The sequence below is a fragment of the Moschus berezovskii genome, chromosome 14 (genome assembly GCF_049115385.1).
Source record: "Moschus berezovskii isolate FMDL1 chromosome 14, NW_MosBer_1.0, whole genome shotgun sequence".
Classification (NCBI taxonomy): Eukaryota; Metazoa; Chordata; class Mammalia; order Artiodactyla; family Moschidae; genus Moschus; species Moschus berezovskii.
This window is the reverse complement of record NC_142473.1, coordinates 55,800,222-56,297,768: the sequence shown is the minus strand read 5'-3', so window position 1 is coordinate 56,297,768 and position 497,547 is coordinate 55,800,222. Positions and strand designations below refer to the sequence as shown.

At 44.1% G+C, this 497,547-nt stretch overlaps 4 protein-coding genes across 19 annotated transcripts; 3 read left to right on the top strand and 1 right to left on the bottom strand.

Moving 5' to 3' along the window:
* Positions 1-97,334: 97,334 nt before the first annotated feature.
* On the top strand, positions 97,335-346,995 carry FCHSD2 (FCH and double SH3 domains 2). Its single transcript, XM_055423620.2, has 20 exons — positions 97,335-97,723; positions 99,442-99,539; positions 136,854-136,899; positions 191,632-191,708; positions 206,006-206,150; positions 215,452-215,585; positions 219,366-219,420; positions 220,362-220,490; positions 274,088-274,210; positions 286,677-286,772; positions 299,743-299,859; positions 302,396-302,500; positions 317,812-317,973; positions 333,838-333,972; positions 339,108-339,191; positions 339,312-339,489; positions 339,785-340,005; positions 341,718-341,847; positions 341,990-342,072; positions 344,869-346,995. Exons 1-20 carry the CDS (start codon positions 97,703-97,705, stop codon positions 344,950-344,952), a joined length of 2,223 nt encoding a protein of 740 aa, XP_055279595.2. The 5' UTR covers positions 97,335-97,702; the 3' UTR covers positions 344,953-346,995.
* A 6,680-nt stretch (positions 346,996-353,675) lies between these two features.
* Positions 353,676-369,531, bottom strand: ATG16L2 (autophagy related 16 like 2). Of its 5 annotated transcripts, none has more exons than XM_088843171.1 (18): positions 369,332-369,525; positions 367,329-367,428; positions 366,679-366,769; positions 361,088-361,278; positions 360,571-360,822; positions 360,393-360,458; positions 359,935-360,048; positions 359,010-359,136; positions 358,849-358,911; positions 358,211-358,319; positions 356,927-356,997; positions 356,600-356,671; positions 356,371-356,491; positions 355,937-356,042; positions 354,801-354,950; positions 354,546-354,593; positions 354,333-354,434; positions 353,676-354,027 (listed from the first exon to the last, which is right to left on the bottom strand). In XM_088843171.1, the coding sequence occupies exons 1-18, from the start codon at positions 369,456-369,458 to the stop codon at positions 353,940-353,942; spliced, it is 1,998 nt and encodes a 665-aa protein (XP_088699297.1). In that variant the 5' UTR covers positions 369,459-369,525; the 3' UTR covers positions 353,676-353,939. The 5 variants fall into 5 exon arrangements, 4 of the variants coding, with proteins under 4 accessions (XP_088699297.1, XP_088699298.1, XP_055279591.2 ...); XM_088843172.1 differs by lacking the exon at positions 359,010-359,136 and adding an exon at positions 357,724-357,829 and having other exon boundaries at positions 369,332-369,523; XM_055423616.2 differs by having other exon boundaries at positions 361,088-361,161; positions 369,332-369,523.
* A 278-nt stretch (positions 369,532-369,809) lies between these two features.
* On the top strand, positions 369,810-418,961 carry STARD10 (StAR related lipid transfer domain containing 10). 6 transcript variants are annotated; one of them, XM_055423613.2, is made up of 8 exons: positions 369,810-370,558; positions 388,907-388,992; positions 396,105-396,415; positions 414,827-414,974; positions 415,592-415,695; positions 416,339-416,456; positions 418,241-418,293; positions 418,541-418,961. In XM_055423613.2, the coding sequence occupies exons 1-8, from the start codon at positions 370,512-370,514 to the stop codon at positions 418,784-418,786; spliced, it is 1,113 nt and encodes a 370-aa protein (XP_055279588.2). In that variant the 5' UTR covers positions 369,810-370,511; the 3' UTR covers positions 418,787-418,961. The 6 variants fall into 6 exon arrangements, with proteins under 6 accessions (XP_055279588.2, XP_055279590.1, XP_088699302.1 ...); XM_088843176.1 differs by lacking the exon at positions 369,810-370,558 and adding an exon at positions 386,241-386,354 and having other exon boundaries at positions 388,904-388,951; positions 396,103-396,415; XM_055423615.2 differs by lacking the exon at positions 388,907-388,992.
* A 1,723-nt stretch (positions 418,962-420,684) lies between these two features.
* ARAP1 (ArfGAP with RhoGAP domain, ankyrin repeat and PH domain 1) lies at positions 420,685-483,754 on the top strand. Of its 7 annotated transcripts, none has more exons than XM_055423603.2 (35): positions 420,685-420,819; positions 437,671-437,752; positions 442,148-442,699; positions 455,955-456,124; positions 456,705-456,772; positions 457,333-457,463; positions 457,605-457,760; positions 458,970-459,039; positions 459,336-459,456; positions 459,884-460,086; positions 460,538-460,647; positions 463,213-463,412; positions 463,952-464,037; positions 465,517-465,699; positions 466,763-466,937; positions 468,120-468,254; positions 469,853-469,988; positions 470,248-470,350; positions 471,163-471,358; positions 471,633-471,684; positions 471,793-471,956; positions 472,151-472,363; positions 472,720-472,825; positions 473,241-473,388; positions 473,479-473,565; positions 473,653-473,721; positions 474,036-474,153; positions 475,510-475,623; positions 475,871-476,016; positions 476,546-476,578; positions 479,995-480,077; positions 480,816-480,866; positions 481,041-481,104; positions 482,746-482,895; positions 483,149-483,754. In XM_055423603.2, the coding sequence occupies exons 3-35, from the start codon at positions 442,191-442,193 to the stop codon at positions 483,164-483,166; spliced, it is 4,368 nt and encodes a 1,455-aa protein (XP_055279578.2). In that variant the 5' UTR covers positions 420,685-420,819; positions 437,671-437,752; positions 442,148-442,190; the 3' UTR covers positions 483,167-483,754. The 7 variants fall into 7 exon arrangements, with proteins under 7 accessions (XP_055279578.2, XP_055279580.2, XP_055279582.2 ...); XM_055423607.2 differs by lacking the exon at positions 420,685-420,819 and adding an exon at positions 421,011-421,031; XM_055423604.2 differs by lacking the exon at positions 420,685-420,819 and adding an exon at positions 433,257-433,325.
* The last annotated feature ends 13,793 nt before the right edge of the window (positions 483,755-497,547 follow it).

Sequence of the window (497,547 nt, the reverse complement as noted above, 5' to 3'; positions counted from 1 at the left end):
TGTCTGCCTTCTTTCTCCTGGTCCCAGAGGCCCCAGGAGTTGCTCAATACTTGTTGGAATGCTTGAATGAATGAATGAAAATGACCACCACCCCCTTCTCATTCTGTCTAGGCTTCGAGAGTGCAGGTTCTGACTCAGCTTAGGCACTGTCTCTGGGAGACCTTGATCCAATTCCAGCCCTTTTGGGGCCTCCTTTTCTGCGAAATAGAGGCAATCACTGTCAGTATTGTTCTGTGTGGGGCTCTGGACAGTCAGTGTCTGGACCAGTTCACAGAAGGTCTGTTTCTGCGGCCAAGGAGCTTGCCCAGGGCCCTGGGACCTTGGGTCCTGCTAGGCCCCACATCAGCTGACTGGGCCTGGCTGCAGTCTTGCCAGGAGCAGGACTACAGTAGACACACAGCTGTGTGTGGCTGGGCCGCCTCGGCAGTGCCCCAGGGACCTTCACCCAGGAGACACAAAGGCTCCTTGTCCAGCCTCCTCCATCTATTGTCCTAGTGGATCCATGTAGCTTCTAAGGGGCTAGGAGTCCCTGGGGCCCCTACTTGAGGAGTCCAGGCCTTGGGGTCTCATTATGGGGAAAGCCCCCTGGACACTGGACCTCAGCCAACCCTCTTCTCACCTCTCCCATCAGATGCCTACTGCAAATGCTATTTTGGCCCAGAAAAAAATTCCTTTTGTATCAGTATGAGGACCCAGGGGCTCTGCCTCAGGTTCCACCTTACTGGAGGGTGGCCAGCCCGGGGCTCTGCTCCTGCTCTGCTTCAGCTTGCTCACTTTACAGCAGGAAAACATGGATCCCTGAGACCCATGGCGTCTGAGCTACCACAACAAGTAAATTGGGCCTGAGACACAGACGAAAGGGATTTGCCCTCGAACCCCACAACCTGGAACTCAGGTCCCCTTCTTGCCTCACCTCCTTTGAAGCTTCTCTGAGCCTCAGTTTCCTCTTCTGCAAAGTGGCAGTAATGATTCCTTTGTCAGTGGCCCTTCTGAGGTTCTTGTTTCAGGGTTTTACCTATCATCCCCAGTCACCTAGGTTTGAAGGGCTAGGATGCCCTTCTGTTGAGGGGTTGGAAATCAAGGGTCTCCTGATATCTTCCCCGACCCTCTCCTCACTGGGCTTTGGAGATCATCAAGTCCACCAGGTTCCAAATCCCCCAGCTAAATCTCCTCTACTTAGGGTGGCCTAAGGAGCTGCCATCCCTCTTCAACCTGAGCTCCTTTGCTTTTATCTTTGTTTTTACTTACATTTCCTTGTAAGAGTTTGATGAACCATTGATCCAGCCAGGAACTGAGGCCCCATGAGTTCCATAGCATGCCCCACCCAAGTCCCCATTATGAATGGGTAAAGAAAGAACATGGAGGGAGCCTTCCTGTAACCACGCAGCCAAGGCAGGCTAATGGAGAAGGCCCAGACATGTCATGGTCCCCATGAGGAGAGGGGACCAGGAGGGGAGGTGGAGAGCAGGGTTCCATTAGCAGCAGCAGGTCAGGATGGGGAGGGCAAACCCAGCAGCACTTCTCCCCAGCCATTAGGAGGCTTCCTGCATCTCCAGCTCTGAGGAGGCATTTGACTCTCTCAAGCCTTCTCATCTTCCCTCTCTGACTGCTTTCATCTCCCTTGAGGAAGTCCGCTCTGAGAATCTGTGCTGGGGCTGGAGCCTCTGCCCTGGCTCAGGCCTTGTCGCTCAGCTGGGACATGACACCTCTGAGCCCTCCTTCACAGGCTAGGGTGGTGACTCTGTTACCCCTCCTAGCCTTGCCTGCCTTACACCCTCCGGTGTCCCCACCACCCTCATGATAAAGCCTGGCTCTGCAGCCTGCCAGGCCAGGGCCTTCCTCCCCCTACCTCACCTCCTGCCTCTGCTCCAGCCATGCTGCTGCACTGGGCCATCTCTCGCCTCCTGCCTGGCACTTGCTGCTTCCTCTGCCTGCAATGCCCCTTGATGATTCTCCACCCTTGGCCCTTTCTCCTAACTCCCCACCATCACTCCTCTAAGTCCCAGCCCAGGCGCCCCACCAGGTCCCTCTGTCACACCACTTATCACAATCTGATTACTGTCGATATCTATCTCCCCTTCTTATGGGGATCATTTGAGGACAGGGCTAGAGTCCATCTTGTTCAAAGTTAAATGTCCCGCACCTAGCACTGTCCCTGTCACCCGAACAACCTCCACGAATATTTGTTATGTGAGTGAATAAGAACTCTACTGATCACATTCTTGTGCTAATCATTGTCTGAAAATATCTCATTTAATCTTCACCAGCACCATAAGAGGTAGATCATTATCACTTTACATGTAGAGAAATTGCAGTTCAGAAATCAGAAGTGAACGTCTAAATCATATAGTGAGTCTGCAGTAGGTCCCCTGGCCCTGAAACTGCAAGGCAGGGAGAAAGGCTGTGTGGCATTCCCAGAGTGATGGCTGAGCCATGGCACTGGCATCCGCACTGCGACTCCGGTTACGAGGGCTGGACTCGCTCCAGAAGCCTTGTCTTGCTTGCTTTCTGGACTGCTGCATCGGCCCGGACCATCCCCTGCCTCCCTCACCGACCGGGAACTGTGCTCCTCAGATTTCCCCAGCAGGGGCCAGGCCTCCGATGTCAAATGCAGCCTGGAAGCTCTGGCTGTTGACGTGCCAGGATGCAAGCACCCAGGGGAGGCAGCCCAGGAGGCAGGAAGCCTGGTCCAGGCCAAAGCAAGCCTCTGTTCTACCTCACTGCCAGCAGGACAGGCTACATAATTTGAGTGATCCATGGCAAAATGAAAATGCAGGCTCCTTGTTCAAAAACTAGTGAGATTCTCAAGATGGTTAAATCTTGAGATTTAGCAGAGCGTTAAATCAAGCATGGGGACCTTCGAAGCATGGGTCACACACCTATGAAGCCAGCCCTATCCTCGGGCCTTGGTTTCTTCATCTGTCAAACAGGCAAATCATGGCCACCTGGTCAGGCAGTGGTGAGGATGAGGTGGGAGATATAAGTAGGAGCTTCAGTGAACAGCATGAGGTTGGGTAGGGGTCTGTGTGGACACCGTGTGTTGTTCACCTCTCAGCACTAGGTAGCAGACTAATTCTCATCAGGAATTTGATTCCTCACACAGCTCCTTTACATGAACCAAAAACTAAGACTCAGGCAAAATGACTTGGTTCACACACAGACTCAGTACAGGAAGCCAAGATTAGAGTCCTGGCCAGTCTCTCTGCAAAACGGGTGCTTTCTGTAACACGGGAGATGGGTGGATGGGAAACAGGAGGGAGGGTGCCGCTCAGGACAAAGAGGGCCACTGTGCAGACACAGAGACCTGACCACAGAGGCCCCTGCGGGGGCTGGGCCCAATGAGTGGATAGAAAAGCCCCATGGTGACTGGGGAGCTGCCGGGAGCTGCCTCCCAGCCTCCCCCTGGCTCTGCGTTGATAGGGACGGGAAGGTAGCATGCAGAAACGAAGAAACAGGTCAAGGAGGAGAAAACAGACTCACAGCCAGACCCTTTACCCAGCCCCAGGCCCAGGCCCCCAGAGCTACCCACCCTGGCTCTTCCCAGCTTCTCCTGGGCAGCCTGCCAACTTCAGGAATTCCCCACCACCCACCCCGCATACTACCCACCACCAGTGAGAGTAGAGCTCTAACATTTCCAAGCTCGCAATCCTGCTCAGAAACTTTTGGCTACTGTCTATCACCCGCAGAGGAAGGAAGCGTAAGCCCTCTCATGTCATTCAAGGCGTTTGTGACCTGTCCCGTTTACCGATCCACACTCCCCCATCCCCATGCTCCCTTAGCCTTCCTCAGTCGAGTCACATGGGACGGGCTGCAGTTCTCCAGGCCACTCAGTCCTTCCACACACCCCTGCGTTTGCTCGTGCTCTTCCTTCTTCCTGCAGAGCTCATTCTCCATGCTCATTGTTGGCTGAAATCCTTTCTTCTTCACTGGCCAGTTCAAGGCCCCCTCTACCAGGCAGCTTTCCTCAACCCCCCACAGCTGGATTTAACCTCCAGTCTGCCTCCAAGGTTGGATTCACCCATTCTCTTACAGAGCTTATCCCAGTCTGGCTTGAGCTATACTTTGGATCTTCAGAGCCTGTCTGGAGGAGAAGACATTTGAGATGGGCCTTAAAGGGGAGGTGGACTTGACTGGTGGACAGCAATGGTAAGCAATGGACAAGAGCTCTCAGAACCAGTGCTCTGTCAAACATTTTATGTAAATCAACCCATTTGGTTCGGATAGCAAGGGGTCCACAGTTCAGAATGTGCTTAGTTGCTCAGTTGTGTCCGACTCTTTGCGACCCCATAGATTTTAGCCCGCCAGGCTCCTCTGTCCATGGGGATTCTCTAGGCAAGAACACTGGAGTGGGTTGCCATTTCCTTCTCCAGTAGTTCAGAATGGCAAGAGATGAATGTGGGGTCCCATATCAAAGGGTAAGATAAATTGCAAGCATCAAGTCATGATGAGTTTTATACGACATACTACCGACAGTTTGCTCGTTTAAAATGCACCTGAATGTATTTCTCAGTACTATGGTTTACAAACTAATTCTGCCTTTATCTTTATTGTTTTCTTCCCTTTAACTACCTTGGGATAGCTTTTCTGTTCGTTTTCTACAAGCTTATTCAAGTGAATGCCTGTTTTGTTTATTGTCATTCTTTTTAAATAACATAAACATATAAAGCTGTTTTTCCACTGAATTGGGCAAATGCAGCTTTTGCTGTACATTGTACATTTTGATATGTAAAGTTGTCTTTATCATTGTTTTAAAATAGTTGGTAATTGAATTTTTTATTTCTCTTTGACCCAATAAGAGTCTTTTTAGGAGAATATTTAGACTTAGGAATTGTTTCTTTTATTTATTTATTTTTGGCTGTTCTGGGTCTTCGTTACTACAGGGACTTTTCTCTAGTTTCAGTGAGCGAGGGCTACTCTTTAGGTGCTGTGCTTGGGCTTCTCATTGCAGTGACTTCTATTGTTGGGGAGCAGTGGTTCTAGGGCTCTTGGGCTTCAATAGTTGAGGCACTTGGGCTCAATAGTTGTGGTTCCTGGGCCCTAGAGCACAGGCTCAGTAGTTGTGGCACACGGGCTAGTTGCTCCATGGTATGTGGGATCTTTCTAGGTTGGGGATCGAACCCGTGTCTCCTGCTTTGGCAGACGGATTCTTTACCACTGAGCCACCAGGGAAGTCCATGTCACTTTTTATAGAACCCATGTTTTGAGAAGTCATTAGTCTAGTTGTATTATACATACACATACACACAGATTTTAAAATAATGTATATCTGTATTTATTTTTAGCCTATGTAATGTTTGTAACAGGTTTCCCAGGTGGCTCAAATGGTAAAGAATCAACCACAGGAGCCTAGTGGGTTATAGCCTATAGGGTTGCAAAGAATCGGACAGTTGCTTGCTCAGAAGCAACTAAGCAAGCATGAACTTAAGTATGAAACCATCTTTTCCTAACAAAAGAGACATTTAAGATCTATTTGCATTTCGTTTTCTATTACAGACTACTAATGATATATCCCAATACTTTATTTATATTAACCTTTTATTTCGGGCAAAGTGAGGACTGCGGTCCTGGGAATAGCACTTCAGACAGCTCTGAGAAACTGCTCCAAAATGTGAGGGGGGAATGTCTGTACATCTATGATTTTGGTGAAGGGGGAATACATGCAATCAAGCACATATTTTTCCAGAAGCTTTATGCTAGTCTCGTGAAGCTTTATGCTAGTCACAAGGAACAGGTGTCACCATGAAGGATTTAAGTGCTTATCTAGATATGAAAGTGAAAGTGAAATCACTCAGTCGTGTCCGACTCTTTGTGACCCCATGGACGGTAGCCTACCAGGCTCCTCTGTCCATGGGAATTTCCAGGCAAGAGTATTAAGGTGGTGCTATTGGTTAAGAACCTGTCTGCCGATGCAGGAGACACAGGTGACGCAGGTTCTATTCCTGGGGCATGCAACCCACTCCAGTAATCTTGCCTGGAGAATCCCGTGGACAGAGGAGCCTGGCAGGCTACAGTCCATAGGGTCGCAGAGTCGGACATGACTGAAGTGACTTAGCACGCACACACAGATATGAAGAGCTATGAGAATTGGGCTCATAAAATCGGCTCCTGAAAATATCTAACTATCTGAAGACCTGTCCTGCCAGTTTTTCGCAGAGCACAGAATGCCTCATTTCTGCTCACCACCCTGAATGCCTTTCAGGGGGTGTTGAAAATCAGTAGCTGCAACAGCCCGTGATTTAATCCTTGTAGAGTTAAATGGCAAGTGCCCAAGGCAAGTGAAAATTGGTAGTTGACAAAAGTATACCCCTTTTAGCCCATGTAATGCTTTTAGCCTCACTTTTAGCCTCAGTTTTTACATCACTATTACTATTCCCTACTACTTTGCATTTACCTAACATAGCTTTGTCTGTGGTTTTTAATGTAAATTTTCTTTGTCGTTTAACTTTCTACTTCAAATTTTGAATGAGTAATGTATTTACACATTTAGACAATTAAAAATACAAGAAAAAAAAAAGATATTCAGAGAAAAATCTGCCTTCATTCTCTATTATTTATCTATCCAGGTCCCACTCCTCCCTTCACCCCTAAGCCAGAAAGTGGTTTTATTATTTTTTTGTGTATCCTTGAGTTTCCTGGCAAATACAAATATTTCTGCTTATTATCCTTTTTTAAAAAAACACAAACAAAACATATATACACCTAATCTTGCATGTCATCACTCAGTTGTAGCTTGGGGATTTTTGTTAATTAACACATTGCCAGTTTCCTCATTCTTTCTAGGGGTTACAGAATAGCCCATTATATCAAGGTACCAGAAAGTACTTATCAATCCTCTGTTGGTAGACATTTGGATTGTTTCCAATTTTTGCTGGTGCAAGCAATGCTGCAATGAATAACTGTGTACATATTTTTTGTCCACGTAGGAACATTTCACAGAAATACTATTACTAAATCAACAGGACTGTGTGTTTGTAAATTTGAAAACTACTGCCAAATTGCATGCTATTGGGATTGTCCCGATTTACCCTCCTATCAGCACTGTATGAGAGACGTTATTCCTTCATAGTCTCACCAACACTGTGATAGCAGACTTTGAGTTTTGCCAATCTGATAGATGAAAAATCGTGTCTCAAGGAACTTGAATTTGCATTTCTATTATTTTGAGCATGTCTTTTCATAACAAAAGAGCCATTTAAGATCTATTTGCATTTCTTTTTCTATTGCATCCTTTAGCCATTTTTCTCTTAAGATTGTTGGGCTTATTGACTCTGTCACAACATGAAAGTAGAGAGTTTTTTTTATTTGATGGGAATGTTGAGGACTCTGAGCCCAGGAAACAGCATCTCAGTAGTTCTGAGAAAACTGCTCCAAGGAAGCAGAAGAGGGAGTCAGGCAACAAAGGGAGCAGGTAGTCAGAACATATCAGATATCAAGTTAAGGAATTCAGCGTTCTGTGAGTGGGAAGATGCGAGCCTCTGGGCTCACTGAATTAACTTCTTTCATATGCACCTGTTCTGCTGTTGTTGTTCGGTCACTCAGTCATGTCTCACTCTTTGCGACCCCATGGACTGCAGCACACCAGGCTTCCCTGTCCTTCACTATCTCTCGGAGTTGGCTCAAACTCATGTCCATTCAGTCGATGATGCCATCCAACTATCTCATCCTTAGTTGCTCCCTTCTCTTCCTGCCCTCAATCTTTCCCAGCATCAGGGTCTTTTCTAATGAGTCAGGCCTTTGCATAAGGTGGCCAAAGTACTGGAGGTTTAGCTTCAGTATCAGTCCTTCCAATGAATATTCAGGGTTGATTTCCTTTAGGATGGACTGGTTTGATCTCCTTGCAGTCTGAGGGACTCTCAAGAGTCTTCTCCAGCACCACAATTCAAAAAGCATCAGTTCTTCGACACTTTTTATGGCCCTACTCTCATATCCATACATGACTATTAGGCTCTCTGGGGCCAAATCCTGTTTCCTCGTTCACCTTAAGTAGTGCCAGATGGCTGCTTCTTGCATTTCCCCAGCTCCTTAGCAATCACCATGAGGGGTGGCAGCATCTGCTGGATCACAGTTTTGGAAGCCTTTATTTACATTTGGAGGCCAGAAATTGCTGATGGCTGTGACTCTTCTTGTTTATGGATATGGCAGGAGATATTTTCATTTCACAATTCCTATTAGCTTTTTGTACTTTAGGAAGATTGTCTATCTCTGTGCTGCTGCTGCTGCTGCTAAGTCACTTCAGTCGTGTCCGACTCTGTGTGACCCCATAGATGGAAGTCTACCAGGCTCCGCCATCCCTGGGATTCTCCAGGCAAGAACACTGGAGTGGGTTGCCATTTCCTTCTCCAATGTGTGAAAGTGAAAAGTGAAAGTGAAGTTGTGTCCGACCCTTAGCGACCCCACGGACTGCAGCCTACCAGGCTCCTCCATCCATGGGATTTTCTAGGCAAGAGTACTGGAGTGGCTTGCCATTGCCTTCTCCGATCTCTGTGCTATCTGAATTAAAAATAATTTTTTCCAATTTATCATTTGTCTTTTGAATTTACTTAGGTTTTTCTGTTTTTATTTTTCCATGGTTGAATTGATCGATTTTTTTCTCCTATGGCTTTTGAGCCTTAATTAGAAAACACTTTCCTGTCATGGTCTGGGCACAGGTTGGAAAAGAATTTCCAGACATGAGACAGAATGAGAGGGAAATAAAGGTTATTAGAACGGGAGACACTGTTAGAACAGCGGGCCAGCTCAAGGGTGAACCGACCTTTGAACAGGGGTCCTTAGTCCACTTTTTTACTCATGGTACAAGGAGTGGGATAGGAGTCTTGGGGGTCCTTTGCTGATTGGATGAGGCATGTATACTGGGTGGGGGAAGAGTAAGGCAAGTACCTTCTCCCTGTGGGGTAGGAGGGGAGACAGGTTATACAGCTTAGGAGCACCTGAAATCTGTTAATAGTTACAACATGGGGAGAGAAGGATGATATGGGTCTGGTTTTTCCGTTCCTGCATTCCAAGACCCTCCTTGGTTTTATCTGCTCTTTAGTCCTTGGGTCACCACATTTCCTACTCCAAGATCATTTAACCATGTTTTCTTTTGATACTCATATCTTATTTTTCACATGTACATCTTAACTACACCTGGACATCCTGTGTATTTGAAGAATTTCTTATAAGCAGAATATAGTCTAGCTGAATTTTAATTTTGAACTTGAGGCTGTGACAATCTTTGCTGAGCATGGCGTAATTTATTTATATCTATTTCATAACTGATGTAGTCTCACTTTACTTCTTTATATTTATGTTTCCTTACTGCTTTGTTTTTTGTTCTTTGCTGTACATTCTGGGTTTTTCTTGTTTTCATGTATATGCAGAGTACATCATGAGGAACGCTGGGCTGGAAGAAGCACAAGCTGGAATCAAGATTCCCGGGAGAAATATCAATAACCTCAGATATGCAGATGACACCACCCTTATGGCAGAAAGTGAAGAGGAACTCAGAAGCCTCTTGATGAAAGTGAAATAGGAGAGTGAAAAGGTTGGCTTGAAGCTCAGCATTCAAAAAATAAAGATCATGGCATCTGGTTCCATCACTTCATGGCAAATAGATGGGGAAACAGTGGAAACAGTGTCAGACTTTATTTTTTTGGGCTCCAAAATCACTGAGGATGCTGATTGCAGCCATGAAATTAAAAGACGCTTACTCCTTGGTAGGAAAGTTATGACCAACCTAGACAGCATATTAAAAAGCAGAGACATTACTTTGCCAACAAAGGTCCGTCTAGTCAAGGCTATGGTTTTTCCCATGGTCATGTATGGATGTGAGAGTTGGACTGTGAAGAAAGCTGAGCGCCGAAGAATTGATTCTTTTGAACTGTGGTGCTGGAGAAGACTCTTGAGAGTCCCTTGGACTGCATGGAGATCCAACCAGTCCATTCTAAAGGAGATCAATCCTGGGTGTTCATTGGAAGGGCTGATGCTAAAGCTGAAACTGCAATACTTTGGCCACCTCATGCGACGAGTTGATTCACTGGAAAAGACTGATGCTGGGAGTGATTGGGGGCGGGAGGAGACAGGGACAACAGAAAAAGAGATGGCTGGATGGCATCACCGACTTGATGGACATGAGTTTGAGTGAACTCTGGGAGTTAGTGATGGACAGGGAGGCCTGGCGTGCTGTGATTGATGGGGTCGCAAAGAGTTGGACACGACTGAGCAACTGAACTGAACTGAACTGAATGATTTAGAAAATGGAGCTCCAGTTTATAATTTTATAAGCTTTTGGATTGTCGAGCACATATGTTTAAACTCATGTGTATCCAGCTGCTGCTGCTGCTGCTAAGTCACTTCAGTCATGTCCGACTCTGTGTGACCCCATACACGGCAGCCCACCAGGCTCCCTCATCCCTGGGATTCTCCAGGCAAGAACACTGGAGTGGGTTGCCATTTCCTTCTCCAATGCATGAAAGTGAAAAGTGAAAGTGAAATCACTCAGTCGTGTCCAACTCTTAGCAACCCCATGGAGTGCAGCCTACCAGGCTCCTCCGTCCATGGGATTTTCCAGGCTACTAAAGTCAATTTTGAGTTCGATCCCTGAGTTGGGAAGAGAGCACTTGTTGATTATGTGCTGGACCCTGTGCTGACTGATTTCCAAGGGTCTCTACTTTTTTGCCCACACTGCAAAATGTGGGATCTTGGTTCCCTGACCAGAGATCAAACCTGTGTCCTCTGCATTGCAAATCTGGAGTCCGAACCACTGGACTACTAGGGAAGTCCCAATGGGTCTCTACTATTCTCTGCCTTTTACAGACAAGGAAACAAAAGCTAAGAATGCTCAAGCAGCCTGCCCAATTTTTTTTTTTAAAGGTTGAGTGCCTGTCACATATCCAGTACTGCTGCTGCTGCTGCTGCTGCTGCTGCTAAGTCACTTCAGTCATGTCCGACTCTGTGTGACCCCATAGACGGCAGCCCACCAGGCTCCCCCGTCCCTGGGATTCTCCAGGCAAGAACACTGGAGTGGGCTGCCATTTCCTTCTCCAGTGTGTGAAAGTGAAAAGTGAAAGGGAAGTCGCTCAGTCATGTCTGACTTGTAGCGACCCCATGGACTGCAGCCAACCAGGCTCCTCCGTCCATGGGATTTTCTAGGCAAGAGTACTGGAGTGGCTTGCCTTTGCCTTCTCCGTATCCAGTACTACTAGAGGATAAAATGTGTAACAGGGTCTTCTTACAAAGCTTGCATTCTGCTTAAAGAGATAAAATTAACCTGCTTAACACAATGGGAAGATACTCTAGGACTAAAAAGTAAGGAATGAAAAGTTTAGTAAGAGTTAAAAGTCTTTGTTATGACCTGGAGTTTGGTGTTAGCCTGCCCAATTTTTGATGATCTCCTCTTGATGATGCAAAATTTAGTAGGCTGCAGGCCATCAGGGCCACCCCTGGAGCTAGAGTAGAAGATATCTCACTTAAAATGACATGGCTGAAAAGGATTGAGGAGTGAATTCTTCAAATCCCCCAGAGATTTAAAATTCCCACAAGGGCCTCAGGATCCTGTGATATCAAACTCTTGGATTTATGCCAGTCTCCTAAGTCTAAGTCACTTGCTTCAGTCGTGTCTGACCCTTAGCGACCCCATGGGCTGCAGCCTACCAGGCGCCTCCGTGCATGGGATTTTCCAGGCAAGAGTACTGGAGTGGGTTGCCATTGCCTTCTCTGATGCCAGTCAGATAAGTGAAAAAAATCATGTTTCCTGTAGTTTCTGTTTGCATTTCTCTTATGAGAGAAATAAGCATCCTTTGATGTTTTCAAGGCCTTTGCATTTTCATTTCTATAAACTGTTCACATTCGTTGCCCACTTGGGAGGCACCCAGCAAATAACTACTGTATCAGAGCTTCCTGGGGTGTGTTTGTTTTGAGAATACCAAGCAGATGACTTTCAGAGGTTTATTCTGTTTCTTACAGAAAATCATTTCAGGGGTCATAAGTTCTTTATCTGAATCTTCAGAACAATTTTCTTCCTCCCGTGTAGGACCTTTTCACAGGCCTTGTGTCAACTGTTTTTGTTCACTCTTGCTCCACTAGGCAGAGAAAATGCCAGGCCAGGCACCCCTCTCAGCTTGATGTTGCGTTGCTCAGTAATAATGTTAGCGGTCTCAGTCCCACTATGAAACAGACACTGTGGACACAAAAATAGAGAAACTGATGGAGTTTATTAGGGAATTATCACCACTGTCATCAACAATAGCTGGAACTTAAATATCACTATATTTATATCTATATCTAAATATATATTATATATTACATATACCATAGTGAGTGCAAGTAGCTCAGTCATGTCCAACTCTTTGTGACCCCACGGACTATACAGTCCATGGAGTTCTCCAGGGCAGAATACTGGAGTGAGTAGCTGTTTCCTTCTCCAGGGGATCTTCCCAGCCCAGGGATTGAACCCACGTCTCCCTCACTGCAGGTGGATTCTTTACCAGCTGATCCACCAGGGAAACCCATACCACATATAGTACAATTATAGTACAATATATATTTATGTGTATACATATATGCTAAAAATATATATATATACACTAAATTTACAGACACACACTGATAAATTTAGTTCTCACAACAACCAAGATTGACATTGTTACTATTCCCATTTTACAGATGACAAAGGTGGGCACAGAGCGGTTGGGTTACTTGCCCAAGCTCACACAGCTAGTAATACGGAGCCAGTACTCTACCATGACTTTCTGGCCCTGGAATCCATGCCATCAATCACCCTGACTGGCTTAGAAGATAATCCTGTGTGGTTGGGGGTTATGGCCAAAGGTCCATCTAGTCAGTGCTGCCCCTGGGTCCCTGAGAGAAGAGTTGGTAGTGGGAATTAGTCTGTTTATTTACTTAGAAAAAAGAACTATTGGGTCTTCGTTCATTAATTCATTAAAATCCTATCATTCATTCATTCAACAAGTATATATTAAATGTCTCTTACATGCCAAGTCTTGTGCTAAGTGCCAGAGACACCAAGATAAGTTCTAGACATGGTTCTTGTCCTTAAGGAGCTTTCAGCAACGGGAAGGGGGAAGCACATGGTCAGTTAATGGCACAGTATGACACATGCTATTCTGTTTTAGAGGGAGAAGCCAGTGATGTGTCATCCAAGAATGTGTTTCTCAATATGTTCCTGTCTACCATCTAGTTAGTGCAATTCCTCCCTCACACTTTGCATGTGATCTTCTCTTTATATAGTATCACAGCAAGTTTTTGTGTTTTTGCTTATCTTCCTGATCACCTCGGAGGGAGTAGATAGTGGAATGATCAGTCATATCTACGCTAATTTTTTTTTTCATCCAAGAAACGTAGCCTTGTTCCTGTGAGTGATGGGGGGCCAGGAAGGGTTCTGAGGAGGAAGACGGGCACTTTAGAATGAGAACTCTGGCTGTAGTGTGGGAAATGAATTGAATGGGGGAGTTGAAGCAGGCAGTGCAATGAGAAGACTTTCCAATAGTTCAGATGGAAAATGAGATCGGAACAAAAGCTGTGGCTGGGGAAAGGGAGAAGGGTATGGATTCAAGGAATATTAAAGGAATGAAATTAAAGGGATTTACTAATGCAGTCAATAGGGTTTCATGAGCAACTACTAAGTGCAGGCACTTTGCCAGGTGCCAGGAATACACCAGCAAACAAGTCCCTGCCTTCATTCAGTCTAGAAGGAAGAGATAGATAATTGGAGTTTTTACAATGAAAGATAATATATGATGTGACAGGGGAAGTACAGGACACTTCAGAAAAACAGAAGAGGGGGACATGAAGGGAATGAGGGAGGAGTTGAAACTGATGCCTGGATTTCTGCCTTGGGTGCAGGAGTAGATGGTGGCATCATTAGCCAAGCCAGGGAACCCAGGAAGGCAGAACCCTGTGGATGTTTCTCTGAGTCCCCCAAGCCCAGAACAGGCAAGAATAGGGGAGGTGGTAATCAAATGACCAGTGAATGAATAAATAAATAAATGTGGGTTTGTGGATACTTCCCAGCCCCCAGCCTGACCCTGGAAGAGGAAGATGGGGAGTAATACAGAAAGTAACTTGAAGTTTCAAGAAGCCCAGTGGTTACTCAATGCCCACAAACCACTAACTCTTTTCAGTTTCCCAACAGGCCATATGTGGCAGCTGTGACTCCCCTGATGTCTATCAATCAGAGCCAGACTGCCTTGACTCAGTGTACTTGGGGCCTGGGCAGCAGGCAGACTCCGCATACCCCTTAGTTATTTTGAGGCCACCAGCCTGGGCCCCACAGGCTGTTAGAGGAAATGAGGGAGGAGAGAACTAGCCTTGCAAAGTCCTTGGGCACGTGTCAGCAGAGTTAGAGGCCCTTCCTCTGACTCCCACATCCCCTGTGTGCCCTCTGTCTCAGCATCAAGCTCCCAACTCTGGGTCTGTCTGCCTCCATTGAAGGGCAGGGATTGGCCGATCACTCTCTATCCCCAGCACCCAGCCCAGAAACCCTGTTCTCCCTAGCAGGTGATAGAACATGTGTCATGAGTTAGTTCAGAGGGTTATTCCTTGATATCTAGGGGTTAGTCTCCTTGATCCTCAGGAGAAGTCCCCCCAGCAGCCACACAAACACCAGTCCCATTCTTGGCGTGTGACAAGGTTATGTCCCTGAGTGGGTAGGGTGAGGCTCTGAAAGCATCTGACCAGGTAGGAGAAGGTACCATCTACTGCCCCATCACTCCATCCCTGATCCTGTCAATATCTGAGAGTGTTAGAATTGTGGAATCTTAGAATCTGAAGGACAGAAAGGCCCTCTGTGGTCATGACCTCCAACTACTCTTTTGTGAAATCCCAACTGTCCTGTCCAGGCTCTGATCACAGTGCCCTAGGCAATAGGAACTCACCCCAACCTAGGACCTGAAATCTGCCTTTTGTGATCTCTTTGAGGGTCTCTTCTCTGTCTTTAAGGCCACACAGATCCCACCTGCCTGCAGGACCCAGAACAACACAACAGAGTCAGGGCTGGGGATGGGAGTGGGGTCTCTGCAACATTTATCTCCAGCTCTCTGCCAACCATGAGAGATGAGCAAGTGAGCAGGAGTTCCCTTCTCCAAGGCCACAGTTAAAGTGTCGTTACATGTAATAACCAAATCATCAATGGGGCTGCATCAAAGGCCAAGAAGGACAAGAGACAGGCCACTCTACCAAGCAGAAAGCTGAAGTGTTGAAGGCTATTTTGAGGTTGTGTGCAATAGTGGTTAAAAACACCTCTGTTATGTACAAGCTGTATAACCTGGTGCTTCATCTTTCTGACTTTAGTTTTCCTGTAGATAAAATGGAACACTGACCTGGTGGGCTTGCTGTGTGGATTAAACGAATGTACGCAAAGAATTAGCCCAGTCCAGCACTAAGGAGGCACTCAGTGACTCCAGGCTCTCACATGGTGATGTCTGGGGACCATGTGAGTTGCACACACTGCCTCACACACACACCGGCCCTGGCTCCCAAGGACTCAGAGTCTGTCCAGGCTGATAGCTGACTGCAGTGCCACTGGGGAAAGAGAGGCCTGCTCCATCCTGGCCATTGCCAGTGCTGTTGGCTGTGCCAGTATTGGGGTCTCCCTGCCCCTCAGGTCTTTTCTACCTGAGCATGGGCTAAGGCTCTCCTTCCTGTTCTTGAGTCACTTATTTCTATGGCTCTTCAAACAAAACATCATGTGTTTATTGAAGTTCTCCAAGTGCCTGGATGGTCCTGTATGCCGGCCTAGGAACTGTGCCCTGTTTGGGGAGGTCCACACATAACTGACTTTAAGATTTTGGTGTGTTTTGTATCAGAGTTTTCTATGCCTTGCAACCTAGTCATAACATATATATAACTGTATTCTTTGCTTTTTTAAAAAATTCACCATAATGGCATAAAACATTTTCCTGCATAAAATATATTTTCCTGGAATTTTACCACCTAGTCATTTTGATGTTTTGCTTTGTTCCTGCACTACATGGTTTGTGGGATCTTAGTTCCCCATCCAGGGATCAAACCCATGCCCTTAGCGGTGAGAGTACACAGTCCTGAACACTGGACTGCCAGGGAACTCCCTACAACCTCCCTACATCTCCCTGCAGCCAGCAAAGGTCTACCCTGTTGATTTCAGCTCACCATTCTAACAAAAATCCTTAACTTGTGTTGAGATTTAGCTGCCTCTTCCCAGGATAGAATGTGTTGGTTGTCAGCCTGGAGGAAAAGAGAGAAAGATAAGGAGGAGAGGAAGGGATCAGAAGTAGAGGTGAGGAGATGAAATCAGCCCCTCTGGAGGTTCATTCTTCTTGCCCCTCTCTCCCCCTCAGGCTATATCTGTTTCTGAGTATTTAAACCACACCCTTCCCTGCCCAGCCCCCGAGTCATTTGGGCATACCTGATGTTCTTCTGAATCTTTCCCCTGTTCATTCTGTATATCCTTCCCTGAAAGGAAGGAAACTCACTTTCTGGTGGTGAAAAGCCTCCTTTTTCTGGGCCCCAGTCCTGCAGACCCTGGGCAAAAAAGACCCTGCTCCAGCCTCCCTGCCCTCTTGTCACGTGACCTGGTTTCCAGACCTCTGTAGTCCAGTCAACTTCTCCTGACCCAGAGCACACGCCAGCATGTGCGAGAGGCCCCAGAGCTCCAGGTGGGTCTGGCTGGTGTGCAGCAGAGTGGGGCAGTTCTCTTTCTCTGAATGCTCTCTCTCTCTCTCTTTTTGTCTGTTTTTTGGCTTTGCCATGTGGCATGTGGGATCTTAGTTCCCTGACCAGGGCTGGACCCACACGCCCTGCACTGAAGTGTGGCGTCTTGACCACTGGACGGCCAGGGATTCTCACTGTGTTAATGCTGTCTTCATTTGCTCATTTGGTAGCTGTTGCCTTGGCTCATGTAGGGTTGCGGTCAGCTCAGACTCTGAGCTCATTTTTGCATTATTGTTGATAAACCAGTTCACCCACATCCTATTCCTGGATAATCATTTGAAGAAACTGAAAAAAGACTTGATACTTTGCTCTCTTAAGATACTTGAATTGTGATTTTTTAACTCTTCCTCTTGGCTTCCTATAAGTGAATTTGATACGTGTGTGCTATCTTTATCAAAACCTATTGATCAGATGATAACCTGACCTAGGCCCAAGACAGAAACCCCTTTTCCCACAGGCCCTGGTCCATAACCAGAGCTGCTACATAAGTTTGACCAGCTTCCAGAAAACTTGTGAAGATGTATCACCTTCTTCAAAAGTCCAATCATGCATAGCTATACACAAAAGAACTGAAAACAGGTACAAAAACAAATACATGAGTGTTCATATTAGCACTATTCACAACAACCAAAAGGTGGAAACAACCCAGATGTCCAGCAATGGATGAATGGATCAACAAAATGTGGTATATACATATGATGGAATATTCTTCAGCCATAAAAGGAGTGAAGTTCTGACACATTCTGTAGTACAAATGAACCTTGAAAACATTATTCTTTGTGGAAGAACTCAAACTCAAAAGGTCACATATTATATGATTCCATTTGTATGAAATATCCAGCATCGATGTGGGGGCTGAGGAGAGAGGGAAACAGGAAGTGACTGTTTAGTGGCTCTGGGGTTTTCTTTTGGGTTGATGAAAACATTTTGGAACTAGAGGGAGGGTGTTGTACAACACTGTGAATATATAAATGCCACTGAATTATGCAATTTAAAGGGGTTAATTTTATGTTAAGTGAATTTCACCACAACCTAAAAAATGCATCTGCAAACAAAGCATCTGCAAAAGAAACAAATCCAATGCATTCAACAGACAGCCTTGTGCCAAGTATTGGGGCAACTGAGATGGATGAGATCTGTTCTCTGCTAAAGCTGGTAACCGAGCTTTTTGGCCTTTGACGCCAGCAGGTTGCTACCCCGCTGAGATTCACCTCCCTCCCTGTGGGTTCTCTCATTGATTACTACTATCACTGCCAGGCAGACTTCCAGGGGTGCTGCCCCCCACCCCGTCTTAGTGAGCTGGGTTGGTACAACACAAAATGCATCCTCTTAGTGACTTTGAAGTGGGAAACCTGACAAAACCTTGGCCATGTGATAAAGGTTAATAACCACAGTAATGAGTCATGTTGATCAAATGTACCCATGATCTGATGTGATCAGAACAGCACTTTATCTATGAGGGCTTACTCCAAAGAACTCTGAACTCCAGTTTAATCATGAGAAGAACATCAGGAAAACTCAGAATGAGAGACAGTCTACAAAATTCTTGACCAGTGCACCTCAAAACTGTCAAGGTCATCAAAAAAAATGACGTCTAAGCAACTGTCCAGACCAGAAAGAGTGTAGGGAGGCATGATAACCAAATGTGAGGAAGTATCCTGAGACAGAAAAAGGGTGTTAGGTAAAAGCTGCTGCTACTGCTGCTGCTAAGTTGCTTCAGTCGTGTCTGACTCTGTGCGACCCCATTGACGGCAGCCCACCAGGCTCTCCCGTCCCTGGGATTCTCCAGGCAAGAACACTGGAGTGGGTTGCCATAAGGAAGTTCAAATAAAGTAGGGACTCTGGTTAGTCAATAATGTACCAGTATTTGTTCATTAGTTGTGACAAATATAAGATGGTCCAATAGAGGAAATCAGGTAGGGATATATGAGAATGCTCTGAACAATCTTTGCAACTTTTCTGTAAATATAAAACTATTCTTGGGACTTCCTTGGTGGTCCAGTGGTTAAGACTCCATGCTTCCACTTCAGGGGCACAGGTTTGATCTCTGGTTGGGGAACAAAGATCCTACATGCCATGCCGCACAGGAAAAAAAACTATTCTTTTAAAAACATGATTTTAAAAAACTGTCTTAAAAATGTATGCTTTAAAAATCCTTACAAGGGCTATAGCAAGGCTGTTCAGATAGAAATGGCGATGAAGAAATGAACAGAGTGGAGTGTGACCTACTATTTTTCTGTAACACATATTCTCAAGTGCGAACTGACCCCAGGAAGAAAAACAGGGGCTTACCCTACTTTCCAAGTCCCTCACCAGCCTCTTCCTGACTTGGAAGTCCCCTTGTAGACACCAGTACCTTTTAATATCTAGACTAACAAACATCTCTTGGTAAATGTCACACTGCACTTGAAAATATGTGGGTTATTTTAAAATATCTTTTGATATTGATTTCTAACATAATTTTACAGTGATAAGAGAACAGACTCTGTATGATTTCAATACCTTTAGACCATAAAGTTTTTGTACCTTGTTTTATGTCCCTTAATATGTTCTAGTGTCTCCTAGTTTATACAGTCTATAGGAACTTGAATAGAATTTGTACCTGCTGTTGTGTGAAAACTGTATAATTCTTAATTATGTTGAACTGGTTCATAGGGCTTTTCAGATCTATTGTATCCTTCTACTTTTCTGAATATTCTATTAAATTTTTAGAGTTTGATATTGAAACTCCAACTAAAAATCTTAATTTATCCACTTAAATAATTGTAATATATAGTGGAATATATGAAACTTTGTTCTGTTCCAAGTCTCCTATAAATGTATTATCATACTTTCATAATTTAAAAAATAAAAAAGAAAGAGAAAAAAAAATCCAGACTGAGTCAGAGTTTCTCTTCCATATCAAAGACCTCATAGCAGTACTGCTTTCCAGGCCTTGGTCCACTCATCTTCCCCAGCGGGACTTAAACCAGGAAGAACTTTAGATGAGATGCCTCACCGCCTTTTCACAGGTGTAATCTCAAGGCCTGACGGTTATGTTCTAAATCAACAGTAAAATGATATCTCAGTCCTACACAATATCCATAGATACTCCCACCCATTAATCAGGGATTATTTCCTCCTCTACTGAGCAAACATTCCTCCATTTGGTACATGATGATACCATGGATGCCTTTGAACAAGGCCTTTCTCAAATATAAATGCAGGGCGGGGCACTGTAGAGGTTAAAAGGAATGGTTTAGAATGCACAACCCTGAATTCAAACCCTGATTCCATCACTTATTAATTTATTTAAACCCTATGATCCTCGGTTTCCACAACTGTAAAATAAAGATTAATAATGTCTGTCTTATAGGATTGTTGGAGAAAGAGAGAATTCATGTAATGTGCTTAGCACAGAGCCTGATATAAGGTCTCAGGTTCCTGTCAAGGTTCTTGGATAGAGCTGAGAAGTCCACAGGCTCCAGGAAAGTGGCACCTGCCGCCAAGACCACTAATCCATGAATGATACAGAAGCCAGAAGAGAGAGAGAGGACTGGCTGGATACTGGAGCCAGAGGGAGAAAAGGAATGGGTAGCAAAGGATCTATCCACAGATAAACTTGACTCCAAGGGTTACTAGTGAGGAGACTGGCAAAGAACGTCTCTCGAGGTCTCGGGCATGTCCATGTCCAACAGTACTTTACATTTTCCAAGGCCATCATCAGGTGACTCATTGTGAAAACCACCCCACACCCCACCTGTGAGGACTTTCCCTGTACCAGGCACATCCCTGGAGAGGACTGCAAAGTCCAGGAGGTCCAAGACGTGAGTAGATGTGACTTGAGCTCCTAGAATACCCCTGGTGAGCCAGACACTAGCCCTTTAATTGAAGGACTGTGAAGAGGCCTGTGTGGTACACCCAGGGTGGCAGAACAGTCAGAAGTCTCTGGGCATTTCTGCTTCAATCACACCCTGGTGCCTAACACTGCTTGGCACACAGTAGGTGCTTACTGAGCACATAGATAAGAGAATGGAATGTCCCTCTCCTCAAGTCCTTCACAGTCTGGCGGGGGAGATGTGGTTTACCACAAATCCATGAGGTATCTTGCCCAGAATTAATCCCGAATCATGGCCACTGAATACCTTGAGGGAGCAAAGCATTTGCAGGCCAATGCATAGTAGGACGGTATCAGCCTGGGCCATGGAGGACGAAGGCTATGTCTGTGCAAGGGGCCCAGCTGTCCCAAGTTTGCTGGGGAGCGCATGACTCAGGGTAGGCAGGGCTGTGGGCTGGAAGGAGGGTGGGGTACCCTGGGAAAACACCAATGAACCCCAGGAGGAGCTGGCCTTACCTCTACCTTCCTGATTCCTTTTCTCCCTTATTGTTTCCGGGCAAAGGCCGCTGCAGAGCTCACAATCAATAGCTTTGCCAGCATCTGCAGCATAAACAGCAAAGATCAGAAAGGGATAAAGCTGGAGTGAGCTTCTCAGTGCAGAGAATAGGCAGCCTCTCAGAGCATGCTTTAAAAATAAGGGCGCCTCAGTGAAATAAAAGCTGGACCCTCAGCACTGGATAAAATTGTGTTAAAATTCTGGTTTAGCCTAAACTCCTAGCACCCGAACTTCCTGCTTCTTTAATTTGGGCTTTGGAGATGATATCTGTAGGGGACCTGGTTCATTGAGTTGGAGCTCAGTGCCAGGTAGGTAAGACTTCCCCAGTGGCTCAGTGGTAAAGAATCCACCTGCAATACAGGAGACACAAGAGATGCAGGTTTGATCCCTGGGTTGGGAAGATCCCTTGGAGTAGGGCATGGCAACCCACTCCAGTATTCTTGTGGGAAAATGCCATGGACGAGAAGCCTGGCAGGCTGTAGTCCATGGGGTCCCAGGCATGCCTAGTAAGACATTGCCCGTCACTGTCACCGCACTGTTCCACACCATGGTGTGAAGCAGCCTGGATAAACAGATGCTGAAAGCAACAGGGGCCTCTGTGCAGGGCAGAAAGCCACTCACCTTATCTAATATTGCTGAGCAACTGTCTTCACCTACTAAAATTGGCCCCGCAACACCTGATGCCCTGAGTGTGACTGGTCCTCCGAGCCAGCTGGGAGCAGCCGTCCCCTTCCTCAGTTCTCTATCAAACCATCTTCTGTTTGGGGTTCTCAGCCCAGTTCTAGAGAGCATGAGAGAAGAGAAAGACCCAGCCCCCACCCTCTGGAAATGCACTCTCACAGGACAGGCCCCCCCTCCAAGCAATGACACGTCATGATGCCATGTGGTCCCCAGGTCACAGAATCACAGCACTGGAGCTCTTGGCAGGCTGTCAGCCTCATCCGTGCCGACTCTCCACATCAATCACCTTCTCTCCCCCTTAGTTCATTGCACACACCTGACCTTCACCTGGAAGGCCCCTTTTCCAACTATGAGGGGGAAGGTCTCCTGGAAGGCCTTCCCTCTGCTCTTCTCCCTCAGCACTTTTATTTTTTCCACTAATACAGATTGAAACCTGTTCTGTGGTAGGGCCCAAATAAAATGGAACAGGTAGGGCCCCACAGGCACGAAGCCCTCAGTCACGTGGATTCATCTGTCCTGTGAAAGGGCGATTAGTCCCCTGCTTGGTGATTGTCACGTGTCTGTCTCCCCACTAGATGGTAAGCTCCATGGAGGCAGGAGCTGCGTCTGTCCTGATCACTGCTGTGGGTTTGGCTCCACAGAGGGCACCTGGTTGACTGACTGGCTCTGTGACCGTGAGTCTGACAACACTCAGAGGAAAAGGTCCTGATGGTAAAGAACAGCTGAGGGAGGTTCCTGCAGTGGGTGGAGTTTGTATATGAGGGCAGCGGGCAGGAATACAACAGGGATGTGGAGGTGGGAATGAGTCTGGGCTGTCCCAGAGACGATGGCGGGACCAGTCTGCCTTATTGGGAGGAGGGGTGGTGACATTGGCTGGATATGGGGCAGGAGGAAGCCAGGTGCCGCCTCCTGGGGCCTCTCTGCCTCTATACACAGCTCTTGGTCTTCCCCAGCTTCTGGTTCTCCCTCCCTCATCCCCTACCTTCTTCTTTGAAAAAGTTATTTATTTGGCTGTGCTAGGTCTTCCTTGCAGTGTGAGGGCCCTAGGAGTGGCAGCTTCAGTAGTTGCGGCTCGTGGGCTCTAGAGTACTGAATAGTTATGGCGTATGGGCTTAGTCGCTCCTCAGCATATGGGATCTTCTTGGACCAGGAATCAATACTGTGTCTCCTGTATTGTATTCCCTGAGCCTCCAGGGAAACCCCCCTGCCCCTACCTTCTAACAGGGCATCAGGAAGTCCATGGATAAAGAACTCAAAGAATAGCAAGGTAGGTGATCAGACCTCTGGTCATCTGAGAGTCTAGGACCTTCCTTTGTTGAAGTCCCAGCTCCAGTCACCTTCCCCATGTGAACCTGCCAGATAAAATACCAGACACCCAATAAATCTGAGTTTCAAACATACAGTGAATAATTACTTAGAATAAATAACACTGGAGACATGCCTATACTAAAAAGTTCTTCCTTGCTTCTTTAAAACTTCAATTTTTATTAGCTAAATATGGTAACCCTTTCCTCACCCCCATTTCAGAACCCGCCACTTGTCCCTGCTTGAACCTCCAGGGAGCCATCAGAGAAGTCTTGGGCGTCCAACAGCATCAACAAAGCCTCAATTTAGATGGAAGCAATACTGAAGACTATTTAATCTCATGTATGTGTGCATGCTAAGTCACTTCAGTAGTGTGTGACTCTTTGAGACCCCATTGACTGTAGCCCACCAGACTCCTCTGTCTATGGAATTCTCCATGCAAGAATACTGGAGTGGGTCGCTATTTCCTTCTCCGGGGTATTTTACCAACCCAGGGATTGAACCTGTGTCTCTTATGTCTCCTGCATTGGCAGGCAGGTTGGTTTTTTTTTTTTTTAAACACTAGTGCCACCTGGGAAGCCCATTTAGTCTCATACCACCCCCCCATACATGGACTAGAAGACTGAGGCCTAGAGGCGACAGGCATTGGCAAGCCCTCGCGCCCCTGCAACTCCTTGCCTGTAACTTGGGCCTCCTGGAGAGCAGAAGGACCTTGGAAAAGGGGGTTTAGGAAAGGCCAGGGCCCTCCTGGGTAAGACAGGGCAGGAAGGCTCCAGGTTAGCCTACCCCCAGGCAGTTTCCTGGATCCTGACAACCCCAGGTGAGTCACCACCTACCAGACTACATCTAGAGCATTTCCGAGTCCCTGGGCTTCTCAGCTCCTGCTGGGCTTGCTGCCCAGAGGAACTGGGGGTGGGGTGGCTGGAAGGGGGTGTCTCTTGGGCAGGAGCAAGTGGGTGGGGCTGGACTTCATGTGGACTGGCCAGCCACTCAGGCACTTCTGAGATGACTCAGTTTAACTCCAGAGGAGGAAACCGAGGTGAGGGGAGCTGGGAAGGGACTCAGTTGTTCAGTCACTCAGTCGTGTCCGACTCTTTGCGACCCCACGGACTGAAGCACGACAAGATTCCCTGTCCTTCACCATCTCCCGACCCCACGGACTGAAGCACGACAAGATTCCCTGTCCTTCACCATCTCCCGGAGCTTGCTCAAACTCACGTCCACTGAGTCAGTGACACCATCCAACCATCTCTCCCTCTGTTGTCCTCTTTTCCTCCTGCCTTTAATCTTTCCCACCATCAGGGTCTTTTCCAATGGGTCAGCTCTTCGCATCAGGTCGCCAAAGAATTGGAGCTTCAGCTTCAGCATCAGTTCTTCCAATGAATATTTAGGATTGATTTTCCTTGGGACCGACTGGTTTGATCTCCTTGGTGTCCAAGGGACTCTCAAGGGTCTTCTCCAACATCGCAGTTCAAAAGTATCAATTCTTCGACACTCATTGAGGCAGGGACTTAACCAAAATCACCCAGCCAGTCAGACCCACAGGCTAGGGTTTTTCTATCAAATTGTCATTGCACGCTTCCTGCTGAAATTGCCCACCCCGCTCCCTGCTCTGAATTTCTTTATCTCACTTTTCCCTCCTTGATGCTTCATTATGTGTTTATTATCAGTCTCCAGTTAAAACACAAACCCTGTGCACTCTCTGGAGATCCCAGAACAGTGCCTCGCACTGAGCAGGTACTGAACAGAAGGAAACTGCACCTATTACATCTCACCTTATGTGGCACACACAGCATGATGTGGCAGTCCCCAGCCGCAGGTGTGCAGTACAACCTCTGCTAGGGGTGTGGCTCTCTGCGGGTCTGGGGGCCCCTGAGGCCCAGGGCTCCCTCCTCTGGTCACAGCCCCCCTGGGTCTGGGAACTGAGAGAGAAACAGCACAGGGATGAGATGGACTGACTGTGAGCTTAGGGGCTGGGCTCTCACCTGTCTGTCCCAGAGCACTCTCTGGACCAGACAACACCCGAGTATGGCCAGGGGACTCAATTCCAGAGTTCCGCTGTTTGATCCCTGGGTCAGGAAGATCCCCTGGAGAAGGAACTGGAACCCACTGCAGTACTCTTGCCTGGGAAATCCCATGGACAGAGGAGCCTGTCGGGCAACAGTCCACGAGGTCGCAAAGAGTGGGACATGACTGAAGAGACTTGGCTTGCACGCAGTTGCTGAGTAGTTTCAGACTCTTTTGTGACCTCATGGACTGTAGCCCTACAGGCTCTTCTGTCTAACCAACTGCTACCAACAGGAAGAATTTAAGAAAGGTCAAAAGGAGAGAGGAGACTCCAGTCCATATGTCCTACCAATCTCCCAGAATTATTCTTGCTGAAATCCATCTTGGCTGAGTGATGTGCATGTCACCAGGAAAGACCCTGGGTCAGAGTGATTGGCCAGAGACAACCTGGAAACTAACCATAAAACCACAAAACCTGAGACTGTGAGCCTCATGGCAGAGCAGTTCTCCTGGGTTCCCTTACCCTGCTGCTCTCCACTCAGGTGCCCCTTCCCAATAAAGTCTCTTGCTTTGTCAGTGAGCGTGTTTCCTCGGACATTCATTTCCAAGTGTTAGGCAAGAGCCCACTCTCGGGCCCTAGAAGGGCAACACCTAGTCTCAGCTAATAGCTGTGTTCTCATGGCAGGGTTGTACCAAAGACCCCTTGTAACATAAGGATAAATAGTAAGCTCTCAATACAATCATGGAGCCCTCTCACGGCAGGAACGGTGCGTGTGCTGATGGGAATGTGCTCGCCACAATGAGTAATGCGCTCTGTTCCCCTCTCTTTGGTTGGTGCTTTGACATTTGTCACAAACACACCCTCTGTTCCTCTAGTGATGTCTAAGGCCTATTTCACTGTCAGCAGCAAAGCTCCCCTGGGTAATCTCAAAACCCTGAAGAAACAAAACCTTGGTGTCACGTTCTTCTCCAGGCTTATTCTGTAGGCACCTTTGCCAACAATCACCTCTGGTTATGTATTATACTGTGGGGGTGTACACTGTGCCAGCCACTACCCTAGGGGTGTCCCTTACCTTTAGGCCCCAGACTCCCCTCTATCCTTGACAGACCCTTCACGGACCCTATTCCCTGTCCTTCTCTGAGGCTCACATCCAGGTCTTATCTGTCTTGGAGACTATGGGTGGTTGGGGCCTCAAGGACTGTCCTGGGGACACTTGGAACACTTCATAGTCATCCAGAGAATGTCACTCCGAGAGGTCTGTCCAGATTTGTCTGGCCCCAGGCCTCTGCCCAGTCTGGATACCTCCACCTCTAGTCATATGATCTCCCTGGTTTGTCCGAAGGTGAGCTCTGCATCTCTTGCCAAGCCTGTTCCTGTCTCAGCCTCAGTGAGGGCAGCTCCAGCCAGCTGGCCATGTGGGCAGAACCTGAGAATCATGGAGCCTCCTCTCGCCCACTCCCTGCCCTCCTCCAGCATTTTGCTCAGTCCTGGCCATCCGTCTGTGATATCCTGGGGAGAGTCCACGTCTCACCTTCCTCGCCTCACCTTTATTTTTACTTCATCTCTCACCTGAACCTGAAGCAGTGAGCTCCTTCGATCTCTGCCCTCAGTCCCGTACTCCCTGCAGCAGGAGGGAAGGATCCTACTGGCAGCACATCCAACCTCATCGTTCTCCTGCTCAAAACCTCTCCACAGCTCCCCATTGCCCTCAGGATAAAATCGGCTCCTTGGCCTGATAGTTGAGGTTCTTCATGATCTGGACCCTGCCAGCCTCACCAGCTCACCTCACACTGCTGTTTCACGGACTGCTAAGCATTCTGCAGCTCCCAGCCTTGCTTCAAGGTGATCCCTCCACCTGGAATGCTCCTTCCTTCCTAACAGGTAGATTCCCTCATCTTCAATCATCAGGAGAGTCCACTGCGGGAATCAACTTGTTTTCCAGGGAGGGTGGGTAAACAAGGCTTTTCTCAGGGTGTATGTGTGTGTGTTTAGAGTCAGTCGATGTTTGTCTGTTTATTCATGTACACACAGGCTTGTTTCTAAAAGGATCTGAGGTGGGCCATTACATATTTACTGAGTGGCAGCCATACGCCGCATGGGCATCCACACTCCCTCTGGCAGGCTGGAAACCGGAGAACTTCTAGGGCAGGGGCTTGGGGCTCAAGGGTGAGGGAACTCAGAGGGACCAGGAAGGGGAGCTGGGAAGGAGGGAACAGTGAGAAGGGCTTGACAGGAGATGGGAACAGAGGGAACAGAAGGAGCAAAGGTTGCGAGTGGGGGATGGGGGAGAACCACAGCTTCCTTCTGTGACCCCTGCTTGTGTTTCCTTTCCCTTTGACCCAGGTCGTCTTCAAGATCTGTTCCCCTTTCTTCTTGCAACATTGCCCCATGGGGGACAGGGTGGGGATTGTGAGAGCCCCCCGGGGTCCAGATTACCCACGGGAGGGAGCCTGTCCTCAGTCAGTGAGCCACCCTGTGGTCGCAGCATGCTGAAGCTGCCAGCACACTAGCCATCCTCCCTTCATCCTCCCAACCAGTCTGTGACTCTGTATCACCACATCCATTTCATCAGAGAGGAAACCAAAGACCAGAATGTGGGTGACAGAGCAAGGACTCCATCCGTCTACCTTCAGAGGCTAAAATCTTTCTTCTTTCAACCATCCCAGGGGCCATCTGCTCCTGAATCCTCTGGGCACAGCATAAGGAGCTTAAGAAATATGAGTTGGGTTAGCATCAGAGAATGGATTCCTGAGAAGGGTCCCCTCTCTGGAGCCTCTAGGCCAATACCTAGGCTTAACTTTCATGGGCTTCCCTGATAGCTCAGTTGGTAAAGAATCTGCCTGCAATGCAGGAGACCCCGGTTCTATTCCTGGGTCAGCAAGATCTGCTGAAGAAGGGATATGCTACTCACTCCAATATTCTTGGGCTTCCCTTGTGGCTCAGCTGGTAAAAAATTTGCCTGCAATGCAGGAGACCTGGGTTAGAACCCTGGGTTGGGAAGATCCCCTGGAGAAGGGAAAGGCTTCCCAATCCAGTATTCTGGCCTGGAGAATTCCATGGACTGTATAGTCCACAGGGTCGCAAAGAGTCGGATACGACTGAGCAACTTGCACTTTCAACCTTCATTGGGTACTCTAGTTGCTCAGCCCCTCTGTGTTTCTATCCAGCCCTGGTGCTCAGGGCACAGGACCTGGTCAGGCACCAGGAAGCTCAGGCTGCAGCACCAGCACTGCCAGCCCTGGCTTTGTGACTCTGGCCGAGACCTCAGCCCTCTGCCCTTTGCCTTCTGCAGTCAAGATGCTGAGCTAGAGGGTGTTCGAGGTCCTGACTTCTCTGACCTCCATGACTCCCAGATTTCCCTGGGTTTGGTTTATCTGTCTGCAAAATGTGTGCCAGGCTGAGAACAGGATCAGTTCCCATCCGGCCCTGCTGGTCAGTCCTGAGGGGGCTCTCCAGGCAGTGGGAATGGTTGCCAGGGTTGGGGGTTACAGATTCTAGTTTTATCTGTTGCAGCCAAAGCTGGGGCAGGCCTGGCCCACTCCCCAGCTGACCCCTACTGACCCCAAAACTGAGCGGCTGGGAATTGACCCAGGTTGAGCTGAGGCAGCTGTCAAGGCAGCCCTAAAATTAGCCTCAACAGGGATAGGGAGAGAGCCCTGGCCCAGGCTTCAGGCTCCAATGTCCCCGAGGGACTGAGCCCACACTCCACTGAAGGCTGGAGAGGTCAGTCAGAGTTCTGGCAGTGGCCCTACCATGATGTTGGCTGGAGAGTCACAGATGAGCATGGACACATTTCAGGAGGGGATTTGAAGGGCAGGCACCCTCTGCCAATTGCTTGGGCCCTGATGTAGCTCCTGTCTACCAGTCCATCAGAACCTGGGAGGGTCCAGGGAAGGACCTTGCTATTTATATTCTTCTAGAACAGGTTGAGGCAGCCTGTTTGTCTTCCCAAGGCTGAATTGGATGGCCTCACACCTTAACATCAACTCCCAACCACAGAGGAGGAGCCAGAAGGTCTACCAGCCTTCTGTGGGGGTAGGTTGCAGATCCCCAGTACTCGGTCTAAAGTCAGCTCCTCCCACTTAGGAACAGCAGCTGGATCTACTTCCCTCCTCTCTGCTTTGTGTTCTAAGGATCTTGAAGATTCTAATTCCAAAGGTTTGGGGTGGCACGTGAAATTATTCAAGATTCTAACAAGGTCCCAAGTTGGCCTGCAGACTATTCTGATCTCGGATCTTACTTTCCCAGCCAGCCTGGGTGGACCCCAAGGCCAGACTTCCATTCTTTGGTTTCATAGGTATTCCTCAAACAACCCCAGTAGGGCCTGGCTCAGGTACATGGGCACATGATACAATAGGTAGCTGACTGTTTTATTTTGTGTTCCTATGTGGGTATGTAGATGTGCATGGCAGTCCTGGTGCCCCTGTGTATCCCCTTGTGACTTTTTACACGTAGAGTGTACAAAGATGCAGGTGTACAATAATAGCACAAATTGCTAACATTTTTAAAGATAGTCAACTTTTAGTCAGGTACTAACAAGATTACATATAATGTCTTAAGTCTCATAGCAACTCTTATGAGTTATGGTCCTAGTCTCAGATGAGAAAATTGAGGCTCACAGAGGTTAGGTGACTTGTTCAAGATCACGTGACTGTTACGAGGCAGTCAGGGTTGCTGTCAGGGATGAGCTACACCCTGGTGCAGGTGAGCTTGGGAGCATATGTGCAGCTGGGTAGGCCTGGGTGAGTGCAGGAGCGAGGTAGCGCCAAGAGTCAGGGAGGTTGGAGTCAGTGCAGACCAATCAGAGCAGGTGCAGCAGGCAGGTGGGAATGAGGAAGGAGACCTAGGCCCAAATCAGCCCAGCCTGGGCTTGAGTCTTCACACTGCCCGGCTGAGTTTCATCTTTCTCCTCTGTGAAGTCAATATATAAGAGTTGTCTCGTGAGGCTGCCACTTTGAGAAAGAAATGTGATAACATGTACAAAGAGGCTCTCCCAGGACCAGCCCAACACAGAGTGGGTCCTCAGGATGTGTGAGCTGGCCCTTCCTCCCCCACTGCCCTGCCCTTTGTGGGTGAATTGCTTGGCAATCTGGGGAGTGGCTTCTGACCTGATGGTTGCTGCCAACTCATTGGATTAAAAGAGGCATCCTGGGAAGGGCCAGGGACAAGCCGGGGCAAGGCCAATAGAGAGGTTCTGGGATCACAGCTGGGAGAGCCCCCCCAGAGGGAGACAGACATCCCTACAAAGCTTAGAGCCTGACTTGCATTGGCTGAGACAGGAGAACTGCAAGGCTGGAGACCCCTTCAACTCAGGATAAGCCCTCTTAGGAAAGGAAACACCCTCTCCTTTGACTCAGCCCTTAGCTATGTCAGACATCAGTCTTCATGGTCCTCTAGAGACCGTGCCCACTGGGAGCCAAATCTCCCCTGGGCTGGGCGGGACATCTGTTAGGTCAGGTTTTTGTAAGTCTCTGATGACTCATTTTCTCTTCTTCCTCCCACACCCTAACCTCACTGCCGGTGCTGGGTGTCCCTGGTGATGCCTGCATCTGGGTGGCTCCCAGCATGAATTGTGTGGGGCATCAGTGGATAGACCCCTTACTTACCAGCCATGCATTGACAGCAAGTTTGCTGCCCGAGTCACTCCTAGAGGAGCAAACTGCTTCTTGTAGGCCTCTGCAAAAAGTGGGAAGTCGCCTTGGTAAGCATTAATCTCTCCTGGGATCCAGAGCGGAGGGGAACTCAGTTGGATGCCCTGGACCACCGGAAGCAGATGCTGGGAAAGAGTCCAGGATACACTGCTGATGAGAGCTCGTTAAAGGTGGGAGACTAAAACATAGCACTGGTGATGCCACATGGCTCACTTCCTAAATTTCCCACGTGAGGATGCTAAGGCCAAAAGAGGGCCATCACCCGGCCAGGTCACCATGAAAAGATGCACAGAGCCCACCCCAGCCACCTTCCCGGATAAGGCTGTGAAAGACTCTGGTTTTTGGCGCCCCCATGTGGCTGAGTATAAGAAAGACAGGGCTGAGCTAAGATTTAGAAAATGGGTTCCTGGGGCTGAGTGACCCTAGCGCGTGAGGGGCGCCCTTCCTGGGTACAGGGTGAGGACTGTCCCCAGTTACACAGCCTCGGCCCCAGCTAGTCCCCCCAGTTCAATATCTATCTCCCCCACCAGACTGGGAGCACCCCAGGAGCACAGTGGGTCTGATCTATCACATCCCTTGGATACCCTGGGAAGGCACTGTGAAGCTTTGAGGAAGTGGTTTGAACCGAATTGAATTCAGTATAAATGGAAGAAAACAGTGTGGACTGTGGATAAACATTATACACAAGACTGTTCACCAAATCCATATCTGTAAAAGCAAAAATTGCATTGATGTATTGTTGAAGTGGGTGATAGGTACAGGGGTCTGTTATAGTATTCATTTTAGTGTGTGTTTGAAATGTTTTGAAACAAAAGAATTAATGGAAAACATAAAGGTCTTAACAGAAATCTAAATAAATTATGATGCAGTTGTGCAAAGGAATAGTATCTAAAGACATTAAAAATGCTGCCATGGAGTTTTTTTGTTTTTAATCATAACAGCTTTATTGATCTATAATTCATATAACATACAAGTTATGGACTTAAAGTATACAGTGGTTTTTAGCATATTCACGAAGTTTTACAACCATAACTGTAATCGATTTTGAAGCATTTTTGACACCCCCAACAAAACTCTATACCTGTTAGCAGTCACTTCTCATATGCCCCCAAGTCTCTCATATCCCTCAATGCAGCCGACAAATCTACTTTCTGTCTCTGTTCAGTTCAGTTCAGTCTCTCAGTCGTGTCCGACTCTTTGTGACCCCATGAATCACAGCACGCCAGGCCTCCCTGTCCATCACCAACTCCCGGTGTAGATTTGCTTATTCTGTACATTTAATGAAAATGAAATCACGTAATTTGTGGTCCTCTGTATTTGACTCTCTCTTTTTTTTTTAACACAGCGTAATGTTTTCAAGGTTCTTTGAAGTTGTGGCATGTATTGGTATTTCATTGTGAATACACCAAAATTTATCCATTCATTAGTTGGTGGATATTTAGGTTGTTTCTGTTTTGGGCCTATAATGAATAATGCGGCTAATAGCATTTATGTACAAGTGTGTGGATATATATTTTCATTTCTCTTGAATAGGAGTAAAATTGCTGGATCATATATTAACTCTATGGAGGATTTCCCTGGAGGTTCAGTGATTAAGACTCTGTGCTCCCAATGCAAAGGGCACTGCTTCAATCCCTGGTCAGAGAACTTAGATCCCATATGCCACACGATGCAGCCAAAAGATCATAAAATTTAATTTTAAAAATATATAAACTCTATGCTTAATTAACTGAGGAACTGCCAGACTATTTTCCAAAAGTTCTATCATCCTACATTCTCACCAGCATTATACGAGTGTTCAGATCGATTTCCCCATATCCTTGCCACACTCATTATTATCTGTCCTTTTAGTCTAGCCGTCCTAGTGGGTGTGACCCATGTAATTTCAAATGACATGGAAAATGTCTTTAGTGTAATGTTAGATCTTTTTAGAAGTAGACTTTAGAACTGCATATACAGTATAATCTCAACTCTATATATGTTAATAGAAATCAGGCTAAAAAATCTACTAAAATGTTGATTTGGTTATCTGTGGATAACTTTGCATGGTTTTTATTTTTTCCTAATTTCTTTGACAGTTTAACATGCTTTGATGGGGAAAAAGCCAATATTATAAAAGAAGTTTAAAAATCAGTAAATATTAGAAAGAGATAATGCAGATAAATTAAAATATTAAAAATGTATTGAATGAAGCTGATTAAGTGCCAGTATGTAGGACCTTAGGCTCTTGCAGATGAGGTCTGAGTGGAGATGGAAAAAGCAGACAAGTCGGGCCACTGATTTTAGGGTGCAGGGGTGTACAGAAAAGGAGCATCACTTTCAGGAGGAATCAGGGAAAGCTTCATGGAGGAGGCAACCCTGCAGCTATATGGACTGTGAGCAAGAGGCCAATTTAGACTAAAGGAGATGAAGTGAGGGGACAGATTACAGATTGCAGGTATTTCAGACATAGGCCTGACCTCTGTGTGCACAGACTTCTGGGGTTGCAGACAAGAGTTCAAGTGTCTCTGTAGGAGAGATGGTGACCTGAGCCAACCTCGCTCTGCCCTAATTTGGGGTAACTGACCTTGCCCAGTATGCTGAGGATGAGTTTCCTAATCTCTGAAATGGCTGTAATAAACTTCCTTGAGTGTTGTCATAGCGCTGAACGAGATAGGAATGTGAAGCAGTCTCTGGCATAAGCCTGACCCACAGCAAGTAAGGGATTTACTTCAAGGAAAGAGGGAGGTACAAAGTTGACTTAAAGGGTGGAATGATGTAGGGGGAGATCTAAGGTGAGGGACACTTAACTCAACCTTGAAGAATGAAGGATTGGTGGAGGAGGGGACTGACATTCCAGACAAAAGCAGCCAGGATCCAGAGTCCCCAGCAAGAGGAAAAAGGTTAAAGGACAGGCCAACTGGGAGTAAGCTATTAGAGGGCGGGGCATCTCGCTTTCTGACAATAGAGAAGTTACTACAGCAAAGATACAAGAGACTTGCCTAATGGACCTGTGGCTAAGACTCTGTGCTGCCAATTCAGGGGGCCTGGGATTTTCAGGTGGCTCAGTGGTAAAGAATCTGCCTGCAGTGCATGAGACATGGGTTCGATCCCTGGGTCAGGAAGATCCCCTGGAGAAGGAAATGGTAACCCACTCCAGCATTCTTGCTTGGGAAATTCCTTGCACAGAGGAGCCAGGCAGGCTGAACTCCATGGGGTTGCAAAGAGTTGGATGTGACTGGGCATGCTTGGACTCAGTCCCTGGTAAGGGAACTAGGTCCCACCTGCCCCAACTGAGAGTTCACATGTTGCAACTATAGATCCCACATGCCAACTAAGACCCAACATAGCCCAATAAATAAATAGCTTTTTAAAGTGAAATTGCTTTATTTAAAAAAAGAGAGAGTGAGAGAAGTACAAATAGTCTCCCGGGAGGGAAGCCAAGCAATCACCTTATCTACTTTTACCAGCTAGCCCAGAGAGGCTGAAGGTCACACAGGGAGGCTGGAGTGTCCCAGGTGCAGGCTTTTCTGCAGGAAGTGGCCCCAGGACTGCAGATTGCAGTGGGAATCAGGGACTTGCTTCTGAGCCCTGTGTGTGCTTCTCATCCACTTCTCAGACAAGTGGCTCTCCTGGGATTATGGAGTTGAAATAAAGGGAAGAGGCAGTTTTATTTTCTTCTTTACTCCTGTGTTCTTTAAGCGCTTCACACTGGGCTTCGGCTTTGTCCCTTAGTAAATGACACAAGTGGCTGTAGCTGGATATTTTCAGGACCACTTGCTTAGACTTTGCAAAAAGTCAGTGTTACAGAATCTTGCAACTTATTGTCAAAAGTTTCTGGGAGAAGAAACACATCCAGGGAGGTAGAGTAAATGTAGCAAAATGTTAACAATGAATGTACTACAGATGAAGGGCACAATCAGTTGAGTTCAGTTCAGTCGCTCAGTCCAACTCTCCACGACCACATGAATCAAACTTTCCCCTAGACTAAAAAAAAAAAGTTTTAAGTTTTTTTGGGAAAAAAATGCAACATATACAACCATACATACAATGTGAACCAAAAATTAGAAAGAAGGAAGACCAAAGAAATAATCTTTCTGACCTCCAGTTAGGCAAAGTACTCATAGATACAATACCAGAAACATGATCTGCAAATGAAAAATACTGATAAGTAGGACTTTATCAATATCTGTATCTTTGAAAGACACAATTAGGAAAATGGAAAGACAAGCCACTGTTAGGCAGAAGCTATCAAAGTCACTAAGGAGTTCTATCCAGAAAAACTATAAAAGGCCAAAACAAAATTACTGTGAAAACTCAGTAATAAGAAAACAAACCATCCAATAAAAAATGGACAATAGATATGAACAGATACTCTACCAAGAAGGCATATGATGGAAATAAGCACATAGAAAGATGATCAAAAGAAAAAAAAATTAGTAGAAGAATAGAGAGAAATAAATGAATCTGCTATTGTAGTTGGAGACTTCAGCAGCCCTGTTAGAAGTGAATCTAGCATTGGGGGAGAATGGATACATGTGTATGTATGGTTGAGTCCCTTGGCTGTTCACCTGAAATGATCACAACATTGTTTATCGGCTATCAGTTCAGTTCAGTTCAGTTCAGTCGCTCAGTCATGTCCGACTCTCCGCGACCCCATGAATCACAGCACGCCAGGCCTCCCTGTCCATCACCAACTCCCGGAGTACACTCAAACTCATGTCCACAGAGTCGGTGATGGCATCCAGCCATCTCATTCTCCGTCGTCCCCTTCTCCTCCCGCCCCCAACCTTTCCCAGCATCAGAGTCTTTTCCAGTGAGTCAACTCGTCGCATGAGGTGGCCAAAGTATTGCAGTTTCAGCTTTAGCATCAGTCCCTCCAATGAACACCCAGGATTGATCTCCTTTAGAATGGACTGGTTGCAGTATAAGGGACTCTCAAGAGTCTTCTGCAACACCACAGTTCAAAAGCATCGATTCTTCGGCGATCAGCTTTCTTCACAGTCCAACTCTCACATCCATACATGACCACGGGAAAAACCATTGCCTTGACTAGACGGACCTTGGTTGGCAAAGTAATGTCTCTGCTTTTTAATATACTATCAAGGTTGGTCATAACTTTCCTTCCAAGGAGCAAGCGTCTTTTAATTTCATGGCTGCAATCAGCATCTGCGGTGATTTTGGAGCCCAAAAAAATAAAGTCTGACACTGTTTCCACTGTTTTTCCATCTATTTCCCATGAAGTGATGGGACCAGATGCCATGATCTTTGTTTTCTGAATGTTGAGCTTCAAGCCAACCTTTTCACTCTCCTCTTTCACTTTCATCAAGAGGCTTTTGAGTTCCTCTTCACTTTCTGCCATAAGGGTGGTGTCATCTGCATATCTGAGGTTATTGATATTTCTCCCAGCAATCTTGATCCCAGCTTGTGCTTCTTCCAGCCCAGCGTTCCTCATGATGTACTCTGCATATAAGTTAAATAAGCAAGGTGACAATATACAACCTTGACGTACACCTTTTCCTACTTGGAACCAGTCTGTTGTTCCATGTCCAGTTCTAACTGTTGCTTCCTGACCTGCATACAGGTTTCTCAAGAGGCAGGTCAGGTGGTCTGGGATTCCCATCTCTTTCAGAATGTTCCACAGTTTATTGTGATCCACACAGTCAAAGGCTTTGGCATAGTGAATGAAGCAGAAATAGATGTTTTTCTGGCTATACTCCAACATAAAATTAAAGAAAAAAAATTTTAAAGAAACGGATCTAGCATCCAGAAAATCAGTAAGGACATAGTTCCATCAATCAACTGGGTATGACTAATATCTATAGACTTCATCTAACAACAGCAAAATATACATTCATTTAAAGCTCATATGGAACATTCAGCAAGATAGACCACACTGTGGGTAATGGAACACCTAACCAAATTTAAAAGAAGAGAAATCATGTAATTTTGGCTCTCAGACCACAAAAAAATTAAATTAGAAATCAATAACAGAAAGATAATTGGAAAATCCCCAGACATATGGAAATTAAATAAGTCACTTCCAAATAACATATGGGTCAAAGAAGAAATCTCAGGAGAAATTTGTAACATTTTAATCTAAATAAAAATTAAATATCAAAATTTGTAGGAAGCAGTGAAAGAATTGCTTAGAGGGACATTTATAGCATTGAATGCATGCAATATTAATAGAAAAGAAAAAAACATCTAAAATCAATAATCTGTTTCATTTTTGGAAACTAGAAAAAGAGCAAATTAAATCCAAAGGGAGATGAATAAAAGAAATAATAAGATTTAGAGATGAAATTGAAAACAAAATCAACAGAGATAAAGCAATGACACCAAAGCTGGTTCTTTGAAAAGACTGATAAAATTGATATACCTCTAGAAGGCTAACTGCTTTAAAAAAAGAGAGGATACAAATTACTGATTGGTTATACCCCAATGCAAAATAAAGAGTTTAATAACAAAAAATGCAAGGGAACAATCAGTACAAATCCTATGGACACTAAAATGATAATAAAGGAATATCATAAAGAACTATACCCACAAATTTGATAACCTAGATGAAACGGACCAATTCCTTGAAAAAAACAATCTGCAAAGACTCATACAAGAAGAAATAAACAATCTGAATAGGCTTTTATCTATTAAAGAAATTGAATCAATAATTTAATAAACTTTCAAAACAGAAAGCAGCAGACCCAGATGGGTTCACTTGTGAATTCCACCAAATATGTAAAAAGAAATTATACCCATTCTCTACAATGTCTTTCAGAGGCTAGAAGCAGAAGGAATACTTCCTAACTTACTCTGTGAGGCCAATACTACCCTGATACCAAAACCAAAGACATTACAAAAAAAGAAAACTTATAGATCATTACCTCTCATTAACATAGCTGCAAGATGCTCAAACATATTATTAGTCATTAGGGAAATGCAAATTAAAACACAATGAGATGCCACTACACACCTATTAAGTGAAGTCATTAAGTGATAGTACTTAGCTTTGTCTGACTCTTTGTGACGCATGGACTATACTCCCCTAGGCTCCTCTGTCCATGGAATTCTCTAGGCAAGAATACTGGAGTGGGTTGCCATTCCCTTGTCCACGGGATCTTCCTGACGCAGGGATCCAACCTGGGCCTCCTGCATTGCAGGCAGATTCTTTACCGTCTGAGCTACCATGGAAGCCTGTATTAGAATGGCTAAAATTAAAAACACTGACCATATTGAGTGTTGATGAGGATATGATCAACAGCTAGAACTCTCATACACTGTCGGTGCGGATGTAATATGGTACCACCACTTTGGAACACAGTTTAGTAATTTCTTAAAATTTTAAACATGAGCCTCCTATATAATCCAGTCATTCCATTTCTAGGTGGAATGAAATGAAGAGAGAATGAACTCAAGAGAAATGAAAGCATATGTCAAAACAAAATCTTGTACACAATTAATCAAAGCATCTTTGTTTGTAATAGCCTCAAACTGGAGACGACCCAAATGTCCATCAATGGATAAATGAATAAAAAAAATTGTGGCCCATATATACAATGGAATCCTACTCAGCAGTAAAAAGTAACGAGCTGATGGACAGCTTGTGGAATGGTGGTGTGAGGAGCCCTGCAGACCCTCTTCTCAGTGGGACAACGGTAACTGTACATATTACAAAATCAAATATATATTGTGTGTGTCATTCTCTGGAAATTGCCGTCACAGCACATAGCAAATGAGGGGATGTTTATTCAAGAAAATCTAGGGACTTCCCTGGTGATGCAGTGGCTAAGACTTGCACTCCCAATGCAGGGGGCCTGGGTTCAATCCCTGATCAGGAAACTAGATCTCATATGCCGCAACTAAGACTGGACAGTCAAATAAATAAAAATAAATATTTTAAAAAATCTATTAAATCTTGGCAAGGACAGTAACAGTCTGGAGCGTTTGGGCTATGACTCATTCTTTCCCTGCCCCTACCAGCTCAGTGTGTGGAAGCCCCACTCTAGACAGGTGAAGCTAAGAACACAGAGCTCCTGCTTCTCCCAGGTTTCAGACCAGGGCTATCGTCCAGGGCTGTGGTATCTTCCTGGGAGGAACAGGCTGCCAGCATTTCTCATTCTCTCAGCTCTGTGTTGCTCGGACAATTGGGACCACATGCAAAAGAATGCAGTCAGCTGCTTCCTTCACACTGTATACAAAAATTAATTTTAAATGATCAAATTCAGAAACTTAAGAGCTTAAAGCATAAAATGCTTAAAAGAAAACAGTAAATCTTCAGGACCTTGAGTTTGGCAGTGGTTTTTTAGATATGATAACAAAAGCACAACTAACAAAATGAAAAAAAAATTTTTACAAATTGAAATTTGTCAAAATTAAAAATATTTTTGCTTTATAGGATGCCATCCAAAAAGTGAAAAGACAATCTATAGAATGGAGAGAAATATTTATAAATCATATATCAGATAAATATAGAATCTAGACTATATAAAAACTATTAGTTAAATAATAAAAAACAAATCAAATTTAAAATGGGCAGAGATCTAACTAGGCATTTTTCTAAAAAAGATAGCTAAACAAATAGAAAAGCGGACCATAAACACAAGAATAGATTTCTGACATTATTAGTGATCAGTTCAGTTCCGTCCAGTCACTCAGTCATGTCCGACTCTTTGCGATCCCATGAATCACAGCATGCCAGGCCTTCCTGTCCATCACCAACTCCCGGAGTTCACACAAACTCATGTCCATAGAGTCGGTGATGCCATCCAGCCATCTCATCCTCTGTTGTCCCCTTCTCCTCCTGCCCCCAATCCCTCCCAACATCAAGGTCTTTTCCAATGAGTCAACTCTTCACATCAAGTGGCCAAAGTATTGGAGTTTCAGCTTCAGCATCAGTCCTTCCAATGAACACCCAGGACTGATCTTTAGGATGGACTGGTTGGACCGCCTTGCAGTCCAAGGGACTCTCAAGAGTCTTCTCCAGCACCACAGTTCAAAAGCATCAATTCTTCGGCAATCAACTTTCTTCACAGTCCAACTCTCACATCCATACATGACTACTGGAAAAACAATAGCCTTGACTAGATGGACCTTTGTTGGCAAAGTAATGTCTCTGCTTTTTAATATACTATCTAGGTTGGTCATAACTTTTCTTCCAAGGAGTAAGTGTCTTTTAATTTCATGGCTGCAATCACCATCTGCAGTGATTTTGGAGCCCCCCAAAATAAAGTCTGACACTGTTTCCACTGTTTTTCCATCTATTTCCCATGAAGTGATGGGACCAGATGCCATGATCTTAGTTTTCTGAATGTTCAGCTTCAAGCCAACTTTTTCACTCTCCTCTTTCCCTTTCATCAAGAGGCTTTTTAGTCCCTCTTCACTTTCTGCCATAAGGGTGGTGTCATCTGCATATCTGAGGTTATTGATATTTCTCCCGGCAATCTTGATTCTAGCTTGTGCTTCAACCAGCCCAGCGTTCCTCATGATGTACTCTGCATAGAAGTTAAATAAGCAGGATGACAGTATACAGCCTTGATGTACTCCTTTTCCTATTTGGAACCAGTCTGTTGTTCCATGTCCAGTTCCAACTGTTGCTTCCTGACCTGCATACAGGTTTCTCAAGAGGCAGGTCAAGTGGTCTGGTATTCCCATCTCTTTCAGAATTTTCCACAGTTTATTGTGATCCACACAGTCAAAGCCTTTGTCACAGTCAATAAAGCAGAAATAGGTGTTTTTCTGGAACTCTCTTGCTTTTTCAATGATCCAGCAGATGTTGGCAATATGATCTCTGGTTCTTCTGCCTTTTCTAAAACCAGCTTGAACATCCGGATGTTCATGGTTCACATATTGCTGAAGCCTGGCTTGGAGAATTTTGAGCATTACTTTACCAGCGTGTGAGATGAGTACAACTGTGCGGTAGTTTGATCATTCTTTGGCATTGGAATGAAAACAGATATTAGTGATCAAGGAAATGCAAATCAAAACCTCTATGGGATATGACATCATACCCACAAGGATGACCATAATTTAAAAAATCATAGAATAATAAATGTTGGTTAGGATGTGTAGAAGTCGGAATCCTCATAGAATGCTGGTTGGAATGTGAAATGGTGCTTACTTTGAAAAAATAATTTTAAAATATATTTGGGGGAAATTGGGAGAAATGTGAATATGAACTTGATATTAGGTGATAGTATGGAATTATTCATCCTTTCCTCAGGATTGTGATTAAGAAAATGTTCTTAATCTTAGAAGCTTTATGCTCAGGTATCGATGTCATCTAGTGACATGGTATCATCAACTCACTTTCAAATGATTCAGATTTTTTAAAAGAGAAAGCAATGAGGCAAACAAGGCAAATCATTAATTGTTGAATCTAGGGGAGCATATGGATGCTCATTGTACCCTTTTTCCCCCTTTGCTTTTGAGTATTTTCTTTAAAGAAATAAAAACAAAACATACAGAGGAGCACAAAAACAAATTGTCCTGCTGGGTATACAATACAGACTCTCTGAGTTCGGGGGGCAGAAAGAGACCCAAGGCAGCCCAGGAACCAAGATTTGAAGCCCTTCAGCTTCCCTTTCTGGAATGAATGTGCCCAGAGGGATGGGCAATGGGGGAAATCCTCTGACATCAACCCATGCCAGCAAGGTGCTAATGAGTGACTTTATAGGCATTGTCGCATTTAATCCTCACCACATCCCCATGATATGGGCACTATGATTATGCCCAATTTACAATTGAGGAAACTGAGGCCAGAATTCAACAACTGCTTGAAGATTCTTCTCCTGATCCAAGGACTGTGCTGGGCTCCCTGGAGGCCAGAGAGATCACAAGACTGTCCCCTATAATCAGCCTGTGAGAAGCCTGACCTAGCTCCTGGCCTTTGGGAAGAGGACAGGCTCCAGGAATCAGGACCTTTGATTCTGGTAACCTCACCCACACAACAAACTGTGGAAAATTCTGAAAGAGATGGGAATACCAGACCACCTTACCTGCCTCCTAAGAAATCTGTACACAGATCAAGAAGCAACAGTTAGAACCAGACATGGAGCAACAGACTGGTTCCAAATTGGGAAAGGAGTACATCAAAGCTGTCTATTGTCATCCTGCTTATTTAACTTCTATGCAGAGTACATCATGTGAAATGCTGGGCTGGTTGAAGCACAAGCTGGAATCAAGATTGCCGGGAGAAATATCAATAACCTCAGATATGCAGATGACACCACCCTTATGGCAGAAAGCGAAGAACTAAAGAGCCTCTTGATGAAAGTGAAAGAGGAGAGTGAAAAAGTTGGCTTAAAACTCAGCATTCAAAAAATGAAGAGCCCGGCGGCTCCCGGGCGGCGCAGACGCGAGAGACGCCCGGCTCCCGGGCGGCGCAGACGCGAGAGACGCCCGGCTCCCGGGCGCGCGCGGCGCAACCGACCACGTGCAGAATCGTGGCTGAGAAGAGCTGCCCTGCGCCCAGGGTTAGGGCGGTGGACGAGAGGAGCTGTACCACGTCCAGGAGACGGTGGCTGCTTGGGCACCGGAGGGCCGGGAGGAGCTGATCCACATTCAAGGCAGGAGGGGCGGCCTTGGGGAGATACCCCTCGTCCAAGGTAAGGTGCAGCGGCTGTGCCTTGCTGGAGCAGCTGGGAAGAGATACTCCACGACCAAGTGGAATATAAGAATCCAGTGTTCTGGGGAGGAAGGAACAAGACGGCGAGACCACTTTCTTCCCCACAAATTCATCAGAAGAACATTTGAACGTGGAGTAAAGTCCACAAAACAACTTCTGAATACTGGCAGAGGACATCAGGCTCCCAGAAAAGTAGCCCATTGTCTTCTAAAGGAAAGAGAAGAAATCCAGCTCCACCCACCAGAACACTGACACATGCTTCCCTAACCAGGGAACCTGGACAAGTCACCTGTCCAACCCCACACACAGCGAAGAAACTACATAATAAAGAGAACTCCACAAACTGCAAGAAGAGGGAAAGGACACCCCAAGCAAAGCAATATAAGCAAGATGAAGAGGCAGAGAAATACCCAGCAAGTAAAGGAACAAGATAATTGCTCACCAACAGAAACAAAAGAAGAAGATATAGGGAATCTACCTGATAAAGAATTTCGAATTTTGATGGTGAAAATGATTCAAAATCTTGAAAGTAAAATGGAGTTACAGATAAATAACTTGGAGAAAAGGATTGAGAAGATGGAAGAAAGATTTAATAAGGACTTAGAAGAAATAAAAAAGAGTCAATATACAATGAATAATGCAATAGATGAGATCAGAAACACTCTGGAGGGAACAAACAGTAGAATAACAGAGGCAGAAGACAGGATAAGCGAACTAGAAGATAGAATTGTAGAAAAAAATGAAATAGAGAGGAAAAAAGAAAAACGAATTAAAAGAAGTGAGGACAATATTAGAGACCTCTGGGACAATGTTAAACGCTGCAACATTCGAATCATAGGAGTCCCAGAAGAAGAAGACAAAAAGAAAGACCATGAGAGAATACTTGAGGAGATAATAGTTGAAAACTTCCCTAAAATGGGGAAAGAAATAATCACCCAAGTCCAAGAAATCCAGAGAGTCCCCAACAGGATAAACCCAAGGCGAAATACTCCAAGACACATATTAATCAAATTAACAAAGATCAAACACAAAGAACAAATATTAAAAGCAGCAAGGGAAAAGCAGCAAATAACACTCAAGGGGATTCCCATAAGGATAACAGCTGATCTTTCAACAGAAACTCTTCAGGCCAGAAGGGAGTGGCAAGATATACTTAAAGTGATGAAAGAAAATAACCTACAGCCCAGATTACTATACCCAGCAAGGATCTCATTCAAATATGAAGGAGAAATCAAAAGCTTTACAGACAAGCAAAAGCTGAGGGAATTCAGCATCACCAAACCAGCTCTCCAACAAATGCTAAAGGATCTTCTATAGACAGGAATTACAGAAAGAGTGTATAAACTTGAACCCAAAGCAATAAAGAAAATGGCTACGGGATCGTACTTTTCAATAATTACCTTAAACGTAAATGGGTTGAATGCCCCAACCAAAAGACAAAGGCTGGCTGAATGGATACAAAAACAAAACCCCCATATATGTTGTCTACAAGAGACCCACCTCAAAACGAGGGACGCATACAGACTGAAAGTGAAGGGCTGGAAAAAGATAGTCCATGCAAATAGAGACCAAAAGAAAGCAGGAGTAGCAATACTCATATCAGATAAAATAGACTTTAAAACAAAGGCTGTGAAACGAGACAAAGAAGGAAACTACATAATGATCAAAGGATCAATCCAAGAAGAAGATATAATAATTATAAATATTTATGCACCTAACATAGGAGCACCGCAATATGTAAGACAATTACTAACAAGTATGAAAGGGGAAATTAACAATAACACAATAATAGTGGGAGATTTTAACACCCCACTTACATCTATGGATAGATCAACTAAACAGAAAATTAACAAGGAAACACAATCTTTAAATGATATAATAGAAGAGTTAGACCTAATAGATATCTATAGGACATTTCACCCCAAAACAATGAATTTCACCTTTTTCTCAAGCGCACACGGAACCTTTTCCAGGATAGATCACATCCTGGGACATAAATCTAGCCTTGGTAAATTCAAAAAAATTGAAATCATTCCAAGCATCTTTTCTGACCACAATGCAGTAAGATTAGATCTCAATTATGGGAGAATAACTGTTAAAAGTGCCAACATATGGAGACTGAACAACACGCTGCTGAATAATGAACAAATCGTAGAAGAAATCAAAAGAGACATCAAAATATGCATAGAAATGAATGAAAATGAAAACACAACAACCCAAAACCTTTGGGACACTGTAAAAGCAGTGCTAAGGGGGAAGTTCATAGCAATACAGGCACACCTCAAGAAACAAGAAAAAAGTCAACTAAATAACCTAACTCTACATCTAAAGCAACTAGAAAAGGAAGAAATGAAGAACCCCAGGGTCAGTAGAAGGAAAGAAATCATAAAAATTAGGGCAGAGATAAATGCAAAAGAAACAAAAGAGACCATAGCAAAAATCAACAAAGCCAAAAGCTGGTTCTTTGAGAAGGTGAATAAAATTGACAAACCACTAGCCAGACTCATCAAGAAACAAAGGGAGAAGAACCAAATCAATAAAATTAGAAATGAAAATGGAGAGATCACAACTGACAACACAGAAATACAAAGGATTATTAGAGAATACTATCAGCAATTATATGGCAATAAAATGAATAACCTGGAAGAAATGGACAAATTCCTAGAAAAGTACAACTTTCCAAAACTGAACCAGGAAGAAATAGAAAATCTGAACAAACCCATCACAAGCACGGAAATTGAAACTGTAATCAAAAATCTCCCAGCAAACAAAAGCCCAGGTCCAGACGGCTTCACAGCTGAATTCTACCAAAAATTTAGAGAAGAGCTAACACCTATTCTACTCAAACTCTTCCAGAAAATAGCTGAGGAAGGGAAACTTCCAAACTCATTCTATGAGGCCACCATCACCCTAATCCCAAAACCTGGTAAAGACCCCACAAAAAAAGAAAACTATAGGCCAATATCACTGATGAACATAGATGCAAAAATCCTTAACAAAATTCTAGCAATCAGAATCCAACAACACATTAAGAAGATCATACATCATGACCAAGTGGGCTTTATCCCAGGAATGCAAGGATTCTTCAATATCCGCAAATCAATCAACGTAATACACCACATTAACAAACTGAAAAATAAAAATCATATGATTATCTCAATAGATGCAGAGAAAGCCTTCGACAAAATTCAACATCCATTTTTGATAAAAACCCTCCAGAAAGTGGGAATTGAAGGGACATACCTCAACATAATAAAAGCTATATATGACAAACCCACAGCAAACATTATCCTCAATGGTGAAAAACTGAAAGCATTTCCCCTAAAGTCAGGAACAAGACAAGGGTGCCCACTCTCACCACTACTATTCAACATAGTTCTGGAAGTTTTGGCCACAGCAATCAGAGCAGAAAAAGACATAAAAGGAATACAAATTGGAAAAGAAGAAGTAAAGCTTTCACTGTTCGCTGATGACATGATCCTCTACACAGAAAACCCTAAAGACTCTACCAGAAAACTACTAGAGCTAATCAATGATTACAGCAAAGTTGCAGGATATAAAATCAACACACAGAAATCCCTTGCATTCCTATACACTAATAATGAGAAAATAGAAAGAGAAATTAAGGAAACTATTCCATTCACTGTTGCAATGAAAACAATTAAATACTTAGGAATATATCTACCTAAGGAAACAAAAGACTTGTACATAGAAAACTATAAAACACTAGTGAAAGTAATCAAAGAGGACACGAATAGATGGAGAAATATACCGTGTTCGTGGATTGGAAGAATAAATATTGTAAAAATGAGTATACTACCCAAAGTAATTTATACATTCAATGCAATCCCTATCAAGCTACCAACAATATTTTTCACAGAACTAGAACAAATAATCTCACAATTTGTATGGAAATACAAAAAACCTCGAATAGCCAAAGCAATCTTGAGGAAGAAGAATGGAACTGGGGGAATTAACCTGCCGGACTTCAGGCTCTATTACAAAGCCACAGTCATCAAGACAGTATGGTACTGGCATAAAGACAGAAATATAGATCAATGGAACAAAATAGAAAGCCCAGAGATAAACCCACGCTCCTATGGACACCTTATCTTCGACAAAGGAGGCAAGAATATAAAATGGAGAAAAGACAGTCTCTTTAACAAGTGGTGCTGGGAAAACTGGTCAGCCACTTGTAAAAGAATGAAACTAGAACACTTCCTAACACCATACACAAAAATAAACTCAAAATGGATTAAAGATCTAAATGTAAGACCAGAAACTATAAAACTCCTAGAGGAGAACGTAGGCAAAACACTCTCCGACATAAATCACAGCAGGATCCTCCAAGACCCACCTCCCAGAATATTGGAAATAAAAGCAAAAATAAACAAATGGGACCTAATTAAAATCAAAAGCTTCTGCACAGCAAAGGAAACTCTAAGCAAGGTGAGAAGACAGCCTTCAGAATGGGAGAAAATAATAGCAAATGAAGCAACTGATAAAGGATTAATCTCCAAATTATACAAGCAGCTCCTGCAGCTTAATTCCAGAAAACTAAGTGACCCAATCAAAAAATGGGCCAAAGAACTAAACAGACATTTCTCCAAAGAAGACATAAAGATGGCTAATAAACACATGAAAAAATGCTCAACATCCCTCATCATCAGAGAAATGCAAATCAAAACCACAATGAGATACCATTTCACACCAGTCAGAATGGCTGCTATCCAAAAGTCTACATGCAATAAGTGCTGGAGAGGGTGTGGAGAGAAGGGAACCCTCTTACACTGTTGGTGGGAATGCAAACTAGTACAGCCACTATGGAGAACAGTGTGGAGATTCCTCAGAAAACTGGAAATAGAACTGCCATATGATCCAGCGATCGCACTCCTGGGCATACATACCGAGGAAACCAGAATTGAAAGAGACACATGTACTCCAATGTTCATTGCAGCACTGTTTATAATAGCCAGGACATGGAAGCACCCTATATCTGCAGATGAATGGATAAGAAAGCTTTGGTACATATACACAATGGAGTATTTCTCAGCCATCAAAAAGAATGCATTTGAATCAGTTTTAGTGAGGTGGATGAAATTGGAGCCAATTATACAGAGTGAAGTAAGCCAGAAAGAAGAACATCAATACTGTATATTAACGCATATATATGGAATTTAGAAAAATGGTAACCTGAACCCTGTATAAGAGACTGCAAAAGAGACATAGGCATTTAGAACAGTCTTTGGGACTCTGTGGGAGAGGGTGAAGGTGGAATGATTGGGGAGAATGGAATTGTAGCATGTATATTATCATAAGTGACCAGTCCAGGTTCGACGCATACATTTTCCTCTGTTCATTTCTTTGCATTTGTGCTTTTTTAATAAAATTCTTTTTTAGAAATAAATAAATAAATAAATGAAGAGCATGGAATCTGGTCCCATCACTTCATGGCAAATAGATGGGAAACAATGGAAACAGTGACAGACTTTCTTTTTTGGGGCTCCAAAATCATTGCAGATGGTGACTGCAGTCATGAAATTAAAAGACACTTGTTCCTTGGAAGAAGAGCTATGACCAACATATGACAGCATATTAAAAAGCAGAGACATTATTTTACTGACAAAGGTCCATCTAGTCAAAGCTATGGTTTTTCCAGTAGTCATGTATGGATGTGAAAGCTGGACCATAAAAGCTGAGCTGAGCACCACAAGACTGATGTTTTTGAACTGTGGTGTTGGAGAAGACTCTTGAGAGTCTCTTGGACTGCAAGGAGATCCAACCGGTCAATCATAAAGGAAATCAGTCCTGAATATTCATTGGAAGGACTGATGCTGAAGCTGAAACTCCAATACTTTGGCTACCTGATGTGAAGAACCGACTCATTGGAAAAGACCCTGATGCTGGGAAAGATTGAAGACAGGAGGAGAAAGGGATGACAGAGGAGGAGATGGTTGGATGGCATCACCGACTCAATGGACATGAGTTTGAGTAAGCTCCAGGAGTTAGTGATGAACAGGGAAGCCTGATGTGCTGCAGTCCATGGGGTTGCAAAGAGTTGGACATCACTCAGTGACTGAACTGAACTGAACCTAACCAGGGCTTCTGGTGGCTCAGTGGTAAAGAATCCACCTGCTAATGACAGAGACTTGGGTTTGATCCCTCAGTTGGGAAGATCACCTAAAGAAAGAAATGGCAACCCATTCCAGTATTCTTGCCTGGGAAATCCCATGGACAGAGGAGCCTGGCAGGCTGCAGTCCATGGGATCACAAAAGAGTTGGACACGACTTAGGAATGATACAACAACAACAACCTGACTCAGAGGGGATGGGGTTGGAGTTCAAGGCAGGGACTGTGTACCTGCCAGCATCAAGGGTCAAACCAGGAGGTGAGTGGGGGAGGCAGGGAACTGCAAGGAAGCTGTGATGGCCCTGGTACCCAGGGCTGTGACCTTTCTGACCTCATATCCTGGCACTTCCTCTTCTCCCTTATCCTGTCACTCTCAAGCTTACACACATAGACTCACCCCTCCATGCCTTTGCACAGGTTCCTTGAGCCTGGAATGCCCTTTGAGTGCATGCTAAGTTGTTTCAGTTGTGTTCACAGGCAAATTACTGTTGTTCTCTAAGACTCAGCTCCAAGTGTCTGGCTCTGGTGTCCCACCTCTAGCTCATCCCTCTCCATGAGATCATAATTAACTCCTTGAGAGTCCCCAGGACCTGGCCTAGAAGAGTGTTGGGGGGCAGGGGGTGGGATGGGTAATTCCTCTTTGCCACTCCTGGACTGCGTCTTGTTCCAGCCCCTCATCCCCAGTGGTCACTCTCAGGGGACCTCCTCCCCCAGGTCTGGGACCAGAATTCCTTCATTACTCTAGTACCTACCACAGGGAGGCACAGAGATCCTTCAATGAGCAAAGGCTGGTGGTGGCAGCCCCGGTTGGACTCAGGTCCCGCCGATTGGGCCCCAGGTGGCGCTATCAGCCAAGGCAAGAGCTGGGAACCCTCAAGCCCTGGAGCCTCTGGCCCTGGTGCAGCCTGGCACACGGAGATGGTGCAAGGCTGTCAAACCCTTAAATTCCAGAGCTGCTTTTCATCCTATTCAGTGTGTCCATATCTAATTTAAAAGCTCAGGATGTCAGGCCTAGATTGACAGTGGTGATCCTCCCAGCGCCCAGATACACAGGAACAGTGATCCTTGCAAGGCCACACAACTGAACCAGGAGTGCCCACATGTTCTGAGAGGTCTAGGATGGGCAAACACCTGGGCACAGTCATTTCACCCAGACTCTGCCACTATCAGCTATATGACGGGATAGCCAACTCCCTCTTTGAGTCCAAATCCTACTGCCTCCTGTGGGCAGTGAGAACTGAACAAATGGCTAGGGTGCTGGATTCTGGTCCAGGGGTACTGTTCTGGCCAGTGCCCAATCCCTTAGCCTCAGGGACACTGGCTGTGAAATGGGAGCCAGATCCAAGGGTTCTGAGCTGCTGGCGTCAGGATACCTCTGGGCAAGGGAGGCCTGGGTGTGGGGCCAGTGCCTTGGCCAAGGACAGGCCACTCCTGGAGCTGCCAGATGGGAAGCATTTTCCGGGAGCCGGAAGGGCTGGTGGAGCCCAGGGCCAGGCTGAGCAGCCACAATGGACCCTTGTGTGGAGGTTTAGCTTGGACCCACCCGCGGGCCTGGCCCCTGGGCTGGGGTGGGTCCAGTTTTCTGATCTGCCGCCAGACCCAGCTCCCAAGCAACTCATCCCATGCCCAGAGACTGGGATCCCAGTCCAGCTCCAGACTGATGCCCACAGGCTCACTGCCTGTGCCTGAATTTCCACCATCTGCCTTCCTGGAATCTGCTTGCCTGAATGACCTCACACAAAATGAAAAAGTCTGTCTCCCCAAGAGGAGCCCCAAGAGGGCAGGGGTGGGCCTTCTCCTCCGGCCAAAGGGAGCTCAGGATAGACTCCAGAGCCCACCTGGTTCAGGTCTGACAAAGATTCCTGGTTAGGGGGCCCATCTGGGAGATCTCAGCTCTAGCCTTGGCTGAGCCTTCATTTTCTCCTCTGCTAATGAGAAGGAAGGAGGGGTGATAATCCTCATTTGAGGGGACCCAAATGCTGATGGGGGGACTTTCAATGCATCTGGCTCCCCCTCTGCCTCAGGAAGGACTCCACCTAAACCAGGCAGTCTCCACTCATCCTCCCCTGCTGCGGGCTCCCAATCAGACTCGCCTTAGAACCCTGCCGGAGGCTCTGAGCTGCCTTTGAGGCAGCCCTCAGGAACCCTTCTGGACCCTCATATAGGCTACACAGTCTTCATTTTTTGGGCTCCCATGGTCTTATATCCATCACTACTTGGAGCAGAGGATCCTGTCCATCTAATGCTCATGGTCATCTCAGGCTCCCCAGGGAACACTTCACATCAGCCATCTCTGTGAGGTCCAGTAAACTGCACTAAGCATGAAAGGAGATGATGCAGAAGCTGTACATAAACTGGATATACCTCTAAGAATTGCTAATATTTACAAGATGGAAATTTTAAAAAGACCTTGTACTTAGATCAAATTTATAAAGCCTTGGGGCTTAAGATGAGAGGAACACTGTGGAACATGACCAGCACAAAGGTGGATTTGATATTTGGATACATTAGCAGAGGCATAAAGCCTAGAATGTGGGAGCTTTTCTAGGTAGTTTTGTGCCCATGTCTCAGGAATCGCTTTGGCACTGGCCCCTGCCCAGGTGGTTTTAGACCAGGAGCAGAGAAGATGCAGAGTCACTGTCCTCCCAGCTTGATAGGGCCACTTAGGGCCATAGGGCAGCTGACTTTGGGCCCCAAAGGAGACTTGGGGAGATCCTAGGAGGCTGGTCTCAGCTCAGTGAGAACGGCAGTACCACAGCAGAAGGAGCTGCTTCTAGAGATAAGCAGTGAGGGTGTGAGAGTGGGGTTTAGATGAACCCAGCTAGGGAGTCTGTGAAGTGGAGCCCTCTTCTGGTGGGGTGGACGGAAAGCCAAGTAGACCCTCTCCATGGTAGAGCTTTGAGAGAGTCTGAAGGTCCATCTAGTGAAGGCTATGGTTTTTCCAGTGGTCATGTACGGATGTGAGAGTTGGACTGTGAAGAAAGCTGATCGCCGAAAAATTGATGCTTCTGAACTGTGGTGCTGGAGAAGACTCTTGAGAGTCCCTTGGACTGCAAGGAGATCCAACCAGTCCATTCTAAAAGAGATCAATCCTGGGTGTTCATTGGAAGGACTGATGCTAAAGCTGAAACTGCAATACTTTGGCCACCTCATGCAACAAGTTGACTCACTGGAAAAGACTCTGATGCTGGGAGGGATTGGGGGTGGGAGGAGAAGGGGACGACAGAGAATGAGATGGCTGGATGGCATCACCGACTCAATGGACATGAGTTTGAGTGGACTCCGGGAGTTGGTGATGGACAGGGAGGCCTGGCGTGTTGTGATTCATGGGGTCGCAAAGAGTCGGACAAGACTGAGCGACTGAACTGAACTGACTGAACTGAAGCTCCTGAATCGCACTGAGAATCTGAGCTTCTGAAGCCAATGGTGCCTTGGCCTGAAGCCACTGGTAGTGGGTATCTCAGCAACACCAGAAGCCATGCCATCACCTCTGTTTGCTTTGTTGCAGGGTGTGGACCAATATACCTTAAAAAAAAATGCCAGCAGGAGGCAAGATCCTGCTGTCCCAAGGTCGTTTCTGTTGATCTTTGTCGCTGTTACAACCGGGTAGCTGGGAGCCTCGGCAGTGTTTGGAGTTGGCCCTTGGCTTCCTCCTCCCCCTACTTCCTTGCATTGTCAGCCCTGGATCCCAAACCTAGCCTAGCCTGGGTAAGGACAAGAGCACAAAGTTTGGAAGTAAACAAACTCAGGCTTGAGTTTCTGTACTGCCATCTACCAGCTGTGTGGTCTTAGGCAAGTGGCTTTGCCTCTCTGAACCTCTGTTCTTTCCATGACTTGTTAAACATGGTCAAGAGTGTCTGCTTTGAAATTTGTGGGGATTAGAAAGAATATGTGTAAAGGATCTGGCACACACAGAAGCTCAGTAAGTGTGGGCTCCTTTCTCCTTGCCCTTTCTTCTCCTTGGGAGACTTTGGTGGAGTAAGAAAATCTAGACTGGGAGTCAGGATGTTCTGAGTCTGGTCTGTGGGTTTTGTTGTTCACTGGCTGCCTGGCCTCAGGCAAGTCTCTGGCCTTCTCTGACACTGCTTCATCATCTGAGAAATAATTCAGGGGCACCAGATCATCTCTCTAGGGGTCCTTCCCTTTCCCCAGATGCAGAAAGAACATTGACTTTCCTAAGCATGGCTGGGAAATGCTCTGGCTGGAAGGCAGGCCTCTGGTATGAGGCTAGACCCTGCCCTGACCCACAGGTGACCTAGGACATACTCTTTTCTCCTCTGGACCTTGGTCTTTCCTGTAGTGTAATGGAATGGATGTCATGGTCTCTGTAGCCCCTTTGGCTCTGATGATCCAGGATCCAGCGACCCCCATAGGTAGGCAGGTCCCCTGTCCATGGACACTCCCATCCGCCTCCCCACCTATAGCAATAATCTCAAGTCTCGCATTCTCTGTGGCAGAATCCACCCTGTATCCAGCCTCATGGTCTTTCCTTCACCATCTTCCCTAAGACCCTGAGAGCTACTGGAACTCCTGCCCCACCTTTCCCTTCTCAGTGTTCAGTATCCCATGAGCCACTGGCTCTCTCTAGGTCCTTCTTCCCTGAAATCATAGGATTTTCCCCAGTAGGGAATCATCTTGACCCCCTTCCACTCATCTCACAAGAACAGAAGGAATGCTTGCTTGTGGAAAAGCCCCCACATAATGATGGCTGCATTTCCAAGCATACTGTCTACATCCCCACCATCACAGAGGCATCCTTTTTCCTGACGCTCTGCAGAAACACATGCCTCAGGTTGGGCTACAGGCCCAGAGGACTTTACACTTTGCACGTCCTTGAGAGGTATCCAGAGCACTTGAGAGAGCCCTGCGCTTTGGTGTCACGAGCCCTGGCATGTGAGGTGAGAGGCGGTGGCTGTGTTCATCTGGTTCCAGACAGCTGGCAAACGGCAAGTTCACAGCCTCACCCCCACTGTGAGGGCTCTAAAGGGCATTTAGAATGGTGAGAGGCCATCACGGCTGCTGGGAGCCCCGCCTCTGCTCAGTGTCACCACGGGGGCCCCGCCCAGGTACTGCCCCACCTGCAGGAAGAGGGCTGCGCAGGTGCAGAGGCCAGGTCCACCCTGCCAGCTCCACCACAATCTTCATCTGATTGCCTCATGGAGAGGTTACCAGAGATAGAACTTTAGGTCCTTCTTCCCAGTGGGATGACTGACCCTACTGGTTACCCTGCTACCAAGTTGGTGAGGTCTAGCCAGTATTTCCAAACACACCTGTTCCCCTCCCTCACCCTCTGAGTCTGGGGGCCTCCACAGTCCTGGGCCCTGTTTCCCATGGACTAGCTGACCACATTGTGCATGGCAGTCAGCATACTCCCCAGTTCAAGTGCTCTGGGGAAAAGGGATTGAGTCATCTTGATCCCCATGGCCCATGTTAGGGCTTAGCTAAAAATAGATACTAAGTCGTTTCTGCCATCTATGCCCTGTTTTGAGTCCTCCCAGCACTGACCCATAAAGGCCCTAGCAGGGACCTTCTTCCAACAGAAACAAAGAGCCATTGGAGTGGGCAGTCCTAAGCTACAAATGATGGAATGTGAACATTAGGCTCTAAGCAGATCCTGAAGGGAAAACAGGGCTTGTGAGTGGGATATAAAGGGCGCTGTGGGGTCCCACCAGTCCCTCTGCTTTGGTCTCAGCCTGCTCTCTGCTTACATCCTGACTCCAGCCCAGCCAGACGTGCTGCCTGTGAACTGCTGCATATCTAGGTGTTCCATCTCAGTGCTGGGCCTCTCACTATTTCCTCCTCTTGAATGCTTTCTTCATCCCCTTTTCCCTGGAAATCCTCCTGGCTCCAGAGTCTGCTGACTGTGGCACACGGAAGTGACCTTTCCTCTCCACATTCTCTCAGTTTTTTCTGCTTATCAACTCACCTGGCCCTGGAGCTACTGGTGTTGTTTTATCTGTCTCAGGAGGATGCTCTGAGAGAAAGCAAATAGCAGCCTCTGCAGCCTCAGTTCCCCATCTGTAAAATGGGGACAGTGATCCCTGCCCTTCCAGGCTGATATAAGGATTAAATGAAATTAGTCAGGTCAGAACACAGCCCAGAATCATGGCACTTGTCTTCGCACATGGCAGGAGGTAAGGCATAGCCAACCTGCACCAAAGATTCAAGGGTCTCTGGGCTGGGGTTCTCAGCACAGTGGAAAAGCTCTGTTAAATCACTGAACACCTCACCTCCACAGGGAGGAGTGGTCCGGGGACATGGGAGTTCAAGGGGAGAGGGCAGGCACATTTTAACGTCTAAGAAATTAACATTGTTAGTGACTATGACATGACTGAGCGACTTCACTTTCACTTTTCACTTTCACACATTGGAGAAGGAAATGGCAACCCACTTCAGTGTTCTTGCCTGGAGAATCCCGGGGACGGGGGAGCCTGGTGGGCTTCTGTCTATGGGGTCACACAGTCGGACACGACTGAAGTGACTTAGCAGCAGCAGCAGTGACTATGAACTACACTCCAGACTTTAATTGGATCTCACCAGTTTTTCCAGCAATGTCCTCTTTTCTTCCAGGATCCAATCCAGGATACCACATCGCTTTTAGTTGCTGAGCCTCCCACTCTGGTCTGCAGTAGAAGAGACTGATTTTTTTTTTTTTAAACTGGAGTATAATTGCTTTACAATGTTGTGTTAGTTTCTGCTGTACAACAATGTGACTCAGCTATACATATACATAAATCCCCTCTCTCTCTTTGGCCTCTCCCCATTCCCACCCCACCCCTCTAGGCCATCAGAGTAACACGCGGAGCTCCCTAGAGACTGACTTTTTAACCGATGATTTCACATGGAAAACAAGAGCGCTTTTATCATGGCTTGCTTCACTTTCACTTTCACAATTTCACTTTAGAAAATCCCCATGGGCCGTGACTTTTCTCACAGGAGCAGTCCACTTCTTCACCGTGATGCCCCTTCCAGCCTTCAGGCCCCTGGATGCCCCGAAGAGCTCATGCCCATCTCATTCTCCCTTTCCCTCCTTTTTCTTACTGCAGGGATATTTCATTCTGCCCCGCGGCTGCAACCCACCATGCCACACCGTCTTTAAGAATGCCAATGGCCTTTATAATGGGAATTGTAAAACGGCTGAAATTTTAGTTCTACTTCAACTCTCTTCCTGGGGCAGAAACGTTTTGCTCTCAGAGGAATGAATGGGGAGAATCACCAACACAAAATTCCCCCCCAGTTCATCCTCCATTCTTCTTTTCTGCAGTTCACACATCCCTTTAGGGAGCCCTGTGGTCCCAGGGAAGCCAGTTCGAGGGGTGGAAATAAGACCTAAGCTAGACCAGTCAATACATTTCATCTCCTGGCCACAGTTCAGGAGAGGCTTGTCACCAGAGGTGACCAGCCAGAGTGAAACTTGGGACTTTTGCAGGCACCCTGTTTCACAAGTTCTCTGTTTTGCTCAGGGTGGGGTGGGGGTGGAGGGTTGGTATGCATCCTTTGGAGGTGAGAGGCCAGTGGCCATTTCATTATCGCAAGTGATTGTCAAGGAGTTTCATTCAACCTGTTGAGGTAGACAACATGAAGCAATTCTGAGTCTATTTTTCTTCCTAATTACTCCCTTTACTCTTTTTTTTTTTTTTTAACATCATGGATAGAGTTTTTATAACTTTCTGGTCTCATTCAGTTATTTAAACTCGGACCAGCAAAGTTTAAAACTTCAGTCTGCTATTCAGTTCATAGCGATTCTTTTACGCTATCCAGCCTAGAATTGTGACTAGAGGGGCTTGGCATGGGAATGGACCATGACGTGCCAGTGACACACTCGCTCTTTGCTGGCCACTAACTCCTGGGGGTGGGGAGGAAGCTTGACGAGATCTCCTGCCAGCCCGACTTCAACCTGCAGTAGAGAGGGGTCCCTGGTCTTGCTCTGGTTCCTTCTGGCCTTGGTGGCCTCTGTGATACGGTGGTCTCCACAGAGGGGATGTGTGTGGTTTCTTGGGTGCTGTTTAGCTCTACATTGGCCCTCTCTTTGCCAAGGGTCCCCACAGATAGGGGTCACCTGGCCTCCCTTTGTCCCTACCATTGGTCAGTCCCCAGCCCGTCCCTCGGATCAGGGGTCCTACTGCTTGGCCTTGTGCCTGCTGATTGGCCGTCTGGTTCCTGTACCTCCTCTGACCCTCACACTCTTTCATAAGGAGCCATGGGAAGTATGAGGAACTGGGAGGGGTGGCCCTGTTTTCCTCCACCATATCCTGGTTTTGACAAGCTTGCTGACACAGGCCCTTCCATGAGCTTCTTATCTCCAGAATGCTCTAATCCACTCTCTGTGTTCACAAACAACCCCTGTCTCGTGGGAACACAGCCCAGGTCCTCCCTGCCCAGAGCCCGGCTTTCTCCCTACACTTTATTCAGGCAGCAGCACCAGCATGAGCCTGCAGGGTTCTAGCTCAGAGAGAGTATCGAGAGGGAGAACCCCCTCTCCCCCTGTGCAGGCTCCCCAGTCTCTTCAAGGAAGCTCTTGGATGTCTCTATTCTCCCTCCTCTGCCTTCCATATACACTTGCTTAGCTTTGATGGGGAAGAGAAATCTGGGAGATTTAGACCCTCTATTGGTTGAAATGTGGAAGAATTAGCATTTAAAGGGGACTGGAAAGCCGCAGTGGAATTTTCAGCCAGGATCTTCTCTCTCACGTCAGAGATGAGCCCTATGCCCACACCTTTGATCCCTGCCTTTCTCTAACACTGAGTAGGCCCCTGCCTGCCTTGGCTCTGAGCTCTCCATCTCCTATAAAGGGGAAAAATGACGTATTTAGCTGAACTAGCTCAGAGGTACATCTACCACAAGGTGGCTTTCCTGATCACAGTGAAAATAAGTCCTGGAGTGTTTCAAATTCATAAGTCCTTGGCATTCATTAGTTTGCCCTTCAATCTGATTACCAAATAGGGGCCAGCAAGTGCCAATCCTCCTGGGTACCAGACTCTCCTCTGAGGAAGAAAGGATGCCCAGGACTTTAGCCTGAGCTCCAGACTGGCTCTGCAAAACTGTCTATTAGTTGCTAGCCTCCTGCCTGCATCAGCCTATGTCTTCTGCCAGGAAAGCAGACTCAGGAGGCTGGGTATATCAACATCCCTTCTGCCTCCCCAGTTGGCACTGGCTCCTCCAGCCAGAACTCTGCTGCTCCTTCTTACTCTCTGAGGACTGCCCAACTCACCTCTCCCACTTCTTCCTCCCACTCAGTTAAGAGGGAGAATTTCAGAGACGGCATCATTTAGGGGCCCAGCAAGGCCCAGATGGTCCACTCAATGGAAAATGGAGGCGGTTTCTTTTAAAAAAAAATTTTTTTTCTTTTTGGCTGCACCGTGCAACGTGTGAAACTTCCCCAACCGGGAACCAGGGATGGAACCCATGCCTCTGCAGTGGAAGCAAGGAGTCTTAACCACTGGACCACCAGGGAAGTCTGAGTACAGGGGAACCTGAAGTGCAATAACCTGGAGCTAGTAGTGACTGAATGGCCTGAATAGCCGAGGTGGGTGAGGAGCAGTTACTGGAACCTGGAATGAGAGAGTCACATAGAGTCAGCCTCTTTGAGAGGAGCAGTGACCTTTAGTTGAGGGACAGAGCCAACACAAGTCACTGCCACAAGAAGGGAGCCAAAGGAGTAAATTACCCTGCCCTCACTCTCCTCCCTTCCTGGGATCTCCATTGGCCAAGCCCAGACTGAAGCCAGAAGCAGGGACTTCTATTAACTAAGTCCACCCAGGTCAGCCTCCTGGGGCAGAGAGCAGAGTGGGGAAGGCTAGGGAATGGAAAATATCCAGCATAGGCAATCCAGCATCTGGGGAGTTTGTGCCTTTCTCAGTAAGGCCTCCCTATTGCTTACACCCATGGTTATCTGTTCTAGCAGGGCCAGATTCTCCAAGTACATCTTGTCCTACAGCTCATGGCTCATAGAACAACTCTTTTCAGTCTTAACGCAACGTGGGGAGCACTTGTCTCCTTTCTGTTGTCTTTAAGATAAACAAATCCTGGCACCTCCCCTTATCACTGCATACCACTTTAAATGGCACTGGTCATTCTTGCATAGAGTTGAAGGCACTGAATTGCAGCTTTGGATCCATGTTTGTTTGGTTCCTACTGCCAGAGCCTCTGCCTTCCTGCCTGCTAAGTCACTTCAGTTGTGTCTGACTCTTTGTGATCCTACGGACCGCAGTCCACCAGGCTCCACTGTCCATGGGATTCTCCAGGCAAGAATACTGAAGTGGGTTGCCATGCACTTTTCCAGTCAGAGCCTAAAACCTCTTAATTTTTGCCAATTCTCTCCTCCTGTCCCACCACCATCCTGTAACATTTCGTTGGGAAGCTCTAACCACAACTCAGCATCCTCCTCTATTGTCCCAGGGGCTAGGCTCCCTGTGAATATCTCTCCTTTCTGGTAGCATGTAGCCTTGACCAGAGGTTTTCAGTGCTTGTCTAGCAGTCAGCTCCAAAGAAGTAGCTCCAGCTCCAGGAAATCCTGTCTCTGAAGCTAAGGCTGAGATGGGAGGGAATAGGGGGCCAAATCAGCCAGGGGTATCTCCCCCAGTCCACCTCGCCCCTTCCTGGAGATACTCTGGCTTCTTAATAAGTCATGTGTCCTTCAAGGTTGGATTAAACAGTCTGGGTTCACACAAGGAAGTTTGGGGGAGGGGGTTTCATAAGGGTACACATCTCCATTTTTCATAGACTGCTATTTTTCCTATTCCCACTTCTGGTATCAGCACGTTGATTTCCTTTGGGAGATTTTCCTGCCTGTGCTCTCAATTCAAGGATTTCTTGTGTGGCTCACCCCATCCTCCTAGCTCCAGGGTTGGAGAAGTAACTCAGAAAGGCCCATGAGACTCAACCCTGGTACTTTCCACAGAATTCAGGATAGTAAGCTTTTTCTAGTAGTGTTGATGATACCCTGATTGTACTTCAGGGCATCATCTTGCCACCTCATGGGGGGACATAAACTGAGAGAGAAGCCAACATAAAAGAAGGCAGAGTGGTGAGACGGAGACAAATTCTTGGAGCCTGGATCTAGCCATTCCTGAAGCTAGCCCTATTCCTGGCTTTCACATTTTTGTGAGCCAATAATTCTACCCTCTCCTTTTATGTTTTTTTCTTTACTTGATTTGATTAACACATTAGAGTTGAACTTCTGTAATTATCAACCCAAAGGATCATGATTAATATACCTTCTGAACAATCCACTTTTTAAAATTGAATTATAGTTAATTTATAAGGTTGTATTAGTTTCAAATGTGTAAAGTGATTCAAAAGAATATATATATTCTTCAGATTCTTTTTCATTATAGGTTATTACAACATATTCGGAGAAGGCAATGGCACCCAACTCCAGTACTCTTGACTGGAGAATCCCATGGACGGAGGAGCCTGGTGGGCTACAGTCCATGGGGTCGCTATGAGTCGGACACGACTGAGCGACTTCACTTTCACTTTTCACTTTGATGCATTGGAGAAGGAAATGGCAACCCATTCCAGTGTTCTTGCCTGGAGAATCCCAGGGACAGGGGAGCCTGGTGTGCTGCCGTCTATGGGGTCGCACAGAGTCGGATACGACTGAAGCGACTTAGCAGCAGCAGCATTACAACATATTGAGTATAGTTCCTTGTGCTATACAGTAATTCCTTCTTGTTTACTGTTTTTAATGTATATATATGTGTATTATATGCATGTATTATATTAATACATGTATTATATTAATTAATATATGCATGTATATGTTAATCCCAAACTCCTAATTTATTTCCTCCCATCCTTTGAGAATCATTTGGACTGCAAGAAAATCAAACCAGTCTATACTAGGAAATCAACTCTAAATATTCACTGTAAGGACTGTTGCTGAAGCTGAAGCCTCAATAATTTGGCTACCTGACATAAAGAGCTGACTTATTGGAAAAGAGCCTGATGATTGCAAAGATTGAAGGCCAAAGGAGAAAGAGGCAACAGAGGATAAGATGATTAGATAGCATCACTTACTCAGTGGACATGAATCTGAGCAAACTCTGGGAGTTAATGGAGGACAGCGCAGCCTGGCATGCTACAGTCCATGAGTCAGACATGACTTAGCAGCTGAACGACAACAACAACACTTGCTGTCCCCTTTGGTAACCATAAGCTTGTTTGCTATGTCTATGAGTCTATTTCTTTCTTGTAAATGAGTTCATCGGTATCATTTTCTTTTTACATTCCACATATAAGCAATATCATATGATATTTGTTGTTCTCTGCCTGACTTATTTCACTTAAGGTGATAGTGTTGGGACTTCCCTGGTGGCTCAGTGGCTAACACCCTGTGCTTCCAACGCAGGGGGCCCAGGTTCAATCCTTGTTCAGGGAACTAGATCCCACATGCCACAAGGAAGATCCTGGCCACCTTAACTAAGGCCCAGTATAGCCAAAAATGAGATAATCTCTAAGTCCATTCACAACGCTGCATTATTTTATTCGTTTTTATGGCTGAGTAGAGATGGGAATACCAGACCACCTGACCTGCCTCTTGAGAAACCTGTATGCAGGTCAGGAAGCAACAGTTGGAACTGGACATGGAACAACAGACTGGTTCCAAATAGGAAAAGGAGTACGTCAAGGTTGTATATTGTCAACCTGCTTATTTAACTTATATGCAGAGTACATCATGAGGAACGCTGGGCTGGAAGAAGCACAAGCTGGAATCAAGATTGCTGGGAGAAATATCAATAACCTCAGATATGCAGATGACACCACCCTTATGGCAGAAAGTGAAGAGGAACTCAAAGGCCTCTTGATGAAAGTGAAAGAGGAGAGTGAAAAGGTTGGCTTGAAGCTCAACATTCAGAAAACGAAGATCATGGCATCTGGTCCCATCACTTCATGGGAAATAGATGGAAAAACAGTGGAAACAGTGTCAGACTTTATTTTTTTGGACTCAAAAGTCACTGAAGATGCTGATTGCAGCCATGAAATTGAAAGACGCTTACTCCTTGGAAGGAAAGTTATGACCAACCTAGATAGCATATTAAAAAGCAGAGACATTACTTTGCCAACCAAGGTCTGTCTAGTCAAGGCTATGGTTTTTCCCGTGGTCATGTATGGATGTGAGAGTTGGACTGTGAAGAAAGCTGATCGCCGAAGAATTGATGCTTTTGAACTGTGGTGCTGGAGAAGACTCTTGAGAGTCGCTTGGAGATCTAAGTTGCAAGGAGATCCAACCAGTCCATTCTAAAGGAGATCAATCCTGGGTGTTCATTGGAAGGACTGATGCTGAAGCTGAAACTCCAATACTTTGGCCAACTCATGCGACGAGTTGACTCACTGGAAAAGACTCTGATGCTGGGAGGGATTGGGGGTGGGAGGAGACGGGGACGACAGAGAATGAGATGGCTGGATGGCATCACCGACTTGATGGACATGAGTTTGAGTGAGCTCTGTGAGTTGGTGATGGACAGGGAGGCCTGGCGTGCTGTGATTCATGGGGTCACAAAGAGTCGGACACGACTGAGCGACTGAACTGAACTGAATGTTCCATTGCATATATATACTACAACTTTTTTATCCATTCACCTGTCGATAGACATTTAGGTTGCTTCCATGTCTTGGCTATTGTGAATAGTGCTGCTGTGAACATTGGGGTGTATGTATCTTTTTGAATTATAGTTTTCTCCAGATATGTGCCCAGGAGTGGGATTGCTGTATCATATAACAACTCTATTTTTAGTTTTTCCAGGAAAGTCCATACTGTTCTCAATAATGGCTGCACTAAGTCACATTCCCACCAACAGTGTAGGAGGGTTCCTTTATCTCCACACCTTTTTGTAAACTCCATTCTTGATCAGGCCAGAATGCTGATCCCATAGCCACAACTTCCCTCTGGCATTGAGGTAATAGTCTAGGGTCATCTCTACTTGGGCTGAATCAGCACACACTGGCACATTTGCACCAGTGGGGAGGGAGTAGCATGTTGACTTTTTAATTTTTATACTGCTAAGAACATTCAACATGAGATTTACCCTCTCCTAAGTCCACAATCGGAGAAGGCAATGGCAAGCCACTCCGGTACTCTTGCCTAGAAAATCCCATGGATGGAGGAGCCTGGTAGGCTGCAGTCCATGGGGTCGCTAAGGGTCGGATACGACTGAGCGACTTCACTTTCACTTTTCACTTTCACACATTGGAGAAGGAAATGGCAACCCACTCCAGTGTTCTTGCCTGGAGAATCCCGGGGACGGGGGACCCTGGTGGGCTTCTGTCTATGGGGTCACACAGAGTCGGACACGACTGAAGTGACGTAGCAGCAGCAAGTCCACAATAGAGTAATGTTAACTGTAGGTACAATGTTGTATGTTTGGCTCTTAGGGTAATGATTGAAACCCATATTAAGTTGAGAATTTAACTTCCTATCAAAAGCCCCAGGCAGGCAGCTACTGAGACCACGTGCCACAACTACTGAAGCCTGCCTGCCCTAAAACCCATGCTCTGAAATAAGAGAAGCCACATCAACGAGAAGCCTACACTCCACATCTGAGGAGTAACCCTGGCAGCAATGAAGACCCAGCACAGCCAAAAGTAAATAAATAAAGTAATAAAAATTTTTTTAAAAAAGCCCCGGGTAGGGTCCCAAATTGCACTTCACGTGTGTCTGCCCTCCCACCACAGCCTCTACTCGTGGCCCTCACCAAGGAGGAAGCAAGACTCACTACTCTCAATTCTCCTAAAGTAGATCTTCACTGGGCTTCCCAGGTGGCTCAACAGTAAAGAATCTGCCTTCCAGTGTAGGACATGGGTTCGATCCCTGGGTGGGAAAGATCCACTGGAGAAGGAAATGGCTACCCACACCGGTATTCTTGCCTAGAGAACCATGGACAGAGAAGCCTGGTGGGCTACAGTCCATGGGGTTGCAAAGAGTCAGACATGACTTAGTGACTGAGCACAAGCATGAACTCTTCATCACGAGGCCTTAGTGAGAAATGGACGTTGTATTGAACATTTCTGTTTAGAGATGGAGTAGGGTTTATATCAAATGACTCTCTTCCCTCAAGTGATCCCAAGCCTTTCTCTTTTCCAGGGTCTCCCGTACCCTCTTTTCTTGCCTCCTTTTTTTGCAGCACAGTTTGCTCTGGGCTTTTCTTCCTTACCCATGATGTAAGGCTGTGATCTAGTGTAGAAAAGGCCATCACCCTGACTAAGATGTTGTTCTCAGCAAACCAGAAACCCTCGAGGTACCTGGTTATAGCTTCCTGAGAAGACATGGAAGGAAGAGAGGATTTAAATTGTCTGAAACAAATATATATATATATATATTCCTGCCATGTGTTTCAATTCTTTAGAATCAAAGATATACCTCACTACTAAATCACCCTCTAACTGAAGTATCTGCAAGTTACCTGGAGTCTTTTTAAGAAATTATTCTTCTGCTTAAATTGGTCAGTTTGTTTCTGTCACCGGTTCCCACAGCCCAGCGGGTGCAGTGGCTCTCTTCTTTTCCTCAGCCTCTGCTTCCTCCTGTTCTGACTCAAGCCCTTCTCTCTGTCTTCCTGCCTCGTCTCCTGCTGCTAATGGCTTGGCTCCTTCCTCAGAAGGAGGATGAGGAATGCTGGGCCCACCTAATCCTTGTTGCCCCCAGTTGGGAAGAGCTCTGGGCCTGGCCATCTCTGCAACATCCAGCAAGTCTGTAAACCAGCTGCCGTTGGAATGCTCAGCCTTAGCTAAGGGAGGTGGGGCGGGGGAGCATGTAGAACAGGAGGAGGGGAGACTCCTTCACAAAACGGCAGGCAGGGCAAACACTCTGGGCTTGGTCTGTTCAGAACTGGAGGTGACTGTCCCCTTACCTCAGAGCTGGTCACATCACACCTGGATTGTGGCCTCTGAATCCAATTCCCAATCCAGGAGAGAACCCTGGACTGAGTGAGGCCTGGGTGACCAGAAGAGACAGACAAAGAGGGAACCAAGAGGGAACATCACCTACAAGGGCTTGGTGAGGGAAGGAGGGAGCCCAGAGGACATGGTCTCCATCCGTACCTACTGACAGCTCTCCTAGCACAGAAGCAGAGTTGTCCTAGGTGGCCTGGAAGGAGCACCAGAAGCAGATGTGAACATTACAAGGGGGCTGAGAAATATGTTCTTACAGCCAGAGCTGTCCCACAACAGTCCAGGCGACCTCTGACAACAGTGATCGCTCTATTGTTAGGAGAACTCGGTAAAGACCAGGTGACTATCTGGCAAAGCTCCAATGGAGAGGATTCCTACAAGATTAAATTGGCTGAACCAGGTACTCTGTGAGGGCTCTTCCAGTCCTGAGCTTTGATATTTTGTATATTGTCTTGGAATAAATAAAGACTGAATGACTACTTAGTACTTTGTTTGCTAAATGCAGGTTGATTTGTGAAATCAGAAAGAAAGTGAAAGATTTAAATTAACTGGTTGTTCCAATAAATGCAAGATGCTTGAATAAAGACTGGTTCATTCATTGATTAGCTGAATGAAGACTGATTGCTTCATTGCAAGAATGAATTAGCAAATACAGGGCATAGATAATCAGGCTGGTTAAATGAAGGTTCCTTGGTTCCTGCTGTAGTCACTTACCATGTCCTTTATTCTGCTTGTCTTTCCTTTTCTTCCTAGAGTAGCCTTGAAGAAATGTTTTTATTTTTGTGCTGGGTATGGGAAACATCGCAGGCTAAAGATTCCTCTTCCATAATCAGGATTTCATTGTAGGCAAATTTGGTTGCCCAGGCACGTGCCTATGGTGACTGATCTAACCTGCTTCATGACTGATGAGAGATCTGAATTTAGCATCTTGGCCAGGGGAACTGAAGGTCAGAGCTGGGGCTGGGCCTCATCTGGGCTGGCTCATGTGTGGGCAGAAAAATGCTATCTTTGTGGGTGAGCAGAGGGTGTCTATTTGACAAGAAAATATCTTCCCAGGCTTTCCCTGGTGGTACAGAGGATAAAAATCCACATGCCAATGCAAGGGATGTAGGTTCCTTCCTTCCTCTGGGAAGACCCCACTTGCCGCGAGACGACTGAGCCTGTGTACGGGAACTGCTGGACCAGGGCTCCGGAGCTCCATGCGCCACAGCTACTGGAATCTGCATGCCGAGCTCGCGCTCTATGACGAGAGCAGCCACCACAATGAGAAGCCCGCGCACCACACGACTCGAGAAAGCCCGCGTGCAGCAACAAAGAACCAGTGCAAACAAACAAGCTTTGATTTATATATATAACAAGAAAACATCTTCCAAACATTTGTTTCAAGATTCCTAAAATTCCAGCAGTACAGAATCACACCTTCTTTGCACAACAGAGCTGAAAGACTGTCGAGGTGGTACATTCCGACAACCTATTGCTCAGATGATTGCCTTTTGAAGTAAGATCCCTGGTAAAATGTGAATGGAATCAGGGAAGGGATGTATGTGAAACTCCAGTGGGTAGATTAACCTACTAGCGTCACCAGCTCCTTAAGTTGCTTTGGTCTGTCATCTGCACTCAGTGTTCCCAGTGTGGTTCAGAGGGATCTGGACATAGGCTGGATAAATTTGATAGAGGGAGATAACCTGAACACCTGAGCACAATCCTGGGTTGTAGACCTGGGTGAGGGGGCATGGTAGAATCTTGATGATGAAGAGCAGCTGGGAGCTCTTGAAGGGTAGCTGAGAAGGACCTGCAGGAAGTGAAGTGCAGAAAGAGGCCCAGAATTAGCTTTCCCTCCCATTTCCCGGGGTTGTCTTGAGCTGACTTGGGTGCAGAGGGATAATACACTTGTCTGGTCCTCCTCACCCTGCCTCAGGAAGTTGAGAACTGCGTGGAACTGGTATGATTACTCCATCAGCTTAGGATACAAATTATAATCACATTCCCCCACCCCACCCCAATAATCGCTTGGACTCCCACAAGATCTTATTAATAGCAGGTTTTATTTGTAAGGCTGTCCCTCTGGAGGCTGTTTCTTCCACCTCATCAGACTTCTCTGAGGTGTGTACCTCAGGGATTAACTGATTTAAAACAAGGTTAGTGCTGAGCTCCAGGCTTGTTCCACACGCAGCTCAGAAGCCCAGCAGCTAGGAACATACAAACACCAGCACAACTCCCCTCTCCCATACCACTGAATTCCCCTGGGAGACCCAGGGGTCCTTACCCCACTGAGCAGTGGAGCTTATTAGGGATAGCTGTCTTGGGAGAGAGTTGAATACTTTTGAACCTCACAATGGAAGGGGCTGGGCCTTCGTCCACCAGCACTCTGGAAGCTCCTACAGTTCAGTTCAGCCGCTCAGTCATAACAACTCTTTGAGACCCCAATGGACTACAGCACACCAGGCCTCCCTGCCCATCACCAATTCCCAGAGCTTACTCAAACTCATGTCCATTGAGCCGGTGATGCCATCCAACCATTTAATCCTCTGTCATCCCCTTCTCCTCCTGCCTTCAATCTTTCCCTGCATCAGAGTCTTTTCAAATGAGTCAGTTCTTCACATCAGGTGGCCAAAGTACTGGAGTTTCAGCTTTATCATCAGTCCTTCCAGTGAACACCCAGGACTGATCTCCTCTAGGATGGACTGGTTGGATCTCCTTGCAGTCCAAGGGACTCTCAAGAGTCTTCTCCAACACCACAGTTCAAAAGCATCAATTATTCAGCGCTCAGCTTTCTTTATAGTCCAACTCTCACATCCATACATAACTACTAGAAAAACCATGGCCTTGACTAGATGGACCTTTGTTGGCAAAGTAATGTGTTTGCTTTTTAATATACCGTCTAGGTTGGTCATAACTTTTCTTCCAAGGAGTAAGCGTCTTCTAATTTCATGGCTGCAGTCACCTTCTGCAGTGATTTTGGAGCCCCCAAAAATGAAGTCTTTCACTGTTTCCCCATCTATCTGCCATGAAGTTATGGGACTGGATGCCACAATCTTAGTTTTCTGAGTGTTGAGTTTTAAGCCAACTTTTTTACTCTCCTCTTTCACTTTCATTAAGAGGCTCTTTAGTTCTTCTTCACTTTCTGCCATAAGGGTGGTGTCATCTGCATATCTGAGGTTATTGATATTTCTCCTGGCAATCTTGATTCCAGCTTGTGCCTCATCTAGCCCAGCGTTCCTCATGATGTACTCTGCATATAAGTGAAATAAGCAGGGTGACAATATACAGCCTTGACGTACTCCTTTCACTATCTGTAACCAGTCTGTTTTTCCATGTCCAGTTCTAACTGTTGCTTCCTGACCTGCATACAGATTTCTCAAGAGACAGGTCAGGTGGTCTGGTATTCCCATCTCTTTCAGAATTTTCCACAGTTTGTTGTGATCCACACAGTCAAAGGCTTTGGCATAGTCAACAAAGCAGAAATAGATGTTTTTCTGGAACTCTTTTACTTTTTCAATGATCCAACAGATGTTTCGCAATTTGGTTGTTCTGCCTTTTCTAAATCCAGCTTGAACATCTGGAAGTTCATGATTCACATACTGTTGAAGCCTGACTTGGAGAATTTTGAGCTTTACTTTACTACTGTGTGAGATGAGAGCAAGTGTGTGGTAGTTTGAGCATTCTTTGGCATTGTCTTTCTTTGGGATTGGAATGAAAACTGACCTTTTCCAGTCCTGTGGCCACTGCTGAGTTTTCCAAATTTGCTGGCATAGTGAGTGCAGCACTTTCACAGCATCATCTTTGAGGATTTGAAATAGCTCAACTGAAATTCCATCACCTCCACTGGCTTTGTTCATAGTGATGCTTCCTAAGGCCCACTTTGACTTCGCATTCCAGGATGTCTGGCTCTAGGTGAGTGATCACACCATTGTGATTATCCGGGTCATAAAGATCTCTTTTGGTATAGTTCTTCTGTGTATTCTTGCCACCTCTTCCTAATATCTTCTGCTCTGTTAGGTCCATACCATTTCTGTCCTTTATTGAGCCCATCTTTGCGTGAAATGTTCCCTTGGTATCTCTAATTTTCTTGAAGAGCTCTCTAGTCTATCCGATTCTATTGTTTTCCTCTATTTCTTTGCGCTGATCACTGAGGAAGGTTTTCTTTTCTCTCCTTCCTATTCTTTGGAACTCTGCATTCAAATGAGTATATCTTTCCTTTCCTCCTTTGCTTTTCACTTTTCTTCCTTCCTCAGCTATTTGTAAGGCCTCCTCAGATAGCCATTTTGTTTTTTTGCATTTTTCTTGGGGATGATCTTGCTCCCTGTCTCCTGTACAATGTCACGAACCTCTGTCCATAGTTCATCAGAGTTCATCAGGCACTCTGTTTATCAGATCTAACCCCTTGAATCTATTTCTCACTTCTACTGTATAATCATAAGGGATTTGATTTAGGTCATACCTAAATGGTCTAGTGGTTTTCCCTACTTTCTTCAATTTAAGTCTGAATTTGACAATAAGGAGTTCATGATCTGAGCCACAGTCAGCTCCCATCTTGTTTTTGCTAACTGTATAGAGTTTCTCCATCTTTGGCTGCAAAGAATATAATCAATCTGATTTCACTGTTGACCATCTGGTGATGTCCATGTGTAGTGTCTTCTCTTATGTTGTTGGAAGAGGGTGTTTGCTATGACCAGTTTGCCAGTTTTGCTATGGCAAAACTCTACTAACCTTTGCTCTGCTTTGGAAGCTCCTTTGTCCCCTGCAAATGTGTTGCCTTCCTCCCCAACACTGCATCCCGTTGGATCTTGTGAGAGATAGCCATTGTCAGGCCACAAACCATTCTGTTTTGAACTGCCAGGGGCTGTTTACATCTGATAACCTCAAGTGGCTGCTAAAACAGAGAGAGCCTCCTCCAAGTTAGCTGGCTAAGTCCTTCCTCAAGGACAAAGAAGAAGAAGCTTCCTCCTGTTACACCCAGCCTCCTCCACTTAAGCACTCTAGAAGAGAAGTGGCCAAGAGTCAGGGACATTTTGAAACCATGGAATCCAGTTGGGACTGGAACCCACAGTCTTTTAACTGAGATCACACACCTGGCTTCGGGACTTAATGAAGCTCTGGTTCTTGATGTCTCATTGCAGAAAGAATTCAGTGGGAGACAAAATGATAGGTAAGAAGTGGATTTATTTAGAGAAAAACACACTCCACAGACAAAGTGTAGTCCACCTCAGAAGGCAAGACAGGTACCAGGGTATGGGGTTGTCAGTTTTCATGTTGTTATCGTTCAGCTGCTAAGTCGTGTCCAACTCTTTATGACCCCACGGACTGCAGAATGCCAGGCTTCCCTGTTCTTCAGTATCTCCCGGAGTTTGCTCAGATTCATGTTCATTGAGTCAGTGATGCTGTCTAACCATCTCATCCTCTGTCACCCCCTTCTCCCACCTCCACTCTTTCCCAGGATCAGGGTCTTTTCCAATGAGTTGGCTCTTCGCATCGGATGGCCAAAGTATGGAGCTTCAGCTTCAGCATCAGTTCTTCTAATGAATATTCAGGGTTGATTTCTTTGGGAATTGACTGGTTTGATCTTGGACCTATTTGATTCTAATTAGTTTATGTTACATCCTCAGGTTATGTCATTCTTTTAAGGGTTATGCCTTTCCCACTTCCCTCCTGTTACAATTTTACACTGTGCCACCAAGTTCCAAGAATGACTTCAGGGATCTCTAGGTGGGGCCGGACAGGTTAGGAGAAACCAAAAGAAAGTATCCTCACAAGTGAGCACCCCACCCCAACACCTCACCAGCCCCTCTTGTCTCCAGTCAGCCACTGCCAGCTCCTCACCTAGACTTCATGAAGCCACCCAGAGAGGAGGCATGCCCTGCCCAAAATGACACACTTTCATGACTCACTGCCCAGTGCTCTCTCCTGGACTGGGATGCTGTGAACAGACCACATTGGGGATGGCAGTGTTTCTCTGGGAGGTGATAAATCTGTGGCTTCCTGGCTCTAGAAGCCTCTTCATCTGGGCCATGGTGGGGCCCAAGTCACTAGGAATCAAAACTAGGATGGTCCCCAGGGAACTCTGCTCAACCAGAAAAACATCTATTTCTGCTTTATTGACTATGCTAAAGCCTTTGACTGTGTGGATCATAACAAACTGTGGAAAATTCTGAAAGAGATGGGAATACCAGATCACCTGACCTGCCTCTTGAGAAACCTATATGTAGGTCAGGAAGCAACAGTTAGAACTGGACATGGAACAACAGACTGGTTCCAAATAGGAAAAGGAGTACGTCAAGGCTGTATATTGTCACCCTGCTTATTTAACTTACACACAGAGTACATCATGAGAAACACTGGGCTGGAAGAAGCACAAGTTGGAATCAAGATTGCCTGGAGAAATATTAATAACCTCAGATATGCAGATGACACCACCCTTATGGAAGAAAGTGAAGAGGAACTAAAGAGCCTCTTGATGAAAGTGAAAGAGGAGAGTGAAAAACTTGGCTTAAAGCTCAACATTCAGAAAACTAAGATCATGGCATCCAGTCCCATCACTTCATGGCAAATAGATGGGAAACAGTGGAAACAGTGGCTGACTTTATTTTTGGGGGCTCCAAAATCACTGTAGATGGTGATTGCAGCCATGAAATTAAAAGATGCTTTCTCCTTGGAAGGAAAGTTATGACCAAACTAGATAACATATTGAAAAGCAGAGACATTACTTTGCCAACCAAGGTCCGTCTAGTCAAGGCTATGGTTTTTCCAGTGGTCATGTATGGATGTGAGAGTTGGACTGTGAAGAAAGCTGAGTGCAGAAGAATTGATGCTTTTGAACTGTGGTGCTGGAGGAGACTCTTGAGAGTCCCTTGGACTGCAAGGAGATCCAACCAGTCCATCCTAGAGGAGATCAGTCCTGGGTGTTCATTGGAAGGACTGATGCTAAAGCTGAAACTCCAATACTTGGCCACCTGATGTGAACAGTTGATTCATTGGAAAAGACTCTGATGCTGGGAGGGATTGGGGGCAGGAGGAGAAGGGGATGACAGAGGATGAGATGGCTGGATGGCATCACTGACTTGATGCATATGAGTTTGGGTGAACTCCGGGAGTTGGTGATGGACAGGGAGGCTCCTGGCGTGCTTCATGGGGTTGCAGAGTTGGACACGACTGAGCGACTGAACTGAACTGAACTGGACAGGAAGGGAGTTTGGGGGAGAATGGATACATGTATATGTATGGCTGAGTCCCTTTGCTGTCCACCCAAATCTATCACATTGTTAATCTGCTCTATTTCGATGCAAAATAAAAGTGAAATTTAAAAAAAAAAAACAAAAAAAAACCAAAAGCAAACTAGGATGGTCCCACATCTAGGTGCAGAGGCAGCCACTTCCTTCTAGGTGTGGTAGGGATGCCCCTACCCCCAAGCACTTCCCTGTCCATATACTTCCTCCTCCAGCCATGCCCCCTCCATCATGACTTCTCCTCCCAACTCACAATGTCCCTAATCACTTTTCCAGCCTGTGTCCTCAGGAGACCCCTTCAGGCACAGGATGACAAGGCAAGACAAACTGATAGCCCAGACAGTAGGATGCCCAGAAGAGTTTACCCAGTCAGCCAACTGTCGTCAAGAGGCAAAGCCTGCCTGAGGTGCTGGGGAACTTTGATTTGGAGAGTAGGGTGTCTGGGGTCAAGGTCAGGGGCTTAGAGGATAGACATCTCCTCCTATTCTAGCTGCTCTTGCAGGCCTAAAATTCTCTGGCCTTAATTTCCCAGCAAAGTGAGAAAGTTTTAATAGAACCCCATTCTCAGCCCCAGAGGGCAAACAGCAAGGCCCTGACCTTGTCTGGAGTGGGGAAATCTTGGAGGGCTTCTTGACGTAAGGGACCCCCAATTTGAAATCCAAGCAATCTATGAAAGTTGGGCAAGCTCAAGGGGTAGGAGTTAGAGGGAGGTGGTCTAGTTATAAGCGGGTAGCTCTGACACTGCCTGGGGGTCTCTGTGTCCTGAAGAAAGACCCAGTGTGAGCTGGGATGGGGGGAGGGTATAGGAAAGGATGGTTCTGGGTCCCTGGATGGAGGGATGGGGAGCGACGGTGGGGGATGGACTCTTTAGGAACCTTCAGTTCAGTTTAGTTCAGTCACTTAGTCGTGTCTGACTCTGCAGCATGCAGAGGTGGAAGTGGAAACAGAGACAGAGAAGCGGAGCCTGGGGTAGGAACAGAAGGCTTCCCTGTCTATCACCAACTCCTGAACCTTGTTCAAACTCGTCCATTGAGTCAGTGATGCCATCCAACCATCTCATCCTCTGTCGTTCCCTTCTCTTCCTGCCTTCAATCTTTCCCAGAATCAGGGTCTTTTTCAAAGAGTCAGTTCTCTGAATCAGGTGGTCAAAGTATTGGAGCTTCAGTTTCAGCATTGGTCCTTCCAATGAATATTCAGGACTGATTTCCTTTAGGACGGACTAGTTTGATCTCCTTGTAGTCCAAGGGACTCTCAAGAGTCTTTTCCAACACCACAGTTCAAAAGCATCAGTTCTTTGGCACTCAGCTTTCTTTATGGTCCAATTCTCACGTCCATACATGACTACTGGAAAAACCATAGCTTTGACTAGATGGACCTTTTTTGGCAAAGTAATATCTCTGCTTTTTAATATGCTGTCTAAGTTGATCATAGCTCTTCTTCCAAGGAGCAAGTGTCTTTTAATTTCATGGCTGCAGTCACCATCTTCAGTGATTTTGGAGCCCAAGAAAATAAAGTATGTCACTGTTTCCATTGTTTCCCCATCTATTTACCATGAAGTGATGGGACTGGATGCCATGATCTTAGTTTTTTGAATGTTGAATTTTAAGCCAGTTTTTTAGATGGTAGTCTTACACAGGTGAGGGCAAGGTGCCCAGACCTCTCAGGAGCCCAGGATGTGGAATCCCACCACCCTAGGAGGAGCCTCCAGGCTTTCCAGGGTGGGTCTTAGCTGACAGCCTGGCTGGTTCTGAGAGCTCTACTTGGCCTGGTGGCTTTCTTCCTGATGATTTCCAAACTCCCTCAGGATGTTTCCTTTATCTCCACCTGATATCCCACTCCCCCTACCCCAGGCTCCGCTTCTCTGTTTCTGTTTCCACCTACCAGCCTGGTGCAGCACTGGCGTCAGAGATGGGGTTGGGATGACCTGTGTGGGGTCGGGGGTCAAGGGTGGGTGGGGATAAGGTTGTAGTTCATCATGATTTGGAACCCTATCATGTCAGCCAGAAGGGGACATGGGAATTATCTAACACAAATTAACTATTTTGATTAACGTAGAAGCTTAGACCCAGATACAGACGTGGGGAGGGAGTTGTCCAGAGTTATTCAGTGAGCTAGGAACGGAAACAAGATTAGAACCTGGGTCTTCTGACCCCTACTGAGCACCTTCTTTCTCTGCCCAGAATCCTGCAGGAAGGAAATAAGCCTTTTAGCTAATGCAGTGATTCTCAACCTTATGTCAGCTTGAGACACTGTACTGAAGTTCAGTGTGGCCTTGTGGGATTCTTTGGAGCTAGTTTGCTGATAAACCCAGACATGGGCACTGATGCCTGATTTTTTGGTTTGTTTCTTTATTTTGTTTTTGCTGCTTATTTTATTATTATTTTTTACACTTTTTATTTTGTGTTAAGGTACAGTTGATTAGGGCTTCCCTGTGGTTCAGACAGTAAAGAACCTGCTTGCAATGCAGGAGCTGTGGGTCTGTGGGTTTGATTCCTGGGTCAGGAAGATCTCCTGGAGAAGAGAATGGTTATCCATTCCAGTATTCTTGCCTGGAAAATTCCATGGGCAGAGGAACCTGGTGGGCTGTAGTCCATGGATCGCAGAGTTAGACGTGACTGAGCTACTAACACTTTCACTTTCATAGTTGATCAACAAAGAATGTTGTGAATAGTTTCAGGTGAATAGCAAAGGGACTCAGCCATACATATACATGTGTCCACTCTCCCCCAAATGGCTCTCTTATCCAGGCTGCCATATAACATTGAGCAGAGTTCCATGTGGTATACAGTAGGTCTTTATTGGTTATCCATTTTAACTATAGCAGTGTACAGGCAACTATAGTTTATTCTGGAAGTCTTTGAGTCTGTTTCTGCTTTGTAAATAAGTTCATTTGTACCATTTCTTTTTAGATTCCACATGTAAAGGATGTCATGTCTGACTTAGGATACTTCTCTGTCTGACTTACTTCACTCAGTATAACACTCTCTAGGTTCATTCATATTGCTGCAAATGGCATTATCTCATTCTTTTTAACGGCTGAGTGACAGTCCATTGTATACATGTACCACATCTTCTTTATCCACTCCTCTTTTGATGGACATTTAGGTTACTTCCACGTCTTGGCTGTTGTTAACAGTGCTGCAATGAACATTGGGGTGCATGTACCTTTTCGGGTCATGCTTTTTTCTGGATATATGCTCAGGAGTGGGACTGCAGGGTATATGGTAGCTCTATTTTTAGTTTTTTTAAGGAACCTCCATACTGTTCTCCATAGTAGCTGTACCAATTTACATTCCCACTAACAATATTGGAGTGTTCCCTTCTCTTCATATCCTCTCCAGCATTTATTGTTTGTGGATTTTTTGATGACAGCCATTCTGGCTGGTGTGAGGTGCTATCTCATTGTAGTTTTGATTTGTATCCTTCTAATAATTAGCGATGTTGAACATCTTTTAATGTGCCTATTGGCCATTTGTATGTCTTCTTTGGCGAGATGTCTATTTAGGTCTTCTGCCCATTTTTTGAGTGAGTTGTTTTGATGCTGTTAAGCATCATGAGCTGTTTATAAATTTTGGAGATTCATCCCATATTGATCACATCATTTGCAAATATTTTCTCCCATTCTGTGTGTCTTTTCATTTTGTTGTTTCCTTTACTGTGCAAAAACTTTTGAGCTTAAGTAAGTCCCATTTGTTTGTTTTTGTTTTTATTTCCACTATTCTGAGAGATGGATAGAAAAGATATTGCTGCAATTTATGTCAGAGTGTTCTGCTTGTGTTTTCTTCTAGGAGTTTCATAGTGTCCGGTCTCACATTTAGATCTTTAATCCATTTTGAGTTTATTTTTGTGACTGTAGTTAAGGAATGATCTAATTTCATTTTTTTTTTTTACATGTAGCTGTCCAGTTTTCCCAGCACCATTATTGAAGAGACTGTCTTTCCAATTGTGTGATCTTGCCTCTTTTGTCATAGATTCATTGACTATAGGTGCATGGACTTATTTCTAGGTTTTCGATCCTGTTCCATTGATCTGTATGTCTATTTTTGCACCAGTACCATACTGTTTGCTAGAGGAGGGCATGGCAACCCACTCCAGTATTCTTGCTTGGAGAATCCCCATGGACAGAGGCAGAAGAGCCTGGCGAGCTATATTATAGTCCATAGCGTCACAAAGAGTCAGACATGACTGAGTGCCTGACACACACACCATACTGTTTTGATGACTAGCTTTGTAGTATAGTCTGAAGTCAGGGAACCTGATTCCTCCACTCAGTTTTTCTTTCTCAGTGCAGGAGACTGATGCCTATTTTATAAGATGTTCTGCATTCCAGCCAAGCCAGGATATTCTCCTGTCAATTTGTTTGTTTTTGTTGTTTAGTTGCTAAGCCATATCCAACCCTTTCACAACCCCATGGACTGTAGCCTGCCAGGCTCCTCTATCCATGGGATTTCCCAGGAAAGAATACTGGAGCGAGTTGCCATTTCCTTCTCCAGGGGATCTTCCTGACCCCAGGGTTGAACACAGGTCTCCTGCATTGCAGGTAGATTCTTTACCACTGAGCCATCTGGGAAACCCATCAATTTGTTTAGATTATTATTATTTTAAAAAATATTTATTTATTTGGCTGCATCTTAGTTGTGGGCTTCCCAAGTGGTGCTAGTGGTAGTAAAGAACCCACCTCCCAATGCAGGAGACGTAAGAGATACATGTCTGATTCCTGGGTTGGGAAGATCCCGTGGAGGAGGGCATGGCAACCCACTCCAATATTCTTGCTTGGAGAATCCCATGGACAGAGAAGCCTGGTGGTCTATGGGCCATAGGGTTGCAAAGAATCTAACACAACTGAAGCAACTTAGCACACATGGCATGCATTTTATTTGTGACACAGGATCTCTGTTGTGTCATTCAGGATCTTTCATTGTGGTGCATGGACTCTCTAGCTGTGGCCTGCAGACTTAGTAGTTGCTGTGCTCAGGCTCAGTTGCCCCATGGCATGTGGGATCTTAGTTCCCCAACCAGGGATTGAACTCAAGTCCCGTGCACTGCATGGTGAATTTTTACCCACTGAACCACCAGGGAAGTCCTTGTTTAGTCCATTAATTAAAGTGAATGTATAACATTTTGAAATTCAGGTAAAGATTTTGCAGACACTCATGACTGAGGCTAGAAACTCGGTTTGAGAAATGAGCTGGAAGGACAGACAATCCTGGAGAGGTGAGCAGACAGATCTACACTGCAGAGTCCATTGTAATAAGGCACAGTGTGGAGCTGGACTCCTGCCCTCTGCCTCATGCCCCAGTCCTTCAGCCTTCTCCCTGTGACAGGCAGTCCTGGGAGTGTCCTTTCTGTGGTTTGACCATGTGGGAATCTGCAGGTTCCTGACAGAAGTCAGAGTCCTTCCTTAATGAGTGATCCTGGGCTGGACATGCCCTTTTCTGGGCTTCTATCTCCACCTGTAATTCAATGAAGTGAAGGGATTGGTGGGGAAAGGGTAGGGGGAAGGAGGCAGGAGCATCTGTTTGTTAGAGCTGCTGCTGAAAACTGGGCAGCTTTTCTGGTAGTTGACATAGGTCCAGAGCTAAAAAGATCATCTTATGCTTTGCTCCAATTCTGAGATGTTGTCTTTCAGAAACAATGCAAGAGGGAAAGGCATGGCTCTAGACAAAACTGATAATAATCCTTTAGTTATAATCTGGAGTTTGCCTCTCAGCTGGAGCTTCCTTGTGTCAGTCCTGGGAAATCAACAGACCTCTCCAAGGACCCCCAAAGTGATCTCAAAGTGTTATAGCAGGACTTCCCTGGTAGTTCAGTGGTTAGGACTCCATGCCTCCAATGCAGTAGGTGGGAGAAGGAAGTGGATCAGTGTGAAGTCATGGAACCCAGAGCTCGAGCACAATAGGCCTGGTCCTGGAGAAACGGAAGGCCAGCTGACCTCAGTGAAGTTAAGAGCCAGGACTAGGGCCACCTCTTTTTTTTTCACCCTCTGTGGGCCTCCCAGCTTCTTTGGCTCAGGAACGCCCAGGATTCCGGGCATGTCTGCCTGTAGCCTTCTAAAAATACCCCGGCTGCCCAACGCCTCCCAGATGTCTGAGCGCTGACTCTGTGATTTCCCTGTTGGTAATAGGTCAGCCCTGACATGGGCAGTTGGGCTGGCTCAAGCCACTTCCTCTGCCTCCCACCACCCAGTCTACCAGAAGCTTAGCCCAGCCCCTCCTCCCAACCCTTGAAAGGCAGGCAAGAGTAGAGGCCTGATGGCTTGAAATGAGAGAGCTCAGAGATTGTTGACTCCAGTCCCTTCTGAGAACAGACAGGAGAACTGGGGTCTGAGGACTTTCCCAGGGCTCTTTAGAATACTAAGGTCCTCCCCAATCCACTCCCCAGTTCCTCCAAAATCTTGGCTGTCGGGGTGCTGATACTATATTCTGGCTAACTTTAGGATGCTGCAGAGGGTCCCTGAAACAACTCAAAGAGAAATATTAAAATAATTAGGTTCATTTGGTAGGTTAAATTATGTGGGAAGTATTATCAAATGAGTAATGAATCTTCTTAGCTTATATTATATGGTAAATATCACTAATATAAATATTCTACAAATTATATGGAGTTCCTAAAATTCTGACATGTCCTGCTAAAATGTTATCAGTCATGATTCTAGTCACTGTCTTAGAGTAATGTGTGTCACAACACCAGCACCCTGTTCATGCCTACTGCCCACTTCCCACTTGCTGCCTGGGGTCCAGGTATGAAAGCTGGATCTGACTTCCCCAATCCAGCTGTAAGCCCCTGACAGCAGCGATGGGGAGGATCCCTGTGATCCCCATGGTCCCTGGAAGAGTGTCCAATCTGGCGCACATGTCAGTAAATGTGGATCGGATTAAATGTCATAGTGGCAGCTAGGGCTGTGCACAGAGACCTGGACCAGGGACTAGAGCCTGGGTTCTAATCCAGGGTCAGCCCCTGTGATGCTGTTCGGTTCAGTTCAGTTGCTCAGTCATGTCCGACTCTTTGCGACCCCAAGGACTGCAATACGCTAGGCTTCCCTGTCCATCACCAACTCCCAGCATTTACTCAGACTCATTTCCATTGAGTCGGTGATGCCATCCAACCATCTCATCCTCTGTTGACTCCTTCTCCTCTTGCCTTCAATCTTTCCCAGCATCAGGGGCTTTTCAAATGAGTCAGTTCTTCACATCAGGTGGCCAAAGTATTGGAGTTTCAGCTTCAACATCAGTCCTTCCAATAAATATTCAGGACTGATTTCATTTAGGATGGACTGGTTGGATCTCTTTGCAGTCCAAGGCACTCTCAAGTGTCTTCTCCAGCACCACAGTCCGACTCTCACATCCACACATGACTACTGGAAAAACCATAGCTTTGACTACATGGACCTTTGTTGGCAAAGTAATGTCTCTGCTTTTTAATATGCTGTCTAGGTTGGTCATAACTTTTCTTCAAGGAGTAAACGTCTTTTAATTTCATGGCTGCAGTCACCATCTGCAGTGATTTTGGAGCCCCAAAAATAAAGTCTGTCACTGTTTCCACTGTTTCTCCATCTATTTGCCATGAAGTGATGGGACTGGATGTCATCATCTTAGTTTTGTGAATGTTGAGTTTTAAGCCAACTTTTTCACTCTCCTCTTTCACTTTCATCAAGAGGCTTTTTAGTTCTTCTTAAATTTATGCCATAAGGGCATTTGTCATCTGCATATCTGAGGTTATTGATATTTCTCCTGGCAACCTCCTGGATTCCAGCTTGTGCTTCCTCCAGCCCAGTGTGTCTCATTATGTACTCTGCATATAAGTTAAATAAGCAGGGTGACAATATACAGCCTTGATGTACTCCTTTCCCTATCTGGAACCAGTCTGTTTTTCCATGTCCAGTTCTAACTATTGCTTCTTGACCTGCATACAGATTTCTCAGGAGGCAGGTCAGGTGGTCTGGTATTCCCATCTCTTTCAGAATTTTCCACAGTTTGTTGTGATCCTCACAGTCGAAGGCTTTGGCCTAGTCAATAAAGCAGAAATAGATGTTTTTCTGGAACTCTCTTGCTTTTTCTCTGATCCAATGGATGTTGGCAATTTGATCTCTGGTTCCTCTGCCTTTTCTAAATCCAGCTTGAACATCTGGAAGTTCACAGTTCATGTATTGCTGAAGCCTGGCTTGGAGAATTTTGAACATGACTTTACTAGCATGTGAGATGAGTGCAATTGTGCAGTAGTTTGACCATTCTTTGGTATTGGAATGAAAACTGACCTTTTCCAGTCCTGTGGCCACTGCTGACTTTTCCAAATTTGCTGGCATAGTGAGTGCAGCACTTTCACAGCATCATCTTTTATGAGTTGAAATACCTCAATTGGAATTCCATCACCTCCACTGGCTTTGTTCATAGTGATGCTTCCTAAGGCCCACTTGACTTCGTATTCTAGGATGTCTGGCTCTAGGGGAGTGATCACACCATCATGATTAGTGAAAGGTCGTGAAGATCTTTTTTGTATAGTTCTTCTGTGTATTCTTGCCATCTCTTCTTAATATCTTCTGCTTCTGTTAGGTCCATACCATTTCTGTCCTTTATTGAGCCCATGTTTGCATGAAATATTCCCTTGGTGTCTCTAATTTTCTTGAAGAGATCTCTAGTCTTTCCCATTCTATTGTGATGCTGTATGTCCTCATTAATTGCTCTGAATGAGCCTCTGATTAATGGGCTTTGGAGGAGATGGTGTCCAGGGTCTGAGCCAGTTCTGCTGTCCCAAAGCCATGAACTGATGGCCCACTAGGTATTCCTGTCTTCTCCTTTGCTCTACTGTGTGTGGGGAGAGATGGCGAATCTGGCTGGTTCCATCCAGCTCTAGGTTCTCAGCTTCTACTCCTCCCTGGGTATCTCTGAACATCCTACCTCTGGCCCCACCAACAACCCCAGACCCCACTCTTCCAGAGATGCCACTCTCTGACTCTGCAGTTGGGTACCCAGGAGTGAACACGCCTGCCCCATCCCTCCACCAACTAACCGCATGAACTGAGGTAGAGCATTGAGCTTTTCTGGGCCTCTGTTTTATCACCTGTACAATGGAGATAGGTTAGAGGAATGTTATGAGAATCAAAGGAGGTCCCACCTGCAGAATGTCTTCCCTGGCCTGTCAGAATGACTCAGGAGCCTTTGCTGGCTCCCCAGTTTTGCCTCCCTCCCTCAGACCATGTCCACACTGTGTGGTCATTGTCTCTCCAGGCACCCATCCCCCCCCAGACGGGGCTCCTTAAGGCCATAAGTCCCCAGGGCCTAATACAGAGTCTTCACAGATGAAGGTCATGGGAAGCTTGTTGACCAACAATGTGTGAATAAAGCCTGGGGGAAAGGCAAAGGGTTGTGTAGAAGTCTGGGAGTCTGATTTTGGAAGGGACTTGAGAGCAGGCAAGAATGGTAGGTAGGAATACAGAAAACTGATTGCAACCTTGCTCTCACTTCTCTGATTGGTGAGTTTATTTGTGAAGATCCCTGAGAAGCAATTTCTTCCCTGAGAAAGCTGGTCATCTGGGCATATGATGCACTCCACTGTATAACTCTTCACATGTTTATCTCTCTCCTCATGAAGACAAGACCTTGTTGGATCTCATTATGAAAGTGAAGTGAAAGTTGTGTCTGACTCTTTGCAACCCCATGGACTATACAGTCTGTGGAATTCTCCAGGCCAGAAGGATGGAGTGGGTAGCCTTCCCCTTCTCCAGGGAATCTTCCCAACCCAGGGATTGAACCGAGGTCTCCCACATTGCAGGCAGATTCTTTACCAGTTGAGCCACAAACACTAGATTCAGTATGAATACAGAAAAGGTTGTGGAGAGAAAAAAATAGATGGAGGCAATGATTTCTGAATCTGACATGGGGTTGAATCGCCTCATCTTTAGTGACTCTCCCAGCCTCAGCTCGGTTGGTAAAGAATCTGCCTGCAGTTCAGAGCACCCAGGTTCAATTCCTGGGTCAGGAAGATCCCCTGGAGACAGAAATGACCACCCACTCCAGTATTCTTGCCTGGGAAATCCCATGGACAGAGGAGCCTGGCAGGCTATAGTCCATGGGGTCACAAGAGTTGGACACAACTTAGTGACTAAACCACCACCACCTACCTTGGGGATGAAACTAAGTTACCAAGTGGTTGTCTTCCTTCGAGAGGCACAGGAGGGTTAATTTAAGTATGACCAGTGAGGACTGGTAAAGAGTTGTGAGAATATATTCCCAAACCCCATTTTTGAGCTTGGACTTTTCTCTGCTGAGGGAAGGCTATAGAAGCCAGACTCTTAAGTATAAAAGGTCCCTGAATAAACCAAAGATGTCTCTCAAGTCCTTGATCTGAGCCTGTTTACTTGTATCTTATACATTAATTTTACACCCTTGGTGATCTGATTGTAGACAGTTTAAAGGTTAATTGGCAGCCAGCTTGGGGGTGAGAAGTTGCTGTTGCGGTCAAGTGGGTGGGCACTCACCAAGGCAGCAGAGAAGCAACACCGTCTGATGGGGGCAGTGAAAGGCAGACAGAAGAACAAAACATTAGACAGGCAAAAACACTTATAAGTAACACAGATTGGGACTGTTTAGTTCAGGTTCGGCTAAGTCACTCAGTCAAGTATGACTGTTTGCAACTCCATGGACTGTAGCCTGCCAGGCTCCTCTGTCCATAGGAATCTCCAAACGAAGGAACACTGGAGTGGGTTGTCCTTCCCAACCCAGGGATCAAACTCATGTCCCTTAAGTCTCCTGCATTGGCAAGTGGGTTCTTTACCACTAGCACCACCTAGGAAGCCCTTTTAGTTCAGGTCAGGCCTCCCTAAAATCAATGCCCTGGGTACATCACTGCTTCTGCTCTGGTGAAATCCCTTTTTGAACATTTGTCTCGTGGAGCTTCCCTGGTGGCGCTAGTGGTAAAGAACCTGCCTGCAATGCAGGAGACGTAAGAGTCACAGGTTTGATCCCTGGGTCAGGAAGATCCCCTAGAGGGGATGGATACCACTTCAGTATTCTAGCCTGGAGAGGCTGCAAAGAGTCGGACATGACTGGAGCAACTTAGAATGCATGTATGCTCCCCACCTGTAAAACAGACAGGCTCCATCAAGGGCTCTGAGTGTTATAATTCTGCAGGAGTTTCATCAAGTGAGATTGTTCACTTTACAACTATACAGGTCAAATGAGGTCAAGTCTCCAATCTCTGGGATTTTGGGTAATCAGGCTTTCCTGCCACAAATCCCCAAGTATGGAGAATGTCCTTAGCGGGAGTCCACCACCAAACCTGTCTGGGCTGGGCCCCCAGAAAAAAGAAAACTCCCAGGAGCTGGCATAGAGCCTGCAGCCCATGGTCGGCTTGTTGCCTAGGGAAGGGGTGAAAAGGAAGCCTGACTCTTGAGTGAAACGGAAGTGCCTGAGGTATGACAGTTGCTCTCAGCGTTCTGCAGCCAGGAGGGAAGTAAAACTGTCTGGGCACCTGGCAGCTTCCACCCTGAAAGCCCATGGGACAGCAACAGGTGAGAGCATAAGTGTGTTCAGAGCTGGGGCCCACGCTGGCAGGGGGTGGGTGGGAGACAGAGGTCCCTGGAGAACAGGGAGATATTCACAGCCTAGTGGGAGATAGTTGTAGAATCACGGATTGACTGTGATTATCAGTGTACATATGGGTACTGAAAACCTGTCAACAGAGAGCACCTAATCCAGTCTGGGGCTCAGGGAGAGCTCCAGAGCAGGTTAAGTGACAGAGGTCACTTAACCTGCCCAAGGTCACAGAGCTAAAAAGCAGTCCCACTGCACCAGAGACTTGAAAGGAAGAGGAGTTCAGAAAAAGACACAACTAAATAGAAATCTAGTCAGCTTGTGCTTAGTTGCTTAGTGCTGGCATCAAGATCTTAACATGGCCATAGAGACCTAGAGGCAGGAAGAGTAATTCTGGTCTGGGAGAAGGAGGAAGGTTTTCCAGGAGCAGGGACTTTGAGTAGAAGTTTGGAGGATGAATATGAGTTTATCAGGCAGAGAAGAGGAGGGAAAGAGTGAAGGTGGAGGGAACAGCAGGTTCAGAAGTTTCTAAAAGAACCTGATGAGGTCTGGAGAGGTGCGTATAAATGTTGTGTTTGGAATACAAGGCACCTAAAATGGTAAGACTGAGAGGTGAGGCCCGGTAGGTCAGCAGGGGTCACGTGGTGAAAGGCCTAGAAAATCACATTAAGAGGCCTGGGCTTCATCTGGAGGATAGGAGGAGCCTCAGAAGAGTCTTGAGCCACAGGAGGGCAGAGGACAGGAGACAGCTGGGTTGGGGGAGAGGCAGGAATGTTGGCAAGGAGGCAGTGACAGAAGATTGAGAGTATTAGGTCACTGTTAGACCCAACCCCTGTTGAGAAATTGAAACTTTTTAGGAGACAACAGAGGTATGGAGGAAATGAGAACTGAAACCTGGGCCCTGTTACGGCTGCGGTCTGGGCAGGTGTGCTTAGCAAGCAAGGGAAGTGAAAGGGTTTGGCTGACTGGCAGCCCAAACCTGAGGAAGGTGGGCGAGCTTGTGAGGGAATGTGGGAGACTTGTCCTGCAGTGGGAGCCCTGTTCCAGGCTAGGGCAGCATCAGGTGCCATGTCCAAGGGGCAGAGAGGCACCTGCCACTGACACTGTGCAGCCCTCTAGGTCCCTGCCCCTCAGAGATCTCACTTCCTTCTGCCACGCCGTTGCTCAGATGTCTCTTGAGATAAGCTTTTTGTCCCTCTCCTCTCCGCCTTTCCAGCATCCTGTGATTCCCCATCAGGCTCTGCCCGGCCCTCCAGGGAGCCTCCTCTGGTCAGAGCAGGTTTCTGACTTCTCACCCTGCCTGAGTGGTGGCCTGGCCATGCCCTGCCTTGAGGCGTGTCTTGTTCTGTGGTCTTGGTTCACTACTCCAGTCACTGTTACCTTGCAGCAAGTGCCCCTCTCTCATCTGACTCTTCCCACAAGAGTGCATTTAGAGAGTGACAGTCATAATCAGACCCTGGGCCCTCAAAGAAGCCACATTGCACTTGTTTGTCCTAGAGCAGGTGTATGGGAGGGCTGTTCATAGGCCATGCTGGTTGGGTCTTTGTTCTGGAGGAAGTCTTGACCTGACTGAGTCAAATAGGCATGTCTAGGTGGAGGGTCCCGTATTCTTTTTTGTAGTTTCTCTCTTTTTTTTTTAAGTTGGTATACAATATGATGTAAGTTACAGTTATACCATACAGTGATCCACAATTTTAAAGGTTATACTCCATTTATAGTTATTATAAAATATCGGCTATACTCCAACTTTGTAGCTTATTTTATACATAATAGCTTGTATTATGCCTATCCATCCATATATTGCCCCTCCCCTTCCCCTTCCCCACTGGTTTGCTCTCTCCATCTGTGAGTCTGTTCCTTTTCTGTTACTTTTACTAGTTTGTTATATTTTCTAGATTCTAGTTTCCACATATAAGTGATATCATTTGGTATTTGTCTGATTTATTACACTTAGTATAATAGTCAGGAGGCTAGCAGGAAGCAATTCACCTCTAAGGGTTCAATAGAAGGGACTTAATGAAGGGACTGCTATATTGAGATGTGAGCTGGTGAATGGAACAAATGAAAAGTGGTGAGGCACCCACTCAGAGACGAGGGCTGAAAGGAGGGACAGGAGTCCCATCACTGGAGCCCGTGAGAGATGGGCCTGCCAAGAAGAAATGGGATCAAGGAGGTCGGAGGGGAGGCAGCAAAGCAGGGAGGGAGCAAAGGGAGAAAGCCCAACCTCTCTCTTCTCTCATCCTCTGGTCTCCTGTCATTTCTCATCATCAAAACCCAAGTAGAAGCCAGTTAGTAAGGGTGCCCTGTGATGCAGCCCACAGGGATCAACCTCTTGCAGGGCTGAGGGTCTGGGTTGGGGTGCAAATAGAAGATAACCATCTCCAGATATGCCTGAAAATTTCTCACCCAGATGGAATATCTGGATGATGCCAATGGCTTTGACTCAGTCATTTCTCTGTGATCAGTGCTGCGTTGGAGAAGGCTTTCCTTACTGCCCTGGAAAGAAAGGACGAAACTTCACATTTACCTTCCTATTGCTATCATCTAGAAAGCACTGTCTGGGGACTTGGAGAATAACAGAGCCACAAGGGTCTCAAGGGTAACCATGTATTTTGCTGAAAGTTTTAACTTTCGTTTCAGGTTCAAAGGATTTGTTAACAAAAGAAACCACTTGTTATAGACAAGTAAACAATTCCAATATTTAATAGAGAATTATCTATCCTACTTTCAGTATACAATATCCTACTTTCAGTATAAAAGGAAAGAGAAATAGAACACTAAAGAAGAGTAATAGTACATACATCACCAAACTGGGTTTTGACCGACATCCATATTCAAACAGTGCTGAGAAGTCCTGTGTAACAGCAATCTGGAGTCCCAGTTTGGGAAAAGTCCTGGGCAGCACGTCTCCTCCATGAGTGAGACTTCAAAATTGTAGTTTGGGGGAATCCCCCTTATAATCCCAGGCTGCAAACTGATATCATCAGAGCAAACTGCAGCTCTGGTTTACATCAATTTTTTTATAGTGCTATTTGTTTTGTTTTGCAAATCTTGGAATGTTGTTAAGCCCGGCATGGATGGCCAGACCCCCTCTAGGGGCTCAACAATTCCAAATCTGTCCTCTATCTAATCTGTGGTGCCAGGTGGCTTGTATCACAGCAGGCAGGTAGTCAGAACAGTGTCCAGGCAGGTCAGAAGCAAGATCAGAGGCCTGCTCTGCTTCCTCAGTCTCTGAAGCCTGAACAAGACTTTTGTTGTTCAGTCACTCAGTTGTGTCTGACTCTTTGCAACCCCATGGACTACGGCATGCCAAGCTTCCCTGTCCATCACTATCTCCCAGAATTTGTGCAAACTCATGTCCACTGAGTCGGCAATGCCATCCAACCATCTCATCTTCTGTTGTCTCTTCTCTTCCTGCCTTTGATCTTTCCTAGCATCAGGGTCTTCTCCAATGAGTCGGTTCTTTGCATCAGGTAGCCAAAATATTGGAGCTTCAGGTTCAGCCTCAGTCCTTCCAATGAACATTCAGTGTTGATTTCCTTTGGGACTGATTGATTTGATCTCCTTGCAGTCCAAGGGACTCTCAAGAGTCTTCTCTAGCACCACAGTTCGAAGGCATGGATTCTTTGGCGCTCAGCCTTTTTTTGTCTAGCTCTCATATCCATACATGACTACTGGAAAAACTATAGCTTTGACTGTGTAGACATTTGTAGGTAAAATAATGTCTCTGCTTTTTAACATGCTATTTAGGTTTGTCATTGCTTTTCTTCCAGGGAGCAAGCGTCTTTTAATTTCATGGCTGCAGTCACCATCCACAGTGATTCCCTAATACCACGCCAACATACACAGTGCCTGAGAGACAAAGAGAGCTGACCCTGGGTCACAGGGCCAATGTGAGATAAATAGTATCCAGATTATACAGTGAAGACCACATAGCTAGAAAGCAGTAGAGCCACAGTTCAAACCAGTTATCCTGACTTGTTTGAATTTTGGACAGAGGAGCCTGGTGGGCCACAGTCCATGGGGTCGCAAAGTGTTGGACATAAATGAGTGACTAAGCACAGCACAGTCTGACTTAGAACTTAACCCAAGCTCTTAGCCACGACCCCAAGCTGAATGCCCAATGTACAGGGAGGAAAGACAACGGAGTTAGTGTGACCCAGCACAAGGTGCCTTGTCCTTCAGACCTACCCACTGTTTCCTTTGTGGTCCATGCACTCACAAGCCTCCCCCTGTGGGAAGGAGCAGTGAAGTGATTTCCCAGTGTACCTTGTAAGGACAGAGGGCTCAACAAAAACAGACGACAGGCCTGAATAGGCCCTCAGGCAACACCCTCCCTTAGGGAGCTGTACTGGGCCTTCTATTCTATTATCTGGTTGCCCACACTTAACACTCCTCTGCTGGTAGGCCTCACGTTCTTCAGGCTTTCAAATCCATCCATCCATCCATCCAGATTCCTTGTCCTAAGTGCTGGGAACACAGTGACAAATAAAACCTCTTCCCAGAGATCCAAGGGGATGAGATAGGGAATGCACATGCTTATACAGAGTGTGAGAAACACCCTAAAGGGGTATCACTTTTCCAAAAAAATCATTTTAAATTTTATTTATTTTTGGCTGGGCTGGGTCTTTGTTGCCATATGTGGTCTTCTCATTGCAGTGGCTTCTCTAGTTGCAGAGTATGGACTCTAGGTGTGCGGGCTTCACTAGTTACAGCATGCAGGCTCAGTAGTTGTGGCTTGTGGGCACTAGAGGGTGGCTTAGTTGCCTCACGGCACGGATCTTCCTGGACGGGATTGAACTCGTGTCCCCTGCATTGGCAGGCAGATTCCTAACCACTGGACTACCAGGGAAGCCCAACAATTTTCAAAATTCAGAGCAAACATCGAAGTGGGACACCGATGGAAGACCACAGTTCACCTCTGCAGGATGATTTCCCAGGGTTCACTCTGCTGCTGCTGCTGCTAAGTCACTTCAGTCGTGTCCGACTCTGTGTGACCCCATAGACGGAAGCCCACCAGGCTCCCCTGTCCCTGGGATTCTTCAGGCAAGAACACTGGAGTGGGTTGCCTTTTCCTTCTCCAATGTGTGAAAGTGAAAAATGAAAGTGAGGTCGCTCAGTCGCGTCCGACCCTTAGCGACCCCACGGACTGCAGCCTACCAGGCTCCTCCATCCATGGGATTTTCTAGGCAAGAGTACTGGAGTGGCTTGCCATTGCCTTCTCCGCTCAGGCTGTTCCTAAACATGGCTCAGGCCCATCCACCCTGCGGTTTTTGCTCTCACTGTTCCTCTCCTGGGAATGTCCATCTCCCATGCATCAAAGCCCACTTCCGGTTCAGCCTACCGAGTCCCCTCTTTTAGACAGAGGCAGCTTCCCCACTTGGAGCTAGCACAGCTAGCTTTGGAATTTCTTACTCATGCTCGAACAATAGTGAAGCAATTTTAGATCTTGTTTCTCCATCTGTAGCTCCTGTTAATTCAACTTTTCATTTTCTCCTCCCTGAATACTACATTCTGCTTCATTGACTATGCCAAAGCCTTTGACTGTGATGACAATAAACTGTGGAACATTCTGAAAGAGACGGGAATCCCAGACCACCTGACCTGCCTCTTGAGAAACCTGTATGCAGGTCAGGAAGCAACAGTTAGAACTGGACATGGAACAACAGACTGGTTCCAAATAGGAAAAGGTGTACGTCAAGGTTGTATATTGTCACCTTGCTTATTTAACTTATATGCAGAATACATCATGAGAAATGCTGGGCTGGAAGAAGCACAAGCTGGAATCAAGATTGCTGGGAGAAATATCAATAACCTCAGATATGCAGATGACACTACCCTTATGGCAGAAAGTGAAGAGGAACTCAAAAGCCTCTTGATGAAAGTGAAAGAGGAGAGTGAAAAGGTTGGCTTGAAGCTCAACATTCAGAAAACAAAGATCATGGCATCTGGTCCCATCACTTCATGGGAAATAGATGGAAAAACAGTGGAAACAGTGTCAGACTTTGTTTTTTTGGGCTCCAAAATCACTGCAGATGCTGATTGCAGCCATGAAATTAAAAGACGCTTGCTCCTTGGAAGGAAAGTTATGACCAACCTTGATAGTATATTAAAAAGCAGAGACATTACTTTGCCAACCAAGGTCTGTCTAGTCAAGGCAATGGTTTTTCCCGTGGTCATGTATGGATGTGAGAGTTGGACTGTGAAGAAGGCTGATCGCCGAAGAATCGATGCTTTTGAACTGTGGTGTTGGAGAAGACTCTTGAGAGTCCCTTATACTGCAAGGAGATCCAACCAGTCCATTCTAAAGAGATCAATCCTGGGTGTTCATTGGAGGGACTGATGCTAAAGCTGAAACTGCAATACTTTGGCCACCTCATGCGACGAGTTGACTCACTGGAAAAGACTCTGATGCTGGGAAAGGTTGGGGGCGGGAGGAGAAGGGGACGACGGAGAATGAGATGGCTGGATGGCATCACCGACTCTGTGGACATGAGTTTGAGTGTACTCCGGGAGTTGGTGATGGACAGGGAGGCCTGGCGTGCTGTGATTCATGGGGTCGCGGAGAGTCGGACACGACTGAGCGACTGAACTGAACTGAACTGAACTGAACTGAATACTACATTTGCTCTAAAAGTTTGGTAGCCCAGTTTTCGAGAGAAGAGGTTGGGTGAGGCCAGAAACGAGGATAGAGTCGTTAATCATCTGGATACCGGAGTTGCAATCCTGCTTCTAACTGTGTGATCATGGGGAAGTTACTTAACCTCTCTGAACTTCTGTTTTCCCACCTTTAGTGAAGTGAAAGTTACTCAGTTGTGTTCGACTCTTTGCGACCCCATTGACTATACAGTCCATGGAATTCTCCAGGCCAGAATACTGGAGTGGGTAGCCTTTCCCTTCTCTAGGGGATCTTCCCAACCCAGGGTTCGAACCCAGGTCTCCCACATTGCAGGCAGACTCTTTACCAACTGAGCTATCAGGGAAGCCCTTCCCATCCTTAAAGTCAGGATAATTGGTGTTGTGAGAATCAATGAGTTAATATAGTCAAAGCCCTCAGGGCTGTGCCTGGTACTCCATCAGCGTGTAAGAAATATTAGCTATTATTATTACAGCTATCATGAGGGGCCAGGCCAATGTGCTTGTAAACAACTCCTCACACCCAAGCAAAGCTTGTGCAGATACACAGAGTGGCTCAACACACAGCCACACTTTGAGATGAGGCTGGGTGGGTAACTGTAACCTCATTTTAGAGACGGGAATAGGCTCAGACAAGGCAGGGGCATTCATTCATCTAACAAATATTTATGGGCAATTTCCACATGTCAGGCACTGCTTCTCTTCCCACACAAAGATTTCTGAATCCTCAGGGAGGGGATGAAGGTACTGTGCTTTAAACAAGCACTCTTAGGTGATTCTCAGCTGAGGCAAGTCTGTGAAAAACACTTAGATTCCAGGATACTAGGGCAAGCATCTTGCCAGATTCCAAATTTGGAACTGGGTTTCATAGGAAATACCATCTTCTGCTGGCAGATTTGCATATCAGTTAAGAGCACAGACCCTGGAGTCTTGATTAATTGGGTACAAATCTTAGTTTGCATTACCCTTAGCGAATGCAGGATAAAATGTGGCCAATAATATTATCTACTTCAAAGTTGTTGTGAGAATTAAATTAATTATTTATGTGACGTGCTGACATATAGTAGCTATTATAAAGTATGAGCTATTATTACTGTGCCCAGTGTAGATAAGCATCAGAGAAGGCAGGGGTGGTGGATTTGATGCTTCTTACCCCAGGATTGGCTCTGCCTACAGTGTTGGCGGTGTCTGTCTCTTCAGGGAGACTCACCACCTGCTCCCTTCCGCTGGAAGAGCTTTCCTGAGCCAGGGAATTCCCTCTCATAGCAACTGACAGCAGCTCTCAGCATTCTGATGCCACGTGCACTGCCCGCAGCAACATGGCAAGAATTAGATCCCATCGTGGGGCCAAGGCTGGACTGGGAAGACAGATGGGTTTAGGGATTGGAGCTGTCCATTTAGGAGGGCTGAAAACCAGAGAGGGAGTACAGGTCCTGGGGAAGCTTCTCTCCATACACTGGGCCAACTTTGGTTGAGAGTGGTGCTCAGCTCACCCATGCCACAGTACGCTGGTGTGTGGATGGATGTGTTGCAGACAGGCAAAGGTTGGGTGCCCAGAGAGAAGGCAGGATGCCAGGGCCTCTGCCAGCCCTCCAGGACACTCATTTTGGCTTACAGCCCACCCCTTACCCCAGCAGGGAGCAGGCAAGCATGTTCTGTTTTGGTATTAACTAGGCAAGCTGTGGGAAAGTAAGGAGCAGGCTTCCTAAGCTGAATAGGGTCTGCTCCCTCCACAGGTCAGTGCACAGTGGTTACAGAGCTGTCCCTCCCCCATAACAACTCTCTCCCCTGGTCCCTGCCTGACCCCCCAACCCCCAGCTCAGCCTGGAGGGTCTTCTCCATGAAAGAGGCTCCCAGATGGGTAGCATCCCATGCCTTCCAGGCTGGGAAGCCCCAGTGTCACAGAAGAGGAAATGAAGGCTGAGGGAGGGCAGGGACTTCCCAGGTCCTCACAGTGAGTCAGGGCAAAACCAAGACTGTAGCTGGGCTCAACCTCCTCCCATGGGAATTCCTCTTTTTGTGTTTTATTATTATTTTTTTAAACTTGCAAACAAAACCAGAATGAAAATGCAAGGAAGCTGAAGGAAAACACATGCACGCACAGAGGAAACTCATATTTGTAGGCCAGTATGTTGTAGGCATTTTATATAAACATCCCCATTTAATTCCCATCACAACCCTGCAACAAATCATTATTCTCCTTTTATGGACAAGGGAACTCGGTTTAAAAGGGGTTTGAGGACTTGGTCAAGAACCCAAAGCTAGGGAGAGGAGGAGCTGGACATCTGACCCAGGTTTGCTGACCCCAAGTCCCTGTGCTGTCCACCCAAACCTGTTTTACCCATTGGTCCAGCTGTACCCATTGGTCCAGCTTCAGAGTTGTAATCACAGTGCAGCTCCCAGGGGGAAGCCCTGATCAGCATCCCACATGGCAGTCATTCAGCCTTCCTTAATGTATCCCAGGTTGGGTAGTCACTTGCTTACATAGCTCCCCAGCCCTTTACAGATCATGTACCTGTTATTTCATTGGATCTGCACCCACCCACCTAGGAGGAACACAGGACAGAATCTGCAATGTGTTAAAGGTCACACTCAGCAAGTGCCTGGTAGAGATAGGACTAGATCTGTGGCTTCCTGCCTCTTGATGTCAAAATCATGTGATGGTTAGCTCCTATTATAGCCTTGGGACTGTCCCCTCACCTCCACCCCGAGCTGTAATACTCCTTGACAGGGGCACCGACAGAGCATGTAATTCCCTACCCCAGTGCCTGCCTCTCAGGGACTCACCTCTGGCCTTACATCCCTGTTACCTGACTCTCCTGGGCTGACCTGCATGTCCTGACCTTACTGCTATACCTTTGGTTCATGTGTTGAGATTGCAGGCTGCTGGAGTACAGGGCCTGGAGTCTACCCCAGATAGATGCTTACAACTGAGCCCAGAATAAGGGGCTTGTTGACGCTGGATAGAATCTAAGATCTATTTCTGCCACAGACTCACTTTGTGCCCTAGGAAGAGCCTCTGCCCTCTTCTTGTGGCTACTGATTTTGAAGCCTCACTCCAGTGGGCTGTGATTCTCTGTCTGAGAGCTGTGGAGGAGACAGGCTCATTTCCACATCAAGCTTAACAGAGGCCTGTGTGAGAGATACCTCAGGCAGGAGCAAAAAACAGTGTGTGAGCTGGAGATAGAGGGGGAAAGGTGATTAGGGTAGAAAGGAGGTGAATGGGGGTGGGGTTCACAGACTGCATTGTCTGCAACAGCATCCCCAAGTCGGCTTGCAGGGGCGGGGTGCGGGGCTCTGGCAGGAGATAGCTGGCATCTGGATGGGCAGATAGGTAGTCCTGAGCAGTCTGCAACAATGTGAGTGGGGGATAATGACAAAGCAGGGAAGGGAGTAGAGGAGGCTTTGAATCCCCACTACAGCAAGGGGTGCCTTGGTGCAGAATGGGCAGATGGGATGCTGGCCACCTTCTCTGGAGAAAGCCTTGAATGGAGTACCAATCTGTCATGGGTGTCCATTCTGGGGTGCTGGGATGGGTGAGGTGGGGTGCTGTTAGATGCTAGCCATGCTCAAGTGCTGCTGCATACTTTACCTGAGGTTTCTCCTGGGAGTCCTGTGGAATACTAGAATAGCTCATCTTTCAATGCCTACTCTTATATCTGTACCAGGCCAACTTTCAGTCCTGGCTCTGACTTAAACTTAGAATCACATTCCTTCCAGGAGACTATATAGCTGCAGGCATGCTGAAGGGAAACCACAGCTTTAGAGCCAGAGGTAGTCAGGGGCCAGGCCTGGCTCTCCTGTCCTGTGTGACCCCGGGTATGTCATTTTACTTCTGGGCCTCAGTTTGTGAAATCTGTGAAATGGGTCATATGTACTGCTAGGGGTTGTTGTGAGGGTTAGAACCAATGAAAATAATATGCTTAGTTCAGAGCTTGAAACATGGAAGAGGCAAAATAAATGGTAGCTATTATTAATTCCTTCCCAGGGTAAGCATCCCATCTGTGGCCTCCTCGATGGAAGGGAGCCAGCACCTGGTTGCACTGTCACAGGGACGGAGGAGCTCACTCCCTCCAGGGGCCACTCTGCCTGGAAAACCTCCTTCTTTAGATGCAGCTGAGACCTGTACCAGTTCTGTCTCCAGGGCCATGGGAAAGTTCTGTGGCATTTCCCTCAAAGAATCTCAAGAGATCTGACTGTAACAGAGTGCTTGCCTGCATCGCAGGAGCAAGGCTCTGGAAGTCCCCAGCCTGGTTCAAAGGGGACATTTTAGCCAGGCTTACATGTTATAGAAATCTCTTTCTCTATCCCTGTGGAGTCTGGAACATATGGATTGTACCCTCCCTAGTCTGCTTTTTTCCCTGGGTGAACTCTCCCAATTCCTTTGAACACTTCTCATAGAGGCAACCTCAGGTGGTGCAGTGGTAAAGAATCCACCTGCCAAAGCACGAGATGGGAGTTTGATGCCTGGGTTCAGAAGATCCTCTGGAGAAGGAAATAGCTACCCACTCCAGCATTCCTGCCTGGGAAATCCCAAGGACAGAGGAGCCTGGCAGGCTACAGTCCATAGGGTCATAGAGTCGGACACGACTGAGTGGCTGAGCACACATAGAGGCAAACAGGAGAACTGAGTTCTGGTCCCAAACCCATCACTTCAGGGCAAGTCACTTATCTTCACCGAGCCTCTGGTTCCTCGTTTGTAAAATGAAGAAAACACCACTCTCTCATAGGATGATAGTGAAGATTAGCTTGGAAAAGTAATATAAAAGTTTGGGGTTGGGAAAAGGCACTTGGTAAATATTAAATACATTTTAAAAGAAACCACATTTTTGAGAAAGCAGTTAGCAAGTAAGCCCATCTGGTGTTGCCTCTTAGCTTCTTACAACATCTGTAAAGGAAATCATTCCAGAAAGTCAGTGCCATTCCTGGCTTCAGAAAAGGGCAAATCAGGTGGAGAGTACCCTCCTCAATCCATAAAGTCAAGTCCCAGGGTTTGACTTGAGCTGTGAAGAGCTTACTAGGTTCCAGGCTCATTCACTTACCTTACTCTGAAATTGTGGATCAAGGCCTAGAGAAGGCTTAGCAGATCAGTGATAGAGGCTGGATCCCAAATTTCCCAACATCCAGCACCTTTATATGCCTAGTGCTCACTTCCAATAAAGAGAGGTGAAAGGAGGATAATTTCTGGACCAGGCTGCTGCTGCTGCTGCGTCGCTTCAGTTGTGTCCGACTCTGTGCGACCCCATAGACGGCAGCCCACCAGGCTCCGCTGTCCCTGGGATTCTCCAGGCAAGAACACTGGAGTGGGTTGCCATTTCCTTCTCCTGTAACCTTTTGTGTGCAGGACACTGCATCTGGGCAAGCAGTTGCTCCTCCCTCCCCACTAGCCCAGCATCATTCATGGAATGGTTAGTTTGGAACTCAGCCACAGTGAAGGCCCAGGCTGATTCTTCCTGGTTCACCCTTCTGTCCCCAGTGTCTCTTCCAAGGCTTGGCACAAAGCAGGACCTTAGCAAATACTTTTTGGATAAATGATGAATCAGCCAGCATGTATTAAGCACTATACGAGAGGCTCTGTGGTAAGAGAAATTTTGTTTAATATAATGAGCCTGTGAGGCTGGTTTTAGATGTCCATTCTACAAGTGAGGAAATACAGGTTGAAAGAGATGAAATGACTAGGTCAAGGCCTCACAATGAACTGCTGGTGGAACTGAGACTAAAGCCCAGCCTGGCTACCTCCACCCTAGGCACTAGCGGCTAGCCCCACAGAGGTCAGGGAGCTGGGCTTCCACCCACTTGTTCCCTTGTCCCAGGCCTTCCCAGATACTAATTAAGGACTCTGATAAAAGGTTCACTTTTTAGCAAGCCTAGTCTTCCAATTCCTATGCAGGTTAATCTGACTAAAGCATAGCTTTGATTCTATCAACTTCCTATTCAAGAATCTAGGCTAACGATGTAAACAATCTAGGTTGTTCCATCTCCCTAATAGCTGGCCAAGAGGCTTTGGTCAAGTTATTTGGGTCTCTCCAGGCTTCACTCACTTTCCTTTTTTGCCTGACCCCTTCTGAGAACAGGTGTTTGAGACCCCAATTTCTGATAAACTGGGGCATTCTAATTCACCCTCCACACATCCCTATGGTTCTGGAAGAGGTGTTTTTCATTTCTCTAAGGACTTCAAGGGAGGCTGATACCCCTACACCAGATGGTCTGGATAGAGGAGGAAGACGGAGTCCAGGGAGCAGACCAGAGCATCCTCGTTAGGAGATGAGGAAGCCTCAGTTCAGTTCAGTCGCTCAGTCGTGTCCGACTCTTTGCGACCCCATGAATTACAGCACTCCAGGCCTCCCTGTCTATCACCAACTCCCGGAGTTCACTCAAACTCATGTCCATCGAGTCGGTGATGCCATCCAGCTATCTCATTCTCTGTCGTCCCCGTCTCCTCCCACCCCCAATCCCTCCTAGCATCAGACTCTTTTCCAGTGAGGAAGCCTAAGCTCACCCAAACAGCTAGGCACAGGCAGAGTGGACTGGCACCCAGAGTGGGCTGGCACCTGAGGTCCTGACTCTCATTCAAGAGCTTCCTCCACTGCCCCTGGAGCCTCCTTTACTTTTCCTCTTGATTATCACCTGCACCTATCTCTCTGTACCCTAGAGAACACTTAGTTACCCAGAGATTCTAGTCCTGCTGTGTAACCTTCATAAAGTCTCCATTCCTCTGGCCTTTCATCTGTGAAATGGGGGATGGGGTGGGTCCTGGCCTTAACGACCTCACGCTCTTTGATTTGGACGCCCTGTAGCAGACGACCGATTTTTCCTTTTCAGGGCAACTAGTCGCCCTCGCCCTCACCCAAGCCAGGCACCCGGGCCCGCTGCGAAAGGACTTGTCCACGCTTGCTCCTAGGTGCCTTGGCCCGCCAGGCTCCTCTGCATAAGAGGGTAGAGGTGTTGGAGGACCATGAAGCAAAAAAGGCACTCTGCTGCTCCCGCAAAAAAATAGGCATGCTGCCTGCCCCCGCTACCGCAACATTGTAACTAATACACACTAACACACACCACACGACCGAGTGGGCGTCAGAAGACGGCGGCCTGCGCGCGTGCGTCGGCGCAGAGCCCTCTCCCGCCCACGTGCGCGCCCCCGCCGGAGGCGCGCACCGCGGCAGGCAGGCGGGAAAGCGCGCGGGAAGCCCCCGGCCGGCTCCCACTGTGGGGGAGGGAGGACAGGAGGCGTTTGGAACGTGCCATTCTCGGAGAGAACGGGGGGGATTTCCGGGCTGCGACAGCGTTGTTACCCCGCTCATTCGCCGACCGATCCGTTAGCTCCCTCCGTTCCCCGCCGCGATACGGAGCCCCGAGCCGCGGCCGCGCTCCCTCCCAGAAGCCTGGCCCGGCCCCTCGAGCCCGGCTGTGGCCTAAGCTGTCCTCGCCGCCGCCGGAGTGGGGCGCTGCGCCGCGCGCTGGGGCCGGAAATTCCCGCGGCCTGAGTGGAGGAACCGAAGCACAGAGCGCGGCGCCGCCTACCACCTCCGGGGGCCGGGCCGAGAGGGTCGGGCTGCTTGGGTGGGGGTGGGAGGGCCGCGTGTGAGGAACCGCGGAGCCGGCGGCGGGTGGGGGGGCGCGGAGGGCAGGGGACGGGACGACAGGGCTGCTGCTCCAGAGGCTCTGGGAGACCCTGCGCCCCCGCAGCCGGGCCCCCGCCCCCTCGCGGTCTCCGCCTCCTTGCCTCACACGCCCCCCGGGCCGCCCGAGCCCAGGCCTTCCCGGGGCTCCTCCTCCTTCTCTTCACACTCACCCTCCGACCCGGGTTCTCCTGCCACCCGCCGGCCTTGCAGCTTCCCGGGCGAGTCCTCGTTCTCAGGCTCTCCTTATACACACACACACACACACACATACAAGCACACGCCCGCTCCTGGGGCGGCCCTGTTCTCTCGACCCTCCTTTTCCTCGCCTCACTTACGCCGCCGTGGGAGGAGGATTGATGTCCCTTCAGCATCATGCAGCCGCCGCCGAGGAAGGTGAGGATGCAGCTGGGGGTCTTTGAGGTTTTGGGCGGGGATGCGTACAAGGAACACGGCTGGGGCGCCCGCGGCGCCCCCTCCCCCTTTGCGCAGGGGGCCGTGACCGTCGTCGTCTCGGGCTTGTCACTCACTTGCCGCCGGTTCCTGGAGGGGGACGCGCGTGTTTGGTGCCTTCGCGGCTGAGGGGCGACCGTGGCTCGTCCCCTCCACCGCACAGGAGACCACCCCCCAACCCTAGACATTTCACAAGAGTTTCGAGTGTGTGTGTGTGAGCGCGCATGGCAGTGCTGCTCTCTGCAAAGTGCTTTCTCCGGGACTGCACCGAGGGGAGGTGGGGGAGCCCCTGCAGCTTTGCAGAGCCTTATGTTTGTTTGATTGTTTAGTCTGCACCAGGTTTGAGCCCCTCTCGCTTGTTGCCACCCTCGCGCATTTGCCAATTTACAGGACATTTGTTACCAGCCTCGCCTTAAGATTTGGCCCGCTTTCCCCACCGGGCGACCGAAAAGAAGTCGCAATAGCCACCCCACCCCAGGGGAAAACAAGAAATTAAGCATTGAACGGTCCTGCCTTTCTCTTCCCTGTTCCTGCCCCGCCCCTCTGACAAGGGGGAGAGGAAGGTGGTGATTCTGTTCCCAGGAGAGAGAGAGAACCGGGCGGTGCGTGGCGTGTTCGCCGCGATCTCGGCTTGGGGTGGGAGTGACGAGTGCTCCGGGCTTGTCAGCAGCTTCAACCCTTCCAGAACTGTTTCAGTGTCCTCTTCCCCAGTTTTTTCCCCAGGAACCGAGGCTGTGTCCTTGTCGTTTCAGTCTTGCAGATGGTTACTGAGTGTCTACTCAGGGTGCTGGGCGGAGGAGGCTGTTCTGTCCTCCCCTTGTGGGCAAACATTTGGTGAATGCCTAACTCACTCGTGTCTGCTCCCTCTTTTTTTCTGTTTCTCACCTGGGTTCTCCAAGTGAGTCTTTTTCTTTTCACACATAGCCCTCCGGTAGCCCTGCTCCGGTGGCGGCGAGGGTTCCAGGCCCACTGTAACCTGAATCCCGGCCTGGCGGGCGAGGCACTGGCCGATTTGCATTTACTGTTCTGTTTGAAGTGGAAACGCCACGGGAACCAGCTTGCTGGGGTGGCTTAAAAGCACTGCATATGCTGGAAGGTCACTTTTGCTTTCTTCTTTGTGAACAAGAGATTGTGATTTGATGTGCTGTCAGCAAGGGCGTCATCCTGAGAGTGTGCTTCTCTTAGCCATTATAGAATAATTTATGTAGTTGATGGATGCATATAATTTCATGATTCTGTAAATTTCAGTCATTAGATATTAGGCATTCTTATGTTCCCTTCTCCCATCTATGCTCTGCTCACCTCTCCTGATGGTTATTACCTTTGAATTCTATTTGGAAGAAATAGAAGACTCTTAAAGCTCTAAGAAGACCTAGATAGGTATTGTACATGAAATGAAACGACTGGCAGTTTATTTTGCACCTCTTTAATCTGTAATTTTTATACTCATGTACTTTCATTTAGCTTCTGCTTCAGGTTATTTTGGCTAGTTGTTAAAATTAAGTATCTGCAGTAAACAAAATTAGGTGGCTAATAACAGGATTGTGGTCCTCAGGGGAGAGGCAAGTAGCAGTTATATATTCTGACAAGTGTTACATATTTTCCTTAAATAATTTTTTTAAAGTTGCGGTAAGCCCTTATAAATATATGGTATATTTCAGGTGAAAGTTACACAGGAACTGAAAAACATTCAAGTTGAACAGATGACAAAACTTCAAGCCAAACATCAAGCAGAATGTGATTTGCTTGAAGATATGAGGTAAGGTTATAGTAAATAGTTGGAGAACTTCTGTATCTCTGTTTCAAAGAACCTTTGAGTTACCAAGCCCCAGGAACTGATGATGGAATTTCCTTTTGGATTTCCTGCTTTAAGGCTGTTAGAGCTTTAACTCAGCTAGAAATTGTAACTGGAACTAACACAATACAAACTTTTTTTCCTTCAGTGGAGAAACCTATAAGGTTCACATACTTTTATGAAAAAAAAAAATTCTTACAAATTTATCAAATTATATAAACAGTGAAATGGAAATTCTTATTTAATCCTTCTAGTAAATTGACCTTTCTGCGTTTATTGACCTTAACGATTTCACATGGAATTTTAAACTGACACCTGGTTAATGATTAATATCTGGGGGTGAGCCAGTCAACCTCAGATGATTATTAGAACATGATAAATATAAGTTTGAACATTAAATTTAGTGGGACATGTGTTTATCGGATTTTATTGTTAAACTTAACCTGTGGCCACAATCAGCTAACTTTGAATTGAAAAGATAAGACATCTTGCTAGCATTGTGAAAGTCAGTAACTTTCTTTATAGAGGTAATCATGACTCATTTTATTGAAAGAAACACCAGTGTTTTAGCAGTTCTGTAATACAAACTGACAGTTCAGCAAACATATTTTTGTAAAGGTTGATTTGCATGTTGAAACAGTAGCTGCCATTCTTATTTCCCTCTATTAATGTATTTATTAAGTTGAAATTGGGTCTGTAAGCCTCATCAGATTTTTTTCCTGTTGATTTCATGAAAAATACCAACTACATGTTGTCATAATTTTGTGTTCAGGTAGCTGAATTGTTCGTAGACAAAGATTTTTATTTGATAGTTCCTTTTTTTCCCCTCCCATATTTAATTTAGGTAGTGTTTATGAATATTTCTACTATTTACGTATCTTTTCAGGGTTTCTAACTAAGCCATATTAATTTAGACTCATCCAAACTTGGATATACCAAGATCATTGTTTTATGACTGGAAACTACGTTTTTTTTTTTAACATTTATTTTTGCATTGGCGTATAGGTGAGTAACAATGTTGTGTTAGTTTCAGGTGAAAACTACTCTATTTCAGTTCTGTATTTGTTTCTTTGCTTTTCTTATGGCCACAGGGATATTTTTAGACTTAAATAATTCCTGTGCAAGATACCTGAAATTTTTCATATGGTTAAAATTAAGTTTGTAACAACTATTAAGTGAACTAAGTCATTTTATATTTTAGCAGTTTAGGAAGGCGGACTTAGTTTGTAAGTAAAGTTCCTCTGTGGGGTATGAATAGTCAGTAGTCATTGTCCTTTTGGTTGTATTCTAAAGACTTCTTGTTTGCATTCTTTTCTCTATTTCCCCTATTGCCTCTTCCTTGACTTATGGTCAACTAGATGGACACATAGTGCTGCTAAGTTGGCATAGATTGTTGCTCCCGCTGCTACTGTTTAGTTGTTTGTATTATTCCTGACTTCGTTACATTTCACTTGCATTGTTGCGGTAATATCCTAATTATTACTTTCAGTTCAGTTCAGTTCAGTCGCTCAGTCGTGTCCGACTCTCCGCGACCCCATGAATCACAGCACGCCAGGCCTCCCTGTCCATCACCGACTCCCGGAGTTCACTCAAACTCATGTCCACAGAATCGGTGATGCCATCCAGCCATCTCATTCTCCGTCGTCCCCTTCTCCTCCCGCCCCCAACCTTTCCCAGCATCAGAGTCTTTTCCAGTGAGTCAACTCGTCTCATGAGGTGGCCAAAGTATTGGAGTTTCAGCTTTAGCATCAGTCCCTCCAATGAACATCCAGGATTGATCTCCTTTAGAATGGACTGGTTGGATCTCCTTGCAGTATAAGGGACTCTCTTTAGAATGGACTGGTTGGATCTCCTTGCAGTATAAGGGACTCTCAAGAGTCTTCTCCAACACCACAGTTCAAAAGCATCGATTCTTCGGCGATCAGCTTTCTTCACAGTCCAACTCTCACATCCATACATGACCACAGGAAAAACCATTGCCTTGACTAGACGGACCTTGGTCGGCAAAGTAATGTCTCTGCTTTTTAATATACTATCAAGGTTGTATTCTCATATCTTCTAATCTTCTCCCAATCTCAGTTTAAATCTGTTTTCCACATTGTCATCAGTTAACTTTCTAATAACAATTATATTTGAGGTTCTCTGTGGTCTTCTGAATAAAGACCAAACACTTTGTTATAGCATATGTAGCCCTTTGCAACCCAGCTGTAAGCTACAAGCTCCGTTTTCCTGACTTAGTTACTACCATTTCATGCCCATTTATCCTTCCTTCTTAATCCTCTGGCTTGGCCACTCAGGACTTCTTGTTATCTAATTGTGTTCTCTACATTCATGCCTTTGTTTGCACCCTCCTGGTTTTCATCTGGCAAATTCTGGTTACCATTTAAGTTTGTGAGTTTGCTCTTCTCTGTGATCTAAAATGATTTTGATTTGCACATGCTTCTGTCTTCCCCCATCATGTGAATACCTTGAAGTCATAGGCTAAGTCTTACTCGGGTTTGTAAATTTGTACTTTTTGTTTAAGCTGGCAGAATTGTTAAGTGGATGTAACTGGTTATATTTAAGTGCAGTTTATTAGTTTTTAGGTGATATATTTTATAAGCTCTATTTATAGGGAGCTATAGGTGGTGTTGGGTCTTCCTGGGTGGTTCAGTGGTAAATAATCTGCTTGTCAATACAGGAGATGCGCATTCACTTCCTGGGTCCGGAAGATCCCCTGGAGAAGGGAATGACAACCCACTCCAGTATTCTTGCCTTGGAAATCCCATGCACAGAGGAGCCTGATTGTCTACAGTCCATGGGGTCGCAAAGGAGTTGGATGCAACTTAGTAACAACAATAGGTGGTGTCATTGAGCTTGTTTTTTAATTTGACTCATGTAGGCATTTTAAATTGTACTGTGGGTATTTGATGTTGAGTATATCTGTGTGTGTGCACGTTCTTTGTGACCCCGTGGACTGTAACCCACCAGGTTCCTCTGTCCATGGGATTTTCTAGGTAAGAATACTGGAGTGGGTTGCCATGTCCTCCAGGGAATCTTCCTGACCCAGGGATTGAACCAGAGTCTCCTGCATTGGCAGGAGAATTCTTTACTACTGAGCCACCTAGGAAGCCAGAGTATATATGTGTTTATATATAATATGCAAATACAGCGATTGTTGGTGCACCAAGGATTAATGGGATTCTTTATATTTTAAAGGAGTGTGTTCTCCTTTGTATTAAATAAATGAGATGAATCCCTTCATTCTTATATAGTTGTGAGAATATTATATTGCCTTCTAAAACATAACTTTAGATTTCTGATTTGCTTTTTTCTCCCTAATGGTAATGCTGAATTGGAAGTTTAAAATTGTCTATTCTCAATAGTCATAACTTTTATTGCTTGAGGAGAAGGTGGTCTGGCTTTTCTGGTCTGTCTTAGCAAGTAGAATAACCTTTTAAAAATTCATTAGAAATCTCTGAGCTTGGATTTTTATATGTATTTTGTTGTAAAGGATCTTGCCTGCTTTTCCTTTTTTGAGGCTCTCACCACCACCTTCTTCCCTAAAATCCCACAAATATCTCTCCTCCTCACTGATGCATCCCCCACCAGTGTTATACTCAGTTTAAATTACTATGAATTTACTCTCCCCAAATTCAGATAGCTCTGATTTTTAACATAAAGGAGTAGACAGAAGAAAAATTTTTGTGACTTTAAAAAGATTTAAGAAAAAAGTCCACAACACATTAAACTGTAAATAGGAAAATTTTATCCTGGGTTGTAGCTTCCCTGGTGCCTCAGCAGTGAAAGGTTGTAGCTTCCCTGGTGCCTTAGCAGTGAAAGAATCTGCCTGTAGTGCAGGATACATGGGTCTGCATGTTTGATCCCTGGGTGCGGAAGATCCCCTGGAGAAGGAAATGACAACCCACTCCAGTATTCTTGCCTGGGGAAATCCCATGGATAGAGGAGCCTGGTGGACTACAATCCATGGGGTCATAGAGAGTCAGACACAACTTAGTGACTAAACCACTATTACCACCAACCATGGCTAGTTGCCCACGCCTCTCACCTTGTAGAATTTTGAAAGGAGGCCGATTATTGTATCGTGTTTTTTTCCCATTGCTCTCCTCCCCTTCTTCAGTTTATTTGCTCCAGGGGTGCGTGTGGAAGCTGGTGTATTGGGAGTGAAGTATGAGAAGGAAAGATAACTCATTTGTTGTTAATCAGGGACATTCCATGCTTTGGGGAGATTTTATGCTGAAGTGTTTCCTGTTGACTTTTGCTGTCAGCAGTAGACAAGCACACTTTACTTTCTTTTTAGCTTATTATTTATTCTCTATTTGCTTTCTAAGGCCATGTATAAGTAAGTTTCTGAATCCTACAGCCTATGTGTTGTTTATTAATATAATGTATTTCTTGTTTATACTAATGATGTGCTAACTCCAGTCAGTAAAGAAAGTTCTTTGAAGAGACCCAGAATATAAAGAACTGCCTTCTTAGCAGACATTTTTAGGTTGTTATATAATATTTTAAAAATCTTAGAATTTTAGAGTCAGGTGGATACTATGGTATTTGTTGATTTTATAGATGAAAATGGAAACCAAAGCACAGTTGATAGGAACTAAATCATATTGAGATGGACTCTACCCACTTCAGTATTCTTGCCTGGAGAATCCCATGGGTAGAGGAGCCTGGCAGGCTGCAGTCCATAGGGTCGTACAGAGTTGGATACGGCTGAATCGACTTAGCACGCAGAAGTAATCTGGTCTTGTCTGTTGTTCACGGGCTCATTTGTTTCCGATTCTTTGGGACTCCATGGACTGCAGCATGCCAGGCTTCTCTGTGCCACACTGTCTTCTGGAGCTTGCTCAAAACTCATGTCCATCGAGTAGATGATGCCTTCCAACCATCTTGTCCTCTGTTGCCCCCTTTTCCTCCTGCCTTCAATCTTTCCCAGCATCAGGATCTTTTCTAATGAGTTAGCTCTTTATATCACGTGGCCAAAGTATTAGAGCTTCAACATCAGTCCTTCCAGTAAATATTCGGGATTGATTTCATTTAGGATTGATTGGTTTGATCTCCTTGAAGTCCAAGGGACTCTCAAGAGTCTTCTCCAACACCACAGTTCAAAAGCATCAATTCTTTGACACTCAGCCTTCTTTATGATCCAAGTCTCACATCGGTACATGACTACTGGAAAAACCATAGCTTTGACTAGATGGACCTTTGTCAGTAAAGTAATGTCTTTGTTTTTTAATACACCATCTAGGTTTGTTATAGCTTTCCTTCCAAGGAGGGAACATCTTTTAATTTCATGGTTGCAGTCACTGTCCACAGTGATTTTGGAGCCCAAGAAGATAAAGTCTGTCATTTTCTATTTTTTCCCCCATCTATTTGCCATGAAGTGATGGGACCAGATACCATGATCTTAATTTTTTGAATGTTGAGTTTTAAGCCAGCTTTTTCACTCTCCTCTTTCACCTTCATCAAGAGACTCTTTAGTTCCTGTTCGCTTTCTGCCATAAGGGTGGTGTCATCTGCATATCTGAGGTTATTGATATTTCTCCCGGCAATCTTGATTCCAGCTTGTGTTTCATCCAGCCTGGCATTTCACATGATGTACTCTGCATATAAGTTAAGTAAGAAGGGTAGGAGTTTTAAAATTTTATTTATTTAAGAATTGTTTTTGAAGTTTATTGTCTTCTGGCACCTAGTATTATTTATGATAATTCTTCTGACAGTTGTTTAGTTTTTAATTTTTAGCCACACCCTGAAGCATTTTAAGTTTTAGCCACACCCTTAGTTCCCCAAACAGGGACCAAACCTGTGCCCCCTGCACTGGAAAGCAGAGTCTTAACCTTTGGACCTCTAGGGAAATCCCTAGAGGGTTTTTATTGAGATGTAATTCACTTGCTGTACAATTAACCCATTCAGAGTGGGTTTTTTTTTTTTTTTTTTGGTATATTCATAGGGTTATACACCCACTCCAATGTTCTTGCCTGGAGAATCCCAGGGACGGGGGAGCCTGGTGGGTTGCCGTCTGTGAGGTCGGACAGAGTCGGACACGACTGAAGCGACTTAGCAGCAGCAGCAGCAGGGTTATACAACCACCATTATATTTCAGAACGTTTTTGGTCTCCTTTGAAGAAACTACTTATTAGCAGTCACTTCCCATCACCTTCCCTTGTGGCTCAGCTGGTAAAAAAAGCTGCCCGCAATGCAGGAGACCTGGGTTCGATTCCTGGGTTGGGAAGATCCCCTGGAGAAGGGAAAGTCTACCCACTCCAGTATCCTAGCCTGGAGAATCCCACGGACTGTATAGTCCCTGGGGTCACAAAGAGTCGGACACGACTGAGTGAATTTCAGTTTCCCATCACCTTATCCAGCCTTAAGCAATTACGTTCTCTCTCTGTTGAAGTAAAATCTGTATAAATGGAATCATACAATATGTGGTCTTCAGCTTTTACTTAGCATAATATTTTCAAGGTTTATCCATGTTATGGCATCAGTACTTCATTCCTTTATCATGGCAGGATAATATTCCATTGTGTGGGTCTACTACATTCTTTTAATCTGTTCATCAGTTGATGGACTTTTTTGCTATTATGAGCAAATTTTTCTGTGGACTTATGTTTTCATTTCTCTTGGGTATATACCTAGTAGTGGAATTGCTGAGTCATGAGGTAACTCTATATTTAACTTTTTGAGGAACTGTGAAATTGTTTTCCAAAGTGACTATACCATTTTATATTCCTGCTAGCTATAATGTATGAAGGGTCCAGTTTCTATACATTTTACCAATGTTTATTATTGTCTGTCTTTTGATTATAGTCATTCTAGTAGGTGCGATTGCTGTTGCTTAGTTCCTAAGTCATGTCTGACTCTTTGTGGCCCCATGTACTGTAGCCCGCCAGGCTCCTCTGTCCTTGGAAATTTTCAGGCAAGAATACTGGAGTGGTTTGGCCTTTCCTTCTCCGGGGATCGATCCAACCCAAGTCTCCTGCCTGGCAGACCGATTCTTTACCACAGAACCACCAGGGAAGCCGTTATTAGGTGTGAAGTGGTATCATATTGTGGCTTTGATTTGCATTTCCCTAATAGGTTATGATGTTGAGCGCTTTTGTGTGTGTTTATTGGCTATTGTGTTGGAGAAGACTCTTGAGAGTCCCTTATACTGCAAGGAGATCTAACCAGTCCATTCTAGAGGAGATCAATCCTGGATGTTCATTGGAGTGACTGATGCTAAAGCTGAAGCTGCAATACTTTGGCCACCTCATGCGACGAGTTGACTCACTGGAAAAGACTCTGATGCTGGGAAAGGTTGGGGGCGGGAGGAGAAGGGGACGACGGAGAATGAGATGGCTGGATGGCATCACCGACTCCGTGGACATGAGTTTGAGTGAACTCCGGGAGTTGGTGATGGACAGGGAGGCCTGGCGTGCTGTGATTCATGGGGTCACGGAGAGTCGGACACGACTGAGCGACTGAACTGAACTGAACTGAACTGATTGGCTATTTGCAAGTCTTCTTTGGAGAAATGGCTGTTCAAATCCTTTGCCCATTTTTAAATTGGATTGTCTTTTTCCTGTTGAGTTGTGAGAGTTCTTTTTTTGGCTCTGCTGCGTCTTAATTGTCATGTGTGCGTCTCTAGTTGTGGCACGTGGGCTCTTTAGTAATGGCGTGAAGGCTTAGTTGCCCCATGGCATGTGGGATCTTAGTTCCTCAACCAGGTATCGAACTCATGTTCCCTGCATTGGAAAGCAGATTCTTAACCACTGGGCCGCCAGGGAAGTCCCGTAAAAGTTCTTTATACATTTATCTTATCAGCTATATGATTTGCAAATATATGCAGTATTTTTCCCACTCTGAGGTGATTCTTATGTGCTCTAAATTTTGAGAACCACTGAAGTGGTATAAAAGAGTAAGAAGTTTGACGATAGACCAGATTGAAACCCAGCTCTGCCACTTATTAGCTGGATCATCTAGGACAAATTACTAAGTTCTCTGAGCCTCATATTTCATGTATGTAAAATAAGGTTAATGCCTAACTTTTTGCTGCTCGACACGACTGAGCGACTGAACTGAACTGAACTGAAAGAGTTAAACAAGATAGGTAAAACACCAAGCCTGGTAGATGTTCACCATTGGTAGCTTCAGGATGTTGTCTTATGCAAGATAACAAAGTAAGTTATTGTGGTTTTTTTAAAATTTAGTTTTAATTTATTTTTAATTGAAGGATAGTCTCTTTTCAGTGTTGTGTTGATTTCTGCCATACATCAGTATGAATCAGCCATAGGTATACATGTGTCCCTTCCCTCTTGCATGTCCTTTCCACCCCATCCCATTTCTCTCGGTTGTAATAGAACACCAGTTTGAGCTCCCTGAGTCATACAGCAGGTTCCCACTGGGTATCTGTATTTACTGTGTTTTATTAATTCTCATAAGCATATATTTTTACATTATTACATTTCTAAAATCTGGATCTATCTTATAGTTGCTTTTGTTTGTGATGTGGTTGTTGTCTCTTCATGCACAGAACTTGCAGAGTAGTTTTCAGCAGGCTTGGAAGAAAATCCCAGAGATATGGTTTGAATACAAATGTTGGATCACCCAGGCTTTTCATGGCACAGAAGATGATATTGTGTGGAAAAACAGTAATGACTGATTTAAAAAAGTGATTCAGAAGAATTTGAGCCTGAGTGTGACAATTTATTCCTTTTACCTTTTAAAAATTATGCACAGGAGCAATGTATGCTAAAAGTCTAATAAAGTTTAAAAGAGCTCTTTTAATAAGTAAAGTTGTGATACAGCACTGTATCAATTTAAATGGGGGCATTTTTTCCTAGTGTAACACAGTGTGACTTGTAATCAGTGGAGTTATAGATAATGAAAATTGGAAGTCTCAAGTCAGGTTCTGGACCCTGGTCTCTTTTGTTCATTCAGCAAATATTATTGTTTCTCAATCTAATTCTTTCAAATTAGAATTTAAAGATGAAGTAAATCTAATTCTTTCAAATTCGAATTTGAAGATGAAGTAAATCATGAGAGGGAAAATTTTTTTTAAATAGACTTAGATGGAATTAAACTAAGGAGTAATAATGAAAGTTACCCACCACTTGCGTTAAGAACAGAAGTGCTGAAGAATCTCTATGTGTGATTTTCCTTGATTTGGTCTTTTTAGCCAAAGTTATATGACTATGGAGATCGTAAAGGTGGTCTGAGTGGTAGGGTAGCTGATTACAGCTACTGGAATGAGCCCTGGCTTAGAGATATATACAACATGTTTATGAATCCTAGTTGTTAATCTTTATTAATTATGTTACTTTGGGCACAAGTCACTTAAACTTCTCTGAGCCTCATGTTTCTTATCAGCAATGATAATTTTAATACCTTATGGGGTTATTTTGATAATTAAAGTAGCTCACATAAAAGCTTCCTTGCCTAGTGCATGGAACATAGTAGATGCTCAACAATGCAAGTGGAATGTAATTTTGTTAAGTAATTAAGAACATCAGTTCAGAAATCATGGTCTTTGACTTACTCATCCTGTAAAAAGTTAACCTGTGAATTAAAAAATGTAATGAACCTCAAGGATAAACTGTTAAGTAATGCTCAAGAATTTCCTCCACCAAGTTCAGCAGTCCTAGGTACCTTCTGTCTTTCTGTGTGTTGATAATGATTCCCCTTGTGATTGCAGATGACATATGCAATTCTAAGCATGCTAATCTGAAGCAGCATTAGGTAGAAAAAGAGGAAGTGCAATTTTTCCTTTTGCAAAATTTCTCTCCTTACCTTCCCTCCTTTCCTTCTATGAGGGAAGCCAGTTTCTACCAGAAATTTTCCCAAAAGACTTTCCCTTTTATCTTGTTGCTTGAGTTTGCTTCATATGCCCTTGCAGCCTAGCTGCAGAGGAGGTTGGGAATGTGATTACCTTCTTGGAGAAGTGGTCCTTGCCAGTAAGAAATAGATATTGGTGGCACTAACACAGCTTTTCCACATTACTTATTGCCCTGTTTGCCACAGGGACCCATTTCTAGTTTACCCCTAGTAGTTCCCATAAAAGTGTAAAAGATATGTTGATTTAGATTATGAAAGATACAGCTAGAATTCCAGTTGTTCCAAGAAGATTAGGAATAAGAGATTCTTTAGAAACCATTTGTATCTCCTCCTTTCAATTCCTTTGAAGTTCACTGACTTAGGTCAGGAGCAGGTTTTTGCATTTACTGTAAGTAATGGGCCAGTAGGCCAGTGGCCTCTTAGGATTCTCCTCTTAAAAACACAGGAGTGGTTAATTAGCTTGCCACTTTTGGCCTTCTGATAATTTGGGGAAGTCATGGTGTAAGGACCCTCCAGGTAGTATCATTTTTGCTGAAGTCCTTTTACTTCTCAGGTGAAAGCATTAATAAGTAGTAAAGTGGCTAAACTGAAAGCTGGGAAGGACAAATATGAGCTTGAATTACTCCTAGCTGAGTAATTAACCTGTTAATAATTGAGGATTGGCAATTCAGTCTTGAATGTATAAAGTATGAAGGCTTTTACCTGAGGAGGCCTGTGGTGCTAAGTTGATGTTTGTCTGTAAATTCTTCGAATGCCCATTTGAATCTCACAGATGTTGTTTGTTGGTATCAGTCTTCAGGAATGATCTGATGCATAAGCAGGAGTTAGTTTGTAAGTCTGGTTTGTGCTGTTGACTCTTGAGTGACTAATTTGGGAAGTAGGCACAGAAACTTGCAACCACCTCCTTTGTTCCATTGCTGCAGATTTCCCGTCATGTGTTGGTCAGTTCAGTTCAGTTCAGTCGCTCAGTTGTGTCCGACTCTTTGCGACCCCATGAATCACAGCATGCCAGGCCTCCCTGTCCATCACCAACTCCCGGAATTCACTCAAACTCATGTCCATCAAGTCAGTGATGCCATCCAGCCATCTCATTCTGTTGTCCCCTTCTCCTCCTGCCCGCAATCCCTCCCAGCATCAGAGTCTTTTCCAGTGAGTCCACTCTTCGCATGAGGTGGCCAAAGTATTGGAGTTTCAGCTTCAGCATCAGTCCTTCCAATGAACACCCAGGATTGATCTCTTTTAGAATGGACTGGTTGCATCTCCTTGCAGCCCAAGGGACTCTCAAGAATCTTCTCCAGCACCACAGTTCAAAAGCATCAATTCTTCGGCAATCAGCTTTCTTCACAGCCCAACTCTCACATCCATACATGACCACGGAAAAAACCATAGCCTTGACTATGTGTGGTCAGGACTAACTTAATAGAATATTAGCTGATATTTTATTTTATTGTTTCTTCATAATATTCTTGGTTATACTTTAACATTCCATTTGATCTCATTTTTGGCATTCATGTGCGAGTATCTTGTCATCTGGATGTTTTCTGTTTTGTGAGTAATCCCAATTCAAAAAGAAAATGTTATTTCTGGTGTTAAAGAAAAGTGTTACCACATCTGTAGTCCCACAGGAAACAACTGGGAATGTATACCCCTTGATTATATTTTAGTGTTGATTACCCCACAGGGGTCGCAGGGAGTCGGACATGACTGAGCGACTGAACTGAACTGAACTGAACCCCCCACTAGTGGCTGGAGAAGGAGATGAGAGGCAGAGACTTCTAAAAATAAATTTTTTTTGGCTATACCCCACAGCATGTGGGACCTTAGTTCTCCAATGGGATTGAACCAGTGCCCCCTGCATTGTGAGGGGACGATTGGGGAAGTCCCTTAGACTTTTTATTGTATACCTTTCTGTGTAAGTTTGAACTTGGAACTATGTGAATATTATATACTCTTAAAACTATAACTAAATGATTCAGTATTGGTAAAAAAAAATAAATGTTTTTTTTTTTAAGCTCTATCAGTAAGTGTCAATGTAGCATTTATTTATTTAATTTTTTGGTTGCGCTGTGTCTTCGTTGCTGGTCATGAGCTTTCTCTAGTTGTGACGAGTTGGGACTACTCTTCATTGAAGGGCACGGGCTTGTCATTGTGGTGGTTTCTCTTGTTGCAGAGCACAGGCTGTAGGTGCATGGGCTTCAGTATTTGCAGCATTCAGGCTCAGTAGTTGTGGCACGTGGGCCTAGTTCCTCAGCATGTGGAATCTTCCCAGGCCGGGGATTGAACCTGTGTCCCTTGTCTTGGCTGACGGATTTCTTTCTACTGTACCACCAGGGAAGTCCAGTATTGGTAAATATTTTATTGCATGTCTGTTAGAGATACTATACTGTAAGAATTTATATTAGTTGATGATAAAATGTCATTTTTGGCCTCCTTTTTATTTTATTTTTTCATTTTTGGCCTTTAATTAGTATTTAGTGAAGTTATTTTCATCATTAATAGACTTTACAGTTTATTTCTAATATATACCAAATACTAAGAACACTTGATTCACAAACTTCTGTTTGTGAAATGACTGATGTGAAGCAGGTTATAATTCACAGTTGGAGAAACAGGCTTTGTGTGCTACTGTGTTCCTTTCTTTCTGTGTTTTTTAATTGTTTTGTCTTCAAACAAGCAAACATTGGGTAATTAGTTTCATGCCCAGGCTCAAATTTTATTTTAGTTAACTTTATTCAGAGGTTTTATATCATAGTCATCATTTAACATATTGTTTCTATGGTAAAATGTATTTTGCATTATTAGCCAAATTTCTCATTGGGGAATTCTTTTCGTCTGTTATACTGTAGAGGTATTTCATATAGTAGTTTTCTCAGCTCTGTTGACCTAACTGAATATTTTAGGTATTCCATTTTCTTCTCTAGCAATTTTAGCTATAACCTGTCTGTTTCTCAGGTGGTGGTTTTAGATGTTACACCGTGCATTTTTAATCTATCATTGTTTATCTTGAGTTAATATTACTAGATTGGTGAAAAGTAATTGTGGTTTCGGACAATGAGTTTTAAATCATTATAACTAGATGCAGACATATCTTTATTAATCAAAATAGGAATATAACTCGACGCAGACATATATTTATTAATCAAAATAAGAACCATTACAATCAACACATTTTTGCCAATGAGAAATAAGTCTATTTATGTCTGTAGTTTAAAAATACATGCCTTGGGATTTGATGAACTCTTGGATAGCATTTTCTGCCTCCTGCTGGTTGTGGAAGCATTTTGCCTGCAAAAAGTTGTTGGGATGCTTGAAGAAGTGGTAGTCAGTTGGAGAGAGGTCAGGTGAATATGGCAGATGGGCTTTGTAGCCCAGTTTGTTCAACTTTTGAAGTGTTGGTTGTGCAACGTGCAGTTGGGCATTGTGGAGAATGGGTCCCTTTCTGTTGACCAATGCTGGCTGCAGGCGTTGCAGTTTTCGGTGCATCTCATCAATTTGCTGAGCATACTTTTCCGATGTAATGGTTTCACCAGGATTCAGAGAGCTGTAGTAGATCAGACTGGCAGCAGACCTCCAGTGACCATGACCTTTTTTTTTGGTGCACGTTTGGCATTGGGAAGTTCTTTGGAGCCTATTTTCGGTCCATTCACTGAGCTGGTTGTCACATAAAAATCCACTCTTTGTCGCAAATAACCACCGATTGAGAAATGGTTCTTTGTTGTTGCATAGAATAAGAGAAGATGACACTTCAAAACAATGATTTTAATTTGCGATCAGCTCATGAGGTACCTACTTATCTAGCTTTTTCATCTTTCCAGTTTGCTTCCAATGCTGAATGACCATGGAATGGTAGATATTGAGTTCATGGGCAAATTCTTGTGTAGCTATAAGAGGATCAGCTTCAGTGATCAACAGTCTGCTGATTGTTGTCAGCTTTTGGTGGTCAGCCACTATGCTCCTCAGCTTCAAGGCTCTCATCTCCTTTGCAAAACTTCTTGAACCACCACTGCACTGTATGTTAATTAGCAGTTCCTGGGCCAAATGTATTAATATTGTGCGTTGTCTCCGTTGTTTTATGACCCATTTTGAACTTGAATAAGAAAATCACTCAAATTTGCTTTTTGTTTAACATCATTTCCATAGTCTAAAATGCATATAAAGTAAATAGCAAGTAATAATTCACTAGCAAAAAACATAAAGCAAGAAATGCACATTAAAATTATATATAACATAACCACATTTGTTTAAGAATGTATTCCAATACTAAATGACAAAGTTCAGCAGTGTAAAACTGCAATTAGTTTTGCACCAGACTAATAAAAAGTGTAACGTGATAGCTCATTGTGGTTTAAATTGCATTTCCATTTAGCGTATCTTGAAGTTCAGGTCTGCTGGTGACAATTTAGTTTCGTTTTATGTGAAAATTTCATCGTATAGTCATTTGGAGGGTATAGTTCCTGGGTAATGATTGGTGGCTTGCTGCTGCTGCTGCTGCTAAGTCACTTCAGTGGTGTCCAACTCTGTGTGACCCCATAGACGGAAGCCCACCAGGCTCCCCCGTCTCCAGGCAAGAACACTGGAGTGGGTTGCCATTTCCTTCTCCAATGTGTGAAAGTGAAAAGTGAAAGTGAAGTCGCTCAGTCGTGTCCGACCCTTAGCGATCCCACGGACTGCAGCCTACCAGGTTCCTCCATCCATGGGATTTTCTAGGCAATAGTACTGGAGTGGCTTGCTATTGCCTTCTCCGTGCTGGCTTGACAGTTTATTAAAATTGAAGTGTAGTTGGTTTACAATGTTGTACTGTATAGCAAAGTGATTCAGTTATATATATATATACATATGCATATATATGTGTGTGTGTGTAGTCTTTTCAGATTATTTTCCATCACAGGATGTTGAATATAGTTCCCTTTGCTATATAGTAGGACCTTTTTGTTTATCTGCTTTATTTTTTATAATTTTATTTATTTACTTGGCTGCATCAAGTTTTAGTGGCTACACATGGGGTCTTTGTTGCGCCATGTGTGATCTTTCGTTATGGCACATGGACTGTCTAGTTGTGACTCGAGGGCTCAGTAGTTGCAGGACACAGGCTCTTTAGTTGTGTTGAGCAGGCTCTAGAGCTTTTGGGCTCAGTAGTTGTGGATGGGGTTGTGCATGGGGTTAGTTGCTCTGCTGCATTTGGGATCATAGTTCCCTGACCAGGAATTGAACCCGGGTCTCCTTCATTACAGGGTGGATTCTTAACCACTGGACCACGGGAAGTCCCGTTTATCTATTTTGTATATAGTAGTGAGTACCTGTTAACACTCCTAATTTTTCGCTCTCAGCCCTTTTTCCCCTTTGGTAACTCTGTTTTCTGTGTCCTCTGTTTATGTTTTGTAAATAAGTTCATTTGTATCATTTTTTAGTTTTCTTATATAAGTGATATCATACGATATTTGCCTTTCTCTGTCAGATTTTACTTACAATAATCTTCAAGTCCATCCATGTTGCTGAAATGGCATTTTTCATTCTTTTTTATAACTGAAAGATTCCATTTTATTTATATGCCATATCTGCTTTATCCATTCATTTGTTGATGGGCATTTAGTGCTGTTGTGATCATTTAGGTGCATGTATCTTTTCAAATTAAGAGTTTTCTTTGGATGTTTGCCTGCAAGTGGGATTGCTAGGTCGTATGGTAGCTCTGCTTTTAGTTTTTTGTGGAACTGCCATACTGTTTTCCATAGCAGCTGTATCAATTTACATTTCCACCAACAGTTTGAAGTGTTGTGAAGTGTTCCCTTTTCTCCACATCCTCTCCAGCATTATTATTTGTAGGCTTTTGATGATAGCCATTCTGACCAGTGTGAAGTGATACCTCATTGTAGTTTTGATTTGTATTTCTCTAATAGTCAACATTGTTGAGCATCTTTCCATATGCTTGTTGGCCATCTATATGTCTTCTTTGGAGAAATGTCTGTTTAGGTCTTCTGTCCAGTTTTTGATTTTTTTGTTTTTTTGATATTGAGCTGTTTGAGCTATTTGTATATTTTGGGAATTACACCCTTTTTCATCACAGCATTTGCAAATATTTTCTCTCTGGGAAATATTTCTCACCATTCTGTAGGTGGTCTTTCATTTTGTATACATTTCCTTTGCTGTGCAAAAGCTTGTAAGTTTGTTTATATCCCCTTTGTTTATTTTTGCTTTTATTTCTAGGATATACCACATTTCATTTATCCATTCATCAGTTGATGGACATTTGGGTTGTTTCACTTTTGGCTATTATGAATAAGCCTTCTGGGAACATTAATGTACATGTTTTTCCCATATACATGTGTCTTTACTTTTTTTTTCTTAATAGCAAGGCACTTTGAATAGATTGATTTTTTAATTTATTTATATTTGGCTGTGCCAAGTCTTCATTGCTGCTGGCAGGCTTTCTCTAGTTGTGGTGAGTTATGGCTACTCTTTGCTGTGGTATGTGGGCTTTTCATTGTGAGCCTCTCTTATTGTAAAGCACAGGCTCTAGGTGCATGGACTTCAGTACTTGAGAATTGCGGGCTCAGTAGTTGTGGAACATAGGCTTAGTTGCCACGCTACATGTGAAATCTTCCCGGACCAGGAGTTGAACCTGTGTCCCCTGAATTGGCAGGCAGATTCTTAATCACTGGACTATGAGGGAAGTCCTATTTTCATTTCTTTTGGACATATACCTACTTGTGGAATTGCTTGGTGATATTTTTTTACGCTGTCTCTATTTTTATTTATTTAATTGGCTGCATGGCATGCAGGATTTTAGTTCTCTGACCAGGGATCGAACTTGTTCCCCCTGCAGTGGAAGCACAGGGTCTTAACCACTGGACAGTCAGGGAAGTCCCTTTTTTCTCTGTCTTTAAATGTTCAAAGAACTGCCAGACTGTTTACCAAAGGGAATACACCATTTTATATTCCTACAATGATATATTTTTCTATTTTCTCCATGTTCTTGTCAACACTAGTTGTCAGTTCAGTTCAGTCACTCCATTGTGTCCGACTCTTCACGATGCCATGGACCACAGCCCACCAGGCCTCCCTGTCCATCACCAACTCCCCGAGTCTACTCAAACTCATCTCCATTGAGTTGGTGATGCCACCCAACCATCTTATCCTCTGTTGTCCCCTTCTCCTCCTGCCTTCAATCTTTCCCAGCATCAGAGTCTTCTCAAATGAGTCAGCTCTTTGCATCAGGTGGCCAAAATATAGGAGTTTCAGCTTCAGCATCAGTCCTTCCAATGAATATTCAAGACTAATTCCCTTTAGGATTGACTAGCTGGATCTCCTTGCAGTCCAAGGGACTCTCAAGAGTCTTCTCCAACACCACAGTTCAAAAGCATCAATTCTTCTGCCCTCAGCTTTCTTTATAGTCTAACTCTCACATCCATACATGACTACTGGGAAAACTGTAACCTTGATGAGACGGACCTTTGTTGGCAAAGTAATGTCTCTGCTTTTTAATATGCTGTCTAGGTTGGTCATAACTTTCCTTCCAAGGAGTAAGCGTCTTTTACCATCTGCAATCATTTTGGGGGCCCCCAAAATAAAGTCAGCCACTGTTTCCCATCTATTTGTCATGAAGTGATGGGACTGGATGCCATGATCTTAGTTTTTGAATGTTGAGCTTAAGCCAACCTTTTCACTCTTCTCTTTCACTTTCATCAAGAGGCTCTTTAGTTCTTCTTCACTTTCTACCATAGGAGTGGTGTCATCTGCGTATCTGCGTATTTCTCATGATGTACTCTGCATAGAAGTTAAGCAAGCAGGGTGACAATATACAACCTTGACGTACTCCTTTCTCAGTTTGGAACCAGTTTGTTGTTCCATGTCCAGTTCTAACTGTTGCTTCCTGACCTGCATACGGCTTTCTCAAGAGGCAGGTCAGGTGGTCTGGTATTGCCATCTCTTTCAGAATTTTCCCCAGTTTGTGGTGATCCACACAGTCGAAGGCTTTGGCATAGTCAATAAAGAAGAAATAGATGTTTTTCTGGAACTCTCTTGCTTTTTTTTGATGATCCAGCGGATGTTGGCAATTTGATCTCTGGTTCCTCTGCCTTTTCTAAAACCAGCTTGATCATTTGGAAGTTCATGGTTCACATATTGCTGAAGCCTGGCTTGGAGAATTTTGAACGTTACTTTACTAGTGTGTGAGATTGTACATTAGTTATATGTCAGAGCCTCCCAGCAACAATACATTCTGTCATCATTGTTGTCATCATCATCACCCCCAGTTTATAGAGAAGGAGACTGAGTGTCAGATTGTTTAAGTGATTTGCCCAAGATCAGAGTACTGAGTGGTGAAACATCTGGGTTTGAACCTGTGTGTATGCCTGATTTTTAAATTTAAGTTCTTTGTCTCATTGAAAATTACTGGTATATATTGTTTGAAATCAAGTGAAATTTCATAGTGTTTCCAAGCAGTGAGAGCACCTGTGTAGATAGATATTTTCACAGTCTTTATTAGATGTTGGCAGAAATCCACTGAATATAGGAACATCGTTTCCCTAGTTTTGATAGTTGTACTCAGTTTTCTTAAAAGTAGAAGGCAGATGTCTTTCAGGATTATTTTAAATAAATGGGCACAGCATTTTTAGTGCCTGCATGTCTAGATATTTGGGAGGGAGTGTCTTCTTTCAAGAGTTACTACTTAGAATAGATACCAAAGAAAAAGTGTAAGATTCAGTGCCTTGCAAATCTTTCTGTCTGGCTAATTAGTACAGGATGGAAGAAGGTCCACTGGGTGGAATTTCATGGTTTTTCTGATCCAGGATTGTAGAAGTACTATGTGAAAAAATGGAGTTTTAAAGATCTCTTTGCTTTTCCAATAATTATATCTAGGTTAGGTTATATTTTGAAATACTTCCATAGTCAAAAATGCCTTTTTTTTTTTTTTTGGTTGTTTTATAACCAGGATGTTTTGTGGTCACAGGATGAAGGATACCATTTCTGAATAGAGCTAAAGTGTTGCTGTATACCAAGATTTTTTCTGGCCACCTAATGATGTTTATTTTTAACCTTTTGGCAATGTACCTAAAATAAAATATATTCCACAAATAGCTTAGAATCAGCTCATACTGGGTGGTAGAAATATATATATTCTCATGATACTTTATATTAGTAAATTCACTTTAATAAAAGATTACTATTTAAATGTTTGAAGCTAATGTTGTGAAAGTATTGAAATGCTTTTTATTTAGGAAATAGATGCTTATTAGCCAATTACATTGTTTAATTTTATATAGCTATATGCATAAGGACAAATACTTTCCTGAGGAAAGAATGGTTGTATATTTACTTTTAGGAAAATAATCATATTTTCAAAGTTTCATTAGTTTATAAAAAATATAGAAGAATAATAGTAGCAAATTGTAAAACTTTGTTAAGGCTTAAAAAATGGCTTTGACGATGGCCTATTTTGTTAATATAGCATCTTTTGACATTTGGTCTAGTCTTGATATATTAGCACACGTACTAAAATTAAGTCTTCACACCTCCTGTATGTTATATATCAGTGTTGTTTTAAGGAAGGAGAAAGCAAGGAAAAAGACCTCACTGTTTAATTTTATGAGTAACTGGCAGAAAGCTGTGAAAAATTTATGATGTACTATCTTTTAAATGTACAGTGTAATTCAAATGTGAGGAATAAGATATATCTTGCACTAATGATATTTAAAGACAAATTGTAGGAGATTATGTTTGCTTTAATTTGCATCCTTTAGAAATACAAATTTTCATTTAATTAAATTGTTTGAATTTTCATTTAATTAAATTGTTTGATATTTGTTCTTTGCCATGATCTCAAAAGAATGTATGTTCCATTTCAATAAGAGATTATCTGACTAATGAATGTTTCCCACTCTTTTCCTGGCAAAGAAGACTTGGTATCTTAAATTGGGTCTTAAACATGATATATCATAAATGGAAACAGAGTCATGGTATTCAAAGGTGAAGTTGATTATGGATCTCCTGACAAAATGATTTGGCAACTTGGTTAATATTGATTAATCTTAATGAAAGGTAACTTTTTTTTTTTAACTTAAAAATGCAGTTTTAGGTGGGATTTTTTAATACTTTCATTCAGGTCTTTTGTTTGTGTGTGTACATGTGCCATGAGATCAACATTTTGAAAAATGAGAGGACATAGTAATCTTCTGTTATCATGCAACTTTTACTGAACTAAACTGATACTCTTTAAAGGATGCTATGATAAAATGCATTGGAAGAATTCTTGTGACTGTCTTTATCTTAGGGCCTATTTAAAAAAAAAAAATAATTTATTAGGCTTCACTGGATCTTAGTTGCAGCATATGGGCTCTAGTTCCCTAACCAGGAATCAAACCCCAGACCCTTACATTGGGAGCTTGGAGTTTTAGCCATTGGACCACCAGGGAAGTCCTTTTTTTTCCCCTTAGGGCCAAGCTTGGTTTCAATTTCTTTGTGATAAAATTAGCTTTTCAGGTAACTCATTTTGACATTATTTCTCTTTATTTATACATAAAGAGACAAAGTACATCAAGAGCTTAAAGGCAAAGAAATTTAAAGATGCCCAATTAATATGTCTTTTGATCAACACATGTAACTAGAGAAAAAGCAGCTCTATTTTAGGCTGCATTTAATCAATCTGAGAAGTTATGTTCCCCAGCTCTTGTGTTTGGAAGTAGGGAGCAGGGAAAGAAGGAAAGATAGTTATGTGATGAGGAAGATCATAGAGTTTTTCCAGATTTTTGAATATTGCCATCACAATTTGATGACATTGCCTTCTTTGAAATAGTTTTGCATTCCCAGAATTAGACATAAGTTATTCAGATATAGGTGCTAACAATGCACTGTATAAGGAAGAATCAACTGTGTATGTTACAAATGATTGGCCCTACTCTTCAGATGGAGTAGCAAATGGCAACCCACTCCAGTTTTCTTGCCTGGAGAGTCCCATCGATGGAAGGGCCTGGCAACCCACAGTGCATGGGATTGCAGAGAGTCAGACACAACTGAGCAACTAACACACACACTCTTAACAATCACAGTTGGTTGATTTAGGGGAGAGAACTGGGCATATACATTTTTAAAGGCATCACAGATGATTCATATTTGTAAATAAAGATGAGAACTGGTGTTATAGGAGTTGATTAATACACATTTCAGATCTTCTTCCTGACCTTAGGCATTCCAGGAAATATTCCCTTCGCTAAGAGATGCTATAGGGGAGGTGGATTTCAAAGATGTTTAGAATTATCAATTGGACAGTCAGTCCTGAATAGATTACTTGTAGGTTGAAAATGTCAACAAAGGACTTCCCTGGCAGTCCAGTGGTTAAGACTCTATGCTTTTACTGCAAAGGATGCAGATTCAGTCCCTGGTCGGGGAATTGAGATCTCACACGCTACATGGTGCAGGCGAAAAAAGAAAGAAAATGTCAGCGAAATAATGTATGACTTTTCAAGTTTATTTTACTTTTAACAAAAACTTGTGGGATTAGTAAGAAGATGCTGGTCTCGTTTGTTATTGTTTTTCTCCCTTCTTTCATGTATAGATGATTTTTAAAACTGTATCTATAATGATTTAATTATTTTGTTTTTTGGTGAAACAAGGAAGGATGAGTAGTTGTATAATTTTAATTCTCTGATTCTCAAAGTGTGTTTCCTAGATTAGTAGTACTGTACCAACTAGGAACTTGTTAGAAGTGCAGTTTCTCTGACTTTATCTCTGTTGACCGAGAAAAAATACACAACATGAGAGTTGTGAGTTAAGTTTTATTTGGGGCAAAATGAGTATTATAGTTCGGAAGATAGCCTCTCAGATAGCCCCAAGCAACCGCTCTGAGGAGGTAAGAGGAAAAGTCAGCTACATGTGATTTTGGTGAAGGAGGATATGTTCAATCAAGCACACATTTTGGTAGAAGGTTACTGCTAGTCACAAGAAGCAGATGTCTCTGTTAATGATTTTAGTGCTTTTCTAGATGGGAGAAGATGTAAGAAATTGGGCTCATAAAATCTTCTCCTGAAGATATCTAACTAACAGGACTTTAGAAGTCCTGTTCTGCCAGTTTTTTCCGGAGAACAGAGTGCCTGATTCCTTATCTCCACCCTGAACTCCTTTCAGGAGTTCACATTCCTTTCAGGCTGTTTGAAGTTTAGCAGCTGCATTGACAGTGACCTAATCCTTGTAGAGGCAGATGGTAAGGGACAATTTTTGGTCAGCTCAGTCCCCTCATTGTCATAAATTCTACTGTGGTTTGGGAGGCACTTCATGACCATTTCTGTTTTGTCCCATGGTGCTAGGAATGCTCATTCCTAGGTCAGGCAGGGATTTTGTTGATAGCCACATAATGTGCTCTTACTGGACTGGGCCCTGTTAATAGTAGCCGAAATCTCTGGACCACCTGTCACACCATCTGGTATGGTCCAGGAAACGATTCCCTCTGTGTGTTAGTTGCTTCTTCCCATATCTAAACTGTTCCAATCATTGACCTGATATAGAACTATTTAGTCAGCTACTTCAAGTCACCTAGTAGTCATTTTATCTGAGGTTCGTGCACACATTTGGTAATGCAAGAAAGAATAATTTTGTAAAACAGGCAAAATACAAATAATATAGCTAGTAGTGTTGGTAAGGTCATAAGTAAGAATTCAAGTCAAGAACTTCTGCTAGGTGTTGCCTAGTGTATTCTCAGATCGTTTTACTTAGTCTGTTCTGTACCAATCCTTATCTTTGGGGAGATTATATTTTGGTATTATTCATAGGCACCCAGCCCAATTTCCTAGTATTATTAATATGGCCTCTTGGTTCCTGACATAAGGGGAGACTTAAATCTAAATGACTGCAGCCTGGTGTTAACCACATAAATCCATTCCACACTTGAGGGAGGTTATATTCTTTGGCTGAAATTTTGCTTGTTGTTCTGATTGAGTTTGAGTGACACTGAAAACAAATTTGTGTTTATAGCCAGCGTCATACATAGCAGGTATTATTAATTGGCCAGGTGAGGGTATCCCACCTAATAACATCAGCTAGTTGCCTGAACAGAATTATATCTTTTTTCTAGAGTAAATTTCCTAAGGGCTATTCAGTTAGAGCCTTGGAGTGGAGAAATCCACCAGGGTAGCCCAAAAGTACTGGATACAGGTAATTGACCGTAAAGCAAACAATTAGATTAACTTTAACTGTGCATAAGGTTGTGAAATGCATTTAGTTAGCACACAAAGATGTGAGCAGTTATCACAGTAATTGGTATACAGGCCTGGTCTTGCATCTTGGGTCACCTGTCTACTTCAGATGTTGTCAACTTCTCATCCTGGCTTGGTAGTGTCTTCTCTGTTTGGGCATTGTTTTAAGGTCAACCACCCTCTCTATAGGGCAATCCATGCAGGGGCTTGTTCTAAGTGTAAATATTAATTCAAGAGTCTATTCCCTTCAGTTTTGCTGTGTAGGAGGCAGTTAAGAGTATTTGATGTGTCCTCCATCTAGGTGAGAGAGTGCCCCTTAAATTATGTCTCTTCTAGTATACACAATACCCTGGTTTCAGGTCATGGGCATCTGATTTTCATCCAAAGATTATTTAGATAAGCTTTAGAAAAAGACTTAGAGTGTTCTTTTAATAATTCAATTAAACTTTTAATTGAATTATTTCTTAATTGAATTTATTTTTTACAATAACAAAACATAACAGCAAGGAGCTGTCTGAGAAGTAAGTCTTAGGCAGTAAATACAGACCTCAATTAACAAAACTAGAATTTAAAATCCACTTAAACATAACACTTTTCTCTCTAAAATTACCCTCATTTCTACTGAATATAGCCAAATTAAGACTAATTTGTTTGCAGAATAAATCTGGTTTCAATAAACTTGGCTTGATGATTTATATAATTGATCACATGGACTTTTTAAAAATTGGCTTTGCTGGAACTTTTTATAAGGAATTTCAGATTAAACTTTTTAAAAGTAAAAGGGGCCAGCTTTCCTGGCCTCTTAGATTCAGAAAAGCCATGCCAAAGGCTTGTCACAGATTTCACCTTCAGATCTAGGTGAATTCCTCCCTTTTTGAAGTCCCCCAAATACCTTGAGATTCCTGCTTCTGTTAGGAGATGGCCTTCCTAATTTATCTGATAAAACTGCTGGTAACTTGAGAGTTTTCAGTCTCTGGAAGGATCAGGTAGAGAAAAAAGATAAATGTTTCAATTCTGCTTCAGTTCAGTTCAGTTCAGTCGCTCAGTCTTGTCCGACTCTTTGCGACCCCATGAATCATAGCATGCCAGGCCTCCCTGTCCATCACCAACTCCCGGAGTTCACTCAAACTCATGTCCATCGAGTCGGTGATGCCATCCAGCCATCTCACTCTCTGTCGTCCCCATTTCCTCCCACCCCCAATCCCTCCCAGCATCAGAGTCTTTTCCAGTGAGTCAACTCGTCGCATGAGGTGGTCAAAGTATTGGAGTTTCAGCTTTAGCATCAGTCCTTCCAATGAACACCCAGGATTGATCTCCCTTAGAATGGACTGGTTGGATCTCCTTGCAGTCCAAGGGACTCTCAAGAGTCTTCTCCAGCACCACAGTTCAAAAGCATCAATTCTGCTTACAAAGGTATAATTTGCCAAATTTCTGTAAGTCATAATTAGCTTGAGGGGAGGGGTTTCTTTATATATGGAAAACATAGATTTAAAACTAATAATGTTTCAAACAGAAATCAGTGTGCTACATGTGAGCTTAACACCTCTAGGTAGAGTCATTTCAGCCCTCTTATGTGGCTCAGTTTCTCCTTTGTTAGTCTGAGACCACTGTGGATATTCAGATCACTGAAGGGCCAGTTCTTTCACATGACCCTCCCACCCCCCACCCCAGGTTGAGAGCAAGTCTTAATGAGTGGGTTTCACTATGGGACCACGGCATGGTATGAGGACTATGCCTAAATCACTCCTGTAAATAATTCAGTTTCCCGAGGAAGCTGTAACCGATGGGGAGGAATCTTGTCCCTCTTCTTAGGAGCAAGGCTCACATGTAATATCTTTACTTTTATCTCAACAAATTCTGTCAATACATTTTTCTATATTTGGCTATAGTTGTTTCACAATCTTATGTTAGTTTCTGCTGTACCATGAAGTGAACCGGCTCTTGTGTATCCATATATCCCCCTTGTCACTGTTAGATCACTTGTCATGTGGTATGTTAATCCTTTGTCTTTCTATTTTTTGTTTTTTGGTATGGTTTTTTTCCCCCTCCATCCTGTGGGCTTTTGAGAGCAAGACTGGTATGTAGATGCTGAAGAAGTATTTGTTACTGAATGAGGCATCGTTGGCCAAATAAATATTTAATAATTTTTAAAATGTGGCTTTTAAAATTGTTGTTAAAAGTTTTCTTTTCCTTTGTTTACATAAGACTGTGTACTGCAATATAGTACCTAATTTGCAGTGTAGCATGGTCGTTGATATCCATATTCACATCCTGTATATTTATGTAACTATCTTTTTAGGATAAATTTGTAGAAGCAGAATCAATGGGTCAAACATTATATACTCTTTAAATGATCATTTATACTTGTTGCCGTATTACCTTTCCTTACTCCCCACCCCCACAGTCGATAGATATTTCCAGATGTGGGAATAGCAATATATTATCATTATCCTGATGTTCTAATATTGGTCATCTTATAGGCAGAATAGTCTTATTGTTTGAATTTCTTTGGTTATTAGAAAGATCAGGGGTTTTTTCTTCATATTGGACTATTTTACATTATTTTATGTTTTTTGTTAATCGTCTGTGCTGTCTTCCTCCATTGGGGCTGCTCTGACAAAATATCACAGATTGGGTAGCTATAAACAACAAAAATTTATTGCTTACAGTTTTGGATGCTGGTAAGGTCAAGATCAAGGCACCAACACAGTTGTGTTCTCTTGTGAGGGCCCTTTTTCTGGTTTATAGCTGGCATCTTCTTGCTGTGTCCTTGCAAGGCTGAAGAGCTGGGGATCTCTTTGGAGCCTCTTTTATACAGGCACTGACTCCTTTCATGAGGATTCCATCCTCACCTTCCTAAGGCCCATTAATCATTTTGGTATTGGTACTAAGATTCCAGCATAGGAATTTTGGTAGGATATAAACGTTCAAACCACTTCAGTATACTTGCCTTGAGAACCCCATGAACAGTATGAAAAGGCAAAATGATAGGATACTGAATGAGGAACTCCCCAGGTTGGTAGGTGCCCAGTATGCTACTGGAGATCAGTGGAGAAATAACTCCAGAAAGAATGAAGGGATGGAGCCAAAGCAAAAACAATACCCAGTTGTGGACGTGACTGGTGATAGAAGCAAAGAGCAATACTGCATAGGAACCTGGAATGTTAGGTCCATGAATCAAGGCAATTTGGAAGTGGTTAAATAGGAGATGGCAATAGTGAATGTAGACATTCTAGGAATCAGTGAACTAAAATGGACTGGAATGGGTGAATTTAACTCAGATGACCATTATATCTACTACTGTGGGCAGGAATCCCTTAGAAGAAATGGAGTAGCCATCATGGTCAACAAAAGAGTCTGAAATGCAGTACTTGGATGCAGTCTCAAAAACGACAGAATGATTTCTGTTCGTTTCCAAGGCAAACCATTCAATATTACAGTAATCCAAGTCTATGCCCCAACCAATAATGCTGAAGAAGCCGAAGTTGAACAGTTCTATGAAGACCTACAAGACCTTTTAGAACTAACACCCAAAAAAGATGTCCTTTTCATTATAGGGGACTGGAATGCAAAAGTAGGAAGTCAAGAAACACCTGGAGTAACAGGCAAATTTGGTCTTGGAGCATGGAATGAAGCAGGGCAAAGGCTAATAGAGTTTTGCCAAGAGAACGCACTGGTCATAGCAAACACCCTCTTTCAACAACACAAGAGAAGACTCTACACATGGACATTACCAGATGGTCAACACTGAAATCAGATTGATTATATTCTTTGCAGCCAAAGATGGAGAAGCTCTATACAGTTAGCAAAAACAAGACCAGGACCTGACTGTGGCTCAGATCATGAACTCCTTATTGCCAAATTCAGACTTAAATTGAAGAAAGTAGGGAAAACCACTAGACCATTCTGATATGACCTAAATCAAATCCCCTATAATTATACATTAGAGGTGAGAAAAAGATTTAAGGGACTAGATCTGATAGATAGAGTGCCTGATGAACTATGGACGGAGGTTCGTGACATAGTACAGGAGACGGATCAAGACCATCCCCATGGAAAAGAAATGCAAAAAAGCAAAATGGCTGTCTGAAGAGGACTTACAAATAGCTGTGAAAAGAAGAGAAGCGAAAAGCAAAGGAGAAAAGGAAAGATATAAGCATCTGAATGCAGAGTTCCAAAGAATAGCAAGGAGAGATAAGAAAGCCTTCCTCAGCAATCAATGCATAGAAATAGAGGAAAACAACAGAATAGGAAAGACTAGAGATCTCTTCCGGAGAAGGAAATGGCAACCCACTCCAGTACTCTTGCCTGGAAAATCCCATGGGTGGAGAAGCCTGGTAGGCTATGGGGTCCATGGGCTCATGAAGAGTCGGACACGACTGAGCGACTTCACTTTCACTTTCATGCGTTGGAGAAGGAAATGGCAACACACTCCAGTATTCTTGCCTGTGGAGAATCCCAGGGACAGGGGAGCCTGGTGGGCTGCTGTCTGTGGGGTCGCACAGAGTCAGACACGACTGAAGCGACTTAGCAGCAGCAGCAGCAGCAGAGATCTCTTCAAGAAAATTAGAGATACCAAGGGAACATTTCATGCAAAGATGGGCTTGATAAAGGACAAAAATGGTATGGACCTAACAGAAGCAGAGGTGGCAAGAATACACAGAAGAACTATACAAAAAAGATCTTCACGACCCAGATAATCACGATGGTGTTATCACTCACCTAGAGCCAGACATCTTGGAATGTGAAGTCAAGTGGACTTTAGAAAGCATCACGACGAACAAAGCTAGTGGAGGTGATGGAATTCCAGTTGAGCTATTTCAAATCCTGAAAGATGATGCTGTGAAAGTGCTGCACTCACTATGCCAGCAAATTTGGAAAAGTCAGCAGTGGCCACAGGACTGGAAAAGGTCAGTTTTCATTCCAATCCCAAAGAAAAGCAATGCCAAAGAATGCTCAAACTACCACACAATTACAGTCATCTCACACGCTAGTAAAGTCATACTAAAAATTCTCCAAGCCAGGCTTCAGCAATTCATGAACCGTGAACTTCCAGATGTTCAAGCAGGTTTTAGAAAAGGCAGAGGAACCAGAGATCAAATTGCCAACATCCGCTGGATCATGGAAAAGCAAGAGAGTTCCGGAAAAACATCTATTTCTACTTTATTGACTATGCCAAAGCCTTTGACTGTGTGGATCACAATAAACTGTGGAAAATTCTGAAAGAGATGGGAATCCCAGACCACCTGACCTGCCTCTTGAGAAACCTATATGCAGGTCAGGAAGCAACAGTTAGAATGGACATGGAACAGCAGACTGGTTCCAAATAGGAAAAGGATACGTCAAGACTATATATTATCACCCTGCTTATTTAACTCCTATGCAGAGTACATCATGAGGAACGCTAGGCTGGAAGAAGCACAAGCTGGAATCAAGATTGCTGGGAGAAATATCAATAACCTCACATATGCAGATGACACCACCCTTATGGCAGAAAGTGAAGAGGGACTAGAAAGCCTCTTGATGAAAGTGAAATAGGAGAGTGAAAAAGTTGGCTTAAAGCTCAACATTCAGAAAACTAAGATCATGGCATCTGGTCCCATCACTTCATGGGAAATAGATGGGGAAACAATGGAAACAGTGTCAGACTTTATTTTTTTGGGCTCCAAAATCACTGTGGATGCTGATTGCAGCTGTGAAATTAAAAAATGCTTACTCCTCGGAAGGAACGTTATGATCAACCTAGATAGCATATTAAAAAGCAGAGACATTACTTTGCCAACAAAGGTCCGTCTAGTCAAGGCTATGGTTTTTCCCGTGGTCATGTATGGATGTGAGAGTTGGACTGTGAAGAAAGTTGATTGCTGAAGAATTGATGCTTTTAAACTGTGGTGTTGGAGAAGACTCCTGAGAGTCCCTTGGACTGCAAGGAGATCCAACCAGTCCATTCTAAAGGAGATCAATCCTGGGTGTTCATTGGAAGGACTGAGGCTAAAGCTGCAACTCCAATACTTTGGCCACCTCATGTGAAGAGTTGACTCACTGGAAAACACTCTGATGCTGGGAGGGATTGGGGGCAGGAGGAGAAGGGGACGACAGAGAATGAGATGGCTGGATGGAATCACCAACTCTATGGACATGAGTTTGGGTGAACTCCGGGAGTTGTTGGACAGGGAGGCCTGGCGTGCTGCGATTCATGGGGTCTCAAAGACTTGGTCACAACTGAGCGACTGAACTGAACTGATAAACTTTCAAACCATGCCATGTCCTTAATCTAATGTTCTGATTGAATGTTAGGAGTTTTGTGGTTTTTGATATTTTAGGTTGCTTGATTAATGCAAATGCTTTCCTCCAATTTGTTGTTTAACTTTGTCTTTTTTCATCTAAAAATTAAAAATCACCATTGGTACATACTCATGGGACATATGTAAAAAACCCAATGATACCAAAAATTGAATATAAAACTATAAAAATATTCTAGAAAGTACTTTAAAGAGACATGATATTCCATTAGTAGATAAAATAGAGTTGAAGTCTAATCATTAATAGGAATAAAAATACTTAAATTTAAGTGGGTTCACCTGAAAGAATTAATAAGCATGAAGATTTATTCACTTAATAACAGAAGAAGGCACAGATTGCAAAATTGTAAGGAGAAACTGACAAATCTCTATTCACATGGGAGATTTTGACATCAAACAAACTTTAAAAAGTATGTAGAGTATTTAAATTCTATAATTAATAAGCTTAGTTACATATATATTGATAGATTCTGTGTCTAATATGCAGAATATATTCATTTCAAACACAGAAGTTGATTATATCATTATTAGTTCATAAAAGAAGTATCAACAAATTCCATGGAAATTATACATCCTTTTTATGTAGTACATGGTTAAGAGAGGGCTCAGGGATTAAATTCCAGTTCTTTGCTAGCTGTGAGACCTGGATGAGTTACCTAACATCTGTGCTTTAGTGTTCTCATATATAAAATTGAGGTGATAATAGTGTGCCGCTCAGAGCTGTGAGGATTACTGTTCAGAGCAGGGACTTGCACATGGTTGAGGCTCAGGAAATGTTTAATGTCGTCATTATAATTATCATCATATTCTCTGATCCCAGTGCAGTAAAAATAGAATTAATAATAAAGAGAAGCCCTCTCTCTCACCCGTAAAAGAAAACTCCACATATCCTACTCAGTAGTAAACAGGAGTGAGTTATGGATATATACAGCAGTGTGAATAAAGGACACACCGGTGAGTGAAAGAAACCAGAGAGTGCCTGCTGTATGATTCTGTTTATATGAAGTCTAGAACAGACGAAACCAATTGTGTTGGAAAAGAAACTAGTGAGTGGTTTCCTCTGCAGGTTAAGTGGGGGAATTGAGTAGGAAGGAATATGAATGAAAGGAGTATGAAAGTATAGCTATCATTCTGTATGTACCTTGGTGGGCATTTGGATTACTCAGGTATATGTATTTGTCAAAACTCACACATTTTATGTATATATATATATGTGTGTGTATATATATAATTTGTGATTTTAGTTTATGTAAGTTTTACATGAAAAGACTCAACAGGAGAATGAATAGATATACAAATTAGAAGGGGGAAAGTGGAAGCAGTGGCAGATTTTCTTTTCTTGGGCTCCAAAATTACTGTAGACGGTGACTGCAGCCATGAAATTAAAAGATGCTCCTTGGAAGAAAAGCTGTGGCAAACCTAGGTAGCATATTAAAAACAGAGACATCACTTTGCCAACAAAAGTCCTCACAGTCTAGACTATGGTTTTTCTAGTAGTCATGTTCTGATGTGAGTGAGAGGACTAAAATTCACGCTTGAATTTTACCTTATGGTTGAAGAACTGGTTAGAGAACATCAGTCCTTTTCAGAATCTTCATAAAAACAGAAAATGAGGGAACACGCCTAACTCTATGATGTCCTTATTACCTTGATAACCAGTCAGACAAAGATACCACAAGAAGCTACAGATCAGTATCCCATATGAACATTGATGTAAAAATCCTGAACAAATACTAGCAAACTGAGTCCAACAACACATTAGAAGGACTATACACTATGACAAAGAAAAATCGATTCCAGGAATGCAAAAGTTCAACGTAAAAAAAATCAAGGAATGAAATATACCATATTAATAGAATGAAGGGGAAAAAAACCCACATTATTTCAGTAGAGGCAGAAAAATCATTGACAAAATTCAATACTCTTTCATGATAAAAACACTCAGTAAACTAGGAATTGAAGGAAACTTCCTTAATATAATAAAGGGCACATATGAAAAACCCACAAGTAACATTACACTCAATGGTGAAAGGCTAAAAAGCTTTCCTCCTAAAGGGACAAGACTGGCTGCCCACTTTCACCACTGCTACTCTCTTGTGACTTTGACATTTTATAAGCATATCTGGAAGCAGTATTTGCCTCACTGGGGTTTTTTGTTTGTTTTTTAAGTTTTAAAAATTCATCTGCTCTATGGCAGCATTTTTCTCATGAATGTTTCTCAGCTACTCTGTTTTTCCTGTGCCTTTTTTTCTTCTTCTTAAAATTTTGTATTTGCAGGCAATGGAACCCACTCCAGTACTCTTGCCTGGAAAATCCCGTGGGTGGAGGAGCCTGGTAGGCTGTAGTCCATGGGGTTGCAAAGAGTCGGACATGACTGAGCGACTTCACTTTCACTTTTCACTTTCATGCATTGGAGAAGGAAATGGCAGCCCACTCCAGTGTTCTTGCCTGGAGAATCCCAGAGACGGTGGAGCCTGGTGGGCTACCATCTATGGGGTTGCACAGAGTCGGACACGACTGAAGTGACTTAGCAGCAGCATTCTTGCTCCCTTTGGGGTTATTTTTGAATGAAGAGAGTTTTTCCTGTACAACTTTTTAGGATACCAGACTTTTTAGAATACCAACTTTTTAGGGTAGTTACAGTCTTTCACATTTACAGTAGTTTTCGTTGTACCAGGATTGAGTGTATGAATTGTTTTATTTCTCCTCAGCCAGAGAAGATTGACTACTGCAGGACCATAGATAGTACAGGCTATCTCACTATTTTTTTTCCTACTACACCAGCAATCTAATTTCTGCCAGTGTAAATTGTTTGTGTGATTTCTAATTTAATACTTTCTCCTCTATTTCTTCAAACTAAACAGCAAAGCTTCCTCCACCAGCCTATGTCTCTTGTTCTTGTTGGAAATGTGGTTTAAATTTTATACCTCAGTAAGTACAGTTGAAGAAATGTACTCCCCGCATCTTTTTGAGTTTTGGAACCTCATGCCTTATATTTTACCCTCTTTCTCCAATTTAATTGTCTCTCCTCAGGGCTGTCTTCCACTTACATTTCATGTTTCCTACTTTTACTGGAGATCATGTTTGCATTTTGTTTTTTATTCTATTTATTGCTTTTGGGTAATTTCTGAGAGGAGAAGGGAGATTCTGACTTTGTTATTTAAGACCAGAAGTACTTTAAATATATTTTTTGGCAGTGCTTTGCATATTAATATTTTAACTGGATTAAATTTCATAATTATAAACTGTGGGCATGATATTTTCACTTAGTAAATACTTTTCTAGTGTTTGCTGTATACCAAGTCTAAGTGCTTTACCAATAGGTACTTATTTAATCCTCATAATAATCCTATATGAGGTAGATGTTCTTTTTATTCCTGTTTCATGATAGGAAACTGAAACATGGTCAGGAAAATTAACTTGCCCAAGGTTACCTAATTAATAAGAAATAAAAACACTTTCTACTTTTCACTCTATGCATGTAGTATTTGTGGATCTTGGCATCATTTGTTTATCTTATACTAATAAATACTTTGAGAGCAGAGTCCATGTCTCATTCGTTTTTACATACCCAGTGCATATTTAGTAGAATACTTGAAATTCAGAAGATGCCCAATGAATGTTGTTGGTGAATTAATATTTTTTATTAGGAGCAAAATAATTTTCTCTCTGTCAGATTTGTATAGCTTCAGTTGTTCATTCTACTTGCCTTGTTCAAAATAAACTTTTTTTTGTATTCTCATGTCATCATTTTAATGCTATTGCCATATTTTTGGTAATAATGTCTCTAAAAACAGCTGTTATATTCTAGGACAAAATTGTAAAGTTTTCTTTATGAGAGTCACCAGTGTCCTGATAAATAAGTAGTGGTTCCCTTAGCCTGGTTTGCTTTCTGTGCTAATGAATAATTTTTTTATATTCTGATGTTATTGTTCAACTTTGTTATTTGTAAAATAAGAGGTCAACTAACCCAGAGTAGTAGAAATGTGGTAATCATCTTATAGTTCATTTGTTTTTCTTGCTCAGTTTTATTCCACTGTAAGAATGTATCACTGTTTGTTGGCCTATTATCCCACTGGTATAATTTCCTGTTTTGGGCTATTTATGAATAAAAGTGCTATAAATATTTTTGTCAAGTGTTTTTGTGGACATTTGTTATCATTTCTCTTGGTAAATTTCTAGCATTAGAAATATGTCAAGATGGATGTTTAGTTACATAAGAATATGTTTTTTTCTTTTCCCTCAAAATGGTTGTACCATTTTATATTCCCAGAAACAACATGTAGAGTTTCATTGTGTTTTATCCTTACTGATACTTATCAGTCTTTTTCACTTTAGCCATTCTGGTGGGTGTGTTTATTTTTAATATTCATCATTATGGTTTTGATGTCCCATGTTTACTACACAATTAATAAATTGAATGTTCTTAGGTGTTCTGCTTATCCTGGTGATGAATTACAGATTTAGGGAGTCCCCAGAGTCCCCAGACAACTCTCACTCCTGATACCAATTGCAAATCTGGAGGCCTCCTAAGTCCTCCTCACTTCACAGACTATTTTCTAAAACAGGTGTACCATGTTACATTGCTATAAGCACTGTGTGAGAGTTTTCAGTTCTCTAGGTCCTTGCTGGCACTTGTTTTTGTTCTTTTTTTTTTAAAATTTTTATTTAATAAATGATACAAAGCACAATGCCAAAAACATTAACAGTTAAAATTTCACCAAATGAAAAAAATGCTATAGAATACACAGTTGTAAAAAGCTACATTAAGTTATTTTACAACTGCCTCAAGCCGCAAAAAGAAAAAAAAAACCCAATAAAGTTATCCCTCTCTTAAAATAGAGGGATAACTTTGTTCATCTTTTAATAACAGCAGCCATTAATATTTTAAAAGAGATTTTATGGGAAACTGATGTTGACTTTTAACAAATGCCTTTATGTCTTATATGAAGATTATCAGAACATTTTTTGCTCTATTCTCTTGCTGTCAGTTCAGTTCAGTTCAATCATTCAGTCATGTCCGACTCTTTGCAACCCCATGAACTGCAGCATGCCAGGCCTCCCTATCCATCACCAACTCCCGGAGTCCACCCAAACTCATTTCCATTGAGTTGGTGATGCCATCCAACCATCTCATCCTCTGTTATCCCTTCTCCTGCCCTCAATCTTTCCCAGCATCAGGGTCTTTTCCAGTGAGTCAGCTCTTTGCATCAGGTGGCCAAAGTATTGGAGCTTCAGCTTCAATGCAGCAGTCCTTCCAATGAACACCCAGGACTGATCTCCTTTAGGATGGACTGGCTGGATCTCCTTGCAGTCCAGGGGACTCTCAAGAGTCTTCTCCAGCACCATAGTTCAAAAGCATCAATTCTTCAGTGCTCAGCTTTCTTTATAGTCCAACTCTCACATCCATACATGACCATGGGAAAACCATAGGCTTGACTAGACGGACCTTTGTTGGCAAAGTAATGTCTCTGCTTTTTAATATGCTGTCTAGGTTGGTCATAACTTTCCTTCCAAGGAGTAAGCATTTTTTAAATTTCAAGGCTGCAATCACCATCTGCAGTGATTTTGGAGCCCCCCAAAAATAAAGTCAGCCACTGTTTCCACTGTTCCCCCTATGGTAAAATCCATATAAAATTTGCTATCTTAACCGTTTATAAGTGTATAGTTTAGTGCTGTTAAGTGCATTCATTTTGTTCCACTGCCACAACCATCCATCTTCAGAACTCTTTGCATATTGCAAAACTGAAACTCTGTGCTTATTAAATAATAACTACTTTATTCTGTCTTCTTACCTCCTGGAAACTACCATTCTACTTTGTGTCCATGTGATTTTTACTGCTCTGAGTCAAATCTGATATAAATGATAACATACAGTATTTGTCTTGTGACTGATTTATTTCACTCAGCATAGTGATCTCAGAGATCTCACAGTTCATTCATGTTGTTGCGTGTCAGAATTTCCTTCCTTTTTAAATTTAAATAATAGTTATTCATCCAAAACAAATTTAGCAAAATCTTAAATACTTTTATTTTTTATGTAAGAGATGAATAGTTATGTTGGTACATTTAAATAATTATTAAAATGAGTTTTATTTTATTGGCTTTTTTCTATTCCAGCTCTTTTCTTTATATTTTTCACTTTTTACTTTGATATCTCTGCCTTATTGAAGTGTTTTAAGAACACAGATACCTGACACCTCACAGAAAAGCCTTTAAATCCAGTATGCATGCATTTGTGCTAAGTTGCTTCAGTCGTGTCCAACTCTTTGTGACCCTGTGCACTGTAGTCCACCAGGGTCTTCTGTCTGTGAGATTCTCCAGGGAAGAATACTGGAGTGGGTTGCCATGTCCTCCTCCAGTTAAACTCAGTATATTCAAGGTAAATGGTTAATGTTTTGTTTCATTGACTCTACCTTGCCTGTGGTTTGTAAAAAGTGGAAGTGAAAAGTTGCTCAGTTGAGTCCGACTCTTTACTACCCCACTAGGGGTCCTCTCTGTCCATGGAATTCTCCAGGCAAGAACACTGGAATGGGTAGCCATTCCCTTCTCCAGGGGATCTTCCTGACCTAGGGATTGAACTTTGGTCTCCTGCATTGCAGGCAGATTCTTTACCACTAGTGGTGGTTTGTAAGGTACACTGTTATTTCAGGTACTGTTAAGATAGAAGAAAATACTGCTAATTATTTAAAAAATGGATAATATCATAAAATGGGACTTCCCTGGTGGTGCTAGTACTCCTGCCAATATAGCAGATGCAAGAGATGTGGTTTCAATTCCTGGGTCGGGAAGATCCCTTGGAGAAGGGGGTGGCAACCCACTCCAGTATTCATGCCTGGAGAATCCCATGGACAGAGGAACTTGTCAAAATTGTTTACTGTATTAATCTGGGAAATATAATACATGTGTGAAAAAGGCTCTCATCATACTATAACATGTAGTGCCCTTGTACTTTGTTGACTCTTATAAAAGACTAGAATGAAGAAAATGATTTGACTATTTCATGTTGAGAAGCTGATCAAAATTTGATTTTTATCTTGTTTTCTGTGGTTCCCTCTATGTTATTATATTCAGTAGACATTTTTATACCTACTGTGTACTAGCCATACTGATGACAGTAGCTAACATGCACACACACACATACCCACACCTGTCTTTTACTATGTGCTAGACACTATTTTGAGCACTTTATATATTGTCATTTACTAAATTTTACATTATCCCTATGAGGTATATACTATTACTATCCCCATTTTACCAAATAGAAACCTAAGGCACAGAGAAGTCAAGTGACTTGACCAAGGTCATACAGCTAATAAGTGGTGGAGCTAGGATTTGAATGTCCTAAGTCAAGGCAATGGTTTTTCCCGTGGTCATGTATGGATGTGAGAGTTGGACTGTGAAGAAAGCTGATCGCCGAAGAATCGATGCTTTTGAACTGTGGTGTTGGAGAAGACTCTTGAGAGTCCCTTATACTGCAAGGAGATCCAACCAGTCCATTCTAAAGGAGATCAATCCTGGATGTTCATTGGAGGGACTGATGCTAAAGCTGAAACTCCAATACTTTGGCCACCTCATGAGACGAGTTGACTCACTGGAAAAGACTCTGATGCTGGGAAAGGTTGGGGGCGGGAGGAGAAGGGGACGACGGAGAATGAGATGGCTGGATGGCATCACCGACTCTGTGGACATGAGTTTGAGTGTACTCCGGGAGTTGGTGATGGACAGGGAGGCCTGGCGTGCTGTGATTCATGGGGTCGCGGAGAGTCGGACACGACTGAGCGACTGAACTGAACTGAACTGAAGATTGTCTTAACTCCAATCTATGGTGTCAGCAGTATTCTTAGATACGTAAATCATTGACATATTGTGCCTTCCCTCAACACAGCTTATGAAACATTGTTTGAGGGTATGTTGATAACTTTGCATAAAATGATTGTTATATTTTCGGTAATGAATTTTTATTTTTGTGTTTTTAGGACATTCAGTCAGAAGAAGGCTGCTATTGAAAGAGAGTATGCACAGGTAAGCTTGCAAGTGAAGGTCCCCATCCTCTCATACTTCTTTGGCTTAAAGGCAGATATGGTTGTTGGAGAGAAGCATTGGTATCCCTGCATTCTCCTTTTCTTTGGCTCTCTCACTTTTTTCCTCCTTTTACTCCCATTTGAATCTTCAAATGAGGAGCTGAGTTGCTTCTTACTACAAAGAAGTTTATGAACATTCTGGGAGAAAATAATATTCACAATATTTTGAAGTATTTACAAGTATAAATAATAGTGAATAGATTTTGCAAGTATATATATTCTCAACTGTACATTTCATCCCTATGACTTGTTTATTTTGTAACTGAAAGTTTGCTCCATTTGATTTCTCTCACCTGTTCTACTTATCTGGTCACTTGTCTCATAAAAAGCTTTTTTGAATAATCCAGGTTTTTTTCTTCATGATTAGATTTAGGTTAAATTTTTAACAGAAATACTGCACAGGTGATGTTGAGCCTAATGAGGTCTTATGGTTTGTTGTGGTGACAGATAAACTAGAGCACATCATTGATATTGCCAATTTTCTAGCCTGATTGAATCTTTAACAATGATAGAGTATTTTATCATTTATCAGTTTTCAAGATTATCTCATGCCTTTTCTGTTTTTTCTTTTGTTTTTTCGCGCTAAAAAAATGAATATTTGTTATGTTAAAAAACATTTGCAAGGCATAATTAAATAAAAATTAAACATCTGAGAATGTTTTAATTTTAACTTACACATTTCAATTTAAATTATTAAATTTTTAAAAATGTCAAAGCTGGCGTATTCTTAGCTTTCATTTATACACATTTAAAAATCCACTGAAAATCAAAACATTTATCTTTGCTGTGGAAATTTCCTTTAGAGAGTCTGCTAGTTGTTAAATTGAAAGTATGTGGAACATTTATGCTGCCAACTATCTGATGGATAATATTTGATAATGACACTTCCTTTCTGGGACATTCCATAGTTTTGGCTATTATTTGTTGTTGGTACATCATCTGAACAGTCAAGACTATTTAAATATATTTAAAAGAAATGAAGTCATAATTTATGTGAACAACTTCTTTGAATTTTTAGTTTTCTTTATCAATTTTACCAATTTTAAATCAATCTTTTAAAATATGGTAGTTGTATTTTCGTTTCTTTTTTATAGTTAATATTCTTTTTTTCCATGTGCTATACAATAGGTCTTTGTTGGTTATCCATTTATAGCAGTGTATTTAATATTCTTTTAAGTATTTTAATATTTTGGTTCATCTCTGTCAGGAGCTTAGTCTTATGAATATTGATAATTTCCTTAGTTGAACTGTAGGTGAATGGGGAATCTATGCTCTATAAGGAATTACTCTAATTTTCTTAAATAAGTATTATTTTAAAATTAGTTTATTTTAAGATATACCACTTTTCATGTGTTGAGAAAATATTTTGAGTGCTCTTCCAGCTTCTGTGGATATGAGTGCCCAAAAAAGAAGAAAAAAAAATCCTAGCACTTACAGAACTTCTGTGGTCGTATATTAACTTCCAATTAAATGTAGTAAATTCTTTCTCTTCAGGGAGTTCCCTGGTGGTCCAGTGGTTAGGACTCTGCACTCTGTCAAGGGTTTGATTCCTGTTTGGAGAACTAAAATCCCATAGGCTGTGCAGTGCAGCCAAAAAGAATAATAATAAAATTTTAAAATAAAAAATAAAAAAATTCTCTTCAAAACAACTGATGTGGCATTATATTCAGTTGAAAAGAATGAAGTTATTACTTCATAGAAGTTATTACTTGTGGTATATGTTGTCATCGTTTACACAAAGAATTAATGCACCAAAAGTTTGAGTATTATTTGTGAGATTTAGAGATCATACAGATGAATTGTCCCAATAGAAAAATACGAAGGAAAAGAATTTAAGTGGGATTGATCAGATGACAGCAACTTGAAAAATAGTACCTCAAGTACATGCAGACTAAACTTGTAATACATTTTTAGGGGAATGTTAGAAAGAAAATAGTACTGTATATTCTTATTTACACTTGAAGGAATTTGAGCCCTGAATTTTTTCAGGTTTCTTGCTACTTTCAATTTCTTATAAGAATATTAATGTTTTATTTTTAAACATGGTTTGTGAAATTCATTTTGTAATTCTCCAGAAATAATAGATGTATGGCATATCTATTTATACAAATATTGCAAATGAATCTTTAAAAACACAGAAGCAATGTGAGTCATTAAACAGCATTAAGTATTAGGGTAAAATTTAGTCTGGCTTTTGACTACAGTTAGCTAACCACTGAGGTATTGGTAAAATTATTTGGAATACTCAAACTGAAGTTGCTAAAGGCGAGTTCTGTGTATTAATATACTTCCTGTAGTCTTTGGCAGAATGCTGCTAGTGAAGGAAGGATACAAAAGGTTACTGTGGCTGGAGAGAAAGAGCAGGAAAAGTTTGTGGGCTTTAAGGGCGGCTCCTCGTCTGAGGACAAACACAGAGCAAATACGGACACCCTGTCAAAAAGCCTGTGGTATCACAAAGTCGCACCTCAAGTGCAACTTTTGCTATTTTTATTCTTTTAAGAAAGAAATTTATGAAGAGTTGGGCATATTACCCACTATCCTGTGTGTGTGGCAGGGTTCTTTTTTGGTGAATTTCCTCACAGTAAAAGTTTCAAATGTAACTTAATTTAGCTGTGTACAGTTAGCTTTCTGACCATTGCTCTTAAAGAAGCATTGGTAAAGTTATTTAAAGCAGTGGACTATATACTTGGGAGTTTTCTATTTTGCTAACCTTGCCCTGTAGAGCAATAAAGATAACTATCTTGAGAAAAAGTTGAGAATTATTTTCTGTGTTCATGTTGATACTTATGTTTTAAAATTATTTTACTTTTGAACTCCTTAACTTATGCAACAATAATTAGAAATAAATTTTGGGAGAAAAGCATTCCTCAAAATACTTGATATACGTAGTTTGATTTTTAAAGTTTTAAGAACTATTAGGAGAAACAGTGGTAGATATGAGTAAATGTTAGTATTCTTAGGCTTGTAGATTTGCTATTATAGTTTTGTCTTTTTTTTAGAAACTTTGTTATATTTAGTTTTATTATCTTATTTGTTTTAATTTTAAGAACTTATTTAGCTCTGATCACACATATAATTGAGGATTTATATGCAGAATATACTTTTAAATTTTATTTTTAATTTTTTTGTTGAAGTATAATCAATTTTCAATATTTTATTAGTTTACCAGTGTACATACAGTATAGTGATTCAGTTTCTTGCATATTATATTCCATTATATGTTATTATAAGAAATTAGGTATAATTCCCTGTGCTGTACAGTAAATCCTTATTGCTTATCTACTTACGTAGTCTGTTAATTTTATACCCCTAATTTGTTGCTTCCTCCTTTCCTCTTCCCTTTTGTAACCACAGGTTTGTTTTCTATATCTTTGAGTCTCTTTTTGTTTTGCCTATACCTTGATTTATATTTTTAGATTCCACATATAGGTGATACCATATAGTATTTGTCTTTCTCTGTGTGATTCATTTCACAAAGCATTATATTCTCTAGGTGTGTCTACAGTGCTGCAAATGGAGGTATTTCATTCTTTTTTATGGTTGAGTTCATATTCCAGTGCATGTGCCACATGTGTGTATCTCATATCTTCTTAACCCAGTTGTTCCTTGATGGGCACTTGGGTTGCTTCCATGCTATCATGGCTGTTGTAAATGGTGCTGCTGTGAACATTGGGATGCATATATCTTTTCAAATTAGTGTTTTTATTTTTTCCTCATACAGATCCAGGAGTGGAATTGTTGGATCATATGGTAGTTCTATCTATAGTTTCTTGAGGAACCTCCATACTGTTTGTCATAGTGGCTATACCAATTTACATTCCCACCAACCATGACCATGTAGAAGGGTTCTCTTTTCTTTAATGGCTGGCTCCTTAAAGGGAAAAAGTGAAAAATGACAAGAGGGAAAACTGTCAAGTCTGAGAATGAGAAAGAAAAAGAATTGAAGAAAAGAAAATAGAACCTAAGGAAACTGTGTGATACTATCAAACAGACTGATTATACATTGTAGGAGTCCCAGAAGGAGAAGAGAAAAGGTTAGAACTAGGCTTTGAGTGGTGTTATATCATGTTTTGAACAGGGCATATTCCACTTAGTTTTTTTAGAAAAACCTTTTAGTAAGGATAGTGGATATAGCAGGACAATACACGATTTGCATTGTTAAAATAGGAATATTTTTGATATCATAAAATATAAATATTTTATAAAAATATCAAATATTTTTTTATTTCATAAATATAAAATATTTTTTATATCATTGTTTTCTTAGTTTTCTTTTTGTATAGGTTGTTGATATAAAGAAGCACAAGTGATTTTAGTACATCGATTTTTGTTTTCTTCAACTTTAATAAATTCATTTATTCTGATAGTTTTTTCTTTTAAATAGAGTCTTTAGCATTTTCTGCATATGGGATTAGGTATTTGTAAACAGATAATTTTGCTTTTTCCTTTCTGATTTGGATGCCTTTTCTTTAATTTTTCTTGCCTGATTGCTCTTACTAGTACTTCTAGCATTATGTAGAATAGAAGTGGCAAGAGTGGGCACCTTATGTAAGTTGTGTATATAACTTTTTAATCATGTTTTGGACTAGTAAGTTTTAAAGTCAAGAATCTAGTCAGTTTGATTTATAGGTGATTGATGGGCAAATTGTGATGATATCCAGTTATAACAATGTTACACTAATATGTTACATCTGAGATTATCTATTTAAAATTGAATATTGGTATATGTAGTATATATTATGTAATGCCTGATTTTCAGGGTCGTTTGTGCAGTAATATCCTCATTTCTTAATGCCAAGTTGCTATAGCATAAGCCTGACTGGTTTCATGACTTTAGAAAAAGTGTTGCAGAACTTTTAAAGAATGCAGAATTAGCAGTCCTGGCATCTCAGTGCCTCATGCCTCTCTTAGTTCACTGAAAGGCTGAGGTATTCTCATTCCTGGTATTACTGTGGGGGTGCAATACATTACGTGGGAAGCTCTGATTTAGAGCTAGTAGATATGAAGCATACTCTCCTTTAGAGCCTCAAAAAGAAACCAAGGCTGCTGACGCCTTTATTTCAGACTTCTAGTCAGCAGAATTCTGGGAGAATACATTTCTTAAAAAAAAAAGATTATTTTTTTATTTATTTGACTGTGCTGGGTCTTCATTGTTTGGGCTTTCTCTGGTTGTGGCAAGTAGGGACTACTCTCTAGTTGTGATGCGTGCGCTTCTCGCTTCAGTGGCTTCTCTTGTTGCGGAGCATGGGCTCGAGAGCATTCAGGCTTCAATAGTTGCAGGTCCTGGGCTTTAGATTAGAGGCTCAGTAGTTATGGTGCATGAGCTTAGTTGTTTTGTGTTGTGTGGGATCTTTCTGGACCAGGGATCAAATTGGTCCATGTCTTTGGTATTGGCGGGCGGTTTCTTTACCACTGAGCCACCAGGGAAGCTCTATTTCTCTTTTAAGCCACCTAGTTTATGATACTTTGTTACAGCAGCTCTTGGAAATGAATATAGTAACCAACAATAATTTTCTTATTCTGGTATTAATTTGAGTAGCTACATGATATACATGTTTTGATGTAGCTACATGTATAAATATGATTGAAAAGAGGATCTTTTCCGTCCTAACTTATGATAACCATAGTTTTTGGAATACTAAGTATATGCTAGTACTCTGGCCTGGAAAGTCCCATGGACGGGGGAGCCTGGTAGGCTGCAGTCCATGGGATCACTAAGAGTCAGACACGACTGAGCGACTTCCCTTTCACTTTTCACTTTCATGCACTGGAGAAGGAAATGGCAACCCACTCCAGTGTTCTTGCCTGGAGAATCCCAGGGAAGGGAGAGCCTGGGGGGCTGCCGTCTATGGGGTCGCACAGAGTTGGACACGACTGAAGTGATTTAGCAGCAGCAGCAGCAGCAGCAGATATCATTATTTTATTTAAATTCTTAAACACTGTAAGATATTTGTTTCTTGTACTTTAAAAGTAAGTCACCAAGACTCAGAAAGGGGAACCCTCACGCAATGTGAATGTTGGTGTCTGACCAAAAGCCTATGTTTTCTTTCCTCTCTCACTGTTTCTTTATGTACTAACAGAGGTCAGTTTCTGTTGGTAGCAGTAGCTAGTATTTATAGATTTTCTTCTTTAACTCACAGTTTATGTTTGTATAATTTACACAGATAAAGAATGATGGTCTCTTAAATGTGCCTTTTCCTAAAGTTCTGAGTTCTATATAATTTTTGTATTTGTTTGCATTTTTTATTTTCAGCCAAAGGCCAGAATATAGAAATAAATTATATCATTCTGTTCATCTGGGATCACTGAATAACTAAAACCATTAAGTACCAAAAATTTCTCATGGAAGTTCCGAAAACTTTAGAGTTACCTCTAGAGAATCAGAATGATTACAATATCCATTCTTGTTTATTAGCTGCTGCTGCTGCTGCTAAGTCACTGCAGTCGTGTCCGACTCTGTGTGACCCCATAGAGGGAAGCCCACCAGGCTCCTCCGTCCCTGGGATTCTCCAGGCAAGAACACTGTAAATCATTCAGAACAAATGGCTAGTGATCGATTTTATTTAAGAGAGCCCCCCAAATGGAGTGACTGCTAATAAAGATGAATGTAATTGATAGAGTATCATCTATCCCATTTATGATAACTGGTTATAGAGAAAATCAGACCTTTAAAGTATCTTCAGTGGAAGAAGACGACATGGTCTTGAACATGATGGTTTTGTGTTCATGTTTGATGATAGATGTTTTTGGAGGGGGACTTGTGACACTGCTGAATAAATATTGAAACACTGCAGGGATCCAATGCATATTTGTGCAGCGTCTTCATTCAGTCCCTTTGCAAATAGTATTTATTAACAGTGTAGTTTGGCTAACATTGAAGACCTACCATGTGGCGGCTGTTCTTAGGTGGTAAGAATGTCCTTAATAACATTAGAATATTTCCTTTTCGAAGTGAAGTGAAAATTTGTATGGGTAATGGAAAATAACATTTTAATTGACCTCGTTGTTCTTCAGTTGCTAAGTCGTGCCTGATTCTTTGTGACCTATTGACTGTCCTTCACTGGAACTTTGCAAATATACAAGTAGAGTTTTTAAAAATGGTATATATAAGTAGTTAATTTGATATTATATATAGTTTAAACTTTGGTAATAAAGGAGGAGCATGTATTCTAGGATATTAAAAATCTTAGAGAAGAGACGCAGTCTCTGTAAAATAAAATATTTTTATTAATTTGTAGTTATTAGCAGGAATAGGAGAAGGCAATGGCAAGCCACTCCAGTACTCTTGCCTAGAAAATCCCATGGATGGAGGAGCCTGGTAGGCTGCAGTCCGTGGGCTCGCTAACGGTCAGACACGACTGAGCGACTTCACTTTCACTTTTCACTTTCACACATTGGAGAAGGAAATGGCAACCCACTCCAGTGTTCTTGCCTGGAGAATCCCAGGGATGGGGGACCCTGGTGGGCTTCTGTCTATGGGGTCACACAGAGTCGGACACGACTGAAGTGACGCAGCAGCAGCAGGAATAACATAGCACTGTTTCTTTGTGATGGAATTGAATTGTTACATTCTTCATAAAAGTAAAAAGGACGTGGTTACTGTCTTTGAGTTAAGTCTTAATCTAATGGAGAAATAGATCCATAAACAAATGAAACTAGCTCATCTAGTTTTGTGTAAGAGAATCATTATCCATTGTTAAATAAATGCATGTCTAGGAAGCATCACTACGAACAAAGCTAGCGGAAGTGATGGAATTCCAGTTGAGCTATTTCAAATCCTAAAAGATGATGCTGTGAAAGTGCTGCACTCAATATGCCAGCAAATTTGGGAAACTCAGCAGAGTGGCCACAGGACTGGAAAAGGTCAGTTTTCATTCCCATCCCACAGAAAGGCAATGCCAAAGAATGCTCAAACTACGCACAGTTGCACTCATCTCACATGGTAGTAAAGTGATGTTTAAAATTCTCCAGTCCAGGCTTCAGCAATACGTGAACCATGAACTTCCAGATGTTCAAGCTGGCTTTAGAAAAGGCAGAGGAACCAGAGATCAAATTGCCAACATCTGCTGGATCATGGAGAAAGCAAGAGAGTTCCAGAAAAACATCTATTTCTGCTTTATTGACTATGCCAAAGCCTTTGACTGTGCGGATCACAATAAACTGTGGAAAATTCTGAAAGAGATGGGAATGCCAAACCACCTGATCTGCCTCTTGAGAAACCTGTATGCAGGTCAGGAAGCAACAGTTAGAACTGGACATGTAACAACAGACTGGTTCCAAATAGGAAAAGGAGTGCGTCAAGGCTGTATATTGCCACCCTGCTTATGTCACTTATATGCAGAGTACATCATGAGAAACACTGGGTTTGATGAAGCACAAGCTGGAATCAAGATTTCTGGGAGAAATATCAATAACCCCAGATATGCAGATGACATCATTCTTATGGCAGAAAGTGAAGAAGAATAAAGAGCCTCTTGATGAAAGTGAAAGAGGAGAGTGAAAAAGTTGCCTTAAAGCTCAACATTCAGAAAATTAAGATCATGGCATCCAGTCCCATCACTTCATGGAAAATATATGGGGAAACAGTGACTGACTTTATTTTTCTGTGCTCCAGAATCATGCAGATGGTGACTGCAGCCATGAAGTTAAAAGACGCTTACTCCTTGGAAGGAAAGTTATGACCGACCTAGACAGCATATTAAAAATCTGAGACATTACTTTGCCAACCAAAGTCCGTCTAGTCAAGGCTATGGTTTATCCAGTGGTCATGTATGGATGTGAGAGTTGGACTGTAAAGAAAGCTGAGCGCAGAAGAATTGATGCTTTTGAATTGTGGTGTTGGAGAAGACTCTTGAGAGTCCCTTGGACTGCAAGGAGATCCAGCCAGTCCATCCTAAAGGAGATCAGTCCTGGGTATTCATTGGAAGGACTGATGTTGAAGCTGAAACTGCAATACTTTGGCCACCTGATGCGAAGAGCTGACTCACTGGAAAAGACCCTGATGCTGGGAAAGATTGAGGGCAGGAAGAGAAGGGGACGACAGAGGATAAGATGGTTGGATGGCATCACTGAGTCAGTGGACATGGGTTTGGGTGAACTCTGGGAGTTGGTGATGGATAGGGAGGCTTGGCGTGCTGTGGTTCATGGAGTCGCAAAGAGTTGGACACAACTGAGCAACTGAACTGAACTGAGTGCTCCTCAGGAGAGCACTGCTTCATAGTATTGCCCACGTGAGAGATGTTTTTGCACTTTAAATCACCTGTTCAGTTGAGTTTGAATTTGAAATTCATATCTGAAATCACTTTTTATCTTTTCTCTTAATGTGCTTGTTATGTCTTTTATGATCAGCAGTCACATAGGTCTCTTGTTTGTTGTATCTCAACATCAGTTGTTTTGTAGTAAGTAGGATTGTCTGTCTCTTTGATGAATTCTCTACAACCTGTAGAGTGGCTTCTGGATAAGCAGCATAGGCTTATTTTAAATCTGCTGGTCCCAAAGAATGTAAAAATTTGGTGAAACTCCATCCAATCTTTTAATGTAATGTATGAGTAAAAATAATGAACAGGAATTTGATTTTAATTTAAGTTTAAATTTAAACTGCTGTTACTCTAACATAAATTGTTGCTCTTTCTAATTCTCTAAGTTGGTTTGCTTTATGGATTTTCTGAGAAAGCAGGAAGTGACCTAATGCTTTTGCTTTAAAAGAAGAAACCATAACACTGTCCAGGAAATACTCACACCTCACTTCCTTACCTAGAGAGTCCTTGAATACAGGATTATATTTCCCTTGTGATTTATGTCTAGTACTTAGTACAATATTTGGCACATCATAACATTTGATAATATTTGATGGATGAAATGAAGAATGCTTTTTTCATGTGTGCTATGAAAATTCCAATTCTGAATAGGAATGAATAAAATGTTAATCTTAAGCCAAAAAGGTGATATTGCTAGAAGGAGATAAAAGCATATCTTGTGACCATTAATTGATAGCCACAAGTGGCTTGTGTAATGTAAATTTCTCCTTTATATTCTCAGAAATCAATCATTTAATGAAGTTTATATTTAAATAGTTTGCAGAAACTTTATTTCTCATAGTTGGATTAAACTCTTACATCCACTTAATGACATTTGCATTCAATTTTTAAAATATTGTATGTATATAATTTAGCAGAATTATACTCTTAGTCTTCACAAACTAATAAATGTAAACTAAACATTGATTCAAGGGGTATTCACTTGTATTGAATTGCTATTAATGTTGTTAACTAACTTTAAAGAGCGTATATTAAAATAATTTTATTTATTTATTTATGACTGCAGTGGGTCTTAGTTTCAGCATGTGGGATCTTTAATTGTGGCGCGGGCTTTTTGTTGTGGTGCTTGAACTCCAGAGTGTGCAGACTTAGTAGTTGTGGTGCATAGTATTTGCAGTGCACAGGCTCAGTTTCCACTAACCAGGGATTGAACCTGTGTTCCCTGCATTAGACGGCATATTCTTTACCTCTGGACCACCAGGGAAGTCTCCAAATAATAATTTTTAGTGACTTAAACCTTAGGACTCGATGAATTGTTAAATATAAGCAAGTGGTTTCTTAAATCATTTTTTTCAGGGTATCTACAAAGATAAATAAAACTTGATTCTTTATCCTCAGAGGATTTAGTCATGTAGGATAAAGCAGATATGAGAATGAATACATAGTATAAAGCATAGAGAATAAATAGTAGAAGGCAAAATCAAGTAGTTTCTAAATCACAGTTGTATTTAGCAAGATTATAAAGAGAAGCAATACATATAATAGTGAATGATAAGAGACGACTGTGGCTAAGGCATTGACTATCAATTACTTTTTGAATAAGACATGCCAGTTCTTAAACTGAGGCCCTCTTTGTCCAGTTTGGCTCAGTTCTTAAGCACTGGGGTCCATTTTCAATGCTTGAATCTTGACTATTTGCTCAATATGTTTCTCTGGAGAATAAGAATTTTCTAAATGAAGAGTATAACTTGATGGTTAAGAATATGATGTGAATCCTAAGTCTGTCACTTACTTAGCTGTATAACTGTGGTTGGTTTACTTAACCACTCTGTTCTTCAGATTACCAATCTATAAAAATAGTATGATGATGATAATAATAATACCATATAGAGTAGTCATTTGTCTTTATTTCGTATTAGAGTATGCATTTTCATGGATAGACACTTCATAGCAGAATAAATGACCGGAGAGTCTAAGATAAACAAGATGACAGCGCATGTGAATCTATGTTTGTGCGTGCACACACTCACATAGATTAAGAATCCAATTGTAGTGAAGTGAGATTAGAACTATACTTAAAGTAAGGGCAGGGAAACTGAGCATTTTTGTTATTGCTGTTGTTCAGTTGCTTGGTCATGTCCGGCTCTTTGCAACCCTATGGACTGCAGCGCACCAGGCTTCACTGTTCTTTACTATCTCCCAGAGTTTGCTCAAACTCACATCCATTGAGTCGGTAATGCGATCCAACCATCTTGTCCTCTGTTGTCCCCGTCTCCTCATGCCCTCAGTCTTTTCCAGTGTTAGGGTCTTTTCCAATGAGTCAGTTCTTCACGTCAGATGGCCAAAGTATTGGAGCTTCAGCTTTTCAGTCCTTCCAGTGAATATTCAGGTTGATTTCCTTTATGATTGACTGGTTTGATCTCCTTGCTGTCCATGAAACTCTTAGGAGTCTTCTCCATCACCACAATTTGAAAGCATCAATTCTTTGGCACTCAGCCTTCTTTATGGTCTAGCTCTCACATTTGTACATGACTTTTGGAAAAACCATAGCTTTGACGAGCATTTTAGAACAATATAGGATTTTTAATATATCCCAGGTTTCAGGGAGAGAGTATCCGCTTTTTGCTTTTTTAAGAGAACATTGATGTTTAGGTCAGAAACAGTGCTGGAATTCTGAGCGATCTAAAGCCTGGATGCTAGTTACCTAAGTACCTTCTCTGATTTTTTAAAATATTTTCTCTGACTCCTTAAAAATGATTAGTGCAAACTGAATGAGACCCCCCTTTTCTTCTATTTAATTTTCCATTGTGTGCTGTTAACTAGTTCTCTATTTCTGTTTTTAATTCAAATAATTTAATTTGTACTTGTGAAGCAAGTACAAATTTAATTTGTACTTGTGCTTCCTTCCAAATTCTTTCTTTGCAACCACGTATATTGTAGTCACTAAATTTTTCAACTGTTGTCATATTGAAAGGATGTTAAAATGTTAATATGCTTAATTTTGTTCCCTTTTATTATTAATACATCTAAACATGCAGCAAAGTTGAAGAATATAACAGTTAACACCCATATACCCACCTACCATTTAGTATACTTGCTATATATAGCAAGTATATATACACCCTACCATTTAGGATACGTGCTTTATCACATATCTATCCATATTTTGGTCTTTCTTTCATTTAGTATTCCATTTTATTTTTGATGTGTTTCAAAGTAAATGCGGACATCAGGATTCTTCCCTCTAAATTCCTCAACTAAACTTTGTTTTTAAAAGATCTGTTTTTCCCCTTTTTTATTTCATTCAGCACTGATGTTTTAATACTTTTCATTTTCTATTTATTTGCTTTCTTCTGTTTTATTTTTATATTTTGGCTATGACTGCACTGGATCTTCACTGCTGTGCATGGTCTTTCTCTGGTTGCCGCTGGCAGGGGCTACTCTGTTGTGGTGCATGGGCTTCTCCTTGCAGTGGCTTCTCTTTCTGCAGAGCACAGGATCTAGCTGTGTGTGGGTTTCAGTAGTTGCATCACTCAGGCTCAGTTGTTTCAGCATGTGGGCTCAGTACTTGTGGTGCATGGACTTAGTTGCTCTACAAAATGTGGTATCTTCCCAGACCAGGGATGGAATCCATGTCCCCAACGTTGGCAGGCGATTCTTATCCTCTGTACACCAAGGAAGAAGTCCCATTCTCCATTTTTAATATAGAGAACAGGTTGGCAAGCTACAGTCATCTGCCTTGACACCTGCTTTTGTAAATAAAGTTTTATTGGACCATAGTCAGTGCCCATTTGTTAACGTTATCTGTGGCTGCTTTCTTGCTGCACTGGCAGAGTTGACACAGGGATCATATGGCCTGCAAAGCCAAGAATGTTTACTCTCTGCCCTTTACAGAAAAAATCTGCAACCACTCATACAGAGGCCATGAAACTTCTTTCTAAATTCATTGATAGTAATTTTGTCAATCAAGGCATTCATCTTCTAGTTAGAAAGTTCCTATTTATGTTGAGCAAAAATCTTTTCCAGGTAATCTTCTTGGATGCATGACAGTCTTTTGGGAATTTGAAGACTGTTTGTATGCTTGCTGTCATCTCTTTCTGCAAGTCTGTGCACCACTCCTAGTCTTCCCAGTCGTAAAATATAGTACTTCATTCAGTTCACACTTGAATGACCTCATTTTAAACCTTTCATGTATCTTGTTTCCTGTCATTATTCCTCAGACATTGATACTCAGATCAGAATCCAGTTTATTAATCCTATGGGTGTTATTGGCTCAGAGCAGTCTGTTTCTTCTATATTTTTATTAAGTTTTACTATTCATTTCTTATGTACTGTTCACCCAGTGATGTTATTACTGTTAATATGGGCTAAGATGCATTATCCTTAGAGCTAGCTATATTATATTAATGACTTTTATTGAACTTAAATTCAAAACCACTAAGTCTTTTACATATCTTACTGTTATAGCAGATCTTCTCCATTCTTTTCTGAACCCACAGCAGAACTTTTACCTTTGTGAGAGTCCACTGTATCGACATAGCTGACTTTGCCAGTTTTATTGAGAAGTTTTTGCATCTTGAGTCTGTCATTCTTATGTTTTCTATTTTTCTTAGCTGTCCTGTGAGAATTTAAAAGTAGTTCATCATCACCTTGCTGTATTTGCACAATTGTTATTGAACACAAGTGAAATTTTTGTGGGAGTTTCTGTTAGAACTTATGGTAAATTGAATAATTTCTCAGCAAATAATCCTCTCCCGTCCTTTTCCTTGGGCTGATATATTCATCTCTGATTCACTGACTTTGAACTTGATCATATGGCTTCCTTGAGCTAATAGAATGGAGATGGAAGCGGCAGCAGGCAATTTTTAAGATGAGGCTTTAGGAGCCCTGCAAAGTTTCTTTTAGCTCTCTTGCACTTCACCCATTTCCAACAAGAAAAAAAAAAATTGCCTCAGCTAATTACTGCCCCTTTGGATTGGGTTCCAAAATAAAAGATAAGTGAAGAAGAACTGAACTTGATTCACAAACCTAAAGCAGAGATGCTCCAGCCAAATCTGAGTTCATAAGAAATTTGTGTTTAATACCTGTAAGCCATTGGCATATTTGGAGTTGTTTGTTATGCCGCATTAATTTACCAATAGCTGATCCTTATATGGTTAAGCAAGCCATTCTGTTTGTAGGGAATCAACTCTGAAATGCCTATGACTTGTAAATAGCAAAGTGATACTAGACCATCTTGAACCCTGGGTGAAAGGAGATCAGAGGTAAATTTTGTGCTAAGATGCATGTCCATGGCAGGAGATAAGAGATCCTCTGAGGAAAGGGACTATAATTACTAAATTATACAGGATACACAGATATATGCCACTGCTCTGGCTTGTGTCTCAAATGCTTTGGGTCATTTCCTTACGTCTTTGCAGTTTGATTTGCTACCATTGTTTGGTTTTTCTACTTTTTTCTATTCTGTTTTCCTATTCTTCCTCTTGTTCTGTGACGTTTTATCACTTTTGGAAATAGTTTGTGTTTTCACAGACTAAAGTAGTATGTAAAGAAATAACAGAATAAGACCATTGGAGTTCTAGTTCTGGCTCTACCATTTGTTAACACAATCACTCCAAATAAGTTACTTAAACCATTTCCTCCTCTTCATAGTGGGGTTAATAAATAACTCACAGTTGCTGCTAAGCTGAAATGAAATGACAGAGTCATTGGCTCAGCATCATTTGTATATAGTCATTTGGGAAATACTTATTGAGTGAACTCTGAGGAATACAGTGCTTTGCACATTATAAAAAAAATCAATACATTTTATGGCATTTTGATAATCGTAGTCCTAGAAAGTACTTGTTAGTATCATATTGATGCCAAGTGAAAAGAAAAAAGAATTCAACTTCTATCTGTGGAAAAAAGAAGATAAATATTTGCTGCTAGAAATCATGGATCAGTTTTATAGATGTGTTTTATGTTACATCATGGCTTAATACTTTATTTCAGGACTTTTTACAGTATCCTTGAAAGTGAATAGGTATTGTCAATAGCTGTTGTCTTGTTTTTGTTTTATTTATTTATTTTTTTAATTTTGGCTGTGCTGTGTCTTCATTGCTGTGTGCAGGCTTTCTCTAGTTGAGGCGAGCGGGGACTACTCTTTGTTGCAATGCTCGGACTTCTCACTGTAGTGACTTCTCTTGAAGTACAGAGGCTCTAGGCATGGGTTTTAGTGGTTGTGGTGCATGGGCTTAGTTGCTCCACAGCATGTGGAATCTTCCCAATCAGGGATCAAACCCATGTCCCCTGTGTTGTCAGGCAGATTTTTATCCACTATACCACTAGGTGGTATTTTTTGTTCTATCTGAAGAACAGATATAAAGAAATAAAACTGCCTTTATTCATATAGTTCTGTCTTTATTCATATAGTTACTCTTTATTCATATAGTTCTATCTATATGAATCCAAGGCAGAATATGAGATTGTTTATGCTCTGTTCCCTCTTCTAGTTTACATTTATTCAGAATATAAATTCAAGTATATATCATGCCACTGAGTATTATAAATGATCATATTCTTTTCGTATAACCTTGGATAAGGTCAGTAAAAACAATGAGGCGGACAGCTTTTCTCTCCTATTATTTGGGCGTCTGTCAGACATTTTGACTGGTTCATAGGAATCTTTCTTTTTTAATTTAAAAATTACTTGTGATTTTAACAATTTACATATTACAGAGGTACATACACTAAAATCAATTATTTTCTTTAGTTTCTTTTCAAATTCACCTCCTTTTGTTTGGCGTGAGTCTTTTCTTGCACAGGGGAGGTATTGATGGGCCAGACCTGAATGTGGCTTGCATTATTTCTTTCCACTTTCCATTTGCCAAAACTTAGTCAGAAGGTCATATCTAATTTAAGAGGGGTCTGGAAAAATCTCATCTGTGTGTATGCCTTGAAGGAGGGGAAAACATGGATACCAGTAAAACTAGCAGTCTCTGACATGTTTGATTTTAAAATTCAGAAATAGACAAAATAATATTTTCAGAATAAAAAATACTATCTATACTGTGTACTGTTGAGTCAGTGTTTTAAGAGAACAATAATAATTGTATGTAATTTAACTGATTAATTCCTTTAGTTACACAAATGGTCAATGGGTATGGTAACCCAATAAGAAGGAACAATGAAAGAAATAGAAATTTTAAGTGATATATTTTAAAATATTGGCAGGTTGCCCAGAAAAGTAGATGGAGAGTGATAAGTATTTGCTTATGAAAGCTAATAATATTTGCATTCACTACTAACTAGAGGCTTTTAATGATTTAATCTATGATGCAAAGAGTTTTGTCCTATACCTAATAGAAATCTTGTGTATGTTTCATTAGATTTATAACTGAGTATTTCATTTTTTAAATGATTATGTAAACGGTATTATGATTTTAAGTTCCACTTTTCATTGCTGGTTTGTAAGAAAGTAAATGACTCTTGTGTATTAACTTTGTATCCTGTAACCTTACTGTGATTATGTCATTAGTTCTGGATGGTTTTTTGTTGTTGATACTTTACGATTTTCTGCTTAGATGATCATGTCATCTGCAAACAAAAGGCAGTTTTATTTCTTCCTTTCTAATTTGTATACCTTTTATTTATTTTCCTTGTCTTATTACATTAGCTAGTATTTCTAGTATGATGTCAAAAGGAGTAGTGAGAGGGGACACCCTTGCCTTGTTATCTTAGCAGGAAAGCTTCAAATTACCCACCAGAAAACTAAGATCATGGCATCTGGTCCCATCACTTCATGGGAAATAGATGGGGAAGCAGTGGAAACAGTGTCGGACTTTATTTTTTTGGGCTCCAAAATCACTGCAGATACTGATTGCAGCCATGAAATTAAAAGACGCTTACTCCTTGGAAGGAAAGTTATGACCAACCTAGACAGCATATTGAAAAGCAGAGACATTACTTTGCCAACCAGGGTCCGTCTAGTCAAGGCTATGGTTTTTCCCGTGGTCATGTATGGATGTGAGAGTTGGACTGTGAAGAAAGCTGATTGCCGAAGAATTGATGCTTTTGAACTGTGGTGTTGGAGAAGACCCTTGAAAATCCCTTGGACTGCAAGGAGATCCAACCAATCCATTCTAAAGGAGATCAGTCCTGGGTATTCATTGGAAGGACTGATGCTAAAGCTGAAACTCCAATACTTTGGCCACCTCATGCAAAGTGGCCTCCACATGGAAAAGACTCTGATGCTGGGAGGGATTGGGGGCAGGAGGAGAAGGGGATGACAGAGAATGAGATGGCTGGATGGCATCACTGACTCGATGGACATGAGTTTGAGTGAACTCCAGGAGTTGGTGATGGACAGGGAGGCCTGGCATGCTATGATTTATGGGGTCACAAAGAGTCGGACATGACTGAGCGACTGAACTGAACTGATATAATTTCTTCCTTAAGTGTTTGGTGGAATTCACCAGTGAACCCATCTGGACCTGATGCTTTCTTTTTTGGAAAGTTATTATTGATTCAGCATCTTTAATCACTTGAACATCAATGATTTAACTGTACCAATTAAAAGACTGGATCAACAAATAAAACCCAACAATATGTTGTTGACAACAAATGTATTTTATATATATGTTTGTATATATGTGTGTGTGTGTGTGTGTGTGTATTCAGGGGAGGCCTATTCGTATTATTTCTTTCTTCTTGTGTGAGTTTTGGGCCAAATTGTGTCATTCAAGGAATTAGTCCGTTTCTTCTAGGTTATTGAATTTATGGGCATAGAGTTACTCCTAGTATTCCTTTATTATCCTTTTTATGTCCATAGGATCTGTAGTGATACTCCCATCTTTTGTGACTTATATAAGTAGTTTATATCCTGTCTCTTTTTTTCTTAACCTGGCTAGAAGCTTATCAGTTTAATTGATTTTTTTTCAAAGAGCCAGCTTTTAGTTTTATTGATATACTCTGTTGGCTTCCTGTTTTCAATCTCACTGATTTCTTTTCTAAGTCTTATTATTATTTCTTTTGTTGTACTTCCTTTGAATTTAATTTACTATTTTTCCCCCTAGTTTTTTGAGGTAAAACGTAGATTATTGATTTTAGATATTCTTTTTATTTATTTTATTGAAATAAAATAATTGATTTATTTGACTTAAATGTTGTGTTAATTTCTGCTGTACTGCAGAGTGATTCAGTTATACATATATATACATTCTTTTTCATATTTTTCCATTGTGGTTTATCACAGGATATTGAATATAGTTCCCTGTGCTGTATATAGTAGGACCTTGTTGTTTGTTCATACTATATATAATAGTTTGCATCTGCTAATCCAAAATTCACAATTCATCCCTTCAACCCCCACCCCCACCCCGGGAACCAGAAGTCTGTTCTCTGTGTCTGTGAATCTGTTTGTGTTTCGTAGATAAATTCATATTATCGTATTTTAGATTCCACATATAAATGATGTCATATGATATTTTTTCATTTTCTGACTTAACTCACTTAGTATGGTATTCCATCCTAAAACATGTGGAAATTAAATAACACACTTCTAGGTAATACATGGGTCAAAGAAGAACCTCAGGAGAAATCTCAAGAGAAATGTTAAAATATGTTAAACTAAATGAAAATGTAAACAACTGATCGAAATTTGTGGGATACAATGATAACAGAGTTTAAAGGGTGTATTTATAGTATTAAATGCATAACATATCACTGGGGTCTGAAGGCAGTCAGTCATTGTGTGATTTCTGGTCTTTAAAATATTATACGTTATGTTTTATGGTCTATCGTGTGATCTGTCTTGGTGAATCTTCCATGTGAACATGAGAAGAATGTGTATTCTACTATTCTTGTATGAAATAGTTTGTAGATGTCAGTTATTCGATTGATGGTGTTATTGAGTTCCACTGTGTCCTTCTTGATATTCTGCCTGCTGGATTCCATTTCCAACAGAGGGGTGCTGGGGTCTCCAAATATGATCGTGGATGTATCAAAAAACAAACTTGCAGTTCTTTTTTTTTTTTTTAATTTATTTATTTTAACGGAGGCTAAAAAGCAGAGACATTACTTTGCCAACAAAGGTCCGTCCAGTCAAGGCTATGGATTTTCCAGTAGTCATGTATGGATGTGAGAGTTGGACTATAAAGAAAGCTGAGCGCAAATGAATTGATGCTTTTGAACTGTGGTATTGGAGAAGACTCTTGAGAGTCCCTTGGACTGCAAGGAGATCCAACCAGTCCATCCTAAAGGAGATCAGTCCTGGGTGTTCATTGGAAGGACTGATGTTGAAGCTGAAACTCCAGTACTTTGGCCACTTGATGCAAAGAGCTGACTCATTGGAAAAGACCCTGATGCTGGGAAAGATTGAGGGCAGGAGGAGAAGGGGATGACAGAGGATGAGATGGTTGGATGGCATCACCAACTCAATGGACATGAGTTTGGGTAAACTTTGGGAGTTCGTGATGGATGGGGAGGCCTGGCGTGCTGCGGTCCATGGGGTGGCAAAGAGTCGGACACGACTGAGTGATTGAACTGAATTACTTTACAGTATTGTGGTGGGTTTTGCCATACATCGACATGCATCAGCCATGGGTCTACTTGTGTCCCACCGTCCTGAACCTCTTCTTGCAGTTCTACTAGTTTTTGTCTCACATGGTTTAGTGCTCTGTTGTTAGTCATATGCATATTAAACATTGTTATGTCTTTATGAAGAACTGACCCTCTTATCATTAATGCCCTTACTTATACCTGATAACTTTCCTTGCTTTGAAGTCTGCTCTGTGTGAAATTCATATAGCTATTCTTGCTTCCTTTTGATTAGTGTTAGTGAAATGTATTTTTCTCCATCCACTTTCTTTTAATCTATAAGTGTCTTTATATCAAAAGTGGGTTTCTTGTATACAACATATCATTGCATCTTATTTATTGATCTACTCTGACAGTGTCTGTCTTTTACTTGATGCGTTTAAACCACTGGTGTTCAGAGTAATTATTGATATTGTCAAATTTATATCTACCATATTGGTTACTATTTTCTATTTGTTGCTGTTGTTCTTTGGTCCTTTTTTAGTTTTCCACTTTTTTCCCTGAATTTTGTGGTTTTGACTGGGCCTTTTATATTATTCCATTTTTGTCCTTTCTTAGCATATTAATTATATCTCTTTTAAAAATTTTGTATTGTTTGCCCTAGAGTTTGTACTGTACTGCTGCTGCTGCTAAGTCGCTTCAGTAGTGTCTGACTCTGTGACCCCATAGACGGCAGCCCACAGGCTGCCCTGTCCCTGGGATTCTCCAGGCAAGAGCACTGGAGTGGGTTGCCGTTTCTTTCTCTAATGCATGAAAATGAAAAGTGAAAGTGAAGTTGCTCAGTCGTGTCTGACTCTTAGTGACCCCATGGACCGCAGCCTACCAGGCTCCTCCATCCATGGGATTTTCCAGACAAGAGTACTGGAGTGGGTTGCCATTGCCTTCTCCATTGTACTGTACATTTATATCCAAATCTAAGCTCTAAGCCTACTTCTAAAAACCATTATACTACTTAGTGGATAGTGTGAGTACCTTATAACAACAAAATAATCATAATTCCTCTTCCCATCACTTGTACTATTCCTGTCATTAACTTATATATAAGCATACTTAAACATAAGTATACACAGTAGAATTAGTTCAGTTGTCTGTCAGTCATGTCCAGCTCTTTGTGATCCCATGCACTGCAGCATGCCAGGCTTCCCTGTTCATCACCAACTCCTGGAGCTTGCTCAAACTCATGTCCATCAAGTCGGTGATGCCATCCAACCATCTCGTCCTCTGTTATCCTCTTCCCCTTACGACCTTCAATCTTTCCCAGCATCAGGGTCTTTTCAAATGAGTCAATTCTTCACATCAGGTGGCCAAAGTTTGGAGTTTCAGCTTCAGCATCAGTCCTTCCAATGAATATTCAGTACTGATTTACTTTAGGACTGACTGATTTTATCTCCTTGCTGTGCATTGGACTCTCAAGAGTCTTTTCAACACCACAGTTCAAAAGCATCACTTCTTTGGTGCTCAGCTTTATTTATGGTCCAAATGTCACATTCATACGTGGCTACTGGAAAAACCATAGCTTTGACTAGACGGACCTTTGTTGGCAAAGTAATGTCTCTGCTTTTTAATATGCTGTCTAGGTTGGTCATAACTTTTCTTCCAAGGAGTCAGCATCTTTTAATTTCATGGCTGCAGTGACCATCTGCAGTGATTTTGGAGTCCAAGAAAATAAAGTCTGTCACTGTTTTCATTGTTTCCCCATCTATTTGCCATGAAGTGATGGGACCAGATTCCATGATCTTAGTCTTTTGAATGTTGAGTTTTAAGCCAGCCTTTTCACTCTCCTCTTTCACTTTTATCAAGAGTCTTTTTAATTATTCTTTGCTTTCTGCCATAAGGGTGGTGTAATCTGCATATCTGAGGTTATTGATATTTCTCCTGGCAGTCTTGATTCCAGCTTGTGCTTCATCCAGCTTGGCATTTCTCATGATGTACTCTGCATATAAGTTAAATAAGCAGGGTGACAATATACAGCCTTGACGTACTCCTTTCCCAATTTGGAACCAGTGTGTCTTTCCATGTCCAGTTCTAGCTATTGCGTCTTGACTTGCATAGAGACTTTTCAGGAGGCAGGTAATGTGGTCTGGTATTCCTATCTCTTTAAGAATTCTCCACAGTTTGTTGTGATCCACATAGTCAAAGGCTTTGGCATTAGTCAATAAAGCAGAAGTAGAGTTTTTCTGGAATGCTCTTGCTTTTTCTATGATTCAACGGAAGTTGGCAGTTTGATCTCTGGTTCCTCTGCCTTTTCTAAATCCAACTTGAACATCTGGAAGTTCTTGTACTGTTGAAACCTTATTTGGAGAATTTTGAGCATTACTTTGCTAGTGTGTGAAATGAGTGCAATTGTGTGGTAGTTTGAACATCCTTTGGCATTGCCTTTCTTTGGGATTAGAATGAAAAATGACCTTTCCAGTCCTGTGGCCACTGCTGAGTTTTCCAGATTTGCTAGCATATTGAGTGCAACACTTTCACAGCATCATCTTTTAAGATTTGAAATAGCTCAACTGGAATTCCATCACCTCCACTAGCTTTGTTGGTAATGATGCTTCCTAAGGCCCACTTGACTCTGCATTCCAGGATGTTTGGCTCTAGGTGAGTGATCACACCATTGTGATTATCTGGGTCATGAAAATTTTTTTGTACAGTTCTGTGTATTCTTGCCACCTCTTCTTCTTTTTTTTTTCATTTATTTTTTATTTTTTTTTTGGTAATTAATTTATTTTTTATTGGAGGCAAATTATTTTACAATATTATATTGGTTGGTTTTGCCATACATTGACATGAATTCGCCCCAGGTTTACATAAGTTCCCCGTCCTGAACCCCCCTCCCACCTCCCTCCTCCCTTTATCCTCCCTCACCACCTCTTCTTAATATCTTCTGCTTCTGTCCTTTATTGTGCCCATCTTTGCATGCTATGTTCCCTTGGTATCTCTCATTTCTTGATGAGACCTCTAATCTTTCCCATTCTATTGTTTTCTTCTATTTCTTTCCATGATTACTGAGAAAGGCTTGCTTTTTTTTTTTTTCCATGTTTATTTTATTTATTTATTTTTTTACATCAGTTAAAAGTATTTTTATTGAAAAAGCACAAATGCAAAGAAATGAACAGAGGAAAATTTATGCGTCGAACCTGGACTGGTCACTTATGATAATATAGATGCTACAATTCCATTCTCCCCAATCATTCCACCTTCACCCTCTCCCACAGAGTCCCAAAGACTGTTCTAAATGCCTATGTCTCTTTTGCAGTCTCTTATACAGGGTTCAGGTTACCATCTTTCTAAATTCCATATATATGCGTTAATATACAGTATTGATGTTCTTCTTTGAGAAAGGCTTTCTTATCTCTCCTTGCTATTCTTTGGAATCTGCATTCAAATGGGTATATCTTTTTTTTTTCTCCTTTTCCTTCAGCTTCTTTTCTTTTCTCAGCTATTTGTAAGGCCTCCTCAGACAACCATTTTGTCTTTTTTCATTTCTTTTTCTTGGGGATGGTCTTGATCACTGCCTCCTGTACAATGTTGTGAACCTCTGTCCACAGTTCGCCAGGTAGTCTGTTTAAGCATATGGAATAAGTATAGTACTTATTTCCACTTTGCCAGACAACATTTATCTTATGCCTATAGATGCGGTGGTCAAAAGTTAATCCATTTCTGTATGTTTCTTATTGATAATGAAGGTATAACCTAAAGAGGTGACTTGGTATTGATAAGAAAGCAGAGCAGAATTATGCAGCAAGGAGAACTTAAGGAAGAGGGTAGAATAAGCTGTGTACGCCATCTAAGAAATAGACATCAAACACAAGCACACATACACAACCCTCCTGATTGCCACCCGTGCCCCCGAGTACATACAGTATATAGCCTTTTCACATTGGTGTCTTTCACTTGGTAATATGCACTCAAGACTCTTCCATGTCTTTTCATGACATGTGTTTGTGTATATGTGTTTTTAGATCTCACACATATTGTGGTGGTAGCCTTAATGAAAGCACTTTGCCTACACCAAAAAAAACACAAAACCTGCTTGTTTTTCCACATGACTGAAGAACAATTATAGCTTCTACTAGGAGCCCTTCTCCTGTTCCTGGGAAAATAGCTGGGTTGGCTGGCATTTGCATAATCGTCTTTAGGGCTATTGTGGGTGGGTTTGGACTGCTGACACAGAGCTGCAGACTGGCCACCTGTCCAGAACTTGGCCTTTGTGCAACATGATTATCTGTTTCTTTATAGTGTTATTTCTGAGTGATGAATAATTTGATTAAAATATTATGAAACCATTAGGAAATGTTTATGTTGAACTTAATTCTTCCGTTTTGGGGAGAGAGAAATTTCCTGTCTCTTCCACTGGCACAACTATATATTTCCATGCCCACTCTGGCATAGTTTTGTAACTGCCTTTGTGAAATTATCCTCATGAATATTAATTAGGGATGTGAGAATTTAAAAGGAAACTTCAAAATGATTTGTATTCATTCTTCTATAAATTATAAATTAAGTATTGTCTAATGTTTTGTGCGAGTCCATTTCACTTATGTGGAATAGTTAATTAAACATTTGAAGTCTGCAAAAGAAGAAGAAATATCTAAGGTCTTGAAATGCTAACCAGTCTTACTTCATTCAGTTTCCTTGATAATGAATCCCATAACTCATTTAGGAAGTCTCTGTCCTAATAATGCACACGTTGCTGTTTTAACTAATTTTATTAGTCATCTATATTCAGTCTATAATGGGAAATTTTTTTTTAAAACTTACATGTGACATAATGTTGATATTTCTTGTACATAATAACCAACTGAATGAAATTTTTATGTTAAAATTAACCTGTAATTGATTTACCCTATAATCATAGTATGTAAGGGGAGTCTAAAAATCAAAGAAGTGATCAGTGACTTAGTAAGCATTTTTTAAAAAAAATTACATGCCAGAGTTATTTGAGGACAAAATTTATGTGGTTGTGACAGTCACTTCTCTTTATTTCAGTTAAGTCGCTCAGTCATGTCCGACTCTTTGCGACCCCATGAATCACAGCACGCCAGGCCTCCGTGTCCATCACCAACTCCCGGAGTTCACTCAAACTCATGTCCATCGAGTCGGTGATGCCATCCAGCCATCTCATTCTCTGTCGTCCCCTTCTCCTTCCCAGCATCAGAGTCTTTTCCAGTGAGTCAACTTGTCGCATGAGGTGGCCAAAGTATTGGAGTTTCAGCTTTAGCATCAGTCCTTCCAATGAACACCCAGGATTGATCTCCTCCAGAATGGACTGGTTGGATCTCCTGTCACTTCTCTTAGTTCTCATTAAATGTTTATTGAATGAATTAAAGATTGAATACTGCTAAGAGACATTATTAAATACCTGTAGTATACACATCAGGTACTTTTTTAGTGTGCTATTTCTTTTGATTAATACAACAATATTTTTTGAGGTAGATGGTATTCTTATTTTTTAATAGACTTTAATTTTAGGAGTTTTAGGTTTCCAGTAATTTTGAGCAGTAAGTTTAGAATTCCCACATACCCTCTGCCCCGCACATGCACGGGGCATGTGGGCATGTGACTTCCCCTGACTATTAACATTCTATACCGGAATGGTACATTTGTTAACAGCTAGTGAACCTTCATTAGCGTTATCGTCACCGAAAGTCCATAGTTGACATTAGAGTTAACTCTTCATTTTGTACAGTCTGTGAATTTTGATAAATGTTTGGTGACATGTATCCAGCATCATACTATCACACAAAATAATTTCAATGAGTTAAAAATCATCTGTGCTCCCCCTATTTCCCTTTTATCCCTCCTAACCCATGGAAACCTCTGATCTTTTTACTGTTCCATCAGTTCAGTTCAGTTCAGTTGCTCAGTCGTGTCCAACTCTTTGCGACCCCATGAATCACAGCACGCCAGGCCTCCCTGTCCATCACCAACTCCCGGAGTCCACTCAAACTCATGTCCATCGAGTCGGTGATACCATCCAGCCGTCTCATTCTCTGTCGTCCCCTTCTCCTCCCACCCCCAATCCCTCCCAGCATCAGAGTCTTTTCCAGTGAGTCAACTTGTTGCATGAGGTGGCCAAAGTATTGGAGTTTCAGCTTTAGCATCAGTCCTTCCAATGAACACCCAGGATTGATCTCCTTTAGAATGGACTGGTTGAATCTCCTCGTAGTCCAAGGGACTCTCAAGAGTCTTCTCCAACACCACAGTTCAAAAGCATCAATTCTTCGGCAATCAACTTTCTTCACAGTCCAACTCTCACATCCATACATGATCACGGGAAAAAACATAGCCTTGACTAGACGGACCTTTGTTGGCAAAGTAATGTCTCTGCTTTTTAATATGCTATCTAGGTTGGTCATAACTTTCCTTGCAAGGAGTAAGCGTCTTTTAATTTCCTGGCTTTTAATTTCACATGATGTACTCTGTATATAAGTTAAATAAGCAGGGTGACGATAGATAGCCTTGATATACTCCTTTCCCAATTTGGAACCAATCTGTTGTTCCATGTCCAGTTCTAAGTGTTGCTTCTTGAACTGTATTCAAGTTTCTCAGGAGGCAGGTAAGGTGGTCTGGTATTTCCATCTCTTTCAGAATTTGCCAGTTTGTTGTGATCCACACAGTCAAAGGATTTATTGTAGTCAGTGAAGCAGAAGTAAATGTTTTTCTGGAATTCTCTTGTTTTTTCTATGGTTCAGTGAATGTTGGCAGTTTGATCTTTGGTTCCTCTGCCTTTTCTAAATCCAACTTGTACTTCTGGAAGTTCTCGATTCACGTACTGTTTAAGCCTTGCTTGAAGGTTTTTGAGCATTACCTTGCTAGCATGTGAAATGAGCCCAATTGTATGGTAGTTTGAACATTCTTTGGCATTGCCCTTCTTTGAGGTTGGAATGAAAACTGACCTTTTCCAGTCCTGTGGCCACTACTGAGTTTTCCAAATTTGCTGGCATATTGAGTGTAGCACTTCAACAGCATCATCTTTTAGAAGTTGAATAGCTCAGCTGGAATTCCATCACCTCCACTAGCTTTGTTCATAGTAATGCTTCCTAAGGCCCACTTGACTTCATACTTCAGGATGTCTGCCTCTAGGTGAGTGACCACACCATTGTGGTTATCTGTGTTATTAAGACCTTTTTGTATAATTCTGTGTATTCTTGCCACCTGTTCTTAATCTCTTCTGCTTCTTTTTGGTCCTTGCCATTTCTGTCCTTATTGTGTCCATCTTTGCAGGATATATTCCCTTGGATGGCTTCCTTGGTGGCTCAGACAGTAAAGAATCTGCCTGCAGCGCAGGAGACCTGAGTTTGATATCTGGGTTGGTAAGATCCCCTGGAAAAGGGAATGGCAACCCACTCTAGTATTCTTGCCTGGAGAATTCTATGGAGAGAGAAACCTGGTGGGCTACAGTCCATGAGGTTGGAAAGAGTTGGACATGACTGAGCAACTAACGCTTTGACTTTCATACATGAAGAGGAATTTTAAAAGCATCTTGATGAGGGTGAGAGAGAAGAGTGAAAAAGCTGGCTTAAAATTCAGCATTCAAAAAACTAAGATCATGGCATCTCGTACCATCACACCATGGCAGATAGAAGGGGAAAAAGTGGAAAACGGACAGATTTTATCTTCTTGGGCTCCAAAATCACTACAGATGGTGACTGCAACCATGATATTAAAAGATGCTTGCTCTTTGGAAGGAAAGCTATGAGAAACCTAGACAGCATATTAAAAAGCAGAGATATCACTTTGCCACCAAAAGTCCATATAGTCAAAGCTATGGTTTTTCCATTTGTCATGTTCAGATGTGAGATTTAGACCATAAAGAAGTCTGAGCACCGAAGAATTGATGCTTTTGAATTGTGGTACTGGAGAAGACTCTTGAGAGTCCTTTGGACAGCAAGGAGATCAAACCAATCAATCCTTAAGGAAATCAGTCCTAAATATTCATTGGAAGGGCTGAAGCTTAAGCTATAATATTTTGGCCACCTGACACGAAGAGCCGACCCCTTGGAAAAGACCCTCATGCTAGGAAAGATTGAGGGCAGGAGGAGAAGGGGGCTGCAAAGGATGAGTTGGTTGGATAGCATCACTGATTCAATGAACATGAGTTTGAGCAACTCTGGGAGACAATGAAGGACAGGGAAGCCTGGGGGTGCTGCAGTCAACAGGGTAGCAAGAAGTCAAATACAACTTAGTTACTGAATAACAATAGTACATGAAATTGTATCAGAGACTGACCTCATGCTTTATGGAAAGAAAAGCTCAGATTATCTCCTTAGTTTGTGTGTGTGTTTTTTTTTTTTTATTTCAAACATTTTACAGTTATTTTTCACTGTTAAAATACACATAGAATTTATCATCTTAACATTTTAAGTATGCAGTTTAGTAGTGTTAAGTATGGCTTCCCTGGTGGCTCAGAGGTTAAAGCATCTGCCTCCAATGCAGGAGACCCGGGTTCGATCCCTGGGTTGGGAAGATCCCTGGAGAAGGAAATGGCAACCCACTCCAGTACTCTTGCCTGGAGAATCCCACAAACGGAATGTTAAGTATACATTGGTGTACAATCTCCAGAATTTTTTCATCCTGTCAAACTAAAGCTTTATATCCATTAAATAATAAGTGTCCATTCTCCCCTCCCTTCAGCCCCTGAAAACCACTGTTTTATTTTTTGTCTGGTGAATCTACCTCATTTACATGGAAACTGTATAATATTTTTCTTTCTTTGTCTGCCTTCTTTCATTTAGCATGATGTCCTCAAGGCTTATTTGTATGGTAGGTGTGCATCAGAATTTCTTTCCTTTTTACAACTGCATAATATGAAGTTGTTTGTATATACCACAGTTTGTTTATCCATTGGTGGATGCTTGGGTTGCTTACATCTTTTGGTTATTATGAATAATGCTGCTATGAATATGTGTGTGTGCCCAATCATATCCAAGTCTTTTTGACCCGTAGACTGTAGCATGTCAGGCTCCTCTGTCCATTGAATTTTTTAGGGGAGAATACTGGAGTGGGTTGCCATTTCCACCTCTAGGGAATCTTCCCGATCTCGGGATTGAACTCAGATGTCCTGTGTCTCCCGCATTGGCAGGCAGATTCTTTACCACTGTACCACCTGGGAAGGCTATGAATATGGGTGTATAAATATCTATTTGAGTCCATCCTTTAATTCTTTTGAATATATACCCAGAAATGGAATTGCTGGACTGTCAGGGGAGTGTGTAATTTCCTTGGTTCCGTCTCACTGCAGCAAAGATTTGAAATGGGGCAGGGGTTGGGGGGAAACGGTGTTATAGCTCGGTTACAGCTCAATTTTATTTGGCTAGCAAAGGAAAATACATCCTTGAAGCCTGAGGGTGGGCTGACCCAAAAGAAGAGAGGGGCTCAATTTTGGCTCCTCTTTTTATATAGGTTTTCTCCTCCCGCTAAGCCTGCTCTATTGGGCTAGCCAGGAGGGCTGTTTGTTTCACCTGATGTTCTCACTCTGGTCCTCGGATTTTCTTTTCTTCCATTTTCACAGGCTTTTCCTTTCTTTGTCTTCTAGCCACCACCATTTTGGACTCCTTTTTCCTATTCTAACTACCCAACAGGACCATATGATAATTCTATACTTAGTTTCTTTTTCTTTTTTATTCCCTTTTTAAAAAAAATTTTATTTGAGTATAGTTGATTTAAATGTGCTAGTTTCAGCTGTACAGCAGAGTGATTCCATTACACATATATGTGTCTTCTTTCTTTTTCCATATAGGTTTTTACAGAATACTGAATAGAGTTCCCTGTGCTCTGCAGTAGGTCCTTGTTGGTTCTGTTTTATCTATAGTTGTGTTTATGTTCCTCTTCACTTTCTGCCATAAGGGTAGTGTCATCTGCTTATCTGAGGTTATTGATATTTCTCCCGGCAATCTTGATTCCAGCTTGTGCTTCTTCCGACCCAGCGTTCCTCATGATATACTCTGCATATAAGTTAAATAAGCAAGCTGACAATATACAGCCTTGACGTATTCCTTTTCCTATTTGGAACCAGTCTGTTGTTCCATGTACAGTTCTGACTGTTGCTTCCTGACCTGCATACAGGTTTCTCAAGAGACAGGTCAGGTGGTCTGGTATTCCCATCTCTTTCAGAATGTTTCACAGTTTATTGTGATCCACACAGTCAAAGGCTTTGGCATAGTCAATGAAGCAGAAATAGATGATTTTCTGGAACTCTCTTGCTTTCTCCATGATCCAGCGGATGTTGGCAATTTGATCTCTGGTGCCTCTGCCTTTTCTAAAACCTGCTTGAACATCTGGGAGTTCACGGTTCACATATTGCTGAAGCCTGGCTTGGAGAATTTTGAGCATGACTGGCAGAAAGTGAAGAGGAACCCAAAAGCCTCTTGATGAAAGTGAAAGAGGAGAGTGAAAAGGTTGGCTTGAAGCTCAACATTCAGAAAACAAAGATCATGGCATCTGGTCCCATCACTTCATTGGAATAGATGGAAAAACAGTAGAAACAGTGTCAGACTTTATGTTTTTGGGCTCCAAAATCACTGCAGATGCTGATTGCAGCCATGAAATTAAAAGACGCTTACTCCTTGGAAGGAAAGTTATGACCAACCTTGATAGTATTTTAAAAAGCAGAGACATTACTTTGCCAACAAAGGTCCATCTAGTCAAGGCTATGGTTTTTCCCGTGGTCATGTATAGATGTGAGAGTTGGACCGTGAAGAAAGCTGATCGCCGAAGAATTGATGCTTTTGAACTGTGGTGTTGGAGAAGTCTCTTGAGAGTCCCTTGTACTGCAAGGAGATCCAACCAGTCCATTCTAAGGGAGATCGATCCTGGGTGTTCATTGGAAGGACTGATGCTAAAGCTGAAACTGCAATACTTTGGCCACCTCATGCGACGAGTTGACTTCACTGGAAAAGACTCTGATGCTGGGAGGGATTGGGGGCGGGAGGAGAAGGGGACGACAGAGAATGAGATGGCTGGATGGCATCACCGACTCTGTGGACATGAGTTTGAGTGAACTCCGGGAGTTGGTGATGGACAGGGAGGCCTGGCGTGCTGTGATTCATGGGGTCGCGGAGAGTCGGACACGACTGAGCGACTGAACTGAACTGAACTGAACTGTGTTTATGTTAATCCAAAACTCCGAATTAACCCTTCCTCCCCATACTTAATTTCTTAAGGAACCTCCATACTGTTTTTCCTAGTGGCTGTACCATTTTACATTCCCACCAACAGTTCTAGTTTCCTGCATCCTCATCAACACTTGTTGTTTTCTGTTTTTTTTTTTAATAGTAGCCACCCTAATGGGTAGTGTAGCTTTTAGACTTTTAAATTTATGGTCAATATTAAGATGTTTTTAATGGTAATTAGTCTTGATTTTGTCTGGGAAGTGTGTAATTTCCTTGATTCCATCTTATCACAACAAAGATTTGAAGCGACAGACGGACCAGTGTTATAGCCCTTGGATGAACTAGTGTTACAGCCACGTGTAATTTCCTCATATGGACCAGTGTTACAGCTTCATGTTACAGCTCAGTTTTATTTAGAAAGCAAAAGAGAATATATCCTTGAGGCTTGAGGGTGTGCCAACCCAGAAGACACAAAGAGAAGCCGCTGACCCAATTTTGGCTCCTCTTTTTATGTTTTTCTCCTCCCCCGGGCCTGCCCTGTGTAAATTGGGCTAGCCAGGAGTGCAGTTTGTTTTATCTGAGGTCCTCACTCAGGTTCTTGGACCTTCCTTTGTTCTATTTTCATGGGCTTTTCCCTTCTTTGTCTTTTAGCCACCAGCATTCTGGACTCCTTTTTCTTATTCTAACTACCTAATGTTACCCCTTTAAGAGATGGGAGGCCCTGTTCTTTGGGAATAGGGGTGTCGAGGTCTCTCTGGCTACTTCCTGCTGAACTGGGATGGCGAGGGGCATTGGGCCTCCCCTCTTGCTAGTCTCAGGTCTCAGAGTCCTTATAGCAGTGTCCATCAAAGGGTGAGTGATATTTTCTCTGGTTGGCTGTAGTTTTATATGTTCTTGTTGAACTGGCACTGCATATTGTAACTTGTTGACCTGGGCAGAGACCAAAAAGATTAGACAAGGGACTAGAAGGGGCATTAACCAATTCCAGATTTCCCATCACCAGGAGGATCCCCCAAAGAGAGATTTTAGCCACCCTGAGAACTCTCCAGCTCATTCTTTGAGATCCTGTAGGGTCTGAATGTTTTTCTTGAGGACTGTGAGACTTTAACTTGGCTGGAGGTATTTACCCAGAAACAACAAGTCTCATTCAAGATGGCTCAAGTCCTGCCTTGTTCAGGAATCAGGAGATCTATCTCCTGTCTATTTTGGAGTACAACCCCTGTCAAGCAGTGTTGTCTCTTTAGAACTATCCTGAGAAATCTTATGCCCCAAAACTTAGTTTTGAGGACGTTCATTAGAATGACACTCATTTGTAGTCCTAAATAGGTATCTGAGATCTTCCAGGAGCTCACAGGTGTGTTGAGTGTCCTCTTCTGTTTTCTTCCATGGCTTGACTAGTGAGTAGTGAATCCAGGAGTCATGTCCTGATAACTTGACTGCTGTGGGGGTAGAAAGTATTACAGGGTAGGGGCCCTTCCATGTGGGCTGGAGTTGAGCCTTTGGAGACCCATCTTTCCAGACTTTAATTAGGACTTGAGTCCCTGGAGCATATAGTGGTGGCGCTTTAGAATCTTTTGGGTCCTGGCTGATACCCCCAAGCATATATTCTGTTGGGATTGCCCAAAAGCCATGGTATAAGACCGGAGGGTCTGAACCTCTGGATCTAGGAAAAGGTAGATATAAACAAAAAGGTTTGTTGATATAAACAAAAGGTCTCCCATATAGCATCTCTTAAGGACTAAGACCAGCCTGTTCCTTAGGGATAATACAGGTGTGGAGGAGAACTATTGGTAAAGCCTCTTTCCATCCCAGGGAGATCTCCTGGGTTATCTTTTTTTTATCGCTGATTTTTAGAATTTATTGGCTCTTTCTACTTTTCCTGAAGACTGAGGCCTCCAGGCACAATGGAGATAATAAGTAATGCCCAATGCTTTAGAGATCCCTTGGGTGACCTTAGAAATAAATGATGTCCCATTGTCACTTTGTAATGACCTGGGCAGACCAAATCTCAGAATGATTTCATGGAGCAGTTGTTTTTTTTTTTTACCACCTCCTCAACCTTCTCAGTCTGGGTGGGAAAGCTTTCAATCCATCCTATGAATGTATCTATCATGACTAATAGGTATTTATACCCTTGAGAAACTGGCATATGGGGGAACTCCATCTGCCAGTCCTCTCCTGGTTAGGTCCCACATCGTTGAATGGGCTGGGCCAGCTGAGGTCTTCGAGCTCCTTGGGAGTTGTTTAATTGGCAAGTGGGACAAGAGGAGACCACTTGCCTTACGGTTGTCTGGAGGCCTGTTCCTCTGAAGGACCTTTCTAGTAATCTTTGTAGGGCTTTTTCCCTTAAATGAGTGGTGGCATGTAAGGAGTTAACCAACTTCCATTGGAGGTTCCCAGGCAGGAAAAAGCGTCCCTCCTTTTGGAACCACCCCATATGATCTTCTTGAAAGCCCTCACTCTTAGCCTTAAGAGTCTTACCTTCAGTATATGAGGGAGTTTCTGGCAAATTAGTCTGTGGAACTAAGGTGGCAACCCCTATTATGTCATTGTTCTGTAATGCTGCTCTCTTAGCTGCCTGATTGCTGCTTGGTTCACTCGTGCCGCTTCTGTGCTCCCTTTTTGGTGTCCTTTACAGTGGGAACTGAAACCTCGGTGGGCAGATGTACTACCTCTAAGAGCCTAAGGATTTTGTCACCATATTTGACTGGGGACCCTTGGGTGGTCAAGTGGCCTCTTTCTTTCCAAATAGCAGCATGTTCATGTAGCACCAGAAAGGCATATTTGGAGTCAGAGTAAATGGCTCCTCTTTTTCCTTTTCCCAGCTCTAAAGCTTGAGTCATTGGGCTGAAGTACCCGGTGGCAAAGGTTTAGGCTTTATGGTCTCAAAATTGGAGACTACTGCATATCCAACTTTTCTTTTTCCATCTAAGACAAAGCTACTTCCATCAGTGTACTAGATTTCCTCAGGATTGATCAGAGGATCTTCTTACAGTCCCTCTTGGGGCTTTATCCAGTGGTCCAAAATTTCTAGGCAAGAGTGAAAGGGGAGAGAGCCCTTGGGGGTAGGCAGAAGGGTAGCTGGGTTAAGAACCTGACAAGAGGATATAGTCAGGCCTAGATTTTCCATCAACAGTACTTGGTATCTGAAGATCCTTTGATCAGAGATCCATAAATGGCCTTTCGCATTCAGGAGTTGTTTCACTTGGTGGCTGGTAAAAATAGTTTGCCCCCAAGAGAGAGTTTTAAAGCATCTTCTATCAGGACTGCAATAGCTGCCAGATTTCAAAGGCAGGGAAAGCTCTCTTCCCAATAAGGGAGTAGGACACTCAGGGACCACCAGAAACTGGTAGAAAAATATTTGTCCATCCCAGCAACAAAGAAGTGCTCAGGTGAATATTTTTGTAATTGTTTTTCCTGTAGCACCCAAAATGGTACAGGTTTGCGGGGAGAAGGCTCTGGAGCAGGAGGTCAGGACAGAGTAGGTAACCCCTGTGTCAACCAAGAAATTCTCGGACCTACTTGCCACATCCAGTTGCACCCTTGGCTCCAGTCCTGTGATGGTTGTCTGTGACAGGCAGGCTGGCTGGAGTGGGCTGCTTTAGTCCTGTTGAACCATCATGAGGGAAGGCTTGGCACTTGATCTTGAGGCTCTTGGGTCCCGAGGTCAGAGTGTCACCCAGTGTCTCAATTGATGGCATTTGTAGCAAGCTGTTTTAGGAGACTTGCCATGGTTTGGACACTCTTTGGTCCAGTGTCCCGCCTGTCTACAGATTAGGCATTTGCCTTGTGCCTAAGACTCGGGGTTTGCCATAGGGTCTCCCTGGAGGGCGGTCAGCATCTAGGCATGCCTTGTCTCTTTTCTTTTCTCCCTTTCCTGGGCCTTGGCCTCCCTCTCCTGTTCTCTGTTATAAAAGGTTTTGGTGGCTCTCCGGACCATCTCATCTTAAGAGGCGGCAGTTTCCTGCTAATGTAGCTGTTGTATCTTTATTGTGATGTCTGATGCACATTGGGACAGGAATTTGTCCTTTAAAATCACCTGTCCCTCATAAGAGTCTTAAGTCCAGGTTCATAAACTTTTGGAGGGCCTCTTTTAACCTTTCCAGAAAGGCAGTGGGGTTCTTGTTGGGCTCCTGAGTTATTGCTGAGACTGGGCATAGTCCCACAGCTAATAGGCTTCCTTCTGTTTCCACGGGTGGACTTCCTTAGGGCTGAGTCTTTCTGAAGCTTATCCTACCCAGTACTGTTGCAACCTGAGGGGCGGGCATCCCTGGGTCAGGGTGCAGATCCCCAGGCAGGCTGAGGCATGGCAGCCTCCTGGAGATCAACAGATCGAGGCATGCTGGCCTTCTGAGAATTGGTCCCTGGGCAGGTTGAGACATGTCGACCTCCTGGGACCCCTGGACTGGCGGATCCCTGAGCAGGTTGAGGTGTGACAACCTTCTGAGGACCAGATCCCTAGGCAGGTCAAGGCAGGTCTACCTCCTGGGACTCCCAGACTGGAGTTGGGTATCCCCCAGGTCTCCAGCGTGACCAGTGCTGGGGCGGGAGGAGAAAGGGATGACAGAGAATGAGATGGCTGGATGGCATCACCGACTCTATGGACATGAGTTTGGGTGAACTCCAGGAGTTGGTGATGGACAGGGAGGCCTGGCGTGCTGTGATTCATGGGGTCGCAGAGAGTCGGACACGACTGAGCAACTGAACTGAACTGAATCTTAACTCATTGCTAGTTTGTCCATCGTGGATGAGAATAGATACCATGATGTAAAGTAATTCAAGCCTATGTCCTGAGGCTGCAAACCTGGTGAAACAGTCATAAGCCTTATCCTCTTATTGCTCTAAGGGAATGTAAGTCACTGATTTCCTCCCCTAGTCCTCCATAAGAGCAGTTTAGAGTGTTTCCAGTGGTAAACCTTTCATTGTCATAGACCCACTTTAGGTAGTAGCAGATGTAATGACAAAGTAGTGGGTTATCTGGTCCTGTTAGGGGCATTAATAATAAGTGGGGTGGAGCAATGTGGCCTACAAGGGAGCAGGGTCCTGACTGTAGAGTTAGTAAGTGGCTTAAGAACAAATTGGTAAGAGGTAACAGACCAGATATTCCATAAAATAGGAGTGGAGATTTGGTCCAGGGGTATGTTTGTAACTTTAGGAGAAGTATGGCAAGGGTTTGGGCCCAAACGGCCTGCAGGGCTAACTCCCAAAGTGGCAAACATTATCCCTGGAAGCCCAATTGCCCTTGAAGGGATGCCACCAACAGATGGACTTCTAGCAGGCATTGTGTGTCTGTCACCCACCCTGGCGGGTCCACTGAGAGATGCTGTTGTTGCACATGTTGTAGGAAACATGGAAGATGAAGGCCTGACTATCTAGAGGGCTTGGATATTATACCGTATTTCTCTCCCAAGGGCCAGCTGTTTTCTGGTTGTCCCTCCAGAAGATTGTAGAGGCAACATTGCGGGCTAAGATGGGGCTCAGGAAAAGAGCATGAAACAAGAGGGAAGGGGTCAGGGCACAACTTTGGAAAGAATGACATAGCTCAGGGGCATAACATAAACCAATTAAAATCAAATGGGTCCAAGATGACAAGTCAAATTCAACTAAACCTTGAGCCCCAGTCTGCAAGCTAAATGATACACCCAGAGGTGCCAGGACAGTTCCAGCTCAGCTCAGTTCAGTTCAGTTCAGTTGCTCAGTCATGTCCGACTCTCTGCGACCCCATGAATCACAGCACGCCAGGCCTCCCTGTCCATCACCAACTCCCGGAGTTCACTCAAATTCACGTCCATTCCAAAGCACTGTCAAAAGACTGAGGAGTGGGTGGTTCCCCAATTGTTGGAGTGATCTTCCCACTCATTACCATATGAAATCACCTAGCTCATAAAAACTAACCACACCAGATTCCGTGGCCAGCACCCTTGCCCTCTGTGATGGCCCATACCCTGAGGAGTGTGCTTTTCTCTGAATCCTAACAAATCCACCTCTTACTTATCCCTGTGTGTCTCACTGAATTTTTGCAATGAGACATCAGAGCCTGAACTTCATTAGGTCCTAAAACCAGGCACCAGAGGTTTTGGCCAGGCTCAAGTCCCAGCTGGATATGACTGAGTAAGCATATAGCACAGAGTCCCTGCCACATGGGGTTGAGTCCCAATCTTAGGTAAACGGTTTCAAACACAGCTTTCAGAAATGGAAAGATGATGACTTGCCCAATACTTTGTAAGCAGTGGCATAGATGGAAAGAGGAGCTGAGGGACAGGAGGAAAAAGCAGTGGGAAAAACATATTAGGAATACCCTTCATAACCGGCTGGAAAATCTGCTAGAGACCTGACCTGTGCTCACAGTTTGCATTGGCCTGATCTTTGGCACAAAGAAGATTAAGGACAGAAGAATGCCCACCTACTTGGGCAACAGCTACTGGGGCCCAAGCAAATAATGGAGCTTTTGGGACACACTGAGGAGTAGCCCCTGCCAGAGTCCCTCAATTGCACCCACTGCCGCTCACCTGTTCACCGAGGGTTTGAGGAAACAAGAAACGATTGTAAAGGAATCGTTTACAATCAAGAGAGATTGTAAAGGAATTAAGATTTTGTTAGCCATATGTCCTTCCAGCCATAGGAGCAAGAATCTCCTACCTTAGCTGGAGGTCTTCTGGAATCTGAGATTGAGCTAACTGAGCTGTCTTTTACGTTTGTTTTTGCTATCCAGTTTCCCTCACACTGGGCTTCTTGTCACTTCCCCTGCGCTGGGTTTTCTTTGTGTTCTGCTTCCACTGTGGGAGTTTTCCCCGATCTTCTGCTGTGCTTGGCCTCCACCTTGCAGGGGCCGAGCCGAGGTTGTTTCAGGTGGGTTAAATCTGAGTCACGGCACCATTGATGTCTGGAGAGCGTGTAATTTCCTCAGTTCTGTCTCATCACAACAAAGATTTGAAGTGGCGGATGGACCAGTGTTACAGCCCTCGGATGGACCAGTGTTACAGCTGCATGTAATTTCTTTGGTTGGACGAGTGTTACAGCCTAGTTTTATTTAGAAAGCAAAGGAAAATATATCCTCGAGGCATGAGGGTGGGCTGATCCAAAAGACATGAAGAGAAGAGAAGCCCCTGGCCCAATTTTGCCTCCTCTTTTAATGTTTTTCTCTCCTTCCCCTGAGCCTGCCGTACTTAGGTTGCGCTAGCCAAGAGGGCTGTTTGTTTTACCTGAGGTCCTCACTCCAGTCCTCAGACCTTCCTTTGTTCCATTTTCACGGGCTTTTCCCTTCTTTGTCTTTTAGCCACCACCATTCTGGACTCCTTTTTCCTATTCTAACTATGTAACAATTTCAGTTGATTTCAGTCTTTTTCCCCTACAACATGTGTTAGTTCCCAGGCTGCAGTTTTGCTTTGGAGCATCTCTTTTCTTTTCTCCTTGCACTGCTTAGACTTCCTGATTGAATCACCCACCTTTCTCTTTATAATGAAGCTTTCACATCAGCATCATTGATCATCATTTAGAAATAAAGATCTAATGATTACTCCCTCCTTTAAATTTCAGTGGGATATTTAAGACTTACTGAATGCTTATTAAAATAGCTTTGCTTAAACTTTACACATCCTGTTAAGTCATGAATTTACCTCCATTTTGCAGATAAGAAAGGAGATATGACTCGTTTAGCATTGTACTACTAGAGAGTAATGGACCAAGATTTAAACCCAGTGTTATCTGACTCCCCAATTCCTTCCCATTATTATGCTTGACACATTTGTTTATGCACATCGTTTCCCCTCTCCTTGGTCGCTGGGAAGTCCTTTATACTTCTTCCTTTAAGGCCCAACTCAAATATCACTTTTTCTGTGAAACTTTCCCTGGCTCTGCTTTTCCCATCTCTCAAATCTGTCTAGTGGCTTTTACTTTCTGTTACTTCATAACATTTGTACATAGCTGTATAATAAAATTTTCTCTTGATAAAGGATCATTCAAAAACAGCAGAAGATAACATGTTGCTTTCTAACAAAGATTTCTGAATTTGTGAAAATTATTCTCTTACCAGTATTGTTAGAAGCATTAGGAATGAGAAGTTATTTTTGTAGAAATGAGATCTATGGATTACCTGTGTTTTAAGAAAAAATGATGGTGACTGAAACTTTCAAAACAGCCAAATTATGAAACGATTTGCATAAAACTTTCTCATCTTATGTAGAGTTTAGTTCGGTTCATAGTTCTATGTTTGTTATTCACAAAAGTTAGGTTATATGTAATCATAATCATATCACTACTTTAGAGTGAAATACCACCAGTACATATTTTCATACTTAGTCCGTTGTCAGAACTAACCTTGGAGCCTTAGTTTTTTCCTTTTTCACTAATCTGTTTCCCGAAGTCTACAGATTCCTTTACCTTAGTTAATAAAATTCAATGTTGAAAATACACGTGTTAAAATAAAAATGTCTTCTCCGAGAAAGAAACTGTTAAGAAAATGAAAAGACAAGACTGGAAGAACGTATCTGCAAAACGTGCATCTGATAAAGGACTTAAATCAAAATTATACAAATACATCTTAAAATTCATTAATAAATAGATGACCCAATTAAAAAGTAGGTCAAATGCCTGAACTGATACTTCAACAGAAAAGATATACAGATGGTAGATAAGCATATGAAAGATGCTTAACATCATAGTCAGGAAGGAATTGCCAGTAAGATACCACTACACACCTGTTCGGCTAAAATCCAAAATACTGACAATACGAAATGCTGTCTAGGATGAGGAGCAATGGTTTCCAATTGCTAGTGGGAATGGAAAATGGTGCATCCACTTTTGAAAGCTGAGCACAGACTTATCACAAAATCAGTTAATTGCACATTTTGATGTTTGCTTAGATATGTTCAGAACTTAAGTTCACACAAAAAAACTATACTGTATGAGTATTTATAGTAGCTTTATAGTAGCTTTGTTTATTACCAAAATTTAGTAGCAGATCAGATGTCCTTTAATAGGTGAATATGTAAACAACTTGGGGTACATCTTGACAATGGACTAGTAGTTAGTAATAAAAGGAACTGAGCTATCTATCCACTAAGAGACACAGCAGACACTTAAATGCATCTTGTGAAGTGGAAGAAACTGATCTGAAATGGCTACAATGCTATGTTATTCCAATTATATGACATTCTGGAAAAGGCAAAACTAGAGATGGTAAAAAGATCAGTGTTTGCCAGGGATTGGGAGTAATAATTGAGTGCTCAGAAAGTGTTTTAAACTTTGAAAGGAGACCTGATTTTGAATCCAGGCTTAACTAGCTAGATAATCTTATTCAGATTACTTAACCTTTAAAAACTTATGTTGCATCTACTGCGTAAGGTGGTGACCTTAAATATTTGTTTTGTTTGCTTGTTTCTGTAGTCACTGAGTCGTGTCTGGCTCTTTTTGTGACCCCATGGACTGTAGAAAAGTCAGAGGGACCAAATATCAAATTGCCAACATCTGTTGGATCATAGAAAAAGCAAGAGAGTTCAGAAAAACATCTACTTTTGCTTTATTGACTATGCCAAAGCCTTTGACTGTGTGGATCACAATAAACTGTGGAAAATTCTTAAAGAAATGGGAATACCAGACCACCTTGCCTGCCTCCTGAGAAATCTCTATGCAGGTCAAGAAGCAACAATTAGAACTGGACATGGAACAACAGAGTGGTTCCAAATTGGGAAAGGAGTACATCAAGGCTGTATTTGTCATTCTGCTTATTTAACTTATATGCAGAGTACATCATGAGAAATACCAAGCTGGATGAAGCACAAGCTGGAATCAAGACTGCTGGGAGAAATATCAATAACCTCAGATATGCAGGTGACACCACCCTTATGGCAGAAAGTGAAGAAGAACTAAAGAGCCTCTTGATGAAAGTGAAAGAGGAGAGTGAACAAGTTGGCTTAAAGCTCAACATTCAGAAAACGAAGATCATGGCATCTGGTCTCATAACCTCATGGCAAATAAATGGGAAACAGTGGAAACAGTGTCAGACTTTATTTTTTAGGCTCCAAAATGACTGCAGATGGTGACTGCAGCCATGAAATTAAAAGATGCTTACTCCTTGGAAGAAAAGTTATGACCAACCTAGACACAATATTGAAAAGCAGAGACATTACTTTGCCAACAAAGGTCTGTCTAGTCAGTGCTATGGTTTTTCCAGTAGTCATGTATAGATGTGAGAGTTGAACTATAAAGAAGGTTGATCGCTGAAGAATTGATGCTTTTGAACTGTGGTGTGGAAAGATTCTTGAGAGTCCCTTGGGCTGCTTGGAGATCCAGGCAGTCCATCCTAAAGGAAATCAGTCCTAAATATTCATTGGAAGGACTGATGCTGAAACTGGAACTCCAATACTTTGGCCACCTGATGCAGAGAACGGACTCATTTGAAAAGACCCTGGTGCTGGGAAAGATGGAAGGCAGGTGGAGAAGTGGATGACAGAGGATGAGATGGTTGGATGGCATCACCAACCTGATGGACATGAGCTTGAGCAAGCTCTGGGAGTTGGTGATGGACAGGAAAGCCTGACATGCTGTAGTCCACAGATCACAAAGAGTCGGACATGACTGAGTGACTGAACTGAACTGAACTGGACTGTAGCCCACCAGGCTTCTCTGTCCATGGGATTCTCCAGACAAGAATACTAGAGTGGGTTGCCATTTCCTTCTCCAGGAAAGGGTCAAAACTGCATCTCCTGTAATGGCAGGTAGATCCTTTATCATTGAGCCACCAAGGAAGCCTGACTTTAAGTATTAGTTGAGTGTGAATATTAAGTACTCAGCTGTTAACTTTAATGGTTAATTATGTTTTCCATTCAACAGGAGAAACAAGGAAGAATGTCTTTCATTGGCCTTAAATATTCAGTCACATTTTGTCTGTCTCTTCTGGATTGCCTCCCTCTATTTTAAGATAACTAAGGATGCTTTTCATACTGCTCATGGAGTTCTTACAACAAGAATACTGGAGTGGTTTGCTATTCCCTTCTTCAGTTGGAAGGAAAACTGTAACCAACCTAGACAGCATATTAAAAAGCAAAGACATCACTTTGCTGACCAAAGTCCATATAGTCAAAGCTATGGTTTTTTGAGTATCATGTACAGATATGAGAGTTGAACCATAAAGAAGGCTGAGCAGCAAAGAATTGATGCTTTTGAATTGTGGTGTTGAAGAAGACTCTTGAGAGTCCCTTGGACTGCAGGGGAGATGAAAGCAGTCAATCCTGAAGAATTGAATATTCATTGGAAGGACTGGTGCTGAAACTGAAACTCCAATACTTTTGCCACCTGATGCGAAGAGCCAGCTCATTGGAAAAGACCGTGATGCTGGGAAAGATTGAAGGCAAAAGGATAAGGGGGTGGCAGAGGATGAGATAGCTAGACAGTATCACTGACTCAGTGGATGTCAATATGAGCAAACTCTGGGAGCTAGTGAAGGATAGCGGAGCCTGGCAACCTGCAGTCCATGGGGTCCAAAGAGTCAGTCATGAGTTAATGACTGAACAACAAAAAGCAAAGGGTCCAGCTCATGAAATTATTTGCTTGTTGATTTGAAACATTCCAGTTCTGCTTGAAGAAGGAACTGCTTTTATAGCTGTCTTTGAGATCAAGTGGCTAGTTCAGTTATGTTGACTAATATAACACTTTTGTTATTACTTAAAAACAACAGCACCTCCCTTGTTTTTCCCCCTCATTAAGACCCTTCAGTCAGAAGATTACAAATAGATATCAGCTAATCCAAGCCTTGAAGTCTAACTTTAATTTTAAAAATTGAAAAAAACATAATTTTGATGATGTCTGGTGTCTCTTTAACATTCTGAATAAGGCAAAGTTAGTATATTTTGCTCTTAAAATGTGTCATCATCATTTATGTCTTACAATCGGTAATGTTTTAAATATTATAAAATAAATCCCTTAAATTTATTTTTTGACAGCAAATAATATAAATCTCTGTTGTAAGATGACTAGAACAGTGAAAACTATTGTTTTTCTTACTAATGGCTTCTAGCAGTGTGAAAAGAAAATTTCCCAAAATGTGGGGGGAAGAAAAAAAATTCATAAAAGTATAACCATCATTTTGTGGTTAAACAGTCTACTGAAAAATGGAAAAATGCAGTAAAAACTATTGAAGTAAGAGAGAGAAGCTAAGTCAGTGCTTTTTAGTCAGTAGGATTTTTTCTTGATTAAAGCTTGTATATAAATTGTTTGGGATAAATGGAAGAACTCTATAGGAGTCAACAAAACTGTCTGGAGTGGGATGGTTGATGTGAACTTGAAAATGATCAGATAACTGACATTTAGTATTTAATATCAGGTAGATTTGGCCTTTTTCCTTCTAAAAGGAAGATAACCTTTTACTGGACAAAATTCCAAGTTATATTGGCAATAGCATTGTATAAACTGGACATTTAACATGTCTTCTCCGTTTAAGTCCAACAGGATTTATGCACATACTTTCTCTTATTACATTGTTGTAATAGCAACATTCATTGGAGAACTAAGCATAATTCAAGCAGATAATTTTTTACCTCTTATTTATATTAAAGGAAACACTGAGTTTTATAAGCACAGTAAATTAACTTAAAATGATATATCCTAGTTATTATTAAGACCACAACTCTTTAAGAAAACATCTTTTTAAATGTGTTTTTATGATTGCATTTTAAGCACAGTGGTAGTAGTAGTGCTTTTACCCTGAATTATGTAAAAGAAAGACATTGGAGGGTCTTTCTTAAAGTACAGGAATAACTTCATGGAAAACTTCTTTGAGAGTAGTTACCACCTAAATACTAAAGAAGAGTTCATTATATAAAGTGTAAATGTAAGCTTCAAAGAACAAGTTCGTTGCTTTGAAGTAAAAATTTATGCCACCAACGTTTCTATGCATTTTCCCTATTATTTTTTATACCACAGTATTTTTTTCACGACTTCACTTTCACTTTTCACTTTCACACGTTGGAGAAGGAAATGGCAACCCACTCCAGTGTTCTTGCCTGGAGAATCCCAGGGACGGGGGAGCCTGGTGGGCTTCCATCTATGGGGTCGCATAGAGTCGGACACGACTGAAGTGACTTAGCAGCAGCAGCAGCAAGTTTTGCCAAAACCTGAAACACCCCCTTCTTTTCTCAAGTGGTCAAATTCGTATTTGCCCTTTTTGGATCCAGTTCCAGAGTACTTAAGTTCACATAGGTTTTCCTGACATCTCTCACTTTAGGAGAGATAGTGATTTCTCTTATCTTATACTTCTGCGAAACCTAGGATCATTTATATTATAATCCAGCAGCCCTTTCTGCAGTTAAGTTGCCTGCCTGTGTATTCATCCCTGGGGAAGATACCACCATCTGTCCATTTGTATAAAGCCAAAACACAGAGAGTCATCTTTGTTGTCTCCTTCCTTCTTATCTCTTCCTCTTGTGTTCATTTGCTCAGTTCAGTTCAGTCGGTCAGTCGTGTCCGACTCTTGGTGACCCCGTGAACCGCAGCACGCCAGGCCTCCCTGTCCATTACCAATTCCCGGAGTCTACCGAAACTCATGTCCTTTGAGTTGGTGATGCCACCCAATCATCTTATCCTCTGTCATCGCCTTCTCCTCCTGCCTTCAATCTTTCCCAGCATCAGGGTCTTTTCCAGTGAGTCAGCTCTTCACATCAGGTGGCCAAAGTATTGGAGTTTCAGCTTCAACGTCAGTCCTTCCAGTGAACACCCAGGACTGATCTCCTTTAGGATGGACTGGTTGGATCTCCTTGCAGTCCAAGGGACTCTCAAGAGTCTTCTCCAACACCACAGTTCAAAAGCATCAATTCTTCAGCGCTCAGCTTTCTTTATAGTTCAACTCTCACATCCATACATGACTACTGGAAAATCCATAGCCTTGACTGGACGGACCTTTGTTGGCAAAGTAATGTCTCTGCTTTTTAATATGCTGTCTAGGTTGGTCATAATTTTCCTTCCAAGGGGTAAGCGTCTTTTCTTTTCATGGCTGCAGTCACCATTGCATTGATTTTGGAGTCCCCCAAAATAAAGTCAGCCACTGTTTCCACCGTTTCCCCATCTATTTCCCATGAAGTGATGGGACCGGATGCCATGATCTTAGTTTTCTGAATGTTGAGCTTAAGACAACTTTTTCACTCTCCTCTTTCACTTTCATCAAGAGGCTCTTTAGTTCTTCTTCACTTTCTGCCATAAGAGTGGTGTTATCTGCATATCTGAGGTTATTGATATTTCTCCCGGCAATCTTGATTCCAGCTTGTGCTTCCTGCAGCCCAGTGTTTCTTATGATATACTCTGCGTATAAGTGAAATAAGCAGGGTGACAATATATAGCCTTGATGTACTCCTTTTCCTATTTGGAACCAGTCTGTTTTTCCATGTCCAGTTCTAACTGTTGCTTCCTGACCTGCATACAGGTTTCTCAAGGGGCAGGTCAGGTGGTCTGGTATTCCCATCTCTTTCAGAATTTTCCACAGTTTATTGTGATCCACACAGTCATATAAAGCAGAAATAGATGTTTTTCTGGAACTCTCTTACTTTTTCAATGACCCAGCAAATGTTGGCAATTTGATCTCTGGTTCCTCTCCCTTTTCTAAATCCATCTTGAACACCTGGAAGTTCATGGTTCATGTATTGCTGAAGCCTGGCTTGGAGAATTTTGAGCATTACTTTACTAGCATGTGAGATGAGTGCAATTGTGCGGTAGTTTGAGCATTCTTTGGCATTGCCTTTCTTTGGGATTGGATGAAAACTGACCTTTTCCAGTCCTGTGGCCACTGCTGAGTTTCCCAAATATGCTGGCATATTGAGTGCAGCACTTTCACAGCATCATCTTTTAAGATTTGAAATAGCTCAACTGGAATTCCATCACCTCCACTAGCTTTGTTCATCGTGATGTTTCCTATGGCCCACTTAACTTCACATTCCAGGATGTCTGGCTCTAGGTGAGTGATCACACCATCGTGATTATCTGGGTCATGAAGATCTTTTTTGTACAGTTCTTCTGTGTATTCTTGCCACCTCTTCTTAATATCTTCTGCTTCTGTTAGGTCCATACCATTTCTGTCATTTATTGAGCCCATCTTTGCATGAAATGTTCTCTTGGTATCTCTAATTTTCTTGAAGACATCTCTAGTCTTTCCCATTGTGTTGTTTTCCTCTATTTCTTTGCACTGATCACCAAGGAAGGCTTTCTTATCTCTCCTTGCTATTCTGTGGAACTCTGCATTCAAATGGGTTTATCTTTCCTTTTCTCCTTTGCTTTTGCTTCTCTTCTTTTCACAGCTATTTGTAAGGCCTCCTCAGACAGCCATTTTGCTTTTTTGCATTTCTTTCTCATTCACTCAATCATGTCCAATTCTTTGCAACCCTATATGAAATGTAGCCTGCCAGGCTCCTCTGTCCATGGAATTTTCCCAAAATAATCCTGGAGGTTGTTGCCATTTCTTCCTCCAGGGTTCCCACCCCAGGGATCAAACTCATGTTGGCAGACCGATTCTTTACTCCTGAACCGCCAGGGAAGCAGATCATTACCAACCATTGTCATGTCAATTTTCCCTGAAAAATATCTTTATCAGTCTGATTCGATCTCCAGTGTCTCTACCACATTTTGAATTGTCATCATCTCTGCCAGAGTTGCATAGGGCAAGTGTATGTGAGAAGGGGTGTAGGGCTTCCTTGCCTTCTCTGGATATGACATTCTCCCACCATCTATGCATTTTCACCAACCTGAAAACTCTCAATCCTATACTATTGGGATGTTTATGGAGGCTTCATCATGAGAGTATGATCAATTATTAACTCCATTCTGGCCACTTTCTCCTCTCTAGAGATTAAGAAATGGGACTGGAAATTCCAGAAATGAGCCTTGGTCTTTCTGGTGACAAGCCCTCATCCAGGAGCCCACCATGAGTCACCCAGTAGAACAAAAGACATCGCTATCACCCAGGAAAATCAGTGTGACTTAGGAACTCAGTGTCATGAACCGGGGCTCAAAGACTAAATGTTAGAACAAAATTCTCCTAGCTCCTCTATCTGCAAGAGTTTTACGAGCTTTGTGCCAGGAACTGGGGACAAAGACCAGCATATATTTTCTTTTATTTCACAAGGTATATATATATAGCTTTTTTGTTTTTTTCCACTTGGCAAAATGCATTTAAGATTTATCCAGGACTTCCCTGGCAGTCTAGTGGTCAAGACTGTACACTTCCACTGTGGTGGATACAGGTTCAATTCCTGGCTGGAGAACTAAGATCCTGCTTGCTATGCAGCATGGCCAAAAATTTTCTAGAAGAAAAGACTTCAACATGAATGTTGAGGTTAGACAGAAAACAACAAAACTCTGTAAAGCAATTATCCTTCAATAAAAAATAAATTAATTTTAACAAGAAAAAAAGACTTATTCAAGTTGTACAAATATTTTTTATTAGTTTTTAATCAGTTTTTATTACTGCATGGTACTCTGTTGTAATGATGTACCATAGTTTGTTCGTCTATTGAGGGACGTCTTGGCTGCTTCCACTTTCATGAATAAAGCCGCTTGAAACATTCATGTGCAGGGTTTTGTGTGAACATAAATTTTCTCATCAGTGGGTGAACTACCTAGGAGTGCTATTGCTGAGTCGTATGTGAAGTGTTTAATTTTATAGGAAGTTTCCAAATTGTTTTCCAGAGTGGTAGTACCATTTTACATTTCTGCCAGTAGAGGCATGTCCTATGGCTCTGCATTCTCATTAACATTTAACATTGTAGTATTTTTTTTAGATTTGAACTATTCTAATAGGTATGTAGTGCTACCTCATTGTTTTAATCTGCATTTTCATAGTCACAAGTGATGTTCAATATTTTTCATATGCTTATTTACTATCATTACATCATCTTAATGAAGTGTGTTTTTAGATCTTTTGCTCTCCTGAAAAACTGGGCTGGTTTTTTTCCTTACTGTTGAGTTTTAACGGCTCTGTATATATTTTGGATGCAGTCCCTTATCAGATATGTGGTTTGCATGTATTTTTCCTAGTGTCTTTCCCAAAGGAAAGTTTAATTGTGATAAAAAGTCCAATTTTTAATCTTTTCCTTCATGTGTTACTTTTGATGTTACATGCAAAAACTCTTTGCCAGAGGTAAAAGAGATTTGTGTTCTCCTATATGTTTTGTACATGTGCTTTACATTTAGGTTTATGAACTATTTTGAGTTAATTTTTGTTTAAGTTATGAGATATGTGTTTATGTTCATTTTTTGGCATTTGATTATCCAGTTGTTCCAACCATTTATTCATATAGACTGTCCTTTCTTCATCTGATTGCCTTTGTGCTTTGTGAAAAATCAGTTTACTATATTTGTATGGATCTATTTCTGGGCTCTTTTCTATTCCATTGATTTATGTGTCCTTTCTTTGCCAGTACCACACTGTAACATTATAGTATAGTGTTGTAATTAGCTTTGAACTCATAATGTGAATCCTCTGACTTTGTTCACATTTTTCAGAATTGTTTGGCTATTTCTGGTACCTTTACCTTTCCATGTACATTTTAAAATCAGTCTTTTGCTATTCAGCTTTCTGGAATTTTTATTTGGATTGCCGTGAATGAATAAATGAAATTCAGAAAAATTGACATCTTAATAATGTGAACTCTTCTAATCCATTAACATGGGATTTTCTGATTTTTTTTCATCAGCATTTTGGACTTTTCCCTCTATAGTTCTTACATGTATTTTATTAGTTTTATTCCTGTGTGTCATTTTGCCCACACTTCTTTTTTTTTTTTAAGTTTCAAATACTAATTGTTCATTACAGGTGCACAGGAGTACAGTTGAGTTTAATTTGTTGTCCTTGTATCTTGCCACCTTGCTAAACTTAATTATTAGTTCCAGGAGGTTTTTTGTAGATTATTTGAGGTTTTCTACACAGATAATCATGTCATCTTTGAATAAAGGTAGTTGTATTTTTTCCTGTCCGTCTGTATCTCTTTTAACTTCCTTTTTTTGCCTTTTTGTACTAGGTGGGACTACACATGAAAGTGAAAGTGTTAGTCACTCAGTCGTGTCTGACTCTTTGTGACCTCATGGACTGTAGCCCGCCAGGCTCCTCTGTCCATGGGATTCTTTAGGCAAGAATACTGGAGTGGGTTGCCATTCCCTTCTCCAGGAGATCTTCCCAACCCAGAGATTGAACTTGGGTCTCCTGCATTGCAGGCAGTTTCTTTACTGGTTGAGCCATTAGGGACTACACATGCAGTGTTGTAAAGGACTGGTGAGAGAGCACATCTTTACCTTATTCTCAGTCTTACAGGGAAAGCATTCATTTTCTACTAGAAGTATGTTAACAGTAGGCTTTTTGTATATACCTTCCATTAAGTTTGCTAGTTTTTGAGAGTTTTTTTTCCATGGGTGAGTGTTAAATTCTTTCTCTTTTTTATTCTGTTCGGTTCTAAGATCAAATAGGTCATTTAATATGTCATTGTTGTTCAGTTGCTGAGTCGTGTCTGACTCTTTGCAACTCCATGGCCTGCAGCACGGCAGGCTTTCCTGTCCCTCAGTATCTACTGGAGTTTGCTCAGATTCATGTCCATTGAGTTGGTGATGCTATCTAACCATCTCATCCTCTGCTGCCCCCTAATATGTCATTAGAACTTGTGTAATTACATTTTTTCTTATATAATTACACTTAAGCACAATCTTTATTTTTGATAAAAGGAAGAGTCTTAAAATATGTAAATACATGTTTAGTATGTAACATGAGATTAATACCTCATTTTTTCATGGAATGAATAGAAAAGTATGTAAAGGCAATTTATTATGTAATTTAAAATAAATGGTTTTTTTTACCTTTAATTTTATGCTGTACAAAACAATGAAAAATATTTCTAAACTTCCCTTAAGGAGAGGGTGTTAAGTTCTCAATTACTATTAAAATAATCTTAAAGTAGTAAAGGCATTGTATAATATACATCAGTTTGAGAATTATCCAATTTATTCAGTGGACTTTAATTTTTAACGATCATTTACACAATATTGGGAATTTCATGACAAAATTGGATACAGAATAACCTGTGTGAGAGCCACAGAGCACACTTCTGCTCAGTTTTTTGTGTTAAATGGACAAAAGGTTAAGCCATCAGTTCATTTCCCAGTGTTTATTGAACAGTGACTTTCTTTGTGTTGCTTCACTTGTTAGAGCAATATAACAAGTGTTATTGAGAGGTGAAACAAAGCAAGTCTTACATCAGACACTGATAGCTTTTTAAAAGTTGAAATGGGATGTTATTGGGTGTTCCAAAGAGTATATTGATAGTACATTTTTGTGGAAACCACTGCTCCAGAGTAAACTGTATTAGAAATCAAATCAGCATTATATTTTAATGATACTAACGTAAATATAAATAAATATTGTATGTCTAATGCACCAGTTTTAGGTAGTAATATTGTGGGTTAGGGATGAGATTAAAAAAAAAAAACAGTTTTAAAAAAATTGCCAGCCATAGGTTTATTTTCCTTAGCCATTTACTCATGGTAGATTTTATTTTCTGTACAAAGAAACCTTTTATACATAAGATGTAGCCTTAAGCATGATGTAAAAGGTAGACCAGTTAAGTATATAATGCTTTCGGAAGTATGCAGTGTTATTTATGACCTTTCCTATGAGGGCCATGGAGTATTTCTTGAGCGTACATGCAGATTAGATCTTGAACAGCTGCATGGAACACACAGGAGTCACGATTCCTGTTTCTGTGAACTAACTTGAATAAAGTCTTTCATCTAAAGCTCTCGCTGTTTGTCTATTTCATGAATCCCTCATCTCATCTCTGAAGGGCTCCATTCAGTTTAATACAGTTCAACATTGTAGTTTAGAGCTCTAGAAATTGCTTTTGTAACTCATAATGCACAAAAAAGATAACAAGTTGAAATAATTTCAAAAAAATTTTAAAGAATTATATAAAATCTACTTCAAAATGATTTTGAGGTTGAAGATTTAGAATGATAACTAGGGATTCTAATTCAAACTTAACTAGTTTGGAGACTTCAAGTAGAATTTGTGTATTCTAAGTGTCCAAAAATTTTTCTGTATTGTAACAGGGCCTAATGGAATTACGAGAAATAAGTGTGTTGAGATGTTTGTTAATGAGTTCATTTGTTTTATATATCTTTATAGTGCTGCCATTCTGCCCTCTTAGTCATCATAATCTGAGGCTACTGTCATATCCTATGTTCTGTATGAAGTGTTCTGCAGCCACTTTAACAGTGATTAAACTGAAAAAGTCACTATAATATTATTTAAATTAATTTGTTAGGAAAATATCAGATAATTTTTTCCTCCTGGGTACTTGTATCACTTACTGCCACTTTTAAGGTAGTAACCCATTTGTTGCTTCCCATTTTATGTTGAATGCTTCTTACTCTGTCTACATATTATGATTTCTTTGAATTCAGGGATCTTAATTTACTTGAATCTTCATAAAATATGTTCTTTTTTCATTGCTTGGGTGTCTACATGTGTGTTCCCTTTTGATAATGAGGATGGTCAAATTTGACTGTAATTTTATTAATGAGCTTATTTATCATATTAAAACCATCTGGTCATAATGTTAGAAATCTGGTATATTTTTTTTTCCCTTTGAGTGTATGAAAATTAAGGACGCAGAGAAATTTTGGTCTAAATGTTTCTAACTCCAAATGGCAAAAACACAAAAGGAGTTTGAGTATTATACATTCAGTTCAGTTCAGTTCATTCTCAGTTGTGTCCGACTCTTTGCGACCCCATGAATCACAGCACGCCAGGCCTCCCTGTCCATCACCAACTCCCGGAGTTCACTCAAACTCATGTCCATAGAGTCGGTGATGCCATCCAGCCATCTCATTCTCCGTCGACCCCATCTCCTCCCATCCCCAATCCCTCCTAGCATCAGACTCTTTTCCAATGAGTCAACTCGTCGCATGAGGTGGCCAAAGCACTGGAGTTTCAGCTTTAGCATCAGTCCTTCCAATGAACACCCAGGATTGATCTCCTTTAAAATGGACTGGTTGGATCTCCTCGTAGTCCAAGGGACTCTCAAGAGTCTTCTCCAACACCACAGTTCAAAAGCATCAATTCTTCACCAGTCAGCTTTCTTCACAGTCCAACTCTCACATCCATATATGACCACGGGAAAAACCATAGCCTTCACTAGACGGACCTTTGTTGGCAAAGTAATGTTTCTGCTTTTCAATGTGCTATCTAGTTTGGTCATAGGTTAGGAATGAAATTATGTAGGTGGCATTTATTTATGCAGTCAGGGAACATTATTGGTATCAACTGAATACTGGGCTCTGCGATATATAGCCTGGAGACAGAGTGATTTAAAAAAATGACAAGATTGGTACCTGAAAGAGCTTATAGTCAGCAAATAGACCAAACATATTGAAACAGGACAGTAACCATCAGCAAAGTATAAGGATTATGAATACTGTAGGGTAGTGTGAGAGCAGCTGAGTGAAGGGTGAGCTACTTTGTAAACAGTGTTTTTAGAAAAGCCCTCTTAGAGGAAGATAAAAAGTATGACCAAAAGGATAAAGAAGTACCTAGAATTGTGGTCTCTGAATATGGTTTCTCTCTGAAAGGAATCAGAATTCCTTGGAAAACTAGCTTACTGAAGATCTGGAATAGGAACTGTAAAAGAAAACAAAATTATTTAAATCTGTTGGGGTCATAATGTGGGCGCCGACTTGGAGGAACTCCCACTGACCACTGATGTAGCATTTGGAGCACTGAGAGAATAATGACTGCAATAGATTGAAACACATCCATTATTCAAAACATGTGAGTGCATAATGTTACTTTAAAAATTCATTCTTCACTTTTGGACCTAAACTAGGCAGTCAAATATTTTATCTTGCCTTTCCTGTAAGAATTATACCTTAGCATACCCAAATAGTCTATGAGGGGATAGTTCTTTAAAAAAGAATTCAAGCTAACAAATGCAGAAAGAGTGATAAACTGTTCTCTTTTAATGAAATGAAACCAAACAGGCAATGAAACTTTCTACATTTTTCTTTATATACATTTTAATATTTTGTGTTAGGAAATTTAAAGATCAGTTTAAAGGAGGAGCAGCAAGAATTCAGCCAGTAGGAATGAGAGTGATGGGAAGATATTTCATACAAATAACGCTTTGAAAAAGGCACAGAATTGAAAAAAAATTCTGTCCAGATTCAGAGAAGTTTTAATAATTGTATTCCCTAAAGTACAAGGCATGTAAGTAAGAGTGTTGTAGATATGCAGTTGTTTGTTAGTTTTCAGATTACATAGGACCTGAAAACAGTGAAACCAAACTATTGCCAAGTTCAAAAGGAATTGAAATTCAAAGGAACTTCTCTATTATTCTTGTTTGGCTCATTAAAAAAAATAGTAAACAGAAGCATTCAACAGTGGATTTAATTAAGCCAAATTGATTTGGCATCAGACTTTACTAGAAAGGTATCATGTATAGAGTGCACCATTGATTTTACTTGGGCAGTTTGTGCTGAAAGTAGGCAGCCAATTAATGTGATTGTTCTTCATCTCAGCACTTTATTGTTCTTTTAAAGTTGCAGGTATGGAGATGAATACCCCAAACTTAACGATTTCTGATTCATTACATTGGGCCCTGTTACAATATTAGGGGACCACATATATTTCCTTCTAAAAGTAGTATGTTCTATACTCAGAGTGAGTAATTTAACCTCTCTTGCCAATGAAATAATCTTCTCTATTCAAATTCTGATACCCACTGTACCTGTTATGAATAAAGACTGTTTTGTCTAGGTTCATGTTTGTATGGATAACAATAATTGGGTCTTTCTTTGTGAAACTAATTTTTCCCATTTAAGTGATTTGTGCCATGGTATTATTTAAAAAGAAGAAGAAGGAAAAAAAAAACACCTTGACGTCTTATCTTGAAAATTACTAGTATGGAATAGCACCAGAGTTTGTGTATTAATTTTTCAAGCCAGTATTTATCTGTCTGCTCTAAATTGAATGTGTTGTACTATTTTCTGGTAAATGAGTTTGGCTTCTTGGATTCAGAAATGCAGTAAATTCTGCAGCAGAGGAATGACGGGGAATTGAGATGTCAAACTGAGTCATCAGAGCTCTAGAGGTGGACAGTGTGTTCCCTGTAATACACCAGGGGTAGTTTGTTTCTTGGAGAAGGCAATGGCAACCCACTCCAGTACACTTGCCTAGAAAATCTCATGGATGGAGGAGCCTGGTAGGCTGCAGTCCATGGGGTCGCTAAGAGTCGGACACGACTGAGCGACTTCACTTTCACTTTTCACTTTCATGCATTGGAGAAGGCAATGGCAACCCACTCCAGTGTTCTTGCCTGGAGAATCCCAGGGACGGGGGAGCCTGGTGGGCTGCCGTCTGTGGGGTCGCATAGAGTTGGACACGACTGAAGTGACTTAGCAGCAGCAGCAGCAGCAGCAGTTTGTTTCTATGGCTGGTCACATAGTTTGATGAAATGAAAAGCATTTCAATTAAGTTTCAGTTTTCTCTTTATACTTACCTTTTTCCTAAAAATGAGAACAAAAGAAGACTTTGAAAATAATGAAACCAGTTATAGTGTTCTGCCATTTATCATTGATTCTTAACTTCTGAATTAAATTTACATATAGAAAGATGAGATTTGCTAAGTAGTGTATTTTAAGGAAAAGAGATTCCTTTATAGCACAATATTTATTTTATAATTTAATTTATATTACATTTGTATTTTTTAACAGGGTATCCAGAAGTTGACTAGTCAGTATCTGAAGAGAGATTGGCCTGGAATCAAAGCTGATGATCGGAATGATTACAGGTAACTTAATCAGTATTCTTGCCCATTTTCTTTAAAACTTGTTTCACACAGAGCCATGTCACATATATGTAATACAAAGACTCCAGTTTTTTAAAAAATTTCTTCCTTTCCTCTGCTGTGTCAAAATTATTAAACAGTGTTAATGTTCTGCAACATATATAATCTATATGCAGTAGATCATTTTCATATGTCAAGTCTAGATTGCATTCTGTTTAATTGATGGATACTCTCGTAAAGAACTTAAAGTAGATAGATGACAATGAAACACAACTTGTTTCCTCAGTGACCTATAGATGAAACACATTATTATAGCAATAATGAAACAGGATAATAATGTTCTATCATGATCTTGATTCTTTACTTCTGAAACAAATTCTACATTTGAGTAGATAGAATTCTGTGAGCCTAGGGAAAAAGAGTTTATATGTGTGGTGTATATATATATATATATATATATATATATATATACACACACACACTTTCTACACTCCCAGGGTATCCAGAAATTGACTAGTCAACATCCACATACAAATTTTAAAGAAGGTAGGTGACAATGGAATATAAATTGTGTCATCATACAGACGTCTTATAGCTGATTAACAATTTTGTGACAGTTTCAGGTGAACAGTGAAGGAACTCAGCCTACATATACACGTATCCATTCTCTCCCAATCCCGCCTCTCATCCACGTTGCCACATAGCATTGAGTAGAGTTTCGTGGGCTATACAGTGGGTCCTTGTTGGTTACCCATTATAAATATAGCAGTGTGTACATGTTCATCCCACACTCCCTAACTATCCCTTCCCCCGAGAAACTGATTTGTTCTCTAAGTCTGTGAGTCTGTTTTTAAGTAAGTTCATTTACATCATTTCTTTTTTGATTCCACATATAACAGATACCGTATATTTTTTCTTCTCTGTCTGACTTACTTCACTCAGTATGACAGTCTTTAGGTTCACTTGTGTTGCTGCAAATGGCATTATTTCATTCTTTTTAATGACTGAATCATATTCCATTGTAAAAATGTACCACGTCTTCTTTATCCATTCCTCTGTTGATAGATTTTCAGGTTGCTTCCATGTCTTGACTAATGTAAAGAGAGCTGCAATGAACATTGGGCTGCATGTATCCATCATTCTGACTGATATGAGGTGATACCTCATTGTAGTTTTGATTTGCATTTCTCTAATAATTAGCAGTATTGAACATCTTTTCATGTGCCTCTTGGCCATCTGTATGTTTCCTTTGGAGAAATGTCTACGTAGATCTTCTGCCCATTTGTTGATTGGATTGTTTGCTTTAATGCTGTTAAGCCTCATGAGCTCTTTGTAAATTTTGGAGACTAATCCCTTGTCAGTCACATCATTTGCAAATAATTTTCTCCCAATCGATACAGATATCTTTAAAGTATTTATACTTTTGTTTAGACTTGGATGTCTTTTTTTGCAGTTAATTTGGAAGTATTTACTAGCTTTTGTACTCAAGACGGTCCTTAGTGTTGAGGGAAACTATGTCAAAGACAGGGTTTCAGAGTTTGCAGTCTGGTTGAGGTTAAGACTAATTATTACTCATGAAGCAATAGCAGAGAATCCAGGGTAATTAAGAACTCAGTATTGAAATGTGTGGTTTGGAATCTGAATATTTATCAGATTACTGGGTCATAAGATAATTTCTTAACAGAGCTAGAAAACTGAAGGATATACAAGAAACCTTAACAGTATTGCTGATGTAAGTAAAGCCTGACCTAGGAAGAGGTTGCTTGCTGAACAGTAGAGAAGGACTACAACTTATAGATAGGTTATATTTCAAGTTTGTTTGAAATTCAGGATGTGAGCTACCAAAGAAATAAGGATAAGGTTATGCCCCCAGGCTAGCTTATACAACCTAACTTTTAAAAGTATGGTAAGCCACTGGAAAAGGGAATGGCAAACCACTTCAGTATCCTTGCCTTGAGAACCTTATGAATACTATGAAAAGGCAAAAAGATAGGACACTGAAAGATGAACTCCCCAGGTCGGTAGGTGCCCAATATGCTACTGGAGATCAGTGGAGAAATAACTTCAGAAAGACTGAAGAGACAGAGCCAAAGCAAAAACAACACCCATTTGTGGTTATGACTGGTAATGGAAGTAAAGTCTGATGCTGAAAGAGCAGTGTTTGCATAGGAACCTAGAATGTTAGGTCCATGAATCAAGACAAATTAGAAGTGGTCAAACAGGAGATGGCAAGAGTGAATGTCGACATTTTAGGAATCAGTGGACTAAAATGAACTGGAATGGGGGAATTTAACTCAGATGACCACTATATCTACTACTGTGGGCAAGAATCCCTTAGAAGAAATAGAGTAGCCATCATAGTCAACGAAAGAGTCCAGAATGTAGTACTTGGATTCAATCTCAAAAATGACAGAATGATCCCGGTTCGTTTCCAGGGCAAACCACTCAATATCATAGTAATCCAAGTCTATGCCCCAACCAGTAATGCTGAAGAAGCTGAAGTTGAATGGTTCTATGAAGACATACAAGCTCTTCTAGAACTAACACCAAAAAAGATGTCCTTTTCATTAAAGGGGACTGGAATACAAAAGTAGGAAGTCAAGAAACACCTGGAGTAACAGGCAAATTTAACCTTGGAGTACAGAATGAAGCAGGGCAAAAGTAATAGAGTTTTGCCAAGAGAGCACACTGGTCATAGCAAACACCGTCTTCCAAAAACATAAGAGAAGACTCTACATGTGGACATCACCAGATGGTCAATACCGAAATCAGACTGATTATATTCTTTGCAACCAAAGATGGAGAAGCTCTACACAGTCAGCAAAAACAAGATTCCCTGGAGAAGGGAATGGCTACCCATTCCAGTATTCTGGCCTGGAGAATTCCATGGACAGAGGAGTCTGGAAGGCTACAGTCCATAGGGTTGCAAAGAGTTGGACACGACTGAGAGACTTTCAGTTTAACTTTCACTATACTGGGAGAAGGGATTTGGGAGCTGTGTGGGGTCTCTTTTATAGCGTACTATTCTGCCTTCACCTCTGCAAAGCCTCACCTCCTAATACCATTATCACCTTTGAGGAATAGGATTTCCAGATATGAATTCTGGGGGAACACAGACATTCAGACCATAGCAGGTCTTTTCTATGTAAATATTCCTTGGAGTTCCCTCAGCTGTCTAGTGACTATTTTAAGTAATCTTATCTATTTTCCTGTCTTTAAATTTTGCCTATAAACTAGTAATGATCTGTGTTTTTATGAACTCTGCAGCTTGGGAACAGACTTCATTTTCTCTTAGGAATGTTAAGTAGCTGCTTCTCTGCTTTCACAGTTTCATTTGCCACAGTACCACAAACCATATATATGTCTTTGTAAAACAGTCCTACTCTCACCCCTTACTTGAAAATCTTCTATTGTTTCTCCCTTCTAATAGTGTGACATTTTTAAAAATTATGATATCCAAAGCCACAAGGAGTCTTGACCCCAAATTACCCTTCTTTCTGGCCATTTCTCTTTCTTTCATGCTTGGTTCCCCAGCTCGTGGGAGCTTTAAGCTGCAGCTGTATTGCAGTTCTTATCACACCTCAACTGGACTAAATATCAGTCATTCCCTGCCTTTACTTCTGTTATCTAGGATGAGGGTAGTCTCCCTATCTACTACCAAGACCAACAATACGTGGACACTTACTTATTAAGCACCATACTTTCTCCTTGTATCAGTCACTATATAAGTTAATCTTAGATTATGAATTTAACTTGCCAGCATTTTCTAGAGTCTTCTTGATGTGTGATGTTGTTTTCCAAGTCAAGAAATTATCTGTGATTTTGTTTGTTAAACTTTCTTTTTTACTTAAAAAAAGTAATAATGGTTTCATGTGCAGTTTTAAGAAATAAGAGAAAGAGCGCTCTTACAATCTTCACTCAGTTTTCCCAGTGGTATTATCTTGCACAACTGTAATACAGCATCACAATTAAGAAATCAGTATTGATACAATCTACCAATCTAATTCAGGATTCACCAGTTTTACGTGCACTCGTTTGTGTATGTAGGTGTATGCATATTAAGTTCTGTGGTGTTTTATCACATATGTAGATTTATGTGACCACTGCAATTTGTTGGTTTGTTTCTTAATAAAAATTTTTCCTGATAAGGTTTGATCTGTTTTCCAGTGTATTAGTTATATGAGAAATAGTTTACAGCATGATTTTAGGTGGCATATGGATCAGTTTTTTTTTTTTTTTTGCCACATCATTCAGTATGTGAAATCTTAGTTCCCCACAGGAATCAAAGCCGTGCCTCCTGCTTTGTGAGCATGGGATCTTTTTTTCCCCCATTAATTTTTTATTTTAATTGGAGGATAATTGCTTTACAATATTATGATGGTTTTTTGCCATACATCAACATGAATTGGCCACAGGTATACATGTGTCCCCCCATCCTGAATCCCCCTCCCACCTCCGTCCCCACCCTATCCCTCTGGGTTGTCCCAGAGCACTGACTTTGGGTGCCCTGCTTCATGCACTGAACTTTCACTGGTCATCTGTTTTACATATGGTAGTGTACATGTTTCAGTGCTATTCTCTCAAATCATCCCATCTTTGCCTTCTCCCAGAGTCCAAAATTCTGTTCTTTACCTCTTTGTCTCCTTTGCTGCCCTGCCTGTAGGATCATCGGTCCTGTCTTTCTAAATTCCATATATATGCATTAATATACAGTATTTATCTCTTTCTGACTTACTTCACTCTGTAATAGGGGAAGTATGGAGTCTTAACCACTGGACCAGTGAGGAATCCTAGATCGATATTTTTGAATTCTACTAATTATAACTTAATTATTATGGCAAGTTTTATTTTTCAATTAGAGTAGAATATGAATTGTAAGATACATATATCTTAATTTAAAAGGTAAGTCATTTTAACAAAAAAGATAACAATGGTATAGGAGATATGAGGCACAAACTATGTAAGATATACACGAAAAACTTAGGATACCCTTTTATTAGAGTGAAGACACTTTTTTCTTTTTACTTTTTATTTTATTTTTGGTTGCACTGGACCTTCACTGATTCGCATGGGCTTTCTCTCATTGCAGCTTGCAGGACCTACTCTTCATTGTGGTGCTCAGGTTTCTCACTGCAGTGGCTTCTCTTGTTGTGCAGCACAGGCTTTAGGTGCATGGCCTTCAGTAGTTGTGTCTTGCAGGCTTAGTTTCTGTGCAGCATGTGGAATCTTTCCGGACCAGGGATTGAACCCATATCCCCTGCATTGGCAGTGGGATTCCTATCCATTGCCCCACCAGGGAAGTCCAAGACTCTTTTAAAAAATTCTTTAATAGTATTGCTGGGACCAGGAGCAATCATGTCAACAGAAGAGCAGAGGTTTGGAAGCCAGACAGATCCTGGATTTGAATATGGTCTCCATCATTTCCTCCTCTCCTTCCTCCCATAAATATATATTGAGTGAGTGTCTGCTGTGCCAGACCCTGTTCTATGTGCTGAGGATACTAGAGTGAATAATACAAAGCTTCTGCTTTGTAAAAGTAAAAAAAAAATCAGAGTGTCTTCACTCCAATAAAGGGGTATCCTAAGTTCTTCATGTATAAATTACACAGTTTGTGCCTTATATCTCCTGTACCATTGTTGTCTTTTTTTTGTTAAAATGACTCACTTTTTAATTAAAAATATATATCTTACAATTCATATTCTATTCTAATTGAAAAATAAAAGCCTTCATTCTAGTGAAAGACAAGACAATAAGCATATGAGTATATGAGTAATTAAACATTATGTCACTCTGTGATAAGGATGGTAAGCATAGTAAGAAGAACACAGTACTAAGAAGTGCTGGGCACTGCAGTGGCTATACTCTGTAGAGCATAGACTTTAGGAAGCAAGAGCAGAATCAGAGAGAGGTCATTTATGCTATCATAGTAATCCAGGTATGGGATAATGGTGGCTGAAACCAGGGTAGTGGCAGTGGATAGACAGAGATAGACAGTAATCAGTTTCCTTTATATTTTAAAAATCTAGTGAACAGTATTTCTTGGTGGATCAGATGCAGAACATGAGGGGAAAAAAAGAAGAATCAATGATGACTCTAGTGGTTTTGGCTTGAACACCTAGAAGGTTTGAGTAGCTGTCAATGAGGTGAAATAGAATAATAGAACATTTTAGGGAAATCAAGAATTTGGTTTCAGACATTAAGTTTTAACATACTTACTAAATATCCAAGTCAGATATGTTAAACAGGCAACTGAATGGTTGGTTACAGAAGATGTCTGAATTAAAAATTCAGGAATAGTCAGCATATTGACAGTATTGAGTGTACTCCGGGAGTTGGTGATAGACAGGGAGGCCTGGCGTGCTGTGATTCATGGGGTCACGGAGAGTCGGACACGACTGAGCAACTGAACTGAACTGAACTGAAAGCCATGAGACTGCATGAGCTTATCTAAGAGACTGTGTGGTTATGGGAGAGAAGAAATTGTGGGAGAGAAGAAGCTGACTGTGGGGACACTCCATCATTTACAGGGCAAAGAGATCAAAAGAAACCAGCAAAGGAGACTAATCTGTGGCTAGTGAGATAAAGGTAGACCAAGAGAGAAGAGAGTAATAATCTGGAAGCCAAGTGAAGAAAACATTTTAAGAAGGATAAACTAGGTCAGTACTGCTGATAGGCTGAATAGGCTGATAGGCTTAAACTTGAATTGACTATTTGGATTAGCCCACAGGGAGATCTTTGATAACTTTGACAAGTACTTTCAGAATGGTGAATGTTAAAGCCTTATTTGAATTGAATCACGAGTGACCAGGAAGAGAAACAGAAGCAGTGATATCAGACATTTCTATTGAGGAGTTTTGCTGTTAAAGGGAACAGACATTGGGATGATAGCTAGAGAGAAATGGAAGGGTTGATGGAAGATTTATTTATTTATTTATTTATTTTTAAGATGGGAGATATTATATGAGTATGACCCAGTAGAAAGGAAAGAGTTGATATTGTAGGAGAAAACACAATTGCTGGATTACTATTCTTGAGTTCAGTTCAGTCACTCAGTTGTCTCCGACTCTTTTCAATGCCATGAACCATAGCACACCAGGTCTCCCTGTCCATCAGTAACTCCCAGAGTACACTCAAACTCGTGTCCATTGAGTTGGTGATGCCATCCAGTCATCTCATCTTCTGTCATCCCCTTCTCCTCCCACCTTCAATATTTCCCAGCATCAGGGTCTTTTCAAATGAGTCAGTTTTTCGCATCAGGTGACCAAAGTATTGGAATTCCAGCTTCAGCATCAGTCTTTCCAATGAATATTCAGTACTGATTTCTTTAAGGATGGACTGATTGGATCTCTTTGCAGTCCAAGGGACTCTCAAGAGTCTTCTCAAGCACCACAGTTCAAAAGCATCAATTCTCTGATGCTCAGCTTTCTTTATAGTCCAACTCTCACATCCATACATGACTACTGGAAAAACCATTGCTTTGACTAGATGGACATTAGTTGTCAAAGTAATGTCTCTACTTTTTAATATGCTGTCTAGGTTGATCATAACTTTCCTTCCAAGGAGTAAGTGTCTTTTAATTTCATGGCTGCAATCAACCTCTGCGGTGATTTTTTAGCCCCCCAAAATAAAGTCTGTCAGTGTTTCCATTGCTTCCCCATCTATTTGCCATGAAGTGATGGGACCAGGTGCCATGATCTTGGTTTTCTGAATGTTGAGCTTAAGCCAGCTTTTTCACTCTCCTCTCACTTTCATCAAGAGGCTGTTTAGTTCTTCACTTCCTGCCATAAGGGTGGTGTCATCTGCATATCTGAGGTTATTGATATTTCTCGTGGCAATCTTGATTCCAGGTTGTGCTTCATCCAGGCCACCGTTTCTCATGATGTACTTTGCATGTAAGTTAAATAAGCAGGATGACAATATACCGTCTTGACGTACTCCTTTTCCTACTTGAAACCAGTCTGTTTTTTCATGTCCAGTTCTAACTGTTACTTCCTGACCTGCATACAGATTTCTCAGGAGGCAGGTCAGGTGGTGTGGTATTCCTATCTCTTTCACAATTTTTCACAGTTTATTGTGATCCACAGTCAATAGCTTTGGCATAGTCAATAAAGCAGAAATAGATGTTTTTCTGGAACTCTCTTGCTTTTTCGGTGATCCAGCTGATGTTGGCAATCTGATCGCAGGTTTCTCTGCCTTTTCTAAAACCAGCTTGAACATCTGGAAGTTCACGGTTCACGTATTGCTGAAGCCTGGCTTGGGGAATTTTGAGTATTACTTTACAAGTGTGTGAGATGATTGCAGTTGTGCGGTAGTTTGAGCATTCTTGGATTCCCTGGTGGCTCACACCGTAAAGCATCTGCCCGCAATGTGGGAGACCCGGGTTCGATACCTGGGTTTTGAAGATCTCCTGGAGAAGGAAATGGCAACCCACTCCAGTACTCTTGCCTAGAAAATTCCATGGTTGGAGAAGCCTGGTGGGCTACAGTCCGTGGGATCACAAAGAGTCAGACACGACTGAGCGACTTCACTTTCACTTTGAGCATTCTTTGGCATTGCCTTTCTTTGGGATTGGATGAAAACTGACCTTTTCTAGTCCTGTGGCCATTGCTGACTTTTCCAAATTTACTAGCATATTAAGTGCAGCACTTTCACAGCATCATCTTTTAAGATTTGAAATAGTTCAACTGGAATTCCATCACCCCCACTAGCTTTGTTTGTAGTGATGCTTCCTAAGGCCCCCTTGACTTTGCATCCCAGGATGTCTGGCTCCAAAGTGAGTGATCACACCATCATGATATCTGGGTTGTGAAGATCTTTTTTGTACAGTTCTTCTGTGTATTCTTGCCACCTCTTAGTATCTTCTGCTTCTGTTAGGTCCATACCGTTTCTGTCCTTTATTGAGCCCATCTTTGCATGAAATGTTCCCTTGGTATCTCTAATTTTCTTGAAGAGATCTCTAGTCTTTCCCATTCTATAGTCTTCCTCTATTTCTTTGCACTGATCGCCGAGGAAGGCTTTCTTATCTCTCCTTACTATTCTGTGGAACTCTGCATTCAAATGGGTTTATCTTTCCTTTTCTCCTTTGCTTTTTGCTTCTCTTCTTTTCACAGCCATTTGTAAGGACTCCTTAGACAGGAAGTCTTGAGTTAGAGGTTATATAATGTACAGATGTGAAAAATTGGCCTTCAGAGCATAAGTAATTTTTGGAGTAAAAAGAAGGATAACACAGTATATGGATGCAAAAGCAGGGAGGGAGGTAGATGTGGAGGGAGCCATGTGGACATTGTCTTCATGCTTCATTATCAGCTGAAAAGTGTAGTCATATTAGGGGTTTGAGATGAGAGGAAAATGTGGGAAATAATTATCTATAAGAGTAAGCAAATAAGTAAATTAGGGGAATATAGTAGGATTGCTGGGTAACACGGGCTTCTCTGATAGCTCAGTTGGTAATGAATCCGCCTGCAGTGTGGGAGACCCCAGTTTGATTCCTGGGTTGGGAAGATCCCTTGGAGAAGAGTAACACTAAGGTTTATTTGACATCAATTTAAAGTGAGAATAGGTAGCATGATTATTTTCTCTAGCAGTGTTCTGTTGCACAGACATTGGTATGGTGTAAACAAAATTTTGGATTTAACCAAGTTTGGAAGTTATAAATTATAATGATGGAAATAGAGTGAGGCAGAGGTAATAGGGTATTCATTAGAGAGTGATAATATTGGAAATCTAAGCTGGATAAAGGGAGCCATAAATGGAGATTATGCTGCTGCTGCTGCTAAGTCACTTCAGTCGTGTCCGACTCTGTGTGACCCCATAGACGGCAGCCCACCGGGCTCCCCCGTCCCTGGGATTCTCCAGGCAAGAACACTGGAGTGGGTTGCCATTTCCTTCTCCAATGTGTGAAAGTGAAAAGTGAAAGTGAAGTCGCTCAGTCATGTCTGACTCGTAGCGACCCCATGGACTGCAGCCCACCAGGCTTCTCCATCCATGGGATTTTCCAGGCAAGAGTACTGGAGTGGCTTGCCATTGCCTTCTCCGAAGGGAGATTATGAGAAGGGAATAAAAGACAGTGGAAAGGAGGCAGGATGAAATGGTTTGTTGACTCTGATTGGGTTGAGTAATTGTTGAAGTGAGAATCCTAAAGGGAGTGAGGAGAAGCAAGAGGCGTTGGTCAGAGATTAGATGATTAAATTGGTATTGGAGTAGAGGGGTTCAGTTCAGTTCAGTCGCTCAGTTGTGTCCGACTCTCTGCGACCCCATGAATCACAGCACGCCAGGCCTCCCTGTCCATCACCAACTCCCGGAGTTCACTCAAACTCATGTCCATCAAATCGGTGATGCCATCCAGCCATCTCATTCTCTGTCGTCCCCTTCTCCTCCCGCCCCCAACCTTTCCCAGCATCAGAGTCTTTTCCAGTGAGTCAACTCCTCGCATGAGGTGGCCAAAGTATTGCAGTTTCAGCTTCAACATCAGTCCTTCCAATGAACACCCAGGATTGATCTCCTTTAGAATGGACTGGTTGGATCTCCTTGCAGTCCAAGGGACTCTCAAGAGTCTTCTCCAGCACCACAGTTCAAAAGCATCAATTCTTCGGCGATCAGCTTTCTTCACGGTCCAACTCTCACATCCATACATGACCACAGGAAAAACCATAGCCTTGACTAGACGGACCTTGGTTGGCAAAGTAATGTCTGCTTTTTATTATACTATCTAGGTCGGTCATAACTTTCCTTCCAAGGAGTAAGCGTCTTTTAATTTCATGGCTGCAATCAGCACCTGCAGTGATTTTGGAGCCCATAAAAATAAAGTCTGACACTGTTTCCACTGTTTTCCCATGAAGTGATGAGACCAGATGCCATGATCTTTGTTTTCTGAATGTTGAGCTTCAAGCCAAACTTTTCACTCTCCTCTTTCACTTTCATCAAGAGGCTTTTGAGTTCCTCTTTACTTTCTGCCATAAGGGTGGTGTCATCTGCATATCTGAGGTTATTGATATTTGTCCCAGCAATCTTGATTCCAGCTTGTGCTTCTTCCAACCCAGCGTTCCTCATGATGTGCTCTGCATATAAGTTAAATAAGCAAGGTGACAATATACAGCCTTGATGTACTCCTTTTCCTATTTGGAACCAGGAAGGAAGCAACAGTCAGTCAGAACTGTACATGGAACAACAGACTGGTTCCAAATAGGAAAAGGAGTACGTCAAGGCTGTATATTGTCACCTTGCTTATTTAACTTACATGCAGAGCACATCATGAGTAGAGGGGTAGTTATTGATAATGGCAAAGTCTAGGTTATGACCTAGAGAGTACTAGTTCCTGGTGAATAGCCATCGAAAAATTTCTCAGCTTCTCCAAGCCTTACTTTTTCTCCTCTGCAAAATGGGGATAATGCCTATCTTACAAAGTTGTCCTAAGGATTAAATGATGTAGTACCTGTAAAATTCATGACATTGTGCCTAGCGTGTGATAGGTTCTTAAGAGAATTTTCTTGCTTTCTTTTATAATTTTGAGTCTTATTTCCTCAACTGAGCAGAATAGTAAAATACTGTAAATGCTTGATACCTTTCTTTATGTTTCAAAATTTTATATATGAAGCCTAATGAAATGAAATTTTTAGGAACTCACTCTACAACCCATTATTATTTTTTCAATTGAAATGAAAAACACCACTGTAATTGGAACTACCGCTATTATGTACTTCTGTAGTATTTCTTCTACAATTCTGTGACTGTTACTATTTATTCAGTTAAAAGAATCTGTATGGCAAGAATTTTCACGTCATTTGCATTTAATTGTTATAATAGCCTTGTGAGGTGCATGGTGCTGGTATTTTTATTATTTTTCCATTTGCCAGTAGAGGAAATGAAAGTGTAGTGAGATGTGCTACAGAAGATTGTATTGGTTAAACTAGAACTGGAACCCAGATCTTCTCACTAACTGGTAACCAAATTTCAGGCAATTCATGGTGTTCCATTTTGAAAATATTTGTCTGCTAATCTCTAAACATCTCTTTTTAAACTCTATAATGAAAGGATTTTTCCTTTTATTTTACAGTCCTTATGATTTATGCATTGATTCATCCATTCATTGTTTTCATTCAATACATACTTATTATAACCTTTCTAATTTTTAGGCGATGTGCTAGGCCATAGAAATACAATTGTGAGAAAGACATATACCCTTGCCTTCAGGAAATTTTTTCTATAGTGAGACGGACAAACATTAACAATTACATAAAGATACTTATAATTGAAGGAAAAGTGCTAGAAACATGTGAACAGATCCTGTGAACCATGTGAACAGGGAGGGATTTGATTGAGTCTATGTATTGGCTTGGTGTTGATCATGAGACTTCCTTGTAAGTATCAGTCACTCAGTCGTGTCCGACTCTTTGCGACCCCATGGCCTGAAGCCCACCAGGCTGTCCATGGAATTTTCCAGCAAGAATACTGGAGTGGGTTGCCATTCCCTTCTCCAGGGAAACTTCCCTGAGGAAGTTCCATTTAAGCTGAGATTTGAAGGATGAGCAGCAGTCAGTTAGATGGAGGGGTAAAAGGAAGAAGGGGCGAGCGTGGATGAAGGAATTCTTTCTTCCCTATTCCCCTCCTTTGTCCTTTCTTTCCATTTTTCCTTCCTTCCTTCAGATTATAATTATAATGGTTCTTTCTCATTTTCATTATGATTTTAAAATGTATTTTAAGTACAAATTAATAATTACAAAGCAGAGTACTGAATTTTTCTCTCAGTGCATTCTCAAGCATATCAATTTTGGACTGCTTATGAAGTTCTGTGGTGAGTTTACATTCTAGATTCCATCAGTGGTCATGCAGTGAGACCATGGAGGACATTAATTTTGCTGTTTTTTTCCAGTTTTATTGAAAAATAATTGATAAACCTCACTGTATAAGTTCGAGGTATACAGTGTGATGTTTTGACTTATGCATATTGTGAAATGATTACCATAGTAGGTTTAATTAACATTTATTATCCCATATTCATTTTGCTCTTTAACATCATCATTGGTTTTATGCTGACAGTTTTTGCTGGCATAACACACTGACTATTTTTTCCAGAGGTAAATTAATATACTTCTGTTTAAAGAAGTGAATATTTCCATCTAAACTGATGCATTCAGTGTATTATATAAACTACCAATCCATTGCACAGACTGTTTATTATTCCTGTAGTTGAAAAATACAGTTTCAAGGTTTTTTGTTTTTTTTTCAGTTGCAAGTAGAATGGGGACCCAGGCAACTATTCTTTTTCCTGTTTTCACACTGTCATCTGTTGACCCACAGCTAGCATTTTATGTATCAAAAGCACATGGTCATATATATTGTTGTAGTAGGAAATCCATTAGATGCAAGAAGAGAAATCTTAGGAGATGAATACTATATCAGTGCCATATCTCTTTTTAGCAAAGTACCACTCATTGTTATAAGTTATAAAATATGTTTATAACTAGTATAGGATCATGTTGGGACTAAGGCATTTGGGAAAGCAGATGAGAAGGTTTGAAAAGGAAATTGACTACAGGAAGCAAAGGATGAATAATTCTTTGACTTTATCAAAACTTTGCTGAGAGCACATTTATCAAGCAAAGGTGATGGAACTTGCTTGGAATGACTCCAAGCTGCAATGAGATGCTGGCTAAGTGTCATTACAACAGAGAAACAGATGTAGAGCAGTAATACCATAGACTTCTTTTGTCTAACAAGTAGACTTCTCAAGAACATAAGCAATTGTTCATGATTTTTTTTCCAGTCACATCCATTTAAGTAAGGGAGCAATATGATATAGTTGAAAGAAAATGTGCTTTAGAGTTATTTGTCTATATCTCCGTACTTCCACATTCTTGTGTAAGCTAGGGTGATCTTCTAAATCTGAGCCTCAGTTACGTCATCTCTAAAATCAGAAAAATACCTTAATGGAATAATGAAATTTGGTATTCATAATGACAGTCCTGAAACAGTGAAAGGCCTGGAAAGTCTGAATTATTCACTAATTTTTATAGTGTTAGCTTTGTCTAGAATTGTAATCCTTGTATCACTTTACTCCAGTATCAAGAATAACTAACAAATCAAAACAGCCCATTGTCAGGGTATAGAGAAATAGAGCGTATTCCATGTTTCTACTTGTTATATATGCTAAAAAATTACTACCTATGAACCAATATAAATACACTTTAAACTATAAAGAAAGTATTAATTCTGTTTGTTGGTGCTAGCCAGAGAGCAAAAGGTTAGGCAACTTATTCTTCCTTTTCTCTGTCTAATACTTTTCTGTCCCTCTTTGAATTTAGGAGCATGTATCCTGTTTGGAAATCTTTTCTCGAGGGAACAATGCAGGTAGCCCAGTCTCGGATCAATATATGTGAAAACTATAAAAACTTCATTTCTGAGCCTGCAAGGACAGTCAGAAGCCTAAAAGAACAGCAACTAAAAAGGGTATCGTTTCTATTTGTTCTTTTCTTTTAATATCTCATTACTACATTTATAATCTGCAAGATTATGTTCAATTGCATTTTACACTTTGAATTTTTCTCTATGGTCCACATGTTTCTGATTTTAACATTGATTTTCTGATTTCAACATGTTCCCTCTGGCTACTGTATTTTATTAATTGACAGAGGTGAGTGTGATTTGAATCTGAAAGCTCAGTAAACGTTTCTTACAAATACCACTTTTCAATTTAACTCAAGGAAGTAGACCTACTTAGATTGGTGTATATTAAAACAATTACAATGTTATTAATCCCATTAAGTACTGAGAAAATCTTAGTTTCAGTTTGATCCATTTTGCATAATAATTTAAAGAAAATTGACACATCTTAATCATATATAGTGAACTTATTACCAAAATTGGGTTACTTTAAGGTTTAATTATATAAACTACATAAAAGTTTTAAAATGATTATACAGAATTTTATTTTATTTATTTATTTTTAATCTGGAATTTATTTATTTTTTTATAATTTATTAAAATTCATAGAAAGAATAATGTGATTTTTATGAAAAGCTTGTGATTGAAAGTAGGTAATTGAATTATATCCTTTTAGGAAATAGTTACAAAATTAGACATTATCATGATGCCTATAAAGTATTTAAATGTCTTTTATGGAAGTATTAATACTTTAAAAATTTCACAAGCCATTGTTTTGATTCTAATTGTCCTTTGGGTTTTCACTAATTTTTACAAACAAAACCTAGATAAACTAATCTTCTGTGTTTGCCAAAGATGATTTTAGTATCACGAAATCAATGTTATTAATAAATATATCTCTTTCAAGAGCTCACGTAGTATCAGTGGGTTTTAACATATTTCTGTAAGAATGCCTATGCTCAAAATTCTCTTTCAAAATTTTCTTTCAAAACAATACATGACCACTGACCGAACAAGGCTTTGGATTGGAAGAAAATATGTTTTGTGTGTGTGTGTGTATCCATCAGCGCACTCAGAGAGAGAATGGGAGACAGAGGTAGAGAATTGATACAACTCCTTCCTAACTGGAAGGAAATATGATGTTTCAAATAGCCAGTGCATTCACCAAATCTAATTGAATTATTGGAAGTTCTACATTTCTCAGTATCAGAATATTTTGAAAGAGTTAACCGATTTGTGGTCTTCTGTGATCTGAATTTCAGTTAAACATACCTGGGCAAAGAATGTTTGGTGAGGTTTGACAAGTCTACTTATCTGTGAATTAACTTATAGCCAGTAATACTGGTGTTTATGTTTTATCTAAGCAGTTGTTGAACACTAAATATATTTTGAACATTCAAGGAGGGAATGGCAACCCACTCCAGTATTCTTGCCTGGAGAATACCATGGAGAGAGGAGCCTGGCAGGCTACAGTTCATAGGTCACAAAGAGTTGAACACAACTGAAGCGAGTTACACACACACCATATATTGAGCATACCTATCAGGACTCTGAAATTGCAGATGACAGAAACTTACTTCAGACTGACTTAAACCAAGAAGAGAATGTATAACTAAAAATTTCAGCGTGGATGGAATCCAGGCAGGAGTGGATCCAGGAGCTCAAATGATGGCATTAGAATTCGTGTTTCTTCCTATCCATTAACTCTGCTTTCCCAAGTGGCTTCATTTTTCAGCAACTCTCCATGGCATAGCAACTCTCCCCACATTGTGCTGCCCCTAACATGCCAGATTTACAAATATCAGAGGTAGCAATTCCACATTTTCCACTTTCCCGAAAGTTCTAACAAAACTACCAGAATTGAAGTTCATTGACTTATCTTGAGTTACAGAAGTTACAGTCCTCGTGCAAACTACATGGACTGAAAACGGGAAAAGATGATACTCCAAAGGAAAATTGAGATGGATTCCCAGTGGAGCAAGAAAAGCAACACATGGCCACAAATATTGACATCTCCAATTGTACTTCCCAAACTTTACAACAAATTGACTCTACATAGGATCAAAAATCTATTTTTCGTTCTGTACTCCAATCCTTTCTCCGTACTTTCTTTTTTCTTTTAGCCTCCTTTTGGATTAATCTGGTATTTTTCTTTTTTTCTTTTAGTGTAATGAGAACACTTAACATGAGATCCACCCTCTTAACAGATATTTAAAGTGTACAATACAGTAGCACTATTCACAAAAGTCAAAATACGGAAATAACCAAAATGTGGATAAATGCATGAATGTATTAAAAAATATGGTATATACATACAGTAGAATATTATTCAGCCTTAAAAAAGAAGGATATCCCGTGAATATTCATTTTGTATAACTGAAATTTTTTATGTTTAATTATTTTATGTATTTCATGTAAGTGGAATCATGCAGTATTTGTTCTTCTGTGACTGGCTTATTTCACTTGGCATAATGTCTTCTAGTTTCAACCATATTGTTGCATGGATGCATGCATGGGATATCCTTCTTTTTTAAGGCTGAATAATATTCTACTGTATGTATATACCATATTTTTTAATACATTCATTCATTTATCCACATTTTGATTATTTCCAAATAACCAAATTTGTGGTTATATCCACATTTGGTTATTTTGTGAATAGTGCTGCAGTAAACATGGGAATACTAATATTTCTTTAAGATCCTGATTTCACTTCTTTTGGATAAATACCTAGAAGTAGGATTGCTGGATAATGTATGATGGTTGTAGTGTTAATTTTTTGAGGAATTGCCATACTGTTTTCCATAAAGAGCTGCACCACTGTGCTTTCTCACCAATAGCGCACAAGGGTTCCAGTTTCCCCCAACCTTGCCAATATTGTTGTCATTTGTTTTTTTGGTAATAACCATCCTAAGAGGTATGAGGTGATATCTCATTGTGGTTTTGATTTGTAGTTTCTCTGGTGATTGATGAAATTGAGCAATCTTACACTTTTTATTATCAAAATTTCCTTCACTATTAGCTTTTTAATTTTATAATCTTGTTATTCTTTCAGTAATTACTTTAGAGATTCCAATATGCTTTTTTGACATACTGTAATTTACCATGAATTGATACTTTTGCTGCTCTTCAAACTTTAACTCTATTGTGAATTAGTATTTTGCCACCTCTTAAACAATGTAAAAATGTTTTAATAACATAATTCCATTTACCTCCCTGTTAGGACTTCTTTGCTATTAGACCTTTCGTCTCTGTCCATGTCTTTTGTACTTTTTCTGCACTTTCTTTATTAATGTGCTTTTTCCTGCACTTCAGTCTGAATATTTTCCACTGTTATCTTCCAGTTGATTAACACTCTGTTCTGCTATTTATCTTTTTCTTTCTGTGTGTTTTTATGGATTGATTGAAGTAGAGTTGATTTACATACTGTGTTATTTTCAGATGTACAGTAAAGTGATTCAGTTTTATGTATTTTTTAGATCATTTTTCAGTATGTTATTTCAAGATATTAAATATAGGTCCCTATCCTGTACAGTAAATCCTTGTTACTTACCTGTTTTATTCATAGTAGTTTGTTTCTCTTAATCCCATACTAATTTATCCCTCCTCTCCTGCTTTTTCTCTTTGATAAGTTTGTTTTATATGTCTGTGAGTCTGTTTCTGTTTGTATTTTTTGGATTCCACATATAAGTGATATCATAGAATGTTTGTTTTTGTCTTACTTTCTTCATTTAGTATGATATTCTGTAGGTCCATCCATGTTGGTGCAGATGGCAAAATTTTGTTCTTTTTATGCCTAAATAATAGTCCAGTGTGTGTGTGTGTATTGTGTATGCCACATCTTTAGGATTTTTTTGACTATCGTTGATTTATAATGTTGTCTTAGTTTCTGCTCACTCTTTTTTAGATTCTGTTTCCGTATAGGTCGTTACAGAGTGTTGACTACAGTTCCCTGTGTATGCTACATCTTCTTTATACAATTATCTCTCAATGGGCAATTGGGTTGTTGTCATTTCTTGACTATTGTGTATAGTGCTCCTGTGCTGTTCTGCTATTTCTAGTCTGCTTTTAAAACTTATCTTTTGGAATCTCAGTGTATTTTTCAGTTCTAGAATTTTTTATTTTTTAAAAAATGGAGTCCATGTTTCTGATTCAATTCTTCATGTTTTTTCTTTCTCCTGTTTAATGTGTTAATCCTAATCTCTGTTTCATAGTTCCACTATCTGAACACTATAGGTCTCTTTTTATCATTAACTGTTTGTTTGTTTGCTTGTTTTTGTTATTTGGGTCCACTGCTTTTGTAAGTCTCATGGTGCTGGATGTTGTGGATAAAAATTGTAGAGGCTCTGGAAGATGTTTTCTGTTTCCAAAGAGAGTTAAGTTTTTTAGCAGGCAGATAGAATACTATTTAATTACTTTGATTCTGTTAGGATCTAGCATTAGACTTTTTAGGCTTGTCTGTTTCACTTTTGTCCTTACTTCTGGGATCTTACCTGAAAATATAGAATATTTACCAAAGCCTTTCTTTTTTGACAAGACTTGAACTCCAGCCTTTGTCTTCTCAACATCATGTAGCTACTCTGCTCCCTCTGTTCATTGCTCAGCTTGTTAGCCTTTTAGCTACTGTTCTTTCCTGAATTTCTTGGAGCTTCATTCCACACATGCCATTTAGAAGTCAACTGATGACTTGGGGAAATTGCATACAGATTTTATGGCTTGTTTCTCTGTAGTACCCTTCTTCCCAGATTGAGTCTCTCAAGTTCCTACTCTTTTGGCACCCTCAAACTCCAACCTTTGTTTCCACAGTCTAGTTAAAAAAAAAAAACACAAAAAAATCCCGCTTTCTGTTTATATTCTACTTCTCTGTACCATGATTCAAAAATTGCCATAAGGAAAAAAGTCAAGGTGAATGCAGAGCTTACCTAGCTGTGTTTCTCCTCTTCCAGATATTAAGTCCCTTAAGTCGATTGTATATTGCTGTTCTTTAATTCTGGCTATTTTTAAAAATCTCTGCTAACTTTTACAGTTAATAGACTAGAAGAGGATAGTCTAAAACAAATTGTTCATGATAAAAACCAATTTGACTTAAAATTCTCCATCTGTAATATTTTTTTAATTGAAGTATAGTTGATTTGTAGTATTAAATTAGTTTGAATTGAATAATATAATGGTTTAAAATATTTATAGATTATACTTCATCTATAGTTACTATGTAGTACTGGCTGTATTCTTCGTGCTGCATGATATATTCATGTATCTTATCTCTTGCCCCTCTCCCCTGCCCTCACACCACTGGTAACCACTGGTCTGTTCTTTATATATATGAGTCCACTTCTTTGTTGTATTCACTACTTTATTTTTAAGATTCCACATATAAGTATTAATGTAAACTGTTTGGCTTTCTTTGACTTATTTCACTAAACATCATACCCTCTAAATCCATCCATGTTGTTGCAAATGGCAAATTTTCATTCTTTTTTATGACTGAGTAGTATATATACCATATATACTATATATATATAGTATATATATATATACTGAGCTATATATATATACCATATCTTCTTTACCCATTCATCTGTTGATGGACACTTAGATTACTTCCAAATCTTGGCAATTGTAAATAATGCTGCTATGAACACAGAGGTGCATGTATCTTTTTAAATTAGTGTTTTCATTTTCTATAGATATATTGCCAGGAGTAGATTATTGGATCATATGGTAGTTCTAAGTTTTTTTAAGTAACTTTCATACTATTTGCCACAGTGGCTGCCCCAGTTTATATTCCCACCAACAGAGTACCAAGGTTCCCTTTTTTCCACATCCTTGCCAGCGTTTGTTATTTGTGGTCTTTTTGATGATAGTCATTCTGATAGGTATGAAGTCATACCTCACTGTAGTTTTGATTTGCATTTTTCTGATGACTAATGATGTTGAGCATCTTTTCATGTGCCTGTTGACCATCTGAATATCTTCTTTGGAAAATTGTCTATTCAGGTCTTCTGCCCATTTTTTAATCAGGTTTTTTTTTAATATCAAATTGTTTGAGCTGTTTATATATTTGAATGTTAACCTCTCTGTAACATTTTAATGTTCATTTTTTTTTAAATTTTCTCTTTTTCAATTTTATTTATTGTTTAAATAGTTTTACAGAAAAATAGCTTCTTCACCTCAGTAGACTATTTATGTTTCCTACTCCTTTACCTTCTTAGTTTTTATAGTAGTTGTAATTAATACATGGATGAGTATTTTTCATGGATAATTATTAATACATGGATTATTCTGTTTTTTTGCATTTATTTCCTAATTTATTGTTAATGTTTCTATACAAGCTTTACGTTTATTATTTTTTACTTCTGAATTCATCTTTCATTTATTCTGCTTTATTTAATCACTCCTCTGTTTTATTACCACTAAGGTAATAAAAGTTAAAATTTTTTTTAAGTTATTTTCTTAGGATGAATTCCCAGGCCATGACCACTGGGTCAGAGAACCTTCAAGTTGTTAGCAGGTCTGTCTATCCTAGTATCTGTGTCATACTCAGGAATCATACTTTTAATTTCTTCAGTAGAATCCTGAATTATAATATGCACATTTTTCATTTTGTATTATCCCTTAGTTCTAATGTAAACTTACATTCATGTCTCTGCTCAGTACTAATACCTCTTAGGAAAAAGTTGGACATATATCACATCAAGGCTTTTCTTAACATAGGTACTATTAAGCTTCTTTTTAAGTATATAACTTAATCTTCCTCAGAAAATTGATTTTCTACAGAAAAAAAATTTTTATTTTAGAAGTTGGAAAGGAAATCCTATTCCTTTGCAAATTAAGTTTGATGACTTTTATTTAATAAATATTTTTGATATTTTGCTGTGTGCAGGCATTTTCCTTTGAAGAAGAACCCAAATTACTCTCACTTGAAAGAGTTCACTTGGGTGGTGGAAAACACTTGGTTGTTATTTTAATGAATGCTAAGAAGAAAGGGTCATAAGAGATCTCTTCATTGTGCACATAGGTTTTCTCTAATACTGTTTGTACATAAGTTTGTACATAAGTTTAGAAACTTATGTAAAGAGAAAAAGCAAGTAGGATAGACCCAACTAGAGTTTCATGAAGAGATTTTTGAGAAGTCCTTTTAAAAATATGAATAACACAAAATTCATCTAATATTGTGGCACATATAGAATGTAATTTAATTAATAACCTTTTATAGATGGAAATTAAGTAATATCTATGAGATATTTGGTTACCTGAGAGTAAGGAGAGCTGTCTTTTCCTTCAAAGGGTAGGAATATAAGGAGTGAGTAGCTGTGTGTGTGTGTGTGTGTGCATGTGCTTGTGTGTATGTGCTCATGTACATGTACCCATGGTGTTCACTCTGTGAATATTCCAAGATTCTATCCACATGGCTTGCAATCTTCAGGAAAACCTTTGACCTTTTCTGTCCTGCCCCAGTCAAAAAGCAGACTCTGTGTCCCTCCTCACTGGGTGCTTCAGCCCACCCGGAGTCCCCCTGCCACCCTCCTGAGACGTCACTGGGACCTCCATTGAGCAAAGATCCTGAGATTGGGCGAGAGGTCACCTTCCCTCCTGACCCCAAGTGATGACTAGGTCCAGGATCCAACAAGGAAGGACTCAGATCACAGCAACGTCCTGGAGTGGACTAGAGCCACCATCCTCAGAGCTGTGACTTGGGCATCTTATTTTTAAGTGCAGTACTACAGAGTTTAGAGGGCCTTTCAATTCTTGATTAACATGATTTCCCAGGTGGTTGCATCCGGGATGTAGCAGTGGCCTTACCCTTCCTTTAACTTTTTGTTTGTTTATGCTCCCAACCCCAGAGACCTGGGCAACATGGGGAGGGTTTGGCCACCCCCTGCCCAGCCCTAAGCCAGACACAATTGTAAGGAGACTCTTACTTGAAATTCAACTAGTTTCTCCAAAAAAAAAAAAAGTTCAAATTAGCAGACCTTTTCAGTGCTTGTGTATCACCATGGGACTCTTGGGCTTCCCTTCATTGTTTAGTTTTTCTGAGGCCAAGTTTCATTGTTTTGGATATACATTTTGGATATAGATACCTTACACCTGACTCTTCTTTTAAATAATCCGTCCCTTTTGCCCGTTAAACACAGCTGTATTTTTTCAGGCTATGCTTCACTTCTTGACTAATATCTAATTGTAGCCATGGAGCATGCTCTTGGCTCTTCACACATGTAAGCATGGCATTATTGGAATGTTTAGCATTATCCTATGGGAGTGTCAGGTTGTCATGGAGGAGGAAAGAGGTGGTTTTGTTTTGTTCTACCCTTTATTCATAGCCTGACACTTATTACGTGCTCAATAAATGTATCCATAGGGAACCTTTCAGATCTCTCTCTTCCTGTAGAGTAGTCTTAGCACCTAAGTTACTGAGAAACTCTAGCCTGTGTGTCAGACGTTTAAGTTTAAATTTATTTGTGCTTTACCGTTGCTCTTCTGATGTTCTTGTTCTACTCTACACGTTCATCCTGGCACAGTAGTCTCTTAACAAGTGTCTCTTCCTGCTTTGCTGAGTTTCTTGAGTCTCCACCATATATTGACAGTGTTATTCCAGGCTCAGAAGTTTTTCATTGGAGGCTGCCCTGAATTGACCTCAAACTGGTGAAACTGGGGAAACTGGCCTCAAACTGTTTCCAACTGGGGAAAAATATTCCACTTTGGACATCCAGAAGGGTCCCAAAGCAATGTTACTTGGGCCCCATTGTGTTATAAGAGTTATTCATTAAATATTTCTTTGAGTTATTATGTCTGTCCCTTCTCCTAGAATCTGTATGTGCATCCAAAGAGTTGAATTTGGGATAGTTTTGAGTAATAATTGCTATGTGGTACCCAGGTTTCTTGGTTCTCTCCTTCATCTTGGACTTACCATGTTAAACTTCTCAGATTTCACTCTTCCTTCACTCACTTCTGGGATGAATCCTGCAGTATCCTTTGTGCCATCAGTTCCCCAGACATATAGATAGGAGACTATTAATATTATGAAGATTGCAGAATTACTTTAATCTTTTGCCTTTATTGCTGTGCTCCAAGACTGAGAACATTTTCTTTGTTGCTCTTCTTATGCCCTAGTCAGTTATCAGCAGCACTCAGAGGTTATTTCTCAAAGCAGAGTTACTAGGCAAAATGTGACACTATTCCATACATTACTTGAAATGGGAGTACCAGCTGTTCACTGGATTTTAATTTGCAATTTGAAGGGTTCTAAAAGTGCTGATTCTTCTCCTGGGTTTCCATCCTGAGGGCATAGTGCGTAGTTCTTAGGACAGACTCATTTTCTGTAAGCCTAAAGACTAAAATCATAATAACTGTACTTTGTATTTTACAGTGTGTGGACCAGTTGACAAAGATCCAAACTGAATTGCAAGAGACAGTAAAAGATTTAGCTAAAGGCAAGAAGAAGTACTTTGAGACTGAACAGATGGCTCATGCAGTACGAGAGAAAGCTGACATCGAGGCAAAGTATGTGTTTTAGCATTTCTGAAAAAGTAATATGCAAATAAATGTTATTTTTGCCAGTACTTTGTTTTCTGTTAGTACAGGGCATTTCATCAGACCTGTAAATGTTACATACTTTAGGTCAAATTTTTCTCTTATATTGGTTGATTTTATTTACATTAATATTCACAAAATGAGAATGTTTGATCAGTTTTCACATTAAATTGAATTTTGAAAAAGAAAGAAGACAAATGAACATTGTATTGGAAGCCTAGCAAAAGTCTGCTTAAGTTGCTTAAATGTCTGAATATCAGGGTTTTAGAGCCTCATTTTTCTCATGCCAGACTAAATTGTAGTTGAAAAATCCCTGATCCTCAGTGTGCCATTGAAGGATGATGGACACATCAAATGAACAAGAGCACTGACCTCAGTGTAGAAATCCTGCCCTAGAATTTTCTCTTATATGAAGTTCTAACATACACTTTTTAATGTATGTTTTAGGAACTGTGTGTGGATTTTACTTTCAGTATATGTGAATTACAAGTCCTTTGTTTGAAAATAATTAGGAAAAGAAGAAAGTGGCAGTTTATAACACAAAGAAATGTAAAGCTAACAGAGATTATTATAGTGAGAGCTTGAGGAAAGATTAAAATTTTTTAAGAATAAAGGAACCTGTGTTATAGAATGGTATTCTGAAGGTGTCTGTAAGGAAGGGTAAGACTCCCATTCAGTCAGCTTACCAATGGAAAATGTAGGAGTTTGAACTCCTAGTTATGGAATCAGAAAGTCTGTACAATTTAACACTTGTGCAGACTAGGAAGGAGTCAGGGGTGTCTTTCTAATATATTTTTCTGTCTGCAGGAAATTAAGCAATCTCATAGGCAAATGTGAAAATTTAGGGGCTCCTGGAAAGTGTATTTTGTACCACGGGATGGTAAATGAATACTCATAACATGCTTAATGTTCAATGAATACTCATAACATGCTTAATGTTACTGGAAAACATATTTAATATTTCCCTTAGTTTATTATCTTAATTATTTTATTTTTATAAGCATACAGGTATTTCCTATACTTTCTTAAGAGTCAGTGAACCCATCTTCCCAGTAAGATCTGAAGTTTTTAGATTAGATTCTCTCCATTAAGGATATCCTGTCATGGTGCTTTTTAAGAACTTGTTTTTTTAAACTCTCAGGGATTTGAAAACAGAGAATTGACAGATTTTGTAGAGCATATAAAAATACCTACTTGAGCTAAGGTCCACGGGTGAAAATGAGGACAGTTATGGGGCTTTTCTTGAGAGGTATGGATTTGACACAGGGACTTTCCTGTAGCTCAAATGGTAAAGAATCTGCTGTTATGCGGGAGACCAGGGTTCGATTCCTGGGTTGAGAAATTCTTCTGGAGAAGGGAATGGCAATCCACTCTAGTATTCTTGCCTGGAGAATTCCATGGACAGAGAAGCCTGACAGGCTACAGTCTGCGGGGTCACAAAGAGTTGGGCACAACTGAGCGAGTAACACACACACAAATGGATTTGGCACAGATGCTGATCACAAGAAACTGCCTCCTAATATGGTTCAGATTCAAAGAGGATACAGCAGATCAGACATTTAGTTCCACATATAACTTTTCTGGAAAATTAATTCTACAACAGGGAAAGAAATACCTCTTTATTGACTCACTAAGTTTTTTTTTGAATGATTACTCTATATTGGGTACCGTGGATCCAGAAATCAGAAAGATAAGCTTTGCCCTCAAAAAGTTTAAAGCCTAGAATTAAAAACAAATGTGTATTAAAGTAAATTTATGGTTTGTTTATTCACAGTAAACTTAAAGAAAGTAAATGCCTAATGTCACCTAGTAATTAATTTATTTTAGTAGTTATGTGAAAACACTGTTAGTCTAGAAGATAGATTAATTTTGCCTAATGAGAAAGGAAACCTTTAGAAGAAGTGGTATTTGGACACAGTTCTGAAAAATGGTTTTTCTAAGTAGAGATGAGAAGAAAGAACAGGAAGGGGAAGTGAAAACTGGGCTATATATAGTTTTGACAGATGATTTGACAGGTAGTGAGATGTGTACATTAGGAGAGAGCATAGAAGGAAGTATACAGTTTGATGGATGAGTTCCACTTTAAATATATAGGTTCTGAAAAACCTGTGGGACCGTGGAGTTAATATATTTGGTAGAGGGTTATGTATCTGACTCTCACAGGAGAATTTGGGCCTGAAGATCTTGCTTTGGGGGTTAGTTGCATATCAGATGATAGTTAAAAGGATGGCATCATATATAAAATGAGATGAGAAGTTGAGTTTGGAAACCTAAGGAACATTAACATTAGAAGGTGGGTGAGGAAGGGGAGTATGCAGCATAGTTCATTGTTTATCAATATATATTTTATTTGTTCTAGATGATAATCTTTGAAGCTAGAAATTTTGTTGTTTTACTTGTTACTAGTATTTTCTTTATTGTCACAAACAGATTGTATGAGGATTAGCAAATGAAGCAGAAACCGTAAACTTAAATCCTTATATTAGAAAATCCAGATGCAACTCAGACTATTTAGATAACGGCTACCAAAAAAGTAGAAATGAGTATACCCCAAACACAGTCTTTCTTAACCCTGAACAGGCACTCCAATTTTAAAGTCTGTAGCCTTTGCTTTTCTAGATCAAAACAAATGGGAATCTGATTACTAAAACCCCCATCAAGTATGAATATAATAACAAAGTAGAAAAATAACAGGGTATCTTAGATCCAACTATTTTTTTAAACAGTGGAGCAGTTGGAATGCATATTTGTGCATCTAACAAGAGAATGTTTTTCTCTTTTTAGAAAGCTGAGAGACAGCTTTTGCTATCCTCTTCACATTTGCTCAGCAGAGACTTTCTTGCTCTTCCAATACCAAATGGCCTGCAACTTTACTTCATATTATGGCATAGCTTCCAGCACATTCATTGACTTTTCCTATGGCTATCACTATGACACTGTAGTCAAGACAAGCATTGCAGCTTCAAAAATCACTGGTCGTCGGAATGTTGGTTGTTCCTTAGCATTTGTCTGTTGACTTTCTCCTTACTTTTATCTCTAGTTGTTTGGGTAAAGCTAGCATATTTTTATTACTGATTTTAATTGTGGTTCCCCTCACAAGCTGAAAGGGATTGAGAGAAATAAGGACCCCAGAAAAGGGAAGGTTAAACAGAGTAAAATCATACAGGGTAGAAAGTTGAAGGGCTTTATCACTGTGTTCTGATTACTGTGTTAAGAGTGGAGGGAGCACTCCAACAAGAACTGTTCGTGGGAGACATGATGGAATTAAGGCCTTTGTAGAGCCTGTCAATATCATACCATAGGTTGCATTCCTGGCATTGTTACAGCCTATTGCACGTGGCCTGGAAAGCCTGCTAATCTTTGCCTCCATAGATTGTTTGTCCATGGGCCTCTTTGAGCTTCCTTGCAGGTACTAAAGTATATACAACTATATGATACTGGGAATAACCTATAGTTTGATGGCTTCTGTTTGTTAGGCAATACCAACATTCTGAATCTGTCATTGTATTTTTGTCATTCAGGATATTGTTATTAATTCCACTATTTTTCACCATAATATTAAATTCTTCCTGTAGTAAAATAAAGGAAAATAATCATTGCTTTTGGTTTTCTATTTATCTAGTTTTCTTTTAGAATAGTGTTATAGGAAAAGGTCATTTTTTAAAAATTTTATTAATTATAATATTTAATCATTTTATTATGATGTAATTTGATAAAGTTATTAAATATACTTTTCTATTTTCATTATAGATCTAAACTTAGTCTTTTTCAATCAAGAATCAGTTTACAGAAGGCAAGCGTAAAGGTGAGTTTTTGAAAACTTTATTTCACAATTAAGAAACCTTAGCTTAAAAAGAAAGAACTGGGCCTTTTGAAGGTGCAGTTCAGTTACTTCCATCTAGTTTCCATATAGAGAAGCATTTTAAAGTCATTAGGAAAGAACTTTTTCCCCAGTTCATGGGATTTTTTTCAGCGAGGTGTCAGCCCTTTGGATACTCCCTGCTTCTCAAGATTGCTTTAGAGGTAAATTTCTGTACCTAACCTTAGGACTGTTGCCTTCAGCACTTAGTCCAAGAGACTTTAACTGGTCTATGGGCTTTAGAAAGCTTTACAAAATCCATTTCACTTAGGTTTATACCTCTGAGCACAATATTCTAGGCCAGATGCAAGTGAATTTTTCCTGTGGTATCCTCAAGCTGTAGAATACCTGATAAATAAGCTTAGTGACCTGCCTTTGTCTGCTAAGCTCCCCTCTAGCATGCATTTCTTTTGGCGCATTAGAGGGTGTTGATTTTTAAAAAATGATTTTCTAACTCCAGCAGATTTACTGATGTCTTTGAAGATAAGAGACTTACGTGATTTGAGAACCATTATTGTCCCATCAGAATAAAATGAGCATAAAATTTTGAAATTCTCTCAAAAGCTTTGAAAATACATAAAGTATAAATAATGAATATTTGAAAACCCTCTTACTATGTGAGGCCTGGCGTGCTGCAGTTCATGGGATCGCAAAAAGTTGGACATGACTCAGTGACTGAACTGAACTTTTACTATGTGACACAGTTCTAGTCACTGTTTATTGAATTCTTCAATAGTGTTGAAGAATTCTTATATGCATATAAATTTTTCTTCACCTGGTCATCTTTACTCTTCTTGGGGAACCAATTAAGAGTGGTGGTACACTTGTATGTTTTTCAGTACTGTATCGGTTTGCACTAACTGTTTTTTCCTCTTACAATGTTTTAGTTAAAAGCCCGGCGATCTGAATGTAATTCCAAAGCTACCCACGCAAGGAATGATTATCTTCTTACATTAGCGGCAGCAAATGCACACCAAGATCGCTACTATCAAACAGATTTAGTTAATATTATGAAGGTAATATGGCCTTAATATCTGCAGTAATTTTGTATGAGTTGACTGTTGGGTGTATGGGATTGAGTCTGTAGAATAGCAGGCAATACCTTGCATTTTGCTGGAATATGAAATATACTTTGTATTGTTTATATAACCTCTGTTTCATATAATTCTGAATTAATTTTAGTGTAAGAAAATGTTTAAAGCCAAATCATAGTAAAAGGTTGTATTATTCCCTAGCAGCAGCATTTATATACTGTATAGTGGTTATTAATATATGGTTATTTTTTAAAAGCTTCAGTTCAGTTGCTCAGTTGTGTCCGACTCTTTGAGACCCCATGAACTGCAGCACACCAGGCCTCCCTGTTCATCACCAACTCCCAGAGTCCACCCAAACTCATGTCCATTGAGTTGATGATGCCATCCAACCATCTCATCCTCTGTCGTCCCCTTCTCCTCCTGCCCTCAATCTTTCCCAGAATCAGGGTCTTTTCCAATGAGTCAGCTCTTCACATCAGGTGGCCAAATGGACTGGTTGGACCGTCTTGCAGTCCAAGGGACTCTCAAGAGTCTTCTCCAGCACCACAGTTCAAAAGCATCAATTCTTTGGCGCTCAGCCTTCTTCACAGTCCAGCTCTCACATCCATACATGACCATGGGAAACACCATAGCCTTGACTAGACGGACCTTTGTTGGCAAAGTAATGTCTCTACTTTTTAATATGCTGTCTAGGTTGGTCATAACTTTCCTTCCAAGGAGTAAGCGTCTTTTAATTTCCTTGATGCAGTCACCATCTGCAGTGATTTTGGAGTCCAGAAAAATAAAGTCAGCCACTGTTTCCACTGTTTCTCCATCTATCGGCCATGAAGTGATGGGACCGGATGCCGTGATCTTAGTTTTCTGAATGTTGAGCTTTAAGCCAACTTGTTCACTCTCCTCTTTCACTTTCATCAAGAGGCTTTCTAGTCCCTCTTCACTTTCTGCCATAAGGGTGGTGTCATCTGCATATCTGAGGTTGTTGATATTTCTCCCAACATCTTGATTCCAGCTTGTGCTTCCTCCAGTCCAGAGTTTCTCATAATGTACTCTGCATATAAGTGAAATAAGCAGGGTGACAATATACAGCCTTGACGTACTCCTTTCCCTATTTGGAACCAGTCTGTTCCATGTCCAGTTCTAACTGTTGCTTCCTGACCTGCATACAGGTTTCTCAAGAGGCAAGTCAGGTGGTCTGGTATTCCCATCTCTTGAAGAATTTTCCACAGTTTATTGTGATCCACACAGTCAAAGGCTTAGATTTTAAAAATTTAATCATTTTATGCTTAATTGATAGATAGACTTGTGCATTAATGTTTTATGATTTTTGAGGTGCCTGGGCGTAAAACAAGAGAAAATATAACTAGTAGTTATATGAGAATGTTAGACTGGGTTGCAATTACTTGTATGCCAAAATTCGATCTTGGTCTTCCTCTGTTTATACATCTATATGTATCTTTAACTCAAGAAAAAGCCAAAGGGTGGAGTAGAAACTTTTTTAACCTGCTGCCAGGTTTGCCCTCATGGCTGGTAGACAAGTTCTGCTTTGAAATTGTATCTCTTTCTCTCCTGTCCTCTCAAGGACCCAAACTTTTGATTATTTTGTCTTTATTTTCAACCCATCCTTCTCAAATACATTTTTCTTAATGACTGTCCAAACACATTGCTTTGATTGAATTGTTTGCTCTACAAATCAGAGACGTTGAGAAGGGAATGCAGCAAGTTATTGTTTTTTTCTTTTTTTTGATATTGTGGCTCTGAGAAAGGGATAAAAACTGTCAAGAAACTACAAGTTCTTTCCTTGAAAGTAGAGACAGGACATATACTGGAACCTTTAAGGAAAAATGGAGGGATGGAGAGAGTAATACTGAACTAAGAAGTATCCTATTGCAGTTTTTTATTTCCTTTTGATTTATTGTGTGAAACCCCTTTTCCTGATTTCTATGCTATTCTGACTTCTGCTGGTTAGAATATAAGAGACGAGAGAGATCTGAAATGTTTTGACATCTCAGACTCTTCATACGTTTTCCCATAAAATAGTTGACCTAGAGGTTTAGACATTTTATTAAGTGTTGCATAGTGCTTCAGACTTACAAGCACCAACTGGAGACTTGGCAAATATATACTCTCCCCTTTGAATATTTTTAAATGAACATTGTATTAATTTAAACAGTAGCAAAAATAAAACATTCATGTTTTTTTTTTAAATTGAATCCACAGTCAAAGAAGATTTCTTACCTAAAACCCTATGACCTTTTATATACCAGGAAAGGTACAGTATTGTTTGGGGGATCTGCTCCCTGCCAGAAACAAAGAGGAGGTTAATGGGCCTAGCTGGGCCTCAGATTATGTATCTTTGAACACACTTTGAAGTCCTTGTACACCTATGTATTTGATCGTCGTTGGGTAGATGTGCTTCAGATTACTCATTTCATGAAACATTATAGGGTATTGAATGATAAAAAATCGAGGCAGGAATCCCTCCTGTCCTTTAGAAACAGGAAATTGTATTCTCAAGTTTCACATTGTGTGTGCTAATTGATTTCCTTCCTTATGCGGATTCTGTAGTCTGAAATATTGAATAATATTCATTAATTATACTGTTAGCTACTTAGTAAGTTTCTATCATTGAATTGATAGTGGCCCTATAGTGACTGCCTATTTTCTGGATTTTTGTTAATGTTACAATAGCTTAACTGGAATCTTTTAAACAAAATTTTTATGAGGGTATAGATGATCTTACGTGCGAAGCAGAAGTAGAGACACAGATGTAGAGAACAAATGTATGGATATCAAGGAGGTAGTGGGTGCGTGGGAGGAATTGAGCAATTGGGATTGATATATATACACTATTGATACTATGTACAAAATAGATAACCAGTGAGAACCTGCTGTACAGCCCAGGGAGCTCTGTTATATGCTCTGTGGTGACCTAAATGGGAAGGAAATCCAAAAAAGCAGGGATATATGTATACGTATAACTGATTCACTTTCCTGTACAGTAGAAACTAACACAACATTGTAAAGTAACTATACTCCAATAAAAATTAATTTTAAAAATTCTATATGAATAGGTTGAAAGCAGGAAATTTGAGTCATTGATTTTATCATACATTGATACACATTTAATAGTTACTTACGGTAGCTACTGTGCTAGGTTTTGGAAGAAGCAAAAATAAACAAAACACTCTTCTTATTCTTAAAGAGCTCAGACTAGTTGAAGAGAGATAATTTAGAAATGATGAATCAGAATAATGAATTCACATAAAAGGACCATGGATAATAGTAATCACAACTGTCTTTTTTTTTTTTTTTGATTACTTGATATTCAGTCAGTTCAGTTCAGTTCAGTCGCTCAGTCATGTCCAACTCTCTGTGACCCCATGAATCACAGCACGCCAGGCCTCCCTGTCCATCACCAACTCCCGGAGTTCACTCAAACTCATGTCCACAGAGTCGGTGATGCCATCCAGCCATCTCATTCTCTGTCGTCCCCTTCTGCTCCCGCCCCCAACCTTTCCCAGCATCAGAGTCTTTTCCAGTGAGTCAACTTGTCACATGAGGTGGCCAAAGTATTGCAGTTTCAGCTTCAGCATCAGTCCTTCCAATGACCTTGATTCATGGACTTAACATTCCAGGTTCCTATGCAATATTGCTCTTTACAGCACCGGACCTTGCTTCTATCACCAGTCACATCCACAACTGGGTATTGGTTTTGCTTGATATTACCCTAGCATTATTCTAATCACTTTATGCACAGGGAGGCCGGGCGTGCTGTGATTCATGGGGTCGCAAAGAGTCGGACACGACTGAGCGACTGAACTGAACTGAACTGAACTATGCATATTATCCTTTCTCATTTTCTTCTTTGACCTGGTTAGTGTGTCTAGTTCATTTTTTAAAGAACACACTAGCCTATAAATGAATGAAATACCAACTCTGGATGAACCACTGTTTACCAGCATCTAAATAATCAAGTCCTATTGAAGAAAATCTTTCAATAAAGCAGATTCATGATCATAAATTAATGTGGCTGTGCTGTGCTTAGTTTCTCAATCGTGTCCATGGACTGTAGCCCACCAGGCTCCTCTGTCCATGGGGATTCTCCAGGCAAGAATACTGGAGTGGGTTGCCAGGTGCTCCTCCAGGGGATCTTCCTAACCCAGGGATGGAACTGAGGTCTCCTGCATTGCAGGTGGATTCTTTACCATCTGAGCCACCAGGGAAGCCCAAATTAATGTGGAACCAGTTTCAAATGGATCCTCAACAGTGTTCAGATTCCCTCCTATATTTCCCTGGTTAACTTTCTCTACTATTTTCAACAATTTCATCAACTTTTTCCCTTCTCTTAAAATCTCAGACTTACCCCAGCTCTTTCACACTTGGGAGGTGGTCTTTCTTACTAATTTTTAGAGGAAATAGGAACCATTAAAAGGGAATTCCATTACTGTCCTATTACAGGCTTCATCTGTATTGAAGACTCTTCCAAGAAGTCTAATAACAAGAGTTGTTTCTCCTTTCTAAAGATGATCGTTTCACTTCAGCTTTGGATGGTATCTCATTCCCTCCCACCTTCTCAGGGGTTTAAAACAATTGACTATTCTGTTTTTTCCCTTTTATTTCTGGGATGTTCTATTCTTAGATTAACAGTTGATAGCATCTTAGATGACAGCCCTCCTTATGTTTATCTTTTGTGTTACATTCCTCTAGTGTGGTTTAATTGCCCTCAGTGTGCCCTGTAATGGGGTAAATATTCTGGGACCTCTCTTTGCCTGTCTCCTGTGTATTTTCCTCAACTGTTTGTATCGCATCTTTGTTCTTAGAATACTTTGTTCCTTGGTGGAATACATCCTCTAGTACTTTCTTGAGAGAGTGGGCATGAGAGGTAAGTTTTTTAAGATACTGTGTTATGAAGGTGTTATTTTTCTGTGCTCATATTTAGGTATAGAATTAAAGGTTAAAAATCTTTTTTATGCAAATGTTGAAGACAGTTGTTGTCTTGTTTCCTGTGGTCTTGTACAGTCCATGGGGTCACAAAGATATTGAGAACTCGGAACCATCTGATTCTTCATTCTTCGTATCTGCTCTAGTGTTTTTTCTTTTCAGCTTATGAAATATTTCTAGAATGTCCTTTGATTCTTGAATTAGTTCTTCCATTTTGTTTTCTCTTTCTGGAACTCCTGTTATTAAGATCTTAGATCTCCAGGTCTAGTCCTGCAAATTTCTTTTTTCTTCTTTTATTGTCCTTTGTCATTATGCTCTACTGTCTGAGATACCTCTTTATAGTTTTTTGTTAAGTTTTTAATTATTTTCAACTTGGTTTTAATATCCTTTTGTTCCTGAATATCCTGAATTTTGTTCCTTTAATATTCTGAATGTTCCTTTTTATATATATAACAGGTTTCTGTGCTTTATCTTCTCTTTTTAATTCTGATGGTCTCAATGATAGAATTTATTTTGAAGTTTTCTTTTCCATACGTGGTCTCTCTTTTAGCCTGTGGGTCGGACTTATGAATTTTGAGCTTCCCTATATGGTGTTCTGGTGGGCCATTTGTAGGGGAAACTGTAATATCAGTATCTTTATATCTTTCCTCTTGAGCTGGTCAAAACTACTACTTTGCTCATTTTATCATTTCTTCAGATCTCTTTTCTTGTGTTGTTTGCTGAGGAAGGAGTCCATGATCTCCCTAACCCAGTTACATTCCCACCCAATCTGATGGTCTCATAAAATGATTTATCTCATCTTTGAAGCCCTTTGAAACATGGTTGTAGTTTTACCTGTGTTTGTGTGATTTATGTGATAACTGCCTTATCTTCCACTTAATTATACATTCCATGAGGACAGTAATTATTGTCTGTATCACTTGAAGCTCCATCCTTGCTATCTAGTACAGTGTATGATTCCTAATATGTGCTAATGTTTATAAATTAATACTTATTGAAGAGTGAATAACAATTGCTCTCATTTTTATCCATGCTGAATGAATCATTCTCATTTTACAAATGAGGAAACTATGACAAAGCCTGGATTCAACTCTGGCAGGTTTCTCTGCCTACTTATACGCATTCATTAGACTTATTTCCTCTTTTCCTTGTTAAATGTGGAATAATCCTGCCCTATCTTATCTCTTTTGACTTCTGTCAGGAGCAAATAAGACAATGAAGAGTGTTTTGTTAATTTTGAAAATTGGTATACATGTCATTATCATCCTATCAAATAACATAAATTCCGTTATTCTGTTTTAAATAAATCTTACATTTTTAGGATGAGGAGATGGAGAGCGTAGAAGAGACCTTGAATGCTTAGGAGTGAGAATAGAGCAACTGTTTGGATGTCTAACATTGCTAGGTATATTGTCTTCTCTAGGTAATTTAAAATACATTATTTCATTTAGCTTTTCATAATTTCATTATTTCTTAATATCTTTCAAAGTAAATAATATTTTTCCCTGTTTTACAAATCAGATGGTGGAGGCGCAGTGCGAGTCAGTTGATATATAATAGTTAGGACTTAAATTAAGGTTTCTGTAACTTCATACCCATATCTTTCCTAGATTTCATGCTGTGTTCTTTTCAACATACCATTACAGTATTATTGATAGTAAAATTTAGTATAATAAGCAGTAGCATACCATGAATGTCACAAATTCTAAGAGAACTATAGAATAAAATTAACAATTGAAAATCGCAAATTCTGCCCCATCCTGATTATTCTAAAGAGTAAGATTATGTCATTTTCTAAATAAAAGTATTTAGACAGGTTTCCCAAGGAATACTTTGTATACGTTATGATTAGAGTGGACATTAAATATATTACTAGTGTCTACGTATTGTCAGGTAGTTTTTTTTGAACACCAAAATAAAACAACAGTAGCAACAACAAAAAAAGAACTGTTGCTTGGCCATGGAAACCAGATAACTGATTTTATCAAATCTTTGGGAAAACAGTTCAGTTGACTGCTAGGATGTCTTGTAGTTTGTTCCTCAAATGCTCCCTTTTTTGTAGAGTGTTCTTGTGCAATATATAAGCTTATATTTTTACTTTTAGAAGCTTGTGGGATATTTTCTTAGTGGTTTGGATGAGGAGGGATGAAGTATAATGTATCCTAGTAGAAAAGAGAACAAAATGTCAATCTAATGAAAGACTTTTTGTAAAGCTTTACTAGGACCCTATTTCTAGACAGATATTTAGTGGATGCCAACATATCTGACTAGTTGATAATTAGGCAAAGTAATAAAAAGTGAACATCTTTATAAGTGACCAAAATATAGAAAATACAATAATATGGCATATCTTTTACAGACATTTGTCTTGGTTAAATGAAGAAAGAGAAAGTCATTATCGGTATCCAGGTCTCTTATTTTTAAGACTTTCCTTACTAAAACCCTAATTATTCCAAAAGTCTTCTTCATTCTCATGTAGGATTTGTAACTCTCCTTGATTTTAAATCATAACTCTTCTGATTTCCCTGCCATTACTCTAGCTGTTATACCTCTGATTCACCTAGTAATGTTTATTCACTTAATAAATTAACATGGAAGACCTCAAAGAGGTTGACTTCAACAGAAGAGAATAGACTGGCTCTCTGCTTCTCTTTACAAACTTTTTCTTGAAGAGATTAATTATTTGGCCTGTTTTATTTTTTTTAGTATTGTATGATTCTCAAATCTATTTGTACCTTTGCCCGTAATAATTATCCATACTTTTGCCTTTCCATCAGTGGCTCAAACTTTCTAAACTAGAGGCAACTCTTTGTTTCTGATTGTTCCCTTGAAGAACCCCCTCCTAGATTTCAGGTGACAACTGAAGCAACAGCTGTACTATCAAATATGGTAGTCTTTAGGTTCACGTGACTATTTAAAGTAAACATGAGTTAAAATTTTAATTCTGTTCTCTAGTAACAAGAGTCACATTTTAGGTACTCAAAAGTGACTTGGGTAGTGGCTATCATATTGAACAGTACAGATATAGAATATTACCATCATCACAGAAAGTTCTATTGGACAGCAGAGGACTAAAGCTTATTTAGTTTTTGTTTTCCTCCCATCCTCCTTTATCTGACTGTCAGTAACTCTGGTCATCATTTTCCCTAATAACCATAGCCATAATTGTATTCATATTATTTCCGGATTAATTGCTTCTTCATTTGCATTCTATATCTTGAAATTGAACAGAAAGAGGTCAGCAGCATTTTCTGTAAAGGGCCTAATAGTAAATATTTTAGGTTGCTCTGTTACAAGCACTCAACTCTGATGCTGTAGGATAGTCATTGACAGTATGTAAGCAAATGAATGGCTGTGTTCCAGTATAACTTTATTATAAAAATAAGCATCAGGCTGGATTTGACCCACAGGCCATAGTTTCTGACCCTTAGTATAGGACTTTAAAAGCTATGTATGAAATTTTCTAAATGTACAAATTACATTCAGAGAAAAATTAAATGACTACCCATTAGCTTAACCCAGCTTCAGAAATGAAATAGTACTAGCAAAATAGAAGCTCCCTGTGTGACTGCATCTCATTTTCTTAACTGAAATTTTAGTTGTTTTTGTTTTACTCTTATAAACAGTGCTGCTATCAACATTCTTGTGTGTGTGTTTTGGTGTGTTTATGCAAGAATTTCTTAGGGAAATATACATTACAGTGGTATGTATTAACAGCTTTACCGAAGAGACAATATTGTATTACAGCACTTTTTCTTATATCTTTTAACATTGTTTGTGTGTCATCTTAAACTCAACAAGTATCTAAGTGTATATTTGGTGGCAGGCATGGTGATAAATTGGACATGATCTGTATAAGTAGTGAGACAGAAACAAGAAGGTTATAATTCTCTAGAACAGCCCCTAAAGGGTACATGGAATATGAGGTTATAGATCCTTTCTGCTGTTTTATTGTTTATATTATGACTGGCTCCCTGTGACACAAAAAGAGAAAATTAGGAGGCTTCTTGCCCATTTTTACCAAACTTCTAAAGCAGTGATTTTAAAATATTTTTAACAGTTGAATAATTGTTACAAACTCCTACATAACAGTTGAATAACTGCTACAAACTCCTACGTGGAGTCCTTATATAGAAAGCAGATAAAAGGGAAGCTGTTTGGTTAAAGCTGTGAGCCTTTTTCCCTTTCGTGTGGGCCCCATTACCCATACATGCATATGTCGTCCTCTACTTCTTTGCCTTAGTTCCTGAGGCATTATGCTGAATACTAGAGTTCCTTGAAATATGATTTGGAAACAACTGTTCCAAGACAGGGTTTTGTTTTGTTTTTTTAATAGAATTTTAAGCTTTAGCTGGCTAATCCTCATGCTACTTTTCTTTTTTCCAAAGTAATCTCTTAAAAATGTGAATCAGATCATGATAATGTACTGTTCATATTCTCCAGTGGACAGGTCCAACAGGAAATTGAGTTTCTCACTTGAGAGCTTAATTGAGTGTCTTGGGCTGGAGAATCAACAATAATTGATGGACAAAAGCAATCTTGAGAAAAAAGAACAAAGCTGGAGTATCATGCCCCCTCACTTTGTAAATCTTTGTTTCACAAAGCTCAGTAATTAATAAAATGCATGATACTGATACAAAAACAGACGCATAGATCAGTGGAATAGAACAGAGAGTACAGAAATAAACTCACACACTTAGAGTCATTTAATCTACAGCAATAAAGGTAAAAATGTACAATGGAGAAAAGGTAATCCTCCTGTAAGTGGTGTTGGGAAAACTAGGCAGCTACATTAAAAGAATGAAATTAGAACATTTTCTCACACTATTAAAAAAAAAACTCAAATGAATTAAAAACCTAATATAAGACCTGAATCCATAAAATTCCTAGAAGAGAACATAGGCAGAATACTCTTTCACATAAATCCTAGTGATACTTTTTTTGGATCTGTTTATACTAAGGGAAAAGAAACAAAAGCAAAAATAAACAACTACAATCTAATTAAACATAACAGGTTTGTATAGCAAAGGAAACTGTGGACAAACAGACAGCCTACTAAATGGGAGAAAATATTTGCAAATGGAATGACCAATAGAGGATAAATATCCAAAATATGTACACAACTCATATGACTTAATGTAAAAAAAAAAAAAATAAGAAAAGCAACCTGATGTAAAGATGGGTAGAAAAATCTGAATAGACATTTTTCCAAAGAAGATTTACGGATGGTCAACAGACCATGAAGAAATGCCCAACATAGTTGATCATCGGAGAAATATAAATCAAATCCACAATGAGATATCACCTCACACCTGTCAAAACGGCTATCATCAAAAAGTCTACAAGTAAGCAGAGCTTCGGAGAAGGCAATGGCAAGCCACTCCAGTACTATTGCCTAGAAAATCCCATGGATGGAGGAGCCTGGTAGGCTGCAGTCCGTGGGGTCGCTAAGGGTCGGACACAACTGAGTGACTTCACTTTCACTTTTCACTTTCACACATTGGAGAGGGAAATGGCAACCCACTCCTGTGTTCTTGCCTGGAGAATCCCAGGGATGGGGGAGCCTGGTGGGCTTCCGTCTATGGGGTCACACAGAGTTGGACACGACTGAAGTGATTTAGCAGCAGCAGCACAGCAGCAACAAGCAGAGCTTCCTCGCCTACCCACTTGCATCTTTTACAGGCATCCTATATTAATAATTCTATGTCTTGCCTATCACTTTGCCTCTCCCTGAATTCCTTCTGTGCTGACACAAAGAACCTGAGCCTCAGTAAGTCCAGATACCAGATGCTAAAACCCCACCAAATGGAAGAAATTAACTCCATGATGATCATGAGCATGTAGCCCCAAGACCTATGGGCATTGAGGAATGTAATGTTAACCCCTGTGACACTTCCCTGTTACCTCACCGTCAGCCAATCAAAAAGAATTGTGCGTTAGCTGGTCACATACCCTGGTGTGCCTTTCACCTTGCCTTTAAAAATGCTTTGCTGAAACTCTTCAGGAGTTCAGAGGTTTTGAGCCTGAACCACCCTTTCTCCTTGTATTGGTGCCTTGTGATAGACACTGCACTTTCTTTCACCACAGTCAGATGTCACTCGGTTGGCTTTACTGGGCACAGGTAGACGTGTTACCAAATCCAAGCTTGTTCTGCTCCCTGCACAGCAGGCCAGTAAATGCGAGACAAAGTCTTGAGGCAAGGAGTACAACTTTATTTGGAAAGCCAGCTGACCAAGAAGATAGCAGACTAATGTCTCAAAATAACCATCTTCCGTGGGTCTGAATGCCAGGTTGTTTTAGAAAACAGAGATGGGGGAAGGTGAAGAAATATTAATAAAATTAAAAAGGCAGAATGGAGAGGGAGAGGTGGTGAGGAAATAAAGTAAAACGGGGCCATCCGTCCTGCAAAATGTCTCTGGAAATGGCCAGCCTTCTGAAAGGAAGTCTTCTATGAGGGAGGGAGACTAATCAGGCACAGGAAATATTGCCTTTTATGAAATAGTCTCAGAGGTCATAGAGTGTTCTGCATTCCATTCACTGAAAAAGTTACAAAGTTGTATCCATCATCAAAAGGGATTGATAGCATAGATTCTACCTCTTAATGGGGTGGGAGTGCAGGGGGTACAGAGTTTATGGAAGAACATGTGCACCAGAAATATTGCTGTGGCTTTTTTTTTCTTTTTGCATATGCAGTTTTGCCACATGACCTTGTATCCTACAGTCTTCCTAAATTCACGTATTAGTTCTGGTATCTTTTTTGTGGATTTTTTATGATTTTCAGTGATCATAATCATGTCAAATTGAATAAAGATAGTTTACGCCTGTCTTTCTAGTCTATAAGTCTTTTTATTTCTTGCCATATATCATTGGCTAAGATCTTTAGTACAGTTGAATAGAAGTGGTGAAAGTGGACATGCTTGCCTTGTTCTAAGATCTTTTGGGGAAAGAAAAGTGAGAAAACTAACTTTTTAATTATTCTGGTAAAATATAAATAACATAAAATTTACCGTTTTAATCATTTTTAGATGTGTAGTTTGGTGATGTTAGGTACGTGTACCATGTTGTACAGCCATCGCCACTATTCCACCTCCACTATTCCTCCTTCTTCATCTTCTCAAACTGAAACTCTGTACCCATTGAATACTAACTCCCCATTCCTTTTTCTAGCACCCTGGAAACCACTATTCAACTTTCTATCTCTATTAATATGACTACTGTAGTTTTCTCATATAAGTGAAATCATACAATATTTGTTCCTCTGTGTTTGTTTTATTTCACTTAGCATAATGTCTTCAAGGTTCACTCATGTTATAAGTGGACTTCCCAGGTGGCTGAGTGGGTAAAGAATCTGCCAGCAATGCAGGGGACACAGGAGACTCAGGTTCGATCCCTGGGTTGGGAAGATGCCCTGGAGCAGAGCATGGCAACCCACTCCAATATTCTTGCCTAGAGAATCTCATGAACAGAGGAACCTAGTGGGCTATAGTCCATAGGGTTGCAAACAGTCGGACACCCTGAAGCAACTGAGCACTCATGCACAGATGTTATTAGTGCATGTCAGAATTTCATTCATTTTTAAGACTGCACTTTTATTTTTTTCATTCTGTATAGCATGTAACTGTGAGTGCCTCTTTACCGAAGAAGTGAGATGCTTGCAGTGTGAATCCTTGCTACTGGGGCCTTTAAAGTTAGAAGTGGAATGAAGAACTTCATAGAAATAACTACATTCTAAGAACATGTAATAGTAATAGCTATTATTTATTGGGCTTTTATTCTGTTTAGCCCTTACATTCATATTATCTCATGTAATCTTCAAGGCAACCCTATAGGTACTTGAATACTTCTTTCCAATTATGCATTTCTATGAATACAAATGGTACAGATAGCCATCAGATCTCATTGAAATGTAAGATTCCTGAGAGTAGGTTCTCTTATTTTGTTCTCTGTTTCATACCTGGCACCTAAAATTGACATTGAATGAATGAGGGAGTGGTTCCAGTTGGTCTTTCTTTGTGGAGGGCCTTTCTTCATAGTTAGCATCTTAGCCAGGCCTTATATGGGGTGTAGGATGTATGGTGGCAGAATACGTGATTTCACAGGAATGTACTCTAGTGAGCAGGGGGCTGAAAGTGATATATTGCAGAAATCACTGCTTCCATCTGTCTTGGGGAGAGGTATGAGTGAGGAGAGAGCTTTGGGAGAGCTGAGAGTGCTTGCAATAGGGATTTTTAATGAAACTGAAAAAATTTTGACCTTGAGGAAAAAATTGTAAAATGCCTTTAAAGTAGCTTAAAAAAAAAATTAACTGAGCAAATTAGGATGTGAATATTAGACTATTTATTATCCTAACTTTTTATGCAGTTTTCAATGAAGTTTAATCTTTTTCTTTTAAATTTGATTATTTTTTGTGTTAGGCCTCTTTTATATATTAGAAATATTAGATTATTTTTGCTCACTGGAAATATAGATTTAGGTTTTCATTGGTCTTCCTAGATTCTGTAATGTATTTATTATTGGTTAAAAAACTTGAAGTAGCGGAGACTGATGATGTTAGCTTTGGGGCTAAGAAAGGAAGTGCCATTTGAACAAAGTATTCAGCATTCTTAGCCATTTCTGGCTTTAGAAAGTTTTCTTTGTTTGTCAGTCATTTATCAAGACCTTTCGCTTGTTTTTCTTTTTCAAGCTATTTTGAAAAGGCACATAGTATTCATTTTTCTGATATTCTGGTGGCTTTTGCTTCTGAGTCTCAGGCTGATGTAATGATGTCACAGAATAAAGTACAGATTATATTCTGTCATTGAGATAGTTAGTCACAGTTAAAAATAGTCTTTGCCTTCGGACAGGTGTTTTTCTGAACAGAGTGTCCTATTCCTGTGATTGAGGATCAGGCCTCACTTGCGTGCATTTGGTGATGTTTTACCTAGTGTGGACAATGTATAGGTTTGAAGTTTCATTCAGGAAAGCATTTACACTTAAATTTTGTATTTCTTTATCACAAATAACATGCGTAAACTTTGCTCTATGCTCAAACTCATAGAGTTTGCTGAATTCCAGTTTCAGACATGATTTTATAATATCTAACTTAAACACATGTCAGGTCATTTTGTTTTTTTATTAAATCAGTTAGTTGACATATACCATATTTCCTTGATTCTAAGATTCAGGGTTTTTAAAAATCTTTTAATGTTTTTAAATCAGTGGTGCGTCTTATATTTTGTGATTTCTTAAAGAAAAAGGAAGATAATTTTTCCTAAATTTCTACTTTGTACAAAGCACAGGAAGAAGTAAAAAAAAAAAGTGATTAAACACTCTCCTCTCAAAAAATAAAGGCAAAGACTGGTCTTTGTCTCTTTCTTTTTGTCTCTGTCTCTCAGGTGTACTTTTACAAGTTAACTGACCAAAAAAAATAAAGTTAACTGACCATGCAAGGTGGTACAGCCTAAATTCTTAGTAACCTTTTCTGCATAATTCATTAATCTGATTTTTATTCTTGAGAAAAATAGCTCAAAGCCAAATGAAATGAAATGATTATAATATGATCCAAGAAGGAGTAAGTCTGTAGATGAAGAAACACTGGGTTGGAGTTTATTCTCTCAAGATTTTGAAGGGAATAAGTAGACAATTACCATTGAATTTAACATTCTGCAGCAGAGTTTATGTATTTACTTGTTAACAAGTGAGACTGAGGCTAAGTGATGTTCCAGGTGTACTGTTGAAATTGATCTTAAAGAAAAGCTGATAAAAGGTAACGTATATACAAACACAAATCCATACATGCACATGTGTGTGTAAGTAAAATCGTTTTTCATACAAGGTATGAATCCTTGTATGGGGCCTCAAAGTCATTACCCATCAATTTTTGAAGGGAAAACTAGCTGGTCTTGGTTTTTGATTTGTTTTGCCAGTTTGTAGCAGTCCGTGGGGTCGCTAAGGGTCGGACACGACTGAGCGACTTCACTTTCACTTTTCACTTTCACACATTGGAGAAGGAAATGGCAACCCACTCCAGTGTTCTTGCCTGGAGAATCCCAGGGACAGGGGAGCCTGGTGGGCTTCCGTCTATGGGGTCACACAGAGTTGGACACGACTGAAGTGACTTAGCAGCAGCAGCAGCAACATCTTTTAATATTACTATTATAAAACCATCAAACCACCAAGGAGAAGTGTTGGTCAGAAAATGAATCTCAGATACATAGAAGCACAGCTGGATCCCTGGAGTGAAGGTGACTGATCAGAAGCATCTTTATTTCTCTGAGCAGGCCTTAATGTTTATAAAGTAGTTCATGGCCCTTAATGCCATCAAGAATAGTAGTGAGTTTTAGGACTTTCTGGAATTCCATCTCAGTACTATCATTTTGGAAATCAGAATAATAATGAAAATTCATCCTCCATCAGTATAGTTGGAGATAAAGATTATTTGACAAGAAGGGTTATAAAAGTTTAAATCAGAAGACAGAGAGACTTCTGCGTGTTATAAAGAGCATTGGGTTGTATATCAAGAAATCTATTTATTTGTTCAGAAAGCAATTTTGGAAGTGCTACTCCACACACTACGTAGAAACCTCATGGCTTCTTTTTCCTCCAAAGGAAACCGAAAGGAAGTCAAGATAATTTAAAAGACACTGCGTGATCTGTTCTTTTGCCAACTTTATTTCTTGATATATAGATGTAATTTGCATACCATAAAATTCACCATTTTAAAGTGTCGTGGGTTTTAGTATATTCACAAGGTTTTACAACTCACACCCCACTATCTATCTTAGTCTAGAATATGTTCATCTTCCCAAGAAGAAACTTTAGACCTCATTAACAATCACTGTTTGTTTTCCCTACCCACTAACTCCTGCCAGACTGAACTGCTTTCTATCTCCATGGATTTGCTTTGTTCTTAATATTTCATAGAAATGGAATCATGCAATATACGGCCATTTGTGTCTGACTTCTTTCACTTAGTATAATGTTTTCAAGATTCCTGCATGTTGTATGTAGCATGAATCAACATTTTACTCTTTTTGTGATGAAATTCTACTCCATTGCATGGCTATACCATATCTTGTTTATACACTCATCAGTTGATGGACATTTGGGTTATTTCACTTTTTTACTGTTTGTCTGTCTCTCATTTCATGAATTCTCATTTCGTGAATTTCCCTACTTCACTCTGCACTTCAGTAAATGATTCTCTTTTAGTTCCTTAGTAGTACCAAGCTTTCTCATCAAGGTATTTGCATATATTCTTCTCTCAGCCTAAAACCATTCTTCTCACTTTCCCCATTCACTTTTTAAACTCTTAATCATGGTTCATTTCCCAGTTCAAATTTGTTTCTTAAGGGAAACTTCCTCCAAACTATATCAGATTCCTCATTATATTTTCTCATAACAGCAGATTTCTTTCCTTCATCATATTCCTCTTACTTTGTAACTGCATACTTGATTATATTGCCTTCTTGCTTTCCTGCCTGTCCCCCAGTATACTTTCTACCTCATGAAAGCAAAGTTGTGTCTGTTTTATACTCAAAATTGTATCCCTGGAGCTTGGCACAGTACCTAGCATATAATTATTTGTTGGATATATTAATGTGTGAATCTGTTGACAAGTATTAAGAATATAAAAATGAGAAACAGCCTGCCCACATGAAGTGTACAGTTTAGAGCCAAGCAGGCAAGTCAGCAGTTATTTTGCAATAAATAATGCTATAATGGCATTATGTACAAATATAATGAGACCAGAGGAAAGAGGAGGAAAGTCAGGAAAGGCTTCACAGAGGTGTTTTTTATTTTTATTTATTTATTTATTTTTTGTGGTCATTGATAAATGTTTATTTAACTCATTAAAATTTCATACAGGCTTTTCTCAAGGTTTTACAAATTTAACTGCCTACAGTCCTTCCTGAATCCCCATCTTCCAGAGTACACACATAGTTTTCAGTCACTGTGCAAAGGCTTTACCTGTATTAATATTATACCATTTAATTCTCAAAGTGCCATATTAAGTGAGGTACTATGATTTTTCTAATACAGTTCTATCAGTTTTATAATTATAGGTTTATTTGCATATTTTCAGTTTTTTTAATATAAATGTATTTATTTTAATTGGAGGCTAATTAATTTACAATATTGTATTGGTTTTGCATACATTAACATGAATCTGCCACGGGTTACACGTGTTCCCCATCCTGAACCCCCGTCCCACCTCCCTCTCCATACCATCCCTCTGGGTCATACCAGTGCACCAGCCCTGAACGTCCTGTATCATGCATCGAATCTGGACTGGCAATTCGTTTCACGTATGATAATATACATGTTTCAGTGCCATTCTCCCAAATCATTACACCCTCGCCCTCTCCCATAGAGTCCAAAAGACTGTTCTATACATATGTGTCTCTTTTGCTGTCTCGCATACAGGGTTATCATTACCATCTTTCTAAATTCCATATATATGGGTTAGTATACTGTTTTCTTTCTGGCTTACTTCACTCTGTGTAATAGGCTCCAGTTTCATCCACCCACAGAGGTGTTTTTTAATGCAAGTTATTCTATCTCACTTGATAGAATGTGAGGCCTTAAAAGGAGGAACTGTGTATTATTTACTGTTGTGTTTTATTCCATAGAAGAGTGCTCAGTAAATATTTATAGAATTGAATCAAATCCAGTTTTCCTAGAAAACAGGCAAATTGAGAACATTATAAATATGGAGACAACTATGATTCCAGACTACAGAGGTACATAGTTCGGTATCTGTTCAGTAGAGTGTGCAGTAGGAGCACATAGCAAGAGATAGGACTGGGCTGTAGGAAGAGCATATGACTGGACTTATATGCCCTACTGAAAAGATTCTGTGGACAGTGGGGAGCCATTGAAGACTTTTGAATCAAGAAGTGAAATGATCAGATTTACATATTAGGAAGATGACTATGACAGCAGTGTGAAAGATGGATACTACAAGCAAGAAGACAAATAAGGCCATTACCACCTGACCTGGGGGCCGTTAGTTTAAAAGGATGAGAGGATAGATTCAGAAGTTACTAGGAGGATTCTGCTGATCATGATGATAAAAGTTAACATTTATAGAGTCCTTACTATATGTCAGGAACTGTGCTGGCCTCCAGATGAGAAGATAATGAATGACACAGCACTTCTCCTTGAGGGATGAGAAGGACAAATGTGTACCTTTAGAACATGGACACAGTGTGGTAGAGCACAGAGTAGAAAGAATGACCAACCTAGTCTCAGGGAGTAAGGAAGACTTCTCAGAGAGAGTGACATTTGTGTTGGACCTTGAAGGATAGACGGTGGGATTTTCCTGTTCAAAGAAGAGGTATAAGAGGCATCTTCAGCAGAGAGAAGAACCAGTGCAAAGGCCAGTAGAGTGCTTTTTCTCATCAGTGTGGTTGGAACATCAGTGTGGTTAGAGCCTTCAACCAGTCATCCTTTATCCTGTACGTACTCCACTGATTTTTTTGCATTTGTTCCTTTAAAATTAATCCTCCTGATTTCTGTTCCATTATTCCAGTCTTTGGAGATTCATTTAAATCTTGATTCTTTCATTCATGATATTTCATCTTTGTACATTTGATAAGCTTTCCTTCTATTTACTCCCCTAGGATTAGATAAAATCATTGAAATGGATAGAACCCTGTGGTTACTAGGTTAGTAAAGATCTACTTCCAAGTTTACCTATCTTAATTAGCCACTGTTAATTCAACAGCAGTGAAACCTGTTAGCTATTAACACTCAATTTTTTCATCTAAGTTTTTTCAGTTTTATTCATAATTAAGTATAACGTAATGGTTAAAGGAGAGAAGTTTTGGAGCAAAATCTGATTTGATTCTTGGCTCCATCACTTCATAGTTTTGTGACCTTGAGCAAATTATTTCCATTTTGTCAGTTAATTCATCTGTAAAATGAGGCCTGCTAAGTGTCCATATTGCTTTGAGGAATATTTTGTGAGGTAAATGTTTATTAAGTGCTTTCTTCTTTTGCCCAGAGTATAGCGGGCACAAAATATGGTGGAAAAGTGCATGCTTGAATGCTCAATAGCTTCAGTCGTGTTCGACTCTTGGCAACCCCATGAACTTAACCCACCAGGTTTCTCTGTCCATGGGATTTTCCAAGCAAGAATTCTAGAGTGGGTTGCCATGCCCTCCTCAGGGGATCTTCCCAAGTCAGGGATCAAACCCACATTTCTAAACTACACATATTTAAAGCAGCACTAAATACAGAGGAACACAATTCAAAATGGCCTGGAAGCACCACAATTTGATGCACTTGTAGTTCAGTTCAGTGGCTCAGTCGTGACCAACTCTTTGCGTCCCCATGAACTGCAGCACACCAGGCCTCCCTGTCCATCACCAACTCCCGGAGTCCACCCAAACCCAACATTGGGTCAGTGATGCCATCCAACCATCTCATCTTCTGTCATGCCCTTCTCCTCCTCCCTCGATCTTTCCCAGCATCAGGGTCTTTTCAAACGAGTCAGCTCTTCACATCAGGTGGCCACAGTATTGGAGTTTCAGCTTCAACATCAGTCCTTCCAATGAATACCCAGGACTGATCTCCTTTAGGATGGACTGGTTGGACCACCTTGCAGTCCAAGGGACTCTCAAGAGTCTTTTCCAACACCACAGTTCAAAAGCATCAATTCTTCTGCACTCAGCCTTCTTTACAGTCCAACTCTCACATCCATATATGACCACTGGAAAAACCATAGCCTTGACTAGAGGACCTTTGTGGACAAAGTAATGTCTCTGCTTTTTAATATGTGGTCTAGGTTGGTCATAACTTTCCTTCCAAGCAGTAAGTGTACTTGTAGAGCAGCTAACAATTAGGGCAGGCAGAGAACATAGTTTTTTTTAAACTGAGTACTAAAAAAGAAAAGCAAGGCTAAAAGTTGCAATATTAAAATTGGAAGGCATTTGATGTAAGCACTGCTGAGGATCCTCATCACATGTACAATACCTTCCTATCCCTAGGTCATCATAGATAACCCCACTTTGCAACCAACCAGTACTTTTCACTTTCATGCATTGGAGAAGGAAAACACCCACTCCAGTGTTCTTGCCTGGAGAATCCCAGGGACCGGGGAGCCTGGTGGGCTACCGTCTATGGGGTCACACAGAGTCGGACACGACTGAAGTGATTTAGCAGCAGCAGTAGTATTTCAGATCGAAAGTAAGAAAGCATGGTGAATAAGTGTGCCTGTCTCCCCAAGAACAATTTACTCTCTGTAGCTTCAACCCTAAATTTCTGGCTCAGTTTTCTTAACATCTGGGAATTCTTTTTGACACAGCCTTTCTTTACTTGCATCCTTTAAGCCATAAGATTATTGCTGTCTCCCTGTCCTATACCTTGCCTTCACCCCCAACATTATCAAAGCAGAGACAACTTTTTGGTGGCTTACAGAAGAGATGCTATTTGCTAAAAATCTTGGCAAGTCTAAAAGAAATGGGAAAGGCAAGTGAGTTTCGGTTTATGTGCCAATTGTAATCAATTAGTGGCTGTTTGGAATGCTGGGCCAAGAAGTATTCTGAGACTGCTGGGCTCAAAGGCCATGATCCATTAGCAGTTTCTGTTGTGAGTGTGAGAGGAGCAAATGCTAGCACATGGGCCCCATATTCAATGTCCCCAACCTAGTAAATCTCTGCTTTGGATTCATTTAGATCTATAGGAACAGCAGATTAAAACATACATATGCCAAATTAATATGTATTTGAAGTATGTAGATTTTTTTCTATATATCTGTCCTTTTTAAAATATCTTCCTCGGTCAGACTTAGGTCAGTGCATTAAATATCTGAGGTATCTTAGTGACAGCAAAAGCAAAACAAAACAAAGAACACCCCTAGAAACTTAGAATCAGAGGAACTTGAATTGTAGTTCTACCTCTACCAATCAGTATGTATCTTACTTATAACTGACCCAGTGTCTGACATGCAATAGTAAATACTTTTATTGCTCCTTTCAAAAAACACAGAAAGCTATTGGGAGCAGAGCTGAGAAATGGCTATCTTTGTGGTTTATTGAAATCAGGCCCACCCTGTGTGGGGGCTTGTCATTTAGTGTGACACTTGACCAACTATAGGAGCAGATCTTAAATTGACAGTCCAGATTGTTAATCTCAGAACAGAACAAGCCTTTCTGTTGAACAAAACTGTGGAATATATGAAGTAGAAGAGATAGATGACCGTTAAACCAGGATTAAAGTTTCTGTAATTGGGAAAGAGTACTGATAGAAACTTAGAAACATCCAGGCTTGCAAATCATTTCAACTAGTGCCCCACCAGCTCACCCTCCAGATTCTAATATTTAGAGGATGGCATATGCACACCCAAAGTATTTCTGGTGAACATGTGTCATAGTCTTTAGGTGTGTCAAGGGAAGAAAGTAATTGAGAAACTGATCTAGTCCAGTGCTATTTCCAAAGATGGAAACAGGTCAGGTATTTTGGTAGACTAGAAAGTTCTATTCTGAAACAAGATTCTGGAGTTTTGTTTTCAGCTTTAAAAAATTACTTCTTAGGAGTATTTGGTTAAGGTAGAGTCTTTTTCCTAAATCTGATAAGTTTTAAGTGATTACAGATAAGATTTAGGGAGATGAGACCTTTCTCTGAATGTGGTTTTTAATAAAAGGAGAATATAGAATTGGTGACCTTGGGGTGGAAACTGATTGATCAGTGTGAGAAAATACTTTTCTATAAAGAAAATCCAGTTAGTAGATTACTTGAAATCCAATGACTGTGTTAGAACATTTCATTCTGTTTTTGTATTCTGCTCCTTAGCTCCAAAGGTTCACCTGCGATTTGACTTAAAGCAAGCCATTTTTCTCTTTGTAAAATACTGCTAAAATTTGCAGGTGAAATAAAGTCAAAATCTTAAAGATTAAAGCAGAGTAAAGTAGTTAAGTGGTAAAAACATGATAATGTGTTTATGTGTGAGAGTGTTTTCACATATATATGTATGTATATAGTTATTGGGCTTCCCAGGTGGCCCTAGTGGTAAAGAACCCACCTGCCAATGTGGGAGACATAAGAGGCATGCATTCAATCCCTTGGTCGGGAAGATTACCTGGAGGAGGGCATGGCAACCCACTCCAGTATTCTTTTTCTTTTTAAATAATATTATTTATTTATTTTGGCTTTGCTGGGTCTTCATTGCTACACGGGCTTTTCTCAAGTTGCAGTGAGTGGGGACCGCTCTCTAGTTACGGCGTGCAAGCTTCTCATTGCAGTGGCTTCTCTTGTTGGGGAGCATGGGCTCTAGGACACACCGGTTTCAGTAGTTGTGGCCCATGGGCTCAGTAGTTGCGGTCCCCAGACTCTAGAGCACAGGCTTAATAGTGGTAGCATATGGACTTAGCTGCTTCACCGCCTGTGCAATCATCCCAGATGAGGGATCGAACTCTGGTCTCTTACATTGGCAGGCGGTTCTTTTACCATTAGCACCACCTTGGAAGCCCACTACTCCAGTATTCTTGCCTGGAGTATCCCCATGGAGGAAGAGCCTAGTGGGCTACAGTCCATAGGATTGCAAAGAGTTGAACATTACTGAAGCAACTTAGTATTCATGTTCACATGCATACAGTTATCACTCAACTTTTAAAAGGTTAATTTTTATGTTAATTGTTATTTTAAATAATTTATATTTGTATCATTCCCACCGTATAGAAAAATTGTGAGAACAGTAAAAAGTAAGAAATCCCATTTACCTGAATTCCTCCATTGACGTTCTACTCATTTTCTTCTTCTCCATTTAACATGTAATATATATGTATGTGTGTGTTTGTATGTGTATCCATTGTCATTATTATTTTTCCAATCCATTTGAGAGCAAATTGCAGACATCATGCCCTGTCACTTCTAAATGCTCTTGAATGTTTTTTACCCCAAATAAAGCTACTCTCCTACCTAACTATCCAAACCTTAAACCATCCATATCAGGAAATCAACATTAATACAGCACTACCATCCAGTCCATAGACACAATACAAAATTTTACCAGTGTTCCAACAATATCTTTTCTTTAATTTCTAATGTGAAATATAATCCAGTACCATTGTACTTGTTCCATTTAGTTATCATGTCTCTTTAGTCTTCTTCATTCTGCAAGAGTTCCTCTGTTTTTTCCTGCATTTCATCATCTTCACAGTTTAAAGAGTATAGGCCTTTGATTCTGTAGGTTGTCCCTCAATAAGCTGGTTTTGTCCAACACTGCTACATGTCCAATGTCAGGTCATACATTCTTGACAAAAATACCTCAGAAATGATGCTGTGCTCTTCTTAGTCATCATATCAAAAGACATGTGATGTTAACCTCTTCTGCAACTGGTGATGTTAATCTTAATCAGTTGGTTTGTTATCTGCTAGGTTGTTTTGCACTATAAAGTCACTATTCTTTCCTATACAGTGGTAAGTATTTTGGGGGAAAACTGTGCCAACATTCTGTTGTTCATTAAACCACTATCCACAGTCTTAGCATACTTTGATGAAACCTTCCTGAGTCAACCACTTCTCTGATGGTTGCCAAATGATGAAATATCTTCCATCATTTCTTCTGCATTTGTTAGTTATCACTCTACCATAAGGAAGAAGTTTCTGTTCTCATCTATCTACCTATGTATTCATATCATAGTCATGGATTTCTGTTTTATTCAGTGGATTGCAGTTTGTTGCTCTTTTTATTTATTATTATGCTTAAAATGCTGCATACTTGATCAATAGGAATCTCGTCAAGTTGGCTCCTGTCCTTCACACACGTGCCTATCATTCTCTTAGTATTTTCTTTCTGGTGAAAGATACATCAGGCTTATCATTTCCTATCTTTGTCCCGATTCTGGAATAAACTGTTTCCTCAATAACTCCTATTTTATTTTAGTAGAAGATAATATTTAGAAGCTAAATTCTTGGTAATCGGTATGCTCACTGCTTCTGGGAATTATTGCTTCTAGTCCCTTTCAGTGACCAGGGCTAGGATGTATAGACATATACACAGTATACCTGTTTCTGTATCTGTCCATGAGAGTGTAAACCTAAATTCACCTTGAGATGTCCACTTTCAATCTTATTACCTCAGAATTCCATCTAAGTTTCCCCTTATCTGTATTTGTATGCAAATGCTTTCTTTGACAGAAGTTAGGCTCCTGTTATCCTCAATATATTTACTGAAGCTCAGTCTCTTTGTATTTTACTCATCTCATGACCACTCTGGTCACCTGCTAAACTTTGATTTTCCCCTCCCAAACTTGCCACTCTTGAATTTTCCTAATCTCAGTAATTGCAGCTGTGTCCTTGCAATCGCTCAGGCCAGTGTTGTCCTTGTTGCCCCTCTCCAAATGCTGTTATCTGTCCCATCAGTGGATTCCTTCAGCTGTCCCTATAAATAGGATCATTTCCCCATCCCCACTGCTATTACTGTTCTACACTGAGCCTCTGTTCGTATCTCCTGCGTGCACCTTAGCAAGTCTGTCTGACTCTGCTTCTGTCCCTCCCTTCAGTGACTGTTCTTCAGGCAATGGCCAAAGCGATCCTTTTAAAACCCAAGTCAAGACTTCACTGGCAGTTCAGTGGTTAAGACTCTGTGCTTCCAGTGCCAGCAGCACGGTTTCAATTCCTGGCTGGGGAACCCGCATGCCTCACAGAGCCCTACCCCAGAACATAAAAAAACCTGTCAGAAGTCATTCCTTTGCTCAAAACCTTCTGGTAGCTTCTCTTCTTACATTTTAAAAGTCAAAACTCTTAAATCCTATGTCATCTACCACTTTTCCATCACTGTAATTCAACCATCTTGGCCTTCTCACTATCAACAATCATTCTCTCACCTCAGGACCTTTGCCCTTGCTATTTCCTTAGCAAGTATCCCCCAGATATCCATATAACTTACTGTTTCTTCACTTTAGGTCTTGGTTTGAATGTGACTTTACTAGTGAGGCTTTTCTGATTACTCAATGTAAGATAGCATCCTTTTCTTCACTGTCTAATTCTTTACTTTGTTTTTGTTTATTATACTTGTTATAACCAGTCATAATAATTAAGATCAGGGTTTTGGTCTGGTTTTTCTTTCCACACAGTATCCCCACCACCTTAGAGTAATGTATGACAAATAGTAGACTCTCGATAAATATTTGTTGAATGACTTTTTGCGTATTCATTTAATAAATTTTGGGGGGTAAAAATGGTTTGGGTGACATATTAGTGATGTCTGTTTATATAGCTGTAAATTAGATAGATATTTTACTTTTTTTATGAGGAGAATTAGTGTAAAATAAGCTAATAAGTATCAAGTAACCAAATGGCAACCCACTCCAGTGTTCTTGCCTGGAGAATCCCAGGGACTGGGGAGCCTGGTGGGCTTCCATCTATGGGGTCGCACAGAGTCAGACACGACTGAAGCGACTTAGCAGCAGCAGCAGCAGCAACCTGGATTTTAGTGTCAGTTAACTTTCAAACTGTAAATCAGAAAATAGAATTAGAGGTTAGGGATATTTTGACAAAGAACCTATTAACGGAATAGGCATCACCAGTTATAAGTTTCTAAGACCTGGATTTTACTTTTCTGCCTTAATTTCTGATGCTTGGCGAACCCTCTTAAGACCATTTCTCAGAATATTCTTCCTGAAGTTTAATCTTTCTTTCTGATCCAAGACTGTTAGGCATCTCATTTTTTTCTGGCATATTTTCTTTTGCTTAATATTTAATACCATATTTATTTTATTCTCTATTACACATTTATTTTATTCTTTCCACTTCCAGTAATAAAAGTTTTTGAAATTTGAAGTATTTAGAGTCAGTAGAGAAATAGCTCTTTTTGCTTCAGGGTAGCCTGAGGTTCTGGAGAAGGTGAACTGTTTTTTTTTCACTTGAGGGGAGTTGTTATTGAAGTATAATTGCTATACATCATTGCGGTTAAATGACTGACATTAAGAATAAGATAATTTTATCATGAAAGTCTTCCTCCAAGATTAGGCTTTCATTGCCTTATATCTCTTGACCTGTGCAATCCTGTTTCTTCATCATTCAAAAAAGGGCTAACAGTATCCTTTTCATGAGTTGTAAACGTATGTAGGGACTTCCCTGGTGGCTCAGATGGTAAAGTGTCTGCCTACAATGCAGGAGACCCAGGTTCGATCGCTGGGTCAGGAAGATCCTCTGGAGAAGGAAATGGCAACCCACTCCAGTACTCTTGCCTAGAAAATTCCATGGATGGAGGAGCCTGGTGGGCTACAGTCCATGGGGTCGCAAAGAATCAGACACGACTGAGCGCCTTCACTTTCAAACGTATGTAAGTGATTGGCACGTAGTAAGCGTTCTTTGAGTATTCAGTTTCTCTTTCCACCTTCTGTGATCATCTACTAATCAACATAACAGCATTTTCAGTTCAGTTCAGTTCAGTTGCTCAGTCATGTCTGACTCTTTGCAACCCCATGGACTGCAGCACTCCAGGCCTCCCTGTCCATCACCAACTCCTGGAGTTTACTCAAACTCATGTCCTTTGAGTTGGTAATACCATCAGCATTTTAGCTATAGTAATAAACTCCTTTGTATCTAACCAAATTTTCTTACCAGAATAGCTAAAGTTGGTGAACACAAGTAAACAGAAAAGTAAGTATGGAACTGGTTTTGTTTCTTTTTTTTTTTTTCTAAAAATACTGAACGCTAATAGTAGATTAGTGTTTTCCCTTACAGGCCTTATATATCCTTCTGGCATTAAAATAGAGAAGAGAGAGTGACTTCACCTGAGTAACCAAGCAAAACCTGTATAAATGAAAGTATGTAGGGAGTTTCCAAGCATTAGATTCATGGCACTCTTCCTTCTTAACTTTATCTTCCTTTGGTAAAACATGTGCAGGCATAATATAACGATGTAGAGATTTTTTTTGGTTCTTACCAAAAATAAAATGCTCTAAAATGTGCCTATTGAGAGTGCTAACAGCATGTGAATTCAGAAAGTTATCTTTTAAGTGAAAGAATGTGTTTTTTATAGTATTCTTGTCAGTTAGAATATTCTCTCAGCATTATGAATAGCACCTTTATCTGCTTCACTCAACTGTAGCCTCATTTCCTCAGCAAGCGTGATTGATCTCAGTTAGATATTAAGAACTTATAAACATACTTTGAAAAGGTAGATTTCAAATGAGTGGAAAAGTTTATTATAAAGGTAATGATGGTGAGGCTGTCTAGAGAAAGGAAAATTTTGATCCCTATACATACCAGATTTTAGATTTGTTAAACATAACAGAGAAAAACATAGGTGAAAATTTAGCTGATTTTAGTGTGAGGAGGAGATTTTTAAGTATTCTGGCAAAGGTAGACACTATATGGGAATATGGTGATAAATTTGACAATCCCAGAATTTTAAAATGTGTAATGCAACAACGATAATAACAACAATAAGTAACATTTATTGAGCTAAGTGCCAAGGCTTGTAGTAAGTACTTTACCTGTAAACCACAGTGCCAAGATTGAGAAACTCTGTTTTAGAACTAAACAATCTATAACTCCGGTCTACTGGCCATGTTATACAGGCAGCAGTATAACAAGTATTTCCAACTTTCCAATCTGCAGCATCTGTTTTCTCTACTGTGCTGCTTAGCAGATGTCACCTATACTAGCTTTTTGGTAGTTGTTGTTATAAGAGCATTCCACTACAAGATACTAATTCTATATTAATTAGGATACAGGCTAACCTATAGAAATAGAGAGACTCAAAATGTAATGGCTCAAACAAGATAGATATTAATTATTTCTCATCCCATAGTTCAGGGTAGACAGGTTCTGCCTCAGGAAATTATTCAAGTACCCAGGTAGCAAGATGACTCTACCACTTTCTCAAATCACCTGTTTGGCCAAACCTGGATCTTGACTTATTTGCCTTCTAGCTAAAGAGTACAGGAAAGAGAACTTTTCTCTGAAGAGCAAAGATATACTAGATCTTAAGATGTAGTGCTGAAAGTGGCATATATTACTCCTGTTCGCATTTGTGTAGGCTCCCAAGGCCCACACCTAACAGCAGGGGAAGCCAGGAAGTATAATCCCACCATGTGCCCAGGAAAAAAGGGATATTGGTGGACAGCAGATAGTTTCTACCACAACCACTATCTGTGCTGTTTCTAAATATCTTTTAAGGTAGATGACAATGTAGAGGAGTTAAAGGGTTCTTATAAATCAATAAGAAAAATTTAAACATCCTAAAAGAAATAAGAAAAAGTTACAAACTGAGTTTTTAAAAAAGGAGATAGTACTTTCATATATAAGTTTAACTAATATTTGACAAAAGAGCCAAAAATATTAAAAGGGAAAAGGATAGCCACTTCAGTAACTGGTTTTGGGGAAACTGGATTTAACTGTATACAGAAGAAATTGGACCCCCTACTTCATACCATATACAAAAATTAACTCAAAATGGATTAAAGACTTAAGCATAAGACCTGATATCATAAAACTCCTAGAAGAAAACATAGGGGAAAAGCTGTTTTACATTGGTCTTGGCAGATTTTTTAGATTGACACCGAAAAAACAAGCAACAAAAGCAAAGACATTTAAATAAGTAGGACTGCATCAAACAAAAGCTTCTGAACAGCTAAAGAAACTATCCACAAAATGAGAAGGCAACCTATGGAATGGGAGAAAATATTTGCAAATCAAAGATAAGGGGTTCACATCCACAACATATAAAGAAATCATGCAGTTCAATAGCAAAAATAAAAAACCAAGCCCATAAAACCCTCAGGTAAAAAATGGACAGAGAAAATAAATAGACATGCATGAGATTACAATGAGATGAAAAATTAAAAGGAACTAAAATGTTTAAAAATAAAATATTTAATAATTTGAAGCAATATAATATACTTTATAATTATTTAATAACAAATAGAATGTTATATATAACATTAATTTGTACAATATAAATATGTAACACAAAACATAAGCAATGATTAATATATATCTAGATGTTATATGCTATAATTCATATTTAACTTATGTTGTAGAAGATTATTTATTGACATGGAAAATAACACTATACTAACTTTAAATGGATCATAAATAATATATAATATATAGTCTTAAATTTATTTTTAAAGTCTATAGTATAAATACATGTCCAGATAGATAGGATAGTCATAAAAATATTTAGAAGTGATTATTTCTAGTTAGTGAGATTATATATGATTTTTGTACAAAATGATTTCCCATATATTCCTCCGACCCCATAAAATTCTGTTCCCTCTGTTCTAGCTGCTCTTTGTATATAGTGTACAGTTTTCAAATTCCATGTTAGTTTCTGATGCTGTCTCTTGAATAGACTGACATTTGTGTTTTATATACTACTCTACCACACAGGAGTGACTAAGCTATAATGTTTCCCTTAGAAACATATTTTAGATGACACTGTAGTTACTTCTGCCCATTTGATTTGAATTTAACTGTATATATTATGTATGTTTTTTATTTTATTATGTACATTGTTTTTATATTATATACTTTAGTATAATTTATAGTTTTCAGCTATATAATGCTAAGTAATAAGTGAAATACTATTCCATAGCATATCTATTTTCCATTCACATACACAGTAAAGTGAGAGTGTCATTAGTGTATATGTTAAGTCATGGGGTAAAGCTGACCAGAAGATCGCTGTCCAAATTATAAATCAAAATCAATTGTCAGTGTAAATGAAAGGTGAATTAATGTATTTCTGTTGTTCATCTATAAACCTCATCAATAATTCTCTTCAGTTTTCTCCCCTTTAATTACAGCTATTAATAACTAACAAAGGTGTGTGAATTTTACCTCTACTGCCTTTCTGTAATCAAAGGTAGAGACCTTAATGAGTACTGAAATTAGAGAAAATGAAGAAGCAGAAGAGATTTTTTTCAAAAACCCCTAAATTAGCTGTAGATTTGTTTTCTACACAATTTTAAGTCCCAACCAAGACTTGAGTCTTCCCGAACATCTGTGTTCTACCATACCAGTGTATACCGTGCCATTCTGTGCTGACTTTGTCCTGATACAGTCTCTCACTAATACTTTCTCTCTCAAACCTTTCTGTCAGTCTTCTTGGACTTTTGTTCAGTAGTAAACAAATTTCCTATTTCAGCATTAACAAATTATAAAATATTTCAAACATATAGAAAAATTAAAAAATAATATTACAAATGTTCATGTGTCCATTACTAAAGTTAGCAAATTAGATTTAGGTAAAACTTTTTTAAGGAAATTAGATACAGTTATATTTTAAATTCTTTTGTGACTCATCTCTTCCATTTCTTTTCTCGTTTCCTTGTTTCTACCCTAGGGACAGCCACTATTCTGAGGTTACCATCTTTTATTCTAACCATGTTTTCAATACTTTTTACAAATTCACAAAGCATATATTCATAAGCAATTTACAGTGTTGCTGTGTGCCTTTAAAGAAACTGTGTACAGTGGCATTGTACTTATTCTGCAACTTGATATTTTTAATTAACACATTATGGTTTTGAAATTTATCTAAATATATGTAATTCATTCATTTTAGCTTCTGTATTAAATGCCTTTTTATAAACTGCATTTGATTTATATATGCTATTGAAAGTATTTGAGTGATTTCTAATAGTTTACTGTTAAAATTATGCTCCTGTGAATATTCTTGTACATATTTTCATATACACATACATCTGCACCTGAAATTACTGAATCACAGAGTGTATACATAGTCTAGTACTACCCAAAGAACTGCCACTGCATACTGTCTCCAGTACTGTATAGGTTACCCATTTTCCCACATCCTCCTCAGGGCATAATATTGCAGATATTTTAGTTTTTACCAGTTGTTGGGTTTTAAATGGTATTTTCTATTTTCATTTCCCTTATCACTAGTGAAGTTGAGCATTGTTCATCATTCCTATTTTTTCTGCTATGAATTGCTTACTCATATCCTTCATCATATTTCTATTTTTTTAATGTTTTTAAAAATTTGTTTTATTTATTTTTGGCTATGCTGAGTTTTCATTGCTGCACATGGGTATTTCTCTAGTTGGGGCGAGCAGGAGCTGCTCTCTAGTTGCTGTGTGCGAGTTTCTCATTCCAGTGGCTTCTGTTGTTGTGGAGCACTTGCTCTAGGGTGTGCAGGCTTCAGTAATTGTGGCATGTGGGCTTAGTTGCTCCACAGCATGTGGAATCTTCCCAGATGAGGAATCAAACCCATGTCTCCTGGATTGGCAGGCAGATTCTTAACCACTGGACCATGAGGGATGTCCTGTTATGTTTTTCTTATTGATTTGTAGGAATTCTTTTATGTTATGGATACTAATTGTTTGTTATATATTAAAGGTAACAAAGTCCAGGAAATTCCCCCATGGTTCAGTGATGCTGCCACTGAAAAGATCTTAGTGGGTTCCATTCCTGGTTGGAGAACTTAAGATCCTCCATGCTGTGCAGCACAGGCCACCCCCTGCCCCCGCCACAAAAGTAACAAAGCCTAATGCTTTTAAATTTATATCTATGAACAGAAGATTTGAATTTTTATGTAATCATAAATTATCATTATTTTCCATTATTGTATTTTTTATGCTTCTTCCTAGAAATCATATGGGTATTAATCTATATTTTCTTCTCAGTTCAGTTCAGTCGTTTAGTCGTGTCCGACTCTGCGACCCCATGAACCACAGCACGCCAGGCCTCCCTGTCCATCACCAACTCCCGGAGTTCACTCAAACTCATGTCCATCGAGTTGGTGATGCCATCCAGCCATCTCATTCTCTGTCGTCCCCGTCTCCTCCTACCCCCAATCCCTCCCAGCATCAGACTCTTTTCCAGTGAGTCAACTCGTCGCATGAGGTGGCCAAAGTATTGCAGTTTCAGCTTCAACATCAGTCCTTCCAATGAACACCCAGGATTGATCTCCTTTAGAATGGACTGGTTGGATCTCCTTGCAGTCCAAGGGACTCTCAAGAGTCTTCTCCAGCACCACAATTCAAAAGCATCAATTCTTCGGCAATCAGCTTTCTTCACAGTCCAACTCTCACATCCATACATGACCACGGGAAAAACCATAGCCTTGACTAGACGGACCTTGGTTGGCAAAGTAATGTCTCTGCTTTTAATATGCTATCTAGGCTGGTCATAATTTTCCTTCCAAGGAGTTCAGTTCAGTTCAGTCACTCAGTCGTGACCGACTCTCCGCGACCCCATGAATCACAGCACGCCAGGCGTCCCTGTCCATCACCAACTCCCGGAGTTCACTCAAACTCATGTCCACAGAGTCGGTGATGCCATCCAGCCATCTCATTCTCTGTCGTCCCCTTCTCCTCCCGCCCCCAACCTTTCCCAGCATCAGAGTCTTTTCCAGTGAGTCAACTCGTCGCATGAGGTGGCCAAAGTATTGCAGTTTCACCTTTAGCATCAGTCCTTCCAATGAACACCCAGGATTGATCTCCTTTAGAATGGACTGGTTGGATCTCCTTGCAGTCCAGTAAGCGTCTTTTAATTTCATGGCTGCAATCAGCATCTGCAGTGATTTTGGAGCCCCCCCACAAAAATAAAGTCTGACACTGTTTCCACTGTTTCCCCATCTATTTCCCATGAAGTGATGGGACCAGATGCCATGATCTTAGTTTTCTGAATGTTGAGCTTCAAGCCAACCTTTTCACTGTCCTCTTTCACTTTCATCAAGAGGCCTTTGAGTTCCTCTTCACTTTCTGCCATAAGGGTGGTGTCATCTGCATATCTGAGGTATTTTCTTCTAGATGTTCTAAATTTTTTTTTGTAGAGTGTCTTTAATCATTTTGTAATTTACCTGTATGTGTGATTTAAGATAGGAATTCTATATTTACTCTTTCTAAATAAGCACTTGTCCCAATACCATTTGTTGAACAGTCAAATTTGGACTCATCTCTATTATAAATCTGTTGAACAATCTGATTTGGACTGACCTCTCTTATGAATCGGTTCCCTTATACATACACATTTATTTCTTGGTTTTGGGATTGTTTCATTGGTCTTTTTGTCTGTTCCTGTCCAATATCACACTGTCTGTTCTTCAGAATTATATTTATTTGTAATGGTCCTTCTCTGTTACCTTTAGAATCAGTTTATTGTCCTATGTGTATTTTAGTTGGGATTACATTTAATTTATAGATTACGTGGATGATGTATTTTAAACTTGAGTCTTCTCATCTCAGTACAGGTTTCCTCTGTCAGCTGAAAGCAGAGTGTTTCTATGAAACCTTTTATAGGCTAAAGTGGCATAAAACAAAGGAGCAGTTACCTTAGGACACATCTTGCTAACAAATGCACAGAGTAAATAAAACACAGCTGTCTAACAGGCACAGTTCAAAGCTCCGGTGGCTTGGTGCTGAAAGGCTGAGTGTAGTTTCTGGGGAAGGACTTGGCAATGCCAGTCTCACAGCTTGGGATGTGCACTGCCTCTATAACAACTCACTCCAAAACAAATGCTGAATGCTATTTTTGCTTTCTCTCTTTTTTTTTAAAGTGAAAATCCTCTTTAGATTTCTTTCAGTTAGCAAAAAATACATTCTAATGTAAGCCTTTCATAAAAGTGAAATGGCATCAAGCAAGTTTTCAGAAAGTGTTAGATACCTATATTTTTAGGATTTTTTTCTTACATCATTCAGTTAATGTTTATAATTTTCTTCCTGCTGATGTGGAACATCTTTTTTTTCTATTATATAGTGTCTGTTGCTTTTTTGGATATATGTTCCTTATATTCTGTACATATTTTTTCATAATGCATGTGAATGTAACTTTATTAATATATTGACAGTTTTTTAAAACAGCTTTATTAAGATAATTTTCATACCATACAATTCACCCATGATAAATATACAATTCAGTCAAGAAAATTTATAAAATTTACAATTTCATTTTAGAAAACTTGTCATCCCTAAAAGTTCCTTTATACCTGTTTGCAGCTAATGCCGGCTCCCACTGTCAGCCCCAGACAACCACCAATCTGTTTTATGTGTCTGTGGATTGCTTTTTCTGTAGATTTTATATAAATGGAATCATACAATTTGTGGCTTTTTGTGTTTGGCTTCTTTTACTTAGCATTATATTTTTTTGAGATTTCATCAACTTTTACCATGTACCAGCAGTTCATTCTTCTTCATTTTTGATTAATACTATATTATATGGAAAGTCACATTTTTGTTTATCAATTCACTAGTTGATAGGCATTTGGATTTTTTCTGGGTTTTGGCTGTTTTTAGTAGCTGCTGTTGATATTCATGTGCAAGTCTTTGTGTCATCTATTGCTTTTATTTCTCAATGCATGGATATCCAGCTATGGTGATTCCTTATTCATTAAGTGGTTATTATATTTTCCTTTTAATTCTTTGAGCGAAATTTCCTTTGAACAATTTTTTTTCTAATTATTTATTTATTTGGCTGCAGTAGATCTTACTTGCAGTATGTGGGATCTAGTTCCCTGGCCAGGGATCAAACCCAGGCTGCCTGCATTGAGAACATAGAGTGTTAACCACTGAGCCACCAGGGAAGTCCTACCTTTGAACATTTTATAAAACTAGCTTTAAGGTCTGCTTCTACTAAATCAAATATATTGGCCTACTCAGGCAATATTTATTGCCTCCTTTTTTTCTCTGAGTATGGGAGACATTTTAACATTTCTTTGCATGTCTCATAATTTTTTGTTGAAAATTGGGCTTTTGAAATTACAATTCTGAAAGATCTGGGTTCTTTACCCAACCCTACCCTCCAAGGGTTGTTTTTGTTGAGTTGAGTAGTTAGTTGTGTCATTGTTTGCCCAGACTAATTCTGTAGAATCTGTCTACTCTGCTATATGCTGCTACTGGTATCTTTGCTCAGTTTCTTTTTTTATTCTTATCTTTAAGCCTGGATCTCGGTGATTCATCCCTGAGTCTGCATAGTTTGGTTGTCAGTCTGTGATTGGTCAGAAATTGTACTCAAATACCTCAAACCAGTAAGGCTTTTACCCTTTGGGTGGATGTATTGTTTGCTGGGAAATGTATTCAAAGTCTAGACCTTCTTACCTAGCTTTTTTTCCTCCTGTGCCTTCTAAGATCTCATCTGGATGTACAATTCTCAGCCTGCAAAGGCTTGGAGTGGGACTTGGATTCCCAGCCAGAGATTGAGACCATGTTGTGGCAGTAAAAGCACCAGATCCTAGCCACTAGACCAGTGATCAGTGACAAGGACCCTGGTCCTACAGCTTTGCAGAAAAGAATTTTCAGAAAGACAGAAAGTAGTGAAGCAAGTAAAGTATTTATTAAGAGGAAAAAAGAGTACAGTATGTGTGGATAGACACACGGGCAGACTCAGGGGGAGAGTCTCTCAGTCACGCCCTCTTGGCAGTTTAAATCATTTATATGGGCATTTCTTCTGGTTTTCCTTTGGGCGGTCATTTTGATTTGCCTTATTCACAGTCCATATTTGGTATTCTTAGGGTCCTTCATGTGGTGTACACATTTCTTAGCCAAGATGGATCCTACCGAAAAGGCATACGGGTAGCTCATCCCTTGACATTGCTCCCCTCTTTGGCCTGCAAGTAGCTTTTCTGTGCATATGTGGTCAGGGAGATTTTGGGACTTCAGGAATAAGAGATATGTGGTCTGGGCAGGGCCCAGCCTCCTCGCTTAACTGTCCTGTTATTCTTGTCTTGGAGTCTGGGTCAATAGAGAATGAATCTCCAGTTGCTTTATGGTGGGAGGTGGGGGTCATGGGTTGGCATCTACCTCATGCTTCACTATCAGTTAGGGATACATGGAAAGTTTCTGCTCTTTCATTTCCAGGATCTTTATGTTAAATTTCTGGCTAATCTGCTGCTGAGATGATCACCTCAGCTAGGACCACAGTCTCAGACTAGCAGAGCTACTGGTTTTCCTGATGCACTTCCTACCAAGATCACTACTTTTGTTAAATATCTCTAGACAGGGTACTCACCCTCTGTGATGGCCCACACTTTGTGGAGTGTGTTTCTCTCTGAATAAATCCACTTCTTGCCTATCTCAAAAAAAAAAAAAAAACAATCCTCTGGACATGAGTTTTTAACCCTTTGCTCCAAATCAAGTTAGTCTCTCTGGCAGTGAACCTGCTGGTTTTCTTTGCCACCGTTATCCTAATAGAATTATTACCTAACTGAATGGAGATGGGACCAACCCTAGGCTAAAATGCGTCACATTGCCACTATTCTTACCCAGAGGTCAACAGTTTTTCAGTTTATTGTTTGCTTTTGGTTGATTTCCAGAGCCTGTAATAGGTTTAAGTGAAAGCCGCTCAGTCATGTCTAACTCTTTGCAAGCCCATGGACTGTACAGTCCATGGAATTCTCAAGGCCAGAATACTGGAGTGGGTAGCCTCTCCTTTCTCCAGGGGTTCTTCCCAACCCAGGGTTCGAACCCAGGTCTCCCGCATTGCAGATGGTTACTTTACCAGCTGAGCCACAAGAGAAGCCCAAGAATACTGGAGTGGGTAGCCTATCCCTTCTCCAGGGTATCTTCCCAACCCAGGAATCAAACCGGGGTCTCCTGCATTGTAGGCGGATTCTTTACCAACTGAGCTATCAGGGAAGCGTAATAGGTATAAACACATACGTTAAAAAAGAAGAAAGATCTCAAATCACTAACCTAACCTTCCATCTTAGGAACTAGAAAAATGAGAGGAAACTAAACCAAAGCAAGGAGAAGGAAGGAAATAATAAACATTAGAGCAGAGATAAATGAGGTAGGAAATAGAAAAACAATAGAATCAGCAGAACTCGAAGCTGGTTCTTTGAAAAGGTCAACAAAATTGACAGACTTTAGATAGATTGACTATATTTCTCTCCTATGGCTGCCGTAACAAATTATCACAAATATGGTGGCTTAGAACAACAAAACTTTATTTCTCTCACAACTCTGGAAGCCAGAAGTCTAAAATCAAGCTGTCAGCAGGATTAGTTCTTTGTGGAGGTTCTGAGGGAAGAGAATCTATTCCATACCTCCGCAAGTTTCTTGTGGTTGTTGGAAATCCCTAGCAGTCCCTTGGCATGTAGACTGGAATCACTCTGCTTCTGTTTTCATCTTACTTTTTCCCATGTCTCTTTTTCTACTGTCTCTTAGAAAAGAATGGCTGAGAGTCTTAATTACACATGTTTAGCCCCTTTTTCCAAATAAGATCAGTTTCATAGGTTTGAGGAGTTAAGACATGGATATATCTTTTCTTTTTTTTTTTTTTCTGACTGCACAAGGCTTACAGGATTTTAGTTGCCCAACCAGGGATTGAACCATCACCCTTGACAGTGAAAAGACAGATTCCTACCCACTGAAGCTCCAGGGAAGTCACAAGACATGTATATGTCTTTTATGGGGCACCATTCAATCCACTACACTGATACCTCCCCTCATCCCACCCCCCCAAAAAAAAGATTTAAATCACTAAAATCAGGAATGAAAGTGTGATTACTTTCCAATATTACAGAATTACTACCAATATTACAGAAATCAGGATTATAAGAGAATACTATAAACAGATACCAATAAATAACCTAGACAAAATGAACAAATTCCTAAAAACACAAACTGAAAACTAACTGAAGAAGAAATCAGTTCAGTTCAGTTCAGTCACTCAGTCGTGACCGACTCTTTGCGACCCCATGAATCACAGCACGCCAGGCCTCCCTGTCTATCACCAACTCCTGGAGTTCACTCAAACTCACGTCCATCGAGTCGGTGATGCCATCCAGCCATCTCATTCTCTGTTGTCCCCTTCTCCTCCTGCCCCCAGTCTTTCCCAGCATCAGAGTCTTTTCCAGTGAGTCAACTCTTCGCATGAGGTGGCCAAAGTATTGGAGTTTCAGCTTTAGCATCAGAGAAATAGAAAAATATAAATAACTTTATAGTAAGTAAAATGATTGAATCGTAGTAAAAAAAATTCCACTATAGAAAAATGTAGTACCAGATGGCTTCATAGGTGAATTCTCCCACATATTTAAAGAATTAACAAATTTTTCCAAAAAAATGGAGAACTTCTTAACTCGTTCTATGAGGGGAGCATTATCCTGATGCCTTCTAATTTTTTCTAGTATATATTGTATATACATGCTTCAAAATTGGTATCATTTTGTTTTCACAAGTACTTTTTTCATATAAAATACATTTTGAAATATTCTTGCCTTTAAATATTCCTTGAAAATGTGATTTTAATGACCTCATAGTATTTTATTATATTAACATGCCATAAATTTTCATGTCCCTTTTTGTATGTTTATATAAATCTGTAGTGAAGATTTTTTTAATACTTATTTTAGTATACCTCTTTGATAACTTCCTTAAGACAGCTTTAAGAAATGTGTTTCCTGGTCAAAAACAAAGATTTGTTAATATTTTCTGTATAGACTCATTACCTTCCACAAAGATTATATCAATTTATTCTCTGAAAAACAGTGCACGAAAGTATCTATTCCTGATGTTATCAAAGCTGTGTTTTAAAATTAAATAAATATTAATTAAATAAGAGCAACAGTTTGGATGAATATAATACTCTTAATTTAATATTATTTTAATTTTTTGCTACTGGTAAATTGCACGTTTTTATTTTGTGCTATTTAAACAACTCTTCAGAACAGTCAAAAGTTGAAGAAAAGAATGGATCATTAAACGGATAAGATAGTTAATGCTAAAGATAGTGATGATACATTAACAGAGTTGAAGTTCATATTTTATACCAAACAAACTGACATCCAGGATATATTTATTAAGTACTTATAGTCTCTTACATACTACTTTAGATATGGAAGCTTTATAGTACGGTTAGCTCACATTTTCATTGCAGGGCATTCATTCATTGATCATTTAACAGATATTTACTCAGTGCCTTCTATGTGCCTTTTATTGGAGATACAACATTTAACAAGATCCAGATAGCCTCTGGCCCCTTAAAGGAGAATGAAAATATCAAAATAATCTTATTCATTGACTACTTATTATTTTCCATACATTATACTGATACTAACCTCATTACATACATTATTTTCTTTGATATTAAATTAATATTTGGAAACTGCATTTTGGAGACTTGCATGTGTCTGATCAAACCCATTCATATCAAATAAAATACTAACTTGCTTTTTAAAAGACCTTTCAGTATTAAAAGTGTGGTGCTTTTGTTAGATAAGCCTAGAATGAGCACACACACACGTACACACAGTCTCATTCTATTTAAATGTTGTAACACTTTCAGTTTTCAGGCTATTAGTAGTTATGAGAAAGGCTAAGGATGCTGATTCCCCCTTAGAGCTAAAATTTATTTGTCCTGCTTCTGTGAAATTAAAGCTAAGAATAATCATAAATGCCTTTTTAGTTTGATTTTTATTGCACCTTCTACATAGAGGCCATTAGCACTGTTGCATAAAACTCTAATGGCTCTTGCCAGAGGAGACTGAATAAGCAGTCAGATGTTGAAGAAGCTCCCTGAACTTTATTTCTTGATTACAGGAAGATTCACTCACCATCTTCATAGATTTCTGTAAACCAGATAGTTTTCTCTAAGAGATCAAAATCTAACAGAAACTGGAATGTTTTTACCAAATAGGCAGCATTTAAAATCAGAATAAACCTCTATATCTCTCTTAAGAAATCTGTTATAATTATAGGTACCATGGAACTTTGGAATAAAAAAATAGAAAATTTTTGTCTAATAATTTTAAATCCATTACTTAAAAAGATATTTAAGGCACAGTCTGTTACACCTGCAATCTTACTTAGTGGGTACAAAAATGCTTAGTTGTAACTTTTAGAAGCGAAATCGTTGTTATTGCTGAAAAATGGATCCTGTCTTTCTTGACCTTCCTTCCTTCTTTTTTGAATGTCCTGAGCTAATGCTTTTTCTGTGTTCTATTACTGCTGAGCACAGCAGAGCTTGTTGCTGGAACTGACTTAAGTATGGACATGTGAATGTTTATAATAAGAAAAGCCAAATTATTTTCCATGGACTCTATACTTGAAAGCTTTGATACACTGAGTAAGGATATGCCCCCTACCCTCCCTCCCCTGTATACTTGACTACTCTATTAAAATATGAAAACATTTTGCTTTATGTGTTTAGCTCAGAGCCTGCTTTTATTAAATGTAAAGACCAAAATGTGTATGGTTCTTATCTTTACTGTATTTTTTAGAAAACATTTGTAATCTTAAATCAGCTTTAGAGTACAACTTAAAAACCATTTTAAAACCTACTGAACTGATTTATTAGGAAAACAAAAATAATCAAAATGATGTTAGTCTTAGGTAAGCATTGATAAATACTGATTTCAGTTGCTAAGAACTGAGCCACTTTTTAAAATTTTAAATGTGACCAATGTAATTCTTGAGGTTTTCACATGTGCTCAGGCATCATTTCCTCCAGAAAATCTTCCTTAAACCTCCACATTTGTTCCAGTGCCTCTCTACTAGAACCCTGTATAATTAAATCATACTATTTAATATACTATCTCCAATACTTGGCCAAATTCTTCATGGTTATGTACTCAAATACACACATATAAACACAGACTCAACCCTTAGCATCATTCTTGGCACAGCGTAGGACCTCAAGAAATACTTTTTTGAACTGAACTGTTGAATAATTATTTTTTAACTTTTTTTTATTGGAGTATAGTTGAATAACCATATTGTGTTAGTTTCAGGTATGTGGCAGAGTGATTCAGTTATACATATACATATATCTATTCTTTTAAAAATTCTTTCCCCATTTAGATTATTAACATAATATTGAGCAGAGTTCCCCTTTGCTATAGAATTAAGTCCTCGTATCATAGTACAAATTACATAGAAAATTCAGGTGCAAAGAAATGTAGCTATCATATGTTAATGTACCATATATCTAAGATTGTTCCTGTCAGAGGCTATCTTTGAGCTATAAAAGATCAGACCCCATTCAGTACAACCACTTGTTGTAGTTCAGAAGAGCACTAAACTATTTCCTTTCCATTAATGGTTCTGTATATCCAAGAAATGTATATTAACTCTTCCCTGAAATTTCAATGTGAGAAACTTTCAGATTGCCTATATCTGGAATAATGCTGTATTAAAACTAAGGCTTTATATTTTTCATGCTAAATACTGGCGTTTCAATACTTCAGTCTCAAAAGTGCACTCAAAAGATGATATTTAAATAACACAATCAAAAGGTGAATGTCGGGAAATTCTAGATTCCATTCTAAATTGGAATGCCAAAAATTCTTCTATTTTCAACAGTCCTGTTTACTGACATATATGTTATTCTGGTTTGCGTACCTAAAGATTTGAATTTCAGTCATGTTAATAGTTTCTCCCAGAAGCCTTTCTGTGTCCTCCTTCAGTCTTTTGTCCCTTCACGTCTTCTTGCTTCCACTTATGAAACTATGCCCATATCATCACTTCCTGTTGGTCATCGGGTCCACAGCCAAGGAAGAGCCCCATTTTACTGTGGGAGTGGTACAGTTGGTAAACAAAAATCTGCTATTTAACTAAGCAGGAGGCATGCCCTGTGGTGGAGTAAAAACTGAAAGAGTGATGAAACTTTTTACCTTTGAATAATTTAGGACCCTGTTTTTCATGGGCAAAAATTTCTGTAGGCAGGCTCTTAGATTATTTTGATTATGTTGTTATATAAATCTGTATAAAAAAGCCTAGGTTAAAAAATGTATGCTTTTGGCTTTTATACAAGCATAAAACCAAAACAGTTATTTAATCACAAGCAAATCTATAAAATCAGTAAAATTCAAATTGATAAAATGAATTAAATATAATAGCTGATAATGATTCATTGACCCTAAATTGCTCCTTGAAATGTAAATTATGATGTTCTCTTAAGGGTTGAGTTCTCAGTGCCTATACTACCTCATGCCTATAATGACTCTGTTCTCTCACCACCCTTTTTGCTTTGTTAGTATAGCACCCACTGATGTCATTTTATCTTCACTGTGTTTCAACTGTGTCATTTACATTTTCAATTTACCCTCATTTTAAGTTCAGAATCTATTCTCATTAACCTAGGACCACTGGAGTAAAACTGCTAGGCCCACTGTAAACATAAGCATTGATATAGAAATCACATGGCAGTACTCCAATAAAAGATAATCATATGTATAACCCTAAATTATATTCTTTAAAATGATTTATTAGAATGAAAGCAAAAAATGTAAATTCTCACAGATAATTTGTGGACGGCAAAAATTATGTGATTATATCCCCAGCTTCCATTATAAGGAAAGCTACTGTAGTTATTTTTGCCTCTAAGTATATATGTGAGTGACAAAATGGATTTGAGACTGGGATGGGGCAAAAGAGATTTCCTAAAGTGTATACTCAGGCCAGTATAGTCTTGGTGTGAGTCCCTTGAAGTGTGCTGCTTTAATTTACTCACCTTTGTCACATAATTTTGCTTGATTTCTAATTCTGCTGTGTTGATTAAAAATGAAGATCATTTAGCAGAAGGACAAGATGGAAAATAATGAATGTCTGAGGGACTAAAATTCATGGATATTTAGAAGATCGTCAAAGTGATATATATTAAAGCTTTTAAATCAAGTATTTGTGGAATGCATGAAGTTCCTTGCAAAGTTCTGAGATTCCCCAGAGCACAGAGATAAAACATGGTCACTAAATAAACAAATAGCAGCAGCAACAACAAATCCTAGGGAGAGGGGAATCTGATTTCTGGGCTCCCAGGTGGCACTAGTGGTAAAGAACCTGCCTGCCAGTGCAGGAGACATAAGAGACACAGGTTCAATCCCTGGGTCAGGGAGATCCCCTGGAGAAGGGCATGGCAACCCACTCAAGTATCCTTCCCTGGAGAATCCCATGGACAGAGGAACCTGGCAGACTACAGCCCATAGGGTCACGAAGAGTTGGACACGACTGAAGCAGCTTGGTGCAGGACAGAGTTGCCACATTATGTTTTAAATGTCCTATTCTTAACCAAAAACTAAACTTATATAAACAAGACGATATAACCCATTCACAGAAACAAAAAGAGTCTATAGAAACTGACCTCAAGGAAGACCATACATTGAACTTACTAGACAAAGATTCTATTAAATCACCTCTTTATGAGCGAAGATCATAAATATGATTAAAGAGCTAAATAAAACCATGTCCAAAGAAATGAAAGTATGAGAACAATGTTTTACCAAAGAGAGAATATCAACAAAGAGACAGAAATTATAAAAGGGAACCAAGTAGAAATCCTGAAGTTGAAAAGTGTGGTAACTAAAAATAAAATACACAGAAGGATTTGGCAGCAAAGCTGAACCAACAAAAGAAAAAAATCCATGAACTTAAAGATCAGACAATTGAGATGATCCTGTCTGCAAAAGGAGTAGATAATTAAGTCTGATTTAAAATACAGTGCATAATGTAATCATTATAAAGTATTGATGGGCTTATACTGTATGAAGATATATCTCTGTGATAATAATAGCACAGAAGAGGGAGAGTAGAGCTATAAAGGGGCCTAGTTTTTGTATTCTGTTGAAATTAAGTTTGCATTAATCCAAACCAGTTTGCTTAATGGAAGGTGTTAACTGTAATCCTCAGGCAACCGCTACAAAAATCTTAAAAAGAACTAGTAAAAGAAATAAGGGACTTAAAACAGTATACTATTTTACAGACCTCATGAGATCCTATTCTTATCTCTCTATAGATGAGGAAACTGAGGCTTAGAGACGTTATACAGCTTAAGTACATAATAGAATCAAGACTCAAAACCAAATCTTTCATCAAAATCCTTTATTATAGGTCCTCTGTGGGAAATAGGTGAAGTTATTGGGTAGAATATAGAAATATTTAAGCTTTATTATTTTAATAGCCATCTTTTATAAGTACCATAATACTCTGTAGTCTCTATCAGATCAGGAATTTAATGCTCCCTCAGGGTCAGTGTTTCCCCAAAGTGCCATTGCTAGTTAAGTGGTAGATCTGAGATTTGAATGCAAGTGTATGTGGGTCAAGGCTTTCTATTGGACCATGCTGCTTTTTGCAACCCAAATATTGAGATGGTTTTAGCACATTCACAACCAGATGACACACACTTGTAAGTAACTCAAGAGGACAATACAGACTTTACAGAAAAGCAGTATTAAATTTTCCTTTCCTGGGTTTATAATTCACAGATAGCTTTGTTTTCCTCCTTCATAGAACCTGAAGTAACTCAGTGCTTTTAAATAAAATAACCAAGTAAAAATTTAGGTGACATGTTTCTAATTTTACTTTATATCAACTGTCAGAGTCAACCGTATATTAAAGATATTCACAGTGATGCAAAGAGTTGCTTTGATCTCTTTAAATTTGTAAAAATCTACTTTCTCTTTGCATCCTAGTTAAGTGCAGCTTAAAGTCTTCTCAGAAAGATATCCAAATGCAGTCAGGCAATCGTTGTTTTGCATCAGTAAAGGAGAACTGTAGAATTTCATGATTTAATTTTAAGACAGCTCTTATTTATCATCATCTTGATATTTATATTCTTGACTTTTACCAAAGACTATTTAGAATGCCCATTGCTCCCAGAAAAAGAAGAGTTTGCTTTTTCTAGGCTGCATTAAGGAAACTCAAGAGATTTCAGCATAGCTCTGTTACTGCAAATTCTCTGCCCTTCCTGGATCTGTATAAGGAGGCCACTGTTTAAAGTTCTTACTTTAGGGGAAATTGCATCAAATGCTTAGAAAAATGACTACATTTTCTTTCTCCTAACTCCTAATTAATTTCCCTCTTCAAGCAAGTTCCAGGAATTTATACTTTCCTATAAAATAAATGTTTAGTGGAACACCCTAGAATTCTAAGCTTCTGAATTTGTCTTTGTGTGTGTGTGTGTGTTAGTTGCTCAGTTTTGTCCGACTCTCAGCAACCCCATAGAAGGTAGCCCACCAAGGCTTCTCTGCCCATGGAATTCTCCAGGCAAGAATACTGGAGTGGGTTGCCATTTCCTTCTCCAGGGGATTGAACCTGGGTATCCTGCATTGCAGACAGATGCTTTACCATCTGCAGTCTGTTAATGAAAGAAAGGAATGTCTTAAGGCTCAGAATGGCACCAGGCCCCTCACCCATAGATGCATTTGTCTTTAGGATATCCCAATTTTCCTTTACTAGTTTGAGTATTTACTACTGTGAGTTTGGGTTCCACACTCAACTGATTTTAGAGATCAAGTTGATCAAATGAATAAAGAGAGCAGAAGTAATATATAAAAGAGTACTGTAATATGTAAGGAACATATATATATATATAAAATATATAATATAAATAATATATAAGGAATCTGAAAAGAATATAGATATTGAAAGGCATTCAGAAGCCTTTCAGCTTTTTCAAACTATTAAAATGACCTAAACAAAAGCCCCATGGTTTCTTCATTTAGATATTACAGACTTCTTCCCATAGCAATTGGTACCAAGTAATCAGAAACAAAATTTGTGTTTAAAAGTTACATTTGAGTGAGTTCCCTACCAAATTTTTGCATGGTGGAGACCACTGAGAATCTCATACTGCCAGATTAACTCATATTTGTATAAACCTTAAAAGAATACTTATCCTGCCATTTCTGAGCATATATATGAATTCTAATGTATCATTGATTATGAAATTTATGGCTATGCATGCAGATCTCTATAAGAATAGAAGTTTGTGCACATCTACTGGTTTGAAATTGAACAAACAAGTGTACTTAGAGAACATTCTTGTGCCTTGCTCATGTAAATGCTAGACAGGGCTCAGATGCATCTTTATCATGCATGTCCTTATCAAACTATTATATTTGTGACACTTTTATAATTTATTGTAAGCTTTAAAAGTTTTTACCTTACTTTAAATTTATAAGAAATACATGTAGCTTTTAGGTTGTTTCTGATTTGGCTTTGAAATAAAAATTGTCTATTTCAAGCTTTTAGATCTGTTTAATTGAAAAGAAGCAGGAATAGTAAGGCAAGCTGTTGAATTATTATCACTTGCAACTAGTGATCTGTATGAATCAAGGGTGACAAGAGTGGAAGCTGCAAAATTAGGCCCCAATTATAAGAGAGGGAAGGCACTGAAGAGTTATTTTGAGAGTGAAGTAGATATAATCAGGCATTTACTTTATCTTAATTGGGTCAGCTTTACTCTGACAAAAAAATAACATGTAGCATGTAATTTACAGACTTAAATTTTAACCAGACACAATTTCCCTTGTCTGAGCTTCACACCTGTATATCATACTGTCCCTTAAGCTAAACCATTCTCTTCTCCAGCTGCGCTTCTTCTTGTGTTCTTGGCACAGTGTATAATACCCACTTACCTGCCTAGATCAGACACTTGGAAGGAAAGGTTTACTTTCCCCTCTGCCTTTCTTTCAACATCTAGTTAATCACTAAATCTTGTTAATTTCATTTCTTATTTACTACCTTCCAGACATCCTGTTTCATCTGAGTTATTGCAGCAATCTCCTATTGCCCTGTATCTTGCCAACTCATTTCTACAGTGCAGATAGGAGAATGCTTCCAAACCATGTATTTTACTTGACTGCTAGACTATGTTCATTAACGACTCATGGCATTTAAACTAAAGTACAAGCAAAACAAAACAAAAAATCTTTTGACTGCATGATCTGGACAGGGCTTACCTCTTGGTTCTTCACTTATTCTCCTCATTTCTCTTCCCTGTTATCCCAACAATGTACATCTTTTAGTTCTTCCAATATTCCTCTTTTGCCTCTAGGTTTTCACAAAGGCTTTTCCTCTTTCTTGACTTCTATCTTTCCCTCTCCCCCTTGGTTTTGCTAACTCTTGCTTATTAAGATTTTCACCTAATCATTATCTACTCTGGACAACCCTCTTGTCTTTTTATTTCTTAACTTCTAATGATAGCATAAAATCTTAGCATAAAATAGGCACTTATAATGCCTATTTGTCTGTCTTTCCTTTTGGTTAAGTTCCCTGAAGGGAAGGATCTTGTCTGTTTACCACTGTGTCTTCTGTGCTGAGTTCAGAGTTTGACATGTACTTAATATGTATCTGTTAAACAAATAATATGCCAGTCAGAATTCACATGCTAAAAAAAAATAAAATGAGCCCACACTCAAGTCCCATAACAGAAAAGGAAGCCTAATGATGTTATGTAACACTGGTAAAAATTTGTGTAAGCTGGCAAAGAAATTAATTTCACAAAACTTTGTCTAATGCAGTAGTTCCAAACCTTTTTAGTAGTGGCATTTTTTATGTGGAATCCCAAGACATAAAACATATATGACTCTGCATGCCTTCTCTCCCTCAAATCCTACTCTCTTGACCACAGGGGTAAACTTACAGGCCAAGCTGGTGTGCAAGAGAGAGCATCACACCCCTGCCCATTGCTCAGGGTTATTGGACAGATTTTGGCACTTGACCTAAATTAGGTCATCCCTAGGATGGAAGCTGAAAGATAAGTTGAAAATAGCCTATTCTTCCCACCAGGAGACTCAGACCAATTCACAGGGAAAAGCAGTGATGAAAAACTTGGCAGAGTAAAGCTGGGAGTGAGGAGCAAAGGAGAGGGGCAGAAATTGTCCTTGAATTGGGTAGTTCCTGAACAAGCATCACCTTGTCCTTGTTATTTGTTTACCTGAGCCAACAAACTCCCATTTTGTGCAAGTTACTTTGAGTTGAGTCTTTGTTATCTGCAGTTAAGAGACTCCTTACTAAAGGGTAATGGATGGTAATTGTAGCTTATATCAGCCCTTCCAATAGGCAATTTAGAAGCATCTCCTATCTGCAGTGTGGAAATGAGTTGGTGAGAGGGACAACTGTATGCTGAGCAATAGGAGATTGCAGCAATAATCCAAATGATATAGTTACTAAGTACTGTGATAGATAGCGATAAAGTCCTCTGTGTGATAAGGATAAGTACTGTGATGGAAGAGTTTATATAAAGCATTTTCAAGCTCTCTCCTTTGTTTCCTAGTATTGCATTCTGTTTTAGGGAACTAATTCTTTTTAATTATTGGATTTTTATCAAAGTCCATATATGCAATCTACCTACTAAACACAAACCAGGTTGAGACAGTACTACCGAGAATTGCTTTGAACTTCACCTCTCAGCACCATCACTTGTTCAACAATTGCAGTTAACTTGAGGCAGGGGTAGAGCCAGTCATAGGGTAATCATCCACTTGTTTTGCTTTGAATTCTAACCATTTCTTAATTTTTGTACCTCCTGCCTTAACTTTACGAACACAAGCAATAATACACCTAGGCCAGAAGGCCTCCAGCTATCTTATTCTTATCAACCAAAAAAAATGGTACGTGGGTGTGTTAATGAATTCTGTAACCCTATAAAATTTGGGGAGTTCTGGTGGGGTTCCCAGAATTCTGAATATTCTCATCATATTCTGGGGATCATGATGATATGATGAAAGAAATATTTAAGATTAATCTCTGTGTGCTAGAAGAGACTTCCAATCACTTGACCCACCTCCAACCTAATGTAAATTTGTTAAGCCTTGTTTGAATTGCTGAAGCCAAGAGATGCCTTTAGTGTGTTTGGTACGTGATTAACGGTACGTTTTTCTCTTAACTGGAATACAGTGAGGATAGCTTGCCTATGGGGCTTCCGAGGTAGCACAGTGGTAAAGAATTCGCCTACCAATGCAGGAGATGCAAGAGACTCAGATTCAATCCCTGGCTTGGAAAGATCCCCTGGAGTAGGAAATGGCAAACCACTCTAGTATTCTTGCCGAAAAATTCCACGGACAGAGGAGCCTGGCAGGCTATAGTCCATAGGGTCGCAAAGAGTTGAACACAAGTGAGCAACTATGTGTGTGTGCACATGGCTGCATGTGCGTGTGCACGCGTGCACACACACACAGAGCTTGCCTATAAGCTCTCTAATTCAGGATATTTTTGTTGCTATATTAAACTCTAGAGTAAAGCATTCTTTCATTTATTCTATAAATATCTTTGAGCATCTGCTATCGGCCAGGCTCTGTGCCTGAAAAAGACTTAATCCATGACTTGTAGTAATACCCATGCAATATACAAATTATGGAAACACTAATATGGAACTGGTTAAATCAGTTTTGTAAAGCATTTGCAACATTCAGTTCAGTTCAGTCACTCAGTCGTGTCCGACTCTTTGCGACCCCATCCACTGTCCATCACCAACTCCCAGAGTTCCCCCAACTCATATGCATCGAGTCAGATCTTAGATACCAGCTAAAGAATTTTAACTTTTCAAAATGTATAGTGGGAACTTAAAAATTTTTGGGGGGTAGCACCACTTTTTCTTTCTAGTCTGATATTCAGATTTTCTTTTTTTATGGAAAATTTCCCATATTCACCAAAGTAAAAATAGTAATATAATGACCCCCATGTATTCAGTATGATTATCAATATATACCAGTCCATTGAAGATTTTTAAGCAAAGCAAAAATGGAGACTCACTGTGCCATTCCTTTACATTAGTTGATCTTTACAGTGTCCCATGGAGTATGTGGTATTCCCACCTTCCCTATTTATAGAAGAGAGAAAATGATGCAGTAAAAGTTCTGAGATTCTACCCAATTCCAGCTTATTTTCAGAACTCAAGTTCTTTCCCATGCTACCTTTATAACTCTGAAGTAGAGCATGGTTCTTGGTTGCTCATCTGCCTGGTTGATATATTGGTGCTATTGATCCCATTCATGGTGGACTTCTACCTTCAGTCACTGTGCTGGAGTCACAGGGTCACCAGGATCTAAGTCAATGTAAATATTCAACCTAATCAGCTAAAATGACTCTTCATTTAGTCCAGTGGTCGTCAAAGTATGGTCCCCAGACCACCAGCATCAAGTTGTTAGAAACTACAAATTCTCAGGCCCTACCCCCAACCTACTCAGAAACTCTGGGGGTGGCAGCGCATGATGCCTGTATTCCCATTTGCTATGTTAAATAAAATGCTTCAGTGGTTTCCTGCAAACACAGCTTATGACCATCTACCAAGAGCATTTCTAAAGCAAAAACCTCGTATCGGTTGTATGTTCATTTTTTAACAAGTTCATGAAAAGTAGTCGTAAGATAAGAATTATTATTCAGACTTAACACCAGCAGTCTCTCTGGGGATGTTACATAACCTCATGGAAAGAAATCTTAAGGAATTTGCACTGTCTATATTTACAGTGCTTGCTGGTGCCATCTAGTGGTGTAATTACAATGGACCGTGCAGTTTTATTACTGCTTTGAGGACACAATTTGTGGTTTTAAGTCAGTTTTATAGTAAATGTTTAATTAAATAACCAAAGTAAGAAAAAATATTTTTCCTTACTATAAAACCTCCATTGAGAATTCTTAGATATAGGACCAAAACACAAGCAAAAAAAAATAGTTAAATTAGGGCACAACAAAATTTAAAACTTTGGCACATCAAAGGACACTATTGATAGAGGGAAAGGGTGGCCCACAAAGTGGGAGAATATATTTGAAAATCATGTATCTAGTAAGATGTACTTAGTCGCTCAGTTGTGTCTGACTCTTTGCAACTCTTCGGACTGTAGCCCTCTAGGCTTACTCCTCTGTCCATGTAATTTGTCAGGCAAGAATACTGGAGTGGGTTGCCATTTCCTTCTCCAGGAAATCTTCCTGATCCGGGGATCAAACCTGCGCCTCCTATGTCTCCTGCATTGCAGATGGATTCTTTACCCTGTGAGCCATCGGGGAAGTCCATCTAGTAATATATATGTATCCAAAATATAAATATGTGCTAAGTCATTTCAGTCATGTTCAACTCTTTGCAACCCAACTCTTTGTAGCCCACCAGGCTACTCTGTCCATGGGATTTTCCAGGCAAGAATACTGGAGTGGGTTGCCATGACTTCCTCCAGGAGATCTTCCCCACCCAGGAATCGAACCCATGTCTCTTACTTGTCCTGCATTGACAGGCAGGTTCTTTACCGCTAGTGCCACCTGGGAAGCCCAAATATATAAATAGCACCCAAATATATAAAGAACTCTTACAGCTCAACAACAAAATGACAAACAACACCAATTTAAAAAATGAGTGGAAACTGTTATATTTAAAATGGATAACCAATAAGATCCTATCCTATAGCACAGGGCACTCTGCAATGTTATGTGGCAGCCTGGATGGGAGAGGAGTCTAGGGGAGAATGGATACATATATGTGTATGGTGAGTCACTTTGCTGTCCGCCTGGAACCATCACAACATTGTTAATTGGCTATATAAGAAGAAAAGTTTTGAAAAAGTGTGTATAGGACTTGAGTAGACATTTCTTCAGAGAATATATACACCTGGCCAATAAGCACTTGAAAAGACACTCAGTACCAGTAGTCATTAGAGAAATGCAAAATCAAAACCACAATGAGATACCACTAGGGCAGCTTTAATAATTAAAAAACAAAACAGAAAATAGCAGATGTTGTTGAGATTGTGGAGAAACTGGAACCTTTATATATTGCTGATGGGGATGTAAAACAGTGCAGCCACTATGGAAAACAGATGGTCTGTTCCTTAAATAGTTAGACATAGAATTTCTACCCGGAGACCCAGCAATTCCACTACTAATTATATACCCAAGAGAATTGGAAACAGGTGTTCAAACAAAAACTTGTACACAGATGTCCACAGAGCATTATTCATAATAGCTAAAAAGTGAAAACAACCCAAAGATTCACCAACTAATGAATAAATAAAGAAAATATGGCATATCCATAAAATGTAATATTTTTCAGCTGTAAAGTGAAAGTCACTCAGTTGTATCCAACTCTTTGCAACCCCATGGACCATACAGTCCATGGAATTCTCCAGGCCAGAATACTGGAGTGGGTAACCTTTATCTTCTCCGGGGGATCTTCCCAACCCAGGGATCGAACCCAGGTCTCCCTCATTGCAGGCGGAGTCTTTACCAGCTGAGCCACAAGGGAAGCCCGAGAATACTGGAGAGGGTAGCCTATCCCTTCTCCAGGGGATCTTCCCAACCCCAGGAATCCGGGATCTCCTGCATTGCAGGTGGATTCTTTACCAACTGAGCTATCAGGGAAGCCATACAATGATGTACTAATTAATTCATGAACCTTGAAAATATTTTAAATGACAGAGGCTGGCACAAAAAACCACATATCATGTGATTCCATTTATATGAAATGTCCAGAAGAGGCAAATTCATTGAGTTAGAAAGTGGATTAGTCGAAGATACAGAGAACATACTTGTGAACATAGTGGGGGAAGGAGAGAGTGGGATGAATGGAGAAAGTAGTATAGTTTTATATACACTACCATGTATAAAATAGATAGTTGGTGAGAAGTTGCTATGTAACACAGGGAGCCCAGCAAGGTACTCTGTGGTGTTCTAGAGGGGTGGGGTAGGGGGAGGGGAGGGAGACCAAGAGACAGGTGATATATATATATATATAGATATCTATATATGTGTGTGTATATATATGATGTATATATGTATATGTATACAATTGTGGCTGGTTTGAGTTGTTGTGATGCTGTGATTCATGGGGTTGCAAAGAGTCGGACACGACTGAGCGACTGAACTGAACTGAACTGAGCTGAACTGAACTGAGCTGTAGGACAGAAACCAATACAACATTTATACTGTTGTAGCAATTTTCCTCCACTTAAAAAAAAAGAAGAAGAAAGTGGATTAGTGGTTGCCAGAGATGGAGAGAAAGGTAGGAATGGATGTGACCACTTAATGGGTATGAAATTTCTTTTGGAAGCAATGCAGATGCCCTGGAATTAGATAGTAGTGATGGTTGTACAACATTGTGAGTGTACTGAAAGTCAATGAATTGCACACTTTAAAATAGTTCAATGGTGACTTAAATGTGTGAATTTTCCCTGGTTTTAAGAAGATCTCTGTTGATTTGCAAGACTCCAGAACCCTTATTTTTATTATTATTGATGTATTGATATATTTTCCCATCATTGTTGCTAGTATGTATGTATTCTATTTGTTCTGCTTTTTTAACCTAAAATTGTTCAATACATTGTTTACCATCTACACAGTTTCCATATTTTTGTTTTGGTGGCTGTGCATATTTTAGTCACTGTGTATATCATAACTCAATCATTTCTCAAATGTTTAGTGGTTTTCTCTTTTTTTCAATTTTTAAGGATACTTAAATAAATAAGAATGTTTAATTTTCTTTGTAGATATTGCATTGATGTTCCTTCCCCAAAACAGAATTTCTGACTTTTTTTTAATTTTACTATTTCTATTGTGGTTTTTCTCTGATTGCTGTATAGTAAGAATATATGAATTTAGAATCCTACCAATAATGGATGAGGGAAAATGGAGGAAATTAATGTTTATAGAATGTTCCATTCTGTTCCAGGCACTGCATATGGATCCTTTACATCTATTATTTCATTAAGCTCCCACCCCTAATCTTATAAATGGACTAGAGATGTTGACATAGCTAGTAAGCAGATGAGCAAATATCAGAAACCAAGCATTTTCTCTCTCAGGTTTTATACTGTTCCCACATCTTCATCAGTTCTACCTTTTTTGAGTTCCTGCTTATTAGAAAAATTCAGTGTTTTCCCAAGTGATAGTTTAAGATTTATATTTATTCTTTACTTAGCAACCTACCAATGTCTTTTATTTTATATTAATAGATTTAAAACTGAATTTAGCATTTAAACAGCAAGCATTGTATGTAAGAACTTTTTCATAATTATTTTGCTTTTGTTTACTCTTTTATAGGCTCTTGATGGAAATGTGTATGACCACCTTAAGGATTATTTAATCGCCTTCAGCCGGACTGAGCTAGAGACATGCCAAGCTGTGCAGAACACATTCCAATTTTTATTAGAAACCTCCAGCAAGGCAAGTTACCTTCAGTGCAGTATGCTATATATCCATTTAGAATCTAAAATGTCTTTAGATACAAACAAAATTAATGTATCAATGACGTTAGAATGCTTTAAAGGACAAATTTTTTGAAAACGGTATTCCTTCTAACAGAGTTGAAAGGTGTTTCGTTCTTCCTGATGAAGGTCAAAAAGAGTGGTGATGATATAGGCTGTCTCAGAACATCAGTCATTATTAGCATGTCTGTTGCTTTTGAAAAGAATGGTTTTAAGAACTTTTATTTTCCACTCAAATTATTTTTGAATGCACTCAGTTCATAAAACAACAGGGTCAGGTGTCGGTGGGAAGAATAATAAAGGGACACAAAAACGAAAATTAAAATTTTATGATTGATAAGCAAATTAATGTTATAATATCTTGCTTTAAACAATTAACCTTGCCTTCTATATGCTGTCATTCTTTGATAGTTATCTTCTCCTTCAAGTTTGCTTAGCATGTCACCAGAGAAGGTGATGGCAGCCCGCTCCAGTACTCTTGCCTGGAAAATCCCGTGGACGGAAGAGCCTGGTAGGCTGCAGTCCATGGGGTCATGAAGAGTCAGACACAGCTGAGCGACTTCACTTTCACTTTTCACTTTCATGCATTGGAGAAGGAAATGGCAACCCACTCCAGTATTCTTGCCTGGAGAATCCCAGGGACGGGGGAGCCTGGTGGGCTGCCGTCTGTGGGGTCACACAGAGTCAGACACGACTGAAACAGCTTAGCAGCAGCATGTCACACTGTTTACACAGAAAAGAAATCAAATTGTTTTCTTTAGGATCTGACAGATTAAAATTTTTTGCAGTAGAGAAAGTATCCTTTGGAAGATAAATTATTCCTGTGGTTAATTAATCTTATTTTCTTTCTGATAAATTAAATGCACAGTAAATGTTTCCTGACTGAATGTACATTCATTTTATGACTACTATTTTAAAAGATCCAGTTCAATTCTCTTTTTTGGCCAGAGGAGTGGGAACTGGCTAATACCTTAGAAAGTTGTTTGGAAAGGAATCAGGGTATCCATATTACAAGACAGAGGCCAAAGACAAGAAAGAAAAGGGCACAGTCTGTGTCCCTTTTCTTTTCCTGAATTGTCTCCATGTGTATTTATTATTTTCAGTGTACCATAGCTCCAATTCTATTTTTAGAAAAACAATTAAAATGCTAAGTTCAGGAGGAAATACAAATATCACTAGTCTGGTGCTTTGAAATCCTTTCATATTTTTGTATTCTTATATTTTTACCCCTAGGATTCAATAAAAGATGTAAAAGAATGAATATATAGAGAGGATAAATGGATGGGTAGATGGATAGTTATGTGAAAGAAAATGTAGAAAAATGTTGATTGAAGAGTCTAGGTAGTCGTATACAGGTGTTTCTGTACAGTTCTTTTTATTTTAATGTGTATACATTTGACATTGGGGGTAGAAGTCTATAAAAATGTTTCGGTTTGTTCTTTTATGAAGAAGTTGATTTTTAACTAGTACTCAGATGTTTATATGTACTGGTCCATTTGGGTTTTCTGTATCTTTTTTAGTGTGTTTCGGTAACTTCACTTTCCTAAACAAATTGGCTTTTTCATTTATCAAATTTAAAGGCATAAATTTGCATATAAACTTGTTTGCCTCTGTAATTGTCTCCCTTTTTCTTTCTAATATATTTTGTGCTTTCTCTCTTATTTTGATCAGACTTTGCTATCTATTTTATTAATCTTTTCCAAAAGCCAACTCTTGTTCTACTTCTCAGTGTTATTGTTCCCTATCTCCTTAATTACTACCTTTATATTCATTACTTCTTTCTAGTTTATTACAGTTAATGTTTTTAGGCTTCTTTTTCTATTAGGTTCTCTATTTTCAGCGTTTTCAAATAAATCCACTTGAGCCTAAAAAATTTCTCTTTCTATTGTAATTGCATTCTGTGATAGGTACGTAGGGCTTTTTAAAATTGCTTCTGCATTCCCCCCCTCATTAACCCATGAATTATTTAGAAGTTTTTCCAGTTTCCATTTAATGGAGGGAGTACATAGTGTGTGACATTTTTCATTTCTAATTTTATCAGAGAGATTGTCCCCAGACAAAATTTTTTTGGAAATATTTTTCCAAGAATGTTTGAGCACACTGCCTTTAGTTTATAAAACAGGTAAGCATTTAGTCTTTAAAATGTGCTAATATTTTATATAGCAGTTCACAGTTTTCTAGTTTTTAATACATCCTCTGAGATTGGTATTATCTTGCTCATTCTGTAGAAAGAAAAACAGACCCTGGAAGTTTATGTGATTTGCCTGAGGTCACAAACACACACATAGTGTTTTCCATGCTCTACTAATATCTATATTATCTTTTTATTTTATATTGTTTTCATAGAAAATGAATTAAAAATGTATAAACTGATTTGGACACATAAAGAGATAAGCTTTTATTTTCCTCTACATTCACTCATATGGGTATCTTATTCCCCAGGGATGAGGAAGAAATAAGATGCTCTTATGTTTAGATTGAAAGTGGTAGTAATAAAAATTTAATAAGAATAATGTAACTAGGAGATGTGCCCTTTTATTCCTAGTACCAGAAGAGCTCACACCTAGTTTTATGCCGTGTGCTTTTCTGTTAACAAAGAGCTTGTTCTGCTACTTTTGTTATCCTGCTAAAAGCACCCTAGTGATCTGATAATCCAGAAAGAAGTTAAAAATTTTTTTTATTTTTATTCTATACCATTACTAGCTTGTCTTTGGGGGAAGTTCATTTTTTTCCACATATCTAAATTGTAACTGTACATGTATTTTGGGGGTAGTCCATAGTCACATTGTAAATTTTATAATGCCCTCTATACCTTTCATTCCCTAAAGGGAAGCAGCTGGCCCTAGGAACTTCTGTTTAATTTTAATTATTTATGAAAGCTTGCTTTTCTTCTTAATATTTTATGAAATGCTTTGTGCTTGTAACTGAAGCAGATATTGTCAGAGAGATTTTCTTTAGTATAGTAATTCTAAAGTTGGTTCTACTGGCCTTACAATTTGTTTATGTAAGGAAATTCCTACCAATTAATAATGTAGCTCTTTTTTAGCAATTCAAAATTAGCAGGATTATTCTATATTTCTTCAGAAATTAAATTATCTAGTATTGTCACTCTTAATACCTTAAAGATGTACCAAAAAAGTAAACTTAATAAAGGGGAAAATCACATGATCATCTCAAAAACACAGGAAAAGTATATAACAAACTTCAGTACTCTCTTATGATAAAAATGCTCAGCAAATTAGGAATAGAAGGTAACTTCCTGAACGTGGTAAAAGGCATTTTTTATAAACCTACATCATATATCATACTCAGTGTTGAAAGACTGAAAGCTTTCCCTAAGATAGGATCAGACAAGGATGCCCACTTTCACAGCTATTATTCACCATTGTGGTGAATGGGCCTCCCTTGTGGCTCAGCTGGTGAAAAATCCGCCTGCAATATGGGAGACCTGGATTCAACCCCTGGGTTGGGAAGATCCCCTGGAGAAGGGAGAGGCTACCCGCTCCAGTATTCTGGCCTGGAGAATTCCATGGACTGTATTCATGGGTTGCAAAGATTCAGACAGGACTAAGTGACTTTCACTCTTTCACCGTTGTACTGAACGTCCTGATGTGAGCAGTTAGGCAGGAAACAGAAATAGGAGGCACCAAAATGGAAAGAAAGAAGTAAAAGTATATATTTGCACATGACATGATTGTATATAAAAAACCCTATAGAATCCACAAAAGTCCTAGGGCTAGTAAATGAACTCAGCAAAAGTTGCAAATACAAAATAAAAACACAAAAATCTGTTATGTTTCTATATTTCATCAGTGAATGAACTGAAAGAAAATTATGAAAATAATTCCAGTTATAATAGTATTTGAAGAATAAATACCTAGAAATAAATTTAACCAAAACACAAAAGACTTGTACATTGAAAAACTGTAAAAATTGCTGAAATTAAAGAAGATCTAAATAAATGGAAATAATAAATGTATATAGATTAGAAGATTTAATATCTCTAATATTTCAGTATTCCCCAAAGTAATTTATTGATTCAGTGCTGCTGCTGCTACGTCACTTCGGTTGTGTCCAACTCTTCGCAACCCCATGGACTGCAGCCTACCAGGCTCCTCCATCTGTAGGATTTTCCAGGCAAGAGTACTGGAGTGGGTTGCCATTGCCTTCTCCAAGATTCAGTGCAATTCCTATCAAAATTCCAATGACCTTTTTTGCAGAAATGGAACAACCAATCCTCAAATTCATGTGGAACTACAAGGGATCCTGAAACATTGAAAAGGAAAAACAAAATTGGAGGACTCACACATCCCAGTTTTAAAACTTACTACAAAGTTATGGTAATTAAGAGTGTGGTACTAGCATAAGGCTAGACATGGAAGAATTGAGAGTCCAGAAATAAGCTCAAACATCTGTGGCCAATTGATTTCAACAAGGTTGTCAAGGCCATTTGATAGAGAAAGAATAGTCTCTTCAACAAGAAGTGATAAAACAATAGGATCAGTCAGGTCAGTTCAGTTCAGTCGCTCAGTCGTGTCCGACTCTTTGCGACCCCATGAATCACAGCACGCCAGGCCTCCCTATCCATCACCAACTCCCGGAGTTTACTCAAACTCATGTCCATCGAGTCGGTGATGCCATCCCTCCATCTCATTCTCTGTCGTCCCCTTCTCCCGCCCCCAATCTTTCCCAGCATCAGGGTCTTTTCCAGTTCCACATGCAAAAGAATAAAATTAAACCCCTTCCTCACTCCATATATAAAAATTAACTCAAAATGGGCCAACAACCTAAAACTGTAAAATTATAGAAGAAAATACAGAAGTAAATCTTTGTGACATTGGGTTTGCCAGTTTATTCTTAGAGTTAACATGAAAGCACAGCAGCAAAAGATGATAGATAACTGAACTGGTGGGCTGCAGTCCATGGGTCACTAAGAGTCGGACATGACTGAGTGATTTCACTGTCATGCATTGGAGAAGGAAATGGCAACCTGCTCCAATGTTCTTGCCTGGAGAATCCCAGGGATGGGGGAGCCTGGTGGGCTGCCGTGGATGAGGTCACATAGAGTTGGACACAACTGAATCGACTTAGCAGCAGCAGCAGCAAATTACAAGTTTTTGTGCATCAAATAACATTGTGAAAGATGTGAAAAAGCCCATAGAATGGGAGAAATATTTATAAATCATGTGCCTGATAGGAATTTAATATTCAAAATATATAAATAACTTTTACAACTCAGCACATAAAAGACAAATGACCCAATTTAAAAATGGGCAAAGGACTTGAATAGACATTTTTCCAAGGAAAATGTACACATGAAAAGATCCTAAGCACCATTAGTTATTGGAGAAATGTAAATGAAAACCACAATGAAATACCACTTTAATAATTAAAACAACACACATATAATAGCAAGTGTTGGCAGGGATGTGGTAAAATTAGAACTCTTGTACATTGTAGGATTGTAAAATGGTGTCGCCACTGTGGAAAACAGTTCAGTAATTCCTCAAAAAATGAGACAGAGTTACCATATGACACTTCCACTTTTTTTGAAAACAAGTGTTTAAACAAAAATATTGTACAGAAATGTTCACAGCAGTGTTATTCATAGTGAAGTCGCTCAGTCATGTCCTACTCTTTGCAACCCCATGGACTGTAGCCTACCAGGCTCCTCCATCCATGGGATTTTCCAGGCAAGAATACTGGAGTGGGTTGCCATTTCTTTCTCCAGGAGATAATAGCCAGTAATTGTAAACACCCTAAATGTCAATCAGCTGGTGATTAGATAAATAAAATACAGTTTATCCACACTATGGAATATTATTTGTTCATAAAAAGGAATGAACTACTGATATATCATACAACACATGTCCCACAGAATAAAAAAAATACAAATAGCTATTACCATATAAAAAAGATACTTTTATGGGCTACGTTGTATCCCCTAAAATTCATATGTGGAAGTCCTAACCTCTGGTACCTCAGAATGTGACTGTTCTTGGATATCAGGCCTTTAAAGAGGTTAAGGTAAAAAAGAGGTCATACGGATGAGCTCTAATCCAATATGACTGGTGTTCATAGAAGGTTAGAGTGCGAATAGGCACAAAGGGAAGTCCAGAAAAGACACCAGGAAAAGGCGATCATCTGCAAGCCAAGGAAAGAAGCCCTCAGAAGAAACCAGCCCTGCCAACACCTTGATCTTGGGCTTCTAGCCTCCAGACCTGTGAGGAAACAGAATTACCTTGGTTAAGCCACCTCCTCTATGGTCCTTTGTCATGGAACCCCTAGGAAACTAGTACAGATGCTTAAACTTACTATTAATCAAAGAACTGGAAATTAAAATCACTATGAGATTCTATTTTACACTTATGAGATTGACAAAAATTGACAGGAATGATTGTTGATGAGAATATGGATTAACAGAAGCTTATATACTGCCCTGAGGGGTACAGATTGATGTATGCAATTTCAACACATTTGGCATTATCTAGTCAATTTAAAGATGCACTTAACTTATGACTCAGTTGTTCTACTTCTTAGAATATAACATAGAGAAACTCTGGCCCCAGAGTGGGTACCAGAAGACTTTGAGATATTGTTCATAGCAACTTCCTTTGTCAGATTAGAAAAAGCTAGAAATAACCTAACTGTCCACCACCAGTAAGATGAATAATGGAATACCAAATAGCAATAAAAATGAAAGATCTGTAGGCACATGCATTAATATGGATGAGATTCACAAATGTGATGTTGAGCAAAAAGCAAGTTGCAAAACAAGGACTTACTGTATAGCACAGGGAACTGTACTCAGTATGGTAACCTGTGATGGAAAAGAATCTGAAAAAGAATGTGTATGTGTATGTATAGCTAAATCACTTTGCTTTAACACTTGGAACTAACACAACATTGTAAATTAACGATACTTCAATTTTTAGAAAAGCAACTTGCAAAGAATACACACACATTTATACAGCATTCAGAAATATCCAAGAAAAGAGTATCATTTTGAGATACGTCATATGTAATAACACTGTTAAAAGGAAAGAAAAAAGAGGAGCACAGTTAAATTTAGTAAAGTGGTTATATCTAGAGGAGCATGCATTCACAGAGGGGCAGATAGTCCCACAAAGGAGTAAAACGTGCTTCTGGATGTTGAGGAATTGTTTGCCAAAAGAATCTTATATGTTACAATGGACCACAGTTCATAAATATGTAACATATACTTGTGATATTAAAATGTAATCAAAGAGGGCAACTAGGGGGAAAGTGTCTTAAAGGGTCCTTGGATTGGGGAATGGGAGAGATTCCCCAACTTAAAAAAAATTAAAAAAAAAAAAAAAGGTTGAACACGCCTTAGGAAGTAAGGTGGGAATGTAATAAGGAGAGGATGTATAGATTTCTACAGTAATGGTAATGTTTTATTTAATCTCAATAGTGGATACAGATGTGTTCTTTAACAGCTGTCTATTGGATACTACTTTAGACAGAAGTCATTGTGCTAGTTGCTGAAGGTTACATCAGTAACGAGATTGAAGGCCTGATCTCCGTTGTCACAGGGAGTGACTGAAGGAAGCAGAAAGGGAAAGATTACAAGGGAATGAGGAAACTTTTGAAAATGAGGGATATGTTCATTATCTTGATTGTGGTGATTTTTACAGATATTTAGGAGAGTTAAAATTTATCGAAGTATACACTTTACGTACAGGTTATTGTATACATGTCAGTTATACTTCAGTAATACCTTTACAGAGAGAAAAATAGGGCATATATCCTAGAAAAAATGAAAATTTAGTTTCACACAGAAGCTTACACACAAATGTTCAGAGTAGTTTTTAGTCATAATAGTTGAAAACTGGAAACTCCTTAAATGACCTTCAATGAGTGAAGGACCAAAATAAATGGTGGTGTTTCCATACTATGAAGTACTGCTCAGCTATAAAAAGGAGTGAACTGTTGATACATGCAACAGATTGGATGAACTTCAAGGAAATAATGCTGAATGAAAATAGGCTTCCCTAGTGGTCCAGTGGTTAAGACTCCACACTTGCACTGCAAGGGGCATGGGTTTGATCCCTGATTGAAGAACTAAGATCCCTCATGTTACACCATGCAGCCAAAAACATATACCAAAAGGTATATGGTGCATGATTCCATTCTGTAACATTTGTGAAATAGTGTATTTATAGAAATAGAGAACAGATAAGCAGTTGCCAGGAATTAGGGATGAGGAGAGTTCAGGGAAGGGACTTCCTAGGTAGTTCAGTGGTAAAAAATCTGCTTGCCAGTTCAGGAGATGCGTTCAATCCCTGAATTAGGAAGATCCCCTGGAGAAGGAAATGACAACCCACTCCAGTATTTTTGCCTGGGAAATCCCGTAGACAGAGGAGGCTGGGAGGCTACAGTCCATGAGGTGGCAAAAAAGTCAGATGCGACTTAATCATTAAACAAACAAAGTAGAGGGAAGTATTATGGAACAGCACAAGGGAGTCATGTGGCGGTGGTTCAGTTAAATATCCTGATTGGGATAGTGGTTGCATGAAGTTATACATGTGATAAAATTGTATAAACCTTTACACACACATATCCCAAAATGAGTGCATATGTTAATAAAACTGGTGACATCTAAATAAGCTTTATGGTTTGTACCAGTGTCAGTTTCCTGATTTTCACATTTACGGTATTTATGCAAGGTGCTGACATTGGGAGGTGCACAGGATCTCTTCGCAACTTCCTTTCAAAATGAATTGTTTCAGAGAGAAGACCAGTTACTAACCCAGTGCCTCTATTGTACAGGTCTTGTTTTCCATGTACTTCTCCTACTCATTTTAAAAAACAAAACAGTGCTTTTTGGGAAAATAGTACTGATTCTAGATCTGGGACATAAAATATTTAAGGTAAATATTAAATAATTAGTCATAATGGAAAGCAGGAAGACTATCAAAAACTACTAGGTCATCTCCAGGGACTCAAGATGTGATCTTGCTAGCCAAAGATGGGATTATTTTAGCTTTGATAATGATAGCAGTAGATTGAAATAATCAAATATTTTTAAATCCATGACTTTATAATAATTTATTAAAGTATAATTGATCATTCTTTTGAGGTTACTAGGGAAACAGACCAATTTGAAAACTAGATAATAAAGAGAAGAGGCAAGTGTTTATCCTGCCTTATACAAAATCAGCCTCAAGGTAATAAATAATTGAGTTTGAAAGTTTCTCTTATACAAGTATTCTAGCTAATAAATGAAAAAGGAATGATGGAATTCTTTGATAAAGTGATAGAAAAATATAGAAAACTCTAGTTCTTGCAGCCCCTAATATGTCTAGGCATTTATCATCATAGATCTGTTCTTAGTTTCCTAGGGTTACTATACAAATTACCATAAATGGGATGACTTAAAATGACTGACATTTATTCTCTCTCAATTCTGGAAGCCAGAAGTCAGAAATGAAAGCGTCAGCAAGGCTACACTCCCACCCAAGGCTTTAGAGGATAATCGGTTTCTTACCTTTTTCAACTTCTGATAGCTTCAGACTTTTGTTTGTCTGTGGTCACATCACTCCAATCTCTCCCTCTTGTCTCACTGGCTCCTCTTTTTTCTGTGTTTACTTCTGTTTGTCTTTTACAATAACATCACTTAGCATTACTTTCAGAGCCCAACCACAGAATGCAGAATATTTCCTAGTCTCAAAATCCTTAATAATTATATCTGCAATGGGCCTTTTTTCAAACGAGGTAGCATTCACAAGTTCAGTGCTAAGGACAGGGATCTCTCTTTTGGAGAGCCACCGTTCGTTCAGCCCACTACAGCTGTTAATAGCAAAAAGAGGCAAGTCAGAGGCAAGCCTTCTCACAGAGGTAAACACCACCTTGCCAAAAAATAAAACAATAAATGTGAATGCAGTGAAACATCAACTTACAGGACACACAAGAAATAGAACACTACAAGGATGGAGTGAACAAAATTCAGACTATGGGAAACTACAGAACAAAAACTCAGTTTCTTCAGCAGGTAAATTGCAAGTGAGGTGGGTGAAGGAGACAGAGGAAGAAACTTACATGTGATTTTTGCGGGGGAGGGCACACCACGTGCCATGTGAGATATCCGTTCCCTGATCACGGATCAAACCTGCAGCCTCTGCACTGGAAGCTTGGATTCTTAACCACTGTACTGCCAGGAAGGTCCCAAGAAATCTATATATGAAAAGAAACCTAAGCAACATCATCCATATGCTCTGTAGGAACTTTATTGTGATCCTAATGTGAAAAACTTTAAAAAATATGAACAAAAAATCAAACAGTTATTGTTTTATAATGTTCATTGTACATTTTAATATATGTTTCCTAAAGTCTGTCTTCTAGACATTACACTGAAATATTTATAGTTGACATAATATATCTGCAAGGAGATCTAACCAGTCCATTCTAAAGGAGATCAGTCCTGGATGTTCATTGGAAGGACTGATGCTAAAGCTGAAACTCCAATACTTTGGCCACCTCATGCGAAGAGTTGACTCACTGGAAAAGACTCTGATGCTGGGAGGGATTGAGGGCAGGAGGAGAAGGGGACGACAGAGAATGAGATGGCTGGATGGCATCACCGACTCGATGGACATGAGTTTGAGTGAACTCTGGGAATTGGTGATGGACAGGGAGGCCTGGCGTGCTGTGATTCATGGGGTCGCAAAGAGTCGGACACGACTGAGCGACTGAACTGAACTGGATATGTCTAGGACTTCCTTCAGTTTAATAGAAGGTGGAAGGGGTAGGTGGGTTTTAGATGAAATTGGTGTGTTTTGGAAGTTGGTTGATAGTACGTGGGGACACATTATACTGTTTTCTCTTTAAAATATTCTAGAGCAAAAAATTAAAATTTTTAAAAAGATTAATACCTCCCTCTTGAAAGAAAGAAGGGAAGGAAGTTGGGTTTGTTTTGCTTCAGGGTTTAGGTTTAGCAACCAGAAGGATGATCCTCTTAGCTTTTTCTGCAGGATGACTAGTGAGGCTGTGTCTCAGGACTGTATCAGGAGCTTTCTCAGTTATTCTAGCTTAAAACTGGAATCCAGGAAAAGAAAAAACATATTTCCCTTTAAGAATATGTTTATTCGGCCAGCCTTCCCTGACCACATATTTTCAATCACTCCTCCCTCCACCCCAGCCCTGCAGTCTGAATTAAATAGCACTTGAGCTCTCCTAGTGCCTTCTACACACTTTGTTAGTGTATTTTAATTGTGTAATCTGTTTAATTGTCCAAGTTTCTAGATAATAAATTCCTTGAAGATACTAACTTTGTTTATTCATATTTATTCCTCTGTGTATAACCCTTTCCCTGCTGCATTTAATATTAGCCTGGTAAACTCTGTCAGTAAATGGTTATTGAAGGCAGGGGAGGTAAACAATAGAGAATTGGTAAGTAAAATGCAAAATATACCTCCTCCTTTCTCCATCTCCTGAATGAATTCTTTTCCCAGGTCTACTAAAGTATAGCCAAAAACTGCTGTAAACTTTATTTCCTTCTTCCGCCCATCTTCTGGCAGAGGTCTAATGAGCTTTAGCAGATGAAAGACAAGTCAAGGGTAAGCAGTGTAGCAAACTGGAACCTGGATTTCTGTACAATCAAGTGCTGCTGGTTTCCACTCTTTCCCAGGGAATATAACAGTGAATTCTTTTTAGACGGCTCTCTTTCAGTGCTATTTGTTTTGCTAGTTTCTGTGTATCAAAATTTTTCTTCTCTATAAAGCCCTTTCTAGTCTGTTCTTTTTGGTATGCTTTAAGATGGTAATTAGAATATAACTTTCTCAGAAATGTGGCGAGAAGTACTAGAAAAATACTATTTTTTGCTGTGTACAAGGTTATCTGGCAGTTTCCTAGTAGATGGCAGTCTCCATAAAGCAAACTTTAAGAGGCCTACAAAACTTTAGAACTGGTTTAGAAAAAACTGATGTGCTTCCCTGTTTGCATCTACCTATCCCCATTCAAAAGAATAACATCTTGTGTAATAGCCATCTTTCTGCAGTCTTAAAATAGTACATATTGTCTAGTCCCCAAATCTGGGCTAGTTTCTAACCTAGTACTTTCCATGTTTAGATTCTTGAGAAAATGGGGCACAAGGATAACAACTGTTATCCAAAATGAAGGGCTTGCCTGGTGACTGGGGCTCCACACTTCCATTTCAGGAGGCCCAGTTTCAATCCCTGGATCCCACATGATCAACTAAGACCTGATGCAGCCAAATAAATAAATAAAAATTTTAAAAATAAATGAAATGAAAAAAATTGTAATTATCATTTCTTTTTGACCACGTAGTACTGGACGATTTCTCATTTTTTGAAAACTACAGAAAAAACCCTAAACTTTTAAAATGCAATTATTGCACATTTTAACCTTGTTAAAGACTTAAAGATATTTTATTTTCTCTTTAGGTGGTACGAGACTATAATCTTCAGCTGTTTTTACAAGAGAATGCTGTGTTTCACAAACCCCAGCCCTTCCAGTTCCAGCCTTGTGACAGTGATACTGTAAGGGAATTCCAGATTTTCATTTTATTTGTTTTTAAGCTATGTTTGTGTTTCAGTGACTATTCTCTTTGGAATAGACAAAAAAGACTGAGTATATCTCAATTTTATAATAAAATTGTAAGGATGCCGAGAAACGGTGACATTCCTTTCTAAAGTATGACTAACACACCCAACATCTTTATGCTAACAACTTTCTACTTAGTAGGGTTAAATTATAAAGCAAGTTACGGGAAATCTGAAAACTGAACTGAGGGAAGAAAAGAAAAATATTCAATAAATTTTTTTCAATTCAGATGTAAACTTATACTTTCTATTTATGAAATTCTTCACATGTATACCCTTCCGAAGAAACCAGTGGTTTTTAACCAGAATAGAATTAATAAATAGAATAATGAATATGTGTATATGAATATTTTACTGGGTTTATTAAAAATTATAGGACCTTTTTAATTCCTTTCAGATTTCCTAGACTGTGGAAGTATTAACACAAATGCCAAACTGGCAATGTATAAAAAGCAAACATTAATCATATACTTTTATCCTTGAGTTTGCTCTATGAAAAATGATAGCCATTTTTGAATTTTAAAATAAAGAACCAGAATACTAATTTAATAACATTTTTAAAAGGTATTTTGCTTCTATAAGGTAAGAAAACACATATCTAGCACATTCTTTCAATGCAGGTAAGCCAAGAGGGAAGTCAAGTTATATTGGTAAAGTCTGTGGTAAACTTAGAATCAAGACCAGGGGAGTTTATGGTACCAGAGTTTAATGGTATCAGTAATAGAAACCTTTGCTGGAGGTATCTTCATTACTTTTCCTACTAAATTTTAAGTAGCCCTGTTAGTGGCTATATAAAGAAATGTAGGAAATTGGGATTTCCCTCTAGATTATTAACCCTTGCCGTTAGAAGTGCCTTTTTTTAATCTATCAGCTTTTGCTTAACGACTCGGAGACATTGTCCTGAGGATACAGGGTATGGACAAGTTTGCCAAGCTTGACTTAAAATTGTGACCCATTTGAGATTATTTTGTCTTTGCCCAGTTTCCTCAGTAAAATGAGGCTGATAGGGACTCGCATCTCATTCATTTGAAGCCCCATGACAACCCTAAATCCTTCTTTGTTTCTAAACTCTGTGCTAAATGTTCTTAGCTCTGTGTCCCTGTTTGCCGTACAATTCTAACTCTATGCTGTTTTCTGTCCTTGTGCAATCTGTACTGGGCAGAGTTTAAAAGCTGCCCAGCTGGTGGATATTGAGTTCTCCCCTGTCAGTGCTCTGAGAATGACCATAGCTGAGGTATTTGGGGGTATGGGTCAGGGGTGGGAGGGATGGGGTATGTGGGTTTGCATGTTAAAAGAAGGGTGGGACCTGGTATTGGGATGAAAGTTATAAATATATGTGTAAGGGGCTACTGAATGCATAAGCTGGGGCTTTCCCTTTTCCCTTATAAATTAGGGATTTCTTTTCCTATTTATAGTGAAAAGATTGAGCTTCTCATTTGTCATCTTGTCTGAAGCATCTTAGTTTTGCTCAATAGGAGTGCTGGAAAGAACCTTAGAACTAATCTTGCCTTTATTAAAGAGGAAACTGAAGCCTAAAAAGAAAAGAGAGTTGTCCAGAGTCATACAGTGAATTAATGACACATTGACATCCTAATTGCAGTTTAATGTTCTTTCTAAATGCTACTGTGTTTTCAGGGAAGAAATGTTCAGCACTTGGGGAGCAATTAATCTTTCCATAATGGAAAATGATAAATGCTCACACATTTATAAAAATCATCCCAGATTGTCAACTGTTGAAAGTTTTAGAATAATCTTTTTGAAAATGTTTTTACCTGTAAAATTTGGAGTATATACTTTTTGTTTTGTTTTAGATTAAGTATTCATATTGCCCACAAAAAATAAGATCCCAAGTAATTGTTTTTACCCAGTATGGACTAGTACTGTTCTTTTATGTGAGAACGGAACCGTTGTTTCCTTGCTTTTCTGGTTTCCTCTTGGAGTTGGTATCACTAAGCCTGTCACAGAGTGGAAAGCACCGGTCAGTGCCCCACTGACTTACTTCTCCTGCTGGGTAAATGTAGGGCATTAGGAAGGGCTAATTGCCACTATCTTCTGTTGTATTTCTGAAATTGCTGTTGTTCCTATCCTCTTCTGGAGCACATTTCAATGCAACAGACACTGAGTTCCTACTGTATCTGTCTGAGTGCCAGTCATTCAGACAGATGCTGAGGATATCTACTACATGTGAAGAGCCCAGACTCAAGAAGCTCACTGACATGTACACAAACAAGTAAAATATAATCAGGCAAGTGCCGTACCTGACACAATGTTCTTGGTGTCCGTTGATGAGTACAATTAATGCATCCTGATCCCTGGGTCGGGAAGATCCCCTGGAGAAGGAAACGGTAACCCACTCCAGTATTCTTGCCTGGAGAATCCCATGGACGGAGAAGCCTGGTAGGCTACAATCCACGGGGTCGCAAAGAGTCGGACACGACTGAGCGACAGAACGGAACGGATGTGGTATAATTTTTTTTTACAATTTATAGAGACATTTACATATCATATAATTCACCCATTTCAAGTGTATTATTCACTGGTTTTTAGTAAATTTACCAAATTGTACAACCATCTTCACAAATAAGTTTTAGAACATTTTCATGACCCGGGTAAGATCCCTCATGTCCATTTACTGTTAATCCATATTCCTATCCCCTGTGCAGGCAACTTCTAATCTGTTTTCTTTCTTGATAGGTTTACCTTCTCTAGACATTTCATATAAATTGAACCATACAATACCTGGTCTCTTATGTCTTGCTTCTTTCACTTAGCAAGTTTTTGAGGTTCATCTTTGTCTTAGAATGTATCAATAGTTTGTACCTTTTTATTGCTGAATAGTATTCCACTCTATGAATATACTGCATTTTGTTTATCTGTTAATCAGTGATAGAAATTTAGGTTGTTACCCACTTTTGGCTATCATCAGTAATGCTAATGTTAACATTTGTGTACAGGTTAATGTATGAATATGTTTTCATTACTCTTGAGTTGCTGAATCAATAGTATAGTAACTTATGTTTAACTTTTTCAGAAATTGCCCAACTTTTCCAAAGTGGCTACCATTTTGTGTTTCTTTCTACCATTATATGTGTGTTTTGTTTCTCCATATCTTCACTGCCATTTGCTATAGTCTGTCTCTTTGCTTATAGTCATCCTGCTGCTGCTGCATCACTTCAGTCGTGTCCAACTCTGTGCGACCCCATAGCCGGCTCATTGCAGTTTTGATATACATTAACCTAATGACTAATGCTGGGAAAGGTTGGGGGCGGGAGGAGAAGGGGACGACAGAGAATGGGATGGCTGGATGGCATCACCGACTCTGTGTACATGAGTTTGAATGTACTCCGGGAGTTGGTGATGGGCAGGGAGGCCTGGCGTGCTGTGATTCATGGGGTCGCAGAGAGTCGGACACGACTGAGCGACTGAACAACAACAACAACAAATGACTAATGATATTGAATATCTTCTTATGCCTTATTAGTGATTCATATATTTACTTTGATAAAATGTCTGTTCAGATCTTTAGTTTTTTTTAATCAGATTGTGTGTCTTCTTAATATGGATTAGATCTTGAAGGCGAATTGAAATTTATTCTGCAGGATTGAAAAAAACATGCTGGGGAGTGAAAATAACCATTGAAAATAATAAAAATAATAAGTGACATTCACTGAAGGTTTATTTCATGTTAGACATTTTTCTAATTGAATTCCTTGTATTAACTCATTTAATCCTCTCGACAATCCTATATTTTAGGTACTGTTTTTAATCTTCATAGTTTAGGAAACTATGTTTAAGAAATTTGCTCAAGATCACTCAGCTAATAAGTATCAGAGCCAGAAAAGCTTGAAAATGCATTACGGTATTTGAAATAGCAAATAGGTTTAGTATGGTGAAGGAGTTGAACACTGTAAATGTAGGCTGCAACCAGATTTTGTGTTTGAGTTTTACATATGGTAGCATATGTAGAACTATGGAATCTTTTCAAGTATGACAGCCATGTGGTAATTGCAAACAAGTTCACTCTGCAGGACAGTATTGTTCCTTTATTTTACTTTGGATTATATGATTTATAAAAGGAACTTTGAATTCCTTATGGATTTAACACATTCAGTTTTATTTACCCAGTAGATATTTATTGCATATGATTTGTATATTTCCTTGCCTTATATAGAGAAGAGTAGTCAATAAATATTTGATCTAGATTTAGATAAGATAAATTTAGGAGAGCTGTAGGACTTTTAAAGTCATCATCATGATTAAATGTAACTTACTTTCTTCTGAAAAGTTTTTAATATAAACCATTTCCAATTCCAACATTTTCCCTACAAAAGTAAAAAATGTACAGCTGAAAACAGTCACAGTATTAACCACTGGGATTTAGTTAAGGGTTGAAAGTGTTGCACTTCTTGGTTTTTGTTGTTTTTTTTGGCTTAATCTTTTTTAATCTGCTAGTACATCAAAATTCCTTTTCATTCTATTTTAATATATGATTATTTTAAGTCATGTTTTACAGTGATATACCAAAGGGAACTGGCCAAAATTATTTTCTGAAGTCACAATGATCTAGTCTATACAGTAATAGAATTAAATTAGGAATCTTAGTTTAACCTTAAGATTAAGGATAGTGACAGTGATCAGTGGCAAGTTCCATCTGATGTAGTAATTTAGTAGCTGGCTCATGGTTAATACTGAAAGATTTATATGTCTCTGTTTCCATATAGAATTGCTGATTTCCAAGGTATCCCTTCTTTGTATCTCCTGGTATCAAATGATACCTGAAAGGCAAAAATCTTTCTGGAAATAATAAAGTTCATCTTTCTTCACGGAAATGAAAGTTTTTAGTATAAGATTGTTCTAAGAAGGATATGGAATGTACCCTAAAATCCCCCCCCCAAAAGAAGGATAAATGTAAATTCTGTGAGAGAGATTTTACAAGTACATTTATCAGAATCTCTATGTTTAAAGTCATTCAGCTGTCACATGGGTAATAACTTTGTGTTAGAGATTCATGCAGGTGTTGTACAATGAGAAATCATGGGCTTTGGAGTCAACTAGCTGTGCTATGTGCTGGCTGTATTTATTTTTATTTACATATTTATATATATTTAACCAACTCCCGGAGTTCACTCAAACTCATGTCCATCGAGTTGGTGATGCCATCCAGCCATCTCATTCTCTGTCGTCCCCTTCTCCTCCCACCCCCAATCCTTCCCAGCATGAGTCTTTTCCAGTGAGTCAACTCATCACATGAGGTGGCCAAAGTATTGGAGTTTCAGCTGGGAGTTGGTGATGGACAGGGAGGCCTGGCATGCTGTGATTCACGGGGTCGCAAAGAGTCGGACACGACTGAGCGACTGAACTGAACTGAACCTCTTTGATTCAGCTTCCTTATATGAAATGACTGTACTTTATTGAGTTTGAAAATTAAACTTGACTCAATGCCTGGCACATAGTAGTTAGAAAATAAATGTTGACAGCCTTTTTTCTCCTATCCTCAAGACAACCATGTTTCTTTTTTTTTTTTTAAGGTTGTGCCACAAATTACTATGGGAAATACTTAAATATCAAATATAATAAAAGACATTACCAAGATTATGAAATATGATAACACTTTGTAGTCACGGCCTCCAGTTTTCAACTCCCTTACTGAGTTGATCACTGGAAATTTCTCGGCATTTTCTCTCCTGTTTTATTCTACAAAGGATAACTCACCAAGTTTTAAGGCTAAAAGGCAATATGTCTGGAATAAAAAGTAGCTAATAGCTACTGTCCATTCTTATTCCTCTTAAAAGTACATGACTTGCTCTGCTCAGCACCTCTCTGCCCTACATACATCTCAGTGTGTCTCCCTTCCATTATCAGAACTAGTGTTGTGTGCACTTAGGGAGCATTTCTTCACATTGTGTGACAAAGAACAAAGTTAACCTGGGAAAGAATACAAGAAACATGCATGTCCACAAAACTTAGATAAGTATGATCTATACAAGCAGCCAGTGGTTCAGCGGTAAAAAATCCGCCTGCAATGCAGGAGATATGGGTTCAATGCCTGGGTCGGGAAGAGCCCCCGGAGTAGGAAATGGCAAATCACTCCAGTATTCTTGCCTGATAAATCCCATGGACAAAGGAGCCTCTCAGGCCACAGTCCATGGGGTCACAAAGAGTCAGACATGGCTGAAGCAACTGCACACACGGCACACATACAAGCAGGAAAACCTTAAGGGAACATTTCCCTCAAACTTCCTGGTGGGGTTGAGAGGACCCTTTCCTGTTTACCTTCTCTGAACTGCAAATAATAAAATCTTCACGGAAATGATGAAAAAAAGAAAAGAGCTGACAATTAATTTCCAATATATGATCCTTTCCTATTATTTAAAATGCTACTTCTGACATTTAATTCTGCCTTCTATAGATTAACAGTTATATTAAACAAGACAACCACTTGCTGTAATTAGAATTTTGCATATTAAAGTTTCGCTTAAGTGGGGCAATTTTTGCATCTATTTAAAAATAAGTATTTAGCAAAAATGTCTTTGTCAGGACTTCCCTGGTGGTCCATTGGCTAAGACTTAGTGCTCCCACTGCAAGGGACCTGGGTTCGATCCCTAGTCAGGGAACTAGATCCACCATGCTGCAACTAAAATATCCCATGTGCCTCAACTAAGACCCTACACAGCCAAATAAATATATTTTAAATGCCCTTGTCTATAAAAACATCTATATGTGATCAATATATCATGCAGAGCATTTACCTGAAAATTCTCACTGTTACAAGTGGCTGTTTCTGTTGATGGGAATCTTATATTACATTTAGCATTGACTCATCAGCATGAACGCGTTGTGGTAGAGAATTTATGGAAAATACTCCTGATGGATAGATAGATACCATCCTCCTGTACATATACTGGCAATAATATCCAAATTGAAAGATTCTAATTATAGACATGAGTGTCCCTTTCTAGAATCAGCAGTGTCTACTGTCAGGTGTTCAGAGAGGACTGTCCTAAGTTCTTGAGCCTTAGGACAGAAAGGGAATTCAGAAAGGGAATTCCCTGGCAGACCAGTGATTAAGATTCCTGCTTTTACTGCTGAGGGCCTACATTCAGTCCCTGGTCAGGGAAATAAGATCCCGCAAGCCACAGGAGCAGCCACCCCCCCAAAAAAAATATTTTTGTAGTGTAGTTCTTTAAAGTTATTTAATAACTATAAATTTTGAAAAGGTTTTATTTTAATATTACTTTCTAAAAAGATGGGTGATTTTTTTTTTTATTGGTGATTTTTAAAAGCAACATTGCTAGGCTCTGAAAGCCTTCCTAAACTCTTTAAATGGTTTGACTTTTGTTTTTCTAAAAACAACATTAAATCAAAAAATATCTTCTTTTTTTGTGTGGCTACACTGTGCCGCTTATAGGATCTTAGTTTCCATCCAGAGATGGAACTTGTGTTCCTGCAGTGGAAGTGCGAAGTCCTAGCCACTGGACCACCAGGGAAGTCCCACACTTTCCAATATTCTTGACATATTTTTTTTTTTTTTAAAGTCGCTCAGTCGTGTCCGACTCTTTGCGACCCCGTGGACGGTAGCCTACCAGGCTTCTCCGTCCATGGGATTCTCCAGGCAAGAATACTGGAGTGGGTTACCATTTCCTTCTCCAGGGGATCTTCCCGACCCAGGGATCGAACCCAGGTCTCCCACATTGGAGGCAGACGCTTTAACCTCTGAGCCACCAGGGAAGCCCCTTGACATATTAGTTTAAGCCAAAAGATGTCTTAGCATTCAGTAAAAGCTTAGCCAGAATTTCATTGAAAAGAAATTTGTATTTTAGCAATGTCTTTTTCAGTATTACTCTCTCTGTGTTATCAGTGTTAGATAAATAAAACAATTAATAAACAGTATGGTCATATAAGTATGGGCTTCCCTTGTGGCTCAGCTGGCAAAGAATCTGCCTGCAATGAGGGAGACCTGGGTCAGATTCCTGGGTTGGGAATATCCTCTGGAAAAGGGAAAGACCCACTCCACTATTCTGGCCTGGAGAATTCCATGGACTGTATAGTCCATGGGGTTGCAAAGAATCTGACACAACTGAGTGACTTTCTCTCTCTCTACGGTCATATAAAGATAGGAGGAATCTCAAGAGGTCTCAACACAAGCTCTGGATCTAGCTCTTACTGGCTAAAAGGCTTTAGAGAGACATATATCTTTTTTGAGCCTAGATTTCCACACTTATAAATTGAGAATAGTCTCTATTAATATTGTTTTGAGATCTAAATGTATGTAAAACACACATTTAAGCACAGAGCTTAAATATTAAGTAAATGATACCCTTTTAAGAAATAAAATAGCTGTATAGTTTTATAATTATAAAAAAGCATTAAAAATTTTTTCACCTAAACCCTCACTATTCAGAGGTAACCACGGGTAACATTTTGGCCAATATCCTTCTGAACATTTCTCTGCAGATATATACTTACCTAGATAATGGACACACAACTTTATATAAGTAGATTTTTTTAATAAGTAGATTATTAATAGACTTGAATTTAAGCTATTTTTTTCTCTTTCAGTAGTGCATCATGGATCTTTAATATCTGCATTATCTATACTCCCTAACCATCTTAGAAATTTGACATCCTGCACCTTCCATGGTTTGTCTTTATGGTTTTCATCTCCAGTACGTCCTAAAATTATGTCATGAATTAAAAATTCCAAGTAAATTAATAGGTTTTTATAATATTTTGATAATCTTTACAGAGGCCCTTCTGCTCTTGAGACTATCCTCTCAGATAATGCTAAGAAGAAATTTGGAGCAGAGAGCAGTAGCAATGTATAGCATAATTTCTGGGTCTCTTATGCAGAGAAACACACTGTTCCCTCTGATTACAGCCAATGCATGAGCCTGTTTGTTCTCTTAATTGTAGCACTGGTAAGGATCTGGGATTTCTTCTCATCTAGAGATGTCTTGATTTTCAGTTGAGAAAGCTGCGGCCCAGAGAGGAAGTTAAGTGTATGAGCCAGAATGACATACCCAGGCCTCTTTGAGGAGTGAATGCACTTCATATTCAATGGCTACTTTTTAAAGAACAAATAAATTTCATAAAATAAAATATATAAAGATTCTTTAAGTTGGGGATCAAAAAAGAAAAATTCCTTCCTTAGCCATCCATTTTAATGTATTTTGTAGTGAGAATTTAAACATAAAAAAAGAGATCTTTTATTTTACAAGAGCAGAGGGATCTCAGTCCTCAAATGAGCTTTGAGAATCTAGATTAAAATGCACGGCACTAATTTACTATTAGTCCTCTTTCTCCTCTGTTCATCCTGTTCTTCTCCACACAAAATACTTTCCTTTATCCATTAGAAACTGATTCCAATTCATTATGTTATTCTCCTCACTTCTGAAGGCACCATACTAGTAATCTGGTGGCCTGGCCCTCACTTTAGGTTGTATTTGTTAACCAGCCTTTACTGAGGGTATTCTGTGTACTATTAGGCAAGGTGCTACATGCCAGGAATGCATCCTTTAGGGCCTCATATTGCCTGAAGACAAACAGGAAGAAACATACGTGCAGCAGTCTCAGTGTAATGTTATGTTAGCCTGACAGCAGCCACATAGTAGATGTCTTGCTGCTGCTGCTGCTGCTGCTGCTGAGTCACTTCAGTCGTGTCCGACTCTGTGTGACCCCACAGACAGCAGTGCACCAGGCCCCCCCGTCCCTGGGATTCTCCAGGCAAGAACAGTGGAGTGGGTTGCCATTTCCTTCTCCAATGTGTGAAAGTGAAAGTGAAGTCGCTCAGTCATGTCTGACTTGTAGCGACTTCATGGACTGCAGCCCACCAGGCTCCTCCGTCCATGGGATTTTCTAGGAAAGAGTACTGGAGTGGCTTGCCATTGCCTTCTCCGAGTAGATGTCTTACAAATGAATAAATTAATATGATGGAGATATGTCTAAACTGAAGGAATCCCTGAGTCTGTCTGGGAATATCAGGGAAGATTTCGCAGAGAACGTGGACTTGAACTGAGATTTGAAAAATAACTGAGAATTTGTCTGTGGACCAAAAAAGATAGGGTAGTTATTCCAACCAGAAAGAAGAGTACTCAAAAGCGTAGGCTTGTGTTTGGATTGACATTTATTTTCCAGGAAAAGATCTGTCTGCTTCTGAAATGTTTTATTAAAGCTTGTATGATTTCTGAAATCTGATGTTTCCAAAAATTTCAAGAATCTTGGGAGTTGACCTGAATTATCAAATAACCCAAACTGACAGACTAATAAACTACCTAACCTACATTTAAAAGTCGATAGGAAATTCCTTTTATAGCATTTCTCTTCAGTTTGTAATTTGAACTGTTTTTCTGCTATTATGCAGAGAATTGTTATGTTATAATATATGCCTCTTTAAAAATAATCAAGTTAAATAAGTGAACTTTTCCAGAGCTAATCTACTGTGTTGTTTGGTATTTAATTTTCAGTCTCATATTCTGCTTTAGGAAAATAATGTTTTTTAAATTATTTCTGAATAGCCTATGTATGTTACTGTTCTTTTATATATTTTAACACATTTCTAAGAAATAGAGGAAAAGTATTAAAAGTATGAACTAAAGATTAAATTAGCCACCATTTTAAAAAGAAGCAGTCACTAACAGTTCCTTTCACAGTATCCCACTACTGATACCACTGTCTTAAAAAGGTAGTGATCTTTACTAGATTCTAATTTATATTGACCTTTATTTGTGGGAGTGGCATTAGAACATTTCTGTATGTATTGTTTAGTACCCTGGCCTGTGTTTTCCTTATAAGGAATTCTCATTTGTCTAGAACTGTATTATAGGTAGCCATGCTTTTCCATGGCTTGATTTCAGAATTCATGAAAGCAATCAATCTACTTGAATTTTCATTACATGGCATTCCTTGCCCAGAAGATCCCAAAATCACATCTCCCAGTCAGTGGTATTTGTGATCTGTACTGATCATTGGCAATGGCAACCCACTCCAGTATTCTTGCCTGGAGAATCCCATGGACAGAGGAGCCTGGTGGGCTATAGTCCATGGAGCCGCAAAGAGTCGGACACGACTGAGCGACTATACTACACTACACACTGATCATTGGCACTCCATTCTGAGTAATAGTAAACCCATAGGGAATGAAAAAAAAAAGCACAGCTTTCAAGCACAGATAATACTCAGTAAAAAGATACAAATTCTGTGTGGGCAAGTTGGCTATGCAGCCAAAACACATTTTAGACCTGTTTACCAGTTCCTACAATGTGCCTCAGTAATGAAAATTAAAGTTCTCTGTTAGTTGCCTCCTTTCTTATCTACTCTGTGCTCTACAAGTTCATTCTTTTTGGATCTCAATCTTTCATTATATCTTCAACCTTGTTTTTGACTCATTATTTGGTCTGTCAAGAACCTGGGAATTATTTGGACTTTTTATTAACAATAATGCTAATTTTTTTGTTTCAAGTAATTTTCTTTTGGGTCTTTAGCAGTTACCATCTATTGGATACTTACACATATACTATAAGAAAATGTTTAAAATATGACCTCATTTTATCCTAAATAACCCCTTTGAGACAGATGGCATTTTCACCAATTTCAGCTGTAACTAAAACACAGATTAATTAACAACCCAAAAGATCATAAAGCTAGTAAATGGCATAGAGAAGATTAAAACTGGATCTATCTGGCTCAAAAATCTGTACCTGAGCTCTTCAGAGTATACCTTTCTACCATACATCCTATAGATTACATTTCCATTCTGCATTCAGGGTTTAACATTTTAAACCTTGGCTTCTGAGTACAGAGATTAATTTAAATGCCTAGATCCTTTTGCAAACCAAATATAATTCCCTAATAACCCAAAGAATGAATCAGTATAAAATGTAAATGTAAAGTTGGTTTAAAAAAATAAATAAAGTTGGTTAGACTTGGATATGTTTCAATTCATTTATCATTATATAATCTAGCTTTAGCTGAAATGTCTGCATAGAGAAAAAGTTTTTCAACCTTGTCTGCAGTCCCCCCAAAAAATATTAAATTTTTAATCCAATTTTAATAAAGATTGTTTTTTATGAATTCTTCATTGTTTAGAAGAAGTTAAAACAGTTTAGTGGTTAAGAGCTCTAATTCTGGAATCAGAAGTTGTAACATTTACTATCTGGTAGACACTGGAAATTTTATTTAACATCTCTGAGCCTCAGTTTCCTTTTCTATAAAATGACCATGTGACCCATCTCATAAAATTGTCATAAAAGTTACATGAAGCACTTGCCACAGTACCTTGCATAATAGGGGTTAACTATTAACTCTTGTTTAGTTAGATTTTGCAGTTTGTTCTTTGTGATCATTTGCTCTAGCATCCCTATCTTTGAGATGACAAGTAAAGCCCAGAAGAAGGACAAAAGCTAGCTTGAGGTTTGGTGGTAAGTTGGTGATGGACCTGTAACTAAATCCCAGTATTTTTGAGGCTGGTTAGGTTGTGCTGCTGTTACTGTATTCTTTTTTTTTTTTTTTTTCTTTCACTTCTGTCCAATGATTCTTTCTTTAATCCCATTGAAATTATTAAATTGTTTCCATTTTGTTTAGTGTCATAGTAAGTTGGCATGAATACTTTTTCTTTTTTGCTTTAGCTTGGTTTTCTTCATACCCAAAATGGATCAAGCTACAGTATTAGAGATGAAGCTTTAATGTTCAGCAATGAAAAACAAAAATCTGTGGTCGTTTATGGTTCTTACACCTTCCTCTTTGTCTTCTGCTAATCTCCTATGACATGAGACATTGCTTTCCACAGTGGTGGAACATGCCTCATATTTTGAGTGCTGATTAAATGAAGGCCCTCTGGTCTACCTACAGAATGGTAGTAATTTCAACAAGGGTAACAGTACTTTCCCCTCTGTTGTCTCTTGTGTTGTAGAGCCGACAATTAGAATCAGAAACAGGGACCACAGAAGAGCACAGTTTAAACAAAGAGGCTCGGAAATGGGCCACACGTGTGGCACGGGAGCACAAAACTATTGTTCACCAACAACGGGTAAGTGTAATAGAGGATCGTAGGTTACATCTAACTTAAGTCAAACATCAAACCAGTTTAAGGAGTTGAATTTTATTGTGTGAAAAATACCTGATAGATGTTTTTCCTATAACTCAACACTCAATAATGTCTTCCGCTATCTACTAAACACCTGTACAGTATATCCCTATAGCTTATTAATTTTATGCGTGTTTATACCTCTTAATCCCCTACCCCTATTTTGCCCCTACCTCATTCTCTCTTTCCACTGGTAACCACTAGTTTGTTCTCTATATCTGTGAATCTGTTTCTTTTTTGTTATTTCTACTAATTTGTTTTATATTTTAGATTCCACATATAAGTGATAACATAGAGTATTTATCTTTCTCTGACTTAAAAAAATTTTTTTATTAAATTTATTTGTAATTTCAGTGAAATCTCAGTAAAACTTTAAAAATATTTTCAAAGGAACTTCAAAATCTGATCCTAAAATGTGTCTGATATCTGCCTTCCCAGAAGGAGAAATAGATTCGATTCCTGACTTGGGAAGATACCCTGGTGGAGGACATGGGAACCCACTCCAGTATTCTTACCTAGGAAATCCCATGGACAGAGGAGCCTAGCGGTCTATAGCCATGAGGTCACAAAAGAATCTGACACAACTTAATGACTAAACAGCAAAACAGCAATAGCCAGTAACAGTAATAATGAGACATTTGTAGTTTAGCACATACTGAAAGATGCAATAATGACTATAGTAATTAAAGCTGTAGCATCATACAGGAGTTAACAAATGTATTAAAGAAAAATGATCTGTGTATGTATGTATCTTTAGATATTGATTCAAAAAAAACACTATAAAAAGTCATTTTTAGACAAGCAGGGAATTTTAATGATGAACAACATATTAAGGCTACCAAGGGATTATTGTGAAGTCTGATAATGGTACTGTGGTTATATTTTTTTAAAGGTTTTGGAGACTTTTACTAAAGCATGTAGGAATGAAATGACAAGATGTCTAGAATTTGCTTTAAAATGCTTTTCTATTAACATAGAAAAATAAAGAATAGGTAAAACAAATGTGGAGAAGTTTCTTTAACTAGTGAATCTTGGAGATCGATATTTAAGAATTCATCATACTAGTCTATTTTTGTATTTTAGTGTATTTAAAATACACTAGTCTGTTGAGTGTATTTAAATATTTCATAATAAAAACTTGTTAATGGCATTTCAGATCTTTGAGGAAAGGGTTTACTCAGGAAATGGCATTATAGCAATTATTTGTGTATTTGGAAAAATATATAAAGTTAGATTTCTCCTTTCTGCCATATACCAGGTAAATTTCAAAAGAATTAAAGACTTTAGAAAATTCATTAGAAAAATGAATAGAGGATATGAAATAATGCTCTATTACAGAGAAACAAAAATTGAAACAATGAGACAATCTTTTTAAAATTTCAAAGATTGATCCAGTGTTGGTGAAATGTAGAGAAATGTTCTTTTACACACTACTAGAAAAATAGGTACAGTCTCTTGTGAGCAATTTGGCAATGTCTATAAAAATGTACAGTTTCTACTTTTATGTTTTTGCCTTAGATAAATATTCTCATGTCTTCAAAGAGTCACTGACTAGGTTGATGTTCTGGTTGTTTAGTTGCAAAGTCTTGTCTGACTCTTTTGTGACCTCATGCAGGGTAGCCTGCCAGTCTCCTTTGTCCATGAGATTTTTCGGGCAAGAATATTGGAGTAGGTTGCCGTTTCCTTCTCCAGGGAATCTTCCTGACCCAGGGATCAAACCCGTATCTCCTGCGTTATAGGCAGATTCTTTACCACTAAGCCACCTGGGAAGCCCAGGTAGTTCGTACAGTACTATTTATAATATTGAGAAATTTGAAAACTCAAATGGCAGTAAAGTAAGAGTAAATAAAGTATGATACAGTTGAATTATTGAATCAGTGGATTAGAGAATGATGTCAGTCTATTTGTACAAATACACAAAGGTTTCTTAGACACATTTGATAGATCTCATTATTTTTTAAAACTGGACAAAGTATATAGGAAATATATAATAAATGGTTTGATGAAATGCAAGTAAATTGATGGGACAGTGGTTATCTTGAAGTAGGGAACACTTGGTAGGGTACGAAGCTACAATAGACTTTTTGCCATTTTGTATTAGTTGTTGTTTGGGAACTGTGCTTTCTATTCATGTAATTTTTAAATTAAAGGTGTGCATATCAAAAAATGCAATTCAAATAAGATTTTTAGATTGTGCCAATGTCAGTTGCCTGGATTTTATCTTATACAGTAGTTAGGTTTTACCGTTGGGGAATCTGGGTGAAGAGACTCCCTGTCCTATTTTTGCAACTTCTTGTAAGTCTGTAATTATTTCAGAGCTTTTTAAAAATTTTTCAAATAAATAAATGAAAACAAAGGTTAAAAAGCGAATCATGGAAACTTGTCACTGAAGTCTTTAAAATTATCTAGACATTCTAGTCATTTAATAAAAAAAGAGAAAAATAGAAAGCAATGATCATTTTCCTATTTTCTTTAATAGGTTCTAGATGATCTGGAATGCCATGGAGTTTCAGTATCAGAACAAAACCGAACAGAGCTGGAACAGAAAATAGATGAAGCTAAAGAAAATATTCGTAAAGCAGAGGTGAGGTGGGAGCTCGTTGTGGCGTTTTGCCCAGCTCCAACAGTCACAGCCGCGATGTGGACCTTTAGAATCCAGTCTCTATACACTGACTAATTTGAAGGGTGATTCACCATCTGTGTCCAGAGTATTATCTTTAGGTGTCTGTTTCATACAAGATAGTACACATAACAAAAAGACACTAAGCCAACTGTGAAGAGTTTACAATCATGAAACACTGAATAACAAAGCAGGCCACAATAAAGATTAATAGTACAGAAACTGATACACATAAATTCAGTGCCAGGAGTTGATTAAGCAGACAAGGCAAAAAAAAAAAAATGTTAAAACACTGAATTTTAATCTTTTGGGGAGTCGTAGAATCCTTTGAGGATTATATGACAATATAAAATCCTCTCTACCACAGAAAAATACACATTTTATGTGTAGTATTCAGCAGTTCAAGTACCATACACTAATATTCTGTGACCTAGAGAGGGAGAAGTTGAGATGAAAAGAAAAGTTATTTGCAAAGGAGGAAGATACAGGATATAGTTGACAGTTGGATTTGATTAGGATAGAAGACTTTTGTAAGAAAATGTGACACAAAGTAAGGAAAGTCATCATGGTTAAGACCAATTAATGGAGGACCCCTGCTCATTTGTATTTAGTTGCATATCCAATGCATCATAGTAAAGGGATATGGAAGTAGACATTTAAAAAAAAGACTGAGAGTGTCCAGCCCTCAGTGAGAATACATTCTTATTAGAAAGGCTGAAAGAATGCCCAAGATAGTTAAGACTCTAAAGCATAAGTGCCAAGGAGTGGTCTACACATAAGGAAACCAAAGGGCACAGGGGTCGCTGTGGGAGAAGTTATTAGGGCAGGTAATACAAAGAGGTAAAGCTTAAGGTGGACATTGACAGATGAAAAAGGGATAGCACAGTTTTGGGCCCTGCAGCCTCAAAAGGCAGAGCCAGAACTAAGAGAAGAAGGTAGGAAGAAGGCAGATTTGAGCTTGCTACTGCGAACAGTCAGATATGCCCAGTGGCAGAATAAGTGGCCCAGGGATCTAGTGCAGCACTGTAAATGTATAAGAAGATTCTGTACAAGCACTTCTTGCATTGGATTGAGCATTAATCTAAACTAGTGGCATCACCAACTCTGTGGACATGAGTTTGAGTGAACTCCGGGAGTTGGTGATGGACAGGGAGGCCTGGCGTGCTGTGATTCATGGGGTCACAGAGAGTCGGACACGACTGAGCGACTGAACTGAACTGAACTGAGTGATTTTCAAACACCCTCTCAGATCTCTAGAAGATTTGAGGAAGTGTTTCAGTGATTGAGGTGGGGCAAGGAGTGGGGGTTGGTAGTGAGCAGAAAGGCAGCATCAACAAAGACAGGGAATATGAGTGTGTTTGTGACACCGCCCATGGAAGTGATCTGAACCAGACAAGGCTTGCTGTCTACCTGGCCTGGAGAAGCCCTAGTAACCCCAGCTTGCCTTTATTTGTAGCACGTGACCCACAGCCTCCATAGTAAAGAGAGCAAAGTGAACAATAAATAGCCCTTTTCCTCACTGAATTCAAGGTCATGGCTAAACAGCTGCCCTAGGGTGCTGGCCAAGTACATTGGCAGGCTCTTGCCTAGTCTGATGAGAAACATGGGCTTGTGTAGAAGAGCTTTTCTTGTTTGATGTTTCTCCAAACTCTGAGTGAGGTCAATTTCAGAGTCTTGACAGGACAAGTCTCAGAAGTTTTCTGAAGGGTGTGTTCTCTCTTGTATTTTCCATTTCCAGACTTTATCCATAGTGTCACCATCTGGTACCCTACCTCCACCATTCCCTCCAGTAATAGCAGTAGTAGGAATCAGTCACACAAAGTCTGCATTTAGGCTGAATGACCTGTTATTTCCATGAATAAACTGCCCTGTGTTTGTAAAGCTTAAAATATGAAGTGAGATTCACACAACAGAATGACTCATCTCTCCTAATACTAGAATGTAAGTCTGCATTCTCAAAGATAATTTTTTTAACCAGAAATATGGAATATGCTAAAAACTACAATGCCAGAATCATTGTCTGTTTTTAATATCTATGAAATGCAGTTAATCCTACTGCCTTTATAAAACGATCTCTCACTTGATTTCCACTTATCAGTTACAAAAAATAACCCAGCTAAAACTAGATGGCAAACATGAGGATCATATTAGTGGATTATTTGCTGTATTATCATAAGATTTTTGTATAGGCTAGACCATGAGAGCCTTCAGAGGAATTGACAGTAATAGTTTCAGTAGATTTCCTTTTTCTTTCTTCTGCCTATATATCATTTGCATTGGATTTTCTCTTTCCATTCAACATTTACTTACTTTATTATAAATACTGAAACAGAAGGGAGAAGAAACTAGTTAAAAATCCATTATGTCCTTTATGTTTGGTGTTAACTCCTACTGCATGAATCCTAGCCTCCCTTGTTGGTTAATCTGCTTTATCTAATCTTTTCTATATTGTGTTTCCATTTAGTGTTGCTAATTAGAATAGAAACCTTTATGGTACTCAGTAATAGATTTAAAAATTTTTTTCCAGTCATAAGAAATTGAAAATGTAAATGGCCTGTGCCTTTCTAAAGAATAAGATTACTATTTCCAAAGAACAGTATAATAGAGGTTGTGTAATGATTAGTTAATTATTGGCTGGGTAATTTCGGGATGGACTCTTTGATTAGTTTAACAAACACATAATGAGTGTCTGCTGTGTGCCAGATTCTGATGAATATACTAGACGTAAACTGATGAACAAAATTATTGTTACATTGTTATGATCTCTATGACTGCTAGCTGTGCTACTCTTTGCAGCCCCTAGTTTAAGAATTGAAATGAGGCAATAGCTGTTCAAATTAAAATTTAAAGTTTTCTTAATCTGGTATTTAGGTATTTGAATTTTTTGAAATATCTTTTGTCATACAGATACACATTTCTTGATCTGACATGCTAGTGCTCAGTCACATCAGTCATGTCTGACTCTTTGCAACCCTATGGACCATCGCCTACCAGGCTCCTCTGTCCTTGGGATTTTTCTGGCAGGAATACTGGAGTGGGTTGCCACGCCCTCCAAGGGATCTTCCTGACCCAGGAATCAAACCTGTGTCTCTTGTGTGTTCTGCATTGCAGGCAAATTCTTTACTGCTGAGCCACCCATATCACACCCATTTTTAAGATAACTTTTCAAGAAACCAGGAGTTTTAAATGCCCTTTCTGGAAGCTGTACATTACTTGTGTTTCAGGACACAATTCTCTTGTACTTCAGTAATTCAAAATTCCAGTGTCACTTTTGTACTCGAAGACTAGGAAATGGTAAGACCTTTGCCATAATGCTATAAGAGAAGTATAAAAACTTCAGTTGCATAAAATGTGACGCCTCATTGTTGTTTAGTCACTAAGTCGTGTCTGACTCTTTTGTGACCCCCATGGGCTGTAGCCGACCAGGTTCCTCTGTCCATGGGATTTCCCAGGCAAGAATATTGGGATGGGTTGCCATTTCCTTCTCCCAGGGATCATCCCGACCCAGGGATCAAACCCGTGTCTCCTGTATTGCAGGTGGATTCTTTACCACTGAGCCATTTGGGAAGCCCCTGAATTCTCATTACTACAAGGTTAATGAAATGCTAAGGGTGACCCTGCTAGAAAGACAAAATTTCCAATCATATATATCCAAATTTATATTACCTTCAGACTTGTTTATTGTGAGGTGACGCTGTACTCTTATAATGTGGTATGTTGGTAGACCTCTTAACGAATCTCTTTCTTCAGTTTTTAATGTGAAAATTGTTCAAATGTACAGAAAAGATGAGTATTTATTTTTCAACATGCTGAATCAACTATTAATATTTTACAGTATAAAATTTATGGGTGTATTTCTGTGCTATAAATTGGAAGTTTAAAGGCCTGATCATAGTCTTATTTTAGGCAAGAATACTTTATAGATGATCCTGTTTTTCATCATAGTATGTTTTTATCAAGTTTTCTCACAATTGATGCTAAGAATAGTCACTTTCAATTTAGGTGGTACTACCAAATCTTTCCACTGTTCAAGTTCTTTTTTCTTTTTCCATTGCAATTAACAAGTATTAGTCACCTCCAGTGGCAGCAAGTGAGTCTTTCTCTCCCTTTCTTAAGTATCATTACAATGTCATGGAATTTTAAAACAATTTTATTAAGGTATAATATACCCAAAATCACTGCAGATGCTGATTGCAGCCAGGAAATTAAAAGACGCTTACTCCTTGGAAGGAAAGTTATGACCAACCTAGATAGCATATTAAGAAGCAGAGACATTACTTTGCCAACCAAGGTCCATCTAGTCAAGGCTATGGTTTTTCCCGTGGTCATGTATGGATGCGAGAGTTGGACTGTGAAGAAAGCTGATCACCGAAGAATTGATGCTTTTGAACTGTGGTGCTGGAGAAGACTCTTGAGAGTCCCTTGGACTGCAAGGAGATCCAACCAGTCCATTTTAAAGGAGATCAATCCTAGGTGTTCGTTGGAAGGACTGATGCTAAAGCTGAAACTGCAATACTTTGGCCACCTCATGCGACGAGTTGACTCACTGGAAAAGACTGATGCTGGGAAAGGCTGGGGGCGGGAGGAGAGGGGGACGACAGAGAATGAGATGGCTGGATGGCATCACAGACTCAATGGACATGAGTTTGAGTGAACTCCGGGAGTTGGTGATGGACAGGGAGGCCTGGCGTGCTGTGGTTCATGGGGTCGCAAAGAGTCGGACACGACTGAGCGACTGAACTGAACTGATACATAAAATGTAACCATTTCAAGTAAACATTTTGATGTGCTTTGACAAATGCATACCCCTATATATCCACCTCCACAACCAAGATAGAAAATATTTCTGTCATCCCCAAAAGTTCTTTTGTGACCAGACAACAGATGATCTGCTGTCAAATAGGTTAGTTCAGTTCCAACAACATAAATAATGCATCACTTGATATTGTCCTACACCTCACATATAAAGATCACCCCACACACTTTTACTAGCCTTATTTTTTATCATAATCTCAGTTTGATGAGTTGTTATGTGTTCAAGTTAATGAATCTTTTCTTCTGTAGTTATAACCTGCTATTAAGACTATCCTGTGAATTTTTATTTCAAATATCACATTTTTAGGTCTATAAGTTCAGTTTGGTTTCTCATATCCGCCAGTTCACTCTTGTTTATTTTCATGATGTCCTTTTAGTCCTTAAGTGTATTTATAAAAGTGACTTGAAAGTTCTCATCTACTCATTCTGTGATTTCTGACTCTCATTCTACTGACTGATTTTTCCTTTGGCTGTGGCTTGTATTTTTCTCTTATTCAAATACTTAGTACTTTTATTTATTTATTTATTTATTTTTACTGAATACGAGAAATAGTGACTGGCTATTGAGTGTCTGGATTCTCTTTTCCTCTGTTAAAACCTGTTGAGTTTTGTTTGGGCAGCCAGCTCAGTTTGATCTGCAGATCAGTTAGATCTATTCAAGACTTATTTTTAAGCTCTGTTTAGATTGGTTTAAAGTAGTCTTTCCAATAGGGCTAGTTTAGCCTTATTACTAAGGGATCTCCTTTCTGCCATTTCTTCTTATGCCTTGAAAATCCAACAAGGTCTCTGGTCTCTCAGCTCTGGGTGGATAGAACTACAACATGTTTCAGCCCTATACAATCTCTGGGAGTTTTTCAGTTCACAGCTCCATGGTAGACATTCTTTCCACAGTACTTATTATTTGTGTCTCCTCATGGAGTCCCACTTTATGTACTTTCAATTTATTATGGTTTTATTCATTTAATGTATTTTTAATATTATAGTTGTCCTACTTTAAGCCCCATATTGTCTAAATTTGGCTAGTGAGAGTCCATTTAAGCTGACTTCTGTGTCCTTTTCACATTATTCTTGTTAGTCTTTTAACATTAATTTGCTTTCTAGCACAGCAAGCTGTCTTACTGCTGTTCAGTTGCTCAGTCATGTCCAACTCATTGCGACCCCATGGACTGCAGCATGCCAGGCTTCCCTGTCCTTCACCATCTTCCGGAGCTTGCTCAGACTTATGTTCATTGAGTCGGTGATGCCATTCAACCATCTCATCTTCTGTCATCCCCTTCTCCTCCTGCCTTCAGTCTTTCCCAGCATCAGGGTCTTTTCTAATGAGTCAGCTTTTTGTGTCAGGTGGCCAAAGTATTGGAACTTCAGCTTCAGCATCAGTCTTTCCAATGAATATTCAGGATTGATTTCTTTTAGGTTTGACTGTATTGATCTCTTTGCAGTCTGTGGGACTCTCAAGAGTCTTCTCAAACACCACAGTTCAAAAGCATCAATTATTTGGCGCTCAACTTTCTTTATGGTCCAACTCTCATATCCATACATGACTACTGGAAAAACCATAGCCTTACTAGACGGACCTTTGTTGGCAAAGTAATGTCTCTGCTTTTTAATATGCTGTCTAGGTTGGTCATAGCTTTTCTTCCAAGGAGCAAGCATCTTTTAATTTCATGGATGCAGTCATCATCTGCAGTAATTTTGGAGTCCAAGAAAATATAGTGTGTCATGGTTTCCATTGTTTCCCCATCTATTTGCCATGAAGTGATGAGACTGGATGCCATGATCATTTTTTGAATGTTGAGTTTTAAGCCAACTTTTTCACTCTCCTCTTTCACTTTCATCAAGAGGCTCTTTAGTTCCTCTTCAGTTTCTTCCATAAGGGTGGTGTCATCTGCATATCTGAGGTTATTGATATTTCTCCCAGCAATTTTGATTCCAGCTTGTGCTTCATCCAGCCCGGCATTTAGCATGTTAGACAAAAACTCTGCATAGAAGTTAAATAAACAGGGTGACAATATACAGCCTTGATGTACTCCTTTCCCAATTTGGAACCAGTCTGTTATTCCTTGTCTAGTTCTAACTGTTGCATCTTGACCTGCATACAGGTTTCTCAAGAGGCAGGTAAGGTGGTCTAGTATTCCCATCTCTTGAAGAATTTTCCAGTTTGTTGTGATCCACATAGTCAAAGGCTTTAGTGTGGTCAGTGAAGCAGAAGTAGATGTTTTTCTGGAATTCTCTTGCTTTTTCTATGATTCTGCGGATGTTGGCAATTGAACTCTGGTCCTCTGTCTTTTCTAAATTCAGCTTGAACATCTGGAAGTTCTTGGTTCAGGTACTGTTGAAGCATAGGTTGGAGAATTTTGAGCATTAATTACTTTGCTAGCATATGAAATGAGTGAAAGCTGTCTTAGGCTCGCTTTGTATTTTCTTTGCCCATATTTAGAACTAACCTTTCCTCCAAGAAGCCCTGATTTCTTTTAGTATATAGAATAGTATTTAGATACCAAAGTCTAGGCTGTGAAGGTGCTTATTGCACCTGGTTTGTGGTATAGAAATAAATGGGAGTCATTTGTTTCTTGGCCCTTTCTTTGTGGTTTAGAGCTAGGAATATTTTTAGAATCACGAGTTCAGACTGATATTTTCAGTTAAAATTTAAATTTGGAAAGATTTTATTAAACTTTTTGGTTTTATATCTTTTATATTGAGATTTTTAATTCCTATAATATTATCATGATATTTTATTTGCTTTATTCTACATATGTATTAGTTTCAAAATTAAAATGCAAATATTATTAATAATACTACAGAGTGAGATTTAAGATCTTGAATGTAGGATATATCTCTTCAAGGGTTTCTGCTTCTGATAATAAGGGACTAGCTTATATCCTCTTTTAGATAACAATGACCAATCTAATCTAGGGTAAAAATATTTAAAATACCTATTTGATAGAACTGGAAAATGCCCCAAAGCATATAAGAACTAGAGAGGAATAGACTCTTCAAAGAATGGGACTATAGTTAGTGACATTTACATTTTACAGCTTTTCCTGAAGGGCTGTACAACTAAGATTCAAGCAGAGAGCCTCAGCCTCACTGGCTTGAGCTGGGATGTCAGGGAGTTCTCAAATTTGCATATAAATAGCCATCCAAATCCTTGGCCAAACCTAAATAGACATGTGGAACAGAAACTCCAAGGAACTTGGCAAGAAACAACAGCTCTAAGGCCAAAAAAAAAAAAAAGAGCATAAATTTCAGCTGTTGTTCATCACAGGGAAGCAATGCTAATCATTAGAAAATGGAAGTGATTATATTAATATCAGACAAAATAGATGGCATAAGAAATGTTAAGAGAGATGATGATTCATAATGATTAAAAAGAAGTACAGTTCATCAAAATAATCCTAGATGTGTTTGTAACTAATAATAGAGTTACAGAATAGTTCATGTAAAAACTGACAACCAAATGAAGAAATAAATCTACAACCGTAGTTCGAGACTTCAGCCTTCCTTTCTGTACTTGATGGAACAAGGAGCTAGAAAATTAGTAAATATATAGGAGATTTGAATAACACTGTTAGCCAACTTTACCTAATAGACATTTATAGAACACTCTGCTCCACAGGAATAGAATATACTGTTAATGTTCTTTTAAAGTAGACAAGGAGAAATTCCCTGGTAGTCTAGGGTTAAGACTTTGTGCTTTCACTGCGGAGGGCCTGGGTTCAATCCCTGGTCAGGGAATTAAGCTCCCACAACCCATGAGGCCTGGCCCCCAAAAAATAATATGAATAAATAAAGTAGATATAGAGTATTTAGCAAGACCATAGACTATATATACCACCAACCCATGTCACTGAATTTGAAAGGATGTCATGCAGAGTATGTTCTGTTACCCATCAGAATAAAATTAGAAAGCAGTAACAGAAAGATATCCCAGGTATTTGGGAATTAAATTATTTAAGTACAGTAATTTGTTGCTGCCTTTAGAAAAAAAAATCCAGGTTAATGGCAAAAACAACAATGATTTATTATCTTTCATCATCTTGGTGTTGTCTGTGTAGTTTTTCTGCAGGTTTTGCCCATGATTACTCAAAGAGCTGCACACAGATAGAAGACTAAGTCTTTTTTCCATATGGCCCTCCATCCTCAAGTAGGCTAAACAGGTCTTCCTCACATAGTGGAGGCATATACCAAGAAATCAAGTCCTAGTAACACTCTTATCAGGCCTCTACTTTTATCAGATTTGTACATGTTCCATTGGCCAAAAAAATAATCATATGGGCAAGGTCAGAATCAATGTGGGAGGGGATGCATGGAGACTCCCATGTTTCATTGGGTGTAACCTTTTACCACAATTGATATGACCTTGATTAAATCATTTTTCTCAACTATTCAGTAGAGTTTATGATATCCATTCTCAGGCTTGTTGTGTAAATTAAATGAAATAGTATAATCATATAGTACCTAGTATATATGATAAAAGTTGTTTGGGGGTGAGGGGAGGTTTAAGATACCAAAAGTAATTGAGTAGCAAATGGTATTATCTACCATTATTCATTTCCTACTGTATGCACTGACCTAAATAAATAGTAGGGTTACAAATAGACACAGTTCTTATCCTTAGAGAAATGATGTTTTGAATATAAGGGAGAAATATCAATAACCTCAGATATGCAGATGACACCAGCCTTATGGCAGAAAGTGAAGAAGAACTCAAAGGCCTCTTGATGAGGGTGAAAGAGGAGAATGAAAAGTTTGGCTTGAAGCTCAACATTCCGAAAACGAAGATCATGGCATCTGATCCCATCACTTCATGGGAAATAGATGGGGAAACAGTGTCAGACTTTATTTTTTTGGGCTCTAAAATCACTGCAGATGCTGATTGAAGCCAGGAAATTAAAAGACTCTTACTCCTTGGAAGGAAAGTTATGACCAACCTAGATAGCATATTAAAAAGCAGAGACATTACTTTGCCAACCAAGGTCCGTCTAGTCAAGGCTATGGTTTTTCCCGTGGTCATATATGGATGTGAGAGTTGGACTGTGAAGAAAGCTGATTGGTGAAGAATTGATGCTTTTGAACTGTGGTGTTGGAGAAGACTCTTGAGAGTCCCTTGGACTACGAGGAGATCCAGCCAGTCCATTCTAAAGGAGATCAATCCTGGGTGTTCACTGGAAGGACTGATGCTAAAGCTGAAACTCCAGTGCTTTGACCACCTCATGTGACGAGTTGACTCATTGGAAAAGAGTCTGATGCTAGGAGGGATTGGGGGTGGGAGGAGATGGGGTTGACGGAGAATGAGATGGCTGGATGGCATCACCGACTCGATGGACATGAGTTTGAGTGAACTCCGGGAGTTGGTGATGGACAGGGAGGCCTGGCGTGCTGTGATTCATGGCGTCGCAAAGAGTCAGACACGACTGAGCGACTGAACTGAACTGAACTGAAGCCCAAATTAGGTTTATAGATTTTTGTAACTGTCAAGAAGTTTTATAAACTCAACCATGGTGTGACACTTGGATACACATATATTCAGTTTAACATTAAAGTTGGTTAATTGCCAGTGTTAATACACCAAAGTTATGTATTAAAACATCATTTTAAAGAGCTCTATCTTTTTACAAGTTTTAAAAATGATTTGGTCAAGCAGTATCTGGAATACCATCAAGTTTCAGAGAGCTATGCTCTGCAGAATTTTAATCAATTTAATCATCAAAATGCACTTGAAAACACTGGAAAGTTCTGCTTTTAAATAGTTGTTAAAATATAAACAGTTGGAACTCTGAAGGAAGGCTAGCATAGTTTATTCTGGAACTGCAGTCTAAGTTTGCAAATACCATGTTCTTTAATTGTTTGGCAAAGTACTGACAAAAATAAATCTTATGAAAATTAGATTTGAGAAAATAGAATATACTGATCTCTCTCACTCGTGTGTGTGTGTACACATGTCTTTTTCTCCCTCTCTTCGTATTTTCTTTGCTTCTCTGCTTTAGCAGTTAAATGACTTACGTTTATAATTTCTAAAAAAAAAAAAGGTTTTTTAGTTTACTCATTTTTAAAAAACATTTCATTGCCTATATTAGTTTAAAATACATGCTAGAATGGTGCTGAGACTACTGGATATCCACATACAAAAGAATGAAGCTGGACCCTGACCTCACACCATATACAAAAATAAACTCAACTCAGAATGATCAAATACCCATATGAAACAGTTAAAGCTATAAAACCCTTTTAAGAAACATGGGGGTTAATCTTTGTGACCTTGGATTAATTTCTTAGATATGACACCAAAAACCCAAGCTACAAAATAAAATAAAATAAATAAATAAATTGGACTAATCAAAATTTTAACTTTTATGCTTCACTGTTAAGAAGTAAAAGACAACCCACAGAATGGGGGGAAATATTTGCAAATCATTGCAGATGGTGACTGCAGCCATGAAATTGAAAGATGCTTACTTCTTGGAAGAAAAACTATGAGAAACCTAGACAGCATATTAAAAAGCAGAAAAAAAAATGCAGAGACATTACTTTGCTGACAAAGTTCCATCTAGTCAAAGCTATGGTTTTTCCAGTAGTCATGTATGGATGTGAGAGCTGGACCATAAAGAAAGCTGAGTGCCGAAGAGTTAAGGCTTTTGAACTGTGGTGTTGGAGAAGACTGGAGAGTCCCCTGCACTGCAAGGAGATCAAACCAGTTCATCCTAAAGGAAATAAGTCCTGAGTATTCGTTGGAAAGACTGATGTTTGAAGCTGAAGCTCCAGTACTTTGGTCACCTGATGCAAGGAACTGACTTATTGGAAAAGACCCTGATGCTGGGAAAGATTGAAGGCAGGAGGAAAAGGGGACGACAGAGGATGAGATGGTTGGGTGGCATCACCAACTCAATGGACATGAGTTTGAGCAAGCTCCAGGAGTTGGTGATGGACAGGGAGGCCTGGCGTGCTGCAGTCCGTGGGGTCACAGAGAGTCGGACATGCTGACCGACTGAACTGACCTGATTTGCAAATCAGATATCTAATAAGGGACTTTTTCATCTAAAATACATAAAAAGGCTTACAACAAAAAGACAAAGGCACTATAAAAACAGTAAAAAGACAACCCAGCTTTAAAATGGACAAAAGTTCTGAATAGACATTTCTCCAAAGAAGATATACAGATGATTAATAAGCACATGAAAAGATGCTTGACATCGTTAGTCATCAGGGAATAAATCAAAACCAGAGTGAAATGCCACTTCATACCCACTAGGATGGCTAGAATCAAAACTGGCAAACATTAGCAAGTGTTGCCAGGAAGTGAAGAAATGATAACCCTCATACCCTGCTGGTGTGATTGTTAAATGAGGTAGCTGCTTTGAAAAACAATTTCCCCAAATGAGCAAATATACCATTACTTTATAACTAAGTAAGTCCAGTCCTAGGTATATATCCACAAGAAACGAAAACATATGTCTACAGGAAAACTTGTACACTGACATATAAGTTGTATACCAATGTTTATAGCAACATTTTCATATTAGCTGAAAAGTTGAAACAACCCATTAACTGACAAATGGATAAACAAAATGTGTTATATCCATGCAATATCCATGGAAAGGAATGAAATACTAATACATGTTACTACGTGGATGGACTTTAGAAACATTATGCTAAGTAAGAGAAGCCAGACAGGAAATATTGTATGGTTCTATTTATAGTAAATGTTCAGAACAGGCAAATCTAAAACCTGGGTTGGGAAGATCCCCTGGAGATGGGAAAAGCTACCCACTCCAGTATTCTGGACTGGAGAATTCCGTGAATTGTACAATCTATGGGGTCGCAAAGAATAGGACACAACTGAATGACTTTCATTTTCTTTCATAGACAAAGACAGTAGATTAGTGGTTCCAGAGGCTACAGAGAATAAGGGATAGGGGAGCAATAGCTAAAGGACATGGCAGGGGTAGGGGGAGGTTTGGAGGTAATTAATATGTTCTAAAACTGTGATGACAGTGCTATATTTAAAGTGGATAACCAACAAGGATCTACTGTATAGCACTAGCACAGGGAACTCTGCTCAATAAGATGTAACAACCTAAATGGGATAGTAATTTGAAAAAGAATAGTATATGTATAGCTGAATCACTTTGCTGTATACCTGAAACTGTCACAACATTGTTAAATAACTGCACTCCAATTTAAAATAAAAAGTTAAAAAATAAAAGAAAGTTGAGATAATTGCATGTATCTGTGAATATGCTGTAAGTCAAGTGTATTAAGTAATTTAAATGAGTAAATTATGTATGTCAATAAAGTTGTTACCAAGAAAAAATTATTAGAAGAAATAGATTTTTGCAAGTCTCTTTACCAAGTAGTGTGCCACAAGCCAGAATCTTTAATTACTCTATATTAAGGTCTATGTGATATTCAAAACCACTGAATTGTGTACTTTAAAGTGACTAATATGGTTAATCTTATATAATATGAATTTTTATCTCACTCTTTTTTTTTTGGCTGCCCCATGTGGCATATAGAATCTTAGTTTCCCAACCAGGGATCAAACTTGTGCCCCCTGCAGTGGAGGAGGGGAATCTTAACCACTGGAGTGCCAGGGAAGTCCCTTTATCTCATTGTGCAAAACTTAGGAATACAAAATAAGTTTAGCAATGAGAGCTCAGTGAAAGAAGTCAGAGCTCAGATCCTTTTTGATACCAACTCCCTTAGCAGAGAGTCCAGAGAGTGATCAAAATTGTATACCAGAAGGGCTCAGTGAGCACACTTGTTTGTCCAAGAGTCCGTAGAAGGCCATCCAGTGAAGGTCCTCAAAATTATTTCAATGGAGCCTTCAAATGTTGAGGAAGACACCACCACTCTTAATACGAAGAACAGTGAGGCTGAGTTTCAGTTCAGTTCAGTTCAGTCGCTCAGTCGTGTCTGACTCTTTGTGACCCCATGAATCACAGCACGCCAGGCCGCTCCATCACCAGCTCCCGGAGTTCACTCAAACTCATGTCCATCGAGTCGGTGATGCCATCCAGCCATCTCACTGAGTTTACTACTTGCTAAAGATCCAACCAGTCCATTCTAAAGGAGATCAATCCTGGGTGTTCATTGGAAGGACTGATGCTAAAGCTGAAACTGCAATACTTTGGCCACCTCATGCGACGAGTTGACTCACTGGAAAAGACTCTGATGCTAGGAAAGGTTGGGGGCGGGAGGAGACGGGGACAACAGAGAATGAGATGGCTGGATGGCATCACTGACTCTGTGGACAAGTTTGGGTGAACTCCGGGAGTTGGTGATGGACAGAGAGGCCTGGCGTGCTGTGATTCATGGGGTCGCGGAGAGTCGGACACGACTGAGCGACTGAACTGAACTGAAAGCAGAAAAAGAATATTTACAAAATATAATCTCTCTGACAAAGTAGAACTGATGCAAAGGGTTTTGAGAAGTGTGGGTTTCAGGGACTGGCAGATTTTCAAAACTGGGAATGTACTACAGAGTTGCTCACTTTTAACTGGTGTGTAGAGATAGGACTTCCCTAGAAGTCGGTAGGGAGGGTCTATTCTTCCCTAGACAGTGAAGAATCCGCCTGCAATGCAGGAGACCTGGGTTTGATCCCTGGGTTGCGAAGATCCTCTGGAGGAGGGCATGACAGCCCACTCCAGTATTCTGGCCTGGAAAATCCCCACAAACAGAGGAGCCTGGCGGACTACAATCTATGGGGTCTCAAAGAGTTGGACACAACTGAGTAACTAAGCACTAGCACACAGAAATTGGAGGACTGTCGGAAGCAGGAGTGGAAGCTTGACTGCTGATGCTTACTGGAGTGAGGCTGTGGTTGACTGGCTGCCTTGCAGAAGCAAGGGCTGTCACTTGTGACTTAGAGGCATGGCTATTGGGCAAAGCAGTTACTGTTTGATTGGGACAGGTTTGAACTAATTCTGTGATTACTTGCTTATGGCTTGGAACAAGAGCTAAAGAACGGGCAATGTTTCCTTTTCTTGAATTTGGAGCATAGAAACTTCTTTTATTCTCAACATCTCCTGTTTCTGATAGCTGCATTAGAATATAATTTAAAATCTTTACTCAGTAGGCAGTCAGGAATCATGGGTGTTTTTAAGCAGAGAAGTGACCGATGAGATCGTTCGTTGACTTATAAAAGGTGGATTATAGAGGAAAAGAGAAAGTCCAGGAAATGGGTTAGAAGGCTGTTGAAAATGCTAAACTTTAGAATGTTCTGAGGTGTAGCCTTATTAACAGGAGAGGAAAGCAGACTTTATGTTGCATTAACATCTTACTTTTCCTTCCCTGTTACCGCTCGCTCTCTCTCCCTCTCAGCAAGTGAAAAATTAACATCTATGCCAAGGAAGAACTACTAGTGAATATCAAGATTTTCCTAATTATTAAATCAGGAATAACTTAGAAGCAATTTGAGGAAAGAATGCTTTGCTTTCTGACCATTTTCTTGGTTCTCTTAGATAATTAAGTTGAAAGCTGAAGCCCGACTGGACCTACTAAAGCAGATTGGTGTTTCTGTCGACACATGGCTAAAGAGTGCAATGAACCAAGTGATGGAAGAACTGGAAAATGAGCGATGGGCCCGCCTTCCTGCAGTGTCTAATAATGGAACCTTACACTCGGTACAGTTTCTCTTGAATATGATGGGCTAACTTCACTTAAAGGATGCTCTTCTATGACTGTGTAACCAAACTTGATAATAGCCAAAATTTTAAAGAAAAAGTAATGGGTTTTCTAATGGTTTGGAGTTTTTTCCTTTAGTCTATCACTAATTGAGTTAAACTTAGTGCAGGAAAGAAAGAGAGAAGAAAAGAATAGCACTTTTTTACAATGTGCATTATATAGTGATAAAATATTATCTCTAGTAGGTTTATCATTATCCCATTCATAAAAGTAGGTATATTTCTTATCCGGAGGTAGCAGGATAAAAATTTTAGTCTAATGTTTCCAGGGTTTTCAGAGGTCTTCTTCAGTGTAAATGAAAATGAACATCCAGAGCATTGTAAACAGTGTTAAAGAAGGGAAAGGAACACAGTCTATGACTTAGTCTGTTCAGTTCACAAGGCCTGTCACACTCTGCTCACAGTCTCTTTCTTTCATCAGGGAGACAGTGTTACAGGTATAGGTTTATGAATAAGGCCAGAACCCATACTTACGTTCTCTTACTTCAGGTTCAGAGTGTTCTCCACTCTGATGTCATCCAGTTCAACTGTGGTTTTTCTTCCTGGAAATCTGAGTATCAGAAAAGTTCAGTGATTTTACGTAGGTGGATATATAATGCCTTGCTGGTCAAACTATTTTTCCCGCTTTCTCCCTACCCATGTTTCTCTCTCATCCAGTTTATTTCCATATGGCATTTATTACAATCTGTATTTGTCTTCTTGTTTTATTTTATTTATCATCTATCTTCTTCCCTGAAATGTAATTTCCATGCCTACCTGGTTCACTGTTCTGCACAGCAAAGTGTCTGGCACATATCAGTATTCAGTAAATGTCCGTTGAAGGACAAAGTGAATGAATCAACAGATAAATGGAATAGTGTGTATGCTCAGTTTCTCAGTCATGTCTGACTCTTTGCAACCCCCTAGACTGTGGCCCGCCAGGCTTCTCTGTCTATGAAACTTTCCAAGCAAGAACAATGGAGTGGGTTGCCATTTCTTACTCCAGGGGATCTTCCCAACTCAGGGATCACACCTATGTCTCTTTGTCTCCTGCCTTGGCAGGTGGATTCCTTACCTCTGCACCACCTGGAAAGCCCAGATGGCATAGTAGCAAACTAAAACTCTAATCTCCTGACTTTCCACTGTATCCATAGTTCCTCTTCAATATTTGTGCCTTTCAGATAAAAGGAATCGAGCTAGAGAAAATGGCCATGGTTTAAGAACATTCCTGGAAGTTTTGTCAGTTTTTTTGCATGGCATTTAAAGAGAATACACTTGTACATTTAAAAAGGATTGTGAGTGTGTGTGCATTTTAAGGAAAAGCAATCTGCTGAAGGTTTATTTTTATTTCACTATTAATGGTAATCCAGCTGGGGAAAATAAGTATATATCACCTATTTGACTTTGGGGTTAGAAGAACTTACCCTGTTTCAAATACAACAGAGTTACTCTGTCTCATGGAATGTCTCTTCCCTTGCATCTTTTAAAAGCCACAACTTCCATCTGATTCACGTTATTCTGTTTAACAAAACTTACAGTGATAACAAATTCCAGATACATTCTTGCTTTTTTGGCTTCTTCAGCAGTACTTACTGTTGGCAACCTATCAACCCCATGATTTTCCTCAGACTAGCATCTTTTCTAACTCTATCAACTGGGCAGGCACTTATCCCTATCTGCCCACTTCCTGGGCAAATTGGAATTGAACAAGACTTGGTGTTTCTCCTCAAAAAGCTTACAAACTGGTAGAGCAGACAGACTTCTATGGATCTTAATGATACATGGAAGTGTATAACTGAACTATTGTGTAGCAAATGCAAACTTGAAATTGATAACTCCTAACTCCTCAGCACATATTGGAAAAAGTCTCTGGATTTCAGAAATTCTAAGATACCCTCCAGCTCCAAGATCTCATGGTTTTGTAAAATTGTATCAGAAAAACTTAGCATACCTCATTTTATTGCATTTCACTTTATTGAGCTCACCAACAATTGCATTTTTTTTTAACAAATTAAAGGTTTCATTTTTCATTTGTTATGGTGATCTGTGATCAGTGATCTGTGATGTTACTACTGTAACATTTTGGGGCACCACAAATCCCACCTGTTAATTGATAAATGTTTGTGTGTTCTGACTGTTTCCCCAACTAGCCATTCCTCTGTCTCTCTCCGTCTCTTCTTGCCTCCCTATTCCCAGAGATGCAGCCATATTGAAATTAGGCTGATTAATAATCTATAGAGTGGTCAGGTGAAAGGGAGAGGTGCACATCTCTCAGTCTGAATCAAAAGCTAGAAATGATTAAGCTTAATGAGAAAGGAACATCAAAAGCCAACACAGGCCAAAAGCTAGACCTCTTGAGCCAAATGTTTGGCCATGTTATAGATGCAAATGGAATGTTCTTAAGAGAAATGAAAAGTACTATTCCAGTGAGTATGTGAATGATAAGAAAGAAAAAAAGCTTTATTGCTGGTAGCAAGGAAGTTTTAGTGGTCTGGATAGATGATCAAACCAGCCACAACATTCCATTAAGCCAAAGCTTAATCCAGAGCAAGGCCCTGTTTTCAATTCTGTGAAGACTGAAAGAAGTAAGGCTGGGAGAAATATCAATAACCTCAGATATGCAGATGACACCACCCTTATGGCAGAAAGTGAAGAGGAACTCAAAAGCCTCTTGGTAAAAGTGAAAGAGGAGAGTGAAAAGGTTGGCTTGAAGCTCAACATTCAGAAAACAAAGATCATGGCATCTGGTCCCATCACTTCATGGGAAATAGATGGAAAAACAGTGGAAACAGTGTCAGACTTTATTTTTTTGGGCTCCAAAATCACTGCAGATGCTGATTGCAGCCAGGAAATTAAAAGACGCTTGCTCCTTGGAAGGAAAGTTGTGACCAACCTTGATAGTATATTAAAAAGCAGAGACATTACTTTGCCAACCAAGGTCCGTCTAGTCAAGGCTATGGTTTTTCCTGTGGTCATGTATGGATGTGAGAGTTGGACTGTGAAGAAAGCTGATCGCCGAAGAATCGATGCTTTTGAACTGTGGTGTTGGAGAAGACTCCTGAGAGTCCCTTATACTGCAAGAAGATCCAACCAGTCCATTCTAAAGGAGATCAATCCTGGATGTTCATTGGAGGGACTGATGCTAAAGCTGAAACTGCAATACTTTGGCCACCTCATGCGGCGAGTTGACTCACTGGAAAAGACTCTGATGCTGGGAAAGTTTGGGGGCGGGAGGAGAAGGGGACGACGGAGAATGAGATGGCTGGATGGCATCACCGACTCTGTGGACATAAGTTTGAGTGTACTCCGGGAGTTGGTGATGGACAGGGAGGCCTGGCGTGCTGTGATTCATGGGGTCGCGGAGAGTCGGACACGACTGAGCGACTGAACTGAACTGAACTGAAACGAAAGGTTGGAAGCTAGCAGAGGTTGGTTCATGAAGTTTAAGGAAAGAAACTTTGTAACATGAAAGTGCAAGGTGAAGCAACAAATGCTGATGTGGAAGCTACAGCTTGTTATCCAGAAGATCTAGCTAAGATCATTAATCAAGGTACTCACAATGAAAAATGATTTTCAATGTAGACAAAATAGCTTTGCCATGGGAAAAGATGTCACCTAGGACTTACATAGATAGAGAGAAGGCAATGCCTGCCTTCAAAGCTTTGAAGCACAGGCTGACTGTTTTGTTAGGGGCTAAGGAAGTGGTGACTTTAAGTTGAAGCCGGTGCTCATTTACCATTCTGAAAATTCTAGGGACTTTGCTATGCTCTGTAAATGGAACAAAAACCTGGATGACAGTGTATCACTGTACAACATGACTTTATGAATATCTTACATCCACTGTTTAAGATCTACTACTCAGTCTTCCCTGGTGGCTCAGTGGTAAAGAATCTGCCCTGCCAATGCAGGAGACAGGGGCTTGATCCTTAGTTCGGGAAGATGCCGCATGCCACAGAGCAACTAAGCCCATAAGCCACAACTGCTGAGCCCATGTGCTGCAGCTACTGAAACCTGCGCCCTTGGAACCTGTGCTCTGCAACAAGAGAAGCCACCACAATGCGAAGCCCTCCCGCTGCAGCTAGAGAGCAGCCCCTGCTTGCCACAACTAGAGAAAAGCCCATGCAGCAACACAGACCAAAAACACAGCCAAAAAACATAAATAAATTTTTGAAAAAATTTTAAAAGATCTACTACTCAGAAAAAAAGATTCCTTTGCAAATATTACTGTTCATTGACAATGCACCTGGTCACCCAAGAGCTCTGATGGAGATGTACAATAAGATTCATGTTGTTTTCATACCTGCTAATACAATATCCCTTTGGTAGCCCATGGATCAAGGAGTAATTTTGATGTTCAAGTCTAATGACTTAAGATATACATTTCGTAAGTCTGTAGTTGCCTTAGATAGTGATTCTTCTGATGGCTCTAGGCAGAGTAAATTGAAAACCTTTTGGAAAGGATTCACCATTCTAGATGCCACTTAGGAACACTCATGATTCATGGGAAGAGGTCAAAATATAAATATGAACAGGATTTTGGAAGAAGTTGATTCCAGCCCTCATGGATGACTTTGAGGGATTCAAGAATTCAATGGGGGAAGTAATGCAAGAGTAGTAGTAATAGCAAGAGATCTAGAACTAGAAGTGGAGCCTCAAGATGTGACTGATTGCTGCATCGTGTAATAAAACTCTAGTGGATTATGAGTTACTTCTTATGTATGAGCAAAGAAAGTGATTTCTTGAGATGAAAGCTACTCCTGGTGAAGATGCTGTGAAGATTGCTGATGTAACAACAAAAAGTTTAGACTATTACATGAACTTAGTTGATAAATCAGGGTTTAAGAGGATTGCCTTCAGTTTTGAAAGAAGTTTTACTATGGGTAAAATGCTATCAAATAGCTTTGCATGCTACAGAGAAATAGTTCATGAGAGGAAGAGTAAATCAATGCCACAAACTTCAGTGCTGTCCCATTTTAAGAAATTGCCATGGACATCCCAGCTTTCAACAGCCACCACCTTGATCAGTCAGCATCCATCAACATTGAAGCAAGACCTTTTTACCAGCAAAAAGATTGTGACTCACTGAAAACTCAAATGATAGCATTTTTTGGCTATAAAGTATTTCTTAATTAAGGTATATACATTTTTTAGACATATAGTATCACAGGCTTAATAACTACACTATAATATAAACATAGATTTATGTGCACAGAGATCAAACCAGTCAATCCTAAAGGAAATCAGTCCTGAACATTCATTGGAAGGACTGATGCTGGAGCTGAAGCTCCAATACTTTAGTCACCTGATGCGAAGAACTGACTCATTGGAAAAGACCCTGATGCTGGGAAAGATTGAAGGCAGGAGGAGAAGTAGACGACAGAGGATAAGCTGGTTGGATGGCATCACCGACTGGATGGACATGAGTTTGAGCAAGCTCCAGGAGTTGATGATGGACAGGGAAGCCTGATGTTCTGCTGTCCATGGGGTCACAAAAAGTCATACATAGCTAAGCTACTGAACTGAACTGACTATATTGTGGTGGTCTGAAACCAAACCCACAATATTTCCAAGGTATGCTTATACCTGCTAGAAAAATGGGAGAGAAGGAAATGTCCTCATGAAGGAAATGTCATTTGGGATAATCTTTAAAGAAATTTAACAAGAGATAAAGGAAGGCATCTGAGCATGAAGGAAGGAAATGAAGGAGATGTCCCTAGCATAGTGTCTGGCAGTGAATAGTACAGACTGATTGTAAGTGTTGAATAAATCGGGTATTTTTGACAACTGTCCCGAAACATCAGCTCATCTAGAGACATGTCATATCCTCTGTGAAAGGAGCATTTTGCAATCCCATTCCACTCTTTCTTCCCTGTAGTCACTCTTACAGAACCTGTGTTTTCTCAGTTTCAGCTGAGGGATGTATTTTGTGGATGCTCTACTATCAGTATAAATAAGGGAAAGATGTAAGCATAAAATAGTTTAATGAAGTCCCAATATTTACTTAACCTGATTTTAAATGACAACCATGAAATAACTTGGAGGAATTTGTAGCTCTTCACACTGACAGCTAGCTGGAGAGAAACAGAGAGTAGAAATACACATTCGGGGGCCAAATTATTTCTTCCATTACAGATGCCAGCAAAAGCATTACTCATCAGGTTTAGAATTCCCTTTCGTCTGGAAAACATAGTTAATAGTACTATTAGACATTACTAGTGTAAAGTGCCCCATAGAGATAAATATTTTTTAAATGTATATTGTTTATCTTATAGAATAAGAAAGGGACTATACTTTCCTGAGTATTAACTCTTCACCTTCTGTATTATGCTGTGGTACAGAATATAGGAATAGAAAGGAAAAAAATCACAATATAGCAATATTTTTTAATGGAGAGCATTCTACTGGTATAATTATTCAGTTGATGGTTAATCAGAGCCTGCATACAGTCTCCTATGATTGGATTGCTGCCAGTGACCCAGTCACCCCTTCTATCATTTATCCCTTCTTATTTTCTTGCCTTCTCTTACTCAGAAACCCATACCCAGTTTAAAACCTAATTTTGAAATTATATTAATTGTAGAATAGAAAGATTATATAACTAGATAACAAAAAATTAGGAAGTATGGCAGAGAAGAAAATAAAAAAAAGCTCCATCCTTAAAACAACACTGTTAGCAACTTAATTGAATTCCTTCCTCTTTCTACTATTCTTTTTTTGAGCACTTTTATCGTAATAAGGTTAATTTTGGATATTTTTATCTAACATTCCATATTGACGGATGACCTTCATAATCATCCTTTTCATGTCTGTGTAATATCCCATCAGGAATGCGTTTACTTAACTCTTTATGTTTAGTATTTGGCTTGCCTCCACATAGTCTAAATAACACTTTAAAACATTTTTACACATTTTTTTCATACTGGGGATTTTTTTCTGTAAGTTAGGATCTTAGAATTACTGAGTCAGAGATTCTTAGTTTGAGGTTGGTTTATTTTTGTTCTTTCTGTCTGTTCTTTTTTCCCCTCTGTATTTTCAGACTGTAGCTGACAGTGTTTACATGACTTCCTTGTTTTCAACCACTTCCCCCAACTACTATGCCAAGGCATCCTGACATCTACTCTGTTGGGAAGCATCCCTAAGTATATGAGCATTTCACAGAGTTGCACAGAAATAAATTCTAGGTCTGTTCATTATGAAGATCATGCTCAGTATGTGTTTGAAAGGCAAGAATAAAGATTTTAAACCTTTAAGATGCTAATTTGGTTCCCATCTGCCTCAGTAATGCCTTATAGCCCTTGCATCCAATGGGCTTTGTTTTTATAACACAGAAACCTGTTTGTTGGCTTAAGCTAAATCCCAAAGAAATGAACAATGGATTTTCATGATGAGGTAAATGTAAACTATAGAAAATAATGGAATATACCTATAAAAATCTTCAGTTGCTTTATTATTTACAGTATTTCCAAATGTAAAGGGCATTCACCTTTTTACTGGACTAAACTCCATACTCAAAATGTCCACACTTTTAATGAAACTGACATTTCAGGTTCCCAGTAGGATCAGTTTAATTCAATTCAGTAAGCATTTATTGAGCCTTCACTGCTCATAAGACCCTTTGCCAGGGGCTGGAAATTATTTAGCTGCATATGACTGTTGGGTTGGTGTCCACAGATCAAGAGAACCAGTGTCACTTACTGACAGCCAAGACCAAAGATGGGCATTGAAAAGCGAGAGCATTTCACTTCTAAGAGAAGTATCTCTAGCCGTGTTATGTTCTTTGACTTTCTCCATAGCCATAACAAGTAAAGTGCTTGACACAGGTCCTTACACATGATACATGTTCAGAAATATTAATCTGAACTTTAAGCATTTTATTCCAGTTCTACCAACTAAGCTAAAAATACTGCCAAAAAGAGGGTATTCGCTTTGGTAAATCATCTGTTCTGTACCAGGTACCATGTCAGGCACATTCATATATTATTTTAATTAATGATCACAACCATCCTGAATGTATTTACAGATGAGAAGATAGACTTAGAAGAATTAACTGTCTTGCCAAGCAGCACTCAGCTAGTAAGTGGAGAAAGCTGGGATTAGAACCCAAATATGTCTGCCTGTAAAGCCCTGCTTTTTTTCTCACTCCTTGGATGACTCTTTATTCCTCTAACCTTTTTCATGATTCATTTCAATTGCTGTATCTTTTCTTTTTTCATTTCTTGTTTTAAGCATCTGGTGAATTATTGACAGCCCTATTTTGATGTAATTAATGGTCTTACAGCATCTTCAAGTACTGTGCAACCAGTTGTCATAAAAATTCCAAAGCTTTATTATTATTAACAGTTTTACTGAAGTATAGTTGAAATACAATAGATTACACATATTTAAAAACATACACTTGATTGACCTCTTTCATACAGCATAATTATTTTGAGTAGCATCTATGTTGTTACATGTCAGTCTTTTAATTGCTGAGTTAAATTCTGTTGTATGAATTACCACAAAATTTGTTTATTCATTCACTCTGATGATGGGCATTTGAATTGTTTGGGGCTCTTTCAAATAAAACTGCTATGTGTGTATGTTTTAGCTGGGTCATATAGTGGCTATGTGTTTAACATTTTAAGTAACTCTCAGGCTATTTTCCAAAGTGGTTGTACCATTTTACATTCCTATCAATGGAGTACTAGTATTCCAGTTGTTCCACTACCTTGCCAATAGCTAGTATGGTCAATCTTTTTAATTTTAGATATTTTAATAGGTGTGCAGCAGTGTATCATTATAGTTTTAATTTGCATTTCACTAATAATGTTGAGCATCTTTTCACATGCTTATTTTCCACATGTATATCTTCTTCAGTGAACTATCCATTCAGATCTTTCAAGCATATTTCATTAGGTTGTTTGTTCTCTTTTTATTGTATTTTGAGAGTTCTTTTTATACTCGGGATACAAATCTTTTATCAGATAGATGATTTATGTAATTTTCTCCCAGTCTGTGGCTTGTCTTTTCATTTCCTTAACAGTATCTTTCAAAGAGCAGAAGTTTTTGGTTGAAGTACAACTTACTTTTTATGGACCATGCTGTGATATACCTAGGAAACCTTTGTCCAACCCAAAGTCATAAAGATTTTCTTGTATGTTTTATAATTTTAGGTTTTACACTTAAGTTTGTGATTGTATGAGTTAAGAAGAGTGAGTACAATTCTTGTTGTTGTTGAAAAGACAGTCATTGCTCTACTGAAATGCCTTTACATCTTTGTCAAAAATCAACTAACCATATATGTATGGGTCTATATTTGGCCCTTCTATTCTGTTTCATTGATCTATTTGCCTAGCTTGATGACAGTGCTACTATGTCTTAATTATTGTAACTTTTAAGTCTGGAAGTCAGGTAGAATCTTCCACCTTTCTTCCTTTTCAAAATTGTTGTGGATATTCTCATTCCTTTGCTTTTCCGTATGAATTTTAAAATCAGTTTTCTACCAGAAAAACCTACCAGAATTTTTTCATTAGGATTACAGCGAATTTGTAGATCAGCTTGAAGATATTTGATATCATAACAGTATTGAGTCTTTCAGTTGTCTCTCATTTCTCTAAGCAGTGTTTGATAGTTTTCAGTGTATAGGTGTTGCCAATCTTTTGTCAGACTTATCTCTAGTTCATAGTTTTAGATGCTGTCCTAATAGTTTTTTATTCCAACTTCTGATTGTTCATTACTAACATACAGAAATAAAATTGATTTTGGTCTGTCAATTTTGTATCCTACAACACTGCTAAACTCATTCATTAGTTATTGTATTTTTTATGTAGATTTTCTATATAGATAATCATGTAACTGTATACAAAGACAGTTTGACTTCTTCCTTTCCAATTCAAAATGCCTTTTATCTCCTTCTATGCTTACTTCCCCCCCTTATTGTAACAGCTCCAGTGTCCAGTACACTGCTTGAATAGAAGTGATGAGAACCAACATGATGTTCTTGCATTGTTCCCAAACTTAGGGAGAAAGCATAGTCTTTCACCATTAAGTATGATGTTCACGGTAGGATTTTTGTAGATGCTGTTTCCCATGTCAAGGAAGTTTCCTCCATTTTTGCTTAGTTTACTGATAGGAATGGGTGTTGAAGTGAAGTGTTAGTTGCTCAATCGTGTCTGACTCCTTGCAACCCCACGGGCTGTAGCCTGCTAGGCTTCTCTGTCCATGGGACTCTCCAGGCAAGAATGCTGGACTGAATTGCCATTCCCTTCTCCAGAGGATCTTCCTGACTCAGGGATCGAACCCCAGTCTCCTACATTGCAGGCGGATTCTTGATCGTTTGAGCTACAGGGAAGTCCTAAATATTAAATGGTTTTTATTATTAGCCTGTTGAAGTACACTGATGATTTTTTATATGGAAAAACAATGGAAACAGTGTCAGACTTTGTTTTTTTGGGCTCCAAAATCACTGCAGATGCTGATTGCAGCCATGAAATTAAAAGACGCTTGCTCCTTGGAAGGAAAGTTATGACCAACCTTGATAGTATATTAAAAAGCAGAGACATTACTTTGCCGACCAAGGTCCGTCTAGTCAAGGCAATGGTTTTTCCCGTGGTCATGTATGGATGTGAGAGTTGGACTGTGAAGAAAGCTGATCGCCGAAGAATCGATGCTTTTGAACTGTGGTGTTGGAGAAGACTCTTGAGAGTCCCTTATACTGCAAGGAGATCCAACCAGTCCATTCTAAAGGAGATCAATCCTGGATGTTCATTGGAGGGACTGATGCTAAAGCTGAAACTCCAATACTTTGGCCACCTCATGAGACGAGTTGACTCACTGGAAAAGACTCTGATGCTGGGAAAGGTTGGGGGCGGGAGGAGAAGGGGACGATGGAGAATGAGATGGCTGGATGGCATCACCGACTCTGTGGACATGAGTTTGAGTGTACTCCGGGAGTTGGTGATGGACAGGGAGGCCTGGCGTGCTGTGATTCATGGGGTCGTGGAGAGTCGGACACGACTGAGCGACTGAACTGAACTGAACTGAAACCAACTTTGCAGTCCTGATGAACTATTATCCTTTTTATATATTGATTAGAATTGATTTATTAAAATTTTGATTAGCATTTTATATGTCTGATTATGGCGGATACTTTATTAGTCTATGGTTTTCTTAAACTGTTTTTGTCTGATTTTGGAATAATGCTTGTCTCATAAAATAACTTGAATCCCTTCCTCTTCAATTTTCTGGAAGCTTATGTAGAATTTTTTTCTTCCTTACATGTTTAGTAGAACTCACCAGAGCTTGGACCTGGAGTGGAGTTTTGTGGGAGTTCTTTTATTAAGCAACAAACTCAATTTCTTTAATAGAGATAGGGTTCTTCAACTTAGTCTTCTTGAATGGACTTTGATCATTTGTGTCTTTCAAAGAATTTGTTGGTTTCATGTAAGTTGCCACATTTATGGGCATAAAGTTGTTCATAATATTTTTTATTATTTGATTGTATGGAGGTTCTGTAGTGATATCACTTCTCCTACTCCTTGATGTTGGTTATTTGTTTTTCCTTTTTATTACTCTTGATCATCCTACTAGAGGTTTATAAATTTGATGTATCGTCACAATAACAGCTTTTGATTTCACTGACTTTATTCCCTGTTGTTTTTCTGTTTTTTATTTTATTGAATTCTGCTCTCGTTTTTTATTATTTCTCTTTCCTGATTAATTTGGACTTAATTTGCTGTTTCCTAATATTTTTAACGTGGAAGCTGAGGTCACTGATGTGAGACTTTACTTCTTTTTCAGTATAGGCACGTCATACTAAACATTTCCTCCTACATGTTGCTTAAGCACCACCATACAAACTCAGATACATTGTGTTATTATTTCCATTCAATTTTAAATATTTTCTAATTGGTCTTTTAATTTCTTCTTTGTTTCATGGGTTGTTTAGAAGTGTTATTGAGTTTCCAAATATTTGGGAATTTTACAGATACCTTTCTGTTAATGACATAATTTATTTCCATTGTGGTCAGATAACATACTTGAATCATTTTTAATCCATCAAGACTTATTTTGTGGCCCTTTATATGGTATATTTCAATAAATGTTCCATGTGTACTTGAAAAGAATATATAGTCTGCTGTTGTTAGGTGTTATCTTTTATAAATGTCAGTTAAATTGATTTGTAGTATTGTTCAAGTCCTCCACATCCTTACTGATTTTCTTATTTCTCTACCTGATACCCTATGCCTTGTGAGGTTTTCTGCTCTGTTAAGAGGGAACAGGAAATATTCCTAGGCCTGTGTGAATGCTGAAGATGGTTCCCTCTAATCCTTTGAGGGGTTCTATCAGTGGCTTCGGGTAGTTCTTGATGTACATGTGCTGATCAGTACTTAGCTGAAGACTTAAGGAGGACTCTGCAGATTTCCAGAGTTCTCTCTGTGCATTCCTCTTTTCTTCATTACTCTACTGTGCAAACCCTAGCCACTTTGGCCTTCCTGAAGTCCCAGTTTCGTGTCTTCAATTCCAGTAGATCACCAACTTCTTCCTGGGTTTCCTCCAGCTGTATCTCATCTTGGAAACTTTTTTCAGATAGTGAAGTCACTCAGTCATGTCCGACTCTTTGCAACCCCATGGATTGTACTCTACCAGGCTCCTCCATCCATAGGATTTTCCAGGTGAGAATACTGGAATGGGTTGCCATTTTCTTCAACAGGAGATCTTCCCGACCCAGGGATTGAACCCAGGTCTCCCTGTAGGCAGACGCTTTACCGTCTGAGCCACAAAGGATCACTGTTCTTCATCACATAATGTCCAGTGTCTTTAAAACTGTTCTTTTGTAAATTTTGAACAGTTTTTTAGCTGTTTCTGGAAGGTTTAAAACTTGGTCCCTGATACTCCATCTTGCCTGAAAACAGAAATCCATTTGGCTGATATTTTCAACATCATCTTTTATAATATACCTGTGTTGTGTTTGGAATGATGTTCACTGTGAGCACTTTTCTGTCTAGATGGAATTCAGAGGTTCTGCTAGCCACTTATAGGGAACTGTCTTCCTCTAAGCTGGATATCACCAGATATATTTTCAAATCTGTCTTCTTCTTTCCTCATAAAAACAACAATTATGTATTAAGTGTCTCCTTTTGTATCAAGCATGTATTAAGGGTTTAAGTGTTGCCTCACTTAATCCTCATGATAACTTTGTTAAGAAGTTAATTGTCTTCATTATAGAGATGAGGTAATTGAAGTTGAGAAATCAAATAATTTGCCCAAGGTCATACAGCAAGTAAATGGCATAGTCAGCATTCAAACCCAAGTCTGTTAGATCCATAAAGCTGATGAAGCCCTTCAGAGGTAAGTATGAGGTCAGCTACTAAAACCAACTCAGAAAGGTTCTTCTTATCTGCCGTTGCAATAAGAGTAAGCATTTTACATCTCAGAAAGGAAAATTATTAGTACCACTGAAAAGAATAGTTTTGATTAAAGTCCTGTCAGGTGACAGGAAGGAAAATGGATAAGTGAACAGTTAAGAAACAGGAAGAATGTGCTTTTAGAAATGCTAGGTCAGGAAAACATTGCAACAGTTTAAAAAAAAAAAAAAACGGAAACATTGCAACAGTTAAGTTACAGAAGGTGGAAGAGGAAAAAGGAAGAAGCTGTCCTGAGATGACATACTTTGGAAAACTGCAAGAGCAGTGCAAAAGCATGTAGCAGTGACCCCTGCTGCCGTCACTGCCACCTTCCATTCCCTTCTGTGAGAATCAAAAAATGAATTCAAAATAAAGAAGAAAAAAGGAATGTTTAGTATCAGATAACATTGCCAAGATGAAACATTTTGAATTGATTCCCAGTGCCAAAACACAGTACATATTAACATTCCTTACACTGTATTTTTGGAAACTTGCTCTACCCACAATGGCTTTAATTTTTTTATGGATGTATGGGTATTTTGTTTTGCTTTTTGTAATGCCCACAGTTGTCTGTAACCTTTTCTAGAATATAAAGTCATCTTCCAAGTATATGTAAATATGTTTGTTAGTTTGAGGGCTTCCCAGGTGGTGCTAGTTGTAAAGAACCTGCCTGCCAATGCAGGAGAGTAAGAGGGTTCAATCCCTGGGTCGGAAGATACCCTGGAGAAGGCATGGCCAACCACTCCAGTATTCTTGCCTGGAGAATCCCATGGACAGAAATCTGCTCTGACCTTCTTCTCCAGTCACTCTCTCCACACTCACAGGGCCGTCTGTGCACTTAGTGTTTGGGTATGCTGACTTCCCACTCTAGGTTATGAACTCCTGCAAGGCAGACTGTGTCCTTCATTTCATATCTCAGAGCCTAGCTTAGTGTTCAACATTTAGTAGGTGTTTGATATTTTAATTAATTGTTCTACCATGAGGCCCAATTCTGACTGCCCATTCCTTATATCCTTACTGTGTAAACCTTAGTGCCTTGTGTGTTTGAACACTGGGAAAAGTAGTCAAATAAGTGTTTGTATGTGTAGCTAGAAACCAAGAAACCTTTGAGCTTATTTTGTTTCTTCTTTACTGGACTTTTAATTTAAGCAGTGTTCTTGCCTGGAGAATCCCAGGGATGGGGGAGCCTGGTGGGCTTCCGTCATGGGGTCACACAGAGTCGGACACGACTGAAGTGACTTAGCAGCAGCAGCATCAACACTTACTTTTTGTTTATACTTCAGAGGAATGTAGAACAAGCCAATTTCCTGTGTTCTCCAGTCTTAGTCCTTGCTCTGCCTCCCTCTGTCAGACATTTATGCTCATTTAAGTGTTATTTGTATTTTAATGTAATAGACAGTACTCTAGATAAATACATTTTTACACTTAATACCATTTTAATTAATATATGCCTTTAGCTGTGGCCAGTAATATACCTTGAAACTGGATTTATTTTCCTTTATTTTCCTTGAAATTACATTTCAAAGGAAACTGTGCCCTCTTCTGTGGCAAAATATATGTAACATAAACTTCATCATTTAAACCATTACAACCATCATAGCATTTTTCCAAAGCAGCTACACCATTTTACTTTCCTACCAGCAGAGCTCACATGCTCTAATTTATCCATATCTGTTTTTTTTGATAATTTTATTTATTGATTGATTTTGGCTATGCTGGGTCTTTGTTGCTGTGCAGGCTTTTTTTTTTTTTTTTTCAAGGATGTACCAGTTTACGTTTAAACTAGCCATAGATGAAAACCTGTTCCTCTACATCGTTCATTCAGTTCAGTTCAGTTCAGTCGCTCAGTCGCATCCAACTCTTTGCGACCCCACAAATCGCAGCACACCAAGCCTCCCTGTCCATCACCAATTCCCGGAGTTTACCCAAACTCATGTGCATAGAGTTGGTGATGCCATCCAGCCATCTCATCCTCTGTTGTCCCCTTCTCCTCCCGCCCCCAATCCCTCCCAGCATCAGTCTTTTCTAATAAGGCAGCTCTTCCCATGAGGTGGCCAAAGTATTGGAGTTTCAGCCTCAGCATCAGTCCTCCCAATGAACACCCAGGACTGATCTCCTTTAGGATGGACTGGTTGGATCTCCTTGCAGTCCAAGGCATTGGTAGCATTTAGAAATCTTTTTAATGTTTGCTAATATGATCAGTTTAAAATGGTAAGAGGCCTTCATTAGTCAGTATTTAACTGACTCTTGGTTTTAAAAAGAAAGAAAAATCTCAGTCCTTTCATAACATGAAAAATGCAAGTGAGAACAGAACAGATACTTTCCTATGTGCAGTTGAATGAGTAAATTAACATTTTGAAACAATCCGGTTGTTTGCTGCTTTCATGCATCTTCCTGAAGTAACTAAGTAAGCTAGCCAGTGGTGTCTGATCTTTCCTAGCTTAATGCAGATACTGAAAGAGAAGAAGGAGAAGAGTTTGAGGACAACATGGATGTTTTTGATGACAGCAGTTCCAGCCCTTCTGGTACCTTAAGAAATTACCCACTCACCTGCAAAGTTGTTTATTCCTATAAGGTTTGTATTTCTCTAACATGTTTCTCATGTTAAATTGTGACAACTCTGAAGATACAATTAACGGTATCTACCCAGCCTCTTATGTTTTACTTACTATAATGTTGGTGTTCTGTTCATATTAGAGGCAATGTAACATAACAGGGAAGAGTCTAGGCTCTGATGTCAGACGGCCTCAGTTAAAATCTTGTCTCTGCCACTTAAAAGCTACATAACCACACAAGTCCCTTGGTCACTGTGAGCCTCAGTTTTCTTATCTATATTATGGGGATAATACTATAGGGCTAATGTGGAGACTAAATGAGATAACACTTGTATAGCAGAGCATTTAGCACAGTGCCTGGCATCTAATAAGTTTTCTGTAACTAGAACTCCTCTCCTTATCAGTTGCCTGCTTGGCACAAGGCTTTTCATTAGGATAGTTCTCAAAATTGGTATTAAAGTAAAATTGCTTGATAAAACTGTTTTGTTAAACTTTGCCTATCCTAATATTAATATAACCATCTCTTGTTTCCAGGTTAAGCAGGGACCTAGATAAATAGATTTTTTTTTAACTTCCAAACCTGATTTGGTATAATAGTTTTTAATCTCTCTCACCCCAGCCCTGCTTTCACATTAACTTTTTACTCAAAGTAGATTGAGTTTCTTTTCCCAGTTCCTCTCTTTTCCTCATTCCCTTCATCAGTCAGTAGCCACTCTTGTTGAGTCCACCTGCAAAACATATCCGGAATCCATTCACATTTCACATCTTGGTCTAGGCCATTACTTTGATTAGTGTAAAAAAAAATTAATAATTGGTATCCCTTCTTCATACTTGTCTGCCAAGAGTCCACTTTCCACCCTACAGCCAAACTTATCTTTAACGTATATAGGAGATTATTTTATTCCCCTGCCTTTTTAAGCTTTCCATCACACAAAGAAAAACCAACTCTTTACTAGGCTCTGTAATGTCCAGACTTATCTGGTCCCTGGCAGTCAACCCACTGAACCCACTCACTGCACATAAGCAACTCTGGCTGCCTTTCAGTCTTCAAAAGCACTGTGCTCCTTCCTGACTTGACAACTTTGCACTTGCTTCAAAGCTCTTCATATAGGCTCAACTCAAATAGCGCCTCCTCAGGTTTCCCCTGACCACCTAAATGCATAAACAACTTCCCAGTCACTACTCTATCCCATTGCCCTTCTGTCCTCATTTATTAATTGATACTATATAGAACCTATCACCAACCAAACTTAATCTTGTTTGTTTTCACATTTCTTTATCTAACTCTGCACTGAAATTCCCTAAAGGCAGAAACTTTGTGTGCCTTGCATATATGTCTTCAGCACCTAGGACAGTGCCTGGCACATAGTTGGTCCTCAGGAAATAATTGTGGAATGAATAAATGAATGATGTGAGGAAAGCATGAACAAATGAATCCCTTTCATTTAATGAATCCCTTTCATGTTAATGCCATGCTTGAGGAGCAACAACAGAGGAAGTATGTGGAGAGAGTCTTAAGCATATGTGGAATAGTCTCACACAGCGCCATGCCTGCAGAGCGAAAACTGACATCATCTACTCCTCAGTATCAGTGATTACCAGACTTCTTTTCATTTAACATCCTTTTAGTATGTATTTAACAATACTTCTTTTCTAAAAGAGTTGGGATTTGTCTTCCTGATGTAAACTGTTTTGATAACCTTCTGAAAATTTGAAGTCCTCTTTAAAACCCTTATACAATGTTTTTAAAATATTATACAACTAGGTTGGGATTGTTTCCCTGTCTTCTGTCTCAGTGTTATATTTACTCTGAAGTTCCAGAATTAAAATGTAAGATCTTTAAATGAAGAGGGTCCTAAGTATATGAGTGATTATTGCATCTGAGGAATTTTGCAGATAAGGCAGCATTTCAGTGAGGTTAGGAGTAAGATATTTCTAGTCACAATAATGAGGTAGAGAAGGGAAAGAGCCTTCGAAGCAAACAACAGATGCAGAGACACAGTTTGATGAGATAATAGAGTGTCCAGGAAATGTTAAACCCAGTGATATGTGAGCATCAAACGTGGGAAACTGAGCAGCTGGAAGTAAAGATATCAGATAGACCTGTAGATCACAGCAAGGTTTGGCTTCTATCCTGGCTGAAGGAAGCCATCGCGTATCCTAAAATCAGACTGATCTTTAAAATAAGGTAACCCTGGTCAGTCGGACACGACTGAGCGACTGAACTGAACTGAACTGAACTGAACCCTGGTCATGGTGTAGATATTCCAGAGAGGGTAGATTAGAGTAAAAAGAGGCTTAACTATAAGCCTAGTTGTGATTCCTATGGTCCAGACCAGCAAAGAAAGGCTAAATTAATCTCGCAAGAGCAAAGAAAAGCTAAATTTAAGGATTTGTTTCAAAAGCCTTAAAAATGCTTGTCACTTTGACCCTACTAGCATTTTTCCTAAGGAAGTGACCCACAATATAGAAAAATATTCTGGGTACAAAATTTTTTTAATCATAGTACTACTTTATAAGAGCAAAGTTAGCAGTCCAATAAGGAAATAATTAATTAACCATTCATATAATATAACCATAACAGAATATTATGAGGATAATTGAAAAATTACATTTGAGGTTTTTTTGTAAGAAGAAATGATATGTCACAAAAGTAAGATACCAAACTGTATTACCTTAAGATCTCGATTATACCTATTTCTAGCTTTTCTACAGTGAACAGTTATTACTTTTATGATCAGGAAAAAGCATATTGTTTTAACAGAAAACAGGAAATTTAGAAAGGTGGTGGTGGAAACAGAGGGCATGGCTGCTTTTGGGGTTCTGGTGGTCACTGTGTATCAGGACTTCATGAGGTAGTGTGTGACCATGTGTTTATTTAAAATCATTTACTGACCACTTGCTGTCCTTGCGTTGGGATGAGTGAGAAGAATTACATTCCCTGCCTTAAAGAAGTCATTCTATTAAAAAGCCCACAAGTGCAAACAGCTAACTTGAGTGCCATAGTAGTCAGTGTTAGAGGGATGCCCAAAACTTTATAAGAATAAAAGGAGGAAAAAGCAACCAGCTCATTGTGGGTGGTCTTGTTATACATATAAGCCAGGCATCAAATCGTGGGTAATAATAATAGTTACCATTTATGAATTCCTGTGTTTCTAGTATCTATATATATATATATATATATTTCTAATCCCTTCAGTAATCCTATAGGAAGAAATTATCAACCAATCCATTAATTCAACAAATATTACTTGAGTACCTTCCATGTACCATGCTGTGCTCTTTTCTAGGCTTGGAGATACAGCATTGATCAACACAGACAGAAATCTCTGCCATCATGGAGCTTGCTTTGTAATAAGAATAAAAAAGAAAACTGAGGCTCTGAAAGGTCTTACAGTCACTTGCCTGTAGAAAGAGACTGAAGCTGGACTTGAACTCACAGTAATCTAATTCTAGTTACCAAATGGGAAAGAGGGATCAAGGCCTCTTGGAAGGAAGGCATAGAGACAATACATAACATGGTATATTCAGATACTAGGGATTAGTTTGCTGGGGCCAAAATATCAGGAGACTACAGGGTCTTGAGTGTCATGGGAAGGACTTGACCTTGTCAAGTGAAAGAATTGGTCACTGCTTAGGTATGGTATGATCAAGCTAGTATAATAATGCAATATATAGCACTGCTTATATAACAATGTTGGACAACTTGCATGGACCTTCATGACTCTTCTACAAGGGCAGCAATATATTTAAATGTGTTTAACTCTCCCGCTTTCCTCTCACACACATTGAAATCTGGTTGTATTGATAACCTTTGAAAAGTTTTGCCACAGAATTAGGAAAAATATCTTTGTTATATAGGCGCCTTTTTCTGATACATTCATGGCATAGTGTGGTTTCAGATTAGTGAAGAAATTCCACTGGAAAAGCCATCAGAAATCAGTGGACTCTTTTTTTCTCTTATTTTGAGGTCAGAGGTAATCTGCTTAAAATTCTGATCCTGGAGTATTTTTATGATTAGTTAGCCATTTTCAATACTGTTTTTCTATCTCAAGCAGCTATTACAGCAATGATGAAATGTACATGGAATGGGAAATGAGTCTTGGGAAATGAGCCTTGCCTTATTTTTACTTGTATAACTTGGAGATATTTTTATACTTTGAGACTGTGAGATCCGAAAAGATATATGGTCTTAACTGATAGTTTTCGCTGATCTTGATACTTGGGGAAAGATTTTACAACTGCTCACTAAGAGCCAGAAGATGCCTGCAGATCCCTCCTGTTACATGTAACAGACAAGTCTCTTCAGGAAACAAAGTCTTTTCCTCTAACCCCTCTGCAGCGTCCCTGAGAGTTTGCCCTCAGATTCTACAGTCTCATGGGCAGCATTTGGGTGTCCAGTGCCAATGGACTCCTGCTTTTATTTACTTTTAAAATAAAAAAAGTCACAGCAACTTCTGCAGAAGCACCCAAATGGATCAGCCCAGTGTCTACAGTTAAGTTGGAACATAATAAATCCAAGCTTTGACCAATATCAGTCATTTTTCTCCTACAACTTACTTCTCTTGGCCACTGTTTTATGGTGATTCAAGACCAATTCCAGGCACTGCTCAAGCTGTCATTCAATCCATATACATAGCTCTTTGCATTTTCACAGCCTGCACCTCCACTGTAGCCCTGTGGTGCAGTTCTGATTCACTGCTGTCTCCTTTGCCTGTGCTTCCCAAACCATCATGGTTCTGTGCTTATTCATCCCACACTGATTCCACCCACCACCCACCCCCCCCATCTTCCCGAGAATGGCGGGACTGTCATTTTGAAGAAATGGAGGCATCAAGAAGTTGAATAACTTACCAAAGATACATAAGCTGGAGCTGGAACCCAGGTCCCCTACTCCAGCAGAGTGCTGTGTTCACTGAGTCTGACTGCCTCTTGAGGATTCCGTTTCTCCAGTTTTTGTTGTGGCTTTATTTTGTTTAGTTTTTTAAGTAAAACTTCACCTCATTATGATAGTTTTACAACACTCCAATTTTTATGTTCAATTCGTTTTTCAAAATCATTTCAGTATTTTGATCCCAAGTTTCTGTTATGGTCAGTTCACATCTGCTCTTTATCTAACCTTTTTAATTTTGTCCATGACCATCCTACATTGCAGGCTTCTCAACCAGATGAGTTGACCATTGAGGAACATGAGGTGTTAGAAGTGATTGAAGATGGAGATATGGAAGACTGGGTAAAGGTATATTCCTTTGCTCATATCACCCCTTCTTGTGACATTTTCAGGAGTTTGTTTTGGTTCTTGTTGTACCCTGTCCAAATTGTGTGTGCAAACCTGTTTTGTCACATGTCTTTTACTCAGGCTCGAAATAAAGTCGGCCAAGTGGGTTATGTGCCAGAAAAGTACCTACAGTTTCCCACCTCGAACAGTCTGCTGAGCATGCTGCAGTCTTTGGCTGCCTTGGACAGTCGGTCACACACATCCAGCAATTCCACGGAGGCCGAACTCGTTTCAGGCAGCCTCAACGGAGATGCCAGTGGTAAAGACTGAAACAAGGCACTCTTTATTTGGTCACATTTGGCATAAACCCTATTACCCTGGAGTCAGCCTTCAGTTGGTTAAAAACATCGGTTTATTCCCTTTCTGTAATGTATTTATTTGGCCACATGTATCCTGTACAGTGGAACTCTAGAGTTGCTCTTCAGTGAGTACAAAATGACAGCTCTGCTCTTATTCCCTTTGCTACTCTATTAGTTGTCACTTGTGCATGGGGTGGTTGTAAGAGTTACCTGGTTGTCAGTGTTCTTACTGCATTTTTCTCTCTTGCTACCTAGTCTGTTTCGTGAAAGCACTTTATGACTACGAGGGCCAGACAGATGATGAATTATCTTTTCCTGAGGGAGCAATCATCCGAATCTTGAACAAAGAAAACCAGGATGACGATGGCTTCTGGGAAGGAGAATTCAGTGGGCGGATTGGAGTTTTCCCATCGGTGCTAGTGGAAGAACTTTCAGCCTCAGAAAATGGTGACACTCCATGGATGCGAGAGATTCAGGTACACAACAGGAGAAGAAAGCTGAATTAAAAGATGTTTAAAGAAAATAACTCCCAAAGAGTCTGTTGACCCACACAGAAGTGGGCTTTGGTCTCAACCTCACCCTTACCACTCCAATTTTTGGTTGCCAAGTTTCCACAAGACTGAATTTGGGAAGCAGAGACTTGTCAGTCAGGCTCTTCTGTAATATCTATATTACACTTCATGTTTCCCACATTCTGTTCTCTGAATTGAGGAACCAAAATAATACAATGTGTCACCTACAAAAGACTGGTTTGGCGAGGAGAAAGAAACCGGAGAGGGAATATATTGTCTCGGTGGTTAGTTTATATAGTAAAAATATTAGCAACCTCTTTCTCTCCCTCACTGTCAGAACCTCCCTGCCCAGCCCAGGTCCTGCTAGTCCTTTTCAGAGAACTAATGAGACTGCCAAAGCCCCATGTACTCATGTGGCCTGAGGCTTACTTCATCATAGCAAAACTTGTCTTTACGGGAAACTCCTAATTCAGATGTGTCACAACAGGCCTGGCAGGTCCAGGACCATAAGGAATATGTCTGCCCATCTTGCTTGTACAGTATTATGACCACTGAACATGACAATTACAAAGCCTGGGGAATTCAGAAACTCAGCCAATTATTTTATCTTCACCGAAAAATACAACTTGTTCTTTTTTTTTGTTCTTCACTGAATTGACTAATTTGATATGTTTTCGATAGAACTCCAGAGAATGGTTTGACTTGGTAACTGTTTAATTTAAACTAAAATCAGTAGTATAATGAGATCTATGGAAGGAAAAAGTTAAATGCAACATAAAACTAGTGGTAGTGTGGTTATTCTAGGCTCATTTGCTTTTTTATTTTACTTTTTTTAATTATGAAAGGATGATAACACATTCACAGGAGACTTGGAAAATACAGAGCAAGGTTGCATATAGTTCCACCATGTATTACAATTATTTTTTAAGTAGATAAATTAATATTTTTAGATGAAGTTTCAATATCAAACTCTCAAACATTAGTAGAATGAATATACAGAGAAGTAGGATATAGTAGGCCTGAAAAGCACTGTGAACCAATTCAATGTAATTAAGATTTATACAATTGTAATACAATAGTAGGATACAAATTCTCTTCAAATTCCCATAGACTGTAAATTAGGAGACACTGGAACATATCCAGGAACATAAAACAAGGTGAAAAAATGTCATGGTCTAAAGGTATTGAAATCATACAGTCTGTTTTCTTAGCACTGGAATTATGTTAGAAATCAATATCAAAAGATACTTAAAAATAACCCACATATCTTCAAGTGCAGATTCCCAGGTGGTGCTAATGGTAAAGAACCTCCCTGCCAGCACAGGAGACGTAAGAGTCATGGGTTTGATCCCTGGGTCAGGAAGATCCCCTGGAGGAGGGCGTGGCAATCCAGTATTCTTGCCTGGAGGATTCCCACAGAATGGCGAGCTACAATCCACAGGATCACAAAGAGTCAGACACGACTGAAGCGACTTAGCATACATGCATTTACGAAAAGAGATCATCTTCAACTTAGCCATCAAACTAGGGTCATTTGCTTCTAATGAGGCTGGTCAAAAAAGTTAACAATCATAACTTAGCTCCAGAGAAAGGTTATTTGCCAGGAGCAGTCAGAGAAGCCAGCTGATCTCCTTTCTGAAGTGAGCACTATGTAACCTCTGTTCCCTTTGCTGCAGGTCTCTCCTTCCCCCAAACCGCCCGGCTCCCTGCCTCCACTGCCACTGTATGACCAGCCTCCCAGCAGCCCTTACCCCAGCCCAGATAAGAGGGGCTCCCAGTACTTCCCCCGCTCTCCTTCAGCAAACGGTAAGGGGTCTCCTGGGCATGTATCAAAATATACTTTCATTTAGAAAGCCACGTGTTCATCTGAAAGGTAAACAGATCTGAATTACCATCTTTATTGCTCAGCAACACAAATAAATTGAGCTTCTTTGATTCCCTCCCTTAGAAAACAGCTTCCATGCCGAATCGCCAGGATTCTCACAGGCATCCAGGCATACTCCTGAGACCTCTTATGGGAAACTGCGACCTGTAAGTCTCTTATCTAGCAGAGTAATAGAGTGCATAGTTCTTCCAGATTGAAAGTTAGAAATTAATGGATCTTCATGACCCCTGTGTTATTACTGATTTCTTCCATGCCAGGTTGCGATGGATTTGGGAAGTTAAACAGAGCTCTGGAAAAGGAAAGCTATAGAAATAAACACATCTTGGAAGGTCTAGCTTATTACGCTGGCATTTTCCTCACTGAACCATAGTGAGATTGCCAGGTGACAACTATGGAACATGTATTTAAATTATAACAAGCTCCGTGAGCATTAAAGCAGTCTAACTGTGAAACAGAAGCTTTTTTTTTTCCAGCAGGCATTTATTGAGAACTTTTTTTTCAGGCCTCTATTTTCCTCTTTGACAGACAGTGAGATGATATAAGATACATGCCCTTTTGAGGTCTGAGAGCTTCTATTCTCAAAGAAAATCTGTTCTTTACAAATAATCACCTCTACCCACCTTTCACTTGTCTGTCATCGAATCCATCTCACCACCTCACTGTGCAATAGTTCTTCCAAGGTCATAACTTCCACGTGGTAATCTAGTTATATTTGCAGTTTTATTTTCCTGGACCCTCTTATCAGCATTTGACACAGCTGTTTGAGCCACTTACAACATTTGTCTTTGTTCATTCAGCAGATACTGAGTGCCTTGTTTAGGACTTGGTTCGTAATCCTAAATGTGATAGGAAGCTGTTGTGAGATTGTAAGCCAGATAGTGATATGACTGATTGTGCATTTTTTAAATTATTTTTACTTACTAATTTTTATAATTTTATGTTGGCTGCACTTGGTCTTAATTGTAGCATGTAGGCTCTTTGTCACTGGGCATGGGCTTCTCTTTAGTTGCAGTGAGTGGGCCTAGTTGCCTTGAAGCATGTGGGATCTTAGTTCCCCAACCAAGGATCAAGCCTGCGTCCCTTGAATTAGGAGACAGATTTTTAACCACTAGACCACCAGGGACATCCCAGCTGTGCATTTTTAAAACACTGCTGTGGCAGCTAGGTGGAGAATGAGTAGCAAGTGGCAGAATGAACATGGGGAGTTGTTAGGAGGCTGGAGCAATGGTCCAAGCAAGAGAGGATGGTAATGTGCACCAGTAGGGAGGAGCAGCAGTGGAGAGACGGGGACCCATTTGTTCCACCACACTTTCCTGGTCTGCTTTCTACTTCCTGGCCTTCCTTTTCATTGACCTTGAGAGCTTTTCTGCCTTTATCCAACTCTGGTGATGCTTCTCAGGGTTCTGTCCACTGACTGCTTTCCTCTTTTTTTTTTTTCTTATTTGTTTGGCTGCGTCAGGTTTTAGTTGCAGTGAGTAGAATCTTTGTTGCATCGTGTGGGATCTTTTCGATGCGCTGCACGGACTCCGTAGTGTGGGCTCCAGTGCACACAGGCTTCAGTAGCTGCTGTGTGCAGGCTCAGTAGTTGAGCACTCAGGTCAGCCTCTCAGTTGTTCCATGGCATGTGAGATCTTAGTTCCCTTACTAGGGGTTGAACCCATGTCTCCTGCAACCAGAGGAGTCCCAGGGCTACTGCTCTTAAAGTCGTTAAACTTACTCCTGAGTTATCTCGTTTACTCCCAAGACTTTGATAACCATTTATTTACTGACAACTCCCAGATTTATAACTACCTATCCAATCTCTTCTCTGAGCTTCAGATCTGTGGAAATCTCAGTGTATATATAGCAAACCCCCAAAACTCAGCAAAAAACTAGTTAATTATCTTCCTTCTCAAACATCATCCCTCTCCCTTGTTTCCCGTCCTGGTGAGTGGTGCCCCTATCCTGACAGTGCTCTGGCATCACTCGTGACACCTCCCTGACCCTGCCTTTCATGAAGAGTCATCTCAAGGCCTGCCAGGGTTACCTAGAGATGACTGTCAAGTTGTCCCCCTCTATTCCCCCAATGCCAGCCAACATCAGCTCTCTTTCAGACAACCACCGCCGCCGCCAAGTCGCCTCAGTCATGTCCGACTCTGTGCGACCCCATAAACGGCAGCCGACCAGGCTCCGCCGTCCCTGGGATTCTCCAGGCAAGAACACTGGAGTGGGTTGCCATTTCCTTCTCCGATGTGTGAAAGTGAAAAGTGAAAGTGAAGTCGCTCAGTCGTGTCTGACTAGTAGCAACCCCATGGACTGCAGCCCACCAGGCTCCTCCTTCCATGCGATTTTCTCGGCAAGAGTACTGGAGTGGCTTCCCATTGCCTTCTCCCTCAGACAACCACAAGAGGATCCAAAACTGTCAACCTGTATTCTTGCCCTCCACCACTCTTCAAACTTTTACCTGAGTCATCTTTTCACACATCTGATATACTGCTTAAAATCCCCCAAAGACTCTTCTTTACCTACAGAATAAAGCTCAGATTTTTAAATAAGACTTAATGAGGCCCTCATGACTTACCCAAGCCTGTCTCTCTAGTCTCATCTCTTGCATCTCTCCTTCTACGACATGTTTAAAGGTTTTTCAGTTCCCCAAGCATTGCTTTCTCTTGCTTCCAACTCTAGGCCTTTGCTTGGGCCAAGGTTGTCAGTACTACAAAGACTCTTGTGGCCATGAGGCTTTCAGCCCAGGGAAGAACCTGAGTCATGAGTTTCACATTTCAGCTAGAGCAGTCCATCCTTCTCAATGTAAGAAGCTTTGAAAATTAAGTTGAAAGCACATACCTAGAACATTTCTGAGAGCCCTCAGGTGCCCATATCCTTGAATAAATGATTGGTCGGATTTCAATGCTTCAGCCACTGAATCGGGAAGCTGACTAACCATGTGATGGTTTCCTGCTCAGGTCCGGGCAGCTCCCCCTCCTCCTACACAGAACCACCGAAGGCCCACAGAGAAGATCGAGGATGTGGAAATCACACTGGTGTGATGATGGGTTTGCCTGTCCGTTACTGCTACAATCAAGGCCAGGCTTGGAGTTTGGCCAGTCTTGTTTTTTAGGCACCTTTGCTTGCATGATGATGACTCGAACAGAGCAAAAACAAGGAGGACTATATATTACCGGGTGGCCTGGTTGACACCTCCCACGTTTTTAATATTTCGTGCCTTTTTTTGTTGTCATTTTCTATGTCATCTCTCCTAGCACAGCACAAATCCTAGTGGGCCCTAGAAGCAGAGAAGGGGGACAGTCCTCTTGCCTACCAGGGACCCATTTTTGTATGAGACTCAAGACCAGGCCTCGTTCAGGGCACAGTCACAGAGATACTGATCATGTGCACTGGTACAGTATATTACTGTGGCCACGAGGACGTGGCAAAGATTCTCCTCTTTCTTCAAGTGGCTTTGACTTATCTGATTGAGTTTAATCAGATCATATTGGCTACATAAGGAAGCAGCAGGAGGGATTTCAGGAGAGGCTGGCTCCTCCCCACAGTTGGTCCCCAAACTGAGAAACTGAAATCTTATTGGAAAAAAGTAGATTGCCCTGAGTTTAGCACCGATTGCAATAATGCACATCTCTTCTACAGCTAACAAATTTAAAACAATTAACAGTGTCCTTTGTATTAATATTTATGCCATTCATTTAGTATTAGCAGAGCTAACATGGAGGGGCTGAACTAGTAGCCGAATCTCGTCCATCACATAGACTAATAGAAAGGAGGCTGCGGCGAAAGCAGAAATGGAGCTTCCAGATCTGCAATGAGCCGACTTAGTGTTCTTTTTATATTTGGGTATTTTTTCATCTTAATTTTTGCAGCATATACTATCATGACCAGTATCCTTAGAATTTGAATGTCTTGATAAAACTGGGGACACATACTTGCCTTGTCAAGCTTCTCTGCTGGGGAGGCACCTAGCATTATTTTATTCCCAAGTTAGTCCACTGGCCCAGGCAGCCAAGTTGTGGCTGGCCCAGACCAGCAGCCACCCACCACATAAAATACAGCTTCCCAGGACCCACTGACCTGACATTTCCTTGGGAGGAAGAATCTGTGGCTCAAGAAGTAAACCAGCTTCCTATGAAGAAGGACAAAAGGATTGCACGGTGCAAATTGACAAGGAAAGGACAAGTTCTCCATGTCACAGGGAGAGCCAGGAGGAGCCTTCCCTGCAGACTAACAAACCCACAGTGGTGGCTCCCAGAGGCCTCTGGTGGCCCTCCACCTCCAATGGAAGATAGGGAGTGCATTACTTAGGGACTAAGGGATGTTTACCAGTTGATTTTTTTTTCCTTTTTTTTTAAAAAAAATCAAAATTCTCAAAATGTAATCCAAAAGTTGTCTTTTGCTTTGAAAATGCCATCCCTCCTAAGAATCTCTAAAAACTTGAAATGCTCGCCAAATGTCCCCATGGGATTTTTGACCAGAAAAAAGGTCATAGTTGAAGACGTTTTCAGATAGTCATTTGATCACTCAGTGACAGTATCCATTGATGAATCTTCTCTGTGATTTGAGGATTTTTTTTTTTCTTAACCTGTTGATCTATTTGAGGTCTTTTTGTGTTTATCAAACTTATTCTTAAGTTTACAAAAGAAATTAAAAGGGTGGGTTTTTTTTTAAGATTTTAAAGTTTGTTGACAAGTTAAAAATCTTCAAAGCACTTTAAAAATCTTCAAAGTGCTGAAATTGGGCAGTTCTTGCCACCCAGTCTTGTATTCTCTCTTTAGCTAGCAAAATTGTCCTTGAATCTGGGTTTTCCACATTCTCACAGAGTTATTTGAAATCTTTTGTTATATTTTAAAATATTTTTTGGAAGAGCTGCTAATTTTATTTAAAAAAAAAAAGAAGTTGTAAAAATATGCCTCCTTTTTAATAAGAACCCGTCCCTCCAGGACATGTAACCCCGCGTCACAGTGCACAGGGCTGGGCTCAGAGGAGGCACCTCTGTGCAGAAGTGCTTTCTTTACAGTGGCTGTAAAAACTTTGTATTTATTATGTATAAAATGTTGAATAATAAAAAAAAATGGAATTACGTTTTCTAAGTTTTTCTTATAAGAAGATTTGGGTAAACAGGCTTTTCCAAATAGACAGTGCTTCTTTTAAAGACACTCTCAGGCCCTCCTTTAAATCTTACAACAGATACAAAGAGAGGGAAGTAAATTAACCCATCCATGGGACAAACAGCCCTTCGTGCCACCCACCTGCCAGTGGTAATACCCTGAATGCTAGAGATAAAAATAAGTTGTGGCCTTGGCCGTCAAGGTTCTTTCCATGGAGAAAAAAAAAGTATACACCTGAGGACAGTACTGTATGATATGTGCTGGAAGGGAGAGGCAGAGAATGTGCTGAGGTGACTGAGGAGGGAGCCCCAAATCTGCAGCTGCGAGGGCCAGAAGGAGGCCACTGAGTCCTCTCAGGTTGATGTGACTGCTGACTCCCAGGCAGTGGGCACTCTGTCTGTACTCCTCTATCCTTTTCCTCAGCCTCTACCCTGAGGAGTCATAAGGCAAGAGAAGGAGATTTTACTGTTTCCAGGGGTGGTTGAGGATTCCAGGTAGAAAGCTGAGTCCATCTGGCTACCAGCCACCCCAGTGAGGACCACTGTTTGGGGAGGGCCCCCACAACCCTCCTCTTCCAGAGCTGGGCAAGTGTGATATGTAATCTTCCAGACGTTTTCTGTGCATAGAACTTATATGTGCCAACACTGCCTTTTCATATGTGAAATTATATAATACATTTAGATTTACCTCATTCTTTCTGAAGGCAGCATTATATTCCATTGTTTGGGAATAGCAGGATTTAAACATTTCTATAGTGATGGATGTTGAGGTTGTATCCATTCATTTGCTGTCAGAGAGCTGAAATTAATACCTTTTTACCTAATTGTTTATAAATTTGTTCCAGTAAAAATATCAGGTAAATTCCTAAATATGAGTTAAAAATGTATGTGTGTATTTAATTTTGTCATGCTGCGTGCTAAGTTGCTTCAGCCATGTCCAACTCTTTGCAACCCTGTGGACCGTAGCCCACCAGGCTCCTCTGTCCACAGGATTTTCCAGGCAAGAATACTGGAGTGAGTTGCCATGCCCTCCTCCAGGGGATTTTCCTGACCCAGGGATCGAACCTCATCTTTTACATCTCCTGCGATGGCAGGCAGGTTCTTTACCACTAGCACCACAAAAAGTATGTATAGATTTGATTTTGTCAGATGTTGCCAAATAGGCCTCCAAAATGATTATATCTGTCGACACTCCCACGAACAGCATAGAAGACAACATGGACTTTGGATTCAGAAGGTCTGAGTTAAATCCTGCATCCCACTTGACAGCTGTGGGACCCAGCTTCAGTGTCCCCATCAGAAACCTAGTAATGCTGTGGCTCCAAGAAGGACATGTGAAGTGTGCAGCACAGGGTGGTCTTCCTCAGCATCACTGCCCCACCTTCAGCACCTCCCCTTCAGAACTATGCCTTGCTGTCCTTCCAGAGCTGTCATAAGGCCCAAAGGAAGGAGTGGGTGTGAAAGTGCCTTACCATAAATATGTTAAGGGCTATCAGTACACATTAATATCATCTCCATCTTCTGCCTTCCCCTGCTAATGACAGCTGCTCACATTTAAGACTACCGTTGGTACCAAAGGCCTAGCCTATGCCCAGGGGACAGAATTAAGCTGATTGCCCCACCCCTGTATCATAGTTCTACCGGGGCCTCCTTCATCATAGGAACTAAACGTGAGGCAGCCAAACCAGAGTCACAGCACACCACCTGAATCCCTTTCCTCTATAAGCCGCCCCACCCACCCCAGCCCACAGCTACAGGCAGACAGAAACAAGTGGGAGGATATCCTGCAACCTCAGCCCTGCCACCGCTTGATGGATGCACTATGCACTGGGCTGCCACACCCCCCAGCTTTAAAAGAAGCAGAATGAGATGATTTCCAAGAACTCATCCAACCTTTTATGTTCCAGGTAAGTTCAGTTTCTAGATGCACAGTGAGAACATCACACAAAAAAGTCACAGTATTTGAGAAGACTCTACTAAAACACACTTCTCAGGATGGCCAGAAGTTGAAGATTCAAGCCACTGGACTCTCCACCAGGACGTAGCAAATTCTTTCCTCTGGGTTGTAATCTCACTGGGCTGCACCCTTCACTCACTACCCAGGGGACCCAGCCAAAGCTTTCAGTAGTGAGGCAAGTTATTTCTTTGGCCTCTGAGTGGCTTTATGACACAATCTTGCTGAATCTTTGCATTTAATTGCTCATTATGAAGCTGTTCTTCATGACAAAAATACAACCAAGTTACAGAAATTTTAGTTTATAAGGAGAGAGTTGTAATTTGTCCCCAAATCCTGCAACTTAACACAACTAGTATAAGTTTCCTCTTAGAAGCTGTTACTGCTTGATCTGTCAAGAATTAATTGCAGAGGGCGTCTCATTCCTGGACCACTTTCCCCTGGTTCCACTGGCTGAAAACACAAATGCAATACTTCTACCTCATCTGTTTCAGAGAGCCCTGGTCTGGAAATACTTTACTGGAATGTTATCCTGAAACAACAGAAAGGAACACCTCTTCCACACTGTGTGCTAAACAAATACGCATGCTTCCTGTCACTCAGTTGCTCCTGGGAACAGCAGGGGAAGCGCCTGGTCAAGAGACCTGTATTCAAGTCCCTGGGCTACCTCACTTAGCTGTAACCTTAGACTCACCCCTTCACCCCTCTGGGCCTTGCTTTTCTCATCTGTAAAGTGGGAAGGAGAAAACAATACGAGCTTCATAAGAGCCAGGAGAATAGAATAAGATAATGCAGAGATAAGCTGAAATATTTTTGACTAGTGAATGTGCATCTATAAAAAGAAAACAGCCTGTGCCAGGCATGGCATTTCACATATCACAGATGGGTCCACACCTCGTGCCACCAGGAGTCCTCCAGAGAAGAACTAAGGTCCAGGACCACCTCCACTCAATCACTGTCTAATCAGCAACTTACTGCCCCAGGCCACGTTCTGATCATGGAGACAGAAATGGCTTAGTGCCCACCTCTGTCACCAGAGGGCTCATGTCTGGTGGGGGTGATTTGGGAACAGCAGTTTCAAGCCAAGGTGACTCTCCCAGGAGAGAGAGATGACCAGGGGCAGTAGGAACCCAGGACAAGAGCCTCTGTCGCTTCTCCCTCTCAAGCCTCAGGCTGGCAGAGGAGGTGGTACTCATGTCTGTACGCCAACCCAGGGAAGAGCCTGGTCCCCATTGGTGAGGCCCGGAGCCATGGAGCAGGAAGGGTCTCACAGGTGGGGAAAATCCACCCACTGTGATTTGCCCACCGTCTCAGGAAGACAACTGGGAGTGGAACCTAGAACCTGGCCTCCAGAAGATGGGTCAGCACCTCTGCAGGACCTGAGTCCAGTTTTGAGAAGAGTGAGTCAGGAGCCTGGATTCCTATCCCAGTTCTGCTCAATCCATATGCACAGCAAAGACAACAGTTTTGAAGGGCTTTTTTAATATTTATTTATTTGGCTGCATCGGGTCTCAGTTGCGGCACTCAGGATCTCTGTAGCATCACGCTGGGTCTTTTGCTGCCGCTCAGACTCCTTTGTGCGGTTCTGAGACTACAGAGCACACGGGCTCAGTTGCCCTGCAGCATGTGGACTCTTAGTTCCCTGACCAAGGATCGAACCTGTGCCTCCTACCTTGCAAAGACCACTGGACCACCAGGGAAGTCCCAGGGTTTGGACTTTAGGGAACAGACTCAGGCCAGCAACCTCAGAGTAGGTTGAGTAGCGACTGAACACCTGAGTAGTGGCTGGAGAACGGAAACCCAGAGCAGTCTCCCATACGGAGTTGTGGCCCCGCGCGCTCTGCTGTCAGGACTGCAAAGGCTAGAGGTACAGCCTGCCCAGCCGGCACCCCTCCGAACTCTTCCCCTGCGTGGCTTTGCCAACCCTTCTCCTCACACTTGCCTCGTTCCCTGGAATGCCTGGGCCCATCTCTGACCCTGCAGACTTGCTCCTTCAGGAAGTATTCCTCCAAGTAAATTAAGGTGTGCACGTGCTCCCTGAGGTGCAGGTGCCTCCCTGAGGCAAGCGTGTGCTGCCCCATGACGGGAGGCTTGAGGGGACTGGAGGGCACTCTGTGCCAGGAGTTGAGTCAGGTCATTTCCTGATGACTGCTTCTGTGTCCTCTAAGCAGTCTCCATTGCAGTCCTGGGAGGTGCTTGCCCTAGACAGTGGAACCGGTAATAACCTCCCAGGATCAAGTTCACATCCCTCCCGTAGCCCTGCTTATCCCTCGGTTCAAAGGATACTAACCGTCCAGGCTCAGACCTAGACACCCAGGGCCAGAATGAAGAAGAGAAGATGCAGGGAGGGATTTCAGTAATTTTTTGTTTATTTTTGACTGTGCTGGATCTTCGTTGCTACATGTAGGCTTGCTCTCGTTGCAGTGAGAGGGGGCTACTCTATAGTTGCGGTGGACAGGCGTCTCCTTGCAGTGACTTCTCTTGTTGCAGAACATGGGCTTTAGGCGGGCAGGCTTCGGTAGTTTCAGCTCGCAGGCTCAATAGATGTGGCACATGGGCTTAGTTGCCCTGTGGCATGTGGAGCAGTGATTGAACCTGTGACCCTTTCATTGGCTGGTGGATTCCTAACCACTGGACCACCAGGGAAGTCCAGGGAGCTAGAATAGCCCACCTGGTGGTGGAGGCCGTGGGCACATCGCTGGAGCATGGCAGGGAATGCCCTACAGATCCGCTTAATTGGGAGCCCAGATTCTCTGATATTTTGTTTAAAAAAAAAAGTTTAAAGACCACAGTCCAGCTGTGCCAGCTGTGGTGACCTCATATCATTCACCCTCTATGAGCCTTGATTTCCTCGTCTGTAAGATAGCTACATCACAAGGTGGTTGGGAGAACAAGTAAGATACTGGGTAGAAGGCACAGGGCCTGACAGCTCAGTGACGGCGGCTGCTGAAGTGCTGGTCTTCCACCCCAGGTGGGAGAATGGCCTCAGCAGACCTAGGCAGCTGCTGACTCCTGGTGGCTGCTAGAGACTTCAACTGTCAGACTTGCTAAGTCCTCGAGTAAGAGAATTTAATCACTTAATAAACATCTCCTGAGGCTTTCTCTGTGGCTCTGAGGCCTGATCCCAGAGAGTGCTTTGCTCCCATCCTGGCCTCCTTCGAGAGCTCCCTGACTGAGACAGAGGGAGGCAGACCCAAAGCAGGGAAGCACAGAGATGGAGGAGGCTCCTAGCCGGCCTGGCAGGTGAGGAAAGGCTCTCAGTGAGGGGATCCTGAAGGACAAATTTGAATTAGGGGCTGGGCAGGAAGAACATTCTGGGCAGAGAGAACTGCAGAGTAGCAAGGAGGTGAAGATGCAGCTGGGGCCAGCAAGGCCACATCCTGCGGGTAAGGAGTTTCTCTGCAGGCAGTGGAGAACTTCAAAGGGCTGGATATGTGACCAACATACATCCTCAGAAAGTCACTCTGGCTGTGGCAAGGAGGGGTCTAGGTTGGAGAGAGAGCAGGTCTAGGAAAAGGTGGCCTGCAGTGGCAGCAGGAATGAAGAGTTAGACACAACAGCCCCAGGCCTTGGTGCCCAAGAAGATGTGGGGTGTGAGGGCAAGAGATGATCCTGAGAGGCAGCTGGGTATATCACCAGAGCCCAGGGGAGAGCTGGACCAAGGGTGGTAAGTGAGCTGGGATCGGCAGAGTGTAGATTTGGGTGTCCAGTGTGCCAGGAACTTATACAAATACTTATACACTGAGTCCTTACAACAATCTTTGAGGTAGATACTACTGTTAGCCCCTTTTACACAAGAGGAAACTAAGGCGCAAAGACATGAAGGTAAGTTGCTCAAAATCATTCAGCTACTAAATAATAGAGATTCAAACCCAGACAGTCTAGCTGCAGAGTCCAGGCTCTTAGCTCTCTCCTGCCCATCCTGGAAATGGTTTCCAAAACCTAGGGACTGGCAGCGGGACTTCCCAGGGAGGATTCTAAGGTAATAAAAGGAGAAAGCTGAGAGTTCCAGAGTAAAGCCTTTGATCTCAACTAAGCAGACCTCCAGAGGTCAGCCCCCATCCCTCAAGAGACAGGCATCCCCTTCAACACCCGGTGACCGGCAGTGGCTGTCCTGCTGACCCTCCTCCATGCCCTTGGTTGGGGAAGAAAGTGCCCAGGTTCCACCCTACTAAGTCTGCTCTAGAGGCTGGTCATGTGGATTAAATCTGATGCTAAAGTAAGTGAGGGCCCAGGCCCAGCCCTTGGCTGTCCTCCCTGACACAGACACATGGAACGTGTTCCCTGCTCACTCCAGGGTCTGCTTCTGGGGCACGAACATGGCCCCAGTCTAAAGGCAGGCCTGGTATACAGAGTACCTGACATCACTCTGGTTTTTAGGCTTCTTTCCACAAGGCGCCCTCTAGGCTGTCTCTCTTGCTCCTCTCTCAGAACTCACATGGTCCCTCCTCAGCCTCAGTCTACCCTGGGTATCTGAAGAGAGGGCCCAAGGACCAGGACTGTCTTGGAACAGGTGAAATGTGCATGGCTCCAAAAGCCACTGCCCTTGGCTGCCTCTGGGCCTTTCTTCCCGCTGTCTTCTAATTGACCTCTCCACCCCGGCTCTGTATGGAAGTGACAGGAGCCAAGCCTGGGTCTCTGTGTGCCTCCAGCCCAGAGGCTTCTCCATTCCCTAAATGCTGAAGAGAAACGAGCAGATACCAGCTTAAATGCATTTTTATTTTCCACTTTTGCCAGGAAAGTGAAGAAACGGATTAAAAAAACAAAATAATACTGTGATTCCCCACCAACCCACACCTTGTTTTTAAACCAACAGGCCAGGTCCTGCCAGGCCTTCTTACCCATTAAACACCCTGAGCCACCCCGACCCCGCTGCTAGCCCTGGAGTCTCTGGGGCAGTGGGAAACTGTCCTCCAGCTTCAGGCTTCAGACAGAACCTCAGCTCAGGCAGGGAAGTCGTGGCACTAGTGCCAGAGCACAACCTTCTTGGCCTGGTCCACGCTCACCACGTGGCTCCCAGAGTAGCACCAGGCCACGGCGTTGATGGCAGCGCTGGGGAGAGGGAGAGGCAGGATTCAGGGCGTCGGGAGCTGGCCCTGCCCCTCCTCACTGGACCTCAGCTGTTTGAGGGCCTCTCGGAGCCCGTCACCTCCCCTGTAAAGTGGGCTCGAAGGGCTGTGGTGGGAGCGGACTCAAGTGCACATGGGAAGACACTGTGAACTGAAGGGCTCCGCGGGGGCAGGGATGCAAGGTATGGGACAAGAGCCAGGACTCCAGATCCCAAGCATGTCAGGACCTGGGGTCAGCTTAGCAGGAGTGGCCTTGGGGCTGGGGTGGTGGTCAGTGGCTATGCTCACCTGTGGGGTCCCCGAAGGCTACTCTCTAGTTTCCCAGTGTCTACGTCCCAGATGTAAAGGGCTCCATCCCAGGACCCTGCTAGGGCATAGCTTCTGTCGGGGCTGCAGGAGCCACAGCAGAGCAAGAGAGAAGAGACCAGAAGTAAGAATATAGACATGCAGACACCCAGACAGAGAGGACACACTCAGGCATGGGTATTCTCACGGACACACCTGAACACGGCTTTGGTCCAGTCAGAACCGCACTTGAAACCATCAGCCCTGAGAATAGACAGGTCAGGATGGAGGGGGCTGCCACTTCCTGCCCTCAGCCCAAAACTTAACAAGCTTCCTCTCTGTCAAGGGCTTGGGTACCTCAGCAGACCCTGGTCCAGATGGGCCTCCACGGAGGGCCCCCCGCCAACAGGCCTTTCACAGGCCCAGCTGCCCCAGTCAAAGCCACAGGGCCGGTGGGCACAATGCAGGTACCTGAACACCTGGCGGATGTTGCTGACACGCAGGTCGATGACCTTGAGTGTGTCATCTCGGGAACAGCTGAGCAGATGCAGCTGGTCGTGGCTGAGGCTCAGAGAGGTGACCCGGCCCTGCACAGGGATGACCTGGGTGCAGTGGGGCCCCCTGAGGAGCAGGAAAGGAGACGAGGGTGAGGAGCAATCACCTTGACAGGGCTGCTCCTGACAGACGAACAGAAGTCCAGAGCCACCCCTCAGGCCCCAAGGCTGACAACTAATCTCCCACCAGAGCCAGCCCCTTCCAGCAGGAACTTACTTGAAGCCAGAGCCCCTGAAACCCTTGAGCCACTAAAATAAGTGCTGGGGAGGAAAGCAATGAAAGTCTGTCTTTAAATATGTGAAAGGGAGAGCAAAGGGTTTCAAAGTCAATCACTACAGATGAGGAAGAAGAAGCCTGAGGCAGGGCTGGCTCTAGCTCTGGTTCTAGCCTTAGCTATTTTTATAAACTATTCAAGCCTGACGCTGGGCTCTTAAGTTCTTTTTGACTGAAAAGTGGTGACTACATGAGGACTGTGGTGTTGGAGAAGACTCTAGAGAGTCCCTTGGACTGCGAGAAGATCCAGCCAGTCCATCCTAAAGGAGACCAGTCCTGGGTGTTCATTGGAAGGACTGATGTTGAAGCTGAAATTCCAATACTTTGGCCACCTGATGTGAAGAGCTGACTCATTTGAAAAGACCCTGATGCTGGGAAAGATTGGGGGCAGAAGAAAGGGACAACAGGGGATGAGATGGTTGGATGGCATCACCGACTGAATAGACATGGGTTTGGGTGGACTCTGGAAGTTGGTGATGGACAGGGAGGTCTGGCGTGCTGCGGTTCATGGGGTCGCAAAGAGTCGGACACAACTGAGTGACTGAACTGAACATGGGACTCGGTTGGCAAGACCCAGCAGAGTATGGTGGTTGGACCAAGGGTCAATAAGGAGGCACAATTCTTCAGAGGCCTCAAAGCCTTCAAGGGACCAAGCCCAGCACAGAGGCCACCAGAGCCTCACTTCCCCAAGGTACCCTCAGCTGCTCCATAGCCAGAAAAAGGAAGAGAACACAGGAGCCCTGTCCCTACCTCCCCTGCCCACAGCCTACGCCTATCACCTGCTGTCCCAGAACCGGATCTTCTGGTCATTGTGACCACTAATGATGACATGGTCCCCACACACCACGTCGTTACAGTAGGAAAGGACATTGATGGTCCTGGAACCTAAACCAAGGAGTAGAGAGAGCCCTGGACTCAGAGAAGGGTTATTATGAGCCAGTCCACTGGACGTGTGGAGAAGCTGAGGCCCAGAAGCCCCAGAGGTACAGTGTCCTCCTAGAACTAGAACCCAGGCCCCTGTTTTCCAGCCCAAAGCCTGAGGTCACCAAGAAACCAGGGAAAGCGTCACCAATGGAGGACAGAAGAGGAGCCTTAGGAGGTTTCATCCCAAATGCCTGTAAGTCTTGGAGCCCCTCCGAGATCAGGTTGCAGCCCCAGAAGGCCCGGCCTGCAAGGGTCCTGGTGGGTGGGGAAGGGGAGGGTCGGGCCTCACAGTAGGCTCGGCAGAGGTCCCACTCCTTCACAGTCCGGTCCCGGCTCCCGGTCACCGCCTGGTGCCTCGTCAGCTTGAATTTGGCAGCCGTCACCTTGTCTGTGTGTCCAGATAGTGTTTCCTGCACATCCCAGGGAAGCATCAAGGGCATGGCCAAGATCCCATAACCAACCCCTCCACCCAAGGCATGATTCCTGTCCCCCAGGCTGCCTCCCCAGTCAGACCTCACCTTGGACTGTGCCTCCCCAACCTTCCAGAGCTGGGCGGCCTTATTGTAAGTACCTGCCAGTAGCTGGGAGCCCTGGGGAGAAGGGAAAGGAAAAGAGATCCTGGGCCTGGCCAGAAAGCCAGAATCGGGCCACCTCAGCGCTTCCCCTTGGCCCAGGTCACCCAGGCAGGCAGAGGAGAATTGAAGCCCAGGAGAAGGATTTATCCAGGCGCCCTCTCAGGACATAGGGCTCTAGGATACCCATGATGTTCCCCCAGGTCCCAGAGCCCCACCTGCCCAATGTGGACACTCGGGGAGGGACATCCCATGCCACCCAGGTCCTCTCACCGAGGGGTCAAAGTCCACACTGGTGATGCTGCCTCCAGCTCCTTCAAGGGTCTGGTTAGCCTTCAGGCGCCCTGGGGGACCAGGGGAAGGAACAAGCGAAATGAAGTCACTAATCTCATGAAACAGAGGAGCCTGTACTGTGAGTGGTAAGATGAATCTCTCCCAAGTTAGAGGACAGAATTGCTGGGTCTGTTCTTGCGGGCAGGGAGACAGGGGTCGGGGGAATCAAGCTAGAGGCTGCACCTTCCTGAACTGCCAGCAGGGGGCTGCAGGTCATCTCACAGATGTCTGGAGAGGACTAGAGAGAAGGGACTGTCCCTAGGTCACACAGCAAGCCAGGCCAGGCAGCTGGGGACTCGCCTCCTCCAGGAAGCTTCTAGGAGCCAGCCTGCACTCCCCAGTGCACCCCCATCTGCAGAACACAGAGCAGACAGCTAACACTTGTCTCAGAACTGAGTTCTGAGAGCTCAGTGATACGAGGTGGCCTGGTGGACCCAAGAGACCTGATCAAGGGCCTGTCCCTGTAGAATGTCCTGACAAGGTATCCTCACCACCCCAACAGGGACCATCTGAGCTGAGCCCTGCCCACCATGCAGGCCTTGACTCCAGGAGGTGAGAGGCTCTGCCCTTCTTAGGAGCAGTGAGCCCAGAACTCCTGCCAAGGGGTCATCTGGCCACTGCCCACAAGGATGACCGGGTGAGGAGACACAGACGCAACACCTTTCCCACCAAGGAGCAAGCTGAGGGTGCGGTCTGGAAAGAATGGGCTGAGCTTGCCCGTGGGCAGTGACCCTCACCTCCCACGACATTCCAGAGGAGGATGAGGCGGTCAGCCCCTCCAGTGGCCAGGAGGCTGCTGTTGGGGCCAAAACGAACAGCACTGACCTCAGAGAGGTGGGCATCCTGTGGGGAGAGGAGAGGTCAGTGCTCCTGGTCCTCGCCACACACGCCTCTGTGTGCATGCTCACAGCCAGCTCTCTGTCACGCATCCTTGCACACGTGGGGTCTCTCTCTGAACTCTGAGTTTCAAACTTGGCCCCACAGGGGCTCATCACCTCTGATTGGACCCTGGTAGCAGCCTCCTCCCATGTTCCCTGTACTCCCCTACCTGGCCTCCTGTCTCTCCCTCTCATTATAAAATGCCGAAGGGCTCCCAGCACAAGCTGTGGGAGGAAAACTGCTCCCAATGAAGGGCCCATCCTTGCTTCCCTGGCCTCCTGAGACCGCTCCTGGGACCTGCACTCCCATATCGTACCCCATGCACTTGGCCCAGCTCCTCCTTACCAGCACATCCTGAGCTTGGGTGGGAAGTCGGGCAGTCACACACACGGGGATGCTCTGGTATCGCTGCTCGGGGACTCCCCCGATTGAGTGGCCTCTTCTCTTCTTGAAACTGGGAGAGGGGGTAAAGAGGGCATTCAGCAAGGCCTTCTGAGAGGGAGAAGGCCCTTCAAGCTCTCCTGAAGCAACAGCTACAGGAAGCAGACACAGAAGGCGGCAGAACATGGCCAGCAGCACCGAGACAAGCACAGAGGCAGGGTGGGGTTGGTGGATTCTGAGAAACCTCGGAGCACTGCTTGGTTGGCACTGTGACCCTGAACGAAGCCCTGACATTTCTGAGTCTCTGTTTCCCAAATGAGTGGTAGTTCCTGTCTGGCCTCACCTTGGAGCCCTTGGTCCCCTGTGAGGACCCTGGATGAAGGACAGAGCCCAGAAGACAGCCAGGGAGGGGCTAGGAATGAGGCCATGCACCCAGCTCCTGCCTCTGGGGCTCAGCAGAGACTTACACACACCAGTGCTGGGCAGACTATGGAAGGACAGACCAGGACTCATACACAGCCCAGGCCTGGGCTCCAGGAGGCTGACATAGGCATCAAAGGCGCCCAACACCTTCACACACACGGCGCCGCACACACACTTACTCCAGAAGCCCCTTCACTACATCCACACAGCGGGACACCGTCAGGGATGTGGCAGAGGCTGACCTGGGGCAGAATCGAGAGAGATGTTTAAGGGACTAGCTGGTGGGTGTGTGGACCACAGTCATTCATCCCTACACTCTTGAGCCAGAACAAGAACTTACTCCTCCAATGCCAGGAGAGCACAGTGACCCGGAGCAGTCCCAGGAAGGTGGAGGAGGGCAGGGATTTGGAATGAAGTCTCCCAGTTTCACCATGATAGGTAAAAACTGCCTCAACACATGGTGCCCCCTAACAAAAGTTCATGGGAGGCTGAGCTGGGACCTGTGGGGTAGGATGGAGGTTCCCCCAACCTGAGATAGCACAAGGCTGGGGACAGGGGTGTGGGGAAACCTAGATCCCAGAAATACCCAGGAAAGCATGTGTCCTGAGATGACCTGGCCCACCAGGGCTGCCAAGGCTTTGGGGACAAGCATCTCATGCCGCTCCCCAGGGTTCCTTCACCACCCTGAGGCCTGGACACCAGCAACCTGCAAGAAAAGGCTGGAGGAGGGGGGTAGTTACAGTGCCAGGCAAATCAAGATAGATGGGGGAGATGCAGGGAGGGACACCCAAGGACTGAAGCCAATCAGGTCCCACCCATGTGAGTTCACAGATCTACACATGCTTCACACGCATTCAGGTAGGCTCAGCTAAGTCTGTACACATACATGCTCTGATGTCCCCATGTATGTACACACATGCTTGTGACAGCTGAGCCTTGGACCTTGTCCACAGGTTCCCTCTGTCACCCTCTTTCACCAACCTGCCATCCCAACCCCAGAGCTCTGGTCTTAGGAAGGAGGAAAAAGGAGTGAGGACAAAGGTTGGAGTCCCTGGCGTGGCACTGACCCCAAGGGGCTCCAGGTACTGAAGTTTCAGCGGCCCTGGGGTCCAAGTGTACCCCAGTCTCTCTGCAAAACCCTCTCAACCCAAAGGCTGGCCCAAGGTCCTTTAGGAAGACTGGAGGGGCCCTGCTCAGAGCTCGGGATAGTCCTCACCTTAGAAAGATTGGAGGGGGCCAGCTCAGAGCGCTGGGACAGTCCTCACCTGAAGGGCCGCTTCCATTTCTCACCAGCCTCACTCTCCAGGGACCCTGGCCTAGGAGCCAGGACCAGAGTTTCTGCTTCCTCTCTGATCCCATCGCCTAGTGTGTCTGGGCTCCTGGGAGAGAGAATGAAGCTTAGGACGGCTAAGGGAGCAGGCCAGCCCTTCGTGCCCCTGCGCCCTACTCGGTGAGGACGGGCATCCCCAGAGACGAGAGTCAGTGCGGGAGCATGTGTGGCGGGAGCAGAGGCTGGCTCCTATGACCACCTGTGTCCGCACGTGTCCTAGGCTCAGTCTACCTGGGGGCTTCGGCACCGTGACTGCGCACACTTGTGGTCAGGTGAAGAGATGACCGAAGGCAGGTGGGGGCGGGGGAGAAAGGTAGCGGCCCTGGGACAGGGCATTGCAGAGCCCCCAGCGGAGGCTCGGCGGACAGGTCCCCGGCGCATCCTCATTCTTACTCGCTTATGCTCACTGTCCGCTTGGCTGCCTTCTTGAGCTCCTGGGACACCCGCGCTTGCTTGGCCCTGGGAGAGAAAAACCTCCAGAGTCAGGTGGTTCCCGTGTCGGGACAGGGGGCGAGGGGCCCTCCCCACCAGGACAGCTCGCCTCCCAGATTGACCCCCGGGGCGCTCTCACCTTTCCCGGCGCTCATTGCGCAGGTTGCGCTCGGCGGCGGCGCGCGCCTTTTGCTGCACCAGCCGCTCCAGCAGGTCGCACGCCTCCTCCTCAAGCCCGCGCAGAGCCGCCTCCTGGTGCCCGACGCGCGCGCGCAGCGCCTCGTAAGCCGCCCGCTGCTCCTCATTCAGCGCGCGCCGCGCGTGCACCTGTCCGGCCTCCTTCGCCCGAGCCTCCTCCAGCTGCTGCACGCGGGCCTGCAGAGCTGCCAGCCTAGAGGACCGGGAGCATCTCCGTCACCACCCTGGGGGAACCGGTCTGAGAGCTGGGACAGACTTGCCCCTGGCCACTTGGCCCCGCGGAGGCTAAGCCACGTCTCCCTCGAAGTCCTGCAGCTCCCGGCCTCTGCGACCAGCCACAGGCCTTGGGGGCGTTACGCTGTCGGACCCTTCTGGAGACCCGCTGGGTGACCCCGTGCCCCCCACCCCGGCAGTGGTGGTCCGGAGCCTCCCCGAGGTGCGCCCCGCCCGCGCCTCACCTGCTCTGCCGCTCCTCCAGCTGCGACTTCAAAGTGCTCAGGGTCTTGTTCTTCTCCACCACCTGGTAGGCCATCTGCAGCGGCAGAGGCGCGGGACAGGTAGGCGTGGGCGCCTCTGGACATAACCTCCAGCCCCTCTCCGTTCGGGAGAGGCTGGTAGGACGGGGTCTGCCTCTCTTCCCACAGGCCCCCTAGCTCAGCAGAAAACAGAAGCAGACAGCTAAGGCATCAAGCACAGGAATACACTGCTGTTTCAGGGATCAACGGAAGGGCCTTAGGCTCTGGAGCCTAACACCTGAGTTTCACTCCTTGCAGCGCCACTTTTCTCTGTGACCGGCGGTAGTAATTTAACCGCTCTGAACCTGTCCACCGCGAATAGCAGTGCTTACCTCGTAGGGTAACACTGAATTACTATACGGAAGAGTAGTTCAAATAATGGTGACTAGTTATATAGCACTTAACATGCGCTGGGTCTCGTTCTGAGCACTCTACAGTTCCAACTCTTCTATAATCTGGTAGTTACTGCCATTCTCCCCAGTTTACAGATGAGGACATTGACACTTCTCTAGTTAAGTGTCTCGCCCAAAGTCACACAGTTAAGTGGCAGATGATATCTGAAGCCAGGCCACCTAACATGCTCCAAGTAAAGGGCTACAAGCATTAAAGGGATGTGTGTTCTGTTCCCCGCCTCTCCAAGCCATGGCTACCAAGCATAAGTCCCAGAGAGCAACAAGATGCTCTGAGCAGAGGCACACAGGCTAAGAATAGGAATGGACTGTGGGAGCACAGGGCCCAGACTGAATACTGGAGCTGCCCCCCAGCCCCAGAGTCGGGGGAGGGTCATCTCATCTGTCCCCCACCTTACTGAACCGTCCATCCAAGAGCCAAGAGCTGGGGAAACCACAGAGCTGAAGGGCCAGTGAGAGAGACAGATGCTTAGAGAAGCAGTTCCCAGCACAGTGGCAAGAGGAACATGAAAGCACTAAAGCTGGGGGCTCTTGCTACTAACCTGTCCCTGTGTTCTTCCTCACGTGGGCCTGAGGAGAGATGAACTGAGGAGCAAGGTTGGTGTCTACCTGCACTGACTCCCTGTGTGAGTGGGCTGGGGTAAGGGCCTTGCACATTCAGGGTCTATAACTGGCCCAGGTTTTTTTGTTTTTTTAATATTTATTTAGATGTGCCAGGTCTTAGCTGCAGCACATGAGATCTCAGTTGCGGCAAACAGGATCTAGTTCCCTGAACAAGAACCGAACCTTCACCCCCTGCATTAGGAGGCATGGAGTCTTAGCTATTGGACCACCAGGGAAGGCCCTGGCCCAGTTTATAACATTTATAATTCCTTCCACCATTAAACAATATGACCATCACTTCTGTTTCCTCACCTATCATATATTTTCATTGATGTTTTGGGATTTACTATTTTTTGATGCTTTTCAAAATCCAAATAATAGAGGTGGAAAACAGATTAGTGGTTAGGAGTTAGGGATGGTCTGAGGAGAGGGCTGAGTTGTGACTAAAATGGGGTGGTCCTGAACTTGAGCTATATCTTGATGGGCACACAAATCTACACAGGTGGAAAAATGACAAAGAACTATGTCCGCTTCACACTAACATCTATTCGCTGACTGTGTGCACTTTAGTCAGGCATAAGATGTAACCAACGGGAGGGACTGGGTAAATGGCTGCACAGGACCTCTCTGTGCTGTCTTTGCAACTTCTGGTGGATCTAAAATTATTTCAATAAAAAGTTAAAACGATAATACATGCTTGTTGTGATATGTGAAACAGTACTAAGAATTAAAGAAAAAGTCTCTCCTTGTCCCTTGGCATATCCAACGGGAACTGACTGGTTTGTGTCTGAGGATGTCATGAGGAGGGAGTGCTGAGGACAAGGGGTGCCTGGAAGTATCCCAGACAAAGCGAACCAGGAGCTCAGGGACAAAAGAGTGGCAGGAAATGCAACCTGAGGCTGGAGAACTCAACTGGGGAGCCAGGCTAAGCTTTGGAAAACATGCACCAAACTGATAATGGGGAGAGTGGTGAAAGGGGCTTTTACTTTTTTACTCTATGGACTTCTGCTCTCTTGAAATGTTCACAACAAGCATGTATTTGTGTATTACTTGTCTTTTTTTAATAGAGATCATTTTTTATTATTAAAAATATATCACTCTAAGTGCTGAATGGAGAATGGAGGGGGTGCCAAAAGAGGAGTTATCCAGAGTAATGAGAATAACTTGGACCAGGTCAGATAGGGTACAGGAAGTGGAAGTTGATGGATTTGGAAGCAGGATCCATGAGCTGGTGACTAGCTCAGGATGGATGGAAGGTTGCCAGGGGGCAGAGGTGACTCTGGGTTTCCTGACTGATAACTACCAATGGAGGGGGGAATGATCTACCTCGTTTTCTTAAGTATCCTTTTTTAAAAAAAAAAACTATTTATTTAGGTGTGCCGGGTCTTTGTTGCAGCATGTGGGATCTAATTCCCTGACCAGGGATCAAACCCAGGCCCCTTGCATTGGGAGTGTGGAGTTTTAGCCACTGGACCACCAGAGAAGTCCCAGTGTTGTTGTTCAGTCGCTAAGTCATGTCCAACTCTTTGTGACCACATGAACTGCAGCACGCCAGGCTTCCCTGTCCTTCACTATCTCCCTGAGTTTGCTAAAACTCATGTCCACTGAGTCAGTGATGCCATCCAACCATCTCATCCTCTGTCGCCCCCTTCTCTCTTGCCTTCAGTCTTTGCCAGTATCAGGGTCTTTTCCAGTGAGGTAGCTCTTTGCATCAGGTGGCCAAAGTATCTACCTCATTTATCACCTAGTCTATAAATATTCATCAGCATGGACTGTGGAGACAGGCCCCAGAGATATAATGGAGGCAAAGCAAAGACATCTCAATCTTTGAGGTGCTCATAGCCCAGAAAGGGGCTCAGATGTTTGAGAAGCACCTCTTAAATGTGGTTGCAACCCTCAGTAGGGGCTCTGAGGGAGAGGCTTTTCCTGGGTTCATAGTCCCAGCTGGACATTAGTTGAGCAAGTGACCTGGCAATCCTTCAAGCTAGGCTTCAGCAATATGTGAACCAAGAACTTCCAGATGTACAAGCTCAGTTTAGAAAAGACGGAGGAACCAGAGGTCAAATTGCCAACATTCACTGGATCATAGAGAAAGCAAGGAAATTCCATAAAGACATCTATCTCTACTTCACTGACTACCCTAAAGCCTTTGACTGTATGGATCACAACAAACTGTGGAAAATTCTGAAAGAGACGGGAATACCAGACCACCTTACCTGCCTCCTGAGAAAACCTGTACGTGGGTCAAGAAGCAACAGTTAGAACTGGATATGGAACAATGCACTGGTTCAAAATTGGGAAAGAGCTATGTGAAAACTGTATATTGTCACCCTGTTTATTTAACTTTTATGCAGAGTACATTATGCGAAATGCCGGGCTCGATGAAGCACAAGCTGGAATCACAAGATTGCCAGGAGAAATATCAACAATTTGAGATATGAAGATGATACCACCCTACAGGCAGAAAGTGAAGGAGGAACTAAAGAGCCTCTTGATGAAGGTGAAAAAGGAAAGTGAAAAGGCTGGCTTAAAACTTAACATTCAAAAATTGAAGATCATGGCATCTGGCCCATCACTTCATGGGGAAACAATGGAAACAATGACAGATTTTATTTTCTTGGGCTCCAAAATCACTGCAGATGGTGACTGCAGCCATTAAATTAAAAGATGCTTGCTTGCTGGAAGGCAAGCTATGACAAACCTAGACAGTGTATTAAAAAGCAGAGACATCTGTTGATATATGGCAGAAACTAACACAATATTGTAAAGCAATTATCCATCAATTAAAAATAAATATTTTTTTAAAAGTAAAAAAAAAATTCAGAGACATCACTTTGCCAATGAAGGTTCATATAGGCAAAGCTATGGTTTTTCTAGTAGTCATGTATGGATGTCAGAGAAGGCGATGGAACCCCACTCCAGTACCCTTGCCTGGAAAATCCCATGAGCGGAGGAGCCTGGTAGGCTGTAGTCCATGGGGTCACTAAGAGTTGGACACGACTGAGCGACTTCACTTTCACTTTTCACTTTCATGCATTGGAGAAGGAAATGGCAACCCGCTTCAGTGTTCTTGCGTGGAGAATCCCAGGGACAGGGGAGCCTGGTGGGCTGCCATCTATGGGGTCGAGACACGACTGAAGCGACTTAGCAGCAGCAGCAGCATGTATGGATGTAAAATTTGGACCATGAAGGCTGGGCACCAAAGAATTGATGCTTTTGAATTGTGGTGTTAGAGAAGACTCTTGAGAGTCCCTTGTACTGCAAGGAGATCAAATCAGTCGATCCAAAAGAAAAAAACCCTAAATATTCATTGGAAGGACTGACGCTGAAGCTGACACTCCAATACTTCGATCACCTGATGTGAAGAGCTGACTCACTGGAAAAGTCCCAGATTCTGGGAAAGACTGAGGGCAGGAGAAGAGGATGACAGAAGATGAGATGGTTGAATAGTATCAATAACTCAATGGACTTGAGTTTGAGCAAACGCTGGGAGATAGCAAAGGACAGAGAAGCCTGGTGTGCTGCAGTCCATGGGGTTGCAAAGAGTTGGAATGAACAACATCTAGGTAGGTATTTAATGGCTCCTCAGCCTCCTCCAGTGGACTAGAAGGTTCATGGGGCCAGGTCTTGTTTACTGCTGTGCTGCCTGTGCCTTGAATATAGTACTTGTCAATAAATATTTGTTAACAGAATGAATGGAGAGAACAGAAAGCAGATTCGTGTAGGAGAGAGTTCAGATCCTGGCTCTACCTCTCAAAGCCTCTGCTTCCTCTGAAACCATAAAGCAGAGGATTAGCTGAAGTAACACTTAGCCCAGTATCGTTAATGTGGTGTTGACCATATTATTACAGGGGTGACAATGAGTCTTATTTTATATATGAAGTCCAAAAAGCAGCTGAGAAAGAGTCTGGAGCTCCTAAGAGAAGACTGAGCTAGAGATGGATCTGGGAGTTAGCAAACACAGAAAGTCAATGAGAGTCAGTGAACCCACCCAAGTTCTAAAGAACACCCACATCTACAGGGAGGGGGATAAAGAGGCGGGAAAGTAGCCAGAAAAGGAAGTTCAGAAACAACAGAAGCCAAGAGACACCATGGCAGCAGGAGAGGTGGGGGTGGTCAGTGTCAGGCAGAGGTAGCACACCCTGCCATGGAGGTGGACCACCTTATTTTTAATCTGCAAATGTGTATTGCGCGTCAGTTGGTGCTGGGCCCCAGGCTTTGCAGGGCAAGTAATGAGCAGAGCAGGCTGAACCATCCAAGGGGAACAGAGGCTGCCTGTTTCCTGCACACCTCACACTCCTCCCCAAGCTCTCACCTCACTTCCTCCAGCTGCTGCTGGAGCCAACTGCATCCTGGGCTGCCAGGGCCAAGCTCGAGAGCACTCTGAGCCCTGCCTGGCCTCAAGACATTGGACATGGGGAATCTCCCTCACTTGCCGGCTCCCTGGGACCACATCTCCCAGCCTCCAAGTTCTGGATCCTGGCCCCATCCCACTCTCTCTCAGACCCCTGCCCCACCTACCTCTCCACACACCAGCCGGAGCGCCTCCGCCTCCTCTTGCCACTTCACCCTCAGAGCTGCCGGTGATAGGCCTTGGTCTGACTCCTTCTCCCTGCCAACCAATCAGAGTGGTGTTCATTTTCCCACCATTCTTCCAGAGGATGCACGTAAAAAGTCTGAAGCCAAAGCTATGCATTGTCTCCTGAGGAAGGTGGGAGCCTGAAAGTCAGCAGAGGAAAGATCAAATCTCCAGGAGCTGGAGCTGCTCATGACTCCTCTGCTCTGGGCTTGCCCCAGAGTTCCTCTGCCAGGACCCCTCTCAAGAAGCATCTCCCAACTCTGAGCCCTAACCCATCCCTGGTTCTCATTTTCACTCCTTCTTTGGAATAGGTGGCATCGTGTACTTTCTGTAGGCATCTGGTGAGGAGCAGGCAAACAAAAAGACAGATGTACAGAGGGGCAGGCAGGAGGTGGGATAAAGGCAGAGAGATGAACTGAGAAGGACATTCTAAGCAGCTGGCCTGGGGAAAGGCTTAAGAGCCTGCCTCCCCCTCCCCTGGGCAGCAGCCAAGGGCCAATGAGGTGCCAGGGAGAGAATGAACCCAGCAGAGGCGGTGGGGGCAGGGCCTGGGCACAGGAAGCCCATTGTGACCACAGACACAAACACTCACCAGGGACCCTGGTGGACAGAGGGAGTGACATCGTTTGGCTCTGGCTGCAGCTTCTCTGAGAATCGGGCCAGCAGCTCAGCTTTCTCCAGGAGGCGGTTATCTAGGGGTGCAAAAGGGTGAGCCTGGAGCAGAGATGGACACTTTTCAGCAGACCCCAGGCAGACAAGTTACCTCTCTGGCTAGGAGGGCTGCAGGAGTCCAGTGATGCAGAAGGGGGAGCCACTGGCAGACTGGGCTCTGCCTTGCCTGCAGGGGGTGAGTGTAGCTCCATCAGGACCTCCAGCCCTTGCAGTCTCCTAAGAGCATAGCCCCCAGGCCCTCCCAGAAGAAGACCTGCTCTCCCAGGGACAGAGGACAACCATTCAGTTCAGTTCAGTAACCATTAGGGGAAAGGAAATAGCTGGCCAATGCCTGCTAAGCGTCTCGAGGGAAGGAAGGGGCCAGGGATTGATTCAACCTCCCCCAAGGCAGGGCCTGGCCCCAGAGTGGTGAAACAAACTAAGCTCCACTAGCCTGTGGCCTTTGGCAAGATACTTCCCTTCCAGGAGCTCTAGCTTTCTGTATCAGTACTGAAAAACAGTCCTGACTTCCCCTGGGTTGTTGTAAGTTTCCCCTCAGGCCAGAACAGAAAGTTCTTGAGTTTGGTAGTTTCTATTACAGACCCTGGAATACAGCACCTCCACCCCCATCCCTGGTCATTTCCTCTTTTCTCACCAGTTTCAGGGTGGGGTAGAGGTGAGGCCCAGGCCTGACTTCTCAGTCCCTTTCCCTCTCCCTGTCCCCTACCAGTAACCTAGGTCGATCACCTAGGTTGCTGGCCTTGTTCTCACACAAAACCCCACCCCAAGCCCCAGGGCATTGTTCTGCTCCCCCCCCCCAGCAAATCTAAAGAGGATGCCATTTTGCCCACTTTATGAATGAGAAATCCGAGGCTTAGGGTTAAGATTTGTCCAAGACCATGAAGAAGACTGGACCTGCAATGTCTCTGAGTTCAGCCTTCCTGGATCACTCCACTCCCACAGATTTGCAGCTCCCAGTGGGTGGGTGGGGGTGACTCCTCTCTCATAATTGGAGGGTTCCATTGTCCATCAGAGCAGTGGAGAAGTGAGGCTGCCTACAGGTAGAGGGCTGGCCTCACATCCCCAGAGAGGACCAACAGGTTGGAAGGTTGCAGAGAAGTGTCCCAGGACAAGAGCAATAAGTTCAGTTGTGAGGCTGGGGGAGATGGTTAAGCAGCAGCCAAGATTAGGACCAGTGTTGGAGCTGGAGGGACTGTGGTTAGACTTTGAACCTCAGACATACAATCTCAGATAACCAGAGGTGCACACACAGATGCACACCTGCTCATCCTGGCTTGAACTGCCACACCCCTTCCTGACCAGCTCCCCAGAAACAACTCTCAGAATCTGACTTCCCCAGGCTCAGCCACCTCCCTCTGCAGCCTGGAGCCCCTACTCAGGCTGGGGTTGGTTGGGCACAGAGATGCTCCAAAAATCTGAACCAGGATCACCTGTCTGTGGCAAAGCCTCTGACTCTGAGCTCCCTCTGTTTACTTCAGAGTTTAGAAGTAACTGTTCTGGCCAGTCCCCAGATCTTTCACTGTGCTTATAGGGACCAAATGGACTGATCAGACTGATCAGGTCCTGGGGACTTCCCAGGAAGGGGAAGGCTAAGAGACCCTAAAAATCCAACACTCGCATATGAACCCGTGCATAGGAAGCCCAGCCCATCCCAGGCCCTGAGGGGCGAGAAAGAGCGAGACAACCAGGAGGGAGCTCGGTCCAGGAGTGGGGGGCGGGGGGTCTCCGCAGAGCCTGTATCGGAAAAGGTAGGAACGCTGGCTAGTCTGAGATGGGGCATAACAGACAGCGGGGCCAGAAGGCCCCAGGCTTCGGAGGCGACAAGGCATCGGTGCACTTGAGTCACAACCGGAAGAGCAGCCAAACCCTCCCCCCGGGCCGGAGCCCCATCCCCGCGACGGTCCCCGGGCGCAGTGCACTCACAGGCCGGCACCAGCTCCAGGAATAGGGCCTTCTGCGTTCGATCCCGCTGTCGAAGCTGCCGCACGATGTGGCGCTTCCAGCGGGCGGCGGGGTCGCCGGGGTCGCCCGGGTCGCCGGACCCCTCCATGGCCGCCCTCTCCCGCCAGCACTGCGCGCGGTTGCAGTAGAGGGAGGCGCGGCCGGGCAGGGGCGGGGCCCCGAGGGGACTCCGTGACGTCAGGGGGCGGGCCGCAGCGGGGAATCCCCGGATTGTACCAAGTGCTGTCCTGGTGGGAGGGCGGAACGAAACCGGGAGGGAACCGCCGACGGGGTCTAGACCACCAGGAGTCCACAAAAAGTCTCACATCCCTGGGGGCTCCTATGGCATTCGGAGCTGTGAGCGAGGACCGAGATCGGAGCCTTGGAGACGGCTTCCCCTCTCCTGTTGGCGCGCTCCGCAGGCGGGGTCTCCGGGGGGCGGGGCCGGTGTTCCTTAACCCCACCGCGCCCGCACCGAAGTCAGCAATAACAGACACTCTGGACCAGGCGGTGCACTAAACTGGGGAGGGACCTGGAGATCCCCTCACACCCGGACCCTGCTCTCGGGGCGCTCAAGATCTGTGAGGAGAAGCGACACAGACACACGGCAGACAGTGTGAAACAGCGAGATACGAAAGTACGGAAGAGGAAGAGACGGAGGGACGAGGCCCTGCTTTGCGGAGGTGATGGCACTGATCTGGGTCATGAGGGATGAAATACGGATTGGCCGAGGGAAACGGATCAGGCAGCGAGCGAGAAGAACAAACGCAGAGCTTTGAGGATATAAAAACTTCCAGTAGATTCGGGCCTGGAAGGACGGGAGGCAGAACTGTCCTTGTCCGGAGCAGGGTTTTAGGCTCCAGTTCATCGCAGAAAATTTACGACTGTGAGAGTAAAGGAATGCAGCCGATTCCATCGAGCAAACCCCTGGCCCAGAGGGGGAAAAAAGGCTTTCCTGAGACGGCACAAGAGGAGATGGCTGAGCCGGCCAGCAGTGTCCTGACTCGGGGCTGCACCTATCACTCCATGTGGGCGGCTCTGGAAGAGAGGCAGCATCTCTTGCTGGTACACTCACTTGAGTCCTCAGCTTGCAGGGAACTGTGATAAAACTGTCTCCAGCAAGACCCCAGTCCAGAGCTCTGCAAACAGGCTGCTGTGAAGGATGAAAGGAGTGATTCAGTGGAGCCCGGCAGGCCGTAGAGGTGACAGGTCTGTTGAAATGCAAATGGGAATGGGTGGCAGGTCTTGGAAAGCTGTAATTGCTGGAGACCCTGCAGGAGCTGTATGCTGCTGTGCTTTGAAACCACAATGAATTGCGCTCAGTCCTCCTGTGCCATTGTCTTTGACCCTTATTTCCTTTGCACATGCCATGCGTGTTGTATGCAACACCTTTCCCTCTAGTGGGCCTAACTCCTACTCATAAGTCACCTCTTCCAGCAAAGCTTTGTTGAGCCTGCACTTCAGTTAAGCCTTCTCTAAACTCGGCCCAGCCCAAGCCTAGCCTTGTCCCTTGAAGGAATGGGTGGTGGGTGCTAACATTAACTAGAAAGTGTGCCCAGGAGGAGATGGTACCCATGGAGGCTCAGGGCCAATTGGCAACATTTAAATTCCCTGTTAGGAGTGAATGACTTGCAGATGCCTAGGGACACCATCAAAGGAACTGAGGCTGTGTACACTGAAGGGCATATTGTCAAGGCTCTGCCTTACTGTGAGGCAGAAAGTGAAGTCGCTCAGTCATGTCCGACTCTTTGCGACCCCGTGGACTGTAGCCTACCAGGCTCCTCTGTCCATGGGATTCTCCAGGCAAGAATACTGGAGTGGGTTGCCATTTCCTTCTCCAGGGGATCTTCCAACCCAGGGATCAAACCCAGGTCTCCCGCATTGGAGGCAGACGCTTTAACCTCTGAGCCACCAGGGAAGCCTCTCTGTGAGGCAGAGAGGTATTATTTCTCTCAGTTGGAGAGTCATATTGGGGTCAGGATTTCCTAATCTAGGAAATTTAAAATAATTTTGTCATCTTTGAATAGTATATGATGAAGAAGTATTTGATTTTGACTAAAAATATTTTTATCTTTAGAATATGAAAAGTTGTACTATAAAGTTCACTTAAATTTTTAGATGATATCATAATATATAGACAAATTTTTTATGCTTCACATTTAAATGCTGCTTAATATATCTTTGATTATGTTAGAAAGCCATGATGTGATGACCAATAAATATAAAAAGTGATTATATCATTATTTGGAGACCAAGCTGGAATCAAGATTGCTGGGAGAAATATCAATAACCTCAGATATGCAGATGACACCACCCTTATGGCAGAAAGTGAAGAGGAACTAAAAAGCCTCTTGATGAAAGTGAAAGAGGAGAGTGAAAAGGTTGGCTTGAAGCTCAACATTCAGAAAACAAAGATCATGGCATCTGGTCCCATCACTTCATGGGAAATAGATGTAAAAACAGTGGAAACAGTGTCAGACTTTATTTTGGGGGGCTCCAAAATCACTGCAGATGCTGATTGCAGCCAGGAAATTAAAAGACGCTTGCTCCTTGGAAGGAAAGTTATGACCAACCTAGATAGCATATTAAAAAGCAGAGACATTACTTTGCCAACCAAGGTCCGTCTAGTCAAGGCTATGGTTTTTCCCGTGGTCATGTATGGATGTGAGAGTTGGACTGTGAAGAAAGCTGATCGCCGAAGAATCGATGCTTTTGAACTGTGGTGCTGGAGAAGACTCTTGAGAGTCCCTTATACTGCAAGGAGATCCAACCAGTCCATTCTAAAGGAGATCAATCCTGGGTGTTCATTGGAAGGACTGATACTAAAGCTGAAACTTCAATACTTTGGCCACCTCATGCGACGAGTTGACTCACTGGAAAAGACTCTGATGCTGGGAAAGGTTGGCGGCGGGAGGAGAAGGGGACGACAGAGAATGAGATGGCTGGATGGCATCACCGACTCCGTGGACATGAGTTTGAGTGAACTCCGGGAGTTGGTGATGGACAGGGAGGCCTGGTGTGCTGTGATTCATGGGGTCGCGGAGAGTCGGACACGACTGAGCGACTGAACTGAACTGAAAGTACTTTAGAGTGTAGTTTGAAACTTGCACCTGGATTAGGCATTTCCCAGCAGCCAGAGTGATTATTAAAACCTAAATCAGTTCCTGTTACTCTACTTAAAACCCTCCTAAAGCTTTTCAACTCAAATCCCTAAATCCTTTCTGTGGCTTTCAAGGCCCTGCTTAGTTTGGCTCCTGCCCACATCTCTGAGTTTACCTCTTCTACTGTTGCATGAAACCTTATTCACAACACTGAAATAACTGCTAAGACTTCCCTGGTTGCTCAGTGGTAAAGAATCTGCCTGCCAATGCAGGAGACAGGGATTCTATCCCTGGTCTGGGAAGATCCCACAAGCTGAGGGACAACTAGGCCTGTGTACCATAACTACAGCCTGTACTCTAGAGCCTGGGAGCCGCAGCTACTGAAGCCCTAGAGCTTGTGCTTGGCAACAAGAGAAGCCACTGCAATTAGAGTAGTCCCCACTCACTGCAAGTAGAGAAAAACCTGCGTGGCAACAAAAACTCAGGAGAGCCAAAAATAAATCAATTTTTCTAAAGAAAGAAAAATAAATCACAGGCAAACTCCCACTGTGGAACCTTTGCCCTGCCTGTCCCCTATTCCTGGTGCTCTTCCTCCTAAACTTTTTTGGGCTGTCTCTTGCCTACAAGTCAGATTTCAGAAGACCCAATCTGAATGAAATAGCTCCTATTCTAATCAGTGACTGCAGATCATCTAGTTGTTGTTCCTTTCATAGCATTTATCACTCTCAGAAAGGATCATGTTTCTGTGTTGTTTTGTTGTTTATTTTGTTGTTTATGACCTATCTCTCCTACCAGACTGGAAGCTTCAGGAAAGCCAGGACCAGTTCAGCCTTGATCCCAGCTCTGTCTTTAAGCACCTAGAACAGGGCTTAGCATCAACTGACTAGGTGATCAGTAAATATTTACCCCTGTTGCTCTCATTAAAAATATGCAGAAACAATTCTCATGACCCAGTTCTTAGAAGTTTTGAATTCAAAATTGTAACTATTTTTAATTGAAAAATAACCTGCACATAGTCAAAAATTCAAATAGTGTAAGAGAGAGCCTCTTTGCTTCACATGTTTCTATTGGCTGGCATAGGAAAGACTATTCAGTGGTCTCTCAGTTTTGTGTGTGTATGTGTGTTCTGCCTGCCAGGCTCCTCTGTCTATGGGATTTCCCAGGCAAGAATACTGGAGTGGGTTGCCATTTCCTCCTCCAGTCTCTTGGTTATTTTTTACTTAATACAACTGTTTCTTAAGAGCTCTCTTGATTCTGAGTGTTGGCTGAGCTCCGGTGATTCTTGCTTTGACTCTCTTACATAGTTGTAGTCACAACCACTGGAGTCATCTGAAGACTCAGCGGGGCTGGTTGCTGATAATGGCTCACTTATTTAACCAGCAGGAGATGCTGGCTATTGACTGGAAGGTGAGTCCTAGCTGAAAACCTAAAATGAAAACCCTGCATGTGGCCACTCACACAGCTCGGGTTTCTCCAAACTCGGTGGCTATGCTCTGAAAGGATACATTCCAAAACAAGCATTCCAGCAGACTGCAAGAAAGCTGCTAGTCTATTAAGGTTCGAGACCAGACACTAGCATAGCATTACTTCCTCTGTTTTGTTGGCCAGAGCAGTCCTAGTCCAGCCTAGATTCCAGGACAAAGACCCCAGCTTTCAGAATAAGCCTTCAGATCTCAGTGGCTTAAAACACAAACATTTATGTCTCCCTCAGATTCCAGTGCCAGGTCGACCATGTTGGTATACTATTCTCCTTCAACAGTGACTCAGATCCAAGCTGCTTCCACCAGCATATCCGTCATCTCAAAGTTCTTTGATCCCAACTATTCAGAAGGGAGAAAGTTTCTGGTGGGGGGAGAAGGGGGTGGACATTCACACTAATGTTTAATTGCCTTAGACCTGAAGTGACACACTCTTTGCCCACATCCTCACTGGTGAGATCACATCTACTAGGAAGGTTGGGAAACATAGTGTTCCCCTGTTCCCTGGAAGAGAAAAATGGGCGTGAACACATCATTTTATGGATACACACCAATTTCCCAGTCTCTTTCTCTAGAAGCATCACCATTAACAATTAACACCATTAACAATTTAGTGTGTATCCTTTCAGAAATATTTACATATGTGAAAGTGAAAGTCACTAGGCCATGTCTGATTCTTTGCGACCTCATGGTATATGCAAGAATATAAAAACACAAATGTAGCATTTGCACACTGTTCTACATGTTGCTTCTTTATGTAACTATATTTTCGATATGTCTTAAAGAACTTCTCATATCAGACCACATAGATCTACTTCATTCCTTTTTTTTTCACTTGAAGAACACCACCAAATTTATTTTGTACACATTGATTTATAATACAGTATACCTTTTTTTATTTGCCAAGCATTTTATTTTCTATTTTTTTAAATTGAAATATAATTGCTTTACAATGTTATGTTGATTTCTGCCATACAGCATGAATCACCCATAAATATACATATGTCCCCTCCCTCTTGAAACTCCCTCCCATCCCCCATCCCATCCCACCCCTCTAGGTTTTCACTGAGCACTGAGTTGAGCTTCTTGTGTTATACAGCAACTTCCCATACTTCATTCCTTTTAAAGCTGCAAAATAGGGAATTCCCTGGCAGGCAGTGGTTAGGACTATGCACTTTCACTGTTGAGGGCCCAGGTTCAATTCCTTGATCCCACAAGCCAGGGGGCATGGTCAAAAATAAATAAAAGCTTCAAAGTACTTCATTGTGTAGATGTATTATATAAATCAATATCATAATGATAAATATTTAGATTATTTCCAATTATTTGCTTATATTTAAGGTATCTTAAAGGAATCAATTAACTGAAGAACATACAAGAATATCTAAACGAAAGAAAAAACATAAATGTTTGGAGTTGGAAAGACTAAAAGTAAAAATGTAATTTACACAAATTATGAAGTCTATATTCCAATAGGATTTCATTGTTATGGAATTTGACAAGTTGTTTCTAAAACTCATCTCAAAAAAAAACCACAAAAATATTTTTAAGAATGAGGAAAGACTAGTATAATGAAAATTGTGTGCTGCTTGTTCAAAAATAGGCAAGATTAACAATAGGATAGAGAACAAAATAGATCCTCCCATGTAGGAATTTAATATAAGATGAAGGTAGCATTTCGACTATATAGAAAAAAGGAATCTTTTCAATAATTTATGTAAGGACAATTAGTTATCCAGTTAGCAAAAAAATATAGTTATAATTTTTTCTTCACACCATATGCAAAAGTAAATTCCAGATGGATTATATTACATTATGACTTATAATCATAAAATGATAAAGATATCAGAAACAAATAGAATAATTTATTGATAATCTTGGGATAGGGAAGACCTTCCTAAACAACATGCATAACACAAAAGTCATAAGGGAAAAGATAGGTAATTTAACCGTATCAAAATATAAAATTTCTGGACAATAAAACACATCATGCCCTATCAAAATTACAAGTCTTTCATGCAGAAATGGAAATGCTAATCCTAAAATTCATATGGAATTGCAAGGGATCCTGAATAGCCAAAACAATCTTGAAAAAGGACATATTTGAAGGACTTTACCCTTCAAGGTGTACTACAAAGCTGCAACAGTAAAAAAAAGAAAGAAAAAGGTTGTAATGGCATAAAGATAGACACAAGGACCATTAGAATAAAATTGAGATCCAGGAGTAAACCCATACATCAATGGCCAATTGCTTTTTGACAAGGATGCCAACTCAATTCAATAGAAAAATATTTTTTTCTTCAACAAATGGCTGAGACAACTGGATTTGTATATGCAAAAGAATAAAATCAGACCCTTACCTCATGTCATATACGAGACAGCTAACTCAAAATAGACCTAAGCTTAAAAGCTAAAACTATTTTTAAAATCTTTGAAAAAGAATTAGGGAAAATCTTTATGACTATAATTTTATGAATATGAAAGCAAAAGCTGCTGCTGCTAAGTCGCAGCAGTCGTGTCCGACCCTGTGCGACCCCATGGACGGCAGCCCCCCAGGCTCCTCCGCCCATGGGATTTTCCAGGCAAGAGTACTGGAGTGGGTTGCCATTGCCTTCTCCGGATACCAAAAGCACGGGCACTAAAGGAAGAAAAGAGCTTTTGTGCATCAAAGGAGATGATCAAGAAAGTGAGAAGACAACCTACAGAATAGGAGATATTATTTGCAGTTATATCTCTGATAACGGTCTAGTATTCAGAAAAAATAAAGAACTCCTAAAACTCAACACCTTCTTGATGAGAGTGAGAGAGGAAAGTGAAAAAGCTGGCTTTAAACTCAATATTCAAAAAACTAAAATCATGGCATCTGGTCCCATCACTTGGTCGCAAATAGAAGGGGGAAAAAGTGGAAGCAGTGACAGATTTTATTTTCTTGGACTCCAAAATCACTGCAGACAGTGACTGCAACCATGAAATTAAGAGGTTTGCTCCTTAGAAGGAAAACTATGACAAACCTAGAGAGCATATTAAAAAGCAGAGACATCACTTTGCCGACAGAGGTCCAATAGACAAAGCTATGGTTTTTCTAGTAGTCATGTACAAATATGAGCATTGGACCATTAAAGAAGGTTGAGCACCAAAGAATTGATCCTTTCGAATTGTGTTACTGGAGAAGACTCTTGAGAGCCCCTTGGACTGCAAGGAGATTAAACCAGTCAATCCTAAAGGAAATTAGTCTTGAATATTCATTGGAAGGACTGATGCTGAAGCTGACACTCCAATACTCTGGCCACCTGATGTGAAGAGCTGACTCATTTGAAAAGACCCTGATGCTGGGAAAGATTGAAGGTGGGAGTAGAAGGGGACAACAGAGGATGAGATGGTTGGATGGCATCACCAACTCAAAGGACAGGAATCTGACCAAACTCTGGAGATAGTGAAGGACAGGGGAGCCAGGCATGCTACAGCCCATGGGGTCACAAAAAGTCAGATACAACTTAGTGACCAAACAACAAAAATAACCCAATTCAAAAAATGAGCAAATAATTTGAATAGACATTTCTTCAAAGAAAATATACAAAAGACCGATAAAAAAAAAGAGTGCTCAGTGTTGTTATTCATTAGGGAAATGCAAATCACCTTATGCCTACTATGATGGCTATGATTTAAAAAAATTGTTTTGATGGAAAATAAATAGCACTGGCAAAGATGTTAAGAAATTGGAACCTTTGGGCATTCCTAGTGGGAATATAAAATGGTGCAGCCGCTGTGGGAAAGTTTGATGGTTTCTCAAAAGGTTAAACATAGAACATAATGTATTAAACATAGAACCTACCAGAAATTCCACTCCTAGGTTTGTTTACTGAAGGCAAGGACTCAAAGAGATATTTGTATACCCTTGTTCATAATGGGGCTTCCGCAGTGGCTCAGCAGTAAAGAATCCACCTGCAACGGAGGAGACACAGGAGACTCAGGTTCGATCCCTGTGTCAGGAGGATCCTCTGGAGGAGGTAATGGCAACCCACTCCAGAATTCTTGCCTGGAGAACCCCATGGACTAAGAAGCCTGGCGGGCTACAGTCTGTGCAGTTGCAAAGAGCCGGACATGACTGAAGCGACTTAGCACGCATGCACAAGCACAGGCACAGGGTCATAATAATATTATTCACAATAGAAAAGAATGTGGAAACAACTCATGTCCATTAACAGGTGAATAAATAAGCAAAATGCGGTTTATACATACAGTGAAATGTTATTCAGTCATAAAAAACAATGAAGTTCTGATACATGCTATAACTTCTATGAACTTTGAAAATTTATACCACATGAAATGTCAGACACAAAAGGACAAATATATTGTGACCACGATAGAAGAGTCAAATTCATGGGAACAGAGGGTAGATTAGAGGTTACAGAGGCATGTGGAGGAAATGGGTAGTTATGTTTGCAGAATTTCTGTTTGAGATGATGAAACAGTTTTGGAAATAGTGGTAATAGTTTTACAACATTGTGAATGTAATTAATGCCACTGAATTATTGTACACTTAAAAAATGATTAAAATGGTAATATATGTATATATTTTTAGGCTGTTCCCTGCGATCTTAATTCCCTGACTAGGGATAGGACCTGCACTCCCTGCTGTGGAAGTGTGGAGTCTTAACCACTGGACCAGGGAAGTCCTTAAAATAGTAATTTTTACGTTATATATTTTTTCTCAATAAAAGACACTATATACAAAGTAAAAAGAGAGGCAGATAGAGAGGTAGATGAGGAGAAAATATTTGCAACATGTATAACAAAGTAGTAAAAATCCAAAGGATGTAAAGAAGTCAGCTGAAGAGCAGAAAACCTAATATAAAAATGGGCAATGATTTTTGTCAGAAGAAGAAAACCAAATGGTCCACACAAAAAAATTATGCACAAATAGTGAAATGTAAGTTAAAGTATGAATGAGAGGTCATGTCACAGTCATCAGATTGGTAAAAATTAAGAAATTTATTAATATTTAGAGTTGGTGAGGGTGTGGGAAATGGAACCATCATTCCTGCTGGTGGGAGTGTAAACAGACCTAACCTCTTGGGTGGGCACTTTGGCTACATCACAGTCACACACACACACACACACACACGCGCGCGCGCGCAATCATTCAAACACACCCTTGGTCCCAGCAGTTGCACTCCAGAATATGACAGGATGAATGATTACATCTGGTATACTCAAAAGATGGAACTCAGTAAAATCCAAAGAAGAAACTGGATCTGTGTGTCCACTGGAAGTATATGTCTGAAATACTTCATAATACTTTTTAAAATCCAACAGGTTTGGTTTTTTGTTTCTAATGTTTATGTTTTGTTTCTAAATGATGAGGTTAAAGGTTCAGACTGCTGTTTGCAAGCAGTTTTCACAAATGACACCTGTGAGAGTGGACTGGCTTTATTCTCCATACAGGAAAAGCCATCATGTCTGCTTTTTTTTCTTTCTTCTAGCTGTGGCTTTGTAGTCTCTGTGACATCTGGATATGCTGTATATAAAGTTTGATTGGATAAATGCAAGAATCTGGTCACAAACATCTTTAGACAGATTTACAGGTTTATTTTTATGCTTCTCTTTATTTGTTTATGTCTATAATCAATGGTCCACCGAAAATTATGAATTAAACAATATAGAACTAAAAATTAAATAGTTTAGAAGCATGAAATGGTCAAAACGCTCAGGGTTTGAGGGAAACAAGTTCATCTGTAGCTGATGGGATCCTGGGACCCCCAACCTTCCTTACAAACCACATGAATGCACTGTTGACTGTTGCTTTAAAGGGAAAACAATGTTTGGGATGGGATACTGAAGCTACATCCACCAAGGAGAGAAACTTGTGATTTGGGCATCAGTCAATATGGGTAAATGTAAACAGTGCTTTGAAATGGATGGGAAAGATGACCCCTTTTCATTCTCCAAAAAGTCAGGTCAAAGTTACATGAATAAGAGGAATACAAATATCTTTGGTAGATGAGATGTGGCAGAGGTGAAGTGGAATAGAAATGGCTAGAGGGTCCTTCACATGGAAGTTAAATCCTCAAGATGTTGAAGTGTATTTGCTTTTAGCCATGTTTAAGAGAAAACCAAACACAGCCCAAGATGAAGCTTCTTCCCACAGTGTTCACCCTCCCTCCAGGCAGCAGGCAGGCCACACCTCACCCTTCTGCATAGCCACCAGACTCAGTGAAAACAGTTCGCTATTAAATTTCCAAGGCACGAGTAGGGTCTAAGACTGGATGAGCTGGCGACACCACTGGAAGAGCTTCAAGGGAGGAGACCATGAGAGATGAGGAGGGGAAGACAGGTGGGATTGCCCCTGCAGCCTCTTTCTTGAGGCCCCAGCCATTACTGAGGGATCAGGGGAAAGGGGCAGAGTAATTCAGACCCACTTTCTGCTTGCAGCCCTCAACCCCCGCCCCCCCCACCAGCTTTCTAAGGTTTGGGCTGCTGACCTATGTGAAAAGCAGCTGACCCAGTGTGCTGCAGTTTGAGGACAGTGTGTGAAGAGGTATCTGACCCAGGTGAGAAGTGTCCCTACCCATATCATGGTCAGAGGTGGTCAGTGCCTAGTTCTTACTTGGAGCACAGCAGTGAAAAGTGGCTGCCCCACCCCTCCAAAAAAAGATTCAGTGTTAAATTCATGGAGTTTAAGGAACCTGAGTCAACCAGAAATAGATGTCTCAGAGGCCAAAGAGAGACCTAAGCCATAAATTGGGGGATCATCAGCTTATGGATGGAAGTGAATGAGGTCATCCACAGAAAGTATGCAGTGAAGAGAGGGCCTGTGGGAGAACCTGGAGGGCACCAGTATTTCAGGGTGTTCAAACCCAATCAGTCAAAGACCACTGGGGACAATCCATAATCCAATGGAGTCAGGTTTATTGACCCATTGCTATGAGGAAGACAGCACATCAGAGGAATCACGGAGTGTCCTACCAAACACAAAGAAAAAGAGTTCTTATAGGATCTGAGAGAGGTGAATTAGGTGAAATGTAAATCAGGCAGCAGTTTGATAGCTCAAAGCAAACCAGAGCTGTGTCTAAAGTAGCCTGTATCAGGTCTGGACTGCTCAGTGGACTCAGGGTCTTGTTTCCTTGGAAACAATAAAGTTAAGGCTCATGGGAATACATGTTTAGAAGCCCCTTTTCTGAATCTCTCCGCACCTGGTTTTAAACCCTGTCCTCTTAGTGATTTAGCTCTTCCAGGCAAGAGTTCCATTCCTATTCTAAAAGCAAAATTTCTGATAGTTTATGATTTTAGAAAACAAAATTGCTCAGTGAATAAGAAAGAAATAGTCACTCCAAGAAGAGGGTTGTTATGATATTTTATAGCTGCAGTATGTCCCTGGGAAAAATTTTGTTTATTAATTTTGCGGCTGGCTTTCTCTCTGTCTGTTATTCAAGCCTGATGAATACCACAGCAGGTTTTTATAGCCTGAACTAATTTTTAGATTTTCAAGGGACACACAAAGGAGGTGGAATCTGCAAAGACTGAGTGTAGTAAGTAGGCAGTGTGGACAAAAAAAATGTTGCCTGTCAAGTAAGTAAACAAAAATGTTTCCTGCCATCAAGTCATCAGCCCCTGCAGTTACCTCCTACAATGGATGCACCCTGAGGGGGAGTTCTGGATGGAGAAAAACAATATACTAACCCTAGATAGATTAAGATGCATCAGTTCAGTTCAGTTGCTCAGCCACGTCCGACTCTTTACCCCATGGACTGCAGCACACCAGGCCTCCCTGTCCATCGCCAACTCCTGGAGTTTACTCAAACTCATGTCCATTGAATCGGTGACGCCATCCAGCCATCTCATCCTCTATCGTCCCCTTCTCCTCCTGACTTCAATCTTTCCCAGCATCAGGGTCTTTTCCAATGAGTCAGTTTCTTCCCATCAGGTGGCCAAAGTATTGGAGTTTCAGCTTCAGCATCAGTCCTTCCGATAAATATTCAGGAATGATTTCCTTTAGGATGGACTGGTTGGATCTCTGTGCTGTCCAAGGGATTGTCAAGAATCTTCTCCAACACACAGTTCAAAACCATCCCAAAGGAATAATTTCAGTGAGCCTAGACTCTTGCATCTTCCCATACATAAAAGGGCACTAAAAGTTAATTTGTGACGTCTGGCTTCTTGTGTATGAATAGCAATAATCTTTGGATGTTCACTACACGTTTGGTTTTTTTTTTCAGGAAAAATGCCTTGCTCCTCCCTTACCTCTTTTGAACAGTCCTTCAGAGCTATCTGAGAGGCTGCCATCCCAGATTATAGTCCTTAGTAAGGCTGTAAATAAAACATAGTTCTCAACTTTTATGTGGTATACTTTTTTCAGTCGATAGTAGAAAGAAAACTATTAAGTGTTAGGTCTCACAAACCAGGAAGATGACTGTTGATTATGAACACTAGGAGGTCTAGTATACTGCGTGCTGTAGAATAAGGTGACCAGTAGCCATACCTGAAACTCCAATACTTTGGCCACCTGATGCGAAGAACTGACTCCCTGGAAAAGACCCTGATGCTGGGAAAGACTGAAGGCAGGAGAAGGGGACAACAGAGGATGAGATGGTTGGATGGCATCACCGACTCAATGGACATGAGTTTGAGTAGGCTCCGGGGGTTGGTGATGAACAGGGAAGCCTGGCAGACTGCAGTCCATGGGGTCGCAAAGAGTCGGAAGGGACTGAGCGACTGAACTGAACTGAGCCCATAGGTGGCTATTTACATTTAACTATGATTCAAACAGAATAGGAAAAACAAGAGACCTCTTCAAGAAAATTAGAGATTCCAAGGGAACTTTTCATGCAAAGATGGGCTCGATAAAGGACAGAAATGGTATGGACCTAACAGAAGCAGAAGATATTAAGAAGAGGTGGCAGGAATACACAGAAGAACTGTACAAAAAAGATCTTCACGACCAAGATAGTCACGATAATGTGATCACTGACCTAGAGCCAGACATCTTGGAATGTGAAGTCAAGTGGGCCTTAGAAAGCATCACTACAAACAAAGCTAGTGGTGGTGATGGAATTCCAGTTGAGCTATTTCAAGTCTTGAAAGATGATGCTGTGAAAGTGCTGCACTCAATATGCCAGCAGATTTGGAAAACTCAGCAGTGGCTACAGGACTGGAAGAGGTCAGTCTTCATTCCAATCCCAAAGAAAGGCAATGCCAAAGAATGCTCAAACTACCGCACAATTGCACTCATCTCACACGCTAGTAAAGTCATGCTCAAAATTCTCCAAGCCAGGCTTCAGCAGTATGTAAACCGTGAACTCCCAGATGTTCAAGCAGGTTTTAGAAAAGGCAGAGGCACCAGAGATCAAATTGCCAACATCCGCTGGATCATGGAGAAAGCAAGAGAGTTTCAGAAAAACATCTATTTCTGCTTCATTGACTATGCCAAAGCCTTTGACTGTGTGGATCACAATAAACTGTGGAACATTCTGAAAGAGATGGGAATCCCAGACCACCTGACCTGCCTCTTGAGAAACCTGTATGCAGGTCAGGAAGCAACAGTTAGAACCGGTCATGGAACAACAGACTGGTTCCAAATAGGAAAAGGAGTGCGTCAAGGTTGTATATTGTCACCTTGCTTATTTAACTTATATGCAGAGTACATCATGAGGAACGCTGGGCTGGAAGAAGCACAAGCTGGAATCAAGATTGCTGGGAGAAATATCAATAACCTCAGATATGCAGATGACACTACCCTTATGGCAGAAAGTGAAGAGGAACTCAAAAGCCTCTTGATGAAAGTGAAAGAGGAGAGTGAAAAGGTTGGCTTGAAGCTCAACATTCAGAAAACAAAGATCATGGCATCTGGTCCCATCACTTCATGGGAAATAGATGGAAAAACAGTGGAAACAGTGTCAGACTTTGTTTTTTTGGGCTCCAAAATCACTGCAGATGCTGATTGCAGCCATGAAATTAAAAGACGCTTGCTCCTTGGAAGGAAAGTTATGACCAACCTTGATAGTATATTAAAAAGCAGAGACATTACTTTGCCGACCAAGGTCCGTCTAGTCAAGGCAATGGTTTTTCCCGTGGTCATGTATGGATGTGAGAGTTGGACTGTGAAGAAAGCTGATCGCCGAAGAATCGATGCTTTTGAACTGTGGTGTTGGAGAAGACTCTTGAGAGTCCCTTATACTGCAAGGAGATCCAACCAGTCCATTCTAAAGGAGATCAATCCTGGATGTTCATTGGAGGGACTGATGCTAAAGCTGAAACTCCAATACTTTGGCCACCTCATGAGACGAGTTGACTCACTGGAAAAGACTCTGATGCTGGGAAAGGTTGGGGGCGGGAGGAGAAGGGGACGACGGAGAATGAGATGGCTGGATGGCATCACCGACTCTGTGGACATGAGTTTGAGTGTACTCCGGGAGTTGGTGATGGACAGGGAGGCCTGGCGTGCTGTGATTCATGGGGTCGCGGAGAGTCGGACACGACTGAGCGACTGAACTGAACTGAACTGATGATTCATGGGGTCGCAAAGAGTCGGACACGACTGAGCGACTGAACTGAACTGAAAAGTAATTAATTGGATTTAATTTTTAAATAAATTCAAATAAATCTTTTTCTTTCTTCATGGCACTTAACCTCATGTCAAATGTTCAGTAGCCACAGGCTAGTCTCTACCCTATTGGACAATGCAGCTGTAGAATATTTTCATCGTTACAAGCAGTAAGAGAACTGAGTCACAGGCGAGGTGACCCCTGGGAATGTAGTCTCAGCCCAACAGCGTTACTCTCTTCGTTTGATAGCTACCGTGTAACTCGTGCATACCTCGAACGCACAACCCAGGCTAAAACCCGGAGGCTCCACCGCTTCTTCGCGTTTCCCTTCCTGCACAAACTCACTACCATCGCCACACTCCATCTCCCAACAAGCCCCGGGCCCGTCTTCTGAGACGCTGGCCTCTTGGACTTTTGGGAAATGTAGTTTAAACAGCGTTCCAACTCCGGAAAGGTTCTAGCCACGAACTAAGGCTCCCATGAGTCAGTGCGTGGTCAGTTCCGGTCCAGTTCACCGCTGCCGCCAAGTGTTCCGTGAGCGACCTGAAAGTTGCCACCCGAGTCTTAGTGCAACGGTAACTTGAGATGCAGGAGTCTGGAGGGACCGCGCTGTGCCTCTCCCTGCTACTGCTTAGGTCACCGCCACTCCGGAGTTGTAGAGACGCCTCAACCCATGGCGGAGCCGACCGGGCCCCAGGGAACCGTAGTTACACTCCAGCCACAACCACTGCTATTGCTGCTGCTAAGTCACTTCAGTCGTGTCCGACTCTGTGCGACCCCATAGACGGCAGCCCACTAGGCTCCCCCGTCCCTGGGATTCTCCGGGCAAGAACACTGGAGTGGGTTGCCATTTCCTTCTCCAGTGCATGAAAGTGAAAAATGAAAGTGAAGTCGCTCAGTCATGTCCGACTCTTCGCGACCCCATGGACTGCAGCCTACCAGGCTCCTCCATCCATGGGATTTTCCAGGCAAGAGGAACTGAAAGCAGCGTCCGACGGCTGTCTGTGGGGCGATCCCTGACGGGAAGCGCAAGCGCAAATGCCGGGCCTCGGGGCTTCTGTAAACACCGAAGAGCGCCTGCGCGAAAGGAGCGCCTGGGGATGGACACGCGGGGGCGCCTTAGCAAAGATAACAGTAATAAACAGTAACGTAACGGTCCCGTTATTTTTCTGCCTTTTTTTTTTTTTTTTTTGGTTTGCTAAGCACAGCTCCCTTCATTGCGTCTGTTAATCTGATCTTTGGGGCACTCATTTTATCAGTGGGACAGCGGGTCAGAGAAAGTGATACAGCGAGAGTCCTAGAATCTTTGCGTGTGAGGGACCAACGATGGTTCAGGATGCAAGGTCTCTAGACTGTCTCTGAGTTGCTGTGTGACCTTGGTAATTCTGTTCCCCTGAGGACCTAAGCTTTCTGATTTGTAAATGGAAATAGGATATTGGAAGGATCAAATAAGATGCAGAAATGAAACTAAGTTGCCGAGCGATCTATAAGGGCAGAAGATTATTATAATCGGGTGATTGCAGATTGAGGAACTATTTCATCATACTACAAATTGCAAAACTGAGGGCCCCTACAGGGGCAGGAGCTTGCTCCAAGTCTCAGCAGTCTGTGAGCAAGGGCTAAAACCCAGACTGCCAGCGTTTGGGCTTGGAGCCCTTCCCTGCACCTCCAGGATTAGTGTCTTTGTTGCATACAGGCTTAGAGAAACAGACTGTGCTCAGAGTCCGGAGAAGCCCCTATTCCTAATCCTTCTCCTACCTGCTGGGCCTAGTGGAGGAAGACCTTGCTCTGTTGAGATGACTACCGAAAGCAAGAAATTAAGGAGGAACTGGAAAATCCTGGAGACAGAGGACAGTGTGGCAGAAGCTGTACAGATCCAACTTCTCAAAAGAATGGCCCAGGTAAGGGAAGGAGATCAGATGTGACAGATGAGGGTTTAATGTTAAGGGGACCGACCCTGAATGGAAAAGGGTGGTCTCTATTTCTGAACCTGAGAGGAATTGGGTGCTCAGGTGATTCCATTTGGGACTCAGACAGCTGCCCATGACAGCTGGAGGTGGTACCTATGCTGGTTTGGATGCTAAGGAGAGGAAGTGATACAGGTTGAGCTGAAGAGGCTTTAGGAGCCACTCCCCCAACCAGGTGGAGCTGTCAGGTGGTATCGTGGGCAAACCATACCACCAACCAAGATACTGACCTTTTCTCTGTCTCTTGGAGCAGGGCTATACCCAGTTGTTTCTCTCTGGAGTGTTCTTAGAAGTTCTGGACATAGGTGTGGGAGGGGCTTGGAGCCACTAAGGTCTGGTTGCACATGGGGCCTCCTCAGGCAAGTCATGAAAGGAGGGTATCTGTAGAAATAGAAATTCAAGATCTTCCCCACCTCTAACTGTCTCGTTCTCTGGGCCTTCACTTGTCTCTGTTTTCAGCAGGGGAAACTGAGGCTAACGGAAGAGAAGACTCTCTTCAGGACACACAAGGAGCTGGCGTAAAACTGGACTAGGATAGGGATCTTTCCATGACATGGCAGTGATCAAACATCTTCATCAAACATTTATTGAGTGTCTAATGTATATGCTGAGAAGAGCTACCTTAGGGTACAAACAGAACCCAGGATTGCAGTCAGACTCAGCTTTTAACTTGCCCTCCCAGTGACTTAATGCTCTGATCCTTGGTGAATCACTACCCTACTCTGAGCCTCACTGTCTCTGGAGTGGGAGTGGTAAGCCGTATCCAGGGCTATCTGAGGTGTAACTATGAATTAAATGAGTTAAGAACTGGTAAGTGCATATAACAGCACTAGGCCCATGGTACCCGCTCAGTAACTATTAGCCACTCTTCGTTACTCATGAACACAGGTGGAGGCCAGCTGGAGATAGGATTCTCCCAGAGTCCAGCAGGGGCGGAGATGCCACCACCCCTGGTCTGTCGGCCTCCCAGATACCTCCACTCTGCGCCCAGAAAGCCTGTGTTTGTGAAAGTTGAGGGGTGGGGAGCACTCGCATCCCCATTTCTCCCTCTGGCACTGGGAACCTGGCAGGGAGCATTTACACCTCCACACACATGTGATTCATGCTCCCGACGACCTGGGTCCAAAGTTAAGGTGATTCTTGCCTAGAGCTGCACAGTACAGCCCTGGGCAGTGAGACCAGAACCGTGACCCTTCCTCCCTGCAGGGCAGAAGTCCCAAAAGGCTGACAACAGGGTCTTGACCTGTGTGTGTCCCCTGAACAGAGCAGGAGCTGGAGACAGAGAGGTGCCTGGGTGGGAGACAGGGCCCAATATCAGATACCCTGCCCCCAGCTCACCCTGTTTGAAGGTGGTGGTCTGGTCCATTGGTACTTTCAGCTCTGGTCCAGGCCACCCTAGTGGAGGGCTTGTTCAAACCCCTTATTTATAGAGAAAGAAAGAGATGACCGTGGAGCTCACCCAGAGCCCCACGGTAAGGTCGGGGTGAGTTTAGGCCAGAACTCAGGTGTCCTGGTGTTTGTCCAGGGCTCTGCCTGGCAGCTGGTTAGGAGGGGGCAGGCCTTGGCTCCATCTCTCTTTCCCCTGCCACTGCAGTCACACTTGGAGCCAGATGTGGATCCTTGGGTGTGCTGTGGGTGGGGGCATAGCAGGGTGGGGGTGGGTGCACAGACAGGTAGAGGGAAGGGGAGTACAGGACCTGGTCAGAGAGCAGCCCAGAGCTGAGCTGGGGTGGGTGCACTGGGGAGCTCTCAGCGATGTGTGTGTGGCTGCTGCAGGATTCTAGGGCCTTATTAATCAGTCTGAGGCAGCAGAAGATAAAAATACCGTGGGAGCACACTCCTGGAGGAGGGTAGCAAAGCAGATTCAGTAATGAGTCACAGAGCCCAAGCCCTAAATTTAGAAGGTGCTGAAGGAGGCAGCCGCCCCCGGGGAAGCACCGTGGAGATGCCCACTAACCGGGGGTACCGGTGCCTCAGGGCAGAGGGCAGTGGTTGGCAGGAGTCCCCGACACAGTAATGCCCCCAGGAAAGCTGGGCTTCTTCTGGGCCTGCCCCAGGTACAAATTTTGGACCTCAAAATGAACCCTGACCCAGGGCACAGTCTTCATCCCCACTCACTAACAGAGCTCCTACAAGCCTTCCCCACATGAGCCTTTCAAAGGGTCCTAGAAACCAGCCACTGGGGTGTAGACATCTCAGTACTGTCCTGCCCGCTGGCTGGGCACAGCCAGGCTCCCTGGGGCCTGCTGCTGTCCCGGTGCCCTGTTGTCAGACACTGAGAAAGGGGCTGTGTGGATGTGAGGAGCTCATGTCATTGAGTGAAGGCCTCCCAAAGGGGACCCATCCAGGCCTTTGTAGCTCTGTTAGGAATTGGAGTGAGGGAGGGGGACAAGATGTTATAATGGTCACTTCTGCTTTGTTCTCAGCCCTCCAGGTTCCAGGTGAACCTAGATTGTTTCTTTTTCTCCAGGTCAGAAGAGAGAGGCACTACCTCCAGGTCAAGGAGCAGAGACTTAGAAAAGAGGCCATGCCTTGGGGACAGCTGCCAGACCTCGGGTAAGGGAGCTTAGGAGACAAGAATTGATCGTAGCTGTGGCGTTTATTGAGCACTTATTGCTTGCCAGGCACCGTGCTAAGCTCTCCACGTGCATGAACTCACTTCATCCCGGAGGTGATGATTTAAGTCCTACTAGCCTACTTGTTCATTGGAGAAGGAAATGGCAACCCACTCCAGTGTTCTTGCCTGGAGAATCCCAGGGACAGGGGAGCCTGGTGGGCTTCCGTCTATGGGGTCACACAGAGTCGGACACGACTGAAGTGACTTCGCAGCAGCAGCAGCAGCAGCAGCCTACTTGTTCATAGAAACAGGAGTACCAAGACAGAGAGGTTAAGTAACTTATTCTAGATCACACAGTAAGAGGTTCTAACCCAGACCGCCTCGCTCCCTAGCCCAGGCTCTCAGCCATTATGCTAGACTGCTGAGCAGGGTTTTACCCCATCTGTGCTGCCTCCTCTCCTGTCCTTCCCTTCCAGTCCTCCAGGGACTGGGAGCTTCTCTCTGGGCTTTGCAGGGTCTTGATGCCCAGGGTGCTCCTAGGCTTGGAGCAAAGAAGAGACTAACAGAGCTCTACTGCATGCACCCCCCACCATGCAGGACTCCACAGTTTACAGAGCCCACCCAGCTGCCCCAGGCCAGGAGAGAGACATCTTAAGCACCTCAGCAGGAAAACAGACCAGAGAGGTGCCAGGCCTTGCCCACAGTCGGTGGGGCCCAGAGTAGAACCATGGAGACTCCCTCTTTGGGAGGGCCCCAGACCCGGATGGCCAGCACCCCCTGTGCAGGCTCGGTCCTTCTCCTGCTAATGTCTGTTAGGCACTGCTGCCTGCAGGAACCCAGTTCGATTGCTGGGTGGATGCAACCTTCTGAAAGCCCTGGAGTTTTCTGTCAGAGGCTCTTGATCCGTCTGCCTGACCCCAGGCCCTCCCTTCAGCTCTGTGCTCAGGCTGGATAGCAGTGGGGGTGGAGGTGTCTTTGTGTGTCTTTGGGGAGGACTAAGTTGTCTGGCCCTTTTACCAGGGCAAGAGCTCCAGCCCTGGGACGACGCTTTCTTTTCTGGAAGCCCCCCCACACCTTCTTTCTTTTGGTTTCTTCATATTTTTTCATCTCAAAGCTGAGCCTGCAGTGCCCTGACAGAACATTTTCCACCTGCTGGAACTAGAGGGGCCTCTGGGGGAGCTATTAGTATCACCCTTGAATGGGGGAAGGGTCAGAGGGCCCACCCCCAAACCCCTAGGCTATTGTTCCTGGCATGAAGAGGCTCCTTTGAGAGGTCGCTTGAGGGACACAGCCTGGCCCAGGTGTAACGAGACTTCCCTTACACCCCTTCTTCCCCCTGCCAGAGATCACACATGGGGATACCACGGATAGGCTCTGTTTCCTGCTGGGCCTTATTTTCCTCATTTTCAAATGGGGCTAAGAGTCCCAGCATGACCTTCCACCTAAGGTTATTGTGAAGGTTAGACAAAATGAGTGTGCTGGACTCTTACTCTGCCCCAGGACCTCTTCACAGAGAGGATGTGCCAGGCCATTTGTGTGTGTGTGTGTGCACATGCGCGTGCTCATACACACGTGCGCGCGCAACAGCTGTAACCCAGGTGTTGACCGCATTCCCAGGGCAGGCAAGAGACTGAGGTCTGTGAGGGGACTGGTGTGTAGCTCTTTGAGGCTGTGTGATGTGGGTATGACAGGGCCCCAGGTGTAAGGTTGCCAGATTTAGCAAATATTTGAAACATGCTAACAATGATTTTCCTTATCTGAAAATCAAATTTCAAGATGTGTCCTGTGTTTTATCTGGCAACCCTACTTGGGTGACCTGGCGCACTCAAGCCAGTGTACCCCTGTTGGACTACCACACGTGAGACTGAGATGGTCTGTGGCTGTGTGGACTGCGACAGGAGATGGGTGTGATCGTGAAACCAATTGGTATCATTTCAGCGGGGCTCCGAAAAGCTTCGATACCACAGTCCTTTATGTCAGCGTGGAGAAGAATTCAGCGACAGCAAAGTAGTAGATAAGAAATGATTTATGAGAATAAAACCCTTGTGAGACTTACAAACAGATGGATGGGAAGTGCCCCCAGAACTTAGTGGGCTACAGTTTTATAATCAAAGGAAAAGTGGGGAGGGGGAGAAGACCTTCTTTGTCTCTCTTGAGTAGATGTGATGTTTCCATCAACAGTTCCTCCCCCAGACAGGGCAGGGAAGTTTACTTGTCCCTCCCTATATGGTTAGGCCAGGACTATCATAGCACTTTCGAAAAATATTTTCAGGTCTCAGTACAGTGAGAGTCTTTCATTTTGAAAAGTCACCTTCCCATAAATGCTGGGGTTTTTTGTGTGTGCACAGAGCCTGTTTTGGGGGTCATTAATTTATTGAGCTCACTGGTCTGGATGTGGGTCTCATGCCATCATTGTTTTATTGTTTGGGGGCATGTCCTGTGCCTCTGTTGCATGGTTTTGTTGCTAAGCAAGCCTGCTTAGTTTTGTGGTTAAGCAAACCTGCTTTTTCGAGTAATCATTAATTTACAGGAGTTTCCCATATTTTTCTACTTATAATCCCCTAGTGGGATTAACTATTTAATCACTTATTTTTGTCCCTCTATTCTGTCCCTATTACAGCACTTGGCTGTGCCAGCGTCACCAGCAGGAGAGGGGACTGTGTGCCTCTCTGTGATTCCCTCAGGCCCTAGCAGCTCACTCAGGGCAGTGTTTGAGCTGTTTGCTCAGTGAGGCCCAGCAGGGGTAGGAGACCCACCTTGGGCAAACACTCAGATCCGGCTCCAGGTGGGACTAGGGTGCTGAACCTCTTGCCACCTGCCATCACACTGTAAAGGACACATCCCGCAAGGCCATGCCAGCCCTGGGGGCCTCAGAGTGCTCTGTCCTCGGCCCTTCCAGGGGGGCCTCTGGAATTACCTCTCTGCTGCTTCCTGGTGACATCACACAGGTCATTGCTCAGTCTTCTAGAACGGTGCCCCCAGGATACTGCCTCGTTCTCCTAGGCAACCTGGGAATTCTCTCACCCAAACTGGCAAGGCCGGTTACCCCAGAGTAGAGGAGCTGGGGGAAGAAGGGGTCAGGGGGGCCTTCTCCTCCTCTCCCAGAGGGGAGATCGCGGCAGCCATCCGTCTGTCTGACTAGATGGTGAGTAGGAGGGAGCACCGGGAGCACGTCAGGACCTGGTAGCCCCTCATTGTCTAGGACACTTGGGCAGGGGAGGAATCTTGAAGCAAAGAGGCTAGTGACTGCCCCAAGGTCACCCCTAGGGTAGTGAAAGGGGTGGCATATAATGGGAGCAGGGACAGAGCCTTGGGTTAGGAGCTGGGAGACCTAAGATCTTATCTGTGCTCTGACCCTGCTGCTTGGGCCTTTGTTTCTCCATCTGTACAGTTAGGGACTGTGGCCAGATGATATAGTCTGTAGGTCTTTAGTCCTGATGGGAACTCAGTGAGGAGAGTTGAGAGAGGAGTGTTATGGACCAGGTCATGGATGGCTCCAGGCAGGTGTCCTGACTCTGTTCCAACAGCTGGCAGGGGTCAGTGAGCAAGAACTGGTGTGAATATCTCCAAACAACCCCCCACCCCATTCTGGGAGTCCTACTAGGTACTTGTGGTCCCCAGATGGCTTCTGTCTTATTTTGATTCAGGGGCGTCCCTATGCCTCCCACACCTCAGCTTCTCCCTCTGTGAGAGGCATGTGTAAAACCCGCACTTGCTTAGCGCCCTGGGTCATGATTCCTCACATTCTTATGATGCCTCTCAGCTTGCTAAGTACCTTCTCTTTTTCATACCCGCTCCTGCCTTCCACCCCAACTCCGAAGCCTGCTTGGTGTTGTCCCCATCCTGGAGCTGGGGCCCGGAAGGGCACCTCCACCCAGTCCACTTTCTGTTGAGGAGCCCTGTGACTGGGACAGGAGCTGCAGGGGGCAGACAGGGTCGTGCTTCGCCAACCTTTTCCACTGTTTACTCTTTCATGAGAACCTTAACAAACATCCTATCAAGGTATTTCCTTAACACTTTTTGTAGGAAATATGCTATTTTTGAACAGTATATTTATTCCTCCCTACCTTTCCCCTTCCAATTTATATTTTTAGTTATTTGGGCGTGAAACCGACATGTATACAACTCTTTTCCTTGCAGTAATTCTCAGAGAGTAGGTATTATTATTCTAGATGAAGAAATTGAAACTCAGACAGGACGTGTCACCTGCTCTTGGTCACACGTTTAGGAAATGGTATCATCAGGATTTGAACCCAGGTCCACTTTGCACTTCCAGGCTGTGGGAAGCAGGGATCACCAAGTCCTAGGACTCCTCTCCAGGCTCCTCCCCCAGGTCCCGCATCCCAGCCCTCTTAGCCTTCTCTCTGCTGCTCAGGGGTGTTTGAGACGGGATATGAGTCTGCTTTGATCCAGGCATTTTTGGGCAGTTGTTATGAACCTTTGAGCCAGAGATACCTAAATTCCTGGGGGACTGGGAGAGCCTGTAATGGCAAATTGTTCCTGGCCTAAACCTCCAGGCAGGGTTGAGCCCAGGGCATGGCCACCTGAGCCCAGGGGTACCAGGTCACCCACCTTTTCTGACCCAAGACCCAAAAGATTCATTCTTGGTTAATCTATATTTAGATTTGAGTGCTGGTTTGATTTCTGCCATCACTACCTCCCTGAATTTGTGTGTCTCAGACTGGCAGTGCTCTTGGGGGTGGAGAAGTCCTGTGAGCCTGTTCTCACTGCTATCTCCTGCTGTCACTTCAGCCTTATCTCTTCCTTCCAGTACTAGGCGATGGGGATGAGAGGTGTACTGTCCTAGTGCCTGCTGTCAGCTGACGTGTGTCACTGGGGCCCTAAAAAGGCAGAAGCCACCAGGCCAGTGCTCCTCCCCCTTTTCCTCATGGCAGATCCTGGAGGCTACAGTTCACAAAGCAGGCTCTGTATGCCCCTTTTTTGAGTCTCTCATCAGCCTGGGTATGAGGCTGTCAGATAAAACTACTGAAGCCAGGGGAAGGGCAGTGAGCTGCCTACGGCTGGGGTGAAGGCAGAAGATGTGTATAGCAGACAGCCAGAGCCCTGGCCTCTTGAACCCATAGCCCACCCCCACCCACCCCACCCCCAGGCCACCCAGTACCACACACTTCAAGAATGTGGGTTAGAAGGGCCACATCTGATTATCTGACTGTGCTGCTCACACTGGAGATCCAAGGTCACGTGGGGACCTGCAACTCATTTTACAAGATTTACTTTGCAGAATGCTCCTTGGGGTGACTTGCTATCACAGTTCCCTCCTTACCCCCTCGACTTTTAAAATTGGGCCTGATTCACAAACGTCTCAGAGCCCTAAGCACTTGAGGAAGAAACACCTCTATTTGTGAATCCACCATGACAACTCATCTTTCTCTAGCACCTTTAAGAAAAGCTGTTCCATCCTAGAGCTCGAGGATGGTGAGGCTAGGAGGTTATACATTCGGATGCTCACATTCTACAGATGGGAAACTCAGGCCCAGAGAGATGGGGCAGCCAGAGCCAAGGAAGGAACCCTGGGGTGGGAGGAGGCTGAGATCTGGGATCTTGGCAGGATGACCATGTACTCACTGATGACACTGGGCAAGTGATGGGGCACTTGTACCCTGTTAGCTGCCCATCCGGGGGAGCTCACCATGAGCCCTCCCTAGGGTAGTGAATGCTCAGCCTTGGGCCTGTTGCCACACTCATATTGGCCTGGCCTCAGAGAAATTGAGCTATTGGCCTCAGTTAACACAGAGCAGCTGGAGACAGAGCTAGCACTAGGACCCAGGGGGCAGGTAGCAGTCTCTCTGGCTGGAAGGGGTGGCTGGAGTGCTGGTGGACATATCTCCCCTGTGGCTGTGGAGCTCTGGCCAGCTCTGCTGGGGAGGGCCAGGGAGCCCCAGAGCTCTGGAGCCAGATGCTCAGGAAAGCCTAGTCTAATCCATGGGGGGTGTATGAATACGTACAGGGGTGCTCAGGAGGACTGGAGGTGGACAAGGACCAGAGTCCGGGACTGGAGGAGGATTAAAGCTCCCAGCTGGGAGTGCGATGGGAGTGGAGATTTTGTCCGAGTCTAGCCACCTTGTGAACCTTGAGGCCAGTGGTTGGTAGGGGAGGCAAGCTCTGGGCTCTTGATTGTGGTGGGAGTGTGCCCATTTGGGTCTCAGGGGTGTGGTGTGGGGATATCTCTGGGTGGTTCTAGGGACAGCTGCCTGTGTGTCTTAAGTAGGCTGTTGCAGAGGTGTGTACCTGTGAGTGTGGGAGGGTGTTGGAGATAAAGGGTACGCAATTAACTTCCAGAATCCCCCTTCTAGCACCTCCTCGCTCTTCCTCTCAGAGCCCTATCGGTCTTGGACCCTCCTCAACCCCTGCCTGAGGACTGGTGCGGCCAGGTCCTCTTCGGGGGCAACGGGGGCGGGCGCTAGGACCCGGCTGGGCGGGGTGGGGCGGGGCTCCAAGCCCCGTCAGCTGTACCTCTGCAGCCTGGAAAATACCAAGCCCAGGCGAGCGGAGCCCCCGGAGCCCCCAGCCTAGCCCCGGGGGAGGGAGGAAGGTCGGGGGGCGGGGGCGCGCGGGGCAGGGGGGCGCGGGGCGGGGCCGGGCGGCGGGACCCACTGCTCCTCCCCCGGGAACCCCCGCGCGGCCCCGGTCGCTCGGGCAGCGGCGGCGGCGCTCGCACCCCCGGCCCCGGCTGGCCCCGGCGAGTAGCGGGCACAGGTGAGCCCGCCGGCCCCGCGGGCGCCCCGCCCCGCCCCCACCACCGGCCCCGCGCGCTTCCCGCGCCGGCGCCGCTGCGGAGTTAGTTGAGCCAGTCCGGCCAGCGCTGCGCGGACCCCACCGGACCGTCCGTCACCTCGGGTCCCGGCCTCCCCTGGGTCCCGACGGGCTTCCCCCGCACCCCGATACGCAGCCCCCACTCCGGCTCCTACCCACGGCGGTCTGAGGTCACGCTTTTGCGGAGAGAGAGAGGGGCGTACTGCCCAGTGGCGGCGGTACGCGCTGGCCAGGGGGCCAGCCCCTGCCTCTCTCGAACTCGCTACCTGCCAGGACCCCGGACAGCCGCCCGCGCGCCCGCAGCGTTCTGACTCCGGTTCCCAAACCGGTCTTGCAGGTCCCTGGAAGGTGGCGTCAGCATCTGCAGCCGCGTCGACGTTGTCGGAGCCTCCGCGGAGGACCCAGGAGAGCCGGACCAGGACCAGGGCCCTGGGCCTCCCCATGGAGCAGTCAGCTGCCTCCCCAGAGCCCCCGGGGCCTCGGCCAGTCCTGGGCCGCGACAGTGTCCAGGTGCCCGACGACCAGGACTTCCGCAGCTTCCGGTCAGAGTGTGAGGCCGAGGCGGGCTGGAACCTGACCTACAGCAAGGCTGGTGTGTCTGTGTGGGTGCAGGCTGTGGAGATGGATCGTACCCTGCACAAGATCAAGGTAGGGTGGCACCGCAGCAGGTGCAGCCGGCACTGCGCCCTGACTCCATCTGATTGGGAGTCTCCCGGTCCTCCAGCAGGGGTCCAGACACCTGGCTGTGCACCTCAGAGTCTCCTGAGAGAACCCAGGAGGTACAGTTTGCTGGGCAAGCCCCCATCTCACAGATGGGCCACCTGAGGCCTGGAGACAGGGGGTGTGATTCACTCAGCCCCTGCCTGCTCAGGGAGGTGGACCGCTGCCAAGCCCACTTAGGAGAGTGGTCTTCCTCAAGGAGTCCTCTGCCCTTGAAGCCTTTACCAGGTCCTGACTTGAGTCATCTCAGGTGGGAGACTGAGCCCTTCAGTCCCGAATTCCTGATTCTTTCAGCCTGAACTGGGTCTCATTCCCCACTCTCTGCACTTCTTCCTGCCTGATGCTCTGCTCTTCCCTCTTCCCTCCTGGCTGTCCCCTGAGTCTCTCCTGCAGGGACTCAGGATCCTGGGTGGCAGATCCTGAAAGTGGGGCTTAGATGTCCCTGCCTCACACAGGGCCAGGCTGGGCAGGCAGGCCGGGGAAGGAAGGACCAGGGTGTAGGCCAGCAGAGGCAGGGAAGATGAAGGCATGTTTGGCCTCTCTCACAGCCATCCACTCCACTCCTCACAACCCCATGATTTTCTTCTCTTTGTCAAAAGAGGACCGGCTTGGGGTTTGGGACCCTATGAGCCCACCTCCCCTGGGGGACTAGATGGAGAATAGGCTAGTGAAGACTCTCATGAGAGGCATCAGTGACTGCCTCCAACACAGCACATCTGGCATTGCTGTGAGTGCCACTTTTCAAGAGGGCAGATCTCCCTTCAGTGGGCTCCTGGCAGTAGACTGTGCCCTCCCCTCTCACTTGCCTCAGCCTTCCTGCTCTCCTTCTCAAACACATGGAGAAATGTATTCCTGTGTTGGAAGCTGGCAGAGGTGGGAGCAGGGCACTGGACTTGGAGAGCACACCTGCCCTCCCCCCACTCCAGCCCCTCCTGCCTGGGACCTGCCCTTGGATTCGGATTTAGCTCTGGCATCAGGGCCTCATAATAGGGCCAGAGATGTCTGACCTTCCCTGTCTGACCCTGTGCCTTTCTGTCTCACTTTGTCTTAGTCATTTAGAGCTTTGTCCATCTGTCCCCACGTAGGCACCTGGCTCACCCGTTCTGCCTTCCCTGCTCCCTTCGTGCCTCTCTGCACCCTCACTATCTGACTGTCCTTTTCTTTCCCAGTTCCCATGTGTGTCTCCTTTTCTCCCTTTCTGGGACTCTCTACCCAGGCCTGAGGACCCTGGGCCGGGGGCTTCCCCAGAGCTGGACCTGTGTCTAAGCCTGAGGAGCAGGGAAGGGCAAGGCCACTGGTATGTTCCAGCTTAGTGCTCTCCAGGGACGGGGACACGTCCTATCCTTTGTGTCCTCAGCCTCCAACACAGGCCCAGCAGGGATGTTGGTTGAATGAAGGATGGAAGGAAGGAAAGAACGAAGAAACAAATTGAATATAAAGTGAGCAAAGTTGTTGTGAGAAAAAGGTTGTTTTCCTGCCTGTAACCTGGGAAGGACTCAGGCTGGACTGTGCCATGGGGTAGGGAAGCATAATCTCCCCATCAAACTGGCTCTCCAGAAGGAAGGGTAGGGGAAAGTCTGAACTGAGCCTGGGACTCCCACCCTCTGTGTCAACAGAGTGGAGCTGCCTCCTCCATCTGGTTTGGTTAATGAATAAACCCAGCCCAGTCCAGGACTGGAATTGGTGAGTCTGGGAGCCAGACCTCCACAATAGACCCCTTGTGTCCATATCAGATTTGTCAGGTGTTCTTCCTTGAGAGTAGAGGGGATTGGGAAAACTGGGGTATTGTGGGCTTGTAGTTAGGGTGTACACCTGACCTTCCTTCCCTCTCAGACTGAGCAGAGGTTGGAGGTGCCTTTGCAATCCCTGTTTCAAATTCACTCCCTACTGGAGTGCAAGTCCAGAGAGGAGCAGGGGCTAGCCCAGGCTCACACAGCCAAGCCCCAGCCAAGCCAGGCTTGGAACCCAGATCTCTAGCCTCCCTGCCTAGTTCTCTGTTTTGTGCTTCCCACAGTGAAGGGGGCTGGGGCCAGGAAGTGAGCAGAGCTGGGGCCTAAGGAGGGTGCTGGGCCTTGGCTCAGGGAAGGGAGGTGATCTCGAGATCTCAGATCCCTTTAGCAAGCACAGCCACGTGGAGCTCTGGGGGACAGGCAGAGGTCTCCGAGCTCCCCCATCCCCAAGACTCCAGGAATCTGCTCTGAGTCGAGCATTTATCTCCATTGCCTGATTGACCTTCATACCAGTCCTGGGCAGTAGGAGGCTTATCTCCAAGCTACAAAGGAACTGAGGCTGAGAGTTGAGGTCACTTGCCTGAGGTCACACAGCCGCTGAGGCAGGAGTGGAACCCAGGTCAGCCTGGCTCCAGAGCCCCTGCCTCTCTCCACTTGGGCTCACATCTTTGTCAACATTTTGGCATTTGACCCCATCGGTAACTCTTTGAAGGACACAGTGTTCTCATCATCCCATTCCTGTTGATAAATGAAAAAGCTGAGGCCCAGAAAGGGGAGTGGCTTGCCAAGGTCACACAGCAGGTCTGAAGCCAGAGTTCCCAGGGTCACTCCAGGAGACTGGGACTCAACCACAGGTATTTGTTGAGCTCCCTGCTCCCCACAGCCGGTTCTTGGTCTGCCCCTTGAGCTGGGAAAGCCAGCTGCCCGCTGGACATGCCCTGTGCATGTGAATCTAGGGTGGGGGAGGAGCCACCTAGCTGCCTACCTGATTGATTTCCTCTACCTCACCCCTCTTCCCCCAGTCTCATCTTCCCCCTACCCCTGTGTCCAGAGGTTCCTGGAAGTCACTGTGGCTCTGGCCCAGCATTTAGAGACAGAAGAAAGGGACAGAGCTGCTGGAGGCCACCTCTGCCCTTTCCCTCCCTCTGGTCTGGCCTGGTCCCAGGCCTACATAGTGCTCTGAGCACCCAAGAGGAGACAGATTCCATCTCCTGTGAGGTCAGGCCTTGTCCCAAAGGCCAATGCTGAACATGGATTCTGGGCCCAAGGCAGAGGGCTGCTGGGCACCTGAAGACAAGTCTCTCAGTGCCCAGGCCAGGCTTCCTCAGAGCTGCTGTAGAGGAGAGAATTGGGAAACCAGGGGACTGTCATTTATTCAAGCAGGGCCAGCTGGAGAAGGGGCTGAGGTCCAGTCCTGGTTACGGAGTTCTTTTGCTCTGTGTGTGACTGTGGGTACATCCCTGCCCTCTCTGGGTTATTTCTCCATCTGTGCCATGGGGCTCTCCTGGCTTCAAGAGCCTCTAGACTCAGTACCTGTGCTGGGTCCCATGGAGAGGGATGAAGCACAGGGGATAGAAAACCGGAGATGGCATGGCATGGCCGGCCCAGTCCTGCCCTGATGCTCACGTGCTCAGGCTCTCTGATCCTGCTGTGTACCTAGCCGCCTGAGAGGCAGAGGGTGGCCAGACCTCCAGAGGGTGGACAGAGTCTGACAATTCCAGATGGCTGCTTGCCACTGCGTGAGGCAGATATTCACAGGCAAACGACTTGAGGCAGGAGTGGGTCCCAATGAGTAGGGGCCTTGAGGGCCTTGGCTAGAACAGGGGTGTGAGGTCTCCTGGGGAGCGTGGCTGAGAACCTGAGGTTCCTCTTGCCACAGGAAGCTGAGCAATGGGGACCTATCTCTTCTGACTTCCTGTCCTACGACTGCTCCTCTTCCCCTTTGGAGAAAGCCTGGTGACCCCTCTCTAACCTGTCTCACTGTCCACCTGCTTCCATAGCACAGCCTCTTGGGTTCCAAGTTCTTAGGCTAGTGCTCAGGCCTGTCCTCTCTCAGCACCTGATTTTCCTCCCCTGTGAAATTTGGGATCATCTCAGGGATCTCCAAGGACCTTCTTACTCTTAATGGTCTATGGGACTCAAAAGGGTCATGGGGATGGTGGAGGCAGTCACAGGGTCAGGGGTTTTCTTCATGTCTTTCCACTGAATCTTCACAGGTGTCTTACGAACTCCATTGAAGAGACGTGGAAGCTGAGGTTCAGGGAAGGAATTCACTTGTGCAGGCAAACAGCTTGAAGGCGGCTGAGGCAGGATCAGAACCCAGGTCCTTGAGACTCCAAGGCCAGGATGGCTTCAGTGTCTCGGGCCTGCTTATTAGTACCACTGGGCCCTTCGATCTCCTGGACCCTGTCGCTCAGAACCCACCTCTCTCTCCTGCCTTAGGTCTCCCTGTGCTGTGTCATTGTGAGGGGGCACCCTGGAGGGGTCCCAGCTAAGCAAGAGCCCAGTCCTTACTGTGTAACGTTGTGATTCACTTTACCTTTCTGGGTCAATCTTCTTATCTGTGGTGGCAGAGGCAGGTTTTAGGGGTTTGGATTCGGTGAGCTAAGGTTTAGGCTGGGCTTCTGCCCCCTCTGGGGCTTAGTTTCCCTATTTCTCTAGAAAGATGCTAGGCAGGTGGTTTGTAGAGCCTGGCCTTAGGCCATGGTAAGGGTTTCTGCGTACTGGACACAGGGTAAGGATGGAGAGCTAAAGCCTTGCTGGTCTGTGCTGTCTGAGATGTCCCTAGATGGGGCTCCTGAGTCCAGGCTGAAGCCCTGATAACCCCTGGCCTGGATTCCTGGATGGTTCTAGCTCTGACTTGGTGTAAGGGCAGCTGGAGGAAGTTGTCCAGACCTGTCCTTAAGAAACAGGGCTCCCAGAGAGCTGTCCCCCAAAGTCGGGGTCTGGATCTTCAGGTGGAAGAAATCAGACAGGAAAGGTCAGAGCTGGCTGGAGGCTTTAGGGAGGTATTCCTGGAGGTCCTTCCTACAGGGGGAGAGAACAGGGTTCAGGGTCCTGGCCATGTGGCCTTGGGCAGATTGCTGCCCCTGCCCCAGCTTTAGCTTCCTCATCTGTCGAATGAGAGCAGCTGTGCTGACCTGACTGTCTTTGGGCACTTCATTCATGTTGAAGACAAAGAGGGAAATCAGGATGCTGGAACAGACACTTGTCACAGGAGCTGCAGGGACCTGGAGGGGGCCTCTGAGCCATTCCTGGAGACCAGGGAAGGCTTCTCAGAGGAGGAATGCTCAGGTGATTGGTTTGGAATTGGGTTGAGAATGAGGAGTACAGGTTTGACAGCACTGGGAACATTTCATACAGAGGAAGAGCTATGTAAAGGCCCCCGAGGAAGGAATCAGGGCAATGTTAGGAGAACTGCAGGTGGTATATTGTGGGGTTTGGAACTCAGAGGGGTGGAGGTGATTAGACAACTAGATCAAGGCTCTTGAATTTGGGTCCCGGAGGTTCTAGGCTAAAACCCGGGGAGGGTTTTAGACAAGGTGGGTGGTAGGAGGAAGATGCTGCTCTATTTGTCTGCACAGACATGCCAAGGCCTGCACTAAAGTAGGGCCTGTGGGGAGTGGAGCACGGGATTGCCTCCAGAAAGATTTAGGAGGGATAAGGGACAACATAGTGGTTACAGCGCAACTCTTATGCAGGCTCAGATGTGAGATAGTATAAGATGTGCAGTCCCCTGGGGGCAAGGAGCTGGTGGGGTGGGTGTCTTCAGTCAGTGTCCATGCTGGGCCCAGAAGAGCCCTCAGGCCTGCAGGCTGGCTCTGGGCCTCCATGACCAGCTCCCCAGGCTCTGGCTTTTAAACTTTAATGAGCCCCAGCTCAGTTTCCAGCCGAGAGTCTTTAAAGTTTCAGGAGATGAGAGAAAGGAGGCAGTCCTGGAGACAGATGGGTTTTCTTTTTCCCCTGCGTCTCTGTGCCTGGTAGAGTCACCTGGAGCCGGGGCTGTGGGTACCATGACCCCGGAGGCCTGGCACTCTTTAGGGATCTTGGACCTCTCCAGTCTGTTAATGAGGGGCCAGCAACCACCAATGAGTTAGAAACTCTATTCCTGCCCTGCTCTCTTACCTTTACCCCTTACCTGGGCAGGTGAGCATCACCCCCACCCGCCCCCTCAACAGGTGAGAGGACCAGGCGCTGGGCTTGAGGCGCCTGTGCCCCATGTGCTTCACTTTGTCTCCTCAAGCATGTTTGGTCTGGCCTCAATGCTCCAGGACCCCTGGAGCTGCAGAAGCACAGGCCGTGGAGGAAAGTATCAGGCCTAGAACTTAGTGGTGGGTCCCACACCAAATACAGACCCCTCTCACTTGTCATTAAAGAGAGGCTGGGCAGGTGGCACTGGGCAGCTGGAGCTGTTCTCTGGGGCTTTAGTATAACAACTGCCTCCCTATCTCTCAGCCTGTCTCCCCAAAGGCAGCTACTTGTTACTTCTGACCTGTGTCTAGAATCCTTCTGTCTTGGGGCAGTTCAACAATGCCTGCAAGTTTACCTCCTCCACGGGAAGTAGGGGTAAATCCCTCCTTTGGTCTCCTCTGCATCGCCTGGGCCATTTAATCTCATCCTTTGAGTTTCCTGTCATCTAACCCTGGCTTTCTGAGAATCCCCTCCAGCCTCTCCTTGATGCCCCCTTCCTAGTTTTGGACTCTTCTAGATTGCCTTGGGCCTGGTACTGGACCAGAGAAGTGTTAAGTCTGAAGGCTGAGGCCTGACAACCAGAGTGGATGGAGTTCCCTTGTGTGTCTCCAGTCTTCCTTCATTCAACATGCTGTAGGGTGAACATACTATACACCAAGTATATCCAGGAATTTAGTGGCAAACCAAACAGATCAGACCCTGTTGTCATGAATTTACATCCTGAGGGGGAGACAAGCATAAGATACCAGATGGTGTTTGTGTGTTATGAAGACAGGATGATGTGACGGGAGTTGTCTGGCCTTCTATATTTGGGCCTTGTGTGTGTGGAGCTGCACTGTGGGTGCCTGTGTGTATGATCTGGTCCTTGGTTGGGTAGACTGTGAGCCCCTCAGGGGCAGGGCACCTGACAAGGGTCATTAAATCCATATTGAATGTGTGTGTGTGTCTGTGTGTGTCTGTATATGCACCTGAGGTTGTGTGTGTCTGTGCCTCTGAGTGTGAGACTGTGTGTGTTTCTGTATCTGGCATTACTCTGTGTGTGTGAGTCACACCCCCTCACTGCAGCAGAGTTGTCTCTGATCCAATTATGTCTCCTCAGCTGTCTTCCAGCAGCTTCCGCCCCCCCAGCTCAGCTCTGGCTCTGCCTAGGTCTTCCCCTCCCTGCTTCCCTGCAGCCTCCTGTCTTTGCCTCTGGGCCTGTCTCTGGGTCTCAGAGTCTCCCCCTAGGGTGTTTTCTATCCTTGTCTGTGATGGTTACTACCTCTGCCTTTATGTCTCTATTTGTCCCTTTTCTCCACCCCCATCCTTTTTTTTTCCTGTCTCAGTTATTTATTCATTCAGCAAACCTCTTCTCATGCCTCCCACCCACTCTACCGGCCTCTGTGCTGGTGCTTGGGGCCTGGGGATGGATCATACCTGAGTCCTGCTCTGAAGTCCTAGTGGGGAGACTGATGGAGATGGTGACAGCCTTCCATGACTCCTCAGGCCAAGGGAGACGTGGGTGGCAGCATGGTGGGGGGCAGTAGTATCTGGGTAAGACTTGGGGGGCCCACAGGAGCTAGGTGGCAGGCTGAGAAGGTCTTGGTGGGTGCGGACTAAGGGTGAGGAAGGAGTAGAGGCTGAGCCAGAGTGGGGAGGACGTTTTAGGATTTGATCTTGAATCAGGGAGAAGCAGCAGAGGCTTTCAGGCTGGGCAGTGCCGTCATCACTGGGTTTTATTTTTTATTTTATTTGGCTGCACCACGTGGCTTGTGGGATCTTAGTTCCCTGACCAGGGATCGAGCCTAGGGCCTTAGCAGTGAAAGCATAGAGTCCTAACCCACTGGACCACCAGGGAATTCCCGTCACTGGGTTTTAGAAAGCTCCTGGCTGCAGGTGACAGCTTGACCTGGAAGTCAGGAAACCAGTGTTGAAGGTGCGGCTGCATTGGTCCAAGCAAGGATGATGAGGCCTGCCTGAGTCTGGCAAAGGGAGGTTGTTGGGAAGGTCATGGCCAAGCGGAATCCCAGGTTCCAGGCACAGGAGGGGAGCAGAGGCGGGTGGGCATTGGGGTTGGGTAATACAGCAATAGTGGACATGGTTCGGGTGAGCTTTGTGGACGGTGCAGGGGGTGGTGCGCAGGAAGCTGTTGAAGATGCAGTTCAGAGCTTACTAGAGAGCTTTGGGAGCATGAGGCCACTGGCAGCCCCTGAAGTCCTGGGAAGTGTTTATCCAATTTGTCTCTGTCTACTTGTCTGTGTGTCAGCCCTGGCCCCTGTCTTGTCTCACTGATCTCCCCGACTGTCTTTCTTTTCTTGCAGGCCCACCCACTCTGTTCTTTCTCAGGTCTCCCTCCTCTGTCAGGCCCCCCCACCTCCCCCAGAGCCGGAACAAAGTGGTGGGAGCACCAGACCAGGAGGTCAGCTTCTCAGAGGTCAGAGCAGGGTGTGCCTCAGATGCTGAGGCCTGGGGGGCGGGGGTCCAGGAAGGCTGCTGGAGACTAGGGGGAGGGCAGGGGGATGGAGGCACAGTAGGGCTGAGTCACTCAGCCCTGGTAGAGAGCAGCAGAGGGGCCTAGCTTGGCCTGCCTGAGCAGCCTCTGGGAGCTGTGTTTCGGGTAGACATGCAGTACCACCTCCCACCAGTCTCAGGAGGGCCACACTTTTGCAGAGAAGATGGGTTGAGCTTGGCTGGTGCCAGATGCTCTTCCCTTCAGAAGAGGCTTGTCTAGTCATTTTGCAGATGAGAACTCTGAGCCAGAAGCTGGGGAGAGGAGACCCTGTGAGGGGCCCACACCAAACCTGCTGTGTGCTTCCAGCTCCCTCACTCCAGGCAGAGCTGCCCCGATAGCCCAGTCCCTAGTGGGGACTCCTCAGGGAGTCGGGCCAAGTGCTGGCCCACCCGGGATTCCTGGAGTCCTTGACAGAGCAGAGCCTCAATCTTAAAGAACAACTTTAGCAGTCGACTTTGGGTCACACTGGGTTCCTGAATGGTTCTTCACTTTTCTCAGCTACCATTTACAAATAGGCCTAATCTTCCCTCCTCCTGGGTAGTTGAGAGGATGGAATTAGGAGAATTTGCAAGGCCCCAGCACAGCACCTGGCACAGAGCTGGCACGCTGTTAATGTTTGCTGAATGGATGAATGAATGAACAGTCTGAGGTACCCAAGGGACAGCTCCATTTCCTCCCGCTTCCATCCTTCTTCACTCGGGTTACCTATGGAACCACATGAGCTCTGTCCTTCCCCTAGCCAGTCCAGGCCCTTTCCAGTCCAGCACCTCTGCCAGGAGCCTCTTCCCTATCCTTACACGTGGGTGCCATCTGCTATTCGTCAGATCCTGCCTCGGGGTCCCCCTCCCTGTACCTGCATCCCCCTCCTTTTCTCTGTCCCTGCCCTGAGCCCCCAGGTTTCATGCCTGTGTCCTGGCTGAGAATGGAAGGACTCTGAGTCCCCTCTGGCTCCACTCTCAGCAATGCTGTACTACACAGAGCATTTCCAAGGCAGCTCAGCGTCAGCCTGGGCAGCCTCAGGCCCATCTCAGCTGAATCCAGGCTCCCAGGTCCAGGGAACGAGGCCCTTGGGATTCTGAACAACGCTCTTAACCTAGGGAAAAAAAATATAGTTTCTTTATCTTGTATAAACTCCATTGTACCGACGGCAACAACAACCCCAAAATGAGGCACAGCCAGCTTCAATTCCTGAGTAAAACTTTTCCCTGTTTCCTTCCAGCTCTCATTCAAGGGTGTAGATAATTTATATACAGTCGAGCCTGTGGCACAGATACAAGTTTGTGTCCTCTTTTGTTCGTTTAACATTGCATCTGTGGAAATTTCTAGCATTGCTACAGAATTATTAATTCAGGAACATTTCCGGCAGCTGCTGCCTGCCAGGCCTCTTCTGGGTTTGCAGGGGCCTCTGCCCCTGCCCCTTCCGGAGGGACCCCACTGTCCTTCCTCAGCAGTGGGGTGACAATCTTCGAGGTGATGTATCATTCTGAACTCAACCAGGCCCTGCTGCTGCTGGTGTTCCAGGTTGTCCTCCAATATATTTTGCTAATTACAAATGCAATATTATTGTCATGAATATTGTAACAGAACTTTTTTTCTTATTTCGTATTACCCACCCCCCACCCCCCAAGTAAAAATTTCAGTTCCTGGAGGTCCAGAAACTGAGTTAAAAGATACATTTTTATGATTTTAAAAATATTTGCCGAATTGCTTTTCAGAATAGTGGAACCAGCTTTTGCTGTCACTAACGGGGTAACAGTTTTACCATATCCTCATGAGCAGTGGGTATGTTATATATTTTTGCTAATTTACTGAGTGTAAATTGATGTTTCAGTACAGATTTAATTTACCTTTGTTAAAAATCAGAGTTATTAAAGACCTTACAGAAAGTCCCAGAATCTCCCTTAACTTGTCTCTGCCCGCTATCCCCACTTACACTCCATTTTATAAGAGGATGAGGGTGGAAATAGAAATAGTCTCACACGCCATGGAGAGTTTGATGAGCGTCCAGGAGGTTTTCACAACAACCCTTCCTTCTTTCTCCACAGAGCACTGAGGGCCACCAGAGCTCTAAAAGTCAAGAAGCTCACATGGGCTTGGCATCTTTGGTTGCTCACCTGTCCCTCTTTCCATTCAGGCAATGTTTCTTTACTAAACGACGCCAGGCACTGGGGACGCTGAGACAAACAAGGGGCCAAGATGAATAGATGCATCACAGCGTCGCTGATGAAGGGAGCCAGTGGGGCGGAGGAGCAGGCCCCAAGGCCAACCTGCAAAGTGCAGGGACAGGGGAGGCTGCCTGGGCAGGGCACGGCCAGGCTCAAGTGTGAAGACAAAATAGCGAAGAAGCAGTGAGTGGCGGTCTTGGGCAAGCAGGCTTCAGCAGACCTGTCTCCTCCTGCACACCTCCACCTCTGCCTCCCCGACCCCTTGTGTCAGTGCCCTGGAGTTGCTCTTGAGATTTGGGACCACCGTGAGGAGAAGGCCTCGTGGTCTCCATTCTGGGGCCCTAGAAACCCAGCGGCAGGGGCAGGTGCTATAGCAACTGGGCTTCTCCTGTGGGGCCTCTGGGAGGGGCAGTGGAGGGCCCCGAAGCCAGCGAGCAGGTGGTGAGTGGCCCCGGGGAGGAGGACTGTGAGCATAAACAGGGCAAAGGGCCTGCTAGCGCGGAGCCTCTCGCGTGCCTCGTGCTCTGGGCCAGTCTCTGCATCCTTCAGCACCTGGACTGACATGGTGAGGGCAGCGCCTGGTGATGGGCTGGGAGGGTGGGACCTGTGGACTTGGTCCCACCCCCTCCCTGTCCATCCAGCCTGTGGAGGGATCCGGGGGTATTCTTGTTGTTTTCAGCTTTGTTCCTATTCCTTTATCCTGCCTTTTGGTGTTAGCAGGCAGGGCCTGAGAAGTCAGGGAAAACTGTGGGGGCCTAAGGCTGGAGGCAGGGCAGCTGCCACCGGGGGCTTGGTGTGTAAGTCTCCTTTAATCCTCACAGCTTTACTCTGAGGGGAGGATTATCCCTGTTTGACAGATGAAGATACTGGGACTCAGAACTGAAGTCCTTTGCCCAGGCCAAGGCCACACAGGCAGGAAGTGGCAGGGCAGAGGCCTGTCTGACCAGACAGCCTGGAATTGCTGTGAGTGTGAGCCTGGGAGGGAAATACGATGGCTCCAGTCTCCTCCGAGGAGACTTCCAAGTGCAGGGCTCCAGGGCTAGGCTTCAGAAAAGCATGGCCTTACCTTTCAGCCCAGTGAGAGCCAAGGATGGAGTCAGGAATTTGGTTCAAGGAAGAATCGCTGAGCTTTGCCTCCTTGGTCAGCAAGTCCTTCTGAACACAGTGAGCACTTCATAATAACCACCAGTTAACTAAGGCAGTCTCCAGTTTCCAGCATGTTTGTTTTTGCTGGGTCAGTCCTGCCTCTTGAGGAGGGGAGCATGAAGTCCTGATGCTTTTGGGCCGGGCACTCCCAGGTTCTGGTTTGCTCCACCACTGTTAGCTTTGTGGCTGTGGTCGATCATTGTACCTCTCTGAGCCTCAATTTCTCCATCTGTAAAATGGGGTTGATGATATCCATCAGAGTGTTGGGAGGGTAAGAGACAGAGCGAGGATGCACCTTGGCACCCTTGACAGCTGGCAGAGGTGGTTTGACCTAAATTTCAGCCCCTGTGGGGTCCATGGTCTGGTGCTGCCGTCCCCTTTGTGGGATGATGAATTGGTGATTTGGAGCACTTGATAGTGGTTGTTGAGGTCTATTATTTGGGGCTATGATTGATTTGATAGCTAGTGCTCCACTCTGGTCAGGAGTGCTACTTCTGTGTTAAATATGGTTCTTTTGGGAAAGGGTGATGTGCTTAATAGTTGTTCTTTAACAAAACTGCTAAAATGCAACATGGTGGGAAGTCAGGACAGCCTGAAGGAGGTTTTGAGCCCAAATGGACCCCTTCCCCTTCTCTGGGCCTCAGTTTCCCTGGTGGTAACCTGAAGAGGAATGGTGGAAGAGGTTATCTCTGGAGTCCCTAGGACTCTGGGATAATCTGTATGCCCCATATATTCCACAGGCAAGCATATTGGAGACCCGCTGTGTGAGGTCTCAGTGTCTGAGCCAGACTGGGATCCATCTGCTCGTGTCTCAGTTTCCTTGTTACTGCCCTGACTATTGACCCTCAAGGTCATACCACAGCCCTGTGGACATGACCTGACTTCTTTTCTTCTGTCTTGGGTCAGCCATCTCCCTGGGTCCCGGGAGATACTGCAGCCCCTCCCCGCTACACTTCCCTCCTCCACTGGACCATCTGCCAAAGCAGCACAGGGCAAGGGGTGGGATAGGGGAGGGGAGAGAGTGAGACACCGGGACGGCCCTGGATCTTGCTCTGTACTGATTTATTTAAGCCTCCAGGCCTTTGCACCCACCAGTCTCCCTGCTGGAAATGCCCTCTCTCCCCTTTCAGCAATTCAGCTGTGTTTAGATTCAGTTGCCCTCTGATCCCACAGTTCCCATGCCCCCTGCCAAGTTCATTCTCCACTGGGGTTTTTATGTCCCCTTCTCTCCCTCTTGCCACTTGATGGGCCCTCTTTGGGGCAGGGCCCAGGTGTGGTTTACTTACCCATCCCTGCTGCCCAGTTGCAGGCCTGGCATGCAGCAGAATACTCCAGAAGGTAGTGAATGGATGGATGGAAGGGCGGGGCCAGGTGAGGCAAGAGAGGCACCTGGAGCCCAGAATATAAAGAGATACATGCACATGTCTGTGGTCCTGGCCTTATGGAAGGGTGCATGGCTGCTCGTGGAAGCCTACATAAGTAATAACAGCTACCGTTTTGGGGGATACCTTCCACATGCCAGGCATATTGCATACGTTGAAGTGAAAGTGAAAGTGTTAGTCGCTCAGCTGTGTCCAACTCTCTACAACCCCATGGACTGTAGCCTGCTGGTCTCCTTTGTCCATGGAATTCTGCAGGAAAGAATACTGGAGTGGGTTGCCATTTGCTTCTCCAGGGGAACCCTGGTCTTCTGCATTGCAGATAGAGTCTCTACTGTTTGAGCTACCAGGGAGCTCATTTGTGTCATGTATTATCTCATTTGATTTGATCACACCATCCCCAAGAGGTAGGTATTTTTATTATCCCCATTTTTCATACAAGGAAACAAAGACTCAAACTAACTAAATCTCATGCCTAAGGAGAGGAGTAGAAATTGGAACCTGGGATTGCCAGACTCAAAGCGTGCAGGAGTCACCCTGATGGCCTTCCTTGCTTGTCCATTCCCTCTGACACTTCTGTGGGGGTTCTGGGCAATCTCAATTCTCTATGTCAAGGAGTCTGGTGGAGTGTAGCAGGTACAGAGTCTAAAAATTTCTCTGGTGTCACCCGCTCCCTCTGGGCCTCAGTTTTCTCAGCTGTGAAATGACTGCATGTGAGACTCCCTGCAGTAAACCAGGCCTTAAGAGCTTTGCAGCCAAGCATGGCTTGCTCCCTGGCTGAGCAGCTCTGGCACTGCCTCTGGTTCAGTTATGGTTTCCAGGAGGAGTTCCCCGGTGTCCCGTCAAAGTGACTGACTTGCCCAGGGCCCAGTGGCTATGGGTTCTGGTCACAACCCTGCCCACCAGGTGCTCTCTGATGACTCACTTCTGCCCCCACCCACCCCTCCAGAAGCCCCTTAGAATTACTTTGCCCATGTGGTGGCTGCAGCTGGAACGATGGAACGATGCTGGATGTAACTGACCTCTCTTGGCTAAGCCACGCAGCTTCCTGAGGTCTGTGGAAAGAGGCAGGCCCAGAGCCAGGCTGGTCACCTGGACTGCCTCGGTCTCCTTACCTGCAGTGCCACCACCGCAGCCTGGGTTCTCACCTTCCCAGCATGCCCTGCAGCCGACCTTCCTCCCTAGGAACCTGCCATGAGCTTGGGAAACCTTTGAAGTTTCCTTCTTTATCTTAAAGATAAAATATCACACAGAATTTATGCTCAGCTTGGTGCCTGTTCTGTCTTTTGCTCTGCATGCTCCTCCCCGCTGCCTGCTGTCTCAGAGCGAGGCCCTGGGTCCTGAACAACAGCAGTCCAGAGGGACAAGAGGCAGTGAGGGCCTCTCTCAGTGCGCACCCAGCCATGGGCACAGCTGGCCCTGGGGGCACTGAGGCTGGCCTGAAGGAGGAGGACTTCCCGGGTAGACTCTAACCTACAAAGCATAATTCTGTTGTCACTCCCTCTTCATACACTCACGGCCTGGAACTACACGTTTGAGGACTTGCAAAGCCAAACCAGCTTCCAGACTTGGTTTGGAGAAGTTCTGGTTTCCTGAGAAGTCGCACGTGAGTGCTCCTTGAGGGTTAAGAGTATTGGAAGATCCGGTTTTAAGTTTTGCTACTTTCTTGCTCTATGGTTTGGGCAGGTTACTTCCTCTCCTGAGCCTCGGCTTTCTGTTTTGCAGCGCTGTGGAGAAGTTGAGGGTGCAGGGAGAGTGTGTGTGCTGACCGTCCGGTGCAGCACCTGGACCTCCGTGTCGCCACACAGCAGACACTTGCTTGGGTGCGCCTGCGGATGCAGATCCGGCCTCTGCCGTCTTCTCCGTTGCATCCCTCTCATCACTCTGTTTACTCATTTATTCACTCACTTGGGTTCCATTCGTCTCTCTCAGTCTAATATAGTTTCTGAGTCTTTCCCTGACTTTCGTGACCCTGACACTTAGAGGCCAGATAGTTTGTAAAAACCCCTCATTTAGGGTTTGTCCGGTCCTCCTCATGATCAGATTTAGATCATGCATCTTTGGCAAATATCACATAAGTGGTGTCTGTATTCTCTTCATTGCATCCCGTCAGGAAGCATCTGAGTCACAACTTGCCCTATCACTAATGACGTTCACCTTTGATTAAGGTGGTATCTGCCAGGCAAAGTGAAGTTACTGATTTGATGGGAAGGTACTTTGAAACTCTGTAAATACCCTATTCCTCATTAAACATTCAATATATTTATATATTCATACCTGTATATACTTTGGTTTCCTATTTTAATCAGTGGAATATAATCTGTTACTATCATTATTTACCATAATACATGAGTTGGTTCAGCTTTTGCCCATGGTAGGGGACCAACTGTCTTAGTTTGCCTGGGACTGAGAGGCTTCCTGGGATAAGAACTTTCAGTGCTAAACTGGCAAACCCTGATGAGTTGGTCATGGAACCAGTGGGGAGCCCTTCACACCTGCTTCTGTGTCTGTTAGGCAAGGTCCCTATCATTCTGTGAGTACACTGTCTTCACTCTCTGGCACAATAAGACGTTCCGGGCTCCTCCTATACTTACTCCCACCCAGACCCAGGATCACACATTTCTCCAAGAAGACCTGGAAGCAGGACCTTTTGAGTATTAGGCTGCAGCACACCCTGGGCACCAGAGCAGATGGCGCTCATTCAGCTGACCTACAGGCCACTCTGTCCTCTCTGCCATGGCCTCTTGCTAGATGCCTACTTTCCACACCGAGCTTCTCTGTGAAGCCTGATTTTTCCCCGCATCTCACCCCACACAGCTGACCACCTCCTCTGTGTCCCCTTGGACGGTCTGGGCACCTCCCCATTTCCACACTAGTCTCCTCTCTCAACTGGAAGCCTCTGAAGGACAGGCCTCTGCACAGAGCTGAAGCTGGTGAAATGACTTAATCTAGTCATACCTTCTTGTGGAGTAGAAAAGCAAACAGAGGGTGGAGAGGGAGTGAGTCTTTTCAGTCTGAAGCTGTTCTTCAATTTCAGGTTTGTTTTTTTTTAATTATTTATTTATTTGGCTGTGCTGGGTCTTAGTTGTGGCATGCAGGCTCTTCAGTCTTCATTTTGGCACGTGGGATCTAGTTCCCTGACAAGGGATCAAACCGAGGCCCCTTTGAATTGGGAGCACAGATTCTTAACCACTGGACTACCAAGGAAGTCCCAAACTTTGGTTTTCATGACTAAAATGAGCTAACACCTCAAAGCGACAGTGTTTAGAAGGCACTTAGGATAGTGCCTGGCAGCTGGTCACACCTCTCAGGATCTCTGGGGAATCTCCTTATTTAATTTTTTTCATTATTGAAGAGGCAGTACTATATATTTTAGAAAATTAGAAATATAGACAGCAAAAAGAAAATAAAACTATCATAAGCTCATTATTTAGACTGCTACTATTAATACTTCCCAGGCCTTTTCTGTGCATAGATTTTTTCTCCCCCCCAAAGGGAGATTATATCATGCATCCATTCTGTAACTTGCTTTTTCTTCAGGCAGCAATATCCACAATTTTGTTTCAGTAAATTTTCAGCACATCTAATTAATACTCAGATCATGTTCACATTTCTTCAGTCGTCCCAAATGTGTCCTTTTTGCTGTTGTGTCCAAGCCAGTATGCAATCCAGGACTGTACTTTCTATCTGGTTATTTGTCCTATAAATCTCAGTTCCTTCTTTATGACATCGATGTGTAGAAAGACTAGACCAGCAGCCCTGCCGAACGTCTCATCGTCTGGCTTTGTCTTGTATTCTTGTGGTGACACTTAACTTGTTCCTCTGTCCGTTGTATTTTTGTTAAGTGAGGCGTATCCAGGGCTTGGTGAGTTCACTGGTGCCTAGAATACTCAATGGGTAGTGTCCTTCCTTGTCCTTTCATTACCATTAGTGGGGCCAAGGCCTAACAAGATTAGGGGGAAGGCGATGTGACCCCTCCCTCATATGGTTGCATGAATTTACTTTTTAGTAGAAAGTAGTATATCTAAACACCCAGTTCTGGGAAACCTTTTAAAGCTACACAATAGAACTTGTCCATTTGTCGAAGGGAAACTTGATCCTGGGGTTTGGGCTTTCGGGTGGAAAAAAAAAAATCACAGAACAAGGATATGGACTGAGTTTCATCTTGCTGAGTGTAAATCTAATGAAACCTGGTTCTGTTTTTATTTGCTTTCCAGACATGTGATCTAGGTGAAGTCCCAGCTTTTTTTTTTTTAGCTTTTTGGCCATACCCTGTGGCATGTGGGATCTTAGTTCCCCACCAGGGATAGAACTCTTGCCCCTTGCATTGGAAGGTGCAGTCTTAACCACTGGACCACCAGGGAAGTCCCAACCCCAGCTTTGCTGCTTATCAACTGGGTGACTGTGAGCAAGACTCTCTGAGCCTTAAGTTCCTCTTTGGATTTCTTATCTGGCAAAGTTATTGTGTAGGTTACATTTTTTTTTAAAAAAGTTGTTTCCTCCACTCTTTTCTCCCTAGCTGGAAAGCTCTTTGAGAACAAAGCTAATAAGTAGTAAGAATTTGTTGGGGGAATTCCTTGGTGGTCCAGTGGTTAGGACTCTGTGTTCCACTGAAGCGGGGGGCATGGGTTAGATCTGTGGTGGGGGAACTAAGATTCCACATGCATGGTGTGGTCAGAAACAACACAAAAACAAAGATTTTGTTTGATGGTTTAAAAAAAGAAAGGAGGGCAAATGGAATGGCCAGGTGATAAGTACCATGGGGGAAAGATGTCCCTTTAGGCGTTCGTTTCTTCATTCATGCTTTCACTTAACGTGTACTCATGCCAGGCTCTGTACGGAATCGACTGAGCCTCTGCCCATGCAATTCAGGGGCCTGGAGGGCACAGATAAAGAGGAGGAGAGCACAGTGTATAGGAGTCCAGAAGGTTGGCTGGGTAATTCAGGAAGACTTCCTGGAGGAGGAGACTGGGACGAATGGGGAGGTTTGGTGGGGGCTGAGATGGGGGAGATAGTGTCTAGATGCAGAGGCTAACTTTGTCTGGCACATGTGGCTTCTGGGAGGGCTGGATGGGGCTCATGGCAAGAGGTGAGTCCATGTTGGCTTCAGAGGTCGCTGTTCCTCCCTGTCCTCCTTCTTCTCCTCCCCCCTTCCCCCTTTGCCTGCATGCCTTCCTATTCCCTGATTAGTGCTTTGAGCCCTGTGTGACCCTGACAACCCATGTGTCTGTCTGCAGTGTCGGATGGAGTGCCGTGATGTGCCAGCAGAGACACTCTACGATGTCCTACATGACATTGAATACCGAAAGAAGTGGGACAGCAACGTCATTGAAACTTTCGACATTGCTCGCTTGACAGTCAACGCTGATGTGGGCTATTATTCCTGTGAGCAGATGCAAGCACGCCAATCCCAGCCCCCTGCACCTCTACCCAGGCCTCCAGCCCAGCCTCTTCCTGCCTGCTTCCCTCCTCACAGTCACTCCCGGGGCCAGGCTGCTCAGAGACCTGAGTGTAGAGGTGTAGGGCTGCCTTCCCTGAATCCTTGTCTGCTCCCAGACACTTGAGCATATAGAAACGTGTACTCACAAACACACATGCACTCCCATGTTCATGCACACACATTCCAGACAAACACACTTGCACAGAGTCATGTATAAAACCCACCGCCACATGCCACCTACCCACCCACCTACCCACACTTCATGGAGACGCAACAATACCATTGTTTTCTCCTACACTCACATTCACATACGCACACAGATCAGGCCAGCGAGGTAAGGGCTCTGTGAGGCGGTGAGGAGCAGGGGAAGCCAGATGCAGGAGAGGAGAGGGGCTGTTCTGGCTCCTTTCTAGCTCCAGAAATTAGGTCTGGTGGGTGGGGTCCCTGTTTAGATCAGGGGGAGCCGGCAGTTAACCAAGCATCCCTGTGTCTCTGGGCTTTGCCACCCCCTTTCAGGAAGGCAGGCCAGTGGTCTAGCTGAACTGTCCCTTGCCCTCCACAGGGAGGTGTCCAAAGCCTCTGAAGAATCGTGATGTCATCACCCTCCGTTCCTGGCTGCCCATGGGCACTGATTACATCATTATGAACTACTCAGTCAAACATCCTGTGAGTCAGCCTGCCTTCCCTGCTGGGTGGGCAGGGGAAGGTACCAGGTAGGGCTAGGCCAGCAGGCCTAGTCCAGGGAGAGACCCCTGGCTGCTACCAAGACTTTGCTGTGACTTCGGTCCAGACATGGAACCTCCTGTCCTTGTTTCCTACCTACACAGTGAGAATAATGGCTCCTGTCTCTCTGCTGGGGCTTTTAAGCAGATGAGTGTGGACCATCACTCTGGACAAGTGGGTGGGAGGGGCTGGCTGGGAAAAAGGGAACAGGAGTGAGAGGTAGGGTCCCCTGGCCCTCCCTGAGGCTGAGTGTCTTGATCTCCATGGCAGGCAGGACAGGCAAGTGCAGGCGGCCTGGGAAAGGATGAGTGTGTGCGTGTGTGTGTGTGTGTGTATGCACACACCCATGTGTGTGCTTATAAACCCTCACTCCAGACTGGGGTCTTTCTGGAGGGGAACAGAGGAAGTTTAGAGGGGTAATGATGACCTAGTCCGACTCCTCTCTTTCTTCTTACCCCAATATCAGGCCTGGCCTGGAGTGGATGCCAGGGCATGTGAACCAATTCTGTGTGTGCGTTTAGTACTCATAAAGACACCACCTTTTCCCACACCTTGAGTCTCACTTCCCTGTGCCTTCCATCCCCAGAAATACCCGCCTCGGAAAGACTTGGTCCGAGCTGTGTCCATCCAGACGGGCTACCTCATCCAGAGCACGGGGCCCAAGAGCTGCGTCATCACCTACCTGGCCCAGGTGGACCCCAAAGGTGAGGGCTTGGCCCTGGAATCCCATCATGGGACCCTTTCCTATACCATGGCGATGGGACTTGATCTAGTTGATCTACTGGGATCCAGAAGGGCCTCTGTTAAGAGGTGACTTGTATTTTGGGGCATCTGTACCCAAAATATTCTTTGAGCCGAAGTTTGAGACTTTATAGTGTTTTGAAAAGCAAGGATCAAGGTGGTAGTCACTGCCCCAAGACGAAGCTTACAGTTCTCTTCCCGGACTCCCACACCCCCATGCTCTGACTTGCTCCCCTCTCACTGGCTGCTCCCCCTCTGTCTTGTTGGCTTCTATCCTGGAGGTCTGGGTTTCCCCGGCCCCAGTCCTTTTTCCCTTGGGAGGGCTCAGCCACTCCCCAGGCTTCTGTGGCTAGGTAACCACATGTCTCTCTGCTGAGATCCAGGTCCCTGTGGCCATTGGCCTCCTCGATGTGTCCCTCAGGATGTCTCTTAGGACCTGAGGCTCAATGTGTCCAATGCTGAAATGTCTCCCTTCCTAACTTGTCCCTTTTCCTGAGTCTCTTCCCTCTAGTCACTCGTGCCCAAAACATGGTGGTTGTGGGGGGTCCCCTCTTGTCAACTCCCAAATCATTAATTATTATTGATTCTATCTCCTAAATAGCTCCTGAATCTGTCATTTCTTTCCACACTCAGCCACCCTGTCTGTCCATACAGATTTTTTCCAAAGGGCTTATTTCCTTGTGACTCTCTTCTGCTTAAAATCCTTTTGTGATTTTTCCATTGCCCTCACAGTAAAGTCTAAGCCCCCCTCCCCAGGTTTCCCAGTCCCTTCTCACAGCATACACCTTCCTACTTGTCTAAGCAACCCTTTCCCTCAGCCTAAAACACCTCTCTGCCCTTACTCATCCCTTCAGGGCTGCTTCACCTCCTCTCTCCCTGACACCCAGAGGAGCTGCTGGCTCCCTGCCCTGTGGGCCCATCCCCCTCTAGCAGAGCATTTGACACACTGTCGGGCTTCCCCAGACAGTGAATTCCTCTCTGGGTCCCCAGGGCTGGTCCAGGGTGGGTGTCCCTGAGTGACTGTGGAGTGAGTGAGGGGATGAATGAGTGGCTAGAGGAGGGGTAGGCTCTTGAGCATCTTTGCCTGGGTATCCCCCCAGCACCACCGAGGGCCCACTGGCCCAGGCCCAGAGCTCCCCAGCACCTCACTGAGTGAGTTTTTTGGGTGTCAGAGGCAGAGTAGACACTTGGGGATGAGGCGGGTGGAGAATCGGGCCATGGATTCCAAGTCAGGCCGGGCTGGAAGAGGTCATGCAGCAGCTTGGCTTCCTGTGCCAGGGGGCTTAGAAGGACAGGCAGAGCAGGGGATGAGCATCAGGGCCATTCAAGATAGTGGGACTGAGTATGAGAAAAGGGAGGTAAGTGTGAGTACAGGGGAGGCAGCAGACAGAAGCTTGATTGGCCAGGATTTTAACTCATGTGTGGCCTGTGATCACCCTGGACCCTGTGGTTTTCTTTCATGCAGCCCTTGGACTCAGCAGAGGGCAAAGGCAGTCGGGTGGTAGAGGTAGAGGGTGTAACAGAGTTGAGCCTGAGGACCTTGGTCTGAGGTGGAAAGAGGGAGTGAAGTCGATGAAGTCTTACAGGACTTGCCTCACTCTGCCCCCTCCCTATGGAGAAGAGAGTGTTCTCCTTGGAAACCCCAGGTTGGAGTAAGGGAGCTGGTGTGTGTGTTTGAGGGGGGGGCCCTGGATCCCTATGGCTGCTGCTTCCTTTTTCTTCTCACTACCCTTTCCTGCCCTCATAGGCTCCTTACCCAAATGGGTGGTGAATAAATCTTCTCAGTTCCTGGCTCCCAAGGTGAGTGACCTTGGGACCTGGCGGGTGTGGAGGTTGGGGGGACAGCGTTCTGCGACGCAGAGATGGAGTCCGGGAATGGGAGTCAGGGGGCGGGGCCAGGGCTGAGGGGCGGGGTTACGAAACCCGAGCTGGAGTCAGGATCCTGGGAACAGTGGTCTGAGCAGCTGGAGGGAGTGGGAGCCGACGTGGCGAAGGCCTAGTCCTGCTCCCAGCTCACCCCTTATCCCGCGGTACAACTGGTCCGCAGGCCATGAAGAAGATGTACAAGGCGTGCGTCAAATACCCTGAGTGGAAGCAGAAGCATCAACCACACTTCAAACCGTGGCTACACCCGGAGCAGAGCTCGTTGCCGAGCCTGGCGCTGTCGGAGCTGTCGGTGCAACATGCGGACTCGCTGGAGAACATCGACGAGAGCGCAGTGGCAGAGAGCCGGGAGGATCGCACAGGCAGCGCGGGCGGCGAGGGCAGCGATGACGACACTTCGCTCACCTGAGCGCTGCACGACGGCAGGGACCGCGATTTGACGGGGCGGAGCCCAGAGGCGGCGGGTCCTCCCCCGCTTTCTCCCCTCCCCCACCTCCTGCGCCTCCTGGGGACGCTGGGCTCGGGCCCAGGCTGGCGCTGCGGCCTGGCTGGACACAGCCTCAATAAACGATCCCACAGCCTCATGCGGCTCATCACTGTGCCTGCTTCCCACTTGCTCGGGGCACGGGCACCGCCCTCGGTCCCTTTGTTCTACAGTTCATTTTGTTAATTTTATTATTGATCACGGGCTTTTGCTCCTTTAGACATCCCCTTGTTTACCCATGTGAAGCGGGGGTGGTTGTCAACCCTCCTGTCCGTGGTGTATTCATTCTCTTTGTGTTCATTCATTAGTTTACTCTTCATTCATCCACCTGTCCTTGTTGTGTGTTCATCCTGCCATTCACTCAGCCTCTTAGGCTACCTTTCACTGCTCTTAAGAGAAGAAGCAGGTCTGGTCAGGGTCAGAGAATGGGGTTCTATTGTAAGACCTGCAGCCTAAGACTCCCTGGGTCCAACCTATGGACTGGGTGTCTGACACGTGCCCCTTGTGACAGGAGGGGCACAGGTCCTTGGCTCTCAGACCACAGGGCTGTAGGCCCAGAGCTTAGGTTGGGGCAGCAGTCTCTGGAGGAAGTTTGCGGGTTGAGGGGAATGTCATCAGACTCCAGTGTAGTGAAGGGACCAGGCCCTGTGAATAGAGTCCTTTCTACCTCAGGCCTGTGCTAACAGAAAAGGTGGGGTCTTCAACCCCTTGCTAAGATGCCAGTCCCCTGGTCCTGTGTTCCCCACAGCAACTTGGAAGTCTAGAGGGATGCCTGGGCCTCTCCTGTTCTCTGTAGCCCACAGGTGCCCTCTGCTGCCTGAGGGTCACCTCTGCTCTCAGGTCAGGAGGAGGGCCCTGTGCTGCACCCCTCTCCAGTGTTTTTGTACCCCATATGAATTTGGGGCCAGAAATTCTCCCCAAGGTCTGGCCCTGCACCCTCCCGGGAAACTACCTACCTTTGCCTTGTCAGGAAGACAGTTGGAGTCCACTTTTTCCTGGAAGGGCAGGGTGAATATCCAGTAGGGGTAGGCAGGAGATTCTGTAACTCACTAAGACTTGGCCGGTTTACCCAATACTGGCTTTGTAACTTTGGGCAAGCCCTGGAGCTTCTTTGGAGCCTCATTTCCTAATCTATAACCTGGGGTAATAGTTTTTACCTTCAGGCAGATTGAGATAGAAGAAGTAAGTTGCCCAGCCCGGGCTTGGCATGTAGTAGATGCTCAAAATAATGACACCCAATCTCAGCCCTGGACACAGGACCTGGGAATGCCTGTCAAACCCCAGACCCTCATCTGTTGTGTATGCCGGTAGGATGGGTGGAAATCTCCCATTCTCTAGGCCAGGGAAGCTGCCTGGCCGCCGGGATCTCAGGCTGCAGCCTTTAACTAAGGGATCCTTGGACACTCTGACTTGCATCTTCCCCACCACCCTACTCCTGAGAGATGTGGGCCCAGGGAGAGAAGTAGGATATTCTCGATGAATGAAGTGGGTAAGGACTTCCTGGAGGAAGAGATCAGGAATTTGGATTTTCCAGCTTCCCACTGCCCCTTACCGCTCTGGGGGTGGGGCGTTTTGTGACTTGTCCCTCCCAGGGAGAGGGGTGGCAGGAGGCGGAGAGGCTCAGGAGGAGATGGGAGACTCAGAGGGCGGGAGTGGTGGAGGCAGACCTCAGCTTCAGGAGACGTAGACGGATCTGTGAGCAGCGAGATGGACAGGGGAGACGCACAGATAAACGTGTCCGCAAGGCCGGGAACTCCAGGACCGTGACTGGGCGTGGCCGGGAAGGGGGCGGGTCCTTGCCCCCTTCCCCGCCCTCCCCTTGTCGGGGCGTCACGTGGGGCGGGCGGAAGCGCCCGGCGGGGTGGGCGCGCCCGGCCTGCGGCCGCGAGTTGACTACGACGGTGTCGTTGGTGGCACCGGGGCCCCGGCTACACGCGTGGAGTCTTGGATCAGAACAGGTCAGTGCGGCAGCCGGGGCCCCTCTGTCCGCCGCCCCTCGGCCAGGTGTGGCCCGGAGTTTCCCCATTCCGCGGAAGGGAACGCCGAGGCTGCGCGGCAACTCTGCGCGCGGCACCTACTTCCGCGGGAGTTTCTCTAGGTCACGTCTTCTGTTCTGACTGGCGGCGGGGATGGGGTCGCCTTCTGAGGATATGCGGTCGGATCAGAGACGGTAGGGAGAAGGGCGAACCGGCGGGAAAGGGGGCTTCCAGCCCTTAGCCCTTTGGCATGAAGCCTCCCAGGTTCCAGAGCTAACCCGCTTTCGGGTGCCTTGATTTTCTCATCTGTGAAATGAAGGGTCCCACTTCGTTGACTGCAGAGACCCTTACAAGTCTGCTGGTTCGTATGACCTTATGCATTGGACGGGGGGCTCTAGTGATCTTGGGCAGACGACTTCCGGTCTTTGCGCCCCAATTCCCCTCCAGTAAATGGGGGCATGGCCTCCCAAGAGCCCCTACCTGGCCCAGTTGCTGGAAAAAGAAGGAGGTGTGTGTTTTCACTGAACGGGGTCAAGCCGGGAGTGGGTTATTGGGACTGGAGGAAGCAAACTCAGAATGTGGCCTGAGGGTGTGGGGTGGGTGTCTGGTCCCAGATCTCCAGGGCTGATTTTTAGTGCTGGGGAGCTCTGGTTGGCATCTGGTATATGCACCGCACTCCCCCAAGGCTTCTGTCCCGGGGAGCCTGCTTTGATCCCCAGGCTTGGTTGGGGGAGCGCTAATAGGGTTGGACAGATGTATGGAGGTACTGAGGGAAGGATTTGGCTGTGCAGCAAGGTCCAGACAGAGACACCCAGAATACCTGTGCTTGGAGAGCAGTGTCTAGGCTGGGAGAGACCTCCCAGCAAGCTCATTACAGGGTAGAAGGAGCCCAGCAGAGTCAGAATACAGGTGCAGACAGGTACTGGGGTGGAATCAGACACTGAGACTCTTGGAGGCTCAGGGAGAAGGAGATGATTGAAATGGGCCTTGGCAGTTTAAGTGGTAATTCACAAGGATAAGAACCCTCAAAGGAGGGCAAAGCTTGTGCAAAGGCAGGAACTTGAGTGGTGTGTTTGAGGAATGACAAGGAGATGGAAGTGGCTGGAATGGGTGGCAGAGGTAGCTTGTGGAGAGAACCAGTCCCCCAGTCCCATGGTTGGGTGAGGATGGTCCAGACCCTGCCTTGCGGATCCCCTCTCCCCGTTTGCTGCTTGCTCACTGGAGTAGGGCAGGAGGGGATGTTCCCAGGCAAGAGTCCTAACCACTGTGAAGTGGAAGTGGACAGATTTCTCCCAGGCTTCGTTGGGGCATTCAGGCCTCCCCAGTCAACCCTAGCCTCACCCCCACCATCTCTTGGAATCCAGTCATGCCTTTCCACGTGTCAAGCCTCAGCTGTTTGTGCAGGTTGCTTGTCTTCCCCACTACCGCCTGCCCCTGCCCCCTCCTGCCCGGGGAGGTTTTCTCACCATCAAACCTCCTGGATCTCCTTGGAACTCTGTGAGAAAGGGGACTGCAGAGCCCAGGATAGACTGGGACCTGGGACAGTCCCTGTGCAGCCACCAAACTCTGTGTGACTCTGCAAGTTTCCAAACTTCTCCATTTCCCCATCTGCAGGGTTGAGTGATAAGACCTGGTCCCAGGCTCCAAAGAGAGAGACTGCTGGAGCAAGAGTTGAGCCTGTCTGAGTCTAAATCCACCCCCCACCTCCACCAAGGGTGTTTGGGAGAACACTCACTGACCCCCAAGGAGAACACTCACCCCCAGGGGGAACCTGGGGGGAAGGAGTCACTTCAGAGGGGTAAGGGGCCTCTGAGAGTCCAAGGGGCTAGGTGTGGACTAGCCCAGTACAAAGCCCCAGGAGAGAAGGGAGTCCCTTCCACTCTCCAGGGGCCCTCTCCCTTCCCCACCCCACTCTTCCTTTGGCTGAGCTCAAAGCCAGCCAGCTGATGCTCAAACAAGTGGCCTCTGTTCTTAGGATGGGGGAGGGGAGGCAGGCCCTGGGCTGCAGGCCCGTCTGTCCAGCACTGACCCTGGCCCCCCGCCCTTCACTCTGGATCTTAACCCTTGGGGACCTGGGGTGGGTACTGGGCTGCTTGCAGGCGGGTACCTCTTGCCCACCAACTGTCCCCTCCACCCCACTTTAGGGTTCCCAGGGTTCTGTTGCTGAAGGAGTGGGTGCAGTAGGACATGAATTGAAAATGGAGAAGGAAGGACGGAATGGAGGTGGGAAGGAGGCCATGGACAGTCAGGAATCACTTGGCCCAGAAGCTTTTTTCATAGATAAGGAGACTGAGGTCAGGGGCCAGAGATCAGACCAGGATCACACAGCAAGCCCTGGGCTGGGCTGGGGCGGGGCGGGAGGGGGGGTCCGAAGTGACCCAATTTCTCATCTGAGCCCTCTTGGGGAGAGAAAGGGGAAATGGAGAGAGCTCTACTTGATTTAAATACCTACTGTGTGCCTGACACCGCAAATTTGTAATTTTATTTAACTTATATCATTCCGTGAGACAAGGGTCATCTTCCAGTAACATAGGGGAAGAAGCAGCCTCAGAGAGAGCTGAGTAATAGCTTCAGTGAGAATGACCTTGGCAAATGCACGCAGCACCACAGTGAGCACTATTACATATGTTAACCGGTTTCGTCCTCCCAACAAGCCTAGAAGTCAAGTACCATTCTACAGATAAAGAAACTGAGGCACAGTGCGTTTAGATGACTTGCCCAAGATCACAGCAAATAAGTGGTAGAGGCAGGGTCAGGACCCAGGCGTTTGCCTCTTTTGATCTGATTTCCCCTCCCCCAGCCTGACATCACTCCTTGAGCTCACTCCTTGAGCTCCATCCAGGGTTCCTCTCAGTGAGGGGCTTTCTCCTGGGTAGTGGCCAACGTAGCCTCTAGCACAGAGTGTGACCCCAGCCAAGCAGACCTGGCCCTCCCTCAGGAGCAGAATCCAGTCCCTTGGGCCACCCCTGTCCCGCATCTCAGTCAGGCTGGACTCTTTTCCCCCGCCACAGCCCCGCTTGGCGGGGCATTTCTTGTTTCAGGAAGAGATTCTGCACCAAGGGTGTGAACAACTGGAGGATATGGGGAAGCCCTCAGAGATTCCCTACAAGTGTACTCCCAACAAAGTTCGGGGGCTCAACACCAATACCACAGCCCTGATCAGAGAAGACATCTTGTCCACTTAGACTCTCCCCCCACCCCACCCCACTCTCAGGCCCTCAGACCTGTAGATTCTACCCAGGGTTCTGGGGAGGACAGTCCCAGCCCCTGAAGGCAGATGACCCCAGGTTCAGGGAAGGCCAGAGGTTGAGGGAGCGAGGGCAGTGCATAGCTGGTCTTCCACGTGACCTTTCTGTGGAATTTCTCTCTGTCTCATCCTTTAGAACATAGTTCAGAAGGGGAAGAAAGATTCTGTCCCATAAACAGGATGTCTGTCCCAGACCATTGGGACAGTCAGAGTCTTTGGGAGGGGATGTGGAGTTAAGTGACCAATTCAATAACAAAATTATTTTTTGATAGTAATACTAGTAGCAGTAGCTACTGTTTCTTGGAAGCTTATTATGTTTCAATCACCATGCTAAACATTTTATGTAGTGATTTTATTTAATTCTCAGCAATAGTTTTATGGAATAGGCACTGTTCCCATTTTACAGATGAAGAAACTGAGGCCTTGAGAAGTTATGTAATTTTCCCGAGATCGTTTATTATATGAAGAGCTGGGCGTCTGAATTTCTGAAACTTCACAGTGAGAACCCTGAGCACTGGGAGATACTGCAGGCAGACAAGAGCCAAAGCCTGTCCTTCTCTGGAAACTCCTGGTTGGGGTGGCAGGAAGGGACTGGAGGGCCACCCGGGCAGGTTACTTTCCTGGTGATGTGCTGTGGGGATGGGATGCCAGCTTGCAGGCTGTACTGGGTGCCGTCAAGTTCTGACCCTCAGATGCCCAGCCCTAGGATGAAGGAACTCCTGCTCACTGCCCTTATCCTGTCCAGTTTGGACAGTGTTTCTCCTGTATAAACTGGACAGGAAAGGGCAGTGGTTGAATATAGTGGTTCTCCTTTTTACTGATGAGAAAACTGAGGTCAGTAGATGTTAAGTGACTTGCCTAGAATCTTTCAGCTGAGGAAAGGGAGAACTTGGACTCTGAGGCACTCTACCTCCCAGCCTGGTCAGGGCCTTCTGGACCTCTGAAGCTCTGAGCTTTCTTCAGGTACTGCTCACCTGCCTTTTCACAGAGTCCAAGTCTTCCTCTCTGACCAAACCAGTGTCAACTGAAAAAATAGTCACAACCTAGCAATTGAAGGTTCTGTTTTATTTCGTAGGAATTTTTAGGACTTCAGGCCTCAGATACAGCATCTCCAGTGACCCTGAGAAAACTATCCCCAGGAGGCTGGGGGAGGAGTCATGGAAGCTTGCTGCAAGGGGCAGGTAGTTTGAACATCAAAAGATTATTGTTAAAGAAAACCAGATATCTCAAATTAAGGAATTCAGCGCTTTTCTGTGTATGGGAACTTGCAAGGAAATACTCCATTTCAGACTGGAATGGATTCCTCTCAAGGTACCTGGGGCCTGGTACCTGCGAGTGTCAGACTAAATGAACAAACCTGGGGAACATGATTCCAGAGCTAAGAGGCCAAGAAGCAGAGACCAGCTGTGGTCAAGAGTGTGATGCCCATGGCCAGTGGGGTCCAGAGGAGGCTTCAGGACCTCCTTCGGGAGGGATCAGAGAACACACCTACCCCACCCTGGGAGGAGGATGTGGCAAAAATCTTCCTCCTCCTCATTGTTTTGAGGGCAAGGGGGAGGGAGGGGAGGACCCCGACTCTCACAGCCCGCCCCTCTGTCCCCATTTTCAGGGCCGGGAACTTGAGGTCACACCTGGAATCTCAGCTGCCCTAGCCCTGCCAGCTGCAGAGCCTAGCCCTGCCCTCCCTCCTTCTGACCAGCCCAGTGCTGGGGTGGGTCAGACCGAAGGACAGGGGAGCAGGAACCGGGCTGACTAAGTACCAGTGCAGATTGCCCCCTCCCCCAGGTGCCTGGGTCTCCTCTGCGGCCTTCCCTCCCCCCGCTGGGGGCACTGCTTTGCCTTTGGGCATCCCTTTCTCTCCTTCCCTCCCCTCCTTCTCTTTCCCACCGTAATGCTGGGCCAGGGCTCTGCCTATAATCAGGCCTAGAGTCAGGTCCTTGGCCGGTCTATCCCTGGCCTCTGGTTCAGTGAGAGACCTTTGGCTGGTCATGGACTCAACTTTCCTGGAACTTCAGGGAAGGAGCAAGAAGCAGCAGCACCGTTTTTTAAATATCTGTATTTATAGAAATACGCTAAGATAAATATAAGTTTTATGGCAACCCAAATATCTCCTGTTGATTTATGAATATGACCAATAGGAATTGCTATAGAACAGAAGAAAAGGTAAATCCTTAAAATACTCAATTCTAAAAAAAAAAAAGAAGCAGTACCTGGGACTTCCCAGGCTCCCAGGTTCAGACAGCTCAGGACAGAAACCAAACAGCACAGATGAGGGGTGGGGGTGGGCTTCTCCATTCTCGCACTCCCTCTCCCTACATTGGGCAGCTGGGATTTTAGGAGTCAGAGATTGTGGGCTTTGGGAATCAAGGGTTTTATGTGTTGGTGGTCCCCAGCTTCCAGTTTTCTTAGGTTGGAGAGTCCAAGAGTCTGCAGAGCCTCGAGATGGGCTGAGTGGATCCTGAGTTGAGGCTAAGTCCTGTGCCACACTTCTGCCAGCTGGTGCCAGACGGACAAAGCCTGGCAAGTTTCTCGGGCTGCCTGGGGTGGGGGTGGGGCAGGGGGGAGACAGTGGCCCAGCCACCTCCAGGCCCTGTGTGCCCTTTGTACCCACTGCTCCCAGCAGACACACACCTCTCAGAAAATCTGAGAACCAGGACCTGAAATGGACTAGGTGGTAGCTGAAGAGATAGCCATCTTAATGGGGGTGGGGAGAAGACAGACAGCGGCCAGGTCTCCTCTTCATTCCCTGGGGGTGGGTGGGGCTGTCCTCCTGGATACCGGACTAGGATTGAGAGAAGCCCAGCTCGGCTCACGGAGCAATGCCTGCGCAACACTACTGGCGCACCAGGCCCTTTCAGGATGTGTGGAATGTGGCTCAGCAGGGCCAGGTCCAGCTCTGAAAGGGCTCTGGTGGGATGGGGGACAGAGCCATGGGCCCGGGAGGCCTTGAGCCTCCTCAGAAGACAGGGAGACTGGGCCTTGGCTGAGAGCCTTCAGGTAATTCACAGTGCCTCCCCCATCTCCTCCCAGTGCCCATGTAGGCCTGTGGTCACAGCAGTTGCCCTCAAAGAGACCTGGGCATGGAGGCAGGAGCTGCCCCATGGGGTGGAGAGCTGTTCCCTCCCCGTGAGGGAAGCGCAAGACTTCCTGGCTGGGTGAGCCCCTTTCTGCTGCGTGTTCCTGTGTGCGCATGGGTGTATTCTCAGACCCAGATTCTTGCTTGGAGGACCCGTGCTTTTGCCTTTGCCTGGGTGCCGTCAGCATTCCATGTCCCTGGCTCTGCACTCCTTGATGTGTGAGCTGGGTGAGCCTTTTGCCCATTTGAATGGGGACCTTCACCCAGTCAGGCCCTGTGTGGTTCTGAGTTTCCAGAGGCTCTAGCATGTTAGGGAGACAGGGCCTCCCCAAGGGGCAGGCTGGGGACTGAGCTTTGCCAGAGGACAGTAAGACAGCTTTGGGCTGGAATCTCCTGCTTGGTAAAGGGGTCCTGGAGGCCCAACTCAGTTCCTGCCTTTTCCCTCAATTCAGTTCAGTTCAGTTCAGTCGCTCAGTCATGTCCGACTCTCTGCGACCCCATGGACTGCAGCATGCCAGGCCTCCCTGTCCATCACCAACTCCTGGAGTTGACTCAAACTCATGTCCATTAAGTCAGTGATGCTTTCCCCTCAGATTGGGGCTGTTCCTCCTGCTGTCTCCTTCTTGCTGTAAAGACGGATAGCTGAGTCTAGGGAGGCCAGGGATGCAGGGAGTGTCTAATGGTTCTAGGGGCTCTGTTCCAGGACGTGAACCCAAACACTCATCTGCCTCTACTGCCTGTGACTTGAAAATCCACATTTCTTAGTGTGAGACTGGCCCAGCCACTTGGAGATGGGGGGTTCCTCCAGTGTCCCTGAGGTCACCTCCCCCTGATACTTCTTTCCCTGGGAATAGTTCTTTCCAGTTCAGGCTGGGTGGTCTGGGTCCTGTCCTGACTTGTGTGGCCCTGGTTAGGTTCTTGTTCCTTTCTGGGGCTGACTTTCCCCTTCTTGAGATGGGGAGGATTGGGTTAGGAGGTTCCTAAATGCCTCAGGAGCAGGTGCCTGGGGATGTGGGGCCAGGAAAAGACAGGGCTGGGATCTGACAGGCAGGAGCTGGAGCTGTAACTGGTGGGTGTGAGCAGAATGGGAGGCCAGGTTCTAACCACTGATAGCAGTGTGACCTTGGGCACATCATCACTTGCCTGGGTTCTTAGCTCTCTACTTGTAAAATCAGGAGATTTCATTCAAGCAGTAGATATTCACTGTCTGCCAACCTTAGGCTGGTAGCTGAGGACGCAGGGAAATCAGACCCTGGTTCTGCCTTCAGGGGGCACCCAGCCAAAGCTGGGGCTCGAGTGTGTGTGTATATGTGACACAATGGTAGTGACATCTCAGTGTGACCCAGGCTGTGACCATGGGAGTCGGAAACTGCTGCCTGGAGAAGGTGACACTTGAAGGGCGATGTAGAGGGAACATGATGAGCGAAGTCCTGGATGTTTAGTGTCCAGCGGGGAGAGTGGAGGGAATGAACTGGAAGGGAGGAGTAAGGGGTGGGAGCCAGAGGGTGGGGACCCTTTAAGCCTCACTGGGAAATGGGGAGCCATGAAAGTGGAAGGCCGGCAAGAGAGGCAGGTGTTGAGCTGAGACTTCTGGAAGTCTAGGGCAGTTCAGACTTGCTCCAGGGAACCGTCAGTGGTGTCTGAGAGTCAGGACTTCCCCTGTGTGGCTAAGGGCCCCTCAGCAGTGTTTTTCTGGCCGGCCCAGTAGGAAGTGGCTGGAGCAACCTCAAAGGTGCAGAGAAGCGGCAGGCCCAGCCACGGAGGGTGCCAAGGCATCTCAGAGTTAAATCTTTCACTCCTTGAGCTCCGGACTCGAACCTTGAACCTTGACACCTGCCTCCTCCAGCCATCCCTTACCCTACCCATGTCACGGGCTCCTGCCCCTAGTTCCTGACCAGGGTAAGTCAGGCCTCTGTAGATGTCCGTTCATCCACCACCCCCCTCCACCCCCGCCCCGGGCCGGACACTTGTAACCACTGGGGATAGAGCCATGAATGAGACAGTGCTTCATCCTCCAGATGAGGAGACTAACAGATGAACAAATAAATATGTAATCCAGTGTCTGCTGGAAAAAGCCTGAGAGTGAGTTGCACCGGTATCTGGAAGAGCATTCCAGGCAGAGGGAGCTCCAGGGCCCAGCCCTGAGGCGTGAGCACTCGCAGTAGGTGGGGATCATATCGAGGCACGGGCAGAGCATGCAGGCCTGGCGGACCTTGTGCTGACTTTGACTTTTACTCTGAGGGACGTGGGAGATCGTTGGGGAGAGAGAACTGGTAGGCTGGGCTCTGTTTTGAAGGCTTGCATTTATTCCCACAAGCCCAGTATACAGATGGTGAAGCCAAGACTCAGAGAAGTTAAGTGAATTCCCAAGTCTCAGCAGTAGAACCCGTGGCCACCTGCCTGCCTGCGGCCCCGTGCACCCTGCAGCCCTTCATGGCTCCCTGTTGTCTGGACAGTCAGGCTGAGTGTCTCAGTGGCCTTCAAGGCCCTTCTCAGCCTGCACTCAGCCTGCCTCCCCTCTCCCCCCTGGCCTCCTTGCTCCTGATCTCCACACGCTCCCCTCTGTGGACTTGGAGTGGAAGGAGGGGCTCCAGTGTGATGTTGGGCAAGTTGCTTAACCTCTCTGAGACTCAGTTTCTTCCTCGTCTGTAAAGTTGGGCTGAAACCATCCACTTTCTAGATTGTTGTGAAAATTATATGAAGCTATCCATGTAGCAGGGTTGGCCCAGCGCCTGCTAGGTGGGAAGCACTCCATAACTATGGCCTTTCTTCTTTTTAGGCAGGGCTGGCCGGGTCGGATAAGTGGGTTAGAATGTTCCCTGTGAGTGAGAGAGGAGAGTTTTTCCTTCCTCTTATCTGACTGTAGAGTGGGGGGCAGCTGAGGTCCCACAACAGACTGGAGACCAGAGCCCGTGGCGCTGGTCCCCTCCCCCCGCACCCCTCTCTCCCTTCCAGCCCCTGCCCTGCCCATCTGGTCACCTCCATGCACCGAAACAGGAGCTTCCTCTTTTCAGGTGCCAGCAGCAAGGGGCCTGCTGATCACCTGGCTTGTCACTTCCAGGGACCCACCTAGGGAGAGGACAGGCTCAGGTCCCTGTTCTCCTGGGAGGTTTCTTCTGGGTACAGAGGAGCCCCAGGCTCTCCTCCTGGGTGGCAGGCGTGTTAGGTACCTGGTCGCCTCAGAAGGGATGGAGTCAAGCTGCCATCCCCGCTGCCCCTACACCCTGTGTCAAGCCAGGCTGTCCTCGGTCCCTCTGGTGTGAAGTGAGGGTCTGACTGACCTGTCTGCTTCTGACCACTGCTGCTGCTTGGGAGCCCTTCGTCAGCTGTGTGCACTCCCATCCTCCTTGTGGTCAGCTCTGTTTCTTCCTGTTTCTGCCTCATTTGCAGTGTTAAGAGCCCCCCCAACTCCCTCATGGGGGGCAGTGGTCACAGAGGAGGATGGTCCTGGAGTCTTGCTGTGGTATACCTCAGCACCTTTGGTGGGGGTGGGCTTCCTGTCCTGCCTAGGGCGTTCCCAGCCCAGGAGGGTGTGTCTGTGACTGAGGCGCCAGGGGGCCAGGCCAGAGCCCATGCTTTCCTGATGAGAGGGCCCCGGGTCTCTCCAGGTTCAGTGCGGCTGCCTGGGCTACCCTTCAAGGCAAGAAGGGTGGGACCTGAAGAGTGAAGGGTTGGGGGTCTAGGGAAGGTGGATGGACGTAGCTCAGGGCTGTGGGGTTTGGGTTTGGAGGAGCTCTGTCTTGAAGGAGGGTGGTTAGAGGAGCAGGTGGAGGATGCTCTGATTAAAAGTAGCAGAATGGCAGGAGGCAGGGAGGAGGGCCCAGGGATCAGGTCGGGTGGGGAGGGGTAGATGGAGAAGAGGGGTGAGTTAGAAACATGGCGATGGGGAGACGGGGGAACAGGAGGGAGTGGTCTAGGGTGATCCGTTTGGGGGACGGGTACTGGTAGGGGCAAGGAAGCTAGTATGTCATAGACATTTTTTTAAATTGAATTATAGTTGATGTACAGTGAATGTTAGGTTAATTTCTGCTGTACAGCAAAGTGATTCAGTTATACAGTACATATATGTTCCTGTTTCTATTCTTTTTCATTATGGTTTATCACAGGATATTAAATACAGTCCCCTGTGCTGTACAGTAGAATCTTATTGTTTGTCTGTCATGGACTTATGATAAGGGCTGAAAACCAAGCCTTTTAACTTTCCACTTCGTTTACTCTGAGTGAGGTACTTCAGACATTCACACTTCGTCCTCTCTAGAGTGGAGAGGGGCTTGGGCATAAGAGTGGGAAGGTTTGGGGGAATGTGGGTGAGGGGCAGTGATAGGGTGGGGTCAGATGCTGTCTAGAGGCAAACCACAGGAACCCTGGAGTCTCCTGTTCATAATGGACTCAGTTCGCTTCGCATTTGAAGGTCCTTGGGCTTCAGCCCTGTGATTGGCCTCTGGACCTCTGGTTGGTGGCCGGCAGTGGAGGGGGGAGGTTGTTTTTTGATGAACTGTGTCTGAGAACTTTGGGAGGATAAGACAGTGAGGGAGGAGGTAAGCGTTGCAGCTAAGTTTTGCATCTTCCAGTCCAGATGGCCCAGGAAATCAGTTTCGTTTACTATTGTTCTCTTGTTATTCTATGCGTATTATATTTAAAATAAAAAAGCTACTTTATAATGATGGTTTTAGGGGAGAAACTGGGACAAGCTCAATTCTAATAGACTGAAAATACTTTTATCATTTTTTATTCTAATTATGAAAGTGATAATGCAACTGTGAAAACTTTAAGCAGTCCAGACGTGGAGGCTGTAGAAAGTGATTAATCTTTCAAGATTGGGGTAGGAGTTAGGAGTAGGTCTGAAATCTAGGTCGGGGAAGTTCACTGTCCCTTAAATGTCCATCGATCATTAATAAAACTAGTTTTATATTTATTAGGGTGATGCTGAAGGGACTGCCCTAAGGAGGTTGTTAAAATATCCTGCCTCTCACCTGGTCCGCTGAGTTCAGCTGTACATGCTGTGCACTGCCCAGGGGTGCCTGGCTGGGGGATGGCTGGGAGAGGGGGACTGAAACTCAGCCTGTCCTCTTTGCTGAGCTGCGTGCCCTGCTATGGGGCTCTTTTAGCAAGGGGTATTTTGTTTAATTTGCTCAACGGCCTCACTTGCTTTCCCCAGGAGAGGGGAGTGGGTGGGTTTGCTGTGGGGTAGAGAATGCAGTGTGTCTGGGGTTCCTCTAGAAGGAGATCCAGGAGGCAGTGGAATATCCAGTCTGGAGCCCTGTTGGGGGACATGGCTGGAGGCAGGGTGCGGGAGTCATTGGTATCTGGGGAACAGAGAATTCCAGGGCGCTGAAGGTGTCTAGACTAGAGTCTGACTCCAGGGCCAGCACCAAGGACCCTTCTGGACAGCCCAGCCAAGGCCTTGGGGCTCAGAACAGGAAGTGTCTATCTCAGCAGCAGAGGAGTGAGCAGATGCCGAGTGAGTGTGGCCTCTAGTACACACATGTGTCACGGTCATCTGGGTGACAGCTCTGTTCTGTGGAAGGGGAAGCTGAGGCTCAGAATGTGACGTGACTTGCCCAGGGCTTCAGGTGAAAAGTGATGGAGCCAGAACCGGAACCTGATCTTTCCTGGCATCCTGGGAGGATGGGTTCTGGGCTAGTGCTGGTGGCCCCCAGCTCCCCACCAGGTAGATGGCCGAGGCAAGCCCTGGGGCCTGGACTCAGTCTGTCCTCACTTCCCTATGGGCTACACCTTGTCAGCTGCCATCATTCCTGGGACCCCGGAGGACAGGCTACATCAAAGACAGGATGGGGGCAGAAATATAGTGGGCAGGTGAAGGGGCAGAGATCTGGGGCTGCAGTTGGGGTAGGAGGCCCCAGCATGCCTCCTTGGAGCACATGTGGCCATCAGTCCCTGAGAAACAGAAAATAGGCTTCTTAGTTCAGGGGTTCGTCAGCTGCCTGCCTGAGCACTGCACCTGCTGCCTTGCATGGCAGGGCCCGAGAGAGCTGGCAGAGATCTGCAGAGGGCGGGGGCCACTTCTGCATGCTCTGGGCTGGGAAGCCAGCCCCCACCTAGTTCCTCATATCTGAGGGAAGTGTCTCCGAGTCCTCTTGTCTATGTCAGCGGAACCCTGAGAACAGCCAGGAGGGGAGCAGCTGAGGGTGACCCTGCCCACAGGTATGACCTGGTGCTTGGACTGGGGGCAAGGGCCGTGGGCAGCGTGGGGCTCTGGGCAGTTGTCCACAGTCCGACTGTTGGTAGTGAGTGTGGGGACTGAAGGCTGTGTGTGTGGTGGGGTCAGGTCAGCCATGTGGCTGCTAGGTGGGGTGGAAGGTGTGTGTTCCTGGAGGCTGTGTGAGGTGTGCAGTTTGTGGTATGGGTGGGCTGTGGTTAGTAGACCTGGGCCTAGCTGGATGTGTACTGCCTTTAGTTCCTGTGTGGAGGGCCTGAGGGCTTTCCTGAGGTCTGGGCGCTGGGGTTCCTGCCCAGCCTGCCTTGGGTGGGGTGCTGTGAGGGGGAGGAGGGGTTGAGGGGTGGAGAGATACAGGCCCCAGGTCTGAAGCTGTAGGTCTGCCTTCCTCCCCTTCCACTCCCCCCACCGTTGCGCCTGCTCTTGAATCTGAAGCACAGCTCTGTGCGGGGGGGCCTTTGAAAATACAGTTGGGGAAGGGTCCTCGCTGAGAGGACTCCAGAACTGAGTGGGGAAGGAGTTAAGATCAGCACAGCCTCCAGATCCAGGCCTGACTCATTCATACAAATCAGAATGCAGAGGATGCTCACACCCACAAGGGCCGCCAAGGGCAGATCCCTCAACCTCCCGGGTGTCCTTTTGTGTCCCGTGTTCCCACCCCAGTGAGCTCTCCCCATCTCTGCATCTGCCAGGTCCTTTCCCCAGGACCCTGCACACTGAGTTCCCTTGGCTTAGAAGTGCAGCCTCCTGCTTATCCTTCAAGGGCCAGCTCACTGGTACCCCCTGGAAGCTTCTCTGCCTCCACCAGACAGACAGTCACATCCTCTGAAGGCCCCCTCTTGGCTCTACAAGTGACCCAGCACCTCACACAGCCTCCATTGAAATGGGATAAAAATCCCAAGCTTGGGACTTTTTTATGGGGATGATTCAGGTGAAGGTGGAAATCTGTCGGGGGCTGGACATGCGACAGGTATTGAGGAAACCAAGGAAGTGGGAATGTGCTTGTTCTTAGCTGAGGCTCAGGGCTGCCTTCCTGCTGGACTGGCAGTGTTGGGGTCCTCAGTCAGGAGTGGGCAGAGATGCTTGAGAGAGATACTGGGCTGGGACAGAAGTGGGCAATGAGATTTAAACTCTGCCCTTGGGGTTGGAATGGTAGTTAAAGGACAGAAGTATAAAAGCTTTGGCTCCAGCAAGAGGGACTCAGGCTAGCCCTGAAGGACTAGTTGGCATGGGTTAGAGACCCCAAACGACCCTTACTTACTCCTGGACTAAGTAAGTGTCCTTGTGAGCCCAGTCAGGTCCTGGGCTCTCCTGTGGAGGGCAGGGGGAACAAAAAGGTGCAGGCTCTCAGGCCAGGTTGGAGGTTGGGTAGAGATGGACGCCCCCCTCACAAATGAAACAGCTAGGAACCGAGCAGGAGCAGCACTGAGCTGCATGACTCAGCGTCTGAGGCTTAGGAGCCCAAGGGGGCAGTCAGGGAGGACTTTCTGGAGGAGGCAGCCAAGTCAGCACCAGTAGGTGGGAGGATGTGGTTCATTTGCTCATTGTCAGCAGACCATCTGGGGGCTTCCATGTGTTAAGCTGGTGCCAAAAATGAAACGGAGGGAGTAGTGGGCCAACTGAGCCTGGTTGGGGCTTGGGGCACATCTTGACAACTTGAGTAAGTCACTTCCTCCCTGTGGGTGTTTGTTTCTTCATCTGTAAACGGCAGGGCTGGAGCGGGTCGAAGGATGGTCCGCAGAGGTGTACTTGAGGACACTGGGAACTGTGGAACGGGTTTTGAGCAGGAGTGGGACCCAGGTTGGCCCAGCAGAGTTGCTGGAGGGAGCCAGGGTAACAGCAGGAGCAGGGTGGGCTGGTGAGATGTTGAAGCCTGAGCTGGGCCCTTGGGGTGTTGGGGAGGGGAACCCCCAAACTTGTGGCTAGGCTGTCGCAACAGGATGACACTCTCCTCTGCTGGTCCCTGCTTCCCTGCAGTGGAAATTCAGTGATGTGTCATAGCAGGGGAAGGGCTTAAACTTCCAGACTCCAGACCAGAATTAGGGTGGAGCAAGTGAGGCAGAATAAGTGAGTGCAAAATATAAGGGGGAGCGGGAGACCAAAAAGCTCAAAGTAATCCAGGTAAATATTTTTCAGTAATGTTTTTTAAAAAGTAAAAATTAATGAAAAAATCCAAGGAAAGCAAAATATCCAAAATTTAAATAAAGAGGTTTAGTATTGCAGAGTTTTTTCTTTGTCTTAGGCCCTAGCATGGTTCAGCAGCGCACTGCTCCAAACTTCTTTTTTTAAAGGGCTGCTTCCTCCATGAAGCCTTCCCCGACCCCAGCCTGGTGAGGGCCCTGTGGGCTGTTTTTTGCTGGCTGGGTAGTATCTGATGCCATCAAGCCTGAGATTCCTGAAGGGTGGGTTGAGGTTGGTCTGGCTCATGCTTTTAATGCCTTGAATGAGGTTGTCCTAGAGGTGTGTCAGTGCGGAGTCCCTGAGTCTGACCTTGGCCTGAAGCCCTTAGTGTAGGAATAGGAACTTGAGAGAGGCCCTGGAGAGGGCTGGGCCCTTCTCAGGGACAGAGAGGTAGTTTCCTGTTTCCCAGCCCTGGTCATTCCAGTAGCCTGGTTGGGCTGTGATGCATCAATCCATGTTGAATCCTGAGAACCGTGCCTGACCTGCAGCAGCTGCTCAGTTAGAGCTTGCTGTCGTTTTTGAAAGGTGGTATGTAGAGTGGTTAAGAGTCTGGAGCTGCACCGTCCGGTAGCAATGTGATGCAAGCCACAGATGCAATTTGAAATTTTCTAGTAGCCACATTAAGAATAAACAGGTGAAATTAAATTTAATACCATAGTTAATCCAAATATCCAAAGTGCTATAATTTCATTATGTAATAAAAAGTTATTAAGATATTTTATATTCTTGTTTTTTTTTACTAAGTCTTCAGAATCCAGTGTGTGTCGTATAGAGCATACTTCACTATATGGTCACATCTGGAGTTTCAGTACCCGTATGTGGCTTCGAGAAGTTATTGTATTGCAGGTCTAGACTATATTTAAATCGCCCCTTCCCAGCTGTGTGACTTTGGGCAAGTTACTTAACCTCTCTGTGCCTCAGTTGCTTCATCTTAAATTGTGAGGTATGTACCTCATAGCGTTGCTGTGAGAATTAAACAAGTTAATAAAAAGTGCTTTAGGTGTCTGGTGTATATTGATAGTAAAGACTATTTGCTGTTGCTATTTAGTTGCTCAGTCGTGTCCAACTCTTTGCAACTCCACGGTCTGTAGCCTGCCAGGCTCCTCTGTCCATGAGATTATCCAGGCAAGAATACTGGAGCAGGTTGCTGTTTCCTTCTCTAGAGAATCTTTCTGACTCAGGGATCAAACCTGCATCTCCTGCTTGGCAGGTGGATTCTTTACCACCGAGCCACCTGGGAAACCTAAAGACTACATTGTCTTATTAAATTCTTTTTTTAAAAAAACCATCATTTGAGTAGTACTGCGGTTTTTTTTTTTTTAACTCTCTATGAAGTACTAATTACTTAAGATTTATTTTAAAATATTCACTTTTAAAACCTGTACCCCTAAAGTCACCCTGCAGAGACCAGCAGTTTGCGATTGACCCTGCGCTAGTGGCAGGAAGCGTGGCTCTGCCCAAGACCTGCCCCTTCCACCCACCCTCCCGAGTAGAGCCCCGGCCTCCTGGCCTTGCTGGTGGCCTGCCCGTGGGGATGGCCACTTCTTTCTCCTGCCTGGAAACACCTTCTTTTGGTCCCCATGCACATTTACGAGCAGGGCCCCTGGGGTCTCGTGGCCCTGCCTCTCCCCTACCCCCCGCCGCCCACCCCGCCCCCGGCTCCCAGGCTTAGTGAGGACCCTGACTCCGCGGATCTCCCCAGGGTCCCCTTCTCTTTCTGGCAGGCTCTGCACTGTGGGGGCCCTGCCTCAGTCATGGAGCTGCATCTCCCACTTCCCCATGTCTTCCTGGGGGGCAGTCCAGCCTCCTGGCCAGGCCACTGGTCCTGGGGGAGGGCCAGAGAACAGGGGGTCCTGGCTCCCCTCTGCCATGGTGCGGTCTCCACCTCTGGGCAGGCCTATTGGATCTGCTTCTCACCACCTTGTCGGCCCCACAGGAAGGCCGTCCTCCCTTTAACCGTCTCCTTCCTTTCGGCTCCCTGAGCCCTCCCCTCTCTTCCTCAATCCTCTTCCCCTTCTTGCTTTCTTGCTTCTCTTTCCTTTTCCCCATCTTTCCCCGCACCCCTTCCCCTTTCCTCTTCTTCTTCCTGGCATCCAGCCACTCACAGTGACCTTGCCTCTTAGGCTTTCTCATTCACCCTTGTCCTTGCAGCTTCCACCTCAGGCCAAGATGAGGAGCCATTCAGAGTAGCTGCCGCCTCTGGGGGACGCCGGCATCCTGGGCAGCCCCACCGGTGAGTCAGGGGGAAGTGGGAAACTGGGCTGGGTGTTGTAGGCTAAGCATCACCGAGGCCTCATGAAGGTGAGACCCAGCGTCCTGTTTTCCACTGATTTATGTATTTGTGGCTACATTGGGTCTCTGTTGCTGCACATCGGCTTTCTCCTCTTGTGGAGAGCGGGCTCTACTCTCCAGTCACCTTGTGTGGGCTTCTTGTTGCAGTCGCTTCTCTTGTTGCAGAGCGCGGGCTCTGTGGTGTGTGGGCTTCTGTAGTTGCAGGCCAAGGTCTCTCGAGCACAGGCTCAGTAGTTATGCTGCATGGCTTTAGTTGCCCCATGGCACGGAGGCTCTTCCTGGACCAGGGATCAAACTGGTGTCCCCTGCGTGGCAAGGCAGAGTCTTAACCATTGGACCACTGGGGAAGCCCCTGTTTTCCATTTTGAAAAACTGAGGTTAAGAGGCAGAGAGAGAGGGTGAAGCCAGAGATCTTGCGAAGAGCTTCCCAGGAGGGTTTTGAAGGATGGAGTCAGGCAGGGATCAGTGAGGCAGGTGGGGTGTGTACCTGATTACCTGATTTCCTTCCGTGCCTGGTGCATTATGGTCTTATTCTTACTTCTAGATGATCCTGTTATCGTCTAAGTTGTAATTTGTTGGAAAATGGTATAACATTAAAAAGATAAAGAGGATACAGTGAAAGGTAACCCTCCCTTTCTTGTCCTCCCAGCTGGGACTCTCCTAAACAGCAGTGTCTTGTATACATATCCGAGTGTTTTGTGTATATGTGTGCATGTGTGTATACGTGTATATTTTCTTTTTCTTTAACCTAGATTTTTACATAATAAAACACTGTTCTGCACCTTGCTTTTCCATCCAACAATAGATCTTTAGTATCCATGAATATGAACTTTATTTTTTTGGCCGTACCTTGTTTTTATGCCATGCCTCGTGGCATAGGGGAACCTTAGTTCCCTGACCAAGGATTGAACCTGCATCCCTTGCATTGAAAGCACAGAGTCTTAACCCCTGGACTACCAGGGAATTCCCTGAATATGAACTTCAGAATCTGCCTGTGGGTAATTTTAATTGGGATTGTGTTAGCTTTAGCTTAACCTGGGAAGAACTTCTGTCTTTATAATGTTGAGAGCCCCTTATCAAAGAACATCAAATGTATTTCTGTTTGTTTGTGTCTTCCTTTGGGACCCTCAGGAGCCTTTTAGAAAAATTCACATAGTTCAAAATTTGGGTAATAGAAAAAGATGTAAAGTGAAAAGTTTCCCTCCACTTGGAGCTGGGTTTCCAGGGAAGCTGATGGGGCCCAGGAAGGGCCTGGGCAGTGTGTGCATGTGGTCATGTGTTTTTTGGTAAATTTTTAACAAACCCTCCCATCCCCCTCAGCCCTCAGCATTCCTCCTTAGAGGCAACCAGCATCGCCTGTCTGCTCTGTATCATTTCAGAGATCTGCATTTAGCTGTGGACACGCACTGATCTATCCTCTCCTTTTGTTTTTATTATTGTGTTTTTTTCATGTGAAAGGCAGCATGTTCTTCTGTATGGTGTTTGAACCTTTCTTTAGTCACTTGATACATATCAGAGGTCATCCTCATCAGCATGGAGAGTTCCCGCCTTCTTTATGGAGTTTCTTCATTTTTCTTTAGTCATTTAGCAATTCCTTTAGGAGGTCACCCCACACTAATATGTACGGAGTTTCCTCATTTTCTATGGCTCAGTATTCTCCTGTGTGATTACACTCCGGTCTATGGGTACTTTGATTACTGCAAACCTTTTGTTGCTGTACACAATGCAGCAGCCAATACGCTATGGACGTGCACCAGGAAGACTGCAAGGGAACTACCCACGGGCAGCTGGGTCACAAGGCCCAGAGGTTTGAGGTTTTCACGGCTCTGGTGGCATTGCCCTTCCCAGAGGCACTGGCCCATCCTGGGAGGGGAATGCCTCACCTTGTCACCACTCAGTGCAAGGAGGTTAAGTTCCATTTCCTGTTTTTAGAACCATTTATACTTTTCTTTCTGTCAGTTCATCTTCTTGGCCCATTTATCTGTCAGATTATTGGTCTGTTTCTTATTTCTAGGTGTTTTTAACTGTCTAGGAAAATTAGCCTATGCTTGGGGTAGGAGTGATACCCCCTAGTTTGTCATTTATCCCTTGGCCTTGCTTATGATGTCTTTTTTTTTTAATTGTGCAGGAATGTTTTGTCTATAGTTGAATATTTTAGTCTTTTCTTTATCCTTCTGGATTTGTATCATTTCCAAAAGGCCTTTACCTCTCTGAGACAAAGATTTTTCATATCTTTTCATGATTTATCGTAACTTTTCCTGTTGTAAGGTATAGGGGTCCACTTTTTGCTCGCTACATAGTTGCACTAACAATTTAACAATCCATCTTTTTCCTACTAGTTTGAGATGTTACTTTTGTTGTATTACTAAATTCTTAAATGTATTTGGGTCTTTTTTTTAAAAATTTTATTAGTTATTTGACTGCCTAAAGGATCTTTAGTTGTGGTATCTAGGTTCTAGTTCCCTGACCAGGCATTGAACCGCACCCCCTGCTTTGGAAGGTGAAATCTTAATCCCTGGACCACCAGGCAAGTCCCCAACCTGTGCTATTTTAGTTATTAATTAATTTATATGTTTTAATATGTGGTGAGACTGATTCTCACTCTACCCTTTCTTTGCCCACTCCTTCACTTCCAGAATTTTCCTGCTCTTCCTGCTTGTTTGTTTTTCCACATGAACTTTCAGATCAGCTTGTCTAGCCACTACCACCCATCCCTCCAAAAAGTTCTGTGTGTATGTTTAGTAGGATAGTACAAATATATATATATTATTTATAAATAATAAATTAACTTAGGGTTAATATCTGTATGATGCTCTCTATCCAGGAACATACTGTGTCTTTCTGTCTATCCAGAACTTCTTTTTGCCCCTTAATGTCAGTCCACATTTTTCTCCCTATAGATTCTATGCATTTCTTATTAAGTTTATTCTTGGTGCCTTTTATTTTGTGATGCTGTTGTAAATGAGGTCTTTCATCCTGGTTTCTACTTTGTTATTGCTTATAATTATTGAGTCTATTAATTTTGAACCTAGCTATCTTACTGTTTGTAATACTTTCTCAGCTGAACTTCTCGGGTTTTCCAATTCAGAACTCATATTTAAGTAATGGATTAACTCTTTCCCAGTTTTTATACCAATGGTGTATTTTTGTTGAACTTTTATAGTTCGGTTTGGTTTGGTTCAGTCGCTCAGTCGTGTCCGACTCTTTGCGACCCCGTGGACTGTAGCCTACAAGGCTTCTCTGTCCACGGGATTCTCCAGGCAAGAACACTGGAGTGGGTTACCATTTCCTTCTCCAGGGGATCTTCCCGACCCAGGGATCGAACCCGGGTCTCCCGCATTGGAGGCAGACGCTTTAACCTCTGAGCCATTATAGTAGCATGAATAAAAATAATGATGGAAGTTTTTCTCTTGTTTTTCTGTTAAGCAAAGTGCTGGTTTTTATTTTAAGAAAGTGTCGATCTGTTTCTGTTTTACTAAAATTTTTGTTTAAGTGTACTGGATATTGAGTTTTATCATATGCCTCTCTAGTATCTGTGGAGATGAGCAGGTAAGCATTTTCTTTTGATCTGTTAATCACTGCTTGGCATCATCTGTTCCTTGACTCTTGCCAGGTCAGGAGTTCTTGAGTATCAGTAGGGGACCTCAGTCCCCATTGCCCAGTACAAGGCTGTTTTGAAAGAACAAATGAATGAATAGCTTATTCTATCCATTCCCACCTTTCCTTCCTCAGCGGTGGGAAGGGGTTACTCACCCACAGGCCCAGGACATCAGACTGTGTGGTGCTGTGTTGATGTACCTCCTGGAGTAATCTGCTTCCTTCAGGAGCATGGAGGTGGGGGTAAGGCTCACCCCACAGACTGGGCCTATAAAGGGACCAGCAGTGGTATCCCTCAGTCCCTCCTATACTTGCTAATATCCCTGGGGCCTGGACTTCTGCTGAAAACTGGTGCCTGAGAAGGAATTGTGTCCTTGCCTGGGTCTTGCAGAGCGTGGGAGGGGCATGAGTGCAGACACAGCCACAGCAGTGGCCAAGGCCGTGGATGGGAATTAAGACAGCACCAACTGTGAAGGTCCTGGAGGACTTCCTGGAGGAGCTGGAGGCTAGGAGGCCACAGAGGTGGGGTGGGAGAGGAGGTGGCAGGTTTCAGGCAGTTGGAGAAGCCTGTGTATTCAGAGACCAGGCAGTACCTCGCCTTGCCTGGCACATGGGATGCAGGGGAGAAAGCTCAAACACAGAGCTTACCCCATGGCATGGAAAAGCCACAGAGAATTGTTGATTGGAGACCTGCACCTGGACAGCTTGCCTCTGACCTGTGCCCGTGTGTCTATTCCAGGTCTGGACAGAGCCCTGCTGGCTGGCCTCTGCTGGCAGGAACCATGGCAGAGACCGGGGATGGGGCCCTCTCGGTGGCCGAGTGGCTGCGAGCTCTGCACCTGGAGCAGTACACGAGGCTCTTCGAGCAGCACGGCCTGGTATGGGCCACAGACTGCCAAGGCCTCAGTGACACCCGCCTGGTAGACATGGGCATGGTGCTCCCCGGCCACCGCCGCCGCATCCTGGCTGGCCTGCTCCGCGCCCGCACACCCCCAGCCCCTGCACCCCGCCTGGCCCCACGGCCCGTGCCCATGAAGCGTCATGTCTTCCGCTCATCACCCACGCCCACCACTCCCCTGGAGCCACTGCCCACAGCTGGAGAGGACGAGGGGCTGCCCACTGCCCCACCCATCCCACCCCGGAAGAGCTGCCTTCCGCCCACCTGCTTCTCTGCCCCGTCCACAGCGGCCCCAGACCCTGTGGTGCCCCCGCTGCCCGCCAAGCGGCATTTGACAGAGCTCAGCCTTCCTCCCGTGCCCCCCCGCACCGGGCCCCCCCGCCCACTGGTGAGGTGAGTGGATGCATGCAGGGTGGGAGGAACATGGGCAGAGGATCTAGAGGGTTAGTATGGGGGGTGGGGGCAGGAGGGAGGGTTGTGGCCTTTGACACTGGGGTAAGAAAGGCACCTTGGTGGCAGGAACACATGTGCAAAGCTCAGAGGTGGGAAGCGCAGTCCTCAGGTGCTCTGAGCGGACAGTGCAGTGTGAGCGAGGGTGAGGCTTGTGCTGGCGCTGGTGGGACATGCCGTGAAGGCCAGGGGGGGAGCCAGGAGAGTTTGCAGGAGAGCAATCAATTGAAAACTGAGCGCGAAAGAATGACCCTGGCTGCTGGTAACGTTGATGGAGGAGGAGGCTGGGAGACCAGTGAGAGGGCACAGGGCCACCTGTGAGGCCCCCTCTAAGGCTGTGCGCGTGAGACTGGAGAGGAGTGGGCAGATTGGAGTGAGAGCTTGGCCCCAGAGTGGACAGGACTTGGGGCTGGGCCGGGCATGAGCAGAGAGGGCACAAGGAAGCACATGGAATCCAGGTTTCCATCTTGATGGTGCCGTCCTTGATCTGTGATCTGAGCACAGAGGAGTTTGGGAGGAGGTTGGGTTCATTTTGGGGCCTGGAGAATATGAGATACTGGGAAACCGGCACGTATATCTGAAGTCGGGAGGTAACATGTGGAGGAAATGGGGACTCTGGAATGAAGAACTTGTCTTGGAGGTCGCAGCAACTGCCCAGGGCTTTGTGCTGGGGCTCCTGTCTTCCCCTTTCATATGGCTCCTGCCAAATGTCAGTTCTCAGACCACATCCTACTCACCCTCCCTCCTCCCCAGAACCATTTTCTCCCCTCCTAGCTCCTGGTACTCCTGTTTCCTTTCTTTCTTTTTATTTTGAAGGGGGCGCGGGGTTCTGCTCCATGTGGCATGTGAGATCTTAGTTCCCTGACCAGGGATTGAACCCACGCTTCCTGCATTGGGAGCATGGAGTCTATATCACTGGGCCACCAGGGAAGTCCCCTCCTTGTTTTCCTGTTTCCACCTACTTCTGTGGACAGAAGCATGTCCTACTTCTGGACCTTGCATTTAACCTTCTTTACAAATACCCTCCTTCCTGCCACTTGCTGGGGTGCCCAGCTTAGGGGAGATCCTCATGTGTGGCTGTGTATGTAATGAAGGGTATAATGGGGCTTTATTGTAGCACTTGGGCCAAGTCAGCCTCATCTGGGAAGGCTTCCTGGAGGAGGAAGGGATGTACAGATAGAGATCCCCTGATCTGTTATTGTTGGACTCTGTGCTGGGTGCTTTACTTACATAATCTTGTTTGATCCCTGCTCAGGTCCTCTGGGGCATTTGTGTCCTATTTCAAGCAGAGAAACTAAGGCTCAGAGAAGAGAGGGGAGCACGGGCTGGATCCATGCCAAGTACATGCCGAGGGACCCCGTGTGGGGAGGACCTGGGAGGTTTTCCCCCTTAGAGAGGGGCATTAAAAGGCCTTCTGAGGCCAAGCCCTGCTGTGGTGTTTTGAGGTTTGATTGGTAAGAGTACAAAAAGAGTTTATTGTGCCTTTCATAGGTTCACACACTGGGAGCGGTAATGGGATCCCCTAGGAGCCTGGCTTAGAGACCAGATTGGAGTTTCCTGATGCCACTGCACCCTCTAGTGGCCACCCTCCTGCATGCAGGAGTAATTTTTATTTCCTTCAACTCTGTCATTAGAATGGGGTGTGTGTGCATGTACACCTGTCTCTGAGGGTTGGGAGTAGGTGAACAAGGGCAGGAGGCAGGGCCCTGTCCATGGAACGTTCATGAAGGCTGAGGAGGCAAAAACCCTAGCCAAGAAGTGTACGTCTGGGTTCCTGTTTAGAAGGCGAGGTACCTGAGCAGATCCAGCTGGCTGCGTGATCCTGACTAGGAAAAGCTGCTCTTCTGGGCCCATTTCCCCATCAGGTATCCTCCTTGGCTCTCCATGGCCCTCCTGAATTCAGGAGACTTTCTGGGTAGAACAAGGGTCCTGTCTTTGCCCTAGGGTGCCAGGCCCCACTCTCAGATCCTCATTCTGAACTTAGCCAACCTCTGTGGGAAGCCAGATTCCCATGGTCAGGAATCTGGCCCCTTGTAGCTAGAGAACCCAAAATTCATTCCAGACTGAGAGACTTCGTAGGCAATTATTCCTTGCAGTATGGGGCTATTCCTTGCGGCAGAGTGGCAGGTGAGCTGCCAAGCTTGGCTTCTGTATCCTGGGGTCTTTGACACTTGGAATTGTGGGCATCTGCAGTCCTAGCCTCCTGGGCTTCCAGGGTGTGCAAAGTCTTTACAGTTCAGAGACAGAAAAACTCTAAGGGCAGAGAGAGCCTCACGTATGGGTAACAGACAAAGACTGGGCCACGTATGGGTAACAGGTAAAGGCTGGGCAGGTTTTGGACCCTGACTGGCTTCCCCGTCCCCTCACAACCCCTTTCTATGACCCCAGGCTCTGTGGTACACAGTGGAAGACTGCCCAGCCTGGCCGGCTCCTGCTGCCGTTGCAGGAGTCCCCACTTCCTGATCTGGCCTTCCTGTCCTTGCTTGTACCCTCTAGTGACGTAGGTCTTTCTTTCTCAGTCTTAGGGCCTCTTACACCAGATCATGTGGTGACTGAGGGAGCGTTTTTCCCTAGCTCCATTCCATCACTGGGCTCCACAGTGGAATTTGTGATTACTTATTGTGTGTGCGTGTGTGTACTTAGGAGGGAGTAGCTCCGCGTGAGGGCATGGCTAGCCAGTTTGTCTGTGTGCACCTAGAGGTGTGCATCTGTCAGGGTAGTAATGTGTCTGTGTATTTCTGCATCCACATATGTTCTGAGGGAGGCAGTGTATAATTATATGTATACACAGGTGGGGATTTATACGATTTCAGTGGTTACATGCTCTAGTGTGTGTACAAATTTTTCAAGGCCTGTGTGCACACACACATGTGCCTGTGTTCCGTACTGTGGGGGCTCCAAGAACATGAGTGTATTTGTGAGTGCGTGTGTTGTGGGCGGTGAGTTGTTTTTTGTGTGCGGTCAGGTGTGAGCCAGTGTGTACTTGTGCTGTGTTTGCATGTGCTGCCAAGAGGCCGAGCCCCCTAGAATATCAGCTCCATTAGGGCTCAGATCCTTGTCAGTTTCGTTTACTGCCGCGTCCGCAACATCTGAAACAGTGCCAGGTGCCAGACAGGCACTCAGAAAGTGTTTGTTGTGTGTAAATAGATGAGACCTGCATGAGCTTCTGACCACCATGAGCTTCTGTACCACCAGGCACTGAGCTTGTGTGCTGCCCACACTGACTTAGCACCCTGTGAGTGCCCTCCGCACACACTGGACCCTGGACAGTAGGGTTACAGGATACCCCAAACCCCTTCCCACTACCTGACCTCTGTCACCCCAGGCATCTTGGAGAGGGAGAGACCTTTAGGGGAGGCAGGCAGAAAATGAGCAAGGATGGGGTCTCTTCCCCTCTTCCCCAGCTGGGTCAGAACTCTCAGAAGCAGGTTCACTATTTGCCTGGCCAAGAGGACCTTATTTCACCCCCAAAGGGTCTGTACCCCCTCCATCACTTAAGCCTGTAATAGGTAACTAACTGACAAGTCCAGAGACACTGAGAAACTTGTTCAAAGTCACACAGCCCAGCATAGGAGAAGGTAGTGTTCAAACCCTGCCTGTTGGCCTGGGACTGTCTACTCAGCTTCAAGTATCATAGATGTGAACCCTCTGAGCCCACTTCCCTGAGCGTGGCAGAGAGGTCATTTCTGACTCAGGGTCACTCTGCAGAGCCTCCCCTAGCCTGCTCTGGACCTCTGTGTCCTCCTCTGATACCTGGATGCCTGGAGAAACCTGGAGAAGAGGGAGGATTTGCCCAGAGTGGGCAGCAGCCAGCTGGAGTCACATCACAAGGTCTCCCACCTGTGCCCTCGACCCTCTGCAGCCCAGCCAATCCCTGAGCTTCCTGAAGACTGATCACTTGTTGCTAGGGCAGAACTTGCTCTCTTCTGAGAGCCTCTTTCCTAGCTTCTCTAGGCCTTCTTGTGTGAGTGGGGAGGGGCCAGCCAGAGTATCCACTCTGGAAGGCCCTGCTTGATGTCACTGGGGTGGTTTGTCCACCCACTTCAGCTTCAGGGGGGGAGCCGGCCTGGGGGTGGAAAGGAAGTGTCTGCCCCAGGGGATTCTGGGTGACTTTTCTCTGTCTCAGTCTCGTTTTCAGGAAGTGTGTGCGTTGGCCAGGGCTGCAGGGGGCGGGGGGAGGCGGGGAGCAGGAAGCTAGAGGAGACCAAAGCTGGATTCAGGCACAGACACACACGTACACGTACACACACTCTCTCTCCCAGACAGACTCACAGTTACACACAGAAACATACACTCAGACAAGTGATCACAAACACTCCGACACAAATCACAGGAGTGCAGAGCCATACCTGGAACCAGACGTGGCCTCAGGCACACCCAGGGAGCAGGGCCAGGCTGTCTGCGAGACCAGCCTGGGTCGGACACAGGCTGAACAGTCAGGTACACGGCGCACACTGGGCCCAGCTGGCCAGAACCACGGGAGCTCTTGGGCCCCGGATCCAGAGGGCATCTGAGGGTGAGCAAGGGGCCGCCGTGGGCTGGGCTGTCGGCTGAGGGAAGGGGGCAGTCTCCTACGGGCCTGGGAGGGCAGGAATCCCAGACTGTCTGTCTGTCTGTCGCCTCTACACAGGTTAGGTTTTCTGCGCTGCTCTCCTCCCCCTCCCTTTTTTACTCTCAGACTTTCCTCTCTTCTTTCACTTTCTCTACATTTTCTGTTTTTCTCCTGCCCTTTCCTTTTCTCCCCTTTCTCTTCCCCGCTTCTGCCCTGGGCTTTCCACATCTCAATCTCCTCCTAAGCTTCTCTCCTGGGTTCGTTGGGAGCCTCCGGGGCCTGTCTTCTGGGCTGCACGGACTGCTCCTCTGTGGGGTCTCTGCCCTAAAGCGATCTGGTGCTGATCTCACTTCTGGCTCCCTGCACCCCCTGAGGATTCCCTTCGAAGGCTTAGGTGGCTTATCTCAGGGTCAAGTTCAAGGGTGCTGTAGCTTGGGAAGCTCGCCTATCCAAGCCCTCTTGCCCTCCCCATTTCCAGGCGATAGGGAGACCTGCCAAGGGCTGATGCTTAGTTGGCGTCTTCCTACCTCTTCTTCCAGGCCTGCTGGTGTGGTGGGTGTGTCTTTATTACTGGGGGGATCTCCACAATTGCTGTGACCCCTAATGAACTCAGTAACCTTGTACTTGGGCCACTGGGGGCAAGGAGAGTCCTCTAAGCAGATTCTGTCTGTGTGCCTGGCCCACCCCTGTACCCTCAGCTCATCTTTCCACAGGGCCCAGCAAACACCTTCACCTTCTCCTCTTCTCTCCAGGCCAGCCCAGGAATGGGAGAGAGGGGCTAGTACAGTCGTGCACTCCCTGAAGGGTGAACTTCCTCCCCCCACTGCCTTCACAAGCCAGCACTGGGTCAGGCCTGGGAGGTGTGAAGAGCTGCCACGGGAGACTTAGGCCTCAGCCCTTTGCTGCCCACGACAGCAGGGTGCCCAACTGTGACCTTAAAGGAAGGAGCAGTTGGGTGGACTTCCTGAAGGAGGAGGTGTGTCTTGAGCACAGGAGGGTTGATGATCTGGGTCATAATGAGGATTAAATGGAAAAAAAAGACTCCCAGTAGAATGCCTGGCACAAAGGGGATACTTAGCCAGTGGTAGTTATATTGTTCCAAGGGGATGTGCAAAGAGCTGGGTGAAACCTAGGTTTTGAAGGTGGGTGCCAAGTCAGTTGGGCACTGCTCTATGGAGGAATGGAGAGCTGCTGACCTCCAGTATTCAGTATGTGAGTGTGGTGGTGGTCATTCATTCACTCAAAACGCAGTCACCGAAGCCCCCTCTGTGTTGGGTGATGCTGTGGCATGGAGAGGGCTTGGCCTGAGAGGACTCACAGCTTACACAAAAGCTGAGAGGCGTCCCACAGATATCATGTCTAAGGAGTGAGACCCTGGGAACGCTCACTCCGCCGTGGCTTGGGCAGAAGTAAATAGAACAGAACCCGGAAAGTGCTAGAGGAGCTGAGCCTTGGGCCCATGATAGAGAAGGAAGGACAAGGGCAGCCACGGAGGAAGAAAAAAGCATAGGGCTCAGGCCTGGGCCCCGAGGAGGACGAGGAAGTGGGAAGTTGGGAAAGTCTGCCCCCGTGGGTAGAGGCGGTCGGGAGAGGAGGCCAACATGTCCAAACCATAGCCTGACCCCACCTCTTGGCCATGCTGGTGAAAGTCCAGGGGCTGGTTTGGGTTGGGTCCCTCCAAGGCCTGTGTGACCCTTTAGGGAGAAGGTCCTGACTTAGGACGGGGTGTAGACCTGGGTCCTTGGTCCTCTGAAGTCAGTACAGTGAAGCAGACAATGACAGATACAACTTCACTGAGCGCTCAGAAGTCTAAAGGCTAGAGAAGCCTCAAGAAGACCCCAGCCCAGCCAGGGGTACGAAGGGAGGCACAAAGTGGAGGGGAAGGATGTGTGACTTGTACCTTTGGAATGAAAAGTAGGAGGTGGCCGGGCAGGGAGCTGTGTTCCTGGTGGAAGGAACAGCATGGACAAAAGCCTGCCAGTCCGCATTTATGGAAAGCAGCTCAGCTTAGGATGGCCGGAGTATGAGTGGGGGGTGAGTTCCAGGCCAGCCTGAGATATTCAAACTGCCCCGTCCTGCATCCCGGCCCATCTGCCTGTGGGTGACTGAGAGCCAGGGGCCCCCTGGAGGAGGGGCCATGAAACAGTTTCCCTGTTCAGCCTGTGGGGCCTGGGCCTCCTGCAGGGTGGCCCTGTGGCCTCACCCAGCCACAGCCAGGGTGAGAAAATTGTCTTGATGACTTGTGACCATGGCTCTCTACTGGTTATCAGCAAGCCAGGAAGCAAGTCAGAGGGGAATCTGAGGCTTAGAGGTGAAGTGACATGCTTTGTAAGGACACAGACCGATGGGTGGTTCAGCTGGATTGGAGGCACAGGGCTGCCTGGCTGCCAAGCTCTATCTCTTACCTACAGTGACCATATGTTTCATTTCGTCCAGGATAGGCCCGCTTGCACCTGTGCCCTGACATAGTTATTAATAGTGCCTCTTTTGGGACTTCCTGGTGGTCCAGTGGGTGAGATTCTACACTTGTCCACAATGCAGGGGGCATGGGTTTGATCCCTGGTCAGGGAACTAAGATCCCACATGCTGCAAAAAAAAAAAAAAAAGTGCCCCTTTTAACTCTTGGAAATGTTATCGTTTATATGATTAATTACATGGTCACCCTATTCCTCTGTTCTTACCCATTCTGGCTTGGGACCCTCACATGTCCCCTAACCCATAGATATATAAGGTTGGCTGTGTGTATTTGCTGCAACCCAGTAAAACAAACCTCCTTAGACTCAGGGCCCAGGCTGGGGTGTCCCCTGCCCTAGAGTGCCTAGCCTTGCTCTGGGGATAATGTGGAGAGCACATGGGTCCATATGCCACTTGGATAGAGAAGAAAGGGGCTGAAGGAGCAGAGGGGCCAGGAATGAGGGGCGGGCGGAGAGCAACTCTGCGTGGGCATCTCAGAGGCTGCCCAGAGGAGGCCTATTGAGCCGTGTTCAGAGGTACAGACAGGCTTTCCACAAGCTGAGATGTAGGGAGAGGGCCGGGAGATGTAGGCAGGAAGAAGTGGTGTGAGCAGAGTCTCGAAGCAAGGCTGCTGAGTCCATGCCCAGGCCTGGGACTGATCTTCTGGTCTTGTAGGGTCAGGGGTCAGTGGGAGCATCCCAGCTGAGCTTCAGCTGCAGATTGGAGCTGGAGCTGCTCTAAGGGGTGCAAGCACTGAGTGGTCAGGACTCTGGCTGGTTTTCGGTCACTTTTTGGGCACTGCCCTGGCCCCTGGGATTTCCCACATCTGTGCCTTCCTGATACCACTTCTCCTTTCCTGGGCTTAGCCCTGACTCAGCATGACCCTGATCCTCTGTGGTAGGCAGCGGGAGGGTGATCAGCTAGGAGGCTTCCTGGAAGAGATGTCTAGAATGAGATTGGGAGGCCCATAGGGTCCCCTTGCTCCGTTTTCTTGGCATACAACCCTTTTCCTGCAAAGACTTTGCTGGGAAAGGAGCCCTTAGCATCTGTTCCTCTCTCCCTTATCACTATGGTAACAGGGCCATCAGAAATGTGATCACATTTCCTTTTGGATGGAACATCAACTCAGAGCTGTCTGGATCCTGAGTTGTAGCCAGTGTGAGGAGGCGGATCTCAGAGCAGCCCTGGGATCCTGGCTATGGCCTCATTTGCCCCTGGTGGTTGAGTTTGCACTTCCTGGGTGAACATCCTAGCTGTGGGACCAAGAACAAATTACTTCCTGGCTCTGTGTCTCAGTTTCCTCACCTGTAAAGTGGGGATAGCAAGAAGCCCTGCCTTAGGGAACCCTTGTGATGAGTAAATGAATGAATCCACTTAAAGCTCCTGGGAAAATACACACACACACACACACACACACACATACTTAATAAGAATTCAGTAATCCAGGTCTTCATTTATCAATCCCTGCTGAGTGCTGGTCATACAGTAGTGAAGAAGGAGGGTATGGCACTTGTCTTAGGGAACCCACATGCTGGGAAGCCAGGCCTCAGGAAGGGCAGGTCCCTCACAGATGATCAGGATGGTGGTGGGGAAGGACTGGGGGCCAGAGATGAGAGGACTGATGCTGCCGGGCTCTGAGGATGCTCTGTTGCCATCACCTTTGCCTCAGTGCTGGCTCTCAATCCTGGGGGAGGCAGGGAGCCAGGCCGACACAGCCCTGCTTGACATTGGAAGGGCAGAGGCTGTCCCCCCTGCTCTGAGCCCATCTGATTGGTCCTGATCCAACATCCTAGAGCTCTGCTCTCAGCTGATTTCAGGCTGGGCCTCCAAGGGCCCCTTCCTATTGGAGTCTGGAAGACTGTGTGTGATAGTCTGCTTTGGACTTTAGACTTGACCAGCTGGGAGCTGACACCACAGGTCATGCCCTTGGGCCTGCCTTTTATTTGCGTCCCTCTTGACGCTATTGGCCAACCTGTCCACCTACCTATCCACCCACCCGCCCATCCAACATGCTCTTGTTGCTATCTCAGCTAGGCCCTGTACTAGGTGGGCTGTGGGGATAAAGAGTCAAGATCAAGGCTGCCCTTGCCCTAAAGAGATTCAGGATCACACTGGGGAGACAGCCTGGTACAGTGCTCATTGTCGGGGGAGTCTTCGTAGGTCCAGCTAAACTCCTACCCTAGGCCCACTTGGCATCAGGTTCTCTGAGAAGCATAGAGAGAGGGAAGAGCTGGCCACCAGGACAGCGGTGGGTCTTCCTCTGCTGGGAGGTCCTCCTGGCAGTCACTGCTGCTGTCCATACAGCTGTCTGGGAGCCATTCTCTGTGGTCCTTCAGGGGGCAGCTTGGGGGTGGGGGACGAGACTCAGTGGACAAGTGTGGGAGCCACCCTGGCTTCGAGACGCCTTGCCCCAAGGAGCCAGTATGTTTTCTAAAAACCTCACAGGTGTGGTTTCAGGTCCCTTGCACAGGCTGTGCCCAGTAACAAGCCACCACATCCTGGGAAGCCCAGAGCTCCAGCTTCTCCCCCCAGGTCAAAAGATCACTTACAGTTTCTCCCAGTCCAGGTGCAGTTCTGTACTCAAGCCACTCTTGCCAAAGGTAATGTTGCCTGGGAGTGTGGCTGATATACCACCTTTATCAGGTTTCTAGGGAGAAAGAATTTTGTCCATTCTTTACCTGTGGAGAGGAAGGAGATAGGGTTCAGGGTGATGTGGAAGTAACCACCACGTGTCCTAAGGAGCATCGAGACTGTGGAGTCAGGGTTCAGGTCCAGCTTAGATGCTAGCACAGTACCTGGCACAAAGGAAGGAGGTACTAAAAAATCAGGTTACTTGGAATAATTCACCTAAAAGCTCATCACAGAGGATATCATGGGCAGGGCCTAAGAGAGCAAGAAGGAGGGGTCAGGAAAGACTTTGAGAGAAGGGGCATTGAGTGAGAAGTTAAAGGATGAGTAGATCTCAGTGCAAACAAATAGAGGAAAACAACACAATGGGAAAGACTAGAGATCTCTTCAAGAAAATTAGAGATACCCTGGGAACATATCATGCAAAGATGGGCACAGTAAAGGAGAGAAATGATATGGACCAAGCAGAAGATATTAAGAAGAGGTAGCAAGAATACAACAGAAGAACTATACAAAAAAGATCTTCACGACCCAGATGATCGCGATGGTATGATCACTTACCTGGAGCCAGACATCCTGGAATGGGAAGTCAAGTGGGCCTTAGGAAGCATCACGACAAACAAAGCTGGTGGAGGTGATGGGATTCCAGTTGAGCTACTTCAAATCTTAAAAGATGATGCTGTCAAAGTGCTACACTCAATATGCCAGCAAATTTGGAAAACTCAGCAGTGGCCACAGGACTGGAAAAGGTCAGCTTTCATTCCAGTCCCAAAGAAAGGCAATGCCAAAGAATGCTAAAACTACCACACAATTGCACTCATATCACTTGTTAGTAAAGTCATGCTCAAAAATTTCCAGGCTAGGCTTCAACAGTATGTGAACCATGAATTTCCAGATGTTCCAGCTGGATTTAGAAAAGGCAGAGGAGCCAGAGATCAAATTGCCAACATCTGTTGGATCATCGAAAAAGCAAGATAGGTCCATAAAAACATCTATTTCTGCTTTGTTGACTATGCCAAAGGCTTTGACTGTGTGGATCACAACAAACTGTGGAAAATTCTTCAAGAGATGGGAAAACCAGACCACCTGACCTGCCTCTTGAGAAATCTGTATGCAGGTCAGGAAGCAACAGTTAGAACTAGACATGGAAGAACAGACTGGTTCCAAATTGGGAAAGGAGCACATCAAGCTGTATATTGTCACCCTGCTTATTTAACTTATATGTAGAGTACATCATGAGAAATGCTGGGCTGGATGAAGCACAAGCTGGTCAAGATTGCTGGGAGAAATATCAGTAACCTCATGTGCAGATGACACCACCCTTATAGCAGAAAGAGAAGAAGAACTAAAGAGCCTCTTGATGAAAGTGAAAGAGGAGAGTGAAAAAGTTGGCTTAAAACTCAACATTCAGGAAACGAAGATCATGGCATCTGGTCCCATCACTTCATGGCAAATAGATGGGGAAATAGCGACAGACTTTATTTTGGGGGGCTCTAAAATCACTGCAGATGGTGACTGCAGCCATGAAATTAAAAAGACGCTTACTCCTTGAAAGAAAAGTTATGACCAACCTAGACAGCACATTAAAAAGCAAAGACGTTACTTTGCCAACAAAGGTCCGTCTAGTCAAAGCTGTGGTTTTTCCAGTAGTCATGTATGGATGTGAGAGTTGGACTATAAAGAAAGCTGAATGCCAAGAACTGATGCTTTTGAACTGTGGTGTTGAATAAGACTCTTGAGAGTCCCTTGGACTGAAAGGAGATCAGATCAGTCCATTCTAAAGGAAATCAATCCTGAATATTCATTGGAAGAACTGATCCTGAAGCTGAAACTCCAGTACTTTGGCCACCTGATGTGAAGAACTGACTCATTTGAAAAGACCCTGATGCTGGGAAAGATTGAAGGTGGGAAGAGAAGGGGATGACAGAGGATGAGACAGTTGGATGGCATCACTGACTCAATGGACATGAATTTGAGTAAACTCTGGGAGTTGGTGATGGACAGGGAGGCCTGACATGCTGCAGTCCATGAGGTCTCAAAGAGTTGGACACGACTGAGCAACTGAACTGAACTGAGATCTCTGATCAGAAACCAGGGAGCAAGGTATTCCTGGAGGAGGCAAGAGCAGGAGCCAAAGCCTGGCATCGTGTTCATGCCCAACCCTTCCTTGCTTTCTTGTGGTCATACACTCTCAGCCACTGCCAGGGACACTGGGCAGTAGAGAGGCTGAGATAATTGGTGGGGAAAGTGGTCCACCGCTCTGGTGCTCCTTCTCAGCCCCTGCTGGACACTGGCAGAGATGGCAGTTGGTGCCAGGCTTCCAGGGCTCAGGCACCTGATCTGGCTGGTGGTCTCTGCCTCCTGTGTGTTGGCCCGTGACACGCCACGTCTTGTTTAATCCTCCAGCCACCCTGCCACAATGGTTTGGTAGTCCTCAGTTCACCAAGAAAGAAACTGAGGCTCAGAAAGGCTAGGTGCTTGCCTCAGGGCACACAGGAACTCAGACCGAGGCAAGGCTCAAACCCATGTCTCTGATGCTGAAGCCCTTTGGAGGTGCTCAGCCTTCAGGGAGCAGTGTGATCTGTGCTGAGACAGACAGACAGACAGACAGGAGCCTAGTGGCTGTGGGAGCCCAGGCCTTGGAGTCTGGAGAGCTTCCTGGGGCAGGGGTAGCAGAGATGAGAAGCATGGAGTGTGGTTGGTTCAGATGCGTCTGAGGGGTCTGAGGGCTCCCAGAAGATGGTGAATATCCAAGACGAGAAAGAAGGTGGTCGTGAGCCAGAGATCCACGACTTGTTGCCTCAGGACTTGGTTTCTGAGGCTCTGGTCTGTGCCCCTGGCCTTGATGCCCATTTCAGTCTTGTCTCATCCATTCTCAGACTAACGCCGCTTTCTTCTTCAAAGCTCAGGTCCAGCCTTCCCTGATTCCCTAGGGTGGGAAGCAAACTACCTCCCACCCCCTTCTGGTCTTCAGCCCTGTTTTAGAGTGGAGACCCAGTGAGTACGTGTGGCTAAAGGTTAGCACTTTTGGGGCCAGTTGTGTTCATTGGAAGGACTGATGCTAAAGCTGAAACTGCAATACTTTGGCCACCTCATGCGACGAGTTGACTCACTGGAAAAGACTCTGATGTTGGGAAAGGTTGGGGGCAGGAGGAGACGGGGACGACAGAGAATGAGATGGCTGGATGGCATCACCGACTCTGTGGACATGAGTTTGAGTGAACTCCGGGAGTTAGTGATGGACAGGGAGGCCTGGTGTGCTGTGGTTCATGGGATCGCGGAGACTCGGACACGACTGAGCGACTGAACTGAACTGACACTGCCCAGCAGTGCAGGGCTAGCTTATGAAGCCAAGGAAGGCACCTGCTTTGGGGAGCTTGGAGGGTTTGGGCAGGGGAGTGAGGCAAGGCGGGCTTATCTCTGAGTGTGTGGAATGAATGAGTTGTGCTGCAGCTCAGGGGAGCTTGGGGCTCGATGAGTTTGAGTCCTGGCCCTGTTGCAGTGTTGCTGACTCAGTGACTCAGCCACACTGAGCTTGATGCCCAACTTTTGGTCTGTTCCCAGCCTTCCCTCCAAGGAAGAGGAGTTATTATCACCACCATCACCACCCCCTCCCCAACCAGAGCCTGTGGAGCCCCAGGCCACTTTCCCCAGGGGGCCTTCTCAGCCCCCTTCTGCACCTTGTAGCCCCCCAGAGGTCCCTCCGAAGCCCCCCCGCCTGCCCCCGGAGTTTGGTGAGTGCTGTGATGCAGCATGGGACTTGGGGCGGGTAGCCTGGGTTCAGGGCTGAAGAGTCTGTAAGGATGCAAGGATCACACTCCCCTTTGTCCTGGGCCCTGCCACTGACCCACTGTGTGGCCCTGGACAGGTTAGCATCCTTCCCTTCAGCCTCTGAATGGAGACAGCACCCAGCTCTCCCAGCCGACTGACTGGCAGATGGCAGACTTCTTGAGTTACTCATGGTTTTGAAGTCTAGGACTATTTTCCATGGTCATGGGCAGTTTGCTTTTCCCTGGCTTGTCCACTTTTCTTGAGTCTTGATTCTTGTTTGTTTGGTTTTTTTAGCCTTTTTAGGAGAGTCCCTGCCCTGACCCCCAAGCTTGTTGCCTGGTTAGACCTCCTTGTGGTGGCCTGGCCTTTCCTTCGGCTACCCCCTAATGCTGTCCTGTGAAGCCTCGAGAGTATAAATAGCACTTCCTGTCCCTTGTGCCTGGTTTTGAAAGCCAGGCCAGAGTGGGGGCAGGGGTCACTCGTGGGCTGGGGGAGGCCTGGTTTCCTTGCCTCTGAGTCTCTCCCACCCGTCTACCTCCCCAGATGACTCTGACTACGATGAGGTCCCAGAGGAGGGGCCAAGGGCCCCAGCTGCCGTGATGACCAAGAAGGTAGGGCAGCCGGTGGTTAGTGTTTGGGCTGTGTGCCTGTCAGCATGGAGGGTGGGCCAGCTGCTGCCTTTCAGACCCTGGGGACCACCCGATAGAGTGGGCAGCGACTCCCTGGAGAGTTCCCTTCCTCTTCTCTGTCCAGCTGTGCAAGGGTCTGGGGCTCTGGTTTGTGACTCCAGATCTAGTCTTAAGCTGCACCTTGGAGGCTGTGTGACCCCCTTTCCCTCCGTTTTGGGGTGTCTGCCCCTGTGTCTGTCTCACCTTCTGTGTCCCTGTCTCTCTTGAGTGCCTTAACTTTCCATCCACGTCTTTATCTCTTTGTCTTCCTGTCTTTATCTCTGACCTGGGCCCCTGCCTGCACTGGTTTTCTCTGTCTGTGTGGCCCCGTCTCCCTGGGTCCCTGGGAAGTCTGCCGGGGGTTGGGGAGGAGAGGCGGGTGAGGAAACAGAAGTGCCGAGTTGTGTGGGCACTGGGCCTGGACAGAGCGGGGTGTGGCAGCCCTTAGTGGTGTGATCTCGGGCTTGAAGGGAAGCGTGACACTGGGTGGGTCTGGGGCGCAGGAGGAGCCCCCAGCAAGTCAAGTCCCACGGGCCGTGCGTGTGGCCAGTCTGCTGAGCGAGGGGGAGGACCTGTCTGGAGACGACCAAGGGGATGAAGATGAGGATGACTGTGCCTACGAGCGTGTCCCCAAGTAAGTGTCCACTCCCCTTGGGGGGTTCTCCCAACCCGCCACCCTCCTTCCCCACGCCCCGCCAGTTCTCTCCATCTCCTCCGCCCCAGCCCTGTGGGAGTCCCCACTCTGGCCCCCTCATCTCCTCTCTTCTCCCCCCAGTGGTGACTGGCACACCAGCAGCCTGAGCTCATCTGTGCCCAGCAGCCTCCTGACCCCTGAGCTTCCCCCGCACCCCATGGACGGGCTGCCTGTGGGCCCGACCCCCACCCCACTGGTCATCAAGGCTGGCTGGCTGGACAAGAACCCACCACAGGGGTGAGTGAGGCCTGTTGGGTTGTGCTGATGGTCTGCGTGGGATGGGCTCAGTCTAGTATATTTGGTATCATGGATCGGAAAACCAGAAGGGACAAGGTTATTTGAGCAGGTCTCCCTCTAGGTAGACTGTAACTGTCTATCATCCCCACCGGATTTATGTGTTATGGCTTGAAGCTCAACATTCAGAAAACAAAGATCATGGCATCTGGTCCCATCACTTCATGGGAAATAGATGGGAAAACAGTGGAAACAGTGGCTGACTTTATTTTTTTGGGCTCCAAAATCACTACAGATGCTGATTGCAGCCATGAAATTAAAAGACGCTTACTCCTTGGAAGGAAAGTTATGACCAACCTAGATAGTATATTAAAAAGCAGAGACATTACTTTGCCAACAAAGGTCCGTCTAGTCAAGGCTATGGTTTTTCCCGTGGTCATGTATGGATGTGAGAGTTGGACTGTGAAGAAAGTTGATCGCTGAAGAATTGATGCTTTTGAACTATGGTGCTGGAGAAGACTTGAGAGTCCCTTGGACTGCAAGGAGATCCAACCAGTCCATTCTAAAGGAGATCAGTCCTGGGTGTTGATTGGAAGGACTGATGCTAAAGCTGAAACTCCAATACTTTGGCCACCTCATGCAACGAGTTGACTCACTGGAAAAGACTCTGATGCTGGGAAGGATTGGGGGCGGGAGGAGAAGGGGACGACAGAGAATGAGATGGCTGGATGGCATCACCGACTCGATGGACATGAGTGTGAGTGAACTCCGGGAGTTGGTGATGGACAGGGAGGCCTGGTGTGCTGTGATTCATGGGGTCGCAAAGAGTCGGACACGACTGAGTGACTGAACTGAACCCTTAAAACTGGGAAGTCCTTTTCCTGGTGGTCCAGTGGGCAAAACTCTGTGCTCCCAAAACAGTGGGGACAGGTTCAATCCACGGTCAGGGAACTTAAGAATCCCCCAGGCTGCATGGCATGGCCAAAAACAAAGCAAGAAAAACTCTGGGAAGTCCTACTTTGAGTCTGATTTCTTTCACTCTTGCTATAGGTAAAGTCCATTTTCTTCTCCATGACCATTTGGGATCCTTCCTGCCTTTGATCTGGCTGTTCCTAACTGTGTGTGACTGCCAGAGGGGGCTAGGGTGATCCTGGAACTGCTCCCTAATTCCCAGTCCTTTGCTCTGTCGTTGTTCTGCGTCTCCCTCTCCAGATCTTACATCTATCAGAAGCGATGGGTGAGACTGGATGCCAGTCACCTGCGATACTTCGATAGTAACAAGGTGAGGCCTGTTAGTCCCTGACATGACCCTGCTCCAGCCTGAACCCTGACACCGGACCCAGGCAGAGTCCCTGCTTACATGAGTCCTCACCAGAGCTCTACTCCGACTCCTTGGACTGTGTCCTCCTGGCCCATTGACCAGCCATGGCCTTGGCCCGGGTCGGCATAGGGACTGTCACTGACCACCTGTGGGAGATGGGGCTGCCACCTTCATTTCAGCAGAGGTTGAGAGGGTCACAGAGGGGCTGGGCCTCTGTGGTCCTCACACCCACAGTCCGGCTCCTCTCTCTCCCCTAGGATGCCTACTCAAAGCGCTTTGTCCCCGTGGCCTGCATCTCCCGAGTGGCTGCCATTGGGGACCAAAAGTTCGAAGTGATCACGAACAACCGGACCTTTGCCTTCCGGGCAGAGAGTGATGGTAGGGAGTGGGGTGGAGAGAAGACTGGCAGTTCGGCCTGAGAAGTGGGGGAGGAGAACCAGGGAACATCTGCTCCCCCCATATCAGACCCAGAGAGGAGTCAGCCCTCGGTGAAGTGGGGGAGGGGAGGGCCCCCTCTGACCAGCTCTGTGCTTGAGACACCACTGAGTCCTCAGGACCACACATCCCCACACATTTCAGGGGATCCAGGCTCGGAGAGGCCAAGCGCCTTGCCCACCCTAAGTGGCACAGCTGTGATGGGAGCCTGAGCTGGTCCACATCAGAGAACTTGGAGATGGACAGAGACAGGAGGGCTAGTCCGGGTGGGATTTCTGGCAGTGGTGTTGCCTGAGGAACCTGGAGTGGGGAACCCTGAGGGAACCCCTGCCCGTCTGAGCTCGGGCTTCCCCTTTCCCTTTGCCTGCAGCGGAGCGGAAGGAGTGGATGCAGGCCCTGCAGCAGGCGGTGGCTGAGCAGCGTGCCCGGGCCCGTGTGTCTAGTGCTTCCCCATTGGGTGTTCAAGGCTCAGAGCCCCACGACCATGCTGGCAGCCTGGAGCTACGTGGCTTCAAGAATAAACTCTATGTGGCCGTGGTCGGGGACAAAGTTCAGCTTTACAAGAATCTGGAGGTATGACTGGTCTGCCAGGCCACTGAACCTCTCCCTTCTCCCCTGCCCACCAAGTCCCTTAGTCCCGCCTTTCACCCACCTGGTCCTTCAGCCCCACCCCTCTGCCCTGGTCCCTCAGGCCCACCTACTTGGTCCGCAGCCCTCCCCTTGCCCTTTCCCTCTTCTCCTCACTTAGCCCTTTGCCTGCTGCCTCCTCCCACCGCTTGTTCTGACCCCTTCTCCCGCCTGGTCCCTGAGTGTTACCCTCGCATCACCACCCTGGCTCTTGCACCCCCTATTTATTGCTCCGTGGCCTCTGATTGAGGTCCATTTACCCATGCCCCGGTTCCCTCACCTCCTTCCTGAGCACTTCCTAGTCCCTAAAGTCCCACTTCCCCTTCCTCTCTGTCCCCTCCCTGGGTCTTGCGCCCTACCCCCCAGCCTTGCCCTCACCCCTTCCACCTACCACCAGGAGTACCGCCTGGGCATCGGCATCACCTTCATTGACATGAGCGTGGGCAACGTGAAGGAAGCGGCCGACCGGCGCAGCTTCGACCTCACCACCCCCTACCGCATCTTCAGGTGAGCCTCCCGCCCCTTGCTCACCTGCATCCTCGCTCCCTGATCGTATTTTCTTCTTGCATATGGAGGAAGCTGCCCTGTTTCTAGGTTCCTTTTTTCCCATCTCTTCCTAGCCCTGCCCACCTTGCTGGGCCTTGCCCTTCACTTGCTAACCTGCTCTGATCCCTTCAAAGAAGTCTCACACCCGGCCCTCTGTCCGTCACTGTCTCCCCTTCCCTGCCACACTGCTCCCATCTGGACTTTCTGCACCGCCTGCTCAGCCTGCTGTCCCCTGCACCTGCCCTGCTCCCCTCACAGGTGCTTATCTGTCACTAACAGCTGCTTGAGATCCAAGGCTGCTCCTTACTCCCTGTCTCGTGCCCATCCTGTGTGCTCCCCCCTGAGCCTCCAGGACTCTACCAGCTTGGTTTCCTCTGACCTCAGCTGTCCACAGCTGATCTGTCTCTGTTCTCTGTCCTCTCCCTGGAGAGACTTGCCCACTCACAGACCTTCAGTCACCTCCTCTGAGGCTCTGTGCCATGCCTGGATTCAAATCCTTTGTATCAGTCAGCTCAGCTGCTGTGACAGAATACCACAGACCCCAGATCTTAAACAACAGGTTTATTTTCTCACAGTTCTGGAGGCTGGAAGTCCAAGGTCAAGATGCTGTCAGGGTTAGTTTCTGGTGAGGCCTCTCTTCCTGGCTTGTAGGTGGCTTCCTCCTCCTCCCTGGGTCCTCACAGGCCTTTCCTCTGTGCGTGTGGAGAGAGGGATGTCTGGTGTCCCTTCCTCTCTTTATAAAGTAGCCAGTCTTGTCGGGTCAGAGCCCTGCTCTTACAATGTCACTTAACCTTAACATGGATGGAGGAGCCTGGTAGGCTGCAGTCCGTGGGGTCGCTATGGGTCGGACACAACTGAGCGACTTCACTTTCACTTTTCACTTTCACACATTGGAGAAGGAAATGGCAACCCACTCCAGTGTTCTTGTCTGGAAAATCCCAGGGATGGGGGAGCCTGGTGGGCTTCCATCTATTGGGTCACACAGAGTCGGACACGACTGAAGTGACTTAGCAGCAGCAGCAGCAGCACCACCCTTAATGGCCCTGTTTCCAGATGCAGTCACACTGGGGTTTGAGGCTTCAACCTCTGAACTTCATGGGGACATAATCAGTGTAATATCCTGGGCCCATCACTGGGTCACTGTGTGACCTGGACAAATCATGTGACCACTCTGTGCCTCGGTTTCCTTCTCTGTGAGCAGGATCACGGCCGTCTCTGTAAAGCCATTACCTGACACAGCATCACCGTCCCTCCACGTCGTCTTTTTGTCCTTGGTCAGATCTTCTCTGCCTCCGGTAGCTCTTTCTCCTGAACTCTAGACCTGCATGTCTGGTAGTTCTGTGGCCATTCCCCGCTGAGTCCCTCCTCAACTCACTGTTCCCCGGCCCCCGTCTCCGCCCAGGATGACCCTGCCTCTCCTGTTCACCGCTGGGCAGACCTGTCACCACCCCTCTCTTCCTTCCGTCACGTTTCACCTCCACGTGGCCCCTCTCCTGCAGGCCCTAGGCCTGTGGGCCTTCTGGCCTGGCTCCTGCTTCCTCACCCTTTGGCTGTCTATCTATGACCACCAGAGGGTTCTTTTTCTTTTTTGAAAGCCAAGTTAGGTTTTGTTCATTTCTTACATTTGTAGTCATCTTTGGTGGACATCTGTGGCCAGAGATTCTTTGCCATCCTCCTTAACTGCCATGTGACTAGTGGACACTTTCTCTGGAGTTTTCCTTCCCTGTCAGTTTTACAGAGCCTTGCCCATTTCCCTGGTTCCTTGTTGTCATGAACTTCAATTCGGTTGGTTTGGTGTTCAGCACCAAGGGCCCCCACCAGCCTGACACACACGGGCTCACACAGTCAGCTGTAAGCACACAGAGATGGGCTTCGCACTTGGCTGCAACCTTGGCATTTTGCAGATTCAGTCCACTAGGGCTTAATGGATGCGGGTGGTCTTCACACCTCTCATGTTGACGTGTTGACATCTATTCCGTCTCCAGCAGCAGTCCCTGCCTTGGCCATGGCAGTGGGTTATCGGTGAGCTGAATCTTGAGTGTGCACGTGAGACTTGGTGGCAGTAGGGAAGGAACCAGAGGGAAAAGATCTCTGTAGCCCCTGAAACCTGCTGCTGCCTCTCTGTTGTCCTCTGGGTGCGCTTTGACCTCCTCTGCATGGCACGGGTTTGCCCTCTCCGTCAGCTTCTTTTCTGCCAGTGCACCCACTGGAATGCCCTGTGTACCCTCATGTCCCTTTGCATGTGCTGTTCCCTCTGTCTTGAACACCTTTCCACCTCTTCACCTCACCACCCTTCTCATCTGTCAAGTCTCAGGCACCATTTCTTCCCAACATCATTTTCTACTCCCTGGGTGGGGCGGAGGTAGTGGTGTTCTTGTTGCTGCCTATGCCCCGGGCGCCTCCCTCTTCTGACTGTCAGCTCTCAATGCATTGTTACTCCCACTTTATGCTGTGCCCCCTCAGGCTGCCCCCTATCTCGCTTGGTCCTTTCCCAACCAGCCCCCCACCCGACTCCTGTGTCCCCAGCTTCTCAGCAGAATCGGAGCTGGAGAAGGAGCAGTGGCTGGAGGCCATGCAGGGAGCCATCGCTGAGGCCTTGTCCACCTCGGAGGTGGCTGAGCGCATCTGGGCCATGGCCCCCAACAGGTTCTGTGCTGACTGCGGGGCTGCCCAGCCTGACTGGGCCTCCATCAACCTCTGTGTTGTCATCTGTAAGCGCTGTGCAGGTATGAAGTGGGCAGGGTGCCAGGCCAGGGCAAGACAGGGCTGGGGTGTCCAGAAGGCAGGTGGTCTATCTGGCTGGAGGGGCTGGAGCGAAGGCAGTGTCAGAGAGCATCATTGATGAAGTGGCACCTATGTGTCAGGCCTTTCCCACCATGATTAACGTGCATGGCAGAGATTAAACTTCTCATGTACTGTGGGGACTCTGAGGCACAGAGAAGGAAAGGGGCTTCTTCAGGGTCCCCTGGGAAGTAAGTGAGTCTGGATTTGACCCCAGGCCTGTTGGAATCCAGCACCCCGGTCACATCAGAGGAGCGGAAGTAGGCTAGGTCAGGCAGGGCTTTGCAGGCAGAGGCGGGAGCTAGTGTTTTCATCCACAGGGGGATGGAACTGTGTGCGAACTGCAGGCCTAGCCCTGGGGTCCTGCCCAAGGCCTGTCCCTGACTGCCCCCATGGGCCCTGGGGTGTGGTGGGGGAAGGGGGCTGCTCCTGTAAAGCAGAGGGCCCCCCGATGACCATGTGTCATCTGGCCTTCTGTCTGCAGGGGAGCACCGTGGCCTGGGCGCTGGAGTCTCCAAGGTGCGGAGCCTGAAGATGGACAGGAAGGTGTGGACGGAAACACTCATCGAGGTGGGGAGCCAGCTGTGTTTGGGGTCTGTCCCCTTTGGCTGTTGCCTGGGTCTCCCACCCATTTTCCCCCACCTCACCAGCCCCAATGCCCTGGAGCTAGAGAGACCTTCGGGATCATGTAATAGGTGGAGTTTGGAGCAAGTTGATTTTTGGCAAAGTTAGCAAACTGGCTCGGAGAAGGCAATGGCAAGCCACTCCAGTACTATTGCCTAGAAAATCCCATGGATGGAGGAGCCTGGTAGGCTGCAGTCCGTGGGGTCGCTAAGGGTCGGACACGACTGAGCGACTTCACTTTCACTTTTCACTTTCCACTTTCACACATTGGAGAAGGAAATGGCAACCCACTCCAGTGTTCTTGCCTGGAGAATCCCAGGGACGGGGGAGCCTGGTGGGCTTCCGTCTATGGGGTCACACAGAGTCGGACACGACTGAAGTGACTTAGCAGCAGCAGCAGCAGCAGCAAACTGGCTGGTGAGCTAAGAATGTTTTTAAAGGTTGCTAAAAAAGAAGAAGAAAAAGAATATGTCACAGAGACTATGCTGCAAAGCCTAAAATATTTACCTCATTTTATCTCTACTCACGTGTGCCAGTGGGTCTGAGTGTGTTCTTTTGGGGGGTACTCACGCGTGTACATTTGTGCCTGTGTGCTTGGGGTTGCCAGGTACTGATATATGTGATAGTCACAGGGGAAAACCTGCAACAGGAGACTGGACCAAGGCCCGACCACACACCACCTTCCTTACTGCCCCAGCCAAGCTGCAGACTCCAGAGCAGTTTGGGTGTCATATCCCCTGTGACTTAGGGTTAGAACCCCAGTTTACAGAGGATATTGAGACACAGGGAGAGAAAATGACTTTCCCAGAGTCACAGTGTGAGTCAGTGGCAGCTGGGACTGTTTCTGCTTTGTTCTCTGCTCTGACTCCAGCACCCCACGCAGCACCTAGCAAGCAGGCAAACTGGGGGGCCCAGGAGATAGCTGTGGCACAAGTGAAAGAATGCATACCCTGAGTGCCGGAGTCCTGCAAAAGTCTGCCCTCACCCGTCTTCCTCTGAGCCCAGAAAGGAATGTCTGGGACAGGAGATGTTTCCATAATCCCTGTCCACTCAGTTGGCTGACAGGCTAGGCCCCCACCAGCTGTGATTGTCTTAGGAATGCAGAGTTCCAGATGTGGGACTAGGTGGGGAGATAGCAAGGCACCCAGCCAGGCACCCAACTTGGGCCTCCACCTGTTAGTCTTAACAGTCTTGTCTGCCTCTGGTCCCATAACTGAGCTGGGGGACTAGGCTCAGGCCTAGCGTTAGTGAGGGAGCACCCAGGGCCACCAGCAGGCCAGCCTGTCCCCTCAGCTTCCCTGATGGGAGAGTGGCCGGATGGCCTGGCTCTTCCAGCCCCTCACTTAACAACCTCAAAACCAAGGCTTTGTTAGGCATGGGTCCCAGCTGTAGGCTGCCCTTCTGACCTCTTTCCTGCACCCACAGCTCTTCTTACAGCTGGGCAATGCTGCTGGGAACCACTTCTGGGCAGCCAACGTGCCCCCCAGCGAGGCCCTGCAGCCCAACAGCAGCCCCAGTGCCCGGCGGTGCCACCTAGAAGCCAAATACCGCGAGGGCAAGTACCGCCGCTACCACCCACTCTTTGGCAACCAGGAGGAGCTGGACAAGGTCAGGGCACTGGGCCTGTGAGGCCCCCTGAAACCACCCCCTTTAGTCATGCCCCTATCATCCCTCACTCTGTCTCAGCCTAGCTTTCCCACTAGCTCAGAGTGAGGAGTGGTCCTGTAGGGAAACTGATGCCCAGACGGCAGAAGGACACTGCCTAAGCCACAGGGACAGTTGGGACAAAGTAAGGAGGAGCCAGGCCTGACCCTTGGGCCAAGGCCACGTCCCCAGCATCTGTCTGCCTCCCTCCCGCCCCTGATTCCTCTGTCTCCGCACCCCATCCTGCTCCTTCTGAATCCTGCCAAAAGGAGTGAACTTGATGGGGATGCTATTTCCTGTCAGGCTCATGAAAAACAGCTGGCTGCTCTGATCCGCCCCCCATCCACACCCCACTCAAGATGAGGCCCCTCATGGGCCCCCAAGCTCCAGCAGACTGGGAGCCAAGCCCTGTCCCTGGTCTGACTTGGCCTGAGTGGGAGGTAACCGCCTCTGAAGCAAGGGGGTTGCCACTTGTGACCTCTGGTCAACCTTCAGCCCTTCCCCCAAGTAGCCCCACCCAGTCAGGCTCAGTCCAGCTCGAAGCCCAGTGGGAGCCAGGCCTCCACCTCCCAGGAACCCAGGCGTCCAGCTCCCAGCCCAGCCCAGTCTAGCCGCCAGCCAGGAGGGGCGGCAACTCCCATTGGTTGGGAGGGATGGGCAGGCGGTGAGGAATTCAAATGTGGGAGGAATGAACTACAAAGCACCCCACTCTGCCCTTCCTCAAGGCAGAGGGAGCTTGAGATCCTCTAGAGAACAGGCCTGGTGGCTGACGGTCCCAGGGGGCTGTCAGCAGGGTGAGGCCTGGATGGCTCGGACCCCTAAGGGGATATCCCTCCCCGCTCACTCCCTTTGGCCTTTCTTTTTCTCCTCATCTGTCTTCCTCCCCTGTTTCTCTTTCACTCTGAGGGTGGGCCCTTGACCTGGGTGACGCCTTCCTCTTCCTCCCTCTCACCCCTGCATGACACTGTCCCCCTGGCCTCTGGCTCCGGCTCGGCCTGACCCTCCCGCTCCGCTCCCATCCGTCCAGGCCCTGTGCGCCGCAGTCACCACCTCAGACCTGGCTGAGACCCAGGCACTTCTGGGCTGTGGGGCTGGGGTCAACTGCTTCTCAGGGGACCCTGAGGCCCCTACGCCCCTGGCTCTTGCCGAGCAGGCGGGACAGACACTGCAGATGGAATTCCTTCGGAACAACCGGACCACAGGTGAGTAGGACTGTTCACCTCAAGGGATGGCATCTCCGTGCTGCCAGGGTCAGGCCCTTGGGAGGGGATGGATGCTGGTTGTTGGGTGCCAGTGGACGGGTATCGCCATCTGATTCAAATACCACTTGAGCTGTCATTGCAGCTTTTCCAGGGGCCCTGGTGCGACAGTGTGTGTGTGTGACGTTTACATGACTTTTGGGCATTTGTGCCTCTGGCTTCCCCTTCATACACGTGTCCCTTTGTGTCTCTGTCTCTGCATCTCTTTATGTGTTTGTGGGTCCCTCCCTGGCCCACAGTGTGGGACCTCCGGGCAGCATCCATGAGCCTGGGTCTGTGTGTCTCTGAGCTGCTGCGGCTCTGCTTCCTTGCACCTGGGGGTGTCGAGGGCCTCAGGGTTTGTGTGTGTGTGTGTGTGCAGAGTGTGTCTGTGTTGCTGTGTATGTGGGAGGCTGTACTGCATTTCCTGTGTGCGGAGGGACTCAGCCGGGCAGCCCTGTCTGCCGCTCTCTGGGTGGGGCTCTGTTGCAGTTGGGTTGGGTCCCATTTGGCTCCCACTCTCGGGGTAGCTGAGAAAGGGGTGGTGGGGGTGAGTGTCACTGGTCATGGCCCAGTACTAGCCTCTGGGGCTACATCGCAGGACCAAGGGTGGAGCCTGGCGGCCAGGACTCTGGGCTCAGGGCCATGGGTGGGTGGGGTGTGCTGGGCTGGAGGGAGCCCAGGTGTCCGGGAAGGCACAGGAGACCACCCAGCTGGCTTGGGCTTTGGGACCACTGGGAGCAGGGCTGGAGCCAGGCTGCTTCCTTAGGCTTTGCATTGTCTGAGCCAAGCTCCCTCTGGGGATTGTTAGAGAGTTTGCTCCAGGCCCCCCTCATTCTAGTGTGCTGGCTCTGTGCTTCCAACAGGAAGAGCTGGGCTGGAGAGTCAGGGAAGCTCCCTGGAAGGAGAGGTATTGGAGCCAGGCCTTGTGAGTGGGACGGAATTTACACAAAGTGGGAAAGGTGGAGAAAGTTTTAGGCAAAATCTGGAATGTGGCAGTAGGAGCCCAAGGGTGCTAGTCAGGGAACAGTGCTAGGGAGCAGGGGCGGGTGACTTGAGTGCCAGCTTAAATACCCAGTCCAGGTGGGGGTGAGGGGGGACTCCCTTGGATGGTGACCAGCCACTCTTTCCCTCCCTTCCCCAAAGAGGTACCTCGTCTGGATTCAGTGAGGCCCCTGGAAAAGCACTACTCTGTTATCCTGCCAACTGTGAGCCACAGCAGCTTCGTCTACAAGACTGCTTCTGCAGGAAAACTACTGCAGGACCGCCGGGCCCGGGAAGGTGGGTGCCAGGACCCTGCCCTGGCCATGGCATTCTGGCATGGTGGCAGGGCCAGAGAAGCCAGAGCTGGCCAGGCTGGGGGACCCCCTGAGGGTGCCAAGTTCACTCTGGTCTAGTCACCTTGCAGGGTGTCCTGGGTGTGGTCTTGGGTATACAGTGAGTGCTTAATAAATGGGCTGATCTGGTGAGAGTGGAGCATGGCACTGCAGAATGAGTCACTTCCAGAGTTTCCTTGAGCTCAAAGAAGCCCTTTGTTGAGCGCCTACTAGGTGTGAGCCCTGGGCTGGGGCAGCTGGTATTTGGAGTACTTGGATGTTGGGAAGTTTAAAGACTAAGCTTAAAGCTCTGGCATCTCTCTCCTCAGCCTTCCATTTGTTCCCATCTCTGAGTACAATCTGAATACAGGCCTTATTACCAGTTCCTGCAAGGACACGCACATCAGCTGCCCCACCCCATTACCTTGCTGACTCCTCTTCAGCTTTACTGGCCTCCTTGCTGCTGCTTAAACATACACACTCACCAGACCCTATGTACTTGTGGTTCCCTCTACCCAAAGTGCATTTCCCTAAATATCTGCGTGGTTAGTCCCTTACTTAAAAACCAGTCTCTTTCACTGTCACTCCTTGAAGACTTTATTCCCAGCCACTTAATCCAAAATAGCAAGCCCTTCTTACCCTACTTGCACACTGCTTACCTGACCTTAATTTGTCTATTTCTGAGTCTGTTTATGGTTCTCTGTGGGCCTGTGTGCTGCAGGGCCACAGGATGAGGAATGTTTGTGGAAGTTCAGCCTGGGAGACAGCCTCTGGGGCACACCGCCCTCAGAGGGCAAATGTCATGTCCTCCTAGACAGGATGAGAGACTCTGCTGTGTGAGCACTGTTGAGGCCATTGCTCACGGCATCCCTCAGCACCCCCAGATGAAGCTCTCCAACTCCCAAACAGATTTCTTGGGAACTCTGTGCAGCTCACCACCTCACTGCCTCTGGGGCACTGCCCCTAGTCTACTTCCCTCTGCTTGGCAATATCGTATATGTAACTGCCTGACTCATCCTTTTTTTTTTTTTGCCGTGGATGCCAGGAAGCTCTGAGCCTATGTGATGCTCAGTGCTATGAATTACACGAGCCTGCGTGACCTTGACAGTCTGTATTTTTTCCTACTTTCCTGGATCAGACTCCCATTTCTGTTCATTTATGGGATCTTGTCAGTCTCTTTAGATCCATTATAGGAGGAAGCAGAGAACAGAGCAGTTGGTCCTGCTGGCAGAGGAGGGTGGGGCACGGGGGTTACGTTATAGAAGTCTTCTTGGGCATTTGGGCTGGCCTTGAAGGGTGGGAGGGTGTGGGTAAAGGGGATAGGGCGAGCAAAGGCAGGGAGTGTGGGATGTGTATCCAGAGTGGTCAGAGAGGTGGCTGGAGAGGTGGGTGGGGCTGGCTTGCTGGGGCTACAGAGAGGAAGGTGGGTTTGGGGGAAGCTTGTGAATTAGAGTGAAGAGGACATGAGTCAGATGGGAGTAGGGTTCCAGGGAGGAAGCAGTGGTAATGTTCAGGTGAGGGTGGAGGGCTCCCTCACGGTTCCCCTGCCTGTCTTCTCCCCAGAGTTCAGCCGACGCTGGTGTGTGCTTAGCGATGGGGTCCTGAGCTACTATGAGAATGAGCGGGCAGTGACCCCCAACGGGGAGATTCGGGCCAGCGAGATTGTGTGTCTGGCAGTGCCCACTCCTGACACCCATGGGTGAGCACCCCCAGGCAGAATCACAGACTGTTACTGATGTAAGGTCCAACCCTCCATTGGGGAGATTGGGAAACAGGCCCAGAGACGGGTGGAATCTCCCTGGGGTCACACAGCAAGCTGGTGCTGTGCAAGGGCTAAACCAGGTCTCCTGAGGCCCTAACCTCTTCAGGGACCAGGGAAGGGTAGCCTCAGGGGCAGTGGGTGGAGGTGGGTCAGTGCTTGGCAGAGTGGGCCTGAATCTTGGCCTGTGTATCAACAGTTTTGAGCACACCTTTGAAGTGTACACAGAAGGAGAGCGGCTATACCTATTTGGGCTGGAGAGTGCAGAGCTGGCTCGTGAGTGGGTCAAGTGCATTGCCAAGGTGGGCCTGGGTTAAGCAGGCTTGTGTGGGGGGAGTCTGTTGGGGTGCTGGGTAGGACCCCCGGCTTTCCCGCTTTATTGATCAGGGCTGGATGGAAGGCAGAAGACACAAGACCCAGGGCCAGATGTAACTTGCTGCCCTCCGGGAGCGGGGGGGTGGGGGGCAGTCAGGAGACCTAGCTCAACTCTGTGGAAGCAGGGTCGTGGGCCTGAACTCCCTAGGTGCTCAGTGTATGTTTAATAATGAAAGTCAGAGCCATCCTGGGATGAACAGTGCTGCCTCTGGGAGAGCGAGCACCTTGTCCTGGAGGAAGGAGGCAGGGAGGCTGCCAAGGAGAGCTCTGCCCTGGGGACTAGAATCAGGTAACTTCTAGGGTCCCTGTGTTTTGAGGGCCTGTGACTCTCATTCTCTTGTTCATTGGTCAGTCATCCGGGGGCCTCCTGAGAGTCAGTCCTAGAGCCCTGGGGACCTGGATGAACCAATCATAGTCCCAGCTCCTCAGTGGCTCCCAGACTGGTAGAGGAGACAGATGGGGTCCAAACAGCAGAAACTGTAATTGGTACTACAACAGAGGGCAAGAATGCTTGGTGCCCCAGAGAAGGGACATCCCTAATGGTGTCTGGGAAGGCATTCCAGAGGAGGGCATATCTGAATGGTATGAAATGGGGCATGATACCCATCTTAGTTCACTGCACTGCATGGAAAATCGGTACATGCCCACAAGCCAAACAGCTGGGATATCCCAGGTGGGCAGTGCTGTTGGCTGATGCAGTCTCCCTGGCTGTCTACCCTGTCCCTGGCCTCCCCACCAGGCGTTCGTGCCTCCCCTGGCTGAGGATCTGCTGGCTCGGGATTTTGAGAGGCTTGGACGCCTTCCCTACAAAGCTGGCCTGAGCCTACAGCGGGCGCAGGAGGGCTGGTTTGCCCTCACCGGCTCCGAGCTCTACACTGTCTTCCCAGAGGGGCCCTGTGAGGAGCCGCTGCAACTTCGGAAATTACAGGAGCTTTGTGCGTACGCCTGGACCTGGGCCGCAATCTCCAGGGCACCCTATTCTGGGCTCCCAGGCCCCAGCCCCTCTCCTTAAGTTTGAACTCTACCCTAACCCGGCCAGAAGGAGCAGCCTGTCTGCTCGTGTCCTCTCCTGACCTTGGGATGCATCTCAGCCACCCCATGGATTGGTGGGCGGGTCCCAGGGGTGTGTGGACCCAGAGAGCTTCGGGAGGGAGCGGGTTAGGTACCGTGAACTAGGCCTGGACCTCACCTCAACTGGCTTCTCCGCAGCCATCCAGGGGGACAGCGAGAACCAGGTGCTGGTGCTGGTGGAGCGACGGAGGTGAGCCTTGGCTTCCCGAAGGGGCCCTGAGAAGCCCGGGCGGTCTGACAGGCCTGGGAGGGGTGGGACAGGTGGTGGGTCCCCCAAGTGACTGACTCCCTGGCCCAGGACGCTGTACATCCAGGGGGAGAGGCGGCTGGACTTCATGGGCTGGCTGGGGGCCATCCAGAAAGCAGCGGCCAGCTCTGGGGACACGTTGTCAGAGCAGCAGCTGGGAGATTCGGATATCCCGGTGATCGTGTACCGCTGTGTGGACTACATCACGCAGTGCGGTGAGCTCCGCCTCCATGCACAGGCCCCGCCCCGCCCCTCCTGGAGAGACTTTCCCCTCCTGCCGCAGAGCCTCGCCTTCCTGGGATCTTCCTGAGAGCCTCGAGGCCCGCCCCTTGACCAATGCCCGTAGTCCGTCATGCTTGGCCACGCCCCGGCTCTGCCACGCCCCCAGCTCAGCCCCACCCTTCTCCAGGCCTGACCTCGGAGGGCATCTACCGCAAGTGTGGGCAGACGTCAAAGACACTACGGCTGCTGGAGAGCCTACGGTTGGACGCTCGCTCTGTGCGCCTCAAGGAGGGCGAGCAGCACGTGGACGACGTCTCCTCCGCACTCAAGCGCTTCTTGCGAGATCTGCCTGATGGGCTTTTCACTCGAGTCCAGCGCCTGGCCTGGCTGGAGGCCTCAGGTGGGCCCTGTAGCCCACGCCCAGTATGAGACCCAGGCCAGTGCTGCTGACTTGTACACTCTGATCTCAGTTTTCCCTGCGCTCCCCATCATGCGCTTGGGGCTAAACGTGCCCCAGCGGTGGGCTCTAGTGCCCCTTCCTCCTTGCCTCTCATTCCCATTGTCACTCTATGCAGAGCTGGGGTCCCTTGGAGTTGGAGAATTCTTTCTTTTTGTTACATGGCTGGCCTTATTTGACTTAGAGGGGGCTAGAGAGTGGTATCACCTAGGATGAGAGGCAGAGTAGCCAAGAGGGGTGAGAAGGGAAGGTGGTTATTGGGGGCAGATTCCTGACCTGATCCATCTCCCCCCACCCAGAGATTGAGGATGAGGAGGAGAAGGTGTCCAGGTACCGAGAGCTTCTGGCACGTCTGCCCCCAGTCAACCGGGCCACAGTGAAGGCTCTTATCAGCCACTTGTACTGGTGAGGAGCAGCACTCCTGGGGGGCTGGGGTGGAAAAGACTCTTCTACTCCCAACCTGGCTGACTCTTCTCCCCTGGGAACCAGGTGGGTCTGGGAACTGAGTGTTGCCTTATGATGTTCCCTGGTCTTGGACACTTTGGCTCCCAGCTTGCTTCCTTCAGGGTGGGAGAGGAGAGGAGGTTTCACCTAGCAGCCATATCTCTCAAATTTCCCAGCCTTGCTTCTCCCTGGGACCCAAGACTTGGTCAAAAAGACTGTCCCCTGTTCCTCTCTCTTAACTATGGTCCTCTCTGACTGGGACCTACCCTGACTTCACTCCAGGAGCCATTCACGGACCTGGCAGGAATTAGGAAGGTGAGGTGGGGAAGTCCTGGGTTAGACCCCTCATTCAGGGCTTCTGACCTTCCGTGTCCAGTGTCCAGTGCTTCTCAGACACGAACCAGATGAACACGCACAACCTGGCTATTGTGTTTGGGCCCACGCTCTTCCAGACAGATGGGCAGGACTACAAGGCTGGACGTGTGGTGGAAGACCTCATCAGCCACTACGTGGTGGTGTTTAGTGTGCGTTCCCCAGCCGGTGGGCAGTGGTGGGCAGCATTCAGCCTCACAGGCAGCAGTGACCGTCTGTCCCTATCCCTCTCCCCCTCGCAGGTGGATGAGGAGGAGCTGAGGAAGCAGCGAGAGGAGGTCACTGCCATCGTGAAGATGCGTGTGGCTGGCACTGCGAGCGGGACCCAGGTGAAGGGCAGGGCCTGGGGTGGAGGGCTTAGGCGAGGCACCTGCACCCACTCCCCAGGCCTCCCGCTGAGCCCTGTCTCCCCACAGCACGCTGGTGACTTCATCTGTACCGTGTACCTAGAGGAGAAGAAGGCGGAGGCGGAGCAACATGTCAAGGTGGGGACCAGGAACCGAGAGGCCAGGGGGCTAGGAGAGTCAGGCTGGACCAGGCACAGGCTCCGATGACCAGGGAGCATGGCTTCTACCCCCAGGGGAGCCCTGGTTTGGGACCTATATCTGGCCAGTGCCGGGGCCTGTCTCTTTCCCTTCTCCTCACCCATCAGAACCACTCAGAGACAGCCTCCTGCATCCCAGTACTCCAGAGGACCCTGAGGGGTGGGCTCACAACCGCACAGCAAGGTTGTGACAAAGTGGGGGCTGGGGGTTGGGTAGGCTGATCTCCTCCTCCTCGTCCTCCTGGGTCCCCGCAGATCCCAGCATCCATGACCGCAGAGGAGCTTACCTTGGAGATCCTGGATCGCAGGAATGTGGGCATCAGGGAGAAGGACTATTGGACCTGCTTCGAAGTCAACGAGAGGGAGGAGGCAGGTGCGTGACCACCGGGACGGATGCAGGAAATGGGGCAGCCCCAGTCCGCCGTCCTCTATCCCAGTTTGGTGATGCTGGTGGCAAGGGGGCTTTTAGGTGATGGATGTTACTGTCAGGTTTTGACCTCAGGGATAGTGCTGAAGGTGTGCTGGTGGGGGTTCAGGTGGCAGCTGTAACGTGGCTGATGGGAGGGATGGTGAAGTAGATCGTGTCAGCTCTGGCGCTTTCTCTAGTGTTAACGAGGTTGGTGTGCTTGCAGCAGTGGAGATGCTGAATTTGATAATGGGATTGTGGGTGACAGCGTGGGTGGTGATAAGCATGCTGGAGAAACGGGGTGTGGTGCTGGTGATGGTGTTGTTAAGGGGACACGGTGGTGAAGAGGGGTGATAAAGGCATTTTAGGGTGAAGGATGGTCTCAGTGGCAGTAGAGGTTGAGGATGTATCTGTTCATTTGTTTTACTGTTGTCTGTTGAGTGCCAGGCACTCGGCAGGAGAGTCGGGTACATAGTCCCTTCCCTCACAGGGGTTACTCTAGTATGGAATAGAGATACTGATCCTGAGATCACACCCATAAACACACAACTACAGCTGTGTTAACTTCTGTGAAAGAAAGAGCCATAATGCCACCAAAGCTTATAACAAGGTCTCTGGCTTTGGAGTCACTGGACTAGGAGATTAAGGAAGAGTAGGGGTTACTTGGCGAAGAAGAGAGGAATGTACTTCCAGGCAGTGGGGACAGCATGGACAAAGGCCCTGTGGTGGCCAGGGACACTGTCCTTTCAAGGAGCTTGACATCAGGACAGTGAGGGGTGTGGCACGGGGCGGGGCTGAAGATGGAGGCGGAGGCCACTCTCGTGGCCTGACAACAGCACAAGGCCATTGAAGAGTTAGCGGCTGGGAGCTGGGAAAGATTCCTCCTTACTGGTGGGTAGAGGGACACGGAGAGAGGGGGTGAGAGCCCATGGCAGGGACTGCTTCAGAGGCCACACCGCTGGTCCAGGAAGATGGTATCACGCGCCAGGGTGGCTGCAAAGCGCTGGAAAGAAGCAAAGAGGTTCGACACATTGCAGACTGAGAGGGAGCAGAGTTTATTTCTGGCTTGAGTGGCCTGGTGGGCAGTGCTCTTTGCCCTGATGAGGACACGCAGGAAAGATCACCAGCTTGGTTTTGAACGTGGTAGGTTGGAGCAGATTTGGTCCTGCCCAGATGTGTCAGGAGTGGTCAGGGGAGCAATGTGTCACTGGGAGGCAGAGGCAGTGGATGGCACTGTTCGCCACGTAGGTGATGTGTGTCCACGGGCCAGCCCTCAGTGCTGTCCGGCCTTGTGGCCCCAGTGAACAAGTGTCCTCTCCCCAGAGCGCCCCTTGCACTTTGCGGAGAAGGTGCTTCCCATCCTGCACGGGCTGGGCACGGACAGCTACCTGGTGGTAAAGAAGCACCAGTCCATGGAGGCCATGCTGCTGTACCTAGGTAGGTGGTGTCCCTGGGTGGGCAGTGCCTGCAGGGCTGGGAAGCCTGGTTGGGGGGTCCCTCCATCTAGACCCGGAGCAGGATATGGTGGAGCCGGGCAGGAGAGGCTTAGGCAGCAAGTACCAGGGGGGCAGGCCTCTTCAGAGGCTGAGGCAGGACAGGGCAGTTTCCTTCGTTGGGGGACCCCGCCCCGGGTGTCTGTGTCCACTGGTGGGCACAGCCCGTGCCCACTCCACTCCTCCCCCAGCCAGCCACGTGGGCGAGACCAAGCACGGCATGATGAAGTTCCGAGAGGACCGCAGCCTTCTGGGCCTGGGCCTGCCCACAGGCGGCTTCCACGATCGCTACTTCATCCTCAACAGCAGCTGCCTGCGGCTCTATAAGGAGGTCCGGGTACGTGATCCTGCCGGGTCCTGCTCTGCAATGGGCACCTGCACCGACACATGCTTGGTCACCCAGGCTCCAGTGTCCCCCTGGGCCTGATGGTGGGAGCATCCCCATTGTGGGGTCTTGATGCGGCACAGCACTGGTTGCGGGGGGCTGTGGACTCTCAGAGACCCTCCCGCTGTGGCTCTGGCTTTGCCCTGGGGCCCTCCCAGGCCCTGGTACCTGAATGCCGTTACATCAGGCATGTGCTGTCCCTCCATGCCTGGTCATGTCACCCAAAAGAACATGCTGTGTGGTGACAGCCCCAAGTTGTGGCCCGTGCATGCCTTGTTGCTTCATAGGCCATACTCACTCCCAGCCCACTCTGCCCACACTGTCCACATGTCAGGTGTCCTCCTTGACCAGACGACGTTTCCATCCCAGTGCCTCCCCCGCATTTTTGGCACATATGAGCCACATCCCGCCACGCACCACTACACACACCGTCCTAGCCCTGGGCCTCCTTCGTCCGTAACCCTGATCCTCTATCAAACAGAGCCAGAGGCCATGGAGCGGGGCCCCTGAGACCGTGAGTAGCTCTGGGTCAACTGCCAGCTGCCTTACACCACCTGGGGGCCAAATGAGCCTGGTGGGAGCACAGGGTCACAGCCAGAGCTCCTGGCCATCTCCAGGCATGGTTTCTTGGCCTCTACCCAGGGGTTGTGGCCTAGGCTCCTGCCCTTCTCATCACCAGCCCTGTCCCAGAGTCCTTCGCCAGGCTCCCCCATCAGTGCTTTCGAATTCTCCAAAGGACTCAGCTGTGGAGCCAGCTAGTGGAGGCCGTAGGAACTACCCTCTTTCCAACCCTGGAGAGAGTTCCAGCACTATGAGAACATCATTGTTACTTTCCTTATCCTAAAACATGAGAGCAGGACTACAGAAGCTTGTGGTATATTCCCCACTGGTTGCCACCCTTTGTTTACACACCCTGAGAGAGGGAAGCTCAACCTCTCCTCCCTGGGGGCTGTCCTATCCCTAGAATGATACTCCTGTCTGGGAGAAAGCCCTTGCTCAGGTTCAGCTGAGACCTGCCTCCCACAATACCCCTGTGGATCCCAGCTGTGCCTTGGGTACGACAGAGTGCAGGTGCTCTGTGGAAACAGTCAGCAGAAACCTGTTTCTAAGCCCAGGGGTCCAGCCTGAGCTCCTCCCAGTGTCTCCTGCCCTTCCTGCTCCTTGGGTCTCCTAAGGAAGAGGCCTGGCTGCCATGGAGGGAGCAGAGCAGATGGAGCAGGACCCTCACCTCCCTCTCTTTGCACACTATATCTCTGTTAATGCAGCCTGGGCGTCTGCTGGCCCGTGTGGGGAATGCCTCCTCTTCTCTCCTTTGCCTCCCTCTGTCATCGTCATCACATCCTTACTTCTGGGCCTTACCCTTCTCGTCAGTCCCCCTTGGTTCTGGGATGCCTTCTTCCTGGCTCCCTCCCTCTAGGGACTGTTTGTGTGTGGACAGAGAGGAGGAAGGATGGCTGAGGCACCTGAAAGAGTATCAGCGCCTGCTGATCCTGTGACGTGGAGGAGAGAAGGCAGGAGAGCTAGAAAGAGGAAGCAGATCTAACGTGTATGGAACCAGGCTTTGTGTCCAGCCTTTCCCGTACTGGGACATGGAATCTCCCTGCTGTCCTCCAGGGAGGGTATCGTCCCTACTTCACAGGGAGAAAGCAGGCTTCAAGTGCTTTGTCCAAGCCCATCTCTAGGCGGTAGACTGGGTTTCAAATCCAGATTTGTAAGCCTCAGAGCTCCAGCTTTTTACCTCCTGAAGTTTAGGGGAAAAGGCCTCGGCAGTGAGGGCTAGTGTGGACCCTGGTGTTGCTGTCCTGGGGCAGCCAGCACTGGTCTCATAGGAGCCAGTGAGCTGTTTGTAATCCTGGTATTTGCTAGTGTGTGGGGCAGTGGGAAGAAAGACTTGAATTTGGAACAACCCCTGGAAGTTCAGGATAGGTGAAGACCCAAGCCTCATCCTGGGGTCTCCCATTGTTAAAGACCCTGAGGCACCTGGAAAGGTACATTCTAGAAAGATCTGGGTTCTTGCAGAGGTCTTTGAGCTTCATTCCCTGTCATTGACCGTATACCTTGGAAATGCTGGAAAGATAAGCTGCTTGATCAGAAGATTACATTGACTGATGCGCCCTTGCCCCCCAAAGCCCTCTCAACCTCCCTGTCTTGGCCACGCTGATGTCATACACCTGCCATGTATGCACCACGCGTACCAGCACCTGAGGCTTGAGGGTTGTTTTTTCTGATTCTCACAGAGCCACGGCCTGGCTTGAACTCCTTCATTCCCACAGTTTTCTCCTCACCCTGCTCCGCCCACTCTTGGTTCCCTTTACTCCTTGCTTTTAGTTCTGTTCCCTTCACACCCACAGCCTGACTTCTTGAAGCCCGCCGCCTGCTTTTCATTCCCCAGCCTGTTTCCTTCTGTACCTGCAGCCCAGTTTCCACCACAGTCTCTCCTGCCATGCCCAGAGCCGGATGTTCCCACGCCTACAGCCCACGTTCTTTTGGGACCTCTGTCTCGGCCTTTCCATTCTCGCTGCCTGGTTTCTTCCAACCTCAGTCTGGTTTCTTCAGTGCTCTCAGCCTTGTGTCTTCCCTGCTTGCGCATCGGCTTCTTTTCTGCTGCATTCTTCTCACACCTTGTTCCCCTCATATCCACAGCCTGATTTCCCTTCCCTCTGCCCAGTTCAGTTTCCTCCCTGCCCGCAGCCCCACTTGTTCCTGGCCCTCTTGGGCACCATTGTCCTGCTACAGGCAGGAGATACAGGGCTCCCCCACCAGAGGCTTGGTCATTAGGGGGACTAGGGGTGAAAGCAGGATGAAGGTTCCTAATAAGCCCCTCCTGAACCACAACCCTGTGACAGTACCAAAGTCTCCACTGATCCCTAGTCAGCCCATCCTATTGCGACCTCACCAGGAAGTCCACCAATTCCCCAAACTCTCCCACTTCCTGCCCATCCCCTGGGTCCCCTCTTTCTGTCCCTGCTGAGGAGCCATGCCTGGGGGTGGCTGGGAGCGACGGTGGGGAACGGAGTAGAGGTGGCTCAATGTTTGACCCCCAGTCTCGGTTGTAAGTGGGACCCCCTCCCCTGCCATCCACCCCAGTGCCCCTGCTGGCACCAGGGTTGCCTGGTGGGGGCAGGGCTTTGAGCAAGTGGCTCCCAGAGCAGGAGGAAGGCTCATCAGCTTGACCTCTAACTAACTGCTTCCCTGGAGGTCATTGCTCCCATTCCCCTGCCTCCGAGCCAGCCTGCTTCTCCCAAGCCCAGACCCATATGCAGAGGCGGGGACCAGAGGTGAGCATGTCAGTGATCTGGTGCCTCTCCCCAGTACATTGGTCTGCTGCTTCCTGACCTAGACCATTGGGAAGTTCTTCCTGTGGTCTACCGAACAGCCATTCTGCTTCAGCTGGAGTCACTAGTCTTCACTTTGTGGAATCAAAGAATCAGTAACTGCTCACCCCACAAACCTTCTGTTCACACAGTCAACCCTGGAGCCTCCGCAGGGCAGGGAGGGGTGAGGAATAAATGACCTGAGATAGATGGACACAAGCAGCTGGCCGAGGTGCTCAGCTTGCACACGCTTGTTTAGTTCAGTGCCAGAGGGCGATGTGCAGCGTGCAGATGTGTCCCTCCGCAGACGAGCTGGACCAGCTGATGCTGCAAGTCACCAGGGAGGGACTGGGAGTCACTGCTGTGGACATCCAGCTGCCCTGGGGACTGAGGGTTGACTGTCTGATGCTGCTGCAGGGAGAGCGGCCTGGGGGCTCTGTTGGGCTGAATTGTGATCAGGGAGGGCTTTGTCAGGAAGGCTTCCCAAAGGAGGGCCCCTGTGCTGGGATACAGAGGGGCTGGGAGAAGGGGGAGGGAGGCATCCAGTTGGGAGTCCTGCCCCAGTGCCCACCCCGACTGGCTGAAGTGCCCACTCCCTCTGCCCTCCCCCACCCAGAGTCACCGGCCTGAGAAGGAGTGGCCTGTCAGGAGTCTCAAAGTCTACCTGGGAGTGAAGAAGAAACTCCGGCCGCCGACCTGGTGAGCTGGGGAAGTGGGTCTGTGGGCCTCAGAACTGACGGGGGAGACCCGGCTGAGGGCTGTGAACTTGACAGGAGTTGGTTCAGTAGTTCTGAAGGTGTGGTCTCCCAGACCAGCAGCATCAGCATCGCCTGGAAACATGTTAGAAACCCAGATTCTCACATACCGCCCCAGCCGTGCTAAATTATGGATTCTGGGGTGGGGGCAGCAGTCTGGGCTGTTACAAGCCATGTTGGGAACTCTGATGCTTGCTCATGTCTAAGAACCATTGGCCTGGATGGAAACCCAGTTAGTCACTGAGTAACTCTGGGACCTCTATGTGCTTCACTTCCCACATCTGTAGAATGGGAAAAATAATGGCATGCCTGTTCCAAAAGGTGGTTGTGGTTTTTTTCTTCTTTTTTTAAATTGAAATATAGTTGAGATGGTTCTGTGTTTTAAAAGTTGAAGAGCGATGCACAGCCACTACCATTGTTATTAATTGTAGTCACTCGACTTGGGTTTCTGGCATTCTCCTCTTAGCCCTTGGCTGTGCCTGCTTGTCTCTGGGGGATAGAGCTCGGGGGTAGGGAGCCAAGGCCCAGGGAGGCTGGTGTGGGGGGCTGTGAGAGGAGACGGAGGCTGGGATGTGCTGTGCCTGCCGAAGGCCCTGAACTTTACCCCCAGCCCTGCTCCAGGCTGCCGGGCTGTGAGGCCTCTCCGGGTTGTCAAGTGACCCCATCTGCTCCTTCTCTGCAGCTGGGGCTTCACGGTGATACATGAGACGGAGAAACACGAGAAGCAGCAGTGGTGAGCGAGGGCCCCAGGCCGAGGAGAGGTGGTAGCACGTCCCCCTGGACTGGGTCCCCTCACTGTCCAGGTCTGGGCCCTGCCCCTGAGACCCTGGGCAGGAGAGCAGGGTAGGGTGTCCCTGCTCAGCCGGGCCGGCCCTGATGGTGTCCAGATCTGTGCCCCACCCTGCAGGTACCTGTGCTGTGAGACCCAGATGGAGCTCCGGGAGTGGTTTGCCACCTTCCTCTTCGTGCAGGTAGCAGGCGTGGGGGGCGGGGGGTGGGGTCCCAGAAGGCCTCCATTACAGAACATGGGTATGCTTCTTCACTGTTCAGGCCACTGATTGCTTCAGGATTTTGAATTGCTTTTAAGGCATTTGTATGTTCATTCTCCGGAGAAGGCAATGGCAAGCCACTCCAGCACTCTTGCCTAGAAAATCCCATGGATGGAGGAGCCTGGTAGGCTGCAGTCCGTGGGGTCGCTGAGGGTCAGACACGACTGAGCGACTTCACTTTCACTTTTCACTTTCACACATTGGAGAAGGAAGTGGCAACCCACTCCAGTGTTCTTGCCTGGAGAATCCCAGGGAAGTGGGAGCCTGGTGGGCTTCCGTCTATGGGATCACACAGAGTCGGACACGACTGAAGTGACTTAGCAGCAGCAGCAGCATGTTCATTCTCTTATAAACCCTTCCTGGCACCTGCTGTGGTCCAGTCTGGAGCCAGGCATGCTAGAGACAGAGGGTGCAGGCCCCTGCCCTTGGGCACTCACTCCCCATGTGGAAAGGAAAACAGATCCAGAACGGGCCTGTTAGAGCTGAGCGCTTGGGTGACAGAGGGAAGCCAGGGATGCTACCTCATGGAGGTGGTGGCGGGGTGGGGAAGGCAGCAGGGAGAAGGTATCATGGAGGTGGAATCTTTGGGGATCAGGGAGTGGTCCCAAGCAGAGGTAGGGGCGGGGGGATTCTAGGCCAAGGAAACAGTTTGCTCACAGGCGTGGCAGGACTGAGAGGGCGTAAAGGGAGAGGCCTAGGAATGCTAGACATTGGTGCTGAAAAGGGGGCTGGGAGTAAAATCTCAGTCTCGGAGGCCACACCAAGGAAGCTGACCTTGTCAGTCGGTAGTTCTAAGGGAGACTTTTAAGCAAGAGTGGTGTGCTGGGTTGCGTCTGAGAGGGTTCATTCTGGGTGCGGCTTGTAGGGAAGGATGGAGTGAGGGCTGAGCTTGGAGGTGAGGGGGCCCATGAGGTGGCTGCTGCAGGGGGCTGTGTGGGAGCAGGTTGGAGAGGATTTGAAGCCAGAACAGGGCCAGAGGGTTGGGCTGGAAAACAGGTGTGTTTTTGTTTTTGTTTTGGCCTCACAGCATGTGGGATCTTAGTTCCCTGACCAGGGATCAAACCCTACATTGGGAGTGCAGAGTCCACTGGACCACCAGGGTAGTCCCCAAACAGGTTTTTTAAATGAGAACTGAGAATCATTTGGGGAAAAGGAAGACAAGACTGTACCAGGGCCTCGGGTTGAGCTCTTGTAGCCCTGAGCTTCCTGATAGTCGGCGTCTATCAGGATCAGGGTGGATTCTGTAGTTTTCTGGGTTTCTGGTGAAAGGAAGCAGACTTGTTCCTGTAGAACTGTTTTCTTGGCGCTGCATTCTTGGAGCGGTTTGTTTGTGGACCTGGAAATGAGAGCTGTTGAGTAACATAATTGGCTGGGCTTTGCCGGGGATACAGTCATGTTCTCCTAACAGCTGCTTCTCATATCGGCTCGGATCAAAGCTGAGGGTTTCACCTCAGATCATAGCCGAGGCATTTCTGGGAAGGGTGGGTGGATCCAGAGCCGAGTGTCAGGGCCCAGCGGAAGCCGAGCCCAGGCCCAGCGCCCCTCCTCTCCCCTGCCGCCCAGCACGACGGCCTGGTGTGGCCCTCGGAGCCCTCACGCGTGTCCCGGGCAGCGCCTGAGGTCCGGCTGGGCAGCATTTCGCTGATCCCCCTGCGAGGCAGTGAGAACGAGATGCGCCGGAGTGTGGCCGCCTTTTCTGCGGACCCCCTTTCTGTGAGTGGCTCTCCATCCCTGTGTGCAGGCGTCTGGGGACCTGGCTGGCGCCCGCCTTCTCCCTGACTTACCTTTGTTCCTCCTCTCTGAGTGCCTCCGGCCCCGTCCGTCCGTCCTCAGTGGGAGCCCTGACAGGCCCCTTGGGTTCACCTGGTTCATGGGAGCCCCCTCTATTGCTGGCCCCTGGCCCCCTACTCCCTGTGAGTCTTCACAAACGTGCTTATGGAATCTGGGCTTCTCTGCCTTCCCACAGCTTCTCCGAAACGTCTGAGCCCTGTTGGGACTCTGCCACGCCGCCGCTGCAGTGAAGCCTTCCTGGGCAGACACCCTCATGCCCTGCGTGCCTGGCGTGAGCCAGCAGGGGGCGCCTGAGGAAGCCGCATCCCCACGCCCCTCATCCTGACTGCAGCCTGGGGTTCCCTGGCCAGGACATGGAGGGTCAGGCAGCAGGGTCTGCCTGAGGAGGAATCCCTAACCTGCTCTGTCCAGGTGCTTAGCCCTCCTGGCCTGCTCTCACAGGGTCACCCACCCTGAGTTTGGAGGGGTTGGAAAGATGGGCGTCTGTCAGGAACCCTGGCAGGCTGCCGTCCTTTCAGAGGCTCGAGGCCCCGAGGCCCCCGCTGGAAGGGAGCCCACCCGTTGGCCACAAACTCCAGAACAGCCGAAAGCGGATACTCTGAAGGAACACTCAGCTGGGGTGGGGAGGGAGCTCTGGGTAAATGTGTACAGGGCCGAGAACTGGACTTGGGGGACTTCAGCCCCCTTTCTGGTCTGGGCTTACTGGGAGGGCCCAGGCTGCCCGGGGCCCCCTCCCCACTTTGGGGACCTTTTGATAATATAAATATATCTGTATATTTTATCCCCTGGTGCTGAGGTCTGTAATTGGTTGGGGGTTTCCGGTGTCCCGGGGTAAGAGGGGCCAGGAGGTCCAGAGGTGAATGCCTTGTGCCCTGAAGCCGGGGACCTGGCCCTGCTGCCTCCAGGCCCTCCCCTGTTCAGACACTCGCCGCCTGCCTCAGGCAGAGCCCCAGCTGGGCTCCAGGCTGTCCTCATTGTACTCCTGTGCAGCCAGGGTGGGACTTGCAGGTCCTGACGCTGGCCAGGACAGACCCCAGCTGGACTCTCCCTGCTGCAGTCTGATTCCAAGCCAGGGGCTGGGTGTGTGGTATATGAGTGACTCAGGGTAGCTTGTCAGCCCCTCTAGAGACACAAGGTCACAGAGGCACCAGAGCTATATTAGGAAGAAGGGCCTCAGGTTACCCTGGCCTTTTGTGCATAACCCTCCAGAGGTGCCCTGCCTTGAACCAGGAAGCTGCCCTCACTGGGCACTGCCTGGCCATCTCCTCCAAGAAGACAAGGCCCTGGCAAGTAGGGGGCAGAGACGAATTTGGGACTCCCTGGGAAGGTGCCAGACACCACATTCCTGCCTCTGCCTAAAGCCTCATTACCAGCCTCTCTCCAGGGACCAGCGGGCAGACAGGCTGACCTCCCAGCCTAAGCCACTGGGGCTGGGCCAAGTGGGTGGGGGTGGGTCGATCACATGACTTCTGACTGATCCGGTTCAGTGGGAAGGCCTGGGTGTGGATGGGGATCGTGGGCACCTGGACTCCAGGCTTCTTGTTCCTGTCTCTTGGGGAGGGAAAGTGGATGCCAGACTGAAATAGGTTCTCTGGCAACTTTTGTCCTGCCCTAGGTGGGCTGCTCCAGACCAAGCTGGCCTTCCTACCTGTACCTTGTCCAAGTGGTTGGGGGCTGGAATTCTTCCCTGGATCTGACCTTGGACTGAGCAGTGAGCCCTGTGGCCCAGAGAACGGGTGGGTGAGACTGGAGGCACTCGCCTGCTAGGCTGCCAAATGTCATTTACCCCAACTCAGGGATGGACAGGCTGCAGTGACTGCACTGGGCCACCAGAGGGCAGCCACGGACAACTCAACACTGCTGGTCCCAGAACAGGTTCTGGAAGACCCCCTTGTGGCCATCCTCTGTTGGAGTGTCCCGTGGGACCTGGCCCTGCCTTTCACCATAGGGCTGGTGATATTCTGGAATTCAGCACAATGGAGGAAGTGCTTTGGACTCCCAGGCTTTTGGAGTCCGAAGGAGAGAGGAAAGGCCTTTGTGGGTCAATGCCTGTGTAGGCACTATCCTGGCAGAGGAAGAAAGGCCCAGAGAAGGGAAGCAACTTGTGCAAGGTCACACAGCTCTCCTGAACTGGGGTTGCAATTCATTTCCACCACTCTCCTTCCTTCACTCCTGATTCTGACTCTGCTGTCTCCTCTCATAAATGGCCCCATTTGTCGCCTGGGGAAGGGGAACTGAACTGTGTAGTGTTAATGACAGCTTAAAGTGCTTTTCCTGGGGATCAGGGATGACATCCCAATAGGAGCCTTTGAGGCCTCAACTTAATGAAACATGGCAAAGACAGCAGTATTGGCTGTATTAGGGCAGGAGGCTCTGCTGGTGTTTGTCACAAAGGTTTCTTAGAAATGGGGCCCCTTGGGACCTTGAATGGTTTGTTCACATATTATTTTAAGTTGGATTGAGGGGCATGAATATAAGGAACTTGGAGCCAGACCTGCCGAGGTGTGGGCAGCAGCTCTTGGAGAGGGAGGAGGCTTCCTGGAGGAAGAGGTGCCCCTAAGTTGACACTGAAGACTGGAAGCCTTGCCGGGTACAAGAGTAAGGAGGGGGTGCAACTTGGGGTGGGGGAGGAGTCGAAGTATTTATTGGGGGAGGGGGGACAGACCTTTGGGGTCAACCCAAGTCTGGGCCTAATGGCAGGAAACCATGGGGAGCCCTGGGAGAGAAGGCTGTGGCATGTCAGATCTCCGGGTTGAAGGCATTGTGGATAGAGAGGCTTAGCTGGGGGAGAGCAGGGAGGGCTGGAGGTGGGGTGGGCTGTCTGTCTCTCTTCTGCTTCCTTCCTGTTCAACCTGCCCACCCTGCAAAGTGTTCAGCAGCCATCCAGCTTTCAAGGGCCTCCAGGCCTCAGGAGACCCCTGGGGTCCACAAGAAATCAATGGATTGGGGAGGGGAAGGTGGGCTCTGCCTCCTCCTCGCTTCCCCCTGAGCCCAGGGATTAGAAGAGGGCTCTGGAGCTGAGGCCTTCTTTCTTGGCCCCGTGTTCTTGTGGCTCCCAAGCCCCCTGCCCACAGTTGGTGGTTTTGAAAAGCATGGGTGTAGGACTTCCCTGGTAGTTCAGTGGCTAAGACCTCACACTATCAATACAGGGGGCCTGGGTTCAATCCCTCATCAGGGAACTAGATTTCACGTGCCACAACTAAGACCTGGCACAGCCAGATAATAATAGAAGCATGGGTGTGGATGCCAACTGGGCAGATGCCAGCACTCCCGTCTACACACTAGTTTTGGCTGAGTTCCCGAGATCTTGGGTCCTCAGTGTTCTCTTCTGGACTTTGGAGATAATTAATGCACCCACTAAGGGGTGCATTATAAGTGTGAAGTCCATAGCACTGTCCCTCAATACTCCCCTCCCAGATATATCTGGAGAGACATCATGGCACCCAGAGTCCTTTCCAGGACCAGCATGTTTTCATTCCACAAGCTTTTTTTGAACACTTACTGTGCATGCAGGGCTTCACAGAACACCAAAAAGCTGGAGCAGGTGAACAGGTGGGGTGGGGGAAGGAAGAGCTCTTCTGGTTGGGGGAAACTGATCAGGAAAGACTGAGGAGGAGGTGAGCTTGGAAAGACAAGTGCTGTTTCTGCAGGTGGAGTTGAGAGGGAGATATTTCTGGGAGAGGGATTGGCGTGAGCCACAGGCAAGGTGTTGTGGCCCCGCAGTGAGCCGTCTGTTTTGATTGGAGCCTAGTGCACTCCGGATCTGTCCCCCCGGCCTCTGGTGTTGGGATCTTCCCCAACCAGCTTCGCTTCACCCTATGATCTAAGTGACCCAGTCTTTGACCTGAGGAGAGTCTGTATCTCATACTCACAAGTATAGCTGGCATGAACCTCCCAACCTCTCCTCCAGTATGACACCTCCTTCAGGAAGCTCTTCTGGATTGCTCCTCCATCATATTGCACTGTGCACACTTAAGGGGTAAGTGTGTGCTCCCAGACTGCTTGAATCCAGCTAGAGATCGGCCAGGGAAGAGCTTCAGGGACAGGGTTTCCTGGTCAGTCCAAGCTGGTTCAACCCTAGGATGTTCCCCTCTCCCACGCCTCTTTCAGCCTGTGGAAATTTCCTCATTTTCTCTGCCCTGGTTATAGCTCCTACTGCTGTATTTATCACCCTGGAGACACAGTGGCATGGGCACACACAGCACACACACACTGTGCCTGCACACCTCCTCCTGAACTTCCAGACACACAGGCTGCACGTGTATGAACACCCCACACAAAGCTCTCTAGGAAAATTACCCCTCCCTCCTGCCCTTCCTCCTCCTCCACTCTCTCCTCCCACCACCACCCACCTCAGAACACTGAGACCAAAGAGATGGGCTGGATGGTGCCTCCCACCGCTTGTCAGCTTGGGAGGCACTTCCCCCTTCGTGACTACAGTGTGTTCTTCCCCACCACCCCGCCCTTCCCCTATGTCTCCCGGCTCTCCCTACCTTCCCCCACCTCTGCCATTCCTTTGTGTGTCTTCCTCCACTGAGTGGGTCAGAGTCCCTCTCTGTCACTCTGACCGTCTGAGGTGGAAGGTGTTCCTCCCTGCCCTCCATCCTGAGTGGCTTGTGGCACTGATGGAGACAGAGGGCCAGGCTTGCAGGCCCCGGGGCCTGAGCTGCCTCAGCTCCCGTCACTTCCAGTTCCTCCTCCTGGGCGAAGGGAGGATTGTGTGCCTAGCACCATGGAGACCAGCGTCATGGCAACACGGCCCAGGTGGGCGCAGCCTTCCTCCTCCAGGGTCCTGCAGAGACCCCAGGAGGAGCTGCCAAGAGGCCCCAAGGAGGTGGGCCTTGTACTGGTGCCCAGTGCTGGCTGCCGAGCCCGCCTCCAGTTCACACCACCCCCAGATCACCAGCATCCTGCCCAACTCTACTTGCACTGCAGCTTCCAGTGCCACGAGCCACTAATCCCAGTGGAGTAAAGTCTTTTTGCAAATATGAACTTCAGAGCTGGTGATCCTGTGGGCTCATTTATAGACTAAGGGCCAGAGAGGGCAGGGGCTTGCCTAAGGGCACACAGCTCATCCAGCCAAGCTCCTGTCTCAGATCTCAGTTCTCTCTGGCCTCCCACCTTCCACTCAGGTCAACTGTTACTGGGGCAAAAGGTCATTTCAGTCACCTGGGAGGTCTCTAGCCAGTCCTTAGCATCAGCAGTAATAATGATGTAAATAATGATGCTGATAAGCCTTTATGAAGCACCCACTACCTCCTGGGCTAAGGGTTTGCATGTGTCATTTTATGTAATCCTTGTAACAAACCATATGGAAAAGATACCTCTTGTTCTCATTTTATTGGTGAAGAAACAGGCGTAGACTTACAGTGTCAGGTGACTGGTGAGTGGTAGGGCTGGGACAGGAACACAGGTCCTCTCCAGCTGGTGCGGATGAGCCGAGGCTTCATGCCTTGTGCCCTCCCCAGCAGGCACTCTTTTCTAAATCAGTGACAAACTGTGTTTTCAGTTCTGTCTTTCCTTCTGGAAAGAGTTCCTGGGGGAAGATCTAGGTTTAGTCTAGGTCTGGCTTTAGGGTCTCCACAAGTCAGGAGGCTTCTTTTCTTAGGTGATGGAGAGGGAACAGAGCCTTCCTCATGCCCTAGAGAAAACCTCTCTTGCAGTACGGCAATGCATAAACTAGCTTGCAGTCTTCAGGTCCTTTTAGAGTCCTGTCTAGACCCAGCTTGGAACCTCAGGATGCAGGAAGAAGACCCTGCCTTCTGGGCCCAGACTCAACTTCTCTCCCGACCTTGATGGAGTCACGTTGCAGCTGCTTCCCTCTTAGCTTATGTAATCATTCAAATATAGCAGCTGCCTTTATCCCACTGAGTCACACCCCCTCCCCCCCCACTCAGGTGCAGGGAGTTAAGGGGAAAGAGGTAGATCGGGGCTGAGTGGGTGGCTCAGGGCTTCCTGGCAAGGACAATCCTAGTGTGCTGGGTCGGAGGGTAGTGGAGGTGAGGGAGCTGGGCCAGAGCCCCAACAATTCCAGAGTTTGAAGCCACCATCATTTCTGCTCTGACCTGTCTCTGCTGAAATGACGTGTTCCTGGGGATCCCTTCCCAGGGTTATAAGCTGTACCTGCAGACTTCCCTCCCAGCCCTCAGTCTGGCTGAAAGGGGGAGGAGGAAGATTACAAGAGGAGGTGCTAGTCTGGTGGGGCAGTGACCAGAAGTCCTTGATCCTAGGCCCAGCCCTGTCCCTTACTCCCTGTGACCTGGACCTGTTTCTGCCCTCCCTCACCTGTTTCCCCATCTGTACAATGAGGGATTGGCCTCTGCTGCCTCTAGCATCTTGAGCGGCCTGATCCACATCCCAGGAGGTGACCTCAATCTTAGACAGAAGGCACTGCCAAGTGGTTGGTTCAACCCCATGCTAGGCTGACTTCCTGCTCTGCCTTTTCTCTGCCCACCCTAAATCTACCCATCTTCCCTGGACCAGTTCAGCGCTCCCGCCCCATCCATGGGGCGGTGTAGGTAGGAAGGTAGGATTCTGAGAGGGGCTGCCTCTCCCTTCTCTAAACTTTCTGTATGTTTCCACTGCTTTATTCCCCTGCCCAGCAGAAGTGGGGAGCTCACTGCCCCCTCCCAAGGTCACTCCTTCCCCCGTAGAGCACCTCTGGCTGCTCCTGGAACCTGAAGTAGGCCCACAATGCCTCAACCCTTGTTCCTGCATCCCCAAAGCCACCTTCCTGAGATGTGGAAGAAGCCATTCCAGAGGTAGTGGTGGCCTTTTGTTCCTTTATGCAAAGGCCTTGTCACCCACGGTGTGGTAGGGTCTGTGCTTAATGTGACAATGCAGGGAACTATGCCAGGCTGTTGCCAAGGACGTGGTGCTTCTCTCACCATTGTCCTTGAAGCCACAGGTGGCCACTTCTGACCCAGGAGGAGAAGCACTGTGAGATATTTCTCTGTGAGGCCTCCCCCACCCACCCCCGAAGGGCTCCTGTTGCCAAGACCCAGATGTGGACATCCTGGCTCCCAGCCAGAGGGAGTCACCCAGGGGTTTTCAGGCCAACCCTCCATGAAATCCATGTTCCACCAATTACCAGTCTTACCCTGGAGTGAAGTGATCTGTTTCACACTCCACAGCCTCAGTCTTCCCCGGCAGGGAAGGTGAATTCCCTCAGAGCAGGTCAGTAAGCACCCCCTCCAAAGACACACCACCTGTGTCCCCACATCCACCTGCAGCCTCTTTTTGAGGCTCCAGCGTGTCCTGGACTGAGCTCCGAAGTGCCCCATCTCATTTCCACACACTCTTTGTGTCGCCCTCCTACTTTCCTCCATCAACATTTTTCAATAGTACCTGGTGAGGCCATTCAAAGGCAGGGGCCCAGTGCCAGGGTGAAAAGGACTGGCCTGTCCTTGAGGAAGATGAGATCCAGTGGGAGAAAGGTGAACCTGAGCAGGGGAATGAGAGGTTGGGACAGATGGCAAGTCAGGGGGTGAGTCAACCGGGCCTGCTCTGCCCAGAATCCAGTGATCCCTTCTGCCTACCTGGTCCACTGTGAGCGGGGGCAGGTGTGTGTTGAACTTGCCCAGAAAGGCTGGGCCAGGATTTTGGATGGGCAGAGAAAAGGAAGGTGAGAGAAAGGAAGTCAACCTAGGAAGGGAGACAGACTGTACCAAATCGAGGAGGAAGAAAGGACCAGCATGTCCTTAGGGACTAGACCCTTCTCCACTTGGAGCAGATGACGGAGGGGTCAGCCAGGGTTGATCAAGAGAGCCCTCAAATGCCAGGCCGAGGAGCTTGACATTTATCCTGAAAGCACTAGGAATCAAGCAAGCGTTTTTGAGGAGTCATGTGACCAGCTGGATGTCTTAGAAAGTTAGTGCTTTTGATGCTGCATGAAGGCGGAATAAAGGGGTTGAATTTGGAATAAGGGGCTGGAGAATGACAGGGAAGGGGGGAAGTAAGCTGGGGCTCGGAGCAAGGAGGGATAGATGGAAGAGAGGGAGAATTGACCGGCCTTTCCAACAGATTTGATGGAGGAAGTGAAGGAGCGAGAGGGAAGAGGCAAAGCAACTTTGAAGTTTCCAGACCGGGGATTAGACATTTACTGATGCCTTTGATAGAAACAAAAGATGTCAATATTGGATATTGAGTATTGTGAATGTTAGGGCCCTAATGAGATGTTCCCAGATACGTTCAGTGGGTAGCCATGCTGGTGGTATAATGGTGAGCATAGCTGCTTTCCAGGAGGTAGCCTGTACTGGACATCTGGAGCTCCAGAGAGAAGGCTGGCACTCAGGGGTTGGTGTATTGGGGTGGACTCCATGCTCCGTGGGGGTGGGGTGGAGAATGAGGGGAAATAGGGTCCAGTGCTCCAGTGAGGGGGTGAAAAATAGGAAAAAACAGTTAGTGAGACAAAGGAGAGGCCGGCTGAAAGGTGGGAGGGAAACAGCCACAGGGGAAGGGCCGGGGAGGACACAGAAGAAGCGGCCTTCTTAGGCAATGAGGAGGTAGATGGAGGCTTTGGAGCCTGCAGTCCTTCAGAGGCGGTGGGCGCGGGGCGGAGGCCGAATCCCAGAGGTTGTATCCTCCCATCGCCTTGGGCCGCCACCCGCCTCTCAGGCGGGCCAGAGCCTGTGAACGCGGCACGCGCCGATCAGCACCATGGAGAAAGGCAAGGGGCGGGGCCTGCTGTGGGGCGGGGCTTCGCCGTAATTGCGCTGGGTCATTGGTTCCTGCCCCGGCTGGTCTAGAAGTCCGGTTCTAGGTGGAGGAGAGAAGTGCAGGCCCGGACAGTCTCAGGGCTTCTCCCTTTTCCTCACTTCACCCCTCCCAACACTGCCTTGCAGCTACCCCTACCCCAGCATTTGGTGTTGTTACTCCCTTGGCCCCATCAATTCAACCTCTTTAGGAGAGGGAAGCGGGCGGAACTTTGGACCGGGAACTTGATGGACACTCCCCAAACCTCCTAACTCTGAGTCACTCATCATTCAGATGAGAAAACTAAAGTGAAATTCAGAGAGGTGAACTTGCCCAGGGCACGTGGCAGTGCTGGGGTTTGAACTCCCGCCTGCCTGGCTCTAAGTCTTGGAGGGCCCACAGTCCTAGACCTTGCACCTCATTCCTACAGACGCCTTACTTCTGGGACAGCTGTGGAGGCTGCTGCGGCAGTGGGATGGGGAGGAGACCCTCCCACCTGACCTGCTCGAGCATAATCCCAGGAGATTTTGGAGGATGAGGACTCCACCATCGTTTCCAGAGCAGGAGAACAGAAAGAAGCCTGAGGGTCAAGTGAGGCCTCAATGCATCTGCTCCCCTCTGGGAGGCACCCTTCTTTGAACTCCTCTGACTCAGCTTCTTACCGCCAGGCTCCTCAGGGCGTGAAGGAGAGCTGTGAGAGGCCAGGACTGGACATAGTCCAGGGCCTTGGCTTTCTGAGCCCATAGAATGCCTTCCTGGCTGGCAGGTGTGGAGGAGCAAGGCCCTAGGGATGGGCCTGGCTGAGGACACAGTTTACCCACAGCTTTCAGAGATCTAAAATTCCACCTTCTGAGGCCACAATGGGAAGCAAAATGTCCCTCATATTTTCTTTCCTAACACTCCCTAAGCCACAGATAACTGCTCTCTGTAGCACTCAGCCTGGGCAGGCCTCCTGCACAAGCTCAGTCATTCCTGTCCACCCCCCCAACTAGTGCACCCACATGCCCCTCAGCAGGGTCAGGTTTCCACTCAGCCTCATGGATTTTTCTGCCTAGAGCTTGGTATATGCGGCAGGAGTTATTCCCCCCACAGCTCAGAGAGGAAGGGTTACTGGTGAGGGTTATGTATAGCTCCTCTATCTTGAGATACACCCCCTTTTCCTGGGGCCCTCTCCTTGCCTTAAAAAAACTCAGCTGAGAGACTTCCCTGGTGGCGCAATGGCTAAGACTCTGTGCTCCCAGTGCAGGGGGCCTGGGTTCAATCCCCGGTCACGGAACTAGACCCATATGCCACAACTAAGATCAAAGATTGAAACTAAGACCTGGTGCAGCCAAATAGATAGATATTTTTTAAAAATCCAGCTGATGTCCCCTCTTCTGGAAATCCTTGCCAACTGCTGGGCTCCCTCTAGGCACCACAGACCCTCCCCTCTGTCCTACGGCCAAGTACCCTCTTCCCCTTGTCTGGGTGCTTCTCCAAGGCAAAGCACAATCTGAATCATATGAGATTGGCCAGTGGTAGGGGTTTGTGAATGAATGAGGAAATTAGTGGTGGAACCAGGACTTGAACCCCATCTCCTGCCTCCAAGTGTAGAGCTTTCTTTCCAGTTATTCACCTGACCCTCATCCCCAGATCCCATCCTGGCCCACAGGAACTGCACATGCCTCAAAATCCCTCATCCTCACACCTGTCTCTCTGGGCTCCTCTGTCAGCTTCTCTCTCTGTGTCTCCATTTCCATCTCTGCTTTTTTTCCCAGTCTGTATTCCTCTGTGTGTGTTTTCCCCTATGCCTCTCTGATCTCTTTGTATTTCCATCTTGGAGATGAGATGCTCTGATTGCTCTCTCCTCTCCTTCGTGTGTTTCTCTGTGCCTCCCTGTCTCTCTTAGTCTCTCCTTCTGTGTGTGAGTCTTTCTTTTCCTCTCTCCCAGCCAGTCTCTCTACCCCTCCCTCCTCTCCCTCTCCGTCTGGGTCTCTTGGTTCCTCCTCCCTCCTCCCTCCCCCTTCTGCATTATCAGACCTGCTCCAACCTCCTGCCAGAGCCAGCCTAGCGGCAGAGGCAGTGGCAGCGGGAGAAGCGGGAACTGCCAGGGCAGCAGGGCTGGATTAGGGTGTTGAGTCCAGGCTGAGTCGGGGACAGGCCACTGTTCTTGGTCCCCGTGCCTGCTGGGCCAGGCGCCCTGCCTGGAACCCCGGGCAGGGTGGACAGGGCGAGGTGTCACTTTAGTCTGGCTGGGGAGGCAGACGATGAGGAGCGATGGGGCAGGCATGCGGCCACTCCATCCTCTGCAGGAGCCAGCAGTACCCGGCAGCGCGACCGGCTGAGCCGTGAGTACTGTTGAGGGGCTGGGGTCTGGGTGAACGGCTGCAGGAGGTGCTGTGGACTGGGTCCTGGGAGTCCCTCCAAGGAGCTGGGGTTGGTGTAGAGCTGAGCCACGTGGGAAGATCGATTCTGCTCCAGGGTGCCCGGTTGCTGGACCGTAGCGTGGCAGGGGTGGGGGCGGGGGGGGTGGGATCTCTGTGTAGGGCGGGGGTGCCTGACATCAATCTAGGGTGTTTTGCGGCTGGGGTCCCATAGAAGGGGCTGGTGGCTAGGGGAGGGGTTGGTGATGAACATGAACCATCCCTTCAGGGGCTGGGGGGTAGGGGAGGTCTGTGGGGAGTGTGTGTGTCGGGGTGGGGGGTGGTTTGAGGGTGTTTCCAAGGAGCTCTGGAGTCTGACAGACTGATTCAGGACCCTGGAGAGGGATGATATCCCAGACCAGGGGGGTGTGTGTGTGTGTAGAAAGAGAGAATATGAATTATGAATAAGAGTGGCCCTGGAGCAGGAGAAGGTCTGGGGGAACTGCCCTCCATGGAATGGGGATTGGGATTCAGAGTCACCAATTTAGGCAAGTTTGTCCCCAAAGCCCCTATCCCAGAGAGGACCACGGGGCTGGTTGGAATGAGGCTCCTGTGCACCAGCCTCGTGAGCACCCACGTGCAGGGAGACGCATATGCAGGTGAGCAGAAGGGGCTCCGTGGAGGTGCCCCTTCATCATCTGAGCGTTGCCGAGGTAGCAGGCAAGTGACGTGTCTCCAAGTCAGTGATAGTACAGGTCCGAGCCAGGCTATGTGAGGGTGTGTGTGTGTGTGTTTGTGTATAAATGTTGGGGTGTAAGGGAACATGTGGGGTATCAAAGGGCATGTAGGGGTCCTTGGTGGTTGGGTATGCAGCAAGGTGTGTGAGCATCCCAGTGTGACTCTTGAGAGTTTAGGTAAGAGTATGTGTGTTGGGGTGTGTGTGTGTGCGCGCTTTAATTTGTCTATTGGCATGCATGTTAATATGTGTGCTGTGTCTGCAAAATAGAATGACTCAATATTGAGCATGTCGTTTGATTCTATGTGTATTCATGTTTGTGTGTATACTTATTGGTGTCTGAATATTAGTGCAACTGTGTGTGTGTATGTGTGTGTTATATAGGTGTCTATGTTAGCATAAGTGTTCTTGTGTGGGTGTGTAATCATGGGTCCTAGTGTGCATGAGTGTGCATGTTGGTGCTTGTGTGGCTGGTATGTGTGTATGTCTATATGTATGTGTTCATCTGAGTGTGTGTGGGTGGCTGTTTCCTTCCCTGGTGGTTGGGGACACAGCTGGGACACTGTGGCCCACCAAGGCTGGGCGGGGGTGGCTGAATGTGTGACCACCTCCATGAGCTCAGGACAATTCATTCTACACCCTGAGGGGAGATGGAGAAAACAAATAGGCAATAATGGCTCTGCTCTCTGGGGCCTCTTAAGCTTCCTAACATAAAATAGCTTGAACATAATTAAGCAGTAAAGACCAAGAACAAGCTAACAGGTAGGGGTGGTGGACATAGTATAAGCAAAGGCCCTGGGTTGGGATTGGGCATGTGCCTGGAGCCATGAGGAGGCTGGAGGGGTGGGCAGGGACCATATCCTACAGGACTTTGACCTCCAGGCCTCTTGGGCTTTATCCTAAGGCCCCTGGGGAGTCCAGGAAGGTTTTGTACAACATGGGGTATAATCGGTTTTGGGATTTAGAAAGTTGCCTCAATGGAATTGTCAAGGTTGAACTAGAAGGGAAGGGTGGCGGCCAGTAGACCAGCGTGAAGGCTAAACCACTGTGGGTATCAGGGATGTCTGGGGCCTATTGGACCGAGAGGCAGATGAGACCAGGGGTTTTCTGAAGGGAGAGTTCTTGGGGCAAGGGAGTGTGGAGGTGGCTTAGGCTTGGGCTAGAAGTGGGGGTGCAGTGGCAGGACCTCAGAGGGTATACATGTAGGAAAGGAAGAGCTCTTGAAAGGTTGAGACAAGGAAGGTAGTGGAGGGACCTGGTAGGGTTTATAGCCGGGCAGAGGGTTGGAGATCCTGGAGCCATCTCTTCCCAGACAGAGAAAGCAAGACTTGCTTTGACTCTCTCCTCTGGCTGCCATGCTGGGGCTGAGCCTCGGGCCCCTTCCCCTTCAGGCCTGCTCAGCACCTCTTGGTTGCCTGAGCTGGATGGCTCTGTGAGGGTTAACTGCCTTTACACTCCTGCACCTCCCAGTTCCCCCTGCCCACCAAGCACTCCTCCTGCCACTCTTCCTGCTTCCCACTCCAGCCTCTTGTCCCTGGGGATTACTGATGGCTTGGCTGGGATCTAGCCAAATGGGGGAGGCAGGACTCCCAGCAATATCCTCCTTCAGCCTTAATGGACTGGGAGTCTCACCCTCATCCGTGCTGCTGTTGGGTCCAGCCTGCACTCCTCAGGCTTCTGCTGCTTCGGCCTTTCCAATCTACCCACTGGGCGTGCTTCCATTCCTGCATCCAGTCATTCATGTCTTCATTCCTTTATTCAACAGAGATCCCCCAGTGCCTGCCCGGTGCCCAGTGGGCTGGCCTCTGAAGACACAGAGAGCACACTGACCCAGACCTTGCTTTCAGGTGGAAACTCCAGGGGATAGTGCTGGGCAGAGAGAAGTCATGGGAATGGGGGACGCACACCAAGTCAGGGCAGCTGAAGAGGAGACATTTGAGCTGGATCTTGAAGGATGGATAAGAATTGCCCAGGCAGGGAAGGGCAGAGAAAAAAGCCTATAAAAGTGGGTGGATGTGAGAAAGTGCAGTGTGTTCAATGGACATGGTTTGGATTGGCAGAAGTGAGAAGGGAGTTGAAAAGAGGAAGGGAGAGGCAGAAGGGGCCTGATTCCATTGGGTTTCAAGTGCCAGGCTAAGGGGCTTATAGAGGCTCAGACTTTTCCTCATAAAATTAGGGAGCTAGGGAAAGGCTTCTGCACAGGAGACCTCCCCTAGGAAGCCCTCCTTGGTTCCCACTTCCCTCTGACCCCATGACCCACCCTGAAGTCTTTCTCCCTGATGGTGCAGGATCAAGCACCATGGGACTTCCCTGGTGGTCCAGTGGCTGGGACTCCACTCTCCTGGTGCAGGGAGCCTGGGTTCCATCCCTGGTTGGGGAACTAGATCCTGTATGCTGCGACTAAGCCCTGGCACAGCCAAATGAGTACTAAATAAATATATATTTTTAAATGCAGCCCCGACTTAGCCTTCCCCTGTGATGTCCCCTGTATGTGAGCTCCTTATCCAGCCAGCCAAGGAATTCCTCAAAGGCAGGAGCCACCTCCTTGTGCTTCTCCATCTCACTCACAGCACAGGGTTTGGCACCCAGCACAGTGAAGCTTCCCAGGGTGGGGGGAGGACATAAAAAGCATCTGGGTCACTGTCTAGCATTTACTTCACTCCTCTCTACAGCTTGCCCTCAGATCTGTCCATCTCTGCTTACATACCCCCAGGGTCAGGATGCTCATTCCTTCCCTCTTGGGTAGCCCTTCCCTTGTGGACTCAGCTACTCCAGGCTGCCTGGCCTTGCATCATTTCTTGA

Bases quoted from the DNA above. Each gene is read 5' to 3' on its own strand.
- FCHSD2 (XM_055423620.2), top strand. From the start codon at position 97,703: ATGCAGCCGCCGCCGAGGAAG. The intron at 339,490-339,784 runs GTAAAGACTGAA...CTTGCTACCTAG, and splicing joins CCTCAACGGAGATGCCAGTG to TCTGTTTCGTGAAAGCACTT. The intron at 341,848-341,989 runs GTAAGGGGTCTC...TCCCTCCCTTAG, and splicing joins CCGCTCTCCTTCAGCAAACG to AAAACAGCTTCCATGCCGAA.
- ATG16L2 (XM_088843171.1), bottom strand. From the start codon at position 369,458: ATGGAGGGGTCCGGCGACCCGGGCGACCCCGGCGACCCCGCCGCCCGC. The intron at 354,951-355,936 runs GTGATAGGCGTA...CCTGCTCCTCAG, and splicing joins ATCCGGTTCTGGGACAGCAG to GGGGCCCCACTGCACCCAGG. The intron at 354,594-354,800 runs GTACCTGCATTG...GTCTATTCTCAG, and splicing joins AACATCCGCCAGGTGTTCAG to GGCTGATGGTTTCAAGTGCG.
- STARD10 (XM_088843176.1), top strand. From the start codon at position 386,266: ATGACTACCGAAAGCAAGAAATTAAGGAGGAACTGGAAAATCCTGGAG. The intron at 416,457-418,240 runs GTGAGGGCTTGG...CTGCCCTCATAG, and splicing joins GGCCCAGGTGGACCCCAAAG to GCTCCTTACCCAAATGGGTG. The intron at 418,294-418,540 runs GTGAGTGACCTT...ACTGGTCCGCAG, and splicing joins CTCAGTTCCTGGCTCCCAAG to GCCATGAAGAAGATGTACAA.
- ARAP1 (XM_055423603.2), top strand. From the start codon at position 442,191: ATGGCAGAGACCGGGGATGGGGCCCTCTCGGTGGCCGAGTGGCTGCGA. The intron at 466,938-468,119 runs GTGAGTAGGACT...CCTTCCCCAAAG, and splicing joins TCGGAACAACCGGACCACAG to AGGTACCTCGTCTGGATTCA. The intron at 473,566-473,652 runs GTGAAGGGCAGG...GTCTCCCCACAG, and splicing joins GCACTGCGAGCGGGACCCAG to CACGCTGGTGACTTCATCTG.